At 41.3% G+C, this 576,716-nt stretch overlaps 1 protein-coding gene across 2 annotated transcripts; it reads right to left on the bottom strand.

Annotated features, from left to right (window-relative positions):
• Nucleotides 1-325,692: 325,692 nt before the first annotated feature.
• LOC124556720 (protein Aster-B-like) lies at nucleotides 325,693-562,513 on the bottom strand. 2 transcript variants are annotated; one of them, XM_047130710.1, is made up of 17 exons: nucleotides 562,168-562,513; nucleotides 561,834-561,887; nucleotides 546,137-546,274; nucleotides 545,552-545,690; nucleotides 484,394-484,610; nucleotides 450,864-450,967; nucleotides 448,595-448,771; nucleotides 447,880-448,035; nucleotides 408,529-408,754; nucleotides 406,375-406,416; nucleotides 375,577-375,726; nucleotides 375,368-375,489; nucleotides 362,735-362,927; nucleotides 338,097-338,285; nucleotides 331,781-331,958; nucleotides 326,455-326,575; nucleotides 325,693-326,368 (listed from the first exon to the last, which is right to left on the bottom strand). In XM_047130710.1, exons 1-17 carry the CDS (start codon nucleotides 562,206-562,208, stop codon nucleotides 326,177-326,179), a joined length of 2,439 nt encoding a protein of 812 aa, XP_046986666.1. In that variant the 5' UTR covers nucleotides 562,209-562,513; the 3' UTR covers nucleotides 325,693-326,176. The 2 variants fall into 2 exon arrangements, with proteins under 2 accessions (XP_046986666.1, XP_046986667.1); XM_047130711.1 differs by lacking the exon at nucleotides 406,375-406,416.
• Between the last annotated feature and the right edge of the window lie 14,203 nt (nucleotides 562,514-576,716).

Here is a 576,716-nt window from a genome sequence, read left to right as displayed (position 1 = left end):
TTCACGGTGTTCTTATTTCAATTTCCAGGAGTGTATTTTAGACGAACAAGTTGCACTTGAGGCAGCCGTCCTTTTATCTCCTATTGTTTGGTTGACTAGGTGCAGGCACTAGGAGCGTCGCCTTCAGGCGGTGGACAAGTGGTTGATGGCAGAGTGCTGGCAGCGGCCTTAGAGGGTAGTAGCGGGGGTATGAGACGCTCGGCTGAGCATCGTAGATGGGGGGAGGGGGAGGCGTGTGGGGAAGTGAGAAGGCCTTGGTTTTCAGCAGTTTGTGATTGTACATCGAAAAGAGCTCACGTTCAACTATCGCCCCCTCTGCATTCTGGAGTGTTTTAGGATGATGATTTTCCCAGAGTACATGTGCTGCATTAAGGCCCGTTCATTACGAGTGTTGGTTTTTTCACGACAATTTCGAAGAGTAATTAGAACTGTGACGAATTTTTTTCCATCAATTGTGGTAGCGTGTATTGGCTTCAATTACCTAGGCTGCAGGATAGTTTTTGAGCGGGCATCTGTAGCGAACTCTGATGTCAAACAGCGATACATACTGTACGCTTACAGGTAATACACCTTTTTAAACTCCTCTCTGTCCAACACCAGCATCTCGTCAGCTATATTTCCCACCAAAAAGAATAAAGATAGTACCTTACGCCCCTGCCTTTGTACCGCCAGCTTGTAGGTGTAGGGTAAAGTTTGAGTGTGTGTGTTGCTAGTTTAGAGTGGTATTGCGAAATTTTTTTGCAGCAGGATAACACCAGTTGTATGGTATCGTCAGTTTGTAAGCTGTATTGCGCTTTTATCCCATCCTTGTGAAGCGCTATCCATATAGTTGTGTAATTAGGTCCAATCTTTGTGATTAATTACGTAATTAGGATCGATATTTGCGTCTGTTTCCCGACCAGAATAAACAAAGTACACTAACCTAACCTTCCTCTCCTGCATCTGGTCAGTTTCCATGTGTTGGGGGGGAGCACTTGGGCTTTTTATCCAGCAGAATCACGGTTCGAGTCCCAGAAAGGGCACAGCCATCTTTAATTGCCCATCAATTCCAAGCGCCTCTGGTGGTTTAATTGTGGTAGGGGGTTACACTTGGGCTTTCCGCCCAGGAGGACCAGTGTTCGAGTTCCGGAAAGGGCACTGCCGATTTTAATTTACCGTCAATTCCCGGGTGAGGCGTGAGGTGGGATGTCAGCACAGCCCTAGGACAAATAAATTCCCGCCAAAATCCGGAATTCCCGCCAAAATGCGGAATTCCCGCCAATAGGGTAGGGTGGGAGAGTGGAGGAAGGGTATGAGGGGGCTGGGGCACAAGTGCAGGTTGAGAAAAACACGTGACGTCTTCTGGGGGGCGAGGTGGGCGTGGTTGGGGACGGGGGTGAATCATAAAACTTAAGTCTTTGAAAGTGAAATAATACGTAAATGAGAAGAAAATCTTGCAAATAAAACGACGAGGTACAGCATAAAAACTTCATAGAGGAGTATGACTGGGGAGAAAGTTCTCGAAAACGAAATGGAAAGGCTTCATACCGTTGCAAGATATAGTTATTCTTGGTAAGATAGGCAGGAGGGAGTGGTCCAGTTAATCTGGTAGTAGCATGTGGTGAATGTTTTTCTGACATTGAAGCCTCTGTAATTGTTCCTGGACTGCCTGGTGCTTTTGGTATTTGTATTCAGCAGTGCTTGCAATGTCGTATACAGAAACGTTATTGCTCAACGTGTTAGAGTTACAGAAAGATTATCTGCGAAATCACTCTCACATCGAACAGTTTCTCGTAAAAATTATAGCATTTGCGGACGTTCATATTTAGTTCATGGGGATGGATGTGTTTTTGAGTGAGCAGGAAAAATACAGAACATAACTTAACCCTCTTGGAATTTTTTCATATCGTTCGTGACAATTGTAAAATAAATAAGCTGCATGCGTACCGAATAAATCATCAGAGGTGCGTATGGATCGAGTGTCCTCTACCGGTAGAAATTCACAAGGGAAGGTACCGACATGTTGAAACCTGCCCTGGATTTATTTTTATACACGAAGAATACATGGAAATAAACACAGCGTCAAAATTATAGCTGCTAAGACGTACTACAAGCAGTTTTTTTAGTGTTGAAAATAGCGAAATTCGTAGTAGTAACAGACAGTACATACGCGACGTGACGGGCATATACCCTTGATTGATGGCACATCGATAAACAGATAACACGGCACAACGCGATCGGAATTTGTAAAGCGAATTTCAGTTTCCGTTGATAGTTTCTCTCACACTATTGTTCACAAGTTACTATTCGCTCGAATTAGCAACTGATTTAATATCCATAATAACTAGCAGTGGTTGCTAATAGCATGTGTATTTGTGGAGTTTTTAGAGTTTTACTGGAATCCAGTCAATTTTTTCAACCTTGCAAAGATGAAATATGAGGAACGTGGTGTGCAATCGAAAACACCTACTTCTCCTGAACATCTACATATGTGTTATTTAATAGTTAATTTCTTGGACATTCATTTGAATGATGTCGACATTTCGTTGGAAATTGTGGGAATATCATTATTAGAAGAAACGGGAAATAACTTGGACGATTCCGTGAATTGTAGTTTGAACGATGATTTTTGTCCTAATTGAAGTCCAGGACAGAAACTGACTACCTTCGAAGCCCTAAGAAAACATGTGCAGTAATAGATTTCTGTGACAAAGAAAAGGGTACAAAATTTTTGGGTAAACGAAAGGGAAACAAATCATTTAATCGTATGCAATGTGCAGAGGCAGTTTCCTGTAAACTGAACATCAGTTGTATAAATGGAAGAAGATTTACACGAAGTACGCAATATGCACCAAAATGAAACTCGCAAAAGTGTGAAAGAAGAACAGTTCGAAAGATTTAGAACTGCTCGCGAGGGTCAGCCCACGCTTACCGAGGAGATATAAGAGACTGGGCGCACTGAATTACAAGTGAGGTGAGCATTACTGATTTCCAGACTTCTTCGATCTGCTTAAATAGATACAGGAAAGAATGCGAGAAGGAATTCGCAGAAGTACGAAGTTAAACTCCAGTGAACGTGCAGAGGAGATGTCATTAATAGGTAATGCTATAGAGAAATTCGAAGCTGACGTGAAACCAAAGCGTCTTGTTTTCCCTGAAAACGCTGTGTAGAAAGCCAATCAGTCAGGTTTAGTGGAAGAACTGCGTGCTAACTTTACCATTTCGAGCGAAAAAACGACGAGTCATATGTTCGGTCAATGAATGCTGTGACACATTCACGTATAACAATACCAGTGGAAAGTATCTGTGGGTTACTATTTCCGCTGCTTTATAGCTGTCTTCAGGAATTAGGACATTATTTTTTTTAAAAAAAACGACTGTTTGCTTGCAAAAATCTTGTAATCTATGAAGCAAAATCTGGAAAAATGTGAGAGAATAATTTTCAGTGTTACAACCCAAATGCCATTTTACCATTTTCAGAAAATAACTCATTGCTTTTATTGGACTCTTGGGCTGGACATAAAGACACCTCTGTCGATAGGAGGACGACAAAAAGACTGTTAATATAATCCGGATTCCCTGGAAGCAATATTGTGATTCAATCTCTCAACAAAGAGAAATTTCAACAGTGTAATGGATTTTTCAGTAAATTGTCGGACAATATATTTTCCGACAGCTCTTTGCTATTTTATGTTTGTCACTGGAACAGTATTGGTAAACTTCAGTCATTTCTGCATTGTCAGTTTGCATTACGATATTTTACAAATTTGATGATATATGCCTGGTACGCAGTACAATATGCAGAACAACGGCCGCAACTACACTCCTGGAAATGGAAAAAAGAACACATTGACACCGGTGTGTCAGACCCACCATACTTGCTCTGGACACTGCGAGAGGGCTGTACAAGCAATGATCACACGCACGGCACAGCGGACACACCAGGAACCGCGGTGTTGGCCGTCGAATGGCGCTAGCTGCGCAGCATTTGTGCACCGCCGCCGTCAGTGTCAGCCAGTTTGCCGTGGCATACGGAGCTCCATCGCAGTCTTTAACACTGGTAGCAAGCCGCGACAGCGTGGACGTGAACCGTATGTGCAGTTGACGGACTTTGAGCGAGGGCGTATAGTGGGCATGCGGAAGGCCGGGTGGACGTACCGCCGAATTGCTCAACACGTGGGGCGTGAGGTCTCCGCAGTACATCGATGTTGTCGCCAGTGGCCGGCGGAAGGTGCACGTGCCCGTCGACCTGGGACCGGACCGCAGCGACGCACGGATGCACGCCAAGACCGTAGGATCCTAGCAGTGCCGTAGGGGACCGCACCGCCACTTCCCAGCAAATTAGGGACACTGTTACTCCTGGGGTATCGGCGAGGACCATTTGCAACCGTCTCCATGAAGCTGGGCTACGGTCCCGCACACCGTTAGGCCGTCTTCCGCTCACGCCCCAACATCGTGCAGCCCGCCTCCAGTGGTGTCGCGACAGGCGTGAATGGAGGGACGAATGGAGACGTGTCGTCTTCAGCCATGAGAGTCGCTTCTGCCTTGGTGCCAATGATGGTCGTATGCGTGTTTGGCGCCGTGCAGGTGAGCGCCACAATCAGGACTGCATACGACCGAGGCACACAGGGCCAACACCCGGCATCATGGTGTGGGGAGCGATCTCCTACACTGGCCGTACACCACTGGTGATCGTCGAGGGGACACTGAATAGTGCACGGTACATCCAAACCGTCATCGAACCCATCGTTCTACCATTCCTACACCGGCAAGGGAACTTGCTGTTCCAACAGGAGAATGCACGTCCGCATGTATCCCGTGCCACCCAACGTGCTCTAGAAGGTGTAAGTCAACTACCCTGGCCAGCAAGATCTCCGGATCTGTCCCCCATTGAGCATGTTTGGGACTGGATGAAGCGTCGTCTCACGCGGTCTGCACGTCCAGCACGAACGCTGGTCCAACTGAGGCGCCAGGTGGAAATGGCATGGCAAGCCGTTCCACAGGACTACATCCAGCATCTCTACGATCGTCTCCATGGGAGAATAGCAGCCTGGATTGCTGCGAAAGGTGGATATACACTGTACTAGTGCCGACATTGTGCATGCTCTGTTGCCTGTGTCTATGTGCCTGTGGTTCTGTCAGTGTGATCATGTGATGTATCTGACCCCACGAATGTGTCAATAAAGTTTCCCCTTCCTGGGACAATGAATTCACGGTGTTCTTATTTCAATTTCCATGAGTTTATTTCTTACTCCATTCCAGTTCTGCCTAAATAAAAATAGCAATTACTGTGCAGTGCCTGAAGGCATAAATTTTTCTTTTATCAGATGTGCCTGGTGTAAGACAAATGTTTGTTTTTACTCATCCAATACACACTTCGCATTTTTGTGAAGACTACCTGGAATAAACAAGGAACTGTTTCATTGTTAGTAAAATATACATTATTCAAACATTATCGTGAGAACTTTCCTACAGGAATTGTTATAAAGTACTTCATATCAAAAAAAATAAAGTCCCGACTGATGGAAGTCGTCTGTAATGTAACGATTTTCTTTCCTCCGATAATCCTTGTGTAACAAATACATCTGCAACAGTTTAGCTGTCGATACGAACTGCGGGTTATTCAAAAAATTAATTTGAGAAGTGTTCGGAATGATTTAAGTGCTTAAAATTAGCCTGTGTGCACTTTGGATTTCGCGCTACGCTTCTCTACGTTCTCATGTCACGACTGCCTCTGCTTATTCGCCGGTCGCGCGCCAGCCAGGAAAATGTAAACGACAATGAGTTTTTAACAACGTGGGAATGTCGGATGAGGATAATTTCCATCTCAATGCATTTATTAATAAACTTTCGTTACTGGGCACCAAAAAGTCCTTCTCAGCTACACCAACACCCACTGCTCAGCAATAACGCTGCCGTGTAGTGTTCCGTGTCATCATATGGCTTAATAGGCCCTAATTTTCGTGAGGAAGAGAATGGCCTTGCGACTACACTCACATCGGATCGGAACGTCAGCATATTCGAAACCTTTGTTTCGGAAAAATTACAGTCATTTCTACATATTATTGACTACGATTGTTTTCACCAAGACTCGTCAACGTCACACACAGCAAGAATATTGTTCTCCAGTTGTTTGGCAACCGTATATTTCGGGAAACTGTGTAATTCCATGGCCTACCAGATCCACTCATCTGTCAGCATGCGATTTCTTTTTGTGAGGTCACCTTAAAAACAAAGTGTATCGTAGTCGACGTGATACAGTAAAAGGATGGAGAGCTAAGATCCGAGGAGCAACTGCCGAAATTCCTGTTGAAAACCACGCACACTTTATCTGTGGGATTGCAGGAAAGTAAATGCAAAATTGGAGTCGTCTACAAATAAATTTTCTTTATGTATTTTTAAAATGTATGTTTCGTACTCGTAAATGAAATAAATAAATTTGTTTAAAAAATTTAATAACAGTATTTAATTTTTTTCTGTTTTTTGTTTCTCCGAATCACTTTGTAGTCTATGGAAACCTAAAACGGAACGTGGGTTCCTGTTTAAATCAGCCGCAGAACAAGTTGGAGCAGTGGTTAGCACACTGGACTCGCATTCGGGAGGACGACGGTTCACACCGGCGCCCGACCATCCAGATTTAGGTTTCCCGTGATTTCCATAAATCACATCAGGCAAATGCCGCGATGGTTCCTTTGAAAAGGCACGGCCGATTTCCTTCCCCGTCCTTGACACAATCCGAGCTTGTGCTCCGTCTCTAATGATCTCGATGTCGACGGGACGTTAAACCCAATCTTCTTTCCTTCCGTCCTTTTACATCAGCCAACATCTTTTACATGTTGTAGGAGTTTGTAAGCTGGACATAGAAACACACTCTAGAGTCGATACAACTACGGCAGACTGAAAACTTCGAAGGTAGCTGAGGGCATGGCGGATTTATATGCTAGAAGGAAGGAGAGGGGGATTAGGTTTTAAGGCCTGACGACGACGAGAACATTAAAGGCGAAGCATAAGCGCGGATTTTGGAAGAAAATCTGCTGTTATCGTTTTCAGACTTCAACTATCGCAGCACTTGCCAATTTAGAAAAACGAAGGAAAACATTCAACTGTGTGGTCGGGCAGGGATTTAACCCCGGTTCTGCCGATGGCGAGCCCAGACCAATCACAGCGTCATCTCTGTATCTATCTCTACATCCATACTCCTAACTGTATTATGGTTTGTGGTTAAGGGTACTTTTGATACCACTATATTTTGTCCGCTTTCCTGTTTCATCTACATCTGCAACTACATGGATACTCTGCAAATCACATTTAAGTGCCTGGCAGAGGGTTCATCGAACCACCTTCACAATTCTCTGTTGTTCCAATCTCGTATAGCGCGCGGAAAGAACGAACACCTATATCTTTCCGTACGAACTCTGATTTCCCTCATTTTATCATGGTGATCGTTTCTCCCTATGTACGTCGGCGTCAACAAAATATTTTTGCATTCGGCGGAGAAAGTTGGTGACTGGAATTTCGTGAGAAGATTCCGCTCCAAGGAAAAACGCCTTTGTTTTAATGATGTCCACCCCAAATCCTGTATCATTTCAGTGACACTCTCTCCTCCATTTCGCGATAATACAAAACGTGCTGCCCTTCTTTCAACTTTTGCGATGTACTCCGTCAATCTTATCTGGTAAGGACCCCACACCGCGCAGTAGTATTCTAAAAGAGGACGGACAAGCGTAGTGTAGGCAGTCTCCTTAGTAGATCTGTTACATTTTCTAAGTGTCCTACCAATCAAACCCAGTCTTTATTTAGCCTTCCCCCACAACATTTTCTATGCGTTCCTTCCAGTTTAAGTTGTTCGTGATTTTAATCCCAAGGAATTTAGTTGAATTTACGGCCTTTCGATTTGACTGATTTATCGTGTAACCGACGTTTAAAGGGTTCCTTTTAGCACTTATGTGGATGACCTCACACTTTCCTTTATTTAGGGTCAATTGCCAATTTTCGCACCATACATATATCTTTTCTAAATCGTTTTGCAATTTGTTTTGATCTTCTGATGACTTTACTAGTCGATAAACGACAGCGTCATCTGCAAACAACCTAAGACGCTGCTCAGATTGTCTCCCAAATCGTTTATATAGATAAGGAACAGGAAAGGGCCTATAATACTACCTTGGGGAACGCCAGAAATCACTTCTGTTTTACTCGATGACTTTCCGTCAGTTACTACAAACTCTGACCTCCCTGACAGGAAATCACGAATCCAGTCACATAACTGAGACGATATTCCTTAAGCACGCTATTTCACTGCAAGCTGCTTGTCTGGTACACTGTCAAAAGCTTTCCGGAAATCCAGAAATATGGAATCAATCTGAAATCCCTTGTCAGTAGTACTCAACACTTCATGCGAGTAAAAAGCTAGTTGTGTTTCACAATAACGTTGTTTTCTAAATCCATGTTGACTGCTTGTCAATATGCCGTTTTCTTCGAGGTAATTCATAATGTTCGAACACAATATATGCTCCAAAATCATGCTGCATATCGATGTTAATGACATGGGCCTGCAATTTAGTGGATTACTTCTACTACCTTTCATGAATATTAGTGTGACCTGTGCAACTTTCCAATCTCTGGATACGGATCTTTCGTCGAGCAAACAGTTGTATATGACTGTTAAGTATGGAGCTATTGCATCACCATACTCTGAAAGGAACCTAAATGGTATACAGTCTGAATCGGAAGACTTGCTTTTATTAAGTGATTTATGTTGCTTCACTACTCCGAGGATATCTACTTCTACGTCACTTATGTTGGCAGCTGTTCTTGTTTCGAATTCTGGAATATATACTTCGTCTTCTTTGGTGAAGGCATTTCGGAAGGCTGTGTTTAGTACCTCTGCTTTGGCAGCACTGTCTACAATAGTATCTCCATTGCTGTCGCGCAGAGAAGTCATTGACTGTGTCTTGCCGCTAGCATGCTTCACATACGATCAGAATCTCTTTGGATTTTCTGCCAGGTTTCGAGACAAAGTTTCGTTCTGAAAACTATTATAAGCATCTCGCATTGAAGTCCGCGCTAAATTTCGAGCTTGTGTAAAAGATCGCCAGTCTTGGAGATTTTGCATCTGTTTAAATTTGGCGTGTTTGTTTCGTTGATTATGCAACAGTGTTCTGACCCTTTTGGTGTACCAAGGGGGATCAGCTCCGTCGTTTGTTAATTTATTTGGTATAAATCTCTCAATTGCTGCCGATACTATTTCTTTTAATTCAACTCACATCTGGTCTACACTTGTATTGTTAATTTTGAAGGAGTGGAGATTGTCTCTCAGGAAGGCGTCAAGTGAATTTTTTTCTGCTTTTTTGAATAGGTATATTTTCCGTTTATTTTTGGAGGATTTGGGGGTTACAATATTCAGTCTCGCTACGACAACCTTGTGTTCACTAATCCTTGTATCCGTTTTGATGCTCGTTATTACCTAAGGATTATTTTTTGCTAAGAGGTCAAATGTGTTTTCACAACCGTGTATTATTCGCGTGGGCTCATGAACTAATTACTCGAAATAATTTTCAGAGAATGCGCTTAGTACAATTTCGGATGATGTTTTATGCGTACCTCCGGAATTAAACATGTATTTTCGCCAACATATCGAGGGTAAATTAAAGTCACCACCAACTATAATCGTATGGGTCGGGTACGTGTTTGAAATCAAACTCAAGTTTTCTTTGAACCTTTCAGCAATTGTATCATACGAATTGGGAGGTCGGTAAAAGGATCCAATGACCTCTTCCCATGCACGAACGGTGCCTGGGAAGGATATTTGTCGGTAAAGCTCCGTATGACATTCTAATTTTTCTGATTTGCTCGTCGCAATCATTTCGCTAGACGTATGTGGGAGGAAGTAATAAGTTACCTGAATCCTTTTGCTCTCCGAAATTTCAACAATAAACCTCTCCTCTCTTGTATTGTCCGCCACTGGAGTTTGTTGAGCATCTGCGTGACACACTAGCGCCGAAATAACGACCCCGTGACAAAACGCGCCGCTCCGCAGAGGGGCCGATGACCTCGCTGTTTGGTCCCCTCTCCCAAATCAACCAACCAGTCTTCAGTGGATCTTATCTCTCTCTCTCTTTCTCTCTCTCTCCTATTAATCCAGCTTGGTAAAGGCCGCATACTGATGAACAATGTTCAATAAACGACTGAAAGAGTGTTTTGTAAGCCATTCCTTTCGTGGATGAATTACTTTCTTTTCTAAGATCCCAGCTATTAATCTCAGTCAGGCATCTACTTTTCCAGGGTGGCACCTCAACCTAGAAAGCGGGATATATCATATAATTGTAAAACTCCGGGAAAACTTATAGGAAAATCAGGGATTTTTCGCATATTTCTGGAATTTTAGTTCGTAACCTTAAAAACCGCATGTTTTTGTAATGTCATGCAAATCTCATGTAAAAGATGCTAACAAATTTGAACTGCGCTACTGGTAGCGAGTGGTGAAAACAAGAGTTTTGCCGAGTGGCAGACGAAAATATTGTGGAAGTGTGAGCCTTGCAGCCAAGGGATGTCATGTGAAGCGAGATGTTTGTCCGGCAGCGCGACTGGCATCTGTTAGTTTTTTGAACCAGGTGACGTCACAAGATGCGCAACAATGTGACTATGTTTTTGCATGCTGTGGCAGCCTTTTGGCTATACACCAGTAAAGTCATATGGTGATATGTACTGCTGCGAGTTTGTTGGATGGTAACTCACTCCAATGCTCTGAAGACGGCTGTTTATAGCTCAAACTGCTATGTTCCTATCCTTCCTTAAACAAATCTGCGATTGCTGTGCACAGCGGTTAATTGTGGAACCAAAGGTGATTAACAGTTTTTGATGGTCACATCAGTTAATTTAATCTTATTTCAGGGTTCGATTTAAAATGTGTACGTTTCATATCTGGAATATTTCTTTTCTGATATGTTGTGCTTTATCTGGTGTATTGTAATTCACCTTGCCATTTGGTGGCTCATTGAAATGTCAGTCTGCCCGAATATGTTGGATATTTTCAGTTGTGCATTAACATTTGAAAACAGCAATTTTTTCCTCAAAAAGCAATAAAAATACTGAATATCTGAAGCATCCTCAACATAGTTTCCACTACTAAAAAGTCTATTCGGAAAAATATAATAAAACTCTGGAAAAGTCCTGGAAAAATCAGGAAATGTAATCAGCCAGTGGTGTCCACACTGTTTTCCTTCTATTTGTTTTATGCGGTCATTCCACTTCAGGGCGCTCCGGGTGGTTTCTTGTAAGTATTTCACGGCAGTTACCGCTTCGGAAATTTGGAAATTTGTAGTAAGGACTATGGGACCAAACTGCTGAGGTCATCGGTCCCTAGGCTTACGCGCTACTTAATCTAACTTAAACTAACGACAACACACACACACACACACACCCCTCCGACTGGGGGAGCCGCGCGAACTGTGACGAGACGCCCAGACCGCACGGCTACCCCGTGCGGCTGTTACCGCTTCGAGTGATTTGTCGCAATTAATGTAATCGAACAACAGTGGATCTCTTCACCTGTTTATGCGCTGTACGCTACATTTATTTACGTTCAGAGGCCATTGCCAGGCCCACACCAATCGATCCTATGCAGATATTTCTGCATTTCGCTGCAAAATGGTTCAAATGGCTCTGAGCACTATGGGACTTAACTGCTGAGGTCATCAGTCCCCTAGAACTTAGAACTACTTAAACCTAACTAACCTAAGGACATCACACACATCCATGCCCGAGGCAGGATTCGAACCTGCGACCGTAGCGGTCGTCCGGTTCCAGACTCTAGCGCCTAGAACCGCTCGGCCACTCCGGCCGGCCATTTCACTGCGTTCGTTTGGCTACAATACGACCAGTTATTACTGTGTGAGTAAACTCCCGATGATATTGCTCCTACGGTAGGAATTTAAGCTGAGCGTGATCGTGTGTAATGGAAGGGAATCATACTAAGTTTCGTTACCTAAAAGATTATGTTTTGACAAGCAGCAGTAGTTAAGTTGAGGTATACTGAACCTGTGTTATTCAACTTTTAAAGTGAAACTGCAGATGTGTAAATCAAAAGGTCGCCAGCCCAATTAGGAAAAATGATTCCATCAAAACGTAGTGTTAATCAAGATATCTAACTGCTATCTATGACTTGTCTATAAACTGGAATCAGTTTTAAAATTGGATACAAAGTAATGGCACGCTCTAGCAAGTATTTGTAATGTAACTATTCATGAATAACACATATAAAAGCTTAAAATGTCTTGGCAACAGACTATCTGTCACTAAAGTACATTGTCTGTTGCAAAGCAAGAAAGATAAAATTCATTACACAGTGCTACTTAATAAGGGAGGAGTACAGCTAAACTGGACAAGGCATGGCTTTAATACTTTGCTATAGAAAGACAGTAATATACAAATGATTATCAAACTGCTTTGCTAATTGATGTTATTACTATACTTTTCAGATGGAACATACAAGCATTTGCATTATGCAGAACACAAGTGAAACATGGGGGTCCTGTATTTGTTAGCGTCTTGTTAAATTGTAGTCAGCTGTGATTATAAGAGCACAAATGGATTTGAATGACCCCTACTCTTCATTAATACTTTCACTGGAAGAATTATTGAACTACTGGCTCAAGCTAAAGTAGGGCCCAGAAACTGTACTGTCAGCTAACTAAGTTTAGTACTGCTATTTCGAAACAGACACAATAAAGATACATACATAAATGGAGACACAAGGATAAAAGCACTGTTACAAACCCGTAAAATGAAGAATAACTGATTAGGCCCTTTAATTGTAATAGTCAGCAAATACTTCTTATAACGACAAACATATTATGTTACTTTAATAGTGAGCTAAGTTTCTGATAAGAATGAAAATTAAATAACGTAATTAGGCCTTTTCCTTCACTAGATCTTTTGGAACACTTTAACTATTCTCCTTGAGCGATCACATAGAGCATTTTATATGAAAGATTATCTGAACACTTGAGAGAATTAGAGTTCCACTTTTGCAACAGCAGTGATTCTGTTGTTCATTAATAATCGGACACTCGCATTTATTTTAGCTCTAGCAATAGAAACCTGTTCAGGTGAATGACCCGGGAATAAATCAGTGATCTTAGCATACGTTTTAAACTGAATTACGTATTCAAAAAACTGGTTCAAATGGCTCTGAGCACTTGGGACTTAACTTCTGAGGTCATTAGTCCCCTAGGATGAGACAATTCTACTGTGACCCTCTGGAAAACAAACGTAGTACAATACATAATGAGCTGACTTTAGAATTCTGAGATTCTGTTGTCAATTTTCCTTGATCGTGTTCTGTCCGTAGTTGATACCCGGTGACACAGAACACTACAGACATTTATTAAATGCATTAGACACAAATATATTTATTTATCTATGTACAAAGACAAGCACGAGGAGATACCCAAAAAAACCGGAATAGCGTTGCCTTGGGCGGAGTTTGTGTAATTCGCGTTTCTACCACTAGGCACGTATAGCGCAACTCATTGCCAGTTCAGTGCCGCCTGCGTTGTCAACCTGGCTTGTGGTGTTCAGCTGCAGCGATTGTTTTTTCTAACGCTGTTTTGTTCTTGTTTCGGTTTTTATGACCGCAAGTTTAAGTAAACAACGTGCAACTGTGAAATTCGGTTTTTAACTCGGCAAAAATGCTGCTGAAACTTTTTAATGTTGAAAACACCTTACCAAGATGACGCTTTGAGAAATACTCAAGTGTACGACTGGTCTGATCGATTTAAAAATTGCAACATGTCGACTGATGACAAACCTCGTTCTGGACGTCCATCAACTGCCTGAATCGACGAAGATGTTGAAAAAATTGTTTCCCCAGATCAGATCATAAATCAAATCTTTTGTTTGGAAGTTGTAAGGAGACTGCACAGCAGCGTTCGTCAAAAAGACCCGATTTGTGGCAGACAGGAGATTGGTTTTTCCACAATGACAACGTACCTGCACACACAGTCTTCTGTGTTGGACAGTTTTTGGCTAAGAATAGCACAGTACCACCGCCCCACGCACGGGACTCGCCTGATCTGGCTCTATGCGACTTTTTCTTCTTTCCACGCATGAAAAGGAGCAGGTAAGGACACCTATTTGACAACTTTGAAGAAGTCAAGGAAAAAAACCAGGGAGGAGCTGTCAGCCATTTCTAAAGATGACTACAAAAAATAATTAGAACAGTTGAAGCACCGGTGGGACAAATGTATTAGTTGTAATGGAGAGTATTTTGAAGGAGATAAGGTTGTTTTGTAAACAGTTTGAAAATATATGGCTTTTAAAAAATAATTCCGGCTTATTTTGGCACCCCGTCTTACGTTATATATAACCTAGGTTTCTCGGTTGTCTGTTCCACACTGATTCTCAATACTCTTAATCAATGAACTGTCTGTACAGTAATGTTGCTCACTTGCTGTCAGTTTCATCACTGAATTGCTAGTACGCAGTTGTCTCAATGCAAGTCTTCCGAGAACTGGCGGGAGCTCGTAGAAGATGCGCGTACCGACACAATTCGAAGGAGTGAGGAGAAGCGCAGACGGCGTCCTCTGGTGGCGGCCGTAGCGCCACAGATACCAAGTAGGACTTTTGATACTTTTAAAAATATCGGGGTTTCGATATATCGATATTTAAAAATTATCCCTTTCGTCCCTCGCTATATCGAAAAAATTATCGATGTACCCACGAAAAAAATATCGACGTACCGGCCTATAAAAATATCGGCTGCACATTGTAAATATACTGCCGGTTTTAGTGGTGTCATCCAGTGACTCCTGTGGGCTGAGGATGACACGGCGGCCGGCCGGAACCGTAGGGCCTACGTTGCCTGTTCGAACGGAGTTTAGATTTCATTCTGTACATCAACCAGCCAGCAGCCTGGTTATCCCGCTTAGATCGAGAACTGAAAGAAAACGATGTATGTTCAAATGGTTCTGAGCACTATGGGACTCAACATCTTAGGTCATAAGTCCCCTAGAACTTACAACTACTTAAACCTAACTAACCTAAGGACATCACACACACCCATGCCCGAGGCAGGATTCGAACCTGCGACCGTAGCAGTCCCGCGGTTCCGGACCGCAGCGCCAGAACCGCTAGACCACTGCGGCCGGCGATGTATGTTCACGCTAGGCGATAACCGCTTTGCTCGGAATAGTAACTGCATGGAAGTGGCACAATAAAGGTGTCCAATGGGTCCGTCGTTCTGTTTCGTCACATATCGGATTTGGTCGGAACAATTCATGTCGACTTTCATGTTTTTTTTTTTTTTTTTTTTTTTTTTCATTTCTGCAAACGCTAGCGACGTAGCAGTTGTAGTGTCAAAATTGCGTGGTGAAAATAAACGCCTCAGTTTCTGTTAGTAACATCGAGTGCCGATTACGTCAGCATTCCCTCTCACACGTCTCCGCCCACAGCAAAAACCAATCTTGTCATTTAGATGTTTGTTCACGATTTTCAGCAACTGTTGTTGAAGAATGCCGATGCGAAGAAATAGCACACTATTGCTTTTCAACGCAATTGGCGTGCTATTTCTTCCATTTAAAATATTATTCCATTGGAAGCGCCACCGCCCCCCCCCCCCCCCCCCCTACACACACTTCCCAGTGCAATCGGACTTCTTCTTTGTGCCACCTGTACTTGCTTCACACAGTCAAAGAGACAGACTGGAGGTGAGGAAAGCTCAAACATTAGAAAGACTCCTACACACATTGAAAGTAAAATTATATTCTACTACAATTAAAAATTTTTTTTTCATATATTTATATAATACAAAGTAAAAATATATGATCTCGATACTGCCATTTCGATATAGATGTATCGGGAGAAGTATTAACCTGCCAGGGTAGCCGAGTGCGCTAACGTGCTGCTCCCTGGACTCAGGTAGGCGCGCCGGCCCCGGATCGAATCCGCCCGGCGGACTAACAACGAGGGCCGGTGTGCCGGCCAGCCTGGATGTTGTTTTTAGGCGGTTTTCCACATCCCGCTAGGTGAATACCGGGCTGGTCCCCACGTTCCACCTCAGTTACACGCGTCGCAGACATTTGAAACACGTCCGCACTATTTCACGATTCCCACTAGATGCAGACAGTTGGGCACACTGATTCCGTCCTGAGGGGCGTATGGGGTGGCGGCAGGAAGGGCATCCGGCCATCCCTAACACTAACACTGCAAAATCCGTCGTAACCACGCCGACCCTGCGTTCGCTGCGGGACTATGGCGTAAGCGAAAGAACCAAAGAAAGAAAGAAAGTTTTCGGGAGAAGTATTAGCGCTGACATATATCAACATCTTTAGGGAAAATATGGATATATCGATATTTCTTCAATCAGCCCTAATAGGAAGACCACGAGTCCTAGAGGGAACGACGTTCGCGGAGCCGCTCTGGCCGCCTGTTTGAACGAGTCTTCTTCCGCGGAGGTGGCGAGCGACTCACGGCGCGCTGTGTTCAGTCGACAGAGACACTATTGATACCGCAGATCGTATAAGAGCGTACTAGAAAGAATTCATTGAGACAATGAGCGGCCACAGTGAGGAGCAGTAAGGGCGACTGTCCGTTTGTTGAAACAGTGTCACTGTCCCGAAGATATAATGAGCATTCTGAATTCAGATATGATGGGATAAAGAAACGAATAGCTTGCAGGACGCTACAGACTAATTTCATCTAAGAAAGCTAAAAGCATTGTACAGCATAACTCTGTACTGTGCCCGATCAAAATTATCCGGATACCTGTTAGAGGACTTTAATACGGGGCGTGTTCACCCATCATCTTTATGGCGGCTCGAACTCTGCCAGGGATACTTTCAATAAGGTTTCTGGAGGAATGGCAGCCCATTCCTTCTCAATAGCAGTAACCACAGAAGGTGGTGATGTCGGGCACTGGGGTCTACAGTGAAGTCGACGTTCTAACTCATCTTCCGTTTCAGGAATGTTATTGTGCACAAGCAATTGCCTTCAGATGCTCCTTTATGACAGGGTGCATTATCACACGAATCCAAACAATCATCGTCTGCTAACTGTTCCTCCACTGTACACTGCACACAATGCTGTATAATGTGTTCATGTCGTAGCCACGGAAAACACCCGCATATCGTAACACCACGCCCTCCATTCTTCACTACACTAGATGTTAGGTAAGGTTCTCCAGGCATTCGACAAACCCAATCCCTTCCATCGGATTACCGGAGGTTCTAGCACGATTCGCCACCCCAAAGCACTCGTTTCGAGTCAACCACTGTCCGGCGGTGTCGCTCTTTACACCACCTCGAGCGTCGCGGGGCACCGACTACAGAAATGAGGAGCTTCTCGACCGCCGCACCCCACGCTCTTCAACAGCTGGACTGCTGGTAGCACTTGGGATTCCTTCCGCTGATTTTTTACACGCAGCCTCCGCAATGCTCGACGGTCGCTGTACATCAGTACACGGTGTCTGCGTAGTCTCGGTTTAGCTGTGTTTGTTCCTCCACGTTTCCACTTTCACAGCTAAATCACCCACTGTCGAAGTGGGCACGTTTAGAAGGATTGATATGTCCTCGGTGGATCTGTCACTCAGGTGACATCCATGACTAGTCCACGTTCGAAGTGACTGAGCTCTCGTGACCAACCCATTGTGCTGCTACTGCTTCTGGCAGTACTCCGCGCCTGCTTTTATACTGGCGGAGCCGCGTCTCGTGCAGGCACTGGTCAACTCCGCATTAGATACGGCTATCTGGATACTTTTGATCGCATTCTGTGCACTTAACACCAACCGTACAGACTAAATGAAGTTCTATTGCAAAGCGTATTACAAATTTGGAAATATTACATTTTCGCAACGAAAGAAATGGCTTCTGAAGCGCCCTGTATCTTATATTCAGAAGTGTTTTACAAGTAGCAGATGGAAATGTAAATGTACACTACTTGCCATTAAAACTGCTATATCACGAAGATGACTTGCTACAGATGCGAAATTTAACCGACAGGAAGAAGATGCTGTGATATGCAAATGATTAGCTTTTCAGAGCATTCACACAATGTTGGCGCCGGTGGCGACACCTACAACGTGCTGACATGAGGAAAGTTTCCAACCGATTTCTCATACACAAACAGCAGTTGACCGGCGTTGCCTGGTAAAACGTTGTTGTGATGCCTCGTGTAAGGAGGAGAAATGCGTATCATCACGTTTCCGACTTTGATAAAGGTCGGATTGTAGCCTATCGCGATTGCGGTTTATCGTATCGCGACACTGCTGCTCGCGTTGATCGAGATCCAATGACTGTTAGCAGAATATGGAATCGGTGGATTCAGGAGGGCAATGCGGAACGCCGTGCTGGATCCCAACGGCCTCGTATCACTAGCAGTCGAGATGACAGGCATCTTATCCACATGGCTGGAACGGATCGTGCAGCCACGTCTCGATCCCTGAGTCAGCAGATGGGGACGTTTGCAAGACAACAACCATCTGCACGAACAGTTCGACGACGTTTGCAGCAGCATGAACTATCAGCTCGGAGACCATGGCTGCGGTTACCCTTGACGCTGCATCACAGACAGGAGCGCCTGCGATGGTGTACTCAACGACCAACCTGGGTGCACGAATGGCAAAACGTCATTTTTTCGGATGAATCCGGGCTCTGTTTACAGCATCATGATGGTCGCATCCGTGCCGGCCGCGGTGGTCTAGCGGTTCTAGGCGCGCAGTCCGGAACCGCGCGACTGCTACGGTCGCAGGTTCGAATCCTGCCTCGGGCATGGATGTGTGTGATGTCATTAGGTTAGTTAGGTTTAAGTAGTTCTAAGTTCTAGGGGACTGATGACCACAGATGTTAAGTCCCATAGTGCTCAGAGCCATTTGAACCATTTGGTCGCATCCGTGTTTGGCGACATCGCGGTGAACACATATTGGAAGGGTGTATTCGTCATCGCCATACTGGCGTATCACCCGGCGGGATGGTGCCATTGGTTACACGTCTCGGTCACCTCTTGTTCACAGTGACGGCACTTTGAACAGTGGACGTTACATTTCAGATGTGTTACGACCCGTGGCTCTACCCTTCAATCGATCCCTGCGAAATCCAACATTTCAGCAGGATAATGCACGACCGCATGTTGAAGGTTCTGTGCGGGCCTTTCTGGATACAGAAAATGTTCGACTGCTGCCCTGGTCAGCATATACTCCAGATCTCTCACCAATTGAAAACGTCTGGTCAGTAGTGGCCAAGCAAGTGGCTCGTCACAATACGCCAGTCACTACTCTTGATGAACTGTGGTATCGTGTTGAAGCTACATGGGCAGCTGTACCTGTACACGCCATCCCAGCTCTGTTTGACTCAATGCCCAGGCGTATCAAGGCCGTTATTACGGCCAGAGGTGGTTGTTCTGGGTACTCAGGATCTATGCACCCAAATTGCGTGAAAATGTAACCACGTGTCAGTTCTAGTATAACATATTTGTTCAATGAATGCCCTTTTATCATCTGCATTTCTCCTTGGTGTAGCAATTTTAATGGCCAGTAGTGTATTTTTACGAAGATTGGGTGAAAAAATCTACGTTGTAATTGAGATAGCGTCGATTAGATATAACTTTCGTTTTATGCAATAACCTATACTCAGTGTGAACTTGATCTGCGGAATGGCTCTGTTTTTGCGGAATTTTTGAAGTAGCCGTGTTGTATGTGTTTCATTCTACGGAATAAATTGGAATACCGTGTCGTCATAAAATTCTTTGTACTTGGCGGTTTAGTGCCGATGGAACTTCGACAAAAATTGCTGAAGTTTGTAAGAGGTTGCTCCGAGGTTAAGAAATGGACAGCAGAATTCAAACATAGCGCGACCACTCTCGAAGGTGATCCTCGCGAAGGACATCACAAACCTGATTCCAAACCGAAAGTGTTCACAATATGGGTGTACGAAATAGCTTACCCACACAGAAATATCGGAAGAATAAGTACAGTACATTTTACGCTAACAATTATCTATGAGAAATCAGAATGCGAGATGAGTGCTGAATTTGTCGATTGCCGATGCAGAGCATAAGCGAAAATTAATTTTTCAGAAGCAGCTATGGTGTCTGCAAAAAATCCACCTCATTTTGGGTGCCATTGCGCCGTTACGGATGACACGTGGGCCACTAAACGATGTAGCAGATGAGCGGCCGGAAACCGTCGCACTGTTACAAAAGAGACGAAATGGATTTCATCTACCGAAAGTTTATGCTACTGTTTTCTGGGATGCAAAAGGGGGACTCCCTATTCATTACCTTTTAAAAGGTAATATAATAACGAACAACTACTACGGTCATTTTTCTGGACCCACTGGAGAACAATGTTATGTAAGAAGAGGATTTGACTATGCAAGAAAAAGGATACTCTTTTATCAGGTCGAGGCACCTACTTACAAAACTAAAGCTGTGACGGGCAAAGTGAGAAATTTAAAGTACTAACTGTTGCAACATCCAAATTCTCCCAGATATTTGGCTCCTTCTGATTCCCATCTATTCAGACTGCTAAAGAAATTCGTGGCTGTGGAATGCTTTTTGTATATTGCAGCATCAAACTCCAGGGATGGAAGCTGCCCACTTGAAAAAAACACTGACCATTACTTATTGTACTAAAGCAAAACTACTTCCAAAATACGGGACATTTCTGCATAAAAACGAAGACCTTCACCGTCCGGCTCAAAATTTTCACCTTACCGGCATATTTGAAGAGAGAGAAATAATACTTTTCGAGAAGCCAGGTACCCATTTTGTCTGAGGAAACTAGAAACATTGTACAGACAACTATGCACACCTACACAAAAAATACATTCGGAGAAAGGGAGTCTGTAGTGCGCGTTCTACGAGCAGTGAAGTAACCATTTTCCCCGGGAGCGGAATAGCTTCTGATGCCCACTGTTGTACACACTGGTGTGCAAAGCTTAAGGAAGAAGTAACTTCCACATGTTGTGTCACATACAAATAAGATAGCTCGCTGAAACTTGGACCAGCATAGAAAGAACTGCTACGGTATAGTACAGAAGGTAACTGAACTACGCAATGACACGAACAGAAATGACACTTTTATTCGAAGACAATAATTACTCTGAAGACACCGCAATTCATGATGGTGACCTGGACATTAAAAAAAAAGCAGGACATGGCTGTTAATGGATGTACTGATGTACTTGCTCTGCAGCGAGTTCTCATGCTGGCCACAATGTTGGTAAGGAATTCTTGTGGTAGAACTTTCCATCGCTCCCGCAGCGTGGTTGAAAACTTCTGGATGATCGTCACTGCATGTGGACATGCTGCAATACGTATCCCACACGCACCGTGCGGGATTTATGTTGGGGAAACGGCAGGCCAGTCCATTCGCAGAATATCAAGTCATTAAGAAATGGTTCAAATGGCTCTGAGCACTATGGGACTTAACTTCTGTGGTCATCAGTCCCCTAGAACTTAGAACTACTTAAACCTAACTAACCTAAGGACATCACGCACATCCATGCCCGAGGCAGGATTCGAACCTGCGACCGTAGCAGTCGCGCAGTTCCGGACTGAGCGCCTAGAACCGCTCGGCCACCGCGGCCGGCAATATCAAGTCATTCCAAGAGCTCTTCCTCCAGCGCTGTTCCTGTTGTAGCGGATTGTCATTCATAAAAACTAAGTCAGAGCCGAATGCACCCCTGAAAAGAAGCACATAAGGAAGGAGTACAGTGTCACAATAAAGTTGACCGGTCGGTATATCGTGTTCAAAGGTGTGGAGTTCAGTACGCCCACGGAACATTATACCTTCTCGTACCATAACACCTGAATCACCAAAACGTCATTTTAGATAATGCTGGTCGTACCCTCATATGGCGAGAGATCGGAACACGAATGCACCCAGGAACATTGTTGAACATGACCGTCTACAAAGTCTATAAAATTTAGAAAAATATAAATCATTAGAACATCGACCACAGACGTCAATATCCAAGCAATCGAGGAACCCTTTATCAACAATCGCAGCGTGACCATGTGGGCATTACTCGGAAGATACGCATCTCAATAATCAGTACTCATTCCATCGTCCGCAATCGTCTACAGTATCGGAGATGGTGCATGCGCTGGGTTTCGCGATCACTCTCACCTGTACAGACAGGAGCAAAGTCTACTTCTAGATCTGCAGCGATACTCCGCGAGCTATCATGCGTGGCGGAGGGTACCCTGTGCCACTGCTCATTTCCTTTCCTTTTAAACTCGCAAATAGAGCGAGGGAAAAACGACTGACAATGTGCCTCTGTACGAGCCCTAATTTTTCGTATCTTATCTTCAGGGTCCTTATGCGCAATGTATGTTTGCGGCAGTACAATCGTTCGGGAGTCAGCTTCAAATGCCCGTTCTCTAAATTTTCTCAATAGCGTTTCGCGAAAAAAACGTCGTCCTCCCTCCAGGGATTCCTATTTGAGTTCCCGAAGCACCTCTGTAACACTTACGCGCTGTTCGAACCTACTGGTAACAAATCTAGCAGACCGCCTGTGAATTGCTTCGATGTCTTCCTTTAATCCGACTTGGTAAGGATCGCAAACACTCGAGCAGTACTCAAGAATGGGCTGCACCGGCGTCCTATATGCGGTCTCTTTTACCGGTGAACCACTCGTTCCTAAAATTCGCTCAATAAATCGAAATCGACGCCTTCCCTACCACAGTTCTCACATGCTCGTTCCACCTCATATCACCCAGATATTTAAACGACTTGACTGTCTCAAGCAGGATACTAGCAGTATTGTATCCGAACATCACAGGCTTGATCTTCCTACTCATACTCATTAACTTACATTTTTCCACATTTAGGGCTAGCTGCCATTCAGCACACCAACTGGAAATTTTACCTAAGTCGTCTTGTATCATCCTACAGTAACTCAATTTCGACACCTTACCGTACACCATGGCATCATCAGCCAACAACCGTACATTGCTGCCCACCCTGACCGCCAAACCATTTATATATACAGAGAACAGCAGCGGTCCTGTCACACTTCCCTGGTGCACACCTGACGATACCCTCGGCTTTGATAAACGCTCGCCGTCGAGGTCAACATACTGGGTTCTATTATAAAATAGCTCAAATGGCTCTGAGCACTATGGGACTTAACTTCTGAGGTCATCAGTCGCCTAGAACTTAGAACTACTTAAACCTAACTAACCTAAGGACATCACACACATCCATGCCCGAGGCAGGATTCGAACCTGCGACCGTAGCGGTCGCTCGGCTCCAGACTGTAGCGCCTAGAACCGCAAGGCCACTCCGGCCGGCGTTATATTATATAAAAAGTCTTCGAGCCACTCAGATATCTGTGAACTTATTACATATGCTCGTACCTTCGTTAACAGCCTGCAATGGGGCATTGTGTCAAATGCAGTCAGAAAATCTAGAAATATGGAATCTGCCTGTTGCCCTTCATCCATAGTTCGCAGTCTATCGTGTGAGAAAAGCGCAAGCTGAGTTTCGTACGAGCGATGCTTTCTAGAACCATGCTGATTCGAGGACATAAGCTTTTCAGTCTCAAGGAAGTGTTCGAAATGAGAATATCTTCAAGGATTCTGCATCAAACAGAATTTAGGGATATCGGTCTGTAATATTGCGGGTCCGCTCTTTTACCCTTCTTATATGCTGGAGTCACCTCTCGAGCGTTACTCCGTGGAAGGCAATGATTTCCTAAGCCGCATCATTACAGGCTGTGAGACATGGGTCCACATTTCACACCTGCAACTAAGGGCGAGCGTCTATGGGTTAGAGACACCGCCCTCTGGCCCTGGGGAAGGAATGCAAAGCTGCGCCAATGACGGACAAGGCTACGGGTGTGGAAAACTGAGCAAAGGCAATGTTCTACTGCACGACACTGCAACAGTCCATACGGCGCACACAATTTTTGCTTCAACATTTTGGATGGTAGACTTGGACATATCTGTCAGTCTGGCACCTCCTTTTGCTACTGTTTGTTTTATGTGGTTGTTCCGCCGGCCGGGGTGACCGAGCGTTTCTAGGCGCTACAGTCTGGAACCGCGCGACCGCTACGGTCGCAGGTTCGATTCCTGCCTCGGGTATGGATTTGTGTGATGTCCTTAGGTTAGTTAGGTTTAAGTAGTTCTAAGTTCTAGGGGACTGACGACCTCAGAAGTTAAGTCCCATAGTGCTCAGAGCCATTTGAACCTTTTTTTTTTGTGGTTGTTCCACTTAAGGTAGCTCTGGATAGTTACTCCGATCTCGCACGGTGAGATTCCCATTTTTTCGTCAAGCTGGAAAAACGTCTGGAGGGCAAGGGATTTGCGACCGATGAGGACGTTCACACAGTGGCCCCATGACCGAGGAGCGGGTTTCTAACATCGAGGAATTCGACGATTTGTAGAATGTTCCGCCTGTTGTTCATAGAGACTTGGTGACTACGGTGAAAAATAGGGTCACGTATCTGTGTCACTTTGAACTGTAGTGCGAATTTCAATAAAAGTTGCGTGTTCTGCTATAATAATGTGCAATTCACTTTTTGAAGTCCCATGATAACGGTCCGAAAGCTATTCAGGAGATCTGCAAAAGATCTGAAGGAAGAATGGGTACTAATTGGGCCTCAATACATCATAAAACTGGTTGGTAACATGTAGACCTAAGAGCGTTTGAAAGCGGTTATGAAGCACAAGGGATTTCCACAAAATATTAACCCCCAATACTGTTCCAGCCTTTGAGAAAAATTATATCACCGAATATTAAAGAGGCTGTCAAACTATGATATATTAAATAAAAAACTGTCTCACTGTGTTACGTCAGAAAGTATATGCCACAGTTTACGGTTACAAGGAGAACTCTCTACTTTTATTGAAATTTCATTTGTTATTAAATCTATATATGAAATTAATACTCGTACGACTAATACTGTGAAGTGGCCACATATTAGCGAAAGCCACTGTAAATTAATTTTTACATTTTCATTTGTGATCTGGAAAACAATATTTTATGCCGGTGAAAAATAATTAGGACATTAAAACGAATCTGCTCGATGCGACAGCAGGCATCTTCTACCAGTTATAGTCTGCCCGTTCTTGGTGGCAAGCCGTGGTCTACCCAGGGGATTAATATTTTGCCAGCACCGAGAAGCAGTGTGGCGCATTTCTCAGCACGCCAGCGGCAGCAATCTAATAACGTGCGCTGTCACCGGCTCGGCGGTATTCGAGCTGCCTTCGGACCTCGGCGCAAATCAATCGCCCACTGCTGAATTGGAAAATTCGACATTTATCGCAGCGCGCTAGTGAACCGTGCCTCTGCGAAATATGAAGGCCCGTGCGAGAGCACATCGGTTTAGCTGCGAAGTAAAGGGCAAGAGTTAATCATTACCGCGTATCCCTTCAGTGGCAAACTGCTCAACAAGATGTTTTGCACCACCCGTATGACTTGCACGGTCTGTGTTGTTCTTATCCGGTACCGCGCTCTCCATGCCCTTGTGAGCACAGGAAATCGCTACAAACAGCCACCTCTGTAATGGAAGTAAAACTGCTTTCTCAGTGCAGAACACGTTGCGTCATAAATCGTGAACGAAACAAGGCGGCGTGTGTACTCTGTTCTTTCGGTCGTGATGTAGCAGTCTGTCAGGATTCTGACTACTAGAAGCCAGTAACCATTATCGTGGATCGTGTTGGAGAGCCTCTACACAATTTCGACAGCATCTAGTGTTTACCATTTGAAGAAAAGTAGCTGAATAGCTGCCACACGAACCTTCTCTAAGTGTGCAACTATAACGCCGAAGTCGATTTACTATGATGAGGGACAGGTCGAAATGGGACCTCCCTCCAAACACGACAGTTTGCCAATCGGTGTACTAGATATGGCGTTCACTTGCCCATTTGCTGTCTGAGGAGTTTGCCATTTCTAAATAGTGGAAGCAGACGTGATAGCATGCGTACCACAATTCAGCTAACAGCAGGTACCTTCTAACAGTCGGCGCAATCGAGATGACGCGCGGGATTAGCCGAGTGGTTAGGGGCTCTGCAGTCATGGACTGTGCAGCTGGTCCCGGCGGAGGTTCGAGTCCTCGCTCGGGCATGTGTGTGTTTGTCCTTACAATAATTTAGGTAAAGTAGTGTGTAAGCTTAGGGACTGATGACCTTAGCAGTTAAGTCCCATAAGATTTCACACACATTTGAACATTTGAATTTGAGTCGAGTGAAACTCGTTGTACTGCCCCGGAGAGGAAACAACACTGTGGAAGAATCTGGAGGTTTTGTCAAGACTGCGAAGACAAACTGCTGGTCATCCCGTGCTGTGGTGTCAGTTTGTGGTCTGCTTCCCACTCTTCTGCCCACTCACCCCACACACGTGCCTGTGTTGTAGCTTCATGTCCTGTACAAGAGGTAATCATATACACTGAAACGCCAAAGAAAGTGGTATAGGGATGCCTACTCAAATACAGCGATATGTAAACAGGCAGAATACGGCTCTGAGGTCGGCAAAGCCTATATGAAACAATTATCTGGCGCAGTTGTTAGATCGGTTACTGCGGCTACAATGGCAGGTTATCAAGATTTAAGTGAGTTTGAATGTGGTGTTATAGTGGGCGCACGAACGATAGGAACAGCATCTCCGAGGTAGCGATGGAGTGGGGAATTTCCCGTACAACCATTTCACAAATGTACACAATATCAGGAATCCGGTAAAACATCAAATCTCCGACATCGCTGCGGCCGGAGAAAGATCCTGCAAGAACGGGACTAACGACGACTGAAGAGAGTCGTTTTACGTGACAGAAGTGCAGCCCTTCCCCAAATTGCTGTATATTTCAATGCTGGGCCACCAACAAGTGTCAGCGTGCAAACCATTCAACGAAACATCATCGATATGGGCTTTCGGAGCCGAAGGCCCACTCGTGTACGCTTGATGACTGCACGACGCTAAGCTTTACGAATCGCCTGGACCCGTCATCATCGACATTGGACTGTTGATGACTGAAAACATATTGCCTGATCCGACGGGTCTCACTTCAAATTGTATCGACCGGATGGACGTACGTGTACGAGTATGGAGACAACCTCATGAATCCATGGGCCCTGCATGCCAGTAGGGGACTGTTCAAGTTGGTGGAGGCTCTGTAATGTTTTGGGGCTGTGCAGTTGGAGTGATATGGGATCCCTGATAGGTCTAGATACGACTCTGACGTAAGCATCCTGTCTGATCATCTGCATCCATTCATGTCCATTGTGCATTGCGACGGACTTGTGCAATTCTAGCAGGACAATGCGACGTCCCACACGTCCAGAACTGCTACAGAGTGGGTCCAGGAACACGGTTCTGAGTTTCAACACTTCTGCTGGCCACCAAACCCCCCAGACATGAACATTATTGAGCATATCTGGGATGTGGTGCAAAGTGCTGTTCAGAAGAGATCGCCTCCCCCTCGCACTCTTACGGATTTATGAACAGCCCTGCAGGATTCGTGATGTCAGTTCCCTCCAGCACTACTTCAGACATTAGTCGAGTCCATGCCACGTCGTATTGCGGCACACCTGCGTGCTCGCTGGGGCCCTACACGATATTCGGCAGGTGCGCCAGTTTCTTTGGCTCTTCGGTGTAGTTTTAACTATCACCTCGAAAAAATAAAGTCACATAATTATTTATTTATTTATTTTTTTGTCGCAGCTATATAGCTGCTTTTCTAGTACAAACTGAAATCTCCACGCCACAGTTTTGCAGGTACAGAATCCAAAACAAAACTGTGGAGCCCATTGATGAAGTGTAGTATCGTGCGGTGTTTCATTTTCTGCATACGAAGTAAGGCTCTTGATAAAATATCGATGCGTTGATATTTTTCCATGAAATGTTGATATATGTTGCCGACACAAAATATCGATATATCTATATCAAAATAATAATATGAATAGCGATATTTTTATTTTATATTATTTTTTTCGCAATTTTCTGTAAATATTTGAAGTTGTTCTTTTGAAATTGTTTTAGAACATAATTTTCCTGTTACTGTGTGAAGGAGTCTTACTATTTTTAAGCTTTCATCACGTCCAATCTTTCACTTCGGCTGTGTGAAGCAAGTATATTTGGCACAAGAGAAGAGGAAGTCAGATTGCACTTGGGGGTGACGGTTGACAATTTTTATCGCCACTAGTCTGCTATTTCTCCACATCGGCATTCTTCAAAAACAGTTGCTGAAAATGATGAACAAAAATGACCACATTCCAAAAGCCACAGTTGTCTTCTTAGTGTGCCACTTAATTGTCCACGTTTCACTTCCGTATAAGGCAACATAACAAATAAATACTTTTTAAAACTCGTCTTAACCTCTAAATTTTTATCAGATGTTGTCATAAGGTCACCAGATAAAAAATTAGTCACCTCCTTAAATCAGCACACTAACAGATTTGTGTTGAACTGGTACTTCGCGGCCACGGGTCCCTCACCGCTGACCTAAGTCATGCCAGTGAATTGCTGTGTGTACAGGGTGTTCGGAAATTCCCGTTACGGACTGCTAGGAGTTGTAGAGGGGTGTGAGTAGATAATGTTTTCAACTGGGATCCATGTGCGGAAACGTGCCGTGTCCGTGCTACATCCATTTGAAAACATGTTGGTAACGTGACCACTTTTACAAGTAACTGATTAGGCGTGACTCAGTACAGCACTCGTTTTACAATTCCACTTATTAATAGCCAAAGAAATTGTTCGTGTACTCGACGACGGGTTCTCTTTTACGTGATGCAGTACGGCCTCTTCTAAATCGGGCGTACGGAGTCTCCTCGGAGCATCACGGTCACGCCTACTGACGGTGAAGATACCCTGCTCTAAGTTGCTGCGTTATTGTGTCTAAACGGAAATGCGATGTAGACGGACGTTGAGGAGAACGATCTCGATAAAGGCGACGAGCCGCTCTTCCATTACCGTGAGCTTTGCCATTCTGCACGATCATGTCGGTGTATTCTGCAAACGTGTACTCAGCCGTGTTGCTATAACACAGACACGTGATTGAGGCTCGAAACAGTTCAGAGAGGTAAGATAGAGGTCAGATGACTTTAGCCTATCCTACACAACGACCCCCCACCACGACTACCCTGTTGCATACCTACGTAGCAAACATGTTTTCTAACGGCTGTAGAACGGAAGCGGCACTTTTTAGGACATGGGTTCCCATCCAGAATATTATCTATTCACTCTCTTCTTCAAATCCTAGAAGTTTGTTACGGGACTTTCCGAAAATCCTGTACACGTACCAGCACTGCATCACCGCAGGTAGATGCGTCGACGTAGAAATGTGACAGAATAGTAAAAAAGAGGACACACAGAATGAAGCAGGCCAACTTGGTCTATCGACGCGGATTGTGCAACGTTTCTACAAGGAATGGTGTACCATTCGCAGCCGCGTAACTCGGAGTCGTAAAAAGGATCGTAACCGACAGGGACCAGGACCAGCGTCACCGCTTATCAATGACACTGGGTATCAAATCCATGAGGAATTGCTGCTGTCAGTGAATACAGGTACACCACAACCAGTTTCCAACCGCTCAGTTCGAAGAGAACTGCATGCAATGGACATTTGAGGTCAAATACATAGCATAGAGCCATGTTTCACAGCTTTACCTCTTCAGTGGGTCAAACATCACAGAAACCGGACGGTAGGTTACTGGAGGCGTATTGCACAATCCGAAGAGTCGCAATTTTGCCTTTATTCAAATGATGCAGGACGTCGAGTGTACCGCACTGCGTGGATGGTTTAAGGTACACTCCAGCACCATACCGCACCTCTGCTAACTTGCATAATGATCGGACAGGAATCAACATTCCCACAATTTGATAGGTCTTCGGGTTATAATGGTCGAGGAGTGGGCCCGGCGTGCGCTACCGGGGCGGTTAGGTATGCCAGCCCCAGATCGCAGGCCAGCGTGGATGCCGTTTTTAGGGCGCTTCCCTCTTACCACTAGATGAACACCGCGCTGTTTCCCATATTCAGTCTCAGATACACTTTCTCACACATGCACACACAGTTTATTCTATACACAGACAGACTGGATGCACTGCTTGTGTCCTGGGAAGTGGAGAGGGGTCTGTGACCTCAGCTGTTTGGGCTCCTTAAATATTTTATCCTGGCAGTGCCTAAGTTTTGACCGGTGTACTTCTTTCTTTTCTCAGAAAAACACTTTTGTCAGTCTTTAGTTTATATTCTTTTCAATTTTGCCGTTATCAGTTACTTTGATCCCCTATTAATAAAAATCGCCTACTATTCCTGGTGTCTCGTTCCCTAATCCAGTTCCCTCAGGATAATCACATTTCATTACATTACCCTTACTTTTAAATTATTGGTATTCATTTGATAACCTACACTGTCGGAAAAAATTACACCACCTTCGTGGGCGGTGTTCAGTGCCTTTACTTGACAGTAAAGTTGTCAAATTTATAGAAAACGAAAATTTCAACAAAAATTACTCAACAACAACATCTACACTTAAGAAGAAATATGCATAAACAAAAACAAATCAATCTGCGCTGCAAAAACGATACGCAGAAATGTTTAACTGTTACACCGTCAACGGTTAGATATGGAAATAAGTACTCGACACACTGTTCAAAACCAATCTGATATATAACGTAAAAATGGTATATACCAATAGCGCTGTATAACTGCAGATAGCTTGAAAACGGCAATGTACCCGAAATAAGCTTTTCGCCTAACTGTACAGCCCTCGAATAAAGCTTCAAAAATCAGCAGCTGAAACTAAGTGAAATTAAGCCTTTAATTAGTTTTATCATTTACACACCGACCTAGAGAATTTTCCCGACAGAGACAACTCAACCTATTCATTTATTACCCACAACATACAAGCACAACGCAATCTGACTGCTATAAGTGACAACATGACTTCAAATAATTAACACAAAAGAATATCACTGAATTGCAAGAAATCCTAACAATAATTAAAATCTAAAAAATATAAAATTAAAGAAATATGACACTACCTCCAACTCTGTTAATTGCCTAAACTCATTTCAATCACGAATCCCATTTTTTATGTATAAGACACTTACCTCACAGAAAAGCTTCATAACACGAACTATAGCTGTTACAGCAAGCAGCAACTACAGCCAGCTAAATAAAAAGACTCTAAATACTATAGACTCTAACTACTAGGAGGCATATGGTTAGCAAAAGAAAGATTTTGTTGAAGAGCAAACAATGTATTTAGAAAATTTTACCTTGATGATGTGACAACCAGTTCCAAAAATTATATGATTGTCAATAATCCACTGGCCAAATACTATCAACAACATCCATTATCCTACATTTCCTTTCGTCTCACTTTACAATGCATACTCTTCCAACACAGAGTCTCCACTAAGGAAAACATGTCCATACACTTCTCTGTCCACTCGCTAACTGCTAGTCTGTCCAACCACAGAATCTCTTGCCTAGGGCACAGAGACCTGTCAGTGATATTAACACAGTCTGTAGCGCTGTCAACATACAAATAGGCTACTTACATAGCCCCCCTGCTCCTCTCAAAAAAATTTACAAAGTGTTTTGGGCAGTGGCCAAGACTAAGATGTTACAATTTTTTATGTTAACAGTATTATATAGATCAGATGCACACGAAGGTCAAGTAATATGCTGTTGGCCAATAAAGTAAAAATTCTCCTCACAGTCCCTAAAGACAGTCCTAATAATTCATCAGAACAGAAGTCTGCACAAGTTTTATGCACAAAGACTGAGCAGCATATGAAAATGCACAAGTAAGTAGTGGACAACCATGCAGTCTCGAAGGAGTAGTGCAGTCCTCCCCACGGAAACACAGTGCTGACTCTTCCCACAGAAGTATCAGTCGAAGTCTTGAAGAATATTGGTAGAATTGGTGGGTCACCACAGAGCAGACCCACTACAGTCTTAGTAGAGATTATGATAGTGGTGGGCCACCAAAGGTGGTCACCCACTGTAGTCCTTGTACAGATGACCAGCAGCCATCCGCTGCGACTGTGCAGGTGCACAGTCACAATTAAAACATCTTGAGAATAATATAGCAAGTCCATGAGTTACTACAGTGTAATTAGTATTGATGCATTTTACAAGTCCCTAAACCATCACTTGTGCACCTACTTTTTTTTTTTTTTTTTTTTTTGCAATATTCTTACAACCAGTGAAACGTCCCCTTTTGAAAAATTATACATGACTGTGCTTAAACTGACACACAATATTTTTTAGCGCAACGCAATCTGACTTTCAATAATCCCTACAAAAGAGTGGCCCTTACTAACATTAACCTATACCTTTCACAAATCACTTACCTCACAAAAATCTTCGTTACTCGAACTACTGCAATACAGCGAGCGCTACTACTGCCAGCTAAATAAAAGATTCAAACTGCTGAAGGCACTAACTACTGACTGGCATAGTTAGCAAATGAAAGATTTTAATAGAGAACAAACAATGTATTTACCTTAATAGTGTTGAAAAATCATAATATACATAGCAGTTCATGACATCCAGTCTTACAAATTTCAAAACTCAGCCATTTCTCTCCCCACATCCACCACTGCTGGCGGCTCACCTCCAACTGCGCAACGCTACGCGCTGTTCACATCCAGCTGCCCAACACTACAATGGCAGACAACAATGCAAACTAGCCACAGACTGCACACAGCACAGCCAGTGATTTTCATACAGAGCGCTACATGGCGTTACCAATATAAAAACCTAAACAGCCTACTTACATAGCCCCCATGCTCCCCACAAAAAATTTTACAAATTGTTTTGGGCACTGGCCAATAGGGGACGTTTCACCAGCAATGCTGTTAACCAGTCCCTTGCTGAATTATCAACACATGTGCAAGCACTAACACAGTCATATTATCTCTGAGATTTGATACATACAGTATGACCAACAGACAAATGTTTGCAGTAAAAAGAATCCCTACTAACTTGAAAAACTGGTGTCTACACATTTACAGTTTTACAGCATAAGAATACAATTACATATGTAAAGAAAATATCATTATAGTAAATAACATGATAATACATTTGTAGTAATACAGGCTTTACAAAGAGGATATAAACAAGCATATATATATATATATGTGTATTACAGGAATTATGACATAAGTAAATAAATGAAAAATGAGAATATCAGTAGAAGCATAACATAATAAATGCCTGAACATCTTCCTAAAGAAAAAAAATTATGCAATGGGTTTGAGAATAAAAGTATTCCTCATCATAGTGAATGCAGCCTAGTATTAGAAGGGAAAAAATTCTACCAAATTTATCTTATCATGTTAACACAAAGAGATTGATAGAACCCAGAAACACAAGGGTGCACGTAAACATAGCGTAATAACACAAAAGTAAAGGACACGATCTGTTTGCAAGTGTAAATGTGTCAAAGTATAAGTGTAAGTGTAACATTTGATACTGAAGTACTTGTGGTGCGCATTTTATATCTCTGTTTCATTTTTCTCGTTTCAAGAATAACTTTCATACACATATCTTCTCTACTTTCAACCAAAACTACTTCATTTCCAACCAAAATTTCTTTTAATTCTCGTAGACCTGTCTTACTTCAACATTTGTTTCCACAAAAAATATCCTATCTAAGCATGCTATCTGTATTTATACTTTCAACCATATTTTTCTTACCTCATCATTTGTTTCCAAGAAGGTCCTACCTAAACCTGTTGTCACTATACCCTATTTATATCTCTTCATTTCCTCTTTCATAATAATTGTTCCTCATTATATAATAATATTTGGCCAGACCTTTTCCTTATAGCTTCTCAGTGCATTTCTTCCCAACTCATCACAACTCATTCTCTTATATAGCATACCCTCTCTTAAGCTAACTTAAATCCACTGAGCTCAGATTCATAAACTAGAGAACGAACAGCACAAGAAATTTACGCAAACAACAACGACAAAAATGCAAAGTGGCAAAGCAAACACCATCATATCTAAATTAGAAAATCAAATGCAACATTACAATTAATATAAGGCAATATGCAGCAAACAAGAAAAATAAATCAGTGGTAAAACTGGCACACAAAATTAAATTCAGTAGGACATTGCCTGACAAATAGCAGCAGCAAATGCAAAAACTTATACCTTAACATGCCAAAGTGCAAGCAGGAAATGTAATACAGTAAAGACAGCAATGCAGATAAGGGAAATGTATGTGTAAGCTTACAATAAATCGCATGTGTGCATATGTGATCATCAAAACTATGCAAAGCAAGAGCACAAGGAACAAGATCTATACGATCTCCCAAGTTAAATGCAGTGATTCGATGTCACATCTTAACACTAAAGTGGTGCACCACAACTTATTCTACCAAAAAAATTACCAAGTCCTTGAAAAGAAAATTATACATGCAGTTCTTGTTACTAGTCCCTTCTCCCTCATATTGTTCTTTCCTTTCCAAGTGCTCTTTTTTTAAGAATATGAATCATGACATTATTATTTAATGGATCTGTTTACAGAAAGTGTTCACATAACATACGTATTGATCTTTTTTTTTTATAAAACGGATAATGCAGCGAAGCTAGAAACCAGATATCAAATAAAATAAGGAAATATGTATAAAGCAAAAATATAAAAACATCATTACATAGCCATGTGGCGTTTTATAAGTCAGTAGAAATTCTCTCAATTCTCATAGAGAGACATTTGTCATAATCAGGTGTGTAAACGTAAGAATATTTCCCATCAATTCATAAGCATTTCAGTAATTAGCGCAAAGATCAAACTCCAAAGTGTAATCATATGTTTAGAAGTAATCGTGTATGTCGTGTTTGTGGTGAGTTCTGCAAAGAAATGTCAATGGCGAGGTCAACAGCCTCTCTTTTCTGCAGCTATACGAGCACTTGGGGAAGGGCGGCGAGCTTCGAAGCGGCTACGACAAGAGGCTGCGTCAACAGTTTCAGCTACAGTGACAGTTTCATACAAATAAAAAATTTCACTGGTTGAAAAATTACAGGAGAAGTGTATAGAAACGAAATCTCATCAATAACAGTGTCCAAAAATTTCCGTCAGCATTCTAGTACTCACATTCACATATATACTCACTTTTCATATTGATCGTAACCAGATCTCGACGTCATAACACACATCGTCGTCGTAATAATATCATGATAACACATCAATGAAATCTCAAAATCGTCTTAGCTTCCTTCAATAATCTCAAAACCTGTAAAAAAAAAAAAATCCTCTCTGCTCGTTTCAACAGTGTCATCTACCTCAAACGAGCTTCAAAAATCATCATCACGTACAATATACATCACTCAAATCTCTTGCAGTATCACAATGGTTCCGAAAATATATTTGAACAGTTCACAAAATGCAGACAAAGTACAATTTCATAAATGCGAAGTAATCCAACTGTGTAATTACCTAGATATGTGTTAGAGACATAGTAAAAATGTTCATTTCTCTCTGTTAAATGACCAGATAGATGTGTAATTCTGTGTTAGAGAAATATGGTGCCCATGTATAAAACTGTATAAGCAAATACTATACTATCTAGGGTTCCTTGCGCTTGCCACACACATGGTACGCAAAGTAGGCGTACCACCATGAGAGATGATGTAATTATATCTCAAATCTTATAGATTAAAAGTGCAGAATGAAATGTATCACTGAAAACCTTCTCTGTATCATTGTAGTTCAAAAATATTTCTAATAATGATTAAAGTACAAAAAGTAATCGCTCAAATGCGTGTCATGTAGCACTGAACTGTACTTCTTGCTGTAAGAAAACTTCTGTCATTGCTTAACGGTAAAAAAAGCGCCAAGTTTCGTAGTTATCGTCGTTCATAAGCAAAGTTCTCCAAAAATCAATGTACTTACTTTGTCATATACAAAAGTAAAGTGCTATGCGTATAAATGTCGTAGTTATTACGTTCATTGCCATGATCTTGAAAGTACTGTACTGTAACGCATTGTTGCGTTACGAAAATAACTGTCTCACTGTACCCGGGCCACAAAAGTCATTACCAAAACGTGTTTTGCTTTCCAGAAGAATGTAGAAAAACTGTGCACACATAAAACAGATACAGCGTAAAAGCAATGATGAAAATTGTGTCACTCATAAGTAGCGTCGTAATATAATCGTGTATCTGCCAAACAAACCAAATGTTGTGTCATCTGTGAGCTCTCAGAAAGTACTTTAATTAAAGTTGTCTTTTCAAGTAAACCAAAATGTTGCCGGAAACCTCATTAGCAGTATATGTTCCAAGAATGTGACCATTATAGTCGTGACATAATCGTGCAACTGACAAGCGAAAATGTACATACAATAAGACTGTGTCGTCTGTTCCCTATAAAAGTATACTCTTAAAATTACTGTGTTAATATGTTCCATAGGTTCTTGATTGGATAGTTGACTTCAAAACATTGCTGCGTGCTAACGGTTTCTAAATATGACAACACGTAATAGTAGCTTGAAGAGAAAAAATTTTATAGCAAAGACTAAATCAGAAAGTAAAGTATTTCTCAATAAACGGTTTTACATGAGAAATGTGGTGTAATCCTTTACTTTTCTTAGTACGCAGAGTTTTAACTTCAACGCAATTATCATGCGGTACACGTCGGATCCCGTAAGGTCCATTGTAAATCAGAAAGAATTATTGACTCAAATGTTTCTTCTTATGTGACAATGAGAACTTTCTGACCAATGTGTAGTTTTCTCCTTTTGTCTGCAGCAGAATTTATATTTCTAATAGCCAAATCAGTTATGTCTTTATGTTGAAATTTACGTGTACTCAGAAAAGGTGCAAGCTCTCTGATTCTGTTCGATGGTTCCTCATTCTACAGTACAAGAATAGGTAGTAAAGCAGTGGGGTCACGAGGCATTTCATTCAGTATATTTTGAAGTAAGTGTAAGTATCTGTCTCAATACTGGTGCTTCCTGTGACAAAGTCTGCAAAGCTTATTAATTTCTTTCATAATGCGTTCAGACGGGTTACAATATAGAGAGTACCATGAAATAAAAGCAGGTTTGATTTTACGTTTCCGAAGCATGCGTGACCAAATAGCAGATCTGACTTGTGGTCTGGTATCTGAAATGACCTTGTCAACATGTCCAATTTCACGTCAGAAATTTTTAACAAAGGCGTTGGATACACAACGTCCAGTGGCTTTGCGCAACGGTGTGAAAGAAATAGATTTTGAAGTAAGTTTAACAGGGACGAGAACATACGAAAATCCATTCAATCTTTTAACAAGTGGTCCCAGCAGATCAACAGCAGTTAATTCTTTTAATCAAGTAGGAATAATAGGAAACAATGGAGCACGATGTGAGATGGTAGACGGTTTAGCTTTTTAACAAAGTTCGCAAATAGACAGTACTCTCCTAGTTCTCTTTTCCATGATGTTGAAATAACATGTCATCCGAAGAATATGATAACATTTTCGGGGACCAAAATGTGCGTAGCTGAAATGAATGTACCCGAGGAGCTTATTAACAAAATCGTCAGGACTACAAAGTACCCATAGCTTGTCATCAACAGTGCAACGTTCGAAGAGTATTTTATTTCTAACCAGATAATAATGACGAATCTGCGTGTGTGTCTTTTCATGCCCTTTACTTTTAATATATTTCCAAATCGGATCCTTGTCTTCCTCATGAGCAATGTCCGTTAAAGATGCAGTGACTAAGTTTTCAAAAGCTACGTTTTGCATGTAAAGAATACTGAAATATTTCTCAAGGTTAGCTTCTGTGTTGCTTTTCTCAAGGCGCGTGAACGTGCGTCCGCAACAATGTTTTCTGTGCCAGGTATGTAGACTATTGTGAAGAGAAATTCTTGCAGAAATAATGCCCAACGTTTCAACCTGTCATGATTTAATTTTGAAGACATAAGAAATTGCAATGCTCGATGATTACTATAAACTTTTACAAGTTTGCCAGAAAGAAAGAAACGAAATTTGTCAAATGCTCAAACGATAGCTAAAGCTTCCAATTCAGTGTCGGAATAATTTTTCTCAGATTATGTTAGCACGTGGCTGCAAAAGCGATGGTATTCTGAACAGTAATGTCATTTTCTATAGCTTTCTGAAATAAATGGACACCAAGACAAGAGTCCGTGCTAAGACAGAAATCCTGTGACAGACCTGGGTGAGCTAAGATTGGCGCGTTAAGTAGGGCTTCTTTCAGAGAATCAAATTCCAGCTGTGCCTGTCCGTCCCAGCTCCAAATAGTGCTTTTTGCCAGTGAAAGAACAAAGTTTTGGAGTTACTAGAATTTGCAATTTCAGGAAATGACGGTAGAAATTCACGAGACCGAGAAAACTGCGAACTTGTCTTTTTGTGGAAGGAACAGGAATAGCTCTGATTGCTTTCAACTTTTCAGGATCCTGCTGAATGCCTCCATAAGAAATAATGTGACCCAAAAACTTCACCTTTGTCCTACCGAATTCAGATTTTTCCAAGTTAACTGTAATTCCATATTCAGCAAAAATACGTATAAACCTGTTGAGGATACGATTATGTTGCTCCCAAGAGGCTTCTGCTATTAAAATATCGTCCACATACGAGGTGATGTGTCGTTTTAAAAACTCAGGTAATATGGAATCTAGCCCACGAATGAATGCTACCGAAGAAATGTTCAAACCAAAAGGAAGTTTCCGAAATTGATAACAAACGCCGAAACAAAGAAAAGCATTATATTTTCTACTTTCTGAATGAAATTCAATTTCATAAAAGCTAGATCTGAGATCAATAGAAGACAACTCTTCTACGCCCTTGAAATTTTGAAGAAGTTCTACCTACGTTTGCGGCCTGTCTGTTTCAGGAATGATTATGGTATTTATTTGTCTGGAATCTAAGACAAACCAGATCGATCCGTTTTTCTTCTCAACAACATGTAACCGCTGGTTCAATAATGCCCTCATCAAACATAGATTGTACACTACTGGCCATTAAAATTGCTACACCACGAAGATGACGTGCTACAGACGCAAAATCTAACCGACAGGAACATGATGCTGTGATATGCAAATGATTAGCTTTTCAGAGCATTCACACAATGTTGGCGCCGGTGGCGACACCTACAACGTGCTGACATGAGGAAAGTTTCCAACCGATTTCTCATACACAAACAGCAGTTGGCTGGCGTTGCCTGGTGAAACGTTGTTGTGATGCCTCGTGTAAGGAGGAGAAATGCGTACCATCACGTTTCCGACTTTGATAAAGGTCGGATTGTAGCCTATCGCGATTGCGGTTTATCGTATCGCGACATTGCTGCTCGCGTTGGTCGAGATCCAATGACTGTTAGCAGAATATGGAATCGGTGGGTTCAGGAGGGTAATACGGAACGCCGTACTGGATCCCAACGGCCTCGTATCACTAGCAGTCGAGATGACAGCCATCTTATCCGCATGGCTGTAACGGATCGTGCAGCCACGTCTCGATCCCTGAGTCAACAGATGGGGACGTTTGCAAGACAACAACCATCTGCACGAACAGTTCGACGACGTTTGCAGCAGCATGGACTATCAGCTCGGAGACCATGGCTGCGGTTACCCTTGACGCTGCATCACAGACAGGAGTGCCTGCGATGGTGTACTCAACGACGAACCTGGGTGCTCGAATGGCAAAACGTCATTTTTTCGGATGAATCCAGGTTCTGTTTACAGCATCATTAAGGTCACATCCGTGTTAGGCGACATCGCGGTGAACGCACATTGGAAACGTGTATTCGCCATCGCCATACTGGCGTATCACCCAGCGGGATGGTACGGGGTGCCATTAGTTACACGTCTCGGTCACCTCTTGTTCTCACTGACGGCACTTCGATCAGTGGACGTTACATTTCAGATGTGTTACGACCCGTGGCTCTACCCTTCATTCGATCCCTGCGAAACCTACATTTCAGAATGATAATGCACGACCACATGTTGCAGGTCCTGTACAGGCCTTTCTGGATACAGAAAATGTTCGACTGCTGCCCTGGCCAGCATATTCTCCAGATCTCTCACCAATTGAATACATCTGGTCAATGGTGGCCGAGCAACTGGCTCGTCACAATACGCCAGTCACTACTCTTGATGAACTGAGGTATCGTGTTGAAGCTGTATGGGCAGCTGTACCTGTACACGCTATCCAAGCTCTGTTTGACTCAGTGCCCAGGCGTATCAAGGCCGTTATTAAGGCCAGAGGTGGTTGTTCTGGGTACTGATTTCTCAGGATCTAGGCACCCAGTTGCGTGAAAATGTAATCACATGTCAGTTGTAGTATAATATATTTGTCCAATGAATACCCTTTTATTATCTGCAATTCTTTTTGGTGTAGCAATTGTAATGGCCAGTAGTGTATTTCAGTTCTAAAACGGTCCCTGTAATATGCCGGAATTACGTATGCACTGACGCAAAATTTTGTATGCTCACGAACACGAAATTTGTACTGAAATCCTTTAATTGTTCCTGTTTCGTGAGTAAAAACTGTGGAATATGATTGTAAGATGTCAAAAAAGTCCTACCTATCAGTTTCATTACAGTTCTCAATTGCTTTAATTTTTTTCTGATTTAAAACGTTAGTATCTAAAACGTCATCAGTATCATTCCTGTCAGTACTTGCAGAGTGATCATTAGTGTCGAATTCTGTCGAAAATTCCAAACTGTGATCTGACAAAAGGTAAAGCCGATTGATTTCCTCGTCGTAGTTTGGAAGCTAATCTTCAAATTTCAAACCTATTGACTTACGTTCTTTCTCTAAACATATTTCAGCGTCGTGAAAGTTTATAATTGCTTTATACTCATTCAAAAAATCTACACCTACTATAATCTCAGTTGACAATAATCGAACAATAAGAAAATTCATAACAAATCAGTGGCTTCGACAAAAGAATTCTAAGTTAGTTTGTTGGCGTACATCTACGTTTTTTCCAAAAATTGCGCCCTGTAATTTAATCTTCCATAAAGGAAGAGTGGGGCAGTCGTTTGATTTGTTGCATTTACTGAAAGCTATTTCACTAATTACCGAAGAAGGACTGCCGAAGTCAAATTTTAAGTCATCTGTTGTAATGTGAATTACAGGATATGCAATATTGTTCTGTTTCGTGTGGAAATGAGCGTTTGGCGTCATTGCTCGGGAGGCCCCTTATGGGGCAGGTCCGGCCGCCTTGGTGCAGGTCTTATTACATTCGACGTCACATTGGGTGACCTGCTTGCCGGATGGGGATGAAATCATGATGAAAACGACGCAACACCCAGTCCCTGAGCGGAGAAAATCCCCGACCCAGCCGGGAATCGAACCTGCGCCCGTAGGACGGCAATCCGACACGCTGACCACCCAGCTATCTGTTTCATGTCATGTTCCTGCAGTAATATGCCCCTAGTATCTTCCATTTTCACATAACTGATAGTCGTGGCAGCTATGTCGTCAGCTTCATAAGTACGTTTTGTGGCTGCCTGCGGTGCAAGCCATTATTTATAATCTCTTTGTTGTCGCGCGCCGTTACCTGGATTTGGAGGTCTAATGTCTACAATTTCAACTTGTCGAGAGGGCCCAGGCCTGTTTGAATCACCCCAGTTCTGATTTAATTCAGATCTGTTGTCATTACTATAACGTCTGTCGTTTGGTCGGTAATTTCTGTAATTTCTTTCTTGTCATTAAGTGGTGGAGGATTTCTCCCGGAACAGTAATTACGAGATGGACTGTTGCGTCTGAAGTCATTTTGTCTCCCTTGATAATAATTATTCAGGTTCCCATTTTGTCTATTTCTACGGTTGTCTCTGTCACAGTCACTACCACAGAAATATGATCTTTCTCTGTAATTATTGTTTTTCTGCCAATGGTTGTCATACGGGTGGTGTCTGTTTTGGTCACGATTTGCGTTATAACAGTAGACTTGTTGTGTACGGTTATTGTTTCTGTCGTAACGAAATTGTGATGGATGTGACCAGTAATTGTTGTTTCCCTGTTTTCGCATCATGCGATTGTCCGTATCTATTTCCAGTTCTTGAAAAAGTCCCTGAAAAGCTTCGATATCATCTTTACAACGTCCAGCCAAAATAATATGTTGTAAGTGTTCAGGAAATTTTATTAAGCAAATGCTAATAAGTTCTGAGGGGCTGTACGGGTTTGACAAATACTGATTCCTGTGTAACATATCTTCAAAATATTTTACAGGGCTGGAAAATTCAGACAGTTCGAAATTCTTCATCACTATAATACTGTGTTTCACTCGATCTTGTTTAGCCTGAGACCAATATGCAGAAAGGGAGGCGTGATAAAAATCTCCTTCGCTGTGACAGTCGCGAATAAGCTATCGCATTCTTTACAGCTGGCTCATTTTCTAAATAGTCACACAATTTCTTATCTATGCTCTAATCTACATCTACATCTACATCTATACTCCGCGAGCCACCTTACGGTGTGTGGCGGAGGGTACTTATTGTACCACTATCTGATCCCCCCTTCCCTGTTCCATTCACGAATTGTGCGTGGGAAGAACGACTGCTTGTAAGTCTCCGTATTTGCTCTAATTTCTCGGATCTTTTCGTTGTGATCATTACGCGAGATATATGTGGGCGGTAGTAATATGTTGCCCATCTCTTCCCGGAATGTGCTCTCTCGTAATTTCGATAATAAACCTCTCCGTATTGCGTAACGCCTTTCTTGAAGTGTCCGCCACTGGAGCTTGTTCAGCATCTCCGTAACGCTCTCGCGCTGACTAAATGTCCCCATGACGAATCGCGCTGCTTTTCGCTGGATCATGTCTATCTCTTCTATTAATCCAACCTGGTAAGTGTCCCATACTGATGAGCAATACTCAAGAATCGGACGAACAAGCGTTTTGTAAGCTACTTCTTTCGTCGATGAGTCACATTTTCTTAGAATTCTTCCTATGAATCTCAACCTGGCGCCTGCTTTTCCCACTATTTGTTTTATGTGATCATTCCACTTCAGATCGCTCCGGATAGTAACTCCTAAGTATTTTACGGTCGTTACCGCTTCCAATGATTTACCACCTATGGCATAATCGTACTGGAATGGATTTCTGCCCCTATGTATGCGCATTATATTACATTTATCTACGTTTAGGGAAAGCTGCCAGCTGTCGCACCATGCATTAATCCTCTGCAGGTCCTCCTGGAGTACGTACGAGTCTTCTGATGTTGCTACTTTCTTGTAGACAACCGTGTCATCTGCAAATAGCCTCACGGAGCTACCGATGTTGTCAACTAAGTCATTTATGTATATTGTAAACAATAAAGGTCCTATCACGCTTCCCTGCGGTACTCCCGAAATTACCTCTACATCTGCAGATTTTGAACCGTTAAGAATGACATGTTGTGTTCTTTCTTCTAGGAAATCCTGAATCCAATCACAAACCTGGTCCGATATTCCGTAAGCTCGTATTTTTTTCACTAAACGTAAGTGCGGAACCGTATCAAATGCCTTCCTGAAGTCCAGGAATACGGCATCAATCTGCTCGCCAGTGTCTACGGCACTGTGAATTTCTTGGGCAAATAGGGCGAGCTGAGTTTCACATGATCTCTGTTTGCGGAATCCATGTTGGTTATGATGAAGGAGATTTGTATTATCTAAGAACGTCATAATACGAGAACACAAAACATGTTCCATTATTCTACAACAGATTGACGTAAGCGAAATAGGCCTATAATTATTCGCATCTGATTTATGACCCTTCTTGAAAATGGGAACGACCTGCGCTTTCTTCCAGTCGCTAGGTACTTTACGTTCTTCCAGCGATCTACGATAAATTGCTGATAGAAAGGGGGCAAGTTCTTTAGCATAATCACTGTAGAATCTTAAGGGTATCTCGTCTGGTACGGATGCTTTTCCGCTACTAAGTGATAGCAGTTGTTTTTCAATTCCGATATCGTTTATTTCAATATTTTCCATTTTGGCGTCCGTGCGACGGCTGAAGTCAGGGACCGTGTTAGGATTTTCCGCAGTGAAACAGTTTCGGAACACTGAATTCAGTATTTCTGCCTTTCTTCGGTCGTCCTCTGTTTCGGTGCCATCGTGGTCAACGAGTGACTGAATAGGGGATTTAGATCCGCTTACCGATTTTACATATGACCAAAACTTTTTAGGGTTCTTGTTTAGATTGTTTGCCAATGTTTTATGTTCGAATTCGTTGAATGCTTCTCTCATTGCTCTCTTTACGCTCTTTTTCGCTTCGTTCAGCTTTTCCTTATCAGCTATGATTCGACTACTCTTAAACCTATGATGAAGCTTTCTTTGTTTCCGTAGTACCTTTCGTACATGATTGTTATACCACGGTGGATCTTTCCCCTCGCTTTGGACCTTAGTCGGTACGAACTTATCTAAGGCGTACTGGACGATGTTTCTGAATTTTTTCCATTTTTGTTCCACATCCTCTTCCTCAGAAATGAACGTTTGATGGTGGTCACTCAGATATTCTGCGATTTGTGCCCTATCACTCTTGTTAAGCAAATATATTTTCCTTCCTTTCTTGGCATTTCTTATTACACTTGTAGTCATTGATGCAACCACTGACTTATGATCACTGGTACCCTCTTCTACATTCACGGAGTCGAAAAGTTCCGGTCTATTTGTTGCTATGAGGTCTAAAACGTTAGCTTCACGAGTTGGTTCTCTAACTATCTGCTCGAAGTAATTCTCGGACAAGGCAGTCAGGATAATGTCACAAGAGTCTCTGTCCCTGGCTCCAGTTCTGATTGTGTGACTATCCCATTCTATACCTGGTAGATTGAAGTCTCCCCCTATTACAATAGTATGATCACGAAACGTCTTCACGACGTTCTGCAGGTTCTCTCTGAGGAGGAAAAAAATGAGAAAATTGATGTAGCCAAGCTTGTGAATGTATATCATTACTAGAATTCTCGAATGTTTTAAATTTACGCGTTGTGATGAAGAGCTTATAGTCGAAGTTCCAAAAATTATATGATTGTCAATAATTCTACTGGCCAAATACTACCACCAACAACATCCATCATCGTACATTTCCTTGCATCTCACTTTATAATACATGTTCTACCAACACAGAGTCTCCACTAAAAATATCATGCCCATACACTTCCCTGTCCACTCGCTAACCGCTAGTTCGTCAAACCACAGAATCTCTTGCCGAGGGCGCAGAGCGCTGTCAGCGATACTAACACAGTCTATAGCGCTTCCACCATACAAACAGGCTACTTACACAGCGCTCTGGTGTAATGTTGCCAACGGTCTCGCCGCAGTGCTAACAACGGTTTCCGTTAGGTCACCGAAGTTAAGCACTGTCGGGCTGGGCTAGCACATGGATGCCGAGAGCTGTTGGGTGGTTGATTTGGGGGAGGGGACCAAACAGCGCGGTTATCGGTCCCATCGGATTAGGGAAGGATGGGGAAGGAAGTCGGCAGTGGCCTTTCAAAGGAACCATCCCGGCATTTGCCTGAAGCGTTTTAGGGAAATCACGGAAAACCTAAATCAGGATGGCCGGACGAGGGAATGAACGTCGTCCTCCCGAAAGAGAGTCCAGGAGCGCTGTTAGCAAACGGGGTGCACTCAGCCCTTGTGAGGCAAACTGAGGAGTTACTCGATTGAGAAGTAGCGGCTCTGATCTCGAAAACTCACATACGGCTCCGAGAGCAATGTGCTGACCACATGCCCCTACGTATCCACATCCAGTGACGCCTTTGGGCTGAGGATGACACGGCGCCTGGTCGGTACCGTTGGGCTTTTGTCTGTTTGGGCAGAGTTTTTTCTCATATAATAGACATAAAACACCTCTATGGTCGTTCGCATGCGAGAATACACACCTCTGTTGCCGCCATTGGGAGGAGGGAGGCGTTCATTGTGTATTGATCCGAGTGATCGAGCACACTCTACTCTGACACCTGTGTTTCATTTTGTCTCAGTTTTCTATCATATACTAGTAGAACAATGAACGAACTACCATCTCACTTGTCAATAAAATGACCTTGTCCTCGAAGGTGTTGCAATTTTTTCCGGCAGTGTATTTTCAAGGCAGTAACCATTACGTTCAACTCCTCTCCCACGTTCTATGCCGCCTCTACTAGAATTACAATGTCATCGGCAAACACTGACATTCTTTATTTCTTCTCCTTGGTCTGTAATCCCTTTCGCAAACACCTCCTTGGTTTCCTGCTCTGTTTTCTTTATGTACAAACTGAAAAACATGGGGGACGGATTTCAGCTCAGGCACACTCCCTTCTCTATTACTACGTCCCTACTATGTCCTTCAACTCGTGTAACTGCACTCTGGTTTCTGCGCAAGTTACAGACCCCACTACGTGAAATGAACCCATAAGTATTGTTTTAGGTGCGGTCACATAATACGGGTGTGTACCACCTACCGCCGGCCGGAGTGGCCGTGTGGTTCTAGGCGCTTCAGTTTGGAACCGCGTGACCGCTACGGTCGCAGGTTCGAATCCTGCCTCGGGCATGGATGTGTGTGATGTCCTTATGTTAGTTAGGTTTAAGTAGTTCTACGTTCTAGGGGACTGATGACCTCAGATGTTAAGTCCCATAGTGCTCAGAGCCATTGGAACCAACTACCTCTGTTAAGATTAGTCTTTCTGTTTATTTGTAAAGCGAGAGTAGCGTTGCCTAGTTGGGTGAGAGAACATGAGGAACTATTCAGGTGCTTTTCCTAAATACACTGGCGAAAAAAAATCGCAACACCAAAAAATAATTAATGTAGATTAATGAAATTTCTGAAGTACGTTTGCCTAGGTAACATATTTGAGTGATTAATATTGCAAGATCACAGATTAATGCAAGCGCGAGATAAGCCATTGCAAATGTAAAATGCTGTTACATTCAAAAATGTGTGTGAAGTCTTATGGGACTTAACTGCTAAGGTCATCAGTCCCTAAGCTTACACACTACTTAACCTAAAGTATCCTAAGGACAAACACACACCCACGCCCGAGGGAGGACTCGAACCTCCGCCGGGACCAGCCGCACAGTCCAGGATTGCAGCGCCTTAGACCGCTCAGCTAACCCCGCGCGGCTGCTGGTACATTAATAACCGGTGTAACCGCCAGAATGTTGAATGCAACTGCACTCTGGTTTCTGCGCAAGTACATGCACTGTGATGTACAGGTGCCGGATGTCAGTTTGTGGGACGGAGTTCCATGCCTGTTACACTTGGTCGGTCACAGGGGCGGTTAATGCTGTTTGTGAATGACACTCGAGTTATCGTCCGATGACGTCCTATGAGACAGACGTGGTGATCCAGCAGGCCAGGGCAACATGTCAACACATAGTAGAGCATGTTGGATTACAAATGCGGTATGTGGACGAGCGTTATCCTTTTGGAAAACACCCACTGGAATGCTGTTCATGAATGGCAGCACGACAGGTCGAATCACGAGATTGACCTACAGATTTGCAGTCAGCTTGCGTGAGATAACCATGAGAGTGTTCCTGCTGCCATACGAAATCGCACCCCAAACCGTAACTCTAGGTGGAGTCCAGTGTGTCTTGCACGCTAACAGATTGGTTCCAGGCCCCCTAAGGTATCCTTCTAACTAATACACGGCCGTCACTGGCACAGTGGCAGAACCAGCATTCCATTTCGGAAATCGTTAGGGAATTCAGTATTACGAGATCCACATTGTCAACAGTGTGCCGAAAACACCAAATTTCAGGCATTGCCTCTCACCACGGACGACGCAGTGTTTGACGGCCTTCACTTAACGACCGAGAACAGCGGCATTTGCGTAGAGTTGGCAGTGCGAACAGGCAAGCAGCACTGCGTGAAATAACCGCAGAAGTCAATGTAGACGTACGACGAATGTATCCGTTAGGGCAGAGCTATGAAATATGGCGTTTGTGGGCTGTGGTAACAGAAGACCGACGCGAGTGCCTTTGCTAAAAGAACGGCATTGCCTCTAGCGCTTCTCCTGGGCTTGTGGCCCTATCGACTGGACCCTAGACGATTTTAAAATGGTGGCCTGATCAGATAAGTCCCGATTTCAGTTGATAAGAGCTGATGGTAGGCCAAGTTGTCAACACAGCACTGTGCAAGCTGGTGGTGGCTCCATAATGGTGGAGGCTGTGTTTACATGGAATGGACTGGGTCCTCTGGTCCAACTGAACGAACTGAGACCATTTGCAGCCATTCGTGGGCTTCATGTTTCTAAACAACAATGGAATTTTTATGGATGACAATGCACAATGTCAGCGGGCCGCAGTTATTCGCGACTGGTTTGAAGAGCATTCTTGACAGTTCGAGCGAATGATTTGGCCACCCATATCGCACGACGGGAATCCGAACGAACATTTATTTGACATAACCGAGAAGTAAGTTCCTTTACTGGCAACACTTTCGCAATTACGGACGGCTATAGAGGCAGCATGGCCCAGTATTTCTGCAGTGGGCATCCAGCGACTTGTCGAGACCGTGCCACGTGGAGTTGCTGTACTACATCGGGCAAAAGGAGGTCCGATACGATATTTGGAGGTATGCCAGGACTTTTGTCACCTCAGTGTACGGCGATGTAGTCACCGTCGCTACTGGAACAGCTGACCATAGCGGGTTTTTGCCGATCTTCCACTGCATTCAGTGGACCGATACTCGAAGAGCATATCGACCAGCCCTTCCTAAGTCCCCTGTCCGTATTGATTGTATCACTGCTAACATACAACTAACACTGAGTCAAAAACAAACCAGAGACAAACCCGAGCAGTACTGAAGGCAAACTTGAGGGAACAGTAAACTGGACGTTGCAAGTATCAGGAGTAGATGCGGATCCATGGTTCGGTTATGGTTGGGAGTGAGGGTAGTTCACAGTTTCTTATTGTCGTCGTCGCCCATAATTTGTTAACATAAGTACACTGTATGTTGCTTTAGCATAACATCCAAGAAATGACAAAATTATTCCACCTGGTGTGAAAGACGTATGAGACCGGTGAAATACTCTCACATTATGTAATTGAAGGTGAAGGGGGAGAAAGGAAAGGAAAGGAATGGGAAGGAACTAATATCAGCTGCGTCGGGACTCTGTGACGAATCAGCGACGACGAGTAAAAATGTGTGTCAGACAGAGACTCGGACCCGGGATCGCCTGCTTACTAGGCAGTTGGCTGAACGACTGCGCCATGCAGATACAGTGTTTAGCAGAAATTCGAAGAAAATATCGCTCCCTGGTCGACTCACATTCTCAGCTACAGCCATTTGTCCACAGTCCCTGTCCATGTCCTTCACGCTCGCTAATTTAAGATTCCCGCTGGAGGTCGAACGAAATGCGCATCCGCGCATCCGAAAGAATAGACACCACACATTCATATGAAATACTCTCACACTTCAAGAAGAATGTAATAGTTCCATTTATAAAGAAAACAGGTACTCACAAATGTGAATATTACCAAACTATTAGTTTAGTAAGTCATGGTTGCAACATACTGACACGAATTATTTGCAGAAGAATGGAAAAAACTGGTAGAAGCCGACCTCGGGGGATATCAGCTTGGATTCCGAAGAAATTCAGGAATACGCAGACAATGCTGATCTATGATGTTATGTCCGCACTATAACACAACAAATATTCCATGATAACCAAATTTATTTGACCTTCTGTCACTCAAAACAAAACTTAAGTTCGACTACACAACACTTCGCTGGCTGTAGCGCCAAGGAGAAATCAGAGTCACTGGTAGAGACGACAAGTCCAAACCACTGCCAACCAGTCGATGCCGACGCGTCGCAAGTTTCCAGCCAGGGAGGCCACAGTACGGTTCGGTCGTCGTGAATCCAGCAGCCGGGTAGTAACACAGTCATCGGCGAAGATTGAACTGGTTAAACGGGCTCAGGGAGCTCGCTTAAATCCGCAGGTCCGGCCAATCAGAGTGTTGGTAGATGGCGCCCTTATACGGTTGCTCACTCTGGTGGCAAGGGGAGCGCCGCCAGGGAAATCCATATCGATAGTGGTGTGTACACTGCCGCTAACCCCGCGACGACGTGTTCACTTGCGCCAGTTGTTGACATCGTGTGCGGCGCCAGCGGTACTCACTGTGTGCCGCGCGTGTTGTAGCACGCCGCGCCGAGTTGACGGCTGCTGTGCGGCGGCCGATACGACATACGACTTATCCTAGAAGACAGCTTAAGGATAGGCAAAACGTACATTTATAACAGTTGTAGACTTAGAGAAATGTGTCTTCGAAATTTCGAAGGTAGCAGTGAGCGAAAAGTTGTCTACGAGGGGCATTCAAGAAATAATGCAACGTATTGTTTTCTCTGCCAATTTCGGTTAAAAAAATTCTGAATTTGTTGTAGGACATCGTGGAATATTCCCGCTTCAGCCCTTGTAGTTTCATGAAGTTCCAATAGTTGGCAGCACTATACGTAGCCTTCAAAATGGCGTCTGTAACGCAGGCGCCTTCCGAGCAGAGAGCTGTAATTGAGTTTCTTTGGGCGGAAAACCAGAGCATCGCAGATAGTCATAGGATCTTACAGGATGTCTACGGAGTTCTGGCAGTGGACAAAAGCACGGTGAGTCGTTGGGCGAGGCGTGTATCATCACCGCACCAAGGTCGCGCAAACCTGTCCGATCTCCCGCGTGCCGGCCAGCCACACACAGCTGCGACTCCTGAGTTGTTGGAACGCGCGGACACTCTCATTCGAGGTGATCGAAGGATCACACTCAAACACCTCGCTGTGCAACTGGACGTCTTTGTTCGTACCGTTGACACATTAGTCCAGCAGTTGGGGTATTCATAGGTGTGTGCCCGCAGGGTTCCTCGCCAGCTAGCAGAATACCCTAAAGAGAACGAAGGGCCATCTCTGCGGAATTACTTGCAACTAAGAGAGTGGGATATAATATGGCGTATTAGACTTCTGACAACAAAACTACCTACTTTCCGAAAAAAGTCTTGCATTACTTACTGAATGTACCTCGTCCAATTTGTACAGACAACTGAGCACAGTTATAAGATTCGAGGGGCACGAAAAAAGGAAACTGGTTGAGAGCGAGTTAGGTTTGTAGCCTACCCCCGATGTTATTCAATCAGTACTCTGAGCATGCAATAAAGGAAACAACAGAAAGATTTGGAGAAAGTATTAAACATCAGGAAGAAAAAATAAATACATTGAACATTGTATTTCTATCAGAGACAGCAAAGGGTTTGAAACAGCAGCTGAACGGAACTGATAATTCTTTTTTGAGGGGTCGGGAGGTAGGGTAGGGACGGGAGCGGCTTTCGGGATGTGCCATGCAGCCATCTCAACAGTGGAATGTCAGTTATGACGATAGGTGAGGACAATACAACACCCAGTCCCGGAGCAGAGAAAAGCTCCGATCCAGCCGAGAAACGAACCCGGGCCCTTCAATTGGCAGTCCGTAGGTCGCCAGATGTTCATAGTATGAAAATCGGTGCTATATGGTATCTACAACAGCACACTTAACACAGTTGACCGTGTCACTAACCCCAGTGCGATGCAAATGGCGATTAGTGGGGATCAATTTATTTACGATTATATACGAAGAAGAGGCCATTGTCATGGAATGCACGGGTAGACTAACATCGTCCCACACAGAGGACCCGCGGTGACAATACTTCTATTGGGATTGGGACGGACCACCTCATCCCAGCGGGCGAGCAAACGCCGTGTCGTAGGTACCGGCCGCTGCAGTACGTCAGCACACAAAAAGCTTACGGCAATGTAAAATTCTCCAGCGTGCCGCAGTTTAAAATTTAGAAGATCAACATCAACAGGCGCACAAACGTGAACAGCTGAGCCGTGAAAATATCTTACTCCCGAGTAACAATCAGAACCATGCGCCGAAGGTACAAAGGAGAAGGTTTGGTCTTGTCAGAGAGGCTGAGACCTCCATGTGATACATGGTTTGGACGTGATCGCATAGCGCAACCTAAATACGAGACGTTCCCGCAAACTTCTGCAACCATTTTGCCATCATCCCAAGGAGCAGAAACAACTGGGGAATGTAAAACGGCTTACACAACACATAAGTATCGAAAAATACAAACGCTTTGGAGGACTGTTGGCATCGTTCGTGTTACGATAGGGCCCCCTAGATTCTGTCAGTTACAGTTTTCCATGTAAGTGTCGCCATTTTAAGAGGGCAACGATGGGCAATGTCCCCGAATGACGTATGCCGGTCTACAGTAATAGCCCACGGAACATCACCATCACCGAAGCCCCAAAGTGTAAGAATTTTACTTTTGCTCTCATTCACCCGTGCACCAGAGACTCGACAATTATCATCGCCTTAAGCAAGGAAAACTCCTCACTACGGTGGAGGAGAACCACCACATCGTCGGCATATGCCGTAACCGTGAGGGCCCTGCCAGGAAGGGTCATTCCACGTAATTGAAGTGAGAGATGGCGAAGCAATGCTTCCAGAGAGAGAACAAATAACGATAACGATATTGGGCTGTCCTGTGGTACACTCCGACTAATCGCAATAGGCGGCGTCAGCTGACCATTAACAGGTCTCTTCTCCGCGACATTCTGAAACCCGTGGGAAATAACTGCAAGAGCCTCAAGGGTAAAACCAAGTATCTCCAACACACTGGGCAAATAACTGCGAGAAACACGGTCAAATGCCTCTTTAAAATCCAGAAAAGCAAGGACACAGTAAACAGAAATGACTACAGAAACTGAAATCATATACCGGTATTCCGCTATTGGAGTTAAAATCGATGTTCTCCAATCACGTTCGACAACAAAGAAGATAACCTGCTATTGATTGCCCTCGCAACAGTTTTGTAATCAGAATTAAGCAAAGTGAGAGGACGAAAAGAATCCACGTGACATGGCAAGAGTGTATCGGTATAAACAGTATAGCTGTCCCCTGCATAACCTCGTTTAACGTAAACGTCGCACTCGAGAGGGGCCAAAAGCGGATATGGAACTCTTTAGGGAGACCATCCGAACCAGGTGATTTACGGCAGGCAGAAGCAGCAAAAAGAGCAGACACCTTAGCTGCCTGAAAGGCGACCAGAAATTCAACGTTCTGAGCGGGCGTGAACCTCTCACGAACATCACAGGGAAGGGGTCTCACATTGTCATCCAGCGTATATAGTTCCGCGTAATCTGGCAACTGTATCACCCTGCGCAGTCAGTTGGCGACCTTCAGCACCTGTGAGAGACGTAATGAAGAAGCGTTGACGTAGCGACTGATGGCGAAGCAGGAGATACGAGGATGTCAGGCCCCTTCAACAAGCGACCGAGCTTTACATTGATCTGCAAACCCTCCATCTGATGCAGCCTGAGCTGCTGCAGCTTTGCTTTAATACGTCGGACGTCTTGTAAACGTAAAGGGGCGTCACCCGCTCGTTCATACGGTTGCCGCAGACGAATGTAATCAAATTCGTAAGTTTTCTTAAAGTCCCTCGCTCGAGCTGCACAGTATGAAATTAAGGACTGACGGAGCTTCTGTTTTGCTACATCTGTCCACAGAGAAGTGGGGGCAGCGCTCCCACACGACGCCAATCACATCGTCCAGGGCGTTATCCGCGAGGTGGGAGACAAAACAGCATCCACTGAGTCCGAAATAGTTTCGCAGGTTGCCGTCCGAGATTTAGACTGGCTACCACAGCACAGTGGTCGGAAAAGGAAACGGGGATAACGTCAACGGCAAGAATTCTATCACATAACCAGTCAGGTAAATAAAAACAGTCGAAACGACTACAAGAAGTGGCGGTAAAAAGCATATGCAATATTTCTGGTCGCACACGGCACGAAAACGCATCGAATGAACCAGTTCACTTAAATAACAACAAAAATTATACTGTGGCACTGATCGCTAGGACGCCAAACACAATTAAAAGCGCCAACTAACATGAGACATGGAGTCTTGCGCGCAAAATAGACAACTTCGTCTTTGCAAAACAGAAAACGCGCCATTGTACGATCCGAACCAGGCGGTCCATACAGAATGAATATTAATAAAACCGACAAACTGCAGAGACAGATTCCTGAATGGAAATGGAGGCAAAAAGGTCCTACGAACGTGTGTCTACATCTACATCCACGTCTACATCCATACTCCACAAGCCACCTGACGGTTTGTGGCGGAGGGTACCTTGAGTACCTCTATCGGTTCTCCCTTCTATTCCAGTCTCGCATTGTTCGTGGAAAGAAGGATTGTCGGTATGCCTCTGTGTGGGCTCTAATCTCTCTGATTTTATCCTCATGGTCTCTTCGCGAGATATACGTAGGAGGAAGCAATATACTGCTTACCTCCTCAGTGAAGGTATGTTCTCGAAATTTCAACAAAAGCCCATACCGAGCTACTGAGCGTCTCTCCTGTAGAGTCTTCCACTGGAGTTTATCCATCATCTCCGTAACGCTTTCGCGATTACTAAATGATCCTGTAAGGAAGCGCGCTGCTCTCCGTTGGATCTTCTCTATCTCTGCTATCAACCCTATCTGGTACGGATCCCACACTGTTGAGCAGTATTCAAGCAGTGGGCGAACAAGCGTACTGTAACCTACTTCCGTTGTTTTCGGATTGCATTTCCTTAGGATTCTTCCAGTGAATCTCAGTCTGGCATCTGCTTTACCGACGATCAACTTTATATGATCATTCCATTTTAAATCATCGTTGCCACTTTAGATGATGCTGACGAATGATAATGACTGTCCACGTGCCATGTGTTCCTTTTGTGTTACAAGCTGTGTAATTGACACAGCGCACTGTAGCTAGCAGAATGGTCCGGTATTCGTGTCGGGAACATGTCGGGATGGTGTTTGTGTACGGCCGAGCGTCGAGAGGCAGTACGCCTACACCAAAACAAGTACCTTCACAGATACGGTCCACATCACACAACAATTTCAATCCCTTTTTGGGTCACGGGTGCTTTCAGAGGGACGAACGTGCAGAGAGGCGGCGGTCTGCGCGTACACTAGATTTTGAGAACGGGGTTCTACAGGATATTGCCACGAACCCTAGTACAAGCTCCAGGCAAGTGGCCCACCGACATGGTGTAAAGCCAAAGCACGATTATGTGCATCCTGCATGACAACCGCTACTATCCCTATCAACTACAATCTCAAGGCGATCACTTTGAACATATGTTATGACGTGCATGCGATGCAGTTCTGTATTGTGTTCCAGGACGATCTGTTGTCGTTGCACGCAACCCGTCCATTTCCGGACACATGTTCGTAGGACCCTTTTCCGTCCATTTCTGGTCAGAAATTCGTCCCTACGGTTTGTCGGTTTTGTTCATGTTCACCCTGTATTAAACAACCAATGTGAGGTCAAAAAGAGGACGCCATGTCCCCCTACCAGAATCAAGTATGTCAATATTCGCAATGGGAATACCCCCACAAAAGAAAACGGCGGTACACGTAGCATATTCAGTGGCCACTTAAAAAACAGTCTGAGATCCAGGTAGAGCAAAACTGGTGAACCAAACTTCTTGTAAGAGCACAATATCAGCACAGAAATTTAGAGATTCGTAGTAAGTTCCTATGGGACCAAACTGCTGAGATCATCGGTCCCTAGGCTTGGCTTACACACTACTTAATCTAACTTAAACTAACTTACGCTAGGGACAACACACACCCATGCCCGAGGGAGGACTCGAACCTCAGACGGGGGCAGCTGCGCGAACCGTGGCAGGACGCCCCTGACCGCGCGGCTACGCCTCGCGACATCAGCACAGAAATCATAAATAAACTGACGTAGATCTGTATCAATTCTATTGACATTTAGGGTAAGAAAGGTGTAAGCTTGGGCCACCAATCAGAATAAGCGACAGGTAAAAACGACAACAAAGAAGCACCGCTTATTCCACCGCTCGACCATTATAATCCGTCACCGCATCCATCGACGAATCTGAAGGAGGGGGTCTAGTGGCACGTCCCGCAGAACCTTGATGCTACTGTTTTTGCCTTGCAACAGCAACGATACGGCTGGACTCGTTGTTCACGCCGGCTGTGTGGCAAGTTATCCTCCGCCGCCGGCGAGGTAGGAGGATCGTTCACCACATTCGGGTCAATCATTGCCTGGCCTGAATCGGAAGCTGTCTGCACAGGAGGAACCCTCAGCGAAAGCGACCGACTCACGTCAGCAAGACAATCATACGGCAGATCGTACGTCACGGGAGACAAATCGTGTGAAACTACCACCGAATCTTGCTTCAGAGGAAAGACCAGCGGAAATCGAAGGAGCACCAGAAGCCTCCATCTCAACTTCTGGCTCATTACTCGAGACTCTACCCCTCCATACAGAGGATTAGCGGAAGTTCGACGTGCAAGAGGGGGGGGGGGGGAGGGGGGCAGGAGAACGGGAACAACACCAGCAGTATCCCCGTCCTGTGCATGGCGCCTCTTATTTTGGATGACTTGAGCATCTGTCCGAGGGGCATTAATATCAGAACCCGTCATCGGTCGTAACAGCGAAAAATCACGCTCAACGAATTTCAGATCCGTTCGAAGGGCGTTATTACCGGAAGATTGCCCAGGCCCTGATTCAGTTCCTTTGGAGACGAGGTCCGCTACCGTAATTATGCCGCTATTAGTCAGAAGATCGCAAAACAAAAACCCTTAGCGGACAATTGGTGCGACGATGACCACTCTCGTTAATAAGAAAGCACGCCTCCCACCTGGTCATTGTACGTAACGTGTATAGGCTTACCACATACTTGTGGCCAAGCGGTTCTAGGCGCTACAGTCTGGAAATGCGCGACCGCTACGGTCACAAGTTCGAATCATGCCTCGGGCATGGATGTGTGTGATATCCTTAGGTTAGTTAGGTTTAAGTAGTTCTAAGTTCTGGGGGACTGATGTCCTCAGAAGTTAAGTCCCATAGTCCTCAGAGCCATTTGAATTTGGACTTGTAAATGAGACGGAATATTCCGTTCCACCTGCATATCTGCAGAATGAATCCCGCTGTAACATTAAAGCCTGTGCTGACTGGACCATCGTTCAAATTGAATGTTTTTTGACATCACCATTATTAAGCAAAACGTCTTTAAGGTAAATATTATCTACCTCGGGAGGCATGCTCAACACACAGACATTCGTGTATTCAACGTCAGCCCTCGCAAGGAGGACTGCACTAACTGAGTCATCTCTGACAGAAAAGAGCCTGACCACCATGTTTAAGCAATAATTTTTCAACTTGTAAGGGATTCACAAATTTAACGGAGAAAACATAGAGTATGGTGTCAAATACGCTGTGTGAACCTGATCCGAAATCAAACCGAAAGTACATACCAACCAATCGTGGATTTCTAGAGAAATGGGCTGCGCATGAGGGATCTACTTATGAAAAGAAAATCTCACTATACCTTTACTTGGAACAGACCTGGGTGCCATAGGAATGAAAGAAGCGGACAGCACCACTGCCAAGAGCACATTTAAACGAACACAAAGACGAATTAGACGGAAGGTATACAGTCATAAAGCACGAAACGTCACGTGAATATCAAACGCCCAACGCTTGTAGCGCTGTGACTGAGCGGAAGTCAACAACGTCATGCCCTCACGGCGTCGCAAGCGGAACTCAGCCACCGAGCCACACTAAAGGAGAAGAATATATATAGTTCACAAAAAGGCTAAAGAACTGAATAACTTCCATTATAGTATACTTTTATTTATTTATTGTGGCAATTAGCCTGGTTTTCCGAAACCACTAGATGACAAATATTACTTGTGATGGCAAATAAATAAAATCTCAAGTCATTAGTTTGTTTCCGATTAAGTAAGATTTACAAAATAATCGTTTTTAGACTCAAAAAGTTTTCCAGCTACTTATTTATTCTACATGTAAGACTGCGACAAAATTTTATACGATGCCAGATTTGGTGAACAGGATACGTGTTCCACAAGTCATACTTCAAAATCCTCAGTTTCCCCGTTGCCGGAGCATCTACCTTAACTGGGGCAATGTTCTCAAAAAATATGATTTTCTGTTTCTTTTACACTCCAAGGTTCTTTTCATACAATTTTCGACAAGAAGAATTGGATAGTGTTGACTAGTTACATTTTTTCCCTTTTCAGTGTAATCAATAGGAGAAATTGCTTTTCGATCCTAGAAACCTTGCCAACTTTCGCAACAATGCAGAGAAATTGAAAATGTCTTTGCTTTTCGAAAACATTAAACAACTAGTGCACTCATCTACACTGAAGAGCCAAAGAAACTGGTACACCTGTCTAATATCGTGGAGGAGCCCCGCAAACACGCAGAAGTACTGCAACACGACGTGGCATGGACTCGACTAATGTCTGAAGTGGTACTGGAGGGAACTGACACCATGAATCCAGCAGGGCTGTCCACAAATCCGTAAGAGTACCAGGGGAGGAGATCTCTTCTGAACAGATCGTTGCAAGGCACCCCAAATATGTTCAATGATGTTCATGTCTGGGGAGTTTTGTGGCCAGCTGAAGCGTTTAAACTCAGAAGAGTGCTCCTGGAGCCACTGTGTAGCAATTCTGGGCGTGTGGGGTGTCCTGTTGGAACTGCCCAAGTCCATCGGAATGGACAATGAACATGAATGGATGCAGGTGATTAGATATGCTGCTTGCATAAGTGTCACCTGTCACAGTCGTATCTAGAAGTACCAGGGGTCCCGTATCACTCCAGCTGCACACGCCCCACACAATTACAGAGCATCCACCAGCTTGAACAATCCCCTGCTGACATGCAGGGTCCATGGATTCACGAGGTTGTCTTCATACCCGTACACGTCCATCTGCTCAATACAATTTGAAACGAGACTCATCCGACCATGCTACATGTTTCCAGTCATCGACAGTGCAATGTCGGTGTTGATGATCCCAGGCGAGGCGTAAAGCTTTGTGTCATGCGGTCATCAAGGGTACACGAGTGGGCCTTCAGCTCCGAAAGCCCATATCGATGATGTTTCGTTGAATGGTTTGCATGCTGTTGTGTACATAGTTCTGTGTAGTCAGCGTGTACACAACTTTCCCAATAGAGCACGCCCCGCTAAGCACAACAGCGCAGGCGCAGCGCTCGTCCGTCTCCACACTACAAGATGGCGCTGTCTTAGAGACGGACCAAATTCTGCTTCCGCCGATCTGCGTATTAATATGTAACGCAGCCAATGAGATTGCTGCTAAAGTAGAACCTTTTCTCCTCGCGGATCACACTCGCGCAGTGATACCTGACCGCTTGAGGTATTATAACGAGTGTACAGACCTCCGATTAGTCAGTCTGCATTAGTCTGCATTTGTCTGTAGTCAAGTTTCAGTCTGCGCCTAATAAGATTTTCATATTCCTGTACACAGGCATGAGATATGTGAGAATAAGATTAACGTACCAAGACCAAGAAACTTCAGATTGTCAATTGTAAACAGCATCCAGAATCAAGTTACGTATATCTATGTTTTTTATTATTTTAATAAATGTGTGTGAAAATTAATCAAGTTCTGTTTAAAGTGGGTCACCGTCAATCTGCTACTCTAAGCGTGCAATTGGCATTTCTATCGTCTCACGTAACGGCAGGAGATAAACATGCCACGATAAGACCACGAGACATATTGCTGACACTCGCCTACTTCGTTAGAGCGACAAGTCAAATAATCTGATGATGGGTGTACCGAAGGTCTTACAGTACGCACACCACACATGCTGACGCTTGTTTATGGCCCAACATTGAAATCTGCAGCAATTTGTGGAAGGGTTGCACTTCTGTCACGTTGAACGATTCTCTTCAGTCGTCGTTGATCCCGTTCTTGCAGGATCTTTTTCCAGCTGCACTGATGTCGGAGATTTGATGTTTTACCGGATTAGTGATATTCACTGTACACTCGTGAAATGTGTTGAGTCCTCTTCTTGTACAGGGTGCGTAAGGGATGCTACGTTCTCAGAATGCTATACAACAGTTCAAGCAAATAACGTTAGTAGTTTTATTTCAATAAAGCAGATTTACAATGGATATGGACCACTAATAACTGTTCTCACAGCACTCTCTGCTAGGCCGTGCTAATACTCCACTAACGTCTGCCGAGGCTGGCAGGAGCGGCGCTTATATTCACTTCGACTGGATGCCACTCCTATCGTGATGACGTCCTGGTCAGCGCTCTATTGGCTGACGTCGTGTCAGTGACTTCTCTGATCTTGCGTTCTTCCTCTTCGTTCCGGCGCTTGTGGTTACGCCGAAACATTCCTCCTCCCCAAAGCGACGGACCGTCGTCGTGTAGCGAGTGCGACCACGGCGGGGGACGCAGGAGTGTGGACACAACGTCGGGCCGGAAGCTGTGGCTGTAGGGGACGTCAAGCTTCCTTCCGCACGCCGCCATCCGGCCAGCACTCTGGCGGAAATGTCCCAGAGAAAACGACCAGAGTGGTACACGTCCACTTCCTGCTGCCATGAACCAGATGAAGAAGGTGTGGGCGGATCCAGCTCCATCGGTAGGACGAGAGGAGGCGGAGGAGGCGAAGGTTCCTTCTCCGTGGGGTCATCCCCCGTTGTCATGATGACGCCATCTGGCGGCTGTTGTGGCTGCGCTGTCCTCTGGACCGGCAAATCTGGAGGAAGAGAGAGTGAAAGATCGTCGTGTACATGACAGAGGCGAAGTTGATTTTGATGACGGAGCTACAAGCCATCTGTACCTGAAAGAAGATACACGCAAGCGCCAAGTCGACGGACGATCTCGCCTCGTGACCACCGGTTTCTGTCGCTAAAACCTGTAAAAGACAATATCATGCGGCGCGAAGCGATACTTGCGGCCGTCCGTCGGCGCCTGATGCTGAGGAGGGTGGAGCAGGTGGAGCAGTGTCTGATGGCGGCGGCCGTGAAGCAGTCCATCTCGTGAGTGCGAACGATATGAGGCTAGGAACAGTTGCAATGCCTGATCGCTGGTGTGTGCAGAGCGAGGTTTGGCCATCTGATGCTTGAATGTTCTGACAAAACGTTCCGCTTCACCGTTTGACTGTGGATGGAATGGTGCTCTGTATGCCATTCCGTTCACAGTATGTTTCAAATTCATTTGACGTGAGCTGAGGGCCGTTGTCTGACACTATTACTTCAGGTAAACCTTTTAGGCAAAAAATCGATGACAAACCCTGGATTGTGCTTCGTGACGTTTTCGAGTTCATCGGCACAGCAAAAGGAAACTTGCTATATGAGTCACCACAATCAACCAACGGGTGTTCCAAAAAAGTCCTGCAAAGTCTATGTGCACACGTTGCCATGGCGATTGCGACTTAGGCCAAGCAGAGAATTTTTGTGGCGGAGTGGACTGATTTTCCGCACATGCATGACACTGTGACGTCATCTGTTCTATTTCGGCGTACATACCCTGCCAAGTACAGTGTCAATGCGCTAACTGTTTCGTACGAACTATCCACCAGTGTCCTTGGTGAAGTAACGGCAAGATTTCTCTTTGAAAAATTTTAGGGATAAATCACACATGACTGTCCACTACCATTTTGAACAAGAATCGCACCTTTCTGTTCAGCGAGACTATGCCGACGGGCAAAGTATCGGCGCAGTACAGAGTGTTTTATGTTATGCAAAGAACGAGGCCAAGGTGTGCGAATGTATGTTAACAAAATGTTCAAATCTGAACCAGATTCCGTGGCCTGTGCAATTTTCTTATAGTTCTGCGGAAAAAGACTCATGCAATTCAGAATCATGTGCATCGATATGACAACAAAATGCAGCAGAAGCGTCAAAGCCAGTATCAAAGCCAATCGGAAGACACGAAAGTGCGACCGTATTACCATGTTGAGCTGACGGATGATGCCCAATCTCGTATTGGTATTGAGACAACAACAACCCATCGTTGCAATTTTTGGGCCGTTCGTACAGGAACCGGTTTCGTCGGGTGAAACAAGGACTGCATTGGCTTGTGATCCGTTACTAAGTAGAATTTTCTGCCATACAAATAGTCATGGGTTTTGGTGATACCAGACACAGCAGCCAAAGCCTCTCTCTCAATTTGTGAATATTTACACCGAGCTTTGGACAATACTTATAATGCGAAAGCAATAGGTCTGTCTTTATCACCAATTCTGTGCGAAAACACTGCACCGATTCCGTAAGAGGAAGCGTCAACTTGCAATGCAAGTGGCTTGTCAGGATGAAAGTGACCTAACCATCGATCACTGAGCAATGCATCTTTAAGTTTTTGAGAAGTTACTTGCCACTCATTTGTCCAAACAAAGGGGACATTCTTGAGACGCAAGCGATGCAATGGAGCCGCGATTTGCGCAGCATTCGGTATGAACCGAATATAATAGTTCATTTTCCCTAAAACTTACTGCAGTTCTGTGATACTGCGAGGAACTGGTTTATGGCTCACAAATGCGACTGCAGAGGATGTACACCTTGGCAGTTTATGATATGACCCTGATACCGCAACTCTGGTTTAAGAAAATCACACTTGTCCAGTCATGCATCAGACAAAAAACGAAACAGAGCACGTAAATTTGTAATATGTTCGTCAGGTGTACTACCTGCTACGACAATATCGTCAAAATAATTTGAACAGTTTGGCGTTTGTGCATTCAGCTGTTCAAAATACCGTTGAAAAATGGCGGGTGCGGAAGGACTGCCAAAAGGCAAACGCAAATATTTAAGCAAGCCCAAATGATTATTTACTACACACACTTTATGAGATGCTTCATCGAGCGGTATTTGAAGATATGCGTCGCGCAAATCAGTTTTCGAAAAATAGTGTCCAGCGCCTAATTCGTCCATGAGATGCTCTGGGCGTGGCAATGCATAAGTATCAGTTACAGTTTGTGGGTTGACTATAGACTTAAAGTCAACACAGAGGCAAATGCGACCTGAAGGCTTGGGGAGCAAAACTAGTAGACTTGCTCACTGACTAGCTGACATGGTCGCAATAGCTCCGCTATCTTGCAGTTCTTTAAGTTCAGCAGCGACCTTGTCCCGTAATGCGATGGGAACGGTTCTGGCCCGACAAAACTTTACCTAAGCATTGTCATTCAGAGTAATATGTGCAACACGATTGTTAGCTTTGCCTAAACACTCAGAAAAGAGTTCTGCGAATTCCTTTAGCAAGCTGCTATATTGGCATTGACACTAACGACACATTGTCCTGAATGTTAAAGCTGAAACAATCAAAATAATCAAGACCAAATATGTTCTCACACTCGCATCATTGTAGCACTGTAAAAGTCATTGCTCGCGTATGCTAGCAATATAAGGCAGGCAAAGTACATGTTCCGAGAACAGGAATGTCTTGTCCGTTATAATCCGTCAGTTGCGTGCTAGTTTCAGACAGGCGTGGGGAGCCTAACAGTTCATATGTGTGCCGATTTAGCAACTTGACAAAGACACCCACATCCAACTGAAATTTCACACGTTTCCCACGCTTAACGTGTACGAGTCCGGGGACCTGCCGAGAGGGGAAGAAGGTGGTGGGAGAGGGAGAGGGGAGAGCAGAGATGCCAATGGGAGGGGAGATGGGGGGAGGAATGTAGGTGTGGGGGTAGGGGAAGCCCGAGGGAGGAGGGGGAGAAAGGGAGGAAGGAAGGAAGGGAGAGAGAAGGGAGAAATGGTGCCCTGAGGAAAAAACACAGGAAGTGGAAGGGGAGGATCAAAGTTGATAGGAGGGGTAGATGGAGGGGAGGAGGGCATCATCAGGGAGGGGGACCTGGCGGAGGCCACCTTGGGAGAGGGTAAGGAATGTGGAGAGATGGAGAGCAGGTGGGACGTGGAAATACAGACGCGGCAGCGGGCGGAAGCGGGAGAGGATGGGAGAGACAAGCGGGTGAGGAGGATCGAGTTTACGGGAGGTGTAGAGGATCCGTATCTGTTCGAGGAAGAGGAGGAGGTGGGGGAATGGAATAAGGTCGTAGTTATTTCAATTCCCCATCGGGGCGGGCTGGCAGCAGCATATGCGCTGCTCTTCAGCCAAAAGACATAAAACAAACAATAGAAGACATTTAAAAATAACAAAGGAGAAAACATGGTTAACATAGATACAGAAAAGGGGGAACATCATTGAAGACAATAGACTGTAAAATGGAGATAAAATCCGTAAAAAAGTAGCACACACAAAGAAAACCACACACTGGGACAATTAAAAGAACACAAGGCGCAATATGACCAGAGCATAAAAGTATCGATGGATGGCGTAGCACATAACAAACACTGACAGTAAACTAAGTATACGGCCAGCACACAATTAAAATCACACCTCTCAGCACACAGGAGAAACAGCACTAAACACAGCACTGATGTGGCACACTGTCGATGATCAAAACGGAGAATCTTCCAGGTGCAAGGAGATGGAGGAGAGGGGAAGAAGGGAGGGAGGGGAAGAGAGGAGGAGATGGGTGGGGTGGCGCGAGAGAGGGCCAGGTAGAGAGGGATGTGGGAGGGAAAGAGGCAAGAATGGGGCAGGGGCTCATTGGGGGGGGGAGGTGGGGAGAGGAGGAAAATCCACTCTAGGGAGAAGGAGGGGAGAGGAGAAAAGGGGGCCCTGGGGAGGGGGGGAACAAGGTCAGGTTATAGTTGGAAGCAAGGCTATATGTCATGGTGAAGTTCATCATCTGGGAGGGGGAGGTGCTGGAAATTGCCCTGATGAAGGAGATGGAGGGTGTGGAGGTGGAGAGAGGGAGGGATACAGCAATAGAGGCGCAGCAATGGGCGGGGGATGGAGAGGAAGGAGGAAACCAATGCATGGGGGGGGGATCAAGTCTGCGGACAATGTAAAGGATGCGGAGATGTTGGAGGAACAGGAGGAGGTGGGGGAAGGGGATGAGTTCATACAGAAGCCGTGTGGGGGAAGGAAGGCGGATATGGAAGGCAAGGTGGAGCGCATGGCGTTCAAGGATTTGGAGGGCCTTGTAAAAGCGGGTGAGCACATTGGTGAAAGAGCGGCGCTTATATTCACTTCGACTAGACGCCGCTCCTATCGTGGTGACGTCCTGATCGGCGCACTGTTGGCTGACGTCATGCCACCGCCTTCTCTGGTCTTGCGTTCTTCCTCTTCGTTCCAGCACTTGTGGTTACACCAGAACAAAATGGCCGTACGAGAAAATCTGCACTTCATTGCTACCTCAGAGATGCAATGTCCCATCGCTCGTGCGCTGACTATAACACCACGTTCAAACTCACTTAAATCTTGATAACCTGTCATTGTAGCAGCAGTAACCGATCTAATAACTGTGCCAGACTCTTGTCGTCTTATATAGGTGTTGCCGTATTCTGCCTATTTACATATCTCTGTATTTGAATACGCATGCCTATACCAGTTTCCTTGTCGCTTCAGTGTATAACCAAGTTGTAATATAGTTAATTTTTCGTGTAAAGTGGTTCTTCTGAAATTTATACGGTGTAATTTATTCCATACACGATTAACCGCCATAAGCAGAGTAACATATTGTGAACATTCTAAATTTTTTTATCTCGGGTTACAATTTTGCGATATCCTCGAATCATCAAGAGAAGTACGGTCGAGACTGAATTCAAATTCCTGTTTGTTAACTTTTGAAAATAAGGAACCAGACTGATTATAAACCTTCACCAATGCTGGCTATGAAATGTCCGAAATAAACATGCGCAATAAAACTATTTCAAAAAGCCTTGAGACTAATCTATTCCAAGATTAATTTAACACTTGACTACTATTGTACAATATTTACCAACTTGAGAAAACATATTTTCTTTAATATCAACGTCATCTCTATATTAGGAGAGAAATTCTCTCGTTTAACTCGTAGGCTACATTACGTGATGCAGCGTAGTTCGTATACACTCATATGTGTGTGCAATTGGGCATATGAAGATAAATCAGACTGGAGTTTCTCCCTGACTTTCTAAGAGCATAAATTGTTACATCACTGTTGACTGGAAAAAATGTGTTCAACGTTTATCTCATTGAATGTTGAAGCTAGAACTTTTATCTGTGTTGCCAAACGAAATGTGTTCTTATGAATAGGACTTCTGCAAAAGCAAAGAGTGCTTTCACTCGTTTCGTTTTTCAGACATGTTCCAGCACTTACGTATTAGCTCCGTGTCTTTCATTTCATTATTATATGTCTTAATTGATTTTCATTTACGTTTTAAATTTGCAGGGTGGCAGTATTTGATAGACTCGTTGGTTTGAGAGCAAGTAATGTATGTTTTGCCAGATACCTTTTGTAAATGTAATTTCTTTTTTATGCATTTATCCATTTAATGTTTGGTGTGGCACCGTTGGCGTACAATAAGAAATGAACGTGGAAACGTCAGACAACACACTGAGAGCAAACAATCTGCTGCTGCTTTAGTATCCGACAGTGATTCGTATTCCCCGCCCAGCCCGAATATTGATGTGGAAGACAGGTCAGAGGTACTCGGTCTTCATACTTCGCACGGTCGTATAATGAGGGGTGGAAGCGCCACAGACTTACGCTGTGCATTGCATTGAAGCCGGCGACACCATGTTAGTAGCCCCTAAACATTAGCATACTACTGTTTACAATTGCTTCTTGTTCTTAATTTCTGTCGTAACCACGCAACAGTTGTTTTAAATAGCAAATATTACAGTGCTTTCGTGAATAACACAGCGCCAGGAAAGCATTTTCAGCCGTCCTTCTGCTCTTAAAGGTATATTTGATCCAGTAATACGACACATTTGGCGTCGTTGGTGTAACTCTCTTTTTGTTAAACGTTTCGAATAACCAGGCACGAAGTATTTGATGTGAAATAGCTGATTTCGTAATCCAGCATTTTCCTTAAAAAAAAACCGACGAAACTGAGGTTCCATCGGTGTCCTCTTTCCAAAAATACTGAGAACATGTTTTGCTATGTCTGGACGGATTGCAGTATTTCTTTCTCACAGCATTCAACCAGAGCGCTCTTCAAGTTGTACTGATAAGAAATCTAAAGTTAAATTATAGAAATAAAACCACTACAGTAAAATTAACCAGCGCAACTAAAATTCATGTATATAAAAGAAAGTATCGCTTGAACGAGTCCACTGATAAATGAAATGTGAGCCCTGCACACTTTAGACTATAATCATAACGACCAGTACACCTGTAAATGATGCAAGTTGGTGTTTTTTTGTCAAAACAACGACCAGAAGCTAATGTTTGGCCGTACTAACATGATGGACGTCGGCGTCAAGTTTGTGACGTCATGACAACTCCCGTTGTTATACCTCCGCGATACTTTGGCCGTAGCTTGCTCCCGCGTAAGCGCAGACGTCACGTGGGCCCGTCCACTTACGCAAGAGCATCGGAGCTTGCCGGTCGCTATCGCTAGTTCTTTCAAGCCTTTGAAGCACACCATCTATTAGTACAGTGGCATTGCCTCAATTACATTTTGATTTGTATTGCTCCCTGGACTGTTTGTGTAGGCTTACAAGGACTTCTCTACGCTCTGGACTTTGTTTTCGGCTAGCCGCTCACTTCGTGAACTCCGCCTTCATTGACCTCAGGGACCGCATATTTGTTCCACGAGTCTCTGCGCTGCCGCTTAGTGCAAGTGATCGTAAACTGTGTTCTACCTACGCAGAGTAGGATAGAAAAGCTGCATCTGCTCTATTGTTGTGACTTAATCAGTCAACAGCAACAATACCGCAAGTAAAGACTGTGTCTACCTTTCGTTACAAGACCTCATAAGCGAAGACTGTGTGACGTCGTATTCCATTATTAACTGCCTAATCAGAAAGATTTACTTTTTTTCTACTGTTTATTGGTTCTTTGCTTGCAGAGTGTGGGTATGTGGTCAAAGTGTAATTGTGTAATGTAGGTGAGTGTGATGAGTGCATTTAGAACATAGTGTCACGTACGTGCAGTTGTGTCGACTACATTTCAAAAGTATAGGCAGTGGGTGACAACTACACTCTGGAGATGATAAGAATTTTACGCTAACCACCTCTCCTCCGCTGGCGCCCAAAGGCTTGTGAGAAATTTCTTGCGTCATCAGGATGCGAACCAGTATAAAAGTGGGAGAACATATTTCTCAGTGATTCAGATCGCGAAACATTGGCCAGTATTGCCACATACCACCTTAGAATATAACGTGGCCCAAGAAATGTTAGAGCACAAACAACCTTTTTCTCCATTCGCATATCGAACGCAGACAGCATAAGCTGAGCATACGCTACTTGTTACGATCTATAAACACATCGTCGTGACCATTTCACATTCATGGAACACAAGTAGTGCTGAAGTCAGGCTGCTTATCTCGCGCTGACTTCTCAAAATACTAATTTTGTGGCAGTACTATTGTAGCACTTATCATAATGTGGGCCTACCCATGTGCTGACAATTTTGTTTCGATTAGGCAACAGAAGTTTCGCTGAGAGGCCGTTATACACCTCTCATACAGTCCCGATCTCTCCCCACGCAATTTCCATACTTTTGGAGCCCTTAAGAAACACACTCGTGACCATTGATTTGCATCGGAAGAAGAGGTGCATTCCTGGGTACAATTATGGTTCGATAAGCAGCCGCAGCCATTTTTCCATGAAGGCACTGACCGTCTTGTCTCACAGTGAGATAAATAGGTTAGCTGTTATGGAGTAAACAGTTTGCTTACTTTTTACCAATCCGTCTCGGTTTTATTTGAGTATCCGTCATAAATTCTTTTAAGATTTTTGTACCAAATGATTTCAGAAGCTCCGCGACAATTGCGTCTTCACCAGATGCTTTGCCGTTTTCTAACGTTCTCATTTGTCTAGCAGTTTCCTCTTCATTTCGCACTAGTGAATGTGGATTGGTTTTTGTGAGAATTTCTGGTGGAAATATCTCTGTTATCTGTTGACTCAGAACAGTTTAGAAGTTGTACATCTTCGTGTTCTCTTGGCGCAATGACTGCCCCATTAAATTTCGGGCGTGCAGAATAAGAAGTGGAATTTATGCGGCTGCAAGTCCGAAATTTAATGGAGCAATTTGTAAGGTTTTCTTAATATTTACAGAGTTCTCGCAGTTTTCATGGTTGTTAAGTGCCAGTTGTCCATTTCCCTTCTTTAAGCAGAGATTTTACGGCTGGTAGCCATTTGGCTTCGTTTTAAAAGTTTTATAATAAATAAATGAAAAAGCGGTAAAATGTTTTGTGAAATAATTTGTCTAAAAGTAGGAAATGAAATAGATCACAGAAACATTGGACGCATCTTTGAATGATGCTCGAAGTCATGTACAGCAAAGGTCAAGAACGCAAGCGATCTAACATTATAGCCCATTTTAAGTGAGGAAAGTTGTAGCCTCAGGAGTGCGTGTGTTTATGTTCTCTCTTACCAATACCTTCCAGATACTGATCCTAGACTCTGGAATAATTCTTTAAAATTGATCCTAAGTGTAAAATCGAAACTTCAGTTTCATAACTAAGTAGTGATAGCTGTTTGTGAGACACTGCAATCCCCGTGTATACATCTGCTTGAGATATGTGCATGTCCAGCTAGGAACAATGCACACTGTACCACTCTGTCATCAACGGTAAACACACGTGCCGCCCAGAGGTGTCTCGCATATGGGAGCAGCGTGAGCATGCCTTGGAGCTCTGTCACATCGATATAACACTGACTGTATACTCGAAAATAGAAGAAACTTTCACCTGCAGTGAAGTGAGAGCAATGGGTCACACTGGCTCGTGTCTGGCGGTGGTCACGGCTGTGTCGGCACGCATGCCCCTGGAGTGTCTGTTCTCCTGTCCGGTTGCGTCAGCAACAGTGCCTAGGTGAACATATATTTTGAGAGGAATTTCTCAGGTACCAAGTATGAAAGTTCTGTCACTGCCTCATGCTTGAGGGCACGCGTGCATGGTTTGACAGCTGATGCCCGCATCTCTTTGTGGGGCTGCAGGTAGACTTCTGTGCGGTCTCTGGACAGGGACTGGCGGGCGGTGCTTGTGCATGTTGATTGCGTGTGTTGCTTTATTTCGCAAGTAGGTCTTTAGGCTGTGCTATGCGTTATTTGGACAGTTTATGAGTTGATTTCGTGTCTGCACATCTGTGTATTGCATTATTTAGGAGGAGATTGCATGTCTGTACTGAAATTATTTCGATAATTTAGGAGTTTTTTGCGTGTCTGCAGAGCGTTATTTAGGAGTAATTTACAGGTCTGTGGGCTGTGTGGCGTGAGCCCAAACATGTCAGAGAGTGTGTTTAGTATCAGTGTGATATATACTTCATCCTTAAATAAATTGTTCCAAAATAAATAAAGTTCACTCCTTTCTTACTCTCTCCAGCAGCCCAGCGCAGTCTGAGTCATTTTCGCGCCATTTTCCCCCTCCAGACCACCATCTTGGATTACGTCACAGGAGGGATGACAGCACCCTCTGGTGGTGGTACTGTGTACTTGGTTAGTTGGACGCTAGATGTCATGGTGGAGACACTGCCTGCAAAATAAAGCCTGATGTGCAGCACAGGCAGATTCGTCTTCCCACCTTTTTCCCCCACCCCAGACCGCCATCTTGGGTTACGTCCTGGAATGAATGAGAGCAGCCTCTGGTGGCAGTACTGTGTACTATGTTAGTTGGACTCAGGATCCCATGGCAACCACACTTTTTCCTACCATTTCCCCCAACCATCTTCGATTATGTCGCGTAGTAGACGACAGCACCCTCTGGTGGCAGTTATGTGCACTAGGTCCCGACCTCATGGTAAACACACTGTTTCCTACCAAAATCCGCCATCTTGGATAACAGTACTTGTGTCATCAGCTGATGTCATGGCCGCCATCTTGGATTATGTCAAAGAACAGATGACAGCGCCCTCTGGTGGTGGTACTGTGTACTAGGTCAGTTGGGCTCCGGGCCTTGTGGTGAACACACTGGATGGCTGTAGTGCCTCATATTATTTAAATAAAGACTGGTGTACGATTTCAACAGTTGACGATTAGCAAGCTTGTTTGCAGAGTCTTTTGGTGGTTTGCAGGTCTGTAGGCTGTGTGGCATGACGCCAAGCATGTCAGAGTGTGTGTTTTGTAAAAGTGTAAAAATATACTATCTCTCGAAATCCGTCCCTAAATAAATTGTTCCAAAATAAATAACATACACTCCTTTCTCTCACCAGCAGCCCAGCGCAGGGTGGGCCCTTTTCCCACCAATCCCTAGGAAGAGGTGGCAGTCGGGTGGCAAAGGCCATTTTCTTAGGTTAGTAGAAATAGCCCAATTGACCTTTCTTTACCACCAAAATTCAAGCTTGGCGCCAGTTCCTAGGATGAGGTGGTGGTCGGATGACTTAGGTTAGTGGAGGTAGCCCAGTGACCTATCTTCCCACGATTTTCTTAGGTTTTTAGACATAACTACGGTGTGATGCATTATCCTGTTGGAATTTGAACTTCTGGTCATTTTTCTGGTAGACAGGAGGGGAGGAGGGTTAGGTTAGTGGAGGTTTCCTAATTGACCTATCTTCCTGCCAAAATCAGCCATCTTGTATGACGTCACAGCCACCATCTATGGATGACTTCATGCACTTTTGTCAAGTCTACACGCCACCATCTTGGGTGACGTCATCGCCACCATCTTGGATACATCTGGCAACAGTGCAAAGTGTGCCAGAATCACCCTTGCCCCAATACTGAGGTGTTCTGCCCCCTACGATTCTTTCTCATGTGCATGATGTTGCGCGGGTAGTAATGAATATGAATGTCACAGCAAGTAAAGGTGGAAGTACAGGTGTAAGAGAACAACAACTGTGTTACAAACAAGCTTTTGGCCAATAGCAAGTCAAAAGATCTTGCTTTTGGTTGGTTTCTGGTCTGCGTATAAAAGTCATACTCCTTTAGAGAAAACTATCCCTCCTAAAAAGTGTGTGGCGTTGCAGTTTATACCTCCTGAAACGACTGGACAAGTTCTGCCTCTGGATGTTTGTTTTTCCTTGCCTGCAAAACATATTATCGCACTAACTGCAGCTACGCCAAAAAGGATAACCAGTTTTGCGATAAGCTCAACCTCCACAATAGACTGTTTTGCATTCGGTTGCATGCCATATGATTCTATATGCATTCTTAGAGAGTGGATACATAGCTGTACTTCCTGTATGGTTTGTAACTCCTAAGGAGTTCGCCTTCGATCTTGACGGTGCGAACCTTTGTGATCACTGTGACGCTCCATTTTTCATTCGATGTCTATGGTGCTAGTTAATGGTTTATTTTGAACGTTTCTTGAATGTCGACAATGCCCGTTTTGTGAAGTGTAATACAAACATCCCATCGAAGTTTGATCTCTGCACCTCCCAGACACTCATTTCCTGTCGCCCTCCTGATGCACATGGTGACTCATCAGCAGCTAATATTTTTCCTGTTGTGGTTGTTAACACAAAGCATTCAAATGAGCCTTACTAAAGATTAAGCATGCGACCTCGCATTCAATGGGTTGCTTGTAAACTAACAAGCATGGGTTAGGTAGTTTACAGTGGCGTTATAGGAACCATTCCAACATTTGCCTCAAGTAACTCAGGAAAACCACAATGGCCTTATTGGGATTGTATATCCATATTGCCGAATAAAAGGCCAGTCTGCCAACGGCAGTGATGCTTAGTTTCTTTCAGCCCAAGTATACAATACTTTTTTGCTTATACATTCTTGTAAAGAAGTTATTTCAAAGTGCGTAAAACTAGTGCTTCAGCTAACACAGTACCACGACGATGACGTTTGGTTTGCAATTTGTGTGCCTTAACTTGCCTGAAAATGTCAGTGAGCATCTCCTCACAGTGAGTAATAGCCTGAGCTCAGAAAGAAGATACGTTTTAGTATTACCAATTGCAGAGCTCTGGTGTAATGTTTCCCAGAAATCTTATTGTTTACTTGAGTTACATGTTTTACTAAAGCCCTATTCAGTGTCATGTCAGTAATCCCTCACTCTACAGAATGTACTGATTAACGGATTTTTTAAACTACCTTTTTAGAGAGGTTAATTTTGGTAGCCTCTTTGATCTCTCTGATTGCATGGAGTCTGCTATTTTCCATGATGCCCTTCCTGTCGCCATGTGTCCCAACATAAGAAAGGGGATTCACGTGTGCCAGCTTTCGGTGAATTGTATAAACTTTATTGTGTATGTATTCCATATTTCAGTTGATTGTGTGTTGTATCTCCTGGGGTAGAGACTGAGGATTGGCTCAGCATTTGCCTAAGCAAGCATGGGAAACCACCTAAAATCCACACTCGTGCTGGCTGCTGTACCAGAACAACACGTGGATGTGATTCGGGTTTGCCTCCCCTGCTGCCGTGCAAGCTAGCACGCTGCACGAGCAGGTCTCCTTAGGCGCTTCATTGTACAATTTTAATACCTGGCAGAAAATAGTTTTACTTTTTTGTTTATTCTTCCTTGGGAAATGTAAATCTGTATCTTATCTCACAGTCATGGAGAAATCTGGTAACATTGTATTCTTCAGGATTGTTAATGATTCAAGTCTTCATCGGGCCATCCAAATTTAGGTTTTATTTCTGTGAGTTCCCTAAATTACTTAGGGTAAATACATCTAAGTTTACATGACTACTCAGCGATTCACAGTTAAGTGCCTGGCAGAGGGTTCATCGAACCACTTTCGCAGTATTTCTGTACCGTTCTAGTCATTAATAGCGCGCGGGAAAAACGAACACTTAAATCTTATCGAGCGAGCTCTGATTTCTCTAAACTTATTACAATGATCATTTCTCCCTATGTAGATGGGCGTTTTCAAAATATTTCCGCATTCGGGGGAGAACATTTGAGACTCCCGGTTTCAATTATATTGGTTTACTCGGACCGTTAAAATCGCTTACAAAGACCAGTTTCTGAAATAAGCGATTTTCACTTTTTTTATTCCTATTATTTCCTCTCTCAGATACATAGATTCAATATACTCAATTAAATAGGCAGATTAAAGAAAATTTAGTCCGTCCACCGTCTGCTGCTTTTGTCGAAGAGTGATAAATGATTGAATACGACAAAAAATCAGCAGTATTCTCCAATTGATTCTAATTTTTGAAACTCTGCTCAAAAATTGTGTTCTCATCGGGGATCATACCACTATCTGGGCATTACGAATAGTCAGTGGCCGGCCGCAGTGGCCGTGCGGTTTAAAGGCGCTGCAGTCTGGAACCGCAAGACCGCTACGGTCGCAGGTTCGAATCCTGCCTCGGGCATGGATGTTTGTGATGTCCTTAGGTTAGTTAGGTTTAACTAGTTCTAAGTTCTAAGGGGACTAATGACCTCAGCAGTTGAGTCCCATGGTGCTCAGAGCCAATAGTCAGTGGTAATGGGTGAAAATAGACTGAAACTCTGTTTTTCGTCTTAATTTGTCCATTGTCGAGGGTTACAAGCAGATGAAGACGTATTTCATAGGCAGCAGATCAGCTGTTTTCTATTTTTATTGTATACTATGAATGAATTACTAACAAGTTTGTAATGTATTACAGTTACCATAATTTCCTTCCTCTTTTATTATTTCACAGAAGTAATAGACAAATCTTTAACCTTTTAAAGCAAATGCAGCATTGTACTCCATCGCATGTCACTTTGTAAAAATATTTCGAGGCTAGAGTTGGTGCCATTCTCCGGTGATGATAGGGAGAAACTACCGTATAGATCAGGTTGGGGCAAGTCTTGCACAGTGCACGTACACGTGTACCTTAATCCTATAACGCCCAACACCATTCCCGATATTCCCAAAAATTTTTATTTCACCAAAACCTCATATTATTGCTCATTTTCACTATTTCATGTGTCACATTCTTTTGACATTTTCCACCCCAAAATTTTAATGTGACGTATTTGTCACACTGGGCAATAGACAGCATTAAATATCGGATGGCTGGACATGTTGTTAAGATTATAATTCGATTTAATTTATAAGCTCTAGTTCTGGAGTCTCCTTTATTCTCATTTTTATGGAATACTTTGTTTGGAAGAATGAAAATGTTAATAGCAGGTTAGTTTTTAAACCATTTATTTATAACTATTACATATAGCATGAAGTAAATGACTGATTATTATTATACAACAGTAAATCATCATATATATCTCACTTCTGCACAGAATGGTTGTTATATGCTATAAAACAGCAGCTGATTCACTTAAGAGTACATTATGCAAAACTGTTGATTCCTTTTCACAGTAAAACACAAAGAAGCAACAGAAATTATTAGCCAACTCAGTTTGTCAGTTCTTATGTGTGAAATCTTCTGAAACAATTTCTATGTTTATTTAAGCACGAAAATACTTCACATTTTTCACGCGACGCATATGATACCATCTTGATACATTTACTGCATCGTCCTCTTGTTTCCTCCCATATAGGCCAATTATCATACTTGTCCTTTTGGCAGTCTACAGCTGGCAGAACTCTTGTCGCAGCACTCTTCTTCTTTTTTGACATGTCATCTTTACTTGGGCATCTTCGGTTTGATTTGTCTTTCCTGCCAATACTGGTCCACCCGCAATTTCTGCTTGGAACTTGCGCAATGGAATGTGTCATTCTTCAAGAAACTTGCAGTCCTTATGGTATTTTAGCTTACTGTTGACTACCGCAACTGTAATTGTATGTAAGAAGATGTATAGATACCACCCCCTTGATTTTATGTGGTATTTGTATAGTCATCATAGTTTGTCCATCAGATCAATGCCACCCGTACAGGTGTTGTAAGCTCTGATAACATCCAGTCTTGGGACTTGCACTTATTCTCGTTGTGATCTATCCCACCTGTTTTCCTTATCCTGGGGGTCAACACCAACGAAAGATGACAGCAGAGTAACAAGTTTGTTGCCATACCATCTCACTACAATGAATCACCCTGTGTGCTTTACTAGCCTTGCTATTGCTCCTCGTCATTCAGCCTTCATGTTTTGTTCTTTTGGGAAGTCACAATCTTTCAGGCTGTTTACTCTTACTTCTCCAATGGAATACATACCTCTATTCAACAGGTACAGAACAAGTATGTTCCTCATAAAAAAGTTGTCGGCATGTAGCTTGAAATTGTGGTTTTCTAGCAACGTGTCTGTTAATTTTACGGCAGCTTCATATGCGAGCCCTTTCCCTGCTTTTCTCTTCCTTTTTACATTTTTCCTGATAAATGTCAGTCATATAAGTAGTCATAAGACCTTGCCCTATCCCACATTTTGAATCCTCGCCTTATAGGTTATAGACTGGCTATAACTTCGCACCTTACAAACACTCGTCCACATACTTTGCCGTGATCTACAACCACATTAGGTATTATTTGATAGGTAGTACATCGTATATATGAATATTTAAAGGAGACTGACATTGTCACATACGCCTTGTAAATAATTGTTAACGCTTATTGCATGAAAGGTGACGGAGTGTCTTTATTATCATGCTAGGAGAGGTTGGAACGACAGTGGAAATGAAAACGTCGTAGCACCTAAGTGCTGGAGCACAATAGAGTCGCGACCGGCCAGTTTTGAAGCCGAACCGGAAGGATTATACTTCGGAAACGCTGAAAATCTTGGACGCAGGTGAGAGGAACGAAGAAGGGGCACCTCGGAAACCACGCAGGCTGGGTATTTCCAAGGATTTTTACTCAGAAGCGTACCATTGTCCGAGTATAGGTTTTTCCTCGCAAACTTTCCGCGCTGGACGACAAAAGACTAAAATATGGTTGGTCGGCGTGCGGAAGAATCTGTAGAGAGGGACAATATTCCGTGGTTTCGGGACTATAATTCGTTTTTGGAATTAGATTATACTTCGGAAACGCTCAAAATCTTGGACGTAGGTGAGAGGAACGAAGAAGCGGCACTTCGGAAACCACGCAGGCTTGGTTATTCCCAAGGATTTTTACTCAGAAGCGTACCATTTTACGAGTATAGGTCTTCCCTCGCAAACATTCCGCTCTGGACGACAAAAGACTAAAATATGGTTGGTCAGCGTTCGGAAGAATCTGTAGAGAGGGACAATATTCCGTGGTTTCGGGAATATGATTCGTTTTTAGAATTACGATGGTGGGGAGCCGAGCCTTGCTGGGAGGCCGGCGGTGGAGAGAAGAAGGTCTTCCGTTGTGAGCGCCCGTGTGTAACGGTCGCTCGATATCAGCTTTTCTTGGTACAGACGGACTTGCTGTCTTTGCTCTCAGGAGAGTTTATAGTTAGGCACTGTACTGTTGCAAACCTATACGATTCTGGACTTCACCTCTCGGCTGGAAGTCGGCGTTGTGTACGCAGTGTTCAGTAATTGATAGCACTTCCTCTGCCTATACTTATGTTTAGACGTTATCTGAACGCCGTCCTTGTGGCTGGGAGTTCGCGTTTCTCGTCTGTAGAACACAGAGAGGAGAAGACAGTATTAGAGTATATTAGTCAGAGGACCGCCTTCTGGCGTCCTAGTGTTTGTAAGAGTTTTATTTTGTGGCTGGAGTTCTTCCATCGACGCAGACGTGTACGAGAACCAGCACGTCGACGCACCAGACGGAGTACATACGGTGATATTGCAAATTGCTTCGGCTTATTAGGGCTATAAAAGCTAAACAGCTGTGATCACGTTAGTTTATTTCCACTGAGGTTTTACACCGCCGTAGATCATCTTTGAAAGTAGTGTCTTCTAGTGTTTGGTACGTAGATGATGTCAGTCATGTCGCGTTATTGATTTTAGACCGCGCAGTCATAATAAGGGGCAGAGTTGGGAAATTGATCGGTAATTTTTCGTAGGAGTTAGGAAACGTAAACTTTGTAATATAAAGGTTTTTTCTAATCTACAATAAATATATAAGCAGAAACAACGTTTATCATTTAGTAGAATTAGTTGCCTTCATCATTCATTTATGTTTAGATGGAAATTTATAGAACTAAGAGAGCCTAAGATTTGCTTCAGGGGGTAGTCAGACAGGGCCAAATCTTCATTTTTAGCGTTTATTAATTTCCGTTGCGTTGCCCACATTCATTTTACACCCGCCTGGAGTAGCATCTTGGAAGGTTTGTTTTTGCATAAATTGTTTCATGGTGCTTCTGGCTTTCAAAGTTCATCGAAACTGTGGTGTTCTTCTGAAACTTATTTCAAACAATTTTTTTCTGAATTGATTCAGCCATGGTCGAATTTTCCAGAGCTTATCATTAGTTTTAGTTTCATAAGTTGCTAATAAATTGTTTTCGAAGTGGAGAACACTCGACGGTTTTTCAAATCCATTTCGTACAGTATCGTTACAAATCAATGGGTGGACCATGTGGGTCTCCCAGTAGCAGCGAATGTTACGCATTTGAGCAAGTCCCATTCTCAGGTACATGTCTAACATTTGTTTGAGTTTCGACATGTTTGTGTTCACTGTTGCTCCGGTCTTTATTTCATTGTTCTATCAAGTTGTGGTTCAAAAGGCTCTAAGCACTATGAGACTTAACATCTGAGGTCATCAGTCCCCTAGACTTAGAACTACTTAAACCTAATTAACCTAAGGACATCACACACATCCATGCCCGAGGCAGGATTCAAACCTGCGACCGTAGCGGTCGGGCGGTTCCAGACTGAAGCGCCTAGAGCCGCTCGGTCACAGCGGCCAGCCCACAGTAGTCTATCAAACTTTTCGACAACATTGTCGTCCCCCTGTATGGACTCATCATCTTCTTCAGCTAAACAACCTTCAGCATCATTTTCAGCAAAAAAGGAATATTAGGGGATACTTGTTCGGCCGGCCGGAGTGGCCGCGCGGTTCTAGGCGCTACAGTGTATTAGTCAGAGGTCTGCCTTCTGCCGTCCTAGTGTTTGAAAGAGTTTTATTTTGTGGCTGGAGTTCTTCCATCGACGCAGACGTGTACGAGAATTTTACATGAAAAATAGTGAGTTTTTAAGTTTTTTAAGCATTTTGGAGTCATATGATCAACATTAGAAGCCCGAAAACTGGACTCTCGATAACTCGACACTCTGGGAATCTCGAGAAGCCTGACATATTTTTTGGCTTTGAAAAAAGAAACAAAACATAAACACGCACGGTATTTTCTTAAAAAGCTGATTTAATTTACAGTAATGATCATGCTTATAGACTATTACAGAGCAGTGAATATATAACTCTGAAAAGACTGAAATTATATTTTTAAAAAATACTAAACTATCATTAAAACAGTAAAACATAAAATATTGGTGTCGCACAGTAATAGCACTTTGATTAATAAGTGAAATAGCTAATTTTGCATGGCAATAAAGACGTAAAAAGAAATAAGTCTTGAATTGTAACATTGAGTCAAGGTAGCCCGCAAATTTGTAACCTGCCTCTGCTTTGTCTTCGGTAGGAAATGTTTCAAAAAACTCTAGAAGTTCTTCAAAGTTTTTCAATATTCTCAAGATACTAGAAGCTAGCATAGTCCATCGAGTCGGGCAAAGGGGACGCAGACCAGCTTGGTCGTTGGTGCTCTCACAGCTTATTCTTCTGAAAAGTCCCATCATTTTGTTGGATTCCGTTACAGTGTTTATTGAGTCCTTGGCTAAAGCCATAATATCCCTCATAGACGTAAGATGGCGGAGACTGTCTACAACTGCCAAGTCTAAACTGTGAGCAGTGCAGTGCACATAACGTGCTTTTGGTTGTATATCCAAAACTAACTTTTTTAGTCCTTTGATCTTACCTCTCATATTCGAGGCACCATCGCAGCAGTGTCTTTTTAAGTTATCCATTGACAAAAGGAGACGAGCAAAAACGTCTTTTAAAATACTAAATAGAGTTTGTGATTCAGTGTCGGGGGTCTCGTATAAGCCAATAAAGTCTTCATTGATGATTAAGGAATCATCGACAGTACGAATGCAAAATGACACTTGTTCGTGAATCGAAGAATCACTTGTTTTGTCAACCATAATAGAAAAATGTTCTTGACTTTCTCAGTACAGACTTTCCTAGTAGATCAATGATCTCGTTTTGAATATCGTGGGACGTCCACTTATACCCCAAACTCCCTAACCAATCTTTAAACTCAGGTATGTCATTCTTTCGGAGTTCCAACAACTGAAAAAAATTTGAGTTTATATCTTCGTGCCCTCTAATTGATAGTCCTTGTCGGCATAGAAACTGTACGGTAGTAAAAATTGTCTCAAGAGCTAAACGGCCTTTCTTCAATCATTATCTGACTGTTCATTCAATTGGGAGGTCACACTTTGGTTAGTGATGGAGTTTAGTTTCAGAACACCTTCTTTATGCGCAAACGTATTTTCACGAAGACTGAGTTTTCCAAAGCCTTTTTCCAGTTAGAAAAGCCTACGGAAGTAAATGCATCTTTTTTTTTAAGAAAATTGTAATAGATTTTTAGCATCTGTCTCTTTGCAGGTTTTGCAAAAAACTTTTTCGGTAGATGCTTCATATTCTAGCCATGTATATTTGATCAACTAAGACTTCTGAAATGATCTTCCCTTACCGGATTGTCCATGTTTCGGCTGTGATACCTTCTCGCCTGAAGACGACGAAGCAATTGACGACAATAATTATTGGAGGTTGACTTGCAGTATCATCAGCTTCCAATCGCGCCTTTTTGGTAACAAATTTATCCATTGCAAACTTAATTCACAATACACTAAGAGACTAAAGTAAACGAATAAAATATAACATAGTCCACTAGACACTAAAGTCGGAACACTAGACACCTCTGCCGGCCGGAGTGGCCGAGCGGTTCTAGGCGCTACTGTGTGGAACCGTGCGACCGCTACGGTCGCAGGTTCGAATCCTGCTTCGGGCATGGGTGTGTGTGATGTCCTTAGGTTAGTTAGGTTTAAGTAGTTCTAGGTTCTAGGGGACTGATGACCTCAGAAGTTACGTCCCGTAGTGCTCGGAGCCATTTTTTGAACTAAACACCTCTGCAGCATGCACTGAACGAAACTATCCACACTGAATGAATGCGAGAGCAGGGTGGGCTTTATATAGCCGCGGCCTCAGGCTGGCGCCTGTGCTGTTACCTGGCTGTTCACAGCAGCGCTCAGATGAAACTACCTTGGTGTGCGCTTTGTCCGCAGCACTGATTCATACGAACGCCATCAGAGATTGCTAGGGCGGCATTAAGGGGAGCCGGAGGTGCCTATGCTGCCCATGTTAAATTCACTAAGTTTGAGGAACATTTATGAATAAACTACCAAACAGAAAAATTTGATTTTTTTTTACATATAGAGTGGTTTAGTATTGCAGTTATGACAGAAGGATTTTGGAGTATCTTTTCTAGTTTCCTTCCAATTACTTTTTTTATTAATGACCCAAATTTTTTACAAATAATTGCTTTATAATTAAATTGAAATGAAACTACTGAACATATTGCCAAATGGCTGTGTTACAATGTAAGTTTGACCACTAGGAGTGCTGTATAAAAATTTCATCTCTCTAGCTTGAGTGGATTTTGAGAAAATGTTCCTTATATTCGAAAAATTCTAATTTACGGGAAATGGCTATCAAAGTTTCTCAATACACTCCTGCACTATAGGATGGATTATCAGGGTCTTCTTCTTCATCCTCCAAAAGCTTCCTCTTCTCTCTTCTTTTCTGGCCTGTTGTTCCATCATAGTTCATATGCCTTTCTCTTCTTTCTGCTCCTCTTATCCTTTCTCTGTCAATATTTCTTAGTGCTCGTACAGGGTTTACCCCAGCTGTAAATCCTAATGCCTTCAGAACTTCACACTTCACACTGTTCCCTTGGTTGTAGGTTGTTATTGCATCATAAATGCCAAAGTGCAGTGTTTTTATGCTTACAAACACCCTTTTAGGAATCACTTTCCAAATCAAATTGTTTACACTCTCATTAGGATTCTGCGTCTTTCCGTGTAGACATTTGTGTAACAATTCTGGCTGTGCTAAGTCATGAAAAATTGGTTTTATTGCATTTATCACAGCTGCTGGCAAACCATGTTTGTTATCATAGTCCTTTTTTGCATTATATTTGCACCAGGAATCTTTTGGGCACAGGCTGTGTTGAGAGTATTCATTGGAAGAGGCAGTATGAAGGAACAATGCCCACACTGCTTTTCGCTTGTCACTAACATTACTATTATTTTGCCTTATAGCATACCCATAGTATCTCTGTAGACGTTCAATCACCTCATCAGTAAGCCTGCCTCTCCCTCCTATTGTCTTTCCATCACTGAGCTTACTTGAACCCAAAGTTTGTTTGAGCCTTCGAAGCCGTGCACCCATACGCTTTTGCACATGCCCAATGCATTCCAACTTTTCAACTACAAATTCATTTCCATATGGTTTCAGTTCCTCTATAGTCTTGAAACCTTTGGAGTCACCATCCCCAAGATAGTATTTGCTAGAAGATGTCACAGGGCTATGGCCGGCCATGTGTTGCTTAGCAGAAGAACGCACTGTTTCAGTAATAGTAGTATCGCAACTTGGTATTAGTGTTAATTTTCTTTTCCCTACGTTCTTCCTCTTCTTATGTACACGGTTACTAAAACGTGGCATCGTAACCAGAACAACGCTTTACACAAGAAGTATAATACTACTAACAACAGGCGCAACACTGAACTAATTCGAAACGGTAAACAGCAGAGAGACGATGTTCCGCGCTCATTTGTCACAGAAAACAATGTAGCCAACCCTTGCACACTCGCTGTATGCGTAACATAAGGTGCTGTATGCGTAACAGGCCGAGAAAGTCCCAAGCAGTTCGCCAGGAAGTCACGAGAGGGTGTTATATGCATTCAGCGGCCGCCTATTTCCTCTGCAGGCGTGGGGGAAAATGGTAATAACTTCACTTCTAGGGCGAGTAGAACAATAATTCAAAGTTTACATTAAAGAGGTATGTTCCAATTAATTTTCGGTAGGAAAAAAAATCGTAATTTTTTGGATTTGACCACCTCCGGCTCCCCTTAACAGATGTGTCACGACAGGCATTAAGCAGAAGGGAAGCAAATTGTAGTCTCTGCAGCAATTCAAATCCGGTGTGACGCAGGGCACTAGATGGCTGTGCAACGACACACTGCAACAGGAGCAATGTTGTCTCAGCAATGCTGTACAATGGCATGTGTTAGTTGCTCGTTTCTGCCGGCATTCTTATTAAAATATCACTAATCTTTTTTCCCATTCTCTATAATAGCACACTATTTCAATGCAAAATTTACGAATAATAATTACTCCTTTTTTTAAAAAATGTTTATTTAAAGACGAATAATTGTAGCACTGCTGCTATGGCTAACGCGTATTTCGGTATTTCTCTAGGTTATTAGCAAAAAACAAAAAGCATCTGTTATAACCGAGACTAATGAAATACCGAAAAATATCGGTATCGGTTCAAATCGAAATTTTTCTATTCTATTTAGTACTCATGTGGATGACTTCCACTTTCCATTATGGGCAATTGTCACTTTTCGTCCCGTACATCTTGTCTAAATCATTTTGCAATTGGTTTTGATTTTGTGATGACTTTGCTAGATGATGAATGACAGCATCATCTGCAAACAATGTAAGATGGCTCCTCAGAGTGTCTAGAAGTAGTTTAGCCTATATAGACTAGGAGCAGCAGAGGCCTTGCAACACTTACATTGGGAACCTCAGGTATCACTTCTGTTTTACTCGATGACTTTTCATCAATTACTATGAACTGTGATCTTTCCAAGAGAAAATCACGAAGTCGCACTACAGAGACGATACTTCAACTTGATTATAAGCCTCTGGGAGGAACGGTATCAAAAGCTTTCGGAAATCTAGAAATATGAAATCAGTTTGAGATTCTCTGTCGATAGCACTCATTACTTCGTGAGAATGAAGAGCTAGTTGTGTATCACAAGAAAGATGTTTTCTGAATCCGTACTGACTGTGTGTCAATAGATCATTTTCCTCGTGGTGATTCATAATGTTAAAAAAACAGTCTATGTTCCAAAGTCCTACTGCAAATCGACGTGAATGAAATGGGTCTATAGTTCATCGAATTATTCCAACTTCCTTTCTTGAGCATTGCTGTGACCTGTGCAAGGGCGACCATATGATGGTTTGTTGGGAAGGGCCTATACCTGGGGGTATTGAGTATTTTTAAAAATTTAGAAGACGAATGCCGACTTGTAGCCATTAAAAAATGTCCTATTTCTGGCCCTGTTAAAACCTACGTAATAATGATTTCCAACCACTTTCCAGAAAAAAAACACATGTCTACGTTATATTTTTTCCTTTCCCTGAGAGCAAAGAGAAGGGGTGACCTCACGGCCTCCCATTGCCTCCGGATATGGGCGCCCTTGGACCTGTACAACTTCCCAGTCTTTAGGTACGGATCTATCGTCTTCAGCACGGTAGCTCAGCGTGTTCGGTCAGAGAGCTGGTTGGCCTCTGTAGTAAAAAAAACTGATTGGAAAGATCAACAAACGAACTTGAACGGATGTTATACGACTTCCACAACGACCAAACACAAAAAAAGTGGCTAGTGTTGCTGCCTTTGCATCACGGGTCCCGGGTTCGATTCCCGTCAGGGTTGGGGATTTTTCTCTACCTGGGGACTGGATGTTTGTGTTGTCCTCATCATTTCATTATCTTCATCATCATTCGTGACAGTGGCTAGATTGGACTGTGTACAAATTGAACTGCGTAAAAATTGGGGTTTTGTACGGGCGCTGATGACCGCTCGAGCCCCACAAACCAAACATCATCATCAACGTGCTTGAGCTGTCAGGTTCCGTCATGTTTTCAAAAATTTTTGGCTAACATGGACGGAGTGGTCTTTTGTACAGCGAAGGATAAGTAGAAATATTAGAATGAAGCTGTTTACACCTCGTTTAACTCAAGAGAAATAGCGATTGTGCTGACTAAATCATAAATTGTAACACCTGTTTTCCAGTCGCCATATTTAACTGGGCTAGCAAATCTGTTTCAGGCCGTAACATGTAAACGCGACAAAACGGTTTCCGAAATCCGTTTTTGTCTTCCGTAAGATGTGTCGCATGTAAACGTTGTGATAGCAGAATACGTTTAAGTCGTTTTACTATACCGAGGATATCTATGTCTAAGTTACTCATGTTGGCAACAGTTCTTAATTCGAATTCTGGGATATTTATTTCATCGTCTCTGACAAAGTAATTTTGGAACGCTTTAGTGGCCCTGTCCTCGGTAACATCACCGTTGCTATCATGGAGTGAAAGTATTGGCTTAAGGATGACACATTTCAACTCAGCACCCAAATGCTCAACCGCCTTAAGCCTGGTTGACTTACATTTGGTTTTTCACATCAGGCTTGACCAACAATGCTTTGTACATCGCATTAGAGTGTCAGCTGATATGAAATAAAATTTTCTCATGTAGATTATAACTTTTCCATGAATCTGAAGAGGTTATATCATCTTAGCTATATACATGTGTCTGTACTATTTTAACATAACTATTTCTAGCCAGTGGTGATTTGAGAAAGTCTTCTCTGTGTCTGGAGTATTTACTTGACAAAGTTCCAACATGACACAGTATAGTTACATTACTTTCTCTAGGCTGTACTTAGCAATCTTTACTGTCTCTTAATTATTTCTAGCATTTAATTTACAACTTGTACTAGAAAAATCATAAAAATCACAGTGATGTCCCAGATTTTGAAATAAATATCATTTTTCTATAGAGATAGTGATTGACTTTTTAACTATACACTTAATACATTCTTTGACACAATTGCAGAAAATGTTTTATGTCATTAACCAATATTGGCCACCATTGGCAGTCCTCAGAATGATTGAAACCAACAACAGATAGTCGCTAAGTAATGCCTGAGAGCGACATATCCACTGACCACCACTGTTTTGATGATACCCAATCGTGACCAATGCTGGTTAATGACATTAAACATTTTCTTTGAGTTTATCAAAAAAACGTTAAGTTTACAGTGTCTCAGTTGTGAGCTGTGGGCTTTCTAAAAAAAACTTGCAATTTTGTTTTAATTTATTTATTTATTTAATCTGATCTGATTAGAGCCATCAGGCTCTCTCTTACACTGGATCGCTCTAGGTAACAAACAGGGTAAAAAATTGCAAGTTTTGCGACCGTACTACATAACCAAATACTACGAAAATCTGTATTTCCAATATTTATCACATCTTCTATCAGATGATGTAAGCAAAATAAAATAGGTTGTATCATTCATTTTATTTTTAGTGTTTGCTCAGCATTCTGGTGAGCTGTGTACAGGTAACTGCTTGTGCACATAGTGGCATAGAAGAAGATTCAGTGACCTGTTCCTCATGAAGCAGTTTCCCAGTCTTAAGACCAATACAGACACACATTGCATTGGATTTGAAATATGCTAACAATCTTTGTATCATAAAAATGCTTCTAGCATACAGTTCAAATATTATTTATTTACATTTTCAAGCAACTAGACAACAATTGGCCTTTATTGCCCACAGTAAACAAGAACATGGCTGCATGGTGATAAAATTGTAGGGATGGTGGAGTCTTACAAGTTTTCAAAAGAATTGATAATTATTTTACACACACCTCAAGCACAGTACAGCTGATTAATATGGCTGCACTAATTTTAAATGTGATTAATTCATTGGTTACAGAAAAATCAAGATGATGATTTTTGTGTTTTCTCACTTACTAGAGTTCCAAATTGCCAGTAGTACAACTATTTTCCATACAATTCACATTGTGTTAATAATCAACTAGTTTTTGCTCTGTTTCATGTACACAGTTCACATGCAGTTATCTTATGACTGTGTTGGGGTGGACATTAAGAGTGTAATTTTTTCTGGGGACAAAATATGTAATAACACTGACTTATTTATTTAGTCTATGGTGGAGTACATGGTATTGTTATACATTATGTTACTGGTATAAGACAATAGCACTAATGAAAAACAGATTAAACAAAGAGTTAAAATACAACTATAATGCTAATTAATTACAATATTTTGATATTTCATCAAAAGAGTTGATGTTCTGCATCAAACCAATCTTTGGGCTGAAGGCCACAACCACAACAATGTAAGAAGTAGAAAGCACTCAAGTTCTTCAGTTGTGTACTGTGAATTTTGCAGAATTAAAACAGAATTATTAACAAACAACAATTCTTGCTATTGACTTCAGTGAAAATTATGTGAAGGAGATACACAGAACAGTAACTTTTTATCTTATAATGTGATTTGTTTGTATTTATTGTCATTCAGTTCTTACTAGAATTTTTAAAAATGCCTTACATTGCATATCCAGTTAAAACAATTTTCCCAACAACTTCACTGACAAGGATGGTATATACTGTTTCAGGAAAACAGATAACCCGTCAGTGCAGTGAGGACAGCTGGCAAGAATGTCACAATCTGAATGGAGTCCATTACTGCTACTGTCAGGACTCACTGTGTAATGGCAACCTCGAGGAAACATATGCTGAGCTGGGATCCCTCACGGATGATGATGACTATGCTTCAATTATTGAAGGCAGTGGTGGTGGTGGTGGTGGTGGTGGTGGAAACATAGAATACGCTTATACCCCTGTGGAGACAACTGAAAGCAAAGAGCAGTCACTTGCTTGTGCTATTATCCCATCATTTTGGTTCTGTTTTTTCTTAAATTTGGCAGCAGCCATTTTCCGTTAAGTATTTATCCAACTCTCTTGTCTATCATTATTAACCCTCACAAACCACAGTCCCACTATTTCAACAATGTTGCAGCATATTCCATATGCCAATTATAGACATGTTATATGTAATATAACCCTGTAGAGTCACACCTTACAGCAACCCAGTAGGAACCCCAATAAATGTAGTCAGTGAAATGCTGACAATTGAAAAACCAGAATCATCTTATTTACTAGTTTAAAACCGCTATAAATGAATTCTCAAGAAATATTAAATGTTGTGTGAAAATGTTTGCCCATAAACAAAATATAAACATACATCCCTTATCAACATAGAACATGAATGGCTTCTGCATTATTTTTTGTTCCACTAATTATGTCCCCACATGTCTGACAAGACTTTGTCTTTTTTTTCTGAATTGCAGCCATAGCTCTCATTATTTGCACAACATCACAATGCTGTCATTTTCCAGGCATTTGCCTCTTATAGGTATATAATAAAGTCAGTTAAAATTCACTCATCATTGATGTCTACTGGCCCCTCTGATGAAAGTTCTTGGTCAATTGAAGAATAGTAAAATATGTCTATGATAGCAAATTATCAAGACCAAATATGATGTATATGACCTTTCAAAGCCCCTGTAAACAAATTTCATGCTGTACAAAACAAAGTTATATACAGAAAATTTATTAAGTAATGCATACATTAAATATATAAATGTCACTGTTATTGGTGTGGCTATCATATCTCACAGGATAGGCCACCTGTTACCAAAGAATGTAGAGGTAAATTTTAGTGTGAACATGTGTCTGTGATATTTATTTTTAACTTTTTATCACTGTCTGCTAATAACAAATACTAATGTTCTAGATTATATGATTTATCCACCAGGGATCTCATTTAATTTTCATGCAATAAATTCTATAAGCAAAAGACATTTATTTCTAATGCAATTACTAATCTATGTTACTGTGATCCCAGTACGAAAATTTCATACAAAAATGAACTTGCCTCAAATTTACATGGTGAACTGGAGAACTATTGTCACTATTGTCGGTAACTTCTAGAGAACAAAGAAAACTACAAAAAGCCCCATTATTGACTGATAAAAATGGCCCATGACATCTAAAATATATTTTTGTCTAGCTTTGTCTGAGGGCTACTTATATTAAAATTACAATGAAATAATACTAATATATTTTCATGGTTAAATGGTCCCTTTGTACGTTTTTTGATCTGTATGATTGGAGATCTATGCCTTTGCAATAGTAAAGTAAGCAGCAACATTCTGAAGGCCATATTGCATGAGCCTGATCTCATAAATTATGTGCCTTCATTCACTACCATTCCATCATTTGTGTGGACAGAAACATGCTCAGTTATAATAATATGACTCTCATATTAGCATTTCAGATACAAAGAACAGATGCTCAATTTCTTTAGATAGTTGTAAAATCTCGTCCAGTTCATAGTCATCAATATACCTGTATATTTCTCCAAACATACTCCATGTATAACAACTATAGCAACACACTGTAGTGCTCTGAAAATGTCTGTCTCTCAGATATTGTCTTCATTACATCAAAACTTGGCTATAGTTGTTGTGCTAAGACTTGTTTTCTACTTCAGAGAAATTGTACTATTTATGTTTCAGCATAACGTTTCATTGTGAAATAAAATTTCTATGCTGTTGTTAAGAACTACAAAATGTTGACATAGTTTGGTAACCTAGATCATTCTTGGATACGAGTCATGTGTCTATATAAAATTCGCATATCTGATCAGAACAGATGGCCCTTTACAAATATTGTGCTCTGTCTACAAGAAATTTTTTTCCAACAAGAAGCTCAAGCAGTAACTAGCTAGAATTCTTCCAATGTCTTTTTAGTTCTTGAAATGAAAGGTTGCTCCAGTTGGCAATTATACTCTTGTAAAGCTGTTGCTCTGAGCAGGAAAAAAGTAGACTACCCTCTCATTACCTTAATTTCTTTCTGTCAAATCTATAGCTTCAGCCTATTCTTTTTGTCATCATTCCATGAAATTTAAGTTCAGTTCAATGCATCATATTCTTCAATTTCATTGCTATTCTTCCTCCACTCCCCTATGTTCCCTGGTGGTACCTGTCAATCACATACTTACCTCACCTGTATATCCTGGAAGTTGTAACTTGTCATCACATAACAACTTATAGTTTGCATCAAATGAAATTCTTTATTTTTAAATGTTAAACTGTAGCCTGTTATGTACCCAGTGTTAGTAATCTTCCATCAAAAGCATAAGAGAGATTGTATTGTCACTTTATAGCTGTTATTCAAGACACAAAAAAATTAGACATTAGTTACCAGTGGACATGGATTTATATCAGTGGGGCAAATTGAAAATTTGTGCCAGGCTGAGATTTGAATCTGGGTCTCCTGTTTACTTGGCAAATGTGCTGACCACTATGCATCCGGACACACTGGTCACCACAATCGAGTGGACTACCCTAGCTAACCTCCCATCAGATCCAAAAGTCTCAACTTATACCACGCACCAATGATGTAGTGCCCCTGCTCACTAGCCTCATTACTCTTGGCATCTTACCAGTTCCCGTAAGAGCTCAAGCTTAGTGCGCATCTGCACTGAATGGATCATTGCTGTCATCACCATAATTGTATGTGACACCAGATGTTCAGGGTGAGCACAAAGTCTTGTGCTGATTATAAACATTTATAACAGAATAACCGTTTGACATAATAAATTACATTTGATGCCATTACATAGCTTAGAGTTACTAGTTCTTTTAAGGCCACATATGTTAGTGAACCTCAACATGTGCTCCCTTGGTAGCTCGGAGAATGTCGAGGCGGTATCCAAGTTCCTGTCAGGTATTTTGTAACATGTGTTCTGTCACAGTACCCACAGCTGCTTGTATCCTAGCCTTCAGTTCGTCAACATCAGCAGCTGGTGTGATGAAGACTCTGTCCTCGGTATAGCCCCACAAAAAAAAGCCAAGGGTCGTAATGTCTGGAGAGCAAGGTGGCCAGGGTGTTGGACCATTCCTTCCAATCCACCGTTCCGGACATTACTCCCCTCTCCAGACATTACACCCCTTTACTTTTTTTTTCTGGGGCTATTCCAAGGACAGAGTCTTCATCACACCAGTAGCTGATGTTGACGAACTGAAGGCTAGGATACAACCTGCTGTGGGTACTGTGACAGAACACACGTTACAAAACACCTAGCAGGAACTGGAATACCGCCTTGACATTCTCTGAGCTACCAAGGGAGCATATGTTGAGGTTTACTAACGTAAGTGGTCTTAAAAAAAAACTAGTAACACTAACCTATGTAATGGCATCAAATGTAAATTATTATGTAAAACAGTTTTTCTGTAATAAATTGTTATAATCACGGCAAAACTTTGTGCTCACCATGTATAGTTACCCTGATGGCTGCCAATGATCCTTTCAGTGCAGATGCCCACCAAGCTTGAACTCTTATAGGAATTGGCAACATCCCATGAGTAATGAGGCTAATGAGCAGGGCCATTACATCAGTAGTGTGTGGTATATGTTGAGAAATTGGGTCTGATGGGAGATGAGCTAGGGTAGTCCGTGTGGTTGTGGTGATAACTGTGTATGGATGGCGTAGTGCTCAGCAGGAGACCTGGTTTGCATCCCAGTCTGGCACAAGTTTTCAACTTGCCCCATTGACATAAATCAATTCCCTAATGTCTTTAATTCCTTTGTGTCTTGATTCATATTGACTGCAGGATCAAAATGATGTCTGTTCTTTTCAAAATGATGTCTGTTCTTTCAGACATGTCCAAAAGAACAGACACCATATATATTATAGCTATTATGTGATTAAATACTAAAACATTTGCTCAAGTCACTATATATTAGTTTTTCAATGTGTTAAATTTACTGATGAATTCCCCTACCAGATTTATTAAAATTAAATCTGTCACTGTGATTAATTTTCATTTAGGGTTTTGTATACAAAACTGTCTCATAAGAAATGCTCCATCAGTTAACTAACATAATTTTACATGTTGTTTTGTCTTAACTGCACTGAAAATACAAGCAGTTAACTAATGTAAATTATGTACCATCATCATACCATGAATTTAATCTTAGAATCCAGCATAACAATTTGACAGTTGATTCAGCAGTATTCAGTAACACCTTAACATTTGCATAAAAAGTAAAAGTATTCAAAGTGAAAGAAAGAAGAAGATAAGCCCAGCAGTTTTCTACAGAAAATTACTTGATGAAATATGCACATAGGTATATTGGCATTGTTGGGGTGCTTCAAAAATGAATGTGTAGATTTTATTAACACTTACAACATTTTGGGAGAGCTTTGTGTGACCCAGTACTGTAGATGCTGATCTCCAGTTGTAATGCAAAAACTACATTGCACTGGTATGTTACTAAAATAAAAATGAACTAATATTTTAATACGCTTTTCAAGGAGCCCAATTAAAACTATTTGCACATATGGGACCTAAGATTTGGAGTGAACAAACCCCCATCTCTCTGAATTAAGCTATCTTTGTCAATATTTAAATATTAATTGGTCACCAGGAATTTTCAAAAAATTAGAAAAGTCAGTTGATGCAGAAGATGAATACATTTTTCCGAGCTCCTACAGTATTTACTTTTAAATCTATCAGACACCTGACGATCAGCACTGTGATAATCCACCCCTAACAGACATGAATGAAATAATTAGAAAAAGAGAGAGAATACACTACTGCTGGTTACTTCCTCTTCTTTTTTCTTTTCAAATCCATGATATATGAAATTACTGTCATTCACTGATGTCTCAAAAGAAGCATAAAATTTGTGTGGAAAAGAACAAAATCATAACTCCTTGTTATCTGCCTAGGGAATTAAGTTTCATGTTTTTAAGTACAAACTGTTAAGTATACTTTATTGTTATTGTTATTTTATGGTTACTATTATTACTGTCATCATCATAATCATCATCATCATTATCATCACCGCCGCCACCACCACCACCACCACCACCACCACTACCACCACCAATACAATCATCACCTTTACAAATGGAGATTTTGTTATTGCATCAGTCATGCCACAATGGTGTTGAATGTTTAATACAATTTGTGTGAAAATTCACAAAACCCTAGAGTAAATGGAATTTAGGATTCGGAGCCTTTGGTTTGATGTTCTTGATCTGTAATATGAAAAATACATCACCCTGAATAAGTTTTGATTTATCATACAAATATCTGCAATCCGAATACTACTGTCGCATGTCCTTGGGTTATATTTGTATTTTGACTGCTGTGTTCAGAATGTTTGTTTTATGTAAGTATACCATCAGATTTAAATTGAATACCACAACAATAGTGAAACTGAATGTCTAAATGTATACTTCAACTATGTACCAAAATAAATAAAGGAAATTCATAAGTGTATGATAAATAAAGACTACACCATATGTCTTAGTAAATGAATTCCGTATTACATTTCCAGACTTACAATAGGTAATCACTCATGTCCTGGCATGATGTTACAGGCTCAAACTGAGTTAGTACTAATATGGGTTAAATTAAAGGAGATTAGTAATAAACACAAAAGATTGAGAGTGAAGAATGATCAGTACTCAGTTAACAAGTAGACTCTTAACCTCTGATGGCAACATCTTCAGACTTGACAATACTGTTGTAACTTCTCCGTGTAGTAATTCTTCTTCTGCAACCAAATATAAAGACGCTGATGAGTGCAGTTTTCAGCTACTTTTGGTTGTTATAGTTAAACTTAAAAGTTTTCTTCTGAAACATTTTGCCAACGTATTCATTTGTGTTTATGTGACATTAAAAAAGAAGAATAAGCAGATATAAAATCCAGAGAGTAACACTCTTATTAGTGTCACTAGCATTGTTTTTGAAGAAGTGGCATTTACTGTCTATTGAATTACTATTTTAATAGTTTTATGGTGTACATGGAGGTGAAGACAAAAGTGATTCAAGCAGTTTTGGCACTTGAAAACCAATTTTGTGCAAACCAGAACAAAAGTACGATGTATGTAAACAAATGAAAAACATTTTGTCTTCTTCAAAAGGTAGTGTTATCAGAACTACATTTAATGCAGAAACATAATAGTGATAACAAGAGCTTCAAAATTCAACAAGATAACAGCTGCAATCAAGACGAATGCTAATGAATAATAAAACATTTAACACCCAAATAAAAAACCAAATGTAATATTTTCATACACGATTAATTGTTCATCACTATAGTCTCTGACAAATTTATCCATTCCAGGTGAAAAATTTATATACTGCACCTCAGTCAAGGGAGAATTTCAGAACTTGCATATAAAATGTGTCTTCTTGAAGAAAGAATCCCAGCATGTATCAGAAGGGAAATTGCAAAAAATTTATATCAAATAATCAGATGGGAATTTAATGTATTGATTGGCAAGTAGCCAATGGCAGCCACAGGAGATGGCTTTGCTGTGCACCAGCAGTCAATGTGTTAAAACCCACAACATCTTAACATAAACCCAGTATCTCATATCTTGCCCTAATTCTTAAAATGGCTTCATGTCTTCTTGCAGGATTAATTGGTGAAATGTTAATAATTATGTGCATATCATTTGAAAAGTAGTATGACATATTGTTAAGTACTGTCAGCTACATGTGGAAAGTAGTAAAATCTACAGAAAAATATTGGGACATGCCACAGATACAGTCAGGAATAAAATTGATGAAATGTCTTCCTACATTATTTCCTGTTTCACACTACAAATCTCTGCAATAACATTAATTCCCCTTTGTAGACACTTAACAGGACTTATTTTATTATATCATTCCCTACTTTAATAAGAAATTTCAGTTGTATGAAGCAACTTGTACTGTAACTACCTTCAGCAATTTCTATGTCGCTCGATGTATTTATTTACATTAATTGTCAAGTGCTTCCATTTAACATAGCGCTATGGTGGAATATTCTACATTTTTCTTTTACTTGCAGCCAAGCTGCAGGCAATGTGTCGAATGTCTAACAGTATTGTGGGGGAGACTATGTGAGTGACAACACAGGACACTGTTGCAATGGATAACTGTAGAAGTGAAAGGATGTGAATGGGTTACACATAGCTTACTTCTCTCCCTTCACCACCAAAAATCTGATAATGCCAGTCTCATCCACCTTCAGGGATTGAACCAGCTACTTTCTGGTTTGGAGTCACACTGTTAAATGCTTTTTAATCTTGACTACAGAGGTGACTATATTTATCCTAAAGATTTCATGTAACTAGTGTATGTAGTACTTCCAATCACATTACTACAATCAATGTGCTTAAACTTCATAGAATGTGTTCTATGAAGTTCTGATATTCAAGCTAAATAAAAGTAATAATTACTACTTTCTTGCAAATGAATGGGTAGCAGTCACCGGTTCTCCCATTAGATGAAGTAGCAGTTTATCCATATAGCACACATTTTTTTAAAAAAAGAAACTGCAAATACAGTGTATTAATATTCAAACCTTTCAAGAACACATTAATTGTAATTTCACTTCATTAAACCATGTTTTACATACACCAAATTAGCACAATAGTTTATTAATATGGTCTGTTCCACTCTGGTGTGCTATAAATTATAGAAACTTCCCTCACAATACTTCTGACAGAAACTGATTGCTTTACGTTGTTAATAAAGCTCACCTAAAAATCTTTTGTTCATATAATTTCACAGCAAATAATGTAGGCCACTAATCAAAAAGTCAGACAACCAGAATACTTCCAAAGTCCGACAGCTACTTGTTTGAATTAAGGTTTGTGATAATCTAGCTCACACAGTCAGGTTCTTGTGATACACCGTGTGCTTGTCTACTACATTTCAACTTGTATCAATAACTTTTTGTGCATACTTAACTGTTCACTCCATTCAGGTACACCATTGTACCATGAAATGTTGTAGTTTTAGTTCTAGAGTATCGGCAACTAAATAGCATGTACAGTATATCAGGCTTTCTCAACTGGTGTCTTGTGAAGTTTCGATTGTGACCTTACCTTACCAGAGAAAGTTCGTTCTATCTAACAAATATTAAATTTGTAAGTTCATAATAAAACACATTTGACTTTTTAACTTGAGCTACAGTCAGTATAAAGACAGTCTGTAGAAGTAGGCACTTGCAGTGGTAAGCAACTGTCAGATTTGCTTGCCAGTAATTCAGGTAATAGTACAAACCTGGAACAATGGTCACTCTACTCTCCCCACATTGTGGAAACCAGACTAAGAATGCTGATGACTTCATCAGGTTCAGTACAGAGACAGCCTAAGTAGGTAAAGATTAAGAAAATTATTTTAAAGTTTGCGACGGAGAGATATGTTGTTTGTAAAAGTTGAACAAATAAAATTTTTGGGCTTGGGTCAGTAATGCTCCAGCTACAAGTAATTGTCATTCTTTTCAAAATTAATGAGTACTCAGCCTACATCACGAATACAGTGCTACATGTTTACAATACAAGTACATTATGACTATTTACAATTATTTTCCACACATAGGATTCAAAATCTAATTGCTTGCATTTTCCTACCAGTTGTTTATGCTATGGTAATTCATTTCTTTTATGTAAATATTTTTGGATTAAACAAGATCACTCCACAGAAAGCAATTCTGATAGGAAAAGTGAACTAGAAGTGTTGTTAACAACTTATAACTTAGCACTTAAAGGATTACTCCAAAAGCTAGCAAGATTTCTTTCCTTTTTTGTACGGTTATCGACAACTTGATGCTTCTGCTTTTTGATGTGTGGTCTCCTTTAATCCAAAAGTATTTATATTCTACCAGAACTTTCCTACAATATTTACCTCTTTTATATTTGTTTCTGTAAGTTTTTTCCTCTTCCCTTCCCATTTTACACTCATCATTAATAACCTTCATCAGATTTGGCACTGGACTAAAACAACTCTTCTCATGAAGTTTTTCCATCTGGTAGTGGGAATAAAGAGGTGTAATACTAATATAACCTGACTGAGATTCTATGTGTATGAAAGGATCAAAAAAATCATAAAAACTAAACTAAAATTCTTCTTCACAGCTAAAAGTTTCTTGAAAATTGAAATATTCTTGGAGGAAAAAATCATTCATGAAAATCTAGAAACTGAGTAGTTCCTTGAACAGAGTGTGCTGATGAGTCCTGATTATGGTGCAAACAGTTCCTTCTTAAGGAATTTCTGGAATGGTTTCTCTCATTTCTGGCCAATATTATCTTGCATTAGCCATTGTAGTTTAAACAGATTAGGTTAGTGTTGTTTAACGTCCCGTCGACAACGAGGTCATTAGAGACGGAGCGTGAGCTCGGGTTAGGGAAGGATGGGGAAGGAAGTCGGCCGTGCCCTTTGAAAAGAACCATCCCGGCATTTGCCTGAAACGATTTAGGGAAATCACGGAAAACCTAAATCAGGATGGCTGGAGACAGGATTGAACCGTTGTCCTCCCGAATGCGAGTCCAGTGTGCTAACCACTGCGCCACCTCGCTCGGTGTAGTTTAAACAGATAATAAAGGTGCTATAACCCTGTGTGCAACACCTGGATATGAGCTGCAGCACCACCAGTGCACTACACTTCACATAGTCCGACGATGGCAGCTGTGTGGGCCAGCCGTCAGAAGTCACATGCAGTGGGTCATAAGATTAGTGGGGATGGCACAACACACACTGCAGCACCTACCACCTATACAAAGACAGTGCAGGTGGTACTCCCTCAAATGGCTCTGAGCACTATGGGACTAAACTGCTGAGGTCATTAGTCCCCTAGAACTTAGAACTAGTTAAACCTAACTAACCTAAGGACATCACAAACATCCATGCCCGAGGCAGGATTCGAACCTGCGACCGTAGCGGTCTTGCGGTTCCAGACTGCAGCGCCTTTAACCGCATTAGACAACCGTATTAGACGTCTGACAACAAAACTACATGCTTTCAGAAAAAAGTCTTGCATTACTTACCGAATGTACCTCGTAAAATTTGTACAGACAACTGAGCACAGTTACAAGAGTCGAGGGGCACGAAAAAAGGAAACTGGTTGAGAGCGAGTTAGGTTTGTAGCCTACCCCCGATGTTATTCAATCAGTACTCTGAGCATGCAATAAAGGAAACAACAGAAAGATTTGGAGAAAGTATTAAACTTCATGAAGAAAAAATAAATACATTGAACATTGTATTTCTGTCAGAGACAGCAAAGGGTTTGAAACAGCAGATGAACGGAACTGATAATTCTTTTTTGAGGGGTCGGGAGGTAGGGTAGGGAGGGGAGCGGCTTTCGGGATGTGCCATGCAGCCATCTCAACAGTGGAATGTCAGTTATGACGATAGGTGAGGACAATACAACACCCAGTCCCGGAGCAGAGAAAAGCTCCGATCCAGCCGAGAAACGAACCCGGGCCCTTCAGTTGGCAGTCCGGAGCTCGCCAGATGTTCACAGTATGAAAATTGGTGCTATATGGTATCTACAACACCACACTTAACACAGTTGACCGTGTCACTAACCCCAGTGCGATGCAAATGGCGATTAGTGGGGATCAATTTATTTACGATTATATACGAAGAAGAGGCCATTGTCATGGAATGCACGGGTAGACTAACATCGTCCCACACAGAGGACCCGTGGTGACAATACTTCTATTGGGATTGGGACGGAGCACCTCATCCCAGCGAGCGAGCAAACGCCGTGTCGTAGGTACCGGCCGCTGCAGTACGTCAGCACACAAAAAGCTTACGGCAATGTAAAATTCTCTAGCGTGCCGCAGTTTAAAATTTAGAAGATCAACATCAACAGGCGCACAAACGTGAACAGCTGAGCCGTGAAAATATCTTACTCCCGAGTAACAATCAGAACCATGCGCCGAAGGTATAAAGGAGAAGGTTGGGTCTTGATGTCAGAGAGGCTGAGACCTCCATGCGATACATGGTTTGGACGTGATCGCATAGCGCAAAGTAAATACGAGACATTCCCGCAAACTTCTGCAACCTTTTTGCCATCATCCCAAAGAGCGGAAACAACTGGGGAATGTAAAACGGATTACACAACACGTAAGTATCGAAAAATACAAACGCTTTGGAGAACTGTTGGCATCGTAATTGAAGTGAGACATGGCGAAGCAATGCTTCCAGAGAGAGAACAAATAACGATAACGATATTGGGCTGTCCTGTGGTACACTCCGACTAATCGCAATAGGCGGCGTCAGCTGACCATTAACAGGTCTCTTCGCCGCGACATTCTGAAACCCGTGGGAAATAACTGCATAAGCCTCAAGGGTAAAACCAAGTATCTCCAACACACTGGGCAAATAACTGCGAGAAACATGGTCAAATGCCTCTTTAAAATCCAGAAAAGCAAGGACACAGGAAACAGAAATGACTACAGAAACTGAAATCATATACCGGTATTCCGCTATTGGAGTTAAAATCGATGTTCTCCAATCACGTTCGACAACAAAGAAGATAACCTGCTATTGATTGCCCTCACAACAGTTTTGTAATCAGAATTAAGCAAAGTGAGAGGACGAAAAGAATCCACGTGACATGGCAAGAGTGTATCGGTATAAACAGTATAGCTGTCCCCTGCATAACCTCGTTTAACGTAAACGTCGCACTCGAGAGGGGCCAAAAGCGGATATGGAACTCTTTAGGGAGACCATCCGGACCAGGTGATTTACGGCAGGCAGAAGCAGCAAAAAGAGCAGACACCTTAGCTGCCTGAAAGGCGACCAGAAATTCAACGTTCTGAGCGGGCGTGAACCTCTCACGAACATCACAGGGAAGGGGTCTCACATTGTCATCCAGCGTATATAGTTCCGCGTAATCTGGCAACTGTATCACCCTGCGCAGTCAGTTGGCGACCTTCAGCACCTGTGAGAGACGTAATGAAGAAGCGTTGACGTAGCGACTGATGCCGAAGCAGGAGATACGAGGATGTCAGGCCCCTTCAACAAGCGACCGAGCTTTACATTGATCTGCAAACCCTCCATCTGATGCAGCCTGAGCTGCTGCAGCTTTGCTTTAATACGTCGGACGTCTTGTAAACGTAAAGGGGCGTCACCCGCTCGTTCATACGGTTGCCGCAGACGAATGTAATCAAATTCGTAAGTTTTCTTTAAGTCCCTCGCTCGAGCTGCACAGTATGAAATTAAGGACTGACGGAGCTTCTGTTTTGCTACATCTGTCCACAGAGAAGCGGGGGCAGCGCTCCCACACGACGCCAATCACATCGTCCAGGGCGTTATTCGCAAGGTGGGAGACAAAACAGCTTCCACTGAGTCCAAAATAGTTTCGCAGGTTGCCGTCCGAGATTTAGACTGGCTACCACAGCACAGTGGTCGGAAAAGGAAACGGCAATAACGTCAACGGCAAGAATTCTATCACATAACCAGTCAGGTAAATAAAAACAGTTGAAACGACTACAAGAAGTGGCGGTAAAAAGCATATGCAATATTTCTGGTCGCACACGGCACGAAAACGCATCGAATGAACCAGTTCACTTAAATAACAACAAAAATTATACTGTGGCACTGATCGCTAGGACGCCAAACACAATTAAAAGCGCCAACTAACATGAGACATGGAGTCTTGCGCGCAAAATAGACAACTTCGTCTTTGCAAAACAGAAAACGCGCCATTGTACGATCCGAACCAGGCGGTCCATACAGAATGAATATTAATAAAACCGACAAACTGCAGAGACAGATTCCTGAATGGAAATGGAGGCAAAAAGGTCCTACGAACGTGTGTCTACATCTACATCCACGTCTACATCCATACTCCACAAGCCACCTGACGGTTTGTGGCGGAGGGTACCTTGAGTACCTCTATCGGTTCTCCCTTCTATTCCAGTCTCGCATTGTTCGTGGAAAGAAGGATTGTCGGTATGCCTCTGTTTGGGCTCTAATCTATCTGATTTTATCCTCATGGTCTCTTTGCGAGATATACGTAGGAGGGAGCAATATACTGCTTACCTCCTCAGTGAAGGTATGTTCTCGAAATTTCAACAAAAGCCCATACCGAGCTACTGAGCGTCTCTCCTGTAGAGTCTTCCACTGGAGTTTATCCATCATCTCCGTAACGCTTTCGCGATTACTAAATGATCCTGTAAGGAAGCGCGCTGCTCTCCGTTGGATCTTCTCTATCTCTGCTATCAACCCTATCTGGTACGGATCCCACACTGTTGAGCAGTATTCAAGCAGTGGGCGAACAAGCGTACTTTAACCTACTTCCGTTGTTTTCGGATTGCATTTCCTTAGGATTCTTCCAGTGAATCTCAGTCTGGCATCTGCTTTACCGACGATCAACTTTATATGATCATTCCATTTTAAATCATCGTTGCCACTTTAGATGATGCTGACGAATGATAATGACCGTCCACGTGCCATGTGTTCCTTTTGTGTTACAATTTGTGTAATTGACACAGCGCACTGTAGCTAGCAGAATGGTCCGGTATTCGCGTCGGGAACATGCCGAGATGGTGTTTCTGTACGGCCGAGCGTCGAGAGGCAGTACGCCTAAAAAAACTAGTACCTTCACAGATACGGTCCACATCACACAACAATTTCAATCCCTTTTTGGGTCACGGGTGCTTTCAGAGGGAAGAACGTGCAGAGAGGCGGCGGTCTGCGCGTACACTAGATTTTGAGAACGGGGTTCTACAGGATATTGACACGAACCCTAGTACAAGCTCCAGTCAAGTGGCCCACCGACATGGTGTAAAGCCAAAGCACGATTATGTGCATCCTGCATGACAACCGCTACTATCCCTATCAACTACAATCTCAAGCAGATCACTTTGAACATATGTTATGACGTGCATGCGATGCAGTTCTGTATTGTGTTCCAGGACGATCTGTTGTCGTTGCACGCAACCCGTCCATTTCCGGACACATGTTCGTAGGACCCTTTTCCGTCCATTTCTGGTCAGAAATTCGTCCCTACGGTTTGTCGGTTTTATTCATGTTCACCCTGTATTAAACAACCAATGTGAGGTGAAAAAGAGGACGCCATGTCCCCCTACCAGAATCAAGTATGTCAATATTCGCAATGGGAATACCCCCACAAAAGAAAAGGGCGGTACACGTAGCATATTCAGGGGCCACTGTAAAAAACAGTCTGAGATCCAGGTAGAGCAAAACTGGTGAACCAAACTTCTTGTAAGAGCACAATATCAGCACAGAAATTTAGAAATTCGTAGTAAGTTCCTATGGGACCAAACTGCTGAGATCATCGGTCCCTAGGCTTGGCTTACACACTACTTAATCTAACTTAAACTAACTTACGCTAGGGACAACACACACCCATGCCCGAGGGAGGACTCGAACCTCCGACGGGGGCAGCCGCGCGAACCGTGGCAGGACGCCCAAGACCGCGCGGCTACGCCTCGCGACATCAGCACAGAAATCATAAATAAACTGACGTAGATCTGAATCAATTCTATTGACATTTAGGGTAAGAAAGGTTAAAGGTTGGGCCACCAATCAGAATAAGCGACAGGTAAAAACGACAACAAAGAAGCACCGCTTATTCCACCGCTCGACCATTATAATCCGTCACCGCATCCATCGACGAATCTGAGGGAGGGGGTCTAGTGGCACGTCCCGCAGAACCTTGATGCTACTGTTTTTGCCTTGCAACAGCAACGATACGGCTGGACTCGTTGTTCACGCCGGCTGTGTGGCAAGTTATCCTCCGCCGCCGGCGAGGTAGGAGGATCGTTCACCACATTCGGGTCAATCATTGCCTGGCCTGAATCGGAAGCTGTCTGCACAGGAGGAACCCTCAGCGAAAGCGACCGACTCACGTCAGCAAGACAATCATACGGCAGATCGTACGTCACGGGAGACAAATCGTGTGAAACTACCACCGAATCTTGCTTCAGAGGAAAGACCAGCGGAAATCGAAGGAGCACCAGAAGCCTCCATCTCAACTTCTGGCTCATTACTCGAGACTCTACCCCTCCATACAGAGGATTAGCGGAAGTTCGACGTGCAAGAGGGGGGGAGGGGGGCAGGAGAACGGGAACAACACCAGCAGTATCCCCATCCTGTGCATGGCGCCTCTTATTTTGGATGACTTGAGCATCTGTCCGAGGGGCATTAATATCAGAACCCGTCATCGGTCGTAACAGCGAAAAATCACGCTCAACGAATTTCAGATCCGTTCGAAGGGCGTTATTACCGGAAGATTGCCCAGGCCCTGATTCAGTTCCTTTGGAGACGAGGTCCGCTACCGTAATTATGCCGCTATTAGTGAGAAGATCGCAAAACAAAAACCCTTCGCGGACAATTGGTACGACGATGACCACTCTCGTTAATAAGAAAGCACGCCTCCCACCTGGTCATTGTACGTAACGTGTATAGGGTTACCACATACTTGTGGCCAAGCGGTTCTAGGCGCTACAGTCCGGAACAACGCGACCGCTACGGTCACAAGTTCGAATCCTGCCTCGGGCATGGATGTGTGTGATATCCTTAGGTTAGTTAGGTTTAAGTAGTTCTAAGTTCTGGGGGACTGATGACCTCAGAAGTTAAGTCCCATAGTCCTCAGAGCCATTTGAATTTGAACTTGTAAATGAGACGGAATATTCCGTTCCACCTGCATTTCTGCAGAATGAATCCCGCTGTAACATTGAAGCCTGTGCTGACTGGACCATCGTTCAAATTGAATATTTTTTGACCTCACCATTATTAAGCAAAACGTCTTTAAGGTAAATATTATCTACCTCGGAGGCATGCTGAACACACAGACATTCGTGTATTCAACGTCAGCCCTCGCAAGGAGGACTGCACTAACTGAGTCATCTCTGACAGAAAAGAGCCTGACCACCATGTTTAAGCAATAATTTTTCAACTTGTAAGGGATTCACAAATTTAACGGAGAAAACATAGAGTATGGTGTCAAATACGCTGTGTGAACCTGATCCGAAATCAAACCGAAAGTACATACCAACCAATCGTGGATTTCTAGAGAAATGGGATGCTCATGAGGGATCTACTTGTTGTTGTTGTGGTCTTCAGTCCTGAGACTGGTTTGATGCAGCTCTCCATGCTACTCTATCCTGTGCAAGCTTTTTCATCTCCCAGTACCTACTGCAACCTACATCCTTCTGAATCTGCTTAGTGTATTCATCTCTTGGTCTCCCCCTACGATTTTTACCCTCCACGCTGCCCTCCAATACTAAATTGGTGATCCCTTGATGCCTCAGAACATGTCCTACCAACCGATCCCTTCTTCTGGTCAAGTTGTGCCACAAACTTCTCTTCTCCCCAATCCTATTCAACACTTCCTCATTAGTTATGTGATCTACCCATCTAATCTTCAGCATTCTTCTGTAGCACCACATTTCGAAAGCTTCTATTCTCTTCTTGTCCAAACTATTTATCGTCCATGTTTCACTTCCATACATGGCTACACTCCATACGAATACTTTCAGAAATGACTTCCTGACACTTAAATCAATACTGGATGTTAACAAATTTCTCTTCTTCAGAAACGCTTTCCTTGCCATTGCCAGCCTACATTTTATATCCTCTCTACTTCGACCATCATCAGTTATTTTGCTCCCCAAATAGCAAAACTCCTTTACTACTTTAAGTGCCTCATTTCCTAATCTAATTCCCTCAGCATCACCCGACTTAATTAGACTACATTCCATTATCCTTGTTTTGCTTTTGCTGATGTTCATCTTATATCCTCCTTTCAAGACACTGTCCATTCCATTCATCTGCTCTTCCAAGTCCTTTGCTGTCTCTGACGGAATTACAATGTCATCGGCAAACCTCAAAGTTTTTATTTCTTCTCCATGAATTTTAATACCTACTCCAAATTTTTCTTTTGTTTCCTTTACTGCTGGCTCAATATACAGATTGAACAACATCGGGGAGAGGCTACAACCCTGTCTTACTCCCTTCCCAACCACTGCTTCCCTTTCATGTCCCTCGACTCTTATAACTGCCATCTGGTTTCTGTACAAATTGTAAATAGCCTTTCGCTCCCTGTATTTTACCCCTGCCACCTTTAGAATTTGAAAGAGAGTATTCCAGTCAACATTGTCAAAAGCTTTCTCTAAGTCTACAAATGCTAGAAACGTAGGTTTGCCTTTCCTTAATCTTTTTTCTAAGATAAGTCGTAAGGTCAGTATTGCCTCACGTGTTCCAGTGTTTCTACGGAATCCAAACTGATCTTCCCCGAGGTTGGCTTCTACTAGTTTTTCCATTCGTCTGTAAAGAATTCGTGTTAGTATTTTGCAGCTGTGACTTATTAAGCTGATAGTTCGGTAATTTTCACATCTGTCAACACCTGCTTTCTTTGGGATTGGAATTATTATATTCTTCTTGAAGTCTGAGGGTATTTCGCCTGTTTCATACATCTTGCTCACCAGATGGTAGAGTTTTGTCAGGACTGGCTCTCCCACGGCTGTCAGTAGTTCCAATGGAATATTGTCTACTCCGGGGGCCTTGTTTCGACTCAGGTCTTTCAGTGCTCTGTCAAACTCTTCACGCAGTATCGTATCTCCCATTTCTTCTTCATCTACATCCTCTTCCATTTCCATAATATTGTCCTCAAGTACATCGCCCTTGTATAGACCCTCTATATACTCCTTCCACCTTTCTGCTTTCCCTTCTTTGCTTAGAACTGGGTTTCCATCTGAGCTCTTGATAGTCATACAAGTCGTTCTCTTATCTCCAAAGGTCTCTTTAATTTTCCTGTAGGCGGTAATGCAGGAGTAGGTTTAATAATGCATAGTGAACGCATTATCTCACTAGGGGATCTACTTATGAAAAGAAAATCTCACTATACCTTTACTTGGAACAGACCTGGGTGCCATAGGAATGAAAGAAGCGGACAGCACCACTGCCAAGAGCACATTTAAACGAACACAAAGACGAATTAGACGGAAGGTATACAGTCATAAAGCACGAAACGTCACGTGAATATCAAACGCCCAACGCTTGTAGCGCTGTGACTGAGCGGAAGTCAACAACGTCATGCCCTCACGGCGTCGCAAGCGGAACTCAGCCACCGAGCCACACTAAAGGAGAAGAATATATATAGTTCACAAAAAGGCTAAAGAACTGAATAACTTCCATTATAGTATACTTTTATTTATTTATTGTAGCAATTAGCATGGTTTTCCGAAACCACTAGATGACAAATATTACTTATGATGGAAAACAAATAAAATCTCAAGTCATTAGTTTGTTTCCGATTAAGTAAGGTTTACAAAATAATCGTTTTTAGACTCAAAAAGTTTTCCAGCTACTTATTTATTTTACACGTAAGACTGCGACAAAAATTTATACGATGCCAGATTTGGTGAACAGGATACGTGTTCCACAAGTCATACTTCAAAATCCTCAGTTTCCCCGTTGCCGGAGCATCTACCTTAACTGGGGCAATGTTCTCAAAAAATATGATTTTCTGTTTCTTTTACACTCCAAGGTTCTTTTCATACAATTTTCGACAAGAAGAATTGGATAGTGTTGACTAGTTACATTTTTTTCCTTTTCAGTGTAATCAATAGGAGAAATTGCTTTTCGATCAAAGAAACCTTGCCAACTTTCGCAACAATGCAGAGAAATTGAAAATGTCTTTGCTTTTCGAAAACATTAAACAACTAGTGCACTCATCTACACTGAAGAGCCAAAGAAACTGGTACACCTGTCTAATATCGTGGAGGAGCCCCGCAAACACGCAGAAGTACTGCAACAGGACGTGGCATGGACTCGACTAATGTCTGAAGTGGTACTGGAGGGAACTGACACCATGAATCCAGCAGGGCTGTCCACAAATCCGTAAGAGTACCAGGGGAGGAGATCTCTTCTGAACAGCTCGTTGCAAGGCACCCCAAATATGTTCAATGATGTTCATGTCTGGGGAGTTTTGTGGCCAGCTGAAACGTTTAAACTTAGAAGAGTGTTCCTGGAGCCACTGTGTAGCAATTCTGGGCGTGTGGGGTGTCCTGTTGGAACTGCCCAAGTCCATCGGAATGCACAATGAACATGAATGGATGCAGGTGATTAGACAGGCTGCTTGCATAAGTGTCACCTGTCACAGTCGTATCTAGAAGTACCAGGGGTCCCGTATCACTCCAGCTGCACACGCCCCACACAATTACAGAGCATCCACCAGCTTGAACAATCCCCTGCTGACATGCAGGGTCCATGGATTCACGAGGTTGTCTCCATACCCGTACACGTCCATCTGCTCAATACAATTTGAAACGAGACTCATCCGACCATGCTACATGTTTCCAGTCATCGACAGTGCAATGTCGGTGTTGATGATCCCAGGCGAGGCGTAAAGCTTTGTGTCATGCGGTCATCAAGGGTACACGAGTGGGTCTTCAGCTCCGAAAGCCCATATCGATGATGTTTCGTTGAATGGTTTGCATGCTGTTGTGTACATAGTTCCGTGTAGTCAGCGTGTACACAACTTTCCCAATAGAGCACGCCCCGCTAAGCACAACAGCGCAGGCGCAGCGCTCGTCCGTCTCCACACTACAAGATGGCGCTCTCTTAGAGACGGACCAAATTCTGCTTCCGCCGATCTGCGTATTAATATGTAACGCAGCCAATGAGATTGCTGCTAAAGTAGAACCTTTTCTCCTCGCGGATCACACTCGCGCAGTGATACCTGACCGCTCGAGGTATTATAACGAGTGTACAGACCTCCGATTAGTCAGTCTGCATTAGTCTGCATTTGTCTGTAGTCAAGTTTCAGTCTGCGCCTAGTAAGATTATCATATTCCTGTACATAGGCATGAAGAAAAAGGGAACTTCAGATTGTCAATTGTAAACAGCATCCAGAATCAACTCACGTATATCTATGCTTTTTATTATTTTAATAAATGTGTGTGAAAATTAATCAAGTTCTGTTTAAAGTGGGTCACCGTCAATCTGCTACTCTAAGCGTGCAAGTGGCATTTCTATCGTCTCACCTAACGGCAGGAGATAAACACGCCACGATAAGACCACGAGACATATTGCTGACACTCGCCTACTTCGTTAGAGCGACAAGTCAAATAATCTGATGATGGGTGTACCGAAGGTCTTACAGTACGCACACCACACATGCTGACGCTTGTTTATGGCCCAACATTGAAATCTGCAGCAATTTGTGGAAGGGTTGCACTTCTGTCACGTTGAACGATTCTCTTCAGTCGTCGTTGATCCCGTTCTTGCAGGATCTTTTTCCAGCTGCACTGATGTCGGAGATTTGATGTTTTACCGGATTAGTGATATTCACTGTACACTCGTGAAATGTGTTGAGTCCTCTTCTTGTACAGGGTGCGTAAGGGATGCTACGTTCTCAGAATGCTATACAACAGTTCAAGCAAATAACGTTAGTAGTTTTATTTCAATAAAGCAGATTTACAATGGATATGGACCACTAATAACTGTTCTCACAGCACTCTCTGCTAGGCCGTGCTAATACTCCACTAACGTCTGCCGAGGCTGGCAGGAGCGGCGCTTATATTCACTTCGACTGGATGCCACTCCTATCGTGATGACGTCCTGGTCAGCGCTCTATTGGCTGACGTCGTGTCAGTGACTTCTCTGATCTTGCGTTCTTCCTCTTCGTTCCGGCGCTTGTGGTTACGCCGAAACATTCCTCCTCCCCAAAGCGACGGACCGTCGTCGTGTAGCGAGTGCGACCACGGCGGGGGACGCAGGAGTGTGGACACAACGTCGGGCCGGAAGCTGTGGCTGTAGGGGACGTCAAGATTCCTTCCGCACGCCGCCATCCGGCCAGCACTCTGGCGGAAATGTCCCAGAGAAAACGACCAGAGTGGTACACGTCCACTTCCTGCTGCCATGAACCAGATGAAGAAGGTGTGGGCGGATCCAGCTCCATCGGTAGGACGAGAGGAGGCGGAGGAGGCGAAGGTTCCTTCTCCGTGGGGTCATCCCCCGTTGTCATGATGACGCCATCTGGCGGCTGTTGTGGCTGCGCTGTCCTCTGGACCGGCAAATCTGGAGGAAGAGAGAGTGAAAGATCGTCGTGTACATGACAGAGGCGAAGTTGATTTTGATGACGGAGCTACAAGCCATCTGTACCTGAAAGAAGATACACGCAAGCGCCAAGTCGACGGACGATCTCGCCTCGTGACCACCGGTTTCTGTCGCTAAAACCTGTAAAAGACAATATCATGCGGCGCGAAGCGATACTTGCGGCCGTCCGTCGGCGCCTGATGCTGAGGAGGGTGGAGCAGGTGGAGCAGTGTCTGATGGCGGCGGCCGTGAAGCAGTCCATCTCGTGAGTGCGAACGATATGAGGCTAGGAACAGTTGCAATGCTTGATCGCTGGTGTGTGCAGAGCGAGGTTTGGCCATCTGATGCTTGAATGTTCTGACAAAACGTTCCGCTTCACCGTTTGACTGTGGATGGAATGGTGCTCTGTATGCCATTCCGTTCACAGTATGTTTCAAATTCATTTGACGTGAGCTGAGGGCCGTTGTCTGACACTATTACTTCAGGTAAACCTTTTAGGCAAAAAATCGATGACAAACCCTGGATTGTGCTTCGTGACGTTTTCGAGTTCATCGGCACAGCAAAAGGAAACTTGCTATATGAGTCACCACAATCAATCAACGAGTGTTCCAAAAAAGTCCTGCAAAGTCTATGTGCACACGTTGCCATGGCGATTGCGACTTAGGCCAAGCAGAGAATTTTTGTGGCGGAGTGGACTGATTTTCCGCACATGCATGACACTGTGACGTCATCTGTTCTATTTCGGCGTACATACCCTGCCAAGTACAGTGTCAATGCGCTAACTGTTTCGTACGAACTATCCACCAGTGTCCTTGGTGAAGTAACGGCAAGATTTCTCTTTGAAAAATTTTAGGGATAAATCACACATGACTGTCCACTACCATTTTGAACAAGAATCGCACCTTTCTGTTCAGCGAGACTATGCCGACGGGCAAAGTATCGGCGCAGTACAGAGTGTTTTATGTTATGCAAAGAACGAGGCCAAGGTGTGCGAATGTATGTTAACAAAATGTTCAAATCTGAACCAGATTCCGTGGCCTGTGCAATTTTCTTATAGTTCTGCGGAAAAAGACTCATGCAATTCAGAATCATGTGCATCGATATGACAACAAAATGCAGCAGAAGCGTCAAAGCCAGTATCAAAGCCAATCGGAAGACACGAAAGTGCGACCGTATTACCATGTTGAGCTGACGGATGATGCCCAATCTCGTATTGGTATTGAGACAACAACAACCCATCGTTGCAATTTTTGGGCCGTTCGTACAGGAACCGGTTTCGTCGGGTGAAACAAGGACTGCATTGGCTTGTGATCCGTTACTAAGTAGAATTTTCTGCCATACAAATAGTGATGGGTTTTGGTGATACCAGACACAGCAGCCAAAGCCTCTCTCTCAATTTGTGAATATTTACACCGAGCTTTGGACAATACTTATAATGCGAAAGCAATAGGTCTGTCTTTATCACCAATTCTGTGCGAAAACACTGCACCGATTCCGTAAGAGGAAGCGTCAACTTGCAATGCAAGTGGCTTGTCAGGATGAAAGTGACCTAACCATCGATCACTGAGCAATGCATCTTTAAGTTTTTGAGAAGTTACTTGCCACTCATTTGTCCAAACAAAGGGGACATTCTTGAGACGCAAGCGATGCAATGGAGCCGCGATTTGCGCAGCATTCGGTATGAACCGAATATAATAGTTCATTTTCCCTAAAACTTACTGCAGTTCTGTGATACTGCGAGGAACTGGTTTATGGCTCACAAATGCGACTGCAGAGGATGTACACCTTGGCAGTTTATGATATGACCCTGATACCGCAACTCTGGTTTAAGAAAATCACACTTGTCCAGTCATGCATCAGACAAAAAACGAAACAGAGCACGTAAATTTGTAATATGTTCGTCAGGTGTACTACCTGCTACGACAATATCGTCAAAATAATTTGAACAGTTTGGCGTTTGTGCATTCAGCTGTTCAAAATACCGTTGAAAAATGGCGGGTGCGGAAGGACTGCCAAAAGGCAAACGCAAATATTTAAGCAAGCCCAAATGATTATTTACTACACACACTTTATGAGATGCTTCATCGAGCGGTATTTGAAGATATGCGTCGCGCAAATCAGTTTTCGAAAAATAGTGTCCAGCGCCTAATTCGTCCATGAGATGCTCTGGGCGTGGCAATGCATAAGTATCAGTTACAGTTTGTGGGTTGACTACAGACTTAAAGTCAACACAGAGGCAAATGCGACCTGAAGGCTTGGGGAGCAAAACTAGTAGACTTGCTCACTGACTAGCTGACATGGTCGCAATAGCTCCGCTATCTTGCAGTTCTTTAAGTTCAGCAGCGACCTTGTCCCGTAATGCGATGGGAACGGTTCTGGCCCGACAAAACTTTACCTAAGCATTGTCATTCAGAGTAATATGTGCAACAAGATTGTTAGCTTTGCCTAAACACTCAGAAAAGAGTTCTGCGAATTCCTTTAGCAAGCTGCTATATTGGCATTGACACTAACGACACATTGTCCTGAATGTTAAAGCTGAAACAATCAAAATAATCAAGACCAAATATGTTCTCACACTCGCATCATTGTAGCACTGTAAAAGTCATTGCTCGCGTATGCTAGCAATATAAGGCAGGCAAAGTACATGTTCCGAGAACAGGAATGTCTTGTCCGTTATAATCCGTCAGTTGCATGCTAGTTTTAGACAGGCGTGGGGAGCCTAACAGTTCATATGTGTGCCGATTTAGCAACTTGACAAAAACACCCACATCCAACTGAAATTTCACACGTTTCCCACGCTTAACGTGTACGAGTCCGGGGACCTGCCGAGAGGGGAAGAAGGTGGTGGGAGAGGGAGAGGGGAGAGCAGAGATGCCAATGGGAGGGGAGATGGGGGGAGGAATGTAGGTGTGGGGGTAGGGGAAGCCCGAGGGAGGAGGGGGAGAAAGGGAGGAAGGAAGGAAGGGAGAGAGAAGGGAGAAATGGTGCCCTGAGGAAAAAACACAGGAAGTGGAAGGGGAGGATCAAAGTTGATAGGAGGGGTAGATGGAGAGGAGGAGGGCATCATCAGGGAGGGGGACCTGGCGGACGCCACCTTGGGAGAGGGTAAGGAATGTGGAGAGATGGAGAGCAGGTGGGACGTGGAAATACAGACGCGGCAGCGGGCGGAAGCGGGAGAGGATGGGAGAGACAAGCGGGTGAGGAGGATCGAGTTTACGGGAGGTGTAGAGGATCCGTATCTGTTCGAGGAAGAGGAGGAGGTGGGGGAATGGAATAAGGTCGTAGTTATTTCAATTCCCCATCGGGGCGGGCTGGCAGCAGCATATGCGCTGCTCTTCAGCCAAAAGACATAAAACAAACAATAGAAGACATTTAAAAATAACAAAGGAGAAAACATGGTTAACATAGATACAGAAAAGGGGGAACATCATTGAAGACAATAGACTGTAAAATGGAGATAAAATCCGTAAAAAAGTAGCACACACAAAGAAAACCACACACTGGGACAATTAAAAGAACACAAGGCGCAATATGACCAGAGCATAAAAGTATCGATGGATGGCGTAGCAAATAACAAACACTGACAGTAAACTAAGTATACGGCCAGCACACAATTAAAATCACACCTCTCAGTACACAGGAGAAACAGCACTAAACACAGCACTGATGTGGCACACTGTCGATGATCAAAACGGAGAATCTTCCAGGTGCAAGGAGATGGAGGAGAGGGGAAGAAGGGAGGGAGGGGAAGAGAGGAGGAGATGGGTGGGGTGGCGCGAGAGAGGGCCAGGTAGGGAGGGATGTGGGAGGGAAAGAGGCAAGAATGGGGCAGGGGCTCATTGGGGGGGGGGGGTGGGGAGAGGAGGAAAATCCACTCTAGGGAGAAGGAGGGGAGAGGAGAAAAGGGGGCCCTGGGGAGGGGGGGAACAAGGTCAGGTTATAGTTGGAAGCAAGGCTATATGTCATGGTGAAGTTCATCATCTGGGAGGGGGAGGTGCTGGAAATTGCCCTGATGAAGGAGATGGAGGGTGTGGAGGTGGAGAGAGGGAGGGATACAGCAATAGAGGCGCAGCAATGGGCGGGGGATGGAGAGGAAGGAGGAAACCAATGCATGGGGGGGGATCAAGTCTGCGGACAATGTAAAGGATGCGGAGATGTTGGAGGAACAGGAGGAGGTGGGGGAAGGGGATGAGTTCATACAGAAGCCGTGCGGGGGAAGGAAGGCGGATATGGAAGGCAAGGTGGAGCGCATGGCGTTCAAGGATTTGGAGGGCCTTGTAAAAGCGGGTGAGCACACTGATGAAAGAGCGGCGCTTATATTCACTTCGACTAGATGCCGCTCCTATCGTGGTGACGTCCTGATCGGCGCACTGTTGGCTGACGTCGTGCCACCGCCTTCTCTGGTCTTGCGTTCTTCCTCTTCGTTCCAGCACTTGTGGTTACGCCAGAACAAAATGGCCGTACGAGAAAATCTGCACTTCATTGCTACCTCAGAGATGCAATGTCCCATCGCTCGTGCGCTGACTATAACACCACGTTCAAACTCACTTAAATCTTGATAACCTGTCATTGTAGCAGCAGTAACCGATCTAATAACTGTGCCAGACTCTTGTCGTCTTATATAGGTGTTGCCGTATTCTGCCTATTTACATATCTCTGTATTTGAATACGCATGCCTATACCAGTTTCCTTGTCGCTTCAGTGTATAACCAAGTTGTAATATAGTTAATTTTTCGTGTAAAGTGGTTCTTCTAGAATTTATACGGTGTAATTTATTCCATACACGATTAATCGCCATAAGCAGAGCATCATATTGTGAACGTTCTAGATATTTGCATCTCGGGTTACAATTTTGCGATATCCTCGAATCATCAAGAGAAGTACGGTCGAGACTGAATTCAAATTCCTGTTTGTTAACTTTTGAAAATAAGGAACCAGACTCATTATAAACCTTCACCAATGCTGGCTACGAAATGTCCGAAATAAACATGCGCAATAAAACTATTTCAAAAAGCCTTGAGACTAATCTATTCCAAGATTAATTTAACACTTGACTACTATTGTACAATATTTACCAACTTGAGAAAACATATTTTCTTTAATATCAACGTCATCTCTATATTAGGAGAGAAATTCTCTCGTTTAACTCGTAGGCTACATTACGTGATGCAGCGTAGTTCGTATACACTCATATGTGTGTGCAATTGGGCATATGAAGATAAATCAGACTGGAGTTTCTCCCTGACTTTCTAAGAGCATAAATTGTTACATCACTGTTGACTGGAAAAAATGTGTTCAACGTTTATCTCATTGAATGTTGAAGCTAGAACTTTTATCTGTGTTGCCAAACGAAATGTGTTCTTATGAATAGGACTTCTGCAAAAGCAAAGAGTGCTTTCACTCGTTTCGTTTTTCAGACATGTTCCAGCACTTACGTATTAGCTCCGTGTCTTTCATTTCATTATTATATATCTTAACTGATTTTCATTTACGTTTTAAATTTGCAGGGTGGCAGTATTTGATAGACTCGTTGGTTTGAGAGCAAGTAATGTATGTTTTGCCAGATACCTTTTGTAAATGTAATTTCTTTTTTATGCATTTATCCATTTAATGTTTGGTGTGGCACCGTTGGCGTACAATAAGAAATGAACGTGGAAACGTCAGACAACACACTGAGAGCAAACAATCTGCTGCTGCTTTAGTATCCGACAGTGATTCGTATTCCCCGCCCAGCCCGAATATTGATGTGGAAGACAGGTCAGAGGTACTCGGTCTTCATACTTCGCACGGTCGTATAATGAGGGGTGGAAGCGCCACAGACTTACGCTGTGCATTGCATTGAAGCCGGCGACACCATGTTAGTAGCCCCTAAACATTAGCATACTACTGTTTACAATTGCTTCTTGTTCTTAATTTCTGTCGTAACCACGCAACAGTTGTTTTAAATAGCAAATATTACAGTGCTTTCGTGAATAACACAGCGCCAGGAAAGCATTTTCAGCCGTCCTTCTGCTCTTAAAGGCATATTTGATCCAGTAATACGACACATCTGGCGTCGTTGGTGTAACTCTCTTTTTGTTAAACGTTTCGAATAACCAGGCGCGAAGTATTTGATGTGAAATAGCTGATTTCGTAATCCAGCATTTGCCTTAAAAAAAAAACCGACGAAACTGAGGTTCCATCGGTGTCCTGTTTCCATAAATACTGAGAACATGTTTTGCTATGTCTGGACGGATTGCAGTATTTCCTTCTCACAGCATTCAACCAGAGCGCTCTTCAAGTTGTACTGATAAGAAATCTAAAGTTAAATTATAGAAATAAAACCACTACAGTAAAATTAACCAGCGCAACTAAAATTCATGTATATAAAAGAAAGTATCGCTTGAACGAGTCCACTGATAAATGAAATGTGAGCCCTGCACACTTTAGACTATAATCATAACGACCAGTACACCTGTAAATGATGCAAGTTGGTGTTTTTTTTTGTCAAAACAACGACCAGAAGCTAATGTTTGGCCGTACTAACATGATGGACGTCGGCGTCAAGTTTGTGACGTCATGACAACTCCCGTTGTTATACCTCCGCGATACTTTGGCCGTAGCTTGCTCCCGCGTAAGCGCAGACGTCACGTGGGCCCGTCCACTTACGCAAGAGCATCGGAGCTTGCCGGTCGCTATCGCTAGTTCTTTCAAGCCTTTGAAGCACACCATCTATTAGTACAGTGGCATTGCCTCAATTACATTTTGATTTGTATTGCTCCCTGGACTGTTTGTGTAGGCTTACGAGGACTTCTCTACGCTCTGGACTTTGTTTTCGGCTAGCCGCTCACTTCGTGAACTCCGCCTTCATTGACCTCAGGGGCCGCATATTTGTTCCACGAGTCTCTGCGCTGCCGCTTAGTGCAAGTGATCGTAAACTGTGTTCTACCTACGCAGAGTAGGATAGAAAAGCTGCATCTGCTCTATTGTTGTGACTTAATCAGTCAACAGCAACAATACCGCAAGTAAAGACTGTGTCTACCTTTCGTTACATGACCTCATGAGCGAAGACTGTGTGACGTCGTATTCCATTATTAACTGCCTAATCAGAAAGATTTACTTTTTTTCTACTGTTTATTGGTTCTTTGCTTGCAGAGTGTGGGTATGTGGTCAAAGTGTAATTGTGTAATGTAGGTGAGTGTGATGAGTGCATTTAGAACATAGTGTCACGTACGTGCAGTTGTGTCGACTACATTTCAAAAGTATAGGCAGTGGGTGACAACTACACTCTGGAGATAATACGAATTTTACGCTAACCACCTCTCCTCTGCTGGCGCCCAAAGGCTTGTGAGAAATTTCTTGCGTCATCAGGATGCGAACCAGTATAAAAGTGGGAGAACATATTTCTCAGTGATTCAGATCGCGAAACATTGGCCAGTATTGCCACATACCACCTTAGAATATAACGTGGCCTAAGAAATGTTAGAGCACAATCGGATCAAACAACCTTTTCTTCCATTCGCAGACAGCATAAGCTGAGCATACGCTACTTGTTACGATCTATAAACACATCGTCGTGACCATTTCACATTCATGGAACACAAGTAGTGCTGAAGTCAGGCTGCTTATCTCGCGCTGACTTCTCAAAATACTAATTTTGTGGCAGTACTATTGTAGCACTTATCATAATGTGGGCCTACCCATGTGCTGACAATTTTGTTTCGATTAGGCAACAGAAGTTTCGCTGAGAGGCCGTTATACACCTCTCATACAGTCCCGATCTCTCCCCACGCAATTTCCATACTTTTGGAGCCCTTAAGAAACACACTCGTGACCATTGATTTGCATCGGAAGAAGAGGTGCATTCCTGGGTACAATTATGGTTCGACAAGCAGCCGCAGCCATTTTTCCATGAATGCACTGACCGTCTTGTCTCACAGTGAGATAAATAGGTTAGCTGTTACGGAGTAAACAGTTTACTTACTTTTTACTAATCCGTCTCGGTTTTGTTTGAGTATCCATTATAATTTGTTTTAAGATTTTTGTACCAAATGATTTCAGAAGCACCGCGACAATTGCGTCGTCACCAGATGCTTTGCCGTTTTCTAACGTTCTCATTTGTCTAGCAGTTTCCTCTTCATTTCGCACTAGTGAATGTGGATTGATTTTTGTGATAATTTCTGGTGGAAATATCTCTGTTATCTGTTGACTCAGAACAGTTTAGAAGTTGTACATCTTCGTGTTCTCTTGGCGCAATGACTGCCCCATTAAATTTCGGGCGTGCAGAATAAGAAGTGGAATTTATGCGGCTGCAAGTCCGAAATTTAATGGAGCAATTTGTAAGGTTTTCTTAATATTTACAGAGTTCTCGCAGTTTTCATGGTTGTTAAGTGCCAGTTGTCCATTTCCCTTCTTTAAGCAGAGATTTTACGGCTGGTAGCCATTTGGCTTCGTTTTAAAAGTTTTATAATAAATAAATGAAAAAGCGGTAAAATGTTTTGTGAAATAATTTGTCTAAAAGTAGGAAATGAAATAGATCACAGAAACATTGGACGCATCTTTGAATGATGCTCGAAGTCATGTACAGCAAAGGTCAAGAACGCAAGCGATCTAACATTATAGCCCATTTTAAGTGAGGAAAGTTGTAGCCTCAGGAGTGCGTGTGTTTATGTTCTCTCTTACCAATACCTTCCAGATACTGATCCTAGACTCTGGAATAATTCTTTAAAATTGATCCTAAGTGTAAAATCGAAACTTCAGTTTCATAACTAAGTAGTGATAGCTGTTTGTGAGACACTGCAATCCCCGTGTATACATCTGCTTGAGATATGTGCATGTCCAGCTAGGAACAATGCACACTGTACCACTCTGTCATCAACGGTAAACACACGTGCCGCCCAGAGGTGTCTCGCATATGGGAGCAGCGTGAGCATGCCTTGGAGCTCTGTCACATCGATATAACACTGACTGTATACTCGAAAATAGAAGAAACTTTCACCTGCAGTGAAGTGAGAGCAATGGGTCACACTGGCTCGTGTCTGGCGGTGGTCACGGCTGTGTCGGCACGCATGCCCCTGGAGTGTCTGTTCTCCTGTCCGGTTGCGTCAGCAACAGTGCCTAGGTGAACATATATTTTGAGAGGAATTTCTCAGGTACCAAGTATGAAAGTTCTGTCACTGCCTCATGCTTGAGGGCACGCGTGCATGGTTTGACAGCTGATGCCCGCATCTCTTTGTGGGGCTGCAGGTAGACTTCTGTGCGGTCTCTGGACAGGGACTGGCGGGCGGTGCTTGTGCATGTTGATTGCGTGTGTTGCTTTATTTCGCAAGTAGGTCTTTAGGCTGTGCTATGCGTTATTTGGACAGTTTATGAGTTGATTTCGTGTCTGCACATCTGTGTATTGCATTATTTAGGAGGAGATTGCATGTCTGTACTGAAATTATTTCGATAATTTAGGAGTTTTTTGCGTGTCTGCAGAGCGTTATTTAGGAGTAATTTACAGGTCTGTGGGCTGTGTGGCGTGAGCCCAAACATGTCAGAGAGTGTGTTTTGTATCAGTGTGATATATACTTCATCCTTAAATAAATTGTTCCAAAATAAATAAAGTTCACTCCTTTCTTACTCTCTCCAGCAGCCCAGCGCAGTCTGAGTCATTTTCGCGCCATTTTCCCCCTCCAGACCACCATCTTGGATTACGTCACAGGAGGGATGACAGCACCCTCTGGTGGTGGTACTGTGTACTTGGTTAGTTGGACGCTAGATGTCATGGTGGAGACACTGCCTGCAAAATAAAGCCTGATGTGCAGCACAGGCAGATTCGTTTTCCCCCACCCCAGACCGCCATCTTGGGTTACGTCCTGGAATGGATGAGAGCAGCCTCTGGTGGTAGTACTGTGTACTATGTTAGTTGGACTCAGGATCCCATGGCAACCACACTTTTTCCTACCATTTCCCCCAACCATCTTCGATTATGTCACGGAGTAGACGACAGCACCCTCTGGTGGCAGTTATGTGCACTAGGTCCCGACCTCATGGTAAACACACTGTTTCCTACCAAAATCCGCCATCTTGGATAACAGTACTTGTGTCATCAGCTGATGTCATGGCCGCCATCTTGGATTATGTCAAAGAACAGATGACAGCGCCCTCTGGTGGTGGTACTGTGTACTAGGTCAGTTGGGCTCCGGGCCTTGTGGTGAACACACTGGATGGCTGTAGTGCCTCATATTATTTAAATAAAGACTGGTGTACGATTTCAACAGTTGACGATTAGCAAGCGTGTTTGCAGAGTCTTTTGGTGGTTTGCAGGTCTGTAGGCTGTGTGGCATGACGCCAAGCATGTCATAGTGTGTGTTTTGTAATAGTGTAAAAATATACTATCTCTCGAAATCCGTCCCTAAATAAATTGTTCCAAAATAAATAACATACACTCCTTTCTCTCACCAGCAGCCCAGCGCAGGCTGGGCCCTTTTCCCACCAATCCCTAGGAAGAGGTGGCAGTCGGGTGGCAAAGGCCATTTTCTTAGGTTAGTAGAAATAGCCCAATTGACCTTTCTTTACCACCAAAATTCAAGCTTGGCGCCAGTTCCTAGGATGAGGTGGTGGTCGGATGACTTAGGTTAGTGGAGGTAGCCCAGTGACCTATCTTCCCACGATTTTCTTAGGTTTTTAGAGATAACTACGGTGTGATGCATTATCCTGTTGGAATTTGAACTTCTGGTCATTTTTCTGGGAGACAGGCGGGGAGGAGGGTTAGGTTAGTGGAGGTTTCCTAATTGACCTATCTTCCTGCCAAAATCAGCCATCTTGTATGACGTCACAGCCACTATCTATGGATGACTTCATGCACTTTTGTCAAGTCTACACGCCACCATCTTGGGTTACGTCATCGCCACCATCTTGGATACATCTGGCAACAGTGCAAAGTGTGCCAGAATCACCCTTGCCCCAATACTGAGGTGTTCTGCCCCCTACGATTCTTTCTCATGTGCATGATGTTGCGCGGGTAGTAATGAATATGAATGTCACAGCAAGTAAAGGTGGAAGTACAGGCGTAAGTGAACAACAACTGTGTTACAAACAAGCTTTTGGCCAATAGCAAGTCAAAAGATCTTGCTTTTGGTTGGTTCCTGGTCTGCGTATAAAAGTCATACTCCTTTAGAGAAAACTATCCCTCCTAAAAAGTGTGTGGCGTTGCAGTTTATACCTCCTGAAACGACTGGACAAGTTCTGCCTCTGGATGTTTGTTTTTCCTTGCCTGCAAAACATATTATCGCACTAACTGCAGCTACGCCAAAAAGGATAACCAGTTTTGCGATAAGCTCAACCTCCACAATAGACTGTTTTGCATTCGGTTGCATGCCATATGATTCTATATGCATTCTTAGAGAGTGGATACATAGCTGTACTTCCTGTATGGTTTGTAACTCCTAAGGAGTTCGCCTTCGATCTTGACGGTGCGAACCTTTGTGATCACTGTGATGCTCCATTTTTCATTCGATGTCTATGGTGCTAGTTAATGGTTTATTTTGAACGTTTCTTGAATGTCGACAATGCCCGTTTTGTGAAGTGTAATACAAACATCCCATCGAAGTTTGATCTCTGCACCTCCCAGACACTCATTTCCTGTCGCCCTCCTGATGCACATGGTGACTCATCAGCAGCTAATATTTTTCCTGTTGTGGTTGTTAACACAAAGCATTCAAATGAGCCTTACTAAAGATTAAGCATGCGACCTCGCATTCAATGGGTTGCTTGTAAACTAACAAGCATGGGTTAGGTAGTTTACAGTGGCGTTATAGGAACCATTCCAACATTTGCCTCAAGTAACTCAGGAAAACCACAATGGCCTTATTGGGATTGTATATCCATATTGCCGAATAAAAGGCCAGTCTGCCAACGGCAGTGATGCTTAGTTTCTTTCAGCCCAAGTATACAATACTTTTTTGCTTATACATTCTTGTAAAGAAGTTATTTCAAAGTGCGTAAAACTAGTGCTTCAGCTAACACAGTACCACGACGATGACGTTTGGTTTGCAATTTGTGTGCCTTAACTTGCCTGAAAATGTCAGTGAGCATCTCCTCACAGTGAGTAATAGCCTGAGCTCAGAAAGAAGATACGTTTTAGTATTACCAATTGCAGAGCTCTGGTGTAATGTTTCCCAGAAATCTTATTGTTTACTTGAGTTACATGTTTTACTAAAGCCCTATTCAGTGTCATGTCAGTAATCCCTCACTCTACAGAATGTACTGATTAACGGATTTTTTAAACTACCTTTTTAGAGAGGTTAATTTTGGTAGCCTCTTTGATCTCTCTGATTGCATGGAGTCTGCTATTTTCCATGATGCCCTTCCTGTCGCCATGTGTCCCAACATAAGAAAGGGGATTCACGTGTGCCAGCTTTCGGTGAATTGTATAAACTTTATTGTGTATGTATTCCATATTTCAGTTGATTGTGTGTTGTATCTCCTGGGGTAGAGACTGAGGATTGGCTCAGCATTTGCCTAAGCAAGCATGGGAAACCACCTAAAATCCACACTCGTGCTGGCTGCTGTACCAGAACAACACGTGGATGTGATTCGGGTTTGCCTCCCCTGCTGCCGTGCAAGCTAGCACGCTGCATGAGCAGGTCTCCTTAGGCACTTCATTGTACAATTTTAATACCTGGCAGAAAATAGTTTTACTTTTTTGTTTATTCTTCCTTGGGAAATGTAAATCTGTATCTTATCTCACAGTCATGGAGAAATCTGGTAACATTGTATTCTTCAGGATTGTTAATGATTCAAGTCTTCATCGGGCCATCCAAATTTAGGTTTTATTTCTGTGAGTTCCCTAAATTACTTAGGGTAAATACATCTAAGTTTACATGACTACTCAGCGATTCACAGTTAAGTGCCTGGCAGAGGGTTCATCGAACCACTTTCGCAGTATTTCTGTACCGTTCTAGTCATTAATAGCGCGCGGGAAAAACGAACACTTAAATCTTATCGAGCGAGCTCTGATTTCTCTAAACTTATTACAATGATCATTTCTCCCTATGTAGATGGGCGTTTTCAAAATATTTCCGCATTCGGGGGAGAACATTTGAGACTCCCGGTTTCAATTATATTGGTTTACTCGGACCGTTAAAATCGCTTACAAAGACCAGTTTCTGAAATAAGCGATTTTCACTTTTTTTATTCCTATTATTTCCTCTCTCAGATACATAGATTCAATATACTCAATTAAATAGGCAGCTTAAAGAAAATTTAGTCCGTCCACCGTCTGCTGCTTTTGTCGAAGAGTGATAAGTGATTGAATACGACAAAAAATCAGCAGTATTCTCCAATTGATTCTAATTTTTGAAACTCTGCTCAAAAATTGTGTTCTCATCGGGGATCATACCACTATCTGGGCATTACGAATAGTCAGTGGCCGGCCGAAGTGGCCGTACGGTTTAAAGGCGCTGCAGTCTGGAACCGCAAGACCGCTACGGTCGCAGGTTCGAATCCTGCCTCGGGCATGGATGTTTGTGATGTCTTAGGTTAGTTAGGTTTAACTAGTTCTAAGTTCTAAGGGGACTAATGACCTCAGCAGTTGAGTCCCATGGTGCTCAGAGCCAATAGTCAGTGGTAATGGGTGAAAATAGACTGAAACTCTGTTTTTCGTCTTAATTTGTCCATTGTCGAGGGTTACAAGCAGATGAAGACGTATTTCATAGGCAGCAGATCAGCTGTTTTCTATTTTTATTGTATACTATGAATGAATTACTAACAAGTTTGTAATGTATTACAGTTACCATAATTTCCTTCCTCTTTTATCATTTCACAGAAGTAATAGACAAATCTTTAACCTTTTAAAGCAAATGCAGCATTGTACTCCATCGCACGTCACTTTGTAAAAATATTTCGAGGCTAGAGTTGGTGCCATTCTCCGGTGATGATAGGGAGAAACTACCGTATAGATCAGGTTGGGGCAAGTCTTGCACAGTGCACGTACACGTGTACCTTAATCCTATAACGCCCAACACCATTCCCGATATTCCCAAAAATTTTTATTTCACCAAAACCTCATATTATTGCTCATTTTCACTATTTCATGTGTCACATTCTTTTGGCATTTTCCACCCCAAAATTTTAATGTGACATATTTGTCACACTGGGCAATAGACAGCATTAAATATCGGATGGCTGGACATGTTGTTAAGATTATAATTCGATTTAATTTATAAGCTCTAGTTCTGGAGTCTCCTTTATTCTCATTTTTATGGAATACTTTGTTTGGAAGAATGAAAATGTTAATAGCAGGTTAGTTTTTAAACCATTTATTTATAACTATTACATATAGCATGAAGTAAATGACTGATTATTATTATACAACAGTAAATCATCATATATATCTCACTTCTGCACAGAATGGTTGTTATATGCTATAAAACAGCAGCTGATTCACTTAAGAGTACATTATGCAAAACTGTTGATTCCTTTTCACAGTAAAACACAAAGAAGCAACAGAAATTATTAGCCAACTCAGTTTGTCAGTTCTTATGTGTGAAATCTTCTGAAACAATTTCTATGTTTATTTAAGCACGAAAATACTTCACATTTTTCACGCGACGCATATGATACCATCTTGATACATTTACTGCATCGTCCTCTTGTTTCCTCCCATATAGGCCAATTATCATACTTGTCCTTTTGGCAGTCTACAACTGGCAGAACTCTTGTCGCAGCACTCTTCTTCTTTTTTGACATGTCATCTTTACTTGGGCATCTTCGGTTTGATTTGTCTTTCCCTGCCAATACTGGTCCACCCGCAATTTCTGCTTGGAACTTGCGCAATGGAATGTGTCATTCTTCAAGAAACTTGCAGTCCTTATGGTATTTTAGCTTACTGTTGACTACCGCAACTGTAATTGTATGTAAGAAGATGTATAGATACCACCCCCTTGATTTTATGTGGTATTTGTATAGTCATCATAGTTTGTCCATCAGATCAATGCCACCCGTACAGGTGTTGTAAGCTCTGATAACATCCAGTCTTGGGACTTGCACATATTCTCGTTGTGATCTATCCCACCTGTTTTCCTTATCCTGGGGGTCAACACCAACGAAAGATGACAGCAGAGTAACAAGTTTGTTGCCATACCATCTCACTACAATGAATCACCCTGTGTGCTTTACTAGCCTTGCTATTGCTCCTCGTCATTCAGCCTTCATGTTTTGTTCTTTTGGGAAGTCACAATCTTTCAGGCTGTTTACTCTTACTTCTCCAATGGAATACATACCTCTATTCAACAGGTACAGAACAAGTATGTTCCTCATAAAAAAGTTGTCGGCATGTAGCTTGAAATTGTGGTTTTCTAGCAACGTGTCTGTTAATTTTACGGCAGCTTCATATGCGAGCCCTTTCCCTGCTTTTCTCTTCCTTTTTACATTTTTCCTGATAAATGTCAGTCATATAAGTAGTCATAAGACCTTGCCCTATCCCACATTTTGAATCCTCGCCTTATAGGTTATAGACTGGCTATAACTTCGCACCTTACAAACACTCGTCCACATACTTTGCCGTGATCTACAACCACATTAGGTATTATTTGATAGGTAGTACATCGTATATATGAATATTTAAAGGAGACTGACATTGTCACATTCGCCTTGTAAATAACTGTTAACGCTTATTGCGTGAAAGGTGACGGAGTGTCTTTATTATCATGCTAGGAGAGGTTGGAACGACAGTGGAAATGAAAACGTCGTAGCACCTAAGTGCTGGAGCACAATAGAGTCGCGACCGGCCAGTTTTGAAGCCGAACCGGAAGGATTATACTTCGGAAACGCTGAAAATCTTGGACGCAGGTGAGAGGAACGAAGAAGGGGCACCTCGGAAACCACGCAGGCTGGGTATTTCCAAGGATTTTTACTCAGAAGCGTACCATTGTACGAGTATAGGTTTTTCCTCGCAAACTTTCCGCGCTGGACGACAAAAGACTAAAATATGGTTGGTCGGCGTGCGGAAGAATCTGTAGAGAGGGACAATATTCCGTGGTTTCGGGACTATAATTCGTTTTTGGAATTAGATTATACTTCGGAAACGCTCAAAATCTTGGACGTAGGTGAGAGGAACGAAGAAGCGGCACTTCGGAAACCACGCAGGCTTGGTTATTCCCAAGGATTTTTACTCAGAAGCGTACCACTTTACGAGTATAGGTCTTCCCTCGCAAACATTCCGCTCTGGACGACAAAAGACTGAAATATGGTTGGTCAGCGTTCGGAAGAATCTGTAGAGAGGGACAATATTCCGTGGTTTCGGTAATATGATTCGTTTTTGGAATTACGATGGTGGGGAGCCGAGCCTTGCTGGGAGGCCGGCGGTGGAGAGAAGAAGGTCTTCCGTTGTGAGCGCCCGTGTGTAACGGTCGCTCGATATCAGCTTTTCTTGGTACAGACGGACTTGCTGTCTTTGCTCTCAGGAGAGTTTATAGTTAGGCACTGTACTGTTGCAAACCTATACGATTCTGGACTTCACCTCTCGGCTGGAAGTCGGCGTTGTGTACGCAGTGTTCAGTAATTGATAGCACTTCCTCTGCCTATACTTACGTTTAGACGTTATATGAACGCCGTCCTTGTGGCTGGGAGTTCGCGTTTCTCGTCTGTAGAACACAGAGAGGAGAAGACAGTATTAGAGTATATTAGTCAGAGGACCGCCTTCTGGCGTCCTAGTGTTTGTAAGAGTTTTATTTTGTGGCTGGAGTTCTTCCATCGACGCAGACGTGTACGAGAACCAGCACGTCGACGCACCAGACGGAGTACATACGGTGATATTGCAAATTGCTTCGGCTTATTAGGGCTATAAAAGCTAAACAGCTGTGATCACGTTAGTTTATTTCCACTGAGGTTTTACACCGCCGTAGATCATCTTTGAAAGTAGTGTCTTCTAGTGTTTGGTACGTAGATGATGTCAGTCATGTCGCGTTATTGATTTTAGACCGCGCAGTCATAATAAGGGGCAGAGTTGGGAAATTGATCGGTAATTTTTCGTAGGAGTTAGGAAACGTAAACTTTGTAATATAAAGGTTTTTTCTAATCTACAATAAATATATAAGCAGAAACAACGTTTATCATTTAGTAGAATTAGTTGCCTTCATCATTCATTTATGTTTAGATGGAAATTTATAGAACTAAGAGAGCCTAAGATTTGCTTCAGGGGGTAGTCAGACAGGGCCAAATCTTCATTTTTAGCGTTTATTAATTTCCGTTGCGTTGCCCACATACATTTTACACCCGCCTGGAGTAGCATCTTGGAAGGTTTGTTTTTGCATAAATTGTTTCATGGTGCTTCTGGCTTTCAAAGTTCATCGAAACTGTGGTGTTCTTCTGAAACTTATTTCAAACAATTTTTTTCTGAATTGATTCAGCCATGGTCGAATTTTCCAGAGCTTATCATTAGTTTTAGTTTCATAAGTTGCTAATAAATTGTTTTCGAAGTGGAGAACACTCGACGGTTTTTCAAATCCATTTCGTACAGTATCGTTACAAATCAATGGGTGGACCATGTGGGTCTCCCAGTAGCAGCGAATGTTACGCATTTGAGCAAGTCCCATTCTCAGGTACATGTCTAACATTTGTTTGAGTTTCGACATGTTTGTGTTCACTGTTGCTCCGGTCTTTATTTCATTGTTCTATCAAGTTGTGGTTCAAAAGGCTCTAAGCACTATGAGACTTAACATCTGAGGTCATCAGTCCCGTAGACTTAGAACTACTTAAACCTAATTAACCTAAGGACATCACACACATCCATGCCCGAGGCAGGATTCAAACCTGCGACCGTAGCGGTCGGGCGGTTCCAGACTGAAGCGCCTAGAGCCGCTCGGTCACAGTGGCCAGCCCACAGTAGTCTATCAAACTTTTCGACAACATTGTCGTCCCCCTGTATGGACTCATCATCTTCTTCAGCTAAACAACCTTCAGCATCATTTTCAGCAAAAAAGGAATATTAGGGGATACTTGTTCGGCCGGCCGGAGTGGCCGCGCGGTTCTAGGCGCTACAGTGTATTAGTCAGAGGTCTGCCTTCTGCCGTCCTAGTGTTTGAAAGAGTTTTATTTTGTGGCTGGAGTTCTTCCATCGACGCAGACGTGTACGAGAATTTTACATGAAAAATAGTGAGTTTTTAAGTTTTTTAAGCATTTTGGAGTCATATGATCAACATTAGAAGCCCGAAAACTGGACTCTCGATAACTCGACACTCTGGGAATCTCGAGAAGCCTGACATATTTTTTGGCTTTGAAAAAAGAAACAAAACATAAACACGCACGGTATTTTCTTAAAAAGCTGATTTAATTTACAGTAATGATCATGCTTATAGACTATTACAGAGCAGTGAATATATAACTCTGAAAAGACTGAAATTATATTTTTAAAAAATACTAAACTATCATTAAAACAGTAAAACATAAAATATTGGTGTCGCACAGTAATAGCACTTTGATTAATAAGTGAAATAGCTAATTTTGCATGGCAATAAAGACGTAAAAAGAAATAAGTCTTGAATTGTAACATTGAGTCAAGGTAGCCCGCAAATTTGTAACCTGCCTCTGCTTTGTCTTCGGTAGGAAATGTTTCAAAAAACTCTAGAAGTTCTTCAAAGTTTTTCAATATTCTCAAGATACTAGAAGCTAGCATAGTCCATCGAGTCGGGCAAAGGGGACGCAGACCAGCTTGGTCGTTGGTGCTCTCACAGCTTATTCTTCTGAAAAGTCCCATTTTGTTGGATTCCGTTACAGTGTTTATTGAGTCCTTGGCTAAAGCCATAATATCCCTCATAGACGTAAGATGGCGGAGACTGTCTACAACTGCCAAGTCTAAACTGTGAGCAGTGCAGTGCACATAACGTGCTTTTGGTTGTATATCCAAAACTAACTTTTTTAGTCCTTTGATCTTACCTCTCATATTCGAGGCACCATCGCAGCAGTGTCTTTTTAAGTTATCCATTGACAAAAGGAGACGAGCAAAAACGTCTTTTAAAATACTAAATAGAGTTTGTGATTCAGTGTCGGGGGTCTCGTATAAGCCAATAAAGTCTTCATTGATGATTAAGGAATCATCGACAGTACGAATGCAAAATGACACTTGTTCGTGAATCGAAGAATCACTTGTTTTGTCAACCATAATAGAAAAATGTTCTTGACTTTCTCAGTACAGACTTTCCTAGTAGATCAATGATCTCGTTTTGAATATCGTGGGACGTCCACTTATACCCCAAACTCCCTAACCAATCTTTAAACTCAGGTATGTCATTCTTTCGGAGTTCCAACAACTGAAAAAAATTTGAGTTTATATCTTCGTGCCCTCTAATTGATAGTCCTTGTCGGCATAGAAACTGTACGGTAGTAAAAATTGTCTCAAGAGCTAAACGGCCTTTCTTCAATCATTATCTGACTGTTCATTCAATTGGGAGGTCACACTTTGGTTAGTGATGGAGTTTAGTTTCAGAACACCTTCTTTATGCGCAAACGTATTTTCACGAAGACTGAGTTTTCCAAAGCCTTTTTCCAGTTAGAAAAGCCTACGGAAGTAAATGCATCTTTTTTTTTAAGAAAATTGTAATAGATTTTTAGCATCTGTCTCTTTGCAGGTTTTGCATAAAACTTTTTCGGTAGATGCTTCATATTCTAGCCATGTATATTTGATCAACTAAGACTTCTGAAATGATCTTCCCTTACCGGATTGTCCATGTTTCGGCTGTGATACCTTCTCGCCTGAAGACGACGAAGCAATTGACGACAATAATTATTGGAGGTTGACTTGCAGTATCATCAGCTTCCAATCGCGCCTTTTTGGTAACAAATTTATCCATTGCAAACTTAATTCACAATACACTAAGAGACTAAAGTAAACGAATAAAATATAACATAGTCCACTAGACACTAAAGTCGGAACACTAGACACCTCTGCCGGCCGGAGTGGCCGAGCGGTTCTAGGCGCTACAGTCTGGAACCGTGCGACCGCTACGGTCGCAGGTTCGAATCCTGCTTCGGGCATGGGTGTGTGTGATGTCCTTAGGTTAGTTAGGTTTAAGTAGTTCTAGGTTCTAGGGGACTGATGACCTCAGAAGTTACGTCCCGTAGTGCTCGGAGCCATTTTTTGAACTAAACACCTCTGCAGCATGCACTGAACGAAACTATCCACACTGAATGAATGCGAGAGCAGGGTGGGCTTTATATAGCCGCGGCCTCAGGCTGGCGCCTGTGCTGTTACCTGGCTGTTCACAGCAGCGCTCAGATGAAACTACCTTGGTGTGCGCTTTGTCCGCAGCACTGATTCATACGAACGCCATCAGAGATTGCTAGGGCGGCATTAAGGGGAGCCGGAGGTGCCTATGCTGCCCATGTTAAATTCACTAAGTTTGAGGAACATTTATGAATAAACTACCAAACAGAAAAATTTGATTTTTTTTTACATATAGAGTGGTTTAGTATTGCAGTTATGACAGAAGGATTTTGGAGTATCTTTTCTAGTTTCCTTCCAATTACTTTTTTTATTAATGACCCAAATTTTTTACAAATAATTGCTTTATAATGAAACTGAAATGAAACTACTGAACATATTGCCAAATGGCTGTGTTACAATGTAAGTTTGACCACTAGGAGTGCTGTATAAAAATTTCATCTCTCTAGCTTGAGTGGATTTTGAGAAAATGTTCCTTATATTCGAAAAATTCTAATTTACGGGAAATGGCTATCAAAAATTCTCAATACACTCCTGCACTATAGGATGGATTATCAGGGTCTTCTTCTTCATCCTCCAAAAGCTTCCTCTTCTCTCTTCTTTTCTGGCCTGTTGTTCCATCATAGTTCATATGCCTTTCTCTTCTTTCTGCTCCTCTTATCCTTTCTCTGTCAATATTTCTTAGTGCTCGTACAGGGTTTACCCCAGCTGTAAATCCTAATGCCTTCAGAACTTCACACTTCACGCTGTTCCCTTGGTTGTAGGTTGCTATTGCATCATAAATGCCAAAGTGCAGTGTTTTTATGCTTACAAACACCCTTTTAGGAATCACTTTCCAAATCAAATTGTTTACACTCTCATTAGGATTCTGCGTCTTTCCGTGTAGACATTTGTGTAACAATTCTGGCTGTGCTAAGTCATGAAAAATTGGTTTTATTGCATTTATCACAGCTGCTGGCAAACCATGTTTGTTATCATAGTCCTTTTTTGCATTATATTTGCACCAGGAATCTTTTGGGCACAGGCTGTGTTGAGAGTATTCATTGGAAGAGGCAGTATGAAGGAACAATGCCCACACTGCTTTTCGCTTGTCACTAACATTACTATTATTTTGCCTTATAGCATACCCATAGTATCTCTGTAGACGTTCAATCACCTCATCAGTAAGCCTGCCTCTCCCTCCTATTGTCTTTCCATCACTGAGCTTACTTGAACCCAAAGTTTGTTTGAGCCTTCGAAGCCGTGCACCCATACGCTTTTGCACATGCCCAATGCATTCCAACTTTTCAACTACAAATTCATTTCCATATGGTTTCAGTTCCTCTATAGTCTTGAAACCTTTGGAGTCACCATCCCCAAGATAGTATTTGCTAGAAGATGTCACAGGGCTATGGCCGGCCATGTGTTGCTTAGCAGAAGAACGCACTGTTTCAGTAATAGTAGTATCGCAACTTGGTATTAGTGTTAATTTTCTTTTCCCTACGTTCTTCCTCTTCTTATGTACACGGTTACTAAAACGTGGCATCGTAACCAGAACAACGCTTTACACAAGAAGTATAATACTACTAACAACAGGCGCAACACTGAACTAATTCGAAACGGTAAACAGCAGAGAGACGATGTTCCGCGCTCATTTGTCACAGAAAACAATGTAGCCAACCCTTGCACACTCGCTGTATGCGTAACATAAGGTGCTGTATGCGTAACAGGCCGAGAAAGTCCCAAGCAGTTCGCCAGGAAGTCACGAGAGGGTGTTATATGCATTCAGCAGCCGCCTATTTCCTCTGCAGGCGTGGGGGAAAATGGTAATAACTTCACTTCTAGGGCGAGTAGAACAATAATTCAAAGTTTACATTAAAGAGGTATGTTCCAATTAATTTTCGGTAGGAAAAAAAATCGTAATTTTTTGGATTTGACCACCTCCGGCTCCCCTTAACAGATGTGTCACGACAGGCATTAAGCAGAAGGGAAGCAAATTGTAGTCTCTGCAGCAATTCAAATCCGGTGTGACGCAGGGCACTAGATGGCTGTGCAACGACACACTGCAACAGGAGCAATGTTGTCTCAGCAATGCTGTACAATGGCATGTGTTAGTTGCTCGTTTCTGCCGGCATTCTTATTAAAATATCACTAATCTTTTTTCCCATTCTCTATAATAGCACACTATTTCAATGCAAAATTTACGAATAATAATTACTCCTTTTTTAAAAAAATGTTTATTTAAAGACGAATAATTGTAGCACTGCTGCTATGGCTAACGCGTATTTCGGTATTTCTCTAGGTTATTAGCAAAAAACAAAAAGCATCTGTTATAACCGAGACTAATGAAATACCGAAAAATATCGGTATCGGTTCAAATCGAAATTTTTCTATTCTATTTAGTACTCATGTGGATGACTTCCACTTTCCATTATGGGCAATTGTCACTTTTCGTCCCGTACATCTTGTCTAAATCATTTTGCAATTGGTTTTGATTTTGTGATGACTTTGCTAGATGATGAATGACAGCATCATCTGCAAACAATGTAAGATGGCTCCTCAGAGTGTCTAGAAGTAGTTTAGCCTATATAGACTAGGAGCAGCAGAGGCCTTGCAACACTTACATTGGGAACCTCAGGTATCACTTCTGTTTTACTCGATGACTTTTCATCAATTACTATGAACTGTGATCTTTCCAAGAGAAAATCACGAAGTCGCACTACAGAGACGATACTTCAACTTGATTATAAGCCTCTGGGAGGAACGGTATCAAAAGCTTTCGGAAATCTAGAAATATGAAATCAGTTTGAGATTCTGTGTCGATAGCACTCATTACTTCGTGAGAATGAAGAGCTAGTTGTGTATCACAAGAAAGATGTTTTCTGAATCCGTACTGACTGTGTGTCAATAGATCATTTTCCTCGTGGTGATTCATAATGTTAAAAAAACAGTCTATGTTCCAAAGTCCTACTGCAAATCGACGTGAATGAAATGGGTCTATAGTTCATCGAATTATTCCAACTTCCTTTCTTGAGCATTGCTGTGACCTGTGCAAGGGCGACCATATGATGGTTTGTTGGGAAGGGCCTATACCTGGGGGTATTGAGTATTTTTAAAAATTTAGAAGACGAATGCCGACTTGTAGCCATTAAAAAATGTCCTATTTCTGGCCCTGTTAAAACCTACGTAATAATGATTTCCAACCACTTTCCAGAAAAAAAACACATGTCTACGTTATATTTTTTCCTTTCCCTGAGAGCAAAGAGAAGGGGTGACCTCACGGCCTCCCATTGCCTCCGGATATGGGCGCCCTTGGACCTGTACAACTTCCCAGTCTTTAGGTACGGATCTATCGTCTTCAGCACGGTAGCTCAGCGTGTTCGGTCAGAGAGCTGGTTGGCCTCTGTAGTAAAAAAAACTGATTGGAAAGATCAACAAACGAACTTGAACGGATGTTATGCGACTTCCACAACGACCAAACACAAAAAAAGTGGCTAGTGTTGCTGCCTTTGCATCACGGGTCCCGGGTTCGATTCCCGTCAGGGTTGGGGATTTTTCTCTACCTGGGGACTGGATGTTTGTGTTGTCCTCATCATTTCATTATCTTCATCATCATTCGTGACAGTGGCTAGATTGGACTGTGTACAAATTGAACTGCGTAAAAATTGGGGTTTTGTACGGGCGCTGATGACCGCTCGAGCCCCACAAACCAAACATCATCATCAACGTGCTTGAGCTGTCAGGTTCCGTCATGTTTTTAAAAATTTTTGGCTAACATGGACGGAGTGGTCTTTTGTACAGCGAAGGATAAGTAGAAATATTAGAATGAAGCTGTTTACACCTCGTTTAACTCAAGAGAAATAGCGATTGTGCTGACTAAATCATAAATTGTAACACCTGTTTTCCAGTCGCCATATTTAACTGGGCTAGCAAATCTGTTTCAGGCCTTAACATGTAAACGCGACAAAACGGTTTCCGAAATCCGTTTTTGTCTTCCGGAAGATGTGTCGCATGTAAGCGTTGTGATAGCAGAATATGTTTAAGTCGTTTTACTATACCGAGGATATCTATGTCTAAGTTACTCATGTTGGCAACAGTTCTTAATTCGAATTCTGGGATATTTATTTCATCGTCTCTGACAAAGTAATTTTGGAACGCTTTAGTGGCCCTGTCCTCGGTAACATCACCGTTGCTATCATGGAGTGAAAGTATTGGCTTAAGGATGACACATTTCAACTCAGCACCCAAATGCTCAACCGCCTTAAGCCTGGTTGACTTACATTTGGTTTTTCACATCAGGCTTGACCAACAATGCTTTGTACATCGCATTAGAGTGTCAGCTGATATGAAATAAAATTTTCTCATGTAGATTATAACTTTTCCATGAATCTGAAGAGATTATATCATCTTAGCTATATACATGTGTCTGTACTATTTTAACATAACTATTTCTAGCCAGTGGTGATTTGAGAAAGTCTTCTCTGTGTCTGGAGTATTTACTTGACAAAGTTCCAACATGACACAGTATAGTTACATTACTTTCTCTAGGCTGTACTTAGCAATCTTTACTGTCTCTTAATTATTTCTAGCATTTAATTTACAACTTGTACTAGAAAAATCATAAAAATCACAGTGATGTCCCAGATTTTGAAATAAATATCATTTTTCTATAGAGATAGTGATTGACTTTTTAACTATACACTTAATACATTCTTTGACACAATTGCAGAAAATGTTTTATGTCATTAACCAATATTGGCCACCATTGGCAGTCCTCAGAATGATTGAAACCAACAACAGATAGTCGCTAAGTAATGCCTGAGAGCGACATATCCACTGACCACCACTGTTTTGATGATACCCAATCGTGACCAATGCTGGTTAATGACATTAAACATTTTCTTTGAGTTTATCAAAAAAACGTTAAGTTTACAGTGTCTCAGTTGTGAGCTGTGGGCTTTCTAAAAAAAACTTGCAATTTTGTTTTAATTTATTTATTTATTTAATCTGATCTGATTAGAGCCATCAGGCTCTCTCTTACACTGGATCGCTCTAGGTAACAAACAGGGTAAAAAATTGCAAGTTTTGCGACCGTACTACATAACCAAATACTACGAAAATCTGTATTTCCAATATTTATCACATCTTCTATCAGATGATGTAAGCAAAATAAAATAGGTTGTATCATTCATTTTATTTTTAGTGTTTGCTCAGCATTCTGGTGAGCTGTGTACAGGTAACTGCTTGTGCACATAGTGGCATAGAAGAAGATTCAGTGACCTGTTCCTCATGAAGCAGTTTCCCAGTCTTAAGACCAATACAGACACACATTGCATTGGATTTGAAATATGCTAACAATCTTTGTATCATAAAAATGCTTCTAGCATACAGTTCAAATATTATTTATTTACATTTTCAAGCAACTAGACAGCAATTGGCCTTTATTGCCCACAGTAAACAAGAACATGGCTGCATGGTGATAAAATTGTAGGGATGGCGGAGTCTTACAAGTTTTCAAAAGAATTGATAATTATTTTACACACACCTCAAGCACAGTACAGCTGATTAATATGGCTGCACTAATTTTAAATGTGATTAATTCATTGGTTACAGAAAAATCAAGATGATGATTTTTGTGTTTTCTCACTTACTAGAGTTCCAAATTGCCAGTGGTACAACTATTTTCCATACAATTCACATTGTGTTAATAATCAACTAGTTTTTGCTCTGTTTCATGTACACAGTTCACATGCAGTTATCTTATGACTGTGTTGGGGGTGGACATTTAGGAGTGTAATTTTTTCTGGGGACAAAATATGTAATAACACTGACTTATTTATTTAGTCTATGGTGGAGTACATGGTATTGTTATACATTATGTTACTGGTTAAGACAATAGCACTAATGAATAACAGATTAAACAAAGAGTTAAAATACAACTATAATGCTAATTAATTACAATATTTTGATATTTCATCAAAAGAGTTGATGTTCTGCATCAAACCAATCTTTGGGCTGAAGGCCACAACCACAACAATGTAAGAAGTAGAAAGCACTCAAGTTCTTCAGTTGTGTACTGTGAATTTTGCAGAATTAAAACAGAATTATTAACAAACAACAATTCTTGCTATTGACTTCAGTGAAAATTATGTGAAGCAGATACACAGAACAGTAACTTTTTATCTTATAATGTGATTTGTTTGTATTTATTGTCATTCAGTTCTTACTAGAATTTTTAAAAATGCCTTACATTGCATATCCAGTTAAAACAATTTTCCCAACAACTTCACTGACAAGGATGGTATATACTGTTTCAGGAAAACAGATAACCCGTCAGTGCAGTGAGGACAGCTGGCAAGAATGTCACAATCTGAATGGAGTCCATTACTGCTACTGTCAGGACTCACTGTGTAATGGCAACCTCGAGGAAACATACGCTGAGCTGGGATCCCTCACGGATGATGATGACTATGCTTCAATTATTGAAGGCAGTGGTGGTGGTGGTGGTGGTGGTGGAAACATAGAATACACTTATACCCCTGTGGAGACAACTGAAAGCAAAGAGCAGTCACTTGCTTGTGCTATTATCCCATCATTTTGGTTCTGTTTTTTCTTAAATTTGGCAGCAGCCATTTTCCGTTAAGTATTTATCCAACTCTCTTCTCTATCATCATTAACCCTCACAAACCACAGTCCCACTATTTCAACAATGTTGCAGCATATTCCATATGCCAATTATAGACATGTTATATGTAATATAACCCTGTAGAGTCACACCTTACAGCAACCCAGTAGGAACCCCAATAAATGTAGTCAGTGAAATGCTGACAATTGAAAAACCAGAATCATCTTATTTACTAGTTTAAAACCGCTATAAATGAATTCTCAAGAAATATTAAATGTTGTGTGAAAATGTTTGCCCATAAACAAAATATAAACATACATCCCTTATCAACATAGAACATGAATGGCTTCTGCATTATTTTTTGTTCCACTAATTATGTCCCCACATGTCTGACAAGACTTTGTCTTTTTTTTCTGAATTGCAGCCATAGCTCTCATTATTTGCACAACATCACAATGCTGTCATTTTCCAGGCATTTGCCTCTTATAGGTATATAATAAAGTCAGTTAAAATTCACTCATCATTGATGTCTACTGGCCCCTCTGATGAAAGTTCTTGGTCAATTGAAGAATAGTAAAATATGTCTATGATAGCAAATTATCAAGACCAAATATGATGTATATGACCTTTCAAAGCCCCTGTAAACAAATTTCATGCTGTACAAAACAAAGTTATATACAGAAAATTTATTAAGTAATGCATACATTAAATATATAAATGTCACTGTTATTGGTGTGGCTATCATATCTCACAGGATAGGCCACCTGTTACCAAAGAATGTAGAGGTAAATTTTAGTGTGAACATGTGTCTGTGATATTTATTTTTAACTTTTTATCACTGTCTGCTAATAACAAATACTAATGTTCTAGATTATATGATTTATCCACCAGGGATCTCATTTAATTTTCATACCTGTATATTTCTCCAAACATACTCCATGTATAACAACTATAGCAACACACTGTAGTGCTCTGAAAATGTCTGTCTCTCAGATATTGTCTTCATTACATCAAAACTTGGCTATAGTTGTTGTGCTAAGACTTGTTTTCTACTTCAGAGAAATTGTACTATTTATGTTTCAGCATAACGTTTCATTGTGAAATAAAATTTCTATGCTGTTGTTAAGAACTACAAAATGTTGACATAGTTTGGTAACCTAGATCATTCTTGGATACGAGTCATGTGTCTATATAAAATTGGCATATCTGATCAGAACAGATGGCCCTTTACAAATATTGTGCTCTGTCTACAAGAAATTTTTTTCCAACAAGAAGCTCAAGCAGTAACTAGCTAGAATTCTTCCAATGTCTTTTTAGTTCTTGAAATGAAAGGTTGCTCCAGTTGGCAATTATACTCTTGTAAAGCTGTTGCTCTGAGCAGGAAAAAAGTAGACTACCCTCTCATTACCTTAATTTCTTTCTGTCAAATCTATAGCTTCAGCCTATTCTTTTTGTCATCATTCCATGAAATTTAAGTTCAGTTCAATGCATCATATTCTTCAATTTCATTGCTATTCTTCCTCCACTCCCCTATGTTCCCTGGTGGTACCTGTCAATCACATACTTACCTCACCTGTATATCCTGGAAGTTGTAACTTGTCATCACATAACAACTTATAGTTTGCATCAAATGAAATTCTTCATTTATAAATGTTAAACTGTAGCCTGTTATGTACCCAGTGTTAGTAATCTTCCATCAAAAGCATAAGAGAGATTGTATTGTCACTTTATAGCTGTTATTCAAGACACAAAAAAATTAGACATTAGTTACCAGTGGACATGGATTTATATCAGTGGGGCAAATTGAAAATTTGTGCCAGGCTGAGATTTGAATCTGGGTCTCCTGTTTACTTGGCAAATGTGCTGACCACTATGCATCCGGACACACTGGTCACCACAATCGAGTGGACTACCCTAGCTAACCTCCCATCAGATCCAAAAGTCTCAACTTATACCACACACCAATGATGTAGTGCCCCTGCTCACTAGCCTCATTACTCTTGGCATCTTACCAGTTCCCGTAAGAGCTCGAGCTTAGTGCGCATCTGCACTGAATGGATCATTGCTGTCATCACCATAATTGTATGTGACACCAGATGTTCAGGGTGAGCACAAAGTCTTGTGCTGATTATAAACATTTATAACAGAATAACCGTTTGACATAATAAATTACATTTGATGCCATTACATAGCTTAGAGTTACTAGTTCTTTTAAGGCCACATATGTTAGTGAACCTCAACATGTGCTCCCTTGGTAGCTCGGAGAATGTCGAGGCGGTATCCAAGTTCCTGTCAGGTATTTTGTAACATGTGTTCTGTCACAGTACCCACAGCTGCTTGTATCCTAGCCTTCAGTTCGTCAACATCAGCAGCTGGTGTGATGAAGACTCTGTCCTCGGTATAGCCCCACAAAAAAAAGCCAAGGGTCGTAATGTCTGGAGAGCAAGGTGGCCAGGGTGTTGGACCATTCCTTCCAATCCACCGTTCCGGACATTACTCCCCTCTCCAGACATTACACCCCTTTACTTTTTTTTCTGGGGCTATTCCAAGGACAGAGTCTTCATCACACCAGTAGCTGATGTTGACGAACTGAAGGCTAGGATACAACCTGCTGTGGGTACTGTGACAGAACACACGTTACAAAACACCTAGCAGGAACTGGAATACCGCCTTGACATTCTCTGAGCTACCAAGGGAGCATATGTTGAGGTTTACTAACGTAAGTGGTCCTAAAAAAAAACTAGTAACACTAACCTATGTAATGGCATCAAATGTAAATTATTATGTAAAACAGTTTTTCTGTAATAAATTGTTATAATCACGGCAAAACTTTGTGCTCACCATGTATAGTTACCCTGATGGCTGCCAATGATCCTTTCAGTGCAGATGCCCACCAAGCTTGAACTCTTATAGGAATTGGCAACATCCCATGAGTAATGAGGCTAATGAGCAGGGCCATTACATCAGTAGTGTGTGGTATATGTTGAGAAATTGGGTCTGATGGGAGATGAGCTAGGGTAGTCCGTGTGGTTGTGGTGATAACTGTGTATGGATGGCGTAGTGCTCAGCAGGAGACCTGGTTTGCATCCCAGTCTGGCACAAGTTTTCAACTTGCCCCATTGACATAAATCAATTCCCTAATGTCTTTAATTCCTTTGTGTCTTGATTCATATTGACTGCAGGATCAAAATGATGTCTGTTCTTTTCAAAATGATGTCTGTTCTTTCAGACATGTCCAAAAGAACAGACACCATATATATTATAGCTATTATGTGATTAAATACTAAAACATTTGCTCAAGTCACTATATATTAGTTCTTCAATGTGTTAAATTTACTGATGAATTCCCCTACCAGATTTATTAAAATTAAATCTGTCACTGTGATTAATTTTCATTTAGGGTTTTGTATACAAAACTGTCTCATAAGAAATGCTCCATCAGTTAACTAACATAATTTTACATGTTGTTTTGTCTTAACTGCACTGAAAATACAAGCAGTTAACTAATGTAAATTATGTACCATCATCATACCATGAATTTAATCTTAGAATCCAGCATAACAATTTGACAGTTGATTCAGCAGTATTCAGTAACACCTTAACATTTGCATAAAAAGTAAAAGTATTCAAAGTGAAAGAAAGAAGAAGATAAGCCCAGCAGTTTTCTACAGAAAATTACTTGATGAAATATGCACATAGGTATATTGGCATTGTTGGGGTGCTTCAAAAATGAATGTGTAGATTCTATTAACACTTACAACATTTTGGGAGAGCTTTGTGTACCCAGTACTGTAGATGCTGATCTCCAGTTGTAATGCAAAAACTACATTGCACTGGTATGTTACTAAAATAAAAATGAACTAATATTTTAATACGCTTTTCAAGGAGCCCAATTAAAACTATTTGCACATATGGGACCTAAGATTTGGAGTGAACAAACCCCCATCTCTCTGAATTAAGCTATCTTTGTCAATATTTAAATATTAATTGGTCACCAGGAATTTTCAAAAAATTAGAAAAGTCAGTTGATGCAGAAGATGAATACATTTTTCCGAGCTCCTACAGTATTTACTTTTAAATCTATCAGACACCTGACGATCAGCACTGTGATAATCCACCCCTAACAGACATGAATGAAATAATTAGAAAAAGAGAGAGAATACACTACTGCTGGTTACTTCCTCTTCTTTTTTCTTTTCAAATCCATGATATATGAAATTACTGTCATTCACTGATGTCTCAAAAGAAGCATAAAATTTGTGTGGAAAAGAACAAAATCATAACTCCTTGTTATCTGCCTAGGGAATTAAGTTTCATGTTTTTAAGTACAAACTGTTAAGTATACTTTATTGTTATTGTAATTTTATGGTTACTATTATTACTGTCATCATCATAATCATCATCATTATTATCATCACCGCCGCCACCACCACCACCACCACCACCACCACTACCACCACCAATACAATCATCACCTTTACAAATGGAGATTTTGTTATTGCATCAGTCATGCCACAATGGTGTTGAATGTTTAATACAATTTGTGTGAAAATTCACAAAACCCTAGAGTAAATGGAATTTAGGATTCAGAGCCTTTGGTTTGATGTTCTTGATCTGTAATATGAAAAATACATCACCCTGAATAAGTTTTGATTTATCATACAAATATCTGCAATCCGAATACTACTGTCGCATGTCCTTGGGTTATATTTGTATTTTGACTGCTGTGTTCAGAATGTTTGTTTTATGTAAGTATACCATCAGATTTAAATTGAATACCACATCAATAGTGAAACTGAATGTCTAAATGTATACTTCAACTATGTACCAAAATAAATAAAGGAAATTCATAAGTGTATGATAAATAAAGACTACACCATATGTCTTAGTAAATGAATTCCGTATTACATTTCCAGACTTACAATAGGTAATCACTCATGTCCTGGCATGATGTTACAGGCTCAAACTGAGTTAGTACTAATATGGGTTAAATTAAAGGAGATTAGTAATAAACACAAAAGATTGAGAGTGAAGAATGATCAGTACTCAGTTAACAAGTAGACTCTTAACCTCTGATGGCAACATCTTCAGACTTGACAATACTGTTGTAACTTCTCCGTGTAGTAATTCTTCTTCTGCAACCAAATATAAAGACGCTGATGAGTGCAGTTTTCAGCTACTTTTGGTTGTTATAGTTAAACTTAAAAGTTTTCTTCTGAAACATTTTGCCAACGTATTCATTTGTGTTTATGTGACATTAAAAAAGAAGAATAAGCAGATATAAAATCCAGAGAGTAACACTCTTATTAGTGTCACTAGCATTGTTTTTGAAGAAGTGGCATTTACTGTCTATTGAATTACTATTTTAATAGTTTTATGGTGTACATGGAGGTGAAGACAAAAGTGATTCAAGCAGTTTTGGCACTTGAAAACCAATTTTGTGCAAACCAGAACAAAAGTACGATGTATGTAAACAAATGAAAAACATTTTGTTTTCTTCAAAAGGTAGTGTTATCAGAACTACATTTAATGCAGAAACATAATAGTGATAACAAGAGCTTCAAAATTCAACAAGATAACAGCTGCAATCAAGACGAATGCTAATGAATAATAAAACATTTAACACCCAAATAAAAAACCAAATGTAATATTTTCATACACGATTAATTGTTCATCACTATAGTCTCTGACAAATTTATCCATTCCAGGTGAAAAATTTATATACTGCACCTCAGTCAAGGGAGAATTTCAGAACTTGCATATAAAATGTGTCTTCTTGAAGAAAGAATCCCAGCATGTATCAGAAGGGAAATTGCAAAAAATTTATATCAAATAATCAGATGGGAATTTAATGTATTGACTGGCAAGTAGCCAATGGCAGCCACAGGAGATGGCTTTGCTGTGCACCAGCAGTCAATGTGTTAAAACCCACAACATCTTAACATAAACCCAGTATCTCATATCTTGCCCTAATTCTTAAAATGGCTTCATGTCTTCTTGCAGGATTAATTGGTGAAATGTTAATAATTATGTGCATAACATTTGAAAAGTAGTATGATATATTGTTAAGTACTGTCAGCTACATGTGGAAAGTAGTAAAATCTACAGAAAAATATTGGGACATGCCACAGATACAGTCAGGAATAAAATTGATGAAATGTCTTCCTACATTATTTCCTGTTTCACACTACAAATCTCTGCAATAACATTAATTCCCCTTTGTAGACACTTAACAGGACTTATTTTATTATATCATTCCCTACTTTAATAAGAAATTTCAGTTGTATGAAGCAACTTGTACTGTAATTACCTTCAGCAATTTCTATGTCGCTCGATGTATTTATTTACATTAATTGTCAAGTGCTTCCATGTAACATAGCGCTATGGTGGAATATTCTACATTTTTCTTTTACTTGCAGCCAAGCTGCAGGCAATGTGTCGAATGTCTAACAGTATTGTGGGGGAGACTATGTGAGTGACAACACAGGACACTGTTGCAATGGATAACTGTAGAAGTGAAAGGATGTGAATGGGTTACACATAGCTTACTTCTCTCCCTTCACCACCAAAAATCTGATAATGCCAGTCTCATCCACCTTCAGGGATTGAACCAGCTACTTTCTGGTTTGGAGTCACACTGTTAAATGTTTTTTAATCTTGACTACAGAGGTGACTATATTTATCCTAAAGATTTCATGTAACTAGTGTATGTAGTACTTCCAATCACATTACTACAATCAATGTGCTTAAACTTCATAGAATGTGTTCTATGAAGTTCTGATATTCAAGCTAAATAAAAGTAATAACTACTACTTTCTTGCAAATGAATGGGTAGCAGTCACCGGTTCTCCCATTAGATGAAGTAGCAGTTTATCCATATAGCACACATTTTTTTAAAAAAAGAAACTGCAAATACGGTGTATTAATATTCAAACCTTTCAAGAACACATTAATTGTAATTTCACTTCATTAAACCATGTTTTACATACACCAAATTAGCACAATAGTTTATTAATATGGTCTGTTCCACTCTGGTGTGCTATAAATTATAGAAACTTCCCTCACAATACTTCTGACAGAAACTGATTGCTTTACGTTGTTAATAAAGCTCACCTAAAAATCTTTTGTTCATATAATTTCACAGCAAATAATGTAGGCCACTAATCAAAAAGTCAGACAACCAGAATACTTCCAAAGTCCGACAGCTACTTGTTTGAATTAAGGTTTGTGATAATCTAGCTCACACAGTCAGGTTCTTGTGATACACCGTGTGCTTGTCTACTACATTTCAACTTGTATCAATAACTTTTTGTGCATACTTAACTGTTCACTCCATTCAGGTACACCATTGTACCATGAAATGTTGTAGTTTTAGTTCTAGAGTATCGGCAACTAAATAGCATGTACAGTATATCAGGCTTTCTCAACTGGTGTCTTGTGAAGTTTCGATTGTGACCTTACCTTACCAGAGAAAGTTCGTTCTATCTAACAAATATTAAATTTGTAAGTTCATAATAAAACACATTTGACTTTTTAACTTGAGCTACAGTCAGTATAAAGACAGTCTGTAGAAGTAGGCACTTGCAGTGGTAAGCAACTGTCAGATTTGCTTGCCAGTAATTCAGGTAATAGTACAAACCTGGAACAATGGTCACTCTACTCTCCCCACATTGTGGAAACCAGACTAAGAATGCTGATGACTTCATCAGGTTCAGTACAGAGACAGCCTAAGTAGGTAAAGATTAAGAAAATTATTTTAAAGTTTGCGACGGAGAGATATGTTGTTTGTAAAAGTTGAACAAATAAAATTTTTGGGCTTGGGTCAGTAATGCTCCAGCTACAAGTAATTGTCATTCTCTTCAAAATTAATGAGTACTCAGCCTACATCACGAATACAGTGCTACATGTTTACAATACAAGTACATTATGACTATTTACAATTATTTTCCACACATAGGATTCAAAATCTAATTGCTTGCATTTTCCTACCAGTTGTTTATGCTATGGTAATTCATTTCTTTTATGTAAATATTTTTGGATTAAACAAGATCACTCCACAGAAAGCAATTCTGATAGGAAAAGTGAACTAGAAGTGTTGTTAACAACTTATAACTTAGCACTTAAAGGATTACTCCAAAAGCTAGCAAGATTTCTTTCCTTTTTTGTACGGTTATCGACAACTTGATGCTTCTGCTTTTTGATGTGTGGTCTCCTTTAATCCAAAAGTATTTATATTCTACCAGAACTTTCCTACAATATTTACCTCTTTTATATTTGTTTCTGTAAGTTTTTTCCTCTTCCCTTCCCATTTTACACTCATCATTAATAACCTTCATCAGATTTGGCACTGGACTAAAACAACTCTTCTCATGAAGTTTTTCCATCTGGTAGTGGGAATAAAGAGGTGTAATACTAATATAACCTGACTGAGATTCTATGTGTATGAAAGGATCAAAAAAATCATAAAAACTAAACTAAAATTCTTCTTCACAGCTAAAAATTTCTTGAAAATTGAAATATTCTTGGAGGAAAAATCATTCATGAAAATCTAGAAACTGAGTAGTTCCTTGAACAGAGTGTGCTGATGAGTCCTGATTATGGTGCAAACAGTTCCTTCTTAAGGAATTTCTGGAATGGTTTCTCTCATTTCTGGCCAATATTATCTTGCATTAGCCATTGTAGTTTAAACAGATTAGGTTAGTGTTGTTTAACGTCCCGTCGACAACGAGGTCATTAGAGACGGAGCGTGAGCTCAGGTTAGGGAAGGATGGGGAAGGAAGTCGGCCGTGCCCTTTGAAAAGAACCATCCCGGCATTTGCCTGAAACGATTTAGGGAAATCACGGAAAACCTAAATCAGGATGGCTGGAGACAGGATTGAACCGTTGTCCTCCCGAATGCGAGTCCAGTGTGCTAACCACTGCGCCACCTCGCTCGGTGTAGTTTAAACAGATAATAAAGGTGCTATAACCCTGTGTGCAACACCTGGATATGAGCTGCAGCACCACCAGTGCACTACACTTCACATAGTCCGACGATGGCAGCTGTGTGGGCCAGCCGTCAGAAGTCACATGCAGTGGGTCATAAGATTAGTGGGGATGGCACAACACACACTGCAGCACCTACCACCTATACAAAGACAGTGCAGGTGGTACTCCCTCAAATGGCTCTGAGCACTATGGGACTAAACTGCTGAGGTCATTAGTCCCCTAGAACTTAGAACTAGTTAAACCTAACTAACCTAAGGACATCACAAACATCCATGCCCGAGGCAGGATTCGAACCTGCGACCGTAGCGGTCTTGCGGTTCCAGACTGCAGCGCCTTTAACCGCATTAGACAACCGTATTAGACGTCTGACAACAAAACTACATGCTTTCAGAAAAAAGTCTTGCATTACTTACCGAATGTACCTCGTAAAATTTGTAGAGACAACTGAGCACAGTTACAAGAGTCGAGGGGCACGAAAAAAGGAAACTGGTTGAGAGCGAGTTAGGTTTGTAGCCTACCCCCGATGTTATTCAATCAGTACTCTGAGCATGCAATAAAGGAAACAACAGAAAGATTTGGAGAAAGTATTAAACTTCATGAAGAAAAAATAAATACATTGAACATTGTATTTCTGTCAGAGACAGCAAAGGGTTTGAAACAGCAGATGAACGGAACTGATAATTCTTTTTTGAGGGGTCGGGAGGTAGGGTAGGGAGGGGAGCGACTTTCGGGATGTGCCATGCAGCCATCTCAACAGTGGAATGTCAGTTATGACGATAGGTGAGGACAATACAACACCCAGTCCCGGAGCAGAGAAAAGCTCCGATCCAGCCGAGAAACGAACCCGGGCCCTTCAGTTGGCAGTCCGGAGGTCGCCAGATGTTCACAGTATGAAAATCGGTGCTATATGGTATCTACAACACCACACTTAACACAGTTGACCGTGTCACTAACCCCAGTGCGATGCAAATGGCGATTAGTGGGGATCAATTTATTTACGATTATATACGAAGAAGAGGCCATTGTCATGGAATGCACGGGTAGACTAACATCGTCCCACACAGAGGACCCGTGGTGACAATACTTCTATTGGGATTGGGACGGAGCACCTCATCCCAGCGAGCGAGCAAACGCCGTGTCGTAGGTACCGGCCGCTGCAGTACGTCAGCACACAAAAAGCTTACGGCAATGTAAAATTCTCTAGCGTGCCGCAGTTTAAAATTTAGAAGATCAACATCAACAGGCGCACAAACGTGAACAGCTGAGCCGTGAAAATATCTTACTCCCGAGTAACAATCAGAACCATGCGCCGAAGGTATAAAGGAGAAGGTAGGGTCTTGATGTCAGAGAGGCTGAGACCTCCATGCGATACATGGTTTGGACGTGATCGCATAGCGCAAAGTAAATACGAGACATTCCCGCAAACTTCTGCAACCTTTTTGCCATCATCCCAAAGAGCGGAAACAACTGGGGAATGTAAAACGGATTACACAACACGTAAGTATCGAAAAATACAAACGCTTCGGAGAACTGTTGGCATCGTAATTGAAGTGAGACATGGCGAAGCAATGCTTCCAGAGAGAGAACAAATAACGATAACGATATTGGGCTGTCCTGTGGTACACTCCGACTAATCGCAATAGGCGGCGTCAGCTGACCATTAACAGGTCTCTTCGCCGCGACATTCTGAAACCCGTGGGAAATAACTGCATAAGCCTCAAGGGTAAAACCAAGTATCTCCAACACACTGGGCAAATAACTGCGAGAAACATGGTCAAATGCCTCTTTAAAATCCAGAAAAGCAAGGACACAGGAAACAGAAATGACTACAGAAACTGAAATCATATACCGGTATTCCGCTATTGGAGTTAAAATCGATGTTCTCCAATCACGTTCGACAACAAAGAAGATAACCTGCTATTGATTGCCCTCGCAACAGTTTTGTAATCAGAATTAAGCAAAGTGAGAGGACGAAAAGAATCCACGTGACATGGCAAGAGTGTATCGGTATAAACAGTATAGCTGTCCCCTGCATAACCTCGTTTAACGTAAACGTCGCACTCGAGAGGGGCCAAAAGCGGATATGGAACTGTTTAGGGAGACCATCCGGACCAGGTGATTTACGGCAGGCAGAAGCAGCAAAAAGAGCAGACACCTTAGCTGCCTGAAAGGCGACCACAAATTCAACGTTCTGAGCGGGCGTGAACCTCTCACGAACATCACAGGGAAGGGGTCTCACATTGTCATCCAGCGTATATAGTTCCGCGTAATCTGGCAACTGTATCACCCTGCGCAGTCAGTTGGCGACCTTCAGCACCTGTGAGAGACGTAATGAAGAAGCGTTGACGTAGCGACTGATGGCGAAGCAGGAGATACGAGGATGTCAGGCCCCTTCAACAAGCGACCGAGCTTTACATTGATCTGCAAACCCTCCATCTGATGCAGCCTGAGCTGCTGCAGCTTTGCTTTAATACGTCGGACGTCTTGTAAACGTAAAGGGGCGTCACCCGCTCGTTCATACGGTTGCCGCAGACGAATGTAATCAAATTCGTAAGTTTTCTTTAAGTCCCTCGCTCGAGCTGCACAGTATGAAATTAAGGACTGACGGAGCTTCTGTTTTGCTACATCTGTCCACAGAGAAGCGGGGGCAGCGCTCCCACACGACGCCAATCACATCGTCCAGGGCGTTATTCGCAAGGTGGGAGACAAAACAGCATCCACTGAGTCCAAAATAGTTTCGCAGGTTGCCGTCCGAGATTTAGACTGGCTACCACAGCACAGTGGTCGGAAAAGGAAACGGCAATAACGTCAACGGCAAGAATTCTATCACATAACCAGTCAGGTAAATAAAAACAGTTGAAACGACTACAAGAAGTGGCGGTAAAAAGCATATGCAATATTTCTGGTCGCACACGGCACGAAAACGCATCGAATGAACCAGTTCACTTAAATAACAACAAAAATTATACTGTGGCACTGATCGCTAGGACGCCAAACACAATTAAAAGCGCCAACTAACATGAGACATGGAGTCTTGCGCGCAAAATAGACAACTTCGTCTTTGCAAAACAGAAAACGCGCCATTGTACGATCCGAACCAGACGGTCCATACAGAATGAATATTAATAAAACCGACAAACTGCAGAGACAGATTCCTGAATGGAAATGGAGGCAAAAAGGTCCTACGAACGTGTGTCTACATCTACATCCACGTCTACATCCATACTCCACAAGCCACCTGACGGTTTGTGGCGGAGGGTACCTTGAGTACCTCTATCGGTTCTCCCTTCTATTCCAGTCTCGCATTGTTCGTGGAAAGAAGGATTGTCGGTATGCCTCTGTGTGGGCTCTAATCTCTCTGATTTTATCCTCATGGTCTCTTCGCGAGATATACGTAGGAGGGAGCAATATACTGCTTACCTCCTCAGTGAAGGTATGTTCTCGAAATTTCAACAAAAGCCCATACCGAGCTACTGAGCGTCTCTCCTGTAGAGTCTTCCACTGGAGTTTATCCATCATCTCCGTAACGCTTTCGCGATTACTAAATGATCCTGTAAGGAAGCGCGCTGCTCTCCGTTGGATCTTCTCTATCTCTGCTATCAACCCTATCTGGTACGGATCCCACACTGTTGAGCAGTATTCAAGCAGTGGGCGAACAAGCGTACTGTAACCTACTTCCGTTGTTTTCGGATTGCATTTCCTTAGGATTCTTCCAGTGAATCTCACTCTGGCATCTGCTTTACCGACGATCAACTTTATATGATCATTCCATTTTAAATCATCGTTGCCACTTTAGATGATGCTGACGAATGATAATGACCGTCCACGTGCCATGTGTTCCTTTTGTGTTACAATTTGTGTAATTGACACAGCGCACTGTAGCTAGCAGAATGGTCCGGTATTCGTGTCGGGAACATGCCGAGATGGTGTTTCTGTACGGCCGAGCGTCGAGAGGCAGTACGCCTAAAAAAACGAGTACCTTCACAGATACGGTCCACATCACACAACAATTTCAATCCCTTTTTGGGTCACGGGTGCTTTCAGAGGGAAGAACGTGCAGAGAGGCGGCGGTCTGCGCGTACACTAGATTTTGAGAACGGGGTTCTACAGGATATTGACACGAACCCTAGTACAAGCTCCAGTCAAGTGGCCCACCGACATGGTGTAAAGCCAAAGCACGATTATGTGCATCCTGCATGACAACCGCTACTATCCCTATCAACTACAATCTCAAGGAGATCACTTTGAACATATGTTATGACGTGCATGCGATGCAGTTCTGTATTGTGTTCCAGGACGATCTGTTGTCGTTGCACGCAACCCGTCCATTTCCGGACACATGTTCGTAGGACCCTTTTCCGTCCATTTCTGGTCAGAAATTCGTCCCTACGGTTTGTCGGTTTTGTTCATGTTCACCCTGTATTAAACAACCAATGTGAGGTCAAAAAGACGACGCCATGTTCCCCTACCAGAATCAAGTATGTCAATATTCGCAATGGGAATACCCCCACAAAAGAAAACGGCGGTACACGTAGCATATTCAGTGGCCACTTTAAAAAACAGTCTGAGATCCAGGTAGAGCAAAACTGGTGAACCAAACTTCTTGTAAGAGCACAATATCAGCACAGAAATTTAGAAATTCGTAGTAAGTTCCTATGGGACCAAACTGCTGAGATCATCGGTCCCTAGGCTTGGCTTACACACTACTTAATCTAACTTAAACTAACTTACGCTAGGGACAACACACACCCATGCCCGAGGGAGGACTCGAACCTCCGACGGGGGCAGCCGCGCGAACCGTGGCAGGACGCCCCCGACCACGCGGCTACGCCTCGCGACATCAGCACAGAAATCATAAATAAACTGACGTAGATCTGAATCAATTCTATTGACATTTAGGGTAAGAAAGGTTAAAGGTTGGGCCACCAATCAGAATAAGCGACAGGTAAAAACGACAACAAAGAAGCACCGCTTATTCCACCGCTCGACCATTATAATCCGTCACCGCATCCATCGACGAATCTGAGGGAGGGGGTCTAGTGGCACGTCCCGCAGAACCTTGATGCTACTGTTTTTGCCTTGCAACAGCAACGATACGGCTGGACTCGTTGTTCACGCCGGCTGTGTGGCAAGTTATCCTCCGCCGCCGGCGAGGTAGGAGGATCGTTCACCACATTCGGGTCAATCATTGTCTGGCCTGAATCGGAAGCTGTCTGCACAGGAGGAACCCTCAGCGAAAGCGACCGACTCACGTCAGCAAGACAATCATACGGCAGATCGTACGTCACGGGAGACAAATCGTGTGAAACTACCACCGAATCTTGCTTCAGAGGAAAGACCAGCGGAAATCGAAGGAGCACCAGAAGCCTCCATCTCAACTTCTGGCTCATTACTCGAGACTCTACCCCTCCATACAGAGGATTAGCGGAAGTTCGACGTGCAAGAGGGGGGGAGGGGGGCAGGAGAACGGGAACAACACCAGCAGTATCCCCATCCTGTGCATGGCGCCTCTTATTTTGGATGACTTGAGCATCTGTCCGAGGGGCATTAATATCAGAACCCGTCATCGGTCGTAACAGCGAAAAATCACGCTCAACGAATTTCAGATCCGTTCGAAGGGCGTTATTACCGGAAGATTGCCCAGGCCCTGATTCAGTTCCTTTGGAGACGAGGTCCGCTACCGTAATTATGCCGCTATTAGTGAGAAGATCGCAAAACAAAAACCCTTCGCGGACAATTGGTACGACGATGACCACTCTCGTTAATAAGAAAGCACGCCTCCCACCTGGTCATTGTACGTAACGTGTATAGGGTTACCACATACTTGTGGCCAAGCGGTTCTAGGCGCTACAGTCTGGAACAACGCGACCGCTACGGTCACAAGTTCGAATCCTGCCTCGGGCATGGATGTGTGTGATATCCTTAGGTTAGTTAGGTTTAAGTAGTTCTAAGTTCTGGGGGACTGATGACCTCAGAAGTTAAGTCCCATAGTCCTCAGAGCCATTTGAATTTGAACTTGTAAATGAGACGGAATATTCCGTTCCACCTGCATTTCTGCAGAATGAATCCCGCTGTAACATTGAAGCCTGTGCTGATTGGACCATCGTTCAAATTGAATATTTTTTGACCTCACCATTATTAAGCAAAACGTCTTTAAGGTAAATATTATCTACCTCGGGAGGCATGCTGAACACACAGACATTCGTGTATTCAACGTCAGCCCTCGCAAGGAGGACTGCACTAACTGAGTCATCTCTGACAGAAAAGAGCCTGACCACCATGTTTAAGCAATAATTTTTCAACTTGTAAGGGATTCACAAATTTAACGGAGAAAACATAGAGTATGGTGTCAAATACGCTGTGTGAACCTGATCCGAAATCAAACCGAAAGTACATACCAACCAATCGTGGATTTCTAGAGAAATGGGATGCGCATGAGGGATCTACTTATGAAAAGAAAATCTCACTATACCTTTACTTGGAACAGACCTGGGTGCCATAGGAATGAAAGAAGCGGACAGCACCACTGCCAAGAGCACATTTAAACGAACACAAAGACGAATTAGACGGAAGGTATACAGTCATAAAGCACGAAACGTCACGTGAATATCAAACGCCCAACGCTTGTAGCGCTGTGACTGAGCGGAAGTCAACAACGTCATGCCCTCACGGCGTCGCAAGCGGAACTCAGCCACCGAGCCACACTAAAGGAGAAGAATACATATAGTTCACAAAAAGGCTAAAGAACTGAATAACTTCCATTATAGTATACTTTTATTTATTTATTGTGGCAATTAGCATGGTTTTCCGAAACCACTAGATGACAAATATTACTTGTGATGGCAAATAAATAAAATCTCAAGTCATTAGTTTGTTTCCGATTAAGTAAGATTTACAAAATAATCGTTTTTAGACTCAAAAAGTTTTCCAGCTACTTATTTATTATAAGCGTAAGACTGCGACAAAAATTTATACGATGCCAGATTTGGTGAACAGGATACGTGTTCCACAAGTCATACTTCAAAATCCTCAGTTTCCCCGTTGCCGGAGCATCTACCTTAACTGGGGCAATGTTCTCAAAAAATATGATTTTCTGTTTCTTTTACACTCCAAGGTTCTTTTCATACAATTTTCGACAAGAAGAATTGGATAGTGTTGACTAGTTACATTTTTTCCCTTTTCACTGTAATCAATAGGAGAAATTGCTTTTCGATCCTAGAAACCTTGCCAACTTTCGCAACAATGCAGAGAAATTGAAAATGTCTTTGCTTTTCGAAAACATTAAACAACTAGTGCACTCATCTACACTGAAGAGCCAAAGAAACTGGTACACCTGTCTAATATCGTGGAGGAGCCCCGCAAACACGCAGAAGTACTGCAACACGACGTGGCATGGACTCGACTAATGTCTGAAGTGGTACTGGAGGGAACTGACACCATGAATCCAGCAGGGCTGTCCTCAAATCCGTAAGAGTACCAGGGGAGGAGATCTCTTCTGAACAGATCGTTGCAAGGCATCCCAAATATGTTCAATGATGTTCATGTCTGGGGAGTTTTGTGGCCAGCTGAAGCGTTTAAACTCAGAAGAGTGCTCCTGGAGTCACTGTGTAGCAATTCTGGGCGTGTGGGGTGTCCTGTTGGAACTGCCCAAGTCCATCGGAATGCACAATGAACATGAATGGATGCAGGTGATTAGACAGGCTGCTTGCATAAGTGTCACCTGTCACAGTCGTATCTAGAAGTACCAGGGGTCCCGTATCACTCCAGCTGCACACGCCCCACACAATTACAGAGCATCCACCAGCTTGAACAATCCTCTGCTGACATGCAGGGTCCATGGATTCACGAGGTTGTCTCCATACCCGTACACGTCCATCTGCTCAATACAATTTGAAACGAGACTCATCCGACCATGCTACATGTTTCCAGTCATCGACAGTGCAATGTCGGTGTTGATGATCCCAGGCGAGGCGTAAAGCTTTGTGTCATGCGGTCATCAAGGGTACACGAGTGGGCCTTCAGCTCCGAAAGCCCATATCGATGATGTTTCGTTGAATGGTTTGCATGCTGTTGTGTACATAGTTCCGTGTAGTCAGCGTGTACACAACTTTCCCAATAGAGCACGCCCCGCTAAGCACAACAGCGCAGGCGCAGCGCTCGTCCGTCTCCACACTACAAGATGGCGCTGTCTTAGAGACGGACCAAATGCTGCTTCCGCCGATCTGCGTATTAATATGTAACGCAGCCAATGAGATTGCTGCTAAAGTAGAACCTTTTCTCCTCGCGGATCACACTCGCGCAGTGATACCTGACCGCTCGAGGTATTATAACGAGTGTACAGACCTCCGATTAGTCAGTCTGCTTTAGTCTGCATTTGTCTGTAGTCAAGTTTCAGTCTGCGCCTAATAAGATTATCATATTCCTGTACATAGGCATGAAGAAAAATCTATAGACACTTTGTCAAGTATCAGAGATATGTGAGAATAAGATTAATGTACCAAGACCAAGGGAACTTCAGATTGTCAATTGTAAACAGCATCCAGAATCAAGTTACGTATATCTATGCTTTTTATTATTTTAATAAATGTGTGCGAAAATTAATCAAGTTCTGTTTAAAGTGGGTCACCGTCAATCTGCTACTCTAAGCGTGCAAGTGGCATTTCTATCGTCTCACCTAACGGCAGGAGATAAACACGCCACGATAAGACCACGAGACATATTGCTGACACTCGCCTACTTCGTTAGAGCGACAAGTCAAATAATCTGATGATGGGTGTACCGAAGGTCTTACAGTACGCACACCACATATGCTGACGCTTGTTTATGGCCCAACATTGAAATCTGCAGCAATTTGTGGAAGGGTTGCACTTCTGTCACGTTGAACGATTCTCTTCAGTCGTCGTTGATCCCGTTCTTGCAGGATCTTTTTCCAGCTGCACTGATGTCGGAGATTTGATGTTTTACCGGATTAGTGATATTCACGGTACACTCGTGAAATGTGTTGAGTCCTCTTCTTGTACAGGGTGCGTAAGGGATGCTACGTTCTCAGAATGCTATACAACAGTTCAAGCAAATAACGTTAGTAGTTTTATTTCAATAAAGCAGATTGACAATAGATATGGACCACTAATAACTGTTCTCACAGCACTCTCTGCTAGGCCGTGCTAATACTCCACTAACGTCTGCCGAGGCTGGCAGGAGCGGCGCTTATATTCACTTCGACTGGATGCCACTCCTATCGTGATGACGTCCTGGTCAGCGCTCTATTGGCTGACGTCGTGTCAGTGACTTCTCTGATCTTGCGTTCTTCCTCTTCGTTCCGGCGCTTGTGGTTACGCCGAAACATTCCTCCTCCCCAAAGCGACGGACCGTCGTCGTGTAGCGAGTGCGACCACGGCGGGGGACGCAGGAGTGTGGACACAACGTCGGGCCGGAAGCTGTGGCTGTAGGGGACGTCAAGATTCCTTCCGCACGCCGCCATCCGGCCAGCACTCTGGCGGAAATGTCCCAGAGAAAACGACCAGAGTGGTACACGTCCACATCCTGCTGCCATGAACCAGATGAAGAAGGTGTGGGCGTATCCAGCTCCATCGGTAGGACGAGAGGAGGCGGAGGAGGCGAAGGTTCCTTCTCCGTGGGTCATCCCGCGTTGTCATGATGACACCATCTGGCGGCTGTTGTGGCTGCGCTGTCCTCTGGACCGGCAAATCTGGAGGAAGAGAGAGTGAAAGATCGTCGTGTACATGACAGAGGCGAAGTTGATTTTGATGACGGAGCTACAAGCCATCTGTACCTGAAAGAAGATACACGCAAGCGCCAAGTCGACGGACGATCTCGCCTAGTGGCCACCGGTTTCTGTCGCTAAAACCTGTAAAAGACAATATCATGCGGCGCGAAGCGATACTTGCGGCCGTCCGTCGGCGCCTGATGCTGAGGAGGGTGGAGCAGGTGGAGCAGTGTCTGATGGCGGCGGCCGTGAAGCAGTCCATCTCGTGAGTGCGAACGATATGAGGCTAGGAACAGTTGCAATGCTTGATCGCTGGTGTGTGCAGAGCGAGGTTTGGCCATCTGATGCTTGAATGTTCTGACAAAACGTTCCGCGTCACCGTTTGACTGTGGATGGAATGGTGCTCTGTATGCCATTGCGTTCACAGTATGTTTCAAATTCATTTGACGTGAGCTGAGGGCCGTTGTCTGACACTATTACTTCAGGTAAACCTTTTAGGCAAAAAATCGATGACAAACCCTGGATTGTGCTTCGTGACGTTTTCGAGTTCATCGGCACAGCAAAAGGAAACTTGCTATATGAGTCACCACAATCAATCAACGAGTGTTCCAAAAAAGTCCTGCAAAGTCTATGTGCACACGTTGCCATGGCGATTGCGACTTAGGCCAAGCAGAGAATTTTTGTGGTGGAGTGGACTGATTTTCCGCACATGCATGACACTGTGACGTCATCTGTTCTATTTCGGCGTACATACCCTGCCAAGTACAGTGTCAATGCGCTGACTGTTTCGTACGAACTATCCCCCAGTGTCCTTGGTGAAGTAACGGCAAGATTACTCTTTGAAAAATTTTAGGGATAAATCACACATGACTGTCCACTACCATTTTGAACAAGAATCGCACCTTTCTGTTCAGCGAGGCTATGCCGACGGGCAAAGTATCGGCGCAGTACAGAGTGTTTTATGTTATGCAAAGAACGAGGCCAAGGTGTGCGAATGTATGTTAACAAAATGTTCAAATCTGAACCAGATTCCGTGGCCTGTGCAATTCAGAGTGTTTTATGTTATGCAAAGAACGAGGCCAAGGTGTGCGAATGTATGTTAACAAAATGTTCAAATCTGAACCAGATTCCGTGGCCTGTGCAATTTTCTTATAGTTCTGCGGAAAAAGACTGATGCAATTCAGAATCCTGTGCATCGATATGACAAATGCAGCAGAAGCGTCAAAGCCAGTATCAAAGCCAATCGGAAGACACGAAAGTGCGACCGCATTACCATGTTGAGCTGACGGATGATGCCCAATCTCGTATTGGTATTGAGACAACAACAACCCATCGTTGCAATATTTGGGCCGTTCGTACAGGAACCGGTTTCGTCGGGTGAAACAAGGACTGCATTGGCTTGTGATCCGTTACTAAGTAGAATTTTCTGCCATACAAATAGTGATGGGATTTGGTGACACCAGACACAGCAGCCAAAGCCTCTCTCTCAATTTGTGAATATTTACACCGAGCTTTGGACAATACTTATAATGCGAAAGCAATAGGTCTGTCTTTATCACCAATTCTGTGCGAAAACACTGCACCGATTCCGTAAGAGGAAGCGTCAACTTGCAATGCAAGTGGCTTGTCAGGATGAAAGTGACCTAACCATCGATCACTGAGCAATGCATCTTTAAGTTTTTGAGAAGTTACTTGCCACTCATTTGTCCAAACAAAGGGGACGTTCTTGAGACGCAAGCGATGCAATGGAGCCGCGATTTGCGTAGCATTCGGTATGAACCGAATATAATAGTTCATTTTCCCTAAAACTTACTGCAGTTCTGTGATACTGCGAGGAACTGGTTTATGGCTCACAAATGCGACTGCAGAGGATGTACACCTATGCAGTTTATGATACGATCCAGATACCGCAACTCTGGTTTAAGAAAATCACACTTGTCCAATCATGCATCAGACAAAAAACGAAACAGAGCACGTAAATTTGTAATATGTTCGTCAGGTGTACGACCTGCTACGACAATATCGTCCAAATAATTTGAACAGTTTGGCGTTTGTGCATTCAGCTGTTCAAAATACCGTTGAAAAATGGCGGGTGCGGAAGGACTGCCAAAAGGCAAACGCAAATATTTAAGCAAGCCCAAATGATTATTTACTACACACACTTTATGAGATGCTTCATCGAGCGGTATTTGAAGATATGCGTCGCGCAAATCAGTTTTCGAAAAATAGTGTCCAGCGCCTAATTCGTCCATGAGATGCTCTGGGCGTGGCAATGCATAAGTATCAGTTACAGTTTGTGGGTTGACTATAGGCTTAAAGTCAACACAGAGGCAAATGCGACCTGAAGGCTTGGGGAGCAAAACTAGTAGACTTGCTCACTGACTAGCTGACATGGTCGCAATAGCTCCGCTATCTTGCAGTTCTTTAAGTTCAGCAGCGACCTTGTCCTGTAATGCGATGGGAACGGTTCTGGCCCGACAAAACTTTACCTAAGCATTGTCATTCAGAGTAATATGTGCAACAAGATTGTTAGCTTTGCCTAAACACTCAGAAAAGAGTTCTGCGAATTCCTTTAGCAAACTGCTACACTATCTGTGGCGTTGACACTAACGACACATTGTCCTGAATGTTAAAGCTGAAACAATCAAAATAATCAAGGCCAAATATGTTCTCACACTCGCATCATTGTAGCACTGTAAAAGTCATTGCTCGCGTATGCGAGCAATATAAGGCAGGCAAAGTACATGTTCCGAGAACAGGAATGTCTTGTCCATTATAAACTGTCAGTTGCGTGCTAGTTTTAGACAGGCGTGGGGAGCCTAACAGTTCATATGTGTGCCGATTTAGCAACTTGACAAAGACACCCACATCCAACTGAAATTTCACACGTTTCCCACGCTTAACGTGTACGAGACCGGGGACCTGCCGAGAGGGGAACAAGGTGGTGGGAGAGGGAGAGGGGAGAGCAGAGATGCCAATGGGAGGGGAGATGGGGGGAGGAATTAAGGTGTGGGGGTAGGGGATGCTCGAGGGAGGAGGGGGAGGAAGGGAGGAAGGAAGGAAGGGAGAGAGAGGGGAGAAAGGGTGCCCTGAGGAAAAAACACAGGAAGTGGGAGGGGAGGATCAAAGTTGATAGGAGGGGTAGATGGAGGGGAGGAGGGCATCATCAGGGAGGGGGACCTGGCGGACGCCACCTTGGGAGAGGGTAAGGAATGTGGAGAGATGGAGAGCAGGTGGGACGTGGAAATACAGACGCGGCAGCGGGCGGAAGCGGCAGAGGATGGGAGAGACAAGCGGGATAGGAGGATCGAGTTTACGGGAGGTGTAGAGGATCCGTATCTGTTCGAGGAAAAGGAGGAGGTGGGGGAATGGAATAAGGTCGTAGTTATTTCAATTCCCCTCCGGGGCGGGCTGGCAGCAGCATGCGGGTGAGGAGGATCGAGTTTACGGGAGGTGTAGAGGATCCGTATCTGTTCGAGGAAAAGGAGGAGGTGGGGGAATGGAATAAGGTCGTAGTTATTTCAATTCCCCATCGGGGCGGGCTGGCAGCAGCATATGCGCTGCTCTTCAGCAAAAAGACATAAAACAAACAATAGAAGACATTTAAAAATAACAAAGGAGATAACATGGTTAACATAGATACAGAAAAGGGGGAACATCATTAAAGACAATAGACTGTAAAATGGAGATAAAATCCATAAAAAAGTAGCACACACAAAGAAAACCACACACTGGGACAATTAAAAGAACACAAGGCGCAATATGACCGGAGCATAAAAGTATCGATGGATGGCGTAGCATATAACAAACACTGACAGTAACACTAAGTATACGGCCAGCACACAATTAAAATCACACCTCTCAGCACACAGGAGAAACAGCACTAAACACAACACTGATGTGGCACACTGGCGATGATCAAAACGGAGAATCTGCCAGGTGCAAGGAGATGGAGGAGATGGGAAGAAGGGAGGGAGGGGAAGAGAGGAGGAGATGGGTGGGAGGGAAAGACGCAAGGATGGGGGCAGGGGCTCTTTGGGGGGGGGGGGGAGAGGAGGAAAATCCACTCTAGGGAGAAGGAGGGGAGAGGAGAAAAGGGGGCCCTGGGGAGGGGGGGAACAAGGTCAGGTTATAGTTGGAAGGAATGCTATATATCATGGTGAAGTTCATCATCCGGGAGGGGGAGGTGCTGGAAATTGCCCTGATGAAGGAGATGGAGGGTGTGGAGGTGGAGAGAGGGAGGGATACAGCAATAGAGGCGCAGCAATGGGCGGGGTATGGAGAGGAAGGAGGAAACCAGGGCATGGGGGGGATCAAGTCTGCGGACAATGTAAAGGATGCGGAGATGTTGGAGGAACAGGAGGAGGTGGAGGAAGGGGATGAGTTCATACAGAAGCCGTGCGGGGGAAGGAAGGCGGATATGGAAGGCAAGGTGGAGCGCATGGCGTTCAAGGATTTGGAGGGCCTTGTAAAAGCGGGTGAGCACATTGGTGAAAGAGCGGCGCTTATATTCACTTCGACTAGACGCCGCTCCTATCGTGGTGACGTCCTGATCGGCGCACTGTTGGCTGACGTCGTGCCACCGCCTTCTCTGGTCTTGCGTTCTTCCTCTTTGTTCCAGCACTTGTGGTTACGCCAGAACAAAATGGCCGTACGAGAAAATCTGCACTTCATTGCTACCTCAGAGATGCAATGTCCCATCGCTCGTGCGCTAACTGTAACACCACGTTCAAACTCACTTAAATCTTTATAACCTGTCATTGTAGCAGCAGTAACCGATCTAATAACTGTGCCAGACACTTGTCGTCTTATATAGGTGTTGCCGTATTCTGCCTATTTACATATCTCTGTATTTGAATACGCATGCCTATACCAGTTTCCTTGTCGCTTCAGTGTATAACCAAGTTGTAATATAGTTAATTTTTCGTGTAAAGTGGTTCTTCTGAAATTTATACGGTGTAATTTATTCCATACACGATTAATCGCCATAAGCAGAGTAACATATTGTGAACATTCTAAATTTTTTTATCTCGGGTTACAATTTTGCGATATCCTCGAATCATCAAGAGAAGTACGGTCGAGACTGAATTCAAATTCCTGTTTGTTAACTTTTGAAAATAAGGAACCAGACTCATTATAAACCTTCACCAATGCTGGCTATGAAATGTCCGAAATAAACATGCGCAATAAAACTATTTCAAAAAGCCTTGAGACTAATCTATTCCAAGATTAATTTAACACTTGACTACTATTGTACAATATTTACCAACATGAGAAAACATATTTTCTTTAATATCAACGTCATCTCTATATTAGGAGAGAAATTCTCTCGTTTAACTCGTAGGCTACATTACGTGATGCAGCGTAGTTCGTATACACTCATATGTGTGTGCAATTGGGCATATGAAGATAAATCAGACTGGAGTTTCTCCCTGACTTTCTAAGAGCATAAATTGTTACATCACTGTTGACTGGAAAAAATGTGTTCAACGTTTATCTCATTGAATGTTGAAGCTAGAACTTTTATCTGTGTTGCCAAACGAAATGTGTTCTTATGAATAGGACTTCTGCAAAAGCAAAGAGTGCTTTCACTCGTTTCGTTTTTCAGACATGTTCCAGCACTTACGTATTAGCTCCGTGTCTTTCATTTCATTATTATATGTCTTAATTGATTTTCATTTACGTTTTAAATTTGCAGGGTGGCAGTATTTGATAGACTCGTTGGTTTGAGAGCAAGTAATGTATGTTTTGCCAGATACCTTTTGTAAATGTAATTTCTTTTTTATGCATTTATCCATTTAATGTTTGGTGTGGCACCGTTGGCGTACAATAAGAAATGAACGTGGAAACGTCAGACAACACACTGAGAGCAAACAATCTGCTGCTGCTTTAGTATCCGACAGTGATTCGTATTCCCCGCCCAGCCCGAATATTGATGTGGAAGACAGGTCAGAGGTACTCGGTCTTCATACTTCGCACGGTCGTATAATGAGGGGTGGAAGCGCCACAGACTTACGCTGTGCATTGCATTGAAGCCGGCGACACCATGTTAGTAGCCCCTAAACATTAGCATACTACTGTTTACAATTGCTTCTTGTTCTTAATTTCTGTCGTAACCACGCAACAGTTGTTTTAAATAGCAAATATTACAGTGCTTTCGTGAATAACACAGCGCCAGGAAAGCATTTTCAGCCGTCCTTCTGCTCTTAAAGGTATATTTGATCCAGTAATACGACACATTTGGCGTCGTTGGTGTAACTCTCTTTTTGTTAAACGTTTCGAATAACCAGGCACGAAGTATTTGATGTGAAATAGCTGATTTCGTAATCCAGCATTTGCCTTAAAAAAAAAACCGACGAAACTGAGGTTCCATCGGTGTCCTGTTTCCAAAAATACTGAGAACATGTTTTGCTATGTCTGGACGGATTGCAGTATTTCCTTCTCACAGCATTCAACCAGAGCGCTCTTCAAGTTGTACTGATAAGAAATCTAAAGTTAAATTATAGAAATAAAAAAAACTACAGTAAAATTAACCAGCGCAACTAAAATTCATGTATATAAAAGAAAGTATCGCTTGAACGAGTCCACTGATAAATGAAATGTGAGCCCTGCACACTTTAGACTATAATCATAACGACCAGTACACCTGTAAATGATGCAAGTTGGTGTTTTTTTTTGTCAAAACAACGACCAGAAGCTAATGTTTGGCCGTACTAACATGATGGACGTCGGCGTCAAGTTTGTGACGTCATGACAACTCCCGTTGTTATACCTCCGCGATACTTTGGCCGTAGCTTGCTCCCGCGTAAGCGCAGACGTCACGTGGGCCCGTCCACTTACGCAAGAGCATCGGAGCTTGCCGGTCGCTATCGCTAGTTCTTTCAAGCCTTTGAAGCACACCATCTATTAGTACAGTGGCATTGCCTCAATTACATTTTGATTTGTATTGCTCCCTGGACTGTTTGTGTAGGCTTACGAGGACTTCTCTACGCTCTGGACTTTGTTTTCGGCTAGCCGCTCACTTCGTGAACTCCGCCTTCATTGACCTCAGGGACCGCATATTTGTTCCACGAGTCTCTGCGCTGCCGCTTAGTGCAAGTGATCGTAAACTGTGTTCTACCTACGCAGAGTAGGATAGAAAAGCTGCATCTGCTCTATTGTTGTGACTTAATCAGTCAACAGCAACAATACCGCAAGTAAAGACTGTGTCTACCTTTCGTTACATGACCTCATGAGCGAAGACTGTGTGACGTCGTATTCCATTATTAACTGCCTAATCAGAAAGATTTACTTTTTTTCTACTGTTTATTGGTTCTTTGCTTGCAGAGTGTGGGTATGTGGTCAAAGTGTAATTGTGTAATGTAGGTGAGTGTGATGAGTGCATTTAGAACATAGTGTCACGTACGTGCAGTTGTGTCGACTACATTTCAAAAGTATAGGCAGTGGGTGACAACTACACTCTGGAGATAATACGAATTTTACGCTAACCACCTCTCCTCTGCTGGCGCCCAAAGGCTTGTGAGAAATTTCTTGCGTCATCAGGATGCGAACCAGTATAAAAGTGGGAGAACATATTTCTCAGTGATTCAGATCGCGAAACATTGGCCAGTATTGCCACATACCACCTTAGAATATAACGTGGCCTAAGAAATGTTTTAGCACAATCGGATCAAACAACCTTTTCTTCCATTCGCAGACAGCATAAGCTGAGCATACGCTACTTGTTACGATCTATAAACACATCGTCGTGACCATTTCACATTCATGGAACACAAGTAGTGCTGAAGTCAGGCTGCTTATCTCGCGCTGACTTCTCAAAATACTAATTTTGTGGCAGTACTATTGTAGCACTTATCATAATGTGGGCCTACCCATGTGCTGACAATTTTGTTTCGATTAGGCAACAGAAGTTTCGCTGAGAGGCCGTTATACACCTCTCATACAGTCCCGATCTCTCCCCACGCAATTTCCATACTTTTGGAGCCCTTAAGAAACACACTCGTGACCATTGATTTGCATCGGAAGAAGAGGTGCATTCCTGGGTACAATTATGGTTCGATAAGCAGCCGCAGCCATTTTTCCATGAAGGCACTGACCGTCTTGTCTCACAGTGAGATAAATAGGTTAGCTGTTATGGAGTAAACAGTTTGCTTACTTTTTACCAATCCGTCTCGGTTTTATTTGAGTATCCGTCATAAATTCTTTTAAGATTTTTGTACCAAATGATTTCAGAAGCTCCGCGACAATTGCGTCTTCACCAGATGCTTTGCCGTTTTCTAAAGTTCTCATTTGTCTAGCAGTTTCCTCTTCATTTCGCACTAGTGAATGTGGAATGGTTTTTGTGAGAATTTCTGGTGGAAATATCTCTGGTATCTGTTGACTAAGAGCAGTTTAGAAGTTGTACATCTTCGTGTTCTCTTGGCGCAATGACTGCCTCATTAAATTTCGGGCGTGCAGAATAAGAAGTGGAATTTATGCGGCTGCAAGTCCGAAATTTAATGGAGCAATTTGTAAGGTTTTCTTAATATTTGCAGAGTTCTCGCAGTTTTCATGGTTGTTAAGTGCCAGTTGTCCATTTCCCGTCTTTAAGGAGAGATTTTACGGCTGGTAGCCATTTGGCTTCGTTTTAAAAGTTTTATAATAAATAAATGAAAAAGCGGTAAAATGTTTTGTGAAATAATTTGTCTAAAAGTAGGAAATGAAATAGATCGCAGAAACATTGGACGCATCTTTGAATGATGCTCGAAGTCATGTACAGCAAAGGTCAAGAACGCAAGCGATCTAACATTATAGCCCATTTTAAGTGAGGAAAGTTGTAGCCTCAGGAGTGCGTGTGTTTATGTTCTCTCTTACCAATACCTTCCAGATACTGATCCTAGACTCTGGAATAATTCTTTAAAATTGATCCTAAGTGTAAAATCGAAACTTCAGTTTCATAACTAAGTAGTGATAGCTGTTTGTGCGACACTGCAATCCCCGTGTGTACATCTGCTTGAGATATGTGCATGTCCAGCTAGGAACAATGCACACTGTACCACTCTGTCATCAACGGTAAACACACGTGCCGCCCAGAGGTGTCTCGCATATGGGAGCAGCGTGAGCATGCCTTGGAGCTCTGTCACATCGATATAACACTGACTGTATACTCGAAAATAGAAGAAACTTTCACCTGCAGTGAAGTGAGAGCAATGGGTCACACTGGCTCGTGTCTGGCGGTGGTCACGGCTGTGTCGGCACGCATGCCCCTGGAGTGTCTGTTCTCCTGTCCGGTTGCGTCAGCAACAGTGCCTAGGTGAACATATATTTTGAGAGGAATTTCTCAGGTACCACGTATGAAAGTTCTGTCACTGCCTCATGCTTGAGGGCACGCATGCATGGTTTGACAGCTGATGCCCGCATCTCTTTGTGGGGCTGCAGGTAGACTTCTGTGCGGTCTCTGGACAGGGACTGGCGGGCGGTGCTTGTGCATGTTGATTGCGAGTGTTGCTTTATTTCGCAAGTAGGTCTTTAGGCTGTGCTATGCGTTATTTGGACAGTTTATGAGTTGATTTCGTGTCTGCACATCTGTGTATTGCATTATTTAGGAGGAGATTGCATGTCTGTACTGAAATTATTTCGATAATTTAGGAGTTTTTTGCGTGTCTGCAGAGCATTATTTAGGAGTAATTTACAGGTCTGTGGGCTGTGTGGCGTGAGACCAAACATGTCAGAGAGTGTGTTTTGTATCAGTGTGATATATACTTCATCCTTAAATAAATTGTTCCAAAATAAATAAAGTTCACTCCTTTCTTACTCTCTCCAGCAGCCCAGCGCAGTCCGAGTCATTTTCGCGCCATTTTCCCCCTCCAGACCACCATCTTGGATTACGTCACAGGAGGGATGACAGCACCCTCTGGTGGTGGTACTGTGTACTTGGTTAGTTGGACGCTAGATGTCATGGTGGAGACACTGCCTGCAAAATAAAGCCTGATGTGCAGCACAGGCAGATTCGTTTTCCCACCTTTTTCCCCCACCCTAGACCGCCATCTTGGGTTACGTCCTGGAATGGATGAGAGCAGCCTCTGGTGGCAGTACTGTGTACTATGTTAGTTGGACTCAGGATCCCATGGCAACCACACTTTTTCCTACCATTTCCCCCAACCATCTTCGATTATGTCACGGAGTAGACGACAGCACCCTCTGGTGGCAGTTATGTGTACTAGGTCCCGACCTCGTGGTAAACACACTGTTTCCTACCAAAATCCGCCATCTTGGATAACAGTACTTGTGTCATCAGCTGATGTCATGGCCGCCATCTTGGATTATGTCAAAGAACAGATGACAGTGCCCTCTGGTGGTGGTACTGTGTACTAGGTCAGTTGGGCTCCGGGCCTTGTGGCGAGCACACTGGATGGCTGTAGTGCCTCAAATTATTTAAATAAAGACTGGTGTACGATTTCAACAGTTGACGATTAGCAAGCGTGTTTGCAGAGTCTTTTGGTGGTTTGCAGGTCTGTAGGCTGTGTGGCATGACGCCAAGCATGTCAGAGTGTGTGTTTTGTAAAAGTGTAAAAATATACTATCTCTCGAAATCCGTCCCTAAATAAATTGTTCCAAAATAAATAACATACACTCCTTTCTCTCACCAGCAGCCCAGCGCAGGCTGGGCCCTTTTCCCACCAATCCCTAGGAAGAGGTGGCAGTCGGGTGGCAAAGGCCATTTTCTTAGGTTAGTAGAAATAGCCCAATTGACCTTTCTTTACCACCAAAATTCAAGCTTGGCGCCAGTTCCTAGGATGAGGTGGTGGTCGGATGACTTAGGTTAGTGGAGGTAGCCCAGTGACCTATCTTCCCACGATTTTCTTAGGTTTGTAGAGATAACTACGGTGTGATGCATTATCCTGTTGGAATTTGAACTTCTGGTCATTTTTCTGGGAGACAGGAGGGGAGGAGGGTTAGGTTAGTGGAGGTTTCCTAATTGACCTATCTTCCTGCCAAAATCAGCCATCTTGTATGACGTCACAGCCACCATCTATGGATGACTTCATGCACTTTTGTCAAGTCTACACGCTACCATCTTGGGTTACGTCATCGCCACCATCTTGGATACATCTGGCAACAGTGCAAAGTGTGCCAGAATCACCCTTGCCCCAATACTGAGGTGTTCTGCCCCCTACGATTCTTTCTCATGTGCATGATGTTGCGCGGGTAGTAATGAATATGAATGTCACAGCAAGTAAAGGTGGGAGTACAGGCGTAAGAGAACAACAACTGTGTTACGAACAAGCTTTTGGCCAATAGCAAGTCAAAAGAACTTGCTTTTGGTTGGTTCCTGGTCTGCGTAAAAAAGTCATACTCCTTTAGATAAAACTATCCCTGCTAAAAAGTGTGTGGCGATGCAGTTCATACCTCCTGAAACGACTGGACAAGTTCTGCCTCTGGATGTTTGTTTTTCCTTGCCTGCAAAACATATTATCGCACTAACTGCAGCTACGCCAAAAAGGATAACCAGTTTTGCGATAAGCTCAACCTCCACAATAGACTGTTTTGCATTCGGTTGCATGCCATATGATTCTATATGCATTCTTAGAGAGTGGATACATAGCTGTACTTCCTGTATGGTTTGTAACTCCTAAGGAGTTCGCCTTCGATCTTGACGGTGCGAACCTTTGTGATCACTGTGACGCTCCATTTTTCATTCGATGTCTATGGTGCTAGTTAATGGTTTATTTTGAACGTTTCTTGAATGTCGACAATGCCCGTTTTGTGAAGTGTAATACAAAAATCCCATCGAAGTTTGATCTCTGCACCTCCCAGACACTCATTTCCTGTCGCCCTCCTGATGCACATGGTGACTCATCAGCAGCTAATATTTTTCCTGTTGTGGTTGTTAACACAAAGCATTCAAATGAGCCTTACTAAAGATTAAGCATGCGACCTCGCATTCAATGGGTTGCTTGTAAACTAACAAGCATGGGTTAGGTAGTTTACAGTGGCGTTATAGGAACCATTCCAACATTTGCCTCAAGTAACTCAGGAAAACCACAATGGCCTTATTGGGATTGTATATCCATATTGCCGAATAAAAGGCCAGTCTGCCAACGGCAGTGATGCTTAGTTTCTTTCAGCCCAAGTATACAATACTTTTTTGCTTATACATTCTTGTAAAGAAGTTATTTCAAAGTGCGTAAAACTAGTGCTTCAGCTAACACAGTACCACGACGATGACGTTTGGTTTGCAATTTGTGTGCCTTAACTTGCCTGAAAATGTCAGTGAGCATCTCCTCACAGTGAGTAATAGCCTGAGCTCAGAAAGAAGATACGTTTTAGTATTACCAATTGCAGAGCTCTGGTGTAATGTTTCCCAGAAATCTTATTGTTTACTTGACTTACATGTTTTACTAAAGCCCTATTCAGTGTTATGTCAGTAATTCTTCACTCTACAGAATGTACTGATTAACGGATTTTTTAAACTACCTTTTTAGAGAAGTTAATTTTGGTGGCCTCTTTGATCTCTCTGATTGCATGGAGTCTGCTATTTTCCATGATGCCATTCCTGTCGCCATGTGTCGCAACATAAGAAAGGGGATTCACGTGTGCCAGCTTTCGGTGAATTGTATAAACTTTATTGTGTATGTATTCCATATTTCAGTTGATTGTGTGTTGTATCTCCTGGGGTAGAGATTGAGGATTGGCTCAGCATTTGCCTAAGCAAGCATGGGAAACCACCTAAAATCCACACTCGTGCTGGCTGCTGTACCAGAACAACACGTGGATGTGATTTGGGTTTGCCTCCCCTGCTGCCGTGCAAGCTAGCACGCTGCACGAGCGGATCTCCTTGGGCACTTCATTGTACAATTTTAATACGTGGCAGAAAATAGTTTTATTTTTTTGTTTGTTCTTCCTTGGGAAATGTAAATCTGTATCTTATCTCACAGTCATGGATAAATCTGGTAACATTGTATTCTTCAGGATTGTTAATGATTCAAGTCTTCATCGGGCCATCCAAATTTAGGTTTTATTTCTGTGAGTTCCCTAAATTACTTAGGGTAAATACATCTAAGTTTACATGACTACTCAGCGATTCACAGTTAAGTGCCTGGCAGAGGGTTCATCGAACCACTTTCGCAGTATTTCTGTACCGTTCTAGTCATTAATAGCGCGCGGGAAAAACGAACACTTAAATCTTATCGAGCGAGCTCTGATTTCTCTAAACTTATTACAATGATCATTTCTCCCTATGTAGATGGGCGTTTTCAAAATATTTCCGCATTCGGGGGAGAACATTTGAGATTGAAATTTCGTGAGAAGTTCTGGCCGTAAAAAAAAAAACCTTTGTTTTAGTGATTGCCACTCAATTCTCACAAGGGATGGCGATTATTCATGAAACTCCCGGTTTCAATTATATTGGTTTACTCGGACCGCTAAAATCGCTTACAAAGACCAGTTTCTGAAATAAGCGATTTTCACTTTTTTTATTCCTATTATTTCCTCTCTCAGATACATAGATTCAAAATACTCAATTGAATAGGCAGATAAAAGAAAATTTAGTCCGTCCACCGTCTGCTGCTTTTGTCGAAGAGTGATAAGTGATTGAATACGACAAAAAATCGGCAGTATTCTCCAATTGATTCTAATTTTTGAAACTCTGCTCAAAAATTGTGTTCTCATCGGGGATCATACCACTATCTGGCCATTACGAATAGTCAGTGGCCGGCCGAAGTGGCCGTGCGGTTTAAAGGCGCTGCAGTCTGGAACCGCAAGACCGCTACGGTCGCAGGTTCGAATCCTGCCTCGGGCTTGGATGTTTGTGATGTCCTTAGGTTAGTTGGGTTTAACTAGTTCTAAGTTCTAAGGGGACTAATGACCCCAGCAGTTGAGTCCCATGGTGCTCAGAGCCAATAGTCAGTGGTAATGGGTGAAAATAGACTGAAGAACTCTGTTTTTCGTCTTAATTTGTCCATTGTCGAGGGTTACAAGCAGATGAAGACGTATTACATAGGCAGCAGATCAGCTGTTTTCTATTTTTATTGTATACTATGAATGAATTACTAACAAGTTTTTAATTTATTACAGTTACCATAATTTCCTTCCTCTTTTATTATTTCACAGAAGTGATAGACAAATCTTTAACCTTTTAAAGCAAATGCAGCATTGTACTCCATCGCACGTCACTTTGTAAAAATATTTCGAGGCTAGAGTTGGTGCCATTCTCCGGTGATGACAGGGAGAAACTACCGTATAGATCAGGTTGGGGCAAGTCTTGCACAGTGCACGTACACGTGTACCTTAATCCTATAACGCCCAACACCATTCCCGATAGTACCAAAAAATTTTATTTCACCAAAACCTCATATTATTGCTCATTTTCACTAATTCATGTGTCACATTCTTTTGACATTTTCCACCCCAAAATTTTAATGTGACATATTTGTCACACTGGGCAATAGACAGCATTAAATATCGGATGGCAGGACATGTTGTTAAGATTATAATTCGATTTAATTTATAAGCTCTAGTTCTGGAGTCTCCTTCACTCTCATTTTTATGGAATACTTTGTTTTGAAGAATGAAAATGTTAATAGCAGGTTAGTTTTTAAAGCATTTATTTATAATTATTACATATAGCATGAAGTAAATGACTGATTATTATTATACAACAGTAAATCATCATATATATCTCACTTCTGCACAGAATGGTTGTTATATGCTATAAAACAGCAGCTGATTCACTTAAGAGTACATTATGCAAAACTGTTGATTCCTTTTCACAGTAAAACACAAAGAAGCAACAGAAATTATTAGCCAACTCAGTTTGTCAGTTCTTATGTGTGAAATCTTCTGAAACAATTTCTATGTTTATTTAAGCACGAAAATACTTCACATTTTTCACGCGACGCATATGATACCATCTTGATACATTTACTGCATCGTCCTCTTGTTTCCTCCCATATAGGCCAATTATCATACTTGTCCTTTTGGCAGTCTACAACTGGCAGAACTCTTGTCGCAGCACTCTTCTTCTTTTTTGACATGTCATCTATACTTGGGCATCTTCGGTTTGATTTGCCTTTCCCTGCCAATACTGGTCCACCCGCAATTTCTGCTTGGAACTTGCGCAATGGAATGTGTCATTCTTCAAGAAACTTGCAGTCCTTTTGGTATTTGAGCTTACTGTTGACTACCGCAACTGTAATTGTATGTAAGAAGATGTATAGATACCACCCCCTTGATTTTATGTGGTATTTGTATAGTCATCGTAGTTTGTCCATCAGATCAATGCCACCCGTACAGGTGTTGTAAGCTCTGATAACATCCAGTCTTGGGACTTGCACATATTCTCGTTGTGATCTATCCCACCTGTTTTCCTTATCCTGGGGGTCAACACCAACGAAAGATGACAGCAGAGTAACAAGTTTGTTGCCATACCATCTCACTACAATGAATCACCCTGTGTGCTTTACTAGCCTTGCTATTGCTCCTCGTCCTTCAGCCTTCATGTCTTGTTCTTTTGGGAAGTCACAATCTTTCAGGCTGTTTACTCTTACTTCTCCAATGGAATACATACCTCTATTCAACAGGTACAGAACAAGTATGTTCCTTATAAAAAAGTTGTGGGCATGTAGCTTGAAATTGTGGTTTTCTAGCAACGTGTCTGTTAATTTTACGGCAGCTTCATATGCGAGCCCTTTCCCTGCTTTTCTCTTCCTTTTTACATTTTTCCTGATAAATGTCAGTCATATAAGTAGTCATAAGACCTTGCCCTATCCCACATTTTGAATCCTCGCCTTATAGGTTATAGAGTGGCTATAATTTCGCACCTTACAAACACTCGTCCACATACTTTGCCGCGATCTACAACCACATTAGGTATTATTTGATAGGTAGTACATCGTATATATGAATATTTAAAGGAGACTGACATTGTCACATACGCCTTGTAAATAATTGTTAACGCTTATTGCATGAAAGGTGACGGAGTGTCTTTATTATCATGCTAGTAGAGGTTGGAACGACAGTGGAAATGAAACGGCAAACGGAACTAAAGCAAGCCCTGGGTGGAAGGCCCACAGGTGTGTTGGTCCTGCTTAAACACAGGAAATAGCAAGACGGACGTCGTAGCACCTAAGTGCTGGAGCACAATAGAGTCGCGACTGGTCAGTTTTGAAGCCGAACCGGAAGGATTATACTTCGGAAACGCTGAAAATCTTGGACGCAGGTGAGAGGAACGAAGAAGCGGCACCTCGGAAACCACGCAGGCTGGGTATTTCCAAGGATTTTTACTCAGAAGCGTACCATTGTACGAGTATAGGTTTTTCCTCGCAAACTTTCCGCGCTGGACGACAAAAGACTAAAATATGGTTGGTCAGCGCTCGGAAGAATCTGTAGAGAGGGACAATATTCCGTGGTTTCGGGACTATAATTCGTTTTTGGAATTAGATTATACTTCGGAAACGCTCAAAATCTTGGACGTAGGTGAGAGGAACGAAGAAGCGGCACTTCGGAAACCACGCAGGCTTGGTTATTCCCAAGGATTTTTACTCAGAAGCGTACCATTTTACGAGTATAGGTCTTCCCTCGCAAACATTCCGCTCTGGACGACAAAAGACTAAAATATGGTTGGTCAGCGTTCGGAAGAATCTGTAGAGAGGGACAATATTCCGTGGTTTCGGTAATATGATTCGTTTTTGGAATTACGATGGTGGGGAGCCGAGCCTTGCTGGGAGGCCGGCGGTGGAGAGAAGATGGTCTTCCGTTGTGAGCGCCCGTGTGTAACGGTCGCTCGATATCAGCTTTTCTTGGTACAGACGGACTTGCTGTCTTTGCTCTCAGGAGAGTTTATAGTTAGGCACTGTACTGTTGCAAACCTATACGATTCTGGACTTCACCTCTCGGCTGGAAGTCGGCGTTGTGTACGCAGTGTTCAGTAATTGATAGCACTTCCTCTGCCTATACTTACGTTTAGACGTTATCTGAACGCCGTCCTTGTGGTTGGGAGTTCGCGTTTCTCGTCTGTAGAACACAGAGAGGAGAAGACAGTATTAGAGTATATTAGTCAGAGGACCGCCTTCTGGCGTCCTAGTGTTTGTAAGAGTTTTATTTTGTGGCTGGAGTTCTTCCATCGACGCAGACGTGTACGAGAACCAGCACGTCGACGCACCAGACGGAGTACATACGGTGATATTGCAAATTGCTTCGGCTTATTAGGGCTATAAAAGCTAAACAGCTGTGATCACGTTAGTTTATTTCCACTGAGGTTTCACACCGCCGTAGATCATCTTTGAAAGTAGTGTCTTCTAGTGTTTGGTACGTAGATGATGTCAGTCATGTCGCGTTATTGATTTTAGACCGCGCAGTCATAATAAGGGGCAGAGTTGGGCAATTGATCGGTAATTTTTCGTAGGAGTTAGGAAACGTAAACTTTGTAATATAAAGGTTTTTTCTAATCTACAATAAATATATAAGCAGAAACAACGTTTATCATTTAGTAGAATTAGTTGCCTTCATCATTCATTTATGTTTAGATGGAAATTTATAGAACTAAGAGAGCCTAAGATTTGCTTCAGGGGGTAGTCAGACAGGGCCAAATCTTCATTTTTAGCGTTTATTAATTTCCGTTGCGTTGCCCACATTCATTTTACACCCGCCTGGAGTAGCATCTTGGAAGGTTTGTTTTTGCATAAATTGTTTCATGGTGCTTCTGGCTTTCAAAGTTCATCGAAACTGTGGTGTTCTTCTGAAACTTATTTCAAATAATTTTTTTCTGAATTGATTCAGCCATGGTCGAATTTTCCAGAGCTTATCATTAGTTTTAGTTTCATAAGTTGCTAATAAATTGTTTTCGAAGTGGAGAACACTCGACGGTTTTTCAAATCCATTTCGTACAGTATCGTTACAAATCAATGGGTGGACCATGTGGGTCTCCCAGTAGCAGCGAATGTTACGCATTTGGGCAAGTCCCATTCTCAGGTACATGTCTAACATTTGTTTGAGTTTCGACATGTTTGTGTTCACTGTTGCTCCGGTCTTTATTTCATTGTTCTGTCAAGTTGTGGTTCAAAAGGCTCTAAGCACTATGGGACTTAACATCTGAGGTCATCAGTCCCCTAGACTTAGAACTACTTAAACCTAATTAACCTAAGGACATCACACACATCCATGCCCGAGGCAGGATTCAAACCTGCGACCATAGCGGTCGGGCGGTTCCAGACTGAAGCGCCTAGAGCCGCTCGGTCACAATGGCCAGCCCACAGTAGTCTATCAAACTTTTCGACATGTTTCGGCTGTGATACCTTCTCGCCTGAAGACGACGAAGCAATTGACGACAATAATTATTGGAGGTTGACTTGCAGTATCATCAGCTTCCAATCGCGCCTTTTTGGTAACAAATTTATCCATTGCAAACTTAATTCACAATACACTAAGAGACTAAAGTAAACGAATAAAATATAACATAGTCCACTAGACACTAAAGTCGGAACACTAGACACCTCTGCCGGCCGGAGTGGCCGAGCCTTTCTAGGCGCTACAGTCTGGAACCGTGCGACCGCTACGGTCGCAGGTTCGAATCCTGCTTCGGGCATGGGTGTGTGTGATGTCCTTAGGTTAGTTAGGTTTAAGTAGTTCTAGGTTCTAGGGGACTGATGACCTCAGAAGTTACGTCCCGTAGTGCTCGGAGCCATTTTTTGAACTAAACACCTCTGCAGCATGCACTGAACGAAACTATCTACACTGAATGAATGCGAGAGCAGGGTGGGTTTTATATAGCCGCGGCCTCAGGCTGGCGCCTGTGCTGTTACCTGGCTGTTCACAGCAGCGCTCAGATGAAACTACCTTGGTGCGCTTTGTCCGCAGCACTGATTCATATGAACGCCATCAGAGATTGCTAGGGCGGCATTAAGGGGAGCCGGAGGTGCCTATGCTGCCCATGTTAAATTCACTAAGTTTGAGGAACATTTATGAATAAACTACCAAACAGAAAAATTTGAATTTTTTTTTACGTATAGAGTGGTTTAGTATTGCAGTTATGACAGAAGGATTTTGGAGTATCTTTTCTAGTTTCCTTCCAATTATTTTTTTTATTAATGACCCAAATTTTTTACAAATAATTGCTTTATAATGAAACTGAAATGAAACTACTGAACATATTGCCAAATGGCTGTGTTACAATGTAAGTTTGACCACTAGGAGTGCTGTATAAAAATTTCATCTCTCTAGCTTGAGTGGATTTTGAGAAAATGTTCCTTATATTCGAAAAATTCTAATTTACGGGAAATGGCTATCAAAGTTTCTCAATACACTCCTGCACTATAGGATGGATTATCAGGATCTTCTTCTTCATCCTCCAATAGCTTCCGCTTCTCTCTTCTTTTCTGGCCTGTTGTTCCGTCATACTTCATATGCCTTTCTCTTCTTTCTGCTCCTCTTATCCTTTCTCTGTCAATATTTCTTAGTGCTCGTACAGTGTTTACCCCAGCTGTAAATCCTAATACCTTCAGAACTTCACACTTCACACTGTTCCCTTGGTTGTAGGTTGCTATTGCATCATAAATGCCAAAGTGCAGTGTTTTTATGCTTACAAACACCCTTTTAGGAATCACTTTCCAAATCAAATTGTTTACACTCTCATTAGGATTTTGCGTCTTTCCGTGTAGACATTTGTGTAACAATTCTGGCTATGCTAAGTCATGAAAAATTGGTTTTATTGCATTTATCACAGCTGGAGGCAGTATGAAGGAACAATGCCCACACTGCTTTTCGCTTGTCACTAACATTACTATTATTTTGCCTTATAGCATACCCATAGTATCTCTGTAGACGTTCAATCACCTCATCAGTAAGCCTGCCTCTCCCTCCTATTGTCTTTCCATCACTGAGCTTACTTGAACCCAAAGTTTGTTTGAGCCTTCGAAGCCGTGCACCCATACGCTTTTGCACATGCCCAATGCATTCCAACTTTTCAACTACAAATTCATTTCCATATGGTTTCAGTTCCTCTATAGTCTTGAAACCTTTGGAGTCACCATCCCCAAGATAGTATTTGCTAGAAGATGTCACAGGGCTATGGCCGGCCATGTGTTGCTTAGCAGAAGAACGCACTGTTTCAGTAATTGTAGTATCGCAACTTAGTATTAGTGTTAATTTTCTTTTCCCTACGTTCTTCCTCTTCTTATATACACGGTTCCTAAAACGTGGCATCGTAACCAGAACAACGCTTTACACAAGAAGTATAATACTACCAACAACAGGCGCAACACTGAACTAATTCGAAACGGTAAACAGCAGAGAGACGATGTTCCGCGCTCATTTGTCACAGAAAACAATGTAGCCAACCCTTGCACACTCGCTGTATGCGTAACATAAGGTGCTGTATGCGTAACAGGCCGAGAAAATCCCAAGCAGTTCGCCAGGAAGTCACGAGAGGGTGTTATATGCATTCAGCGGCCGCCCATTTTCTCTGCAGGCGTGGGGGAAAATGGTAATAACTTCACTTCTAGGGCGAGTAGAACAATAATTCAAAGTTTACAATAAAGAGGTATGTTCCAATTAATTTTCGGTAGCAAAAAAAATCGTAATTTTTTGGATTTGACCACCTCCGGCTCCCCTTAACAGATTTGTCACGATAGGCATTAAGCAGAAGGGAAGCAAATTGTAGTCTCTGCAGCAATTCAAATCCGGTGTGACGCAGGGCACTAGATGGCTGTGTAACAACACACTGCAACAGGAGCAATGTGGTCTCAGCAATGCTGTACAATGGCATGTGTTAGTTGCTCGTTTCTGCCGGCATTGTTATTAAAATATCACTAATCTTTTTTCCCATTCTCTATAATAACACACTATTTCAATGCAAAATTTACGAATAATAATTACTCCTTTTTTTAAAAAATGTTTATTTAAAGACGAATAATTGTAGCACTGCTGCTATGGCTAACGGATATTTCGGTATTTCTCTAGGTTATTAGCAAAAAACAAAAAGCATCTGTTATAACTGAGACTAGTGAAATACCGAAAAATATCGGTATCGGTTCAAATCGAAATTTTTCTATTCTATTTAGTACTCATGTGGATGACTTCCACTTTCCATTATGGGCAATTGTCACTTTTCGTCCCGTACATCTTGTCTAAATCATTTTGCAATTGGTTTTGATTTTGTGATGACTTTGCTAGATGATGAATGACAGCATCATCTGCAAACAATGTAAGATGGCTCCTCAGAGTGTCTAGAAGTAGTTTAGCCTATATAGACTAGGAGCAGCAGAGGCCTTGCAACACTTACATTGGGAACCTCAGGTATCACTTCTGTTTTACTCGATGACTTTTCATCAATTACTATGAACTGTGATCCTTCCAAGAGAAAATCACGAAGTCGCACTACTGAGACGATACTTCAACTTGATTATAAGCCTCTGGGAGGAACGGTATCAAAAGCTTTCGGAAATCTAGAAATATGAAATCAGTTTGAGATTCTCTGTCGATAGCACTCATTACCTCGTGAGAATGAAGAGCTAGTTGTGTATCACAAGAAAGATGTTTTCTGAATCCGTACTGACTGTGTGTCAATAGATCATTTTCCTCGTGGTGATTCATAATGTTAAAATAACATTCTATGTTCCAAAATCCTACTGCAAATCGACGTGAATGAAATGGGTCTATAGTTCATCGAATTATTCCAACTTCCTTTCTTGAGTATTGCTGTGACCTGTGCAAGGGCGACCATATGATGGTTTGTTGGGAAGGGCCTATACCTGGGGTTATTGAGTATTTTTAAAAATTTAGAAGACGAATGCTGACTTGTAGCCATTAAAAAATGTCCTATTTCTGGCCCTGGTAAAACCTACGTAATAATGATTTCCAACCACTTTCCAGAAAAAAAACACATGTCTACGTTATATTTTTTCCTTTCCCTGAGAGCAAAGAGAAGGGGTGACCTCACGGCCTCCCATTGCCTCCGGATATGGGCGCCCTTGGACTTGTACAACTTCCCAGTCTTTAGGTACGGATCTTTCGTCTTCAGCACGGTAGCTCAGCGTGTTCGGTCAGAGAGCTGGTTGGCCTCTGTAGTAAAAAAAACTGATTGGAAAGATCAACAAACGAACTTGAACGGATGTTATGTGACTTCCACAACGACCAAACACAAAAAAAGTGGCTAGTGTTGCTGCCTTTGCATCACGGGTCCCGGGTTCGATTCCCGTCAGGGTTGGGGACTTTTCTCTACCTGGGAACTGGATGTTTGTGTTGTCCTCATCATTTCATTATCTTCATCATCATTCGTGACAGTGGCGAGATTGGACTGTGTACAAATTGAACTGCGTAAAAATTGGGGTTTTGTACGGGCGCTGATGACCGCTCGAGCCCCACAAACCAAACATCATCATCAACGTGCTTGAGCTGTCAGGTTTCGTCATGTTTTTAAAAAGTTTTGGCTAACATGGACGGAGTGGTCTTTTGTACAGCGAAGGATAAGTAGAAATATTAGAATGAAGCTGTTTACACCTCGTTTAACTCAAGAGAAATAGCGATTGTGCTGACTAAATCATAAATTGTAACACCTGTTTTCCAGTCGCCATATTTAACTGGGCTAGCAAATCTGCTTCAGGCCGTAACATGTAAACGCGACAAAACGGTTTCCGAAATCCGTTTTTGTCTTCCGGAAGATGTGTCGCATGTAAACGTTGTGATAGCAGAATACGTTTAAGTCGTTTTACTATACCGAGGATATCTATGTCTAAGTTGCTCATGTTGGCAACAGTTCTTAATTCGAATTCTGGGATATTTATTTCATCGTCTCTGACAAAGTAATTTTGGAACGCTTTAGTGGCCCTGTCCTCGGTAACATCACCGTTGCTATCACGGAGTGAAGGTATTGGCTTATGGATGACATTTTTCAACTCAGCACCCAAATGCTCAACCGCCTTAAGCCTGGTTCACTTACATTTGGTTTCTCACATCAGGCTTGACCAACAATGCTTTGTAAATCGCATTAGAGTGTCAGCTGATATGAAATAAAATTTTCTCATGTATATTATAACTTTTCCATGAATCTGAAGAGATTATATCATCTTAGCTATATACATGTGTCTGTACTATTTTAACATAACTATTTCTAGCCAGTGGTGATTTGAGAAAGTCTTCTCTGTGTCTGGAGTATTTACTTGACAAAGTTCCAACATGACACAGTATAGTTACATTACTTTCTCTAGGCTGTACTTAGCAATCTTTACTGTCTCTTAACTATTTCTAGCATTTAATTTACAACTTGTACTAGAAAAATCATAAAAATCACAGTGATGTCCCAGATTTTGAAATAAATATCATTTTTCTATAGAGATAGTGATTGACTTTTTAACTATACACTTAATACATTCTTTGACACAATTGCAGAAAATGTTTTATGTCATTAACCAATATTGGCCACCATTGGCAGTCCTCAGAATGATTGAAACCAACAACAGATAGTCGCTAAGTAATGCCTGAGAGTGACATATCCACTGACCACCACTGTTTTGGTGATACCCAATCGTGACCAATGCTGGTTAATGACATTAAACATTTTCTTTGAGTTTATCAAAAAAACGTTAAGTTGACAGTGTCTCAGTTGTGAGCTGTGGGCTTTCTAAAAAAAACTTGCAATTTTGTTTTAATTTATTTATTTATTGATTCTGATCTGATTAGAGCCATCAGGCTCTCTCTTACACTGGATCGCTCTAGGTAACAAACAGGGTAAAAAATTGCAAGTTTTGTGACCGTACTACATAACCAAATACTAAGAAAATCTGTATTTCCAATATTTATCACATCTTCTATCAGATGATGTAAGCAAAATAAAATAGGTTGTATCATTCATTTTATTTTTAGTGTTTGCTCAGCATTCTGGTGAGCTGTGTACAGGTAACTGCTTGTGCACATAGTGGCATAGAAGAAGATTCAGTGACCTGTTCCTCATGAAGCAGTTTCCCAGTCTTAAGACCAATACAGACACACATTGCATTGGATATGAAATATGCTAACAATCTTTGTATCATAAAAATGCTTCTAGCATACAGTTCAAATATTCTTTATTTACATTTTCAAGCAACTAGACAACAATTGGCCTTTATTGCCCACAGTAAACAAGAACATGGCTGCATGGTGTTAAAATTGTAGGGATGGCAGAGTCTTACAAGTTTTCAAAAGAATTGATAATTATTTTACACACACCTCAAGCACAGTACAGCTGATTAATATGGCTGCACTAATTTTAAATGTGATTAATTCATTGGTTACAGAAAAATCAAGATGATGATTTTTGTGTTGTCTCACTTACTAGAGTTCCAAATTGCCAGTAGTACAACTATTTTCCATACAATTCACATTGTGTTAATAATCAACTAGTTTTTGCTCTGTTTCATGTACACAGTTCACATGCAGTTATCTTATGACTCTGTTGGGGGTGGACATTTAGGAGTGTAATTTTTTCTGGGGACAAAATATGTAATAACACTGACTTATTTATTTAGTCTATGGTGGAGTACATGGTATTGTTATACATTATGTTACTGGTATAAGACAATAACACTAATGAAAAACAGATTAAACAAAGAGTTAAAATACAACTATATTGCTAATTAATTACAATATTTTGATATTAAATCAAAAGAGTTGATGTTCTGCATCAAACCAATCTTTGGGCTGAAGGCCACAACCACAACAATGTAAGAAGTAGAAAGCACTCAAGTTCTTCAGTTGTGTACTGTGAATTTTGCAGAATTAAAACAGAATTATTAACAAACAACAATTCTTGCTATTGACTTCAGTGAAAATTATGTGAAGCAGATACACAGAACAGTAACTTTTTATCTTATAATGTGATTTGTTTGTATTTATTGTCATTCAGTTCTTACTAGAATTTTTAAAAATGCCTTACATTGCATATCCAGTTAAAACAATTTTCCCAACAACTTCACTGACAAGGATGGTATATACTGTTTCAGGAAAACAGATAACCCGTCAGTGCAGTGAGGACAGCTGGCAAGAATGTCACAATCTGAATGGAGTCCATTACTGCTACTGTCAGGACTCACTGTGTAATGGCAACCTCGAGGAAACATACGCTGAGCTGGGATCCCTCACGGATGATGATGACTATGCTTCAATTATTGAAGGCAGTGGTGGTGGTGGTGGTGGTGGTGGAAACATAGAATACACTTATACCCCTGTGGAGACAACTGAAAGCAAAGAGCAGTCACTTGCTTGTGCTATTATCCCATCATTTTGGTTCTGTTTTTTCTTAAATTTGGCAGCAGCCATTTTCCGTTAAGTATTTATCCAACTCTCTTCTCTATCATTATTAACCCTCACAAACCACAGTCCCACTATTTCAACAATGTTGCAGCATATTCCATATGCCAATTATAGACATGTTATATGTAATATAACCCTGTAGAGTCACACCTTACAGCAACCCAGTAGGAACCCCAATAAATGTAGTCAGTGAAATGCTGACAATTGAAAAACCAGAATCATCTTATTTACTAGTTTAAAACCGCTATAAATGAATTCTCAAGAAATATTAAATGTTGTGTGAAAATGTTTGCCCATAAACAAAATATAAACATACATCCCTTATCAACATAGAACATGAATGGCTTCTGCATTATTTTTTGTTCCACTAATTATGTCCCCACATGTCTGACAAGACTTTGTCTTTTTTTTCTGAATTGCAGCCATAGCTCTCATTATTTGCACAACATTACAATGCTGTCATTTTCCAGGCATTTGCCTCTTATAGGTATATAATAAAGTCAGTTAAAATTCACTCATCATTGATGTCTACTGGCCCCTCTGATGAAAGTTCTTGGTCAATTGAAGAATAGTAAAATATGTCTATGATAGCAAATTATCAAGACCAAATATGATGTATATGACCTTTCAAAGCCCCTGTAAACAAATTTCATGCTGTACAAAACAAAGTTATATACAGAAAATTTATTAAGTAATGCATACATTAAATATATAAATGTCACTGTTATTGGTGTGGCTATCATATCTCACAGGATAGGCCACCTGTTACCAAAGAATGTAGAGGTAAATTTTAGTGTGAACATGTGTCTGTGATATTTATTTTTAACTTTTTATCACTGTCTGCTAATAACAAATACTAATGTTCTAGATTATATGATTTATCCACCAGGGATCTCATTTAATTTTCATGCAATAAATTCTATAAGCAAAAGTCATTTATTTCTAATGCAATTACTAATCTATCTTACTGTGATCCCAGTACGAAAATTTCATACAAAAATGAACTTGCCTCAAATTTACATGGTGAACTGGAGAACTATTGTCACTATTGTTGGTAACTTCTAGAGAACAAAGAAAACTACAAAAAGCCCCATTATTGACTGATAAAAATGGCCCATGACATCTAAAATATATTTTTGTCTAGCTTTGTCTGAGGGCTACTTATATTAAAATTACAATGAAATAATGCTAATATATTTTCATGGTTAAATGGTCCCTTTGTACGTTTTTTGATCTGTATGATGCTCAATTTCTTTAGATAGTTGTAAAATTTCGTCCAGTTCATAGTCATCAATATACCTGTATATTTCTCCAAACATACTCCATGTATAACAACTATAGCAACACACTGTAGTGCTCTGAAAATGTCTGTCTCTCAGATATTGTCTTCATTACATCAAAACTTGGCTATAGTTGTTGTACTAAGACTTCTTTTCTACTTCAGAGAAATTGTACTATTTATGTTTCAGCATAACATTTCATTGTGAAATAAAATTTCTATGCCGTTGTTAAGAACTACAAAATGTTGACGTAGTTTGGTAACCTAGATCATTCTTGGATACGAGTCATGTGTCTATATAAAATTGGCATATCTGATCAGAACAGATGGCCCTTTACAAATATTGTGCTCTGTCTACAAGAAATTTTTTTCCAACAAGAAGCTCAAGCAGTAACTAGCTAGAATTCTTCCAATGTCTTTTTAGTTCTTGAAATGAAAGGTTGCTCCAGTTGGCAATTATACTCTTGTAAAGCTGTTGCTCTGAGCAGGAAAAAAGTATACTACCCTCTCATTACCTTAATTTCTTTCTGTCAAATCTATAGCTTCAGCCTATTCTTTTTGTCATCATTCCATGAAATTTAAGTTCAGTTCAATGCATCATATTCTTCAATTTCATTGCTATTCTTCCACCATTCCCCTATGTTCCCTGGTGGTACCTGTCAATCACATACTTACCTCACCTGTATATCCTGGAAGTTGTAACTTGTCATCACATAACAACTTATAGTTTGCATCAAATGAAATTCTTCATTTTTAAATGTTAAACTGTAGCCTGTTATGTACCCAGTGTTAGTAATCTTCCATCAAAAGCATAAGAGAGATTGTATTGTCACTTTATAGCTGTTATTCAAGACACAAAAAAATTAGACATTAGTTACCAGTGGACATGGATTTATATCAGTGGGGCAAACTGAAAATTTGTGCCAGGCTGAGATTTGAATCTGGGTCTCCTGTTTACTTGGCAAATGTGCTGACCACTATGCATCCGGACACACTGGTCACCACAATCGAGTGGACTACCCTAGCTAACCTCCCATCAGATCCAAAAGTCTCAACTTATACCACGCACCAATGATGTAGTGCCCCTGCTCACTAGCCTCATTACTCTTGGCATCTTACCAGTTCCCGTAAGAGCTCGAGCTTGCTGCGCATCTGCACTGAAGGGATCATTGCTGTCATCACCATAATTGTATGTGACACCAGATGTTCAGGGTGAGCACAAAGTCTTGCGCTGATTATAAACATTTATAACAGAATAACCGTTTGACATAATAAATTACATTTGATGCCATTACATAGCTTAGAGTTACTAGTTCTTTTAAGGCCACATATGTTAGTGAACCTCATCATGTGCTCCCTTGGTAGCTCGGAGAATGTCGAGGCGGTATCCAAGTTCCTGTCAGGTATTTTGTAACATGTGTTCTGTCACAGTACCCACAGCTGCTTGTATCCTAGCCTTCAGTTCGTCAACATCAGCAGCTAGTGTGATGAAGACTCTGTCCTCGGTATAGCCCCACAAAAAAAGCCAAGGGTCGTAATGTCTGGAGAGCAAGGTGGCCAGGGTGTTGGACCATTCCTTCCAATCCACCGTTCCGGACATTACTCCCCTCTCCAGACATTACACCCCTTTACTTTTTTTTCTGGGGCTATTCCAAGGACAGAGTCTTCATCACACCAGTAGCTGATGTTGACGAACTGAAGGCTAGGATACAACCTGCTGTGGGTACTGTGACAGAACACACGTTACAAAACACCTAGCAGGAACTGGAATACCACCTTGACATTCTCTGAGCTACCAAGGGAGCATATTTTGAGGTTTACTAACGTAAGTGGTCTTAAAAAAAAACTAGTAACACTAACCTATGTAATGGCATCAAATGTATATTATTATGTAAAACAGTTTTTCTGTAATAAATTGTTATAATCACGGCAAAACTTTGTGCTCACCATGTATAGTTACCCTGATGGCTGCCAATGATCCTTTCAGTGCAGATGCCCACCAAGCTTGAACTCTTACAGGAATTGGCAACATCCCATGAGTAATGAGGCTAATGAGCAGGGCCATTACATCAGTAGTGTGCGGTATATGTTGAGAAATTGGGTCTGATGGGAGATGAGCTAGGGTAGTCCGTGTGGTTGTGGTGATAACTGTGTATGGATGGCGTAGTGCTCAGCAGGAGACCTGGTTTGCATCCCAGTCTGGCACAAGTTTTCAACTTGCCCCATTGACATAAATCAATTCCCTAATGTCTTTAATTCCTTTGTGTCTTGATTCATATTGACTGCAGGATCAAAATGATGTCTGTTCTTTTCAAAATGATGTCTGTTCTTTCAGACATGTCCAAAAGAACAGACACCATATATATTATAGCTATTATGTGATTAAATACTAAAACATTTGCTCAAGTCACTATATATTAGTTTTTCAATGTGTTAAATTTACTGATGAATTCCCCTACCAGATTTATTAAAATTAAATCTGTCACTGTGATTAATTTTCATTTAGGGTTTTGTATACAAAACTGTCTCATAAGAAATGCTCCATCAGTTAACTAACATAATTTTACATGTTGTTTCGTCTTAACTGCACTGAAAATACAAGCAGTTAACTAATGTAAATTATGTACCATCATCATACCATGAATTTAATCTTAGAATCCAGCATAACAATTTGACAGTTGATTCAGCAGTATTCAGTAACACCTTAACATTTGCATAAAAAGTAAAAGTATTCAAAGTGAAAGAAAGAAGAAGATAAGCCCAGCAGTTTTCTACAGAAAAATTACTTGATGAAATATGCACATAGGTATATTGGCATTGTTGGGGTGCTTCAAAAATGAATGTGTAGATTCTATTAACACTTACAACATTTTGGGAGAGCTTTGTGTACCCAGTACTGTAGATGCTGATCTCCAGTTGTAATGCAAAAACTGGTATGTTACTAAAATAAAAATGAACTAATATTTTAATACGCTTTTCAAGGAGCCCAATTAAAACTATTTGCACGTATGGGACCTAAGATTTGGAGTGAACAAACCCCCATCTCTCTGAATTAAGCTATCTTTGTCAATATTTAAATATTAATTGGTCACCAGGAATTTTCAAAAAATTAGAAAAGTCAGTTGATGCAGAAGATGAATACATTTTTCCGAGCTCCTACAGTATTTACTTTTAAATCTATCAGACACCTGACGATCAGCACTGTGATAATCCACCCCTAACAGACATGAATGAAATAATTAGAAAAAGAGAGAGAATACACTACTGCTGGTTACTTCCTCTTCTTTTTTCTTTTCAAATCCATGATATGTGAAATTACTGTCATTCACTGATGTCTCAAAAGAAGCATAAAATTTGTGTGGAAAGGAACAAAATCATAACTCCTTGTTATCTGCCTAGGGAATTAAGTTTCGTGTTTTTAAGTACAAACTGTTAAGTATACTTTATTGTTATTGTAATTTTATGGTTACTATTATTACTGTCATCATCATAATCATCATCATCATTATCATCACCGCCGCCACCACCATCACCACCACCACCACCACTACCACCACCAATACAATCATCACCTTTACAAATGGAGATTTTGTTATTGCATCAGTCATGCCACAATGGTGTTGAATGTTTAATACAATTTGTGTGAAAATTCACAAAACCCTAGAGTAAATGGAATTTAGGATTCAGAGCCTTTGGTTTGATGTTCTTGATCTGTAATATGAAAAATACATCACCCTGAATAAGTTTTGATTTATCATACAAATATCTGCAATCCGAATACTACTGTCGCATGTCCTTGGGTTATATTTGTATTTTGACTGCTGTGTTCAGAATGTTTGTTTTATGTAAGTATACAATCAGATTTAAATTGAACACCACAACAATAGTGAAACTGAATGTCTAAATGTATACTTCAACTATGTACCAAAATAAATAAAGGAAATTCATAAGTGTATGATAAATAAAGACTACACCATATGTCTTAGTAAATGAATTCCGTATTACATTTCCAGACTTACAATAGGTAATCACTCATGTCCTGGCATGATGTTACAGGCTCAAACTGAGTTAGTACTAATATGGGTTAAATTAAAGGAGATTAGTAATAAACACAAAAGATTGAGAGTGAAGAATGATCAGTACTCAGTTAACAAGTAGACTCTTAACCTCTGATGGCAACATCTTCAGACTTGACAATACTGTTGTAACTTCTCCGTGTAGTAATTCTTCTTCTGCAACCAAATATAAAGACGCTGATGAGTGCAGTTTTCAGCTACTTTTGGTTGTTATAGTTAAACTTAAAAGTTTTCTTCTGAAACATTTTGCCAACGTATTCATTTGTGTTTATGTGACATTAAAAAAGAAGAATAAGCAGATATAAAATCCAGAGAGTAACACTCTTATTAGTGTCACTAGCATTGTTTTTGAAGAAGTGGCATTTACTGTCTATTGAATTACTATTTTAATAATTTTATGGTGTACATGGAGGTGAAGACAAAAGTGATTCAAGCAGTTTTGGCACTTGAAAACCAATTTTGTGCAAACCAGAACAAAAGTACGATGTATGTAAACAAATGAAAAACATTTTGTCTTCTTCAAAAGGTAGTGTTATCAGAACTACATTTAATGCAGAAACATAATAGTGATAACAAGAGCTTCAAAATTCAACAAGATAACAGCTGCAATCAAGACGAATGCTAATGAATAATAAAACATTTAACACCCAAATAAAAAACCAAATGTAATATTTTCATACACGATTAATTGTTCATCACTATAGTCTCTGACAAATTTATCCATTCCAGGTGAAAAATTTATATACTGCACCTCAGTCAAGGGAGAATTTCAGAACTTGCATATAAAATGTGTCTTCTTGAAGAAAGAATCCCAGCATGTATCAGAAGGGAAATTGCAAAAAATTTATATCAAATAATCAGATGGGAATTTAATGTATTGACTGGCAAGTAGCCAATGGCAGCCACAGGAGATGGCTTTGCTGTGCACCAGCAGTCAATGTGTTAACACCCACAACATCTTAACATAAACCCAGTATCTCATATCTTGCCCTAATTCTTAAAATGGCTTCATGTCTTCTTGCAGGATTAATTGGTGAAATGTTCATAATTATGTGCATATCATTTGAAAAGTAGTACGATATATTGTTAAGTACTGTCAGCTACATGTGGAAAGTAGTAAAATCTACAGAAAAATATTGGGACATGCCACAGATACAGTCAGGAATAAAATAGATGAAATGTCTTCCTACATTATTTCCTGTTTCACACTACAAATCTCTGCAATAACATTAATTCCCCTTTGTAGACACTTAACAGGACTTATTTTATTATATCATTCCCTACTTTAATAAGAAATTTCAGTTGTATGAAGCAACTTGTACTGTAATTACCTTTGGCAATTTCTATGCCCCTCGATGTATTTATTTACATTAATTGTCAAATGCTTCCATGTAACATAGCGCTGTGGTGGAATATTCTACATTTTTCTTTTACTTGCAGCCAAGCTGCAGACAATGTGTCGAATGTCAAATAGTATTGTGGGGGAGACTATGTGAGTGACAACACAGGACACTGTTGCAATGGATAACTGTAGAAGTGAAAGGATGTGAATGGGTTACACATAGCTTACTTCTCTCCCTTCACCACCAAAAATCTGATAATGCCAGTCTCATCCACCTTCAGGGATTGAACCAGCTACTTTCTGGTTTGGAGTCACACTGTTAAATGTTTTTTAATCTTGACTACAGAGGTGACTATATTTATCCTAAAGATTTCATGTAACTAGTGTATGTAGGACTTCCAATCACATTACTACAATCAATGTGCTTAAACTTCATAGAATGTGTTCTATGAAGTTCTGATATTCAAGCTAAATAAAAGTAATAACTACTACTTTCTTGCAAATGAATGGGTAGCAGTCACCGGTTCTCCCATTAGATGAAGTAGCAGTTTATCCATATAGCATACATTTTTTTTAAAAAAAAACTGCAAATACAGTGTATGAATATTCAAACCTTTCAAGAACACATTAATTGTAATTTCACTTCATTAAACCATGTTTTACATACACCAAATTAGCACAATGGTTTATTAATATGGTCTGTTCCACTCTGGTGTGCTATAAATTATAGAAACTTCCCTCACAATACTTCTGACAGAAACTGTTTGCTTTACGTTGTTAATAAAGCTCACCTAAAAATCTTTTGTTCATATAATTTCACAGCAAATAATGTAGGCCACTAATCAAAAAGTCAGACAACCAGAATACTTCCAAAGTCCGACAGCTACTTGTTTGAATTAAGGTTTGTGATAATCTAGCTCACACAGTCAGGTTCTTGTGATACACCGTGTGCTTGTCTACTACATTTCAACTTGTATCAATAACTTTTTGTGCATACTTAACTGTTCACTCCATTCAGGTACACCATTGTACCATGAAATGTTGTAGTTTTAGTTCTAGAGTATCGGCAACTAAATAGCATGTACAGTATATCAGGCTTTCTCAACTGGTGTCTTGTGAAGTTTCGATTGTGACCTTACCTTACCAGAGAAAGTTCGTTCTATCTAACAAATATTAAATTTGTAAGTTCATAATAAAACACATTTGACTTTTTAACTTGAGCTACAGTCAGTATAAAGACAGTCTGTAGAAGTAGGCACTTGCAGTGGGAAGCAACTGTCAGATTTGCTTGCCAGTAATTCAGGTAATAGTACAAACCTGGAACAATGGTCACTCTACTCTTCCCACATTGTGGAAACCAGACTAAGAAAGCTGATGACTTCATCAGGTTCAGTACAGAGACAGCCTAAGTAGGTAAAGATTAAGAAAATTATTTTAAAGTTTACGACAGAGAGATATGTTGTTTGTAAAAGTTGAACAAATAAAATTTTTGGGCTTGGGTCAGTAATGCTCCAGCTACAAGTAATTGTCATTCTCTTCAAAATTAATGAGTACTCAGCCTACATCATGATTACAGTGCTACATGTTTACAATACAAGTACATTATGACTATTTACAATTATTTTCCACACATAGGATTCAAAATCTAATTGCTTGCATTTTCCTACCAGTTGTTTATGCTATGGTAATTCATTTCTTTTATGTAAATATTTTTGGATTAAACAAGATCACTCCGCAGAAAGCAATTCTGATAGGAAAAGTGAACTAGAAGTGTTGTTAACAACTTATAACTTAGCACTTAAAGGATTACTCCAAAAGCTAGCAAGATTTCTTTCCTTTTTTGTACGGTTATCGACAACTTGATGCTTCTGCTTTTTGATGTGTGGTCTCCTTTAATCCAAAAGTATTTATATTCTACCAGAACTTTCCTACAATATTTACCTCTTTTATATTTGTTTCTGTAAGTTTTTTCCTCTTCCCTTCCCATTTTACACTCATCATTAATAACCTTCATCAGATTTGGCACTGGACTAAAACAACTCTTCTCATGAAGTTTTTCCATCTGGTAGTGTGAATAAAGAGGTTTAATACTAATATAACCTGACTGAGATTCTATGTGTATGAAAGGATCAAAAAAATCATAAAAACTAAACTAAAATTCTTCTTCACAGCTAAAAGTTTCTTGAAAATTGAAATATTCTTGGAGGAAAAAATCATTCATGAAAATCTAGAAACTGAGTAGTTCCTTGAACAGAGTGTGCTGATGAGTCCTGATTATGGTGCAAACAGTTCCTTCTTAAGGAATTTCTGGAATGGTTTCTCTCATTTCTGACCAATATTATCTTGCATTAGCCATTGTAGTTTAAACAGATTAGGTTAGTGTTGTTTAACGTCCCGTCGACAACGAGGTCATTAGAGACGGAGCGTGAGCTCGGGTTAGGGAAGGATGGGGAAGGAAGTCGGCCGTGCCCTTTGAAAAGAACCATCCCGGCATTTGCCTGAAACGATTTAGGGAAATCACGGAAAACCTAAATCAGCATGGCTGGAGACAGGATTGTAACGTTGTCCTCCCGAATGCGAGTCCAGTGTGCTAACCACTGCGCCACCTCGCTCGGTGTAGTTTAAACAGATAATAAAGGTGCTATAACCCTGTGTGCAACACCTGGATATGAGCTGCAGCACTACCGGTGCACTACACTTCAAATAGTCCAACGATGGCAGCTGTGTGGGCCAGCCGTCAGAAGTCACATGCAGTGGGTCATAAGATTAGTGGGGATGGCACAACACACACTGCAGCACTACACTTCAAATAGTCCGACGATGGCAGCTGTGTGGGCCAGCCGTCAGAAGACACATGCAGTGGGTCATAAGATTAGTGGGGATGGCACAACACACACTACCACCTATACAAAGACAGTGCAGGTGGTACTCCCTCAAATGGCTCTGAGCACTATGGGACTCAACTGCTGAGGTCATTAGTCCCCTAGAACTTAGAACTAGTTAAACCTAACTAACCTAAGGACATCACAAACATCCATGCCCAAGGCAGGATTCGAACCTGCGACCGTAGCGGTCATGCGGTTCCAGACTGCAGCGCCTTTAACCGCATTAGACAACCGTATTAGACGTCTGACAACAAAACTACATGCTTTCAGAAAAAAGTCTTGCATTACTTACCGAATGTACCTCGTACAATTTGTACAGACAACTGAGCACAGTTATAAGAGTCGAGGGGCACGAAAAAAGGAAACTGGTTGAGAGCGAGTTTGGTTTGTAGCCTACCCCCGATGTTATTCAATCAGTACTCTGAGCATGCAATAAAGGAAACAACAGAAAGATTTGGAGAAAGTATTAAACTTCATGAAGAAAAAATAAAAACATTGAACATTGTATTTCTGTCAGAGACAGCAAAGGGCTTGAAACAGCAAATGAACGGAACTGATAATTCTTTTCTGAGGGGTCGGGAGGTAGGGTAGGGAGGGGAGCGGCTTTCGGGATGTGCCATGCAGCCATCTCAACAGTGGAATGTCAGTTATGGCGATAGGTGAGGACAATACAACACCCAGTCCCGGAGCAGAGAAAAGCTCCGATCCAGCCGAGAAACGAACCCGGGCCCTTCAGTTGGCAGTCCGGAGGTCGCCAGATGTTCACAGTATGAAAATCGGCGCTATATGGTATCTACAACAGCACACTTAACACAGTTGACCGTGTCACTAACCCCAGTGCGATGCAAATGGCGATTAGTGGGGATCAATTTATTTACGATTATATACGAAGAAGAGGCCATTGTCATGGAATGCACGGGTAGACTAACATCGTCCCACACAGAGGACCCGCGGTGACAATACTTCTATTGGGATTGGGATGGAGCACCTCATCCCAGCGGGCGAGCAAACGCCGTGTCGTAGGTACCGGCCGCTGCAGTACGTCAGCACACAAAAAGCTTACGGCAATGTAAAATTCTCTAGCGTGCCGCAGTTTAAAATTTAGAAGATCAACATCAACAGGCGCACTATCGTGAACAGCTGAGCCGTGAAAATATCTTACTCCCGAGTAACAATCAGAACCATGCGCCGAAGGTATAAAGGAGAAGGTTTGGTCTTGACGTCAGAGAGGCTGAGACCTCCATGTGATACATGGTTTGGACGTGATCGCATAGCGCAAAGTAAATACGAGACGTTCCCGCAAACTTCTGCAACCTTTTTGCCATCATCCCAAAGAGCGGAAACAACTGGGGAATGTAAAACGGCTTACACAACACATAAGTATCGAAAAATACAAACGCTTTGGAGAACTGTTGGCATCGTAATTGAAGTGAGAGATGGCAAAGCAATGCTTCCAGAGAGAGAACAAATAACGATAACGATATTGGGCTGTCCTGTCGTACACTCCGACTAATCGCAATAGGCGGCGTCAGCTGACCATTAACAGGTCTGAAACAAGTGGGAAATAACTGCATAAGCCTCAAGGGTAAAACCAAGTATCTCCAACACACTGGGCAAATAACTGCGAGAAACACGGTCAAATGCCTCTTTAAAATCCAGAAAAGCAAGGACACAGGAAACAGAAATGACTACAGAAACTGAAATCATATACCGGTATTCCGCTATTGGAGTTAAAATCGATGTTCTCCAATCACGTTCTACAACAAAGAAGATAACCTGCTATTGATTGCCCTCGCAACAGTTTTGTAATCAGAATTAAGCAAAGTGAGAGGACGAAAAGAATCCACGTGACATGGCAAGAGTGTATCGGTATAAACAGTATTGCTGTCCCCTGCATAACCTCGTTTAACGTAAACGTCGCACTCGAGAGGGGCCAAAAGCGGATATGGAACTCTTTAGGGAGACCATCCGGACCAGGTGATTTACGGCAGGCAGAAGCAGCAAAAAGAGCAGACACCTTAGCTGCCTGAAAGGCGACCAGAAATTCAACGTTCTGAGCAGGCGTGAACCTCTCACGAACATCACAGGGAAGGGGTCTCACATTGTCATCCAGCGTATATAGTTCCGCGTAATCTGGCAACTGTATCACCCTGCGCAGTCAGTTGGCGACCTTCAGCACCTGTGAGAGACGTAATGAAGAAGCGTTGACGTAGCGACTGATGGCGAAGCAGGAGATACGAGGATGTCAGGCCCCTTCAACAAGCGACCGAGCTTTACATTGATCTGCAAACCCTCCATCTGATGCAGCCTGAGCTGCTGCAGCTTTGCTTTAATACGTCGGACGTCTTGTAAACGTAAAGGGGCGTCACCCGCTCGTTCATACGGTTGCCGCAGACGAATGTAATCAAATTCGTAAGTTTTCTTAAAGTCCCTCGCTCGAGCTGCACAGTATGAAATTAAGGACTGACGGAGCTTCTGTTTTGCTACATCTGTCCACAGAGAAGCGGGGGCAGCGCTCTCACACGACGCCAATCACATCGTCCAGGGCGTTATCCGCGAGGTGGGAGACAAAACAGCATCCACTGAGTCCAAAATAGTTTCGCAGGTTGCCGTCCGAGATTTAGACTGGCTACCACAGCACAGTGGTCGGAAAAGGAAACGGCGATAACGTCAACGGCAAGAATTCTATCACATAACCAGTCAGGTAAATAAAAACAGTCGAAACGACTACAAGAAGTGGCGGTAAAAAGCATATGCAATATTTCTGGTCGCACACGGCACGAAAATGCATCGAATGAACCAGTTCGCTTAAATAACAACAAAAATTATACTGTGGCACTGATCGCTAGGACGCCAAACACAATTAAAAGCGCCAACTAACATGAGACATGGAGTCTTGCGCGCAAAATAGACAACTTCGTCTTTGCAAAACAGAAAACGCGCCATTGTACGATCCGAACCAGGCGGTCCATACAGAATGAATATTAATAAAACCGACAAACTGCAGAGACAGATTCCTGAATGGAAATGGAGGCAAAAAGGTCCTACGAACGTGTGTCTACATCTACATCCACGTCTACATCCATACTCCACAAGCCACCTGACGGTTTGTGGCGGAGGGTACCTTGAGTACCTCTATCGGTTCTCCCTTCTATTCCAGTCTCGCATTGTTCGTGGAAAGAAGGATTGTCGGTATGCCTCTGTGTGGGCTCTAATCTCTCTGATTTTATCCTCATGGTCTCTTCGCGAGATATACGTAGGAGGGAGCAATATACTGCTTACCTCCTCAGTGAAGGTATGTTCTCGAAATTTCAACAAAAGCCCATACCGAGCTACTGAGCGTCTCTCCTGTAGAGTCTTCCACTGGAGTTTATCCATCATCTCCGTAACGCTTTCGCGATTACTAAATGATCCTGTAAGGAAGCGCGCTGCTCTCCGTTGGATCTTCTCTATCTCTGCTATCAACCCTATCTGGTACGGATCCCACACTGTTGAGCAGTATTCAAGCAGTGGGCGAACAAGCGTACTGTAACCTACTTCCGTTGTTTTCGGATTGCATTTCCTTAGGATTCTTCCAGTGAATCTCAGTCTGGCATCTGCTTTACCGACGATCAACTTTATATGATCATTCCATTTTAAATCATCGTTGCCACTTTAGATGATGCTGACGAATGATAATGACCGTCCACGTGCCATGTGTTCCTTTTGTGTTACAATTTGTGTAATTGACACAGCGCACTGTAGCTAGCAGAATGGTCCGGTATTCGTGTTGGGAACATGCCGAGATGGTGTTTCTGTACGGCCGAGCGTCGAGAGGCAGTACGCCTAAAAAAACGAGTACCTTCACAGATACGGTCCACATCACACAACAATTTCAATCCCTTTTTGGGTCACGGGTGCTTTCAGAGGGACGAACGTGCAGAGAGGCGGCGGTCTGCGCGTACACTGGATTTTGAGAACGGGGTTCTACAGGATATTGACACGAAACCTAGTACAAGCTCCAGGCAAGTGGCCCACCGACATGGTGTAAAGCCAAAGCACGATTATGTGCATCCTGCATGACAACCGCTACTATCCCTATCAACTACAATCTCAAGGAGATCACTTTGAACATATGTTATGACGTGCATGCGATGCAGTTCTGTATTGTGTTCCAGGACGATCTGTTGTCGTTGCACGCAACCCGTCCATTTCCGGACACATGTTCGTAGGACCCTTTTCCGTCCATTTCTGGTCAGAAATTCGTCCCTACGGTTTGTCGGTTTTGTTCATGTTCACCCTGTATTAAACAACCAATGTGAGGTCAAAAAGAGGACGCCATGTCCCCCTACCAGAATCAAGTATGTCAATATTCGCAATGGGAATACCCCCACCAAAGAAAAGGGCTGTACACGAAGCATATTCAGGGGCCACTGTAAAAAACAGTCTGAGATCCAGGTAGAGCAAAACTGGTGAACCAAACTTCTTGTAAGAGCACAATATCAGCACAGAAATTTAGAAATTCGTAGTAAGTTCCTATAGGACCAAAATGCTGAGATCATCGGTCCCTAGGCTTGGCTTACACACTACTTAATCTAACTTACATTAACTTACGCTAGGGACAACACACACCCATGCCCGAGGGAGGACTCGAACCTCCGACGGGGGCAGCCGCGCGAACCGTGGCAGGACGCCCCTGACCGCGCGGCTACGCCTCGCGACATCAGCACAGAAATCATAAATAAACTGACGTAGATCTGAATCAATTCTATTGACATTTAGGGTAAGAAAGGTGTAAGCTTGGGCCACCAATCAGAATAAGCGACAGGTAAAAACGACAACAAAGAAGCACCGGTTATTCCACCGCTCGACCATTATAATCCGTCATCGCATCCATCGACGAATCTGAGGGAGGGGGTCTAGTGGCACGTCCCGCAGAACCTTGATGCTACTGTTTTTGCCTTGCAACAGCAACGATACGGCTGGACTCGTTGTTCACGCCGGCTGTGTGGCAAGTTATCCTCCGCCGCCGGCGAGGTAGGAGGATCGTTCACCACATTCGGGTCAATCATTGCCCGGCCTGAATCGGAAGCTGTCTGCACAGGAGGAACCCTCAGCGAAAGCGACCGACTCACGTCAGCAAGACAATCATACGGCAGATCGTACGTCACGGGAGACAAATCGTGTGAAACTACCACCGAATCTTGCTTCAGAGGAAGGACCAGCGGAAATCGAAGGAGGACCAGAAGCCTCCATCTCAACTTCTGGCTCATTACTCGAGACTCTACCCCTCCATACAGAGGATTAGCGGAAGTTCGACGTGCAAGAGGGGGGGAGGGGGGCAGGAGAACGGGAACAACACCAGCAGTATCCCCATCCTGTGCATGGCGCCTCTTATTTTGGATGACTTGAGCATCTGTCCGAGGGGCATTAATATCAGAACCCGCCATCGGTCGTAACAGCGAAAATTTCAGATCCGTTCGAAGGGCGTTATTACCGGAAGATTGCCCAGACCCTGATTCAGTTCCTTTGGAGACGAGGTCCGCTACCGTAATTATGCCGCTATTAGTGAGAAGATCGCAAAACAAAAACCCTTCGCGGACAATTGGTACGACGATGACCACTCTCGTTAATAAGAAAGCACGCCTCCCACCTGGTCATTGTACGTAACGTGTATAGGCTAACCACATACTTGTGGCCAAGCGGTTCTAGGCGCTACAGTCTGGAACAGCGCGACCGCTACGGTCACAAGTTCGAATCCTGCCTCGGGCATGGATGTGTGTGATATCCTTAGGTTAGTTAGGTTTAAGTAGTTCTAAGTTCTGGGGGACTGATGACCTCAGAAGTTAAGTCCCATAGTCCTCAGAGCCATTTGAATTTGAACTTGTAACTGAGACGGAATATTCCGTTCCACCTGCATTTCTGCAGAATGAATCCCGCTGTAACATTAAAGCCTGTGCTGACTGGACCATCGTTCAAATTGAATGTTTTTTGACCTCACCACTATTAAGCAAAACGTATTTAAGGTAAATATTATCTACCTCGGGAGGCATGCTCAATACACAGACATTCGTGTATTCAACGTCAGCCCTCGCAAGGAGGACTGCACTAACTGAGTCATCTCTGACAGAAAAGAGTCTGACCACCATGTTTAAGCTATAATTTTTCAACTTGTAAGGGATTCACAAATTTAACGGAGAAAACATAGAGTATGGTGTCAAATACGCTGTGTGAACCTGATCCGAAATCAAACCGAAAGTACATACCAACCAATCGTGGATTTCTAGAGAAATGGGCTGCGCATGAGGGATCTACTTATGAAAAGAAAATCTCACTATACCTTTACTTGGAACAGACCTGGGTGCCATAGGAATGAAAGAAGCGGACAGCACCACTGCCAAGAGCACATTTAAACGAACACAAAGACGAATTAGACGGAAGGTATACAGTCATAAAGCACGAAACGTCACGTGAATATCAAACGCCCAACGCTTGTAGCGCTGTGACTGAGCGGAAGTCAACAACGTCATGCCCTCACGGCGTCGCAAGCGGAACTCAGCCACCGAGCCACACTAAAGGAGAAGAATATATATAGTTCACAAAAAGGCTAAAGAACTGAATAACTTCCATTATAGTATACTTTTATTTATTTATTGTGGCAATTAGCATGGTTTTCCGAAACCACTAGATGACAAATATTACTTGTGATGGCAAATAAATAAAATCTCAAGTCATTAGTTTGTTTCCGATTAAGTAAGATTTACAAAATAATCGTTTTTAGACTCAAAAAGTTTTCCAGCTACTTATTTATTTTACACGTAAGACTGCGACAAAAATTTATACGATGCCAGATTTGGTGAACAGGATACGTGTTCCACAAGTCATACTTCAAAATCCTCAGTTTCCCCGTTGCCGGAGCATCTACCTTAACTGGGGCAATGTTCTCAAAAAATATGATTTTCTGTTTCTTTTACACTCCAAGGTTCTTTTCATACAATTTTCGACAAGAAGAATTGGATAGTGTTGACTAGTTATATTTTTTTCCTTTTCAGTGTAATCAATAGGAGAAATTGCTTTTTGATCCTAGAAACCTTGCCAACTTTCGCAACAATGCAGAGAAATTGAAAATGTCTTTGCTTTTCGAAAACATTAAACAACTAGTGCACTCATCTACACTGAAGAGCCAAAGAAACTGGTACACCTGTCTAATATCGTGGAGGAGCGCCGCAAACACGCAGAAGTACTGCAACACGACGTGGCATGGACTCGACTAATGTCTGAAGTGGTACTGGAGGGAACTGACACCATCAATCCAGCAGGGCTGTCCACAAATCCGTAAGAGTACCAGGGGAGGAGATCTCTTCTGAACAGATCGTTGCAAGGCATCCCAAATATGTTCAATGATGTTCATGTCTGGGGAGTTTTGTGGCCAGCTGAAGCGTTTAAACTCAGAAGAGTGCTCCTGGAGCCACTGTGTAGCAATTCTGGGCGTGTGGGGTGTCCTGTTGGAACTGCCCAAGTCCATCGGAATGGACAATGAACATGAATGGATGCAGGTGATTAGACAGGCTGCTTGCATAAGTGTCACCTGTCACAGTCGTATCTAGAAGTACCAGGGGTCCCGTATCACTCCAGCTGCACACGCCCCACACAATTACAGAGCATCCACCAGCTTGAACAATCCCCTGCTGACATGCAGGGTCCATGGATTCACGAGGTTGTCTCCATACCCGTACACGTCCATCTGCTCAATACAATTTGAAACGCGACTCATCCGACCACGCTACATGTTTCCAGTCATCGACAGTGCAATGTCGGTGTTGATGATCCCAGGCGAGGCGTAAAGCTTTGTGTCATGCGGTCATCAAGGGTACACGAGTGGGCCTTCAGCTCCGAAAGCCCATATCGATGATGTTTCGTTGAATGGTTTGCATGCTGTTGTGTACATAGTTCCGTGTAGTCAGCGTGTACACAACTTTCCCAATAGAGCACGCCCCGCTAAGCACAACAGCGCAGGCGCAGCGCTCGTCCGTCTCCACACTACAAGATGGCGCTGTCTTAGAGACGGACCAAATGCTGCTTCCGCCGATCTGCGTATTAATATGTAACGCAGCCAATGAGATTGCTGCTAAAGTAGAACCTTTTCTCCTCGCGGATCACACTCGCGCAGTGATACCTGACCGCTCGAGGTATTATAACGAGTGTACAGACCTCCGATTAGTCAGTCTGCTTTAGTCTGCATTTGTCTGTAGTCAAGTTTCAGTCTGCGCCTAATAAGATTATCATATTCCTGTACATAGGCATGAAGAAAAATCTATAGACACTTTGTCAAGTATCAGAGATATGTGAGAATAAGATTAACGTACCAAGACCAAGGGAACTTCAGATTGTCAATTGTAAACAGCATCCAGAATCAAGTTACGTATATCTATGCTTTTTATTATTTTAATAAATGTGTGTGAAAATTAATCAAGTTCTGTTTAAAGTGGGTCACCGTCAATCTGCTACTCTAAGCGTGCAAGTGGCATTTCTATCGTCTCACCTAACGGCAGGAGATAAGCACGCCACGATAAGACCACGAGACATATTGCTGACACTCGCCTACTTCGTTAGAGCGACAAGTCAAATAATCTGATGATGGGTGTACCGAAGGTCTTACAGTACGCACACCACACATGCTGACGCTTGTTTATGGCCCAACATTGAAATCTGCAGCAATTTGTGGAAGGGCGAAGGTTCCTTCACCGCGGGTCATTCCGCGTTGTCATGATGACACCATCTGGCGGCTGTTGTGGCTGCGCTGTCCTCTGGACCGGCAAATCTGGAGGAAGAGAGAGTGAAAGATCGTCGTGTACATGACAGAGGCGAAGTTGATTTTGATGACGGAGCTACAAGCCATCTGTACCTGAAAGAAGATACACGCAAGCGCCAAGTCGACGGAGATCTCGCCTCGTGGCCACCGGTTTCTGTCTCTAAAACCTGTAAAAGACAATATCATGCGGCGCGAAGCGATACTTGCGGCCGTCCGTCGGCGCCTGATGCTGAGGAGGGTGGAGCAGGTGGAGCAGTGTCTGATGGCGGCGGCCGTGAAGCAGTCCATCTCGTGAGTGCGAACGATATGAGGCTAGGAACAGTTGCAATGCTTGATCGCTGGTGTGTGCAGAGCGAGGTTTGGCCACCTGATGCTTGAATGTTCTGACAAAACGTTCCGCTTCACCGTTTGACTGTGGATGGAATGGTGCTCTGTATGCCATTGCGTTCACAGTATGTTTCAAATTCATTTGACGTGAGCTGAGGGCCGTTGTCTGACACTATTACTTCAGGTAAACCTTTTAGGCAAAAAATCGATGACAAACCCTGGATTGTGCTTCGTGACGTTTTCGAGTTCATCGGCACAGCAAAAGGAAACTTGCTATATGAGTCACCACAATCAATCAACGAGTGTTCCAAAAAAGTCCTGCAAAGTCTATGTGCACACGTTGCCATGGCGATTGCGACTTAGGCCAAGCAGAGAATTTTTGTGGTGGAGTGGACTGATTTTCCGCACATGCATGACACTGTGACGTCATCTGTTCTATTTCGGCGTACATACCCTGCCAAGTACAGTGTCAATGCGCTGACTGTTCCGTACGAACTATCCCCCAGTGTCCTTGGTGAAGTAACGGCAAGATTACTCTTTGAAAAATTTTAGGGATAAATCACACATGACTGTCCACTACCATTTTGAACAAGAATCGCACCTTTCTGTTCAGCGAGGCTATGCCGACGGGCAAAGTATCGGCGCAGTACAGAGTGTTTTATGTTATGCAGAGAACGAGGCCAAGGTGTGCGAATGTATGTTAACAAAATGTTCAAATCTGAACCAGATTCCGTGGCCTGTGCAATTTTCTTATAGTTCTGCGGAAAAAGACTGATGCAATTCAGAATCATGTGCATCGATATGACAACAAAATGCAGCAGAAGCGTCAAAGCCAGTATCAAAGCCAATCGGAAGACACGAAAGTGCGACCGCATTACCATGTTGAGCTGACGGATGATGCCCAATCTCGTATTGGTATTGAGACAACAACAACCCATCGTTGCAATTTTTGGGCCGTTCGTACAGGAACCGGTTTCGTCGGATGAAACAAGGACTGCATTGGCTTGTGATCCGTTACTAAGTAGAATTTTCTGCCATACAAATAGTGATGGGTTTTGGTGACACCAGACACAGCAGCCAAAGCCTCTCTCTCAATTTGTGAATATTTACACCGAGCTTTGGACAATACTTTTAATGCAAAAGCAATAGTTCTGTCTTTATCACCAATTCTGTGCGAAAACACTGCACCGATTCCGTAAGAGGAAGCGTCAACTTGCAAAGCAAGTGGCTTGTCAGGATGAAAGTGACCTAACCATCGATCACTGAGCAACGCATCTTTAAGTTTTTGAAAAGTTACTTGCCACTCATTTGTCCAAACAAAGGGGACATTCTTGAGACGCAAGCGATGCAATGGAGCCGCGATTTGCGCAGCATTCGGTATGAACCGAATATAATAGTTCATTTTCCCTAAAACTTACTGCAGTTCTGTGATACTGCGAGGAACTGGTTTATGGCTCACAAATGCGACTGCAGAGGATGTACACCTTGGCAGTTAATGATATGACCCAGATCCCGCAACTCTGGTTTAAGAAAATCACACTTGTCCAGTCATGCATCAGACAAAAAACGAAACAGAGCACGTAAATTTGTAATATGTTCGTCAGGTGTACGACCTGCTACGACAATATCGTCCAAATAATTTGAACAGTTTGGCGTTTGTGCATTCAGCTGTTCAAAATACCGTTGAAAAATGGCGGGTGCGGAAGGACTGCCAAAAGGCAAACGCAAATATTTAAGCAAGCCCAAATGATTATTTACTACACACACTTTATGAGATGCTTCATCGAGCGGTATTTGAAGATATGCGTCGCGCAAATCAGTTTTCGAAAAATAGTGTCCAGCGCCTAATTCGTCCATGAGATGCTCTGGGCGTGGCAATGCATAAGTATCAGTTACAGTTTGTGGGTTGACTATAGACTTAAAGTCAACACAGAGGCAAATGCGACCTGAAGGCTTGGGGAGCAAAACTAGTAGACTTGCTCACTGACTAGCTGACATGGTCGCAATAGCTCCGCTATCTTGCAGTTCTTTAAGTTCAGCAGCGACCTTGTCCTGTAATGCGATGGGAACGGTTCTGGCCCGACAAAACTTTACCTAAGCATTGTCATTCAGAGTAATATGTGCAACAAGATTGTTAGCTTTGCCTAAACACTCAGAAAAGAGTTCTGCGAATTCCTTTAGCAAGCTGCTACATTGGCATTGACACTAACGACACATTGTCCTGAATGTTAAAGCTGAAACAATCAAAAGAATCAAGACCAAATATGTTCTCACACTCGCATCATTGTAGCACTGTAAAAGTCATTGCTCGCGTATGCTAGCAATATAAGGCAGGCAAAGTACATGTTCTGAGAACAGGAATGTCTTGTCCGTTATAATCCCTCAGTTGCGTGCTAGTTTTAGACAGGCGTGGGGAGCCTAACAGTTCATATGTGTGCCAATTTAGCAACTTGACAAAGACACCCACATCCAACTGAAATTTCACACGTTTCCCACGCTTAACGTGTACGAGTCCTTGGACCTGCTGAGAGGGGAAGAAGGTGGTGGGAGAGGGAGAGGGGAGAGCAGAGATGCCAATGGGAGGGGAGATGGGGGGAGGAATGTAGGTGTGGGTGTAGGGGAAGCCCGAGGGAGGAGGGGGAGGAAGGGAGGAAGGAAGGAAGGGAGAGAGAAGGGTGAAAGGGTGCCCTGAGGAAAAAACACAGGAAGTGGGAGGGGAGGATCAAAATTGATAGGAGGGGTAGATGGAGGGGAGGAGGGCATCATCAGGGAGGGGGACCTGGCGGAGGCCACCTTGGGAGAGGGTAAGGAATGTGGAGGGATGGAGAGCAGGTGGGACGTGGAAATACAGACGCGGCAGCGGGCGGAAGCGGGAGAGGATGGGAGAGACAAGCAGGTGAGGAGGATCGAGTTTACGGGAGGTGTAGAGGATCTGTATCTGTTCAAGGAAAAGGAGGAGGTGGGGGAATGGAATAAGGTCGTAGTTATTTCAATTCCCCATCGGGGCGGGCTGGCAGCAGCATATGCGCTGCTCTTCAGCCAAAAGACATAAAAAAAAACAACAGAAGACATTTAAAAATAACAAAGGAGAAAACATGGTTAACATAGATACAGAAAAGGGGGAACATCATTGAAGACAATAGACTGTAAAATGGAGATAAAATCCGTAAAAAAGTAGCACACACAAAGAAAACCACACACTGGGACAATTAAAAGAACACAAGGCGCAATATGACCGGAGCATAAAAGTATCGATGGATGGCGTAGCACATAACAAACACTGACAGTAACACTAAGTATACGGCCAGCACGCAATTAAAATCACACCTCTCAGCACACAGCAGAAACAGCACTAAACACGGCACTGATGTGGCACACTGTCGATGATTAAAACGGAGAATCTGCCAGGTGCAAGGAGATGGAGGAGAGAGGAAGAAGGGAAGGAGGGGAAGAGAGGAGGAGATGGGTGGGGTGGCGCCAGAGAGGGCCAGGTAGGGAGGGATGTGGGAGGGGAAGAGGCATGAATGGGGCAGGGGCTCTTTCGGGGGGGGGGAGAGGAGGAAAATCCACTCTAGGGAGAAGGAGGGGAGAGGAGAAAAGGGGGCCCTGGGGAGGGGGGGAACAAGGTCATGTTATAGTTGGAAGCAAGGCTATATGTCATGGCGAAGTTCATCATCTGGGAGGGGGAGGTGCTGGAAATTGCCCTGATGAAGGAGATGGAGGGTGTGGAGGTGGAGAGAGGGAGGGATACAGCAATAGAGGCGGAGCAATGGGCGGGGGATGGAGAGGAAGGAGGAAACCAATGCATGGGGGGGGATCAAGTCTGCGGACAATGTAAAGGATGCGGAGATGTTGGAGGAACAGGAGGAGGTGGGGGAAGGGGATGAGTTCATACAGAAGCCGTGTGGGGGAAGGAAGGTGGATATGGAAGGCAAGGTGGAGCGCATGGCGTTCAAGGATTTGGAGGGCCTTGTAAAAGCGGGTGAGCACATTGATGAAAGAGCGGCGCTTATATTCCCTTCGACTAGACGCCGCTCCTATCGTGGTGACGTCCTGATCGGCGCACTGTTGGCTGACGTCGTGCCACCGCCTTCTCTGGTCTTGCGTTCTTCCTCTTTGTTCCAGCACTTGTGGTTACGCCAGAACAAAATGGCCGTACGAGAAAATCTGCACTTCATTGCTACCTCAGAGATGCAATGTCCCATCGCTCGTGCGCTAACTGTAACACCACGTTCAAACTCACTTAAATCTTGATAACCTGTCATTGTAGCAGCAGTAACCGATCTAATAACTGTGCCAGACTCTTGTCGTCTTATATAGGTGTTGCCATATTCTGCCTATTTACATATCTCTGTATTTGAATACGCATGCCTATACCAGTTTCCTTGTCGCTTCAGTGTATAACCAAGTTGTAATATAGTTAATTTTTCGTGTAAAGTGGTTCTTCTAAAATTTATACGGTGTAATTTATTCCATACACGATTAATCGCCATAAGCAGAGTATCATATTGTGAACGTTCTAGATATTTGCATCTCGGGTTACAATTTTGCGATATCCTCGAATCATCAAGAGAAGTACGGTCGAGACTGAATTCAAATTCCTGTTTGTTAACTTTTGAAAATAAGGAACCAGACTCATTATAAACCTTCACCAATGCTGGCTATGAAATGTCCGAAATAAACATGCGCAATAAAACTATTTCAAAAAGCCTTGAGACTAATCTATTCCAAGATTAATTTAAGACTAGACTACTATTGTACAATATTTACCAACATGAGAAAACATATTTTCTTTAATATCGACGTCATCTCTACATTAGGAGAGAAATTCTCTCGTTTAACTCTTAGGCTACATTACGTGATGCAGCGTAGTTCGTATACACTCATGTGTGTGTGCAATTGGGCATATGAAGATAAATCAGACTGGAGTTTCTCCCTGACTTTCTATGAGCATAAATTGTTACATCACTGTTGACTGGAAAAAATGTGTTCAACGTTTATCTCATTGAATGTTGAAGCTAGAATTTTTATCTGTGTTGCCAAACGAAATGTGTTCTTATGAATAGGACTTCTCCAAAAGCAAAGAGTGCTTTCACTCGTTTCGTTTTTCAGACATGTTCCAGCACTTACGTATTAGCTCCGTGTCTTTCATTTCATTATTATATATCTTAATTGATTTTCATTTACGTTTTAAATTTGCAGGGTGGCAGTATTTGATAGACTCGTTGGTTTGAGAGCAAGTAATGTATGTTTAGCCAGATACCTTTTGTAAATGTAATTTCTTTTTTATGCATTTATCCATTTAATGTTTGGTGTGGCACCGTTGGCGTACAATAAGAAATGAACGTGGAACGTCAGACAACACACTGAGAGCAAACAATCTGCTGCTGCTTTAGTATCCGACAGTGATTCGTATTCCCCGCCCAGCCCGAATATTGATGTGGAAGACAGGTCAGAGGTACTCGGTCTTCATACTTCGCACGGTCGTATAATGAGGGGTGGAAGCGCTACAGACTTACGCTGTGCATTGCATTGAAGCCGGCGACACCATGTTAGTAGCCCCTAAACATTAGCATACTACTGTTTACAATTGCTTCTTGTTCTTAATTTCTGTCGTAACCACGCAACAGTTGTTTTAAATAGCAAATATTACAGTGCTTTCGTGAATAACACAGCGCCAGGAAAGCATTTTCAGCCGTCCTTCTGCTCTTAAAGGCATATTTGATCCAGTAATACGACACATTTGGCGTCGTTGGTGTAACTCTCTTTTTGTTAAACGTTTCGAATAACCAGGCGCGAAGTATTTGATGTGAAATAGCTGATTTCGTAATCCAGCATTTTCCTTAAAGAAAAAACGACGAAACTGAGGTTCCATCGGTGTCCTCTTTCCAAAAATACTGAGAACATGTTTTGCTAGGTCTGGACGGATTGCAGTATTTCCTTCTCACAGCATTCAACCAGAGCGCTCTTCAAGTTGTACTGATAGGAAATCTAAAGTTAAATTATAGAAATAAAACCACTACAGTAAAATTAACCAGCGCAACTAAAATTCATGTATATAAAAGAAAGTATCGCTTGAACGAGTCCACTGATAAATGAAATGTGAGCCCTGCACACTTTAGACTATAATCATAACGACCAGTACACCTGTAAATGATGCAAGTTGGTGTTTTTTTTTGTCAAAACAACGACCAGAAGCTAATGTTTGGCCGTACTAACATGATGGACGTCGGCGTCAAGTTTGTGACGTCATGACAACTCCCGTTGTTATACCTCCGCGATACTTTGGCCGTAGCTTGCTCCCGCGTAAGCGCAGACGTCACGTGGGCCCGTCCACTTACGCAAGAGCATCGGAGCTTGCCGGTCGCTATCGCTAGTTCTTTCAAGCCTTTGAAGCACACCATCTATTAGTACAGTGGCATTGCCTCAATTACATTTTGATTTGTATTGCTCCCTGGACTGTTTGTGTAGGCTTACGAGGACTTCTCTACGCTCTGGACTTTGTTTTCGGCTAGCCGCTCACTTCGTGAACTCCGCCTTCATTGACCTCAGGGACCGCATATTTGTTCCACGAGTCTCTGCGCTGCCGCTTAGTGCAAGTGATCGTAAACTGTGTTCTACCTACGCAGAGTAGGACAGAAAAGCTCCATCTGCTCTATTGTTCTGACTTAATCAGTCAACAGCAACAATACCGCAAGTAAAGACTGTGTCTACCTTTCGTTACAAGACCTCATGAGCGAAGACTGTGTGACGTCGTATTCCATTATTAACTGCCTAATCAGAGAGATTTACTTTTTTTCTACTGTTTATTGGTTCTTTGCTTGCAGAGTGTGGGTATGTGGTCAAAGTGTAATTGTGTAATGTAGGTGAGTGTGATGAGTGCATTTAGAACATAGTGTCACGTACGTGCAGTTGTGTCGACTACATTTCAAAAGTATAGGCAGTGGGTGACAACTACACTCTGGAGATAATACGAATTTTACGCTAACCACCTCTCCTCTGCTGGCGCCCAAAGGCTTGTGAGAAATTTCTTGCGTCATCAGGATGCGAACCAGTATAAAAGTGGGAGAACATATTTCTCAGTGATTCAGATCGCGAAACATTGGCCAGTATTGCCACATACCACCTCAGAATATAACGTGGCCCAAGAAATGTTAGAGCACAAACAACCTTTTCCTCCATTCGCATATCGAACGCAGACAGCATAAGCTGAGCATACGCTACTTGTTACGATCTATAAACACATCGTCGTGACCATTTCACATTCATGGAACACAAGTAGTGCTGAAGCCAGGCTGCTTATCCCGCGCTGACTTCTCAAAATACTAATTTTGTGGCAGTACTATTGTAGCACTTATCATAATGTGGGCCTACCCATGTGCTGACAATTTTGTTTCGATTAGGCAACAGAAGTTTCGCTGAGAGGCCGTTATACACCTCTCATACAGTCCCGATCTCTCCCCACGCAATTTCCATACTTTTGGAGCCCTTAAGAAACACACTCGTGACCATTGATTTGCATCGGAAGAAGAGGTGCATTCCTGGGTACAATTATGGTTCGATAAGCAGCCGCAGCCATTTTTCCATGAAGGCACTAACCGTCTTGTCTCACAGTGAGATAAATAGGTTAGCTGTTATGGAGTAAACAATTTACTTACTTTTTACCAATCCGTCTCGGTTTTATTTGAGTATCCGTCATAAATTCTTTTAAGATTTTTGTACCAAATGATTTCAGAAGCTCCGCGACAATTGCGTCTTCACCAGATGCTTTGCCGTTTTCTAAAGTTCTCATTTGTCTAGCAGTTTCCTCTTCATTTCGCACTAGTGAATGTGGAATGGTTTTTGTGAGAATTTCTGGTGGAAATATCTCTGGTATCTGTTGACTAAGAGCAGTTTAGAAGTTGTACATCTTCGTGTTCTCTTGGCGCAATGACTGCCCCATTAAATTTCGGGCGTGCAGAATAAGAAGTGGAATTTATGCGGCTGCAAGTCCGAAATTTAATGGAGCAATTTGTAAGGTTTTCTTAATATTTACACAGTTCTCGCAGTTTTCATGGTTGTTAAGTGCCAGTTGTCCATTTCCCTTCTTTAAGCAGAGATTTTACGGCTGGTAGCCATTTGGCTTCGTTTTAAAAGTTTTATAATAAATAAATGAAAAAGCGGTAAAATGTTTTGTGAAATAATGTGTCTAAAAGTAGGAAATGAAATAGATCACAGAAACATTGGACGCATCTTTGAATGATGCTCGAAGTCGTGTACAGCAAAGGTCAAGAACGCAAGCGATCTAACATTATAGCCCATTTTAAGTGAGGAAAGTTGTAACCTCAGGAGTGCGTGTGTTTATGTTCTCTCTTACCAATACCTCCCAGATACTGATCCTAGACTCTGGGATAATTCTTTAAAATTGATCCTAAGTGTAAAATCGAAACTTCAGTTTCATAACTAAGTAGTGATAGCTGTTTGTGCGACACTGCAATCCCCGTGTGTACATCTGCTTGAGATATGTGCATGTCCAGCTAGGAACAATGCACACTGTACCACTCTGTCATCAACGGTAAACACACGTGCCGCCCAGAGGTGTCTCGCATATGGGAGCAGCGTGAGCATGCCTTGGAGCTCTGTCACATCGATATAACACTGACTGTATACTCGAAAATAGACGAAACTTTCACCTGCAGTGAAGTGAGAGCAATGGGTCACACTGGCTCGTGTCTGGCGGTGGTCACGGCTGTCTCGGCACACATGCCCCTGGAGTGTCTGTTCTCCTGTCCGGTTGCGTCAGCAACAGTGCCTAGGTGAACATATATTTTGAGAGGAATTTCTCAGGTACCAAGTATGAAAGTTCTGTCACTGCCTCATGCTTGAGGGCACGCATGCATGGTTTGACAGCTGATGCCCGCATCACTTTGTGGGGCTGCAGGTAGACTTCTGTGCGGTCTCTGGACAGGGACTGGCGGGCGGTGCTTGTGCATGTTGATTGCGTGTGTTGCTTTATTTCGCAAGTAGGTCTTTAAGCTGTGCTATGCGTTATTTGGACAGTTTATGAGTAGATTTCTTGTCTGCACATCTGTGTATTGCATTATTTAGGAGGAGATTGCATGTCTGTACTGAAATTATTTCGATAATTTAGGAGTTTTTTGCGTGTCTGCAGAGCGTTATTTAGGAGTAATTTACAGGTCTGTGGGCTGTGTGGCGTGAGCACAAACATGTCAGAGAGTGTGTTTTGTATCAGTGTGATATATACTTCATCCTTAAATAAATTGTTCCAAAATAAATAAAGTTCACTCCTTTCTTACTCTCTCCAGCAGCCCAGCGCAGTCTGAGTCATTTTCGCGCCATTTTCCCCCTCCAGACCACCATCTTGGATTACGTCACAGGAGGGATGACAGCACCCTCTGGTGGTGGTACTGTGTACTTGGTTAGTTGGACGCTAGATGTCATGGTGGAGACACTGCCTGGAAAATAAAGCCTGATGTGCAGCACAGGCAGATTCGTTTTCCCCCACCCCAGACCGCCATCTTGGGTTACGTCCTGGAATGGATGAGAGCAGCCTCTGGTGGCAGTACTGTGTACTATGTTAGTTGGACTCAGGATCCCATGGCAACCACACTTTTTCCTACCATTTCCCCCAACCATCTTCGATTATGTCACGGAATAGACGACAGCACCCTCTGGTGGCAGTTATGTGTACTAGGTCCCGACCTCGTGGTAAACACACTGTTTCCTACCAAAATCCGCCATCTTAGATAACAGTACTTGTGTCATCAGCTGATGTCATGGCCGCCATCTTGGATTATGTCAAAGAACTGATGACAGCGCCCTCTGGTGGTGGTACTGTGTACTAGGTCAGTTGGGCTCCGGGCCTTGTGGCGAACACACTGGATGGCTGTAGTGCCTCAAATTATTTAAATAAAGACTGGTGTACGATTTCAACAGTTGACGATTAGCAAGCGTGTTTGCAGAGTCATTTGGTGGTTTGCAGGTCTGTAGGCTGTGTGGCATGACGCCAAGCATGTCAGAGTGTGTGTTTTGTAAAAGTGTAAAAATATACTATCTCTCGAAATCCGTCCCTAAATAAATTGTTCCAAAATAAATAACATATACTCCTTTCTCTCACCAGCAGCCCAGCGCAGGCTGGGCCCTTTTCCCACCAATCCCTAGGAAGAGGTGGCAGTCGGGTGGCAAAGGCCATTTTCTTAGGTTAGTAGAAATAGCGCAATTGACCTTTCTTTACCACCAAAATTCAAGCTTGGCGCCAGTTCCTAGGATGAGGTGGTGGTCGGATGACTTAGGTTAGTGGAGGTAGCCCAGTGACCTATCTTCCCACGATTTTCTTAGGTTAGTAGAGATAACTACGGTGTGATGCATTATCCTGTTGGAATTTGAACTTCTGGTCATATTTCTGGGAGACAGGAGGGGAGGAGGGTTAGGTTAGTGGAGGTTTCCTAATTGACCTATCTTCCTGCCAAAATCAGCCATCTTGTATGACGTCACAGCCACTATCTATGGATGACTTCATGCACTTTTGTCAAGTCTACACGCCACCATCTTGGGTTACGTCATCGCCACCATCTTGGATACATCTGGCAACAGTGCAAAGTGTGCCAGAATCACCCTTGCCCCAATACTGAGGTGTTCTGCCCCCTACGATTCTTTCTCATGTGCATGATGTTGCGCGGGTAGTAATGAATATGAATGTCACAGCAAGTAAAGGTGGGAGTACAGGCGTAAGAGAACAACAACTGTGTTACAAACAAGCTTTTGGCCAATAGCAAGTCAAAAGAACTTGCTTTTGGTTGGTTCCTGGTCTGCGTATAAAAGTCATACTCCTTTAGAGAAAACTATCCTTCCTAAAAAGTGTGTGGCGTTGCAGTTCATACCTCCTGAAACGACTGGACAAGTCTGCCTCTGGATGTTTGTTTTTCCTTGCCTGCAAAACATATTATCGCACTAACTGCAGCTACGCCAAAAAGGATAACCAGTTTTGCGATAAGCTCAACCTCCACAATAGACTGTTTTGCATTCGGTTGCATGCCATATGATTCTATATGCATTCTTAGAGAGTGGATACATAGCTGTACTTCCTGTATGGTTTGTAACTCCTAAGGAGTTCGCCTTCGATCTTGACGGTGCGAACCTTTGTGATCACTGTGACGCTCCATTTTTCATTCGATGTCTATGGTGCTAGTTAATGGTTTATTTTGAACGTTTCTTGAATGTCGACAATGCCCGTTTTGTGAAGTGTAATACAAACATCCCATCGAAGTTTGATCTCTGCACCTCCCAGACACTCATTTTCTGTCGCCCTCCTGATGCACATGGTGACTCATCAGCAGCTAATATTTTTCCTGTTGTGGTTGTTAACACAAAGCATTCAAATGAGCCTTACTAAAGATTAAGCATGCGACCTCGCATTCAATGGGTTGCGTGTAAACTAACAACCATGGGTTAGGTAGTTTACAGTGGCGTTATAGGAACCATTCCAACATTTGCCTCAAGTAACTCAGGAAAACCACGATGGCCTTATTGGGATTATTTGTCCATATTGCCGAATAAAAGGCCAGTCTGCCAACGGCAGTGACGCTTAGTTTCTTTCAGCCCAAGTATACAATACTTTTTTGCTTACACATTCTTGTAAAGAAGTTATTTCAAAGTGCGTAAAACTAGTGCTTCAGCTAACACAGTACCACGACGATGACGTTTGGTTTGCAGTTTGTGTGCCTTAACTTGCCTGAAAATGTCAGTGAGCATCTCCTCACAGTGAGTAATAGCCTGAGTTCAGAAAGAAGATACGTTTTAGTATTACCAATTGCAGAGCTCTGGTGTAATGTTTCCCAGAAATCTTATTTTTTACTTGAGTTACATGTTTTACTAAAGCCCTATTCAGTGTTATGTCAGTAATCCTTCACTCTACAGAATGTACTGATTAACGGATTTTTTAAATTACCTTTTTAGAGAAGTTAATTTTGGTAGCCTCTTTGATCTCTCTGATTGCATGGAGTCTGCTATTTTCCATGATGCCCTTCCTGTCGCCATGTGTCACAACATAAGAAAGGGGATTCACGTGTGCCAGCTTTCGGTGAATTGTATAAACTTTATTGTGTATGTATTCCATATTTCAGTTGATTGTGTGTTGTATCTCCTGGGGTAGAGATTGAGGATTGGCTCAGCATTTGCCTAAGCAAGCATGGGAAACCACCTAAAATCCACACTCGTGCTGGCTGCTGTACCAGAACAACACGCGGATGTGATTCGGGTTTGCCTCCCCTGCTGCCGTGCAAGCTAGCACGCTGCATGAGCGGGTCTCCTTAGGCACTTCATTGTACAATTTTAATACCTGGCAGAAAATAGTTTTACTATTTTGTTTATTCTTCCTTGGGGAATGTAAATCTGTATCTTATCTCACAGTCATGGATAAATCTGGTAACATTGTATTCTTCAGGATTGTTAATGATTCAAGTCTTCATCGGGCCATCCAAATTTAGGTTTTAGTTCTGTGAGTTCCCTAAATTACTTAGGGTAAATACGTCTAAGTTTACATGACTACTCAGCGATTCACAGTTAAGTGCCTGGCAGAGGGTTCATCGAACCACTTTCGCAGTATTTCTGTACCGTTCTAGTCATTAATAGCGCGCGGGAAAAACGAACACTTAAATCTTATCGAGCGAGCTCTGATTTCTCTAAACTTATTACAATGATCATTTCTCCCTATGTAGATGGGCGTTTTCAAAATATTTCCGCATTCGGCGGAGAACATTTGAGATTGAAATTTCGTGAGAAGTTCTGGCCGTAAAGAAAAACCCCTTTGTTTTAGTGATTGCCACTCAATTCTCACAAGGGATGGCGATTATTCATGAAACTCCCGGTTTCAATTATATTGGTTTACTCGGACCGTTAAAATCGCTTACAAAGACCAGTTTCTGAAATAAGCGATTTTCACCTTTTTTATTCCTATTATTTCCTCTCTCAGATACATAGATTCAAAATACTCAATTAAATAGGCAGATAAAAGAAAATTTAGTCTGTCCACCGTCTGCTGCTTTTGTCGAAGAGTGATAAGTGATTGAATACGACAAAAAATCAGCAGTATTCTCCAATTGATTCTAATTTTTGAAACTCTGCTCAAAAATTGTGTTCTCATCGGGGATCATACCACTATCTGGCCATTACGAATAGTCAGTGGCCGGCCGAAGTGGCCGTGTGGTTAAAGGCGCTGCAGTCTGGAACCGCAAGACCGCTACGATCGCAGGTTCGAATCCTGCCACGGGCATGGATGTTTGTGATGTCCTTAGGTTAGTTAGGTTTAACTAGTTCTAAGTTCTAAGGGGACTAATGACCTCAGCAGTTGAGTCCCATGGTGCTCAGAGCCAATAGTCAGTGGTAATGGGTGAAAATAGACTGAAGAACTCTGTTTTTCGTCTTAATTTGTCCATTGTCGAGGGTTACAAGCAGATGAAGACGTATTACATAGGCAGCAGATCAGCTGTTTTCTATTTTTATTGTATACTATGAATGAATAAATAACAAGTTTTTCATTTATTACAGTTACCATAATTTCCTTCCTCTTTTATTATTTCACAGAAGTAGTAGACAAATCTTTAACCTTTTAAAGCAAATGCAGCATTGTACTCCATCGCACGTCACTTTGTAAAAATATTTCGAGGCTAGAGTTGGTGCCATTCTCCGGTGATGATAGGGAGAAAGTACCGTATAGATCAGGTTGGGGCAAGTCTTGCACAGTGCACGTACACGTGTACCTTAATCCTATAACGCCCAACACCATTCCCGATAGTCCCAAAAATTTTTATTTCACCAAAACCTCATATTATTGCTCATTTTCACTATTTCATGTGTCACATTCTTTTGACATTTTCCACCCCAAAATTTTAATGTGACATATTTGTCACACTGGGCAATAGACAGCATTAAATATCGGATGGCAGGACATGTTGTTAAGATTATAATTAGATTTAATTTATAAGCTCTAGTTCTGGAGTCTCCTTTATTCTCATTTTTATGGAATACTTTGTTTTGAAGAATGAAAATGTTAATAGCAGGTTAGTTTTTAAAGCATTTATTTATAATTATTACATATAGCATGAAGTAAATGACTGATTATTATTATACAACAGTAAATCATCATATATATCTCACTTCTGCACAGAATGGTTGTTATATGCTATAAAACAGCAGCTGATTCACTTAAGAGTACATTATGCAAAACTGTTAATTCCTTTTCACAGTAAAACACAAAGAAGCAACAGAAATTATTAGCCAACTCAGTTTGTCAGTTCTTATGTGTGAAATAGAAATGTTGGAACACGTGAGGCAATACTGACCTTACGACTTATCTTAGAAGAAAGATTAAGGAAAGGCAAACCTACGTTTCTAGCATTTGTAGACTTAGAGAAAGCTTTTGACAATGTTGACTGGAATACTCTCTTTCAAATTCTAAAGGTGGCAGGGGTAAAATACAGGGAGCGAAAGGCTATTTACAATTTGTACAGAAACCAGATGGCAGTTATAAGAGTCGAGGGACATGAAAGGGAAGCAGTGGTTGGGAAGGGAGTAAGACAGGGTTGTAGCCTCTCCCCGATGTTGTTCAATCTGTATATTGAGCAAGCAGTAAAGGAAACAAAAGAGAAATTCGGAGTAGGTATTAAAATTCATGGAGAAGAAATAAAAACTTTGAGGTTCGCCGATGACATTGTAATTCTGTCAGAGACAGCAAAGGACTTGGAAGAGCAGTTGAATGGAATGGACAGTGTCTTGAAAGGAGGATATAAGATGAACATCAACAAAAGCAAAACAAGGGTAATGGAATGTAGTCTAATTAAGTCGGGTGATGCTGAGGGAATTAGATTAGGAAATGAGGCACTTAAAGTAGTAAAGGAGTTTTGCTATTTGGGGAGCAAAATAACTGATGATGGTCGAAGTAGAGAAGATATAAAATGTAGGCTGGCAATGGCAAGGAAAGCGTTTCTGAAGAAGAGAAATTTGTTAACATCAAGTATAGATTTAAGTGTCAGGAAGTCATTTCTGAAAGTATTCGTATGGAGTGTAGCCATGTATGGAAGTGAAACATGGACGATAAATAGTTTGGACAAGAAGAGAATAGAAGCTTTCGAAATGTGGTGCTACAGAAGAATGCTGAAGATTAGATGGGTAGATCACATAACTAATGAGGAAGTATTGAATAGGATTGGGGAGAAGAGAAGTTTGTGGCACAACTTGACCAGAAGAAGGGATCGGTTGGTAGGACATGTTCTGAGGCATCAGGGGATCACCAATTTAGTATTGGAGGGCAGCGTGGAGGGTAAAAATCGTAGAGGGAGACCAAGAGATGAATACACTAAGCAGATTCAGAAGGATGTAGGTTGCAGTAGGTACTGGGAGATGAAAAAGCTTGCACAGGATAGAGTAGCATGGAGAGCTGCATCAAACCAGTCTCAGGACTGAAGACCACAACAACAACAATGTGTGAAATCTTCTGAAACAATTTCTATGTTTATTTAAGCACGAAAATACTTCACATTTTTCACGCGACGCATATGATACCATCTTGATACATTTACTGCTTCGTCCTCTTGTTTCCTCCCATATAGGCCAATTATCATACTTGTCCTTTTGGCAGTCTACAACTGGCAGAACTCTTGTCGCAGCACTCTTCTTCTTTTTTGACATGTCATCTTTACTTGGGCATCTTCGGTTTGATTTGTCTTTCCCTGCCAATACTGGTCCACCCGCAATTTCTGCTTGGAACTCGCGCAATGGAATGTGTCATTCTTCAAGAAACTTGCAGTCCTTATGGTATTTGAGCTTACTGTTGACTACCGCAACTGTAATTGTATGTAAGAAGATGTATAGATACCACCTCCTTGATTTTATGTGGTATTTGTATAGTCATCATAGTTTGTCCATCAGATCAATGCCACCCGTACAGGTGTTGTAAGCTCTGATAACATCCAGTCTTGGGACTTGCACATATTCTCGTTGTGATCTATCCCACCTGTTTTCCTTATCCTGGGGGTCAACACCAACGAAAGATGACAGCAGAGTAACAAGTTTGTTGCCATACCATCTCACTACAATGAATCACCCTGTGAGCTTTACTAGCCTTGCTATTGCTCCTCGTCCTTCAGCCTTCATGTCTTGTTCTTTTGGGAAGTCACAATCTTTCAGGCTGTTTACTCTTACTTCTCCAATGGAATAGATACCTCTATTCAACAGGTACAGAACAAGTAATGTTCCTTATAAAAAAGTTGTCGGCATGTAGCTTGAAATTGTGGTTTTCTAGCAACGTGTCTGTTAATTTTACGGCAGCTTCATATGCGAGCCCTTTCCCTGCTTTTCTCTTCCTTTTTACATTTTTCCTGATAAATGTCAGTCATATAAGTAGTCATAAAACCTTGCCCTATCCCACATTTTGAATCCTCGCCTTATAGGTTATAGAGTGGCTATAACTTCGCACCTTACAAACACTCGTCCACATACTTTGCCGTGATCTACAACCACATTAGGTATTATTTGATAGGTAGTACATCGTATATATGAATATTTAAAGGAGACTGACATTGTCACATACGCCTTGTAAATAATTGTTAACGCTTATTGCATGAAAGGTGACGGAGTGTCTTTATTATCATGCTAGTAGAGGTTGGAACGACAGTGGAAATGAAACGGCAAACGGAACTCAAGCAAGGCCTGGGTGGAAGGCCCACAGGTGTGTTGGTCCTGCTTAAACACAGGAAATAGCAAGACGGACGTCGTGGCACCTAAGTGCTGGAGCACAATAGAGTCGCGACCGGCCAGTTTTGAAGCCGAACCGGAAGGATTATACTTCGGAAACGCTGAAAATCTTGGACGTAGGTGAGAGGAACGAAGAAGCGGCACCTCGGAAACCACGCAGGCTGGGTTATTCCCAAGGATTTTTACTCAGAAGCGTACCATTTTACGAGAATAGGTCTTCCCTCGCGAACATTCCGCTCTGGACGACAAAAGACTAAAATATGGTTGGTCAGCGTTCGGAAGAATCTGTAGAGAGGGACAATATTCCGTGGTTTCTGTAATATGATTCGTTTTTGGAATTACGATGGTGGGGAGCCGAGCCTTGCTGGGAGGCCGGCGGTGGAGAGAAGATGGTCTTCCGTTGTGAGCGCCCGTGTGTAACGGTCGCTCGATATCAGCTTTTCTTGGTACAGACGGACTTGCTGTCTTTGCTCTCAGGAGAGTTTATAGTTAGGCACTGTACTGTTGCAAACCTATACGATTCTGGACTTCACCTCTCGGTTGAAAGTCGGCGTTGTGTACGCAGCGTTCAGTAATTGATAGCACTTCCTCTGCCTATACTTACGTTTAGACGTTATCTGAACGCCGTCCTTGTGGCTGGGAGTTCGCGTTTCTCGTCTGTAGAACACAGAGAGGAGAAGACAGTATTAGAGTATATTAGTCAGAGGACCGCCTTCTGGCGTCCTAGTGTTTGTAAGAGTTTTATTTTGTGGCTGGAGTTCTTCCATCGACGCAGACGTGTACGAGAACCAGCACGTCGACGCACCAGACGGAGTACATACGGTGATATTGCAAATTGCTTCGGCTTGTTAGGGCTATAAAAGCTAAACAGCTGTGATCACGTTAGTTTATTTCCACTGAGGTTTTACACCGCCGTAGATCATCTTTGAAAGTAGTGTCTTCTAGTGTTTGGTACGTAGATGATGTCAGTCATGTCGCGTTATTGATTTTAGACCGCGCAGTCATAATAAGGGGCAGAGTTGGGAAATTGATCGGTAATTTTTCGTAGGAGTTAGGAAACGTAAACTTTGTAATATAAAGGTTTTTTCTAATCTACAATAAATATATAAGCAGAAACAACGTTTATCATTTAGTAGAATTAGTTGCCTTCATCATTCATTTATGTTTAGATGGAAATTTATAGAACTAAGAGAGCGTAAGATTTGCTTCAGGGGGTAGTCAGACAGGGCCAAATCTTCATTTTTAGCGTTTATTAATTTCCGTTGCGTTGCCCACATTCATTTTACACCCGCCTGGAGTAGCATCTTGGAAGGTTTGTTTTTGCATAAATTGTTTCATGGTGCTTCTGGCTTTCAAAGTTCATCGAAACTGTGGTGTTCTTCTGAAACTTATTTCAAACAATTTTTTTCTGAATTGATTCAGCCATGGTCGAATTTTCCAGAGCTTATCATTAGTTTTAGTTTCATAAGTTGCTAATAAATTGTTTTCGAAGTGGAGAACACTCGACGGTTTTTCAAATCCATTTCGTACAGTATCGTTACAAATCAATGGGTGGACCATGTGGGTCTCCCAGTAGCAGCGAATGTTACGCATTTGAGCAAGTCCCATTCTCAGGTACATGTCTAACATTTGTTTGAGTTTCGACATGTTTGTGTTCACTGTTGCTCCGGTCTTTATTTCATTGTTCTATCAAGTTGTGGTTCAAAAGGCTCTAAGCACTATGAGACTTAACATCTGAGGTCATCAGTCCCCTAGACTTAGAACTACTTAAACCTAATTAACCTAAGGACATCACACACATCCATGCCCGAGGCAGGATTCAAACCTGCGACCGTAGCGGTCGGGCGGTTCCAGACTGAAGCGCCTAGAGCCGCTCGGTCACAGCGGCCAGCCCACAGTAGTCTATCAAACTTTTCGACAACATTGTCGTCCCCCTGTATGGACTCATCATCTTCTTCAGCTAAACAACCTTCATCATCATTTTCAGCAAAAAAGGAATATTAGGGGATACTTGTTCGGCCGGCCGGAGTGGCCGCGCGGTTCTAGGCGCTACAGTGTATTAGTCAGAGGTCTGCCTTCTGCCGTCCTAGTGTTTGAAAGAGTTTTATTTTGTGGCTGGAGTTCTTCCATCGACGCAGACGTGTACGAGAATTTTACATGAAAAATAGTGAGTTTTTAAGTTTTTTAAGCATTTTGGAGTCATATGATCAACATTAGAAGCCCGAAAACTGGACTCTCGATAACTCGACACTCTGGGAATCTCGAGAAGCCTGACATATTTTTTGGCTTTGAAAAAAGAAACAAAACATAAACACGCACGGTATTTTCTTAAAAAGCTGATTTAATTTACAGTAATGATCATGCTTATAGACTATTACAGAGCAGTGAATATATAACTCTGAAAAGACTGAAATTATATTTTTAAAAAATACTAAACTATCATTAAAACAGTAAAACATAAAATATTGGTGTCGCACAGTAATAGCACTTTGATTAATAAGTGAAATAGCTAATTTTGCATGGCAATAAAGACGTAAAAAGAAATAAGTCTTGAATTGCAACATTGAGTCAAGGTAGCCCGCAAATTTGTAACCTGCCTCTGCTTTGTCTTCGGTAGGAAATGTTTCAAAAAACTCTAGAAGTTCTTCAAAGTTTTTCAATATTCTCAAGATACTAGAAGCTAGCATAGTCCATCGAGTCGGGCAAAGGGGACGCAGACCAGCTTGGTCGTTGGTGCTCTCACAGCTTATTCTTCTGAAAAGTCCCATCATTTTGTTGGATTCCGTTACAGTGTTTATTGAGTCCTTGGCTAAAGCCATAATATCCCTCATAGACGTAAGATGGCGGAGACTGTCTACAACTGCCAAGTCTAAACTGTGAGCAGTGCAGTGCACATAACGTGCTTTTGGTTGTATATCCAAAACTAACTTTTTTAGTCCTTTGATCTTACCTCTCATATTCGAGGCACCATCGCAGCAGTGTCTTTTTAAGTTATCCATTGACAAAAGGAGACGAGCAAAAACGTCTTTTAAAATACTAAATAGAGTTTGTGATTCAGTGTCGGGGGTCTCGTATAAGCCAATAAAGTCTTCATTGATGATTAAGGAATCATCGACAGTACGAATGCAAAATGACACTTGTTCGTGAATCGAAGAATCACTTGTTTTGTCAACCATAATAGAAAAATGTTCTTGACTTTCTCAGTACAGACTTTCCTTGTAGATCAATGATCTCGTTTTGAATATCGTGGGACGTCCACTTATACCCCAAACTCCCTAACCAATCTTTAAACTCAGGTATGTCATTCTTTCGGAGTTCCAACAACTGAAAAAAATTTGAGTTTATATCTTCGTGCCCTCTAATTGATAGTCCTTGTCGGCATAGAAACTGTACGGTAGTAAAAATTGTCTCAAGAGCTAAACGGCCTTTCTTCAATCATTATCTGACTGTTCATTCAATTGGGAGGTCACACTTTGGTTAGTGATAGAGTTTAGTTTCAGAACACCTTCTTTATGCGCAAACGTATTTTCACGAAGACTGAGTTTTCCAAAGCCTTTTTCCAGTTAGAAAAGCCTACGGAAGTAAATGCATCTTTTTTTTTAAGAAAATTGTAATAGATTTTTAGCATCTGTCTCTTTGCAGGTTTTGCAAAAAACTTTTTCGGTAGATGCTTCATATTCTAGCCATGTATATTTGATCAACTAAGACTTCTGAAATGATCTTCCCTTACCGGATTGTCCATGTTTCGGCTGTGATACCTTCTCGCCTGAAGACGACGAAGCAATTGACGACAATAATTATTGGAGGTTGACTTGCAGTATCATCAGCTTCCAATCGCGCCTTTTTGGTAACAAATTTATCCATTGCAAACTTAATTCACAATACACTAAGAGACTAAAGTAAACGAATAAAATATAACATAGTCCACTAGACACTAAAGTCGGAACACTAGACACCTCTGCCGGCCGGAGTGGCCGAGCGGTTCTAGGCGCTACAGTCTGGAACCGTGCGACCGCTACGGTCGCAGGTTCGAATCCTGCTTCGGGCATGGGTGTGTGTGATGTCCTTAGGTTAGTTAGGTTTAAGTAGTTCTAGGTTCTAGGGGACTGATGACCTCAGAAGTTACGTCCCGTAGTGCTCGGAGCCATTTTTTGAACTAAACACCTCTGCAGCATGCACTGAACGAAACTATCCACACTGAATGAATGCGAGAGCAGGGTGGGCTTTATATAGCCGCGGCCTCAGGCTGGCGCCTGTGCTGTTACCTGGCTGTTCACAGCAGCGCTCAGATGAAACTACCTTGGTGTGCGCTTTGTCCGCAGCACTGATTCATACGAACGCCATCAGAGATTGCTAGGGCGGCATTAAGGGGAGCCGGAGGTGCCTATGCTGCCCATGTTAAATTCACTAAGTTTGAGGAACATTTATGAATAAACTACCAAACAGAAAAATTTGATTTTTTTTTACATATAGAGTGGTTTAGTATTGCAGTTATGACAGAAGGATTTTGGAGTATCTTTTCTAGTTTCCTTCCAATTACTTTTTTTATTAATGACCCAAATTTTTTACAAATAATTGCTTTATAATTAAACTGAAATGAAACTACTGAACATATTGCCAAATGGCTGTGTTACAATGTAAGTTTGACCACTAGGAGTGCTGTATAAAAATTTCATCTCTCTAGCTTGAGTGGATTTTGAGAAAATGTTCCTTATATTCGAAAAATTCTAATTTACGGGAAATGGCTATCAAAGTTTCTCAATACACTCCTGCACTATAGGATGGATTATCAGGGTCTTCTTCTTCATCCTCCAAAAGCTTCCTCTTCTCTCTTCTTTTCTGGCCTGTTGTTCCATCATAGTTCATATGCCTTTCTCTTCTTTCTGCTCCTCTTATCCTTTCTCTGTCAATATTTCTTAGTGCTCGTACAGGGTTTACCCCAGCTGTAAATCCTAATGCCTTCAGAACTTCACACTTCACACTGTTCCCTTGGTTGTAGGTTGCTATTGCATCATAAATGCCAAAGTGCAGTGTTTTTATGCTTACAAACACCCTTTTAGGAATCACTTTCCAAATCAAATTGTTTACACTCTCATTAGGATTCTGCGTCTTTCCGTGTAGACATTTGTGTAACAATTCTGGCTGTGCTAAGTCATGAAAAATTGGTTTTATTGCATTTATCACAGCTGGTGGCAAACCATGTTTGTTATCATAGTCCTTTTTTGCATTATATTTGCACCAGGAATCTTTTGGGCACAGGCTGTGTTGAGAGTATTCATTGGAAGAGGCAGTATGAAGGAACAATGCCCACACTGCTTTTCGCTTGTCACTAACATTACTATTATTTTGCCTTATAGCATACCCATAGTATCTCTGTAGACGTTCAATCACCTCATCAGTAAGCCTGCCTCTCCCTCCTATTGTCTTTCCATCACTGATCTTACTTGAACCCAAAGTTTGTTTGAGCCTTCGAAGCCGTGCACCCATACGCTTTTGCACATGCCCAATGCATTCCAACTTTTCAACTACAAATTCATTTCCATATGGTTTCAGTTCCTCTATAGTCTTGAAACCTTTGGAGTCACCATCCCCAAGATAGTATTTGCTAGAAGATGTCACAGGTCTATGGCCGGCCATGTGTTGCTTAGCAGAAGAACGCACTGTTTCAGTAATAGTAGTATCGCAACTTGGTATTAGTGTTAATTTTCTTTTCCCTACGTTCTTCCTCTTCTTATATACACGGTTACTAAAACGTGGCATCGTAACCAGAACAACGCTTTACACAAGAAGTATAATACTACTAACAACAGGCGCAACACTGAACTAATTCGAAACGGTAAACAGCAGAGAGACGATGTTCCGCGCTCATTTGTCACAGAAAACAATGTAGCCAACCCTTGCACACTCGCTGTATGCGTAACATAAGGTGCTGTATGCGTAACAGGCCGAGAAAATCCCAAGCAGTTCGCCAGGAAGTCACGAGAGGGTGTTATATGCATTCAGCGGCCGCCTATTTCCTCTGCAGGCGTGGGGGAAAATGGTAATAACTTCACTTCTAGGGCGAGTAGAACAATAATTCAAAGTTTACATTAAAGAGGTATGTTCCAATTAATTTTCGGTAGGAAAAAAAATCGTAATTTTTTGGATTTGACCACCTCCGGCTCCCCTTAACAGATGTGTCACGACAGGCATTAAGCAGAAGGGAAGCAAATTGTAGTCTCTGCAGCAATTCAAATCCGGTGTGACGCAGGGCACTAGATGGCTGTGCAACGACACACTGCAACAGGAGCAATGTTGTCTCAGCAATGCTGTACAATGGCATGTGTTAGTTGCTCGTTTCTGCCGGCATTGTTATTAAAATATCACTAATCTTTTTTCCCATTCTCTATAATAACACACTATTTCAATGCAAAATTTACGAATAATAATTACTCCTTTTTTAAAAAAATGTTTATTTAAAGACGAATAATTGTAGCACTGCTGCTATGGCTAACGCGTATTTCGGTATTTCTCTAGGTTATTAGCAAAAAACAAAAAGCATCTGTTATAACCGAGACTAATGAAATACCGAAAAATATCGGTATCGGTTCAAATCGAAATTTTTCTATTCTATTTAGTACTCATGTGGATGACTTCCACTTTCCATTATGGGCAATTGTCACTTTTCGTCCCGTACATCTTGTCTAAATCATTTTGCAATTGGTTTTGATTTTGTGATGACTTTGCTAGATGATGAATGACAGCATCATCTGCAAACAATGTAAGATGGCTCCTCAGAGTGTCTAGAAGTAGTTTAGCCTATATAGACTAGGAGCAGCAGAGGCCTTGCAACACTTACATTGGGAACCTCAGGTATCACTTCTGTTTTACTCGATGACTTTTCATCAATTACTATGAACTGTGATCTTTCCAAGAGAAAATCACGAAGTCGCACTACAGAGACGATACTTCAACTTGATTATAAGCCTCTGGGAGGAACGGTATCAAAAGCTTTCGGAAATCTAGAAATATGAAATCAGTTTGAGATTCTCTGTCGATAGCACTCATTACTTCGTGAGAATGAAGAGCTAGTTGTGTATCACAAGAAAGATGTTTTCTGAATCCGTACTGACTGTGTGTCAATAGATCATTTTCCTCGTGGTGATTCATAATGTTAAAAAAACAGTCTATGTTCCAAAGTCCTACTGCAAATCGACGTGAATGAAATGGGTCTATAGTTCATCGAATTATTCCAACTTCCTTTCTTGAACATTGCTGTGACCTGTGCAAGGGCGACCATATGATGGTTTGTTGGGAAGGGCCTATACCTGGGGGTATTGAGTATTTTTAAAAATTTAGAAGACGAATGCCGACTTGTAGCCATTAAAAAATGTCCTATTTCTGGCCCTGTTAAAACCTACGTAATAATGATTTCCAACCACTTTCCAGAAAAAAAACACATGTCTACGTTATATTTTTTCCTTTCCCTGAGAGCAAAGAGAAGGGGTGACCTCACAGCCTCCCATTGCCTCCGGATATGGGCGCCCTTGGACCTGTACAACTTCCCAGTCTTTAGGTACGGATCTATCGTCTTCAGCACGGTAGCTCAGCGTGTTCGGTCAGAGAGCTGGTTGGCCTCTGTAGTAAAAAAAACTGATTGGAAAGATCAACAAACGAACTTGAACGGATGTTATGCGACTTCCACAACGACCAAACACAAAAAAAGTGGCTAGTGTTGCTGCCTTTGCATCACGGGTCCCGGGTTCGATTCCCGTCAGGGTTGGGGATTTTTCTCTACCTGGGGACTGGATGTTTGTGTTGTCCTCATCATTTCATTATCTTCATCATCATTCGTGACAGTGGCTAGATTGGACTGTGTACAAATTGAACTGCGTAAAAATTGGGGTTTTGTACGGGCGCTGATGACCGCTCGAGCCCCACAAACCAAACATCATCATCAACGTGCTTGAGCTGTCAGGTTCCGTCATGTTTTCAAAAATTTTTGGCTAACATGGACGGAGTGGTCTTTAGTACAGCGAAGGATAAGTAGAAATATTAGAATGAAGCTGTTTACACCTCGTTTAACTCAAGAGAAATAGCGATTGTGCTGACTAAATCATAAATTGTAACACCTGTTTTCCAGTCGCCATATTTAACTGGGCTAGCAAATCTGTTTCAGGCCTTAACATGTAAACGCGACAAAACGGTTTCCGAAATCCGTTTTTGTCTTCCGGAAGATGTGTCGCATGTAAACGTTGTGATAGCAGAATACGTTTAAGTCGTTTTACTATACCGAGGATATCTATGTCTAAGTTACTCATGTTGGCAACAGTTCTTAATTCGAATTCTGGGATATTTATTTCATCGTCTCTGACAAAGTAATTTTGGAACGCTTTAGTGGCCCTGTCCTCGGTAACATCACCGTTGCTATCATGGAGTGAAAGTATTGGCTTAAGGATGACACATTTCAACTCAGCACCCAAATGCTCAACCGCCTTAAGCCTGGTTGACTTACATTTGGTTTTTCACATCAGGCTTGACCAACAATGCTTTGTAAATCGCATTAGAGTGTCAGCTGATATGAAATAAAATTTTCTCATGTAGATTATAACTTTTCCATGAATCTGAAGAGGTTATATCATCTTAGCTATATACATGTGTCTGTACTATTTTAACATAACTATTTCTAGCCAGTGGTGATTTGAGAAAGTCTTCTCTGTGTCTGGAGTATTTACTTGACAAAGTTCCAACATGACACAGTATAGTTACATTACTTTCTCTAGGCTGTACTTAGCAATCTTTACTGTCTCTTAATTATTTCTAGCATTTAATTTACAACTTGTACTAGAAAAATCATAAAAATCACAGTGATGTCCCAGATTTTGAAATAAATATCATTTTTCTATAGAGATAGTGATTGACTTTTTAACTATACACTTAATACATTCTTTGACACAATTGCAGAAAATGTTTTATGTCATTAACCAATATTGGCCACCATTGGCAGTCCTCAGAATGATTGAAACCAACAACAGATAGTCGCTAAGTAATGCCTGAGAGCGACATATCCACTGACCACCACTGTTTTGATGATACCCAATCGTGACCAATGCTGGTTAATGACATTAAACATTTTCTTTGAGTTTATCAAAAAAACGTTAAGTTTACAGTGTCTCAGTTGTGAGCTGTGGGCTTTCTAAAAAAAACTTGCAATTTTGTTTTAATTTATTTATTTATTTAATCTGATCTGATTAGAGCCATCAGGCTCTCTCTTACACTGGATCGCTCTAGGTAACAAACAGGGTAAAAAATTGCAAGTTTTGCGACCGTACTACATAACCACCACATTTCGAAAGCTTCTATTCTCTTCTTGTCCAAACTATTTATCGTCCATGTTTCACTTCCATACATGGCTACACTCCATATGAACACTTTCAGAAATGACTTCCTGACACTTAAATCAATACTGGATGTTAACAAATTTCTCTTCTTCAGAAACGCTTTCCTTGCCATTGCCAGCCTACATTTTATGTCCTCTCTACTTCGACCATCATCAGTTATTTTGCTCCCCAAATAGCAAAACTCCTTTACTACTTTAAGTGCCTCATTTCCTAATCTAATTCCCTCAGCATCACACGACTTAATTAGACTACATTCCATTATCCTTGTTTTGCTTTTGTTGATGTTCATCTTATATCCTCCTTTCAAGACACTGTCCATTCCATTCAACTGCTCTTCCAAGTCCTTTGCTGTCTCTGACAGAATTACAATGTCATCGGCGAACCTCAAAGTTTTTACTTCTTCTCCATGAATTTTAATACCTACTCCGAAATTTTCTTTTGTTTCCTTTACTGCTTGCTCAATATACAGATTGAACAACATCGGGGAGAGGCTACAACCCTGTCTTACTCCCTTCCCAACCACTGCTTCCCTTTCATGTCCCTCGACTCTTATAACTGCCATCTGGTTTCTGTACAAATTGTAAATAGCCGTTTGCTCCCTGTATTTTACCCCTGCCACCTTTAGAATTTGAAAGAGAGTATTCCAGTCAACATTGTCAAAAGCTTTCTCTAAGTCTACAAATGCTAGAAACGTAGGTTTGCCTTTCCTTAATCTTTCTTCTAAGATAAGTCGTAAGGTCAGTATTGCCTCACGTGTTCCAGTGTTTCTACGGAATCCAAACTGATCTTCCCCGAGGTTGGCTTCTACTAGTTTTTCCATTCGTCTGTAAAGAATTCGTGTTAGTATTTTGCAGCTGTGACTTATTAAACTGATAGTTCGGTAATTTTCACATCTGTCAACACCTGCTTTCTTTGGGATTGGAATTATTATATTCTTCTTGAAGTCTGAGGGTATTTCGCCTGTTTCATACATCTTGCTCACCAGATGGTAGAGTTTTGTCAGGACTGGCTCTCCCACGGCCGTCAGTAGTTCCAATGGAATATTGTCTACTCCGGGGGCCTTGTTTCGACTCAGGTCTTTCAGTGCTCTGTCAAACTCTGGTGCTACAGAAGAATGCTGAAGATTAGATGGGTCGATCACATAACTAATGAGGAAGTATTGAATAGGATTGGGGAGAAGAGAAGTTTGTGGCACAACTTGACCAGAAGAAGGGATCGGTTGGTAGGACATGTTCTGAGGCATCAAGGGATCACCAATTTAGTATTGGAGGGCAGCGTGGAGGGTAAAAATCGTAGAGGGAGACCAAGAGATGAATACACTAAGCAGATTCAGAAGGATGTAGGTTGCAGTAGGTACTGGGAGATGAAAAAGCTTGCACAGGATAGAGTAGCATGGAGAGCTGCATCAAACCAGTCTCAGGACTGAAGACCACAACAACAACAACAACAACTACATAACCAAATACTACGAAAATCTGTATTTCCAATATTTATCACATCTTCTATCAGATGATGTAAGCAAAATAAAATAGGTTGTATCATTCATTTTATTTTTAGTGTTTGCTCAGCATTCTGGTGAGCTGTGTACAGGTAACTGCTTGTGCACATAGTGGCATAGAAGAAGATTCAGTGACCTGTTCTTCATGAAGCAGTTTCCCAGTCTTAAGACCAATACAGACACACATTGCATTGGATTTTAAATATGCTAACAATCTTTGTATCATAAAAATGCTTCTAGCATACAGTTCAAATATTCTTTATTTACATTTTCAAGCAACTAGACAACAATTGGCCTTTATTGCCCACAGTAAACAAGAACATGGCTGCATGGTGATAAAATTGTAGGGATGGCGGAGTCTTACAAGTTTTCAAAAGAATTGATAATTATTTTACACACACCTCAAGCACAGTACAGCTGATTAATATGGCTGCACTAATTTTAAATGTGATTAATTCATTGGTTACAGAAAAATCAAGATGATGATTTTTGTGTTGTCTCACTTACTAGAGTTCCAAATTGCCAGTAGTACAACTATTTTCCATACAATTCACATTGTGTTAATAATCAACTAGTTTTTGCTCTGTTTCATGTACACAGTTCATATGCAGTTATCTTATGACTGTGTTGGGGGTGGACATTTAGGAGTGTAATTTTTTCTGGGGACAAAATATGTAATAACACTGACTTATTTATTTAGTCTATGGTGGAGTACATGGTATTGTTATACATTATGTTACTGGTATAAGACAATAGCACTAATGAAAAACAGATTAAACAAAGAGTTAAAATACAACTATAATGCTAATTAATTACAATATTTTGATATTTCATCAAAAGAGTTGATGTTCTGCATCAAACCAATCTTTGGGCTGAAGGCCACAACCACAACAATGTAAGAAGTAGAAAGCACTCAAGTTCTTCAGTTGTGTACTGTGAATTTTGCAGAATTAAAACAGAATTATTAACAAACAACAATTCTTGCTATTGACTTCAGTGAAAATTATGTGAAGCAGATACACAGAACAGTAACTTTTTATCTTATAATGTGATTTGTTTGTATTTATTGTCATTCAGTTCTTACTAGAATTTTTAAAAATGCCTTACATTGCATATCCAGTTAAAACAATTTTCCCAACAACTTCACTGACAAGGATGGTATATACTGTTTCAGGAAAACAGATAACCCGTCAGTGCAGTGAGGACAGCTGGCAAGAATGTCACAATCTGAATGGAGTCCATTACTGCTACTGTCAGGACTCACTGTGTAATGGCAACCTCGAGGAAACATATGCTGAGCTGGGATCCCTCACGGATGATGATGACTATGCTTCAATTATTGAAGGCAGTGGTGGTGGTGGTGGTGGTGGTGGAAACATAGAATACGCTTATACCCCTGTGGAGACAACTGAAAGCAAAGAGCAGTCACTTGCTTGTGCTATTATCCCATCATTTTGGTTCTGTTTTTTCTTAAATTTGGCAGCAGCCATTTTCCGTTAAGTATTTATCCAACTCTCTTGTCTATCATTATTAACCCTCACAAACCACAGTCCCACTATTTCAACAATGTTGCAGCATATTCCATATGCCAATTATAGACATGTTATATGTAATATAACCCTGTAGAGTCACACCTTACAGCAACCCAGTAGGAACCCCAATAAATGTAGTCAGTGAAATGCTGACAATTGAAAAACCAGAATCATCTTATTTACTAGTTTAAAACCGCTATAAATGAATTCTCAAGAAATATTAAATGTTGTGTGAAAATGTTTGCCCATAAACAAAATATAAACATACATCCCTTATCAACATAGAACATGAATGGCTTCTGCATTATTTTTTGTCCCACTAATTATGTCCCCACATGTCTGACAATATTTTGTCTTTTTTTTCTGAATTGGAGCCATAGCTCTCATTATTTGCACAACATCACAATGCTGTCATTTTCCAGGCATTTGCCTCTTATAGGTATATAATAAAGTCAGTTAAAATTCACTCATCATTGATGTCTACTGGCCCCTCTGATGAAAGTTCTTGGTCAATTGAAGAATAGTAAAATATGTCTATGATAGCAAATTATCAAGACCAAATATGATGTATATGACCTTTCAAAGCCCCTGTAAACAAATTTCATGCTGTACAAAACAAAGTTATATACAGAAAATTTATTAAGTAATGCATACATTAAATATATAAATGTCACTGTTATTGGTGTGGCTATCATATCTCACAGGATAGGCCACCTGTTACCAAAGAATGTAGAGGTAAATTTTAGTGTGAACATGTGTCTGTGATATTTATTTTTAACTTTTTATCACTGTCTGCTAATAACAAATACTAATGTTCTAGATTATATGATTTATCCACCAGGGATCTCATTTAATTTTCATGCAATAAATTCTATAAGCAAAAGACATTTATTTCTAATGCAATTACTAATCTATGTTACTGTGATCCCAGTACGAAAATTTCATACAAAAATGAACTTGCCTCAAATTTACATGGTGAACTGGAGAACTATTGTCACTATTGTCGGTAACTTCTAGAGAACAAAGAAAACTACAAAAAGCCCCATTATTGACTGATAAAAATGGCCCATGACATCTAAAATATATTTTTGTCTAGCTTTGTCTGAGGGCTACTTATATTAAAATTACAATGAAATAATACTAATATATTTTCATGGTTAAATGGTCCCTTTGTACGTTTTTTGATCTGTATGATTGGAGATCTATGCCTTTGCAATAGTAAAGTAAGCAGCAACATTCTGAAGGCCATATTGCATGAGCCTGATCTCATAAATTATGTGCCTTCATTCACTACCATTCCATCATTTGTGTGGACAGAAACATGCTCAGTTATAATAATATGACTCTCATATTAGCATTTCAGATACAAAGAACAGATGCTCAATTTCTTTAGATAGTTGTAAAATCTCGTCCAGTTCATAGTCATCAATATACCTGTATATTTCTCCAAACATACTCCATGTATAACAACTATAGCAACACACTGTAGTGCTCTGAAAATGTCTGTCTCTCAGATATTGTCTTCATTACATCAAAACTTGGCTATAGTTGTTGTGCTAAGACTTGTTTTCTACTTCAGAGAAATTGTACTATTTATGTTTCAGCATAACGTTTCATTGTGAAATAAAATTTCTATGCTGTTGTTAAGAACTACAAAATGTTGACATAGTTTGGTAACCTAGATCATTCTTGGATACGAGTCATGTGTCTATATAAAATTGGCATATCTGATCAGAACAGATGGCCTTTTACAAATATTGTGCTCTGTCTACAATAAATTTTTTTCCAACAAGAAGCTCAAGCAGTAACTAGCTAGAATTCTTCCAATGTCTTTTTAGTTCTTGAAATGAAAGGTTGCTCCAGTTGGCAATTATACTCTTGTAAAGCTGTTGCTCTGAGCAGGAAAAAAGTAGACTACCCTCTCATTACCTTAATTTCTTTCTGTCAAATCTATAGCTTCAGCCTATTCTTTTTGTCATCATTCCATGAAATTTAAGTTCAGTTCAATGCATCATATTCTTCAATTTCATTGCTATTCTTCCTCCATTCCCCTATGTTCCCTGGTGGTACCTGTCAATCACATACTTACCTCACCTGTATATCCTGGAAGTTGTAACTTGTCATCACATAACAACTTATAGTTTGCATCAAATGAAATTCTTCATTTTTAAATGTTAAACTGTAGCCTGTTATGTACCCAGTGTTAGTAATCTTCCATCAAAAGCATAAGAGAGATTGTATTGTCACTTTATAGCTGTTATTCAAGACACAAAAAAATTAGACATTAGTTACCAGTGGACATGGATTTATATCAGTGGGGCAAATTGAAAATTTGTGCCAGGCTGAGATTTGAATCTGGGTCTCCTGTTTACTTGGCAAATGTGCTGACCACTATGCATCCGGACACACTGGTCACCACAATCGAGTGGACTACCCTAGCTAACCTCCCATCAGATCCAAAAGTCTCAACTTATACCACGCACCAATGATGTAGTGCCCCTGCTCACTAGCCTCATTACTCTTGGCATCTTACCAGTTCCCGTAAGAGCTCGAGCTTAGTGCGCATCTGCACTGAATGGATCATTGCTGTCATCACCATAATTGTATGTGACACCAGATGTTCAGGGTGAGCACAAAGTCTTGTGCTGATTATAAACATTTATAACAGAATAACCGTTTGACATAATAAATTACATTTGATGCCATTACATAGCTTAGAGTTACTAGTTCTTTTAAGGCCACATATGTTAGTGAACCTCAACATGTGCTCCCTTGGTAGCTCGGAGAATGTCGAGGCGGTATCCAAGTTCCTGTCAGGTATTTTGTAACATGTGTTCTGTCACAGTACCCACAGCTGCTTGTATCCTAGCCTTCAGTTCGTCAACATCAGCAGCTGGTGTGATGAAGACTCTGTCCTCGGTATAGCCCCACAAAAAAAAGCCAAGGGTCGTAATGTCTGGAGAGCAAGGTGGCCAGGGTGTTGGACCATTCCTTCCAATCCACCGTTCCGGACATTACTCCCCTCTCCAGACGTTACACCCCTTTACTTTTTTTTTCTGGGGCTATTCCAAGGACAGAGTCTTTATCACACCAGTAGCTGATGTTGACGAACTGAAGGCTAGGATACAACCTGCTGTGGGTACTGTGACAGAACACACGTTACAAAACACCTAGCAGGAACTGGAATACCGCCTTGACATTCTCTGAGCTACCAAGGGAGCATATGTTGAGGTTTACTAACGTAAGTGGTCTTAAAAAAAAAACTAGTAACACTAACCTATGTAATGGCATCAAATGTAAATTATTATGTAAAACAGTTTTTCTGTAATAAATTGTTATAATCACGGCAAAACTTTGTGCTCACCATGTATAGTTACCCTGATGGCTGCCAATGATCCTTTCAGTGCAGATGCCCACCAAGCTTGAACTCTTATAGGAATTGGCAACATCCCATGAGTAATGAGGCTAATGAGCAGGGCCATTACATCAGTAGTGTGTGGTATATGTTGAGAAATTGGGTCTGATGGGAGATGAGCTAGGGTAGTCCGTGTGGTTGTGGTGATAACTGTGTATGGATGGCGTAGTGCTCAGCAGGAGACCTGGTTTGCATCCCAGTCTGGCACAAGTTTTCAACTTGCCCCATTGACATAAATCAATTCCCTAATGTCTTTAATTCCTTTGTGTCTTGATTCATATTGACTGCAGGATCAAAATGATGTCTGTTCTTTTCAAAATGATGTCTGTTCTTTCAGACATGTCCAAAAGAACAGACATCATATATATTATAGCTATTATGTGATTAAATACTAAAACATTTGCTCAAGTCACTATATATTAGTTTTTCAATGTGTTAAATTTACTGATGAATTCCCCTACCAGATTTATTAAAATTAAATCTGTCACTGTGATTAATTTTCATTTAGGGTTTTGTATACAAAACTGTCTCATAAGAAATGCTCCATCAGTTAACTAACATAATTTTACATGTTGTTTTGTCTTAACTGCACTGAAAATACAAGCAGTTAACTAATGTAAATTATGTACCATCATCATACCATGAATTTAATCTTAGAATCCAGCATAACAATTTGACAGTTGATTCAGCAGTATTCAGTAACACCTTAACATTTGCATAAAAAGTAAAAGTATTCAAAGTGAAAGAAAGAAGAAGATAAGCCCAGCAGTTTTCTACAGAAAATTACTTGATGAAATATGCACATAGGTATATTGGCATTGTTGGGGTGCTTCAAAAATGAATGTGTAGATTCTATTAACACTTACAACATTTTGGGAGAGCTTTGTGTACCCAGTACTGTAGATGCTGATCTCCAGTTGTAATGCAAAAACTACATTGCACTGGTATGTTACTAAAATAAAAATGAACTAATATTTTAATACGCTTTTCAAGGAGCCCAATTAAAACTATTTGCACGTATGGGACCTAAGATTTGGAGTGAACAAACCCCCATCTCTCTGAATTAAGCTATCTTTGTCAATATTTAAATATTAATTGGTCGCCAGGAATTTTCAAAAAATTAGAAAAGTCAGTTGATGCAGAAGATGAATACATTTTTCCGAGCTCCTACAGTATTTACTTTTAAATCTATCAGACACCTGACGATCAGCACTGTGATAATCCACCCCTAACAGACATGAATGAAATAATTAGAAAAAGAGAGAGAATACACTACTGCTGGTTACTTCCTCTTCTTTTTTCTTTTCAAATCCATGATATATGAAATTACTGTCATTCACTGATGTCTCAAAAGAAGCATAAAATTTGTGTGGAAAAGAACAAAATCATAACTCCTTGTTATCTGCCTAGGGAATTAAGTTTCATGTTTTTAAGTACAAACTGTTAAGTATACTTTATTGTTATTGTAATTTTATGGTTACTATTATTACTGTCATCATCATAATCATCTTCATCATTATCATCACCGCCGCCACCACCACCACCACCACCACCACCACTACCACCACCAATACAATCATCACCTTTACAAATGGAGATTTTGTTATTGCATCAGTCATGCCACAATGGTGTTGAATGTTTAATACAATTTGTGTGAAAATTCACAAAACCCTAGAGTAAATGGAATTTAGGATTCAGAGCCTTTGGTTTGATGTTCTTGATCTGTAATATGAAAAATACATCACCCTGAATAAGTTTTGATTTATCATACAAATATCTGCAATCGAATACTACTGTCGCATGTCCTTGGGTTATATTTGTATTTTGACTGCTGTGTTCAGAATGTTTGTTTTATGTAAGTATACCATCAGATTTAAATTGAATACCACAACAATAGTGAAACTGAATGTCTAAATGTATACTTCAACTATGTACCAAAATAAATAAAGGAAATTCATAAGTGTATGATAAATAAAGACTACACCATATGTCTTAGTAAATGAATTCCGTATTACATTTCCAGACTTACAATAGGTAATCACTCATGTCCTGGCATGATGTTACAGGCTCAAACTGAGTTAGTACTAATATGGGTTAAATTAAAGGAGATTAGTAATAAACACAAAAGATTGAGAGTGAAGAATGATCAGTACTCAGTTAACAAGTAGACTCTTAACCTCTGATGGCAACATCTTCAGACTTGACAATACTGTTGTAACTTCTCCGTGTAGTAATTCTTCTTCTGCAACCAAATATAAAGACGCTGATGAGTGCAGTTTTCAGCTACTTTTGGTTGTTATAGTTAAACTTAAAAGTTTTCTTCTGAAACATTTTGCCAACGTATTCATTTGTGTTTATGTGACATTAAAAAAGAAGAATAAGCAGATATGAAATCCAGAGAGTAACACTCTTATTAGTGTCACTAGCATTGTTTTTGAAGAAGTGGCATTTACTGTCTATTGAATTACTATTTTAATAGTTTTATGGTGTACATGGAGGTGAAGACAAAAGTGATTCAAGCAGTTTTGGCACTTGAAAACCAATTTTGTGCAAACCAGAACAAAAGTACGATGTATGTAAACAAATGAAAAACATTTTGTCTTCTTCAAAAGGTAGTGTTATCAGAACTACATTTAATGCAGAAACATAATAGTGATAACAAGAGCTTCAAAATTCAACAAGATAACAGCTGCAATCAAGACGAATGCTAATGAATAATAAAACATTTAACACCCAAATAAAAAACCAAATGTAATATTTTCATACACGATTAATTGTTCATCACTATAGTCTCTGACAAATTTATCCATTCCAGGTGAAAAATTTGTATACTGCACCTCAGTCAAGGGAGAATTTCAGAACTTGCATATAAAATGTGTCTTCTTGAAGAAAGAATCCCAGCATGTATCAGAAGGGAAATTGCAAAAAATTTATATCAAATAATCAGATGGGAATTTAATGTATTGACTGGCAAGTAGCCAATGGCAGCCACAGGAGATGGCTTTGCTGTGCACCAGCAGTCAATGTGTTAAAACCCACAACATCTTAACATAAACCCAGTATCTCATATCTTGCCCTAATTCTTAAAATGGCTTCATGTCTTCTTGCAGGATTAATTGGTGATATGTTAATAATTATGTGCATATCATTTGAAAAGTAGTATGATATATTGTTAAGTACTGTCAGCTACATGTGGAAAGTAGTAAAATCTACAGAAAAATATTGGGACATGCCACAGATACAGTCAGGAATAAAATTGATGAAATGTCTTCCTACATTATTTCCTGTTTCACACTACAAATCTCTGCAATAACATTAATTCCCCTTTGTAGATACTTAACAGGACTTATTTTATTATATCATTCCCTACTTTAATAAGAAATTTCAGTTGTATGAAGCAACTTGTACTGTAATTACCTTCAGCAATTTCTATGTCGCTCGATGTATTTATTTACATTAATTGTCAAGTGCTTCCATGTAACATAGCGCTATGGTGGAATATTCTACATTTTTCTTTTACTTGCAGCCAAGCTGCAGGCAATGTGTCGAATGTCTAACAGTATTGTGGGGGAGACTATGTGAGTGACAACACAGGACACTGTTGCAATGGATAACTGTAGAAGTGAAAGGATGTGAATGGGTTACACATAGCTTACTTCTCTCCCTTCACCACCAAAAATCTGATAATGCCAGTCTCATCCACCTTCAGGGATTGAACCAGCTACTTTCTGGTTTGGAGTCACACTGTTAAATGCTTTTTAATCTTGACTACAGAGGTGACTATATTTATCCTAAAGATTTCATGTAACTAGTGTATGTAGTACTTCCAATCACATTACTACAATCAATGTGCTTAAACTTCATAGAATGTGTTCTATGAAGTTCTGATATTCAAGCTAAATAAAAGTAATAACTACTACTTTCTTGCAAATGAATGGGTAGCAGTCACCGGTTCTCCCATTAGATGAAGTAGCAGTTTATCCATATAGCACACATTTTTTTAAAAAAAGAAACTGCAAATACAGTGTATTAATATTCAAACCTTTCAAGAACACATTAATTGTAATTTCACTTCATTAAACCATGTTTTACATACACCAAATTAGCACAATAGTTTATTAATATGGTCTGTTCCACTCTGGTGTGCTATAAATTATAGAAACTTCCCTCACAATACTTCTGACAGAAACTGATTGCTTTACGTTGTTAATAAAGCTCACCTAAAAATCTTTTGTTCATATAATTTCACAGCAAATAATGTAGGCCACTAATCAAAAAGTCAGACAACCAGAATACTTCCAAAGTCCGACAGCTACTTGTTTGAATTAAGGTTTGTGATAATCTAGCTCACACAGTCAGGTTCTTGTGATACACCGTGTGCTTGTCTACTACATTTCAACTTGTATCAATAACTTTTTGTGCATACTTAACTGTTCACTCCATTCAGGTACACCATTGTACCATGAAATGTTGTAGTTTTAGTTCTAGAGTATCGGCAACTAAATAGCATGTACAGTATATCAGGCTTTCTCAACTGGTGTCTTGTGAAGTTTCGATTGTGACCTTACCTTACCAGAGAAAGTTCGTTCTATCTAACAAATATTAAATTTGTAAGTTCATAATAAAACACATTTGACTTTTTAACTTGAGCTACAGTCAGTATAAAGACAGTCTGTAGAAGTAGGCACTTGCAGTGGTAAGCAACTGTCAGATTTGCTTGCCAGTAATTCAGGTAATAGTACAAACCTGGAACAATGGTCACTCTACTCTCCCCACATTGTGGAAACCAGACTAAGAATGCTGATGACTTCATCAGGTTCAGTACAGAGACAGCCTAAGTAGGTAAAGATTAAGAAAATTATTTTAAAGTTTGCGACGGAGAGATATGTTGTTTGTAAAAGTTGAACAAATAAAATTTTTGGGCTTGGGTCAGTAATGCTCCAGCTACAAGTAATTGTCATTCTTTTCAAAATTAATGAGTACTCAGCCTACATCACGAATACAGTGCTACATGTTTACAATACAAGTACATTATGACTATTTACAATTATTTTCCACACATAGGATTCAAAATCTAATTGCTTGCATTTTCCTACCAGTTGTTTATGCTATGGTAATTCATTTCTTTTATGTAAATATTTTTGGATTAAACAAGATCACTCCACAGAAAGCAATTCTGATAGGAAAAGTGAACTAGAAGTGTTGTTAACAACTTATAACTTAGCACTTAAAGGATTACTCCAAAAGCTAGCAAGATTTCTTTCCTTTTTTGTACGGTTATCGACAACTTGATGCTTCTGCTTTTTGATGTGTGGTCTCCTTTAATCCAAAAGTATTTATATTCTACCAGAACTTTCCTACAATATTTACCTCTTTTATATTTGTTTCTGTAAGTTTTTTCCTCTTCCCTTCCCATTTTACACTCATCATTAATAACCTTCATCAGATTTGGCACTGGACTAAAACAACTCTTCTCATGAAGTTTTTCCATCTGGTAGTGGGAATAAAGAGGTGTAATACTAATATAACCTGACTGAGATTCTATGTGTATGAAAGGATCAAAAAAATCATAAAAACTAAACTAAAATTCTTCTTCACAGCTAAAAGTTTCTTGAAAATTGAAATATTCTTGGAGGAAAAAATCATTCATGAAAATCTAGAAACTGAGTAGTTCCTTGAACAGAGTGTGCTGATGAGTCCTGATTATGGTGCAAACAGTTCCTTCTTAAGGAATTTCTGGAATGGTTTCTCTCATTTCTGGCCAATATTATCTTGCATTAGCCATTGTAGTTTAAACAGATTAGGTTAGTGTTGTTTAACGTCCCGTCGACAACGAGGTCATTAGAGACGGAGCGTGAGCTCGGGTTAGGGAAGGATGGGGAAGGAAGTCGGCCGTGCCCTTTGAAAAGAACCATCCCGGCATTTGCCTGAAACGATTTAGGGAAATCACGGAAAACCTAAATCAGGATGGCTGGAGACAGGATTGAACCGTTGTCCTCCCGAATGCGAGTCCAGTGTGCTAACCACTGCGCCACCTCGCTCGGTGTAGTTTAAACAGATAATAAAGGTGCTATAACCCTGTGTGCAACACCTGGATATGAGCTGCAGCACCACCAGTGCACTACACTTCACATAGTCCGACGATGGCAGCTGTGTGGGCCAGCCGTCAGAAGTCACATGCAGTGGGTCATAAGATTAGTGGGGATGGCACAACACACACTGCAGCACCTACCACCTATACAAAGACAGTGCAGGTGGTACTCCCTCAAATGGCTCTGAGCACTATGGGACTAAACTGCTGAGGTCATTAGTCCCCTAGAACTTAGAACTAGTTAAACCTAACTAACCTAAGGACATCACAAACATCCATGCCCGAGGCAGGATTCGAACCTGCGACCGTAGCGGTCTTGCGGTTCCAGACTGCAGCGCCTCTAACCGCATTAGACAACCGTATTAGACGTCTGACAACAAAACTACATGCTTTCAGAAAAAAGTCTTGCATTACTTACCGAATGTACCTCGTAAAATTTGTACAGACAACTGAGCACAGTTACAAGAGTCGAGGGGCACGAAAAAAGGAAACTGGTTGAGAGCGAGTTAGGTTTGTAGCCTACCCCCGATGTTATTCAATCAGTACTCTGAGCATGCAATAAAGGAAACAACAGAAAGATTTGGAGAAAGTATTAAACTTCATGAAGAAAAAATAAATACATTGAACATTGTATTTCTGTCAGAGACAGCAAAGGGTTTGAAACAGCAGATGAACGGAACTGATAATTCTTTTTTGAGGGGTCGGGAGGTTGGGTAGGGACGGGAGCGGCTTTCGGGATGTGCCATGCAGCCATCTCAACAGTGGAATGTCAGTTATGACGATAGGTGAGGACAATACAACACCCAGTCCCGGAGCAGAGAAAAGCTCCGATCCAGCCGAGAAACGAACCCGGGCCCTTCTGTTGGCAGTCCGGAGGTCGCCAGATGTTCACAGTATGAAAATCGGTGCTATATGGTATCTACAACAGCACACTTAACACAGTTGACCGTGTCACTAACCCCAGTGCGATGCAAATGGCGATTAGTGGGGATCAATTTATTTACGATTATATACGAAGAAGAGGCCATTGTCATGGAATGCACGGGTAGACTAACATCGTCCCACACAGAGGACCCGTGGTGACAATACTTCTATTGGGATTGGGACGGAGCACCTCATCCCAGCGAGCGAGCAAACGCCGTGTCGTAGGTACCGGCCGCTGCAGTACGTCAGCACACAAAAAGCTTACGGCAATGTAAAATTCTCTAGCGTGCCGCAGTTTAAAATTTAGAAGATCAACATCAACAGGCGCACAAACGTGAACAGCTGAGCCGTGAAAATATCTTACTCCCGAGTAACAATCAGAACCATGAGCCGAAGGTATAAAGGAGAAGGTTGGTTCTTGATGTCAGAGAGGCTGAGACCTCCATGCGATACATGGTTTGGACGTGATCGCATAGCGCAAAGTAAATACGAGACATTCCCGCAAACTTCTGCAACCTTTTTGCCATCATCCCAAAGAGCGGAAACAACTGGGGAATGTAAAACGGATTACACAACACGTAAGTATCGAAAAATACAAACGCTTTGGAGAACTGTTGGCATCGTAATTGAAGTGAGACATGGCGAAGCAATGCTTCCAGAGAGAGAACAAATAACGATAACGATATTGGGCTGTCCTGTGGTACACTCCGACTAATCGCAATAGGCGGCGTCAGCTGACCATTAACAGGTCTCTTCGCCGCGACATTCCGAAACCCGTGGGAAATAACTGCATAAGCCTCAAGGGTAAAACCAAGTATCTCCAACACACTGGGCAAATAACTGCGAGAAACATGGTCAAATGCCTCTTTAAAATCCAGAAAAGCAAGGACACAGGAAACAGTAATGACTACAGAAACTGAAATCATATACCGGTATTCCGCTATTGGAGTTAAAATCGATGTTCTCCAATCACGTTCGACAACAAAGAAGATAACCTGCTATTGATTGCCCTCGCAACAGTTTTGTAATCAGAATTAAGCAAAGTGAGAGGACGAAAAGAATCCACGTGACATGGCAAGAGTGTATCGGTATAAACAGTATAGCTGTCCCCTGCATAACCTCGTTTAACGTAAACGTCGCACTCGAGAGGGGCCAAAAGCGGATATGGAACTCTTTAGGGAGACCATCCGGACCAGGTGATTTACGGCAGGCAGAAGCAGCAAAAAGAGCAGACACCTTAGCTGCCTGAAAGGCGACCAGAAATTCAACGTTCTGAGCGGGCGTGAACCTCTCACGAACATCACAGGGAAGGGGTCTCACATTGTCATCCAGCGTATATAGTTCCGCGTAATCTGGCAACTGTATCACCCTGCGCAGTCAGTTGGCGACCTTCAGCACCTGTGAGAGACGTAATGAAGAAGCGTTGACGTAGCGACTGATGGCGAAGCAGGAGATACGAGGATGTCAGGCCCCTTCAACAAGCGACCGAGCTTTACATTGATCTGCAAACCCTCCATCTGATGCAGCCTGAGCTGCTGCAGCTTTGCTTTAATACGTCGGACGTCTTGTAAACGTAAAGGGGCGTCACCCGCTCGTTCATACGGTTGCCGCAGACGAATGTAATCAAATTCGTAAGTTTTCTTTAAGTCCCTCGCTCGAGCTGCACAGTATGAAATTAAGGACTGACGGAGCTTCTGTTTTGCTACATCTGTCCACAGAGAAGCGGGGGCAGCGCTCCCACACGACGCCAATCACATCGTCCAGGGCGTTATTCGCAAGGTGGGAGACAAAACAGCATCCACTGAGTCCAAAATAGTTTCGCAGGTTGCCGTCCGAGATTTAGACTGGCTACCACAGCACAGTGGTCGGAAAAGGAAACGGCAATAACGTCAACGGCAAGAATTCTATCACATAACCAGTCAGGTAAATAAAAACAGTTGAAACGACTACAAGAAGTGGCGGTAAAAAGCATATGCAATATTTCTGGTCGCACACGGCACGAAAACGCATCGAATGAACCAGTTCACTTAAATAACAACAAAAATTATACTGTGGCACTGATCGCTAGGACGCCAAACACAATTAAAAGCGCCAACTAACATGAGACATGGAGTCTTGCGCGCAAAATAGACAACTTCGTCTTTGCAAAACAGAAAACGCGCCATTGTACGATCCGAACCAGACGGTCCATACAGAATGAATATTAATAAAACCGACAAACTGCAGAGACAGATTCCTGAATGGAAATGGAGGCAAAAAGGTCCTACGAACGTGTGTCTACATCTACATCCACGTCTACATCCATACTCCACAAGCCACCTGACGGTTTGTGGCGGAGGGTACCTTGAGTACCTCTATCGGTTCTCCCTTCTATTCCAGTCTCGCATTGTTCGTGGAAAGAAGGATTGTCGGTATGCCTCTGTGTGGGCTCTAATCTATCTGATTTTATCCTCATGGTCTCTTCGCGAGATATACGTAGGAGGGAGCAATACACTGCTTACCTCCTCAGTGAAGGTATGTTCTCGAAATTTCAACAAAAGCCCATACCGAGCTACTGAGCGTCTCTCCTGTAGAGTCTTCCACTGGAGTTTATCCATCATCTCCGTAACGCTTTCGCGATTACTAAATGATCCTGTAAGGAAGCGCGCTGCTCTCCGTTGGATCTTCTCTATCTCTGCTATCAACCCTATCTGGTACGGATCCCACACTGTTGAGCAGTATTCAAGCAGTGGGCGAACAAGCGTACTGTAACCTACTTCCGTTGTTTTCGGATTGCATTTCCTTAGGATTCTTCCAGTGAATCTCAGTCTGGCATCCGCTTTACCGACGATCAACTTTATATGATCATTCCATTTTAAATCATCGTTGCCACTTTAGATGATGCTGACGAATGATAATGACCGTCCACGTGCCATGTGTTCCTTTTGTGTTACAATTTGTGTAATTGACACAGCGCACTGTAGCTAGCAGAATGGTCCGGTATTCGTGTCGGGAACATGCCGAGATGGTGTTTCTGTACGGCCGAGCGTCGAGAGGCAGTACGCCTAAAAAAACGAGTACCTTCACAGATACGGTCCACATCACACAACAATTTCAATCCCTTTTTGGGTCACGGGTGCTTTCAGAGGGAAGAACGTGCAGAGAGGCGGCGGTCTGCGCGTACACTAGATTTTGAGAACGGGTTTCTACAGGATATTGACACGAACCCTAGTACAAGCTCCAGTCAAGTGGCCCACCGACATGGTGTAAAGCCAAAGCACGATTATGTGCATCCTGCATGACAACCGCTACTATCCCTATCAACTACAATCTCAAGGAGGTCACTTTGAACATATGTTATGACGTGCATGCGATGCAGTTCTGTATTGTGTTCCAGGACGATCTGTTGTCGTTGCACGCAACCCGTCCATTTCCGGACACATGTTCGTAGGACCCTTTTCCGTCCATTTCTGGTCAGAAATTCGTCCCTACGGTTTGTCGGTTTTGTTCATGTTCACCCTGTATTAAACAACCAATGTGAGGTCAAAAAGAGGACGCCATGTCCCCCTACCAGAATCAAGTATGTCAATATTCGCAATGGGAATACCCCCACAAAAGAAAAGGGCGGTACACGTAGCATATTCAGGGGCCACTGTAAAAAACAGTCTGAGATCCAGGTAGAGCAAAACTGGTGAACCAAACTTCTTGTAAGAGCACAATATCAGCACAGAAATTTAGAAATTCGTAGTAAGTTCCTATGGGACCAAACTGCTGAGATCATCGGTCCCTAGGCTTGGCTTACACACTACTTAATCTAACTTAAACTAACTTACGCTAGGGACAACACACACCCATGCCCGAGGGAGGACTCGAACCTCCGACGGGGGCAGCCGCGCGAACCGTGGCAGGACGCCCCTGACCGCGCGGCTACTCCTCGCGACATCAGCACAGAAATCATAAATAAACTGACGTAGATCTGAATCAATTCTATTGACATTTAGGGTAAGAAAGGTTAAAGGTTGGGCCACCAATCAGAATAAGCGACAGGTAAAAACGACAACAAAGAAGCACCGCTTATTCCACCGCTCGACCATTATAATCCGTCACCGCATCCATCGACGAATCTGAGGGAGGGGGTCTAGTGGCACGTCCCGCAGAACCTTGATGCTACTGTTTTTGCCTTGCAACAGCAACGATACGGCTGGACTCGTTGTTCACGCCGGCTGTGTGGCAAGTTATCCTCCGCCGCCGGCGAGGTAGGAGGATCGTTCACCACATTCGGGTCAATCATTGCCTGGCCTGAATCGGAAGCTGTCTGCACAGGAGGAACCCTCAGCGAAAGCGACCGACTCACGTCAGCAAGACAATCATACGGCAGATCGTACGTCACGGGAGACAAATCGTGTGAAACTACCACCGAATCTTGCTTCAGAGGAAAGACCAGCGGAAATCGAAGGAGCACCAGAAGCCTCCATCTCAACTTCTGGCTCATTACTCGAGACTCTACCCCTCCATACAGAGGATTAGCGGAAGTTCGACGTGCAAGAGGGGAGGAGGGGGCCAGGAGAACGGGAACAACACCAGCAGTATCCCCATCCTGTGCATGGCGCCTCTTATTTTGGATGACTTGAGCATCTGTCCGAGGGGCATTAATATCAGAACCCGTCATCGGTCGTAACAGCGAAAAATCACGCTCAACGAATTTCAGATCCGTTCGAAGGGCGTTATTACCGGAAGATTGCCCAGGCCCTGATTCAGTTCCTTTGGAGACGAGGTCCGCTGCCGTAATTATGCCGCTATTAGTCAGAAGATCGCAAAACAAAAACCCTTAGCGGACAATTGGTCTGACGATGACCACTCTCGTTAATAAGAAAGCACGCCTCCCACCTGGTCATTGTACGTAACGTGTATAGGCTTACCACATACTTGTGGCCAAGCGGTTCTAGGCGCTACAGTCTGGAAATGCGCGACCGCTACGGTCACAAGTTCGAATCATGCCTCGGGCATGGATGTGTGTGATATCCTTAGGTTAGTTAGGTTTAAGTAGTTCTAAGTTCTGGGGGACTGATGACCTCAGAAGTTAAGTCCCATAGTCCTCAGAGCCATTTGAATTTGAACTTGTAAATGAGACGGAATATTCCGTTCCACCTGCATTTCTGCAGAATGAATCCCGCTGTAACATTGAAGCCTGTGCTGACTGGACCATCGTTCAAATTGAATGTTTTTTGACCTCACCATTATTAAGCAAAACGTCTTTAAGGTAAATATTATCTACCTCGGGAGGCATGCTGAACACACAGACATTCGTGTATTCAACTTCAGCCCTCGCAAGGAGGACTGCACTAACTGAGTCATCTCTGACAGAAAAGAGCCTGACCACCATGTTTAAGCAATAATTTTTCAACTTGTAAGGGATTCACAAATTTAACGGAGAAAACATAGAGTATGGTGTCAAATACGCTGTGTGAACCTGATCCGAAATCAAACCGAAAGTACATACCAACCAATCGTGGATTTCTAGAGAAATGGGATGCGCATGAGGGATCTACTTATGAAAAGAAAATCTCACTATACCTTTACTTGGAACAGACCTGGGTGCCATAGGAATGAAAGAAGCGGACAGCACCACTGCCAAGAGCACATTTAAACGAACACAAAGACGAATTAGACGGAAGGTATACAGTCATAAAGCACGAAACGTCACGTGAATATCAAACGCCCAACGCTTGTAGCGCTGTGACTGAGCGGAAGTCAACAACGTCATGCCCTCACGGCGTCGCAAGCGGAACTCAGCCACCGAGCCACACTAAAGGAGAAGAATATATATAGTTCACAAAAAGGCTAAAGAACTGAATAACTTCCATTATAGTATACTTTTATTTATTTATTGTGGCAATTAGCATGGTTTTCCGAAACCACTAGATGACAAATATTACTTGTGATGGCAAATAAATAAAATCTCAAGTCATTAGTTTGTTTCCGATTAAGTAAGATTTACAAAATAATCGTTTTTAGACTCAAAAAGTTTTCCAGCTACTTATTTATTCTACACGTAAGACTGCGACAAAAATTTATACGATGCCAGATTTGGTGAACAGGATACGTGTTCCACAAGTCATACTTCAAAATCCTCAGTTTCCCCGTTGCCGGAGCATCTACCTTAACTGGGGCAATATTCTCAAAAAATATGATTTTTCTGTTTCTTTTACACTCCAAGGTTCTTTTCATACAATTTTCGACAAGAAGAATTGGATAGTGTTGACTAGTTACATTTTTTCCCTTTTCACTGTAATCAATAGGAGAAATTGCTTTTCGATCCTAGAAACCTTGCCAACTTTCGCAACAATGCAGAGAAATTGAAAATGTCTTTGCTTTTCGAAAACATTAAACAACTAGTGCACTCATCTACACTGAAGAGCCAAAGAAACTGGTACACCTGTCTAATATCGTGGAGGAGCCCCGCAAACACGCAGAAGTACTGCAACACGACGTGGCATGGACTCGACTAATGTCTGAAGTGGTACTGGAGGGAACTGACACCATGAATCCAGCAGGGCTGTCCACAAATCCGTAAGAGTACCAGGGGAGGAGATCTCTTCTGAACAGATCGTTGCAAGGCATCCCAAATATGTTCAATGATGTTCATGTCTGGGGAGTTTTGTGGCCAGCTGAAGCGTTTAAACTCAGAAGAGTGCTCCTGGAGTCACTGTGTAGCAATTCTGGGCGTGTGGGGTGTCCTGTTGGAACTGCCCAAGTCCATCGGAATGCACAATGAACATGAATGGATGCAGGTGATTAGACAGGCTGCTTGCATAAGTGTCACCTGTCACAGTCGTATCTAGAAGTACCAGGGGTCCCGTATCACTCCAGCTGCACACGCCCCACACAATTACAGAGCATCCACCAGCTTGAACAATCCTCTGCTGACATGCAGGGTCCATGGATTCACGAGGTTGTCTCCATACCCGTACACGTCCATCTGCTCAATACAATTTGAAACGAGACTCATCCGACCACGCTACATGTTTCCAGTCATCGACAGTGCAATGTCGGTGTTGATGATCCCAGGCGAGGCGTAAAGCTTTGTGTCATGCGGTCATCAAGGGTACACGAGTGGGCCTTCAGCTCCGAAAGCCCATATCGATGATGTTTCGTTGAATGGTTTGCATGCTGTTGTGTACATAGTTCCGTGTAGTCAGCGTGTACACAACTTTCCCAATAGAGCACGCCCCGCTAAGCACAACAGCGCAGGCGCAGCGCTCGTCCGTCTCCACACTACAAGATGGCGCTGTCTTAGAGACGGACCAAATGCTGCTTCCGCCGATCTGCGTATTAATATGTAACGCAGCCAATGAGATTGCTGCTAAAGTAGAACCTTTTCTCCTCGCGGATCACACTCGCGCAGTGATACCTGACCGCTCGAGGTATTATAACGAGTGTACAGACCTCCGATTAGTCAGTCTGCTTTAGTCTGCATTTGTCTGTAGTCAAGTTTCAGTCTGCGCCTAATAAGATTATCATATTCCTGTACATAGGCATGAAGAAAAATCTATAGACACTTTGTCAAGTATCAGAGATATGTGAGAATAAGATTAACGTACCAAGACCAAGGGAACTTCAGATTGTCAATTGTAAACAGCATCCAGAATCAAGTTACGTATATCTATGCTTTTTATTATTTTAATAAATGTGTGCGAAAATTAATCAAGTTCTGTTTAAAGTGGGTCACCGTCAATCTGCTACTCTAAGCGTGCAAGTGGCATTTCTATCGTCTCACCTAACGGCAGGAGATAAACACGCCACGATAAGACCACGAGACATATTGCTGACACTCGCCTACTTCGTTAGAGCGACAAGTCAAATAATCTGATGATGGGTGTACCGAAGGTCTTACAGTACGCACACCACATATGCTGACGCTTTTTTATGGCCCAACATTGAAATCTGCAGCAATTTGTGGAAGGGTTGCACTTCTGTCACGTTGAACGATTCTCTTCAGTCGTCGTTGATCCCGTTCTTGCAGGATCTTTTTCCAGCTGCACTGATGTCGGAGATTTGATGTTTTACCGGATTAGTGATATTCACGGTACACTCGTGAAATGTGTTGAGTCCTCTTCTTGTACAGGGTGCGTAAGGGATGCTACGTTCTCAGAATGCTATACAACAGTTCAAGCAAATAACGTTAGTAGTTTTATTTCAATAAAGCAGATTGACAATAGATATGGACCACTAATAACTGTTCTCACAGCACTCTCTGCTAGGCCGTGCTAATACTCCACTAACGTCTGCCGAGGCTGGCAGGAGCGGCGCTTATATTCACTTCGACTGGATGCCACTCCTATCGTGATGACGTCCTGGTCAGCGCTCTATTGGCTGACGTCGTGTCAGTGACTTCTCTGATCTTGCGTTCTTCCTCTTCGTTCCGGCGCTTGTGGTTACGCCGAAACATTCCTCCTCCCCAAAGCGACGGACCGTCGTCGTGTAGCGAGTGCGACCACGGCGGGGGACGCAGGAGTGTGGACACAACGTCGGGCCGGAAGCTGTGGCTGTAGGGGACGTCAAGATTCCTTCCGCACGCCGCCATCCGGCCAGCACTCTGGCGGAAATGTCCCAGAGAAAACGACCAGAGTGGTACACGTCCACATCCTGCTGCCATGAACCAGATGAAGAAGGTGTGGGCGTATCCAGCTCCATCGGTAGGACGAGAGGAGGCGGAGGAGGCGAAGGTTCCTTCTCCGTGGGTCATCCCGCGTTGTCATGATGACACCATCTGGCGGCTGTTGTGGCTGCGCTGTCCTCTGGACCGGCAAATCTGGAGGAAGAGAGAGTGAAAGATCGTCGTGTACATGACAGAGGCGAAGTTGATTTTGATGACGGAGCTACAAGCCATCTGTACCTGAAAGAAGATACACGCAAGCGCCAAGTCGACGGACGATCTCGCCTAGTGGCCACCGGTTTCTGTCGCTAAAACCTGTAAAAGACAATATCATGCGGCGCGAAGCGATACTTGCGGCCGTCCGTCGGCGCCTGATGCTGAGGAGGGTGGAGCAGGTGGAGCAGTGTCTGATGGCGGCGGCCGTGAAGCAGTCCATCTCGTGAGTGCGAACGATATGAGGCTAGGAACAGTTGCAATGCTTGATCGCTGGTGTGTGCAGAGCGAGGTTTGGCCATCTGATGCTTGAATGTTCTGACAAAACGTTCCGCGTCACCGTTTGACTGTGGATGGAATGGTGCTCTGTATGCCATTGCGTTCACAGTATGTTTCAAATTCATTTGACGTGAGCTGAGGGCCGTTGTCTGACACTATTACTTCAGGTAAACCTTTTAGGCAAAAAATCGATGACAAACCCTGGATTGTGCTTCGTGACGTTTTCGAGTTCATCGGCACAGCAAAAGGAAACTTGCTATATGAGTCACCACAATCAATCAACGAGTGTTCCAAAAAAGTCCTGCAAAGTCTATGTGCACACGTTGCCATGGCGATTGCGACTTAGGCCAAGCAGAGAATTTTTGTGGTGGAGTGGACTGATTTTCCGCACATGCATGACACTGTGACGTCATCTGTTCTATTTCGGCGTACATACCCTGCCAAGTACAGTGTCAATGCGCTGACTGTTCCGTACGAACTATCCCCCAGTGTCCTTGGTGAAGTAACGGCAAGATTACTCTTTGAAAAATTTTAGGGATAAATCACACATGACTGTCCACTACCATTTTGAACAAGAATCGCACCTTTCTGTTCAGCGAGGCTATGCCGACGGGCAAAGTATCGGCGCAGTACAGAGTGTTTTATGTTATGCAAAGAACGAGGCCAAGGTGTGCGAATGTATGTTAACAAAATGTTCAAATCTGAACCAGATTCCGTGGCCTGTGCAATTCAGAGTGTTTTATGTTATGCAAAGAACGAGGCCAAGGTGTGCGAATGTATGTTAACAAAATGTTCAAATCTGAACCAGATTCCGTGGCCTGTGCAATTTTCTTATAGTTCTGCGGAAAAAGACTGATGCAATTCAGAATCCTGTGCATCGATATGACAACAAAATGCAGCAGAAGCGTCAAAGCCAGTATCAAAGCCAATCGGAAGACACGAAAGTGCGACCGCCTTACCATGTTGAGCTGACGGATGATGCCCAATCTCGTATTGGTATTGAGACAACAACAACCCATCGTTGCAATATTTGGGCCGTTCGTACAGGAACCGGTTTCGTCGGGTGAAACAAGGACTGCATTGGCTTGTGATCCGTTACTAAGTAGAATTTTCTGCCATACAAATAGTGATGGGATTTGGTGACACCAGACACAGCAGCCAAAGCCTCTCTCTCAATTTGTGAATATTTACACCGAGCTTTGGACAATACTTATAATGCGAAAGCAATAGGTCTGTCTTTATCACCAATTCTGTGCGAAAACACTGCACCGATTCCGTAAGAGGAAGCGTCAACTTGCAATGCAAGTGGCTTGTCAGGATGAAAGTGACCTAACCATCGATCACTGAGCAATGCATCTTTAAGTTTTTGAGAAGTTACTTGCCACTCATTTGTCCAAACAAAGGGGACGTTCTTGAGACGCAAGCGATGCAATGGAGCCGCGATTTGCGCAGCATTCGGTATGAACCGAATATAATAGTTCAATTTCCCTAAAACTGACTGCAGTTCTGTGATACTGCGAGGAACTGGTTTATGGCTCACAAATGCGACTGCAGAGGATGTACACCTTGGCAGTTTATGATACGATCCAGATACCGCAACTCTGGTTTAAGAAAATCACACTTGTCCAATCATGCATCAGACAAAAAACGAAACAGAGCACGTAAATTTGTAATATGTTCGTCAGGTGTACGACCTGCTACGACAATATCGTCCAAATAATTTGAACAGTTTGGCGTTTGTGCATTCAGCTGTTCAAAATACCGTTGAAAAATGGCGGGTGCGGAAGGACTGCCAAAAGGCAAACGCAAATATTTAAGCAAGCCCAAATGATTATTTACTACACACACTTTATGAGATGCTTCATCGAGCGGTATTTGAAGATATGCGTCGCGCAAATCAGTTTTCGAAAAATAGTGTCCAGCGCCTAATTCGTCCATGAGATGCTCTGGGCGTGGCAATGCATAAGTATCAGTTACAGTTTGTGGGTTGACTATAGGCTTAAAGTCAACACAGAGGCAAATGCGACCTGAAGGCTTGGGGAGCAAAACTAGTAGACTTGCTCACTGACTAGCTGACATGGTCGCAATAGCTCCGCTACCTTGCAGTTCTTTAAGTTCAGCAGCGACCTTGTCCTGTAATGCGATGGGAACGGTTCTGGCCCGACAAAACTTCACCTAAGCATTGTCATTCAGAGTAATATGTGCAACAAGATTGTTAGCTTTGCCTAAACACTCAGAAAAGAGTTCTGCGAATTCCTTTAGCAAGCTGCTACACTATCTGTGGCGTTGACACTAACGACACATTGTCCTGAATGTTAAAGCTGAAACAATCAAAATAATCAAGACCAAATATGTTCTCACACTCGCATCATTGTAGCACTGTAAAAGTCATTGCTCGCGTATGCGAGCAATATAAGGCAGGCAAAGTACATGTTCCGAGAACAGGAATGTCTTGTCCGTTATAAACCGTCAGTTGCGTGCTAGTTTTAGACAGGCGTGGGGAGCCTAACAGTTCATATGTGTGCCGATTTAGCAACTTGACAAAGACACCCACATCCAACTGAAATTTCACACGTTTCCCACGCTTAACGTGTACGAGACCGGGGACCTGCCGAGAGGGGAACAAGGTGGTGGGAGAGGGAGAGGGGAGAGCAGAGATGCCAATGGGAGGGGAGATGGGGGGAGGAATTGAGGTGTGGGGGTAGGGGATGCTCGAGGGAGGAGGGGGAGGAAGGGAGGAAGGAAGGAAGGGAGAGAGAAGGGAGAAAGGGTGCCCTGAGGAAAAAACACAGGAAGTGGGAGGGGAGGATCAAAGTTCATAGGAGGGGTAGATGGAGGGGAGGAGGGCATCATCAGGGAGGGGGACCTGGCGGACACCACCTTGGGAGAGGGTAAGGAATGTGGAGAGATGGAGAGCAGGTGGGACGTGGAAATACAGACACGGCAGCGGGCGGAAGCGGGAGAGGATGGGAGAGACAAGCGGGATAGGAGGATCGAGTTTACGGGAGGTGTAGAGGATCCGTATCTGTTCGAGGAAAAGGAGGAGGTGGGGGAATGGAATAAGGTCGTAGTTATTTCAATTCCCCTCCGGGGCGGGCTGGCAGCAGCATGTGGGTGAGGAGGATCGAGTTTACGGGAGGTGTAGAGGATCCGTATCTGTTCGAGGAAAAGGAGGAGGTGGGGGAATGGAATAAGGTCGTAGTTATTTCAATTCCCCATCGGGGCGGGCTGGCAGCAGCATATGCGCTGCTCTTCAGCAAAAAGACATAAAACAAACAATAGAAGACATTTAAAAATAACAAAGGAGAAAACATGGTTAACATAGATACAGAAAAGGGGGAACATCATTGAAGACAATAGACTGTAAAATGGAGATAAAATCCGTAAAAAAGTAGCACACACAAAGAAAACCACACACTGGGACAATTAAAAGAACACAAGGCGCAATATGACCGGAGCATAAAAGTATCGATGGATGGCGTAGCATATAACAAACACTGACAGTAACACTAAGTATACGGCCAGCACACAATTAAAATCACACCTCTCAGCACACAGGAGAAACAGCACTAAACACAACACTGATGTGGCACACTGGCGATGATCAAAACGGAGAATCTGCCAGGTGCAAGGAGATGGAGGAGATGGGAAGAAGGGAGGGAGGGGAAGAGAGGAGGAGATGGGTGGGAGGGAAAGAGGCAAGGATGGGGGCAGGGGCTCTTTGGGGGGGGGGGGGGGGAGAGGAGGAAAATCCACTCTAGGGAGAAGGAGGGGAGAGGAGAAAATGGGGCCCTGGGGAGGGGGGGAACAAGGTCAGGTTATAGTTGGAAGGAATGCTATATATCATGGTGAAGTTCATCATCCGGGAGGGGAGGTGCTGGAAATTGCCCTGATGAAGGAGATGGAGGGTGTGGAGGTGGAGAGAGGGAGGGATACAGCAATAGAGGCGCAGCAATGGGCGGGGTATGGAGAGGAAGGAGGAAACCAGGGCATGGGGGGGGATCAAGTCTGCGGACAATGTAAAGGATGCGGAGATGTTGGAGGAACAGGAGGAGGTGGAGGAAGGGGATGAGTTCATACAGAAGCCGTGTGGGGGAAGGAAGGCGGATATGGAAGGCAAGGTGGAGCGCATGGCGTTCAAGGATTTGGAGGGCCTTGTAAAAGCGGGTGAGCACATTGGTGAAAGAGCGGCGCTTATATTCACTTCGACTAGATGCCGCTCCTATCGTGGTGACGTCCTGATCGGCGCACTGTTGGCTGACGTCGTGCCACCGCCTTCTCTGGTCTTGCGTTCTTCCTCTTTGTTCCAGCACTTGTGGTTACGCCAGAACAAAATGGCCGTACGAGAAAATCTGCACTTCATTGCTACCTCAGAGATGCAATGTCCCATCGCTCGTGCGCTGACTGTAACACCACGTTCAAACTCACTTAAATCTTGATAACCTGTCATTGTAGCAGCAGTAACCGATCTAATAACTGTGCCAGACACTTGTCGTCTTATATAGGTGTTGCCGTATTCTGCCTATTTACATATCTCTGTATTTGAATACGCATGCCTATACCAGTTTCCTTGTCGCTTCAGTGTATAACCAAGTTGTAATATAGTTAATTTTTCGTGTAAAGTGGTTCTTCTGAAATTTATACGGTGTAATTTATTCCATACACGATTAATCGCCATAAGCAGAGTAACATATTGTGAACATTCTAAATTTTTTTATCTCGGGTTACAATTTTGCGATATCCTCGAATCATCAAGAGAAGTACGGTCGAGACTGAATTCAAATTCCTGTTTGTTAACTTTTGAAAATAAGGAACCAGACTCATTATAAACCTTCACCAATGCTGGCTATGAAATGTCCGAAATAAACATGCGCAATAAAACTATTTCAAAAAGCCTTGAGACTAATCTATTCCAAGATTAATTTAACACTTGACTACTATTGTACAATATTTACCAACATGAGAAAACATATTTTCTTTAATATCAACGTCATCTCTATATTAGGAGAGAAATTCTCTCGTTTAACTCGTAGGCTACATTACGTGATGCAGCGTAGTTCGTATACACTCATATGTGTGTGCAATTGGGCATATGAAGATAAATCAGACTGGAGTTTCTCCCTGACTTTCTAAGAGCATAAATTGTTACATCACTGTTGACTGGAAAAAATGTGTTCAACGTTTATCTCATTGAATGTTGAAGCTAGAACTTTTATCTGTGTTGCCAAACGAAATGTGTTCTTATGAATAGGACTTCTGCAAAAGCAAAGAGTGCTTTCACTCGTTTCGTTTTTCAGACATGTTCCAGCACTTACGTATTAGCTCCGTGTCTTTCATTTCATTATTATATGTCTTAATTGATTTTCATTTACGTTTTAAATTTGCAGGGTGGCAGTATTTGATAGACTCGTTGGTTTGAGAGCAAGTAATGTATGTTTTGCCAGATACCTTTTGTAAATGTAATTTCTTTTTTATGCATTTATCCATTTAATGTTTGGTGTGGCACCGTTGGCGTACAATAAGAAATGAACGTGGAAACGTCAGACAACACACTGAGAGCAAACAATCTGCTGCTGCTTTAGTATCCGACAGTGATTCGTATTCCCCGCCCAGCCCGAATATTGATGTGGAAGACAGGTCAGAGGTACTCGGTCTTCATACTTCGCACGGTCGTATAATGAGGGGTGGAAGCGCTATAGACTTACGCTGTGCATTGCATTGAAGCTGGCGACACCATGTTAGTAGCCCCTAAACATTAGCATACTACTGTTTACAATTGCTTCTTGTTCTTAATTTCTGTCGTAACCACGCAACAGTTGTTTTAAATAGCAAATATTACAGTGCTTTCGTGAATAACACAGCGCCAGGAAAGCATTTTCAGCCGTCCTTCTGCTCTTAAAGGTATATTTGATCCAGTAATACGACACATTTGGCGTCGTTGGTGTAACTCTCTTTTTGTTAAACGTTTCGAATAACCAGGCACGAAGTATTTGATGTGAAATAGCTGATTTCGTAATCCAGCATTTTCCTTAAAAAAAACCGACGAAACTGAGGTTCCATCGGTGTCCTCTTTCCAAAAATACTGAGAACATGTTTTGCTAGGTCTGGACGGATTGCAGTATTTCCTTCTCACAGCATTCAACCAGAGCGCTCTTCAAGTTGTACTGATAAGAAATCTAAAGTTAAATTATGGAAATAAAACCACTACAGTAAAATTAACCAGCGCAACTAAAATTCATGTATATAAAAGAAAGTATCGCTTGAACGAGTCCACTGATAAATGAAATGTGAGCCCTGCACACTTTAGACTATAATCATAACGACCAGTACACCTGTAAATGATGCAAGTTGGTGTTTTTTTGTCAAAACAACGACCAGAAGCTAATGTTTGGCCGTACTAGCATGATGGACGTCGGCGTCAAGTTTGTGACGTCATGACAACTCCCGTTGTTATACCTCCACGATACTTTGGCCGTAGCTTGCTCCCGCGTAAGCGCAGACGTCACGTGGGCCCGTCCACTTACGCAAGAGCATCGGAGCTTGCCGGTCGCTATCGCTAGTTCTTTCAAGCCTTTGAAGCACACCATCTATTAGTACAGTGGCATTGCCTCAATTACATTTTGATTTGTATTGCTCCCTGGACTGTTTGTGTAGGCTTACAAGGACTTCTCTATGCTCTGGACTTTGTTTTCGGCTAGCCGCTCACTTCGTCAACTCCGCCTTCATTGACCTCAGGGACCGCATATTTGTTCCACGAGTCTCTGCGCTGCCGCTTAGTGCAAGTGATCGTAAACTGTGTTCTACCTACACAGAGTAGGATAGAAAAGCTGCATCTGCTCTATTGTTGTGACTTAATCAGTCAACAGCAACAACACCGCAAGTAAAGACTGTGTCTACCTTTCGTTACATGACCTCATGAGCGAAGACTGTGTGACGTCGTTTCCATTATTAACTGCCTAATCAGAAAGATTTACTTTTTTTCTACTGTTTATTGGTTCTTTGCTTGCAGAGTGTGGGTATGTGGTCAAAGTGTAATTGTGTAATGTTGGTGAGTGTGATGAGTGCATTTAGAACATAGTGTCACGTACGTGCAGTTGTGTCGACTACATTTCAAAAGTATAGGCAGTGGGTGACAACTACACTCTGGAGATAATACGAATTTTACGCTAACCACCTCTCCTCTGCTGGCGCCCAAAGGCTTGTGAGAAATTTCTTGCGTCATCAGGATGCGAACCAGTATAAAAGTGGGAGAACATATTTCTCAGTGATTCAGATCGCGAAACATTGGCCAGTATTGCCACATACCACCTTAGAATATAACGTGGCCTAAGAAATGTTAGAGCACAATCGGATCAAACAACCTTTTCTTCCATTCGCATATCGAACGCAGACAGCATAAGCTGAGCATACGCTACTTGTTACGATCTATAAACACATCGTCGTGACCATTTCACATTCATGGAACACAAGTAGTGCTGAAGCCAGGCTGCTTATCCCGCGCTGACTTCTCAAAATACTAATTTTGTGGCAGTACTATTGTAGCACTTATCATAATGTGGGCCTACCCATGTGCTGACAATTTTGTTTCGATTAGGCAACAGAAGTTTCGCTGAGAGGCCGTTATACACCTCTCATACAGTCCCGATCTCTCCCCACGCAATTTCCATACTTTTGGAGCCCTTAAGAAACACACTCGTGACCATTGATTTGCATCGGAAGAAGAGGTGCATTCCTGGGTACAATTATGGTTCGATAAGCAGCCGCAGCCATTTTTCCATGAAGGCACTGACCGTCTTGTCTCACAGTGAGATAAATAGGTTAGCTGTTACGGAGTAAACAGTTTACTTACTTTTTACCAATCCGTCTCGGTTTTATTTGAGTATCCGTCATAAATTCTTTTAAGATTTTTGTACCAAATGATTTCAGAAGCTCCGCGACAATTGCGTCTTCACCAGATGCTTTGCCGTTTTCTAAAGTTCTCATTTGTCTAGCAGTTTCCTCTTCATTTCGCACTAGTGAATGTGGAATGGTTTTTGTGAGAATTTCTGGTGGAAATATCTCTGGTATCTGTTGACTAAGAGCAGTTTAGAAGTTGTACATCTTCGTGTTCTCTTGGCGCAATGACTGCCTCATTAAATTTCGGGCGTGCAGAATAAGAAGTGGAATTTATGCGGCTGCAAGTCCGAAATTTAATGGAGCAATTTGTAAGGTTTTCTTAATATTTGCAGAGTTCTCGCAGTTTTCATGGTTGTTAAGTGCCAGTTGTCCATTTCCCGTCTTTAAGCAGAGATTTTACGGCTGGTAGCCATTTGGCTTCGTTTTAAAAGTTTTATAATAAATAAATGAAAAAGCGGTAAAATGTTTTGTGAAATAATTTGTCTAAAAGTAGGAAATGAAATAGATCGCAGAAACATTGGACGCATCTTTGAATGATGCTCGAAGTCATGTACAGCAAAGGTCAAGAACGCAAGCGATCTAACATTATAGCCCATTTTAAGTGAGGAAAGTTGTAGCCTCAGGAGTGCGTGTGTTTATGTTCTCTCTTACCAATACCTTCCAGATACTGATCCTAGACTCTGGAATAATTCTTTAAAATTGTTCCTAACTGTAAAATCGAAACTTCAGTTTCATAACTAAGTAGTGATAGCTGTTTGTGCGACACTGCAATCCCCGTGTGTACATCTGCTTGAGATATGTGCATGTCCAGCTAGGAACAATGCACACTGTACCACTCTGTCATCAACGGTAAACACACGTGCCGCCCAGAGGTGTCTCGCATATGGGAGCAGCGTGGGCATGCCTTGGAGCTCTGTCACATCGATATAACACTGACTGTATACTCGAAAATAGAAGAAACTTTCACCTGCAGTGAAGTGAGAGCAATGGGTCACACTGGCTCGTGTCTGGCGGTGGTCACGGCTGTGTCGGCACGCATGCCCCTGGAGTGTCTGTTCTCCTGTCCGGTTGCGTCAGCAACAGTGCCTAGGTGAACACGTATTTTGAGAGGAATTTCTCAGGTACCAAGTATGAAAGTTCTGTCACTGCCTCATGCTTGAGGGCACGCGTGCATGGTTTGACAGCTGATGCCCGCATCACTTTGTGGGGCTGCAGGTAGACTTCTGTGCGGTCTCTGGACAGGGACTGGCGGGCGGTGCTTGTGCATGTTGATTGCGTGTGTTGCTTTATTCTGCAAGTAGGTCTTTAGGCTGTGCTATGCGTTATTTGGACAGTTTATGAGTTGATTTCATGTCTGCACATCTGTGTATTACATTATTTAGGAGGAGATTCCATGTCTGTACTGAAATTATTTCGATAATTTAGGAGTTTTCTGCGTGTCTGCAGAGCGTTATTTAGGAGTAATTTACAGGTCTGTGGGCTGTGTGGCGTGAGCCCAAACGTGTCAGAGAGTGTGTTTTGTATCAGTGTGATATATACTTCATCCTTAAATAAATTGTTCCAAAATAAATAAAGTTCACTCCTTTCTTACTCTCTCCAGCAGCCCAGCGCAGTCTGAGTCATTTTCGCGCCATTTTCCCCCTCCAGACCACCATCTTGGATTACGTCACAGGAGGGATGACAGCACCCTCTGGTGGTGGTACTGTGTACTTGGTCAGTTGGACGCTAGATGTCATGGTGGAGACACTGCCTGCAAAATAAAGCCTGATGTGCAGCACAGGCAGATTCGTTTTCCCACCTTTTTCCCCCACCCTAGACCGCCATCTTGGGTTACGTCCTGGAATGGATGAGAGCAGCCTCTGGTGGCAGTACTGTGTACTATGTTAGTTGGACTCAGGATCCCATGGCAACCACACTTTCTCCTACCATTTCCCCCAACCATCTTCGATTATGTCACGGAGTAGACGACAGCACCCTCTGGTGGCAGTTATGTGTACTAGGTCCAGACCTCGTGGTAAACACACTGTTTCCTACCAAAATCCGCCATCTTGGATAACAGTACTTGTGTCATCAGCTGATGTCATGGCCGCCATCTTGGATTATGTCAAAGAACAGATGACAGCACCCTCTGGTGGTGGTGCTGTGTACTAGGTCAGTTGGGCTCCGGGCCTTGTGGCGAACACACTGGATGGCTGTAGTGCCTCAAATTATTTAAATAAAGACTGCTGTACGACTTCAACAGTTGACGATTAGCAAGCGTGTATGCAGAGTCTTTTGGTGATTTGCAGGTCTGTAGGCTGTGTGGCATGACGCCAAGCATGTCAGAGTGTGTGTTTTGTAAAAGTGTAAAAATATACTATCTCTCGAAATCCGTCCCTAAATAAATTGTTCCAAAATAAATAACATACACTCCTTTCTCTCACCAGCAGCCCAGCGCAGGCTGGGCCCTTTTCCCACCAATCCCTAGGAAGAGGTGGCAGTCGGGTGGCAAAGGCCATTTTCTTAGGTTAGTAGAAATAGCCCAATTGACCTTTCTTTACCACCAAAATTCAAGCTTGGCGCCAGTTCCTAGGATGAGGTGGTGGTCGGATGACTTAGGTTAGTGGAGGTAGCCCAGTGACCTATCTTCCCACGATTTTCTTAGGTTTGTAGAGATAACTACGGTGTGATGCATTATCCTGTTGGAATTTGAACTTCTGGTCATTTTTCTGGGAGACAGAAGGGGAGGAGGGTTAGGTTAGTGGAGGTTGCCCAATTGACCTATCTTCCTGCCAAAATCAGCCATCTTGTATGACGTCACAGCCACCATCTTGGATGACTTCATGCACTTTTGTCAAGTCTACACGCCACCATCTTGGGTGACGTCATCGCCACCATCTTGGATACATCTGGCAACAGTGCAAAGTGTGCCAGAAAAACCCTCGCCCCAATACTGAGGTGTTCTGGCCCCTACGATTCTTTCTCATGTGCATGATGTTGCGCGGGTAGTAATGAATATTAATGTCACAGCAAGTAAAGGTGGGAGTACAGGCGTAAGAGAACAACAACTGTGTTACAAACAAGCTTTTGGCCAATAGCAAGTCAAAAGAACTTGCTTTTGGTTGTTTCCGGGTCTGCGTATAAAAGTTATACTCCTTTAGAGAAAACTATCCCTCCTAAAAAGTGTGTGGCGTTGCAGTTCATACATCCTGAAACGACTGGAAAAGTTCTGCCTCTGGATGTTTGTTTTTCCTTGTCTGCAAAACATATTATCGCACTAACTGCAGCTACGCCAAAAAGGATAACCAGTTTTTCGATAAGCTCAACCTCCACAATAGACTGTTTTGCATTCGGTTGCATGCCATATGATTCTATATGCATTCTTAGAGAGTGGATACATAGCTGTACTTCTTGTATGGTTTGTAACTCCTAAGGAGTTCGCCTTCGATCTTGACGGTGCGAACCTTTGTGATCACTGTGACGCTCCATTTTTCATTCGATGTCTGTCGCCCTCCTGATGCACATGGTGACTCATCAGCAGTTAATATTTTTCCTGTTGTGGTTGTTAACACAAAGCATTCAAATGAGCCTTACTAAAGATTAAGCATGCGACCTCGCATTCAATGGGTTGCTTGTAAACTAACAAGCATGGGTTAGCTAGTTTACAGTGGCGTTATAGGAACCATTCCAACATTTGCCTCAAGTAACTCAGGAAAACCACGATGGCCTTATTGGGATTGTATGTCCATATTGCCGAATAAAAGGCCAGTCTGCCAACGGCAGTGACGCTTAGTTTCTTTCAGCCCAAGTATACAATACTTTTTCGCTTATACGTTCTTGTAAAGAAGTTATTTCAAAGTGCGTAAAACTAGTGCTTCAGCTAACACAGTACCACGACGATGACGTTTGGTTTGCAATTTGTGTGCCTTAACTTGCCTGAAAATGTCAGTGAGCATCTCCTCACAGTGAGTAATAACCTGAGCTCAGAAAGAAGATATGTTTTAGTATTACCAATTGCAGAGCTCTGGTGTAATGTTTCCCAGAAATCTTATTGTTTACTTGAGTTACATGTTTTACTAAAGCCCTATTCATTGTTATGCCAGTAATCCTTCACTCTACAGAATGTACTGATTAACGGATTTTTTAAACTACCTTTTTAGAGAAGTTAATTTTGGTAGCCTCTTTGATCTCTCTGATTGCATGGGGTCTGCTATTTTCCATGATGCCCTTCCTGTCGCCATGTGTCGCAACATAAGAAAGGGGATTCACGTGTGCCAGCTTTCGGTGAATTGTATAAACTTTATGGTGTATGTATTCCATATTTCAGTTGATTGTGTGTTGTATCTACTGGGGTAGAGATTGAGGATTGGCTCAGCATTTGCCTAAGCAAGCATGGGAAACCACCTAAAATCCACACTCGTGCTGGCTGCTGTACCAGAACAACACGTGGATGTGATTCGGGTTTGCCTCCCCTGCTGCCGTGCAAGCTAGCACGCTGCATGAGCGGGTCTCCTTAGGCACTTCATTGTACAATTTTAATACCTGGCAGAAAATAGTTTTACTATTTTGTTTATTTTTCCTTGGGAAATGTAAATCTGTATCTTATCTCACAGTCATGGATAAATCTGGTAACATTGTATTCTTCAGGATTGTTAATGATTCAAGTCTTCATCGGGCCATCCAAATTTAGCTTTTATTTCTGTGAGTTCCCTAACTTACTTAGGGTAAATACATCTAAGTTTACATGACTACTCAGCGATTCACAGTTAAGTGCCTGGCAGAGGGTTCATCGAACCACTTTCGCAGTATTTCTGTACCGTTCTAGTCATTAATAGCGCGCGGGAAAAACGAACACTTAAATCTTATCGAGCGAGCTCTGATTTCTCTAAACCTATTACAATGATCATTTCTCCCTATGTAGATGGGCGTTTTCAAAATATTTCCGCATTCGGCGGAGAACATTTGAGATTGAAATTTCGTGAGAAGTTCTGGCTGTAAAGAAAAACCCGTTTGTTTTAGTGATTGCCACTCAGTTCTCACAAGGGATGGCGATTATTCATGAAACTCCCGGTTTCAATTATAGTGGTTTACTCGGACTGTTAAAATCGCTTACAAAGACCAGTTTCTGAAATAAGCGATTTTCACTTTTTTTATTCCTATTATTTCCTCTCTCAGATACATAGATTCAAAATACTCAATTACGAGGGCAGTTCAATAAGTAATGCAACACATTTTTTTTCTCGGCCAATTTTGGTTGAAAAGACCGGAAATTTCTTGTGGAATATTTTCAAACATTCCCGCTTCGTCTCGTATAGTTTCATTGACTTCCGACAGGTGGCAGCGCTGTACGGAGCTGTTAAAATGGCGTCTGTAACGGATGTGCGTTGCAAACAACGGGCAGTGATCGAGTTTCTTTTGGCGGAAAACCAGGGCATCTCAGATATTCATAGGCTCTTGCAGAATGTCTACGGTGATCTGGCAGTGGACAAAAGTACGGTGAGTCGTTGGGCAAAGCGTGTGTCATCATCGCCACAAGGTCAAGCAAGACTGTCTGATCTCCCGCGTGCGGGCCGGCCGTGCACAGCTGTGACTCCTGCAATGGCGGAGCGTGCAAACACACTCATTTGAGATGATCGACGGACCACCATCAAACAACTCAGTGCTCAACTTGACATCTCTGTTGGTAGTGCTGTCACAATTGTTCACCAGTTGGGATATTCAAAGGTTTGTTCCCGCTGGGTCCCTCGTTGTCTAACCGAACACCATAAAGAGCAAAGGAGAACCATCTGTGCGGAACTGCTTGCTCGTCATGTGGCTGAGGGTGACAATTTCTTGTCAATGATTGTTACAGGCGATGAAACATGGGTTCATCACTTCGAACCTGAAACAAAACGGCAATCAATGGAGTGGCGCCACACCCACTCCCCTACCAAGAAAAAGTTTAAAGTTTATATTGGTTTACTCGGACTGTTAAAATCGCTTACGAAGACCAGTTTCTGAAATAAGCGATTTTCACTTTTTTTATTCCTATTATTTCCTCTCTCAGATACATAGATTCAAAATACTCAATTAAGTAGGCAGATAAAAGAAAATTTAGTCCATCCACCGTCTGCTGCTTTTGTCGAAGAGTGATAAGTGATTGAATACGACAAAAAATCAGCAGTATTCTCCAATTGATTCTAATTTTTGAAACTCTGCTCAAAAATTGTGTTCTCATCGGGGATCATACCACTATCTGGGCATTACGAATAGTCAGTGGCCGGCCGAAGTGGCCGTGCGGTTAAAGGCGCTGCAGTCTGGAACCGCAAGACCGCTACGGTCGCAGGTTCGAATCCTGCCTCGGGCATGGATGTTTGTGATGTCCTTACGTTAGTTGGGTTTAACTAGTTTTAAGTTCTAAGGGGACTAATGACCTCAGCAGTTGAGTCCCATGGTGCTCAGAGCCAATAGTCAGTGGTAATGGGTGAAAATAGACTGAAGAACTCTGTTTTTCGTCTTAATTTGTCCATTGTCGAGGGTTACAAGCAGATGAAGACGTATTACATAGGCAGCAGATCAGCTGTTTTCTATTTTTATTGTATACTATGAATGAATTACTAACAAGTTTTTAATTTATTACAGTTACCATAATTTCCTTCCTCTTCTATTATTTCACAGAAGTGATAGACAAATCTTTAACCTTTTAAAGCAAACGCAGCATTGTACTCCATCGCACGTCACTTTGTAAAAATATTTCGAGGCTAGAGTTGGTGCCATTCTCCGGTGATGATAGGGAGAAACTACCGTATAGATCAGGTTGGGGCAAGTCTTGCACAGTGCACGTACACGTGTACCTTAATCCTATAACGCCCAACACCATTCCCGATAGTCCCAAAAATTTTTATTTCACCAAAACCTCATATTATTGCTCATTTTCACTATTTCATGTGTCACATTCTTTTGACATTTTCCACCCCAAAATTTTAATGTGACATATTTGTCACACTGGGCAATAGACAGCATTAAATATCGGATGGCAGGACATGTTGTTAAGATTATAATTCGATTTAATTTATAAGCTCTAGTTCTGGAGTCTCCTTTATTCTCATTTTTATGGAATACTTTGTTTTGAAGAATGAAAATGTTAATAGCAGGTTAGTTTTTAAAGCATTTATTTATAATTATTACATATAGCATGAAGTAAATGACTGATTATTATTATACAACAGTAAACTTGCAGTCCTTATGGTATTTGAGCTTACTGTTGACTACCGCAACTGTAATTGTATGTAAGAAGATGTATAGATACCACCTCCTTGATTTTATGTGGTATTTGTATAGTCATCATAGTTTGTCCATCAGATCAATGCCACCCGTACAGGTGTTGTAAGCTCTGATAACATCCAGTCTTGGGACTTGCACATATTCTCGTTGTGATCTATCCCACCTGTTTTCCTTATCCTGGGGGTCAACACCAACGAAAGATGACAGCAGAGTAACAAGTTTGTTGCCATACCATCTCACTACAATGAATCACCCTGTGAGCTTTACTAGCCTTGCTATTGCTCCTCGTCCTTCAGCCTTCATGTCTTGTTCTTTTGGGAAGTCACAATCTTTCAGGCTGTTTACTCTTACTTCCCCAATGGAATACATACCTCTATTCAACAGGTACAGAACAAGTATGTTCCTCATAAAAAAGTTGTGGACATGTAGCTTGAAATTGTGGTTTTCTAGCAACGTGTCTGTTAATTTTACGGCAGCTTCATATGCGAGCCCTTTCCCTGCTTTTCTCTTCCTTTTTACATTTTTCCTGATAAATGTCAGTCATATAAGTAGTCATAAGACCTTGCCCTATCCCACATTTTGAATCCTCGCCGTATAGGTTATAAGGTGGCTATAATTTCGCACCTTACAAACACTCATGCACATACTTTGCCGTGATCTACAACCACATTAGGTATTATTTGATAGGTAGTACATCGTATATATGAATATTTAAAGGAGACTGACATTGTCACATTCGCCTTGTAAATAACTGTTAACGCTTATTGCATGAAAGGTGACGGAGTGTCTTTATTATCATGCTAGGAGAGGTTGGAACGACAGTGGAAATGAAAACGTCGTAGCACCTAAGTGCTGGAGCACAATAGAGTCGCGACCGGCCAGTTTTGAAGCCGAACCGGAAGGATTATACTTCGGAAACGCTGAAAATCTTGGACGCAGGTGAGAGGAACGAAGAAGGGGCACCTCGGAAACCTCGCAGGCTGGGTTATTCCCAAGGATTTTTACTCGGAAGCGTACCATTTTACGAGTGTAGGTCTTCCCTCGCAAACTTTCCGCTCTGGACGACAAAAGACTAAAATATGGTTGGTCAGCGTTCGGAAGAATCTGTAGAGAGGGACAATATTCCGTGGTTTCGGGAATATGATTCGTTTTTGGAATTACAATGGTGGGGAGCCGAGCCTTGCTGGGAGGCCGGCGCTGGAGAGAAGAAGGTCTTCCGTTGTGAGCGCCCGTGTGTAACGGTCGCTCGATATCAGCTTTTCTTGGTACAGACGGACTTGCTGTCTTTGCTCTCAGGAGAAATGGCTCTGAGCACTATGGGACTCAACATCTTAGGTCATAAGTCCCCTAGAACTTAGAACTACTTAAACCTAACCAACCTAAGGACATCACACACATACATGCCCGAGGCAGGATTCGAACCTGCGACCGTAGCAGTCCCGCGGTTCCGGACTTCAGCGCCAGAACCGCTAGACCACCGCGGCCGGCGCTCTCAGGAGAGTTTATAGTTAGGCACTGTACTGTTGCAAACCTATACGATTCTGGACTTCACCTCTCGGTTGAAAGTCGGCGTTGTGTACGCAGTGTTCAGTAATTGATAGCACTTCCTCTGCCTATACTGAGGTTCAGACGTATCTGAATGCCGTTGGGAGTTCGCGTTTCTCGTCTGTAGAACACAGAGAGGAGAAGACAGTATTAGAGTATATTAGTCAGAGGACCGCCTTCTGGCGTCCTAGTGTTTGTAAGAGTTTTATTTTGTGGCTGGAGTTCTTCCATCCACGCAGACATGCACGAGAACCAGCACGTCGACGCACCAGACGGAGTACATACGGTGATATTGCAAATTGCTTCGGCTTATTAAGGCTATAAAAGCTAAACAGCTGTGATCACGTTAGTTTATTTCCACTGAGGTTTCACACCGCCGTAGATCATCTTTGAAAGTAGTGTCTTCTAGTGTTTGGTACGTAGATGATGTCAGTCATGTCGCGTTATTGATTTTAGACTGCGCAGTCATAATAAGGGGCAGAGTTGGACAATTGATCGGTAATTTTACGTACGAGTTGGGAAACGTAAACTCTGTAATATAAAGGTTTTTTTCTAATCTACAATAAATATATAAGCAGGAACAACGTTTATCATTTAGTAGAATTAGTTGCCTTCATCATTCATTTATGTTTAGATGGAAATTTATAGAATTAAGAGAGCCTAAGATTTGCTTCAGGGGGTAGTCAGACAGGGCCAAATCTTCATTTTTAGCGTTTATTAATTTCCGTTGCGTTGCGCACTTTCATTTTACACCCGCCTGGAGTAGCATCTTGGAAGGTTTGTTTTTGCATAAATTGTTTCATGGTGCTTCTGGCTTTCAAAGTTCATCGGAACTGTGGTGTTCTTCTGAAACTTATTTCAAACAATTTTTTTCTGAATTGATTCAGCCATGGTCGAATTTTCCAGAGCTTATCATTAGTTTTAGTTTCATAAGTTGCTAATAAATTGTTTTAGAAGTGGAGAACACTCGGCGGTTTTTCAAATCCATTTCGTACAGTATCGTTACAAATCAATGGGTGGATCATGTGGGTCTCCCAGTAGCAGCGAATGTTACGCATTTGTGCAAGTCCCATTCTCAGGTACATGTCTAACATTTGTTTGAGTTTCGACATGTTTGTGTTCACTGTTGCTCCGGTCTTTATTTCATTGTTCTATCAAGTTGTGGTTCAAAAGGCTCTAAGCACTATGGGACTTAACATCTGAGGTCATCAGTCCCCTAGACTTAGAACTACTTAAACCTAATTAACCTAAGGACATCACACACATCCATGCCCGAGGCAGGATTCAAACCTGCGACCGTAGCGGTCGGGCGGTTCCAGACTGAAGCGCCTAGAACCGCTCGGTCACAGCGGCCTGCCCACAGTAGTCTATCAAACTTTTCGACAACATTGTCGTCCCCCTGTATGGACTCTTCATCTTCTTCAGCTAAACAACCTTCAGCATCATTTTCAGCAAAAAAGGAATATTAGGGGATACTTGTTCGGCCGGCCGGAGTGGCCGCGCGGTTCTAGGCGCTACAGTGTATTAGTCAGAGGTCTGCCTTCTGCCGTCCTAGTGTTTGAAAGAGTTTTATTTTGTGGCTGGAGTTCTTCCATCGACGCAGACGTGTACGAGAATTTTACATGAAAAATAGTGAGTTTTTAAGTTTTTCAAGCATTTTGGAGTCATATGATCAACATTAGAAGCCCGAAAACTGGACTCTCGATAACTCGACACTCTGGGAATCTCGAGAAGCCTGACATATTTTTTGGCTTTGAAAAAAGAAACAAAACATAAACACGCACGGTATTTTCTTAAAAAGCTGATTTAATTTACAGTAATGATCATGCTTATAGACTATTACAGAGCAGTGAATATATAACTCTGAAAAGACTGAAATTATATTTTTAAAAAATACTAAACTATCATTAAAACAGTAAAACATAAAATATTGGTGTCGCACAGTAATAGCACTTTGATTAATAAGTGAAATAGCTAATTTTGCATGGCAATAAAGACGTAAAAAGAAATAAGTCTTGAATTGTAACATTGAGTCAAGCTAGCCCGCAAATTTGTAACCTGCCTCTGCTTTGTCTTCGGTAGGAAATGTTTCAAAAAACTCTAGAAGATCTTCAAAGTTTTTCAATATTCTCAAGATACTAGAAGCTAGCATAGTCCATCGAGTCAGGCAAAGGGGACGCAGACCAGCTTGGTCGTTGGTGCTCTCACAGCTTATGCTTCTGAAAAGTCCCTTCATTTTGTTGGATTCCGTTACAGTGTTTATTGAGTCCTTGGCTAAAGCCATAATATCCCTCATAGACGTAGGATGGCGGAGACTGTCTACAACTGCCAAGTCTAAACTGTGAGCAGTGCAGTGCACATAACGTGCTTTTGGTTGTATATCCAAAACTAACTTTTTTAGTCCTTTGATCTTACCTCTCATATTCGAGGCACCATCGCAGCAGTGTCTTTTTAAGTTATCCATTGACAAAAGGAGACGAGCAAAAACGTCTTTTAAAATACTAAATAGAGTTTGTGATTCAGTGTCGGGGGTCTCGTATAAGCCAATAAGGTCTTCATTGATGATTAAGGAATCATCGACAGTACGAATGCAAAATGACACTTGTTCGTGAATCGAAGAATCACTTGTTTTGTCAACCATAATAGAAAAATGTTCTTGACTTTCTCAGTACAGACTTTCCTAGTAGATCAATGATCTCGTTTTGAATATCGTGGGACGTCCACTTATACCCCAAACTCCCTAACCAATCTTTAAACTCAGGTATGTCATTCTTTCGGAGTTCCAACAACTGAAAAAAATTTGAGTTTATATCTTCGTGCCCTCTAATTGATAGTCCTTGTCAGCATAGAAACTGCGCGGTAGTAAAAATTGTCTCAAGAGCTAAACGGCCTTTCTTCAATCATTATCTGACTGTTCATTCAATTGGGAGGTCACACTTTGGTTAGTGATAGAGTTTAGTTTCAGAACACCTTCTTTATGCGTAAACGTATTTTCACGAAGACTGAATTTTTCCAAAGCCTTTTTCCAGTTAGAAAAGCCTACGGAAGTAAATGCATCTTTCTTTTTTTAAGAAAATTGTAATAGATTTTTAGCATCTGTCTCTTTGCAGGTTTTGCAAAAAACTTTTTCGGTAGATGCTTCATATTCTAGCCATGTATATTTGATCAACTAAGACTTCTGAAATGATCTTCCCTTACCGGATTGTCCATGTTTCGGCTGTGATACCTTCTCGCCTGAAGACGACGAAGCAATTGACGACAATAATTATTGGAGATTGACTTGCAGTATCATCAGCTTCCAATCGCGCCTTTTTGGTAACAAATTTATCCATTGCAAACTTAATTCACAATACACTAAGAGACTAAAGTAAACGAATAAAATATAACATAGTCCACTAAACACTAAAGTCGGAACACTAGACACCTCTGCCGGCCGGGGTGGCCGAGCGGTTCTAGGCGCTACTGTGTGGAACCGTGCGACCGCTACGGTCGCAGGTTCGAATCCTGCTTCGGGCATGGGTGTGTGTGATGTCCTTAGGTTAGTTAGGTTTAACTAGTTCTAAGTTCTAGGGGACTGATGACCTCAGAAGTTACGTCCCGTAGTGCTCGGAGCCATTTTTCGAACTAAACACCTCTGCAGCATGCACTGAACTAAACTATCCACACTGAATGAATGCGAGATCAGGGTGGGCTTTATATAGCCGCGGCCTCAGGCTGGCGCCTGTGCTGTTACCTGGCTGTTCACAGCAGCGCTCAGATGAAACTACCTTGGTGCGCTTTGTCCGCAGCACTGATTCATATGAACGCCATCAGAGATTGCTAGGGCGGCATTAAGGGGAGCCGGAGGTGCCTATGCTGCCCATGTTAAATGCACTAAGTTTGAGGAACATTTATGAATAAACTACCAAACAGAAAAATTTGAATTTTTTTTTACGTATAGAGTGGTTTAGTATTGCAGTTATGACAGAAGGAGTTTGGAGTATCTTTTCTAGTTTCCTTACAATTATTTTTTTTATTAATGACCTAAATTTTTTACAAATAATTGCTTTATAATTAAACTGAAATGAAACTACTGAACATATTGCCAAATGGCTGTGTTACAATGTAAGTTTGACCACTAGGAGTGCTGTATAAAAATTTCATCTCTCTAGCTTGAGTGGATTTTGAGAAAATGTTCCTTATATTCGAAAAATTCTAATTTACGGGAAATGGCTATCAAAGTTTCTCAATACACTCCTGCACTATAGGATGGATTATCAGGGTCTTCTTCTTCATCCTCCAAAAGCTTCCTCTTCTGTCTTCTTTTCTGGCCTGTTGTTCCATCATACTTCATATGCCTTTCTCTTCTTTCTGCTCCTCTTATCCTTTCTCTGTCAATATTTCTTAGTGCTCGTACAGTGTTTACCCCAGCTGTAAATCCTAATGCCTTCAGAACTTCACACTTCACACCTCACACTGCTCCCTTGGTTGTAGGTTGCTATTGCATCATAAATGACAAAGTGCAGTGTTTTTATGCTTACAAACACCCTTTTAGGAATCACTTTCCAAATCAAATTGTTTACACTCTCATTAGGATTCTGTGTCTTTCCATGTAGACATTTGTGTAACAAGTCTGGCTGTGCTAAGTCTTGAAAAATTGGTTTTATTGCATTTATCACAGCTGCTGGCAAACCATGTTTGTTATCATAGACCTTTTTTGCATTATATTTGCACCAGGAATCTTTTGGGCACAGGCTGTGTTGAGAGTGTTCTTTGGAAGAGGCAGTATGAAGGAACAATGCCCACACTGCTTTTCGCATGTCACTAACATTACTATTATTTTGTCTTATAGCATACCCATAGTATCTCTGTAGACGTTCAATCACCTCATCAGTAAGCCTGCCTCTCCCTCCTATTGTCTTTCCATCACTGAGCTTACTTGAACCCAAAGTTTGTTTGAGCCTTCGAAGCCGTGCACCCATACGCTTTTGCACATGCCCAATGCATTCCAACTTTTCAACTACAAATTCATTTCCATATGGTTTCAGTTCCTCTATAGTCTTGAAACCTTTGGAGTCACCATCCCCAAGATAGTATTTGCTAGAAGATGTCACAGGGCTATGGCCGGCCATGTGTTGCTTAGCAGAAGAACGCACTGTTTCAGTAATTGTAGTATCGCAACTTGGTATTAGTGTTAATTTTCTTTTCCCTACGTTCTTCCTCTTCTTATATACACGGTTACTAAAACGTGGCATCGTAACCAGAACAACGCTTTACACAAGAAGTATAATACTACCAACAACAGGCGCAACACTGAACTAATTCGAAACGGTAAACAGCAGAGAGACGATGTTCCGCGCTCATTTGTCACAGAAAACAATGTAGCCAACCCTTGCACACTCGCTGTATGCGTAACATAAGGTGCTGTATGCGTAACAGGCCGAGAAAATCCCAAGCAGTTCGCCAGGAAGTCACGAGAGGGTGTTATATGCATTCAGCGGCCGCCCATTTCCTCTGCAGGTGTGGGGGAAAATGGTAATAACTTCACTTCTAGGGCGAGTAGAACAATAATTCAAAATTTACATTAAAGAGGAATGTTCCAAATAATTTTCGGTAGCAAAAGAAAAATCGTAATTTTTCGGATTTGACCACCTCCGGCTCCCCTTAACAGATGTGTCACGACAGGCATTAAGCAGAAGGGAAGCAAATTGTAGTCTCTGCAGCAATTCAAATCCGGTGTGACGCAGGGCACTAGATGGCTGTGCAACGACACACTGCAACAGGAGCAATGTTGTCTCAGCAATGCTGTACAATGGCATGTGTTAGTTGCTCGTTTCTGCCGGCATTGTTATTAAAATATCACTAATCTTTTTTCCCATTCTCTATAATAACACACTATTTCAATGCAAAATTTACGAATAATAATTACTCCTTTTTTAAAAAAATGTTTACTTAAAGACGAATAATTGTAGCACTGCTGCTATGGCTAACGGATATTTCTGTATTTCTCTAGGTTATTAGCAAAAAACAAAAAGCATCTGTTATAACCGAGACTAATGAAATACCGAAAAATATCGGTATCGGTTCAAATCGAAATTTTTCTATTCTATTTAGTACTCATGTGGATGACTTCCACTTTCCATTATGGGCAATTGTCACTTTTCGTCCCGTACATCTTGTCTAAATCATTTTGCAATTGGTTTTGATTTTGTGATGACTTTGCTAGATGATGAATGACAGCATCATCTGCAAACAATGTAAGATGGCTCCTCAGAGTGTCTAGAAGTAGTTTAGCCTATATAGACTAGGAGCAGCAGAGCCCTTGCAACACTTACATTGGGAACCTCAGGTATCACTTCTGTTTTACTCGATGACTTTTCATCAATTACTACGAACTGTGATCCTTCCAAGAGGAAATCACGAGGTCGCACTACTGAGACGATACTTCAACTTGATTATAAGCCTCTGGGAGGAACAGTATCAAAAGCTTTTGGAAATCTAGAAATATGAAATCAGTTTGAGATTCTCTGTCGATAGCACTCATTACTTCGCGAGAATGAAGAGCTAGTTGTGTTTCACAAGAAAGATGTTTTCTGAATCCGTACTGACTGTATGTCAATAGATCATTTTCCTCGTGGTGATTCATAATGTTAAAAAAACAGTCTTATGTTCCAAAATCCTACTGCAAATCGACGTGAATGAAATGGGTCTATAGTTCATCGAATTATTCCAACTTCCTTTCTTGTTATTGCTGTGACCTGTGCAAGGGCGACCATATGATGGTTTGCTGGGAAGGGTCTAGACCTGGGGGTATTGAGTATTTTTAAAAATTTAGAAGACGAATGCCGACTTGTAGCCATTAAAAAATGTCCTATTTCTGGCCCTGTTAAAACTTACGTAATAATGATTTTCCAACCACTTTCCAGAAAAAAAACACATGTCTACGTTATATTTTTTCCTTTCCCTGAGAGCAAAGAGAAGGGGTGACCTCACGGCCTCCAATTGCCTGCAGATATGGGCGCCCTTGGACCTGTACAACTTCCCAGTCTTTAGGTACGGATCTTTCGTCTTCGGCACGGTAGCTCAGCGTGTTCGGTCAGAGAGCTGGTTGGCCTCTGTAGTAAAAAAAACTGATTGGAAAGATCAACAAACGAACTTGAACGGATGTTATGTGACTTCCACAACGACCAAACACAAAAAAAGGGGCTAGCGTTGCTGCCTTTGCATCACGGGTCCCGGGTTCGATTCCCGTCAGGGTTGGGGATTTTTCTCTACCTGGGGACTGGATGTTTGTGTTGTCCTCATCATTTCATTATCTTCAACATCATTCGTGACAGTGGCTAGATTGGACTGTGTACAAATTGAACTGCGTAAAAATTGGGGTTTTGTACGGTCGCTGATGACCGCTCGAGCCCCACAAACCAAACATCATCATCAACGTGCTTGAGCTGTCAGGTTTCGTCATGCTTTTAAAAATTTTTGGCTAACATGGACGGAGTGGTCTTTTCCACAGCGAAGGATAAGTAGAAATATTAGAATGAAGCTGTTTACACCTCGTTTAAATCAAGAGAAATAGCGATTGTGCTGAATAATCATAAAATGTAACACCTGTTTTCCAGTCGCCATATTTAACTGGGCTAGCAAATCCGCTTCAGGCCATTACATGTAAACGCGACAAAACGGTTTCCGAAATCCGTTTTTGTCTTCCAGAAGATGTGTCGCACGTAAACGTTGTGATAGCAGAATACGTTTAAGTCGTTTTGTTATACCGAGGATATTTATGTCTAAGTTACTCATGTTGGCATCAGTTCTTAATTCGAATTCTGGGATATTTACACTCCTGGAAATTGAAATAAGAACACCGTGAATTCATTGTCCCAGGAAGGGGAAACTTTATTGACACATTCCTGGGGTCAGATACATCACATGATCACACTGACAGAACCACAGGCACATAGACACAGGCAACAGAGCATGCACAATGTCGGCACTAGTACAGTGTGTATCCACATTTCGCAGCAATGCAGGCTGCTATTCTCCCATGGAGACGATCGTAGAGATGCTGGATGTAGTCCTGTGGAACGGCTTGCCATGCCATTTCCACCTGGCGCCTCAGTTGGACCAGCGTTCGTGCTGGACGGGCAGACCGCGTGAGACGACGCTTCATCCAGTCCCAAACATGCTCAATGGGGGACAGATCCGGAGATCTTGCTGGCCAGGGTAGTTGACTTACACCTTCTAGAGCACGTTGGGTGGCACGGGATACATGCGAACGTGCATTGTCCTGTTGGAACAGCAAGTTCCCTTGCCGGTCTAGGAATGGTAGAACGATGGGTTCGATGACGGTTTGGATGTACCGTGCACTATTCAGTGTCCCCTTGACGATCACCAGTGGTGTACGGCCAGTGTAGGAGATCGCTCCCCACACCATGATGCCGGGTGTTGGCCCTGTGTGCTTCGGTCGTATGCAGTCCTGATTGTGGCGCTCACCTGCACGGCGCCAAACACGCATACGACCATCATTGGCACCAAGGCAGAAGCGACTCTCATCGCTGAAGACGACACGTCTCCATTCGTCCCTCCATTCACGCCTGTCGCGACACCACTGGAGGCGGGCTGCACGATGTTGGGGCGTGAGCGGAAGACGGCCTAACGGTGTGCGGGACCGTAGCCCAGCTTCATGGAGACGGTTGCGAATGGTCCTCGCCAATACCCCAGGAGCAACAGTGTCCCTAATTTGCTGGGAAGTGGCGGTGCGGTCCCCTACGGCACTGCGTAGGATCCTATGGTCTTGGCGTGCATCCGTGCATCGCTGCGGTCCGGTCCCAGGTCGACGGGCATGTGCACCTTCCGCCGACCACTGGCGACAACATCGATGTACTGTGGAGACCTCACACCCCACGTGTTGAGCAATTCGGCGGTACGTCCACCCGGCCTCCCGCATGCCCACTATACGCCCTCGCTCAAAGTCCGTCAACTGCACATACGGTTCACGTCCATGCTGTCGCGGCATGCTACCAGTGTTAAAGACTGCGATGGAGCTCCGTATGCCATGGCAAACTGGCTGACACTGACGGCGGCGGTGCACAAATGCTGCGCAGCTAGCGCCATTCGACGGCCAACACCGCGGTTCCTGGTGTGTCCGCTGTGCCGTGCGTGTGATCATTGCTTGTACAGCCCTCTCGCAGTGTCCGGAGCAAGTATGGTGGGTCTGACACACCGGTGTCAATGTGTTCTTTTTTCCATTTCCAGGAGTGTATTTCATCGTCTCTGACAAAGTAATTTTGGAAAACTATATTTAGTAATTCCGCTTTAGTGGCCCTGTCCTCGGTAACATCACCGTTGCTATCACGGAGTGAAGGTATTGGCTTAAGGATGACCCATTTCAACTCAGCACCCAAATGCTCAACCACCTTAAGCCTGGTTGACTTACATCTGGTTTTTCACATCAGGCTTGACCAACAATGCTTTGTAAATCGCATTAGAGTGTCAGCTGATACGAAATAAAATTTTCTCATGTAGATTATAACTTTTCCATGAATCTGAAGAGATTATATCATCTTAGCTATATACATGTGTCTGTACTATTTTAACATAACTGTTTCTAGCCAGAGGTGATGTGGGAAAGTCTTCTCTGTGTCTGGAGTATTTACTCGACAAAGTTCCAACATGACACAGTATAGTTACATTACTTTCTCTAGGCTGTACTTAGCAATCTTAACTGTCTCTTAATTATTTCTAGCATTTAATTTACAACTTGTACTAGAAAAATCATAAAAATCACAGTGATGTCCCAGATTTTGAAATAAATAACATTTTTCTATAGAGATAGTGATTGACTTTTTAACTATACACTTAATACATTCTTTGACACAATTGCAGAAAATGTTTTATGTCATTAAGCAATATTGGCCACCATTGGCAGTCCTCAGAATGATTGAAACCAACAACAGATAGTCGCTAAGTAATGCCTGAGAGCGACATATCCACTGACCACCACTGTTTAGATGATACCCAATCGTGACCAATGCTGGTTAATGACATTAAACATTTTCTTTGAGTTTATCAAAAAAACGTTAAGTTTACAGTGTCTCAGTTGTGAGCTGTGGGCTCTCTAAAAAAACTTGCAATTTTGTTTCAATTTATTTATTTATTTAACCTGATCTGATTAGAGCCATCAGGCTCTCTCTTACACTGGATTGCTCTAGGTAACAAACAGGGTAAAAAATTGCAAGTTTTGACCATACTACATAACCAAATACTACGAAAATCTGTATTTCCAATATTTATCACATCTTCTATCAGATGATGTAAGCAAAATAAAATAGGTTGTATCATTCATTTTATTTTTAGTGTTTGCTCAGCATTCTGGTGAGCTGTGTACAGGTAACTGCTTGTGCACATAGTGGCATAGAAGAAGATTCAGTGACCTGTTCCTCATGAAGCAGTTTCCCAGTCTTAAGACCAATACAGACACACATTGCATTGGATTTTAAATATGCTAACAATCTTTGTATCATAAAAATGCTTCTAGCATACAGTTCAAATATTCTTTATTTACATTTTCAAGCAACTAGACAACAATTGGCCTTTATTGCCCACAGTAAACAAGAACATGGCTGCATGGTGATAAAATTGTAGGGATGGCAGAGTCTTACAAGTTTTCAAAAGAATTGATAATTATTTTACACACACCTCAAGCACAGTACAGCTGATTAATATGGCTGCACTAATTTTAAATGTGATTAATTCATTGTTTACAGAAAAATCAAGATGATGATTTTTGTGTTTTCTCACTTACTAGAGTTCCAAATTGCCAGTGGTACAACTATTTTCCATACAATTCACATTGTGTTAATAATCAACTAGTTTTTGCTCTGTTTCATGTACACAGTTCACATGCAGTTATCTTATGACTCTATCAGTAACCTCTTCCGGGCTAAGTTGCCGTGGTCGATCTGTAGAACTTCTTCTCCCTGACGTTTCGTTCTCAACTGCGGAGAACATCTTCCGAGGTGAGTCGACGACTGGCTGCTAGGAGCTGGGGCCGCCGCTTATATAGAGATCATAGGGGGCGCCACCACACGTCACATGGCGTCGATGTGCAGCTATCTCTGGCTATCGTCTGTTCTCTGGATTGCAGGCAATCGATTGTCACGTGATTGATGCAACGTCGACCGCCATATCTTATCCAATTTTAATCCTTCTTCTTTACGATTAAAATTGTATTGATGTTTGTGGATTTCAATTGCCTCTCTATACATACGTGTATAATAGTGCGACGTCCTCGCTAGCACGCTTGTTTCACCAAATTTTATGTCGTGATCTCCATCCTTAAAAACATGTTCCGCTACTGCCGATTTGTCGATATGTCCCAAGCGACAGTACACATACCGATCGCTACCTCCATAAGAACTCAAACCACCACCCTAGGCAAAAGAGGGGGGTCATAAAAACACTAGTGGATAGGGCCAATAATATTTGTGAACCAGGCTACTTACAAGAAGAACTAAATCATTTACGAATGGCCTTTGCGAAAAATGGTTATACAAAAAATGAGATTAATCGAGCACTTCACCCAAATAGAAAAATGCCTAAAAATGGGAGACAGCAACAACCATCAGCTGGAAAAGTATTTCTTCCGTTCATCCACAATATCACGGATCGCATTGGAAAAGTACTAGCCAAGTTTCAGGTAGAGACCATTTTTAGGCCTACTAAGAAAATTAGTGAATGCCTAAGATCAACAAAAGATGCTCGTCACCCCCTAGCCACCCCAGGGGTATATAAAATTCCGTGTAGTTGCGGCAGGGTTTACATAGGAACTACCAAAAGAAGCATCAATACACGGTTGACGGAGCACAAAAGAAACTGTCGCTTGGGACATATCGACAAATCGGCAGTAGCGGAACATGTTTTTAAGGATGGAGATCACGACATAAAATTTGGTGAAACAAGCGTGCTAGCGAGGACGTCGCACTATTATACACGTATGTATAGAGAGACAATTGAAATCCACAAACATCAATACAATTTTAATCGTAAAGAAGAAGGATTAAAATTGGATAAGATATGGCGGTCGACGTTGCATCAATCACGTGACAATCGATTGCCTGCAATCCAGAGAACAGACGATAGCCAGAGATAGCTGCACATCGACGCCATGTGACGTGTGGTGGCGCCCCCTATGATCTCTATATAAGCGGCGGCCCCAGCTCCTAGCAGCCAGTCGTCGACTCACCTCGGAAGATGTTCTCCGCAGTTGAGAACGAAACGTCAGGGAGAAGAAGTTCTACAGATCGACCACGGCAACTTAGCCCGGAAGAGTTTACTGATAAAGACGCCGGCCGTGAAAGCCTACATGGAATGAATCTTATGACTCTGTTGGGGGTGGACATTTAGGAGTGTAATTTTTTCTGGGGACAAAATATGTAATAACACTGACTTATTTATTTAGTCTATGGTGGAGTACATGGTATTGTTATACATTATGTTACTGGTATAAAACAATAACACTAATGAAAAACAGATTAAACAAAGAGTTAAAATACAACTATAATGCTAATTAATTACAATATTTTGATATTTCATCAAAAGAGTTGATGTTCTGCATCAAACCAATCTTTGGGCTGAAGGCCACAACCACAACAATGTAAGAAGTAGAAAGCACCCAAGTTCTTCAGTTGTGTACTGTGAATTTTGCAGGATTAAAACAGAATTATTAACAAACAACAATTCTTGCTATTGACTTCAGTGAAAATTATGTGAAGCAGATACACAGAACAGTAACTTTTTATCTTATAATGTGATTTGTTTGTATTTATTGTCATTCAGTTCTTACTAGAATTTTTAAAAATGCCTTACATTGCATATCCGGTTAAAACAATTTTCCCAACAACTTCACTGACAAGGATGGTATATACTGTTTCAGGAAAACAGATAACCCGTCAGTGCAGTGAGGACAGCTGGCAAGAATGTCACAATTTGAATGGAGTCCATTACTGCTACTGTCAGGACTCACTGTGTAATGGCAACCTCGAGGAAACATATGCTGAGCTGGGATCCCTCACGGATGATGATGACTATGCTTCAATTATTGAAGGCAGTGGTGGTGTTGGTGGTGGTGGTGGAAACATAGAATCCACTTATACCCCTGTGGAGACAACTGAAAGCAAAGAGCAGTCACTTGCTTGTGCTATTATCCCATCATTTTGGTTCTGTTTTCTCTTAAATTTGGCAGCAGCCATTTTCCGTTAAGTATTTATCCAACTCTCTTCTCTATCATTATTAACCCTCACAAACCACAGTCCCACTATTTCAACAATGTTGCAGCATATTCCATACGCCAATTATAGACATGTTATATGTAATATAACCCTGTGGAGTCACACCTTACAGCAAGCCAGTAGGAACCCCAATAAATGTAGTCAGTGAAATGGTGACAATTGAAAAACCAGAATCATCTTATTTAGTAGTTTAAAACCGCTATAAATGAATTCTCAAGAAATATTAAATGTTGTGTGAAAAAGTTTGCCCATAAACAAAATATAAACATACATCCCTTATCAACATAGAACATGAATGGCTCCTGCATTATTTTTTGTCCCACTAATTATGTCCCCACATGTCTGACAATATTTTGTCTTTTTTTTCTGAATTGCAGCCATAGCTCTCATTATTTGCACAACATTACAATGCTGTCATTTTCCAGGCATTTGCCTCTTATAGATATACAATAAAGTCAGTTAAAATTCACTCATCATTGATGTCTACTGGCCCCTCTGATGAAAGTTCTTGGTCAATTGAAGAATAGTAAAATACGTCTATGATAGCAAATTATCAAGTCCAAATATGATGTATATGACCTTTCAAAGTCCCTGTAAACAAATTTCATGCTGTACAAAACAAAGTTGTATACAAAAAATTTATTAAGTAATGCATACATTAAATATATAAATGTCACTGTTATTGGTGTGGCTATCATATCTCACAGGATAGGCCACCTGTTACCAAAGAATGTAGAGGTAAATTTTAGTGTGAACATGTGTCTGTGATATTTATTTTTAACTTTTTATCACTGTCTGCTAATAACAAATACTAATGTTCTAGATTATATGATTTATCCACCAGGGATCTCATTTAATTTTCATGCAATAAATTCTATAAGCAAAAGACATTTATTTCTAATGCAATTACTAATCTATCTTTCTGTGATCCCAGTACGAAAATTTCATACAAAAATGAACTTGCCTCAAATTTACATGGTGAACTGGAGAACTATTGTCACTATTGTTGGTAACTTCTAGAGAACAAAGAAAACTACAAAAAGCCCCATTATTGACTGATAAAAATGGCCCATGACATCTAAAATATATTTTTGTCTAGCTTTGTCTGAGGGCTACTTATATTAAAATTACAATGAAATAATGCTAATATATTTTCATGGTTAAATGGTCCCTTTGTACGTTTTTTGATCTGTATGATTGGAGATCTATGCCTTTGCAATAGTAAAGTAAGCAGCAACATTCTGAAGGCCATATTGCATGAGCCTGATCTCATAAATTATGTGCCTTCATTCACTACCATTCCATCATTTGTATGGACAGAAACATGCTCAGTTATAATAATATGACTCTCACATTAGCATTTCAGATACAAAGAACAGATGCTCAATTTCTTTAGATAGTTGTAAAATTTCGTCCAGTTCATAGTCATCAATATACCTGTATATTTCTCCAAACATACTCCATGTATAACAACTATAGCAACACACTGTAGTGCTCTGAAAATGTCTGTCTCTCAGATATTGTCTTCATTACATCAAAACTTGGCTATAGTTATTGTACTAAGACTTCTTTTCTACTTCAGAGAAATTGTACTATTTATGTTTCAGCATAACATTTCATCGTGAAATAAAATTTCTATGCTGTTGTTAAGAACTACAAAATGTTGACATAGTTTGGTAACCTAGATCATTCTTGGATACGAGTCATGTGTCTATATAAAATTGGCATATCTGATCAGAACAGATGGCCCTTTACAAATATTGTGCTCTGTCTACAAGAAATTTTTTTCCAACAAGAAGCTCAAGCAGTAACTAGCTAGAATTCTTCCAATGTCTTTTTAGTTCTTGAAATGAAAGGTTGCTCCAGTTGGCAATTATACTCTTGTAAAGCTGTTGCTCTGAGCAGGAAAAAAGTATACCACCCTCTCATTACCTTAATTTCTTTCTGTCAAATCTATAGCTTCAGCCTATTCTTTTTGTCATCATTCCATGAAATTTAAGTTCAGTTCAATGCATCATATTCTTCAATTTCATTGCTGTTCTTCCTCCATTCCCCTATGTTCCCTGGTGGTACCTGTCAATCACATACTTACCTCACCTATATATCCTGGAAGTTGTAACTTGTCATCACATAACAACTTATAGTTTGCATCAAATGAAATTCTTCATTTTTAAATGTTAAACTGTAGCCTGTTATGTACCCAGTGATAGTAATCTTCCATCAAAAACATAAGAGAGATTGTATTGTCACTTTATAGCTGTTATTCAAGACACAAAAAAATTAGACATTAGTTACCAGTGGACATGGATTTATATCAGTGGGGCAAATTGAAAATTTGTGCCAGGCTGAGATTTGAATCTGGGTCTCCTGTTTACTCAGCAAATGTGCTGACCACTATGCATCCGGACACACTGGTCACCACGATCGAGTGGACTACCCTAGCTAACCTCCCATCAGATACAAATTCTCAACTTATACCACGCACCAATGATGTAGTGCCCCTGCTCACTAGCCTCATTACTCTTGGCATCTTACCAGTTCCCGTAAGAATTCGAGCTTGGTGCGCATCTGCACTGAAGGGATCATTGCTGTCATCACCATAATTGTATGTGACACCAGATGTTCAGGGTGAGCACAAAGTCTTGCGCTGATTATAAACATTTATAACAGAATAACCGTTTGACATAATAAATTACATTTGATGCCATTACATAGCTTAGTGTTACTAGTTTTTTTAAGGCCACTTATGTTAGTGAACCTCAACATGTGCTCCCTTGGTAGCTCGGAGAATGTCGAGGCGGTATCCCAGTTCCTGTCAGGTATTTTGTAACATGTGTTCTGTCACAGTACCCACAGCTGCTTGTATCCTAGCCTTCAGTTCGTCAACATCAGCAGCTGGTGTGATGAAGACTCTGTCCTGGGTATAGCCCCACAAAAAAAAGCCAAGGGTCGTAATGTCTGGAGAGCAAGGTGGCCAGGGTGTTGGACCATTCCTTCCAATCCACCGTTCCGGACATTACTCCCCTCTCCAGACATTACACCCCTTTACTTTTTTTTTTCTGGGGCTATACCAATGACAGAGTCTTCATCACACCAGTTGCTGACGTTGACGAACTGAAGGCTAGGATACAACCTGCTGTGGGTACTGTGACAGAACACACGTTACAAAACACCTAGTGGGAACTGGAATACCGGCTTGACATTCTCTGAGCTACCAAGGGAGCATATGTTGAGGTTTATTAACGTAAGTGGTCTTAAAAAAAAACTAGTAACACTAACCTATGTAATGGCATCAAATGTAAATTATTATGTAAAACAGTTTTTCTGTAATAAATTGTTATAATCACGGCAAAACTTTGTGCTCACCATGTATAGTTACCATGTTGGCTGCCAATGACCCCAACAGTGCAGATGCCTACCAAGCTTGAACTCTTACAGGAACTGGCAACATCCCATGAGTAATGAGGCTAATGAGCAGGGCCATTACATCAGTAGTGTGTGGTATATGTTGAGAAATTGGGTCTGATGGGAGATGAGCTAGGGTAGTCCGTGTGGTTGTGGTGATAACTGTGTATGGATGGTGTAGTGCTCAGCAGGAGACCTGGTTTTTCATCCCAGTCTGGCACAAGTTTTCAACTTGCCCCATTGACATAAATCAATTCCCTAATGTCTTTAATTCCTTTGTGTCTTGATTCATATTGACTGCAGGATCAAAATGATGTCTGTTCTTTTCAAAATGATGTCTGTTCTTTCAGACATGTCCAAAAGAACAGACACCATATATATTATAGCTATTATGTGATTAAATACTAAAGCATTTGCTCAAGTCACTATATATTAGTTTTTCAATGTGTTAAATTTACTGATGAATTCCCCTAACAGATTTATTAAAATTAAATCTGTCAATGTGATTAATTTTCATTTAGGGTTTTGTATACAAAACTGTCTCATAAGAAATGCTCCATCAGTTAACTAACATAATTTTACATGTTGTTTTGTCTTAACTGCACTGAAAATACAAGCAGTTAACTAATGTAAATTATGTACCATCATCATACCATGAATTTAATCTTAGAATCCAGCATAACAATTTGACAGTTGATTCAGCAGTATTCAGTAACACCTTAACATTTGCATAAAGAGTAAAAGTATTCAAAGTGAAAGAAAGAAGAAGATAAGCCCAGTAGTTTTCTACAGAAGAATTACTTGATGAAATATGCACATAGGTATATTGGCATTGTTGGGGTGCTTCAAAAATGAATGTGTAGATTCTATTAACACTTACAACATTTTGGGAGAGCTCTGTGTACCCACTACTGTAGATGCTGATCTCCAGTTGTAATGCAAAAACTACATTGCACTGGTATGTTACTAAAATAAAAATGAACTAATATTTTAATACGCTTTTTAAGGAGCCCAATTAAAACTATTTGCATGAATGGGACCTAAGATTTGGAGTGAACAAACCCCCATCTCTCTGAATTAAGCTATCTTTGTCAATATTTAAATATTAATTGGTCACCAGGAATTTTCAAAAAATTAGAAAAGTCAGTTTTTTCCATCATTTTTAACTGTAGAACATGTCATTAAAATATAAGTGTTATGACTATATTTCAAATATTGATGCAGAAGATGAATACATTTGTCCAATCTCCTACAGTATTTACTTTTAAATCTATCAGACACCTGACGATCAGCACTGTGATAATCCACCCCTAACAGACATGAATGAAATAATTAGAAAAAGAGAGAGAATACACTACTGCTGGTTACTTCCTCTTCTTTTTTCTTTTCAAATCCATGATATATGAAATTACTGTCATTTACTGATGTCTCAAAAGAAGTATAAAATTTGTGTGGAAAAGAACAAAATCATAACTCCTTGTTATCTGCCTAGGGAATTAAGTTTCATGTTTTTAAGTACAAACTGTTAAGTGTACTTTATTGTTATTGTAATTTTATGGTTACTATTATTACTGTCATCATCATAATCATCATCATCATTATCATCACCACCACCGCCACCACCACCACCCCCCACCACCACCACCACCACCACCACCACCACCACCACCACTACCACCACCAATACAATCATCACCTTTACAAATGGAGATTTTGATATTGCATCAGTCATGCCACAATGGTGTTGAATGTATAATACAATTTGTGTGAAAGTTCACAAAACCCTAGAGTAAATGGAATTTAGGATTCAGAGCCTTTGGTTTGATGTTCTTGATCTGTAATATGAAAAACACATCATCCTGAATAAGTTTTGATTTATCATACAAATATCTGCAATCCGAATACTACTGTCGCATGTCCTTGGGTTATATTTGTATTTTGACTGCTGTGTTCAGAATGTTTGTTTTATGTTAGTATACCATCAGATTTAAATTGAATACCACAACAATAATGAAACTGAATGTCTAAATGTATACTTCAACTATGTACCAAAATCAATAAAGGAAATTCATAAGTGTATGATAAATAAAGACTACACCATAAGTCTTAGTAAATGAATTCCGTATTACATTTCCAGACTTACAGTAGGTAATCACTCATGTCCTGGCATGATGTTACAGGCTCAAACTGAGTTAGTACTAATATGGGTTAAATTAAAGGAGATTAGTAATAAACACAAAAGATTCAGAGTGAAGAATGATCAGTACTCAGTTAACAAGTAGACTCTTAACCTCTGATGGCAACATCTTCAGACTTGACAATACTGTTGTGGCTTCTCCGTGTAGTAATTCTTCTTCTGCAACCAAATATAAAGACGCTGATGAGTGCAGTTTTCAGCTACTTTTGGTTGTTATAGTTAAACTTAAAAGTTCTCTTCTGAAATATTTTGCCAACGTATTCTTTTGTGTTTATGTGACATTAAAAAAGAAGAATAAGCAGATATAAAATCCAGAGAGTAACACTCTTATTAGTGTCACTAGCATCAGCTAGTGGTTTTATTGTCATCTCAGCAGTGATCACTTCCGTTGAAGGAATGCTTCATAGATTTGGAGCCACCTACCAAAATATTTCCGTAACATGGAGAACAGACTAAGTGGACTATTTATGAGAAATATTTCAATGATTTTGCAGTTTAAACTTAAATGGATACAAGGCAAGTAGCGATCATAAAACAATCAACTTGTTGTCATCCATTGATGTTGAACATTTAAGAATTCTCAGACAAACAAATGAACTGGAAACTATAGTGCATGTACTGTAACAAGCAAAACAGAGGAAAAAAATTTAAACTGAAACAAGTTACTAAATAATTAGGTTCTCCTTTTGGTGCAATTAATAATATAAGTATTGTTTTTGAAGTAGTGGCATTTACTGTCTATTGAATTACTATTTTAATAGTTTTATGGTGTACATGGAGGTGAAGACAAAAGTGATTCAAGCAGTTTTGGTACTTGAAAACCAATTTTGTGCAAACCAGAACAAAAGTACGATGTATGTAAACAAAAGAAAAACATTTTGTCTTTTCAAAAGGTAGTGTTATCAGAACTACGTTTAATGCAGAAACATAATAGTGATAACAAGAGCTTCAAAATTCAACAAGATAACAGCTGCAATCGAGATGAATGCTAATGAATAATAAAACATTTAACACCCAAATAAAAAACCAAATGTAATATTTTCATACACGAATAATTGTTCATCACTATAGTCTCTGACAAATTTATCCATTGCAGGTGAAAAATTTATATACTGCACCTCAGTCAAGGGAGAATTTCAGAACTTGCATATAACATGTGTCTTTTTGAAGAAATAATCCCAGCATGTATCAGAAGGGAAATTGCAAAAAATTTATATCAAATAATCAGATGGGAATTTAATGTATTGACTGGCAAGTAGCCAATGGCAGCCACAGGAGATGGCTTTGCTGTGCACCAGCAGTCAATGTGTTAAAACCCACATCATCTTAACATAAACCCAGTATCTCATATCTTGCCCTAATTCTTAAAATGGCTTCATGTCTTCTTGCAGGATTAATTGGTGAAATGTTCATAATTATGTGCATATCATTTGAAAAGTAGTATGATATATTGTTAAGTACTGTCAGCTACATGTGGAAAGTAGTAAAATCTACAGAAAAATATTGGGACATGCCACAGATACAGTCAGGAATAAAATTGATGAAATGTCTGCCTACATTATTTCCTGTTTCACACTACAAATCTCTGCCATAACATTAATTCCCCTTTGTAGACACTTAACAGGACTTATTTTATTACATAATTCCCTACTTTAATAAGAAATTTCAGTTGTATGAAGCAACTTGTACTGTAATTACCTTTGGCAATTTCTATGCCCCTCGATGTATTTATTTACATTAATTGTCAAGTGCTTCCATGTAACATAGCGCTATGGTGGAATATTCTACATTTTTCTTTTACTTGCAGCCAAGCTGCAGGCAATGTGTCAAATGTCTAACAGTATTGTGGGGGAGACTATGTGAGTGACAACACAGGACACTGTTGCAATGGATAACTGTAGAAGTGAAAGGATGTGAATGGGTTACACATAGCTTACTTCTCTCCCTTCACCACCAAAAATCTGGTGATGCCAGTCTCATCCACCTTCAGGGATTGAACCAGCTACTTTCTGGTTTGGAGTCACACTGTTAAATGTTTTTTAATCTTGACCACAGAGGTGACTATATTTATCCTAAAGATTTCATGTAACTAGTGTATGTAGGACTTCCAATCACATTACTACCATCAATGTGCTTAAACTTCATAGAATGTGTTCTATGAAGTTCTGATATTCAAGCTAAGTAAAAGTAATAACTACTACTTTCTTGCAAATGAATGGGTAGCAGTCACAGGTTCTCCCATTAGATGAAGTAGCAGTTTATCCATATAGCACACATTTTTTTAAAAAAGAAAATGCAAATACAGTGTATGAATATTCAAACCTTTCAAGAACACATTAATTGTAATTTCACTTCATTAAACCATGTTTTACATACACCAAATTAGCACAATAGTTTATTAATATGGTCTGTTCCACTCTGGTGTGCTATAAATTATAGAAACTTCCCTCACAATACTTCTGACAGAAACTGTTTGCTTTACGTTGTTAATAAAGCTCATCTAAAAATCTTTTGTTCATATAATTTAGCAGCAAATAACATAGGCCACTAATCAAAAAGTCAGACAACCAGAATACTTCCAAAGTCTGACAGCTACTTGTTTGAATTAAGGTTTGTGATAATCTAGCTCACACAGTCAGGTTCTTGTGATATACCGTATGCTTGTCTACTACATTTCAACTTGTATCAATAACTTTTTGTGCATACTTAACTGTTCACTCCATTCAGGTACACCATTGTACCATGAAATGTTGTAGTTTTAGTTCTAGAGTATCGGCAACTAAATAGCATGTACAGTATATCAGGCTTTCTCAACTGGTGTCTTGTGAAGTTTCGATTGTGACCTTACCTTACCAGAGAAAGTTCGTTCTATCTAACAAATATTAAATTTGTAAGTTCATAATAAAACACATTTGACTTTTTAACTTGAGCTACACTCGGTATAAAGACAGTCTGTAGAAGTAGGCACTGTGGTAAGCAACTGTCAGTTTTGCTTGCCAGTAATTCAGGTAATAGTAAAAACCTGGAACAATGGTCACTCTACTCTTCCCACATTGTGGAAACCAGACTAAGAATGCTGATGACTTCATCAGGTTCAGTACAGAGACAGCCTAAGTAGGTAAAGATTAAGAAAATTATTTTAAAGTTTACGACGGAGAGATATGTTGTTTGTAAAAGTTGAACAAATAAAATTTTTGGGCTTGGGTCAGTAATGCTCCAGCTACAAGTAATTGTCATTCTCTTCAAAATTAATGAGTACTCAGCCTACATCATGAATACAGTGCTACATGTTTACAATACAAGTACATTATGACTATTTACAATTATTTTCCACACATAAGATTCAAAATCTAATTGCTTGCATTTTCCTACCAGTTGTTTATGCTATGGTAATTCATTTCTTTTATTTAAATATTTTTGGATTAAAGAAGACCACTCCACAGAAAGCAATTCTGATAGGAAAAGTGAACTAGAAGTGTTGTTAACAACTTATAACTTAGCACAAGAAAGGATTACTCCAAAAGCTAGCAAGTTTTCTTTCCTTTTTTGTACGGTTATCGACAACTTGATGCTTCTGTTTTTTGATGTGTGGTCTCCTTTAATCCAAAAGTATTTATATTCTACCAGGACTTTCCTACAATATTTACCTCTTTTATATTTGTTTCTGTAAGTTTTTTCCTCTTCCCTTCCCATTTTACACTCATCATTAATCACCTTCATCAGATTTGGCACTGGACTAAAACAATAAATAGAGGTGTAATACTAGTATAACCTGACTGAGATTCTATGTGTATGAAAGGATCAAAAAAATCATAAAAACTAAACTAAAATTCTTCTTCACAGCTAAAAATTTCTTGAAAATTGAAATATTCTTGGAGGAAAAATCATTCATGAAAATCTAGAAACTGAGTAGTTCCTTGAACAGAGTGTGCTGATGAGTCCTGATTATGGTGCAAACAGTTCCTTCTTAAGGAATTTCTGGAATGGTTTCTCTCATTTCTGGCCAATATTATCTTGCATTAGCCATTGTAGTTTAAACAGATAATAAAGGTGCTATAACCCTGTGTGCAACACCTGGATATGAGCTGCAGTACCACCAGTGCACTACACTTCAAATAGTCCGACGATGGCAGCTGTGTGGACCAGCCGTCAGAAGTCACATGCAGTGGGTCATAAGATTAGTGGGGATGGCACAATACACACTGTAGCACCTACCAGAGCACTCCTTTATACAAAGACAGTGCAGGTGGTACTCCCTCTCAGACTGTGTTATGCTACTTATTTTACTGTTTCTACGTTTATTGTTTACTTGAGTGTGAATCAATAAACTTTTTTTCATAGTGGCCACACTATTGATTGTGTCAACAATTACGATGCAATTGGTGATGAGTGTGGTGTTCACTTCCGTGTGCTCAGTCTGTTTGATCATTCTGACTATTCTCATGTCCATGGAGGTGGTATTCACATCTCTCCTTGAGCAGCAGCAGGCTATCAGTATTGCTATCATAAATTTGTCGGCCATGTTGACTGTGCAAGCTTGTCTGCATCAATATGCCCATGACCTATTCCCCCTTATGATGATGTGGCTGAGGACTGGGAGGTTTACAAGGAGCTGCTTTAGCAACATATCCTTGCTCTTGGTGCCACTGATACAAGTATGTGTAAGGCTTTGTTCTTTTTTGGATTTCCCCTTGGATTTACTGTTGTGCCAATTAGCCCCACTCCAGGAATCAACATCACTTTCATTCTGTGTAATGTGTAAATTGTTGTCCAAGTATCACTAAGTGCACACATGTCATTGCAGTGAGTGTTAAGTTCTATCGTTGTCAGAAACAGCCTCACTAGGCCTCCCGGGCTCAAGCGGCCAAACTTCACAGCCTCAGTCACAAGTTTCAGTCTGTTACCAATGCTCGTCATGATTCCTATGCTGATTCTATTGTCCATGATGCTATCATTCGGTTGGTTCCTGACAAGCAGGTGCATCAACACGTACTACAGTGTAAGAATCCATCTTTGACTGAAGTGTTAAATGTTGCTTACTCTTTCAAGGTATATCTTGCTGCTAGTGATCGTATTGAGGCTTGATGTGACATCACTGCAGTGGCTTCTGTTCCTGATCAGCAGGCACCTGTTACCCTCAGTGGGAGGAAGATGTAGCAGCCATACAAATTCGACCTCCATGCCGTACTGGACACCAAAGAGCCAAACAACAACAACAACAACAACAACAACAACTACAGCAGTGGCAGTGCACCCATCTTGCCAATATTGTTTCATGAAACGTGACAGGGCCACATGCCCTAAGCACTGGGTGACTTGTAACAACTATAGAAAAAAAGCACATACAGTGTATGTGTTTCATTTCTAGCCTTCTCCTGCAGATATGGACATGGATGTTAATTGTGTGTCTCCAGTGCTTATTAATAACAACAAATTGTTTATTGAAGTGTGGAAGTGTGAGTGATGGACAAATTCCGCCGGGTCCAGCTGTGAAATTGCTGAAATCACGAACTTATGTGGACTTGGGATCTCAAGTGTTTTCTCCAGTAACTAGATGTTCAGTGAGTTACAACAGGCAGCATGTTTCAGTTCTGTGGCAATTTATGGCTCCCATTGTGTTTAAGTCTGTGGTTTGTTCCCTGACTTTTCTGGTAGTAGATGATGCTGATGACAACAATTTCTTTGGTCTGGATGCTTCCAGTGCTTTTAGTTTTCCCACTGTGGATGCAGTGCACTTCGTTTCCGATTAGGTCCCTTACCAGCAGTTAGATTCTCTGTGTTCTGAGTTCTTGCTTCTCTCTCTCTCTCTCTCTCTCTCTCTCTCTTTCTCTCTCTCTCCCTCTCTCTTCCCTGGATGGGTTAAGTTGTGCCACAGCATTTATGGCCCACATTACCCTGAAACCTTTGGCCCAGCCAAGCTTTATCTGTGCATGTCCTATTCCAGTGGCCGTGCATGATCAGGTGAAATCGGAATTGGACAGGCTGACATCACTGAGGGTCATCAGCACTTTGAGGTTTGTGCATGTGAACTTCAGCTAGATAATGTTGTGTTGATATTAGCAACAGTGTACAGGTCTCCACTAGGAGATTGGGAGCTATTCATAAAAAAGTTTGACTCCCTATTATGCTGTCTGTCAGACAAAAAGAAGTTATTAATCTGTGGTGGTTTCAGTGTTAACTTTCTAAGCAATTGTGGTAGGAAAAGTGAACTAGAAGTGTTGTTAACAACATATAACTTAGAATCAGTGATCAATTTCCCTACAAGTATAGCTCAGGACAGTAGTACTCTAATAGATAATGTATTTGTACAGCAAGAGGATGTAGAACAAACACATGCTTTCCCTGTGATAAATGGATTATCTGAACATGATGCACAACTGATTAAGTTACAAAATCTAATAGGGTGTACACTTCAGAAACCATTAAGTAAAAGTGTGAGGGTGCTCAACCCGGTATCTATAGATCACTTCAGAGAAAGTTTAGGAAATGTAAACTGGGAAGATATATATAATGAGCCAAATGCTAATGATAAATGCAGCATATTTCTTGATACATTTATATCCCTTTTTGAACATTGTTTTCCAAAGAAAATTACTAAATGTAACACCACAAACTTTTGAAAGAAACCTTGGATTACTACAGGTATTAAAGTGTCTTCAGAAAGAAAAAGAAAACTGTATGAGATGGCAAGAACTAGTAAACATCCAGTAGTAGATTTACACTATAAAAATTATTGTAACATACTGAGAAAAGTTGTAAGGAAATCAAGAAATATGTATGTTAGAGAAGAAATTAACAACTTCAGCAATAAAATCAAATCAATGTGGAATGTTGTTAGAAGAGAGACAGGAAAAGTAACCACTGGGGTAGGTAGTATTACTGTTACAGAGAATGAGACCATCTTAACCAACAGTACACAGATAGCCAATGTATTTAACAATCACTTCTTAAGTGTAGGAGAAAAAATTGGTGAGAATAGTTCAAAAGAAAAAGCCAGGCAGTACATGGAAGAGTCAGTTTTGAAAAATTTTAGTCATATTAAGTTTCATCTAACAACCTCTTGTGAAATAAGGAAAACTATTAAATCTTTTAAAAATAAATGTCCTGTTGGAGTAGATGACATCTCTAACAAGTTCTTAAAACAATGTGGAGCAATTACAGCTGACGTTTTGAATCACATATGTAATGCATCACTGACTCAAGGTATTTTTCCAGACAGGTTAAAATATGCCATTGTCAGGCCTCTCTACAAAAAGGGGGAATCCACAGATGTCAATAATTACCAGCCAGTATCCTTGCTTACAGCATTTTCAAAAATATTTGAGAAAGTGATGTACTTAAGAGTGGTTAGCCATCTCACCAGTAATGGAATACTTAGTAAATCACAATTTGGATTTCAGAAATGCTGTTCCACTGAGACAGCAATATACAATTTCACTGTCAGCATAATAGAGTCTTTAAATAGTAAAATGTCACCAGTAGGAATATTCTGTGACTTATCCAAAGCATTTGATTGTGTGAGCCACGACATTATGTTAGAGAAATTACAATTCTATGGTATAAATGGAACAGCATATGAGTGGTTTAAGTCATATCTACAGAACAGGAAGCAAAACGTCTCTTTATATGCTTCAAGTGATTCAAAGGAGTTTGCCACTTCATCTAACTGGGGTGAAATTACATTAGGTGTTCCACAAGGTTCGATCATGGGTCCCCTCCTGTTCTTGATATATGTGAATGACCTCCCTTCTTATGTGAAACAAGATGCTGAACTGGCACTGTTTGCTGATGATACAAGCATAATTATTAATCCAGTAAAAGAAAGTCTGATAGAAAATGATATAAATAAGGTCTTTGGAAAAGTCATTAATTGGTTTTCTGCAAATGGGCTTGTTCTGAACTTTGAAAAAACACAGTACATCCTATTTTCTGCTGCAAAAAGTATAATTCCTTCAATAAACATAACACATCAAAAGAAGTCAGTAGCCAGGGAAGAGCATACTAAGTTTTTGGGTGTACATATAGATGAGAATCTTAATTGGAAAATTCATATTTTGGATCTCCTAAAGCGACTTGGTTCAGCAACTTTTGCAATCAGAATAATTGCCAATTTTGAGGATGTAAAAATTATTAAGCTAACATACTTTGCATATTTCCACTCTCTGATGTCATACAGAATAATATTCTGGGGCAACTCAACACTTAGGCAAAAGGTATTCACTGCTCAAAAGAAAGTCGTTAGAATAATGTGTGGGGTTCATAGTCGCACACCTTGTTGGCATCTGTTTAAAAGGTTAGGAATTCTTACAACTGCTTCACAGTACATTTACTCAGTAATGAAATTTTTCTCAACAACATGGACAAGTTTAAAATCAACAGTGACATGCATGATTACAATACCAGAAAAAAGAAAGACCTACACTATTCTTTACTTAACCTATCTTCGGCACAGGAAGGGGTAAAATATGCTGCTATAAAATTTTTTGATAAATTACCAGATGAAATAAAATGTCTAACAGACAGCAGTAATAGTTTCAAAAACAAATTGAAATCATACCTCCTTGACAACTCCTTCTATACCATAGGTGAATTCTTGAATATGAGTAAATAAATCTGCAGATATAATATATGCATTTTGATCATTTAAGGGAATGGGATGGATAATATAACATGAAAAACTTTTTTCCTGTGTGCATTTCTTGACATATGACACATTCCACATCATAACAGTTTTTCCATGCTATTGATCAATGGAACACATAACTAACTAACTAACACACTGTCTATTACATCAAGTGAGTGGTCTACCTCCTCATGATTGCTAAAAAACTGAATGGTCGGCTTCACCTCTGCGGTGGCTTTAAAGTTTCCATTAATGCTCAATCCACATCCCGTTCAGTGTGGCTATCATCCCAGTTATTTTCTAACATTTTTTGGAACAAATGACAGTGTCCATTCCAGGGTACATTAACTATCTCAATGACATCTTCATAAATGGTGCATCCATGGAACAGCATTTATGCAACTTATGCTCCTTGTTCACAGACCTACATACTGCAGGGTTGAAGTGCAACTTAGCTGGATCACCCATTTTCCACCTACCAATTGTGTATTTGGGCTTTCAGGTTTATTGGGATGGTCACAGCTCTGCCTCGCCCTTACAGTGTCAAAGAACTCCAAGGACTTCTAAGGAAAATTGCCCTCTATGACAAAGTCATTCTAGGTACAGCTGTGTTGGCCCATTCTCTCCATGAAATGCTCCCCAAGGACATGCATTTTCACTCTTTAGAAATCTAAATTGCATTATGTTCCATGTGTGGCTGTCTTTCATTCTGGCCACAACCTAGAGTTTGCTACAGCCATCTCTCAGTATGGCCTCAGGGCTGATCTAGCACATCGTTATGAAGATGGTTTTGAATGTTTGATAGCTTATGCATAAAAAATGATCAACTCCACTCAGCAGTGCTACTCCTAAGTTGAAAATGAAGCACTTGCTCAATACGTTTCATGTGTTCTTATATGGGTCTAAGTCCCACCTCATCATGAACCACAAGCCCTTTGTTTCATTGTTTAATCCTTCTGCCTCATTGTTCATCAAAGCAGTACATTGACTCCAGCATTGGGCCTTGTTTCTGTCTCACTACAATGATGAAACACATTTTTGGCCTACCGCACAGCGTCCCAATGCCAATTCACTGTTCTGGCTCCCAATGGTGCTGGATCCTACTTGTGATCAGGATGAGCTCCTTTGTTTACACTTAGACACTGATGCGCAATATACAGTGGAAGGGTTTTCTATAACAGGCTCTGGGATGACAGGTGCCATTGTTGTCAGTCTGGCCTGTCAACATGTGTTTTGGCCTGGCATCGATGGTGACATGGTGTATCTTGTTATGACCTGCTCTCACTGTGCTATGCAACAGGTGGTGCTGAGGATGACACTATCTCCATGGTCTGCACCACAGCATCCATGGGAATGTGTCCATGTTGATTTCATGGGACCATCTCTGAATTCTTACTAATTATTGGTTGTTGTTGCTTTCTCTAAATTTCCATAGACTACCTGTTGTACTTCCACATCAGTCACGGCTACATTTCAGGCCCTCTCAAAAATTTTTTCTATTGAAGGATTGCCTAATATGCTTGTGCCAGATAATGATCCACAGTTTATGTCTCAGACCTTCCACGGTCTCTGTACCTGTCAAGGCATTCACCACAATGGCTCCTCCTTTCCATCCCGACTCTAACAACAAAGCAGAATGGCTCATCCACACATTGAACGTTCAAATGAAGAAGTACGTCACGGACTCTTCCACAGATGATGCCTCGACACACTTCTTGAGTTCCTACAGATTTATGCCAGTGGAATCATCCTCTATATAAAGAGAGTGCAACCAGTGCTCCCTCTCAGACAGTGTTCTACTGCTTATTGTACTGTTTCTATTTTTGTCACTAACTTGAATGTGGATCAATAAACTTTTGTCCTTAATGGCAGCACTGTTGGTTGTATCTCGCATTATGACAAAAGCAATTCCCCCAATGTGTGGATTCTTCATGCACCTTTGTATTATTACACAATAAAAATGTTCAAATGTGTGTGAATTCATAAGGGACTAAACTGCTGAGGTCATCGGTCCCTGTTACACAGCAGAATACTAATTAAGTGAGGAATAAAATTTTGTTGAAATCAAATGGGATGACACTAAGTGGAGCACACCCATCAAGTTTTCAGTGATGGCATAACCAAAGACACACTCGGAAGAGACAAAGTACAAACAAGCAAGGAGCTCATTGCCTCTGAGAGTGTGTCAGGAACACCTGACTCAGCAACTTGACAACAGTGCACAGTAGACACAGCATGTAAATGGGGCTGTGTGTCGTAACTACACCTGTTGCATTTTCTAAGTATTCTGCCAGTAAATCTAAGTCTTTGGTTTGCTTTCCTAGCAACATTATTTATGTGATCATTAAAATTTAAATTATTCATAATTGTAATCCATAAGCATTCAGTTGAATTTCCAGCCTTTGGATTTGTGTGATTTATTACATAACTGAGATTAGAGGATTCCTTTTAGTACTCATGTGGATGGCTTTTCAATTTTAATAATGAGTCAATTGCCACTTTTCACATCATACAGATATCTTGTCTAAATCATTTTGTATTGATTTTGATCATCTAATGACTTTACAGGATGGTAAAAATCAGCATCATTTGCAAAGAATCTCAGAGGGCTACTTAGATTGTCTCTTAAATTGTGTATGTAGATTAGGAACAGCAGAGGGCCTGTAACACTTAGTTGGGGAATGCCAGACATCACTTTAGCTTTTTCAGTCAATTACTATGAACTGTGACCTTTCTGATGGAAAATCATGAATCCAGTCACACAACTGAGATGATACTACCCAAGCATGTGAGGGGTTGTGGGGCTGGTGTCAAAAGCCTTCTGGAAATCTAAAAATATGGAATTAATTTGACATCTAATGTTAATAGCACTCATTACTTTATGAGAATAAAGAGCTAGTTGTGTTTCAGGAAAACAGTTTTTTCTGATTCCATGTAGGCTATTTGTCAATAAATTATTTTCTTGAGATAATTCATAATGTTTGAATATTGTACGTGTTCCAAAATCCTACTGCAAATCAACATTAGTGATACAGGTCTGTAATTCATCAAATTATTTCTATTTCCTTTCCTCAGTATTGGTGTGATTTGAGCAACTTTCTAGTCTTTCAGTACGGAATGTTCGATGAGTAAGCATATCTATACTATATCAAAATACTCTGAAAGGTTCTGGACTGGTATACCATCTGTACTGGAGGCCTTTCCTTTATTAAGTGATTTAAGCTGATTCTCTACACTGAGAATACCTGCTTCTAAGATACTCATGTTGACACTTGTTCTTGATTCAAACTCTGGAATAGTTACCATGTCTTCTTCAGTGAAGTTATTTCAGAAAACAGTGTTTAGTAACTGTGTTTTGGTGGCATTTTCATCAGTATCATCATCATTGTTATTCCACAATGAAGGGATCATCATCATTGTTATTGCACAATGAAGGTGGAGGAGGAGATTAGTGTTTAACGTTCCGTCGACAACGAGATCATTAGAGATGGAGTGCAAGCTCGAGTGAGGGAAGGATGGGGAAGGAAATTGGCCGTGCCCTTTCAAAGGAAACATCCTGGCATTTGCCTGAAGCGATTTAGGGAAATCACGGAAAACCTAAATCAGGATGGCCAGAGAGGGGATTGAACCGTCGTCCTCCTGAATGCGAGTCCAGTGTGCTAACCACTGCGCCACCTCGCTCAGTGCACAATGAAGGTATTGATTGTGTCTTACCATTGGTGTACTGTACATACTACCATAATGTCTCTGGGTTTTCTTTCAGATTTCGAGACAGAGTTTCGTTGTTGAAACTATTAAAAGCTTCTGATATTTCTTTGAATTTAAACTGCATCTTATCTACACTGACATAGTCAGATTGGATGGGGGGAAGAGTTAGGAAGATGTCAAGTGAATTTTTATCTACTTTTTTCTTTTTTTTTTTTTTTTAATAGATGTATTTTGTGTTTATTTATGGTGTGTTTGGATGTTACAGTATTCGTTCTCACTACAACAATAATCCCTGTATTAATCACGATTTGCTCAGTATTGTACTTTGCTAAGAGATCAAGTAAGTTTTCACAACCATTTACAATTTGAGTGGGCTCCTGAACTAACTGTTCACAACAATTTTCTGAGAAAACATTTAGTACCATTTTGGACAACATTTTATGCCTACCAAAATATAATTGTATGAATGGGGTACTTATTTGAAATGAGATTTTATTTATTTATTTATTTATTTCTTGTTCTGTAGATCCAGTTAGTGAGTCAATCACAAGGATATGGAATGTGTCAAATTGTACAGGTTTCAATTTAAACTTACAATAAATACAAGGGCATTTCAATGGCAAATTGTACAGAGTTTAAGTAAGACATACTATAAATACAGTAACAGATACAATGTCAGCTAGATAACATAACTACCATTTGACAGAAAAAGGAGTTTCAAATAAAGGTTAAAGATAAGAGCACAAAGTTAAATCAGATATTAGGCCTACAAGAGTAAATACATGTACAGCCAATCTGTTGTTACAAAAAGTGTGCTAATGCCCAAATGCACAATAAAATCAATTGAACTACTTCTAGACGTAATACGTTTAGTGATGGTATACATTTTCTTTCAGGTATTCATCCACAGTATAATAAGATTTCTCTGTCAGGTAATCTTTGAGAACTTGTTTAAATTTTGGCAGTTCTGTATGAACACATTTGATATGTAGTGGTAGAGCATTGAACAGCTTAATGCTGGAGTAGTAAACTCCTTTTTGTACCAGAGTGAGACGTTTCATTTCTAAATGTAGATTGTTTTTGTTTCTGGTGTTATAACCATGGAATTTACTGTTGTCTTGGTAGATGGAATAATTTTTGCACACAAAGGTGAGCAAGGAAAAAATATACTGTGAGGCAGTTGTTAGGATACCTATCTTCCGAAACAAGTGCCTGCAAGAGTGTCTTTGATGGACCCCACACATTATTCTGATTGCTTTTTTTTGGATGGTGAAAACTTTTTTTGCAAGTGGTTGGTTCCCCCAGAATGTGATAGCACATGACATCAATGAGTGGAAGTAGCCAAAGTAGGCAACCTTAATAGTGCCAACTTCAGCCACTGAAGAAATTACCCGTAATGCAAATGTTGCTGAGCTAAGTTTTTTACATAGATGAAGAATGTGAACTGACCAATTACATTTACTGTCTATGTAAGCACCCAGGAATTTTGTGTCTTCAACTTTCTGTATTGGTTGATCTCTACATTTTATGTTAATTTCATCGGGATTACTTTGTGATGTATGGAACCTCATATAATGAGTTTTATCTGCATTGAGCGAGAGACCATTTGAGGAGAACCAATTTAAGATGTCATTAAAAACAGTATTTGTAGTTTTTTCAAGATCATGATCAATCAAATCGTCAATTAGAATTGTGGTATCATCGGCAAACAGGGTAAATTTGCTGTTTGTCTCAGAACAGAGAGGAAGATCATTAATAAAGATGAGGAAAAGCAGTGGGCCCAAAACGGAGCCTTGAGGCACACCACACGTTATCGTGCCCCACTCAGACGAGGCAGGTTCTCCAGAAGAGCCATTTAGCATTACAGTCTGCTTCCGATCCTGTAGATATGATTGCAGCCACAAGCCAACAGTACCACCTAAACCATAGTATTCTGCCTTTTTCCAAAGAATTTGGTGGTTTACACAGTCGAAGGCTTTCGTAAGATCACAAAAAATACCCACTGGAGACATTTTTTTGTTAATGGCTTCCAAAACTTGGTTGCTGAAAGAGAATATTGCCTGTTCAGTACAAAGACCGGCACGAAAACCAAACTGATTTTTGCTTAAGATACTGTGTAAGTTGAGATGGTCTACAATCCTCCTGTGCATGAGTTTTTCTAGAATTTTCGAGAAGGTAGTTAATAGGGATATTGGGCGATAGTTTGTAACAATGCTTTTATCCCCTTTTTTAAAGAGAGGAATCACTACAGCCAACTTAAGTCTGTCAGGGACAATCCCATCTTGTAGGGATGCATTGTATATGTTGCATAAGACGGGACTAACAAATTTATAACAGTGTTTCAGTATTTTACTAGAAATATTGTCCACTCCAGCAGAATTTTAATTTTTTAAAGATCTAATTACTCTTATGACTTCGCTTACAGTAACTGGAGGTAAGGGTATCTGTGGGATTCTGTTACTAATAGCTTTCTGTAGGAGGGACAATGATTCTTCCATAGAACCATTACAGCCTGTCTTCTCTGCTGCTCTCAAAAAGTGGTTATTAAATATTTCTGCAACCAACTCAGGTTTCTTTATGATACTGTCCCCTGTATTAATCTCTACCTGAGACATGTTCCCTGTTGTCCTGCCAGTTTCCCTCTTTATTACATTCCATATAGTTTTAATTTTATTTTCTGAGCTTTCAATTTCTGATGTTATGCACATACTTTTAGATTTATTTATAACCTTCTTGAGAATGCTACAGTAAAGTTTGTAGTGTTGTCGTTTCTTTGGATCATTACAAGTCCTGAGAGAACTGTATAACATCCTCTTTGTTCTACAAGATGTTATTATCCCTGTAGTGATCCAAGACTTCTTGGCATTGCCTATATGACTATTTCTAACTACTTTTTTTGGGAAAGATGGACTCAAATACAGCCATGAATTCATTTAAAAATGAATTGTACTTTTTGTTTACATCTGTTTCCCTATAAACTCGGCTCCAGTCTATCTCTTTTAGGCTATCATTGAATTTTTTAAGGCCCTGTTCATTTATTATCCTAAAAGATTTCCAAGAATGCTTGGAACTGTTGCACACACTGATGTAATTGAGCCTAAGTAATTGACCACCATGATCAGAAAGGCCAAGGATTGGATGTACAGTGATCTCATTGCATTTAGACTTATCTATAAATATATTATCTATCAGACTTTTACTGTTAACAGTAATCCTAGTTGGGAAATCTACTATTGCCATCAGATTATAAGACCCCATTAAATGTACTAAATCAGCTTTACTATTGCTCTCATTTAGGAAATCAACATTAAAGTCACCAGTAATTATCAAGTTCTTGGACTTTGAGTACAGTATGGATAATAAAGAATCTAAGTGCTTAAGAACTACATTCAAATTACCTGAGGGAGATCTATACAGTGCTAACACTACAGCCGTGAAGTCATTTACAGTAATCTCAACACCACATACTTCAATTTGTTGCTCTATACAATGGCTCTTTAAATCTAATGCACTGTAAGATATGTTGTTTTTTACATAAATTACCACTCCACCTTTTTCCATTATGGTTCTAGAGTAATGTGCTGCCTGACAGTAACCACTTAGCTGTAACCTTTCAATATCTTTCACATGATGTTCACTAAAACGTAATACATCAGCATCTTTTATTCCTTGTGGTTCCTCTAACAGAACAGTAATGTCATTTACTTTATTACCAAGTCCTCCCACATTTTGGTGAAAAATCGTCATTTCTTTGGAATTAGAGACAGATCTAAACTTTTGTCTAAAAAATTATCGGTAGCTACAGACACAGTACGTTCATTACTAACAATTTCCTGAAACATTTGAGTTTGAAACCGAGTCTGACTTGATGGTTGGAGCCATTCGTTTCTTTGAACTGTTCAGCAACTCTATCATCTGAGACTGGGGGTCGGTTATTAATTACTTCTGATGATGCAAGAATGCCTTTCAGGCTGCAAACTTTGCATAAGTGAATAAAGCTCTGAAACTAAACATCAGGCCAGCCAGGAACTCTGACAGACTCAGAAAACTAGAGTACATTTGATCACCAACAGAAATCCAGCTATACTAGTTGCAGGACCACCCAGTGAATTCAGCGAAGTGTTGCCAGCCACCGCCATCTCGGAATCTACTGCTATGAATCTGCAGGCTATCTGGCTGAGTAGGGAACTACAATTCTGCAAGCTGCATTCCTGCCGGTCACACGAGTGATTACCCAAAGATGAGAGCTGAGCCTATCTTCCATGAATGAAGAACTGGTCTGCCCATCTGCAAGCTGTTCATCTTGGGAGCAGGGCACCTGTGCCACCACTCCTGGGCAGTACAAGTAAGTACTGCCTTACTGGCTGTATGCTTGGACTGCCTCTCAGGCTGTCCTCTGCAGAGCAGTCGGGTCTTCTGCCTACACACCATGTCGACAACCGACAACAGGAACGTGCAGATTTCCTCGAGCAAGCCTAAGCACAGCTATACTCAATGAGAGTGCTGAGGCTATGACAGATGTCAACAGCCTTGCCAGGCTGCAGAAGCACCGACCTAAGACTGGGTCAGGGGCTGCACCGGCAGCTTCCTTGCCGAGCACCAATGCGCTGCCCTGCATTCCCATGCAATGTGGGCGCAGTATGGATGCCACTAGGCTGTGCTGTGAAGAAGACAGAATTATTGTAAAACCCTCAGAAATAAATTATTGTTAACTGAATGATGTCTTATTAGTGCCTTACCACACCAGTATATCACACCTTTGCACCTCCGCTCAACTATCCTACATCCACATAGGGTGCCATATCTGGTGGGCTCCAACAAATTTTGGGTCTGAAATGCTAACATCAGCTGTCGCCACCATCGAGGAGCCACACCTGCACATCAGCGGCCATTGACATCCGTCATTATGCAGTGCTATCAATAACAAATTTTTGTTGGCCTGTTTTATTTTATTTTGGAGCTATGTTGAGTCAGAAGGATGCACTTGAAAGTGACATTGTTTAGACCACAAGAACCTGCAGACCTATCAAAGTTTTGGATAACTGTAGGTTAGAGTACTTATCGCCAACTAGGTGCTAGTATTGTAATTTATTGGGTCATGAATTAATGTGCACTACTGCAGTGCTAGTAACATGTGAAACTTGTAAAAGGCTTGGCCATGAAGTACCATCAGTGCAGTGAGCACTGCTGGGCCATGACATATAGGACAGTCTAATGTAGTTGTTTCTGGTTATTGATATTGTGTCGGTGTACTGGGTTTCCACTTTTTCTGTAGTATAACCAAAAATGGCAGTTACACGATGACCAGAAACACGTGCAGCCACTTTAAGTGAGGGTACTGAAGTTTTGAAAGTTCAGGTAGCCAGATTACTCCAGGATAAAGCACAATTAAGCCAGGTTAGTGAATGGGTGAAGAGGGAACTAGAAGTGTTATGTGTTGCAACTGGTCTGAAGCAATCCCATGGATGGGATATAATGATCTTAGTGAACACACCTGTCCCAGCCATCGATCCTGCAGCAGCTAGTCTTATTACACCTTTTTCTGGGAAAAAACCCAATGATGTATCAGCCTTTCTGGATGCTGTGAGGGAAGCATCTCGGTTAGGGAATTGGTGTGATGCAACATGTCTTTCTATGGATAAGTTATGGTTAATGGGTGACACTAAAATGCATGTCACATGCCATGAAAGACTGAGTAAAATACAGACATTTGACCAGCTGGCTAAAGGACTCACCCAGTGCTATCATAAGCAAACTAGCGCCATGGAAAAAATCATGTGATTAATGCAGAGGCACAATGAGTCAGTAGAGGCATTCTCTGGTAGAATTTGTAATGTCAACTTGCAGACTTACAAAATGATACACAGTGCAGAGACAGATAGAATCCTCTTGTGGGAAGCAGTGAATGGCACCTTGGATGTATTCATAAGGGGTATTTCAGCGGATAGGTCATGACAATTTAGGATGGATCCTAGTGATATGTCCTCAGCTATCAGGATTTCCATGGAGCTGGATAAGATAGATATTGCAACTCAGAAACAGAGTGACCATCACGTCTTCTCCTCTGGCATCAAATGTGGATGAGGAGACCACACGATGATGCAATGTCACCTGCCACAGTGCTCTGAATGTAGTGAGATAGGGGTTAAAGTGTACGACAGCAAAAGTGAAAAGCAGGATAAGTACAATAAAAAGAAGCATTAGTTAAATGGTGTCTCGACCATTGAAGGTAGTTTCTAGTAAAACAATATGATGCAAAGACGTGTGCAGAGACAGATTGTTGCTTGGTTGGTGCAGGAAAATAAGGAACTTATGTTTTTGGTAGAAACAGCTCACATGTGTCAGTAATTGGTCTGGACCCCTTTGGTAGGCAGAGATTTTAGTCTCCATGTGAAGTGGGTAACAATGAGGTGGAATTATTGGGGCAATACTGCTCACTTTTAGCATTGGGGCTGAAAGGCTTAAGGAGCATATTGAGGTGTTGCCACAAGAGGTACTCTGCAATTCTCAGACTTGATTTTCTTGATAAACACCGCATTATAATTTATTTTTTGTGGTGTACAATTGAACTCGGTGGAACTTTGTTTCTGCTAGGGGACAGAGCTGCTAGTGAAACAATGTCGCAAAATGCACCTGTCACGAAGGTGTTACCAACTAAACTGTGTTCACATTCGCTTAAAGGTAATTTGCAAGATAACATACCAGCAGGTAAAGGGAAATTGATCTGGGTTAATGTAGATATGGTCTTACCAAGGGAATTGTTGGGCATGTAGAACTATCAACCTGCAATGAAGAGTTAGGTAAGTACCACTGAATGATGCTCAGGAGCTTAGTATGCATACAGATATAAATGGAGAAGTTATGGTTCCCATTAATTTGGGCAATTTTAGTATGGATGAGGTTAGTTTGCCAAAGGTTCTAATGGTTACCAGTCTGAGTGTCTTGGAGTAAGATGATATTGATAGGTCAGGTGATGACCGTTGCCACAAGCATGTTGTTAGTCATTCTGCACTACATAATAAAGTTAAACACTTCCAAGGAAAAGATAAGCAACATCTCTATGTATATGAAGCCGTACAGTGTCCCAAAACATTTACAAATGCTGATGGAGGAATTAATTGACCAGCAGTAGGCTGATGGAATCATTGAGCATAATGATAGACCCTGGGGTGCAAACATTGTCATCGTATCCAAAAAGTCATCAGATGGTACCAAGAAATAAAGATCCTATTGTGAGTATCGCTACCTAAAAGTAAGGACCGACACTGATACATATCCCATGTCGAACGTAACGGAAACACTCAACAATCTGTGTCAATGTAAATATTTCTTGACCATGGATTTGAAGAGTGGTTACTGCCAGTTTGAAGTAGTTCCAGAAGACTGGCCAAAGACAGCTTTTACAACACCATGGGAACATTACCAATAACAAAGGATGTTATTTGGCTTAAAAAGGCAACATTTCAGAGACTCTTGGATGGAGTGTTTCAGGGATTCAAACCCAAAAGATATACGGTTTATCTTGATGACATAATGGTATTTTCAAAAGATATGGAAGAACCCATGAAATGACTAGTAGTAGTTTTTAAAGGACTACAGGCAGCAGACTTAATACACAGTGCTGATAAGTTCCATTTCACTAAAACAGAAGTAAACTATCTAGGACGTGTAATTAGGAGTAAAAACTGATCCATGGCTGTTGTCAGCAGTTCGTGATTTTGTGCCGTTGCAGACTACAGAGCGGGTACAGTCATTCTTAGGCCTCTGTAATTATAGTAGGAAGTTTCTGAGGGATGATGGACAAATTGGCAAGCCCCTGAATCGTCTATTAGGAAGAGAAGTGAAATTTGAATGGTCAGTAGAATGTCAAGCCACATTCAAGAAATTAAAACATGCTTTGGTATCGAGTCCTGTGTTGGTATTTTTTTTATTTATTTATTTATTTATTTATTGTTCCGTGGGACCACATTTAGGAGAAGTCTCCATGGTCATGGAACGAGTCAATACATGAAATTATAACACGATTGTAGAAACAGATAAAATGAAACAAGTCGTTAGTTTAAATAAAGAAAATCAAGAATGTAACACTGGAATTTGCTTAATTTTTTATCTCTTCCAGGAGCTCCTCGACAGAATAGAAGGAGTGAGCCATGAGGAAACTCTTCAGTTTAGACTTAAAAGTGTTTGGGCTACTGCTAAGATTTTTGAGTTCTTGTGGTAGCTTATTGAAAATGGATGCAGCAGAATACTGCACTCCTTTCTGCACAAGAGTCAAGGAAGTGCATTCCACATGCAGATTTGATTTCTGCCTAGTATTAACTGAGTGAAAGCTGCTAACTCTTGGGAATAAGCTAATATTGCTAACAACAAACGACATTAAAGAAAATACATACTGTGAGGGCAATGTCAAAATTCCCAGACTATTGAATAGGGGTCGACAAGAGGTTTTCGAACTTACACCATACATAGCTCGAACAGCCCGTTTTTGAGCCAAAAATACCCTTTTTGAATCAGAAGAATTACCCCAAAAAATAATACCATATGACATAAGCGTATGAAAATATGCGAAGTATACTACTTTTCGTGTTGAAATGTCACTTATTTCAGATACTGTTCTAATGGTAAATAAAGCGGCATTTAGTTTCTGAACAAGATCCTGAACATGGGCTTTCCACAACAGCTTACTATCTATCCGTACGCCTAGGAACTTGAACTGTTCCGTCTCGCTTATAACATGCCCATTCTGTCTGATTAAAATGTCAGTTCTTGTTGAATTGTGGGTTAGAAACTGTAAAAACTGAGTCTTACTGTGATTTAGCATCAAATTATTTTCCACAAGCCACGAACTTACTTCATGAACTACATTATTTGATAATGTTTCAATATTACACACAAGATCCTTCACTACCAAGGTGGTGTCATCAGCAAACAGAAATATTTTTGAATCACCTGTAATACTAGAAGGCATATCATTTACATAAATAAGGAACAGCAGTGGCCCCAGCACCGACCCTTGGGGAACGCCCCATTTAACAGTGCCCCATTGGGACTGAACATCATTACCACTCTCAATATTGCAGAGGATTACCTTCTGCTTTCTGTTCTTAAAGTAGGAGGCGAACCAATTGTAAGCTACTCCCCTTACTCCATAATGTTCCAACTTCTGCAGTAATATTTTGTGGTCAACACAGTCAAAAGCCTTCGTTAAATCAAAGAAAACACCTAACGTTCTCAACCTTTTATTTAATCCGTCCAAAACCTCACAGAGAAAAGAGAATATAGCATTTTCAGTTGTTAAGCCATTTCTAAAACCAAACTGTACATCTGACAGCAAATTATGTGAATTTAAATGCTGCAGTAACCTTGTATATACAAGCCTCTCGATAACTTTAGCAAACACCGATGGCATAGAAATAGGTCTATAATTGTCAACATTATCCCTGTCTCCCTTTTTATAAAGTGGCTTCACTACCGAGTACTTTAATCGGTCAGGAAACCGACCACTGCTAAAGGAAAAGTTACAGATATGGCTAAGTACTGAGCTAATATACGTGGAACAATACTTCAGTATTCTGCTAGATACCCCGTCATATCCATGAGAGTTCTTGGTCTTTAGTGATTTAATTATTAACTCAATCTCCCTCTTGTCAGTATCATGGAGGAGCATTTCAGGTAACAGTCTCGGAACACTTTTTTCTAAGAGCGCTATATGATTCCCTGTTGGGACTAGGTTTCTATTTAGTTCACCTGCTATATTCAGAAAGTGATTATTAAATACTGTACATATATGCGACTTATCAGCAACACGGACATCCCCACTACGCACTGATTCTATATCCTCGACCTGTCTCTGCAGACCAGCCACTTCCTTTACGACTGACCATATGGTTTTAATTTTATCCTGAGACTTAGCTATTCTATCTGCATACCACATACTTTTTGCCTTCCTAATAACTTTTTTAAGCACCTTACAATACTGTTTGTAATGGGCTGCTGCATTTAGATTTTGACTGTTTCTAACGTTTTGATATAATTGCCACTTTGTTCTACAAGATATTCTTATCCCTTTAGTCAGCCACCCAGGCTGCCTGTTTGTGCTAGTACCCTGTTTTAAACGTTCTAACGGAAAGCAACTTTCAAAGAGCACGAGAAAAGTCTTGAGGAAAGCATTATATTTATCGTCTACTGTATCAGCACTATAAACATCTTGCCAATCTTGTTCCTTGATAAGGTTTACAAAAGTCTGTACAGCAACTGGATCAGCTTTCCTAAAAAGTTGGTAACTATATTTAACAAAGCAAGAGTTCATCCTACTGTGTGATGTGAGTAATATGGCATTTGGTTATATTTTTAGCCAAACTGTGACTAATAGAGCATGTCCAATGGCTCATGCATTGAGGCACTTGAACAAGGCAGAACGCAACTATTCTGCGACAGAAAAAGAAATGTTATGCACTAATGCAGACATACTAAGCAGGAAAATTGAAGCTTTGCAGGCACTAGGCAAAAGCTGTCAGAGTTGCAAAAGGTACATGTGGCTGACATAGACTGTTGGGCTTTTAGTTCATAGCCAGTTTTTTATACACGTCAGCTTGCGGTGCAGACGTATGAAGTGTGGACAATGTGTGGTGGTTCCCGGATCCTTCAGAAATGAAGTATCGTAACAGGCTCATGACCACCAGGTGGTGGCTCATAGGGGGATGTAGAATGACAGATAGACATGTAGCCAAAAAGCTTTGGCGGAGGACCAGAAGGCAATATGTTGAACAATATATGAAAGACTGTGTGCCATTTGCACAAAGAGTAGATCTTAGTCAGCAGTGTATGCCATTGCAAAGGTTGCCAGAAACAACAAAATACTTTGAAATGCTCGGTTTGGATATTCTTGGACCATTAAATAGGACTTCAGATGGAAATAAGTATATTCTGACAATAATGGACCACTTTTCCCAATTCGTAGCAATGATTGTGATTCTGGACCAGTGAGTGAGCCCATTCACAAACATGATGGTTAATAACTGGATACTAACATTTGACGTCTCTGATACTTTAATTACAGGCCAGGGTACAAATTTTATGCCAGACTTCTTGAAGTGGTTGTGTCACCTGCTTTGTATCTGAAAACTTTGACTAGTCCTTTCCAACCACAAGCAAATGGATGTACCAAGAGCGTCCATTGCACAATTTTGAAAATATTGAGTCATCATGTAAATAGGCAGTATGATAACTGGCACCTGTACCTTGAATACATCGTCTCAGTGTATAATTCTAAAGTACAAATGGGCACATGTCCTTCACCATACAAGGCTGTATACAGTAGAGGGATGTCATCTCCTTTCAAGATTGTGAAACCTAAATTAGGTGCTAATTAGGATTCAGTGAAAAAGTTCACAAAATGGTTAAGAGAAGGTTGGCAGAAGGTCAAACAAGGGCACTCAAACATCAGGAACAGATGGGGCAATGTACAGGAAAATTGCCACAAAAAAATGGCTCTGAGCACTATGGGACTTAACATCTGAGGTCATCAGTCCCCTAGAACTTAGAACTACTTAAACCTAACTAACCTAAGGACATCACACACATCCATGCCCGAGGCAGGATTCGAACCTGGGACCGTGGCGGTCACGCGGTTCCAGACTGTAGAGCCTAGAACCGCATGGCCCCTCTGGCCAGCAAAATTGCCACAATATCAAATGGTACAGTGGGTTTTAGTAACAGACCCTTATACATTAAAAGCGTGAACAAAAAAGTTTTTAACTAAGCATGGGAACCATATCAAGAGAGAGAAATTACATCACCAGTAAATGTGAAGATGCAGTTTCCTGACGACATCATCAGTTACAGTTACAGTGAACATGGGACCATTGGAATTCGACCTTTGATCACTGAAAACGTGTTGGCTCTTTCGGTATATCACATTCTTGCTACACTAGGTCAATGGTCGTCTCCACAAACACCATCATTGAGGTGAATGACAGGTCAAAATGTGCACTGTGCTATGGATGCAGGCTGGTGGGAGCAGGATTGTGTTAAGGGAGATATTCTCCTGCACTTGCATAGGACCTGTGGTAGTAATTAAAAACACACTGACAGCTGCAAACCATCTGCATTCCTTCATGCTTGATGTCTTCCCTAATGGCAGTGTCATCTTTCAGCAGTATCCATGTCTCAGAGCCCAAACCATGTTACAGCGGTTTGAGGAGCATTATAGTGAACTCATGTTGATGTCTAAGCAAGCAGATTCGTCTGAGGTAAATCCCATGGAACCCATCTGAATCACTGTTGGGCACCATCAACGCATACGCAAATCAGCGGCCCATTATTTATGTGAATTACATTACCTGTGCGTAGACATACAATTCCACAAACCTACCAACAAACTGTCCAATTCTTGATATGCAGAATCAGTGGTGAATTTCGTTCAAAAGATGGACAGACAAGCTATTAAGCAGGTGGTCATAATGTTTTGGCTCATCAGTGTATGTCTGGAGTAATACCTTTTTGAGGGTACAGAAACTTACACTAGGCTATTCAAGTAATCTACAAAATGCACTATCTGCATGGTGAAAAATTATAATGGACTTTCCACAAGGGTTGAAATATGATCCCATCATCACTGTTTATCATTTTATTTGAACCTGGTAGCAAAATTAATTCTTTTTGTACATGATGCAATTATTGCTGTCAAGCTGACTACAGGAATCAAATGAGAAAATGCCAAATTATGTTTTATGAAACTTGTTGACCAGTTTTGCACAAACCAGTTAGCCTCAATCTTCAGAAATAATCAGATCATCCAGTTTTGTGCTGCCAACAATACCTCACTTACTAAGTAGTGTTAACAATAATTAAGGCAGAAAATTCTAAGTTCTTGGGTGTGCACAACGCTGAAAATAAAGTGGAAAGTCATACTGTAAATCTGCACAAACATGTGGGCTGAATTGCTTTTGATATAAGATAAATTGCCAACTTTAAGGAAACAAAAATAAGAAAGTTAACATATTTTGTGTATTTGCATTCAGCAATTGTTTTACGGCACAATAACTTGGGGTAACTTCTAAACAAAAAGTTTGCAGCACACAGTAGAATTACATGTGGGGTCTGTACATTTTGTAAGCATCTAATTATCCAGAGGGAACTATACAGTACAATCACACAGCACATCTGTTGACATCTGTAGTCAACAATTCATTTGAGTTTGACAGATATTCACAACTATAGTGAAATTTTTGTCATAAAATTCTCTGACTATCTACCCATAGTAAAAAAAGTTTAAGAGATGTCAGAAGCTATTTTAAGCACAAACTGGAGTTGTTTCTCTTTAGCTCCTCTACTATATATCATTTCTTTAATAATAAAAAAAATTAAATTGCAACAAACATGAAAATAACTCACAACTGGCCATATATTATTTAAAAGTTTGTGAGGTTTTTCCAGATTAACATGTTTAACAAAGTAATGTTTATAATACAATCTATTGGCCACAAAACTAGCAATGAAAATCTATGGAGTGCCTTTCATGAGACAATGAAAAATGTTGCAATAATGATTGTACTAAATAAATTATCCCCGATGTAGCTATGCCACAGCGAGCTTAAACAAAATAAAATTACATTAGATTTGGATGAAATCATATGAATCATGGGCTTCACATACTTGTCTCCACTGCACACTCACTTTTAACTGGAACTGACCCGCAGCCAGAACCAAGGGTGCTAAGGAAACTCATGAAAAGTTCACTTTGCAGACTGTACTCTGATAGCCCTTGGAAAAGCACACACAGCCAGATACAAGACAATTGAAATTCATTCCAACACTGCTTTCCTCTACTGTATTAAGTAGCCTGTTCAAGAAGTGGTAGTTTTGGTCTTCAGTCCAAAGACTGGTTTGATACAGCTCTCCATGCTACTCTATCCTGGGAAAGCCTCTTCCTCTCTGAATAACTACTGCAAACTACATCCTTCTGAATCTGCTTACTGCATTCATCTCTTGGTCTCCCGCTACAATTTTTATCCCCCTCCCCTCCACGCAAGCTTCCTTCTGGTACTAAATTGGCGATCCCTTGGTGTCTTAGAATGTGTCCTACCCCTCCTTCTAGTCAGGTTGTGCCACAAATTTTTGTGTGATCTACCCAGCTAATCTTCACCAGTCCTTTGCAGCACCACATTCCAAAAGCTTCTATTCTCGTCTTGTCTAAACTGTTTATTGTCAGTGTTTCACTTCCATACATGGCTACACTCCAGACAAATACTTTCTGAAAATACTTCCCAACACTTAAGCCTATACTCAATATTAACAAATTTCTCCTCTTTAGAAATGCTTTTCTTGCCGTTTCCAGCCTACATTTTATATCCTCTTTACTTCAATCATCATTAGTTATTTTGCTGCCCAAGTAGCAAAACACATCTACTACTTTAAGTGTCTCTTTTCATAACTTAATTCCCCCAGCATCATTATTTTGTTTTTGTTGATTTTTATCTTATATCCTCCTTCCAAGACACTGTCCATTCCATTCAACTGCTCTTCCAAGTCATTTACTGTCTCTGACAGAATTAAAATCTCATTGGCAAACCTCAAAGTTTTTGTTTCTTCTCCCTGGACTTTAATTCCTAATCCAAATTCTTATTTTGTTTCCTTTATTGCTTGCACAATATAGAGATTGAATAACATCGGGGATAGGCTACAACCCTGTCTCACTCAAGTTCTCAACCACTGCTTCATGAAGTTTCGATATGTGACAGCACTATACATAGTATTCAAAATGGTGTCCATAACAGCGGGGCATTCCAAACAGAGAGCTATCATTTAATTTCTTTCGGTGGAAAACCAGAGCATCACAGATATTCATAGGCATTTTCAGAATGTCTGTGGAGACCTGGCATTGAACAAAAGCACAGAGAGTGGTGGGCGTGGCATGTCAGCATCACAATAAGATCATGCAAACCTGTCCGATCTCTCATGCGTTGGCCGGCTGCACACAGCTGCGACTCCTGTAATGTTGGAACGTGCAAATACTGTCATTCAAGTTGATCGACATATCACAATCAAACACCTCTGTTGGTAGTGCTGACACAATTGTCCATCAGTCGGGGTACTCAAACGAGTGTGCCCACTAGGTTTCTTGCCGCTTAACAGAAGACCATAACGAACAATGAAGGGCCATTTGTGCATAATTGCTTGCACGTTACAAGGCTGATCGTGACAACCTCCTGTAAAACTTCACCAAAGGTGAAGGTGCATCACTTCATACTGAAAATGAACAGCAATCCATGGAGTGGTACCACACCACCTCTCCTCCACAGAAAGAGTTCAAGGACGCATCATCAGCTGGTAAAGTCATGGCGACAATATTCTAGAACTCTGAAGGGATTATTCTGTTTGATGTTCTCCCTCACAGTGTAACATTCAATTCTGAAGTGTACTGTGCTAACCTCAGGAAACTGAAGAAAATGACTTCAGCTTGTATGTTACCACAAAAATGAAAACGAACTTCCCCTTCTCCGTGACAACAAAAGGCCTCATGCAAGTCTGCACGCCCAAAAGGAGCTCACAAAACTTCATTGGATTGTTCCTCCTCATCCGACCTACAGCCTGGATCTCGCACCTTCCGACTTCCATCTACTTGGCCCAATGAAGAATAAACTCTGTGGGTAGCAGTACATGGATGATGTGGAAGTTATTGATGCAGCAAGACATTGGTTCTGATGTTGACCAGTAGGGTGGTACCATGTGGGCCACCTTCCTGAAAGGTGGTGTAAGGCCATTGCACTGAACAGAGATTATGTTGAAAAGGGCTGGGTTGTTTTGGGGAAGGAGACCAGACAGTGAGGTCATCGGTCTCATCAGATTAGGGAAGGACGGGGAAGGAAGTCGGCCATGCCCTTTGAAAGGAACCGTCCCGGCATTTGCCTGGAGCGATTTAGGGAAATCACGGAAATCCTAAATCAGGATGGCCGGACGCGGGATTGAACTGTCGTCCCCCCGAATGCGAGTCCAGTGTCTAACCACTGCGCTACCTCGCTCGGTATGTTGAAAAGTAGGGTTTTGTAGCCAAAGTGTGTGGTATACTGGAATCCTGAATAAAACCACCCCACTTTAAAAAAAGCATTTTGCATTACTTATTGAACACCCTTTGCAAAAATACAATGAATAAATAGATGCCATTTTTAAGAAACTTTCCAAAACACAAACTAAATGCGTCATGGGTATATTATTTTATTAATTTAAGAAATGGCTTGGCTGCGAGGAAAGGAGAGAAACTTTATTAAGAGTAATATTTAAGACAATGCACTAGTCGTCAAGTCAGATGGACATCAGATAGTGGGCCAGCACTCCATATGAAGTCAGACTTGTTGACAAACCTGTTGGTGCTGTAATGGCTAGGTAAGGGCAACACCTTCAGGCACCAAGGGGACTAACTGATGCTGGCATACAGTCAGAATGTTAGGGAACTTTCTAGAAGACACTTTAGGAAGACACTTAGGTCACCTAAAATATCTCTCTGAGCCAAACTCGTACAAAAACCAGTATATAAACAGGCAGGGCAGCGAGTACCGGAGAGCAGCTAAGAGAAGAACAACAGCCAAGTCCTCGGGAGCACTCACTACACAGTGACACTATGATGCTAATGCAGAGTATAAACTACAAGAAGTCTGTACACATTTGAGAGAGGACAGCTGAGTTCCCTTTTCATACCCAGCATCAGTTATCATCACGAGTTTTCTGTGTGTTAGTAAAGAACCTGCTCTGTAGAGTTTGACTCTAGTAGTAGCAATCAATAATAGCTTATACTTTCTATGTGTCAGAATATAAAGGGGAACAAGCACTCCCACAGTTGTTTCCTATTGTGAATGATTGTTTATAGACACAAGTAGTAGTCAATTTTTCTGTGTGTCAGAATATAGAGAGGTACAACCACTGTTGTCTCTGATAGCAAAAGGTAGAACTCAGGTATTGTGAGTTGTTGGAATAGACTAATATACAGGGTGTTACAAAAAGGTACGGCCAAACTTTCAGGAAACATTCCTCACACACAAATAAAGAAAAGATGTTATGTGGACATGTGTCCGGAAACGCTTAATTTCCATGTTAGAGCTCATTTTAGTTTCGTCAGTATGTACTGTACTTCCTCGATTCACCGGCATGATTTCATACGGGACACTCTACCTGTGCTGCTAGAACATGTGCCTTTACAAGTACGACACAACATGTGGTTCATGCATGATGGGAGCTCCTGCACATTTCAGTCAAAGTGTACGTACGCTTCTCAACAACAGATTCGGTGACTGATGGATTGGTAGAGGCCGACTAATTCCATGGCCTCCACGCTCTCCTGACCTCAACCCTCTTGACTTTCATTTACGGGGGCATTTGAAAGCTCTTGTCTATGCAACCCCGGTACCAAATGTAGAGACTCTTCGTGCTTGTATTGTGGATGTCTGTGATACAATACGCCGTTCTCCAGGGCTGCATCAGCGCATCAGGGATTCCATGCGACGGAGGGTGGATGCATGTATCCTCACTAACGGAGGACATTTTGAACATTTCCTGTAACAAAGTGTTTGAAGTCACGCTGGTACGTTCTGTTGCTGTGTGTTTCCATTTCATGATTAATGTGATTTGAAGAGAAGTAATAAAATGAGCTCCAACATGGAAAGTAAGCATTTCCGGACACATGTCCACATAACATATTTTCTTTCTTTGTGTGCGAGGAATATTTCCTGAAAGTTTGGCTGTACCTTTTGGTAACACCCTGTATAGAATGGCAAGGTGTACTTACTGATTTCCAAAGATATAAAGGCACTGGATGACCCGTCTGAATCAGGTTGAACTATTGGGAAATAAATTGTTCCTTAAATTGAATCCTTAAGCATTTCCTCCCTCATTCATTTCCTATGAAGCCAACAACTTCTCATCTCCATTCCAAAATCACCTATGCTAAGCACTCTAGGAGACTTTCTATCTCTCACTCCACTAAAGACTCATTAATAGGCCTTAGCCCACATTGTCGTCAATGCCATGATTGTGGCACACAGGTGAGACCTTCATCCATATCTGGTTGATAGGTGCTTTACTGGGACATGATGAATCACATTCTAAATATACACCGAAGCACCATAGAAACTGGCATAGGCATGCATATTCAAATACAGAGATGGCAGAACACAACACTGCAGTTGGAAACACCTATATAAGACAACAAGTGTCTGGTGTAGTTGTCAGATCGGTTACTGCTGCTACAATGACAGGTTATCAAGATTTAAATGAGTCTGAATATGGTGTTATAGTCAGTGCAGGAGTGATGGGACACAGCATCTCTGAGGTAGCGATGAAGTGGGGATTTTCCTGTACGACCATTTCACGAGTGTAGCGTGGATATCAGGAGTCTGGTAAAACATCAAATCTCGGACATTGCTGCGGCCAGAAAAAGATCCTGTGAGAACAGGACGAACGAAGACTGAAGAGAATTGGTCAGTGTGACAGAAGTACAACCCTTCCAAAAATTGCTCCAGATTTCAGTGTTGGGCCATCAAGTGTCAACATGCAAGCCATTCAACGAAACAGCATCGATATGGGCTTTCAGAGCCAAAGGTCTACTCGTGTACCCTTGATGACTGCTGCATGACACAAAGCTTTATGCCTCACCTGGGCCCGTCAACAACGACATTGGATGTTCAATGACTGGAAACATGTTGCCTCATCGGAAGAGTCTCATTCAACTTGTGGACGGATGTGTACGAGTATGGAAACACCTCTTGAATCCATCAACTCTGCATGTCAGCAGGGGACTGTTACAGCTGGTGGAGGCTCTGCAATGGTGTGGGGCATGTGCAGTTGGAATGATATGGGACCCCTGATATGTTGAGATACAACTCTGACATGTGACATGTACTTATGCATCCTGTCTGATCACCTGCGTCTATTCACATTCATTGTACTTTCCGACGGACTGGGGCAATTCCAGCAGGACAATGTGACACCCCTCACATCGAGAATTGCTACAGATTGGCTCCAGGAACAGTCTTCTGACACGAACATTACTGAGTATCTGGAATGCCTTGCAACATGCTGTTCAGAAGAGATCTCCCCCCCCCCCCCCCCCCCCCCCCCCCGCCACCATACTCTTACGGATTTATGGACAGTCCTGCAGGATTCATGGTGTCAATTCCTTCCAGCAGTACTTCAGACATTAGTCGAGTCCATGTCACGTCACGTTGTGGCACTTCTGTGTGCACGCAGGGGCCTGCACAATATTAAGCAGGTGCACCAGTTTCTTTGGCTCTCCAGTGTAACATTGTTGTCATATTCATATTTTCTTAGTTCATTTTAAGCTTTTTGGTAAAAATATCAGACACATGGTATCATTTCTCAGTGCAGTACAATGTATTAGCTACAGTGCAGAAACACCTTGTTGATTATAGTTCTTTTAACATGTGAAACCTAAGAACTTGTCTAAATGTATCTTATGGCACACCCAATTCACAGTTGTGAATAACATCAAATACATAGAAGATTCATTAAATGCGAGGTCCGCCTCAAAATAAAGTACTAAATGATGTTAAAAATTTACTATATTAGTTTTCACTTTATGTCCCCTCGCATATACTCACAGCACCGATCGTAATTAATAACATTGTCACTTATCCTGGAAGACTTAAGTCAGAACTTACTGAATCAACTCTTGTTTATTAATTTGATTTTAGCAATGCTGTGCCATGTAAGCTATGCTTCCACAGACAATTCAGGAAAAAGTACATAATGATCTAAAGCAAAATGATTTATTTTTTGTATGATGAAATCGCCTAAAAATGGAAAGACAGAAAGTCTCTGGCGAGACACATGAAAACAGAACATATAGCTAGGAACTAAAATAATTATATTTGTGAATCATTCAAGAATATAATTTCATTAATAAAGTAAATATTGAAATAATAGCAATGAAAGTTCTAATTTTTAAAGACCTGATCATGTTTCTCTCCATGATGATGATGTTTTTTTTATCACAATGACACTGAAAATTATGATGTTCAATCAAGATGAAAACTTGCAGAATTCTTCTGGTCTTTAAAGACAGCATCTCAATGTTTCAGATGAATCTTCAATATGAGAATACAGTTCTCCTTATACAGTAATACATGCAGAATTTGTTGATGTTTATGACATTCCTTAGATCGGATGGGCAGCTTCAATTCCATATCACATCGTTTTCCAAAGACAGATATTATATTGTGGTTATATAACAAACTACAAGATAACTTAATTAGTCCAGAATAAAACCACATTTAGAATATGGAGGAGAATGTTCAGCTGGTGGTTTTCTTTTATGCATATGATAGTCTGAAGGCAAAAAAATACAAAAATTTGAAGCTTTCATAAATGGTAAATAAAAGATTTGATATTCACTCTTCTTTCTCATCTTTTTATCTTTTATTATTTTCAACAATTTTATCTATAATTATACAGGCACTTTATACTACACAAGAACATTTCATCTGCTCTATATTCCCAATATTTTCAAAATTCATAAATTACTGGTTTTATACATTTGGTAACAAACTAGTGTCCAAGTTACTCAGGTTTAAGTTTTGCATGTAACACAATGTATACAAACAAATAGAATCTCTTCAAAAGTTACCTTTCAAAAATTCAGACACATTTGTCACCCAAACTACAACAAGAAATATATGACTGTGCTTCTCTTACTCTACAGCCCTTCACATTTTCCCATGAGAAAATTCAATTATCCTGCAAGAATTCCAAATTGTACTATACGGAAGTCACATTCACAAGAAAAATTGGAAACAATTCCGGAAAACTTAACTGTTCAGTCAAAGCACAAGACCAACCAAAAACTTAGTATTTGCAATATAAATTTCTACTACTTTTATTTACCGAACATTATTCACATATTACAATCATGTACTAAACCTACAGAAAAATACTGCACATAGCTTCTGAAACTAATGTACTGACAGATAACACTGGCATGAAGGTACAAAAAGTAAATGTATGGTCTGTTTTCCAGCCTTTTAAAAAATGGATATGTATTAAATTACACCACACAAAAAGACATATTGCACCTTTCATCATTAACAGTAGAACCTAAAATGTAATGAAGGAACCATTAGATTTGTGGAAAAGCTCCGACTGTTATACTAAAGACCACTAAAAATGGCCACCATGTATGTTTCAACTTTCTCAGTTCTGATGTACGGTTTTAAGTAGTTCCCTTTCAGGTTATGTTTGTATCTGCGAGACATTCTTCCACACAAGGTACTAATCAATAGACAATTAATAATTGATAAATGCATGTACTATTAGGCAATATCTGCATCCACAGTACCTTTCACAGCACACAGCTGCTTTTATTGATGCATCACGTAATTTTTACTCAAAATATGTTTTACGATGAATGGGGATAGCAAGTTCACCCTTTAAATAGGACAGTTTCAATCTGATTACTGTTTGAGGCATTAGCGAAGTTGTCCTGGACAGTGTACACATTCTGTCACAGACGGTGAAATTCTTACCACCGTGAATAGTATGTGACAGCATAGTATCAAACATTTACTTTTAATAATTAATATGAATATTAATTAATGTGACATTAATTAGAAAGCTGTTATATTAAAGTATTGATGAATGTAAACTATCTGCACAGTGAAGACCCAAATTATCTATTAAACGAAGTCAATAAGGTTCCAAAGAGGAATGAGAACATGCGGCTCTAGGGTGACTAATTCTTTAGTAGAATTAACAGTTTGACAAAATGTAAACTGAAATAAGTATTACACCAAAACACTCTGCATTAGAAACCGGCAAATTTCTGATTGCCTAGATCATTTCGCAGTCTGGATAATATAACAGTATAGATGAGATATGGTAGACTTCTCTGTGAGCTCCTATTCTGGCACACAAGAAGCAGCGGTTGGTGAAAGGTTTCTTTTATTTTTAAGAAATAGTTTGGTAACCCGCAGAAATGCAAAGAAGTTACTACATGGATACCAAACACTGGATGGGGATTTACTCCAGACAGACATCTGTTATCTCCAGTGATTGTCTGCACCATATAAACTTCTGCAGACATGAACATCTATTTGGTTGGGGGTGAGAGTTCCAGCAGACAGCTGGAAATTAGAATGCGAGATACATCAGCACTAAATTCTCAACAGTGCATGTTATAACCAACTTCCTATACAAAAGGACTAATCACCATCATGCACCTCATCTATTTTTCTTTCTGAGAGCAGTACAGTGTCAACTTTAGGAAATTGTGTAGTAATAACTGTAACTGGGATATCCTTCAAGAAGAATGTGTACGTCAGGCTAGATGGCTGTCATTAAATGGCAACAATTCAAAACAAAAGGAAGAAAAGTATGTAGATCTAGCTGAATTCCAAATATTTGCCTTTCTCACTGCAGAGAAGAAACAGATCCAGAAAATACAATGTTCTTACTTTTATTTCCTTTCGAGTAGAGATAATGAATTTTTAATTCTTAAACACATATTTACTATCCACCACAGCTTAAAGAAAAACTTGGTGAGGAAACTCAATGGAATATCAGGTAAAAAAATACAATACATGGAAGAAAAGTATCTCTGAAGAACTTCAAATGCATGACAATACACAACAATAATAGAGTTTATTAAATGTTCTGAAGGTGTCACATGCAGGAAAACATCACAAAAATGATCGTGTTACTATAAGCAAAAACTGATGTGAAACTTCCTGGAAAGAGAGAGAGAGAGAGAGAGAGAGAGAGAGAGAGAGAGAGAGAGAGAGAGAGAGAGAGAGAGAGATATACCGGTCAACCGAAATGTCTGTTGACAAGATGTTGCCTGTGAAGAGCAAGGAACTAGATTCAAGCTCTGGTATAGTACACAGTTTACATCTATCAGGAAGATTTATAACAATGCATAACACTTATAAATAGTGAATTATTCATTCTAAAAATTGATATAATCTGAAAGACAAATTTGTCTGTTTACAGAAGTGAACTTTCTGAAAAACATCACTGGCAACAGCCTGGGTAATAAATTATATCCCAGCCTTACCCACTAGAAAACTAGTGTTTCAGGTGCTCCTCAAAATGATAGGAAATGGAGGGTGAGAAAGGGGAAGATCATGCATATAGATTTCACATGATGAATCATATTCTTAAAAACATGTAATGACCAACAAAAGAATAATTAATGGCTGATAAAAAAACGTATTGTGTTTTTTTATACATAGCATCATCAATTTCAAACAAAAATGTTTACTCTGTACTAGCTACTTATGCCTTTCAGTTTCTTACAACATATTTGATATACAGTAGAAGAAGCAATTCATCATACTGAATGTAAAAGAACATATAATTCTGTACCTAATGAAATAACGTGTAGATGAAAATCTGGCTGCAACAAAAGATGGAATTACTATAGAAGACAAAGAAAGGCAAAGGCACAAAGGTTTTATAATAAGGTAAGAAAAATACCAGGCTGGGAGACACATTTACATGAAAAACACCAAAATTTTATCCTTCTGATGCAGAAGAAGTGGTTTATACATATGTAATCCACAGACACAAACAAGTTGAAACAAGAAAGGGAAGTCAAGGAACAATAGAGAAAAATAAATTGGGGAAAAAAAAGGAATGAACACATCAAACCAATAGAAGATTAGGAGTGACAAAGCAACAGAAAGCAGCTCAAATAGGAGTGGCATGAGGGGAGGGGAGGGGAGGGGAGGGGAGGGGAGGGGGGAGGGGGTCACTCTGGTCTAAGAATTATCAGACTGCCTATGAGAGTCAGAGAATAAACATGCATAGGTGTTGGCCTAGCTGTCACTTCTAAGAAAAACTGTTCTTTATATGTAAATCAAAGAAATAATGCCACATATTAGGAATTCAAACTAGCTGTTGGTTTCACATCTCAGGATGTAATATCTTCTATCTTTATATTTCAAGGGAGGTACTGACATCAGCTTCAATTGGACACTGAAATAATTCAGTGGTGAAAGTTGAAAATTTGTGCCAAACTGGGACTCGAACCTGGATTTCCTGCTTCTTGCATGGGGTCACCTTAACCACTTCAGCTATCCAAGCACAGTTCGCGGCCCAAATTCTTAACTTATCATACACTACTCAGTAGCAACTCTGTCTGTTTACCTCATGTTCTTGCAGTGTTTCCTGTATTCCCGCAAGAGCTTCGGACCCTATTGTCGATTCACACTGAGAATGTCTAGTACTCAGGCTTACAGACATACTATATGTGTGAAGTGCCTGTTCTGTAGGACAAATCCGTAAGCTTGACTGCTATGATATAGTGTGCAAAATAGTGTCCAAACTTATTGCAGGAACAAGGGAAACACTGTGAGCAAATCATGTAAATGGACATGGATGCTAAATAGTAGCGTCCACCATGTTGAGAATTTGGGCCAGCAGTGAAGCATGATAGAATAGCCAAACTGGTTACGGCTACCGCTCACGTAAAGTGGAAAATTCGAGTCTGAGTCCCGGTCCGGCACAAATTTTCAACTTTCACCACTGAATTATTTTAATGCCCAATTGTGGTTGATGTTGGTACCTCCCTTGAAATATCAATATTTACAGCCGCCATATCAAAAATTGTGGCGTCTGTTCTGTAGGAACAGGCACCAGACATATAAAGTCTTCTATGTTTGCAGTGTGTCAACTGAATAGGACAGAATTATTTATTCCACTAACAGAATCTTTCTTATGAATAATCATTCCTAATTCCAATGCTGCAGATACAAACTTATGCCAAGACATAAAAAATATGGACTAGCAGCTTAAATTCTACTAATACATTTTACTGATGTCCTCTTCATTGCCATTTCATTCTACCAAGTGCTCTTTTCTACACTTCTCTCCATTTTTTGTCTTGTTTCTGATGTCTACTTTTCATTCCCACATTTTTTATGAATCACTTTGCTTTTAGTTACAGTTCACCAATCTGAGGAACTTTTATCCATTTTTTTTGGGTCATTACTGCCAAAAACTTTTGTCATGTGCATTTATCCCTTAACTTCTTGTTATTCATATCTAGTATTCCTTTTATTTTCCTGTGCAGCTCTTGTTGGCAGAAACAACCATAATCTCTTACCCATAATACTGTTCAAGATTTTGTTTTTGGCTGATATTCATAAATTTTGACTAGAAATTATGTCTTATAACCAATCATCAGGTAACACCATATTATGTTTTACTATACATAGCATCATCAATTTCAAATAAAAATGTTTACTCTATACTAGATACTTATTTCACTCAGCAGTTTTACATAAACAGTACATTACACAGAGTTACTGTATCACATGATTAATAGTGTCTCATTTTCATGGTAAGCAAGAACTTTCATACATATGCTTTAGTAACAATGGTAGTAAACACAGTGAAAGAAACCTTGTTACACATGCAATTTATCTTCTCAAGTAAAATATCTACAATTTCTAAAACATTACACATTTTTATCTAAACTTCTCATCAGGTATCAGACTATTTCACAAAATGAAGGAAACAAACTTTAGTTGAGTGAAAGAGAAGAAGACTACAAAAATTCACAAATTATTATATCAACAAATTTTAAGAAAATGGTCAAAAAAATTTTTCAGTGTACGATTCTAACAGACTTTGAGGTCTATCTCTCTAATGAAATTGTATATATACTTTAAAATGTGTCTTTCAATAACAAATAGCACTGAGATTTTTTTTAGCATCAAACGTTTCTTACTGCAGCAAGAATCTGGACATTCAATTGTTTTTTCTGCACTGTTATTACATTCCACAGGAAAAAGTTTGGATCTTAGGTAATGAACATGATACCATTTAATCACATTCACTATATCTCTTATCCTCTCTGTTTGGCTTAACCAGGGTTTAAATCTGGCCGAAAGTAAAGCCGTACAGTGAGAAAAGTAAGATAAGGTCATCAGTCCTACCCACTGACCACAAACCTTGCCATGAAGCATTGAATAAGGCATTCTTTTAACTGTGTGGTGCACATGTCCACTGTAGTGGACAGCTGTTAGTGGTCACTTCTTTGGTGTTTTCAATCAGCCCTGAGACTGCAAATGCATGCAGGGCACAGAACCAGTAGGGAGTGTAAACTGGAGTTGACCACAAGAAATTTGCAGGTCCAGGACTGATTTAAAGTGCCAAAGAAATGACATTAACAGCTATCCACTGCAGTGGACATGTGCACAACATGGTTAAGCATGTCATGCTAAGTTTTTCCATAGTATTTGTGTGGGATGAAAACCCTGTAAAAAAAATGACCTGTCCAGTAGAGGTTGGATGCAGGGTTGACAGCCCACTCTGTAAAAAACACCTGTTACAAACCTTCAACAAAAAAAGCTGGATGGATAAAAGATAGTTAACATGGCATGGAAAAAGCTACAAAGGATAGGCAACCAATGGAGACAAGAAATGTAAGAAAAGAAAGAAAAACAATATAAAGCATATTTCAAATTTATTCACCAGTACTTGGAATGTGAGATCACTATACTGCCTCTGAAAATGATGCTAGACCAAATAATGAACCTGAAGCAGAGTACCAGAGCATTACAAGAAGTAAGATGAACCAGGAGTGGAATCCTAGAAAAGAAAGAAGCAAACATATTTTATAGCTGTAGCAAAAGGAAACATGAGTTCGGGACAGGATTTGTGGTGCATCATCAACTAAAGCATTTAGTAATTGGATTCAACTCCGTAAACCCAAGACTATCAACACTTAGGATAGACAGGAAATTCTACAATTACTCCACAATTAACGCCCACACACCAATTGAAGAATCAGAGAATGAGGAGGACGAAGCTTTCAATGAAGCTCTGGAAAGAGCATATGATGAATGCCCAGGGCACAATATAAAAATACCAGCCGGAGACCTAAATGCCCAGGTAAAATGTCATGTGACTAGGGCCTCCCATCGGGTAGACCATTCGCCGGGTGCAAGTCTTTCGATTTGATGCCACTTTGGCGATTTGCACGTCGATGGGGATGAATGATGATGATTAGGACAACGCAACACCCAGTCCCTGAGTGGAGAAAATCTTCAATCCAGCCGGGAATCGAACCCGGGCCCTAAGGATTGACATTCTGCAAAGCTGACCACTCAGCTACTGGGGGCAGACAATGCCCAGGTGGGAAGAGAACACATCTAGACATCAATAATTGGCATCTATAGTAAACATGCTGTAAGTAATGACAATGGGACAAGGTTAATACCATTTGCAACATCTACAAACATGGTGGTAGGCTCGACATTGTTCCTACACAAGGAAATACATCTTACTGCATATAAGAGTTTAAGAGTTCCAAATAGGACAAGAATATCCAACATAGTGAAACAAACCTGACCCAAGACATAGATATATGATATCACAGCTTTAGACTCAGAGGAAGCAAGGGAACAATACCAGGAGAGAATAATTCAGGCCCTTGGAAAGGCTGGAGAATGTAACAAGATTGAAGATCAGTGAGAAAAGATAAAAAAAAAGACAGTGCATACAACAGCAAGTGAGATACGAACTGTGTATGGCAAACAAGAACCTCGTGGTTCAATAATGAATGTGAAAAGTAACAAATGAAAAAAATGAAGCATACAGAAATACATTACAACCACATTATACCAGGTGGATAATAGAAGAACGTAAAGAAAAACTGAGAGTTGAAAAATGGACCCATCGAAGGAAAACGAAGGAGTGGTTGAAGGCAAGTATTGAAGAAATGGAGCTTCTGAAAAGTGCAAACAAGACAAGAAGATTTTATAGGGAGGTGAATAAGGCACGGAAACCTTTCAAGGACATAAAAAGTTTAATAAAAGATGAGAATGGCAAAATTTTAAGTGAAGAGAAGGAGATATGTAAGAGGTGGCATTTCTACTTTGATAAGCTCCTTAATGTGAGACCAGTTGTACTAAGGAACCCAACAGAAATACAGGAGGAAGAGAACTCACATAACAGTGTGGATCCACCTAACTAAGAAGAGGCGAGAACTGCAATGAGGAAATTAAAGAACATCAAGGCGACAGGAACAGGCAGCAATCCAGCAGATACTAAGGAGAATCATTGGTCCAATTTGCAAAAGGGAAAGATGAAGGAGGGCATACAACCTTGAGTTGTATACCATCTACAAATACCAGCCTGTTAGAAGAATTGTGAAGTCATCTAGGCTGAATTGGGCTGGACACGTGGCACAGGTGAATGACACGGAAATACCAAAACATATATTACAAGAAAAGCCAGGTGGACAGATAAAAAAACATGGTCGACCAAAAAACTGATGGGAGGATGGTGTCATAAAAGACTTTTGGAAGATGGGCTACAGGAACTGGAAAATGGGATATATGGAAGGAGATAGTTGAAGAGGCTACGACTCCTCATGAGTTGTAGAGCCACAGAAGAATAAGGGTGACTGGAAACAGTGAAGAAATGACATTAACAGCTATCCACTCCAGTGGATACGTGCACCACATGGTTAAGCATGTTACGCAAAGTTTTTTTTTTTTCCTTATTATTTGTGTGCTAGCTTGGATGTGAGAAAAGGAGAGGGTTGGGGGGAAAGCAGCAGACAGCTACAGGGTAACTACTGACTAGAGAAGCATGTGATTCTGTGTGTTTGTAAATATCACAGCTGAAGCTCATGGAAATCACCAACTCCGTGACTAGATGAAGTATGGAATGGACACAAATAATAAGTAATTTCAAGGCTATGCACACAAAATCATCACTACTCGTGGTAATACACACACTTCACATTTATTAATGTCCTACTGCATTCTCCTCATATGCATGAGGCAAAATATGGAGTAGCTCTTTAATGAAGGTCACTTATATTCTCCCTAACTCCAGTAAAACTTACTATAATAATTCTGACTGTCCTGATGCACATTTAATTATTAACAGTACATTGCTATGTGATTTTGTATGAAATGTTGCTGGACATGCACATATTTTTAACTGCCAAAGAGCAAACAATTTGTACACAATTTCATCAATGACTGGATTACATATTACAGTAACTTTTTCCTAGCATTTGCCTAAAGAAAGCTACACTTGAAAATGTACACAACACATGGCATTTTGCATTACTGGGGAATTCTGGTTGACTGAAAACTATTTATTACAACAAAATATGTTCTTACACAGGCAGAATAATTATCTTTATCTGTGGACACAACAATTTCCACTACATCAGCCTGGATATGCAGCTGATTTCATACAATAACTTACTGAACAGAAAAACTATCAGAAATCAGAGTAGCTGCTTTGAAAATACTAAAGTCTGTTTAGAGATGATACAATCTTCTAATTTATGCAAATCAAAGTATTTCTGCTTGTTCATAAGAGGAACTGGCCAACAGCAAAAACCTTAAAACATGTTGCTGTCTAAAGTATTATTATACGCAAGTAAATAGTGAAGAGACAGAATACAAGTCTTCATTCAATATCAGTGTCATTTCACATCCTTAACAGGAGAAGGGATGGAAAGCTAAAACAGCAAAAGACTGTTGCCAAAACGTATGAACGACACAATAGAACTGTATGGTTTTTGTAATGTGTTTTCATGAGTCATTCACCTGACTACCATCATAATAGCATGCTAGAAACTACACAATACAGAAGGGGACTTCCTGATCAATGCAACCAACAAAATATACATCGAAACTGCAACAGCCTTGGAATTGATTTTAGTAGATTCAAATCCTAACAATGAACAATGACCAAGTTAAATTTCAATGACAGGCTCACACAAATCTGGTGCAAAAAACAACACAGTACACAGTCATTCTAAGACTTAAATAAATGCCTTGTACAATTTTTTCTATGAAACATGTTACTTCATTACAAAACACTAATTACTCTTAATAGCAAGTGTTAAGCTATCTTCCTACATGCAGCACTGTGGAAATCAATGACTGCACCATGCATTCCAGAAAGTGGTGGATATACAACACTAAATCAATTTTTGTGACTGCTTATCCTGCTCATGATGGAGGAACACACTTATGGTTGGAAACTTAACCAAGAGCTGAACTTTGAATTTAATGTTGTGTTCTATGCCCTTACAACCACTGATCTAACACCTTCAATGTGGTTTGGTAATGATATTTAACCCTCTTCCCCCCTCCTAAAAAAAGTATTCATTGTGAAGACACCATTGAATAAAAGAAGACTGAGATGAGTGTAACAAACTTACTCCAACAGCCACAGCAGTAGCTAGAAAGGGTAGATGGAATAGCTGTGGTAGCCACCTCTACAACTGCTATTAATATTTTCTAGCAATATTTTGAAAGTGTTGGAGGGATGAAAGTGTGCATTTGCAAATAAATAATTATAATCTTTCTGCTAATATGAAATGAAATTACACAACAAACTTATATTACATGAGACAATAGATCTGATAGTTATGAATAACCCTTAGTGACCCTTTTCTCTGTATGTGAAGTAAAATATGAACTTTATGTCACTGACTAGTTTCTGTTTCAAATTTTAGACATGGCAGATTCAGATCTTAGCTGAGAGTAAATTAATTATTTCACAATAAGTATTAAAGTTATCAGTAAAATAATTCATGTGTAAGAATTCTATATTATACATTATTCAACGTCAAAATAATGATTACAGTAACGAAAGGGGCAGCCAGTACAATGGAACTACTTGTGAGAGTGACAGTATTGGTAACAGTAAATTTTATAATTATGATGGTAGTGGCAGCAGCAGTGGTAGCAGCAGTAAAAAATCAGTAACAACAACAACAACAACAACAACAACAACAGCCCATCATAACTACCAGCATCAGTACCAGGACCACTACCATGAAAAAAACAGTCAACAGCATCTACTGCTCTGCTCAGAGTTAACAATTGCAATCTGCCACAAAAGTCTGTAACAATGACAGATAGAAAAGCACAATAAAAATGTATGAATTTTGCAGTGTTTCATTACTTCATTAAATCAGTGACCCACATCTTTACAATGCAAATTAATTTGTGCAACACCGGACTGATATATCACAAATAACTGGCATTCATTATTTAAATATTCAACAAATTTATTCAACATATGACTTAATAAAATAAACTAAGTGCTAAGATAACCACAATAATAAATACAAACACTACTTATGACTGTCCTTGTACACTATTAGACAATGATACTGATGTGGCATACTGAACTTTGACATCTATTCTAGTTCGACATAAATAAAGTATTTCCACTAGTTTAACGCCAGGTATAAAATTCACACCTATACACTGTTTTAACCTCAATATATATAAGATCAACTTGTGTGCGTATGCACCCACCCACCCACCCACCCACGCACGCACGCACACCTCTTTCTCTCTCTCTCTCTAACACCCCCCCCCCCCCCCCAAAAAAAAAACAACACACTCCTCCTCTCTTCAATACTGTAAGTTATAACTGCAGTAAACTGTTTTGCACTGCCACAATATAATAACAAATTATTCTATTAAAAATATCAAAACTGCTATTTTAGTTGTCCATTATCAATGACAACTAGTATTTAACTATCACAGGTAAAAAACAAGAAAATTTTTCATACTCATAACATTCAAAAGTGGCAACTTGAGTCTAACAGCTGAAAGTCACTTTTTTGCACCACATGTACACTAGAAAAATTTTCTTCAGGATATTTCTGCACAATCTCTCATGTAGGGTAAGAGTGATAAAATACTACTGCAGTCCCACACTTCCTACAGTTTTACAAATCCATATAAAACAAGGCATACTGCTCAAACTGAGCAGGTGCACTTTGGGAACACATACAGAACACACACACTTATGTTTACAGCCTCTGGCCAACCCATACATTAAAAGGATAGCACTTTACAGTTTTACAGAAACTGCATACAATGTGTGTTACAACTCTTGATTTTCTCCAGCATTTCGCGGTACAATGTTTACTGTTTGTTGTGGATATTTCACGGTCTGTTCAACATTTTTGTTGCTTGTAGTTTCCTCTTCTGCAACAGATTCCTTCAGTATAGATAATACTTTCTTGCTGACTAATGGATTAATACTGACTTGCAGCTCACTCAATGATTCTTCACTCTGTATGTACAAAAATTAAAAAACAAAATAGTTTAAGACAACACACATACAATAAAATTTTTTAGTTTAGGAAATCTAAAGAATACCTGACGTAGTAACTGCACAGCAGCTTGCAGAACTTTCTGCCATTTTTGCATTTCAACGTTATGAAGAATCTCCTGTTGCTGTAGTAACCTCAACCACTCTTCATGAGATTTTGGTGGGTTTCTGCAATTGTGTGGAAAAGATAAAGTAGAATGAAATGTCTAACAATTGTAGTCAAATTTATTACCTAAGAATAGCTCACACAAAAACAACCAACCACAGTTGTGATGCCTACAAAGGGTTTGTGCAGATAAAAATGATTCTTGAATGAAGTACTGTTAATTGAATTATTTACAAGTATTTGATAGAATGCATGCACATCTAAAAATGAAACACTAACTACAGGCTATTCTGTAATACTTCACTGCCTGAGAAGCTGAAAGCTGTTTAGTAACACACTAATCTATCAGAGAATATCCAGAAGTCTAACTCATAAAATTAAAACATAAAAGGCCAGGAAAGAAACTGTGAAGTCCACTTCTGTTATAGAACTGTTCTAGAATATGATCTGTATGTCAACAGCGTCTTTACAACAAGCACATGCAACATAATAATGGAAATTCTGGATACAAGGTACATAATTCAAAAGTAGGTCACCACTCACACTTGCAATGATGTACTGAATGGTCAACAAGCACATAAAAAGGATTAACTGCTGTTACACTGCATTCATATCAGCCCCCTTCATCAAGTAGACAAAGTTAATTTGTAAAGACACACATGCACTTCTAATACAACAGCACAAATTGTGCAAATGGAACCCATAGGCAACCAAGAGTGGGAAGAGGGGCAGTGCAGAGAGAAGAGACATCAGTTGTTTGTATAGAAGGGGAGAGAGAAGGAAGGCAGTAAGGAAGCAAGCAAGATTAAGTTTAACTTCTCATTGATGATAAGATTTTTTTATTTACTTTTTTATTTATTTATTTATTTATTGTTCCGTGGGACCAAATTAAGGAGAAGTCTCCATGGTCATGCAACGAGTCAATACATGAAATTATAACACGATATTAGAAACAGATAAAATGAAATATAAAAAAACATATTCAGGTGACAAGTCGAAAGTTTAAATAAAAAAAAAAAAAAATCAACAATGTAACACTCGAATTTGCTTAATTTATTAGCACTTCCAGGAGCTCCTCGACAGAATAGAAGGAGTGAGCCATGAGGAAACTCTTCAGTTTAGACTTAAAAGAGTTTGGGCTACTGCTAAGATTTTTGAGTTCTTGTGGTAGCTTATTGAAAATGGATGCAGCAGAATACTGCACTCCTTTCTGCACAAGAGTCAAGGAAGTGCAATCCACATGCAGATTGGATTTCTGCCTAGTATTAACTGAGTGAAAGCTGCTAACTCTTGGGAATAGGCTAATATTGCTAACAACAAACAACATTAAAGAAAATATATACTGTGAGGGCAATGTCAGAATTCCCAGACTATTGAATAGGGGTCGACAAGAGGTTCTCGAACTTACACCACATATAGCTCGAACAGCCTGTTTTTGAGCCAAAAATACCCTTTTTGAATCAGAAGAATTACCCCATAAAATAATCCCATACGACGTAAGCGTATGAAAATATGCGAAGTAGACTACTTTCCGTGTTGAAGTGTCACTTATGTCAGATACTGTTCTAATGGTAAATAAAGCAGCATTTAGTTTCTGAACAAGATCCTGAACATGGGCTTTCCACAACAGCTTACTATCTATCCGAACGCCTAGGAACCTGAACTGTTCCGTCTCGCTAATAATATGCCCATTCTGTCTGATCAAAATATCGGTTCTTGTTGAATTGTGAGTTAGAAGCTGTAAAAACTGAGTCTTACTGTGATTTAGCATCAAATTATTTTCCACAAGCCACGAACTTATTTCATGAACTACATTATTTGATACTGTTTCAATATTGCACACAAGATCCTTCACTACCAAGCTGGTGTCATCAGCAAACAGAAATATTTTTAAATCACCTGTAATACTAGAAGGTATATCATATTTATATAAATAAGAAACAGCAGTGGCCCCAGCACCGACCCTTGGGGAACACCCCACTTAACAGTGCCCCACTGGGACTGAACATCACTACCACTCTCAATATTGCGGAGAATTACCTTCTGCTTTCTGTTCTTCAAGTAAGAGGCGAACCAATTGTAAACTACTCCCCTTACTCCATAATGGTCCAACTTCTGCAGTAATATTTTGAGGTCAACACAGTCAAAAGCCTTCGTTAAATCAAAGAAAACATCTAGCGTTCGCAACCTTTTATTTAATCTGTCCAAAACCTCACAGAGAAAAGAGAATATAGCATTTTCAGTTGTTAAACCATTTATAAAACCAAACTGAACATTTGACAGCAAATTATGTGAATTTAACTGCTCCAGTAACCTTGTATATACAACCTTCTTGATAACTTTAGCAAACACTGATGGCATAGAAATAGGTCTAAAATTGTCAAAATTATCAGTGTCTCCCTTTTTATAAAGTGGCTTCACTACCGAGTACTTTAATCGGTCAGGAAACCGACCACTCCTAAAGGAAAAGTTACAGATATGGCTAAGTACTGGGCTAACATGCATAGAACAATACTTCAGTATTCTGCTAGATACCCCGTCATATCCATGAGAGTTCTTGGTCTTTAGTGATTTAATTATTAACTCAATCTCCATCTTGTCAGTAACATGGAGGAGCATTTCAGGTAACAGTCTCGGAACACTTTTTTCTAGGAGCACTATATGATTCCCTGTTGGGACTAGGTTTCTATTTAGTTCACCTGCTATATTCAGAAAGTGATTATTAAATACTGTACATATATGTGACTTATCAGTAACATGGACATTCCCACTACGCACTGATTCTATATCCTCGACCTGTCTCTGCAGACCAGCCACTTCCTTTACCACTGACCACATGGTTTTAATTTTATCCTGAGACTTAGCTATTCTATCTGCATACCACACACTTTTTGCCTTCCTAATAACATTGTTAAGCACCTTACAATACTGTTTGTAATGGGCTGCTGCATTTAGATTTTGACTGTTTCTAACATTTTGATATAATTGCCACTTTGTACTACAAGATATTCTTATCCCTCTAGTCAGCCACCCAGGCTGCCTGTTTGTGCTAGTGCCCTGTTTTGAATGTTCTAACGGAAAGGAACTTTCAAAGAGCACGAGAAAAGTCTTGAGAAAAGCATTATATTTATCATCTACTGTATCAGCGCTATAAACATCTTGCCACTCTTGTTCCTTGATAAGGTTTACAAAGGTCTCTACAGCAACTGGATTAGCTTTCCTAAACAGCTGATGACTATATTTAACACGTGTTGCAGCACAAAAATCTTTTAGAGTTAAAATTTGTGCATCGTGATCTGAAAGGCCATTCACCATTTTGCTAACAGAATGCCCTTCTAGTAATGAGGAATGAACAAAAATGTTGTCTATGGTTGTTCTACTGTTCCCTTGCACTCTCGTTGGAAAGAATACGGTTTGCATTAGATTATATGAATTAAGGAGGTCTACCAGTATCCTCTTCCTTGCACAATCACTTATACAATTAATATCGAAGTCACCACATATAACTAACTTTTTGTATTTCCTATAAAGTGAACCAAGAACCTCCTCTAGCTTTAGCAAAAATGTTGTGAAATCGGAGTCTGGGGATCTATAAATAACAACAGTTAGAAGTTTAGCTCCATTAAATTTAACCACACCTGCACAACATTCAAACACCTTTTCAGTGCAGTACTTTGAAACATCAATGGACTCAAATGGGATGCCATTTTTCACATACATGGCTACTCCCCTACACCGCAAAGAGCTCCTCGAAAAGCTGCCAGCCAACCTGTATCCTGGTAAAGGAAGCCTCTGAATTATCTCCTTATTTAAGAAGTGTACAGATAAACCAATAATTTCAGAGTCAACATCTATAAGCAGTTCACTAACTTTATCTTTAATACCTTGTATATTTTGATGAAATATACGAATTCCCTCATTACTTGGATACCTAAGCTTTGTCAAAAGTGATTCCTTTGTTAGAGAGACTTCCCTTAAGCAGGAATACCTATCAGCTGACTTCAATCTAAAAAAGGTGCAGCTCTAACACCCACTACAGCACGAATTTTCCCATGAGTGATCCCACCAACCCCACCTATGCTGTCACCCATAAGCTTTGCCAACCTCCCCTTCCCATACCTGTTGAGGTGCAGGCCATGTCTAGTGAAACCCGTCCTGCTGATAGACTCCACTGACACCACTGAAATGTGACCCATCATTAGAGATAGAACATAAGTTTGGATATGAGAAGGACAGTGAAAGAGCTGGGTCATGTCCTTTACAAAGGAACCATCTTAGCATTAATGTCAACTGATTTTCGGGAAAACCTCAATCTAGATTAACAGGAATTTGAGTTTTATTCTTCTCAAATTCAAGGGTAATGTGGGAGAGAGCAAGAAGGGCAAGGCAGAGAGGAATAAGATTTCAAAAGCAGCAACAATTCCAGACTTCACTTCAGGAGAAAATGTACTCAGCTTTTTTTCCAAGTTTTACCACTCCAGGAATGATATGGACTGATTAAGGTAAATGTGTGAAGCTTTATGCACTCATGCATGCATGTACCATCCCCCCCCCTCCACACACACACACAAAAGAGAGAGAGAGAGAGAGAGAGAGAGAGAGAGAGAGAGAGAGAGAGAGAGAGAGAGTGGTGTGTGTGTGTGTGCGTGTGTGTGTGTGTGTGTGTGTGTGTGTGTGTGTGTGTAGCCACTCAACTGTCTTTCTTGTTCTTCTCTGCAGACTTTAACCAGTATCTCTAATAGCAATTGGTAATGCTACAATGCTGTGGAACTCAATTTTTGTTTCTGGAAAAATTCATAAACACAAAAAAGTAGGATTATTTATAACTGGTGTGTTTCCTTAATGAATTATGATAAAAAAACAGGTGTCAGCACACACGGATTAAAATGAAAAATCACGTACACTGAAATGCATGCTATGCATAGAAATAGCAGATTACATTATTTGCTGACATGTCATGTGGACCATTGTGATTCAACACCGTATCTTAAAGGTGAGTGGTGGTCTGTCCTCTTTTAATATATATAGTACTACTCTTTGGCCCAGTCATTATGAGCTTGTGAGAATGTCTACATTCAACACATGAGCCGAAGTGAGAGGGACGTATCAAGACTTGCATTTACATAAGTAAGCCAACATAGCAGAATAATCCAAATTATTAGAGAGTGCTGCAGAATACGACAATGTTCATTTCTTTTTCCAAAGGGTTACTTATATTTAATATGAAATAACGAAGGAAGATACTAAATTTTGACAGAAAAGTTTACCTCATTACTTGCAGGTCCATTACAGAGAAAGGGTGATCTGTATGTTGTGTCCATTCCTCCAACATCCACAATTTGCAATACAAAAGCCCATTTAGGAACACAAGAACAGTAAGAACCACTACTAACGTCCAAGCCAAGAAGTCTGGGCCACTGCTTCGACCATCACTCAGATATGGCCCTGTAATCATAAATATGAATATAATGATCACTCCTGTGCTGTTTTCACCATAGAAAGAGCATTGCTCGAAAGGGAGAGGGGTAAGGGGTAGGGGTAGGGGTAGGGGTAGGGGTAGGGGTAGTGGTAGTGGTAGGGATAGGAATAGAGGGAGGGGGAGGGAGAGGAGAGAGGGAGAGGGGGGAGAGAGAGAGAGAGAGAGAGAGAGAGAGAGAGAGAGAGAGAGAGAGGGGGGGGGGGGGGAGGTGAATGGAAGAGGGGGAGGTGAATGGAAGAGGGGGAGGGGAATGGAAGAGGGGGAGGGGAATGGAAGAGGGGGAGGGGAATGGAAGGGGGGAGGGGAATGGAAGGGGGGAGGGGAGGCGGAGGGGGGAAGCGGATGGGGGGGAGACTGAGACGGACACGGAGGGGGGAGACGGGCACGGTGGGGGGAGACGGGCTCGGAGGGGGGAGACGGGCACGGAGGGGGGAGACGGAGATGGGCACGGAGGGGGGAGACGGATGGGGGAGACGGATGGGGGAGACGGAGACGGAGGGGGGAGACGGAGGGGGGCATACGTAGACGGAGGGGGGGATACGGAGACGGAGGAGGGAGGGGAGTGGGGGGGAGGGGAGTGGGGGGGGAGTGGAGTGGGGGGAGGGGAGTGGGGGGGGGAGGGGAGTGGGGGGGGAGGGGAGTAAGGGGAGGGGAGTGGGGGGGAGGGGAGTGGGGGGGAGGGAAGTGGGGGGGAGTGGGGGGAGGGGAGTGGGGGAGAGGGGAGTGGGGGGGATGGGAGTGGGAAGGGGGAGACGGAGGGGGGAGATGGAGACAGAGGAGGAGGGTGAGACGGAGGGGGAGGAGGAGGGTGAGACGGAGGGGGAGGAGGAGGGGAGTGGAGGGGGAGAGCGAGGGGGAGGGCGAGGCGGAGACGGAGGGGGCGAGGGGCAGGGCAAGACGGAGGGGGGGGAGGGGGAGGGCGGGACGGAGGGGGAAGGGGGAGGGCGGGACGGAGGGGGAAGGGGAAGGGGGAGGGCGGGACGGAGGGGGGGAGGGCGGGACGGAGGGGGGGCGGGCGGGACGGAGGGGGGGGGGCGGGCGGGACGGAGGGGGGGGCGGCGGGACGGAGGGGGGGCGGCGGGACGGAGGGGGGGGCGGCGGGACGGAGGGAGGTGGGCGGGCGGGACGGACGGGGGTGGGCGGGCGGGACGGAGGGCGGGACGGAGGGGGAGGGGGAGGGCGGGACGGAGGGGGAGGGGGAGGGCGGGACGGAGGGGGAGGGGGAGGGCGGGACGGAGGGGGAGGGGGAGGGCGGGACGGAGGGGGAGGGGGAGGGCGAGACGGAGGGGGAGGGGGAGGGCGAGACGGAGGGGGAGGGGGAGGGGGAGGGCGAGACGGAGGGGGAGGGGGAGGGCGAGATGGAGGGGGAGGGCGAGACGGAGGGGGAGGGGGAGGGCGAGATGGAGGGGGAGGGCGAGACGGAGGGGGAGGGCGAGACGGAGGGGGAGCGGGAGGGGGAGGGGGGAGGGCGAGACGGAGGGGGAGCGGGAGGGGGAGGGGGAGGGCGAGACGGAGGGGGAGGGGGAGGGCGAGCCGGTGGGGGAGGGGGAGGGCGAGCCGGTGGGGGAGGGGGAGGGCGAGACGGAGGGGGAGGGGGAGGGCGAGACGGAGGGGGAGGGCGAGCCGGTGGGGGAGGGGGAGGGCGAGACGGAGGGGGAGGGGGAGGGCGAGACGGAGGGGGAGGGGGTATGGCGAGACGGAGGGGGAGGGGGTATGGCGAGACGGAGGGGGAGGGGGAGGGCGAGACGGAGGGGGAGGGGGAGGGCGAGACGGAGGGGGAGGGGGAGGGCGAGACGGGGGGGGGGGGGAGGGGGAGGGCGAGACGGGGGGGAGGGGGAGGGCAAGACGGGGGGGAGGGGGAGGGCGAGACGGGAGGAGGGGGAGGGCAAGACGGGGGGGAGGGGGAGGGCGAGACGGAGGGGGAGGGCGAGACGGAGGGGGAGGGGGAGACGGAGGGGGAGGGGGAGAGGGAGGGCGAGACGGAGGGGAGGGGGAGGGGGAGGGCGAGACGGAGGGGAGGGGGAGGGGGAGGGGGAGGGCGAGACGGAGGGGAGGGGGAGGGCGAGACGGAGGGGAGGGGGAGGGCGAGACGGAGGGGAGGGGGAGGGCGAGACGGAGGGGAGGGGGAGGGCGAGACGGAGGGGAGGGGGAGGGGGAGGGCGAGACGGACGGGGAGGGGGAGGGCGAGACGGAGGGGGAGGGGGAGGGCGAGACGGAGGGGGAGGGGGAGGGCGAGACGGAGGGGGAGGGGGAGGGCGAGACGGAGGGGGAGGGGGAGGGCGAGACGGAGGGGGAGGGCGAGACGGAGGGGGAGGGGGAGGGCGAGACGGAGGGGGAGGGGGAGGGCGAGACGGAGGGGGAGGGCGAGACGGAGGGGGAGGGGGAGGGCGAGACGGAGGGGGAGGGGGAGGGCGAGACGGAGGGGGAGGGGGAGGGGGAGGGCGAGACGGAGGGGGAGGGGGAGGGGGAGGGCGAGACGGAGGGGGAGGGGGGAGGGCGAGACGGAGGGGGAGGGGGAGGGTGAGACGGAGGGGGAGGGGGGGGGGCGAGACGGAGGGGGAGGGGGAGGGCGAGAGGGAGGGGGAGGGCGAGGGGGAGAGGGAGGGGGAGGGCGAGGGGGATGGCGAGACGGAGGGGGAGGGGGAGGGCGAGGGGGAGGGCGAGACGGAGGGAGAGGGGGAGGGCGAGACGGAGGGAGAGGGGGAGGGCGAGACGGAGGGGGGGAGGCGGAGGGAGAGGGGGAGGCGGAGGGGGAGGGGGAGACGGAGGGGGAGGGGAAGACGGAGGGGGAGGGGGAGACGGAGGGGGGCGGAGGGGGAGGCGGAGGTGGAGGGGGAGGTGGAGACGGAGGGGGAGGGGGAGACGGAGGGGGAGACGGAGGGGGAGGAGGAGACGGAGGGGGAGAGGGAGACGGAGGGGGAGAGGGAGACGGAGGGGGAGAGGGAGACGGAGGGGGAGAGGGAGACGGAGGGGGAGAGGGAGACGGAGGGGGAGATGGAGAGGGAGACGGAGGGGGAGATGGAGAGGGAGACGGAGGGGGAGATGGAGACGGAGGGGGAGATGGAGGGGGAGACGGGGGGAGGGGGAGATGGGGGGAGGGGGATACAGAGGGGGGGTGATACAGAGGGGGAGGGGTGATAGAGGGGGAGGGGAGACAGAGGGGGAGGGGGAAGGGGGAGGGGAGTGAGAGTGGGGGAAAAGTGGGGGAGAGGGGAGGGAGAGGGCAAGGGAGGGAGAAGGAAAGGGGGAGGGAGAAGGAAAGGGGGAGGGAGAAGGAAAGGGGGAGGGAGAAGGAAAGGGGGAGGGAGAAGGAAAGGGGGAGGGAGAAGGAAAGGGGGAGGGAGAAGGAAAGGGGGAGGGAGAAGGAAAGGGGGAGGGAGAAGGAAAGGGGGAGGGAGAAGGAAAGGGGGAGGGAGAAGGAAAGGGGGAGGGAGAAGGAAAGGGGTTGTCGGGAAGGGGCAGGAGGAGGCAGAGTGTGAGGGGGGAGGCAGAGTGTGAGGGGGGAGGCAGAGTGTGATGGGTGAGGGAGAGGGTGAGGGGTGAGGGAGAGGGTGACGGGTGAGGGAGAGGGTGACGGGTGAGGGAGAGGGTGACGGGTGAGGGAGAGGGTGAGGGGGGTGGGGGGGGAGAGGGTGGGGGGAGAGGGTGGGGGGAGAGGGTGGGGGGAGAGGGTGGGGGGAGAGGGTGGGGGGAGAGGGTGGGGGGAGAGGGTGGGGGGGAGAGGGTGGGGGGAGAGGGTGGGCGGGAGAGGGTGGGGGGGAGAGGGTGGGGGGGAGAGGGTGGGGGGGAGAGGGTGGGGGGGAGAGGGTGGGGGGGAGAGGGTGGGGGGGAGAGGGTGGGGGGGAGAGGGTGGGGGGAGAGGGTGGGGGAGAGGGTGGGGGAGAGGGTGGGGGAGAGGGTGGGGGGGAGGGAGAGAGTGAGGTGGAGTGAGAGGGTGAGGGTGAGGGTGAGGGTGGGGGGGGAGGGTGGGTGAGGGGGAGGGGGTGTGAGGATGGGGAGGGTGAGGGTGTGGGGGAGGGGGAGGTGAGGATCAATAGTTCTCAAGTGAGTAGCCACAAATATTCTCATCAAACACACACAAAATTTCAGCAATAGAATGGGGTGGAAAAATAGAACATGTTAGTCTACTATGCAGATTCACCATTGATGTGTACCATGAAAAAATGATTAATCAATGATTAAAAGTGCATAGCACTCATAGTTTAAATTTAACCCTTTGTGGATGGCAATTGTACTGGTACAGCAGCGGCCATATTGTTGCACCAGCCTACGACTGGACAGGTACATTTTTGCTTTTCTGTCTTGTGTATTTGCCACAGCAGCTGACAGGCACATAGAATAAAATGATTATTTAGTAAGATGTCAGCCTTTAAACAAGCACACACACACACACACACACACACACACACACACACACAATTTTCTGTAACTGTGGCACAACAGGCCAGTGTCATTGTCTAACCAGAACAAAACGAGAAACAACAAATAATGGGAGAGAGAGAGAGATAGTAGAAAGACGCATGGGGCACACACATAGGGAAAACTGTTAAAGGGAACAGAGTGAGTGAATGCAGGACCAGGTTCATTCACTGCAATCAAATGAATTACACTGTAACCTTCTAAATATGTTAATAGTTATGCGAGGTCACACTGACAGACAGTAATTCCTTGTCAACTATAATCACATCAGTATAAGCATATCAAATTTATTGGTGGGATTAAATGGGGAACCGCTTAAAATGATAAACATTATCTAAGTTGAAAGATAACTTCTCATGTCAGTTCTTATGGAATGCTTGTATCTATATCTAAATCTACATTTGTATTATGCAAACCACTGTCAAGTGCATGGCCAAGGGTATTCCCCATTGTACCACTTATTACAGTATTATGTCTTCTTTCCTTTCCATCTGCACCTGGGTTGCAGGAAGAATGACTGCTGAAGGACCTCTGGAAGCACTGTAATTACCGTTGTCTAATTTTGTTTTTGTTGGTCCTAAGGGAGCAACTTGTGATTGTAGGACATTCCTAGACTGCTCACTTATTGCTGGTCCTTTTGTGGGACAATTAGTACCTATCTTCACACCTCTGCTAGCTCTGACCTCTCAGCATCTCCAAGCAAACTTTGCTGCCTTTATCTGTATATTTTTAATATCCCCCATTAGTTTTATTTGTCCCTCTCCTTAGCTAAGTGGTTAGCACAACTGACTGTCATGCAGGGGACCGGGGTTCGATTCCCAATATTGCCAGGGATTTCTCCTAGGGGGACTGGGTGTGGGCTGTACTCAGCCTCGTGAGACCAACCAAAGAGGTACTTGACCAATTAGTAGTAGTTCCAAGGTCAAGTAACCCAACAATGACTGGGAGAGTTACACGCTGACCACATGTCCCTCTATATTGCATCCGATGATGCCCTGGCAGAGGAAGACATAGCGGCAGATTGGGCTCAACTGGCCCATCTAGGGCCAGAACACACAACTTTACCTTCTTTACCTTAATTCTACTTGGTATGGGCCCTTAGCAATATTCTAGGATGGGTCGCATAAGTGTTTCGTACGTAATGTTGTTTGTCTGTCACCTATTGTATCTACAATAAAATGGAAAACAATTGAGCCTTGGTGAGCATTTCAATAAATATCCACTATAAATTGTTACACACAGGTACTTATATGAGTTGGCCGATTTCAATTATGACATATTGATATTAAAGTCGTCAATTGCACATTTCTGAACTTTTATGCAAGCTACCTATCTTTGCACGACTTTGGAATCCTATCAAGACTTAACTGAATATTTGCGCAGATCTTTTGTTTTCCGACAGCACATCATTACAGATACCTTTATCACGTGTGTAAAAACAGATGTTACAATGCTGTCTGCTAGGTCAGCAACGTACAACTGAACAGGAAGGGAAACAACACACTCCCCAGAGGCATGCCTGACATTAGTTCTACATTTCTTATTGAGTTACTGTACAAGTCTGATGGCACAAAATAAATATTTTGAAACATATATTGCAAAAGAAAAATGTCAATTACAGTTACTCAGTTTTCACTGGGTGCCAACAAAATTATAGGTGTTTAAATACAAGGGGGTATGTATACTTGTTAGTGGGTGTCCAAGTCGAGGTGTGGAATCTTCCAGAAGATTTGGACCAACTGTAGCACCCCGTCTGCGTCTTCTTGTTGTTTTCTTCTTCGAAATGTTGTCATGATCACATTCTACCTGAAGTGCCTTTGCTAGTGATCCATAGAAATCATCCAATCCAGCCCACGTATTCTTTTCAATAAAACCTTGAAATAAAAAGAAGTCTGGGTTGTTTTCAAACAAAAATCAACAAAGTTAAATAATGAAATATGAACAGCGGGTTAAAACAATTAAACAATAGTATATAAGTATATTAGTGCTGTTCCAGTTTATATCCCATAAATTTCATCTTTGCAGTTGTACTATTCACAACTAGTATGAAGTTACAATGTTATGAAAAGGATAATTGCTACTCACCATATAGTGTAGATGCTGAATTGCCGATAGGAGCAACAAAAAGGCTGTCAGAAAGTGAGCTTTTGGCCAACAAGGGCTTTGTTGAAAGTAGAGATCATACGCACAAGCACTCACGCAAATGCAACTCACACACACAAAACCACGGTCTCTGGCTGCTGAAGCCAGACAGTGAGCAGCAGTGCACGATGGGAGAGGTAACTGGGTGGTGGGGATAAGGCCGGTATTACACTATCAAATTTCTTTGTCAAAGATTTGATCAAAGATGTGATCAAATATTCCGTCAAATATATTTGACAAAGATCTTTGACATAGTGCTAGAAGGGGTATTGCACTGCCATCATATTTTTCGTCAAAGTTCAAGATGGCGGACAACAACAACTTGTTATTAACTACAGCAGATGCATGTACCACAATTGCACTGTGTGCACATGCAGAAGAGAAGGGGGGGGGGGGGGGGGGGGGGGGGGAGGGAAACATACCTGGGTGATGCCGTGGGTTTTACGACGACACGATAAAAGCATTCAACAAAACTTGTTATGTGAACTTATAGTGGAGGACGTTAAGTCGTATATCAATTACTTAGGAATGGATGAGCATACATTCCTGTATGTGCTCAGTGAAGTGTATCCTCATATCACAAAGCACAATATTCACTTAACAACTGCTACATTTGCAGAAGACAGGCTCACTGTAACAATCCGATTCCTTGCTATAGGAGAGGGTTAAGTTAGGTTAGCTCAGGTCAGGTCTCCAATCTTCGTAATCTATTTTTGTATTCAGCGTGCCTCACGTTGTAAAGCGCATCAGCTTCATACATCTCTATTAATTTTGTAGTTATCGGCACACACCAATTGTATTTACTGGCGATGTTTATAAAAACACTACAGACGACAGAATGCAGCGATGCAAGCGCTCCATGTGGTAACATGTCACATTGAGTGAACAGAAGACAAGCGACTTCTTTGATCAAATCTACGGTGAGGCCATAGATTTGATCAAATATTGGACGACATTTGACAAAGTTCCCTATTACACCATCAAATATCTTTGACAAAGAAATTTGATAGTGTAATACCGGCCTAAGGAAGGGCTGGGACAGGAAGGGGGAGGGATAGCTGCTTGCAGGAGCACAAAAAAGGGATGAGGTGGAGAGAGGGTAGTACAGCTAGGTACAGTTCGGAGGTTAGACTGAGAAGGCGGGGCTAGTGGAAAAGGAGAGAAGTAGAAAGACTGAGGGTGCTCTGGTGGAATAGAGGGCTACGTAGTGCTGGAATGGGAACAGGGAAGGCGCTAGATGGGTAAGGACAATAACTAAAGAAGGTTGAGGCCAGGAAGGTTACGAGAACATAGGATATATTGTAGGGAGGGTTCCCACTTGTGCAATTCAGGAATGCTGGTGTTTGGGAAGAATCCAGATGGCACAGGCTGTGGACCAGTCAGTGAAATGAAGAACGTAGTCTCGGGCAGCATGCTCAGCAACAAAGTGGTCCCGCTGTTTCTTGGCCACAGTTTGTTGGTGACCATCCATGCTTACGGCTGCTTTGATTCATTGATGACATCTTTGTGATCTGGACTGAGGAAGAGGACAACCTATCCACATTCCTCCAGAACATCAATACCTTCTCACCCAAGCACTTCATCTGGTCCTACTTAATTCAACTTCCTCGATGTTGATCTCCACCTCAAGGATGACTACATCAGTACCTCTGTCCATTTCATATCTACCAACCACTACCGAGACCTCCACTTCGACAGCTGCCATCCATTCCACACCAAGAAGTCCCTTCCATACAGCCTTGCCACACGTTGCATCTGTTATGACGAGTGGTCTCTCTCGAAATATACCAAGGGTCTCCCGCCGCCGTCATGAACTGTTGATTGGTTGGCTGGTTGGTTGGTTTAAAAGAGGGGGGAAGGGACCAAACTACAAGATCATCAGTCCCTTGTTTCGAAGAAAATAATGCCACAAGGGTGAGAATGAGACAATGAGACTTACACCAGAAAACAGAATGTAAGGAAACACCACAACAACGACTGAAGGGCAACAAACACTTAAATGGACAAAAGGGGACAAGAAAACCACAAAGACACAAGAAACAGGTAGAAGAGGTTAAAACAAGAAAGCAGGTTACCATGGCTGGCTGACCATGAGGATAAAAAGGAAAAGCAAGCCACTCTGCAACACATTAAAACCTCCACCCTGAAAGCACTACGGTGGAAGACACACTGGGACAAAGGACATGTGCTAAAACTTAGATCAAATGATAAGACTGATCCTCAAGAACAAAACGTAAAACTAAAGCTGCTGTGGTTATGCCATTCCATCTCCCAAATGCGCTAAACCTTGCAGTGTAATACTGAACGCAGGTCAGTTTCAGAGAAGCCGATCTCCATAAGCGGTTTCCGCATAGCCTGTTTGGCCACCTGTCAGCAAGTTCGTTGCCTGGGATTTCAACGTGACCTGAGGTCCAGATAAACACCACTGAACGACTGGACCATTCCAGGGCACAGATGGATTTCTGGATGATCGCTACCAAAGGATGACAAGGGTAGCACTGGTCAATAGCTTGTAGACTGCTTCAGGAGTCAGTACACAGGAGAAATGACTCTCCTGGGCACGAGCGGGTGTGCTCAAGAGCACAAGATATGGCCGCCAGCTCTGCACTGAAACTGAAAACACAGCAGCCATCTGGTAAGGAGTGCTGTTCTATATGTCCTCCATGGACATAGGCAAAGCCAACGTGACCATCAGCCATCGAATCCATCAGTGTAAACCACTTCATGGCCCCGGTACACATTGCGAATCGAGAGGAAGTGACAACGGAGAGTCGCAGGGTTAACTGAGCCCTTAGGGCCATGTGAAAGGTCCAGGCAAAGCCGTGGCCTAGGTGTACACCATGGAGGTGTTTGTGAATGAACCTCAAGTATATGTGGTAAAGCGAAGGATTCCCGTTCGGAGAGAAGGGATCACACACGAACTGCAATTGTAAGCCCTGACCTTGGCCGCCGATACGAGAGATGAGCCGCCGTGGGCGGAAAAAGAAGACGGTAATTCAGATGCGCAGGAGGAGAACTACAAACATATGCAGCGTAACTGGAGAGCAATTGCGCACGCCAAACCTGCACTGGAGGGACTCCGGCCTCCACCAGGACGCTGATCACCAGACTCGTCCTAAAAGCCCCTGTCGCTAGGCCATCACCACAGTGGTGCACTGTGTCGAGTAAACGCAACTCTGAGGGTGCTGCCGAACCATAAACCACACTCCCATAGTCAAGGCGGGATTGAACAAGGGCTCTGTAGAGCTGCAGCAGCATAGAGCGATCTGGACCCCAGTTGGTGTTGCTCAGGCAGCGGAGGGCACTGAGGTGCTGGCAGCACTTCCACTTAAGCTGACGAAGGTGAGGAAGCCAAGTCAATCAGACATCGAAAACAAATCCTAAGAGTCAATATGTCTCCACTACAGTGAGTGGATCATCATTAAGGTAAAGTTCTGGTTCTGGATGAACGGAACGACGCCGACGGAAGTGCATAACACACGACTTTGCAGCCAAAAACTGGAAACCATGGGCTACAGCCCATGACAGTGCCTTGTGGATGGCTCCTTGTAGGCACCGTCTGCATACAGAGAAGGCAAGACCGACAGCCCTACAGCTGCTGCTAGACTATTAATGGCCACTATAAATAGAGATACACTCAATACGGAGCTGTGCGGGACCTTATTTTCCTGGATATGGGGGGGAACTATGGGAGGCACCAACTTGGACACAGAAAGTACGAAGGGACAGGAAATTTTGGATAAAAATCAGGAGCGGGCTTCGGAGACCCCACTCATATAATGTGGCAAGGATATGATGTCGCCAGGTTGTGTCATACTCACAAAAGATGGCAACCAAGTGTTGGCATCTGGAAAAGGCTGTTCAGATGGCAGACTCGAGGGACACAAGATTATCAGTGGTAGAGCGACCCTGGCAGAAGCTGCCCTGACATGGAGCCAGTAGGTCACGTGACTCCAGGACCCAAACCAACCGCTGACACATCATATGTTCCAGCAGCTTACAAAGAACATTGGTGAGGCTGATGGGCCGACAGCTATCCACATCAAGCGGGTTTAAGCACCAGAATGGAGGTGCTCTCCCGTCATTGCGATGGAAAGACACCATCGCACCAGATCTGGTTGAAGATGATGAGGAGATGTTGCTTGTAGTCAGATGAGAGATGTTTAATCATCTGACCGTGGATCCAATCTTGCCCAGTAGCTGTGTCAGGGCAATGTGCAAGGGCACTGAGGAGCTCCCACTCTGTAAATGGGGCATTATAGGGTTCACTGTGGCATGTAGCGAACGAGAGGACATTCTTTTCCATCCGCGCCGTTTGAGGTTGCGAAAGGCTGGGGTGTAGTTCTCGGACACAGAGGCTCGAGCATAGTGCTCGGCAATCGCGTTTGTGTCTATGAGGTGCTCCAGGGAAGGATGCCATTTAAGCCACTGTAGAGCTCGCTGACACTCCTTAATTGCCTCAGAGACTTCCAAAGACCACCAAGGGACCGCCTTTCACCGGGGCACCCTAAAGGGTGAGGGATCGTGTTTTCTACCCCAGTAACGATTGTTGTAGTCGTCTGCTCAACCATCACATCGCTGTTACCATGTGGGGGAGAGTCAACGGTGACCACAGAGGTGAAAGTTTCCCAGTCTGCCTTGTTTAAAGCCCATCTGGACAGGTGTCCGTGGGCCTGATGCCGGGGCAGTGACAGGAAGATGGGGAAGTGGTCACTACCACACAGGTCATCATGTGCTCTCCAGTTGATAGATGGGAGAAGTCCTGGGCTCCAAATTGATAAATCAATGGCCGAGTAACTACCATGAGCCACACTGAAATGTGTGGCATCCCCAGTATTTAAGAGGCAGAGGTCAAACTGAGACAGTAAAGTTTCGACATCTCTGCCTCAGTCAGTAAGCACGGTGCCAACCCACAAGGGGTCATAGGTGTTAAAATCTCCCAAAAATAGGAACAGTTTAGGGAGTTGAGCAGTCAGTGCAGCTAATAAATTCAGGGGTACTGCACCATCTGGAGGAAGATATACATTGCAGACAGTTATTTCCTGCGTCATCCTTATTCTGACAGCCACAGCTTCAAGAAGGATTTGACGGGGCACAGTTTCACTACAGACTGAGTTTAGGACATAAATGCAGACTCCACCTGACACTCGAATATAGGTGTTACAGTTCCTGTAACATCCCTTATAGCCACAGAGGGCAGGGGTCCACACTCCCGGGAACCAGGTTTCCTGGAGGTTCAATGCAGAAAGCAGGTGTAAGTAAAGCTTAACAGTTGCCGTAGCTCAGCCAGGCAGTGGAAAAAACCGCTTGAATTCCACTGGAGAATGACATCATCGTGAGACTGGGAAGGCATGGAACATTCAATGACGCAGTTTACGCCTCAGGGTCACCTGCTGCCACCGACTTATTGCCTGAGCAGTCTATATCCATTGTGTCTGAGGATCTGGTGAGATCTAGGTCTTCAGTGGATGCCAGAACCTCCACCTTATGCCCAGATGCAGAGCTTGTAGGTAGCTGTGGTGTGGGTGCCACTGCAATTTACTTGGTCTTAGGGGTCTTCTTTTTGACTTTGCTCACTGCTCCTTGGGTTTCTCTGGCTGGGAGGACTTCACTGATTCAGTCTCTGGGACTGAAGATGATCGTGAAGCCCTAAGTCATGAACCATAATTACCATCTCAACTTAGTAAAAGAAACAGATCTCTAATGCCTTCTCTCCCCAGTCACCCACCACCTCTCAAAGTCCCACTGTCCTGCCACAAAGGAGCATTCCTCTCGTGACTCAGTACCACCCAGGCCTGGAGCAACTGAATCACGTTCTCCGCCTGGGTTTCGACTACCTCTTGTAATGCCCTGAAATGAGGAACGTCCTACCCACTATCCTTCCAACCCCACAGTTGTATTCTGCCACCAACCAAACCTACACAATATCCTTGACCAGCCCTACATAGCCCCTGTTCCCAACCACCTGCCTCATGGCTCATATCCCTGTGATAGACCTGGATGCAAGACCTGTCCAATACGTCCTCCCACCACCACCACCTACTTCAGTCTGGTCACAAGCATCACCTATCCCATCAAAGCCCTGTGAAACCAGTCATGTGATCTACAAGGTGAGCTGCTACCACTGTGCTGCATTCTATGTGGGCCTGACAACCAACAAGCTGTCTGTCCACATGAATGGCCACTGACAAACTGTGGCCTAGGAACAGCTGGGCCATCCCGTTGCTGAGAACTGCACCCAACATGACGTTCTTTATTTCAGTGACTATTTCACAGCCTGTACCATCTGGATCCTTCCCACCAAAACCAGCTTTTCTGAAATGTGCAGGTGGGACCTCTCCATGAAATATATCCTACATTCACATATTCCAGCACTACATAGCCCTCTATTCCACCAACACATCCTCAGTCGTTTTAATTCTCTCCTTTTCCACTAGCCCCCACCCCAATTGTCTAATCTCCCGACTGCACCTAGCTGCCTTACCCTCTCTCCACCTGTCCCTGTATGCTCCCGCAAGCAGCATTTTACCATCCCCAACCCCCTACCCTGCTATCCTTCCCCTCCTTGTCCCAGTGTTGCCCTTACCCCAACCACCTGGTTGCCTCTCTCATCATGCACTGCTGCTCACAGTCTGACTTCAGCAGCAAGAGACTGTGGTCATGTGTGTGTGTGTGTGTGTGTGTGTGTGTGTGTGTGTGTGTGTGTGTGTGTGTGTGTGTGTGTTTTCTATTTTTGATAAAGGCCTTGTTGGCCAAGATTTCACTTTCTGACAGCCTTTTTGTTGTGCTTATCTGCGACTCAGCATCTCTGCTATATGGTAAGTAGCAACCATCCTGGTGAACATCAACTATCCTAGTGAGTAGCAACTGTTCTTTTCATAAAATTGTTACATTCCATCCTGGATTTTCCATTGTTTAATGTAGGAAGTTAATCAGAAGGGAAATAGTGCACTCAAGTTTAAATTTGTTTACAGTAAACATGATAGAGTTGATCTCTATTTATTTGTTTACATTTCTAATTTTTGCACAAGGCTAAGTACTCGAGTACATAAGTGTTATACACAGAAAATTATACAAATCTGATTTTGCTTAAGTTTGTATAAGATTATTTAATGTTAGAAGTCTTGACCAGTCAGCTTAATTTGTTTAATCTGCAAGCATAAATACAACTGTAACAGGCCACTAATACATACAAACACGTACAGGGTGCCAAAATAAAACTAATCGACAAAATAAGACTGACACTAAACTCACCCTTGTTAATGGAAAAGAGACCTGCCAAATCAAGAAAGTGCTGGAGACCATGATATTGATGTAACAGTTGGACATTGTCACATATTTGTGCAAACGCATCCCTCACATGCCCTGTCCCTAGTACTTTACTGTGTGATTATGTCTGGGTGAGATGAGCAGTCATGTAAGTGACCACTTGAATGTTAACACAAAATGGTGCTCACAGTAAAAGACTGCACATTCACTGTCGAGCATTATGTAAAGCACAATTCACGGACAGTGTGTGTGGTTCCATTAGAGCTAGAGAGTAAGACTGGAAGTCGTTTGGCAAACTTCCAGCAAAGTCTGCAATGCAAAACATAGTGACAAAATAGCGCAAAACAGGGTATTTAGAGAATAAAAACTGTAACTATCCAAAGATAACCAAACATTGCCCGAGCGAAGGTCAGCCTGGAATAAAGTCTGATGAAATCTCAATGCCATTTATCTGCGCAAGTGACAATTAAGAGATTGTTGTGTCAAAACATCATCAGAAAGGAGTCGAATCTGTATCCTTACATATTTACTGTTGTGCGTGAGTTAAAGCATCCAGATGAAATTTCACGTGACGAGTTCTGCCAGAGGTTTCTGAGTGAAGTGGGATCAGGACTTTTGGAACCTCAGTTTTTTCATTTCTTCAATCGCGACCTAGTACGGCTATGTGAACTCACATAACATGCATCATTACCCATCAGAAACCCCTTATCCATACTTCGAAGAGCCCTTGAATATTCTGAAGATTTGGTGTGCAAATGCTTGATGTCTGCACTGTAACAGTTTTTTCACTACAATGTTAATGCTACTCAAAATGTCCAGAAACTTTTTAATGTGTACATGGGTCGAGTCACAGAAGATGAACAACTGTACGGATATTTTCAGCAAGACAGAGCAAAAGCACACACTACCATGACAACTTTGTCATGAGTGCATGTTTTTTCAGTGAGACGCTGCTACCTCCTGGTCACCTCTATCACCTGATTAGCCCCTTTGATTTTTAAATGTGGGGCAAATTGGAGAGTCAGATATATTCAGATAACACACACACACACACACACACACACACACACACACACACACACACACACACACTGAAAGAGCAATAATGGAACACTGAACACATTATTGCTGTTACACTCAGGCAGAGCTGCTATAAGTGTCTCACAGTTTAATAAATCTAGCAGAGTGCTTCATCAATGTCAATGGTGGACATTTCCAGCATCTTCTGTGTTGGTGTGCAGGTACTGTGAATTGGGGTTTCACTGGAGTGAATGTAGTGGGACAGAAGAAAGGACTTCTAGTGAGAACCTCACACAGAGATGTACGTTGTATGAAAATGACAGCAAGATTCCAGAAAAAGAGGTGAATATTTGTGCTCTTCAGGAAGACATTAAAGCTGCAACAATAGAATTAGGTAGTTGAGCTAAAGGAAAGAGCTAGACTGTGATCTGTAGAGGAGGAGCCTCACTCAGCTGTAGAAGAAAGTAGTGTACAGCATACCATTAAAAAGAAATCAAGAGATGGTTGGAAACAATATGGATTAAAAAAGGAAAGGTTTTACTACATCTTCAAGAATAACTATGATCAAGTACCACGTCATAAGTGTTGTAAAATTTAGAGCTAGCCTTTGTCAAGTACTAGCGGATATGGAGGCACTAACTAGGGATTTGAGTGAAGAGGACCAAATACTGATACCTAGGAGAGCGGGTACAAAGTAAATACACTTCGATTATCAACATTTTAAAAGTAAATTGTTAAAGTATTCGAAACAAAGTTCCTGAATTTACTGCCCTCTAGGGAAGTTGGCACACTCAACTTATTCTCTGAACAGAGAGCTGACTGAATCCTGAAGTAGAAAGCTCTGAAATATTTAGAGAGGCATGGAATGTATATCGAAATGACAGATTAGATGCTGAAAGAGGGGGGAAGTGTTCAATGTGGTTGGCAAAAATATTGTTTCTGTCAAGGTCACAATTGAGTCTGACTGTGAATTTATCACGAGGCTTGTAACAGGTCTAGGTGAACTACAGTTCATTTTCAGGCTTTGTAACGGCCACCTGATACCCCCTTGACACTTTTAAAGTCATTCGAAAAACGTCTATGTTCAATAGTGAGAAGATACCCAGATCATGCAATATTAGTTGGAGGCATGTTTTACCTACCAAGTATTGAGACATCTATGGATTCATTGCATGTGGTCCAGACAGTCTTGAGAGGTACTTTTGAACATGCTTTCTGGAAACTGCCCTGAACAACTGGTTAGAGATCCCACACAAAATGGAAATATTTTAGACATTGTAATTACAAACAGGCCTACTGGCAATTTCAGTACAGAAATGGGCATTAACAATCCTGATATCACAGTGACAATGGTTACTTAAAGTTAACAGACTCATCAAGAAAGCTGGGAGAGTATTTATGCTAGAATACGCAGATAAGCAGTTGTTAGTATCCCACTTACACAATGAATGGGCATCATTTAGTTTGAATATAACAGACAAAGCGGAATTATGGGCAAAGTTTAACCAAGTAAGCAGATTATGGATGGAAAAGACCATTTGTGGTTTCATAATCAAATCTGGAAAATGCTGAGGAAGCAGAGATTGTTGCACTCTCAGTTTAAAAAAGAATGTGCCAATGTTGACAGGTTGAAAGTTAGTACAAATTTGTGCATTCATAAGAAGATTAATGTACCATCATATCTTAGCAAAAGGTCTTGCTGATATCCTGAGAAAATTCTGGGGCTACATGAAATAGCTAAGCAGGTTGAATGTTTCCATCCAGTCACTCATTGGCCATTCTGGGGTGACAACAGAAGACAATAACAGGAAAGTTGAAATTTTAAATTCCGCCTTTAAGAATCATTCATGAGAGTACTCTACAGCATTTGGGGTCATCCAGACGTTACTCACAACCTGCCCTCACACCTCTACTTCTGCCAGTTCCTCATCCCCTGCCTTCCAAATTTCACAGAAGTTCTCCTGCAAAAGCTGTGGGAGTAGCACTCCTGGAAGAAAGGGTACTGTGAAGGCATGCCTCAGCCACAGCCTGGGGATGTTTCTGGAATGAATTTTTCACTCTGAAGGGGTATGATATTAAACTCCCTGGCAGATTACAACTGTGTGCTGGGCTGAGACTCGAACTCGAGACCTTTGCCTTCCATGGGCGAGTGCTCTACTGACTGAGTTACCCAACGACCCAGGACCTATCCTCACAGCTCTATTTCCACCAGTACCTCATCCCATCTCCTACCTTCCCAACTTCACAAAAGTTCTCCTGCAAAACCTGCAGCTTTAGCACTCCTAGAAGAAAGGATATTGCAGAGGCATGACTTAGCCACAGCCTGGAAGATGTTTCCGGAATTAAATTTTCACTCTGCAGCTGAGTATGTGCTGATATGAAACTTTCTGACACTTCCTGGCACACAGTTTTAATCTGACAGAAAGTTTCACATCAATGCACACTCCACTGTAAAGTGAAAAATTCATTCTGGAAATATCCCTAAGCTGTGGCCAAGGCATGTCTCTGCAATATCCTTTCTTTCAGGAGTGCTAGTCCTGCAAGTTTCACAGGAGAACTTCAGTGAAGTTTGGAAGGTGGGAGATGGGGTACTGGCAGAAGTAGAGCTTTGAGGGTACGCCATGAGTTGCCCTAGGGTAGCTCAGTCGGCAGAGCAGTCGCCCACGAAAGGCAAAGGTCTCTAGTTCAAGTCTCAGCCTGGCACACAGTTTCAATCTACCAGCAAGTGGAAAATTCACTCTGGAGTTGTATTGCTAATTGCATAAATCTATCTGATCTTACTTTTCTGATATGTATTTTAGGATGTTTGAAAATGGCTTCATGACTAACACTGTACAACAATGAGGACAAAAAAACCTGATTCCTCATGTAGTTTTAAAACCTGTAGTGCATACATCTAAATATCACTTCAATGAAAGGGCACATCTCCAGCCGAACCATTTAGTGACCATCTGTCAGCATGCAAACAATATGGCATACCGTTGTAGTGGTGCTACATTTGTTGCATACTATAGGCTCTTCATGATGCAGGAGGAAACTGTGGGTTAAATGGCATCTACATCTATACCTCACAAGCCTCCTCATGGTGTGTGGCGGAGGGTACTTTGTGTTGCAGTGTCACTTCCCCTTCCTCCTGTTCCAGTCGCCAGTGTTTTGGGGGAAGAATGATTGTTGGTAAGCCTCTGTGTGGGCTCAAATCTCTCTGATTTTATCTTCAAGGTCTTCTTCTGAGATACACATAGAAGGAAGCTATATACTTCTCTACTCTTCTAGGAATGTATGCTCTGAGAATTTGTCAGTAAAACACACCGTGATGTGGAATGCCTCTTTTGCAGCATCTAGCACACGAATTGGTTGAGCATCTCTGCGACACTTTCGTGCTTACAAAATGAACCTGTAATGAGAGGTGCTCATTGTCTTCAGCTCTTATGTATTTCCTATTTCAATCCTACTTAGAAAGCATCGCTCCTGCGAAACGCAACTCGCCCTTTTTTTACAATATCTTGCGAACCATGGATGAAGGGTATCAGACGGATGCCATATTCCTTGACTTCCGGAAAGCATTTGACTCAGTGCCCCACTGCAGACTACTAACTAAGGTACGAGCATATGGGATTGGTTCCCAAATATGTGAGTGGCTCGAAGACTTCTTAAGTAATAGAAGCCAGAACGTTGTCCTCGATGGTGAGTGTTCATCGGAGGTGAGGGTATCATCTGGAGTGCCCCAGGGAAGTGTGGTAGGTCCGCTGTTGTTTTCTATCTACATAAATGATCTTTTGGATAGGGTGGATAGCAATGTGCTGCTGTTTGCTGATGATGCTGTGGTGTACGGGAAGGTGTCGTCGTTGAGTGACTGTAGGAGGATACAAGATGACTTGCACAGGATTTGTGATTGGTGTAAAGAATGGCAGCTAACTCTAAATATAGATAAATGTAAATTAATGCAGATGAATAGGAAAAAGAATCATGTAATGTTTGAATACTCCATTAGTAGTATAGCACTTGACACAGTCACGTCGATTAAATATTTGGGCGTAACATTGCAGAGCGATATGAAGTGGGACAAGCAAGTAATGGCAGTTGTGGGGAAGGCGGATAGTCGTCTTCAGTTCATTGGTAGAATTTTGGGAAGATGTGGTTCATCTGTAAAGGAAACCGCTTATACAACACTAATACGACCTATTCTTGAATACTGCTTGAGCGTTTGGGATCCCTATCAGGTCAGATTGAGGGAGGACATAGAAGTTATTCAGAGGCAAGCTGTTAGATTTGTTACTGGTAGGTTTGATCATCATGCGAGTCTTACGGAAATGCTTCAGGAACTCGGGTGGGAGGCTCTAGAGGAAAGGAGGCATTCTTTTCGTGAATTGGTACTGAGGAAATTTAGAGAACCAGCATTTGAGGCTGACTGCACTACAATTTTACTGCCGCCAACTTATATTTTGTGGAAAGACCACAAAGAGAAGATAAGAGAGATTAGGGCTCGCACAGAGGCATATAGGCAGTCATTTTTCCCTCATTCTGTTTGGGAATGGGGAGAGAAGATATTAGTTGTGGTATGAGGTACCCTCCGTCACGCACCATATGGTGGATTGCGGAGTATGTATGTAGATGTAGATGTACTTGGTACATCTCCCGGACTGACGAGAAATATTCATTTATTGGTTGAACAAGTGTTTTGTAAGCTACCTCCTTTTTTGATGGACTAAATTTCCTGAAGATTCTTCTAATAAATCTCAGTCTGGCATCTTTCTTACTCACCTTAAATTTTATGTGGTTGTTCCACTTCAAACTGCTCTGCATGCATACTCCTAGATTTTTATGGAAGTAATTGCTTCCAGTGACTGTTCTGCAGTCGCATAGTCATACAACAACGGTTCATTCTGTCTATGTAAACACAATATGTTACATTTGTTTATGTTTAGGGTCAATTGCTACTCCCTGTTCCTAGCATCAGTCCTCTGTAAGTCTTCCTGCATTTCGCTACAATTTTCTAGGACTGCAACTTCTCTGGATAAAACTGCATCATCTGCAAAAAGCCTCATTGAGCTTCCAATATTATCTACTAGGTCGTTTATACATATTGTGAAAGTAATGGGTCTTATAACAGCCCCCTGGGGTACACCTGAAGTCACTTTTATGTCTACAGATTTCTCTCTGTTGAAAATGACATGCTGTGTTCTGTTCACTAGAATCTCCTGAACCCAGTCACATACAGCTGCTGATGTTCTGCAGACTTGTATCTTGTAAGCAGTAAGAAACCATATTAAATTCCTTCTGGAAGTCAATGAATACAGCATCTACCTGTACCCTTGCGTCTACTGCTTTCTGGGTCTTGTGGATGAACAGGATGTGTTGGGTTTCATACGATTGTTGTTTTTGAAACCCGTGTTGATTGCCACAGAGCAGGTTTTCGGTCTTCAGAAATGTTGTAATAGATGAGCATAAAACATGGTCCAAATTCTAAAACAGTCAGATGTCAAGAGACATAGACCTATAGTTCTGTGCATCTGTTTGACAATCCTTTTTCACAATAGGAATGACCTGAGCTTTTTCCAATGACCAGAAACGCTTCACTCCTCCAGAGACGTGTGGTACACTGCTGCTAGAGGAGGGGCAAGTTCTTTCGCAAACTCTATGCAGAATCAAACTGGTACCCTGTTAGGTCCAGTGGCCGTTCTTCTATTGAGTGGTTTCAGTTGCTTTTCTATCCCATGGTCACTTATTTCTGTATCTGTCACTTTGTCATTTGTACGATGATTTAAACGAGAATCTACAGTGTGATCTTCCGCTGCTAAATACGAGGGCTATCCACAAAGTACATTACGTTTTCATTTGTGTCCGTTAGGGGCGGGGCTAGCACGGCCATCTTGGCGTCATGGCATTCCGCCGCTCAGTCTGCATCCTGCCGTGCTAGTGAGAGGTTCGTGCTGTACTCCGTTGAGTAACTGCGACAGTTTGAAATGTCAGTGTTAATAGAAAATGCCGCCAAGTGTGAAGTGCGTGCTGTAATAAGGTTTCTGACTGCAAAAAACTGTACACCGATAGAAATCTATCGGCAGCTTTGTGAAGTGTATGGGGACAACATAATCACTGAAGGTGGAGTGCGTCAATGGGTCATAAAATTTAAAAATGGCCGAACTAACATTCATGACGAAGAGCGAAGTGGAAGACCCAGCATAGTGACTGCCGAACTTGTCGAAAAAGTCGATGCCGCGGTCCGTGAAAACCGTAATGTCACAGTAACGGAACTCTCTATGAGTTTTCCACAAATTCCATGAAGTTTGTTGCACGAAATCATTACGGAAAAGCTTGGTCACCACAAGTTTTGTGCAAGATGGATACCAAAAATCTTGACAGAGATTCACAAAAATTAGCGAATGGCTGCAGCGTTAACGTTTTTGGACGCTTACGAGAAAGATGGCGACTCATTACTCGATCGCATCATTACTGGTGACGAAACATGGGTTAAGCATGTGAACTGCGAGACAAAATTGCAGTCAATGCAGTGGGAGCACACAAATTCCCCCCAAAAACCCAAGAAATGCATGCAGGCAATGTCGGCAAAGAAGGTGATGGCAACTGTCTTTTGGGACAGAAAAGGTGTGATTTTTGTGGATTTCCTGGAAAGAGGCACTACAATAAACTCTCAAAGGTATTGCCAAACTCTGCACAACCTCAGAAGAGCAATACAAAACAAGCGCAGGGGAAAGTTGGGCTCAAAGATCTTGCTGATTCACGACAACACCCGGACCCACACGGCAAATGCCACTCGTGAAGTTCTCGAATCTTTTAGTGGGAGTTGTTTCCTCATCCGCCGTACAGTCCCGACCTGGTACCGAGCGACTTCAACTTATTCCCAACAATGAAGAAGTGGTTGACTATGCAGCGTTTTGATGACAACGCACAGCTTCAAGAAGAGGTAACCACGTGGTTGAAGGCGCAGGCGGCCAAATTTTACGACTAAGGAATTTCCAAGCTCGTCCATCGCTACGATAAGTGCCTTAATTTAAATGGCAACTATGTAGAAAAGTAGTATTTAAGTGTGGCTTTCATCTGTATATTTAAAAAAAAATTCCAATACTTTATTTATTTTTAATTCCAATATGTAATGTACTTTGTGGATAGCCCTCATAGTTTTGGATAAATAGGTCTAGTATTGTGACCTTTCCTAAGTCCTCCTTTGTTTCATTGCCATTATGGTCACAGAGTATCTTGACAGAAGGTTTTGATCTGTTTACTGATTTAACAGAAGAACAAAACTTCCTAGGATTTTCTGTCCCATCAACAGATAAAATTTTACTTTTAAATTCACTGAATATGTCATACATGGCTCTCCTTTTTCTAATTTTGGCTCATTTAGGTTTTGTTTGTCTGTGATTCTTTTGCTGCATTTAAATTTGCAGTGCAGATCTCTGCTTTTGTAGCAGTGCCATATACCAACTCAAGCTACAACTATCTGTTTTTCAGAGTGACTGAATGGGAGTACACCACAGCTGGCGGGAGAGGTTCAATTTAACCACTTCACCAGTAACACAATTGGCTGCAGGGGGGCTCTGCACGATGGCACTAAACATTCATCATAAGCCTGCTCAGCAGCTGCACTTGTGATCTCATTACTATGAATTTCAACATGCCCCAGTACCAACAGAATGATACTTCTACACCCTACTTCACTAGAGGAAATGGTGCCCTGTATACTCTGAATATGATTCTCTGCTAGATACTTTCTCTTTGTGCTCTGCAGAGTACCCTGTGTGCGGGAGCAGATACGGAAAGTTTTTGAATGCGCACATCTCATCTGCTTTAGAGCCTAGTGATGACTGTTCCATAATCTGTTTTACACATGACTTGTCTGATCTCCACACTTTTTCTCTGAGACACTTTAAGCAAGTGTGGTAGCCACGTGAGGGTGTGATCAAATATGACATCCATGAATCTGACTGGCTGAAACTGAGAATGTGCTATTACTATACAGTACTCATGTCCAAAAACTCTGACTGTGACACACACACACACACACACACACACACACACACACACACACATTTGTATTCATGCAAACTGAAAAATTTGGCATTTGTGCCCAACCCTCCCATCTCTGTTTCCTGTGGAGTCAACTCCAAAGGTGCTAGGTTGTCAAAGGTAGAATGGTACCTGCTAAACCCACACTTAGCAGCAATTTACCATCCACTCAGCGGCCTTTCCTGCAAAGTTTAACAGAGTAAGATTAAAGCAATTTCTTACGTAATTTCCCTGTGTTTAGGAGTGGTATCATGCTGACCTCCTTCCATGAAGCTGTGATATAGTCCCTGCAATGGTATGTGGTTGACAAGATCAAGGAAGACTTAATTTGATTCCTCACACAGCTGATACATCATGCTTTGCATAGTCACCTACAACCAGGAATGGCCAGGAGAGTTACCTGATGAGAACTATGGGACCCTTATTATCAAATGGCTCAAGAGGTAGGAAATATGTTACTCATATGGTGATTTTCATCTATATGACAACAGCTACTGGCTGATGGTGGTGCAGTATAGGTGAGATGTGATATGTGTTATTAATTAATAGTATCACACTTAGTCCACTGACCACTAAGGTCATCTTTCCTGTGGAGACTGTAGCTTTCTAGCACAATGGCACAGTAGTTTTCAAGTGTCTCTCCTCAAGACAGAGGCACAATGGTCTTTTTTGTGCACGAAGTTTTTGCTGCCCCATCTGAGTTCTGAAGCTATTCCATGTTCTGTTGAATTATCACAGCAATTGATATTTGAGGGTTTTCTTCTTTCACATCTTAAACGACAGGGTAAACAGTAGTCTCTGGATTTTGGTTCCTCTGTTGGGACACTGATGTCCACAACATTGCCTTCACTACTGGACAGTAATATTGCACAGCAATTCAATGGTTTTAATCTGATTTCCTTGTCATTAGTTCACTTTTGGTTGGACTTTTCTAATTTACTAGGAGGTGGTGGAGATTATACACACAAGAACACCTACTCTTTAGATTCTAATGGCTGAATGTTATTTGCAAGGATCCTTGGCCTCTCGGCACTTGGAGAGTTTGAGAGGAAGCAGCTGCAGGTACATGTGCTCACGTCCCAGTCAGATGTTTCGGTTTGTGTTGAGTCATTAGTTTTAACAACATATTTTTTTATGACATGTTGGAAAAGATGTGGAGAATGCTAGAGGCTGCATCACCTCAAAGACTTTTATATTATCATTACACAGGGATTCTCTTTGTTGCCTTCAGATCCTGACTTTTTCTCTCCTTGAACATGGCAATCCCTGTTCAATACGGAATAATCACATAAATGATTACATAATTTAGTGGAAACATACATTTTTAATTTTCTTCATGCACATTTGATCCCCATCTGCCACACACAGCTTCACTGCTACAACTAAGAGTCTTATATCCAAACTTCTAGCGATAAAACACGTCATAGGTTTTTGTACATAGCATCTAACTTTGTGGTGTGTTTACCTAGATGTAAATCCTCAGTTAATATATGAGAACCGAGCTGAAATAAATGCCACAATTGTTTTTAATTCTTTAGGGTCAAGTTCCATTATATTGTGGCCCCTTAACTGAAATTATGTGTTTCGGACATTTCAGTTACTATAAGGTAATATCTTCTCTTTTGGACCCTAACAGCTTCAGAGGTGGTGGTGGTTAGTGTTTAACGTCCCGTCGACAACGAGGTCATTAGAGACGGAGCGCAAGCTCGGGTTATGGAAGGATTGGGAAGGAAATCGGCCGTGCCCTTTCAGAGGAACCATCCCGGCATTTGCCTGAAGCGATTTAGGGAAATCACGGAAAACCTAAATCAGGATGGCCGGAGACGGGATTGAACCGTCGTCCTCCCGAATGCGAGTCCAGTGTGCTAACCACTGCGCCACCTCGCTCGGTCTAACAGCTTCAGACACTTGTAATGTAGCCATTTGACTTCTTCAAAGACTCAGCAATTGCTTTCAGATCTCTGTGAGGAAAGGAGAGAGATTATTTCAGAGGCTCCTTCCTCGGTTTGACAGCTATCAATGAATTCTGTCCAAGTCTCTGTATCACAAATCTAAAGATTTGTTTCCTCTGGTGCACTTCCCACTCAACTTCTCTTTGTTGGTTGAGTACTATGTCACTCCACTCTTTTCATCTAGGGTTTCATGACTTTGAGTGGCAAGAACTGTTCTCTTCCCAACTATGGAAATTAATGTCCCCTTAGAGAACTCTGCTTGCTAGTGTAAGCCTCAAACAGATGGGTTGTGGCACATGCCCCAGAAGTTTTCTACCTCAACAGCCATCTGCCCCATTGGTAACTAGCACATTTTAGGGTTTTTTTTATACAAGTTTTTATCATCCTCACCATCTGGTCAGTTAAGCCAAGATCTTGACACACTGACTCAAACTATGTTGCAATGTCATGCTCCTCAGTGGTTGCTGAAACATACTGAGAATTTCAGGTAACGACGGACTACACTTTGATTAAAATAACTTACAGCAAATACAGTAGTAGGAGCCAGGTGTCAGCCAACCACACCCCTTTTTTGAGCTCCACTAGCTCACTACTGTTGTTAGGTAGAAACGGAGAATTGCCAGGTGAGTGGGGGAGCACCAACCACGGAGCGATTTATGCTGATTGCATGAGTGCATGCATGTTTGTATTAGCTTGCAACACGACTCTCCAACACTGGTATCTGTCAATAACAATGTTATTTTATTCGAGCTGTAGTGCTGCTGGAAAGCTCCCAACACCAGCACCCTGGGATCATAGTGGATACCTCCTTAACACTCTAAAAGTTACGTAACTTCTTTGACATTTCTGTTGATGGACCTAAACAAGAGACCTCTCTATAACCTGTTGTCACTTTCAACTGATAGCATTATTTTAACAGGTTTCTCATCACATAGGAGGCATAGGGTCAACATGGAAAACCACATCTCTCCTAACAAGGGATCTGTCCAATCCGACATGTCAAAACCTGTCCTGAAATTTACAGAGAGAATACACCAAAAGAAACACAAAGTCAAAATTTTAGCTACCGAGGCATACTGCGAGTAGATATAAGGTTGAAATTTGCCAAATTCCTAGCTCATCAGGTGGCTGGAGAATTGTGCACCGCTGCCATACCTACAGCGTATAGCGCACGCACAACACGGTGGGCAGCACATTAGTAAACAGATAACATGGCAAACAGCAATCTTAATTTGTAAAGCAAATTTCAGCTTCCACTGATTGTTTCTTTGACATGACTGTTCACAGTTACTTTTCACTCAAATTTTCAACTAATTTAAGATCCATAAAGTTTAGCAGTAGCCTTTGTGGTATCACTAAGTGTTAACAATGGAGATAAAACTGAATTAATTTTCTTTGTTAGTTCTTGGCATACGATTAATAATAGCATCTGTCTTTGTGCAGATTCCAGAGTTTCACATTTGTGTGGAATCCAATTAATGTTTTCAGCTTTGCAAAGATAAAATATGAAGAACGTAGTATGCAATTGAAATCACATATTTCTCCTAAAGACCTACAAGTGTGTTATTTATTAGTTAATTTCTTGGACATTCATTTCAATGATGTAGATGTTTCATTAAAAGTTCTGAAAACATTTGATGAAATTGGAAATAACGATGACAATTCTGTGAATGGTGGTTTAAACAATTGTTGTGCTAATTAAAGTACAGAACAAAAACAGAGTACCTTCCAAGCCCAATGAAAACATGTACAGTAATAGCTTTCAGTGACAAAGAAAATGCTGTAAATTTTTTGGTTGAAGAATGAGGGGGGAAAACCCTTAAACTTAAGCAGTTGCAAAGCTGGTTTCATTTTATGAACTCTGAACATGAATTATGTAAATGGAAGAGTGATTTACATAAAGTATGAAATATGCACCAAAATGAAACTCATGAAGTGTGAAAGAAAAATTATTTGAAAGATTTAGAACTGCTCATGAGAATCAGTGCACTGTTACCGCAGGAGATCTATGAGACCGGTTGCTCTGAAATGCAAGTGAGATGAAAATTACTGATTTCCAGACTTCTCTGACCTGATTAAATAGATTCAGGAAATTATACCGGAAAGGAAGTTGCAAAATTACGAAGTTTACAAGAAGAAAATGTGTAAAGAAGATGTTATTAATAGGTAATACTACAGAGAAATTTGTAGCTCTTGTTATCACCTTAAAGCTGTGTATAAAGCCAGACAGTCAGGTTTCATGGATTAGTGTTCCTGCAACATATCTCTGCCTTCAGGAACATCGAGGAAAATTAGGAGAAAATTTAAAGTAAAATAAAATAAAATAATAAATACAACGAAAGTCTTGTAACTGACATAGCAAAATCTGGAAAAATAGGAAAGACTAATTCATTGCTTTTGTTGGACTCTTCACCTGGACATAATGACACCTCCATCTTTAGAAGGACAATAAAAAGACTGTTAGTATAATTCACTTCCACCGAGAATTAATACCGTGATTCAGACTCTAAACAAAAAATTTCAACAGTTTAAAGCATTTTTCAGATAATTGCTGGTCAACATAATTTCTGATAGCTCTTTGCCATTTCTGGTTTATCAGCAGAACAGTTTGTTAATCTGTCATTTCTGCAGTATCAGCTTGCATTACCACATTTTATGAATTTGAAGTGATTACTGTGAAGTACCTGAATGCATAAATTTTTCTTTTATCAGGTGTGCCTGGTGCAAGGAAAATGTTACTTTTCCTCATCCAATACACACAAACAAGGAACTGCTTCATTGTTACCACAATACACATTATTCAAAAATTATCATAAGAACTGTGCTACAGAAAATATTACAAAATTCAAGTCCCGACTGATGGGAGCCATCCGTAATGTAACATTATACACTGCCTCAATTTTCTTTCCTCTGTTAGTCACTTGTATAACAATTACATCTGCAACAGTCTAGCTGTTGCTATGAACTCCAAATTATTCAATAAATTAGTGATATGAGAAATTTCTGGTATGGTTTAAGTGCTTAAAATTCACTTTGTGGTATGCGGTGCTATTTCCTCTTGTCATGGCTATGTTGGCTTATTCGCCGATTCAAGCACTAAGCAGGAAGGGCTGTACAAACCGCTGTCATAAGCAGTTCTTCATGCAGAAAAGAATGAGTAACTTTCAACATTTTTAAAAAAATACTTGCCTTAGCAGTTAAAATTTTGACAGTGCATTTCCTTACATGTATTTTATCTGCAAGAAAAATTTCAGGGTAGGTTTAGACATGCTTCCTTGTGCACTGCTCCAAATTGTTTACATTCTCCACCTTACTCACTCCCACGAAGTTTTGGGACTGCAGCTGGATGACGCTGACAGCTTGCCCCAATATTTCAGCCACTCTCAAGTGAGTGTTTTAGACTGGAGATTGCTAGTGCATGTCATTAACTTTATATCAAAAACTGGTGCAGAGACAGCTGTGCACAGGCAGCTGCCACACAAGTGCCCTCTGTTAAGTTTAGCACCCTCTTTGTATATTGCTCCATCTATGGCATGAGACGTGGGACCCATTCATTTCTTCAGTGTCTTCATAAATAAAACATTTTATGCTTGATGACACATCTAGTGACAATTTTATTACTTTGATATCTGAATTAACTCTGTGAGCCTACAGCCTGACAGAGGACGTACATGTAGTATCACCTTCACGCATGAGCCTATGTGCCCTAAATGTACCAATATCCAAAGAGAATGCTAAGCTCAACGGTGGCACTCATGCAGCAGCTGTCTATGCTCTTGCATCTCCATGCCAATTTTTAGTGTAAAGTTAGTGATGTGCACTGCCTGAAGATGGCTCAATGGTTGTTGGCCGAAATATTGTGGCATGACATCGATGTCATCAAGCTGCAATTCTGAAACTTCAGAAAATACTCTTTATACTGGGAAAACTTCAAGACTCATGTGTCTTTCTCATTCAACACTATCAGTTCAAAGAATTCTGTGAACCATTATGCTCTCATTCTCACATTCCAATCCAGGCAATTACTATCCATTGTTCATCTGAAAACACAATAACTCATCTGTGAGTAGTTTACTATAGCCAGAATGTAGTAGATCACTTGTATTTTTCTAACTGACTATCTTAAGGTGATTCAATTATATTCCATGTGATACAATAAAAGCTAAAGTACAATAAAAAGTGTGCATGACTTAGGCTAAATTAACAAAAATGAAGTTATAACATGCAATGGCACAGAAAAAGAAATTAACTACCAAATTATCTTAATATTCCAACATGTTTCAGGCATATGTTTGAGATAGTATTGTTTCTTCTTCCAGTACTTCAGCTGACAACCATAAGCCAGCTTCAAAACGGATCACTAGTAGAATTTCAACCAAAAATGTGTGTTTACTCCCCAGTATTGTGTCAAATGGTTTAAATTCTGCCAGAAACTCACCTTGAGGATACCTATAAGGTTGTCACCCAAATTACCAGAAGAAGAATGAAAACTATCCTGGATGTACATCCAAAAGATGGAGGAATATTCTATCCACTCAGAAAATTTCAAGAAACAAATTATCTTAAGTCCACATAAAAGCAGCAAATTCATGTAAGAGCAAAGACAATACACATTTACATAAAAAATAATGGAATTTCTTTCACAGATCAAAGCAATTTAGAAGAAATGTAGATGAATACTGAACATGCTCATACAAGTGGGTACCCAAAAAAACCGGAACAACATTGCCAAGAGCGGAGCTTGTGTAGTACACATTTCTGCCGCTAGGCACGTGTAGCGCAACTCACTGCCAGTTCAGTGCTGCCCGTGTTGTCGACCTGATTTATTCTGTTCATCTGTAGTAATTTTTCCGCTAGCACTGTTTTGTTCTTGTTTCGTTTTTTATTATGGCAAGTTTAAGTGAACAATGTGCAGCTAAGAAATTTTGTTTTTTACTCAGTAAAAATGCTGCTGAAATTGTTTTAATGTTGAAAACAGCTTACCAATATGACACTATGGGAAAAACTCTAATGTACAAGTGGTTTGCTCAATTTAAAAAAATGGCAACATGTCAATTTATGACAAACTTCATTCTGAACATCCATAAACTGCCTGAATTGACAAAAATATTGAAAAAATTCGAGAGCCTGTGCTCACAGATCGTCAAAAGACAACTGATCAATTGTCAGAGATTAGTGGATTATGTACTTTGAATCAACAGACTGAAACTCATCCAGATTTTCAGTCACAGGTCATGGTGATGAGTCATGGTGCTATGGTTACGACCCAGAAACTGTCCAGCAAGTGGAAAATGTCATTGTCACCCGTCTAAAAAAATACCATCAAGTCAAATGAAATGTCAAAACAATGCCAATTTGCTTTTTTGATGGCAACACACAGTTCAGTCAGAGTTTTCTCCCCAGATCAGACAATCAATGAAACCTTTTATTTGAAAATTTTAAGAAGACTGCACAACAGTGCTTGTCGAAAAAGATTCAATTTGTGGCAGGCAGGAGACTGGGTCTTCCATCACAACAACACACCCATACACACAGCCATCTCTGTTAGATATATTGGTTAAAAATGACATGGTTCCACTGCCCCACACCTTCCTTGCCTGACCTGGCTCCATGTGACATTTTCTTATTTCCACGCATAAAAAAAGGTATGAAAGAACATTGATTTGACAACACTGAAGAAGTCACGAAAAAATCGATGGAGGAGCTCTCAGCCATTTCTAAAGATGACTACAAAAAGTTTTTGAACAGTGGAGGCACCAGTGGAGCAAACAAATTAGTTTTAATGGAGGGTATTTTGAGGGGGATAAGGTTGTTTTGTAAACAATTTGAAAATATATAGCTTTTAAAAAATAGTTCCAGTTCTTTTTGGGTAACTCCTCGTACAAAACCAGAAAATAAGTATGACAATATTTTACCTTTCACAAAGCCCCACACATTTCTCTTGTACTTCAACTGTGCAAACACGGTGAAACAGGATTCATTTTCACCAGTACGTGTTAAACAGTAGTGCATGTTGACACCGAAGGAATCTGCATAGGGTATCCCAGCATTTGAAGATTCAATGTCAATTGAATATAGTTCACCTGGCTTACTGCATTTCCTCATCATCTGAAATAAACAAAGTTCAAAATGATCCTACTTTCAACAATATGTATAGCACTGTCACAAATTTGCAAGCCAAATACTTTGTTAGAAAAATCAAAATACTCTCTATACTTGGTGACATACAAAATTTAAGCAATCTGGAGAAATAATGGGAGTGACTGACTGACTGACTGACTGAATGTCACAATGATAACAAAATCACTACAAAAATGTTTGTTAACTATGACTAAACACCAGGCAAGGAAGAGAGACACTTGTTTATCATGTGGATCCTTCCACAATCATACTGCAAACATCTTGAACCAGATGTGAGAGAGTTCCCATTTAAGTGGCAGCAGTGGTGCTCATGCACTTGCGTGCACACTTCTACATGCACATATAAGGGAACTTTGGAGGAAAAATTAAACACTCAGACTCTAAAAACATTAGGAAGATGCAGCACGTGAGCAAGGAGCCACACTCCTGGGATACAATGCGTAAGAATTTGTAATAAAAATACCCATTAAAAAACTGATCTCTCTCTCTCTCTCTCTCTCTCTCTCTATCTATCTATCTATCTCTCACTCACTTGCGCGCACACACACACACACACACACACACACACACACACACACACGAGAGCATGAATTTATTCAAGAAATATTATGAATGGATATTTCCCCATTGTATGAAGTGCCTTCCAAGAGCCGTGTGTGTGGTAGAAAGAGTATAAAACAATGTCTTCATTCTCTGAGCAATATAGGAAAAAAAATCTTTTATGAGGGAAGTGTTGCTGATATCTCATAGAAATTGCCTGCCACGAGTCACCACTGACATGGTTCACCTGACCACCTCTATTATTTGCGAGCACCTGGGCAAAGGCCTAATGCGGTATCATGTATCGATACCAGACTACGGTCATATCACAGTTGGCAATGGAATTGCAAATTTCTGTCCAACACTTATAGTGGCCGTGTGGGATCCAGTGGACCCAATGGAGCACACCTGCTGAAACACGCCTCCACAGGCTCTAGACTACGAGCGCCCTCTGCCACTGCAATATAGGATGGTTAGTGGCAGCCTCTCAATATACCTGCACTGGAAGCCACATCATGTAACGCTACACAGACACAGTACAGTTGCAGCTCCATCACCATAGTTCATGCTTAGTAAAGCGATGGTCTTTCTTGTTTACACTGATGAGGTAGACTCTGTTTCTTGGTGCATTATTTGTAACAAGTCTTCATTCACTTAAACTCTGGCAATAAGTACTACTGCCTACATGTGGCTGTCATCAAATTGCTTACTTCCTGTTCTGTCATCTTTTTGCCTGGTTTTTGCTGTTCTAGTTTATTCAGTGTTTGCCTTGCTTGTGCTCTTTATGTTCTAGGTTTCGCTGTTGCTGCTTTTGCACACCTCTTTTCTCTTTCTCTCTGTTATTTTTGCCTTTTGCTTTTTTATTTCTGCTTTGCACTTCATTACAGTGCAGATGACTTCACACAAGATGCTGGATCCGATGCATATGTGCCACCATTTCATGACTTTGACAAGACGAAGGAAGGCGTCCAGAATACCTTGCACAGTTCAAAATGCACATCGCAACACATCACATACAAGATACTGACAAATCATCTTATTTCTTGGCCATGGCAGTAGTGACTGTTTATTGTCTGTGTGCCAAATTGTTTCCCACATCCTGCCCTGAACTATTATCATACGAGGACTTACTGCAGGTGCTTACAAAGTATTATGAGGACATGGTATAAGTGGTCACTGCCCTTTACAAATTCCTTAGCTTATGTAAGTAACAAGGGGAAAGATACTGTCAGTGGGTGACCGAACTACATGGCCTTACTACGCAGTGTAGATTCAAATGTGACTGTGGCAACTATTTCAGTGATACAATGGTTTGTGATGCCATCACACATGACATAGCTGACTCTCAAATTCGGAAACAGACTGTTAGTTCAACAGTTTCTAGACTATCAGGATTTCTGTGAAAGTGCAGCAGACAGTTTGGCGTTAGCATCTATCTGTTTTGTAGATAGTTTTGACAAACAGGCCTCACCGCCAGGTCCGCAGCTCGTGGTCGGGCGGTAGCGTTCTCGCTTCCCGCGCCCGGGTTCGATTCCCAGCGGGGTCAGGGATTTTCTCTGCCTCGTGATGAGTGGGTGTTGTGTGCTGTCCTTAGGTTAGTGAGGTTTAAGTAGTTCTAAGTTCTAGGGGACTGATGACCATACATGTTAAGTCCCATAGTGCTCAGAGCCATTTGAACCTCACCGCCGGCTTGCAAGCAGTGGCCCAGCCGACCACAGCCATAGTGCTTACATCAACAGGTTTAGTGTCCGACACAAGGTGTGAAGTCGTGCCCTCACTGTAATACAACACATGCTCACCAATATTGCCCCTCATGTGCAATGACTTCTTTTTTTTTTTGCATAAGGCACCCCCTCTACTACTACTCCTTCGTTCAAATCTAATTCACAAACAGCGTGTAGTGGGTTTTCCAGGCCCCACAATGTGATTAATACAAAACAACAAAAGGCATTCAGGAAAGACTCCCAACTCATCTGCAGTGCTATGTGAAGACAACACACTTATTGTGCCTCTTACTATTGCTTGACACTCAGTCCATCTGCAACTTGACATTGGAGCTTCAGTGACTTTGCTGAACCATAGCACTGAAGAATTGCTTAGCAAACCTACATTGTGAACACTGTGCCATATGCTAATGGCATGCAACGGCTCAGACATTCCAAAATTTGATGAAGACAGTGACATTTACAGTGCTTTCCTCCTGAGACAGTGCTAATGTTTTTGGTCTACACTCTTTTGATTTGTTTGGGTTAAGCATTTAGGTCAATGTACTTTCTGTTTCTTCCTATGATCCTTGGGACAGTGTTGCTAAGTTATGTGTAGAATTTCAGGATCTGTTTTCTGGAGGTTTAGACAAAGCCAATAATTTTGTTTCCAATGTCACAATGAAGTACAATGCACAGCCATGTTCTGTTAGAACTCATCCTGTTGCTCATGCTTTTCAAGAACAGGTGGCTCAGGATTTTACTGCTTTGCAAGAAAGTGGGGTCGTCACACCCACTACTGTCAGCCAGTGGGCGTCCCTTCTTGTTGTTCTAAAGAAGACGTCTAGCAGACTCTGACTGTGTGCAAATTTTAAGAAAACTGTGAATCCTCGGTCAGTCATTGACAGTTATCCCTTGTCGCACCTGGAAGAACTGATGGATAAATTGGGTGCTGGTCGTTGCTTTTTCAAAACTGATTTGTGCGATGCTTACTTGCAAATCCCTTTGGATGAGCAGTTGCAACAGGTCTTTGTCATTAACACTCATCTGTGTCTCTTCAAATTTTTTGAGATTGATGTTTGGCAGGGTTACTGCACCAGTCATATTTCGGTGCTTTCTTGAGCAGCTGGCTGCTGAACTTCCTTTTTGATCAAATTATTTAGATAGTATTGTCGTTTCAGGTTGCATTCCTGAAGAATACATTAGCAATCTTCACACACTGTTTCAAGTGTTATCTGCAGCTGGCCTTAAATGTAACAGATGCAAATGTGTGTTTTCTCAGACCAAACTTGAGTACTTACAACGGGTCATTGATAGTCAAAGTGTTCACTCATTGCAATCACATTTGCTTCCTATATGAGACCTTCCACCCCCATGCAATGTGTGGGAATCACAATCTGTGTTAGGAAAGCTCACGTATTGCATTCAATTTATTCCAAACACTATTCAAACTGTGGTTCCCACTTGCATTGCTTGCACAGGAATAATGTTGTTTTTGTCAGGTCACAAGAGAGTCAGTCCAATTTCCAGAAGTTGAAAGACATTTTTCTTAGTGGTAGATGCCTTGTTCATTTTGATCCAGCTGAATTTGTGGTCTTGGCTGCGGATGCTTCCTCTTACAGCATCGGTGCAGTTTTGTCGCATAAATTCGGTTCCATTAACAGGCTGACTGTCTTTGCTTCAAATGTGTTGAACAAAACATTATTCGCTAATTGAAAAGGAGGCTCTCGCAATTGTCTATGGTGCCACTAAGTTTCACCAGTACCTTTTTAGCAGAAAATTTTACTGGGTGACTAACCATAAACCTCTAAAATCTTTGTTTAGTCCTTCTCAGTCAGTCCCAGCTCACACAACAAAGAAGCAGCAATGATGGGCTCTTCTCTTGTCCAGTTATCAATACAAGATCATGTATTGGCCCACTTCTAAGCATGCCAATGCAGATGTTCGTTCTTGTCTCCCATGTTCGCCCAGATTCTACATTGAACGAGTTATTTGCTTTTTGTTGCTGTAGTGATGCCCCCGTTTCAGCTCCTATCTCCCCCATTGCCACCTGCATGCAGCCCTCCAACCCCTCCCCCTCCCCCCAATTGTTGTTTGCTCATGTTTTGCATAGCTTTCTGCTTGATTGTTGGAAAATTCCCCATGCTACAGTAGTGGATCCTCATATGAACATTCTGTTGCATTACATCCGGACTGGTTGGCTGCATTCAGCCAGACAGATTCATGGATCTGAGGTTCGCTGATATTTTGCCCATCGGCATGCCCTTGCAATTCACCAATCTATCATTTTTCTTTGCCCAGTTTTTCAGCTGGTATTCACAGGGCAAGCTTAGTTGTATGGGGGGGGGGGGGGGGGAGCTCGGAACCAGCCCCCATTTCAGCTCCTATCTCCCCATTACCACCTGCATGCAGCCCTCCAACTCACCCCCCCCCCCCAATTGTTGTTTGCTCATCTTCACTGCACAGTGCTGCTGAGGAGGTTTGGGGGCAGGAGGAGGATGTGGTATCATTTATCGATACAACCCTACCAGAGCATCACAGTTGGCAATGATATTGTAAATTTCCATACAATGCCAACAGCAGACATGTGGGATCTGGTGGAACCAATGGAGCACACCCACTGAGCCACACCTCCAGCGACTATGAGTACCCTCTGCTACCACAACATAAGACAGCTGGTGGCGTGGCGACCTCTCAACCCACTTGCACTTAGAGCCACACTGCCATAAGACGGTATGCAGATGCCATCTAGTCATGGCTCCAACGCCATAGTTCATGCTTAGTACAGTGAGACTCTTCCTTGTTGACAATGATGAGCTGGTCTCCGTTTCTTGCTGCATTATTTGTATTGATTCTGTGTTCACTTGGAGAAATGCAAGTTAAGAAAATCTTCTGTTTATTGTGATATCTTGTTTGCTAATCATTTCCGCTCCTGTCCAGATTTCCTATGATGACAGTTGCCACACCACCCTCTCCTTACCATCGTGTATGAACTCGTACATAATGACCACTGTTTACAAAAGTACAAAGTTACACAAATTATCCTAGACAGACTAAAAAGAATAAATCAGTCAATTTCATTTATCATCCTATTTCCTGTCATTTCAGTTAATGTACAGGGTGTCCATAATTAAAGTTCCAGTTTCAAAATCCTGCAGAAAGAGATCCCCTGCTCAGAATGATGTCAAATTTTGTGTGTGTGTGTGTGTGTGTGTGTGTGTGTGTGTGTTCAGACGCAAGGTTATCAGCGACCTTACACCTTTTAAAAGAAACAAATGTGGATAAAATGGGTAAATTGTTGTCACAAGGTGAGAAGGAAACTCGCTCACTCCCACCTCACTCATGATATCGCTCACAATCACTATCTCATATGCTTGTCAAATTTGAACATATTATTTATTCAGGGTAAAGCATAATGGTACAAAATAAAATTCAAGGAAAATTTTACAGACCGATGCCGCTGTAAGCATCTTTACATAAATGAGGTCGGCTACAAATGACAGATGAACTGCAATACAATGTCTATGGTTTGAGTTGCACATTACACCATTTGTAATATTCAATGCACATGACTGCACAAGTTTGGCAGTCAACAGTTGTGGCACTGTTAGTTAGGTAAGCCCATTTACCACAGCAAGGTTCTACCACATTGAATGGGAAAAATCAGTTTTCAATTGTCCTAAGGTCGAAAACCATACAAAAAAATCAAAACAAGAAAAGCGAAACAATATCGGTTTCTAATTGTTGTAAGACTGATGCAAGACATGTTCAATATGCTGTCCACCATTTTCTGCCACATGGTGAAATCGAGTAACAGCAAGTCCCACAAGAGATCAGAGTGTCTTAGGAGTGACATTCAAAATGTGTTGCACAATGTGTGTCTTACATTAGCAGTTGGAGCAAAGAACACATAATCTTTCAGGCACATGCACAGCCAGAATTCACATGGATTAAGATCAGGTGCTCTGGACAGCCAGGCTGTAGAGAAATCACGATTGATAATACTAGCATTTCCAACATGCCTCTTTAGCAGCTGCTTCACTGGCTGTACAGTGTGCAGATACACACATCAAAACCTGTTCACAAAATTGGAATAGAGATCAACATAAACGTCATTTCCGCCCTTTTTATTGCTCATGAAAACCACACATTGCATGTTGTACCACCATACAGTGGGACCTTCAGAGCTGGTGGTCCAGATTGCTGCACACACCGGTACCTTTAGTACCCAATAGCACGTCCTCTTGCATTGATGCATGCCTGTATTCGTCATGGCGTACTATCTAAAACTTCACCAAGGCACTGTTGGCCCAGACTGTCGCACTCCTAAACGGCAATTCAGCGTAGGTCCCTCAGAGTGGTTGGTGGGTCACATCGTCCATAAACAGCCCTTTTCAATCTATCCCAGGCATGTTCGATAGGGTTCATGTCTGGAGAACATGCTGGCCACTCTAGTCGAGCAATGCCATTATCCTAAAGGAAGTCATTCACAAGATGTGCATGATGGGGGAGCGAGTCGTCATCCATGAAGACACAGGCTTCGCCAATATGCTGCTGATATGGTTTCACTATCGGCTGGAGAATGGCATTCATGTATCGTACAGCTGTTACAGCGCCTTCCATGACCACCAGCAGTACAAATCGGCCCCACAAAATACCACCCCAAAACAGCAGGGAACCTCCACGTTGCTGCACTCAATGGACAGTGTGTCTAAGGCTTTCAGTCTGACCAGGTTGCCACCAAACACACCTTTGATGATTGTCTGATTGATTGAAGGCATATGTGACACTCACTGGTGAAGAGAACGTGATGCCAATCCTGAGCAGTACATTCAGCATGTTGTTGGGCCCATCTGTACCGCATTGCACAGTGTCATGGTTGCAAAGATGGACCTCGCAATGGATGTCGGGAGTGAAGTTGCGCATCATGCAGCCTATTGCGCACAGTCTGAGTTGTACCACAACATGCTTCACAAAAAGCATTATTCAACATTGTGGTGTTGCTGTCAGGGTTCCTCTGAGCCTTAATCCGTAGGTAGCAGTCATCCACTGCTGTAGCAGCCATTGGGCAGCCTGAGCGAGGCAAGTCATCGACAGTTCCCGTCTCTCTGTATCTCCTCCATGTCCGAACCACAACACTTTGGCTCACTCCGAGATGCCTGGACACTTCCCTTGTTGAGAGCCCTTCCTGGCACAAACTAACAACGCGGACATGATCGAAACACGGTATTGACCGTCTAGACATGGTTGAACTACAGTCAAAATAAGCTGTGTACCTCATTCCTGGTGGAATGACTGAAACTGATCGGCTGTCGGACCCCGTCCGTCTAACAGGTGCTGCTCATGCATGGTTGTTTAAATCTTTGGCCAGGTTTAGTGACATCTCTAAACAGTCAAAGGGACCGTGTCATACAATATCCACAGTCAACATCTATCTTAGGAGTTCTGGGTACCTGGCTGAGGCAAAACGTTTTTTGATGTGTGTGTGGTGTCACCGCCAGACACCACACTTGCTAGGTGGTAGCCTTTAAATCGGCCGCGGTCCATTAGTATACGTCGGACCCGCGTGTCGCCACTGTCAGTGATAGCAGACCGAGCGCCACCACACGGCAGGTCTAGAGAGACGTACTGGCACTCGCCCCAGTTGTACAGCCGACTTCGCTAGCGAAGCTACACTGACCGATACGCTCTTATTTGCCGAGACGATAGTTAGCATAGCCTTCAGCTACATCATTTGCTACGACCTAGCAAGGCGCCATAATCCTTTGCTATATATATTGTGGTTATAACATGTACCGTCAAGAGAGATGTTCTACAATTGTGGATTAAAGTTAAGTATTACATCGTCTACGTACTTTATTTGCAATTCTCAAGATATTGTCCTGTTCCAGACCTCACGCCAGTCAGCGTGTAATTAAACGCGTGCATTTTGGCCTCCTGTAGAAACACAGTGTTGGCTCTTCTGCCAACACTACAGTGTGTATATGCCATTTTGCATAAAAATAATCCTACCCACACATCCATACTGTTGAAGGTTTGCAATGATGGTGGTGTGCAAAAGACTCTCATAGTATTTACCAGTGACTGTACAGGTAATACAGGTAACACTCATTCCCCTAAAAAATTACAACCCTATGATAAATGATGCCATCAACTTACACCACACTGTTACCTTCACAGAATGAAGTGGTACTTTCCTCGGAACTGTAAAACTTATCAGTCTTTTGAATGGTTATGGTTTTATACATGGGTGTAGAATTTCCCGGCACTTTAGAAAACGAAACTCAGGGAACCAAACACGTTTTGGGAAGATGTCTGACGTGCAGCAACTTTTACACTGCACATTTTCATATTACAAAAGTATAAATTCGAATTCTACCAAACACCGCATGTTACTTTCCGAAGCATTGAAATCGTGATTGCGATGCTCTTTTGTAAGCCAGTCATAGCTCATGTCACGTGATCTTGCCAGCCGATGACCGAGGATATTCAGAACATAGGACACGTGATGTAGTCGGCCAAAAGCAACATCACTGTTAGGTAATGCGAACACACTAATAGGGAAAGTTAATGGTTTAAATTAACATATGCAGTGTTGCTACAAGAAAAGAAAAGCTTTCACATATATTATTGCCCCTTTTTGTGCGTGATACACTTTAAGATACATCACACAAATGTGCCAGTAAAATGTTTAAGAACAGCATAAATGTTAGATCTCCTGGGCTCGAAATTATTCTAAATCATCGTACTCAAAGAGTTGATTTTTAAACGAAGAGTCAAAAGCTCTGGGATTTATGAAATCCATCGTACATCTCGCACATAGATCTTATTCCGTAAAAGGAAATATACTTTGAAAGTAACGCTTTTCAAACCACCATTCGCAATATTTTCCCACGACCTGTTAGAAATAGGTTCGTTTCAGCACTTGCCAGAGGCCGCCTGATAACAAGCGTCTTACGTAACGTCATAAAAGAAACTAGACAGAGGATACTCAAAGAGCACGGTTATTTCGTGAACCATACTAAAATGCATAATTAGGCTTAAAGTGCACATTCGTATGTCCAGATTCGGATGTAAATATTCTTGGAGTACCAGTACTGTATTATCTCATGTTTGGTTCTTTATTATGGCATAATGCCATACGTTCTAGAAGATGAAAACATGCACCTGAAATGCAGCGTAAAAAGTTGAAAATAGCCAACAGTGTGGAATTAAACACTCCGTTTCAAATAAATTGGCTGGTTTAGCGGAAAAGATTAATAAAAACCAAATTTCTTTAGCAAATCGACAAAAATAACTTCATTGTTCTGCAATACGATTAATGCTTGACTGTCAGAATGGGGAAATAAAATAAAATCTGAAACTAATAACATATTTTAGCCTTCCATAATTACGTAATTCACCTGATAGCTCCCGGTCACAGAAATCAGTTTTGTTTTCATTTGACGTAAAAGCAATAAACGAAACGGAAATAGCAAAATCACTAAACGTAAACACGGGTCACGTGAGACTACCCACTTCCCCATTACAACTTAAGATTGCTCTGTAGATCTGCACCGGATCTACAATATTTCTGAACCGGGGCAATACTAGATAGTGGCGCCCCCCTCCCTCGAGTGTTTGAGGTAGGACACCAAAAATTTTAAAAATCTACTTTTCAAAAAATGACCATTTTGCAGCGCACATCTTTCTGAAGAGTCTGATACATAAAATATATGTGTTTGAGGAAATGTAAGACATATTGTTTGGTCTTAAATGTGCCAAAGTGCAGTTCCACGCCTGTCCGCACAGCATTCTATTGCACGTCACTGTATTTTGTTCTGTGGAACTCAAACATGTAACATTTTGTAATGGGTGCCATCAAACTATATTCAGGACAGTGAAAATTAAAATTTCCTGTGGTGCCTCTCCTGCTCCCAATCAGCCGGTTTGACAACCTGTCCCTGTTTAAAAAAAACCTCACAATAAATACTGGATGGGATTATTTGTAACCGGGAGAACAGTAACTCTTCAGAAAATTTGCACTCTTTATTGGCTGTTAGCTAATAACTTTATGTTTTGCGTGACATAAAATTAAATATAGGATACATAAAACCCTTAAAGACAATAGACAAGCAAGACAGTACACATTTCTTCAGTCCTTAAGTCCTTGCATTGTTTTTCTCACCAACCTTAGTACAGATTTACATGGCATGTTTTCCATTTCGGTAAGAATCTATTAGCTCATCAAAGTTCGTCAAACGTTTTGCTTCATGAAAAAAATCAAATGTTGTCTAATACTGAAAATGCTGTTAATACAAATAGAATCCAAGACTGGTGTGCTTTCTTGATCTGATTACGTGTATTTTGTCACGAAATAAGCCTGCCTAATACTGCAGCAGTTGTAACACACACCGAATAAACGACACTGTTTTGGCACAAATGGTCATTTTTATAACACAACAATATAATCACGAAGTACCAATATTAAATGTCTATTAGGCCTACTACAAGCAAAAAGTTTCATGTTAAGAAATAGTTTCACATTTCATTCATACGCTCTAGCTTCTGAAGCATTAGTACGAAATTTTTATATAAATTTAGAGTAGTCATATTCTTCCATAATTTGTGTGATGTCCCCATTTCTTCTCCTTCCTCGTCCTAACAAACAATCTTGTCATCACCAATTCTGTAACTATTCTTGCCATGGTTAAAACTTATTCTCTGATTAACTTGACTAACCCTGCCACAATCACCGTTTTAGTTACGGTATCCCGCGTTTTTTCTCGAGTTAGGCGTTATTAGGTGTTCGTACAATGCGTTTTCCGCGCTGCTCCTACAACAAAACTTTAGCGGCTGCTACCCGGGGAGTGTACAATTGGCCCTCGCCCAGTGTAGCGTTCCAGCAAAAAAGCGGGAGAAGGTACTACTCATACGCGACTCAACTGCGCATGCGCAATAGCTCGGTCGCAACTGCTCAAATAAATCTACTGTAACCAGTTGTGACGTCACGCTCATCGGAGGCATTTGCTGTTATGAAGCATTGCATAGTCTTCCTAAAGCCGTTGACACGTTTTGCTGTTGGCAGACGCTTGTGTGAACACTGTGTTTTGTTGCTGTATATGGCGAATTTCCTTGGGATCTTAGTTTTCTTTTCTTTTTCTTCTCTCTCTTTCAAGTTTTATTGCTGCAGTATTATTCTGCATTAGCAAAATACAGTAATATCTTAGTTAGAGTATTGGTTCTTACCAGTCAATGTTACAAAAATTTAACTCAAAACTAAAACAATGAAAAATTCCTGGAATTCTAAAAAAATCCCGGGTTTTTCCCGGTTTTCTCCCAGATGAAAAAATTCCCGGGTTTTTCCCGGATCTCCCGGGTCGTAAACACCCTGACACTGTGTGCGCAGGCATATCCAACATTTGTCTATGCCACATGCAATGCATGTTTGCACACCTCTGCTTGACCCCTCCTGCAATGCTGTGGCCACATCTTTGACAGAAGTTGGATCAACTGCTTTCCTCCCTCTGTCACATTGTCCTTCAAATGAACCTGTCCTTTCTAATTTTGTAACCATTTTCTCCAGATCCTTAGCAGACATCACACCAATTACTTTTTCTCAGATTCTTGAGTGTCCAAAACTTTTGCATGGCTACTGGCGCACAGTCACCATTCTTGTAAAAGAGCTTCACCAGCAGCACTTGATCCTTCATGGAGACAGTCATGCTGGGCATCTCAGATACAACCTGAGGAACAGCCATGTACCACTTAATCTGCTGGTGTGCACAGTCTGACATTTACAGTGCCATTTATTGGTCAAAGGTTCATTAATCTTTTTTCCCCTCCATGACAATTCCCCAGGCACCAATAACATGCTGTTCAAATTTGTCATAATTCTGAGTAGTGGTTCTCTTTCTACAGTGTTTTGAAACTCGAACTTTAATTATGGACACCCTGTATATAAAATATTCACCCAATTTAAAAGTTTGTTTCAAGTCATGTAAGATAGTTACTGATATCTGTAACTTGAATATAGCAATTTTTCTCTGTTTTCCAATCAAATTTGTTATTAAAATTGCCTCAGTTGATAACAAACATTCAAATGCATTCAGGGATCACAGTGGTTCTAAGTTTGCCCTTCACTGACAGTATTTCCTAATTCTATGGATTAGGAAGTATTATTACCTGATTTTCAGTGACCTGAGAAGTTTTAGGACCCATTGACTGTGACAGAGACACAGTCATAGAAATTGTCCGGTGTTTCATTCCAGTTTCAGAATCAGCTTGCCAAGGGGCTAATACAATATCTGTAAAACAAATTAAGAATTTGCTGACTGAATAACAGTTCATTGTAATTCTTCATATCAATACATATCCACAAATCAATGTCACACCTGTGGTTTTCCGCTGAGTGTGGAAATCCAGAAGAAACTTCGAGCCAGTAAACAACAAAGTAAAGAGCTGATCAACATGGATAGGCAGAATTATCCTGACCAATCGGCGACCCTCATGAGGAGATGTGCAGACTGCAGCAGACTTTTTGTCTGAAACAAAAAGTAAATTTATAATACTCTTGTCATCATTTTTTATCTCACATAACAAGCATTTTGAATCTGAGATCATGAATTCTCAGTAGTGATGGCGATGTTTAAGTTCTTCAACAGGTTTTATACGTTACCAGCAGAGACCAAGAAATACCTACTTACAATTAACAGCTTAAGAGAAAAAGTGATGCAAACTGAGCATCAATTAACATACAGTGATCTTTTTATATTAATTTGAAATGCTGTTAAATGGAAGTTCTGTGTAGGCTTTACCGCTGCTGGTACAATCCAAGTTACGGCACTCAATACTGCGTTGACTTCCTAATGCTCAAGGGCAGTATAAAAGGTATTAAAAATCTCCTTTGGAAGGAATTTCCTGATTCATTTATGATAGTTAAGAAATGAGAGGTGGAAGTTCAGCATACCATACTTCTCTTTAAGATGATACATGTGATGGAAGCCCCAAAACTGTATGTACAGATGAAAACACTGGGAAAGTGAACAATAATATTTTGGCTAATCACTGATTAAAGGTGTGTGAAAGAAACAGTTGACACCACAGGTGCATCAGAGGAAAAAGTACAGTACAATGTGCATGAAGGAGTAACCGTGAGAAAGCTCTGTGCAAGACAGCAGCAATGTTTGCTGAATGCTGAGCAAGAGCAAATTCAATGTTACTATGCATGAGACGTAGGTCTGACACTTAAAGACAGAAGCAAAAGAACAATGAAAGAAGTGGCTGAAAGCCGAAAGCTGCACCAATTATGGCAAAGATGATTCATCTGACAGCAGTATTATGGTCAGTGTTTTCTGGGATTTGAAGGGAATTTTTGCTATTGATTGCAAAAAGAAAAATGTAACTGGCAAATAAAACACAGGTAAGAGGAAAAAGTCAGTTTTCTCATGTCAATTTACTTACCTACCAAGTTTAGTACCTCAGCATATTGATCTCGATAGCATGTGAGAGAAACCTTCTCTCAAACAGATGTAATACTCTGCCTGCCTGGAAACAGTACCTCAAACATGTGATGTGGCTGCGACAGTTATTCACAGTGCTCTATAAACCATGCAACTGCATGGCAATAAGGCAGTCTCTGCTAACCTATAAAGCTAATTATCACCTGCCATAAGATTAGCAGTATAACAATCCACTTCTTATCATGGAATTCTCTGGAATGCTTATTCGGACTCGCGCATTTGCAGCTCTCGGTGACATTTGCCATTCAACTTCACGAATCATATCACTCGCACCAAACTTGGCAATAAAGGATTTACTTGTACGCATAAAGAATCTCAATTGTTCACAGGTCTACAATAGATGGAACTTTGGAAACAGAAGATAACATTGCCTCACCAGCATCAAACGCAACAGAATCAACTGATTACATTACTGCAGCAGCAGTAGCAGCAGACTCCAGTGGCCATACTGTCCCAGTTGCCCTCACTTCCTAGTTTCAAGGCATCTGATGAGTTTGCGGAAAATTATCAGCAACTGTTTCTGCTACAATGCAAGGCAAGTTGTGTCCTAGATTCAATGTGTTACAGTGCTTTACTTCTTTCCTCCTTTACTAAGTTAAACAAACTACTGCAGAACTTAAAGCCCATAAGTAGAACTGAGTAGCTTTCCTGTACCTGTCATTTGCTGACTAAACCATCAACAGCCAGAAAACTTACATAGTATCTATAAGCAAAAAAGTTGATCAATGTAAAAAGAAGTCTAGTCAATTGTATATGGCCTGAGCTTACAAGGTTGACCTCATCTGTGCAATTTTGCACGTGAATTGTTTGATGGCTTACATACTACATCATTTACTATGGTTATGACTGACTGTTTAGCTCTCAGTCGGGAAGTTCGATGAAACACACTTTAGTCACACACTCCTTCTCTTGGAGAAGTACTTCACTTAATTACATCATTTGAAACTGCTTCTTCTGTATAGCAAGTTTATGAGAATGGTGTTATAGTAGCTACCCTATCCAATATAGTTGACACTGTGATCAACTGTTGACAGGTGAACAAAATACACCTTTCTTTTCTCAGTACCCACCATCACACAGTATTCTGGCAATGTGTGGTAGGTTTAGACACAGATTAGCTCCAAGTACTTCCTACACCTCGAAAAGGGCTCTGGCACGAGTGACAGCCCATCAAGGTTGCATTTATACCACAATGTTGTCAACATGCCCTAAGGCTTGTAATGTTGTAAGCTCCTGCAACACCAAGTTTTTCACTGCATATGGCACCTATGCACACTATCACATTGGTACCTGCACCTGACGGAAATCCAAGCTGATTACCATATTACTTGCCAAGGATCGGCAAGCACAGATTCACATAGCCACTGGTGCCACGGTGTCCCCGATAAATCTGTACGCGTACCACAAAAACAGCTCAATGCCACATCAGTGACCACACTAGGAAGTAGCAGCTTATGGTTGGTGTAAAACAGCACTACAGAGCCAACTCAGGATGCAATTATAAAGGATAGTCATAAAATTTTAATTACTGATGTGAGAAAATCGCGCTGTGACTGTGAAACTTGGTGATGTGTTATTTCTCCTTTACATGTGCACCCTTCACTCTGACATTTTTCTCAATCACAGATGATGTGGTGGAACCACTGGTTGTAGAAGTCTGGATTTTAGATGTTCATTAGATGTTCCATCTCAAAAATCACCTCATCACCATTCTGGAAATGCCTGCCACATGACATTTTCTTCATCTGAGGGCAGAGAAAGAAGTCACTGGGTGCCATGTCAGAAGAATACCAGGGGTGAAGGAAAGTTTGATAGTGGCATGTGTAACTGTGTCCAATGCAGCATGGGCTGTGGAGCAAAACCATCCCCTCAAACAGCTTCTCACTGGTCTTCACCTTGGCAGCCTCTCCGAACATTGTCAGGAGATTTTGGTAGCACTCTCTCATGATAGTTCAACCCTTACAAGCATAATCTATTAGCACCACACCACAGCAGATCCAAAAAACACCCACCGTCAACTCGCCCAATGGTGGTTAACTTCTTTGCCTTTCTCGGGATTTGTGAATCCCCAAGTTTCTGTAGCTCACTTTGTTCCTTAGTCTCGATGATACCACTATAGCCCATGGTGATTAGGCAGCTAAAGAAGTCACCTGGATCAGCCTCACACAGGTGCAACATTTCCGCTGATGCCTCAGTTCGGCAGGATTCTCGAACGAGTATGAACGGTCCTGGCAACCAGCGGGCAGCGACCTTCATCACATCGTGCTTTATGCAGAAAACTGATCCACAATTGTTGATGGTGTTGGGACAGCAACCCACCACAAATTTACTTTCAGTTCCTTTACACAACGGGTACAGTTTCCGGTTTCGAATCATTATGATTCATCTTCAGACGGTTTACGTGCTTTCCTTACAACATGTGGTGCGTTTTTTACAGAATAATTGCCCTAAAATATATAAATAATACATAATTATAAGCACACCATACAGATGGTTGCATTACAGATTTTTCATTGGATGTGACTTACGTGAAATGTCGGTTTGGAGTGTTTGCTTTAATAACATTCGTCCAACAGATGTGAATACATTCCCACTGCATTCTTATCGGCAATTAATCTGTAAAAAATGCACCACATGTTGTAAGGAAAGCATGTAAACCATCTGAAGATGAAGCACAATGATTTGAAACTGGTAATGGTACCCTTCGAATAAAGGAACTGAAAGTAAATTTGTGGCTGGTTGGTGTCCCCATCACCATCAACATTTGTCTTCAAATAACAGCCACGGTCTCCAGCTATGTCATCATATGACAAAATTGCATGATGCACAATTGATTTTCACTCATTCCACTGTTGCTGCCATTGTGAAATGCCATTCTTCGAGTACTGGGGCTTTCACACTCCTTTTGCAATTCCCAGGTCTCTTACACCGAGACTTGTCTCACCACAATGGAAGCATCACCACCACCTACCTACCACATCATATGACAGTGCAGAGTTGCTGTGCACCCATGCCAATTTGGCATAGACTGTTGCACTATCTTTCCATTTCAAATACAGAAAATGAATAAACACACAATACTCCACTTTATCAATGGGCTGTGTCATTTTATTTTGGCACTGCTAGTGGTGTGCTAAAGTACTGTGGCAAGGGGATTTCAATATGTATCAGGACTGCAGACACACACACACCTGCAAACAAACAAATAATTAATTATGTACCAATACTTTTGTGGTTATAATTAAAACTTTACGACTGTTAAGGTATCTGAAAATAGAATGTAACCTAATGTTTCTTGTTGTAAACTTGATAGCAGTAATTGACTTTTTGGATTAGATGCTTTCAGAGCATTTGTTTTTACAGTAGGTGATCAAATCATTCTATTTAAGACCAGAATAAGTTGTGTAAAGAGTATGATTAATTATTGAAACCATCACTTGGCTGTGCTGCAAATTTTTATGCACATGTATTGTTAAAACACTCTTCACTATGTCCCTTCTATTGAGCTCAGACATTTCTGTTCATTTTCCAAGATGCAATTTAAAGCAGAACTACACAGACCTCATAAATTAGCTGTCTTTACGCCAGTATCAGTAATATAGTGGCCAATGTGTATGGCTGTAGATAAAAAAACCATATGGTAGTATCTGAATCTATGGTAATTTTAAGATAATACTTAGCACACAATCTAAGACTCACCTGTATCGAATCCTGCACCTGAAGAATTACTAGCAAAACTGCCTGGCAGCTAGTAATTTTCTAAGATTGATCTCACAGTTGCATATTTACTGTTGCCATTAGATGAGCAGATGCAACAGATCCTGGTGTTCAATATGCCTTTTGGCATATACAGTTATAATTGCTTGCCTCTTGGAGTCACTAGTACGCCCACTATGTTCCAGTGTTACTTAGAACAGTTAATACAAGATAGTCCTAACTGTACAAATTAATTGGACAATGTCACTGTAATCTGGATTGCACAGGAGCCACATGTGCAAAGTCTTCAAATGCTGTTTACCCATTTAGAAGGAAACGGGTTGTGATGCCAGTGCAATAAGTGCAGTTTTGTCAAGTCAACCACTGAATACTTACAGGGTGACAATTATTGAACTATATGAAAAAAATGCAAATTAGTTACAAACTGCTGTGTGCACACACTTTATTCAACATGTAAACGTCACTTCAGATATTTGGATTTAGGTTATGACATATTTGATATGCCTGCCATCATTGGCGATGATGAGGCGGAGATGAACAGCAAAATTCGGCATGACCAACCTAAGTGTTGGAACATTGATGCTGTTGATGGCCTCCTGAATGGCTGTTTTCAGCTCAGCAATGGTTTTGGGGTTATTTCTGTACACCTTATCTGTAATATAGCCCCATTAAAAGGAGTCGCATGTTTTCAGATCCGCAGAATATGGTGGCGAATCGAGGACCATGCCAGTGGCCTCTGGGTACCCCAAGAGTCAGAATGTGGTACCCAAAGTGCTCCTCCTGGACATCAAACACTCTCCTGCTTCAGTGGGGTGGAGTTCCATCTTGCACGAACCACATCTTGTTGAAATCAGGGTCACTTTGGATAATGGGGATGAAATAATCATCCAAAACCTTCATGTACCATTCAGTAGTCACTGTGCCATCAAGGAATATCGCACGGATTATTCTATGACTGGAAATTGCACACTGCACAGTCAACCGTTGAGATTGAAGAGATTTCTCTATTGTGAAATGCAGATTCTCAGTCCCCCAAATGCGACGATTTTGCTTATTGATGAACCCATCCAAATGGAAGTGGGCTTCATAGCTAAACCAAACCATATTCACATCAAAGTCCTGTTCGTCAATTCTGTGGACAATATTGTTGGTGAAACACAACTGCTGTTTCGTGGCCCCCTGGGGCTTAATGGCTTATGGGTTTTAATTTTGTACGGAAAGAAATGTGGGTCTTCAACAACAATTTGTCGCAATGTCTCCCGCTTGATTTCCACCTGTTGTGCAGCTCATCTGATCGATTTCCTGGGGCTGGTTTGAAACATAAAATGTGTCTTCGTGATGTTTTCAGGCATTTCAAGCCATTTTGGATGACTGACATTTCCAACATTGTCATCATGAACACAACCCGTTCTCTCAAACTTGCAAATCAAATTCTTGATTGTTTGCACACTTGGACCAGTTGTCTTCAGCTTGAGCTTAGTTGCAAACTTCCTTTGAGCCGCAGTTGGGCAAATGGCCGACTACAACAAGGTGTGTGCACATGTGCATACTAATTCCCATTATGGCCCACAGCCAACTGTGCGCCCCAGCTTTTTGGCAGCGGTCAGGGAAGGATAGATGGTCTGCCATCAGATATAGCATCAGCCACAACATCACAAACAAACCATGCCCCTGCTCAAACTTCACAAGGACCTTTGCAGCCAAGTCCATAATTCCATTCCACTGGTACAAAACTGGGACCCACTATGATCCTGTCCACATGTATGTACCATCTGCACCAGTCCCTGGTAGTATGACAGGTACACCTTTGGCCCCCACCACAAGCTACAGGAACTTTCAAGGTTGTTTAGGCAGCTGTGGGTGTCCACAGAGGTCGAGCCTTTCCCAAATCCCAGGCATCTCCTGGCACCTGATATATACCACAGCAAAGCCTGCAGTTCGCTCCACTGTCAGCAAACTAGATAGAACCACCTGCACAGACACCACCTTAACACTCTACCAGGATGTAGAGGCGGGATTTCGTATCACACAATTTCAACCTCGAAAGTGGATCAGAGGAAAACTGCCATCAAATAGATGATGTCCTGTAAACAGCACCGCAAGCACGTCGTGCAATTAAGATAGTTACCTACAGTGCTCTATTAATCATGTGCCCACACATCAAGTCAGTTGCTGCTAACCTATAAAGCTGGCATCACTGCAGCTGAGCTGCTACAATCACGTTAACAGATTTTATTATTTTGGTATCAGAGCACAATATCAAAACAAAGTGGGGCTGCATCAAACACATTAACAGACTTTATTATTTTGGTATCAAAGCACAAATCACAGAGTTTCAGGGAGACCATAAGGGAACAATTGACAGAAATGGGGGAAAGAAATACAGTAGAAGAAGAATGGGGAGCTTTGAGGGATGACGTAGTGAAGGCAGCAGAGGATCAAGTAGGTAAAAAGACGAGGGCTAGAAGAAATCCTTGGGTAACAGAAGAAATATTGAATTTAATTGATGAAAGGAGAAAATATAAAAATGCAGTAAATGAAGCAGCAAAAAGGAATGCAAACGTCTCAAAAATGAGATCGACAGGAAGTGCAAAATGGCTAAGCAGGGATGGCTAGAAGACAAATGTAAGGATGTAGAGGCTTATCTCACTAGGGGTAAGATAGATACTGACTACAGGAAAATTAAAGAGACCTTTGGAGATAAGAGAACCACTTGTATGAACATCAAGAGCTCAGATGGAAACCCAGTTCTAAGCAAAGAAGGGAAAGCAGAAAGGTGGAAGGAGTATATAGAAGGTCTATACAAGGGCGATGTACTTGAGGACAATATTATGGAAATGGAAGAGGATGTAGATGAAGATGAAATGGGAGATACGATACTGCGTGAGGAGTTTGACAGAGCACTGAAAGACCTGAGTCGAAACAAGGCCCCAGGAGTAGACAACATTCCATTGGAACTACTGACGGCCTTGGGAGAGCCAGTCCTGACAAAAATCTACCATCTGGTGAGCAAGATGTATGAAATAGGCGAAATACCCTCAGACTTCAAGAAGAATATAATAATTCCAATCCCAAAGAAAGCAGTTGTTGACAGACGTGAAAATTACCGAACAATCAGTTTAATAAGCCACAGCTGCAAAATACTAACACGAATTCTTTACAGACGAATGGAAAAACTAGTAGAAGCCGACCTCAGGGAAGATCAGTTTGGATTCCGTAGAAATATTGGAACATGTAAGGCAATACTGACCTTACGACTTATCTTAGAAGAAAGATTAAGGAAAGGCAAACCTATGTTTCTAGCATTTGTAGACTTAGAGAAAGCTTTTGACAATGTTGACTGGAATACTCTCTTTCAAACTCTAAAGGTGGCAAGGGTAAATACAGGGAGCGAAAGGCTATTTATAATTTGTACAGAAACCAGACGGCAGTTATAAGAGTTAAGGGGCATGAAAGGGAAGCAGTGGTTGGGAAGGGAGTGAGACAGGTTTGTAGCCTATCCCCAATGTTATTCATCCTGTATATCGTGCAAGCAGTAAAGGAAACAAAAGAACAATTCGGAGTAGGAATTAAAATCCATGGAGAAGAAATAAAGCCGATGACATTGTAATTCTGTCAGAGATAGCGAAGGACTTGGAAGAGCAGTTGAATGGAATGGATAGCGTCTTGAAAGGAGGATATAAGATGAACATCAACAAAAGCAAACCAAGGATAATGGAATGCAGTCGAATTAAGTCGGGTGATGCTGAGGGAATTAGATTCGGAAATGAGGCACTTAAAGTAGTAAAGGAGTTTTGCTATTTGGGAAGCAAAATAACTGATGATGGTCGAAGTAGAGAGGATATAAAATGTAGACCGGCAATGGCAAGGAAAGCATTTCTGAAGAAGAGAAATTTGTTAACATCGAGTATAGATTTAAGTGTCAGGAAGTTATTTCTGAAAGTATTTGTATAGAGTGTGGCCTTGTATGGAAGTGAAACATGGACGATAAATAGTTCGGACAGGAAGAGAATAGAAGCTTTCGAAATGTGGTGCTACAGAAGGATGCTGAAGATTAGATGGGTAGATCACATAACTAATGAGGAGGTATTGAATAGGATTGGGGAGAAGAGAAGTTTGTGGCACAACTTGACCAGAAGAAGGGATCAGTTGGTAGGACATGTTCTGAGGCATCAAGGGATCACCAATTTAGTATTGGAGGGCAGCGTGGAGGGTAAAAATCGTAGAGGGAGACCAAGAGATGAATACACTAAGCAGATTCAGAAGGATGTAGGTTGCACTAGGTACTGGGAGATGATGAAGCTTGCACAGGATAGAGTAGCATGGAGATCTGCATCAAACCAGTCTCAGGACTGAAGACCACCACAACAACAACACAAAGCACAAATACTAAACCAAGTTGCTTGGCAATGGGAAAACAGAGATTAGAAGTTCTAATGGTTGGAACATACATACTATTCACCAGCTGGCCACTACCTATACCCACATCTACACAAATTAGTGTCTGGAAAATGTTTTGATTTAATGAAGATAGTAAGACAGCAGTAGAAAAGTATTTTGTAGACCTTCCACAAGTACATTTCATAGACTGAATCTACATCATGGAGAACTGTTAGACACAAGTTCATCAATCATAAAGGAAATAACATGAAAAATTAGTGCACTTTTAACTATATAACATAGTATTTCACTGCCAGGCTGAGGATATTTATAAACATGCAACTCTGACAAAGCCCCCATCAGGACAACTTACTGAAGGAGAGCCATTAAAATACAAATCAATTCAAAATTATACCCTGACTTTAAAAAAATCTTAATTTATCATGTATGACATCAGAATAAAACTGATATTTGTAGACAGAGAAATTGGCAATTTTCTTAGCACATTACAAATGTTTAATCTGTGCACCTTGTCACATTTTAATACATCAAGCTGCTGGTAAACTCTCTCAAAATCTCTTACAGCAAGTCCTAGCCAAACGATAAGAGTGTCAGGGCAGCAATCATAAAAACAAAGGTGTTTTTCATTGCCATGAGACCTTTCCACAAATTTTCAATCACCAACTTTCTCTTCCAAATACCAAACAATTTTGTCGAGTCCCACCTATAGAGGGAGGAATGACCATTGTAATAAAATAAGAGAAACCAGAGCATGCATGAAAATATTTGGATGTTCATTTTTCCCACGTGTTTCTCATGAGTGGAATGGTTGAGAAATAGTCTGGAAGTGTGTCTGAACCCTCTGCCAAACAGGTTGAGTGTGAATTGCAGATTAATTGTGTGGACACTGCTGAAGCTGTCATACATGATAAAAGCAGAATCAAGAAAACAATGAAAATATTAAATGCATTACCTTTTCACATGTGGTTACAAGGTTTGCTAACCCTTCAACTTGGTATTTTCTGTGCTGGTAGCAGTTTACATGATCAGTTGGTACAGGAATGCAGCTTTTTATTCAGATTGCTCTCATGCACGGACTGTGGCGAAATTTCCAGAAATTGTGAAGAACAGATCTCGACTGATTGATTTACGCAGAGAGACAAAATACAGTGGTCTTAGCAAACTGTTGCCAATACCAAAACTGAGTTTATCACGTGGTTTCTCTCCGTGTAATTTTTATAAAGGCAACCAATACCTTTAAAGAGTAGAAGGCCTTTGAATAGTTCTAGCTTGCAATTTTTCTGTTTTTGGATTTAGTCCAATATTCTCTGTGCTACGTCCTAATCCAGCTATGTATTTTTGTTCGTATCATTACCTTAATGATTACAACAGGTACTGGTCCAACAAATTGAGTTGCTTTACCTGCCATGGCCAGTCTATCAGATTGTTAACTGCCACTGGTTCCCGAGTAACCAGGGAACCACAACAAGTTTATCATGCTGCTCTCCCTCAGCCTTACAACAGCTTCATGGCATTCTGAAATGATCTCTGATCTCACTGCAAGGACTGACAAGAGGTTTCAGAGCTGCTCGCCTGTCTGAATGAATGTAGATGCCACAATCCTTATAGCACCTGCACAGATTCTCCTCTTCACATACTCTGATATCGGGTATTTCTGCCTGAAATGCCACAGCCAACTTCGCTAGAGGCATTGCCCTCTCTAATGTAGACTGTACTCAATACACCTCACCCCCCCTGCACCTTCTTCTGGTTCCCATGCATCAGTAAACCAGTCAAGTCTCCGAAATGGTATCAAAGTTCACTCTTCCACTGCTCCCTACTTCTAATTATTACCTTTGAAAATTTATTGCAGAAACCAGAAGTTGTACAGTCAGCCGGTATTTCCCCAATAATTCATGTATTTACCAAATTCACTATACTGGTGGAGGATTCTGGATTTCCTAATGGTTTTCAGTTATTTCAAGTTTTTTAAAACCAGTACGGCCCTGCCGCCGCCTCCACTATAACCAAAAGGCATAATGGGAACATGTCCAGCATGGTCTCCATCCCAGCCCATTATGGCTAAGCATGCCAAACTCTGCCCCTTGCCAAGCTCTTTGGCAGCCACCTTTGTTGCACTTTATTCCACCAAAGTGTAACCTCATAACTTATCATCGGTCTTATTACGGTGGTGTATATCTAGTACATGCTCCTGGGTATCAGACCACAATTTTTGCCACAGGACCTTCTAGTGCACATAAGAGCACCTTTTGTCTTGGAAAATACATTCTGTATGTGTGGGGTCCAAGATAGTTTTGCATCCAGGATTACCCCTAGATACTTCACTGTCCTCCACGGTAGAGTTTTCTCAAAAACTCGAGATTCCAGTATGTGTTCTTGATAAGCTTCCTCATGAACAGTGTGACAACAGTTTACTTGGGACTGACCCTTAGATCATGTGTCCTGCACCAGTTTTGCAAAATGTTCAATGTACATTGTGCCATTGCTCTAACTGTACTACAAAATTTGTCAAGTACTATTATGGCTAAACCATCTGTGTGTACTTGGCGAAAGTTAACTCTAGTATTTAACTTTTTGACAAGTTCTTTCACCACTAGGTTCCACAGGAGTAGTGACAAAACCCCTCCTTGCCAACACCCCTCCAGTACAATAGACCTTTATTACATTTAAAACATAAAGAACTTCTAATATGGTATACTTTCATGTAATCTTTGAAACAAATTCATACACTGCAATTACTTCTTGTTAGTTCCTAGCAGTCGCTATGAGACACAGCTTGAAATATAAACTGAAGAGCCACAGAAACTGGTACACCTGCCTAATATTGTGTAGGGCCCCCCCCCCCCCCCCCTCCAAGCACACGGAAGTACTGTAACACGATGTGGCATGGACTTGACTAATGTCTGAAGTAGTGCTGGGAGGAATTGACACCATGAATCCTGAAGCGCTGTCCATAAATCCGTAAGAGTAAGAGGGGGTGGAGACCTCTTCTGAACAGCACGTTGCAAGGCATCCCAGATATGCTCATGTTCATGTCTGGGACGTTTGGTGACCAGCAGAAGAGTTTATACTCACAAGAGTGTTCCTGGGTCCCCTCTGTAGCTATTCTGGACGTGTGGGGTATTGCATTGTCCTGCTGGAATTGCCCAAGGCCGTTGGAATGCACAATAGACATGAATGGATGCAGGTAATCAGACAGGGTGCTTACGTACGTGTCACCGGCCAAATTCATATCTAGACATATCAGGAGTCCCATATCGCTCCAACCGTGCACACTCCATAACATTACAGAGCCTTCACCAGCTTGAACAATCCCCTGCTGACATGCAGGTCCATGGATTCATGAGGTTATCTCCATACCCATACACATCAATCTGCTCAATACAATTTGAAACGAGACTCGTCCGACCAAACAACATGTTTCCAGTCATCAACAGTCCAATGTCAGTGTTGACGGACCCAGGCGAAGCATAAAGCTTTGTGTCGTGCAGTCATCAAGGATACACGTGTGGGCCTTCAGCTCCAAAACCTCATATCGATAATGTTTCACTGAACAGTTTGCAACCTGACACTTGCTGATGGCCCAGCACTGAAATTTGCAGCAATTTGCAGAAGGGTTGCACTTCTGTTACATTGAACGATTCTCTTCAGTCGTCGTTGATCCCGTTCTAGCAGGATCTTTTTCCGGCCGCAGTGATGTTGGAGATTTGATGTTTTATTGAAATCCTGATATTCACAGTATACTCGTGAAATGGTCGTACTGGAAAATCCCCACTTCATTGCTACCTCAAAGATGCTGTGTCCCATAGCTCATGCACTAACTATAACACCATGTTCAAACTCACTTAAATCTTGATAACCTGCCATTGTAGTAGCAGTAACTGCGCCAGACACTTGTTGCCTTATGTAGGCATTGTCGACCACAGTGCCGTATTCTGCCTGTTTACACAACTCTGTATTTGAATACGCATGCCTATACCAGTTTCTTTGGTGCTTCAGTGTATGTGTATGTATCTTCCTTCGCATTTTCAAGGGCTTGATAAACAATAAATGTCCTGTGCATTGAAATATTTAGTAGTCTTTTAAATATTCAAAATTTTCTTCAGGCAGCTATCAGCGTAAATAATATTCTTTGAAAAATGCATGATACAGAGCTGCATTGTATTCATTTATTATTACTACCAGTTTCAGGCATAAAACATCCAGTTACTCTGTTGCTATTGAATAGGCCTGAACTTAATATTTATGAATTTCCGCTTTGCTAGATATGCACAATTGTAATGAATATACCAGCAAATGTGTTTTCATGTCAAAATTTATGTGATATATGAGTAGTATTGCTCATTCTTTCGTACCAAGATGACGGTTTATGACAGAAAGTGGTAGTAATAATAAATGAATATAATACAGTTGTATGTTGTGCATTTTTCAAAACTTCTTAATATTTTCACATATTACTTTACACTTTTTTTTTTCTTTACAAGAGGACAGGTTATGCTTGCAGATTTCTTCTGACTAGCTAATATCCTGCCAGAGATATCAACACAGATATCACACAGCTATCAATGTTTAGCTGACCTTTGTCAACAGATGATAAGGCAATAGTTTTACCTGAGAGACTGCAATTAGTGGCTACGAAGTCAAGTGCAGACAGGAAGTGTCTGCGAGTACAAATTCAGGCTTTTAGCTTGAGGAATCAACATAATTGTGGTGTAAAACACTCAATAGTGACCTATTGGGTAGATGGAATAATACCTTCATATCCCACAATGCACCACGAATACTCCCACAAGAAACAGTCCGTAGAGTCATTTCAAGAGATCTGAGAGTGTCTACTTGTCAATGCAAAGTTAATAGCATACAGTTATTGTAAGAGTACACAAAGCATTACAGTTACTGCCTGACAGTAGAGGAGTACTTGGGAGAGAGGAACAAGATTGTTGTGAATTGTACATGTAAATATAGTGGCCCCTCACATTATACTGTAGGTGTGACTAATTTTCGTTATAAATTGGTCTGGGGATCAGAAGTTGTCATCATGAAGCAATATAACTGCAAAGTCTTTTGCAACAGTTTTGTCATATACAAGGTTCTTCACAATTTTTTTATTTAAAATTAGTATAAAAGTCCAAGGTTTTGACTATATCCTCCCACTGTCTCAGCCAGGAAAGCGACAGTGTGTCAAACAGCAATACAAATCCACACATATAAATAATGTATTAGTGGGTGTTCTCTGTGACCAGAGGTGACAATGGTACCAACAAAGATGTGTCATCTGCAGTTTCTTTTTTCCTCCTCATGATATAACATATGGTGCATACATATATGTAGTTTCTCTTTATGGACCTTCCGTGCATTATTAAGCTCGTAATTCTGATCTTTATGAAAACTGTTAACAGTCATTCTATCTTTTGCAGCCTCTCTCAATCCTTGTAAACTGAAGTGTGTCCAGAATACATTTACCGTATTTACTCGAATCTAAGCCGCACTCGAATCTAAGCCGCACCTGAAAAATGAGACTCGAAATCAAGGAAAAAATATTTTCCCGAATCTAAGCCGCACCTGAAATTTGAGACTCAAAATTCAAGGGGAGAGAAAAATTATAGGCCATCTCCAAATCGAAACAAAGTTGGTCCATTGTAATATGAGACACAATTTAGGTCGAATGAATGACGATACAGCTACAGTAGTTTGGTTCGAGTCGTAAGTTAGCAGTTAAGCTTTACCAGGTAGCCATTGCTATGCGTCAGTATTTATACGGGTATCCTTCCTTTTCCACGTGCTTCGTCTGGTTTGAATTGATAGCCTATTTTTCTTTGATCTGATACGCGCAGTTTTCTTTGTTAAAGGTGTTTACGTCACTCTAAGCTGAAAATGCGTTACTGTACTGTGTCATGCATTGTTTGTCACTTTCTGATAGTGCGTGTTTACGGCCTGTCGCCGCTCGTGGCATGGCTTGCTTTTGTGCGCGCTACCACCGCCCCCTTTTTTTTTTTTTTTTAAGAAAAAGAAGAATTGTCTCATTAGCGAAACAATGGCAAGAAACTGCTATTTGTTGTTACTTACACTGCTGCTTTCTTTGATAATGATCAACAAGAACCAAATAATAGACTGCGTATGATAGAAGATGTTCTGAACGAGAGTTTAGCGAAAATTTTTCTCCGTTTGAAAATCTTTGCAGGCGCCTCTTTAGTACATTACATTCTACACAGAAATTAGAGTCATCTTAGATTTAAAAATCTAGTCAATTGCCGTGCTTCATTTCTGACTGTATCACTATTAAGCATAAGAATAATACGAATATAAACATGCTGTTGTCTCACTCTAGTTTCGTAGTTTATTAGGCAGACCGGATTTAAATGAGATAGCAGCAAACATGAAACAATACATGGCAAAATGTTTATATGCGTATTATTCTTATGGTGATGAGAATACTGCATGTGATTCACAATTTATAAAAGTCCCTATTATAACTACCATCTCTTCTCACAAATAGGAAAAAATTCATAACGTAGAGTTGGCCATATTGACAAACATCCCAAACAGTCTTGCCAGTCGGATTTTCGTAGTACATTGGAAATAGCTCGTCTTCCACCTTTTTTTTTAAATTTATTTACTGACGCAGAGGTTTTGGCGCCAGTATTTATCTTTGTGTCTACAAAGCATGCCTGTGTAGCGCTACATATATTCGACGGCAGAAGTAAGTTGTGGCGGCACCCACCAACTTTGTTCAGAATTTCCGCTGGCTTTGCACTCGATTCTAAGCCGCAGGTGGTTTTTTGGATTACAAAAACCGGAAAAAAAGTGCGGCTTAGATTCGAGTAAATACGGTATATCTGAGCAACATCTTATGCCTACTGACACAGCTGCATGAAGCCACCACTGAGTTTTCTAGATTTATTTAATTTATATGGAGCCACTTGTAATATTGCTGCCCTTTAATTGCCTCACTTGTCATTTTCATTCTTGTACAGTAGGTGAACTGATGTGTGCTTAAACAATTTTTACAACGCGACACCATCAAAGTTAAATTTCTGATAAAGCACATTTACTGTCACAGAGTGCTAATGATGATCAGCATGCAGACAAGACATTCCATTTTTACAACAAAATGTGTCAGTGACACACAAAGATTTGAAGGAGTCTAACATAAATACACCTGTAGCTATTTGAATACAGGCAAATGACTTAGGGAACTTTACTCAATGCCTGCTGAATATGGACTTAATACATTTCACTGTATGCAACAGCGGCTTATTGCTGACTCCCAGGAACTTTTCTCAGCGATTACCCAACACCACCTGCACCGGTTAGCACATCCTGTACTCACTCGGACACCTCACTAGCAGGATGCAACACCACCTGGTTTCATCATCATCCGATTCAGCATCGCAGTGGAATGTTTACAGCGCCAGGCCACCATACTGCTGGGTCAGACTGCGGTAGCAACTACTGCCACCTTAACAACACTGCTTCTTTGGTGAGACTGACACTTCACCTTACCACACCGCAGAACACAGGTGCCACAGATATATGCAAGGCTGTGCCACCAGACAAGAACGCTCATCTACAGCTGTACTAGATTCATTGAAACAATATTGTGTTTACACGCACACCATCTGTCTTGTTGCAGCCTCCTTACTCCTCCTCCGGTCTCCCAAAGCCCTCACCAAACCATCAAACCCACAACATCCAGGTGGGAGAACTGAGCACCAGCCTGACCACTAGAACAATGGCTCCTCCATCCCTCCTCCCCATAGCAGTAATTGCACACCCGCCCACTACAATTAAAATAAAGAGCTATTACATATTCAGTAACAACATAAAAGACAGGAATGATAGGTAATACAAGTACACATATGGAAATGAATTTATTTTGTTTGATTATTCATTATATTTTCTTATAATGGGCTTGAAATGAGCTATTTTCTGGCCTGGATTTTTAAAATGCTCATTTTCCTCTGTGTTCCAGCAAAGCCCACCAATATTTTTTCTAGAAGCTCAAATGTTATAACTGAAATAATTCATTAACTAACATATTTTCATAGCAACACTTATTTTAGTTGTCAGCCAATTTCAGTCTTTTTTTTTTTATTTTATTTTCTGATGGCTTAATTTTCATTTACATTCTTATTTTTATTGTATGTCATTGTTTTTCAGTCTTATGCTGAAAATGAATATATCTCTATCAGTTACAGCAGACTGTCTCCTAGCCAGCCCAATGTGGTGGAAGGTCAAGCCAGATAGGCCAGAATTCTGTAAATTCTCTCTTCTGACACTAGCCATAGCATCCAATTTTATTGCAATTTCAGATTTCTTACATAATAACTGCTAGTTATAAGTGTTTGTTACATACATACTGCACTCTTCAAAAACCATTACAGGAAACATAAAATGATCTGCATCATAACGTATAAATGTACGATTACACACATGAAAAGCAGGGTCAAACAAAAACATGAATCTTACAAGTTTGAGGTTTTAAAAATAAGTCTTCAATAGATGGCTCCCTCCTTAGCCCTCTTCCATGTTGCACTATCCCTCCAATTACGCAAACAGACATTACCAGCTGGCATAGCTTCCTCCTGCTCACTAATGTACTGCAGTGCTGCCTCAATCATCTTGAACTGTTCTGAATGTGGGATGAGATTTCTCCTGCCATCTAGATTTGCCACCTACTCCTGTGTTACTTCCCCCCTCCCTCCCCCCCCCCCCCCCCCAGCCACACACACACACACACACACACACACACACACACACACACACACACACAACCTCTCCGTGTCACCATTTCCACAATATCATTGTCAGTTAGATCATCAATTTCGTCACTTGTCATTCATTCTGTGAAGTCACCTGCAGTGACATCCTCGCATCCCACCCCAGTACAGTTTTTGAGCAACAAAACAATATCATCATTCCCCACTTTGACCCCTGTTTCACATGTGGATTCAAAGTCAAAATGTCCACTTTATGATCTAACAGATTTTCCAAGAATTTTTAATGATACGTGCAGAATCTCTTCCCACACTTCGATCACACACCTAAAGACATCTAGGATCCTTTTCAGAATAGTTACAAGTCTTCTTTATTATGACTCACTAGTACCAATGAACTAAGGAGACAGCGGCGATACTACTAATTTAGCATTTCAAGGATGTCCTGGTCCACTGGGTAACAAAGAGCAGCCACATTTGGTGGTGAAAATAATGCTCCGATATCTCCATCCATGACGCCATCAGTGGCAGGGTGTGAGGACACATTATGAAGCAGCTGCAGAGCTTCCCTCGGTAAATTTTTGTCTTTCAAATATTTCTCTACAGCTCGCACAAATTTCTTTTGGAACCAGGTTTTAAAGACTTTTTAATTCAACCATGATTTCTTTTGATGAGTGTAATGTAGGGACTGTGATACCGGATTTCTCAGGTAGGGCTACGTTACTGCAAGCCAATATGGTAACTTGCTCCTTACTTTTCTTATATCCAGATACTGCAATTTTCTTTTTTGCAACAAGTATTTTTGTAAGGAGAATCTTGTAATTTAAACAACCCACATCACAATTCTACAACTGTTCACAAGAAATTCTCTCCTCTCCTTTGAAGACAGTCTTTAAACAATGGCCAAAGCCTCAGAGGATGAATCCTCTCCACTAATGGTAATCTGATGAATGCCAAATCTTTTCTTGCACTGATCTGGCCATCCACCACTGGCAGTAAATTCTGAATCTTCTCCTTCTATTTGTCACTGGTATTGCAATGTTTTTTTCTGCAATATCAGCCCAGTAATGGGCAAACTTTTCCCTCTTCAATGCTCATGCCACAAAAATAAAGCTTTCTCAACTTCTTTAATTTACCTTTCAACACTTTCTTCCTAATTTTTATTATATTTCCGATAGCTTTGGAAGCACATCGCTTTTCAGTTTTTGCTCGATTTTTCTTCCATTCATCAACAGTACTTTTTCCTATCCCTGCCTCCAAAGGAACAGTTTTGGCTGCTACCATAGAATCCAGTCACATTTCAGCAGGTAGTTTGTGATTACTGAACTGTCAGTTTAATAAGGCATGGCTACAAAATACTGACACAAATTCTTTACAGGCAAATGGAAAAACTGGTAGAAGCCGACCTTGGGGAAGATCAGTTTGGATTCCATAAAAATGTTGGAACAATTCCATAGAAATAATGGAACACGAGGCAATACTGACCCTATGACTTAAGGCTATTTATAATTTGTACAGAACCCATGAAAGGGAAGCAGTGATTAGGAAGGGAGTGAGACATGGTTGTAGCCTATCCCCAATGTTATTCAATCTATACTCTGAGCAAGCAGTAAGACAAACAAAAGAAAAATTTGGAATAGGAATTAAGATCCATGGAAAATAAATAAAAACTTTGAGGTTTGCCGATGACATTGTAATTCTGTGAGAGACAGAAAAGGACCTGGACGAGTAGTTGAATAGAATGGACAGTGTCTTGAAAGGAGGCTATAAGATGAACATCAACAAAAGGAAAATGAGGATAACGGAACGTAGTCTAATTAAATCAAGTGATGCTGAGGGAATCAGATTAGGAAATGAGACACTTAAAATAGTAGATGAGTTTTGGTGTTTGGGGAGCAAAATAACTGATGATGGTCAAAGTAGGGAGGATATAAAATGTAGACTGGCAATGCCGAGAAAAGTGTTTCTGAAGAAGAGAAATTTGTTAGCATCGAGTATAGATTTAAGTGTCAGGAAGTCTTTTCTAAAAGTATCTGTATGGAGTGTAGCCAGGTATGGATGTGAAATGTGGAAGATAAATAGTTTAGACAAGAAGAGACTACAAGCTTTCGAAATGCGGTGCTACAAAAGAATGTTGAAGATTAGATGGGTAGATCATGTAGCGAATGAGGAGGTACTGAATAGAATTGGGGGAGGAGAGGAATTTGCGAAAAAACTTGTGTAGAAGAATGGATTGGTTGGTAGGACATGTTCTGAGGCATCAAGGGATCACCAATTTAGTATTGGGAGGGCAGTGTGGAGGGTAGAAATCATAGTGTGAGACCAAGAGATGAATACACTAAGCAGATTCAGAAGGATGTAGGGTGCAGAAGTTACTTGGAAATGAAGAAGCTTGCACACGATAGAATAGCACGGAGAGCTGCATCACACCAGTCTCTGGACTGAAGACCGTAACAACAAAAACAGTTTTCAATTCACAGTCACTACAAGTTTTTATTTTTCCATTCATAGTTAATTTTGGTCTCTTTGATTAAAACACAAAGAACCACACAAAACAGCAGATTAACAACACACACACACTTTGGGTAACCCATACGCAACTGAGGAAACAAAAAACACAGGGCTGCCAATACAGCTGCTCTCTATGCATGTTCAATGTTGTTTGTGAGCACTGGTAGAGGGCTTCTATGTATTGTTTGTTGGAGAGTGGTTCCGGTAATTTATTCAGTATTAACAAAACAGTATGTACCTCATAACTGTGACTCCAGATGTGCTGGAAACACAAAAGACACACAAAACATTTTGAAATGCCACACAGCGTTGTAGCCAGCATTTGATTCCTTAAGCTTTGGAAAAATATAGCATGCACAATAAATTAATTCTCATTTTATCATGGAGAAGTATTATTATGACTTTAATAAGTAGGTCTGATAGTCATGAGCCAGACAGTTGAAAGTCTACTGTATATTATATTTATTGGCATCACATATATAACATATGGTGTCATTGCTAAAAAAAATCTTTTACTTAGAACCTTTCGAACATTACCAATTAAACGACAAATAACTCTGCATCCAAACAGCATTGAAAGTTATTCGAAAGAAAGCATTCTCATTACTTCAAATTTCTATTTGAGAGATGACAGCAGCACTAAGGTTCTGTTCACAGTGGCACCGACAATAGTCGGCAGAGGTCACCCAATAACATCGGCTAACAGTTTGGTCACAGTGCATCCGATCCCCTTCGCAAGTTTTTGGTGAGATCAAGGAAGTTGGATCAGGTTAGACTCTATTCTATGTATGAAGTACATTAGAATCTAACCTCCTAAGTCAGGATGGATACCATGATGTTTCAGTGCTTGGAGACAACTGCTGCACTGTGGTTTCTGCACTTAAAAAGATGCTGAATGCATTTGAATGAGCTATGCCTGTCTCAAAAAGAATGTTGTGATTACTGTACACTTTTTCCTAAGTTACTGGAATAACCAGACAAGCTTTACAAACATACTGAGATGAGGGGGAGGAAAAAAAGCAAGATTACAAACCCTGTTCTGCTGTATTTATTTGAAGTTGTGCACACACACATCAATTAACCTCCAATGACTGTCATCCAGCATACATGCGAAAGACAAGCATAAACTTTAGAACAATATATTTGGAACACCTGAAGCACTGGAAAGTGGAAACCCATACACCATATCTGCAAACCAATTCGCATAACAGAATCACCATCCCACTGGCATAAAAAATGACAGTAAGCAGTAATAATAATTAGTAGACAGTTGATACAAACCTACGACATCCCAAAAAAGATCTATTGCAGTAACTATAAGCGTAAGAAACACCGTTCTTGTCACTCATTGTCATCTGAAATCTGTACGTTTGGACGATGAGATCGGCTACATGGTGACCACACCTGTAGTGGTATACCGTTTTGAAAATATCAGCTGCTTCTGGCTGATGTTGGTCGTCAAGAGACTCCACTGATATCGGTGCCACTGCGACTGTAACCTGAGAGAAGATGTCCCATTTACCTTGACCACAAAGTCATTTTTTTCTTCAGAAGTACACTGAAAAATGAATCCAGAAAATGTTGTTCAGCTACCATATTGCAAAGGCAGACTGGTCTGTATCTGTAGCCGTAAAAGTTGCCAAGCTAGTCACTGTTTAATTTATCTCTGACTGAGGTACTTCATGTTTTTCAAAAGCTTGCAAGTTTCTTCATTAAAAATTCCTTCTTGCCAAAATAGTGACAGTCTTTGAACTGTTTCAACTCGGAATACAGGTAACAGCTTTATTCAACACACATTTAAAAACTTTAACACAGCAAATTGTTCCAAAAATTGTGCATTTTGGAGAGATCTTTAATTCCGTGCATCAATTACACTGCTAATTTTCGTAAGATTGTATATACGGAAACCACCAAATATGGCACTTCAGCTTCAAAATCAAGTAATTGACATGCAGTTACTTGACTTGCTTCTATCTACCACTCACAAGACAGAACGTGATGTCACATAATTGTGTATCTTGAGGGTGGACAGAGCCTGATCTGTAGTGTAGCCCGACTAAGCAAACATGAGTGGCCGTGTCTGGAAAACTCAAGTGCTGTGTCTGGTAGTTTTTGTATTTGTATTTGCACACTGTGAAAATATCCAGTTTAATTAACAAACTGAACTTACGATCTCTCCAAAGTGTGATGTTTTTCCTATGACTTGTTGTGCAAAAGGATCTGGAAAATTGACTTTGGCAGATAAAGCTCTAACAGGCTGTGCCACATGTATCCAGCAGTTTGTTAAAAAGGAAATGAATGGTTATTTTAAGACTATATGGGTAACCTCACACTTGAGAAATAAACTCAAGATCCAGTTTCAACAGTAAATAACTATCAATGGCCAATATCAGTAAACTTCTGCCTTCACATTTGTAAGACATTTTACTTAGGAATTGAGAAAATGCCAAATTTCGCAATATTTCACAAAAACTTCCTATTTCATATTAAGTTGGTAGAACCAAAACTTTCACACTATCTCTCATGTTATTGTTTATGAGATATCTTCCTTTCTAGTAATAGAATACGTTCTTGGATAAAGAAAAATTTGCGTTAGGAAACAGTAACACTAGACTTTTTGATAGTTTCCTGTCCTAAAATCTGAATATTTATGTAACAACAGTTTTGGGTAGTAATATTTCCTTAATTATAAAATTTAGAGAAAAGTACAAGACGTTCCTGATGTGCACTATGTGAGTCAAAGTATCCGGACACCACTAAAAAACATATGATTTTCATATTAGGTGCATTGTGCTGCCACCTACTGCCAGGTACTCCATATCAGTGACCTCAGTAGTCATTAGACATCGTGAGAGAGCAGAATGGGCGCTCCACAGAACTCATTGACTTTGAACGTGGTCACGTGATTGGGTGACACTTGGGTCATACGTCTGTATGCGAGATTTCCACACTCCTAAACATTCCTAGGTAAACCGTTTCCAATGTAATAGTGAAGCGGAAACATGAAGAGACACGTACAGCACAAAATCGTACAGGCGAACCTTGTCTGCTGGCTGACAGAGACCGCTGACAGTTGAAGAGGGTCGTAATGCGTAATAGGCAGACATCTATCCAGACCCTCACACAGGAATTCCAAATTGCATCAGGATCCACTGCAAGTACTATGTCAGGTCGGCGGGAGGTGAGGAAACTTGGCCGCTCATAAGATACACATCACGCTGTTAAATGCCAAACGATGCCTCGCTTGGTGTAAGGAGCGTAAACATTGGACAATTGAACTGTGGAAAACAGTTGTGTGGAGTGAAGAATCACGGTACACAAACTGGCGATCCGATGGCAGGGTGTGGGTATGGTGAATGCCCATGAAAGTCATCTGCCGATGAATATAGTGCCAACAGTAAAATTTGGATGCTGTGGTGTTATGGTGTGGTCACGTTCTTCATTGAGGGGTGGGGGTGGGGGGACGGGGGGGGGGGGGGGGGGGGGGGAGGGGGGCTGGCACCCCTTGTTGTTTTGTGTGGCACTAGCACATATCACAGCACAGGCCTACACTGATGTTTTAAGCAACTTCTTGCTTCCCACTGTTGAAGAGCAATTCGGGGATGGCGATTGCACCTTTCACCACACTTGAGCACCTGTTCATAATGCATGGCCTGTGGAGGAGTGGTTACACGACAATAACATCCCTGTAATGGACTAGCCTGCATAGAGTCCTGACCTGAATCCTGTATAACATCTTGGGGATGGTTTGGAACACCGACTACGTGCCAGGCCTCACCAACCGAAATCGATAGCTCTCCTCAGTGCAGCATTCTGTGAAGAATGGGCTGCCATTCCCTAAGAAACCTTCCAGCACCTAACTGAATGTATGTCTGCAAGAGTGGAAGCTGTCATCAAGGCTAAGGGTGGCCCAACACCATATTCAATTCCAGCATTACCGATGGAGGGCACCACAAACTTTAAGTCTTTTCAGCCAGGTGTCTGGATACTTTTGATCACATAGTGTAGTATAGAAACAGGCATTCAAAAGAGGTAGGTCACTCCAAAAACAAATCATTATTAGTGGAGTCAGATATTCCAGTGCGTTTGATTTTTGTGAGTCTTCAATTATGCATACATCCTTAAAGAAAATGTTTCTATACAAAATATTTCTACTGTTATCATCAGCCATATGTGAACTGTACTCTGAACAATAAGATTTAGGAAATTACAGGATGGTATGTATATCAAGCGTGTAAAATGAAAGAGACAAAGAAACTTTATTGTGGGACCTGCAGCATATATTATGTACAGTGGGACGTAACGCAAAGAATTGCAGGACAGTGTGCTGCTTGATATTTTATTTTAGTATATAAGCTTATTTTGGCTTTATTGCCTTCACCAGTAAAAGTCCTGACATTGTAGATTGACATATGTGAACTTTGAGTGAACCATTATTGCTGTCTGTAGTTGTTAGATGTCATTTTTTTAAGTTGTTAAATAACTTGCTGTTCTATATATATTATAATACTTTTTTCCCCCATCTGACAGTTGCAGAAATTCAATTTCAATGGCTAGTTGTTCTGAGTAAACAACTAGATTCAAACTTGAATTTCTACAACTGTCAGACAGTGGGGGCAAAAAACACGTGCAACAGCAAATTATGTAACAACTTTAAAATTTTGCTGACCAAACGAAACAACAGTCAAAGTTGCCATACGTCCATTTACGGGGTCAGGATACGTAATGATGAAGGCAATAAAGCCGAAATAAGCTTATATACTAAAATAAAATATCAAGCGACATACTGTCTTCCAGTTCTCTGCCATAAGAAAAGATACAGTAACACATATATCAAGTAACACATACATCGAGAGTGGTATCAGAGCGAGTGAAGTTATTTCACCTTGTTATATTTCACAGCACTGTGTCGAAATGCGTTGAAAAACAGTTTGAATTCAGTCCAAGCTAACTGCTGTCACATTCACACAAATTACCATAATATCTAAGACTGGGGCCACGACTGTCTTCCACTTAGTATTCTAGGATTTTTTAGTCACCTTCATCAGCCCCTGTTGCAATTATGACACCACATATCATTTCTGTACGACTACAACAATGGCTGCAAAAAACTGGTAAGTTCACAACCAGGAGTGCTTACTGTGGTGATAAGACAGACGCACACACCCCACACTCACCTTTTAAGATGTCATCTACATCACACAAAAGATAACCTGACAACAAATACTCAAAATATTGCCCGTGCCGTGGACTTGGGCAGAGCACACGGGTTGAAGCCCACTGATTCTGCTGCATGTGTGTAGTGTGAAGTGAAAGATTTAAAAGTGGTCTAATCTTCAAATTTACTTTACATCCAAATTATACATTTATGGACATGCAGTCCTTATCAAAACTCTATCTGCTAAGTCCCTTTACAACTTTCAGAAGCCTGTAATAGAAATTGTAAAATACACTGAATATAATTTGTCCTTTTTACTCACTGTTGCTCCACAGACTGGGAGAAACCGAAAATTCTGATTCTTTTGTGTTGATTGAGAACGTGTGCACCTGATTGAGCAAGTATGTGCCTATAGTTTACTGAGAGCACTAATTTCATGTCATATACTCTGTAGCCATATTGTCTGAACAAAGCAGTTGGACAGTTTCTTTTGCCGTCATGATCATCCTTGTTTGACATGCTTTTAGCTTTTTGTGTCAGAGTTCTGACATACAACGCTAAAAACTTATTAGACAATGACTCTCTAAGTGCTGAACTAAACTATCTAGTGTCTGTTCAGACAAAAGAACTACTGGGCACAGATCATTAGAACAGCACACTCTCAAATGCAAATTCACAGCACACTCTCAAATGCAACTTCACATCCAATTAATCGGAATAAAACAATTAGCATATGACATTAATAGTCTTAACTGGAATATCATTGAGAAAAATAGACTGACCATTAACGGCCAATGCATTAAAACTGGTTTTTCTGTCCAAAGAAATCGAAGAGATAATGTGTCCTGTGAAGGCAGTAATGGTCTCAAGCGAGAGTCATATGTACTTACAATACTCTGTGTGAATGTGACTGTACCGATGTGGGACTGAATATAAACTGTTTTCCAACACTTTATTGAACAACAGCAGCACATCTGGTACAGAAATCTATAAAAATCACCAGCGACTAAAGAAAGCTCTACATAAATATTGTCTGTTTGAACAGGCACAAATTCTAGCCCATACTTCAAATTATTGAGAGTTAATTATTATGAGGCCATGTAAGTCAGAAGTGGGTTACAAACTTTTCAGAGATACTGGCTACCAACCCATCAAAACACAGAAGTGTGCAATTTGTACAGAGACCACAGGGAAGAATGCATCACATTTTACATTGCAGATGACATATCATTGTTGGCACAGATGTAATATTTTTCATTTGCTTATAATATATTTTATCTGATTAAGTAGGCAGTCTCAGGTTTCTCTAATTACAGTGTAAATTACTTCCTGAGTAAGATACAATTTTACAAAAGTGTACTAGAATTTGTCCCAAGTATTATATTTGCAGACATAACTTTTTTAAATGCCCATTTATGATAACTGTAGAACTCAAATTATGTACTATGAATATGGACAGTTTTATATGTTAGTGCAAGTACTGGATAATCTGAACAGTACTTGAGAAACCTGACTACAAATTAACTACAGCCACTTATCGTCAATCACCAACTACAGGGAATCTAATATTATAAATAGTTCATCATCAGTTATCCTATCCCATGTATCAAATTTTCTGTCTGTGTACGAATGGACAGATAAGGACACTGAAGTGTAACGCACCGTACAGGGGGAGAGGGTTAGGAGTGAACAGCAACATTATTAGCACCCACACACAAGTTATGAATTATTAGTGCTGTAAAAATGCATTAAAATCAACAAAATATGTATTCAAAACATTAGTAGAAACCAAGTAAGCCCCTGCCCTCTCGCCAGTAAATAAAAAGCTTTCTGTGCACCATGTTCTAAATGGTGGAAACATACCACAAGCATTGTAAAATTGTGAGTACTGTCACCAGAGGCAAAATCCAGGGCTTATATGACAGTCTTCCACTCAGAAGTGATTCTGTGAATAGAGTAAGGTATGCCACAGCCATGCTGCTAGTTACACTGTCCTCTGACTGTTGCCTATCATTGCCACCCATTCGATGTGTACGCACAGAATAGGTCAGCATTCAAGTATTATGTAGGCTAGACGTAATGATATTTTTGTCACATCTGTAGCCAGATCATACAATCATCTACACAAAATTACCATACTGAATTAAGAAACTAGAAGACTCTTTTACTTCTGAGAAAGATTTTTGCACCCAAATATGTGCTTCAAAAACCGTCATCCCAGTGTTGCTGTTCTGGTAAGATTAGACGGTTGGCCAAAAGGCCACAAAGATGGGGTTCCCATTTTGAGTGATTTGGATGCACCCCATATTTACAACTAGGTGTCTGTTTTTAGCCTTCACATCGGAAAACATGAACACCATATTTCCAGTTCTATGCATTTTATCCAACATTTGAAGTCTCTGCGTTTCAGTCCCTCGAATTTGCTTGTGAGCTTTGATGTATGTCTCTCTTTTTACCTTGGCTTCTCTTCAAGGGCCCTTGCTGTTAATAAGGAAAAACTGGACACAGAAATGATGAAATTTGTCATCACATGCTGACATTGACTTACTTTTTATGCAATGACAATCATTTTGAACAAGCTAGTGGAGTGGTTCTGGGTAATCCTTTACCCACCATAGTTACCAATTTAGTTACGGAAGATTTTGAATACAAAAACTGAGTGTGGCAGTTTTTAAAATCTACCTGCTTTTAGAGATACATTGATGATACATTTACAGTGTGGTCACAGTCTGAACCATTTCCAGGATCATTCTAATTGCCTTCATAATGGAGTGTAAAAAGGGATGGAAAGCTTCTGTTTCTGGATGTACTGGTCTACAGAAGGAACAATGGGCCTCTGGGATACAGTGTTTATAAAATACCAATGCATATGGACTGGTATCTACATGCAATTAGTTGTGATCCACCATACCAATGCACAGGGCTCCTGCGAATGTCAACAAGGAAGGCTTATGTCATCTCAGACGCAGAAAGAATGACACAGCAGCTACAATACCTAAAGCTTGTGTTCAAGTAGAATGGTTACATGGACAAACACATCTGTCATGCCTTTGAGTTTCAACCTTCACTGGGGCCAGTAGAAGATGCAGGCATACTGGTTCCTTTATTGCCATATGAAGATCAGAGCGAACCTTGGCTCGGTAAATGCTGATCAAGGATTGAGTAAGTCTGATGTCTACAAGATCTCTTGCCATCATGGAAACACATACACTGACCTTACAATTTGCACCATTCACAATAGATGTGTAGAGCACCACTGTCACATGTTTACAAAAACCTGAGAAATGTGTGATGGTAGAGGACTGCCTAACCAAGGGACAAAGAATGATTACAATGAGACACATATAGATGCCCCTGCATCTTGCAATTGGGATCTGTGTTTTTAAAGGAATCGTCGAAATTAAATTGGAGGACAAAACTGCAAATAGCGACAAGGGCTACCCTTTAGGTAAAATGTGGAATCCTGTTTTAACTCACATTAAAAAACAATGGTCTTGGACTCAGCCTGCAGGATATATTGACAGAGGTGCTCAAAGGCCAGTCATCATTCCTGCTAGGTTTTATCATTGGGTGCAGTACTTCCACTTCCGTTAGGTGGCAGCAGTGACAATTTCTGGTGCACCCACTGTTCATTTTCTGCGGTGTATAAAAGGGCCACTGTTGATGGTATGAATTAATTTCATTGTGATTAGTAACTAGCATTCTCTCTTGAGTATGGTAGACATATGGACCACTGAAATTTTGTGTGTAAATGATTATATGTTCTGGCTGCAGAGTCAACAAAAATATCATTAGTTAATATGATGGGAAAATCTTATGTTGTCACTAACTTACGTACTTGGATTCTCATATATCTCTGTGACTAGCAGAATGAGATCCTCCCATGCCTTTGGAAACTAGGAAGGGTATCTTAGATGTCGGGTGGCTGGCTGGTTGGGGGAAAGGGACCAAACAGTGAAGTCATTTGTCCCAGTGGATTATGGAAGGATAGGGAAGGAAGTCGGCTGTGCCCTTTCAAAGGAACCATCCTGGCATTTGCCTGAAGCAATTCAGGGAAATCACGGAAAACCCAAATCAGGATGGCCAGATGCGGGTTTGAATCATCGTCCTCCCGAATGCAATTCCAGTGTGCTAACCACCGCGCCACATCACTCGGTCTTTGATGTTCTGAACAATGTTTTCGTTGGTGCAAAAGCCACTGCTTGGACTCCAGTGGTGTTCACAACCTCAAAAATTACAATGCTTACTTAAAATCACACAGATTTCAAGTTAACAAATGCAATTTTGAAAGCTCTATTTTTTGTGCACTAACATCTTCAAAAACAACATGGATCTAATAAAATAGAGTGGAGACATGCCCCAACTTTGTGTTAAATCTCTCTGTCCATCTGAAAATTTTAACTGAATCTGATGCTGCTTGGCTTGGAGCCCAAATGTCCATGCTGCTTATAGATGACTTGTGTAACTACTTTGTGCATGTATAAATGTAACCTCAGCTAGGACATTAACTTTCTTTCTTTCTTTCTCAAACACCCATTTGTCTGCTCAGTGTGCTGTTTATGTTAAGGTTTGTGTCCTCCTCATGTTTCAGATAGCACTGAAGTTACTCTCTGATGCAAGAGAGATTCCACTGCTGTGCCCACTGGTGAGCATTCCACTACATGCAAAGTTCACATTATCTCAAAGTCTGGGGTTAAATATTCACACTGTTATCGTACAGGCTCTTTTGAAGCCTACTGTGAATTCAGTACTAAACTAAACTTAAAGGTAACTGGAGAATGCTATAAAAGGGAAACATGCTATTTTCCTTAGTTATCATTTACATTCTGTTAATTTGAAAAAATATTTCACTTTTTCATGGAACTACATTAACTGTGTCACTAACAATGAATATCAAAGGATGGACAAAATTTCACAAAACTTGTTATGTTGTGAACAACACAGCAACTGCAACTTTTAGCCAGCTATCCATGTGGTAATGTAACATTGGCATTGATTGTAACAGTTACTATCACATGACATCCATTTACAACTATTAAAGACAGTAATATTAGTAGAGTTTATCACAAAATGAAATAGCTTCCACCACATGCAATTGTCCATTATTATTCCAACAGGTGTCACTCTACATAAAATTTAAAACTATGAATTTCTCCATGAACTTACACATTTGGAAGCTGACACCACATGTTGTCTTAGGTAACTTTCCTAAAAGGGCAAGCAAAGTGTATGAGCAACTCAGTGTGTCACAAGACCAAAGATTAAAGTCAGTCAGTCAGTCTCTCTCTCTCTCTCTCTCTCTCTCTCTCTCTCTCTCTCTCTCTCTCTCTCTCTCTCTCTCTAAATCACACACACACACACACACACACACACACACACACACACACACACACACACACACACACCAAATTAATTTTGAGGCTAATTAGATTTTTCATTGCAAGTAGCAACTATGATTACCATCATCGAAATATTACAGTGCATCAGAATGTAGTGAAATTGAGATATATATCTTAATCTCACATCAGAGGAGGAGAGGTCCCCCGTGGTTGGATCAGCTTTTTGAAACCACCTATTTGGTGGTGTAGGTTAGGATCCAAGGCATCACGCCCTAAAGTCATTCATCCTGGGCCACTGTTTATGTGAAATCAACAGAAAAAAGTTGGTAGCATACTAGACTGATATGCTAGGTGATGGATTTGAATCCTGTCTATTTTTTAGATTTTCATTTTTAAATTTTTATCAAAATGACTTCCATCATTATATCCATTCAGTTAATTGGTTCAAATGTACGTTTTTTTTGTATTTCTAAACCAATTTTGCTCTAATTTTGTCTTCCTCTCTTTTTTTTCATTTGGAATCTTTGTTAAACTATTCTTAATTATTTTTATTTATGAATTGTAAAATTTAAGTGTTTAAAAATACTGATTCAGCAGTTAAAGAACAAAAGGCAAAATAATTTAATAGTAATTATACTGATAGTGTATCAGTCACAAAAATTAATTTTTTGTTGAGAGACATACAGTTTTTGGATGTTAACCACCAAACAAACATTTGAAAGATGAAATGGTGTTGCACCATGGACAAAATATATATGCTATGTTTCTATAATTACATTGTTTCTTCATCAAATTTTAAGGGGAGTTCACGACATTACTGTCCTGAAATAAGATCTTTCCATTACCCAATTTCGATCCATATCAGGAATACCTCATTATGTTACCATATGCTGGTGCAAACATAATCCAATTTACAACTGAATGGATGTTGATTACATCTTCACATTCAGCAATTTTGCATTTACCTTGAAGTAATTCAGGTGCACTCTGAAGTATTTTTATCTTATATTTCACCTGATGATAAAGTTCTTCACATGGCTGACACAGGTGAGTACATTTTGCAGGAAACACATATTGTGCTGTCCAAAGAACCATTCCATGAATCAATAAGTAACAAAAAATCATTTTCTCTGATTTCCAGTTTCATTACAGATTGCAAATATTGTCTGTACAATTCTTTCCCTAATTTTCCTGACTTTGAGCAAATGCTTTATTATCATTGGTAATCTTAAAATTTTTATGGCCATAACAAGACACATTTAAGTTTTAACTGAAATAAGGGATTATTATAAAAAAAAAAAAATCAAGCAAAATGAGGAATAGTGCAATAACATGGATGAAAATATTAAATGATTAAAACAGAAGAAATTAACTCAAAGCTAATAAATAAATATAATTAAAACCAGATGGACAGAGATTCCAAATGAAAAAAGAATGATAGGAAGACAAAATGGTGCGGCAAAGCAAATAAAAATGTTAATACAGTGGACAAAATGGTGCGGGAAAGCACCAGGGGAGAAATGCATCTGAACCAATTAATTGAATAAAAATAGCAATGGAAGTCATTTTGACAAAAATTTAAAATAGAAATCTAAAAAGCATCCGACAGGATTCAAACTCATCACCTTCAGCATATCAGTTTTGTACACCAACCATCACACTATGCCATCACTTAAAATGAATGTATAATTTATAACACTCTAGACTGTTATGCCAAATTCTTTTCTATCAATTACTAATAAACAAGGGACCACCAGGGTTAATGGCTTCACAGTGATGCCTGCGACCTTACCCTTCACCACCATATAGGTGGTTTCAAAAAGTTGATCTTGCCACAGGGGACCCCTCCCTGTCAGTGACAAATTATATTAATGTAACATAATATAACAACAGATCTTCTAGAACATTGCATATGGAGAACATTAGGATATCTCCCTTCCTGCTTTCCTATGAGCTATATACTTTATAAGGATTACTGTACCTGCTGTCTTCTCCACATCAGACTCTGTAGTATCACTCATGTCTGTTGGTAAATCTGCAGATGCCAATGTGCTAGCCGATTTGTCTGGCATAATGCCATGCTGGCCAGGAGAACTTCCAGGTGTATTAATTTGATTCATTCGTGCTATTTCTGGGTCAATGTTTTCCTGCTGATCCTCTTCCATAAGAAGACTGTCAACTGGTTGCTCAATAACTCCGTAACATTCCTTGTGGAAGAAGAAGAGAATACAGTCAGCATATCTTCAAAGTAAATTTTCTATTACAAGTAACCATTACAACATAACGCATGAAACACGAAAAATATAGTTTCCTTTCGTACACACAAAACTCAATCTTTGTATTTTTAAATAAGATGTGTACACACTGTTATAAAATGGATAGAATAATTAGTCTGTTGCACAAATAACTGAAGTTTTTTAATACAATTAGAGGAAGTGCACAAAGGATATAACAATGGTTTTCATAACGAAGAATTATTAGCATCTCATCTTTCATGCAATGTTACTTTTTTTATTTATCACCTAGGGTGAAGAGTAAAAAAAAAAAAAAAAAGTGACATTTAGTCACAACACTTTATCTTCTCCTCCTACAAATTTTTATTTTATGGTTAGGGATCAGAAGTGCAACAGAAAAGTTAACAACCTCCAAACAATTTAGTTCAGCAAACAAGATCAACTCAAAGGAAAATTCATTCAGATAGTTGTGGATGCTGTTACTTTGCTTAATAACAATAAATTCATTGCATGAAATCTATATGAAAAAAAAAAAAGATTAAGAATGAGTATCCGCAACATTAAAATCTTAAAACTGTCTAATGACACATTAAGAACTGCATTTTTTGTGCCTTGGTTTCCTGCACTTATTGGATTTCTATCAAACTACAGATCTGCATGAGTTGCCTCTTTCACCACATGTGCTCCTCCTGCTCCTTTCTTCTTTAGCCCCACAACAAGGCTACTGTTAAAAAATATGTGATTTGATTTTCGTACTTAAGTCTGTATGAGTCATTACATGATCTGGTTTTATGCAGCAAACATGAGGTTTTTTTTTTTTAAATACAAGGGTTGTAACTTGTTACTGTCCTTCAAAGTAGTCAACAGCATTGTGTAGAACCTGTTGCCAGTGATGTGGAAGGCGTAGTATACCGTTAGCAGAGCCTGTTCCGCTGATGGTGCCAATGGAACGGTCTACAGCCAGTCAAATCTCTGGAACAGTTCTGAAGCGAATGCCACAAAGTGGTTCCTTCATCTTCAGAATCAAATCAAAGTCACAAGGACTTACGTCATATTACTGTTCGTGTTTGGAGCATCACCTGCGACCAGCTTTGCGAAAGAAGTGGCGACAATTTCTGCACAACCCACCCATCACTTTGCATGACAACGCATGGGCACATATAGCGCGAGCTGTGGCTGCTCTGTTCGATCGATGGGACTGGCGGTTGTGAATAAATAGTTGCCACTATTTAAGTTCCACCCTCGTAATAATAAAGATGAAAAGCAAGAATGTATTCTGCATAAGTTTAGCTCTTCTACATAAAATTTGGCTCTTATAACCAGTCAGTACATCATTTATAGAATGACTTTTGCATGTTAACGAAAGTTATTATTCTTTTGGCATAGCCTCTCTTTTGGGATATGATAATGCTTGGACTACCATAATAAAGGAGATGAAATACAAGAAGTAATTTTTAGGGCTAGAACTGTCTACCTACTACTGTTCACATACTTAACTGACACTGCAACTTAAGCCTGGAACATTAAACATTCCACAAGCATCTATCACATCAATAATATATCACATCAGAATCATTTTTAAGATACTTTATCAAAGCTATAACACACTGATCAAGATATTTGTGCTGACATTGTCATGTGGTTGTCCTGAACAGTTTCTCACAATATCACATTTACTGAGTAAAAGAACAAATTTGTCAGTGACAATTTCACAAATGGTTTTATGTGAATAATTTAGTTGATTTATTCAGTTTCACAATGGGAACACAAGACAAAGGATTCTGCAAGGATTTCATTTACCCTCAGTTAAATTTAATAAGAACTCCACATTTGTGGAAATGTAAAAAGTACACTATCGTTACGTAACCAAATAACATTCCATTGTACAAATTTCATATAGAATGTACACAGAATTTTTCAGTATTCTTACAAGGTTCACTTACAACTGCCACACTTATTGGTTCCTGTACCCACCACAATACAGAACAGAGGAACCGAACACACAGGAGACATCAGAAATGATGTGCAAGTCTCAGCAGCATGAATGAACACATCAGAAAATACAATGTAAAAACACTCCAGGTAATGAAATTTTTACACCCCTACTACACCAAAAACCATGTTAACCTCAGTAAATGATCAATGAACTTTGTAAGAAGTGCAACACCTGTGTTCCTATTTGATGAAGAACCAATGTGTCTGCCAAAACACTTAAAACAGTGCGAACAATCTAACATGTTGGCAGAATCAGAGCTCTTCCATATATTATGAGGATAAACCAATACATGATTTCCGTGCTGACTGAAAATTAAATTATGTATTTCTACTGTTGAAGCATGCCACAACAAAGTAATAAAGGGCACTTCACCTTCAAGAATTTTTTTGTAATAGATTTCAACACACACCACAAACAGCCACACGAGAAAGTTCACATATAATATTAATACGTAACATTTGCATTTATTTGCCCATCATTAAAGGAAGTTTCCGCATCAGTTGCAACCATATCATTTGCCAAGGCATGCAAATTATGTCTAATGTAAGTGCATGCAGGCAAGTGCTCACACTCGGACCACCACCACCAAAGGGTATCTATTTTGAGAGATGTGCTTAACTTGGTTTACATGAACAGTATCTTTTTAATTTTAGTTCCTCTTAGTTAAAAAAATGTATCTTGTCCTGAGGAATTTCATGTATTATTGAAGGATAGTAATTCTATGTACATCTTAACAGAGAAAATGAGACTCCCTGGTGTATTACTAGCTCCCAACAAAAGATTTAAATATCAGAAGTCAAGAAATGAAATAATTTTTGTGAAATGAATAACAAAGGCAGCACTGGAGGTAAGACAAACATCCACAAAAGGCGGATCGCCACTCGTAATCAAATGGTGTATAAAAATCAGTGTTATTATATGGACAAATGGCATGTCATACACTGAGTTGCCGTTAATTACAGATATGCTGCATCAACTGTAGATTTCAGTCTTTCTTGGTATTTGGTAAATGTAGTGAGAAGAAGGGTACCACACATCTTGAGAAATGACCAACATACCACACATGTACTTCTTTCCACGAACAGCTGCAGCGCTGGAGAATAGATGACACATTCCTTTAATCACATCTTGACAGTTGATGCATATCATTCGATCCAAAACTGAAACAACAGAATGCTGAATGGAATACTTCAACAAAATTTGTAGAATAAATGCCCATTGTACCTGCTGCACAAAAAAAAAAAAACTTTTCCTTCCAACTAGCGTCCATTTAGTTCATACACACTGAATCTTACTATAATAAGACGTGAGAAAGTTTCTTCATGACGACCATCCAATAACATCTAATGCAACAGGCAATCTATACGAAACAATGTTACACCTATCTTCAGCAATACCTGCATGATGAACATCTAACAGTTTCTAATGCAAAAGGCCAATCTATAGTAAACACTATTCCATCTCCCTTCAGCAATATGAAAAGAAATTCCTGTGTGATCATTTCAATTTCCTAGTTAGGAAATACTACACAGATATTTTAGCAGATACTACCTTCAAAACCAACACTCCCAATCACATGGTGCTGTATTTAAGTACTGGCTGAACTTGCAATAACAAATATACTGTGAGGACACTATAGATAAAAGCGCCTAAATATGTGTGAGGGTTAGTTTCATACAAGACTGGTAGTACCTTATTATGAAGGCCCCGCTGGCCTGAAGGAACCTGAAACTGCCAGTATAGAAAAAACAGGAAGAAAGATTAATGTCTATGGTCATTCCTTTCATAAGATACTGGGTTACTCTGTATAAGATTTATATAACTGACAAAATGGGCTGTTAAATATCAGGGTTACACACACTATTAAAACATGGAAGTCCATGTATTGTGGCAGATGACTGCACATGGATGTGAACTTTCAGATGTGGCAATCATGTCCAACAGGTAATATTTGCTTGTACTATAGACACTGCAGCAGCTGATAACAGTGGCTCTCATTCCTTCCCTGACAACTGAGAGTTTACACCTGTGATAAAGCACAGAACATAGTGTATTTGAAATTCACAATCCCCTTATGACTTTTGCCACCACAGCATAGAATTCGTTCCTTCTTGAACGCATTCCCAAGCAACTGAAATGAAGACATCTACCTAGTAACAAGCAGCACTCCTTTTCACACTAATAACATTGATAATTCATGGTAGTCTCAACAAAACACCAACTGCGTCATGGAACCAGCCTCAGCCATGCCCACTCAACTGTCGTCTACAGCTCATCATGATAAAGGGCCTCATTTATGCACATTTCACCCAACAGCACCCAAAATGCTCAATAAGAATGAAAGAACTAATACACATCTTTGAGAGTGGGCTGCGTAATGTGAGAATTGACTGTATGGCCACTGAGTTGTTGCAAGAGCATATCTCCTAAAAAATTTATAAACTGGATACTGGAATGATGAAAATGAAAATTTTTGCTGGACTGAGACTCGAATCCGGATATCCTGTTTACTGTGAGTGGTTGCCTTACCATTTGACACGACTCATGGCCAAACCCAAACTTTCGTATGTCATCAATTGTGCATCTACAACCTGTACTCTTACATCCATTATATATATTCCTATACAGGGGAGACATTTTACTTGAAAGTGCTTACCCGGTGTCAGCGGATAAATACGGTACTTCAGCACTTGTGTCGTTCTGAATTATGATGCAATGTTCCTCTGGACATGCATGTTTGTCTGAAGGAACCTTTCATTGTATTTCAGAACAACACAAGCACCGCAATTCGTATAAAAGAAGAACGGTCCAGATGGACCAGCTGGTAGTACTTTGTAATTGGTGCGGTGCAGATGGCCAGAGAAGGGAAATTTTTGGAGTAGGGATCACAGGATTATCCACACACGGCCAGATAAATGTAGAGTACAAGCATGAATAATAATGAATAGCGAAACTGCCAACAGAATAAAGGGTTATCTGCAGCAGACAGACAGAAAAATCATACTAAGACTCAAGAGATATGCAACAGACATTGTAGTCATACAAGTACACATCTAACCTGCATCTGAAGATGGAAATTTAATCATAATAAGACATCGGAATGCAGTCATTAGTGAAGGCAGGAAACAGAAAATAATGGAAGAGTTTGGTCTTGGTGAAATCGGAAGATAAAGGTTAACCTTTCATTGGGAACACCTCAGAGGTTCGAGCCTAAAAATATGTTTTGGTTGTTTCCACCCTATTATGTCCTGGTCCAATCTCAGTCACTATCTCATGGGTTTACAAAGAGCCCAACTAGAAAAAAACTGATAAAGCACATCACAGATGTGATACCTGCTTAAAGAAAGTCCCTCTAAGGAATCACCTTCAGAGGACGTCATGTTTCCAAGTAGAGAAGGAATTAGCACATTTCATCAAAATATAAGAGGTAGTAAACTGCTTATAGATGTTGACTCTGAAATTAATGATATATCAGAGCACCACAAACACTTTGACAATTCAGAGGCTTCATTTACCAGGATACAGGTTAGCTGGCTGTTTTTCAAGGAGTTCCTTGCAGGGTGGGGCAATGTCCATCTATGTAAAAAACAGTATTCCATTTCAGTCCATAGACGTATCACGGCATTGCACTGAACAGATGTCTGAATGTTGTGCAGGGGCAGTCGAATTAAATGGAACTAAACTTCTAATTTTTTATGTTTATAGGTCCCCTAGCTCCGACTTCAGAGCATTTCTGCTCAAGCTAGAGAGGGTTATTGATTCACTTTATAGGAATTACCAAAAATTAGTTATATGTGGTGACTTCAATTTTAATTTTGTATATGATTGTGCAAGAAAAAGGATGTTTGTAGATCTCCTAAATTCATATTATCTTATGCCTAAGCAAAGAACAAGAGTGGTAGGATGTTTATAGTGCCGATAACATAGATGACAAATATAATGCTTTCCTTAACACATTTGTCATGATCTTTGAGAGTTGCTTTCCATCAGAACGTTCTGAATGGGGTATTAACAGTAAAAATGATAATGATGACGATGATGATGATGATGATGATGATGATGATGATGATGATTGATTTGTGGGGCACTCAACTATGCAGTCATCAGTGCTCAGTCCAAACTTGCCACTTTAATGAATGATGATGAAATGATGAGGACAACACAAACACCCAGTCATCTCAAGGCAGGTGAAAATCCCTGACCCTGCCAGGAATTGAAACTGGGACCCCATGCTCGGGAAGCAAGAACATATTATCAGTAAAAGGCAGCCTGGGTGGCTGACCAGTGGGATAAGGACATCATGTAGAACAAAGTGGGAATTATATCAAAACATTTGAAGTAGTCACTATCAAGCTACAGTTGCCCATTACAAACAATACTGTAAGGTGCTTAAAATGTTATTAGGAAGGCAAAGAGTATGTGGTGCGCAAATAGAATAGCTAATTCACACGATAAAATTAAAACCACATGGTCAGTTGTGAAGGAAGTGTTTGGTCAGCAGCACAAGGTCGATGACGATATAAAGTCAGTTCACAGTAAAAATATTTCTGTTACTGATAAATCAGATATATGTACAGTATTCAACAACCATTTTCTGAGCATTGCTGGTGAATTAAATAAAAATTTAGTTTCTACAGGGAATCATATACTCCTATTGGCAAATGCCTTTCCGAGACTGATGTCTGAAGTGCTCCTCTGTGATACAGACAAGAGGGAGATTGAGTCAATTATTAAATCACTGAAGACTAAGGATTCTCATGGTTATGATGGAGTGCCTAGCAGTATATTAAAGTACTGTGCTGCACACGTTAGCCCTGTATTTAGCCATATTTGTAATTTTTCCTTTAGGAATGGTCAGTTTCCTGAGCGATTAAAGTACTGTAGTAAAGCCACTTTATAAAAAGGGAGAAAGGGATAATGTAGACAATTTTAGATCTATTTCTATGCCATCAGTGTTTGCTGAAGTTATTGAAAAGAATGTGTATGTAAGGATAGTTTATCATTTTATATCACATAATTTGCTATCAAATGTACAGTTTGGCTTTAGAAGTCGTTTAACAATTGAAAATGCTATGTTCTCTTTTCTCAGTGAGGTACTGGATGAGTTACACAATAGGTTTCGAATGCTACGCATATTTTTTGATTTAACTACGGTGTTTGATTGTGTTGATCACAAAATATTGCTCAAGTTGGACCATAATGGAATATGAGGAGTAGCTCACAACTGGTTCACCTCTTACTTTAACAACAGACAGCAAAAGGTCATCAATCACAGTGTTGAGAATAGCTGTGATGCGGGGTCTGAGTGGGGGTACAGTCAAATGGGGAGGAGGGGGGGGGGGGGCAGGGGGGTGCCCCAGGGTCAGTGTTGGGGCCACTCCTGTTCCTTATTTATATAAATGATATGCCCTCTAGTATTACGGTAACTCTAAAATATTTCTGTTTGCTGATGACACTAGCTTGGAAGTAAAGGATGTTCTGTGCAACACTGGCTCAGTTTCAAACAGTGCAGTTCATGACGTAAGTTCACAGCTTGTAGAAAATAAACTAATGCTAAATCACAGTAAGACTCAGCTTTTATAGTTTCTAACACGCAATTTAACAAAACCTAATGTTTTAATTTCACAGAATGGGCATATGATTAGTGAAACTGAACAGTTCAAATTTCTAGGTGTTCAGATAGATAGTAAGGTGTCGTCAAAAGCCCACATTCAGGATCTTGTTCAAAGACTTAATGCTGTCGTTTTTACTATTATAAACGGTATCTGACATGAGTGATCATTCGACATGAAAATCAGTCTACTTTGCTTATTTTCATTCACTTACGTCATATGATATTATATTTTGGGGTAACACTTTCCATTTTAAAAGGATATTTTTGGCTCAGAAACGGGCGGTTCGGGCAATAAGTGGTGTAAGTTCATGAACCTGTTGTCGACCCCTGTTCAACTAGCCTGGGCATTTTAACATTGACCTCTCAATATATATATATATATATATATATTCTCTACTGTAGTTTCTTGTTAACAATATCAGTTTATTCACAAGAATAAGCAGCTCTCACTCACTTAATACTAGGCAGAAATCAAATCTGTGTTTGGATCAGACTTCCTTAACTCTCATGCAGAAAGGTGTGCAGTACACTGCTGCATCCATTTTCAATAAGCTACCGCAAGAATTTAAAAATCTTAGCAGTAATCCACATGCTTTCAAATCGAAACTGAAGAGTTTCCACATGGGTCACTCCTCCTATTCTGTGAGGAGTTCCTTGAAAACTTAAGCTAATTCTTATGTCATATTGTTGACTGTGTTTACTTAAACTTATGGCTTGACTCCTCCTGGGTTTGTAACCATTTTATTTTTATCTGCTATTACTTTTATGTTGTAATTTCATGTACTGACACATTCCATGATCTTGGAGATTTGCTCCTCAATTCTGTCCTACGAAACTTGATGTGTAAATAAATAAATAAATAAATAAATAAATAAATAAATAAATGATACATGATTATGGCTGTGAGGAAAAGGAGCACAAAATGGAAGGTTAATAGAAGTCTGTGCGGCGCACTAGTCTGTCATCCCAAATAACCTTCTCAAGAACTCCTTGTGAAGGGAGAACACAAAGAATTAAAGAATATTTCAGGTTGAATATATTTTTGTAATACGAAGATTCAGGAATCGAGCCAGGGACTGAAAGAGTTACACAGGTAGGAACATTGATAGTGGTCATGGTTTAGTACTAATGAAATGCTAGCCAACATTGAATTGAAAGAGAAAACACCTGAAACATTAGAACTTACACTGACCAGCCACAGCATCATGACCACTTACTTTGATAGCTGGTATGGCCAACTTTGGCATCGAGAGCAGTGACAAAGCACCATGGCACGGAAGCAATGAGGCCTTGGTAGGACACTGGAAGGAGATGGCACCATATCTGCACATACAAGTCACATAATTCCCTTAAATTTTGGGAAAGGGGGTGATGAGCTCTGATGCTACATTCAATCACATCCCAGATGTGTTCGATTGGGTTCAGATCTGGTGAGTTGGAGGGCCGGCACATCAAGTGGAACTTGCAACTGTGTACCTCAAACCAGTCCATCACTCTCCTGGTCTTGTGACAGGGTGCACTACCTTGCTGAAAAATGCCACTGCTGTCAGTAAACATGATCATCATTGATGTGTGCACATCGACCTAGCAGTTATCAATCCTGTTTGGTGTACAGTTTGCCTATATAGTGCACACCTTAGCTGAGGCACAGCAAGAGAGAGAGAACACAGAGCCACTAGAAGGCGTGAGTCGCGCATGGACTGTGTTTGGAAGCATGCTGGGCGGCAGTATAAACGGGCAACTCATAGAACTGAGACTGTTGGTACTGACGGTGGTGATTCTGACATTCATTGGTTGACGGGACTCTGAGGGGACAGCCTTGTTTCTGTTCACGATGGCATTGGAACGATGGATAGTTTTTTTTTTTTTTTTTTTTTTTTTTTTTTTGGGTGAGCAAAATGTTAGCCCATGAACTGTGGTAACAACGTGATTTAATGTATTGCTGCCTCCTGTTGCCTCATTTGAAATTCTCGTCAGCTATTTCTATCTTGCTATGGGTATTGCCAACTGCCACTCCTGAATGATTTCCTTAGTAGTGAAATGCCCGTGTGTTTTGATGGTTTATCAAGTGTGGTTAAATTTTTTTTATTTTATTTACTGGATCAATTGGTTGCTTGAAGATTTCCAGGCCACATTTTAAATTGTCATTATTGTCTGGCCTGTATTCCTGAAGCAGGTATGAACATGTTTTTGAGGCTTGTTGAATTAACACTATCTGCTTCTGTGTTTTAGAAGCTTGTCTTGTTACTTTGTGTTCTCTCCCATGTGTACAACGACTTGCCGGAGGAGATGGGTCAGCTGGGCCTGCTGATTGTTGGAGAGTAAAAGGCCTCATACCAAGAGTGGCACTGCATGTGCAATGAAAGGAAAGCTGTGTAATCCTGCTCTAAGTATACGCCTCCAATTATAACCATTATCTCTTGATGCATTTGTAGTTGCATGAGTGGTGGCTTAATTTTAAAATCATGAGTTTGTTTAATGAGCCTGTGTTGGTCTATTGCAAAAGTTAATTTTAAAATCATTTACTTTTCAGCTTGAATTTGTTTTAGTGATTTCTATATTTATTTAGAGTAATGTTTTATGAGAAACTTTGTCTTAAAATTTTATGCTAGGTTTTTTTTCTTTTTTTCTTTAAACCAGTACAAAGGAATGAGACTTGCTCAGTAGCGTAAAGTTGCACTACAGTCATGAAGGGGTTACATGGTCTGCAACCAGTGTACAATACTCTTTGGCCATCACTGTGCCTTGCACAAGCTCCACTGGACTCATTGACGCCCACGTGAATGTTCCCTGGAGCACAACGGAGCATGTCTCTGTACTGTACTACATGTGTCAAGGAGTTGTCCCCTAGAAGATGACGGATTCACATCCTCCCATTGGCACAATAAAGAAGGTATCGGGATTCATCAGACCATGCCACTCTCTGCCACCAATGTACAGTGCTGATTGCCACGTGTCCATTTCAGTCATAGCTGTTGATGTCACGGTGTTAACATTGACACATGTATGGGTTGTTGGCTGCAGCGGTCCATTGTTAGGAGTGTTTGGTGCACTGCATGTTAAAACTCATTTGTACTCTGCCCAGCATTAAAGTTCAATGTTAGTTGTGCCATAGTTCATCGCCTGTCCTGCTTTACCAATCTGTCTACGATGTCAGGCATCCGCATCCGTAATGAGGCGTGGCTGCATGACCCCATGATGTCTGGATGTGGTTTTATCTTGGTTTCACCACATGTTGAAGACACTCATCACAGCACTCCTCGAACATCCTACAAGTCATGCAATTTGGGAAATGGACACGCTTAGCCTCTGGACCATCACAATCTGCCCTTGATCAAACTCAGATAGATTGCACACCTTCCCCATTCTACACACGGACAGCATGCTCACCAATACTAAAGTCACCGTGTGTCTGTGTCTGTGTCTGTGTGTGTGTGTGTGTGTGTGTGTGTGTGTGTGTGTGTGTGACTAGCAGTCATTCCCTGCCCGCCTGAATGGGTTTATATCAGTAGTAGGTCGGTGGTCATAACGTTTTGGCTGATCGGTGTACACAAACAAGGTACCAAATATTTGTCCTAGCCTTGGAAAACATACACCAAGGGAATTAAAATTTAAGAAGTTAATGGTGTGGAAAACTGATGGATTGCCTTTCTAAAAAAAAAAAAAAAAATGGATGGGGTGGGAGGAATAAGGCATAAAAGTTACAGCCATAGATAATAGACGAAATAACAGAATTAATAAACAAGTTATGAAAATGTAGAACTGTTGGGGAAAAAATCTAGATAAGAATGGATGGAGGAGAGATGTCACAGGGTACATAAAAAACTGAAACAATGTAAGCATATGCTGCACACACACTAGTAAACAATCATACAAGAGCACAATGAAATGTGAAAGTTATTTGGTTAATGGAAACAGAAAATAAGGCAAGATGATCAAAACAGTACTTGGAAAAGCTCTATTCTCGTCCAGAAGAAAATAGGATAATCAAAAATGAGGACAATGTGCAAAAGGATGATAAAGGACATTCAGTTCTTACTTCCGCATTTAAAAAAGCTTTGCATGAACTCTGGAGGAACCAATGTTCTAATACTGATGAAGCACCAGCAGAATACTTACAAGCATCATGCTGTACAACAAAGCAAGAACTATACAGGCTGGTTAGAAACTGCCTGAAAAACTTGTAAGAGTGTTGCAGGGTGGTTTGTGCTGGGAAATAATTGTTAAGAAAAAAATTTGATATTTGTGCCATTTCCGAGTTAGTAAGCATTGAAGTTCTCCAAGTAGGCTGTCGCACATGCAAATTTAAGTAACCTGGCAGATAGAATTGGTGTCAATTTTTTACCCTTAACAATTATTTCTCAGCACAACTTACACTCTGGCACTGTTACAAACTTTCCAGACTGTTTCTGACCACCCTGTAAAGCATTTGATGATATTTATGAAAAGGTTTAAGTGCCATTAGATATTGAAAATAATGTGATTAGTATGTTTCCACAGAATATAAGAGTGTATAGGTGTAAAAATTACTCCATTATCTGTCTAGTATTACATGTACTATAAATACTCACAAGAGCACTTTATCAAAGAATGGAAGGAAAACATGAAGTTCCAGGACTGCAGCTATGCCCACTACTTCTCCTCTTCTAATATTTCACCTGTAAATGAGCCATAGGACTCACCCCCATCCTCTGACCCACCTTATCCATAATGTGCACTACACACGTATGGTCACAACAGCAGCATCTAAAAAATGCCATTCGAGTGGCAGACATATGCCCTCCATACATGCCCTCTATAGTAGACATCAATGGTGAAAAACACTAGTCATAATCATTACACCATATTTATGTAGACAGCGTGTTGTTGACTGTGACAGGGGGCTACTGATAGTGCCACATTCTATTTTATGGAGCATAACGGACTACTATTAACTTCCAAGAGAGTACATGTTCAGTAATGGGATGGGATGGGTTACAGCAAGATTTGCTGGAATGCCTTTTCTACATTATGGGAAGACATTATTATCTTGTATTGCCAGGTGAGGGCCATTCTGACGTTCAGTATGCCACTGACATAGGACAAGAGAAATGGTAATGCCTGCACATTGCCAGTTTTCAAGTATGTCCGGTATTCATCTCGCAGTAATACTGCTGCCAGAGCGCATTTTAATTCACATATTATCACTGTGTCTAAAGTTGTTTTGTGTGTCTAAGGTACTTTAACTTAGTATCTGAATGTATATTCTATCAAGGTATCTGAATGTATATTCTATCATTACCATACAAACTGGATTTATTAAGATTCACTGCAAATGACTCAAGCTATTGGCTATCAGCATGAACAAATCCCTCCAACATATAATTTGCTTTATTATTCATTTCCAGACAATACAAAGGAAAACATTCACGCTTTTCCACATAATTCTGTTAGGAAAGAAAATGTAAGCAGTTACCTTTTATGATCAGAATTTTTCCTATAGCCACTTCTGGTGAGCCACTTAAGTGGGTTTCATTTTGCTTACTTTCATTCTGCGAAATCCCACGATGGTAATATTTAAGGGGAAAAAATCAAACATAGGATGGACAATGTTTTCATTAGAGATACACCACCAGCTCAGACTGGGAAAGCAAGGAGGATCTGCTGTGATCTTTCCAGACAAATCATCCTAGTTTTTGCTCCAAATTATGAGGGATATCACAGAATACCTCAACCTGAATGACCAGGTGGACATTAGCTGAAACAGGGTAAAGAATGAGAAGTATTGAAAGACCTACGTTGAAGCAAGGAACCTCGAGTAGACAACATTACCTCAGAAATATTGAGGTCCTTAGTAGAACCAATCAAGACAAAACACTTCCACCTAGTATTTGGAATATACAAGATACAAAAAATATCCTCAAAATTCAATCAGAATGTAATAATCTCAATTCCAAGAAAGCAAGTGCTGACAGCTGAGTGTGTTGCAAACCTTCATTTTAATGGGCCATGGTTGCAAGATACTACCACACATCATCTACAGAAGAGTAGAATGAGGGGTAGAGGAGCCAAGCTGGTGGAAGATCAGTTTGGGTTCCGAAAAAGTTAGGAACACAGGCAACACTGACCCCACGACTCATCTTTGGGGATAAATGGAAGACAGAGATACCCACATTTATAACATTTGTAGATTTGTGAAAAGCTTTTGACAATGTTGACTAGGATAGCCTCTTTTAAAACTTTGAAATTATCAAGGATACAATACTAAGAGCAGAAGGCACAGGCGTTACTGAACAGGGTAACATGAAATGTTGAGTAGAGAGTGCAACATGGTTGTAGTTAATCCTCAGTGTTACTCAATCTGAACACAAAGGAAGCAATGAAGGAAACCAAGGATGGCAAAGAACTTGGGAGATCATTTGAATACAATAGACAGTCTTTAAAGAGCTCTTAAGATTAATATTATGAAAGTCAAATAAATGTAACAATGTGTAGTCAAATTAAATCATGTGATGCTGAGGTAATTACATGAAGGAATGATAAGCTACAAGTAATACAGTGTTGCTACTTGGGCAGCAAAATAACTAATGATGGCAGAGGTAAAAGGGATATAAAATGTAGACCAGCTATAGTAGGAGAAACTTTTCCGAAAAAGATAATGTGAACATTGTATATAATTCCAAGTTTTGGGAAGTTGTTTCAGAAAGTATGTGTCTCAAGTGTAGCCTTATAGCAAAGTGAAATGTAGACAATAAAAAGTTCAGACAAGAAGACAACAGAACCTTTTGAAATGCATACTACAAAAGACAACCAAATGAAAGATTTAAATCAAACACTGGAAACTCCAGGCTGGAATACCAACAATGTAGGAAAAGGTAGCTTGCTGCTTACCATAAAGATGACATGTTAAGCTGCAGACAGGCACAGTTAAAAATTTATGTGTAAGTGTCTTTCACTTGTGCCTGTCAGCAACTCAACATGTCGTCTTTATGGTAAGTAGCAATCTATCTTGTCCCACGTTGTTAAATTAAAGAATAAATGAGTAGATCAGATAATACAGAAAAGTACAGAACTGAAAAGGGGAAGAAAGAAATTTAAGGCGCAATTTGACTAAAAGAAAGGACAAGTTGATATATTGCATCCAAAGGCGTCAAGGAATAGTTAATTTTGTAATGGAAGAAGGAAGTAAGATTTAGAGTTTAACATTTCATCGACAATGTGGTCATTAGATATGGAGCACAAGATTGGATTAGGGAAGGATGGGGAAAGAAATTGGCTATGCCCGTTCAAAGGGGGCCATCCTGCCATTTGCCTTAAGCAAAGCATGCAGCTTTTTGCGGATGATGCTGTAGTATACAGAGAAGTTGCAGCATTAGAAAATTGCAGCAAAATGCAGGAAGATCTGCAGCGGATAGGCACTTGGTGCAGGGAGTGGCAACTGACCCTTAATATAGACAAATGTAATGTATTGTGAATACATAGAAAGAAGGATCCTTTATTGTATGATTATATGATAGCAGAACAAACACTGGTAGCAGTTACTTCTATAAAATATCTGGGAGTATGCACACGGAACAATTTGAAGTGGAATGATCATATAAAATTAATTGTTGGTAAGGCAGGTGCCAGGTTGAGATTCATTGGGAGAGTCCTTAGAAAATGTAGTCCATCAACAAAGGAGGTGGCTTACAAAACACTCGTTCAACCTATACTTGAGTACTGCTCATCAGTGTGGGATCCGTACCAGGTCGGGTTGACAGAGGAGATAGAGAAGATCCAAAGAAGGGCAGCGTGTTTTGTCACAGGGTTATTTGGTAACCGTGATAGCGTTACGGAGATGTTTAGGAAACTCAAGTGGCAGACTCTGCAAGAGAGGCACTCTGCATCGCGGTGTAGCTTGCTGTCCAGGTTTCGAGAGGGCTCGTTTGTGGATGAGGTATTGAATATATTGCTTCCCCCTACTTATACCTCCCGAGGAGATCACGAATGTAAAATTAAAGAGATCTGAGCACGCACAGAGGCAGTTGTTCTTCCCGCAAACCATATGCGACTGTAACAGGAAAGGGAGGTAATGACAGTGCCACATAAAGTGCCCTCCGCCACACACCATTGGGTGGCTTGCGGAGTATAAATGTAGATGTAGATGTAGAATTTAAGGAAATCATGGAAAACCTTAATCTGGGTGGAGAGATGGGGATTTGAATCATCGTTCTCTCAAATGCAAGTCCAGTGTGTGTGAAGGGTGCAGGAGAACTAAAGTTTATCAGTAATAAGCACGTAAAACTGGATGTAGTGTGCAGAAGCTACGTAGAGATGAAGAGATTTGCATGTGATGGACTAGCATGGGGAGCTGCATCAACCCTGTCCTCACATTGAAGACTACGAAACCTTAACCAAAGGAAAATGTCCGTTTCTCATCGTCTGAATGTGTTCATAATAGAAACAACCTTTACTACATTTTTGCTGTTAACATCAGGGCCAATGATCGGCTGAAGTGTGGATCCACTGTCACAAATCTCCAAACAGTGTAAAGCTTTTCACGTTTCTTCTGCCACAATAATTGACAAATTGCTTCTGTTATGAAACTTCTCACAGTTACCTCTTTGACCAAAAGAACTAAGCCATGCAAATGACATTACAAAAGGATGGGGCACTGTACCATTATAAGAACATAAATAATCTCTTTACTTCTGCAGAAAAATTATATTTGTCATGAATGAAGAAAAGTTGATGCCAAAATTTTAAATGAAAGGTTAGCTACCCACTGATCCAACTCCATCAGTCTGGCAATAATTATGATTTTGTTAGCCTGTAGATGATGGTGATATGTTACTGTTACTGATGATGATGATGATGATGATGATGATGTAAATGCCTTTTCCAGCAGATCATGTCTTTAAAACCTTTAATAATTACTTAGCCAGTATGGAGGGGGGAGGGAGGAGACATAATATATCAACAGTTTATAGTGGTTTGTGAAATATTTTTTAACTGTGTGCATACAGCTGTAATTGTCATATACGTTAAACTCATTTATATTTATGACACAATTACGAGGGTCACTCCAAAAGAAATGCACACTATTTTTTTTAGAAATTCATCTTTTATTCTACATGTCTGAAAGTTTTACAGTGTGTAGACACAGCCTTTAGAAACAATATTTTCATTTCTCCACATAATTTCCATCCCTCTCAACTGCCTTATGCCATCTTGGAACCAGCACCTGTATACCTGCACGGTAAAATTCTGGACAAACCTGTTGAAGCCACTGTTTGGCAGTGTGCACAAGGGAGTCATCATCTTCAAACCTTGTTCCACAGAGAGAGTCTTTCAGTTTCCCAAAGAGACGATAGTCACATGGAGCCAGGTCAGGACTGTAAGGCAGGTGTTTCAGTGTTTTCCATCCGAGTTCTGTGATCGCTTCCATTGTTTTTTGAATGACATGTGGCCGTGCATTGTCGCGCAACAGCAAAACATCCTGCTTTTGCCGATGTGGTTGAACACGACTCAGTCGAGCTTGAAGTTTCTTCAGTGTCATTACGTATGCATCAGAATTTATGGCGGTTCCACTTGGCATGGTGTCCACAAGCAAGAGTCCTTCAGAATCGAAAAACACTGTAGCCATAACTTTTCCAGCAGAAGGTGTGGTTTTGAATTTTTTTTCCTTGGATGAATTTGCATGATGCCACTCCACTGATTGCCTTTTCGTCTCTGGTGAAAAATGATGGAGCCTTGTTTCATCACCTCTCACAACTCTTCCAAGAAATTCACCTCCACCATTCTCACACTGTTCCAAAAGTTCGCTGCATACCATTTTTCTTGTTTCTTTGTGAGCCACTGTCAACATCCTGGGAACCCACCTGGCACAAACCTTTTTTAACACCAACACTTTCAGTATTCTGGAAACACTTCCTTCCCCATCCCAAAGTCACATGACAATTTGTTCACTGCGATACGTCTGTCAGCAGTCACCAATCCGTTAACTCTCTGCACATTGTCTGGAGTGTGTGCAGTACGAGGCCTGCCGCTGCGAGGACAATCCTCAATATTGCCGTGCCCGCTTTCATCAGGTAAACTGCTTGCCCACCTACTAACTGTACTGTGATCGACAGCAGCATCTCCATACACCTTTTTCAATCTCTTGTGGATGTTTCCAACCGTCTTGTTTTCACAGCACAGGAATTCTATGCCAGCATGTTGCTTCTGACGAACGTCAAGTGTAGCTGCCATCTTTAAGACATGCTGTGATGGCCCCATTCACAGGAACAGGTTGAACTAAGTTTGAAAACAAGTGGGAAGGATGTATCTAAACACCGTAAAACTTTCACACATGCAGAATGAAAACTGTATTTTTACAAAAATAGTGTGTATTTCTTTTGGAGTGACCCTTGTACATTTACATAGTCACTACTTTCTGCTAATTATTAATTGGTGTAGGGGAATTGTTTGTAGTGTAATTTGTATTGTTTGTATTTGTGTTGTTTGTTTGTAGTGAAATTTGTATTGTTTAATCTGCTGTAATGTGGATGTTGTCGTAGATTAGTGAGCACGGGAGTAAAATGTCAGGATTGTGGATTGGTGTTTCACTGGGGAGATTGTAGTGGTGAAGCTGTTATAGTTCCAACTGAGGCTCGCCAATGGAGTTTTAGATTATGTAGCCATGACAAGAAAATCGTGGAACAGGGAAAAAAGATTTGTGCCCTTCAGGCTAAACCAGAAATAGTGTACTTTGAATTAGACAGGTTGAAGGAGGAAAGAGACTATGGGAGCTGGGAACAGGTAACAAGTCGCAGTCAGAAGGAGAAAACCTCAGAAATCACTTTTCAGATTCCAGTGAGCAATCAGTTTGATTTGTTACCTGAAGTAGAAGAGCCTCAAACAGTTTTTGAGCAAAGTAGCGTGCAGCAGACTCATAGGAACAATCGTAATGCTAGGTCAGGAGTAAAGTCAGGCAGAAAGAAAAGAGTCCTGCTGTTAGGTAGCAGTCACAGGAGAGGTGTAGGCCAGTTGCTACAGGATAGCTCTCTCTGAACACCATGTAACCACAGGGATGGAGAAGTTAAATTTAAGGGGTTACAGCTTAGCATCTTATTCATGTAGAGTCAACTTGGAAAAGGGAGGGGTTGCTACTTATATAAAAACTGGACGCAAAGTCAAAAATATTGAAACAAATAGTTTCTGTGTAGATCACATCCTTGAAGCATGTGCTTGTGAGTTGCTACTGCAATATATTTCTATAGTAATTGTAACAATCTACAGATCCCCTGAAGGTAACTTTCAGCTATTCATGAAAAATCTTAGGGCATTATTGAGCTACCTGTCAGACAAAAAGAAGCAGTTAGTGGTTTGTGGTGATTTTAATGTAGATTTCTTAAAAGACACAGATACGAAAAATGAGCTAGAATCTTTGTTTGGTTGTTTCAATCTAATATCTGTTGTAAATTTTCCAACTCATATGCAGCAGGATAGTAGGTCACTTGTCGATAACATTTTCATACACAGTGCTCAGGCAGAAACAATTAATATGTACCCAGTTATTAATCAGCTATCTGATCATGATGCACAGTTAAAGGAAATAACATATATAGCACCTTACAGGATTCAGGCAGGTTCATATAAGGCAGGGATTCTTATTAATGCGAACATGATACAGAGCTTTAAGTGCAGCCTAGAAGAGGTAGAATGGGATGAAGTATACACAGAAAAGGATGCTGATGCCAAATTCAATTTATTCCACCGTAAATTTGTCTCAATATTTGAGAGTTGCTTTCCTGAAACATTACTCAAAAAAGCCATTACAAAGTCAAGTAAGACATGGATTACTAAGGGAATTAAGATATCACGTAAGAGGAAGAGGGAAATATATGGACAGGCCAGAATAAGTCGGGATACAACGTTACTTGCTTACTACAAAAGATACTGTAATATTTTAAGGAAAGTCATTAAGAAGTCGAGAAGCTTATGTGTTCTAACAGAAATTAATAATGCGGATAATTAGATTAAAACTATACGGAATATTGTCAAACGGGAGATGGGGCAGCCTGACAGTGCACAGCATACCATAGCAATAAAGCTAAATGATGATGATGTGAATGATGATTCACAAGTTGCAAGTATTTTTAACAATCACTTTCTGAGTGTAGCAGCAAAAATAGAGTTAAAGGGTGCAATTGAAGAAGCAAAAAAATATGTTAAAATGTCATTCCCCAGGACATTAGGCCTTTAGAAATGGCACCAACATCCCCCACTGAAATTAAGGGAATAATAAATATACTGAAAACCAAGAGCTCATGTGGTGTTGATGGAGTCTCTAACAGAATTTTGAAGTGTTGTCCTAATTTAATAAGTGGAGTCCTTAGCGATATAAGTAATGCTTCGCTGGCACAGGGAATTTTTCCAGACAGATTGAAATACGTAATTATCAAACCTCTTCATAAGAAAGGGGACAAGAGTGACTTAAACAATTATAGACCAATCTCATTGCAGACTTCATTTTCTAAAATATTTGAAAAAGTTATGTATTCAAGAGTAGTCTCACATTTAAGTGCAAATAATTTACTCAGCATGTCACAGTTCAGATTCCGGAAGGGTTACTCAACTGAGAATGCTATCTACACATTTATTCATCAAATAGTACAAGCCCTAAATAACAAATTATCGCCAGTTGATATTTTCTGTGATCTCTCCAAGGCATTTTACTGTGTGGATCATGTCACACTCTTAGAAAAACTCAGGTTTTATGGAATTGAAGGCTATACACACAGCTGGTCTGAATCATACTTAATGAACAGAAAGCAAAAAGTTGTGCTGAATAGCACAAATAATGTTGGGAGGGTGGTAAATTCTAGTGAATGGGGAGTTATCACAAAGGGAGTCCCACAGGTTTCAATTTAGGTCCTCTGCTGTTCCTTATTCATGTGAATGACCTCCCACTTAATGTTCAGCAAGCGGAACTAGTACTTTTTGCAGATGACACGAGTGTTATAGCAAATCCCATTCCAGAAAAAGCACCTGAATATATTGTTAAGGATGTCTTTCAAAGAATTATTACATGGTTCTCAGAAAATGGACTCTCCCTTAATTTTGAAAAAACTCACTATATCCAGTTCTGTATGCCGAATAGAGTCATACTGACAATTTATGTAGCACATGAACAGGGCTCAGTTAACAGGGTAGATTTCTCCAAATGTTTGAGTGTTCACATTGATGACAACTTGAACTGGAAGAAGCATATTACTGAACTTCTCAAACAAATAAGATCAGCTTCTTTCGCTCTTCATATAATCGCTAGTCCTGGTAATAAACAGATCAGCCTCCTAATGTACTTTACATATTTCCACTCAATAATATCTTACGGAATAGTTTTCTGGGGTAACTCAACACTTAGACATACAGTATTGATTGCACAAAAGAGAGCAGTGAGAATAATTAGTGGTGTTCACCCAAGGACGTCATGTAGGCACCTTTTCAAGCAGTTAGGAATTTTAACTGCACCATCAGAGTACATATATTCGCTAATGAAATTCGTTACAAATAATCCATCTCAATTTGTGGAGAACAGTGATGTTCATATGTACAACACTAGAGGGAAAAATGACCTTTCCTATCTGTTACTGAAGCTGTCAGTTGCTCAAAAAGGAGTACATTATTCAGCAACAAAAATCTTTGATTATTTGCCCAACAACATAAAGTGTCTGGCAGGTATCAGGTCAAGTTTTAAATCTAGCTTAAAATCATTTCTTTTGGACAACTCCTCCTACTCCATGGACGAGTTCTTGTTTCAGAAATGGTTAAAAAAATAAATGTACCTCTAAATGTAGTTTCACACGTAGAACTAAAAACTTCAGTAATATTAAATATTAGCACTATTCATGTGTGTGTGTATATATATATATATATCTTGTAATCTGACTTGTTCCACATCATATCAATAAAATAATCAGGAAGATGATCTACAGAACATGACATAACTAAAACTAAACTAAAACTCACGTCATAACCACAATCAAGTCCAAATCCAAAAGCAGGTTCACAGATGAAGTACAAAACTTAGAACCGAAAGCAAATTTATTGCAAACACCAACGTACAGACAGAAGAGAACTGAGCTCCTAAACATAGTGAGCCGCTATTTATAAGAACAATGAATATTACAGAATATACAAACAACACAAATATAAGAAATTTTGAGAACCTTCCAGAAACAATAAATGATGGTGGTTGGATTTAAGACCTGCAGCACACCAGCCAGAAATATTAACCGCTACACCACATCGCATGCAGCCCAACTTGTGACATCGCTAACCTCTCCTGGAGAAACAGCGACCATCTGCTATGTAGTTCTTACTGGAATCAAGTACTGCACCCTGGATCTAGATCTTGTCAATGGTCTTCCATACGGCAGTGATGGCAGATCCTCACAATCTGGTAGTATTGTCATGTCCTCTTCACTATGATGAGCATTGAAGGTAGCCCCTCCTATCGACACTTTGTGATCATCCTGTAGGTTTTCAGTCTTCTTGACTGAGACGCCCCCACACTGACCTGCACCTACGGTCCGACCTGCACCTAAGATCTGTAGTGGGACTACATACAGAGGACACAGATGACATCTCTCCACTTTTGTCTTCTTGATGAAGGATCATACTCCTCAACTTCATACGTAACGTCCAACAAGCGAGAAAGGATACGATATGGCCCAAAGTATCACTTTAGCAACATTTCATATTGTCTCAAGTCCTGGACAGGCATAAAAATCCATACCAAGTTGCCCAAGTTGTAGCTCACAGGACAATGCTTGACATTATAGCACTCTCTGGCTTCCTCCTGGGTGTCCAGGGTCCGCATGCGAGCCAGCTGCCTTACTTTCCAGTCCTGGTGACAAGATGTTCCACGCAGTTACCAGTCATCCTGAGAATGGCATATTCATTGTTGTTTTGGCCTCACAACTGTGGAGCTTGAAGGAAGCCTGTAATGTCTTGCTTCGGTCTGTTACACGCGAATGTCAGAAGGGCAAATATCGTATCGCAGTCTCTCTGTTCAACGTACATCGAGAGCATATTTGCCAACAACTTACTAAAGTGTTCTGCAATGCCATTCGTCTGTGCATGGTAGGCAGTTCTCACCTTTTGGGAGATGTCAAAATGTGAAATTACTTCCGATACTAGTCTCCCTAACCAGAGAATATCACTCGGCATAGTCTACACTTCAAAATGATCTCTTCTATAAGGAACCTTGCAATTTGCAGACCCTTGGCAGTTGGCACAGCTGTGGTGACAATGTTGTGGGTGTGGTAGTCAGTGCAGATTATTATCCATCAGTTCTGATTTGGTGACTTTGACAATCTCTCCAAGATGTGGATTCCAATTCAGTGGAATGACACTGCTGTGGGTGGAATTTGTATCAGAAGCCCAGGAGATAACTGTGACACATGCTTCCATCACTGGCATATCTTGCAGGGTCTCACATAGTGCATAACAGATTGATAGAGACTTGGCCAATGATACAGGTGTTTGATTCTGTCTAGAGTCTTAATGAATCTCTGATAACCAGACATCGGAGCATCATGAAAAAACTTCAGGATAGCTGACCACAGATGAGCTGGGATGACAAGCAACCATTTCTGTCGCAATGGATCATAGTTCCTCTTATACAATGTTCCGTTTATTAATCTGAATCGTCCTACTATCAGTTCCTCCTCCTTCAAAGATTCGATGATTTTTAGCTGCTTCCCTCTGTTCAGCAGCAGTGTCATTTAATGCAGCAATGACAGATTTCATCCATACTGCTGTGTTCCCACGAAGGCTTCACTGAAAGGTATTCTTTATCAGTTCCAGAGTAACCAGCTCGGACTTGGAGGTTATTCTGGAAGCGTAAGCTATAACCTTTACAGTACTTTCCTGAATTTGTACTACAACTGCACCTATCTCACAGCTGTTGGAGCCAGTGTGAGATTCTGTCTTGGCATTCTTCTCATACAATGCTAGAATTGAAGATATTAGCATCTTCTTAAGGACAAGGAAAGATATTTCTTGCATTTTGTTTCAGGAAAATCTGGCATCTCCCTGCACTAGTTATTGCATGTCTTGGTACAAAAGTCTTTTATGAATTGCTGGAAGTATGAGAAAATTCCGAGAAAACTCCCTACATCACAAATTTGAAGAGGAGTTGGAAAGCAGTAACTGCTCATATTGTCTGGATTGGGATGGACTTCATCGCAGTTCACTAGGTGTCCCAAGTTTTCACTTCTTGAGAGCCAAAAGGCACTTATTAAAATTCAGGTGGGGGCCTGCAATTTTAACAAACTTCAACACAGTTGTCAGGTCACTTAGATGTTTTTCCAATGTCTCAGAAAAAACATCAGTGTCATCCAGATGGCAGCTGTCAAAGAAGATTGTTAATTGTCTGTTTACAGGTGGCTGGAGTATTACATAGGTGAAACCGCATTACTTACAACTTGTAGAAGCCATCAGGAGTTATAAAGACAGTCTTTTCTCAGTCAGCTTCATCAACCTCTATTTGCCAGAAGCATGCCTGCATATCAACAATTGAGAAATACTTTGATTCTTTCAAGGAATCTATGATATCACCACTGCAGGGCATCTTTCTTCATAACTGTTTAGTAGTTGGTAGTCAACACAGAAACATCATGAGATGTCCTCCTCCTTTACAAAGAACGCAAGTGAGTACCAAGGACTAAGGACTCCACCTCCAAAAATATGCACTGCTCAGCCAGCAACACCCTATATGAGATCTGGCTAACTGGTGGATGACTGCCAGTGTTGATACAGTGCTTCACCCTTGGCCACTTGGTCTGTTTTTTTCTCCACTACGGATTGAAAGCATCCAAAAATAGTCACAAAATGGTTAACAGTCGCCGACATTTTTCCTGCCAGACAAAGATCATATTTCCAGATCAATTGTAGCTTCCTTTCCAGTTCAATAGTAGCTTCCTCCACTGTGTTGTCTGCAGTGGTATCACAGCAAGATTCTTCATCGATGGGACTGAGCTGTCTATCACAGACTGGTTCGACTCTTCCTACACACATATCTATAGGGGTAAGTTGTGGCTGCCTGTGACAATTACAGATTCTCCTTGGCCACCTGTAATGTTTACGACTGTAGTTTGTATGTACATTTCTTTTGTGAGCCCGAGTATATTTTTCAATGGCAAACAACCAACCAAAGAAATGTTTGTTATCTGTGCTTGCCAGAATAGCTTTGTCAACTTGCAGGTCTGACATTCCCCAATCTAAGATCACTTGCGATGCCTGCAAGAAGTCCGATCTGAGAACAGCATTATGACTGACTTCTGCTAAAACAATAAATTCGAAGGGCTATGTCCTTTGTTTGATAGTTATTTTTGCAATGCATTTTCCTGTCTGCTGGTGTATTTCTCATTTGCAACCTTCAGCACAATTACTTGCAGATCATAGAATATAGTCTTCAAGCTAGGAGGATAAGAAGTAGCATTATATACAGGGTGGTCCATTGATAGTGACCGAGCCAAATATCTCAGGAAATAAGCATGAAACAAAAGACTACAAAGAACAAAACTTGTCTAGCTTGAAGGAGGAAAACAGATGGCGCTATGGTTGGTCCGCTAGATGGCGCTGCCATAGGTCAAACGGATATCAACTGCTTTTTTTTTTTTTTTTTAAATAGGAACCCGCAATTTTAATTACATATTTGTGTAGTACGTAAGGAAATATGAATGTTTCAGTTGGACCACCTTTTTCACCCTACGACTTGACGCATGGTGCAGGGAATGGCAATTGAATCTCAATGTAGACAAGTGTAATGTACTGCGAATACATAGGAAGAAAGATCCCTTATCATTTAGCTACAATATAGCAGGTCAGCAACTGGAAGCAGTTAATTCCATAAATTATCTGGGAGTAGACATTAGGAGTGATTTAAAATGGAATGATCATATAAAGTTGATCATTGGTAAAGCAGATGCCAGACTGAGATTCATTGGAAGAGTCCTAAGGAAATGCAATCCGAAAACAAAGGAAGTAGGTTACAATACACTTGTTCGCCCACTGCTTGAATATTGCTCACCAGTGTGGGATCCGCACCAGATAGGGTTTATAGAGGAGATAGAGAAGATCCAATGGAGAGCAGTGTGCTTTGTTACAGGCTCATTTGGTAATCGCGAAAGGGTTACGGAGATGATAGATAAACTCCAGTGGAAGACATTGCAGGAGAGACACTCAGTAGCTCGGTACGGGCTTTTGTTGAAGTTTCGAGAACATACCTTCACCGAGGAATCAAGCAGTATATTGCTCCCTCCTACATATATCTCGCGAAGAGACCATGAGGATAAAATCAGAGGGATTGGAGCCCACACAGAGGCATACCGACAATCTTTCTTTCCGTGAACAATACGAGACTGGAATAGAAGGGAGAACTGATAGAGGTACTCAAGGTACCCTCCGCCACACACCGCCAGGTGGCTTGCGGAGTATGGATGTAGATGTAGATGTAGATACCACGTACTTATACGTTTATTACAGCACCATCTATCACAGACAATGCCTTTAAGACAATGATATGCAAATTTTAACACTAAAAGGTTTTTGTACTCAAATAAATGTCACATTTAATCACAAACTACGTAGGAGAATTCATCCAACAGCAATAGAGAGTTTTTTAAACCTTGTCAAGAAACATGAGTTGCGAGATGTTTATAGTGCCGACAACAAAAATGATAAATATAATGTTGTTGTCTTCAGTCCAGAGACTGGTCTGATGCAGCTCTCCATGCTACTCTATCCTGTGCAAGCTGCTTCATCTCCCAGTACCTACGGCAACTTACATCCTTCTGAATCTGTTAAGTGTATTCATCTCTTGGTCTACCTCTACAATTTTTACCCTCCGCACTGCCCTCCAATACTAAATTGGCGATCCCTTGATGCCTCACAATATGTCCTACCAACAGATCCCTTCTTCTAGTCAAGTTGTGCCACAAATTTCTCTTCTCTCCAATTGTATTCAAGACCTCCTCATTAGTTATGTGATGTACCCATCTACTCTTCAGCATTCTTCTGTAGCACCACATTTCAAAAGCTTCTATTCTCTTCTTGTCCAAACTATTTGTCGTCCATGTTTCACTTCCATACATGGCTGCACTCCATACAAATACTTTCAGAAATGACTTCCTGACACTTAAATCTATACTCGATGTTAACAAATTTCTCTTCTTCAGAAACGATTTCCTTGCCATTGCCAGTCTACATTTTATATCCTCTCTACTTCGACCATCATCAGTTACTTTGCTCCCCACATAGCAAAACTCCTTTACTACTTTAAGTGTCTCATTTCCTAATCTAATTCCCTCAGCATCACCTGACTTAATTCGACTACATTCCATTATCCTCGTTTTGCTTTTGTTGATGTTCATCGTATATCCTCCTTTCAAGACACTATCCATTCCGTTCAACTGCTCTTCCAAGTCCTTTGCTATCTCTGACATAATTACAATGTCATCAGCGAACCTCAAAGTTTTAATTTCTTTTCCATGGATTTTAATTCCTACTCCGAATTGTTCTTTTGTTTCCTTTACTGCTTGCTCGATATACAGAATGAATAACATTGGGGATAGGCTACAAACCTGTCTCACTCCCTTCCCAATCACTGCTTCCCTTTCATGCCCCTCAACTCTTATAACTGCCATCTGGTTTCTGTACAAATTGTAAATAGCCTTTCGCTTCCTGTATTTTACCCCTGCCACCTTCAGAATTTGAAAGAGAGTATTCCAGTCAACATTGTCAAAAGCTTTCTCTAAGTCTACAAATGCTAGAAATGTAGGTTTGCTTTCCTTTACCTATTTTCTAAGATAAGTGGTAGGGTCAGAATTGCCTCAAGTGTTCCAACATTTCTACAGAATCCAAACTGATCTTACCCGAGGTCGACTTCTACCAGTTTTTCCATTTGGCTGTAAAAAATTCGTGTTAGTACTTTGCAGCCATGACTTATTAAACTGATAGTTCGGTAATTTTCACATCTGTCAACACCTGCTTTCTTTGGGATTGGAATTATTATATTCTTCTTGAAGTCTGAGGGCATTTCGCCTGTCTCATACATCTTGCTCACCAGATGGTAGAGTTTTGTCAGGGCTGGCTCTCCCAAGGCTATCAGTAGTTCTAATGGAATGCTGTCTACTCCCGGGGCCTTGGTTTGACTTAGGTCTTTCAGTGCTCTGTCAAACTCTTCACGCAGTATCATATCTCCCATTTCATCTTCATCTACATCCTCTTACATTTCCATAATACTGTCCTCAAGTACATCGCGCTTGTATAGACCCTCTATGTACTCTTTCCACCTTTCTGCTTTCCCTTCTTTGCTTAGAACTGGGTTTACATCTGAGCTCTTGATATTCACGCAAGTGGTTCTCTTTTCTCCAAAGGTCCCTCTAATTTTCCTGTAGGCAGTACCTATCTTACCCCTAGTGATACACACCTCTACATCCTTACATTTGTTGTCTAGCCATCCCTGCTTAGCCATTTTGCACTTCCTGTTGATCTCATTTTTGAGATGCTTGTATTCCTTTTTGCCTAGTTAATTTACTGCATTTTTGTATTTTCTCATTTCATCAATTAAATTCAGTATCTCTTCTGATACCTAGGGATTTCTATTAGCCCTCGTCTTTTTACCTACTTGATCCTCTGCTGCCCTCACTATTTCATCTCTCAAAGCTACCCATTCTTCCTCTACTGCATTTCTTTCCCCCATTCTTGTCAATCATTCCCTAATGTTCTCCCTGAAACTCTCTACAACCTCTGGTTCTGTCAGTTTATCCAGGTCCCATCTCCTTAAATTCCCACCTTTTTTGCAGTTTCTTTAGTTTTAATCTACAGTTCATAGCCAATAGATTGTGGTCAGAGTCCACATCCGCCCCTGGAAATGTCTTATAATTTAAAACCTGGTTCCTACATCTCTGTCTTACCATTATATAATCTACCTGAAATCTGTCAGTATCTCCAGGGTTCTTCCATGTATACAACCTTCTTTTATGATTCTTGAACCAAGTGTTAGCTATGTTAGCTTTCCATTACAACATTCTAAATGTGGTACTAGCAGTAATAGACAGCCAGGGTGGCTGAGTAGTGGGATAAGGATATCATGTAGAACGAAGCGGGAATTACATCAAAATGTTAGACGTAATCACAACCAAGCAATTACAAACAGTATTGTAAGGTGCTTAATATTTTCTTAGCATTGCTAGTGAATTAAATAAAAATTTAGTTTGCACAGGGAATCATGTAACTTTCTTGGCAAGTGACTTTCTGTGATACAGACAAGAGGGAGATTGAGTCAATAATTAAATCACTGAAGACTAAGGACTCTCAGGGTTATGATGGAGTGCCTAGCAGAATATTAAAGTACTGTGCTGCACATGTTAGCCCTGTATTTAGCCATATTTGTAATTTTTTCCCTTAGGAATGGTCAGTTTCCTAAGCGATTAGAGTACTCAGTAGTGAAGCCGCTTTATGAAAAGGGAGAAAGGGATAATGTAAACAATTTTAGACCTATTTCTATGCCATCAGTGTTTGCTTAAGTTATTGAAAATGATAATGGATCATTTTATATCACACGATTTGCACTCAAATGTACAGTTAGGCTTTAGAAGCCATTTAAAAACTGAAAATGCTACATTCTCTTCTCCCTGTGAGGTACTGGATGGGTTAAACAAAAGGTTTTGAATGCTAGACAAATTTTTTTATTTAACTAAGGTGTTTGATTTTGTTGATCACAAAATATTGCTATAGAAGTTGGGCCACTACGGAATACGGGGAGTAGCTCACAATTGGTTTACCTCTTACTTTAGCAACAGACAGCAAAAGGTCATTATTCACAATGTTGAGAATGGCTGTGATGTGGGGTCTAAGTGGGGTACAGTCAAGTGGTGAGTGCCCCAGGGATCAGTGTTGGGGTCACTCCTGTTCCTTATTTATATGAGGGCTATTCAGAAAGTAGGAAACGTTTCCGTCTGACGCCGCTAGGCTGTGCCGATTGTGTATATTTTGGTATGTGTGTGCTCAGCAGCTTAGTCGGCTTCCTACCATGACAGCGGGAATGTCTCTGCGCGTTTAGTTTTTTCGATATTCAAATTTGAAATGTGAGCTGCAATCGAAAATCCCGCCAGTTGTGAGGTGCAGTCTGTTATACAGTTTTTGTTGGCAAAAATCCTAAAAACTATTGAAGTTTCTTTGGAACTGTGCGAAGTGTACGGAAACAATGTAATGAGAGTGAATGTTCCATCCGGAAATGGTTCATTCGGCTTAAAAATGGTCGAACGAAAGTTCATGATGAAGATAAGAGTGGACGCCCGAGCATTGTGACTTGACGATCTTGTCGATAAAAGATTCGTGAAAACCGTCACTTCACAATAATGGAGGATTTGCTTTCTTTTCCACAAGTTTCACGGACTTTGTTGTTTGAAATTGTCACTCAAAAGCTAGGCTACTACAAATTTAGTGCACAATGGGTGCCCAAAATGCTTACAGAGCACCATAAAGAACAGTGAATGGTGGCAACGTTGACATTTCTGGAGGCCTACTACAAACATGGTGAGTCATTACTGGACTGAATCATAACTGGTGACTAGACTTGGGTGAAACACATCGATTGCGAGACAAAATTACAGTTCATGGAGTGGGGGCACACAAGGTCCCCCAAAAAACCAAGAAAATGTTTGCAAACTTTGTCAGCAACGAAGTTGATGGTGACAGTGTTCTGGGATAGGCAAGGTGTGCTTCTTATTGGATTTCCTCGAATGTGGAGCAACCATAAATTCTGCTCGGTACTGTCAAACTTTGCACAGCCTTAGAAGAGCAGTTCAAAACAAACGCCAAGGAAAACTGATACCCAAAATTTTGTTTTTGCACGACAATGCCCGACCTCACATGGCAAACCGCACTGAAGAACTACGTAATTAATTCAAATGGGAAATTTTTCTTCATCCGCTCTACAGCCCCGATCTTGCACCAAGCGACTTCCACTCGTTTCCCAAAATGAAGAACTGGCTTCCAACGCAGCACTTTGATGACGACGCGGAACTCCAGGAGGGCGTGACTCACTGGTTGAAGTCTCAGGTGGTAGAATTTTACGACGAAGGTATTTCAAATCTTATCCATCGCTATGATAAACGCCTCGAGGTGTTTGGTGACTGTGGAAAAGTGGTATGTCAGTCGCTCTATCAGATGTATATTATTAAAATACATTTCTTGTAGTTAGGTGTTTTTTGACATAACGTTCCCTACTTTCTGAATAGCCCTCGAATAAATGATATGCCCTCTAGTATTACGGATAACTCTAAAATATTTCTGTTTGCTGATGACGCTAGCTCGGTAGTAAAGGATGTTGGGGGCAACGTTGGCTCTGTTTCAAATAGTGCTGTTCATGACCTAAGTTCATGGCTTGTAGAAAATAAACTAATGCTAAATCATAGTAAGACTCAGTTTTTGCAGTTTCTAACACACAATTCAACAAAACCTGACATTTTAATTTCACAGAATGGGCATATGATTAGTGAAACTGGACAGTTCAAATTTCTAGGTGTTCAGATAGACAGTAAGGTGTCGTGGAAAGCCCACATTCAGGATCTTGCTCAAAGACTTAATGCTGCCGTTTTTATTATTCGAACAGTATCTCATGTGAGTGATTGTTCGACACAAAAATTAGTCTACTTTGCTTATCTTCATTTGCTTATATTGTATGGTATTATATTTTGGGATAACTCTTCCTATTGTAAAAGGATTTTTTGGCTCAGAAACGGGTAGTTCGGGCAATAAGTGGTGTACATTCACGAACCTCTTGTTGGCCCCTATTCACAAGTCTGGGTATTTTGACACTGGCCTCTCAATATATATATTCCTTATGGTCATTTCTTGTTAACAATATTAGCTTATTCCTAAGAATAAGCAGCCTTCACTCAGTTAATACTCAGCAGAAACCAAACCTGCATTTGGATTGGACTTCTTTAACTCTTGTGCAGGAAGGTGTGCAGTATACTGCTGCATCCATTTTCAATAATCTACCACAAGAATTCGAAAATCTTAGCAGTAATCCATGCACTTTCAAATCGAAACTGAAGAGTTTCCTCATGGGTCACTCCTATTCTCTCCATGAGTTTCTTGAAAAATTATGCTGATTCTTGTTGTACTGTTGATTGTGTTTACTTAAAATTATAGACTGACTTTTTTCAGGTTAATAAACATTTATTTTGATCTATTATTACTTTTATGTTGTAATTTCATGTACTTACATGTTCCATGACCTTGGAGATTTGCTCCTCAATTTGGTCCTACAGAACTTGACATGTAAATAAATAAATATCAGAATGGGTTGTTTGAGCCCCAGCTGGTGCTGCTGAGGCATTGAAGAGCATTGCGGTATGACCAGCATGTCCACTTTAGTTGACAAAGATGGAGGGAGCTGTCGAAGGAGGGTAAGAAGAAAGAAGAGCAGGAAGCATAGCAGGCCGGTCAGGGGGAAGATAAAGATAAGCTAAATGGATCCGAATGGCCACTACTTCCAGTGCAGTATGAAGAGGAACCCACGAACTGACTATGTCCGTGTGGGCCAATGTACAGACACCACTGGAGGCATGCAAAAGGTTGACCCAGTTCTGGCAGAAGGCTTGGAAACCAGGAAGAGTCGGGCATGTGTATCCATGAAATGAGATTCCTGCAATACAACACAAGCAACAGAATAGAGAGTAAGAAGACCCTAAAATTCCAGAAGGTGACAATACTAACCATTATGGTTCCATTGGAGGAGAGTAGTACAAGAGTCAGGATGGACGTCAAAACGGGCAGAATCAGTCATTGTGCTGAGTGAGTGTCCATAACCAGTAAGGATCGAGTGACATATATGAATGTAAGATCAGATCCTGATTAATGGAGGGGGGCGACACATCCTCGGATGTCGGCGGGTCCTTGTTGTTCTCTTTCAAGGGGGAGCTGAAGTGAGGTCGGCAAAAGAGCAAGTCACAGCAATACCAGGATCTAAAAGAGAATGAGCAGCCTTGAGGCCCACAGACTGTGGATCCTGCATATGATTCAATGTAACAGGGTTCTTGTCCTGGACATGCCAAAAAGGGGGTTCCGAAAGGGAGTAAAACATGGTGAGTGCCAGAGAAGATGGTTTCTTCTCCAGCCAAGGAGGAGGAACAGTTCCGTGAATGGAAACCGCCAGGGAGGATGAAGGGAAAGGGAGACAGGAAGGAAGTAAGAAAGAAAGAGGAGGGGGGAAGGGCATAACAGAAGCAAAGGTAGACTTTGAAGATACCAGGTGGAGATGGTCGAATTTCTGTCGGGCTTCAGAGTAGGGTAGATGGTTGAGAGTTTTGAATTCTTGAATCTTCCATCCCTTATTATAGATCAGTCAATCCAGAGAGTGAGGAGAATTTGGACTGGAACAGTATACGCACTTGGGCAGTGGGGTGCAAAGACTCCCCACATGGAGAGGGCGGCTGCAGTTGCTGCAAACAGGATATGCCTCACATCACAAAGACATGTGACCAAAACAGAGACATCAGAAACAAAACAAGACAGGTGGGAAATAGGACTCTGTATCACAACGGTAAACCATAACTTTGACTTTTTCCAGAAGGGTATGACCCTCAAAAGTCACAATGAAAGCACTGGTTTCAACACAAGTGGCATAAAACCTCTACAGAATTATATGATGAAAAGAATACCACACTGTTCCAGATTGAGTTCCTCATCAAACTGAAGGAGGTTGTCTCTGTGGAAAATAATGTTCTGGGTTATATTTCAATAGGGAACCAGATCGCATCTTACTGTGTCAACTTCACCAAATCTTCTGGGGGGGAAAAAAAAAGGAGCAGTTTGGTAGCACTGAAAGTCTCCCGTTCTGTCCTGCTGGAAGAAACCAAGTTACAGGGAAAGAGTATTCAACAAACCTGAACATAGCTAGAACTGGTTGACTCCCTGACATGTTCACACTTTGGCACTACCTAATTATGACTATTAGCTTAAGAGACAGCATGGACATAGTGGCATGTGCAAATGTGGAAGTGTTATTTTCATACAATCATGACTCAATAAGTAATAATCCGCAAAGTGTATTAGAAATTCCTCAATATTTTCAATAGTTCAATGGAGCTAGTGGTACACCCAGATCTAAAAATGTTCACAGTAACAACATTCTGGTCGCCTCTACATGTGCATTATTTTGCCACTGCAGTCAACATACAGGTAGGTTTCTTATAGTCTGTTTCTTATAGTAGTAGAATTTTTGATGTGGTATCAGCCTATCTATGAGGGTAAGTCAATTATTATCCACAATTTAGTTATATTTCAGTTTATTCTGGTAGGCATATCAGGGGCCGAAATTCATCAAAGACTTCCGGTACAGTACAGGAACAGAGTTTTGCCACAACAGAGTGTCTATGTATGGATTGAAAAATACCAAAATGGTTGCACGAGTGTTATGCACGATAAAGGAGTGGACGACCGTTTACCACCACAAATGAAGAAACCATTGTGCATTTACATGAAATGATTCTCTTAGACAGACAATTAACTACTGACGAAGTGGCACATCATCTGCAAATTAGTCACGGTTCTGCCTGCAAAATTATCCACAAGAGACTTGGGTTTCATAAAGTTTGTGCAAGATGGGTCCCAAAACAACTCACACAGTTGCATAAACAAATGCGCTTGGACATCTGCAAGAAACATTTGGATCACTATGGTAATGAAGGGGACAACTTCTTAGACAGGATCATTACTGGTGAGAAAACATGGATCCATCATTACGAACCGGAGAGTAAACGGCAGAGCATGGAATGGAAACATCCAAATTCGCCGTGCAAGAAAAAGTTCAAGACCCAACTGTCCACAGGAAAACTGATGCTTATGGTTTTTTTGGGACGCACAAGGTCCAGTACTGGAACATTATGGGAAAAGGGGGCAAAACAATAAACAGTGTACATTACAGTGAGATGCTTACTGCAGAAGCCTGCAAATCGAAGCAGACACTGAGGATTGCTGCCAAAAGGTGGTGTGCTGTTGCACGACAATGCCTGTCCACGTACTGCTGCCCACGCTGCTGAAACTCTCCAGAAACTCAAATTTGAAGTACCGGATCATCCTCCATATAGTCCCCATCTTGCCCCTTCTGACTATCACCTGTTTGGGCCACTCAAACAGGCATTAATGGGCCATCAATTTGCCTCAGACAAAGTAGTGAAAGAAGCGGTGCATTCCTGGCTCACAGCTCAACCGAGAACCTTCTTTTCTGAGGGCATCAGGATGCTTGTACAACAATGGACCAAGTGCATTGTAACGCAAGGAGACTATGTCGAAAAATGATGTTCGACAATGGGCCTGGCCCTCCTCCACTGGGGAGGGAGGGGAAGGTTGGGGAAGCAAAAGAAAGAGCAGAGAGAGAACCGTTCTTGTCTGAAGAGAGGGCCACAGAAGTTAGGCCAGAAGTATCGAGCATAGCACGCTTCATGCGCAGGGTGTCCGCCCTAGTACCACTCTCTCCAACCAGGGCCTCGGCCCTTGGGCGCCATCGAGCTCAAGGGCCACCTGGTACGGCAGTCACTGCCAGGAGATCCGATGCCCCAAAACGACTAGCAACCACTCTTAAGCATACACGAAATGGTGACAGCTCAGGTACATCTACATCTACATGGATACTCTGCAAATCACATTTAAGTGCCTGGCAGGGGGTTCATCAAACCACCTTCACAATTCTCTATTATTCCAATCTCATATAGTGTGCGGAAAGAACAAACACCTGTATCTTTCTGTACGAGTTCTGATTTCCCCTATTTTATCATGGTGATCATTTCTCTCTATGTAAGTCGATGTCAACAAAATATTTTCGCATTCGGAAGAGAAAGTTGGTGATTGGAATTTTGTGAGAAGATTCCGTCACAACAAAAAACGCTTTTTTAAAATGATATCCAGGCCAAATTCTTTATCATTTCAGTGACACTTTCTCCCATATTTCACAATGATATAAAACGTACTGCCCCTCTTTGAATTTTTTCGATGTGCTCTGTCAGTCCTATCTGGTAAGGATCCCACACCGCACAGATGCGTTCTAAAAGAGGACAGACAAGTATAGTGTAGACAGTTTCCTTAGTAGATGTGTTACATTTTCTAAGTGTCCTGCTAATAAAATGCAGTCTTTGGTTTGCCTTCCCCACAACATTTTTTGTGTGTTCATTCCAATTTAAGTTGTTCATAATTGTAACTCTTAGGTATTTAGTTGAATTTACAGCCTTTAGATTTGACTGATTTATCATGTAACTGAAATTTAATGAATTTCTTTTAGCACTTGTGTGGAAGGTACCACCAGTGTGATCCTTGTGTTGTTAGGGGGCTCAGTCACATGGGTACATAACAGCCCCACCACACGGATGATTGGCTGCTGGTGACCTAACGGGGTGGGGGAACCCACACCGGAGACGCTAGGGAGGGAATTCTTCCCAAGTGGTTCAAATTACAGAAACAGCACTTAGAAAGAGAGCCCAAGGGGAAACAGAAAAAACTGAGAAAAAGGGATAGTGGAAACAGGAGACCATAAAGGAACAACAGGACCAGGGAATAGTCAGATCATAATAAAAATAGAGAGAGAAAGAGATGTGGAGGAGACAGAACGTGGAGGAGCGAATGTAGGGAACAGAATGCAGCCCGGAGAGAAGACAGGCTACAATAGCTCAGGGCCTCTTGCGCACCACACAGTTACTCACAACAGAGTTGTGGGCCCCCTGTGGGGATCAGATCTATAGGGCAAGAGCTCAAGTGTCTCCCACTTGGGCTGGCATATTTACAGTAACTTCTGCGTTACAACATTTGCGATTGGGAGTGTGTGTTATCGTGAAGCAGCAGCACCCCTTGTTGCAGTTTTTCTGAACTAGCACCTTAATAGTATGCGTAATTTCTCCAGCATTGTACAGCAATGGGCCTCGTTAATAAAAAAATAGAGTGAGCATCACCTCTACAGGAAATGGCTAGAGCTTGGTGCACCATTCCCCAACAGTGGTTTTCGACAGACATGCAACCCTATGCATATCCTCCATCTCTAATTGGTGTTACCCCCGTGTTTGTCCTTCGGCAGCAAAGAAAAGAATAACGACATGTTGGTCCTGTTTTGATGCACTTGGGAACAACATGCCAGTGTAAACGTTTCACATTTACCGGAAGCACAACAGAAAGACAGAAATGCCACACTAACCCCTCGCCTACATGTTGATGCTCATATACCCACTTCGGGGTCATGCTATGTTGCACATACACTGCAGCAACGCATTCAGACAAACTTTTTGATCATCCCTTATGCTTTTTTCATTAAACTCTTTTCTGTTGCATTTCCTCAATGTGTTGACACCACCTGATGAATTTCTCCGTTATTGTGACATTCTTTACCAGAATAGCTTGATGCATGTCTTTTTGAGACTCCTTTCATCAAATGTGATATGCACAGCTGACTCATTCCTGTTTTAGATCTACAGATTTTCTGAATATATGGACCTTGGGAATGATGTACTGGTCATAATCCAGTTCCTGTAGATGTTGACAATGACTTTCATGTTGCCAATTGGAGCCACAGTGATGTCGATGTTTTGAAGTACCTGGCATCTCTGCCAAACAGTGTCACGTCATAACCATAGTCAAGTCCAAATTCGAAAGCAGGGTTGTCAGTGAAGTAAAACACACAGAACTGAGATCACAAACAGCACTGTACAGATAGAAGACAGCTGAACTTCCGGAAGGAGCATGCTGCTATTTATACAAATACTGAATATTTCAGAATATGCAAACATTGTGAGAACTTCCTATAAATGATAAATACTAAATAACAAATCATTTGTGTTGGTTGGGCTTGAACCGGCAACCCGCAGCACGCCAGCCAGCAATGCTAACGGCTACAGGACATTGTAAGCAGCAGTTCTTCTTCTTCATCATCATCATCATCATCATCATGTCACGCAGTACAGTGTGTCATGCTATTGACAATGTTGAATTGAAGACTGGGGATATTAAGGCTAAGAATAATGTTGAAGTGAAAGGTGTAGGCACCAATGCTGTGATTGATGGACCTTGTGTTTTTGTAGGATGTAAATTTAGTTTTTCTGCAAGTAACACTGGTTCTACTCTCCTGAGAAGCTATTTTAAATGCTTTTCTTTGAAGACTGGTCTACAGCACATAATCTCCTAACAGGGAACAGAACACTAGAGATGACATCAGTTTTATACCAAGGGATCTCTGCAATGACAAAAGAACAGAATGACAGCTCAACTGCAGAAAATGATCCAATAACACATTTATTCTTTTTAACAGATGGAGACCTCCAATTATTTTACCACAGGGGGAGCTGGCAATGATCCTATGCTGATTGTAGACATACCTATGTGTAGCCATGAAGGAAGAAGGGACACACAAGTTCTCTAGTATGAGCTCTAAGGTTCTCACTGTTGATATGTTCCTACAATAATAAGAGCACACTTTTTCTGTGGATATTTACTGCAATGTTTTGAACAAAGTTCTGCTACCCACTGAATGTAATTATACAGGACACGAAGTTTACTATTTAAACTGGATACAGATCAGTACACGAAATTTGAGGAGAGTTAAGTTCTGCCACAGTTAATTTATAGTTTTTATTTCAGTACTGTGAATGATACATATGATTAACTACTAATCTCCTTATTGTAGATGTTCGCCTATTTTTCAACAATAAATACTATACTGCACAAGATCCTCACTTATTATATTTTGTCAATATACTTCATAAAACTCACGATGAGGTTGGACTCTTGTTAAGTTATGGCTAACAGAAACTTTATCATTTGCCCACCTAATATTTGATGGGATTTCCTCACCTAGTACTCATTAAGTAGTGCTCATACATCAAGACAATTGCCTTATTTCCACCATTAACCTCTGAATTTGTACTAATATACTGTTTTGCTACACAGGAACAGCACTGACCCCCAACATTTTCCACTCTGTGCAGAAATGAAGGTTGTTTTGATATGAATGAGAAGACTATAAGGCATGTGCACATGAAAAGAAGGAAAATTTTTTACAACAGTTCATGTGTTTTAAGACAGTGCCCTAACAGGTATTAAAGATGGGAAAGCTAATGAAACACAATGACAGAGAGCGAGAGAGAGAGAGAGAGAGAGAGAGAGAGAGAGAGAGATTTCATTTTTTTCTGATTCTGTCATCACATTTCTACTAACGCCACTACTACAACAACGTCCAACACCATCACCACCATCATAAGCTCAGCTGCTAAAATTAGCTGCACATAACATCATAATACTATTGCCATTACCCAACCACCTCCATCAGCACCACTTCACTGCTGCAACTGTCAAAGCTTTTGATACACACTTGTTTACATTAGCTAACAAAATGATTGCTCATGGTACCTAGATTTCTCACTTATAGTTATAAGAAAAAAACAAATTTCTATTTTTATCATAACTACAATAACTTTTTGTGATACTTACTTCAGCAAATGAGTCAACTGAGAGTCTCACAGCAGCAGATGATTGCTTTTCCTCCTCTGACACAGGAGCTATATAATCTTCATCATCACTTGTCAGTCCTAGCTCATCACCATAGCAAGTATGCACCCACTGCCATATCTCTTGCATTGAGAGTTGCTGTACATAAATAAGTCAGTAATGTTTCATAATAAGAACTTTTGCACTAATGTGTTAATTGCTGAAACCAAAATTAAATACAACTGAATTCTTAACACATTTCTCCCCAGTGTTACATACATGCAACACTAAGTTTTCAGCAATTTATTTTTTTCATAAAATGTTGGAGTAATTGTGAAATATAATAAAACATAAACATAGAACTGCTGAATGCCTTTTACCACATGCTTGATGAGTTGTGTACGATAGAAGTTTGTTTTCACTGGATTTTGTGAAGTTAAGCTTAGTGCTGCGTGTACACTACACTGGGATGAAATGCGTTAATGCAAATAAGAATATCAATCAGCAACTCCTTAACAGATGTTGTATTTTCACACAGTCATTGTCTCACAATTTTTCAATGAAACAGTGATATGAAATATCTGTTACTATTCAGCGACAGAAAAACATGTATCACAACCACTGACTTGGCAACAGTACCCTGAATATATAAATGTCAAACTAATAAAATGTAAACATTAATAAAAATTTGTAAAAGATGTTTGTAATTTCAGCATACCTGATCTAACAGTGCATTTTGCCACACCCTAAAAAGCATAAGATATGTCTTGTCTCGTGCTCCAAATGAAGTTAGGAAATGTTTCTCTGTTTTTGTACAAACAAGTATTGCATTAGGGATAACCAAAGCAGTTTTTTCTTTGGTTATAGCTGTGATATCTTTCCATCTCAAGGACAGCTGTAACACAAATGGATTATCATAAATTAAATAAAGTATGAGCCTACATTGCTAATATTATTACAAAACTTGATAAAAATATTTTCTCATATGAAAAATTATTTTAAACAGCAACTGTAGTTACATTCATCAAATCTGTTGACATCAGAAAGGAAATCAGCTGCATATTTGAAAGAGGTGACTGTGGAGGTCATGCGAAAACTTTGCAATTTGTTTCAAAAACAGACTTCAAACACGTTTCTGGCCATGCACTACAATGAACAAAAAGACTGCAAACTACACACTGAATATAGATATTGCATACTTAGCTAATGATGGAAGTCAATACACAATGACAAAATCATGTTGACAATTACAGAATCCACTTTTGATTTTACATACAACTGTTCACACAACACTGTATAAAAACAAATTATAGTGTCACTCTTATGACTAAGAACAAAGGAGACAAAAGAGATCTGACTGTTATGTTACTGAGTAATGGCGTAAGTGTATGGTGGTGGGAGGTGGAATGCAGGTGGACTTCAGACAGGCAAAGTAAGAATATGTTAGCACTGTCTCTTGGAATCTGGCCAAAATGGAAAAGTTCAAATGAGAGAGGAACAAATCAATATGTTTAATATAATGGACAGAAGATATAATTGGGCTGCAGTGTACAAAACAGAAATGAAACATGGTCTATGAAGTACCTCATGCACATAGCAGAAATAGTTACAATACAAGAAATTGCAAACAGAAGAAAGCAAAATGTGGTGTTAAGTAGAGGGTATTAACTGTCACAAAAAAAGTTGGGAATAGAATTACAGTTAACAGGTAACTACTTTAGTGTTCAGTAACTACTTTTGGTGTTCAAGCAAAACCAGTTTCCTTTTTTGAAGAAAAAACTGCCATAAACATGGTATCTCAATTGCAGCTATTATTTCATTAGTTCATCAAGCAAATGTGTCAGTTTACAAAGGGGTGTTGGAAGAAAACTGCAGTAACACAGTTCATGAAAACATCAAGGTAATTTGTCTTACATGGTTCCACCTAATTTAAAGAAACCAGGAATCAATATAAACAACATAAGACCACCATAACTATTACTATAATGCTGCCTTGTCATGATCACTTAAGTTTATCTTCTCAAATAGTATTTTCTTAATTATCTACGTAAGAATACTTCTACAACAAATCTTATGGTCACAGCCTAAATGTAGTTTAAAAATACATTTACATTTTTCTTTTCTGTTGCCCTCTAACTTTTTATTGTTTCTTTCCATCATTTACTTCTTTCTTATTGAATTTCATCTCCCAAGCCACAGCTTTTTTTTATTGTCTTGTATCTCTTACAGCTGTGTAATATAATTTTAATTCTCATAATGGGATCATTATGTAGTGTAGTTTGTGTGTGTGTGTGTGTGTGTGTGTGTGTGTGTGTGTGTGTGTGTGTGTGTGTGTGTGCGGGGCAACGTTCCTCCAAAATAATTGCCAACAGAAAATATTAATTAACATTCCACAAAGACTATGTCAGATTTCATAATTTCATATCAGACTTTAAGTGGTGCAGTATCTTGTCAATGAGGAACATGTATACTGATCACTGTAATGTAAAAGGTTATTCACAGAAAATTCAATAACCGCCCACAATACATTATTGATGTCTTAGACAAGTGGTTTCTTCATTTAAGTAACTGATCCCCATGTGTCACTAATTAATATAAATTACATATATTCTATTCAGTATCCGTGCACATCATTTTCTCCATTTCTCTCTTTAATGCATTTCACCTACTGTAGCATTCCATATTATTTTTGACCAAGGAACACTGGAGAAGTAGAGAATATAAGTAAGTATATATCATGTTGAAAAAATATATAGATTTTCCTACCATTAATATCATCATGCTTACAGAACTGAGATTTCCTGTCATCTAAGTCTTGCAAACTTTGATATTCAAAAGACCCAAAAACTGATCTGATATAGCTGTTTCAAGAAGTAAGTGAAAAAGTATTATACTGCTGATTATATAAACATTACTGCATATTTACATCTACGCAAAAGCTTCTACTGTAAACACACAGTTCATTAAAGCACTTACTGCAAACATACCTGTGTTTCCCATCTGAAGATGTTTGCGTAAAAGCACAAGTAATTCGGAGAAACATATAACCTTCCATGGACAATTATATCCCTTTGCAAAGCACAGGAGTAATCTAAAAATTAAAAAAAGAAATAAATCAACAGCAGGTCATACTTTAAAAACTGTATAACTTGTAACAATGGCTTCATCTGTACTAATATTATAATAATAATAATAATTTAAGGTTTTCACACACTGAAACTACTTGTAAACTGATATCAGAAAACACACACACACACACACACACACACACACACACACACACACACACACACACACATGAGGTATATTGCATATTACTGTGACTCAGTGAGGCAGCGAATATCTGTGTGTATTCTCCTATCAATATCACATGATAAGGCATGGGAGATAAATATTATGTGATATGACAATCTCAAACATTCCATTCTCAAACATTTCATCTCACTGGCAGGAAAAAAAAAAATATTTACATATCTAGTGCGAACCAACCCATCTCTGAAATTATTTTACAAATGGAAAAGTTATCAAAATTAATGATCCAGTGATTCCAAAAACATTTTACAACTCTTCACTCACAAGCTGAACTCTTCTGCAGGCATACAGCACACACTTGTTCCCACTACTTTATACATTTGTTGCTCCAGTTCTCCTTCCACATAACAGAATATTAATAAAACATTCCCAATAGATTAGTAGCAACAAATTACAGATGCCCATCAAATTCTCAGGAGTGATCATCACAGCAAATCACACTGTATCTGAATATATCTCATGTGGGTCCCAGGACATGTACAATAGATGTTTCTGTTGCTGATTACTGCTACAATAGGCATTCGATTTAGGAACCCATCAGTGAAAAACCATTTTTGCCCCTCCCCACTCAGATACTATGCAATATGCACCTCAGAAGGTTATGAAAACAAATTTGACCAAGTTTCCGTTGATGTAACAAGAACACTTCATCTACCGATTCTACTGTGGAAAACTAATCATAAGATAATATCATTGCCCAATGTCTAAAATCCGTGTACTTTTACTTAAGTAATGAGCCTTAGTTTAACTAAAAGAGAAAACTGGGGTGATTAAAACTCTAAAAATAAACTGTAATTTGCACTGACACAGAGGACGATTTGAGTAGCCGAAATGAAAACAAAGCAGAGATGACTTTAATTAATTTTGATCCACATTTGATGTGAAATTAAAACTGAAATTTAATTCAGTCTTTTGTACTGTCAAACAATACTCACTACGACCTGAAAAGGGCAAAGATGAAAGTGACAGACATGGACATGGACTGTCCATAGCAATCAAATATCTTCCTCTGAGAAATGAGATAAATCACACATGTGACACTAATTTACAAAGTGAAGTATAATACAAAGAAATCAATAACACAAGCATCAGAAAGAAAATAGCATACTCCAATAACAAAGGAAGAAAGTAAAAAGCAAAAGAAAAAACAATGCATGTGGGCTGGGCATACTGAGAATGACAAAACTTTGGCTGAGAATCAAATTTAAACTACGTGGGTAACACGAATATAAATACAACAAGTGAATAGTGAGGCAAGTAATTGACTATAACGAAACTGAGTGACTAAGAACGCATTTTATAAAATTCTATTAAGTTTAAATGGTACTAGACACGATTGTAATTCTGTCAGAGACAGCAAAGGACTTGGAAGAGCAGTTGAACGGAATGGACAGTGTCTTGAAAGGAGGATATACGATGAACATCAACAAAAGCAAAACGAGGATAATGGAATGTAGTCGAATTAAGTCGGGTGATGCTGAGGGAATTAGATTAGGAAATGAGACACTTAAAGTAGTGAAGGAGTTTTGCTATGTGGGGAGCAAAGTAACTGATGATGGTCGAAGTAGAGAGAATATAAAATGTAGACTGGCAATGGCAAGAAAAGCATTTCTGAAGAAGAAAAATTTGTTAACATCGAGTATAGATTTAAATGTCAGGAAGTCGTTTCTGAAATTATTTGTATGGAGTGTAGCCATGTATGGAAGTGAAACGTGGACGATAAATAGTTTAGACAAGAAGAGAATAGAAGCTTTTGAAATGTGGTGCTACAGAAGAATGCTGAAGATTAGATGGGTACATCACATAACTAATGAGGAGGTATTGAATAGAATTGGGGAGAAGAGGAGCTTGTGGCACAACTTGACTAGAAGAAGGGATCGGTTGGTAGGACATGTTCTGAGACATCGAGGGATCACCAATTTAGTTTTGGAAGGCAGCGTAGAGGGAGACCGAGAAATGTATACACTAAGCAGATTCAGAAAACTTCTATGGTCATTAGCGCCCAGCCCGTGACATAGAAAACAGGAAAAAAACGAAATTTAAAATCAGCAGCAATGGGAACAAAGTCATAAAATTTGAGAAACTAAAGGCAGAAGGAATGCTTAAAAATCCACTATAGAAAGGGGGTGGTTGTCCCCCAAAAAAAAGCCTTCAAATGACTGACGTCATTTCACTGTCACTAATAAACTGTAGAACGCGGTCAGCTGAGCGCGTGTCATCTGCTAAAATCGACGATAGATCAGGCGATAGCTGTAGACAGGAGCGTAACGGATTAAAATAGGGGCATTCAATTAAAAGGTGTCTGACCGTCCACGGCTGAGAGCAGTGGGGACAGAATGGGGGAGGATCACCGCTTAAAAGATGTCGATGACTAAAAAGACAGTGCCCTATCCGGAGTCTAGCTAAAATTACCTCCTCCCGACGACGCGTTCGGGAGGAAGAGGTCCATGCGCAAGGAAGGGCTTTCACTTCCCGCAATTTATTATGGGGAAGTGTTGACCAACGCGCATGCCATAAATGAGCAACTTGGCGACATAAACCGCTCCGTAGATCGGTAAATGGAAGAGACTGAATAGCTGGCCGAGGAAGAGAGACTGCAGCCTTGGCCGCTATATCGGCCGCCTCATTTCCACAGATACCAGCGTGTCCCGGGAGCCAGAGGAACGCCACTGAGACGCCCGCCAGGTGGAGCAAGCGCAGACAGTCCTGAATCCGGTGGACCAGAGGGTGCACAGGGTAAAGAGCTTGGAGACTTAGGAGAGAGCTGAGAGAATCTGAGCAGATTACGTACTGTATCCGCTGATGGCGGCGGATGTAGTGGACAGCCTGGAGAATAGCGTAAAGCTCCGCAGTATAAACCGAACACTGGTCGGGAAGCCGAAAGTGATTTGGGGTGTCGCCAACAATATAGGCACTCCCTACACCTAACGATGTTTTCGAGCCATCGGTGTAAATAAATGTGGCTTCCGTCATTTGTGCACATAGAGCAGCAAATGCCCGACAGTAAACAAGTGTAGGGGTACCATCCTTGGGAAATTGACATAGGTCCCTGAGCAAGTCGATCCGGGGACGGAGCCAAGGCGGTGCTGTACCCCAAGTTGTCAAGAAGGTTTTAGGAAAGCGGAAGGAAAGAGAATGGAGCAGTTGACGGAAGCGGACTCCCGGGGGTAGTAGGGAGGAGGAGCGGCCTGCATACCCGACATCAAAGGAGGCGTCGAAAAAAAGGTCATGGGCTGGATTAGCAGGCATGGAAGACAGATGGCTAGCATAACGACTCAGAAGGACTGCCCGCCGATTGGATAGCGGAGGTTCAGCAGTCTCAGCATAAAGGCTTTCCACAGGGCTGGTGTAAAAAGCTCCAGACACTAAACGTAATCCACGGTGGTGGATAGAGTCGAGACGCCGAAGAATAGACGGCCGAGCAGAGGAGTAGACTATGCTTCCATAATCCAATTTCGAGCGCACTAAGGCGCGATAGAGGCGGAGAAGGACCACTCGGTCCGCTCCCCAAGAGGTGCCATTCAGGACACGGAGGGTGTTAAGGGAACGCAGACAACGAGCCGAAAGATAGGAAACGTGGGAGGACCAGCACAGTTTTCTGTCAAACATAAGACCCAAGAATTTAGCGACGTCGGAAAACGGAAGGTTGACAGGACCTAGATGTAAGGAGGGCGGAAGAAATTCCTTACGTCGCCAAAAATTAACACAAATGGTCTTACTGGGTGAGAAACGGAAGCCGGTTTCGATGCTCCACGAGTGGAGGCGATCGAGACATCCTTGAAGACGTCTTTCAAGAAGGCTGGTCCGTTGAGAGCTGTAGTAGATCGCAAAATCGTCCACAAAGAGGGAGCCCGAGACATCAGGAAGGAGACAATCCATAATTGGATTAATGGCGATGGCAAACAGTACAACACTCAGCACGGAGCCCTGGGGTACCCCGTTTTCTTGGGAGAAAGTACGGGAGAGAGTAGTGTTCACCCGCACCCTAAATGTGCGCTCTGCCATAAATTCGCAAAGAAAAAGGGTCAGCCGGCCTCGAAAGCCCCAAGAGAACAGTGTGCGGAGGATGCCTGTCCTCCAACAGGTATCGTATGCTCTCTCCAGATCAAAAAATATTGCTACCGTTTGGCGTTTCCGGAGGAAATTGTTCATGATATAAGTGGAGAGAGCAACAAGATGGTCAACGGCAGAACGATGTTGTCGGAATCCGCATTGGGCTGGTGTTAAAAGACTGCGGGATTCCAGCCACCAAGCTAAACGGTAATTCACCATACGCTCCAAAACCTTACAGACACTACTCGTGAGAGAAATTGGGCGATAGCTAGAGGGGAGATGTTTGTCCTTTCCAGGTTTCGGAACGGGGACGACAATAGCTTCCCGCCATCACCTGGGAAAGGTACTGTCGGTCCAAATTCAATTATAAAGGCGAAGGAGGTAACGCAGGCTATGGGTTGATAAATGCAGCAACATTTGGACATGGATACCATCCGGTCCTGGGGCGGAGGAGCGAGAAGAAGAGAGTGCATGTTGGAGTTCGCGCATGGAGAAAACAGTATTGTAGCTTTCGCGATTTTGAGAGGAGAAAGCAAGACGTCGCATTTCCGCTGCACGTTTCTTCGGGAGAAACGCTGGCGGGTAATTTGAAGAGCTCGAAATCTCAGCAAAGTGCTGACCCAATGAGTTAGAAATTGCGACGGGGTCCACTAAGGTATCATGCGCGACAGTGAGCCCAGAGACCGGGGAGAAACTAGGCGCGCCTGAGAACCGTCGAAGCCGACTCCAAACTTCCGAGGAGGGAGTGAAGGTGTTAAATGAGCTAATAAAGAATTGCCAGCTTGCCTTCTTGCTATCGCGGATGACGCGACGGCATCGTGCACGGAGCTGCTTATATCGGATACAGTTGGCCAAAGTTGGATGGTGACAGAAAATGCGAAGAGCACGTCGCCGCTCACGTATTGTGTCACGGCATGCCTCGTTCCACCAAGGAACTGGGGGGCGCCGGGGCAATTCGGAGGTGCGTGGTATTGAACGTTCCGCAGCTGTGAGAATAACGTCGGTAAAATGTGTGACCTCATCGTCGACGCTGGGAAAGCGACGGTCATCGAATGTCGCTAGAGACGAAAAAAGTGTCCAATCGGCTTGGGCAAACTTCCAGCGTCGCGAGTGCATATATGGCAGTTGAGGCTGCAGTCGAAGAACACATGGAAAGTGGTCACTCGAGTGTGTATCATCAAGGGCGAACCATTCGAAGCGCCGAGCTAGCGGAACAGTACCGACCGCAAGGTCCAAATGAGATAAATTTGCCGTGGAGGCAGACAAAAATGTGGGGACCCCAGTGTTGAGGCAGACTAGATCCGCTTGGTGGAAGACGTCTAGCAATAGTGAGCCACGTGGACAAGGATGTGGAGATCCCCAAAGCGGGTGGTGGGCATTGAAGTCCCCAACCAGCAAATAGGGGGGTGGAAGCTGATCAAGAAGATGAAGGAGATCAGCTCGTGCCAGTGGTGTAGACGATGGAATGTATACCGTACATAGAGAGAACGTGTATCCAGAAAGGGAAAGACGGACGGCGACAGCTTGGAAGGAACTGTTTAAGGGGATTGGGTGATAATGGAGAGTATCATGGAGCAGGATCATGAGTCCTCCATGGGCTGGAGTGCCTTCAACAGAGGGGAGGTCATATCGGACGGACTGAAAATGAGGGAGAACAAAGCGGTCATGGGGACGCAGCTTTGTTTCCTGAAGACAGAAGATGACCGGCGAGTAAGATCGTAAGAGGATCGATAATTCATCCCGATTGGCGCGAATGCCGCGGATATTCCAGTGGATAATGGACATAGGGTGAACAGAAAATGGGGAAACGTGACCAAGGGTGCTGTCAACTCAACGACTGCTCAGAGCTTGCGACCGACAGCATGGAATGGCATTCAGTCGAAGGCAGAAGATCCTGATCCATAGGTTGGTCAGGAGCAGCTCCTGCCACCAACGATCGGCCAGTTGACCGGCCACCAGCAGTGCGCCTCGGCGACACAGAAGATGGCCGAGGGCGATTTCCGCCTGGTGGTGCTGTAGTTGGGACACGGCTTGGCGGAGAAGGAGAGGAACTGTGTTTCTTCGTAGCCTTCTTGGAGGTATGATGTTTAGATGAAGGAGGAACCGATGGTTGTGAAGTTGCAGTACGTAAAAACTCTTCACGAGAATGCTCTTTTTTCGAAGACTTGGCGTCTGACTTTTGGGCTCGAGATTTAGCAGAACCCGACGAAGGGTGAGCCATAGAGTGGGCAGGCGAAAGTGGTGAGGTTGAACGGGCGATCTTTGCGCTGGCTGATCTGACGACCGTGGTACTAAATGTGAGGTCGCAAGTCTGCGTGGCCGCCTCCTTTGTTGGCCGAGGAGAAGCAAGGACAGTGCTGTATTTTCCTTTCTGAGGCACGGTGGGCTGTCGACTGGCGAGTAACTTTCGAGCAGCAAAGGTCGACACCTTTTCCTTCACTCTTATTTCCTGGATGAGCTTTTCATCCTTAAAAACGGGGCAATCTCGAGAGGAAGCAGCGTGGTCACCCACACAGTTGATGCAGTGAGGGGATGGAGGTGGACAAGCACCCTCATGGGCATCCTTGCCACACGTAACACATTTGGCCGGATTGGAACAGGACTGGCTGGTGTGATTGAACCGCTGACATCGATAGCAACGCGTAGGGTTTGGGACATAAGGGCGAACGGAAATTATCTCATAGCCTGCTTTGATTTTTGATGGGAGTTGAACTTTGTCAAATGTCAAGAAGACAGTGCGGGTTGGAATGATGTTCGAGTCAACCCTTTTCGTAACCCGATGAACAGCGGTGACGCCCTGGTCAGACAGGTAGTGCTGAATTTCTTCGTCAGACAATCCATCGAGGGAGCGTGTATAAACGACTCCACGCGAGGAATTTAAGGTACGGTGCGGTTCCACCCGGACAGGGAAGGTGTGGAGCAGAGAAGTACGCAGCAATTTTTGAGCCTGGAGGGCACTGTGTGTTTCTAACAACAGGGTACCATTCCGTAATCTGGAACAAGACTTTACAGGACCCGCAATTGCGTCGACACCTTTCTGAATAATGAAAGGGTTGACCGTGGAAAAGTCGTGACCTTCGTCAGACCGAGAAACAACAAGGAACTGTGGCAACGATGGAAGAACCGTCTGTGGCTGAGACTCAGTGAACTTACGTTTGTGAGCAGACATAGTGGAAGGTGAGGAAACCATTGCGGAAGAATCCCCCATGATTACCGGCGTCTCCGATGGCGCGCTCCTCCCTTGTGGGGGCCCTCACCGAGGGCACACCCGCCTTAGGTGATTGTTCACACCTCCCGACAAACGGACGGAGGGACCAATCCGCACTTTCGGAAGGTATCAGCTCGGGTAATCACCCCTCCCTGGGCCTGGCCGTTACCAGGGGGTACGTACGTGTCCTACCTGTCTACCCGGGGCGGGGAATTACGCGTTACCCCCGTCACCGGCTACGCAAGGAAGTGCGTGGGTCAGCCTTCAGACACGCACAGGGAGGAAGAAAGAGACAGGGAAAGGAAAGAAGAGAGGTCTCAAACGCCGCAGCGGAGAAAAGGGTAAAGAGAAGAGGGAAAGAGAAGAGGTAAGGAAAAGAGAAGGACGAAGAAAGATGAAGACAGACAAGCAAGGAAGGCGAAGAGTGCGGTACATTTACAAGCGTCCGTCTCCGGACGTAGGCACAAACCATACTCCCCAGAGGGGGAGAAGGGGAAGGAAAGAGCCAGAGGTGAGGGGGGGGGGGGGGGGGCGAAGACGGGGGATGGGGAAGGATACGGAAAGGGAAGGTATGCAGCCCGGAAAGGAAGGAGGGCCACATTAGGTACTGGGAGATGAAGAAGCTTGCACAGGATAGAGTAGCATGGAGAGCTGCATCAAACCAGTCTCAGGACTGAAGACCACAACAACAACAGACACGATAATGAGAATAAACATAGTCGCCAAGCTGTAAAATGGGTGGGGGAGGGAGCAGAAGGAGGAGGCACAATACAGAAATAAATGTTGAGGGAAAATAGTAATGGCAATTAGATGTTACTGAATGTAGGGTTACCTAGAAAGTGACAAAAATGTTAAACAACTGAAATTAAAAATGTTAAAAAAATCTCTTTAATATGTATGCTCTAAGCATTTAGTGCATATAAAACAAATAACTGTTTAGTCATCAAAAACCACAAAAATTTTAAAGCTTCAAACACACTTGTTTGTACATGATTAAGAGCAAGCCAAAGAACTGTGCTGTTCACCTTTTGTTACACCATGAGAGCCACAGCAGGAACAACAAGTATTACACATTGGTACACATCAGTGTCAAAGGAGAAAGGCACATATTATACAGCAAATGTCTGTGCTGGTTAACAGAATGCCACTAATCCATAATTATGTAAGCAGAAATGCCTGTCAGTTGGGTGACCACCAACTAATTTTATTTCATCCCATTTGTTCCAGTTCTGTCTTCCAGCAACATGATAGTTCTTCTCTAAGTAACAAGAAAACTTGCAACTAAATGGCACCATATACTAATTCTGGAAGTTTGTGGTTGTGTTGTTTACACTTAGAGCACTCAACAAAGAGGTTAAAAATGTCTCATACCAATAGTAAGTTGCAGTCAATATATAACATAATTCTATATGCGGAACTCTTCTCTCCTATTATTCGCTCACGCACCCCCACTGCCCAATAAAACAAAGAGTCAGGCTCTAAACTACTAAATAACATGCAACAGTAAAATGTGAGTAGTTAACACTGTTTCCCAGATAAAAGTGACTCACTGTTCACTGATACCAAGGACTGCAAATTACAAGCCACTCCGATAACAGTTGAAATCTCTTTTTCACCAATAACTTGGTGAACACCTACGACACCTTTCGAAATTTTAAACTCCCCACTCCATTCATCATTCAACAGGTGCCTAAAATATAGGGTATTTTGTGACTAAAGACATCTACGTCAATTAATATTGTTCTTTATTTATAAAGTGAGGAGTGACCCATCATTTTAGGGAAAATGATGGGTCACACAAGTAACGGGCAAGGCGAACACTAGATTGCAGTTTATTCATCCAGTCTTAGAGTATTGTTCGTCTGTATGGGACCCTTACCAGTTGGGTCTGATTTAAGAGATTGAGAATGTCCAAAGAAGAGAGGCAAGCTTCATGACTGATACATTTAGCCATCATTAGAGCGTTACAGATCTCATAGAAAGTTTGAAGTGGGACACACTTGCAGATAGACGACGTACTAAACGGAAGGGGGTGTTCACTAAATTCCGAAATCCGATCTTCACTGAGGATGTAGAGCATATATTATTACCACCAACTTTCAAATCGCGCATTGATCATCATTCAAAGATAAGGGAAATTAGAGCTTGTACTGAGGCGTTCAGACAGTCATTTTTCCCTCAAGCGATCTGCGATTGGGACAGAGGGGGGGAAATATGACTTTGGTGCAAATTGTGCCCTCCGCCACACACCGCTTGGTGGCTAGCAGAGTATATATGTAGATATACTAGTCATTTCCTTTCCTGTTCCACTCCCAAACAGAGTGAGGGAAAAACGATGGTCTACATGCCTCCGTATGAGTCTCAATTTCTCGTATCGTATTTTCATGGTGCTTATATGCGATGTATGTTGGCGGCAGTAGAATGCTGTGGCAGTCAGTTTCAAATGCCGGTTCTCTAAATTTTCTCAACAATGTTTCTTGAAAAGAACACAGCCTTCCCTGCACGGATTCTCATTTGAGTACCTGAAGCATCTCTGCAACACTTAAGTGTTTTTTGAACCTCCCAACAATAAATCTAGCAGCCCGCCTCTGAACTGCTTTGACGTCTTGCATCAATCCAACCTGGTAAGGATCCGTAACACTCAAGCAGTACTCAAGAATAGGTCGCACCAGTGTCCCACATGCAATCTCCTTTACAGGTGAATCATTCTTTCCTAAAATCCAGGCAATAAACCAAAGTCAACCATTCGCCTTCTCTACCGCGGTTCTTACATGCTCGTTCCACCTCATACCCCTTTGCAACGTTACACCCAGGTATTTAAAATGACTTTACTCCGTCACGCAGGACACTAGTAATACTACAGTGGAATCTCACTTTTATGTTCCTGGAATTAATGTTTTAACGCTGTTTATGACTTTTTTTATCACGTCCATCAAATTTCCTATGTTTGTAATGATAAATCACACCCGATTTTCTGACAACAAATTTATAAGTTTCCAGCGATTTAAACTTTATGAAAAACTGAGTGAAATTATGCTGGCATGTTGTTAGGTGTTAAGTAGTGTTTAAACATTGTGTTTTAAGTTTCTTGACACCTGGGAGCTCTACTCAGTGATTTTAAACCAGTAAACATCATGCTGTTTACATGGGGCTCCCATTACTGGATTTTGTAAACCGATTTCCCAAAAATGCTTCTGGGTGGTCATGTAAGCACTTCAAAATTAGTTCTGGAATTCAGCTTCTGACTGACAGTTTTCCAGTTCCCCAATTGATTTTCATTCCCGTGTAAATGCAACTGGTTTTTAAATTTGTATGGGCTGTCAGTTTCGTCTTGTTTTTAAAAATTGTAGGCTAATACGGACAGAGTGGCTTTTTGTATGGTGAAGGATAAGAAGAAATATAAGAATATTAGACTAAAGCTGTTTACACCTTGCCTAACTGAAGAGAAATAGTGATTGTGTTGACTAAATAATAAACTGTAACAGCTGTTTTCTACATGCCATATTTATCTGGGCAAGCAAATCCGCTTCAGACCTTAATGTATAAACACGACAGCAAAAAATGGTTTCTGAAATTCAGTTTTTGTCTTTCAGAAGGTGTGTGGCATGTAAACATAGTGCGTGTAAAGTTGGACCAATTCATGCCGTACCTCCTACCGCTGCCAAGCTCTACTTGGCACAGTGGCTGATGGGAGTAACTACGTTCACTCGAATAAAGATATCATGACCAATCACAACCATTTCCAAACTGTCTTTACCGTGCACTTGTATTTTCATGATTGTTGTGATCGTCGAGACACCTTTGTCGAACAACATTTAGCGTGTTTCGTCAGTTGGCCACTTGTAGTACTTGTTGTCACCTTCACTTACTCTGCACTGCTCAAATATTTTTGGTTTAAAGACAGTGCCAAATATGTATTATTTCATGCAAAACGTGTTTCGAGAATTTATTCTCGTTGTCAAGTCCACTATTTATGTATGTTTTTTATGTGATGTTACACAAACAAACAATGTTGTCATCTGTATGGTTTTCTACGTAACTGAGGAGGCACAATACCTGATAACCTCAAAAAGACCACTACAGCGCAAGAGATGCAGAACAACACATATGCAAACATGGTGCAAAAATACTTACGTAAATATTTTCACTTGACAATCAGAAAAAAATTCTTGAAATGTGTCATGCTAAGCATGAAAAAATACGTAATTGGTTCTGTGTTTCATTATCCAAACAATGAATGACAGCTGCAGGCTTTCCAAAAACATCAATTATGACATATGAAACTGAGTCAATCATTTCTGCTTCCCCGACAGTTACTGGTTTAAGTTGCATCAGCGGCGTTTATTAATTAATAATCCTTTATTAGATAATAAACAAGTCCCTGACCATTATTTTGATGTCTATTATGTAAATGTATCATACATAAAGTGCGAAAATGTAAGGAGATATCCTATATGTAACTTTTACAGCTTCAAACGTTATTTCCCACATTTTACATTTTCATGCATTTTACACCATTTTTTGAAGTCCTTTGAAAAATGTGAAAGCGGGGTTTCACTGCATATCTGAACATTAAAGGCTTCTTCTTCTCATCCACATTATTTTACATTTTTCCACATTTAGAGCTAGCTGCCATTCATCACACCAATTAGAAATTCTCTCTAAGTCATGTTGTATCTTCCTAGTCACTCAACTTCGACACCTTACCATACACCACAGCATCATCAGCAAACAACTGCAGATTGCTGCGCACTCTGTCCGCCACATCATTTATGTATATGGAGAATAATAGCGGCCCTATCACATTACCCTGGGGCACTCCTGACAATACCCTTGTTTCTCATGAATACTTGCCGTCGAGGACAAAATACTGGGTTCTCTTATTTAAGAAGTCTTTGAGCCACTACCATATCTGTGAACGTATTCCATATGCTCATAGCTTTGTTATGAGCCTGCAATGGTGCACTGTGTCAAATGCTTCCTGGAAATAGAGAAATAAGGAATCTTCCTGTTGCCCTTCATCCATAGTCCATAGTATGTGAGAAAAGGGCAAGCTGAGTTTCGCCAGAGTGATGATTGATAAAACCATGCTAATTTGTGGACATAAGCTTCTCAGTCTCAAGGATGTTTCATATATTTCAACTGTGAATATGATTGAAAATTCTGCAGCAAACCGAAGTTAGGGATATTGGTTTGTAATTTTACAGGTCGGTTCTTTCACCCTTCTTATATACTGGAGTCACCTGTGCTTTTTTTCAGTCACTCGGGACTTTGAGCTGGGCAAGAGATTCCTGATAAACGCTGGCTACATAAGGTCCAATGCCATAGAGTACTCTTTGTAAAACCAAATTGAGATTTCATTCGGACCTGGTGATTTATTTGCTTGCAATCTTTCAGGTGTTTCTTTATGCCAGGGAACTTATTACTATGTTGTCCACATGGGACTCTATCCGATGGTCAAATGATAGTATGTTTGCATGATTCTCCTGTGTGAATGATTTCTTGAACCCAAAATTTAAAACTTTGTCTTCCATTTCGCTATCTTCACCTGTCACACCAGACTGATCAACAGCACAGTGAATGGAAGCCTTAGACCTGCTAAAAGATTTTACATAAGACTCCTGATGTTTATGAAAAATGATTGTGACATTTAATGAAGGTTTTTTATTTGTAGTTAAGTTTTGGAAAGCATATTGTCGGAGAAATGGTTTATTATCGTGTGCAGGTAATGCAAGGTATATGGGTGCAGCATATCTGAAATACAGGATGGCACATTTAGCTCGTCTACATGCTGTGGGCGGATTGTTTTTAGATGTTGCAGTTTGGAGGTGTATTGTGATGATGGAAGAACAGTGCTCACAATGATGACAGTGATGTCATAGAAGAATAAAATAAGTTTTCAAACTGTCATTCTGTTTTACATTTTCAGTTGTTTTGCTTGTCAAAAAGTAATCTTTTTGTGGACAATATTTGTATCCAAATAGTTGTGATATAACTGTAATATACATATCTGAGAGAATTAATGTATACAGGAACTTAAATAGATGTGTGCTGAAAGAAGAAATATTGCTGGTCAATACATAAAATTGAGAAATATTCCAGCTTTCTTTCAGCCCCCAGCACTGAAGTCACTGCAAAGGAATAGTAGTACACTAGCATGAAAAGGTGCACACAGATATTTGGGTTTTACTAGCCGGTCCAGATAGCAGTAAATTTTATGGAATAGGTGACCACGGAGAATATATTACACGATGAGACAGAATAAATACAAAAATTTAACAAATTACATTCCAGAGGCTATTTCAGGAAAGTTACCCTCAAATTAAAACTGGAGACTTGTAAAGCAACATTCAGTGTCAGTATCAATGAACTTTTGCCTAAGTGGGCGTACTATATTATACAAAAAACTTGTTACTAACATCTCCCCTTTAATGACAGAAATTAGAAAACTCGAGCTTAATGCCTATGCCATCAAACAGATTCATTATCAAATAAATATATTAAAATCGGTGTACATACATGTTTAAGAAAGTGTCTACGTAAGAAAGTTCCAACAATCTGAACGTCTCTGTGCAATTAAGTGTCCTTTCTTTGACTCATTGTGTAAGCTGGTAATGCTCTGACTACATCGCCCCGTATTTCTATACATGCACTCTCTCTGGATTGTTTTTGTTTTGTGTTTATATCTGCTATTCAGTAGCACAAATGTGTGTGTATAAAGGCCTGCACAGCATACTTCTTGTTGGAACATCCAGTAAGTAACTTTGTTATCATTTATAATGGACAACTTCAGTGTCATATTATGACAAACGACAAACAACAATCAATTTGAAACAAAGAGAAACACAAGGCAAGTGACTGGCTGGATCCAGGAGATGAAACACACTTGCAAACCAATGTATTCACATGGAGAGAAAATAAACAGCGGCAGACACATATAATTGTTTCTATTTGTCTTTTGTATCATAATTAGTAGCAGTTTCCAAGTCACAGTCCAACATGAAAAAAATACGGAATTTTAAAGATGTCTCATCAACAAATAAAACACATTTTGCACCATTGGCTCCTCTTGTCGGAGCAGTAACCCATGCGTCAGGGGACTATGTTCTTTGCCACAGCATTTTCATAGGCATTCACACTGCCTTATTTACTGGAGAAAGCAGCAATACAAGTGGGTAGCTGTTACTTATTATTTGATACTCCAGCCACTCCCTCCCTATCAATGCACAGTTCTCCACCTAAAAGGTGAGATAACTGCACCTCACCACAACAGTAATGTGCATACCTCATTGTCTTCTGCCAATTCACTTCCCTGAATTCCAACATGCCCTGGTATCCATTAGAATATCACCTTATCTGCTAGGAGTTTTATGCAAAGTAAGGTGTCCTTGACTGCTTTCTCTGGTACACACAGCAGATGACTTTTAGTCTACTCAAGGAGTCAGAACAGATCAAGAATATCACAAATAAAGATATCTCACCCACACCAGTGCCCTCAAGAATACCTATAGCTCTGTATCATACACCGTGAATTCATTCAGTAGGCATCTCTTAAGGACACAATCAGAGCAAATAACAGAGCAGCCTACATTTCCCAACTGCTTCAACCAACAGTGTTGATCAGCATATATTTGCAATGACGACTACCGGTAACACAAAAATTAAAAAAAAAAAAAAAAAAAAAAAAATGGAAAATATAAACTGAAGTAAAAACTCCCTTGTATTCCATTAAATCTAAAATAATACTGGGTCTATATGGCAATCAGAATGGGTTTTCCCTCCAGCCCTGGGTATAGCTAGCGCAGGAAATGGTGGCCAATGCACACTGACCAGTTTTCATCCAAAGCGCTGGGCGAGTTTGTTCGGAAGGAGAGGCCAATAAATGTTTTCCGACTTTTGGCCAGTCAGGGACGACAGAATCGAGGCGTGCACCCTGCAATCTTTCTCCAATGAATTTACAGAGATTGTTCAGTAAAAAAAAAAAGTAGTTTTTGATTTGCTGATAGCTTTATATGTCAGGTTCATGATGGTGTGCCCATCATTTCGTTAATGGTCATAGTTATTGTGACAGTTATGGGAAAGTAAGACACTGCACGAAACTCGAAAAAGTGTACAATGAAAAATAGGGGTCGCTATGATTTTTCGTTTGGTGCATATTACATAATATGTTCTTGCGTATGAAATTTAGCTAACATATTGAATTTTTCTTTAGACTTGGGCAGAGGTATCTATCTGTAACCAATCTCAATAAAACTGATATGATGTAGCACAGTCATCTGCGATTGTGCCACACCAGTGATAAGCCAGAGTGAAATATCCACAACATTCCTCAAATTTTATAAACAGTTTCACATATCGAAATGAGATTTTGTCAGATGATAGCACAAAAAAAGAAGAGTATTTTACCATATCAGTATTATACAAAACTTCATTACCTATTGTGTTATTCCAATAACTACAGACTTTTTTGGTGAAAGAATGTTATTTTTAAAGGCCATCAATGGCTGGTGAAACAAGAAATGCTATGGATTCTGGAACAACATATGTGAAGACATTACAGGTTTTTTTGTATAGAGGATTTGTTTTTCATAAGCTACTAACTTTACTTTTCCTCAGTTCCTCGTTTAATAAACTTAATAAACCACTGTTTCAGAATTCTCTCGCAACTGTGTTTGCACAACATATTAGTGAGGTGAGACAGTATAAACTCCGCTGTGTTTTGGCAAAAGAAGCAAATTTTGACATGGCAACGAGAGAAATATGTAGGTTGTATTCAAAATTTGCCACTCATGGCACTTCTCTGAAAATAACAAATGATTAACAAGCTGTGTTTTCAGTGGATTTCTTTTTAGATACTTCAAAAGCAGATGTGACAGTAAATCTTTTTGAATGGTCACCATGCAAGTGGTGGAGGGCACCCACTTAATATTTCCAAAAAATGTGAGCATAGGCTTCAGTTTAGTACGCCACTTCCTCTCCAGCACCCGACATTTCCCCTACAGCGCTCTGAGCAACCCCCTGGCACTGCTGCTCTTCCCACACTTCACCAGCCAACTATGCATCTAGCAGCCACAGCATTTTGCACACACTATAACGATGGATTTTGGCCTTCAGTTTACAAGTCTCGCCATCTCCGCTCTATACAGCTACAGCAACCTACATCCATTTGATTTGAACCTGTTTACTGTATTTGAGCCTTTATCTTGTTCTGTAATTTTTACACTCTTACTTCCTTTTATTAGCAAGCTGACTATTCCTCAATATCTCAGGATGTGTCCCATCAACAGATCCCTTCTTTAAGTAAGTTGTGCCATAAATTTCTTTTCTCTCCAGTTCAGATCAGTAGCTCCTCATCAGTTATTTGATCAGACAATATAATCTTCAGCATTCTTCTGGAGCAACATACTTCAAATATCTCTATTCTCTTCTGGCATGAACAGTTTATAATCCATGTCCGACTTCAGTATAAGGCTAAAATCAGGACAAATAACTTGAAAGCAGACTCCTAACACTTCCATTTATATTCCATGTTAAAATATTTATCTTTCCCACAAACAGTTTTCTTGCTATTGCCAGTCTGCATTGTATACCCTCTCTACTTCTGACATCACCAGTTATTTCACTGCCCCAATAGCTAAATTCATCCACTACTTTTAGTATCTCATTTCCTAATCTAATTTCCTCAACGTTGCCCAATTTAATTTGATTACAATCAATGACCATAGTTTTAATTTTTTCACAGGTTATCTTATAGGCTATTTTCAAAACATTATCCATTCCATCCCAAATGATCCTCCAAGACCTTTGCCATCTCAGAGAATTACAATGTCATTGGCAAATCTCGAAAGGGTTAATTTTTTTCTCTTCGGACTTTAATTGCCTTTTCAGATTTCTCCCTGGCTTCCTTTACTGCTTGCTTAATGTACAGTATGATTAACACTGGGGATAGGCACAACACTGTCTCACTCCCTTTCTCAATTACTGTCCCCCTTTCATGTCATTTGACTCTTTCAACTGCAGTCTGGTTTCTGTAGTAGTTGTATGTAACATTTCACTCACTGTATTTTAACCCCATTACTGTCAAGCTTTCTTAAAATTTACAAATGCTATAAATGTAGGTCTGCCTTTCTTCAGCAATAATTTTTATAACTTTCTTTCAATCACTCCTCTTTCTAATATGTATTGCCAAATGGGGAAGTGAGCACTGAAGTGAAAATTTTGGCCACTTCTCATTGAGCAGTGTCTGCACGGGAGAGCTTAAAGAGAGATCTACAGCAAAGAATGCCTCCATGGCATTGTGAATGTATGTTATCTGCAGTGAGTTAGTAAGGAAAATTTTCATAGGAAGTATGATGCTATTAACAGATAGTGTCTGTTCATTGATGACAAATGCTGGAATTTGCACCCCAATGCCACTTCTGGACATCCACTGAGTGGTGCCAGGTGGTCTTTTCAGATGAATTAAGTTTTATGCTCCACGATTTTTTAAGAAGCATTAGAGGATCGGTACTGCTTTTTCTGTTCCCACGTTTCTCTGGAACTCAAACCAATCATCCCCAAGGTCAGCTTCTACCAAAATTTCAATTTTTGTAATAATCACCTTCTTCTTAAAGATATTTCACATCTTGTATATCTTGTGCACATGGTGGAATAGTTTTGTCATGGTATATTATCCCAAGGATCTCAATAATTCTGAGGGAATGTAGTCTACTCCAGGTGCCATGTTCCCTCTTGGGTCTTTCAGTGCTATGTCAAATTCTTCTCACAGTGTTGTATCCTCTACCTTATCTTCATCCATTTCCTCTTCCTCTTCCATAATACTGTCTTCAAGTTTCTCTTTCCTTTATGTAGCCCTTTTCCATGTTCCTTTGACCTTTCTGCCTTCCCTTCTTTGCTTCATACTTATTTCCCATCTGAGCTCACAATATTCGGGCTGGTGCTTCTTGTGGTCCTCCATGTTACCGTGTCAACCACACCAGCACATCACTGGTGAACATAACAAGAAACAAGGCACTGACTCATCTTGTTGCAATTCAACTTCCACACACCATGTGGCAACACCACTTCCACACACCACGAGGCAGCATGATAAAACAGTGACACTGCAGCACATTAAGGTTGGCATATGCAGCCAACGGACAGTGCCACTTCATGACTCAGACTACCAACTTATCTATTACAATCCCAGAGTAGAGGACTGTCTTCTTCATTCTGTTATGATTCACTCATGTGCTCACTGGACTCAACTCTTGGGATGCTTGTTACTTGGTTGGACTCAACCTAGTTATGTACAAGCACTCTGTATGGAACTTAAATTGATTTGATTATTTTAAATGTATTGTTTATGTGTTACCACACAAGTTGCGACAAACTGGTTTTGTTATTCATCTATGTTTTCTGACAAGGATGCAATGTCTAAAGGAGCATCCTTGGACGTCGTTCTTCAGAGTTTATTGTAGCAGCAACTGGAAAGCCAGAGGTGGTTGGAAATGCAGCAGCAGGAACACACAGTCATGTGAACAGTGTGTTGACAGGCCTGTTAATGGGATCTCAAAATTTGCTGGCGTACCCACCACCTTTTCCTACATACATTCCTGGGAACTGTATGAGAAATGCCTACGGCAACACTTTCCGGTCTTAAATGTAACAGAAGCCAACTCTCTTACAGCTCTATTTCTACCATGGATCTTTATCCAAATGTACCATTTGTTAGGGATGTTAGAACCCCCCTTCAGGATTCTGCATCTTAAGTCATTCGAGGAAATGTGTCATCTGCTGACTTCCTGTTCGCACAAGAATACCTATATGATTTCTGCCAGAGTTGAGTTTTATTAGTGTAGAAAGCAACCTCATCAAACTTATCTGACTTGAGCTGTGGAGCTGCAAAGTTTAAGCCAAAAGTGACATTTCGTTACTGCTCAATCTAAGGAATATAACATGGACACAACAGTTCGGGACACTATTACTCAGTTAGCCCTCAATAAAGGCATCTGCCAACGGGCACTGCAGTTTGAAGACCCTCCTTAGAAAAAGTACTTAAGAGGGCATAAGCATTTGAAGTTTCCCAGGCCGCAGGCCATCAGTTAGATTCCCAGGCTGACATGGCTGCTGTCAACTTAGATGACAGTAGACACACACATCCCAGCACCCCTTCAGAGGTGGAAGTCATGACAGTACAGCACAACAGCTGCTGTGCTCCATACAAACATGGCCAAAGCAAACAAACTTCTGCAGGCACCTGCCTTTTTGCCCAGCTTATTTTATTCAACACAACTGGTTAGCCTGCCCTCAGTGTCGGGCTTATTGCCTTCACTCTCAAAAGAAAGGACGTGTAGCTATGGTGTACAACTTCAGGTCAGCTCCAGCTGCGACATTGAACCCTCAGGCTGTGGACATTAACATTGTTAGGCACGTGTATGACAGTCTTGCAACTTTTTCTGACAAACTGCTCATCAATGTGTGTATCAACAGCACACATATTCAATTGTCGGCGTCAGTTCTGAGCTCTAACATTTACTTGCACCTCAGTTCCCCTCCACTGTCTTACTTCGTGCCGTCTATTAAGTTATGCTTCGTGATCAAGTAAAAGAAGAACTACATAGCTTACAGCAATAGGTGTCAGGGAACCCATCCCTTCGTGTATCAACTACCTCGACAAAATTGCCGACACTGGTGCCACCACTGAGGACCATCTCCACAACTTTTAGCGTCTCAAGTGCAATATGGCTAAATCATATTTCTTCCAACCATCTATTGAATACCTAGGGGCACATTATTTCCCATCAGAGGGTACAGCAGATCAATGGTCATATTGCAAGTAACGATGTGCTCCCTTGTCCTACTAATGTGAATGAGCTTCAGGCATTTTTAGGCGAAATTGTGTATTATCAGAAGTTCCTGCCACAGGCAAATACAGTATAACGTCCTCTCAATTGCTCAAGAAAGGCATATCATTAGTTTGGGTGCCTGCATGTGGACAAGTGTTCAGTAAATTGAAAGACGATCTGTGTTCTCACTCTATGCTTCTACATCTACATTAATACTCCGCAAGCCACCCAACGGTGTGTGGCGGAGGGCACTTTACGTGCCACTGTCATTACCTCCCTTTTCTGTTCCAGTCGCGTATGGTTCGCGGGAAGAACGACTGTCTGAAAGCCTCTGTGCGCGCTCGAATCTCTCTAATTTTACCTTCGTGATCTCCTCGGGAGGTATAAGTAGGGGGAAGCAATATATTCGATACCTCATCCACAAACGCACCCTCTCGAAACGTGGCAAGCAAGCTACACCGCGATGCAGAGCGCCTCTCTTGCAGAGTCTGCCACCTGAGTTTGCTAAACATCTCTGTAACGCTATCACGGTTACCAAATAACACTGTGATGAAACACGCTGCTCTTCTTTGGATCTTCTCTATCTCCTCCGTCAACCCGATCTGGTACGGATCCCACACTGACGAGCAATACTCAAGTATAGGTCGAAAAAGTGTTTTGTAAGCCACCTCCTTTGTTGATGGACTACATTTTCTAAGGACTCTCCCAATGAATCTCAACCTGGTACCCGCCTTACCAACAATTAATTTTATATGATCTTTCCACATCAAATCGTTCCCCACGCATACTCCCAGATATTTTACAGAAGTAACTGATACCAGTGTTTGTTCCGCTATCATATAATCATACAATAAAGGATCCTTCTTTCTATGTATTCGCAATACATTACATTTGTCTATGTTAAGGGTCAGTTGCCACTCCCTGCACCAACTGTCTATCCGCTGCAGATCTTCCTGCATTTCGCTACAATTTTCTAACGCTGCAACTTCTCTGTATACTACAGCATCATCCGCGAAAAGCCGCATGGAACTTCCGACACTATCTACTAGGTCATTTATATATATTGTGAAAAGCAATGGTCCCATAACACTCCCCTGTGGCACGCCAGAGGTTACTTTAATGTCTGTAGACGTCTCTCCATTGATAACAACATGCTGTGTTCTGTTTGCTAAAAACTCTTCAATCCAGTCACACAGCTGGTCTGATACTCCGTAGGCTCTTACTTTGTTTATCAGGTTACTCTGTTTATCAGGCGACAGTGCGGAACTGTATCGAACGCCTTCCGGAAGTCAAGGAAAATAGCATCTACCTGCGAGCCTGTATCTAATATTTTCTGGGTCTCATGAACAAATAAAGCGAGTTGGGTCTCACACAATCGCTGTTTCTGGAATCCATGTTGATTCCTACAGAGTAGATTCTGGGTTTCCAAAAATGACATGATACTCGAGAAAAAATAATGTTCTAAAATTCTACAACAGATCGACGTCAGAGATATAGGTCTATAGTTTCGCGCATCTGCTCGACGACCCTTCTTGAAGACTGGGACTACCTGTGCTCTTTTCCAATCATTTGGAACCTTCCGTTCCTCTAGAGACTTGCGGTACACGGCTGTTAGAAGGGGAGCAAGTTCTTTCGCGTACTCTGTGTAGAATCGAACTGGTATCCCGTCAGGTCCAGTGGACTTTCCTCTGTTGAGTGATTCCAGTTGCTTTTCTATACCTTGAACACTTATTTCGATGTCAGCCATTTTTTCATTTGTGCGAGGATTTAGAGAAGGAACTGCAGTGCGGTCTTCCTCTGTGAAACAGCTTTGGAAAAAGATGTGTAGTATTTCAGCTTTACGCATGTCATCCTCTGTTTCAATGCCATCATCATCCCGGAGTGTCTGGATATGCTGTTTCGAGCCACTTACTGATTTAACTTAAGACCAGAACTTCCTAGGATTTTCTGTCAAGTCGGTACATAGAATTTTACTTTCGAATTCACTGAACGCTTCACACATAGCCCTCCTCACGCTAACTTTGACATCGTTTAGCATCTGTTTGTCTCAGAGGTTTTGGCTGTGTTTAAACTTGGAGTGAAGCTCTCTTTGCTTTCGCAGTAGTTTCCTAACTTTGTTGTTGTACCACGGTGGGTTTTTCCCATCCCTCACAGTTTTACTCGGCACGTACCTGTCTAAAACGCATTTTACGATTGCCTTGAACTTTTTCCATAAACACTCAACATTGTCAGTGTCGGAACAGAAATTTTCATTTTGATCTGTTAGGTTTTCTGAAATCTGCCTTCTATTACTCTTGCTAAACAGATAAACCTTCCTCCCTTTTTTTATATTCCTATTAACTTCCATATTCAGGGATGCTGCAACGGCCTTATGATCACTGATTCCCTGTTCTGCACTTACAGAGTCAAAAAGTTCAGGTCTGTTTGTTATCAGTAGGTCCAAGATGTTATGTCCACAAGTCGGTTCTCTGTTTAATTGTTCAAGGTAATTTTCGGATAGTGCACTCGATACTCTGTCCCTACCACCCGTCCTAAACATCTGAGTGTCCCAGTCTATATCTGGTAAATTGAAATCTCCACCTAAGACTATAACATGCTGAGAAAATTTATGTGAAATGTATTCCAAATTTTCTCTCAGTTGTTCTGCCACTAATGCTGCTGAGTCGGGAGGTCGGTAAAAGGAGCCAATTATTAACCTAGCTCGGTTGTTGAGTGTAACCTCCACCCATAATAATTCACAGGAACTATCCACTTCTACTTCACTACAGGATAAACTATTACTAACAGCGACAAACACGCCACCATCGGTTGCATGCAATCTATCCTTTCTAAACACCGTCTGTGCCTTTGTAAAAATTTCGGCAGAATTTCTCTCTGGCTTCAGCCAGCTTTCTGTACCTATAACGATTTCAGCTTCTGTGCTTTTTATCAGCACTTGAAGTTCCAGTACTTTACCAATGCAGCTTCGACAGTTTACAATTACAATACCGATCGCTGCTTGGTCCCCGCATGTCCTGACTTTGCCCTGCACCCTTTGAGGCTGTTGCCCTTTCTGTACTTGCCTGAGGTCATCTTACCTAAAAAACCGCCCAGTCCATGCCACACAGCCCCTGCTACCCGTGTATGCTTGCCACATATCAGCCTGGTCGTCAGCTTGTTGCAGCTACGGATGACTAAGTATGTTGTGGGGGCCGTCCTGTCTCAATGACATACATATGATTTGGAACAGACCATTGCTTTTGCATCCAAGATACTTAATGCAGCACAGAATTACTCTCAAATACAGGAGGACCTCACTATTATTTATGCTATCAAGAAGTTTCACATGTTTTGATGTGGTGTCAAATTTCATCTAGTAATTATTCACAAATCATTAGTTACTCTCTTTTAGTCCTGTGGCACAACTGCCAGATAGACTTCAATGGTTGGCCCTGTTCCTCAGTTTGTATCACTACAGGATTCACTTCCATCCTACAGCTCAACATACTAATGCTGATACTCTCTCACACCTTCTGATGGGACCCATTCCCAGCTTTGATCAGGATGACGTACTTTGTTTCTAGCTCAAAGGGAAAGCTAGAAGGATATTGAATGGGTTCCCTACTGACCGATCCTGTCAGCAATTCTGATCCCATTTTTATAGTATATTCAGGGAGTTGGCCACAGTGGTCACATGCTGGAGCTTTGGGAGCCCTCCGCAATTGTTTTGTGTCACGCCTCAGGTGTCATTTTGTTGTCTACAGAATACACTGCACACACAACATGTGGTCTCCTGGTCTCTCTCCAGTGAGACATGCTTCATCTCCTACATCACCGGCCATTGGTGGGTGGGGGTTCGAGAACAACAATCAAAGATGCTGGTTTGCCAACATGTCCATTGGCCCAGGCTAGATGATGAGATTGAACATTTAACTGCTGCTTGCTCTGTGTGTGCAGGCCACCAGGCCACCCCACAGCAATGTTACTCTCTGCGGCCAAAAAGCTTCACAGCTGTGGAAATGTGTCCACTTACATTTTGCAGGCCCCTTTCTGGATGCTTATTGGTTGGTGGTCATAGGAGTCTACTCTGTTTCCATACATCGCAAACTGCTGCTGTACGATGGCAGAATTGATGGTGCACGCCCTCACCTGGATCTTCACCATTAAAAACCTCCCTCATACCCTGGTGACAGACAATGGCCCACACTTTGTCTCTCAGATTTTTCAAGATTTTAGTGCACAAAAGGGTACCCAGCATGTCATGGCAATTGGCAATCCTCCCCATTTATCTCCACAAATATCATGCATGTGTCAGTCTAGTTTTTTAGGTGTCTGTAATCTTTTAGCCTTCTTCACATACTGCATTTTTATATTTTTCCTTTGACCAATTAAATTCAGAAGATATTGTGGCTTATTTGGTCAAGAACAATTCATATGGGTTGTGATATATTCTCTAGCGATTGTCCCCTATTGCAAGTTTTGCCTAAACAACAACCTCCTTCATCAGTATGTAGCACGCCCTGAGATAAAAATGTGTGTGTGTGTGTGTGTGTGTGTGTGTGAGAGAGAGAGAGAGAGAGAGAGAGAGAGAGAGAGAGAGAGAGAGAGAGAGAGATGCAGATAGTTCTGTACCATTCTTGCTATCCAGTCAATTAAGCCATGGACCCTGTCCATTATGACACACACTATTCTATAGTCTCACCAGATAGTGATCACTGAAGCACATACAAAGCTCTTATGGTTACAGAGGACAGGTGCTGCTCACTAGCCTCCTGCTCAACCCTCAGGTCTGCCAAATCCTTACCTACTTAAAATTGGCCTAAATCTCTGATTTGTTCAGATCTGGCACATATTAGAAGGTACATGTGCTTTATTTAATACCATAGATTTTTCAAACATCAAAAATATTATTTCCTAAAACATGCAGACTGAAAGCAGAAAACAACAATGACCACACATATTTAAATCATCTACAAGCAGTACTCCATTCATCGTATGGACACAAACTATGTTAAATGACTTTGTACTATGCATATATTAGAAGGTCTGATTGGTGGTTAGTCTGACTATCTGTTCTTCCCGTCACCCATCCTCTCAATTAATACATGATGTTGAACCCCCACAGCAACATTAAGGAGTACCCAAGACTAGCACTTTGTGCCACATAGCACTCAACAGAATGATACTTGCACCCATGCAAGTTTCTGATGGACCATGTACACAATACGCTTAAGTGAATTAGGTACATTAAAACTAATGATAAAATTACACCCATCACCTCATCACTACAATTTCCTCATAATTCATATTTAACCTTTCAACAAGAACTATAACTAAAGAACAAAGATACAATAACTGAGCATCCACAGGAGTCTTCCATTCAAAGCCACAGGAGAATAAAACTAGGATGGTCAAATAGGGGATTTATGCCCACTTCTCTTGGCTGTGAGTCCAAGTGAGTGTCCCACAAGGAACTTCAAATGAATAATAGATATGGAAAGACTGTCTACTTGGATTTATATTTCTGTTGCAGTTATATTTAAAATATCTTGTACAGGCTACACTGCCAGGCTTTAAATCAATAGCTGCAACTGATGAGTCATCACTAATGTACTGAAAGAGAAGCAGGAAACACGTAAGTTCTCCGATGCATAAGAGGAAGTTTGAGGACCATCATCGCAAAAACTATATCATTAGGAGCTGTAGCAAAGACCGTTACAAGTAACACATGTGACTGATGTATTTTATTCTTTAGCTTCAGAGGTTGTGATAAACTGTCACTATTTCACACTCACCTGACTAAAATGGATGTACAGCATAAAGATAAGTAGTTATCACAAACTGCAACTTTTCTCAAGGCTATCTTATACCTCCAAATAGAACTGTAAACCTTCTAACAGTGGCAAATGACATCAGTAACATGTTGCCCATAAAACAAAGTCAATCATTAAGGATATTGAATATTCATGATAAATAAAAAACCCTATAACAGACCATAACTCAAATCTGGATTCCCTTCTTCTGTATGTAAAAGTATTTTCTATGCGAACCTATTAAATTACCATACAGAACAACTCAAATCACATCAGAATGACATTACTAGGAGACTGCTAATTATGGAAGGCACTGACTCGGGTTGGAGCTCTAGTCAGGTACAGAACAGCAAAACCTAGATTGAATGAAAAATTGTTCCTCTCCCCTCTTTCTGTTAGGTCCCATTGTTGTAATACATCCTATTGGACCTTATGTTGTTTCATACTACAGAAAATGAAAATGTAGCTCCCATATGAAGAAGTGGCAGGCATAAGATGTGCCACTGTGGAAGTAAAAAGTGCCTCCTTTATTAACTCTCATTAGTCGCAGAAGTCTGGAGCTCAAGCAGTGGCAACAGTAACTCAGACAAAATGCAAAATTTTTATCTAAGCTACATTTTTTGGGTGTTCTTCAGGTTTCCATTCAGTATTTCAATGGTGGATGGACACCTTCCATCTCTCACTGTTGGTAATCTTCAACGTAACAATTGTATTCACGACACAAGATGTGGTGTTCAGCAGTTCTGATATCATCTAGCTCTAATCATTGGGGAAGATTATGCCTCACTTCCTGAAAAGATGTGACTCCTCTGCAGCTGGTACAAATTCAAATTTCTGTAGTGCCATGTGTCTAACAATTACTGCTTACTAGGATCCCTTATTTTATACGGGAACAAGCTGCTTTTGAAGCTGACCAGAAGAGTATGGGGACGGATATCAATGATATAGTGGGTTTCAATCATAATACACTACATCTATTTGTTTACACAAACTTGATGTTTGAACAAAGCCAGCTGGCTCTATAGTGTCAATGTTGCCTTAATAAATAATAATTTTTATAACTTTCTTTCAAGTACTCCTCTTTCTATCAGATGTTGCCAAATGGCAAAGTGAGCACTGAACTGAAAAGTTTGGCCACTTCCCATTGAGCAGTATCTGGTCAGGAGAGCCTAAAGAGAGATCTACAGCAAAGAATGCCCCCATAACAGTGTGTATGTATGTGATCTGCTGTGTGTTATGAGGGAAAATTTCCACGGGCAGTACGATGATATCAACAGATAGTGTCTGTTCACTGATGGCGAAGGCTCGAATTTGCCCACTAGTGCCACTTCTGGACGTCCACTGAGTGGTGCCATGTGGCCTTTTCAGATGAATTACATTTTATGCTCCACTGGACAGATGGCCATTCGCGTGTATGGTGTGGAACATCTGAAAGCAAACAAAGAGGGAACTTTATGGTCTGGGGAATGTTTTTGTGGCATTTCTTGGGCGGCCTCATCATTCTGGATGGCACAACAGATCAACACAAGTTTGCATCTATCTTTGGGGACCCTGTCTACCCCTACATGCAATTTGTTTTTCCTCGGAATGATGGCATGTATCAGCAGGACAATGAAAAATGTCACACAGTTTGCATTGTATGTGTGTGGTTTGAAGAGCACCAGGATGAGTTTACCATACTCCCCTGGCCACAAAACTAATTGAAATCCAACAGAACACACGTGGGACCACCACGAGCAGGCTGTTCATGCCATCAATCCTCAACTGAGAAATGTAGTGCAGCTAGCCATGACACTGGGGTTGGCATGGCTCCACATCCCTGTTGGCACCTTCCAGAACCTAAATTACTAGCTTCCTGGATGTCTGTGCCACAAAAGGTGGTTATTTAGGCTTAGGGTGTTTATTTAGGTTTTTGACAGGTGGTCACATTAATATAGTGTAGAAATGCTTTCAGTAATTGCAGTTTGGTTCCCTAAACATGAGCATTATTTTTTCACTGGAACAACATACTGTCAGGTTTTCCACAGTTCATCTGAATGTCAATCTTTGACTTGCTATCAGCCTATCTTTAATTACAACAGGAAAATCCCCACTGCATTAAGAGTACACTGGCATCAAACTTAATATCGAAGATTGTATAACTGGTCCATCATTAATGTGGAGGATCATGCTGGAGACATGACATACCCAGACGTGAATTACATACCAATGTCACAATACATTCAGTTGGCATTATGAGACGGTTTTTCTCTTTTTAGGAGCTACTGTAAAGTCTTCATTTGAATACTGGTCTCTATCAGATGAACTGCTAACAGGGAGCACTACAGAGGGCATTAAAATCAACTTTCTGCTAAGTGGTGTCAACAATGAGAGGAACCACATGACAGATCAACTGCAGAAAATGCAAAGAAGAATATCTCTCTCTATCCAATCACAATAAATGGGGAAATTCAACTACATAAGGATGAAGGTAGAAATGTGTCACTACCTCATTCATGGATCCATTCCAGCACTGATATGAAGTGATTTAGGAAAACCCTAACAACCTCCATCATAATGTCATTTAGGGATTCCCAATTGGCACTTGGCAAACACAATAACTACCTAGTTCTCATCTTTTACTTATGACAGGTCATTTATTATGTGTCATCTAAATTACTCATGAGTACTTGTGGAGAAAGTGTTGCACAATAACGATCAGAGCGAGTATGAATATGTATGTGTGTGTGTGTGTGTGTGTGTGCGTGCATCAGTGTTGGCTATTGATATTGGCACACATTCTGATGACAGGAACTGAGTACAAACTCTGTTACACTTGTTGGACAAATAGTGGTGCCAAATAGCACTGATAGATTCGAACCATGTTTCTCTGGGACTGAGTACTTTAGTGCAACAACAACAACAACAACAACCTCCACTGGATAGGAACAACTTCTCTTTATTTAAAAAAAAAAAAAAAATTGCAGTGTGCCACCATTTTACTTATTACTGCCATAAAGTTCAAATGCTAGATTTCCAAGTTATCCTTGTTGAGTGGGCAGTAACATTACACATACACCAGAAATAATAAGGGTGTTATCTTTTTATGTATACAATTCCCACTAATTAAGCACATGTACAGTGAAGGGCAGCCTCATTTGACTGGAAAAGCCAGATAAATGGCTGAGACACAGGTATGCTCAAAGACTGGTTAAGTGTTCGTCCTCAGTATCTAACCAAATTATCTGTGAACTGCTCACCATAAGATAGAAGAATTTCTTGAGATCTTGACAGTAATGCTGGGCTCTCTACTTTCTGTAAGAAATTAAATTTCACTATGGCATCCAACAACTGGCACCAAAGCAAGCAGTTTTAATAACAGATAGCTGTGACCCAGCAGTCTCTAGGAGAGTACCTCAGGTTGATGAAACTTGGGTTTAGTCAATACTGTCAGAGCTTACACCATACCTAGAGAATTTCATTCTGGGAGATTCTCTCATCATTGCGAAATATCCACCTTGAAGGATTGAACTAGTCAATTAATATACTCACATGATCATAGCATTTAACTGTACACTAGAGAGCAACAATGGATCACCACACAACAGTAACAACAGCACCACAGAGTCACATGTTTAATTATTCATAGCAACCTGATGAACACCTATGTTCCTTTGTGTATATGCCACACATAAACTTAACTTTCAGTTGGAAACATTGTCAAAGATTAATGATCAAATCGCAGTACTTTCTAGCACGCACTGCTAGTCCACTCTATATAGTAACAGGCAGATTTAAGTCATTCTAGCTCTTACTGTGGCAGTTTTGATGTCACAATTGTCACATAGTTCTACAGTTCTTCCTGCAAATCTTAATTTTTATAACATTCTCAGGAATGTAGGTTTGGTAGTAAAATGTTCCACACTTAATATATTAGCAATCTGACTAAGCATTCCGGTGACAACCTGCACAAGACACTGTTCACACAATATGATTCAAAACTGTGGTGATGCGGTAGCATATGCATACTTCATACCTACCAAATTTTATTTGATCTGACTCATAATTGGCCTTAAGGATGGCAGATCTGGCTGCCAAATATCAATGATGGACATGTGACTACCTAGATGCATACCAAGGAGCTTTATAAACATTTGCCACACTACAATATGCTTAAGCTGCACCAACTTATTCAATGTTTGTAGATATGTATTATTGAGTATTGAATTTCCAGTTAACTTCGCCATTAATGCCACACATGAATTTTTCTGCTTATAGAATGGACACACACTCTTGATACACCTAATAAATTGGTAGTTCTTAATATAATTGCTCCAACTTATCACATTTCAAAATCTCCTCCTCTGGGAAGTCAAACATATCTTTCACTTTGTTTCACACATGTTCAGATAATGGTCCAGATGAATGTGCAATACACAGCCTTGCATACTACAGGCTAACTTCCTAAAAGAAGTAACAAATGAAAGTCACCACATACATATGACAAGCATCACAGCTCACAAAAAGACAGTGATGATAATTGTTTCCATTGTTTTGGTAGCTTTCAGCAGAAGCAGTACATCTGTTGGCAAATTATACAGCACATTTTGCTACATTATTCAACTGATAGACAAGTAACATATATTACAACAATTAAAACTATCCTACAAAGAATACAGAGAAAAATGTCATACATGAATCAGTCCAATGTGAAACAAATGACTCTCCTGTAGCAAGCTGGAGAAGTTAAGCCACAAAATTCATCATTAATGCATATAATTTTCATACTAATCAATATTTGTAAACATGACATATTTTCTCTTCATGCTGTGTGATTACGAGAGAGAGAGAGAGAGAGAGAGAGAGAGGGGGGGGGGGGGGGGGGGGGGGGGGGAGGCTATCGGCAGTTTTCAGGCAGAGGTTATCACATTAATATCAGTCTATTCCTAACAGTTACTGACATATATTTTTAGTACGATAAAATTTTGCAACAACAGGAAAGTGACACACAAAAGTAATATGGAGTGACTTCTTATTTAATGTTGTGGTGATCGTATTAGTAAAAACGTGATGCACGAGGAGATGGCATCTAACTTATAACATCTTTCAAAAATGCTGCAATTTCATCACTGCACTTCAGTGCTAACATCAAAGCACACTGGAGCAGTGATCATCCTGATAGTCCTATAGGTATATGCATGTACACTCCTGGAAATTGAAATAAGAACACCGTGAATTCATTGTCCCAGGAAGGGGAAGCTTTATTGACACATTCCTGGGGTCAGATACATCACATGATCACACTGACAGAACCACAGGCACATAGACACAGGCAACAGAGCATGCACAATGTCGGCACTAGTACACTGTATATCCACCTTTCGCAGCAATGCAGGCTGCTATTCTCCCATGGAGACGATCGTAGAGATGCTGGATGTAGTCCTGTGGAACTGCTTGCCATGCCATTTCCACCTGGCGCCTCAGTTGGACCAGCGTTCGTGCTGGACGTGCAGACCGTGTGAGACGACGCTTCATCCAGTCCCAAACATGCTCAATGGGGGACAGATCCGGAGATCTTGCTGACCAGGGTAGTTGACTTACACCTTCTAGAGCACGTTGGGTGGCACGGGATACATGCGGACGTGCATTGTCCTGTTGGAACAGCAAGTTCCCTTGCCGGTCTAGGAATGGTAGAACGATGGGTTCGATGACGGTTTGGATGCACCGTGCACTATTCAGTGTCCCCTCGACGATCACCAGTGGTGTACGGCCAGTGTAGGAGATCGCTCCCCACACCATGATGCCGGGTGTTGGCCCTGTGTGCCTCGGTCGTATGCAGTCCTGATTGTGGCGCTCACCTGCACGGCGCCAAACACGCATACGACCATCATTGGCACCAAGGCAGAAGCGACTCTCATCGCTGAAGACGACACGTCTCCATTCGTCCCTCCATTCACGCCTGTCGCGACACCACTGGAGGCGGGCTGCACGATGTTGGGGCGTGAGCGGAAGACGGCCTAACGGTGTGCGGGACCGTAGCCCAGCTTCATGGAGAAAGTTGCGAATGGTCCTCGCCGATACCCCAGGAGCAACAGTGTCCCTAATTTGCTGGGAAGTGGCGGTGCGGTCCCCTACGGCACTGCGTAGGATCCTACGGTCTTGGCGTGCATCCGTGCGTCTCTGCGGTCCAGTCCCAGGTCGACGGGCACGTGCACCTTCCGCCGACCACTGGCGACAACATCGATGTACGGTGGAGACCTCACGCCCCACGTGTTGAGCAATTCGGCGGTACGTCCACCCGGCCTCCCGCATGCCCACTATACGCCCTCGCTCAAAGTCCGTCAACTGCACATACGGTTCACGTCCACGCTGTCGCGGCATGCTACCAGTGTTAAAGACTGCGATGGAGCTCCGTATGCCACGGCAAACTGGCTGACACTGACGGCGGCGGTGCACAAATGCTGCGCAGTTAGCGCCATTCGACGGCCAACACCGCGGTTCCTGGTGTGTCCGCTGTGCCGTGCGTGTGATCGTTGCTTGTACAGCCCTCTCGCAGTGTCCGGAGCAAGTATGGTGGGTCCGACACACCGGTGTCAATGTGTTCTGTTTTCCATTTCCAGGAGTGTATTTTAGCAACATAAATCTGAACCTTTTGTTGATATTTGTTTCATGGGCCTTAGGCTATGGTCCAAAGCATATTTCTCTGCCTAACATTTCATCTTCCAATGTTGGAGATGATGCCAGAGACAATAACTTAGAAAGCAACTACAATCTCTAACAAGCTCAGCAAGCCAAACTGTTATATGTATATAGACAATGGTCAGTCCATGAAGCCATCAAACTGCTTCCTAAGATTACAGAGTTGCGTTGAAGTGTGTTCCAGGGCTTTTTTAGTACTAAGGCCCGTAGCTTGCCCAATTCAAGCATTCTTCTTTTCTCTTAAAGTTGTTCTTGTGTTTTAGAAATTCAATGGGCTCTCTGTACATCCCAGCTTAGTAAAGATTAGATCTTGATGAAGCCATAGTAACAGAGGAATGAATCTGGTGGTTCTCTCATCCCATAGCTGAGCTCATCTGAGATTGTATCTGTTTTCTGAGTTGTTAGCATCTTTGATGTCACCAGCATTGGAAGATAAAATGTTAGGCAGTGAAATATGCCTTGGATAATGGCCTTATACCCATAGAACAAATATCATGAACAACACAAATACTGGCCATGAAAGCCTGCCTTGTACAAATAAATCTGTACCTTATTCATCTACAACAATGGGAGGATCTGCATTAATAAAAATCTGAGAAGGTGGAAAGAACAGAAACAAGAGCAACACCACTGATGTATTAACTAACCAACTATAAGACGTTCCTCTTGAGGCACATCTTTGAAAAGTCGTTTAAAATCTTCACTGCGAGATTTGTACGTGGGGTAGAGCACATTGTACCAGGATGATTTTTTCTTTGACCTGTCAGACCCACGAGACTCTTTCCTCTCTTTGCTGCTGTCGTGACTAATGCTCCTGGTCAAATCTGCCACTTGACTTGAATCTGATGAACGGCTTATACTGTCCTGTTGAGATGAAATTACTATCAGTAAAATGGAATAGTAACTTGCAATAACAGAGAAATATGAGCACTAAATACATGTTTATACACATAAATGTTTCCATTTACAGATGATCTGTTATTTTCACAATTTGGTTTTGTCAACTATTACTGCAGATTACAATGACTTTCAGATGCTACAAGATGTTACGACTATTACTGACATTCTACCACCAAACTGTAAAGGTCTGAATCACAATCATCACAAACAACAGTTAAGCAGCTGTATGGACTGACTATTCCAAATGTTTATACCTAATTGTAATCCCAAAATTATACAATGACACTAATATACACCACTTAGAACTACATATACAATTTTAACAGTTCAGAATTAAAAGGAACTCATGGAGGATGATTAAGAACACATTTTGCATATATACATCTAGTGACTCTAGCAATATATGACATATGTGTACGAGAACATAGTAACAGCAGCTTCCCAGCCCCTCCCTTCAAATAGCCTATTCACACAAAAGGTTAAACATCTTGCAATTGTTGATGCTTTATCTAGGTGTAATGGCAAGCAATATACTAAACTACTTTTTTTTTTTTTTTTTAATTGTTCACCAACTTTCACTGTAATCAAAGGCAGAGAGCTAAGGTGAGTGTTGCCTTCTTATAAATAAATGGAACTGTGTCAATGCAAATTTGGTAAGCACTGTGGCACAAGCAAAGCAAGCTGATTCTCTTAAATGACACTATCTTCAGGAAAGTCAGTGTGACCATGTTGTTTTAGTGTCCAGAAATTGTTCCTACAGTCATGTTTATTTCCTGGACAGTACAGCTTCGTGTCTCATTTCCAGTCACCCACCCTCCTGCTGACATGACAGATCCACTCTATAACGTACTTCACTGTCTGGGCAATTGAAACAAGTTCAGAAATAGATATAGTGAATTCTTTAGGGTTATGATACCAGAGTTGTCCATAAAGTAAGGTCTCCAATGAGCACCCATCAGACAGAGTGAGCTAGCTTAAATCTGACAATAGTGCCGTGTTCCTTGCTTCCCATACCACTATTCTTGCCAGCCCCACCTCTCTGCAATGCTAATTCTTGGCGTAGCAGCCATTAACAATAGAAGGGAAAAATCAACACTCCCACCAAGTATGAATTGTGTTTTGTGATTAGATTTCGGTGGTTTAAGGGGTCAGCCCCTATTGAAATCCATCACCAGTTGACCAATGTGCAAGGAGAAAAGTGTATGGATATAAAAAATGTGCATAAGTGATGAAGGGAGTTTGCAGATGACTGTACAAATGTGTATGACGAGGCTGGCCATGGGCATCCATCAGTTTCAGGCGAGACAATGATGAAAGTCAAAGAAGTTTTGCTTGTGGATTGGCATGTGACTGTGCAAGAGATTATGAAACTGATAGGGGACATCTCTAAGACTACTATGGACAAGATTTTGATGCACATTTTGAAGTATCACAAGGTGTGTGCCAGGTGGGTACTACGGGTGTTCACCGATGAATACAAAAGAAACGCTTCCAAAGTGCTCACAAGTTTCTGTGCTGTTACCAGGAAGAGGGTGAGGAATTTCTGGATTCAATTTTAACAGGGGTGAGACTTGGGTCCACTACTTCACACCATGGACTAAAGAACAATGGCTTTGGTATTCTGGGATGGGAATGGAGTTCTGCTGTTCAACTGCCTGGAAAGAGATACAGCAATCAACACAGCAAAGCACTGTGAGACACTAACAAAGCTATGCTGGGCTGTACAGAAGAAAAGGATGGGTTGGCTGACAAAGAGAGTTCACTAGCACCATGACAATGCCCACTCTCATATCACCAAATTCAGGTGGAAAATCACTGACCATCCTCCAAACAGCCACGATTTGGCTTCCAGTGACTACTATCTGTTCCCCAATTTGAAACAATACTTGGGGGTAGTGAAATTCTCAAGCGATGATGAGCTGAAGGCAGCTGCCCATCCCTTCCTGCACAAGATGGCGGGAGAGTGGTAAGACATGGATATGAAAAAGCTTTAGGACCATCTCCAAAAACACATTGACTGTGATGGGGACTACATTGAAAAATAGCTAAAAGTCCAAGCTTTTGGAATCTGTAATTGGTTTTGCAATAAAATGTTTACTGGTTGAAAAGCATTGGAGACCTTAATTTACGGATAACCCTCAAAATTAAAGACAAGATTGATAAAATAGTAAAGTAGGCCTACGCAAGGATATCTTTGACTTACATCTCTGGCATACATTGGTTCAATAATGCAATGCTGTTCTCAAATTATTGTAAAATTTCATTTTGAATGTGGAAGTACAGGTAACTACAGTATGTATATCACCACCCTAAGAACAATTGGTGGAAGGTTATTGGTATGTTTCCCGGGCCTGCATGGAATGGGAGTGTGGGACTCATTTTACAAGCACCAATAAATAACTGTGTGCCTTCAGAGTGCAACAAGTGTAGGAAAATCAAGTTGGACTGTATTTAACACATCTATAATCTAACTACTGCCAAAAAAGCGTATTTCTGCAACACAATGGATATACCTCCTCTTCTATTCCTACTGTTCAGATATTTTATAACATTCAGTGCTTTTAGACACCCTATCTTGAGATATTTCAAAGTGATAATTAAGTTTGCCCTCTAGCAGTCATTTGAGAATGATATACAAGGTGGCCCAAAGGTCCGTTGCCATCTGAAAACACACTAATTCACGGAATAATGTAGGTAGTAAGGTAAAACTTGACACACGTGCCTGAAATGATATGGGGTTTTAATGAAACCAAAAATGAATGCATTCCACACACTACTGTTTGGAGAGCACTAAGGCATACCATCCAATGTTATCCATACAATATCCACCATCATCATGAACTGTTAGTCACTGATTTTGTGACATGGATAGCATTTGTAGTGTGCACATTTCAAAAAATGGTGGATGACGACTGGTTGTCTAAAGTGTTGTAGTCCTGAGAACTTCAGCCCTTGCGCTCAGTGTGTCAGCCGCGGAATACGCCGCTCCAGTATGGTCTGCATCAACACACGCGAGAAAAGTTGATGTCGCGGTGAATGAAATGGCACGGATTGTTACCGGATGCTTGAGGCCAACCCCAGTGCACAAGATGTACTTAATCATGGGGATCGCACCGCCCAACATACGACATGACATCGCTGCTGAAGTCGAAAAAACCAAGCAAGAAAAGGACATGCGCCATCCTTTATATGGACACCAGCCTGCTGACCGACAGCTTTGTTCGAGGAAGAGTTTCCTGTCATGTACCCGAGCCTTGGAAGTGTCGGCTGCAGAGAATCGTTTGGAAAGGTGGGAAATCGACCTGAGAAACCCCCATAAAAATGTAAAAGAAGAACTGGCGTCTGGTGGAGACCTACCATACACAGTCTGGAGAACCCTAAACCGTATGAGGGTAGAAGTGCCAAAGTGCAGGACAAACCTGCAGCAATGGGGTTTCCTAAAAGAGAATGAGAACACTCTCTGTCTGTGTGGCTCTGTCCAGGATCCTCAACACCTACTTATCGGTCCATATTTAGACCAGCCCTGCACAATGAATGACTTATGGGAGGCAAATGACATGGCCATATTGGCTGCTGATTTTTGGAAGTCTGAAGTCTAGTTCCAGACACAGAAAGTAAGTAAGACTGCAGAACTTGGGTTCTCGAAAATGCTAGAACTGTCATGAAAACCGTTGTATGATGAGGAAGTCATGGTGTGGTACGGATTTACCACATGAATTAAGTTTGGACTATTTTTCTTCAAGGAAATTCGGGATGCTGCTTTTCAAACTGCCTGCACGATGGGTGGGAGGTACATTGGTATGTTACAGAATCAAATCATCCCTAGACTGGCTGATACACTCCTGCTGGAAGGTACAAATTTTATGCAGGATGGTACTCCATCCCCATATTGCTACATGTGTGAAAGATCTCATGCACACATTGTTTGGTGATGATTGTGTGCTGAGCCACCACTTTCATCATGCTTAACCTCCCATTCTCCAGACCTCAATCCATGTGATTATCAGTTGAATGGCTACCTGGCGTCTCAAGTCTACAGTGAGTGTCTGACATCTTAGGGATGATACAAGACAACTTCTGACAGCAATTTCTCACCAAATCTACTGATATGTTGTACAGTACTGTTCACAACATTGTCTCTCAACTAGAGATATTGTTTAGAATGACCACCAACATGGTTGAGCATTTGTTATCAAGAAAATGCCTTTGCTAAAACTCAATTGTTATGCTAATTATTGCTTTTGTACCATATGGAGCGCCATCTGATGGTAATTTTGTGCACTTGTTTCTTTCAGTGAAACTCTATGTCATTTCAAGCACATGTGTCAGTTTTTACCTCTCTACCTAGATTATTTTGTGAAGCATTGAATTTACAAAAATAGGGATTTTAGGTCAGCCCTGTACAGTAACTCTTGTAGTAGCAAGTTAGAAACACTACAAGAATGACTAAAAACATAGAAAATCTATTTTCTCAGATGTGAAATTACAATCTTTTCCCACACCCACTACTCCAATCTTTCAATTGTCAAGTAACATCGTCAAGATGTGTATGAAATACTAATTACGTATAACTGAACAAGACACCATTTTCTTGTCTGTAAACATAGTTCTTCTCACCGTGTAATGTTTTCCATGTAAACTGGGGAGAAGATCATACTAACTGTTTTGATGATGTGGTTCCTCCAAATAACATAATAACCATTTGAATCTCAAATACAGAGCTTCAAAAGAATTTGCTTCCACAAAAATGAGTGTTCTATCTATTATATCTATGGTCATATAATCAAGAGTGGAAGATAACTCCTCAGCAGAATAAAGTTTGCACTTATAAAATACACACAAAGTGTTGGTTTGTCATGCACTGTAGGATTTTCTTAGACAACTGCTGAGGATTTTACTATTGCAACTACAGTTTTGTGTACAGTTATTGGCTGGTTTGAGGAGATTTTGCCCATCAGACCAGTATGTATCATGTGATGATATCCTTTTTACTATCTTTTGAGCAACCCAAAACAGAAGGTAAACGATTAGCAGTCCTTTTCTTACAGGAATGCAACATTCCACAACCAATCCTTTGGCAGTCTGTTTTTTTTACGATGTCTTAAGGACTTTGGTATTGCTACCTCAAAAGCATGCCAAATGATGATGGTGGTACAGTCCAGAATTGTCTCTCTGTTAAAATTTTTGGTGGTAAGCAACTGACATTGTTACCCTGATGAGGACCCATTCTTATGGCTCATTGTATGGATCCATCCTGTCAGAAACATGAATCTCAACTGGAAAGAGATACTGAAGTGCATGTTCTTCATAACTTTCATTATGCAATGGTTTGGAAGCTGTACATGAGACCAGTGACAGAGGACAACACTTTTGATGTACTGAAATGCATCCACAGAATTTATTCATATTCATGCAGTCATTAAATCATAAGTAAATGGAGATTATAATAATATGTGAATGTTGTACAAATGATGACATGAGGCAATGCAGCATCTGAACCTTTCATCAATGGGGATGTCCTTTCTGTGAAGAATGTAATTTAACAGTACAGGTCCATTATGAGACTTAAAATTAAAATCTTAGAGGTATAAATATGATTGCTTGCTCTGTACTTGTGCAGTCTTCTAGCTATTTATGGTCTTATATAGGGCAGCACCCATTTAATACAGATGTTTGGTTTGTTGGGCACTCAACTACGCAGGTATCAGTGCCCTTACAAATTCCCAATGTTTACTCAGTCCAATCTCACCACTTTCATGAATGATTATGAAATCATGAGGACAACACAGACATCCAGTTCCCGGGTGGAGAAAATCCCAGCCAGGAATTGAACCCGGGACGCCATGATGCAGAGGCAGCAACTCTAGCCACTAGACCAAGAGCTGTTGACATTCGATACGGAGTTTTCTTCATCCTCTCAATTAACATTTTGGTCTTTATGGGTAACCATGGATTTTGATCAAAGAGCTAGAGACACTGAATGGTTCTGTAGACTGAACTTTTTTAATTCTGAACACAGAACTCTCAATTAGAGATGAAAGATTCTTTGCATCTGAAGTTCTTGACCCTTTTTCTTTTCTCAGTTTCTACCTTTCTCATACGGAGCAGCTAGAGACATTTTAATTGAGTTTTTTTCTTTCTTATGTTTGGGGAACACGTTTGAGATTTTAGAGACACTTACTGTGTTGACATGGATGCAGCAAAACTTCATTGATTAGCACTACTACTGGTAAGCACTTGCAAATTTAACTACTAGTTAATCTGTTCATATTTGCAGATTTGTTTAATTTTTTTTTTTTTTTTTTTATCATTTTGCAAAATAGTATAGAATTATTTCCCTACTAGGCTTTCCACGAACAAGGGAACATGAGTCTTAAAACCTGCCTTATATATTTGAACTTGCTAATTTGCCTCAGCATACAGTAACCATTCCTTGAATTTAAATTCCTGGGCATTTCGCCCTCAATCAAAGCTGCAGATTTTCTGCTCATGCAGGATCAAAAAAGTTGGTCCTGAACTCAGGAAATGAGTGCTGGTAACAGAAGTAGGAATCATAGATTGCCATCATGGGCTGGGTCCTAGTGGAGCTGATTTGTCGTGTTCCTCTTGCCTGTTACAAAATGTCCAGTATATATCTGTATCAAATGGATGACTGTGAAAAATGCTTGCACATTGCAATGTTGCACTGTCATGGATGAAAGGAGAAAAGGGATGAACTCAGGTACCAAGGGGGCCTGTTACATAGCCTCATTCTAGAGATTCAGCATAGATATTTAGAATGTAATCCAGGAGGCTGACATAAACTCTGATAATCAGGAACTTTACACACTCATGTCTTCTCCCCTTGCCAGCCAGTTACTGTGTTAGCAATTTTGGCGGGTTCAAGCAGGATGATTGCCAGAAAAGTTCACACATATCTGGTATGTGCTGGTAATGCCAAACTCCTGACCAACCTGACAATTTCCCAGTGTGGTTGTTACATCTAAAATTCCATCAACATACATAATTCACAAGCCATTGTAAGGTACATGGCAGAGGGTACTATGTACCACTATTAGCTATTTCCTTTCCTGTTTCACTCAAATGGAGTGAGTGAAAAAATAACTATCTACATGGATCAATATGGCCATAATGTCTCTCATCTTGTCTTCATGGATTCTGTATTCAACGTACATTGGTGGCAGTACAATCATTCTGCAGTTAGCTGCAAATACTTATTCTCTAAATATTCTCAATAGTGTCTTGCAAAAAGTGGGTCATCTTCCCTCCAGGTATCACTATTTGAGTCCACGAAGCATCTCTGTATGTAGCAGCACGTCTCTGAATTGCTTCGATTTCTTCCTTTAATCCGAGCCGGCGGAGATCCCAAAAACTACACTAATACTCAAAAATGGATCACACAAGTGTTCTATACGCAGGCTCCTCAGTAGATGAGCTACATTTTCCTAACTCCTTTTGAATCCCTGCAGTCTACGATTTGCCTTTCCTACTACCATCCTTAGGTGCTCATTACATTTCATGTCACTCTGCAATGTTATGCTTAGATATTTAATCAATGTGACTTTTTCAAGCAGCACACCACTAATAATGTACTTGAACATTACAGGATTGTTTTCCTACTCATCTACATTAACCTACATTTTTCTACATTTAGACGAAGCTGCCATTCATCATACAAAATAGAAATTCTAAGTCATCCTGTATCCTTTCACAGTTACTCAATAACAATACTTTCCCAGATACTACAGCAACATCAGCAGCTGCAGATGGCTTCTCACTCTATCCATCAGATCATTTATGTATATAGAGAACAAGAGTTGTCCTATCACACTACCCTGGGGGATTCATGATACCCTTGTCTCTGATGAACACTCACTGACCAAAACGATTTATTGAGTTCTATTATACTGACATGCAAAACTAACAAAAGTAACTTTTGCATAACGTGTCACTACCAAGTAACATAGCTCGATGAAATTTGGAACAGACATAGTAACAACTGCTACAATGTAGTATAGAACATAACCCTAAGAAGTATGCAGTGTAATGAACAGAAATGACACTGAAGTCACTGAAACTGATGATGGTCCCTTGCATATTATTTTTTAAAAAAAGGACAGGAAATAGTTCTCAGTAGGGTGTGTGATCGTCACAGATGGAAATGCATGGTCTGTAGCATGTTCTCATTCTGCACCAAGGTTGGTAAAGAGTTCTTGTGGTAGCACACTCATTCTCAGTGGGATTTAAGTTGGAGGAGGGCAGGATTGGGGGGGGGGGGGGGGGGGCGGATGAGCAGGCCAGGCTATTAGCTGAATATCTTCTCATTCCAAGAGTTCTTGCACTTACACTTTTCAACACACACGGCCATCCACAAAAATGAAGTCAATACCGAAGGCCCCAAGGAAAAACACATAGTGAAGGGGTACACTGTTAGTGTAACATTGATCGGTGAGTGTACTGCATTCAAAGATTTGGAGATCAGTACATCCATGCAACATTATACCTCCCCACACCTTAACACCTAGACCAGCAAAACTATAATGTTTGACTATGTTCCTGGGTGCATTATGCATTCTCATATGGCAAGAGGCAGGAACATGCAACGCACCCAGGAACACCGTCAAACACAATAGTTTTGCTTGTCCATGTGTTAAGGTGCGTGGAGGTGTAATATTGTATGGGTGTCAATGTTATTGTGACACTGTAGTCCTTCCCCATGTGTGTTTTTTCACAGCTGCATTCGGCCTTGACTTTCTTTTTATGGATGACAATGTGTGGCCACATCGAACTGCACAGCTTGAGGAGCTCTTGGAACAAGAGGATACTCAACCAATGGACTGGCCTGCCCATTTCGCTGACTTAAATCCCATCAAGCACATGTGGAATGCCTTTGGGAGATGTATGGAAGTATGTCCATGTTCAACAATTAGCATTCATCAGTGTCAATCACGCAGGCGGATGAATGGAATGCCCTAACTCAAAAACTCTTTACCAACCTTGTAGCCAGAATGGGAGCACACTGCAGAGCATGGATTGCCGAATGTGATGATCACACATCCTATCAAGAATCATGTTCTGCCTTTAGTAATATCCACAGGACCATCACGTAATTATCACCTTTGAATGAAAGTGTTGTTTCTGTTTGTCTTATTGCGTATTTCATTCAGTTGCCTTCTGTATTATACTTCTCCCAATATGTACTCTGAAATGGAATACTGTATCTTCTCTCACTGTCCACATTTCCAAGGGACAATGTAAGAGCAGCCTTAAGTTTTGAAACATTTGGATACTTAAACTCTACGGATTATGAGACACTTTTTGAGATATGCTGAGTAATTGTCAATTCCTTTGTTATCTAAATATGGTTTTTTGACTGTAGAACTTTTCACTCATCTAATAAGCAGTCTTGACGGACACAGAACGACATCAATGTTTCAATCTTTAACATGTTACTGCAGCTTCTACTCTTTAATCTTTCTCTGGGGTCTAAAAACCTTAAAACATTTCAGTGGTGCACTTAATATGCCCACCTTTTCCATCACATTTGCAAGCTCTGATATAATGTTTTTGGGCATTCTTTAAAAACCACAACTTGTCACATTCTTTCACAGTTTACTCAACTCTCCAGTTGCTTGCCTGTTAACAACTAGTTGCTCCAGAAGAAGCAGATTATCCAATTTAAAGAGTTCACTATGAACAACTATAGAAATACTCTCAATTTTTCTCACTGCTGAAACCTTCAAAATGCCAGGGAAAAAGGTTTGAAATATGTTTTCTATTTCCATATGCAGCCTGTGAATCAATGGTGTTTGGCTCTGAAAGTTTTGTGTGAACTTACTGAATAGTTCTGCATGTGAAGTTATGAAATGAAGTTCTGCTTTAATTGAATGTTTTTTTAAGCATTCACAATGATATTGTATGATTTGGTATGAACAGTAGCAGAATGACTTTTTAGAGGTATATGCTTAAGAAAGTAAAAACTTTCTACAGCCAAGATCACACAAAAAGTTCTTTATTTACCAACAACCAATACAACCAATTTCGACAGACTTTGCTGTCATCTTCAGGTCTTCAAAACTTTTTGTTATAAAATGTGTTCATTTTGAGTTGCGCCTCATACCAAGGTTTCATTAGATAAAACGTGGCAAATTTATAACGGTTTGCCATATGAAATGTTCAAAATAAAAATTCACCTTGTGCATGTGGCTATGTCCACATGCGTAGCTCTCAACAGATGTTGCTACGTAATAAAATGCACATTATAACCCATCTGTTTACTTTAGCTTGACATGTTACGAAAGTAATATTGAATGCCATCCCATTGTTCCAAAATTCTGTTGGCTGAAGATCCTAAGGTAAGACATCTTGTGACTGTATGCCCAAAAGCTTGTGGTGTGAAATGTTAGACTTAATTCGTTCAAATTCTTCCCATTGAAATAACATGAAAAATTGACCAGAAATCTGGATTGTTCTTCACTTGAACACTCCAATGCCCGTATATAGGCATTAAGTGATTTATGAATGTTGCAAGTTCCATGCTTGTAAGTTGTCTGCCTTGTGTTTTCTGGACAGTAGTATCAAAAACCTGAACACTCCTTTATTGATATCAGATCTGTCTGATCCCAGCATCAGGCATTTATTTAGTGACAAGTTGGCTTCAATAAAGTGCTTCACATACATTCTGATGTAAAATTTCATCATCTACTATGCCGATAAAGAAAGTTCTTAGGTGGCACATTGTAATGCAACACTTACTATCTGACCAGTATGTACTAGTTGTTTTTAAGTCTTTTTTTTTTTAACTCTAACTTCTGTAGCTTCTGCAAAATTCAATGTGTAATGTGATGAACATGGTTCTTCTAACATGAGTTTCCAGAAATGTGGTTCCAGTCCATCAGTTAATAGGTATCTCATTTTCTTAGACAAAAGTGGAAAATGTTCAGGAACACTATCAGGGAACATCATTCGAAAAAGTTACAAATATCATTTGACAAATCCATAGAGTACTTGGAAACTGTCAATTTCATTGTCCAAATCAATTCAACGGTACTGTTAGCGCACATACCGAATTTTAAGGTCATGACTGATCTGAAAGTTCTAAATGTAACTGATATGGTCCACATTTAGTTCCAAGTGACACATGTTTTTCACCTGAAAACTTATAGTCTCAAAATTGCGCAGGAACATATTGCAAAATAGTCCACATTGACTAATTTTCCCCCGCACAGAGACTTTACTTTTCGAACTGTTTGTCTTTTGTAGACAGTGACTGTGAAATTTACTTTTTCCCCATCTCAAAAAGTCTATCTTCAAAATTGAACATAGTATCACGACAACTGTTTTGTTACTACTGCAAAATTATAATGTGGAACAGAAACAGAAGCAGCTGCAATAGAGGAATATTTGACACTAACAACAGCTGTGCAAAATATGAAAAAAACTCTCAAAATCAGAAACAAGCAATCTGTCTCGAATTTCAGAGGCCTCTCAGCTTAGATTTGATCTACTTTCATCATTGGATCATTTGAAAAAGTTAAATTAACATACATGAATACAGAAACTTGGAAACAAAAATGAATAAATTATTTTCTTCCTAAAAGTAGGAAAAAAGTTTACAATGTTAAAATAAACTAACTAAAGATGAGAAAGTTGACTGACTCATCACCCTGACATCAGAAACCATCTTGCTATGATGACATGATCACTAGTCCGTGCCTCTATACTGACACTGTCAATAAAGTCAGGTCTGTTTGTACCTACAAGGTATAAAATATTTCTACTTTGTGTGGGTTGACGAACTAGCTGCTCAATGTCCCAGTCTATACTTGGTACGTTAAAGTCACCTCCAACTGATAATGCACGATCAGGGTATTTCTGTGCTACTAAGCATAGACTTTCTTTGAATGATTCTGCACATGTTACAGCAGAATCAGGTGGCCAGTAAAAATATATGACAATTAACTTGAGTTCACACAGGCCGGTCGCTCATCTCCAAGACAACATAACAGTTATACTTGATTTAAACCTCAACAGAGACGATATTTCTGTCTTCTGCAATGGACACTACTTCTCCTATGGCAGTTAACATGTCTTTCCAATGTACATTCCATGCAATGGAAATATTACAGAGCTTTCGAACTTTCCTGGAGGGTAGTAAATTCATGAACACTGTTACGCATGCTTCGGCAACTTACGAGGGTTGTTTTTTAAGTAAGGGCCATTTGCGCGTATAGTCCCGTAGTTCGCATGGACGCCGCAACAAGCCACCGCGCCACTTGCCGGCATCCTTCCCGTTCACACTGATGCAAGTTGCAGCTCTGTAGCTGATGTGTACGCATCGCTGTGCTACTTTATAATGTTTACGATTATTGAATCGCCTGCAGCGTGTGAGATACGATCAGCGATACGTTTTTTGACCGCGAGAAGCCTATCAGCTGCAGAAATTCATCGTCAGTTAATAGAAGTTTATGGCTTGAATGCAATGAGTGAAGGTAAAGTGCGTCAATGGGTTAGAGAGTTTAAAAATGGCCGTCAAAACGTCCATGACGAAGAACGCTCAGGCCGGCTCTCTGTGATCACTGATGATTTGGTGGCTGCAGTCAAAACAAAGATTCGTGAGGACAGAGGATTCACAATTTCCACTCTTTCTTTTGAATTTCCACAAGTTTCAAGATCGGTTTTGTACAAAATTGTGTCTGAAAACCTAAACTTTAAGAAACTGTGTTATCGGTGGGTACCCAGACTCCTCACAGAGGACCACAAAGGGAAGAGATTTGCCACTTCATTGGACTTTTTGATTCGTTACGAGGAAGAAGGGCATGACATGTTGAGTCAAATTGTCACTGGAGATGAAACATGGGTATCCCATATCACCCCTGAAAGCAAGCGACAATCGATGGAATGGTGACACACAACCTCACCCGTCAAGGTCAAAGCCAAACAGACTGTCAAAGCGCAAGATTATGGCAACTGTGTTCTTGGACCGGTGCAGTGTTTTGCTAGTGGACTTTATGCCACGAGGAACGACAATCAACTCAGATGCCTACTGTGCAACTCTAAAGAAGCTCCGCAGAGCAACTCAAAACAAAAGGCGCGGCATGCTGACAAAAGGAGTTTTGCTCCTGCACGATAATGCTAGGCCTCACACCTCTCAAAAGACTCGGGATTTGATTGATTCTTTTGGCTGGGAAGTTTTGGACCATGCACCATACAGCCCCGACCTTGCTCCAAGCGATTTTCACCTTTTCCGGTACGTGAAACACCATCTTGGCGGGCAGCGCTTCAATGATGACGATGAAGTGAAAGCGGCCGTGAACTCTTGGCTGCTGGAGCAGGCGGTCGAATTCTTTGAAGAGGGAATTACAAACTTAGTTGTACGGTATGACAAGTGCTTAAATAAACAAGGCAACTATGTAGAAAAATAGGTAAAAGTGTGTAGAATCAGAAAATAAAAGTTTTTTTACAAAAGTATTTGTATCTTTTTTAAAAATAAAAACGGCCCTTACTTAAAAAACAACCCTCGTACTATTGTAATTTTGACAGCCAAAGTACGTTTTCTTTGTATGTGATCTTATTTCACTCTCTGCATATCAACTGTTGTGCATTCAGAGGACCTCAAACTATTGCCTAGCCTAACAAACTCCCACGCGCACTTCACAACTTTACATCCCAGACCTATCGAGGGTCACGGTAGCACAATCTATTTTTAGGCATTTGCAAAAATCAGTGAATTTCAGACATTTATCTCAAGACACTCAAATAATGTCAGTTTCTAATTTCAAGATGGAAGTCTTTCCTCATGAACTATTGAGTCTCTTCAAAACATTTGCACTTAAGAGTTACCTTCTTCCTACTCATTCTACAGCTCTCAGTTACTAAAAATTAGTTACATTTCAGGAGCTTAGTCATCAATATATGTAATACAAATAATTTCTGGTTTATGTCGGAAATTACCATTTTGCAACCAGGGTAGCAAGTTTTCCCTGGTGGAAATAACAAAGAATTACAGTATTTAAATAGTACAGTTCTTAATGTGAGTCACAAGATACTAATTTTACATTGAATCCCTTAAAAAGCAGACACAAACCAGACATTCAAATTGGTATTGCAGTCAAGTTTTGTAACATACGGAAACAATATCTCTTTCATTTCAGTACATTGGTGACTACTACATTACAACAACCTAACTATCTACACATTTTAGTTTCTACCTCAGTTTTCAGTTAAGTATCACGTTTTGCAGAAATGATGACACACACTTCCCGGATTTCACTTCCTGGCAATTTTTTCCCATTTCCAAAAGTAAAAAAAGAAAAACAGTACAATAATCTACACAGTAGATTGCAAAAGTGCAGAGTTTAACAGTTTAACAACTCATTTCAAATGTACAAGAATGCCACTAGTTTCCTTATTGTATTAAGCATTAGCACTTCATGTCATGATATGTAATAGCACTTCTTGACAATTGCTGTCTACTAACGAGATACCTACATCCCTTTGCTACACTGCAGTGACATACCTACATGAACTGCAAGTTGAAGCTTCAAATGAGACAGAATACCATCACCATTTTGAGTGTTATTAGAGTGGAAAACTGACTGAGCTCACAATTGATGAATGCTGCTATTATGAGAGAAGTAGCTGCGTGTATGTGTCCTGTAGGTTTTGGAACATGTGCATCATGCACAGAATGTAAATAAAATGAGAACTGAAACAACTGTCGAACACATGTGCTCACAATATTTAGCTAACAATAATTATATTTGACATGAAGGAACTGATAAAGAAACTGCAATATCGTAACTATATAGTATTTAGAGGATACTGTGATATCCAACTTAACCTGTTTCAGTGTATCAAATTCTCCACATTCACATCAATCTGACCATCTTTTTGTGATTTTACACAGTCAGCAAGAGTTCAGCCCATCTCCTCTCTCTAATTGGGTTTGCAGTTTCATTCTTTCATGAATGCCAAGGAGCAGTTCATAAACACGACAGCCAATGTGTCAGTTCTCCAGGACTTTTAATTGAACATTTATTGTGATTTGGCACTTAATGATCTGCCTAATCTTCTCAATGTTTCCTTCCTGCAGCCAGCAGTGTGATAGTATGTACCTGACAATTACATTGGCAAGATCATTCCCAGAATTGCTAAAAATGTTAATACTTGTGAGATCCCAAATGCTCCAGTTAATATGTGCAGCCTGCCTTATTGTATACATTTGAGGTGTGATTTTGCACACTCATAGGCCAAATGCTGAGACCATACACAAGCACCAAATACAACAACGGCAAAAACGTGGCACTATAAAGCAGCCCCTCTGCTGTCACAATAGTTTGTAAGTCACAGTTCTGACAAGCTAACAAATGCATGACTTTGCAAGACTTTCCCAGTAACTTTACTCAGGTGATCCCAAAATATTTTTTGTCTAAATACAAATTTAAATACCCAATGTCTACCAATGCAACTTTCTCCATATTTGATCGTAGGATTTCCTTATTACTGACAATCTACTTTCCAGCAGTACACTGAGACTCTCTCCCCCATAGAGTAAGACTAGCAAGAGTTGGTTGGTTAAATCCCATAGAGCCTTGTAAAGAGCCTTTGGTAGCAATTTTGACGGATTGTAATTAATACAGAAATGCCACCATGCAGTGAAAAAAATATGGCCAATTTTTCTATGGTACAGTGATAAAGGCTTCACTTGCATGAGTGACAACACCCTCGATGAGGTACTGGCAAATTAAGTGACCTGCATACCTTTGGGACCAGAGTTCCACAGCACGTACATGGAATGGTCTGTGGAGATGTGTTGCAAAGACTTTTCACAACCTGTAACTCCAATGAAGTACTTCTGAGTAGTGTCTTGAAATGTTTACAAATCAGGTGCTGCATACAGAAACACATTCCTTGTTGTCATGTGTTTGTATGCTGTGGGAAAATCTTGTCATATGGTCATTTTTAGATGTTCACAATGATCTTTTCATTTCTAAGTTAATTACAAGATAATAATATTGCCCTTTAGCCACTGTCAAGCAATGTACTAGACTGGTACAGTAGATTTTGGATCCCTCCGACACAACAGAACATGAATTCATGTAAACCTTAGTATCCTGTATGTCATGCTGTATGAAGACATCTGTCAATCATAAAGCAACATATTTAGATATTAATGAAGTTGAAACACATCAAAAGAAACTACAATTTTGTCTTACTGGTAACTGAATATCCAGGAGTTCCTTTTGGCCAGTTCTATTTTACTGTTCTGCATGATCCTAGGGAGTTCTATCCACTAAAGTAAAAAAAAAATATTCAAAAAATCATATGGCATTAATGGCCAGGAGACCACATCTGGAGTTGGTCAACCGCCTAGTACAAGTCATTTTATTTGACGCCACTTTGGTGACTTACACAACAATGATGATGAGAACAACACAACTCTCAGTCCCTGAGAGAATAAAATCTATGACCCAGCCAGGAATCAAACCCGGGTTCCCTGCATGGTAATCTGCTGTGCTGACCACACAACTATAGATGGACATCACCTACAATAACATGTATCTAAATAAATGGAACACAGTGGCCTAGAGTACAACATGTAATGTAAAATGACTCTTTACACACATCTGCTGAGGTCCCAACAGGCAACCTACTGTAAGAAACTGATATATCCTGTCGTAGTGTGCCAAATGTTATTTTGAACAACACAGTGTTTAAGTGAAAGGGGATGGAAGAGCGGCTGATATCAACTTGCCTTCCACCAATCTCAAGTAACTTAACCAAGTAGCAAAACGAGTGGTGGACAAGGGAGTAAAATACAAAAACAGCTTTATGCGGAACCTAATCCTTGGTATAAGTCTATATTATCAACAAAGACATCAAAGTCCACTTCCACATCTTTACTCAATTTTTACAACATGTTAATGTACCTTTAGACCCACAAAATTTTCATAAACACTAATTACAGAAACAATTATATGTCTTTATCAAGTACCAGTTAACCCAAAATTTTATTAATTCATAATCAGAGACTTTTAAATGGCTTTGATTGTTGGTCCTGATTCAGCACATGGAAAGGAAGAATACAAATCTTACAACAATTAACAATTAAATTACATAAAATTTGGTAACTATGCAAGGAGGACTGAAAAAATTTGAAATTACTACAAAAACAGCCATTTTTAAAATAACTACTGGCAAATACAATTACAATACTAACCAATGGACAAAAAAACTTGTACAGAACTCTATAGACTAGCACAAATTGTATAATGCACTCACGAGCCATAGGATGTTTAAAACAAGCACCCCATATCCTTACAGGAGATAGTATTGGCCAAACAGAGAGAAAAAAATGTCTATAAATTTACATCTGGAATCAATCACATTTTGCAGTATGGGACATTTTACTTGTGTTAGTAGTGTACACTGTCTTCTTGTTGAAGTTCACTACTCTTTTTTTTATCTGCTGTGCTTATATCTGTACTCACTCCACTGACAGCAGTACTGGCATCTGTCATAATAACAACAAGTGTGCACTGGGTAAGTCATTCCTTATGTACTGAGGTTGAGGATGAGCTGATTTCTGAACAAGGTTAGTTATTTCTTACAGTTCAAACAACAAACAATGAAATCAAGTCATATTATTGTCAGGAGATGGGAGATATGGTAAAGTTTAGCCAGAGCCTTTTATCAACAGACCCATTCCATGTGCACTGAATGTCATAAAGAAGACTACATTCCACACGAAAAATGTTTGCCTGATCAATACAGCAACTTTCAGAAACAGGATCATTCACAATGACTAGGATCACAACAGATCACATACAGCGAGAGTTACGACCAGAAGATGAACCGAAAACAAGTGAAGAACTACAATTGTTGAGACTTCTTGCATGGTCATTTCTATAGAGACAAGTAATTTATACATAACAAAATGTCTGCAAGTTCTTGGGAAACAAGAGCACCGTGTCAGATTAGAACTCTGCCAATAGGTTCGAAGACAGAGCACTGGAGATCCAGAGATCAAAGCCTACATTTTATTTATGAATCAGGCATGAGTCACAAAAGTGCAATAATAAATTACCAAATGTGGACAGATACAAATCCTCACTCAAGAGATTGTGGAAGCAAGGCGTCAGATTCATTATAGTGTTAATGTGTGGGCAAGGACTTGGCTGACACACTATTATTACGAAACACTTCATGCACCTACATCTACATCTACATCCATACTCTGCAAGCCACCTGACGATGTGTGGCGGAGGGTACTTTGAGTACCTCTATCAGTTCTCCCTTCTCTTCCAGTCTCGTATTGTTCGTGGAAAGAAGGATTGTCGGTATGCCTCTGTGTGGGCTCTAATCTCTCTGATTTTATCCTCATGGTCTCTTCGCGAGATAAACGTAGGAGGGAGCAATATACTGCTTGACTCCTCGGTGAAGGTATGTTCTCGAAACTTCAACAAAAGCCCGTACCCAGCTACTGAGCGTCTCTCCTGCAGAGTCTTCCACTGGCTTTTATCTATCATCTCCATAACGCTTTCGCGATTATTAAATGATCCTGTAACGAAGCGCACTGCTCTCCATTGTTGGATCTTCTCTATCTCTTCTATCAACCCTATCTGGTATGGATCCCATGCTGCTGAGCAGTATTCAAGCAGTAGGCGAACAAGTGTACAGTAACCTACTTCCTTTGTTTTCGGATTGCATTTCCTTAGGATTCTTCCAATGAATCTCAGTCTGGCATATGCTTTACCCACGATCAACTTTATATGATCTTTCCATTTTAAATCACTCCTAATGTGTACTCCCACATAATTTATGGAATTAACTGCTTCCAGTTGCTGACCTGCTATATTGTAGCTAAATGATAAGGGATCTTTCTTCCTATGTATTCGCAGCGCATTACACTTGTCTACATTGAGATTCAATTGCCATTCCCTGCACCATTTGTCAATTCGCTGTAGATCCTCCTGCATTTCAGTACAAATTTCCATTGTAAACAAGTGCCATTATCAAACATTTCTATGCAACAAATTACCAACATAATTGGAGAAAATTACCTTCACAGAAAGACAAGACGTTACACACAACACGCCATGATCCCGCACTCTACATCTCATACAACAGTACCTAAAATTAATAGTGGATGTACATTAAATGTATTTGCAATTGCGAATACAGACAACCATCAGCTGTATAATTGGATGACAATGATAATTTATGTCAGACCGGGACTCGAACCCGGTTGTCCCACTTACCATGAGCATTCACCTTACCATTAAGCTATCTGAGCACAACTCATAGCCAAACCCAAACTGCCATATGTCGTCACCCATGTGTCCACAACCTGCACTCATTACGTATATTCCCGTATAGGAGAGACATTTTATTGAAAGTCGCTTGCCAAGTGTCAATGGATAAATATGATATTACACTGCCTGTCTGCCTGTGCTCATGATAAGTGGGAAATCTGGGCTCAAGCCCCAGTCCAGCACAAATTTTCATTGTCGTCATTCTATTATACAGCTGATGGTTGTCCGTATTCGTAACTGTGAATACATTTAATGTACTTCATAATGGCTGTAGTCACTGCAGTGCCTGCATGCATGTCCACAGGAATCCTGCATCATAATTTGGAACAACACAGGCACTGCAATATCATATTAATACTGGATGTTTATAAATAAAGTGCAACTGTTCACGGAGGTCCAGTATGGGCTGTAATTATAGTACAGCAGTGAAACTTCGTAGATGCTAACGTGTTAATGAGGAATTCGTTTGCACTGGAAATTCTGGTCACCAGGTACGAATCTGGTGCTGTGAATGAAAGAAAGACGTATAAAAATGTTTCCATTATGTAATGGTTTAGGAATGTTGATTTTATTATTAACCATCTCGTATGAAAACAGTGGTCTCCACAAGTTGCACTCTTCCAAAGCGGGAATCACACACTTACAAGGAAGCCTCGATAACGTGCAGATGTCATGATATGTCTGACAGGCCCTCTGGGAGTATTGTCTTCAAAGAAGAATGGAATGATGACAAAGGTGCTTATGAATCCACAGCACACAGTAACATACGGTGAGTGCAACAGGTCTACATGCACAACATGTGGTTTAACAGTACCCCAAATTCGACAGTTCTTTGTATCCACTGAACCCCACAGTGTAATGCAACAGGGAATAACAACATTAATGTGGTAATAGTAAACTGCAGGAGCGTCTATAGAAAGGTCCCAGAACTACTCTCATTAATAAACGGTCACAATGCCCACATAGTACTAGGGACAGAAAGTTGTCTGAAACCAGATGCAAACAGTAATGAAATTCTAAACTCAGATTGGAATGTATACCGCAGAGACAGGCTGGACAGTGAAGGGGGAGGCGTGTTTATAGCGATAAAAAGGGCAATAGTCTCGAAGGAAATTGACAGAGATCCGAAATGTGAAATAATTTGGGTGAAGGTCACGGTTAAAGCAGCCTCAAACATGGTAATTGGATATCTCTATAGGACCCCTGGCTAGGCGGCTGTTGTGGCAGAGCACCTGAAGGAAAATTTGGAAAATATTTCGAGTCGATTTCCCCACCATGTTATAGTTCTGGGTGGAGATTTTAATTTGCCGGATATAGACTGGGAGACTCAAACGTTCATAACGGGTGGCAGGGACAAAGAATCCAGGGAAATTTTTTTAAGTGCATTATCTGAAAACTACCTTGAGCAGTTAAACAGAGAACCGACTCGTGGTGATAACATATTAGACCTTCTGTTGACAAACAGACCCGAACTATTTGAAACAGTTAACGCAGAACAGGGAATCAGCGATCATAAAGTGGTTACTGCATCGATGATTTCAGCCATAAATAGAAATATTAAAAAAGGTGGGAAGATTTTTCTGTTTAGCAAAAGTGACAAAAAGCAGATTTCATAGTACTTGACGGCTCAACACAAAAGTTTTGTCTCAAGTACAGATAGTGTTGAGGATCAGTGGACAATGTTCAAAACCATCGTACAATAAGCATTAGATGAGTATGTGCCAAGCAAGATCATAAGCGATGGAAAAGAGCCAGCGTGGTACAACAACTGAGTTAGAAAACTGCTGCGGAAGCAAAGGGAACTTCACAGCAAACATAAATATAGCCAAAGCCTTGCAGACAAACAAAAATTACGTGAAGCGAAATCTAGTGAGAGGAGGGCTATGCGAGAGGCGTTCAATGAATTCGAAGGTAAAGTTCTATGTACTGACTTGGCAGAAAATCCTAAGAAATTATGGTCTCATGTCAAAGCGGCAGGTGGATCAAAACAAAATGTCCAGACACTCTGTGACCAAAATGGTACTGAAACAGAGGTTGACAGACTAAAAGTCGAAATACTAAATGTCTTTTTCCAAAGCTGCTTTCACAGAGGAAGACTGCACTGTAGTTTCTTCTCTGGATTGTCGCACAGATGACAAAAGGTAGATATCGAAATAGATGACAGAGGGATAGAAGAGGAAAGGCTGCTGGACCTGATACGATACCAGTTCGATTTTACACAGAGTACGTGAAGGAACTTGCCCCCTTCTTGCAGCGATGTACCGTAGGTCTCTAGAAGAGCGCAGCATTCCAAAAGATTGGAAAAGGGCACAGGTCATCCCTGTTTTCAAGAAGGGACGTCAAACAGATGTGCAGAACTATAGACCTATATCTCTAACGTCGATCAGTTGTAGAATTTTGGAACACGTATTACGTTCGAGTATAATGACTTTTCTGGAGACTAGAAATCTACTCTGTACGAATCAGCATGGGTTTCAAAAAAGATGATCGTGTGAAACCCAGCTCGCGCTATTCGTCCACGAGACTCAGAGGGCCATAGACACGGGTTCCCAGGTAGATACCGTGTTTCTTGACTTCCGCAAGGCGTTCGATACAGTTCCCCACAGTTGTTTAATGAACGAAGTATGAGCATATGGACTATCAGACCACTTGTGTGATTGGATTGAAGAGTTCCTAGATAACAGAACGCAGCATGTCTTTCTAAATGGAGAGAAGTCTTCCGAAGTAAGAGTGATTTCATGTGTGCCACAGGGAGTGTCGTAGCACTGTTGCTATTCACAATATACATAAATGACCTTGTGGATAACATCGGAAGTTCACTGAAGCTTTTTGCGGATGATGCTGTGGTGTATCGAGAGGTTGTAACAATGGAAAATTGTACTGAAATGCAGGAGGATCTGCAGCAAATTGACACATGGTGCAGGGAATGGCAATTGAATCTCAATGTAGACAAGTGTAATGTGCTGCGAATACATATAAAGAAAGATCCCTTATCATTTAGCTACAATATAGCAGGTCAGCAACTGGGAGCAGTTAATTCCATTAATTATCTGGGAGTAGGCATTAGGAGTGATTTAAAATGGAATGATCATATAAAGTTGATCATTGGTAAAGCAGATGCCAGACAGATTCATTGGAAGAATCCTAAGAAAATACAATCCAAAAACAAAGGTAGTAGGTTATAGTACATTTGTTCACCCATTGCTTGAATATTGCTCACCAGTATGGGTTCCGTACCAGATAGGGTTGATAGAAGAGATAGAGAAGATCCAAAGGAGAGCAATGCGCTTCGTTACAGGATCATTTGGTAATCGCAAAAGCATTACGGAGATGATAGATAAACTCCAGTGGAATACTCTGCAGGAGAGACGCTCAGTAGCTCGGTACAGGCTTTTGTTGAAGTTTCGAGAACATACCTTCACCGAGGAGTCAAGCAGTATATTGCTCCCTCCTACGTATATCTCGTGAAGAGATCATGAGGATAAAATCAGAGAGATTAGAGCCCACACAGAGGCATACCAACAATCTTTCTTTCCACAAACAATATGAGACTGGAATAGAAAGGAGAACTGATAGAGGTACTCGAGGTACCCTCCGCCACACACAGTCAGGTGACTTGCGGAGTATGGATGTAGATGTAAAACATACCTCTCCATGCCAAGAAATACTGCCCAGCTACTTGTCGTAAACTTTGATCTGTGCTGGAAACTGAGGAGCAAATTCAGGACATTGCTGTACATCATGAAGTTTCAGCTGCTGCATCATCTGGATCTTGTACAGGTATCAGTATAATATAGACTGCAAAACTTTCCCTACTGTTGACGATGGGGTGGACAATTATTGTGACACTGCACCACTAGTACTACCTGGAATACATGCTGTATGGTCAGTTATAGCAACAGCAACTTCCACTGGGATAGGATGCCATACTCTTCCAGGTGCCACACCAAACAAAGCCGTGTTTTCAAATATCATCATCATCATCATCATCATCATCATCATCATCATCTGTAAACCGTTTCATGGCATCGGGCCTTGCCTCTGGTCTTCCAGTTGGTGAAACTCTCTCGATGCAGCACTGTAATTGCCGCTGTTCATGTAAAACAGTTTCAATTACAGTGCATGGTGTTTCTTCTTGATAACCATACTGTCAAACACACATTATGGAATGTCAAATGACGGCACAGTTGTCATACCACCACACAAACAGTGTACACTGCCAGATTTACATCTGATGGCCAAAACTGGAACTAACTTTTCCTAGAGGAAATCAGTTCTGCATTCATCCATTAACATACCTAACAAGTTTTACTGCCATACAATATTCCCTTAAGGGTGTGATTCTTTGAGATGCAGGTCTGATGGAGGAGTAAGAACAGGTCGTACTTCAGGGAACATCTGTAGTTGCAACTAGCAGTAGCTATTGTACAATAGAATGGCCCATATCTCGACCAGTGCTTTTAATTCGTTTAAAGAACTTTCTCCTCACTTTGATCACTATGATGATGTGTTGTTGTTGTAGTGGTCTTCAGTCCTGAGACTGGTTTGATGCAGCTCTCCATGCTACTCTATCCTGTGCAAGCTTCTTCATATCCCAGTACCTACTGCAACCTACATCCTTCTGAATCTGCTTAGTGTATTCATCTCTTGGTCTTCCTCTATGATTTTTACCCTCCACGCTGCCCTCCAATACTAAATTGGTGATCCCTTGATGCCTCAACACGTGTCTTACCAACCGATCCCTTCTTCTAGTCAAGTTGTGCCACAAACTTCTCTTCTCCCCAGTCCTATTCAATACTTCCTCATTAGTTATGTGATCAACCCACCTAATCTTCAGCATTTTTCTGTAGCACCACATCTCAAAAGCTTCTATTCTCTTCTTGCCCAAACTATTTGTCGTCCATGTTTCACTTCCATACATGGCTGCACTCCATACAAATACTTTCAGAAATGACTTCCTGACACTTAAATCTATACTCGATGTTAACAAATTTCTCTTCTTCAGAAACGCTTTCCTTGCCATTGCCAGTCTACATTTTATATCCTCTCTACTTCGACCATCATCAGTTACTTTGCTCCCCACATAGCAAAACTCCTTTACTACTTTAAGTGTCTCATTTCCTAATCTAATTCCCTCAGCATCACCTGACTTAATTTGACTACATTCCATTATCCTCGTCTTGCTTTTGTTTATGTTCACCTTATACCCTCCTTTCAAGACGCTATCCATTCCATTCAACTGCTCTTCCAAGTCCTTTGCTGTCTCTGACAGAATTACAATGTCATCGGCGAACCTCAAAGTTTTTATTTCTTCTCCACGGATTTTAATACCTACTCCGAATTTTTATTTTGTTTCCTTTACTGCTTGCTCGATATACAAAATGAATAACATTGGGGATAGGCTACAAACCTGTCTCACTCCCTTCCCAACCACTGCTTCCCTTTCATGCCCCTCAACTCTTATAACTGCCATCTGGTTTCTGTACAAATTGTAAATAGCCTTTCGCTCCCTGTATTTTACCCCTGCCACCTTCAGAATTTGAAAGAGAGTATTCCAGTCAACATTGTCAAAAGCTTTCTCTAAGTCTACAAATGCTAGAAACGTAGGTTTGCCTTTCCTTAATCCAGCTTCTAAGATAAGTCGTAGGGTCAGCATTGCCTCATGTGTTCCAACATTTCTACGGAATCCAAACTGATCTTCCCCGAGGTCGGCTTCTACTAGTTTTTCCATTCGTCTGTAAAGAATCCGCATTAGTATTTTGCAGCCGTGACTTATTAAACTGATAGTTCGGTAATTTTCACATTTGTCAGCACCTGCTTTCATTGGGATTGGAATAATTATATTCTTCTTGAAGTCTGAGGGTATTTCGCCTGTCTCATACATCTTGCTCACCAGATGGTAGAGTTTCGTCAGGACTGGCTCTCCCAAGGCTATCAGTAGTTTTAATGGAATGCTGTCTACTCCCGGGGCCTTGTTTCGACTTAGGTCTTTCAGTGCTCTGTCAAACTCTTCACGCAGTATCATATCTCCCATTTCATCTTCATCTACATCCTCTTCCATTTCCATAATATTGTCCTCAAGTACATCGCCCTTGTATAGATCCTCTATATACTCCTTCCACCTTTCTGATTTATCTTCTTTGCTTAGAACTGGGTTTCCATCTGAGCTTTTGATATTCATACAAGTGGTTCTCTTTTCTCCGAAGGTCTTTTTAATTTTCCTACATCCTTACATTTGTCCTCTAGCCATGCCTGCTTAGCCATTTTTTTTTTTTTTAATGATGGTGTCTCATTGTAAGAACTTAATTGCTCTATGTGCATCATGTGATATACCCGCTATATAATATGTTCAGAAAGTGTATTCTGTATTCTTACACATGATGATGTGTAAGAATACAGAATGCACTTTCTGAACATATTATATAGTGGGTATACCACATGATGCACATAGAGCAATTAAGTTCTTACAATGAGACACCATCATTAAAAAAATATGCATTCAGAGCACTGAAACGAAGTATTTCCTAATAATTAGATACTGTAAGTTTAAAACTTAAAAACCCTTCACTCATGGAAAAGAGTCACCAACATAATTCAAGACTTACAAAAAATATTTAAAAAACAATAAAAGTAAACAAACAATAGAACAAAAGATTTGTTGATATTTGTAAACAAAAAATGCATTACAAGAAAGGCCTGAAACAAGGCTGAGAAACTTGTGAACAGAATTACAGAAGTGTGTCACAAGCAAGTTTTTCAAATTAAGATTTAAAAATCTCTGATTTATCAGTCAAATTTTTCAGTTCCTCTGTCAGCCTAATGAAAATGAAACCTACAAAATACTGCACACGTATCTCTACAAAAGCTAAGCAAGTGTTATTCAAGGAAAAATTTATTTTCTGCACCTTTTTCACAAAGTCAAGGCTGAAGTCCTGTTTGGATGAGTCCATATTATTAACCATAATCCCAGAAGTGAGTACACGTACAGAATTCCCAGATGCCTGAACAATGGCCAGCACCAAGTTTGCAAACTGAAATAACATGTAGTTCTGACGTGTTGGCGAAGTTTCAGTTTTCAGTATCGATGACAGTGGATGTTATTCTGAAGATAGCAGCATTCAATTTCTGCACTATATCCGCAATGTGATTTTTATATACATTGAGGAAAGGGTGCAGAAACTTAATGCTGCTATCTTCAAAACAACACCCGCTGTCACAGGTTAACAGAAAAAAGTTAATTATGTATTTGTCAGGTAACAGTTTAATCCCATGGTATTTTTGGTACTGAATCCATATCTGACTTCAGGATTTTTTTCCTTTTTTTTTTTTTTGCCCTATCACCTAGAATTTTGTCACGATGTGACTTCCATATCAATGTATGTACTCAACTGTGGAGAGCATGGCAGAGGGAACTTAGCATTGTAGCACATTTTAGGGTTTTTCCCTCTTATAGTCACATACGAAGTGCGAGAAGAAGGATTGCTTAAACTCCTCTGTGCACTCTGTAGTTAGTCTACTTTTTTTCTTCACAGACCCTACATTAGCAATACATAGAGGGTTGAAGTACAGGTTTAGATTCCTCTCTTAGTATTACTACTTTAAACTTTGTAAATCTGCTGTTGGGAGACAGTTGGTGTCCATCTTCAAGCGTTCATAAGTTTGGTTTTTCAGCATCTGTGTGATGCTCTCCCATCAGTCAACTACTTGTGACCTTATGCACTGCTCTTCTTTGTATACACTCAATACCCTCTGTCTATTCTACGAGTATTTCGTACAGGTTCGGCATACTTGAGCAATACTCTAACATGGGATACACAAGTGTTTTGTCTGCATCTTCGCAATATCCTGCCAGTGAAACTAAGTTTACCACCTCCTATACCTACGACAGAACATACGAGATCATTCCACGTCATATCTATACAAAGTGTTACATCCATGTAGGTATGAGCTGACAGATTAGAATTGTGACTCACTGACATTGTAGACATAAGATACCACTCTACAGCATTTAGTGAAGAGCACAATTTTAATATTTCTGTACATTTAAACAAGTTGCCAATTTTGGACCACTTTGAAATATTATCAAGATCTGACTGGATATTTGTGCAGCTTCATCATATGCAAAAAGTTTGAGGCTACTACTGATATTGCCTGCCAGGTCATTAATACACAACACAAACAAGAAAGGCCCTAATTAGAGATGGACTGGTCATGAACGAAGGGGTCCAAAGGAACGGTCAATCAAGATGAATGGAATGACCAAGGAACTAATTCTAAGGAATGGTCTTTCATAGTTCACTTCGGTCGCAGCTTTCTACTTATAGGTCCCGGGAACGGGAAACTGTCAGTCTTGTTCTCACAGCAGCACGTCGTCCGGTCTCGTTCCAGGCTCGGTCCCGTTCCTGCCTCTGTCTTGATATCAGTCTCCCTCGGCCGGACACGTCGTGCTGCGCGTGGCCACTAGTCACATTTCGACTGCTAACTGCTCCTAGTTAGTTCAGTATAAAATTGTTGTTTGTTCCTTTTGCTGCTCACGCCCATTCTAGATCTGTTTCAAACCTTTTTTGAACTCAGGACTGCTGGTTCTTTTCATATTCTATTCAGCGTCCACAACCGGTAATTAGAACTTATTTTATAATTATGTAAATTACATAAAAATTATGTGGTATGTAATACAAACATCTTTTCAGGTAACGAAAGGGCATATCACCTTACTTCACTATTTCGATAAACAACAGAAGACATACTTAAAAAACCCAAGTTTTTTTGTTATTACACATGCAAAGGAAGTCAGCACGGCACACATGAGTGGCCATTTTCCGTCTTTTTTTGAGCCAAGGTAAAACAATATGTTCATTGTTATGGAAGGCAGACCTACTTACAACCGAACGAAGCACATGCTCCATAATTGACTGTCTGGTGTCACATTTTGTAAAGAAAATATGATAACTTCTACAATATTATTTCAGTGGTACAGGGTGGCGCACGAAAAATCAGCCCTGAGTACTAGACTGCTCATTGTCGCCCACCAATCATCGTCATCTATTGTTTCGAAGTTGTTATTTTCATTAGCTTATTTGTTATTTTTTTACTGCCTAATTATTACATGTTTTTCTATTCTCCTCATGGTGGTCAACAAATCGCGCATAATTGGCGAGCAGTCTGTACTCTGGCCGGTTTTTTGTGTGCCACCTTATATTACTCGAATTTCACTGCAATTAGCCACATAACGCTACAGTTTGCTAAACGAGAAGTTTTGCAGAATCATGAAAATTACTTCTACAAATGTATGAGAATTCTGTAATGAATAAAAATTCTTTACTCCAGGGGGGAGGCAAGTATCCCCTCTTGGCGCCTTCCATCTTCAGTCACCTATGCTACTAATTTTCAATTATTCATACAACCCATATATCATGCAAAAATGAATGGTGAATGAGTAAAAATGAATGGTTCCCAAAAAAGAGTGATCACCAGTGAACTAGTTCCGAAGAATGTACGAGTTTGCCCATCTCTAGTCCTAATACAGTTCCCTGCGGTTCGTGTGAATTCACTTCTAGGTCTGTCAACGAATCGACATTTGTGAAAATATAATTTGTCCTACCCATTAAGAAATCCTCAATTTTGTGTGAATTTCATTTTATACACCATACAATCATACGTTTGTTGTGAAACATTAGTGTCATACCAATCCAAGTGCTTTGCATAAGTTCAGAAGTACTGCATCCATCAGACTGTATTGATCCGTGGCTTTCAGGATATCATATGATAAAAATACATTCCAATATTCCACAACAGATGGATGTCAATGATAAGGGACAGTAGTATTGTGGATCACTTCCGCTACCCCATATTGTAAATGCATTTTACCTGTGTTTTGTTCCCACTATTGGGCACAGTTTTTTGATCAAGGTAACTATGGTAAATTATGGTTAAAATGGAAGCTAACTCAGTTGCAAACTCTGTTGAGAATGCGACAGCAATTCCATTAGGTTCTAGGTCCTAGAGCATCATTTAATTTTAGTAATTTCAGCTGTTTCCCAAATCCTCTGATAAATAACATCTATATCACTCCTCTTAACCCATTAGCGCCGTGCGTTGCCATATGGCAATGTCTGTAACACTTATTTAAAATTGTTGATTCCACGACATCAACAAAGCGAGAGTGTTGGCAGCACTGGATTCCGTTCCACAAGACTGTAAATATCACTACAATGCAACAGTTTTAACAATACATTTAAATTCTGTGGCATAAGCAGTGTTGGAAGTCATCGTTTGCTGAATGACGAAGAAAAATGGAGTATAAGTTCGAGTAAGTATGTTTTACACAGTAACTTATGATATATAATTTGGTTTTTTAGTATGGTTATGCTTTAAATACTCAAATATATATTCTTTGGAGGTTACTGCTTGCTGAGAAATAAATTACGTTCATTTAGGCTGTTTGAACGTCGGTGTTGCCATATGGCAACGCTAGGCGCTTGTACTCAGTAAAAGGACGAATTTTCTCTTTTTTGTTTTATAAGAGGTTTCTTGCTTGCTGAGGTGCTGGACATTCTTTATAATGACAATATTGAAGGTGATGTGTTTGTTGAGCCCCCAGATACGAACAGAGAATGATGGATTATTGTATGTGCGGTGGCTGGACAACTCAGTTGTCACAATGATCTCTTCCTCATGTGGTGCAAAAGAAGTTGGCCAAGTCAAGAGATTCTCGCAACTAAAAAAGCGAAATATAATGATTCCCAGACCAAAACTGGTAGCCAAATATAATACATATATGGGAGGTACTGATCAGATGGATCAGAATCTAGCATGCTATCGCATTGCAATAAAGTTGGATTTTGTATAATAAAGCAAGAAACCAAACTATTTGTTAGATTGATTTCAAGAGAAGTCGAAACAACTCTGTTGTGCAATTTATGCCTTTTACAGACATAAAAACGCAACTTTATAAAAAAAAAAAATCACGAAAAAATTAATTCTGGTGCTAATGGGTTGAAGTGGTGTGAGAATAAAACTGTTTCTATTACATAGAATTATGTGTCTGTTGGCTTATACTCCCTCTCTTCTCCTTGAAACATCTAATATAGTATTGCCTATAGTGAATTGCCTGTTTAGCTTACTTCACCTTCTTTTACCATCTTTCCATCACTTTGACGTCTTGATGGATATGCTCATCTTGTTCTCACTGATATCACCTACATTTTCAGGGAAAAATCAAGGTGACTGTTCAAACATTAATTTTGAGACTAATGAAATAGATTTACTGGTTGCTCTTTATTTTCGGATTTCAGGTCGTACAAATGCACGCTCTTTCTATTTCACTTCTGACAGATGACGAAATTTCTTCTAGATTTATTTTGAACTATCTTCATCTTTGGTCAAGACTTACAAAAACTGTTTCATTAGGCCCAACTTAATAGGCCGCATTGACTTTTTTTTAAACAAAGTGTTAATTATAAATAAATGGTGGGTTGTGCAGTTATTTTGTTAGAAAAATAAGATTCATTACATTAAAAACAACAAGAATAAATTACTTTAAACAAAAAAACTTTTTCCTTATTGGGTTATGTTGTTTGAGCACCCTGCGATACTATAATTTCGCTTTTACGAGCGCTCCCAACCAAGTCACAAGTCACCCCCTCTAAGTGGTTAGGGATGACAAGTGCTAGTACCGGACACTTTGGTGCAACTGAACTTTGTCCAGCCTGGAGATGACACATTTGGTCTTTCTGTAATCCATGTAAATGGTCTCTGACTGGAACCTACTAGGCTAGCTTAAGAGCTACTGACATTCCAATGAAGGCAGGTTATTTTCCAGTACCCATTGGAAACACTTCTGAAAGCCCTATCAGGAAGCGGTATTTTGCAGAGGAGTGCTAACAGCAGGAAGAAAAAATAGCCAATAAAAATGTCTGAATTCTGCTCCTGAGGCTGATTGGATGAAAGACATGAATGTAAAGGCAATTTCATGGAGTTGTGGGCTTATGTTATCAACTACCCTATTTGATAAATCATTTACATGTCATTTTCAATTACTCTTCTGCCATCTAAAATGTAAAAAATAAAAACAGACAAGCTGACTCGCAGAGCTGAATTTCTGCACCATTCTTCCAGAGATTTCCAGAGTTCTGGTTACTGTGGTCTCTCACTGCAGATTTTGACTTAACTTTGCATGTTTTTGTCAGTATTAACTTTACATTATTCTGCTCTTTGAAAGAAATGTCACATCATCATCACCCCACAGTTCAAGAGATCCTGAAGATACTAGAAATGACAGTGAGTGTGAATTCTAAGATGACGGTAGCAGTAATGAGTCTTCCATGGAATCTCTAAGTACTAGTCCTCATCCCTGTACATCAGCTGGTACAGCACATCAGTTGGATTCTTCTACAAGAGGTGCAGTTGGCAGATATTGAGGTTCTGAAGAATCACAAAATGGTAATGAAACACTTCAGAAAAAAGCACACCTTAATAACTTTTTGACTGGAAACAAACCAATATCCAGCAATTAAAGCAGATGTTCGATTAGTCAGTTTCAGGGCACAACCATCAACTGGTTAATGACTTAAGCATTTCATCATCTTCCATGGTTTTCCTGTCAGAAGATGTTTCATTTTATAGCGGATGAAACAAATCTATTTTATGCATACACCACAGCAAATAAATGGTTCAAATGGCTCTGAGCACTATGGGACTCAACTGCTGAGGTCATTAGTCCCCTAGAACTTAGAACTAGTTAAACCTAACTAACCTAAGGACATCACAAACATCCATGCCCGAGGCAGGATTCGAACCTGCGACCGTAGCGGTCTTGCGGTTCCAGACTGCAGCGCCTTTAACCGCACGGCCACTTCGGCCGGCACACCACCACCACAGCAAATACTCCAGAATCTGTGCATTCTCAACTCTCAAAGAGGAAAGACACTAAATTTGAGAAGCTTTATTGTTTTGTTGCTATTTGTCTTTTAACAGTTTAAGTTAAGAAGCTGAAAATAAGTGATTATGGGTCCAGAGATATACTTTCAAGCGCTACAGTTTTCTGTGAAATTATGTCTTTAGACCATTTTTACTTTTGAGAATGCGTGCCACTTTAGTGACAATTTGCGATTACTGGAGGTGAAAGTTTGTTAAAAAATTAGGAATATTTGTAATAAAGTTTCTACAATGCACCACACGACATTTAGTCCCAATCAGAACCTTTGCATTCACAAAAGTCTCATTATTGAAAGGCCAATAATCTTTTAAATAATTTATTTCATCCAAGTGAAGTAGATTCAGAATAAAGGTACAGAATTGGTGCTGTGTGATTGCCAGACTCAGTACATTTTGGCTGTCATTGTATATACAAGCACAACCACAGAAATTGGGTTCCACAATTTAGTGAGCCCAGCTCACACGTTTCTCTGGCTTCACAACCACAGAGACACTGCACATGGCAATGTTCATAAGAAGAGGCATAACATGCCAAAACTAGATAAGAAATTGAAATGAGGAGAAACTGAGTTCAAATCAACTGACAAGATGCTTCCTATCAAGTGGTGCGATGAAAGAGAGGTGTGGATGTTGACCACATATAACAAATACAAATGTCTATAAATGACATAAAATCATTGTTAAAGAGTCCACAATCACCATCACTAATCAATATAATTGTCCGTCTTGGCCACTATTTATATTTTTATTTATTTACAATACACCTTCATCCATTTCGGCCACAGCCATCACCAGAAACTTTCGGATAATCAAAACAAACAAGATGTAATATTTCTACAATAATTACAAAAATACACTATACAGAAATAAAATGAGGACGTGCCAAATTTAAAAAGTGCAATACACTGTATCTCGTAAGTTCACACGCACACTTGTGACCCGACTAGTGCTGTCCAGTGAGGCAGCCTGCCTTAAATAATAATCCACGGCCATTAGGTGGTGGCAAATGCAATAGGGCTTGTCAGTGTTAAATGCCAATTAACGTCTACAAATTAAGCATACAATCATTTCATAAAATTAATCAATAAAAGTAACTAACTGAAATTGTCATTTTAAAATTCAAAACAATTTCTACAAATTAAGCACACAGTCATTTCATGAAGAATTATTGGACTTGTCACATTAAAAATTCAAATTAACACCACACATTAAACACACACTCATATTATTAAAAGCAATCCATAAAAATTAAAACAGACAGCTGTACTGATAAAACATTTTAACATATGCCTGTAGCATTACACAAGGCTATGCGCCAAGTGCGGTAGGCTGGGCCGAGGAAGCTGCTTGCCTCTTGTCCAATGGGTGTGCCTTTGTCATGGGCCCCAGCAAAAGTGATAATGTTTTGCAGCATCACAGAACGCCACAAGTAAACATAACAGCCATGGGATGATGATGGTACCAAAGCCTAGCCTGCAGTTCTTTCTATTTTAATGCTTTGCTATGAATTTTAATAATAAAGTCATTATGTTTCATATTTTCAACTTACAACTATAAAAAGAGATTGTAATACAGCTTTACATACCTTACAGCAGGGGAAAAATACATTAAGCTCTGTCTTATATAATATTATAGCCATACGTTAAAATGTTTTATCAACACAATTGTCCATTTTAATTATTATAGATCACTTTTTATGTAATGACTGTGCACTTTAATATTGACATTACTTTGAATTTTTAATGTGACAAGCCCTATTCATTTTTTTATTAATTGCTTTTCATGACATGCTCGATATGAAGACATTATTGTGAATTTTAGTGTGGCAATTCCAAATTGTTACTTTTGTAGATGATTTTATGAAATGACTGTACTTTGTAGACATTTGGAATTTAACATTGTCAAATCCCATTACATTTAATACCACCTAAGAGCCAAAGATCGTTATTTAAGGGTGGCTGTCCCACTGAACAGCATTAGTCATGGTAAAAGTGTACGCATGAACTGACAAGATACAGTGTATCAAGTTTTTAAAATGTGGTTTCTACACAACGTATCACTGTAATTATTGTAGAAATATTATTTCTCATTTGTTTTGTTTATCTGACAGATTCTGATGATGAAATTGGCTGAAATGCGTTAAGGTGTATTAGAAAAAAAATGTGATCAGAACTGGCAATTATCCTGACTACACAAATGACAAACAGAAAAGACTGGGGAAAAAAAGAAAAAAGAGAAACCCCATGTATTGTAGATTAAAATTCCGAGTATGGGTACGGTTGACCACTGTGATATGCTACTGAGCCCAGTAAGATAAGTACAAAGACTGTGGATAGGTAAAAGAAATATTTTTTTAAGTTCTGAATTTTTGGATTTTATATGCTCATTACAGGGCCAAAAATGGCACTTGGAGAGTTTCACCTATCTCTGATTAGGGAAATTGAAGAAAAAAATGCAACAGAATGGAGAAAAGCTGACAGAGGAAGGTGCTCTGATGACTTGAGTCATCCATGATTCACGAGGAGACATTTTTCGGATGTTATTGTGGTAAGCATTCCAAGAAAAGGTCATTAATGCACAGATGCATGGTTTGCACAAAAGTGAAAGTGCCCAAGAAACCAGATACTAATTCTGAACTTGCAACATACCGTTACGTATTGTACGTACCCTGTCTCAAGATTTATCACACAAGGGAGCATTACAAATCTTCTGGCACTAAAACTGACAGTTGAAATTAATTGACATTTCTGAATAAATATTGGAAAAAAAAAAAAAAAATTAATTTCACCATCGCCAGTTCAAAGCCTTGATCACAACAGAGGATGGAAAACAGACATAATACACATGAAAAGTATTCAAACAGTTCCTGACTTCATCTGTTCAGATGTAGTAGTTTGCTGTCATACAGACTAACTTGGTGTTTCAGAAGCTACAACATCTATTCTGGACATAACGTAATTACATAGCATATATTCCACCAGTAAAAGAAGATTTATACTTCATCATCTACTTACGATAGGTCAAAATTATTGTCATGTAATACACAAAATTATGAGGACATGCTGAAACGAAATGCCTCTGAATTTTTTATTTTGCTATCAACATCAGTTGAGGCATGTGTTACATGTCACACATATAACTCCAACGACTTTCCCCGCTTTGCTCATGCCAGTTACGACCATCTGCCACTAGAGGGCTCTGAATTGTAGCATGTAGACTGATAATGTAGAATATAACTATGTCAGTGCAGGAGAACCAGCATGCTGGTATCTCTCAGAAAATTGAAAGCAAAAATTCAGAGAGTCCATACACACGTACAGCACCTTCTCCTTCAGCATGACAATGCCACACCACACACAAGCGCTGTGACATTTACAACAACCCACTGTCTTGGGTTCCTCCTTCATACAGTCCTGACTTGACCCCCTCCGATTTTTGTCTGTTTCCAGAACTTAAAGAACACCTTCAAGTATTTCACTTTGAAAGTTATGAAGCAGTGGAAGCAGAAATGAGGTTGTGGATCCATCAACAAAGTCAATCTACAGTGACGGTATCATTAAACTGATCTCTCATTGGGAGAAATGTGTTTGGCACCAGGATAAATATGTAGACATGAAGAATAAAGATGTAGAATGTTAATAAAATTTATTTTATTTAAAAAGCTTTACGAGTTTTCACATAAAAAATTTGGAGATATTACTTTTCAGCACATTGTTGTGACTCGCCGATCTTTAAAAGTGCCGCCGCGCAGTTACGCACGTCCTCTACATGCGGCGCTGTCTGCCAGCCATGCAGCAGCAGCGCCACCTAAGCGGCCAGCCAGCCAGCAGCCGCTAGACTCGGACTCAGTTATGATTTGACTGTTAAAGTGTACACACGTCTTACTCTGTTTACTTGATCTGTGACTTTCATGTATTGCATCTTCCTTGAAATATATTTGTTCAACTTGAAGTTATAACAATTGGCAACAAAGTGGTGATTTTTCTTTTCCATCGTTGACCCACATGTTTCCATGACTAGAGCAACTATTGCAAGGTCTCATAGAACAGCAAACGCTTCTCACAAATGCGATTCGTGATTTCGTCGCGGCATCAAATGCAGGGCGTCTCTCGTCGTTCTCTCTACCTCCTTTTCCTCCTTACGACTAGACGGCGGAAGACTGGTCTGATTACGAAAAACGTCTTCGACAGCACTTCTTGGCATTTCATGGCGCGGACGAACAAACATGTAAGTCTCTGTTCCTTTCATGGATTTCACCTCAAATGTATCGGTTGTTATCGCAATTGGCTCCTTTGAAAGATCCTGCGTCTTTGTCCTTTGCTGAAATGTGCTCACTTCTGTCCATCTATTTTCAAAAGCAAACGCATGTGGTAGCCTCTCGTGTTGCCTTTTACCGTTGTCAAAAACAACCGAATCAATCCTATTGCGCTTGGGCTACTGAACTTCACGGCCTCAGTAGAGAGTGTCAATTTGTTACTGAAGTTCACAAAGAATCCTATGCTGATTCCATGGTACGGGATGCTATTATCCGATCGGCACCCAACAAAGAAGTTAGGCAATGTGCCCTTCAGTCAGCAAATCCAACTCTAGATGAAGTCCTATCCATCGCTCAGTCTTTTGAAATTTCTCACGCCGCTGGAGTGCAAATAGAGGCATGGGGCGACGTCGGGGAAATACAACCTCTGTGTGATGTTGACGAAGCGTGTGGCGTGTCCCCGCCAGCCGACGTGGCTCCAGTACGCTCCCAAGCACAGCCTCGGCCTAACTGTAAACAAACATCTAAGAAACTGCAGCAAAACCCAGGGCAACTTCTTTCATGTCCGCGGTGTTTTACGAAACATTCACGAGAAGATTGTCCACAACGTTGGGCTGTGTGTCACAAATGCAAAAAAAAAGTCATGTGTCATTCATTTGCAAATCCGACCCCATACATGATGTTCATGAACATGACGCTGATTCTCATTCTGTGTTGTCTGTCAATTGTACTTCTTCCCTTTCAGGGAAGTTATTCCTCACTGTCCAAATCCTTGGTCAGGATGTTCGCATGCAGGTGGATACTGGTTCTGCTGCCAATATCATCAATTCTCAGACATATCTTCAGTTGGGTTCTCCAATCCTGTCACCTGTCACTAGGCAATTACGGACTTACAATAAACAGAAGATTTCTATCTTGGGACAATTTAATGCTGAGGTATCTTACAAATCCGTCGTTCGCACTGTTCCCATGTTTGTGGTTGACCATAGTAACACGGATAATCTTTTTGGTTTCGATGCCTTTCACGTTTTTTGGGTTCTCCATAGATGACTGTCAATATCGTCTCTGATGCTATTCCTTATGCCCAATTGAATTCCTTGTCGACGACATTTTCGTCCCTTTTTTCTCCTGGGTTCGGCCATGCAAACGATTTTGAGGATCATATCACGCTCAAACCCACTGCTCGGCCTAAGTTTTTTCAGGCTCAGCCCATTCCTGTGGCCCTTCCTGATCAGGTCAAACGGGAGCTGGATCGTCTCACTGCTTCAGGGGTCTTGCTTCCTGTCACTTCCAGTGAGTGGTCCCCTCCTGTCATTGTTGTGGCTAAGTCAAATGGTGATATTCGTCTCTGTGGCAATTTCAAAGCCACTGTAAATGCTCAATGCCTTATCAACACTTACCCTATGCCTCGACCTGAAGAATTGTTCACTAAACTTGCTGGAGGCCAGTATTTTTCTAAACTTGACCTGTCAGAAGCTTATCAACTTCCTCTCGACGCTGCTTCCCGGCAGTTTCTGGTCCTTAACACGCCTTTCGGCCTCTATCAATACCAACGATTGCCACTCAGGGTTGCCTGCGCCCCTGCTCTTTTCCAGCGATTCTTGGAACAATTATTGCTCACTCTCCCTGGGTGTATAAATTACCAGGACGACATTGTTGTCACTGGCTCCACCACTGACGAACATCTTCAAAATTTCCGCACACTATTTCATGTCTTACAGACTGCCGGTCTTAAGTGTAATCTTCAGAAATCAAAATTTTTTCAGGCATCTATCACGTACTTGGGGTTTCAACTCTCTCGGGATGGTATTCGTCCGCTTCAGCAAACTGTCGCTGTGATCGATGCCCTTCCCCACCCTACATCTGTTAAGGAACTGCAGGTCTTCTTGGGGAAAATAGCATACTATCACAAGTTTTTACCGTCTGCTGCTTCGGTGGCTCAGCCGTTGCGTCACCTGTTGCATAAAAATGTGCCTTTTCACTGGTCTGCATCATGCGATGCGGCTTTCCAGAAATTGAAGACTATGCTGAAACAGGCCCCGTGCCTGGCTACTTATCAACCTGGCCAACATCTTGTTCTTGCCATGGACGCCTCTCAATACGGGGTTGTGACGGTTCTGAACAACCCATTGCTTACCCCTCCAAAACGCTCACAGATGCCCAACAAAAGTGTTCTCAAACTGAAAAAGAAGCTTTGGCCATTATTTATGCTCTTCATAAGTTTGTTGTGTTTCTCTATGGATCCAAATTTCATCTTGTTACAGATCACAAACCACTTGTTTCCTTGTTTCATCCATCAACGTCACTTCCCAACAAGGCTGCACACCGCCTCCAGTGTTGGGCTCCTTACTTGTCTCGTTTCAATTATGAGATTCATTTCCGGCCGATGGCTCAACATGCGAACACTGATGCACTGTCTCGCCTTCCCATGGGTCCTGATCTGGCATTCGACAGGGACGAACTTTTGTGTTTCCACCTGGATGTTGCCGAGCAGCGGGTTGTGGACAGGTTCCCCATCACCAGGGACTTGCTGGCGGCTGCTTCGGGTTCTGACCCTACCCTCTCCCGGGTTTTATGCTGTATTCAGAAGGGTTGGCCAGATCGTCCATCTGCTAAGACTTCTGATCTGTTGCAGAACTACTACACTTCGCATTACCGCCTCACGGCTAGGGATGGTGTTATCCTCCTTTCCACCGAAAATGCTTCGCCGCGTGTAGTGGTACCCGCGTCTTTGCATGCTTCGATCTTGCGCCTCCTTCACCAAGGGCATGGGGGTGTCTCTCGCACAAAATCTCTAGTGCGCCATCATGTGTACTAGCCCGGCATCGACTCTGAAATTGCACACATGGTCGCTGCCAGCGACCCTTGTGCGTCACAGGCCACCGCCCCGAAGTCATCTTTGTCACTGTGGCCTTCGCCTGAGAAGCCCTGGGAGCGTATTCATGCTGACTTCGCGGCACCTTTTTTAGGTACTTATTGGCTTCTCGTTATTGACGCCTTCTCTAACTTTCCTTTCATTGTCCGTTGCACGTCGCCTACCACCGTGGCAACCACCAATGCTCTAGCTCACATTTTCTCTTTGGAAGGCCTTCCCTCTACTCTTGTTACTGATAATGGTCCGCAATTTTGCCTCTTCCGATTTTGCGGATTTTTGTGCCCATCATGGCGTCATGCATGTCAAGGCCCCTCCGTTCCATCCACAGTCAAATGGTGAGGCTGAACGACTGGTCCGCACATTTAAGGCTCAGATGAGGAAACTCCTGACTTCTTCTGCTGCTGATGATGCACTTCTCCAATTCCTGGCTCCTTACCGTTTCACCCCCATGGGCGACCACAGCCCAGCTGAGCTCTTACATGGCCAACAGCCCCGCACGCTACTTCATCTTCTGCGGCCTTCCACCTCTCGGCCATGGGTGTCTTCGCTTGGCCGGTTCACCGCTGACGACCTTGTATGGGTACGGGGATATGGCAGGCGGCCAAAATGGAGTCCTGGCCGCATCTTACGACACTGTGGCTAACGCCTGTATGAAATCCAGATGGACACCGGTGTTGCAGTGCATCATTCGGACCAGCTTCAGACTCGTGTGCTGGCAACGCCTGTTCCGGATGCCGCTACACCACCTTCGGCTCTACCTGACGCTCGGGATACTGGGATCTCTCATTACTCGCAACGCAGTCCTCTCACCATCATATCGGTGCCAGCACAAGAACTGACGCCACCAGGAGACGTGCCCATGCAGGAACCAGATGACCATCATCTGTCGGAGAAACTCTACTCGCCACCTTCTCCTACAGACGCGGACACATCGCCCATGTCTCCTGTTATAACAACCGGACTTGCCGCAACGGGCAGATTGGTGCACAGGGCTCCAGCAGATTCGGCCCCCACGTCTCCTGTCACCTCGACCTGTTATCATCAGGGACACTTCCGTCCGTACGGGAAGCCTCCTCCTCGAGACTTTATGGCCAGTCTAACAACACCTATGGACATTAGCAATCTACAGGCCACCTCCACCCAGACCTGTGCAAAAACTGTTGTGACTCGCTGATCTTTCAAAGTGCCGCCGCGCAGTTACGAGCGTGCTCTATATGCGGCGCTGTCTGTCAGCCATGTAGCAGCGGCACCACGTAAGCAGCCAGCCAGCCAGCGGCCGCTAGACTCGGGCTCAGTTATGATTTGACTGTTAAAGTGTACACATGTCTTACTGTGCGTACTTGATCTGTGACTTTCATGTATTGCGTCTTCCTTGAAATATATTTGCTCAACTTGAAGTTATAACACACACCCCTGTGTATTGAGATATCCTGATTTTGGATTTATCTAGTGGAGTAAAGCAGGATTGAAGATAAGTACTAGGCATTAAAACAAATATTCAAATGCTAAGTTTTTGAATCTGAAGTTCCTTTTGACACCGGCAACAAACAGACTTTCTGTCTTACAGTACCTATACTGTAAATACACAGGATTCATTTAGTCTGTTAACGCACTCTGTACCAGGACTGTTTTATAGCCCATCCATAGAAACCAGGCAATTTCACCAATATTTTAAAAAATCACTGCATCAAATCTGCTGAATGGATAGTGGCAAATTTAATATAACTTTAAAATTGCACTTTTCTGCTTTAATACTACATGAAAGAAACTTCATTGGAATGCATTGGCTTTGAATCACAGTTATAGAAATCACTAAGGTGTTTTTAAGAATTTAGAAAAATCACATGATGAAGAAAACTCAAACTCTGATTTATTTGTAACTATTTTTATGGCAGTACATTATATCTTACTGTCTGTCTACTGTCACTGCATACAAATTTCACACAGACTCGTTTCTTAGTGTGAAAAATTGTGAAATAAGGTTTCAGGCATAGTGAAACACCACACTGTTCAAACTGCTAGTTTGTGTCTTTGCGAGAAGCCTTCCAAGTCTCTTTCTAGCTGTTGGAACTGCACACGACTCATGAGCAGCATATTTGTTAGTCACTGAAGGTATGTGCTGGAAAAAATATGTTTGTTAGCTGTCCTACAATTCCTTCTGTTGTGTTGGCTGAAGAGCCAACACCGTGTTACTAGAGGAGGCCGAAATGCACGCTTTTTAGCTCACGCAGGCTGGCGTGAGGAGGGAAGAACTATACTGACGTGAGGTCTGGAACATGACAAGGAATTAGAATTCAGAAAGCGGACGTAATTAGTTTCATACTTAACTTTAATCCATTAATGACGAACGTCGCTCTTGACGGTACATGAGTCACAATTTTATCTGTTCAGAAGCCATAGTAACTGAATATGGTGCCTTGCTAGGTCGTAGCAAATGACGTAGCTGAAGGCTATGCTAAACTGTCGTCTTGGCAAATGAGAGTGTATGTAAGCAGTGAACCATTGCTAGCAAAGTTGGCTGTACAACTGGGGCGACTGCTAGGGAGTCTCTCTAGACTAGACCTGCCGTGTGGCGGCGCTCGGTCTGCAATCACTGATAGTGGCGACACACGGGTCCAACATATACTAACGGACCACGGCAGATTTAAAGGCTACTACTTAGTAAGTGTGGTGTCTGGCGGCGACACCACACCTTCAGTTCTTTGTACAACTTAAAGTGTGTTACCTGCAATAAGCTGAGCTGCAAGCTTTTTTTCCATTTTCGTTTATTCAACATGTCCCATTACAGTATTTGTAATACTAAATGTTTAGATACCATAACACAAAAAGTAAAAGTCTAATTATAATGAGTTACATCATCGTGGATGAAAAGTTCAAATGGTTCAAATGGCTCTGAGCACTATGGGACTCAACTGCTGTGGTCATAAGTCCCCTAGAACTTAGAACTACTTAAACCTAACTAACCTAAGGACATCACACACATCCATGCCCGAGGCAGGATTCGAACCTGCGACCGTAGCAGTCGCGCGGTGCCAGACTGTAGCGCCTTTAACCGCTCGGCCACTCCGGTCGGCTGGATGAAAAGTATTCACAATAGGAAATTTCTGTATGAGCAGTATAAAGTTTCCAGGTAGAACATAATTAACGGTATACTAATAATTACATTCACAACAGTAAACTTCTGTATGATTGATAACACAGTTTTCAAGTAGAACACCATTTTCTTTTCCTTTTTTTTAAAAAAAAAAAACTTTTAGTAAAATATATATTTATATGTTTGGAAATATTATTAAATTGCAAAATTTGTGAACTTAATTGCTTTGTAACTTTACTGAAACCGGTTTATCAACGGGCTAGCTGCCTCCTGTTTTTGTAATGTTCTTCTTTGAAGTATCTCTCCCTGTATTAAGTTCACGACACACCCATAACAGGTGATCTAATGTTTAATCATCATCATCATCATCATCATCATCATCATCATCTCCGCATGTACAAGCAGCACTTGGGGCTAGGCTGAACCGATGGTAGTAAGACATTAATCTTCTATGTCCTGTTGACATTGTCATAATGTTAGATGACTGCAGCAACTTTATCAGAAGACAATGTTGAACAGTTGGAAAAAAATCTTCTATGGTTGCCCCTTTTGCAGTTTCAGCCCATTCTCTTTCCCATTTTTCTTTCGAAGAGGATTGTAACTTTCTTCTGGTCACAGATGAAGGGATTCTGTTGTAGCTTTCTGTTGCGTTTTCGCGAGCTGCTTGTTTGGCAAGCTTGTCTGCCAGTTCTTCCCTGGGAGTTCCTACATGGGGTTTTGTCCATTCAAAGTTAGTACATCATTTCCTCCGATGCAATTCCTTAATTTTGTTTCTTATCTCTTTACGAATATTTATGATTCCTGGAATTTTTTAATGAATCCAGTGTAATTTGACTGCTTGTGTGTATTACTGTTGCCATTTTAACATAAATTTTGTGTAAGTTCTCTAGTTTCTCTAAGGCTCACACGATTGCTGCTTGGTTAATGGTCCATGTGCACTTTAACTGATAGGCAAGTGTGCCATTAATGGTTACTACCATTCATCAACCCATTCCATTCTCCGAATTTGTAATTTCCTTCTGAAGTTACTCTACTTGCTGGATGGGGCCACTGTTTGTAATCTAAAGCAGTGTCTATAGAATGGGCCAAGTGCTCAATTTTTGTAATTTTATATTCTTCCGCAATTGCCTGGAGTTTAATAATTATTGGTGTAAGGCATGTTAGAATACACACCATCGGACATCGTTCTGTAAGCCTTTGCAATGTTTATGTTGATCAAGTACTGGATTCGTCAAATCTTCACACAGTTATATTTTCTTCTTAGGGTGTGAATCCAAACAGGAGCTGCATATGCCGATATTAGTAGTGTAGGACCATTGTAAATTATTGTCACTGCTCCTGAACCAAGTCCATGGTTGAACCTTGCTGATTTATAAAAGGAAGGAATAAGCTCCGAGCATTTTTCAGTTATGTACTGTGTATGTTCATCAAACATAAATTTAGATTCAATAATTATACCCAAGTATTTTAATCATTCAACTTGTTGCAAAACATTATTGTTTAGAACGATACCAACTGTTGCCTTTTCTTTACACCTTCTCTTTGTTATTACCATTACTTTCGATTTTTCCTCATTACAAACAGATTTGGCCTTTTGGGCCCAAGCTATGATTCTTCTCATTAGTATATACTTTGGTCAATACAATTAAATCATCTGCAAATGCTACTGTTTTTGTGTTAGATCCAAATTCATCACAGAATTATACTGGATATTCCAAACACCTGGACCCCTGCAGGTACCCTTTTGTTACCTTCTTTTCCTGTTTGATGTTGTTAAATGCCAACACTGCTGTTCTATCAATGACATAAATTTTACCTAGGTTATGTAAGTTACTACAACATTCAAATTCTAGCAGCACTTTAAGGAATCTGGGCCACCAAGCTGCATCAAAATCTCCCTGAACATCAAGCCTGACCATTACCACACTGCCCTTGTAATACGCTTTCCTCTGCGAAGTTCTGAACAGCCAACAATGCATCGACTGTACCTTTCCAAGTAGTAAATCCATACTGATTGTTGCTTAAGAGATCCTTAGAGGAGACATGGTGCATAATTGTATAACTAATAGCCTTTCCAATTCTTTTCCCTCCATGTACAGAAGGCTGATGGGACGAAATGTGGACACTTTTGTGCTGTTTTCTTTACCAGGTTTGAGAATGAATACTATTTTACCTCTTTTCCACCATCTCAGAAAGCAACCTGTTCTTTGGACAAGTGTTATATAAAGCAGTAAGATAGCTGGGAAAAAACTATGCAACTGATGATTGATCTTACTAGTAGCACCATTTTCACCAAGAGTCTTGTTTGCAGGTACGTTCATTATTATTTCCTCTATTTCTGTCTGAGAAAAAGCTTCATCATCTACTGTTCTTTTGGGCCGTAGCATTTGAGATCTTATTAGTTTACGGTATTTCACATCTTGAGTTTGATCATCTTCAGACACAAAATATTCAAGCGTATAAGTGGCAATTTCGATTAAATCCATTGTTGTTGTTGTTGTTGTTGTTGTTGTATTGTCATTTTGCTTAGAGTTGTCATGGGATTATTACTTCTGATTTTCCTTGATGTGGTTTGACAGACTGTGTTCCAAGGGTTATTTGTTGGGATGAAGCTGCAGTATTGCTTCCAGGACTGCATTTTTGCTTTCTGTATAGCTGGGCTGTATTCCTTGTTCTCTTTACAATGCCGTTGCCTTTGTAGCTCCCTGTCTTAATATCCCCCCCCACACACACACACACACACACACACACACGCGCGCACACACACACTGTAGTCAACTCAGTTGTCCATCAGCGGACAGATTTTCACCCAGTACTATACCATAGCTGATTTTTATCTTGAATGCTTTATTGCATGAGGTATCTAGAACTAATACTAATTCCAGGATAGGAGTTTCAGTATTTGTTTCCGCTTGAACTTTTTCTGTCAAATTCCGGTCCATTTTTTAAGTTGTGCAAGTGTGTTTAGCAAATAATTGCATGTAAGTTCTTCCCATTAGTACCAGTCAAAGTCTCTCAGGCTTTCGTATCTAACAATAATTGTTTTTAGTTTGGATTATGCTTCCAGCATATACCATTGGGCACACTCATATGCTAAAGGTAATAATCGTGTGTTCGGAGAAACACTCTTCTTCACCATGCGTCCATTGGCTTATAATCGGCAGTAGATGATAGGTGGTCATAGCTAAATCAATATTGCTCTTTCCTTTACTATTTTCAAAGGCTGGTCCATGATTCCCCTTGCTTACTAAGTACAGATTACTGGAAGCCAGAAATTCTTTTAGCTTCTTTCCTCTGTAGGTTGTTACTGTATCATGCCACATGCTAAATCTCTAACTGCTGCCCAAAGCAATTACTAAACAAACTTCTTTACAGTATGCTATCATGTCGTCAATTTTTTCAGGTCATCTTTGATCGATTTTGCGATATCTACGTACACACTATATATTAAAAATCGCGAATTTTCTTCTACTGTTTCTACAAATACTGAATCTTCGTTGGACACGTGGCTGATCATTATGGAACCAATATCTTTGTTGGTTATCAGTACTGCTGACCTTTTCCTTGTGTCACATGGGCTCAATATCTTGTAGCCTCTAGTGATTCCACGTATGTTTTGTTGAAAATAATATGATTCTTGTATGAAAGCAATGTCAATCTGATATTCCACAATAAGCTGTATTAGGTTAGCTGTTGCAGCTCTGGATCACTGTAGATTTATTTGTATGCACTTAAATTTGTTTTTGAAGAGACTAGGTTGTTTGGCTTGTATCTAGTGATGCCATTAGTGATAATCTCTGTTCTGTTTCCGTTGCGAACTACACTACTGGCCATTAAAATTGCTACACCACGAAGATGACGTGCTACACACACGAAATTTAACCGACCGGAACAAGATGATGTGATATGCAAATGATTAGCTTTTCAGAGCATTCACACAAGGTTGGCGCCGGTGGCGACACCTACAACGCACTGACATGAGGAAAGTTTCCAACCGATTTCTCATAGACAAACAGCAGTTGACCAGAGTTGCCTGGTGAAATGATGATGTGATGCCTCGTGTAAGGAGAAGAAATGCGTATCATCACGTTTCCGACTTTGATAAAGGTTGGATTGTAGCCTATCGCGATTGTGGTTTATCGTATCGCGACATTGCTGCTAACGTTGATCGAAATCCAATGACTGTTAGCAGAATATGGAATTGGTGGATTCAGGAGGGTAATACAGAACGCCATGCTGGATCCCAATGGCCTCGTATCACTAACAGTCGAGATGACAGGCATCTTACCCGCATGGCTGTAACGGATCATGCAGCGGCGTCTAGATCCCCGACTCAACAGATGGGGACGGATGCAAGACAAAAACCATCTGCACAAACAGTTCGATGATGTTTGCAGCAGGATCGACTATCATCCATGTTTGGCGACATCGCAGTGAACGCACATTGGAAGTGTGTATTCGTCATCGCCATACTGGCGTATCAATTGGCGTGATGGTATGGGGTGACATTGGTTACATGTCTCTGTCACCTCTTGTTCACATTGACGGCACTTTGAACAGAGGACCTTACATTTCAGATGTGTTACAACCCATGGCTCTACCCTTCATTCGATCCCTGCGAAACCCTACATTTCAGCAGGATAATGCATGACCGCATGTTGCAGGTCCTGTACAGGCCTTTCTGGATACAGAAAATGTTCAACTGCTGCCCTGGCCAGCACATTCTCCAGATCTCTCACCAACTGAATGTTAACATCTAATATGAATGTACATGATATGAAGTCTTTTCCGATATTGATCTTGAGTATAGCTTTGTATGCAAGTGAAATGTGTACAGTTAACAGCACAGGCAAGAAACTAAAAGCTTTTGAAATGTGGTAGTACAGAACAATGCTGAAGATTAGATGGGTAAATCTAATAAACAATGAAAAGGTACTGAATCACAGTGGAGAGAAAAGCAATTTTTATGAATACTTTACTAAAATAAGGCATCAGTTCACGAGACACATCTTAAGACATCAGGGAATCATGAATCTGGTAATGAAGGGAAGTGTAGGGGGTAAAAACAGTAGCGGGAAACCAAGTAGGTTCAAGTGGATGTAGGCTGTGGTAGTTATGCAAAGATGAAGCAGTCTGCAGTGGATAACCTAGTGAGGAGAGCTGCACCAAACCAATCTTCATGCTAAAGACCACAACAATGTTATTATTTAGTATTAGCAAATGTATGGCTTTCAGAGAAGAACTTGAGCTTTAAGTTGAAAACATAGAAGCAGACCCAAAGAACTACAAAGAATTTATTGAACTTATAAAGAAAATGTCAAGGAGGTATATTCCTTCTGAATGTATGACCTGATTTATACCTGGCTTTGACTCAAGCTCACAAGAACTATTTATCATCTATCACAGCAAGTGTAACATAGATGCTTTCTCAGCAGATAAAATTGAAATTGGAGGTGCACTACTCTGAAACATAGCTAAACAAAGAAGGGAGAGAGGGGTTAAATTACTAACCAATCTGGAGATGAAATGGAACAGTCGAAGAGGCTGGAGGCTGATAAAAAATCTTAGAAATGATCTTACGAGCCTGCCATTTAGTACAAACATCACTCCAAACCAGACTGCTCACGAACTGCTACCGAATGGCAAGACAAGACAGAAGGCGTAAAATCTCAATCAAAACATAGGAGGTGACAGCAAATCTCTAGAAACTCCATTCCCAACTGAGGAATTGGGAAGAGCAATGCAAGAACTGAAAGAAAATAAGGCAGCAGACCCTGATGACATACGAACTGAACAAATAAAGCAGTTTGGTCCAAAAACTAATGAATGGCTAGTGAGGACGATGAACATATGTTTGGAAACATTTCAGATTCCCCAACTATGGAGGATAACATTACTAAAGCCCGGCAAAGAGTCTACTGAGCACAAAATTTCTGCCCTATTTCCTTAACCTGCCACCTATGTAAGTTATTTGAAAGAATTATTCTGTCAAGAATAGAAACCAGAATCGATACAAAACTTATCCCTGAACAAGTTGTATTCACGCCACGGAAAGCATGTTGTAGTCAAATACCAAATCTGACTCAAAACATATAACACTGTCTTGAAATGAAATTGATAATGGTTGTTGGTTTTCTTGATCTTTATGCAGCATATGATACAGTAAACCACCAACAACTTCTCACGGAAGGCTATGAAGTAACGAAGGACATTTGACTGACTTACACGTTAAGAGGAATGTTGCAGAATCAAAAGATTCTACACAATCTTCCAAGGGAAGAAAAGTAGACGGAGAAACCAAAAGAACGCACTACCACAAGAGAGCGTTCTTTCCCCTATCTTGTACAACATGTACACAAATGACCAGCCACACAGCCGGAAATAGAGAGATGCATACATGTAGACAATGCTGCCACTTTTGCTCAAGGAAGAATATTTGAAGAGGTTGAAAGAAAACAGACAGAGGCTTTGCATTCCTTGGGGAACTACTATGAAGAAAATCACCTGTCACCTAATGCAGAAAAAATGAAAATATGCACATTCCACCTATGTAATAGAGAAGCCTAAAAACAGTTGGAAACAGAATAGGGAGATGTTAGAGTACAACACTGCACCAAACCTAAATACTTGGAAATTACCATAGACCGTACACTGTCATTTAAAAAACACTGCACTGACCTAAAAGGAAAAATACGTGCAAGAAACAACATTACACTTAAATTGACTGGTTCAAAATAGAGAGCACAACCTGAAGTTCTTTGATCATCAACAATGGGACTATGTTTTGCAGCCAGAGAATATGCAGCACCAATAAGATCTAGCCACTCCAAACACACTGATGTCACTTTAAATGAGACTGTCCACAAAATTTACACACTTGCACTTGCAGCCATAGCACCACCTAATATCAAATGCAACAAATGCAAAGTATAAAGGGTGTTCGAAAGGAAACAAGCCGGAGACACAATTACAGAAACCAATAACTGTATGTAAGAAGTACTGACCCTGGCTGTTGAGACACTTGTCCCACTGTGAAACAAGGTGGTGAATGGCTGTCTCTCAAAATTCCCGAGGCTGCAATGTTAACCAGTTCGACACATACAGCTGGATGTTGTCATGCACATCAGTGCAGGAAAGGTTATGCTGACGTTCTTCTTCATTTCCTGCAGCACGGGACAACAGTGAATGCCCAATGTTACTCGAAAACCTTGACCACCCTTTGCCAAGCAATCTCAACCGTGCGGCTATTCCGCTCCACGACAATGCAAAGCCTCATACGGCCAACACAGTCGCGGCACTCCTGCAGAAATTCAAGTAGGAGGTTATTGGCCACCCTCCATACAGTCCGGACCTCTCCCCCTGTGATTACGCTATTTTTGGTCCCCTTGAAAAGGCTCTGAGGGGGCAAACGATTCACCTTGGACGACGACATCCAACTGTACACGCAGAACTGGTTAACATCGCAGCCCCGGGAGTTTTATGAGACAGTCATTCACCACCTTGTGTCATAGTGGGACAAGTGTGTCAACAGCCAGGGCGAATTCTTCTAACATACAGTTACTGGTTTCTGTAATTATGCCTCCAGTTCATTTCTTTCTGAACGTCCCTTACAGTAAGTGAAATAGAGAGGAAAACGCAGCAAATTGACCCACAGCACTTAATGTATAACCACCAAACAGTTCTAACTTGTCTCAAGTCAAGTAAGGGCTTTATCCAATGGATAGTACCAATAGAAGGCCAACCTGAGACTGGCCTCCTATCTTTATGGTTGGACACACTCTGCAAAATACAAACCTGCACCCCACAGACAAAATCACAGGGGCAGCAACTACAGCACAGCACACACAGCGCACTGAATAGATAACAAAAGTTACACAGTGCAAAGTAAACGTGGTCAAGTGGGGCTACTCTGAAGACGAACAGAGCGAATGTGGAGAAACCCAGACAATTGAACATTTGCTTATTTGCCCATGGGTGGAGTTTGTTTGCACAGCAGAAATCTATTTTTTGTGCAATGAAAAGGCCATTATAGCTGCAGAGTTTTGGAGGAAACGCGTTTAGATGCTCTCACCTGGACATGGGAAGTAAAGCAAGCAAGCAAATAGGGTAGTCACTTATATCGGATTACATAAAAGTACTGCACGGTTTACACAATCAAATGCTTTTCATAAATCAAGAGAAAACCCTTACTGTCCTTAGCATATCTCTTAGCCCTCCAAGTGTCTTATACACAAAAGAATACAGTACGTTTGTATGGTTGTGATCCCTTCCTGAATCTGAATTGCAAATGTGGCAAATTAAGTCTAGTGCCAGTAATTGTCTCCATTAACCTGTTTCCTTCTTTTTATAAAGTAATTTTACTAATGAGTACTGTAATATATCAGGAAACTGACCCCTCATGAAACACATACTGCAAAGGTTACAGATTACTACAACAGTTACTATGAAGCACCGATCTCCATAGCTCAGATTTTAGCACAGCCACGTGAGTCTACTCTTCAGCGACTCAATTTTAGTTTCCCTCTTTCTTTTTGCTATAGCTGCATACAACACAACTGTCTCAAAACACCAACTTTAAAAGTTCTGCGTATTTGCTTTTCCCAAAAAATTTGAATTTGACATGTCATACCTTGACAGGAAACCTGTCAACATTTAACCTCGGTTCTGTCATGCAGTCATTCTTAACATTTCTTAATCATTAATCATGCAACACATCATACAGGGTTATTCTAAATGAAGGACCTATTTTCAAAAATTCATATCTATTCAAGTACAAATCCAAAATGAACAAGCTTTGTACCAATGAAAAGAGGAAGTTTCAAAGTTTTTTTTTTTTTTCATAACGTTTGATATCAATTTAAAAAATTTTGTAATTAGAAATGTGATGAATGTTATAAATGTTCAATGTGGTGACTGCTGGATGCATGGCAAACATCAACATGGTAGCCAAACTCGTCCAACACACATGAAGGTATATCTGATGTTACTGAGCGTATGGCAACAGTGATTCAGTTCCACAGTTCATTCAGATTAATTACAAATATTTAAAATATTATTAAATTGATATCAAACATTATGAAAAAAACTTTGATACTTCCTCTTTTCATTGGTATAAAGCTTGTTCATTTTGGATTTGTACCTGAATAAATATGAAGTTTTGAAAATGGATCCATCATTTAGATTAACCCTGTATTTTTGCCTCTGAGATTGTGGTAGTTTCTGGTATCAGTATTGGATTCAGGTAACTGACCTATATAAAATGATGCAATATACAGTTTCCATACAAGTTACTTTTTTTGAAGACACAAAACAATTCACTTGCTGAAAGTTAATACAGTAGAGACAAAGGAATGACTGACAGAATACCAATTGGTTAACATCTGGAAAGTGTATAATTATTTGACTGCACACACCACACACTAAAATGAAACTGCTCCCTTCTGAAAGACAGAGGCAAAGTTGCAGTAGTTCTGAAGTTCTTCTGGTGGCTCATAAGACAACTGAGCATTCTGTGTGGGTATTTTTTACTATAATATAGCCAGTCATGGCAGGAGAAAATTCATTATCCCCCCCCACCCCCCCATACACACACACACACACACACACACACACACACACACACACACACACACACACACACACGACCCTTTTTAAAATATTACAGAACAATCTATAGTTTTCTTTCTTTATAGGATCACCAGATATCATTTGTGATACACATAATTTTTGTTGTTGTTCTACAGGGAAGTCTTATCCCTCTATCCAGGATTTCCATTTACTGACTTGAGAATTATTTCGTATGATTTTTTTTATTTTTGGAAATACAGCTTCAAACAATTACACAAACTTATTAGAGAACAGGCTAAACAACTTGTCATTAACATTCATTTCCATATGTACAGGGTTCCACTCAATCTGCTGGAAGAGAAAAAGAAAGAGAGAGAGAGAGAGAGAGAGAGAGAGAGTGAGTGTGTGTGTGTGCGTGCGCGCGCACGTGCTAATGAGTACGTGTCATAGAAACTGTATTTACAACCAAAAAACTGTAAGAAACAGTCCACAGGCCACTAAACAAAACCCTGGGTTACTAGAGCAATCAAAATTTCACGTAGAACAGAGAGAAAGTTACATGAATCAGTATGGATATCTTATTATCCCATAAAACAAGGAGAACTATTGATTATACTGTAATGTTTTAAAAGAGTGTCATTAAAAATCCAAAACTATGTACATCACATTTGAAACTAACAATACCTACAACAAAGTAAACAACATATGGCAAGTTATAAAAAGGGATAGTGAGGGAAGAAAGTAGAATGCATGTCTTATATATAAATACATTACAGGGAAATATACACTGATCAGGCAGAACATCATGACCACTGACCTACCATCAATATAAATCCATCCAGGTGGGAGCGGAGTCACCTGGTGAGGAATGACTGCTAGTCACACACATGCACGGTGCATGCAGTATCAGTGAGCATGCTGCCCGCGTGTAGAATGGGAAAGGTGCACAATTGTGATGGCCCAAAGGCTCGGCACATACATTTCAGAAACTGCACGATTTGTCGGGTGTTCGAGGAGTGCTGTGGTAAAAATCTTCAACACATGGTGAAACCACGTACAGGCATCGTGGAGTTTGGCGGCCACCCCTCATTACAGATGTCAGACTTAGGCAGAGCAGACTGGTAAAACAGGACGGGCAGTGAACTGTGATGGAATTAATGTCAGACTTTAATGCTGGGCAGAGTACAAGTGTGTCTGAACACTTAGTGCACCAAACATTCCTAACGATGGGCCTCCGCAGCCAGTGACCCATGCATGTGACAATGTTAACACCACGACATCAGCAACTACGACCGAAAAGGGCACGAGACCACTGGCACTGGCGCACTGGCAGTGTGTGGTGCGGCCTGATGAATCCTGATACCTTCTTCATCACACCGATTGGAGGGAGTGAATCTGTTGTCTTCTGGGGAACAGCTCGTTGACTCCTGTATTGCAGGACAGAGACAAGATGGCAGTGGCTCCATTATGCTCTGGGGAACATTCACATGGGCATCCATGGGTCCACTGGAATTTATGCAAGGCGCCATGATGGCCACGGAGTATCGTACATAGGTTGCAGACCACATATGTCCAATCACGAGGATCATGTTTCCTGACGGCTGTGGTGTTTTTCAGCAAGATAACATGCCATGTCAGTAGGACAGGAGTGTAATGAAACTATTGGAGAACTTAGTGGTGAATTCCCATTGATGTGCTGCCCCACTAACTTGTCAGATCGGAACCCTATCGAATGAATATGGGATGTGATTGAATGTTGCATCAAGACCTTATGGTTCCCCTCCTCGGAATTTACGGAAATTAGGTGTCCTGTGTGTGCAGATATGACACCAACTCCCTACAAACACTTACCAATACCTCATTGCTTCGATGCCATGATGCATCGCCATTGTTATGCGTGCCAGAGGTGGACATAGCAGTTATCAGGTAGGTGATCATAATGTTCTGGCTGATCAGTGTAGTAATAAACATTGAGGGAGTTGCTAATATATACAACTGACAATTAACAGCTGCAGAGGAAACTGGCTGTAAAGCCTCAGAGAGTGACTTCTTAAACCTACTGTATAAAGTTAGCAGCACCAAAGTCAGATGCATGTAATTCTCATCACACTTAGTGAAATCAAAAGCAAACTCAATGAGATGAAAAACTGATGTTATCCTGGGATTGATAATATTTCCACATGGGCACTTGGGCACCATCATTAATACACACATGCAGTCCTGGGTCACATATTTAATGAATCCCAGTGTCATGGTGTCGTATCACTGTGATTAAAATATACATGTATGAAACACTTTTCAAGAAGGACGAAAAAATTGAGACAACCATTGCCCAGCATCCCAGCTAATATATTTTCCCTTGGTCCTACAGTCTGGTGTTCAAAGGAACTGTTGATCACTTGAATGGTCACAAGATGCTCAGTCACTGTTAATTCAGTTTCCATCAAGTCCTATCAATAGATGATGCTATTTTCTCTCTCACTGATCAAATTCTGCAATCTCTTCACAGCGAATTGGTACCAATCAGAGTCCTATGTGACATTTCCAAGGCTTTTTAACTGCATCAACCATTAAATTATGATAATAAAACAGAATTATGGGTTAAGCAGAGTAGTGGGGAAATGGGTTAAGTCTTGGCTAACAGACAGGAAACAGAGGGTAACAATTACTGGCAGTAATGGAATTCTAGCTTCATCTAACTGGGGCACAGTCAACACTGGAGTGACACAAGGCTCTGTGCTGGGGTCCCTGCTGTTTTTTATCTCTATAAATGATCTCTAACTCTCTTCCACTACAGTGAGCAAGTTTGCCCTCTTTCCAGACAATAGAAAAACACTGATTCGTTCACTATCCAACCCCCCCCCCCCCCCCTCTCTCTCTCTCTCTCTCTCTCTCTCTCTCTCTCTCTCTCTCTCTCTCTCTCTCTAACATGTAATGTGGCGCAGCACTAAACAGCAACACAATCTACCCCACCATCGATAATCACTGCAGGAAGAAGAGATGGAAACGCCCATATGATACAAGTATATTCTTTACTGTAGAAATCAATGGAACTGCTGGCGTTTGAGACAAAATCTGATAACACGTTTCACACAGTCTGGTTCTAATGCATTTGGATTCTGGGTGCTCAACTTTAAAGTTATCAGTGCTTGTATAAAGAAATACTTTTCTTTCAATATGACAAAACAATGGAGACTGCCATGAGATAACAAACTTCTCAATTAAAATCCAATAACAAATGCAAAATGACTGTTTTTATAACTGCATCTGAGATAAATATTGCTTGATGACAACTACTATAAAAATGGGAAAGATCCTGTCACTCTGAAATATGATAAAAGCAAGCATGTGTACACGAGGGGAGTGGGGAGATCCGCGTGCACGCGCCCACACACACACACACACACACACACACACACACACACACACACACACAGACAGAGAGACCTCAAATTTTTCATACAACTACAAAGGTACAAAGAAATTAATTCTTAATCAAATGTGAACAGTAAAAAGAACTACTTTAAAAACAATGTTTGATATAAATAAGTGTCTGTCTGACTACTGATATAAAAATTCAAAACAGCCTGCCACTCTGATACACATTTAAATCTAGGCTTAACACCTTAGGGAGGAACTGTGACACTAAATAAATAAATTTTTAATACTTCAACTGAACTTGTCCAGTTGTTATTTAAAACAGAGATGAATGATTAATTTAGAGAATTCCCTCTTGTCAGCAAATAAAATACAAGGAACTGTAACGTGGCATACCAAAATTGGTACACAAGTACCACACACCTGTGCATCCTCTCATTAGGGGAATAATCCTGAGTCAATGGGGAGAGTCTTATACAAAGTCTTGTGAGAACTGCTGCCATCATCTCTCCTTGGTTGAAGAGAAAGACACTATGGTCATGTTGACTCGAGACTTAGCTACTGAGACTCCCACACATTCATTTCGTATCCCTCAACACCAACAACACAAATTTTATGAGGATCCACACTGTGTTAAGTGATTTATATCATATGCTTCCGTAGTTGTCGTATGTGCTACCTTTGCAATAGGTAGAGGATGTTCTAGCTACTTTGGAGCGACTCTTCTGGGTACATTTACTGAGTGGACAGCTGAGCGCACCTGGAATCTGAACGGATGACTTTTCACACTTGATGCTAGATCATCCATATGAGCACCCTGAGGACCATGGAAAGGGTTGACCAATTTGACAATGTGCTACATGTGACACCTGAATTTTGCAGCTACAAGTGACATACGGCATGAGTGTGAAAACAATACCTGAGCAGTCTGTTACAGAGAAGTGTGTAATGAACACAGCAGCATCTCAAGAGTCAATCAACTTTGAACACAGGATGATAATCAGCGCACGACAAATGGGTCATAGATTCTAAAAGAATTCAGGTTTCTGAGATCAACAGTATCTAAGATAGGGCTTCAATATCACAGAGACAATGTTTCCACACACATAAACCATAGAACAGGGCTACCATGAGTGTGTACCGAATGGACATCCTGTCACCTCACCACGGCCATACAAGACAATGGATAGTCTAACTGTGAGTCAGGTAGCTACCAATTTGAATGTGGAGTGTCAGGATCCTGTTCCTATGATGACTGCATAGAGCCAAATGCACCACATAGGCTTCAGCAGCAGCCATCCAACTCGTGTCCCACTGCAGACACCCCAACACAGCTTAAGAACTGGTATGGGACCACAAACATCATCAATGGACCATGAAACAGTGGCAACATGCAACACAGCCTGTTGACAAGCTTATTGGCAGGTGGCAGAATAGCATATGTCCCATGAAGCTATGGATCCTACGTGTCATCAAGGTTGTGTCAAGTCAAAACACAGTTCAGTTATGATCTGGACTGTGTTCACATGGTCACAGTTAGGCCCCATTGTCTATCTGCATGATCAATGAAAGATGCACGTTATACAGATATTCTTGTAGGCCATCTCCATCCCTTTCTAGTAACAGAGTACCCTGACAGAGATGCCATGTTTCAACAGTACAATTTGACATGTCACCTCTCTATGGTTGAAAGCAGGAGGATTGATGAACAGTCCAGTGGATCCTCAACTACAAGTTGCTACCCCCTCACCTCCCCAAATCACCCATCTTAACCCAATCAAGTATTTATGGGATGTTGCTGATACTCAAACCCAACAGTAGCTATACAATAACAATTGCCGATAGTGCTGTAGGGTCAGTATATCTGTAGAAAGATTCTAACGGTTCATAGAATTATTGCAGTTTTGACAGCTAGTAAATGAGTGAATCATTACTAGCAAACATCCAGTGGCTTTCCATGACTTTTGACAACTCTGTATTAAGTTTGGTATTGAACACAGTATATTATTCAGCATGTGTAACCTGAGTCCACAGATGGGGAAATTAATGGAGCAAGCAATAGTGCCCCTCTATTGTGCCTATCAGTATGAAAATCTTCAAATTACTGTACTAAAATCATCATTAAAAATTATTTCAAAAGGCATAGTATGGAGTACAGAACTTGCTGCACACTGTCAGTTTTAAACTCTAAGAGTCTCACAAGTAGCCAGCAAGGGAATCTGTACCAACCTTGTATCAAGACACTTGTATCTCATTAATGTTGCTTTACCTGAATACCAAGTGAATGTTTGGCTCATAGACAGTTCCAAGCAGTCACGGTTAACAGTAGGGAAAGAGGTGACTATAGATGTGCTGAGACCTTTTACGCATTCTGCATCATCTGTAGTTGCTGTGAAAATACAGGGCTATTACAAATGATTGAAGCGATTTCATAAATTCACTGTAGCTCCATTCATTGACATATGGTCACGACACACTACAGATACGTAGAAAAACTCATAAAGTTTTGTTCGGCTGAAGCCGCACTTCAGGTTTCTGCCGCCAGAGCGCTCGAGAGCACAGTGAGACAAAATGGCGACAGGAGCCGAGAAAGCGTATGTCGTGCTCGAAATGCACTCACATCAGTCAGTCATAGCAGTGCAACGACACTTCAGGAAGAAGTTCAACAAATATCCACCAACTGCTAACTCAATTCGGCGATGGTATGCGCAGTTTAAAGCTTCTGCATGCCTCTGTAAGGGGAAATCAACAGGTCGGCCTGCAGTAAGCGAAGAAACAGTTGAACGCGTGCGGGCAAGTTTCACGCGTAGCCCGCGGAAGTCGACGAATAAAGCAAGCAGGGAGCTAAACATACCACAGCCGACGGTTTGGAAAATCTTACGGAAAAAGCTAAAGCAGAAGCCTTACCATTTACAATTGCTACAAGCCCTGACACCCGATGACAAAGTCAAACGCTTTGAATTTTCGGCGCGGTTGCAACAGCTCATGGAAGAGGATGCGTTCAGTGCGAAACTTGTTTTCAGTGATGAAGCAACATTTTTTTCTTAATGGTGAACAGACACAATGTGCGAATCTGGGCGGTAGAGAATCCTCACGCATTCGTGCAGCAAATTTGCAATTCACCAAAAGTTAACGTGTTTTGTGCAATCTCACGGTTTAAAGTTTACGGCCCCTTTTTCTTCTGCGAAAAAAAACTTTACAGGACACGTGTATCTGGACATGCCGGAGAATTGGCTCATGCCACAACTGGAGACCGACAGCGCCGACTTCATCTTTCAACAGGATGGTGCTCCACCGCACTTCCATCATGATGTTCGGCATTTCTTAAACAGGAGATTGGAAAACCGATGGATTGGTCGTGGTGGAGATCATGATCAGCAATTCATGTCATAGCCTCCACGCTCTCCCGACTTAACCCTATGTGATTTCTTTCTGTGGGGTTATGTGAAAGATTCAGTGTTTAAACCTCCTCTACCAAGAAACATGCCAGAACTGCGAGCTCGCATCAACGATGCTTTCGAACTCATTGATGGGGACATGCTGCACCGAGTGTGGGAGGAGCTTGATTATCGGCTTGATGTCTGCCGAATCACTAAAGGGGTACATATCGAACATTTGTGAATGCCTAAAAAAACTTTTTGAGTTTTTGTATGTGTGTGCAAAGGATTGTGAAAATATCTCAAATAATAAAGTTATTGTAGAGCTGTGAAATCGCTTCAATCATTCGTAATAACCCTGTATTAGTGGTGACTATGCAGTATTTGCACATATGCTGGACATCGGGCCGACTGTATATGCTCCAACACCTCAAGCTGCAATGAGTGGAGAATCTTACAATATTAAAATTGCACAGACCTACATACAAGACTACCATACTCCAACTGAGGATGAACAAAACCGTAAAACAGTATGCAGCTAGAATTTTATGCCTGCCGGTTCTTCCTATCCAGAGGCTTTGGAATGTTCATGGCTTTGAATAGCTGATGCCAAACACAGCAAACAATTCAGCTCCAAGTGACCAGAATTCTGCATACAAATAAGGCTTACTCATGTATGGGAGGTTCTTGGGAAACCCTTACAAAACAAATGTCAATGAAAGAACAATGAAGAATATGACATTCATGTCACAATGCAGTTATTCCTCTTAACAATTTCAGTGCTCTGGGTTGTATCATACTTTTTGTGTTAAAAACATGTTGAAAATTAAAGAGCAGGCCAAGTATTTAGGTATGGAATTAGATCAACTGCATGCTTACAACCACATGGACAACATAACTATAAATATGTGGCATCTGCAAACAGGTCGCGCATATGTTCATAGGACTTTTTCTCTGTTGCCCACAAACAATAAAGCTATAAGACACTGTATCAATTACTCAAAATTAAATTTTATGTTATATTTAAAGGTTTAGAATAAGAGAAATTAGTTAGATTGCCATGTATTACACACACAAATACGTATCAGCACTACTGTCACACTATCTAGTATGATGACAGTAAATAATGTTTCCCCAGGAATCTATGCCAACACAACAATGAACAAAAAGAACAAGTAAATAACACAGAATAACTATCCACCACATAAACTACACAAAGCAGTAAGTTATGAGCAACAAACAGCTCACTTTTCAACTAAAACTGAACCTGAAACAATGGCTTTCAAGCAAGTGATGAGGTCTCTTTCTCTAAACAGCTGTTTTATACTGAAAACATTACTTACAGCCCTCCCCCCAACCACCACCTTGGTCTATTCCTTCCCTTCAACAGTGCATCTTTCCCCACTGTTTCCAGCATATTCCCACAGCATTTACCACAAATACTTCACTATTTAAAACGTGTCCCCATTGTCGAAACAAGCATTTAATTTTCTGTAACACTGCAAGTTGTCTGGAGCCTTACCAGGCAATTACAATCTCAAATCATTCAGTCATAATATCAAACTGTACCAGAACTTTCCAAAGGTTTTAAGGAGGAAGAACACATGTTCTAGTCCGTGTCATAAATCATATGGTTAGTATTTTTTTATAATTATCATATGAAAATGACAACAAAAATCTCAATATTCGAAGCAGAAAATAACTGTTTCCACTTTTTGAAAGTCCTTTGCATCTGCCTTATAATAAGCACAAGGCAAATTAACTTTGGACCTAAATCAATACAGATTTTGCATTGTGATAGCAAATGAATATCTAAGCATTAATAATGTAAATTTCCTAAAAGTTACAGTAGCATGAATGGATAAAAGTTGATAAGTAAGCTCAAAATCCTAACATGCAGCTGAAATGCATCTCATTTGGAAACTTGACTTGAGTACCACATATTCCTAGCAGCAAAGGGAAAGAAACAAATAAGTAAATACACAGTCTGTGAAACATTGTTCAATAACAAATGCCTGCATATATCATGTTTATTTCTTTTGGGTCCCTTGAATTATAAAATAAAAATACCACAGACAATTCTGATCTTACACTATACCCCACTAACCTCAAAAGTATCTGGTTTCTCCACAGTTGTGCTGCTGTTACCAGTCAGTATAATATCACCTTTGGAATGGTCCCGCTTGTGTTGTTGTCGGGGGGACGGGCGTGGACTTGACTGTGGACTCGTACTTGGGCTTGGAGACCTACATAGAACACACTCACACATGATATCTGAGGGCACCTTCACAAAAAAGCAGCAGGAGGACAGGTATGTGTTAATTACTGATCAACACAAAAGGCAAACAGCAAACAAAACCCACTAACACATTTAAAAAGCTTAACACTATGTTCTCAGGTAAGACAGTGGGTACAGGCAGCTCACTATATCAAATTAAGCTGTACTTCTAGTACATATTAAGGCAAATGTACCTGTCTGAAGAAATATGCCCAAATACAGGGCAAAAAGCATGAATGGATAATAATACAATGTCAGTACATGGGATGATTACATTATGCTCAACAATTACATTAAAAATGAAACTGTGGCCACTGTAGTTTTCTATGCAGTGCTCAATAAAAGTTTATATTAATGCCTAAATGATGAACAAATCACAGTTTCTTTAGCTAACGTCACACAAGCCATGTTTACCGTGGTTCCAGGGAGCCATTGGGATTAGCAACATGACAGGCAGAGGGTAAAGTCATTGTGTTGAACGTCAAGGATGAACTGATGCTACTCCCAATTACGTCGTGACTAGATATTAACAGGTTCTCCACAGACTTACGCCTGAAAATACAAAAGACTCGCTGTAATGCAAAGCTTTACTTCAATACTAGATAATGACATACAACATACCAATAAACACAAGGGAATTATTACACAAGAAAATATTAAGCTTGTGACTGCTCAGAACAGTTAAATTTATATGGCAAGGAATTCTACACATGCATTATGGGTGGAAACAAATCTAATCAGAGAGCAAGGCTAAAAACAAAGAATTTACTCCACAAATCTACTATGCAAACATGCAATGAATATACACTGCAGACAAGCACACTGACTTTTGTATAGTGAATGTTGACATAATAAACTTAGCAAACCACTTGGAATCATAGAGATGTGTGAGAATGTGTTAACAGCCATGCACCAAACCCTTGCACACCAGCAGTAGTGTGTTGATAGAAAGTTACACAAATAATGAACCCAATTTTCATTTTCCATATCACACATTTCAAGCACGCCACAGAAAAATCATAGATTTAGTAGTATAATGCCTTACTGTGCTGTAATTACAAATATTACCCATTGGCTACAATGACAACTACAGTTTATTTTTAAGCAAGTACCTTGGAAAACTGAGACAAGAAGAGCTAAGTACCCAAGAAACAGAACAGACTTCACAACAATGTGAATTACCTAAAATTTTCAATAGAATATTGTCAATACAGAACACAAATTTTTTTTTAAAAAAAAAAAGCACCTGGGAAATCTTTTTAACACAGCTGTATCAAATTATTCCCTCTCCTTTCAGAATGTAATAAATGCACATACAAAATTTTCAAGATTGCTTTATCAGAATCCATTTCTAGAGAAAATCCACTTTTGGGCCTCAATACATGGAATACAGAAAACAATGGTGGTGTGGAAGTACACCACAAATGTGTGCTCTAGGTGTTGAATTTCTGAAATGTCTTCTAATACCAATGTTTCTGACACCTGTCTCTTGTCTACAAAAATTAACTTTTTCTTATACCTTTCTCCCATTGCTAAATATCTCATCATCACAAATGCTTGTTGAGTTGACTTACTTTTTCTAAAGCTAAAATGATTTTTATTCACCAGATCTTCAGAGCTTTCAACATATTTACTGTCGCTGACTCTTTAAAGGTTAGACTGGTAGCCAGAACAGTGACACTGCCACGTCAAAGTATTTCATGTGCCACATGTTTCTAAATGAAACAATCACATATGATTTTGTCACGTGTAACTTATGGATCAAAGGCATTACTCTTCATTTCTGCTGTGGACAGCCATACTGTTGTGAAATCAGTTAAACAGTGCTGGTTCAAAATGAAAGGAAGAATGCTCGATCCAAAACCATTTCAATCTACGAAGAAAAGACAAGATGAATTGATTTATTCTCCCAGTGGATTAATTAAAATATTGTAGTCTCTACAAGCCCATCCCTATGGCCATATGAGTTAAAGTGCCGTTTACAGGATGGGTAGCTGTGCCAGCCCCGGATTGAATCTGTTCGGTGGATTAACAATGAGGGGCAGTATGCCAACCAACTTGGATGTAGTTTTTAAGTGGTTCCTACATCCCACTAGGTGAATATTGAGGTGGAACCTGTTTCCCACCTCAGTTACACTGTTTGCACACACTTGGAAAGCTTTTGGTATCTTTCACATGAATAACACCTCAACAGACAGATAGGGTAGATGTAGTCAACCCCGAGGGTAATAGGATGGCAAAGGGAGGGCACCCAGCCATCTCTTAAATTAGCCATGCCAAATTCATTAATAAACATGCCAATCCTGTGCTGATGTGGGACTAAAGCACAAGAAAAAGATGATCATCAGAATATGAACAACAAATCCAATGTACATTAAGACGAACTGCTGAATGTAGATGCTTGTGATCGAAAAGTGAAGAGAATATAAACTATCTGAATGAACCTGTAGGATTTGTTACTCTGCAGTTACTCAAAAATGAGCATTTAGAGTGGATCACTTTAATCTAAGGAACAGCAAAAACAAAGTGGTAGGGTCTATTAATTGTTGGCAGTTCATATGTATGGCAGTAATGATACCAATAAGGGAAAGGAAGCAAGGGATGGGTAGGAACACCAAGTGCACTCAATGTGTATGCCTGAAGCCATCATTCAGATTCCAGTAGTCATCGAGGGAACAGGGTGCGATCAACTACAGACTATGGCGCACTTTGGAACAAACATTATCCATCATCTGGGCTCCAAGGTCATACTTGGCCGATTCCTATGACTAGCAGTGTGTTGAGAATACTGGCCTTGCTCCCGGAATTTCAATGAAGCTCAAAATCGGCAGCATAGCCCCCAGAACACATGTCGTCCTGGTTCCGAGTCGAGTGGAAGGCTTTAACCAGAGACTTCAAAGGTTCTATGACAAGGTAGGCTGTGGCTGTCTAGACTTGCGCTATAATGTTGAGAGGAGAGGCCCACTAAATGGGTCAGGTGTGCACTACAGATCAGGGACAGCTATCAAAGTAATTGACTGTATGTGTGTGTGTGTGTGTGTGTGTGTGTGGGGGGGGGGGGGGGGGGGGGGGGGTTGCACACAAGAGTTTTTTTTTTAAGATTAGACAACTTTCCATGCACTCCAGATAACTATAGCTGTAAGAAACCCAGAAGCATTAGTGTAAGATACAAAGAAATGCACTCCCCATCCCCGGGGGAGAGCATCAAAATCCTTATGGTTAACTGCCCAAGCATTCACAAGAAAGTTCCAGAGTTTCAAGTGCTCCTAAAGCAGTACAGCTCATAATACTAGAAGCTGGTTAAAACCTGAAGTTAGCAGTAGAGAGATCTTTAGGGATAATTTATGCACATACCGAAAGGATGGGGAAATGGGCTGTGGAGACGGTGTATTTGTCACAGAAGACAAGAAATTCAAATGCACAAAGATAGAAACTGAAGCTGCATCTGAAACTATTTGGGAAAGACACAGTTTCAAGGGTGGACATAAAATCATAATGAGGTCCTTCTATTAATTACCAGTCCCATCTCCTGATGTAACTGAGAACCTTGGAGAAAATGTCAGTTTGCTTGTACATAAATTCCCTAATCATACTGTAACCACTGGAGGAAACTTTAATCATCTAACAATCAACTGGGATAACTAGAGCTTTGTTAGTTGTGGGTGTGACAAGCCACCCTATGAAACAGTACTAAATGCCTTCTTTGAAAACTACTAGAACATATTTCAGAACCCCACTCACTCATGATGGAAATACATTAGACATAATGGCAACAAACAGACCTGACCTCTTTGAGGAAGTCCACATTAAAATGGGTACTAGTGACCATGAGGCAGTTATAGCAACAATGAATACTGAAGCACAAAGAGCAACTAAAACAAGTGGAAAGATTTATATATTCAGCAAACTAGACAGAAAAAGTAGTAGGGTCATATTTCAATGAGGAACTTGAAACTTTTAGCTTCGCACAGGAGCATGTAGAAGAACTATAGTTCCAGTTTAAAAGAATAGTTGACCATGCACTGGAGAGATGCTTGGCCTGTGGAACATTCATGATGGAAGAGATCCTCCACAGTATATAGACACAGCAAAGAAACTTCTAAGCAAACAGGACTGCTGAACGATAGTTTAAAAACAAATCATATGGTTCTAGATACAGAGATGCTGAATGAAATGAAATGGCAGTCAAGAGAGCAATGTGTGAAGCTTTCAATGACTATTGTAGCAAAATATTGTCAAAAGGTCTTTCACAAAACCCAAAGACATTCTGGTCATACATAAAGGCTGTTAATGGCACTCATGATCAAAGCAGGAATTGAAATCAAGAATAGCAAAGCAAAGGTAGAAATGTTTAACTCTGTTTTCAAATGTTCGGAGTATTGCCCCAGTTCACTTCTTGTACCATTGAAAAGATGAGTGAAATAGATATTAGTGTCACTGGCATTGAGAAATAGCTGGAATCATTACTCTGAACAAAGCCCCAGGACTCTATGGAATCCCTTTCAGATTCCACATCCAATTTGCAGCTGAGTTAGTAGTAAACTAAAATCTATTATAGATGCCTCGAAATAAAGACCAAGGCCAGTAGCTGCAAGAAGGCACAAGTCACACTCCCTACAAGAACGGTAGCAGAAATGATCCTAAAAACTAGCGTCCAATATCCTTGACACCCATTTCCTGCAGAATCTTAGAACATATTCTGAGCTCAAACATAGTGAGGCGTCTCCCCTGTGCCATCCACCACAGATTTCAAAATCGTAGATCACGTGAAACCCAGTTCACGCTTTCCTCACGACACTCCACAAGTCGTGGACCAAGGTAGTCAGGTAGATGTAGTATATCTCAATTTCCGAAAAGCATTTGACTCAATACCACATCTATGCTTATTATCAAACGCGCAACTGTATGGGGTATCAGATGAAATTTGTCCCTCAACTGAGGATTTCTTGGTAGGGAGGCTACAGCACATTACCTTGGATGGAGAGTCATAGACAGATATAGAAATAACTTCGGGTGTACCCAGGGAAGCGTGTTTGTTATCTTGCTGTTCATGTTGCACACTAATGATATTGTGCACAATATTAATGGTAATCTGAGACTTCTCACAGATGATGCAGTTACCTACAACAAAGTACAGTCTGAACAAAGATGCACAAATATTCAGTCAGACCTTGATAAGATTTCCAAGTGGTGTAAGAATGGCAACATGCTTTAAATATTTGGAAATGTAAAATTGTGCACTATACAAAATGAAAAAAACATTGTATCCTATGAATATAATATCAGTGAGTCACAGCTGAAATCTGTAAACTCATACAAATACCTGTGTGTAACACTTACAAGGGAACCTCCCCATCGCACCCCCCTCAGATTTAGTTATAAGTTGGCACAGTGGATAGGCCTTGAACAACTGAACACAGATCAATCGAGATAACAGGAAGAACTTGTGTGGAACTATGAAAAAAATTAGTAAAATATACAAACTGAGTAGTCCATGCGCAAGATAGGCAACAACAAGGGGTATGCAAGCTCAGGAGCGCCGTGGTCCCGTGGTTAGCGTGAGTAGCTGCGGAACGAGAGGTCGTTGGTTCAAGTCTTCCCTCGACTGAAAATTTTACCTTATTTATTTTCGCAAAGTTATGATCTGTCCATTCGTTCATTGACGGCTCTGTTCACTGCAATAAGTTTAGTGTCTGTGTTTTGTGACCGCACCGCAAAACCGTGTGATTAGTAGACGAAAGGGCGTGCCTTTCCAATGGGAACCGAAAACATTTGATCACAAGGTCATAGGTCAACCGATTCCTCCACAGGAAAACACGTCCGATATATTCTATACGACACTGGCAACGGCATGTGCGTCACATGACAGGAATATGTTCTCGACCCACCTAACTTGTACACTTAGCGAATGGGTAAAAAGATTCTTCTACCTTGCCTGATTTAGGTTTTCTTGTGGATGTGATAATCACTCCCAAAAAAGTGATGAAAACATAAGAGTTTGTCACATAAACTGAAAATAAAAAATTCAACTTTTCACTCGAGGGATGACTTGAACCTAGGACCTCTCGTTCCGTAGCTGCTCTCGCTAACCACGGGACCACGGCGCTCCTTGACTCCCATTGTCCTTGATGTTACCTATCTTCACATGGACTACTCAGTTTGTATATTTTACTAATTTTTTTCATAGTTCCACACAACTTCTTCCTGTTTTCTCGATTGATCTGTGTTCAGTTTTTCAAGGCCTATCCACTGTGCCAACTTATAACTAAATCTGAGGGGTGTGCGATAGGGAGGTTCCCTTGTTAGTAGGGACATGAAATGGAACAGTCACATAGGTTCAGTCATGGGTAAAGCAGGTAGCAGACTTTGGTTTACTGGTAGAATACTTGGGAAATGCAAACAGTCTACAAAGGCAATTGCTTAAAAACAGCTCGTGTGACCCATCCTGGAATATTACTCAAGTGTGTGGGATCCATACCAAAAGAGGACTAGCAGGGAATATTAAACGTATGCAGAAAAGAGCAGCATGAAGGGTAACAGGTTTGTTTGACCCACAGGAGAGTGTCACAGCAATGACGAAAGAACTAAACTTGCAGACTCTTGAAGACAGACATGAACTATTCCTCAAAAGCCTACTAACAAAGTTTCAAGAAGGATTGAAACGATAAGATCAGATTAATTACAGCATACACAGAAGCATTTAAACAATCATCCTTCCCACACACCATAAGTGAATGGAATGGGAAAAAATCCTAATAATTGGTACAGTGGGACATAGGGACATTCTCTCTGGCATGCACCCCTACAGTAGCTCACAAGGTATAGATGTAGATGCATATCTTTTATTAGGAAATTATTCACTAAAAGTCATTTATTCACTAAAATGTGTTATGATTTACCCCCTTGAAGCACAACAATAACAGCACTTAAGACTGAATAAAAGTTGTGCCATATACTTTGATTAGTTGGTAATAAAATTCAAGTAGCTTCTGGGGACACACCTTCCCTACATAGTGATGATGAACAAGTTAGAAATGCCATCAAGATCATCCAACACAGTGCTATAAGTGATTATATATAAAACAAAGATGAGGTGACTTACCGAACAAAAGCGCTGGCAGGTCGATAGACACACAAACAAACACAAACATACACACAAAATTCAAGCTTTCGCAACAAACTGTTGCCTCATCAGGAATGTTTCCTTCCATTATAGTGCTATAAGTGAGATGGATAAGGAGAGCCACAAATTGACTACAGCTTCACTGAAATATTCACTCTTGTACTTAACTGAAGTTATTTACAGAATTCAAGGAAACCTTATCAGTACATTAAGATGTGGATTCCAATGACAAATATACATAACTGCTAGAAATGGCTTAAGTAAACCATCTGAGCCCAACAAATGACTAAGCCACCATCAGTGGTACACAGAAAGTGGCTAATAACCCAGATATGACTTTTTGCAGTGATAATATATTCATGACATGCATCAAAACAGTCTTTATTGTTATTCCTAATCCACACACACACAAAATGGATCAATCGTGTCAAATGGATGACACACTTTGTTCCATTCTGAAGAAATTTCAAATTCAAGGAAGTTGATAGGTACAAGTTTACAAGAAAGAATGACATTTCAGTCTATCTCAAGATGCACAGTGTTACATTTTTTTAAGAAAGTAATGTTTTACCCGGCACATTCATACTTTGCAGGAGAGCTTCTGTAAAGTTTGGAAGGTAGGAGACGAGGTACTGGCAAAAGTAAAGCTGTGAGGACGGGGCATGAGTCGTGCTTGGGTAGCTCAGATGGTAGAGCACTTGCCCACAAAAGGCAAAGGTCCTGAGTTCAAGTCTCGGTCCGACACACAGTTTCAATCTGCCATGAAGTTTCAAATCAGCACACACTTCGCTACAGAGTGAAAATCTCATTCTGGAAACATTCAAACTAATTTCAAATTATATGACAGTTTCAGCTGCCATAAGCTATTATCACATCACAAACACTTGTTATGGTTCAATTCCATCACTGTGGAAATCACATTGTAAATGAGTGACTATGTGTTTTCCAGAGTAGCTGGATTAAACCACGGCATATGTTTTATGATGTAAGGATGACTGATGACAGCAGAAACAGGACATTTCATTTTACATTAGGGTTATTTCACTGGACAATAATCTTTATCAAAAAGTTTACAGACTTGATGGAAGCTGTGGTTTCCATCCTCAGACCGATAGCCGAATCACACAGAGCATTCACTGAGGCTGTAAAGAAATTCTCCAGACTGTTGATGCCATGTAGTACTTGAAACTCACATTTTCTTTGTCTTACACCACTGCGCTTGCTGTTCAGTTTGCTACAGAGAGCTGGGTCTAAAAAAGATAGTTTTTGTGAGGCAACAGTAGAAGCTGGGACAAACTCACCGAGTTGCTGACAGCATCGGAAAGGAATAAAGGACTAAAAGCACAAAAGAACTAGATCTAATCAGGAGCAGCCAAAAAGCATGAAGATTACTGAGATGCCTCAATAGTAATACCACCAGGTGTAATAAACACTATGACATCACTGCAGACCAGATAGCGCATGACTGGCAAAGCCAAACACAAAGTAAAAGTACCTAAACCACACCACATGGGTCAGAAGGAAGTAGATGGTCTAGTTACCCTATTTCAAATGTCAGGATTCAACAAGCCTATCAAAAGCAGCATAGCCAGTGAAATGGCCAGCTTAAATGACATCCAAATGGAACAAATAAAGAACTATGGCCCATCCACAAGAGAATGGATTGTATAAGGTCTTCAACAGTTGCATGAACAGCCATCAAATACCAAAGATATGGCAAAAAAGCAGAGAGATAACCCTTCTTCAACCTAGAAAGGAAGCAAAGCACCCCAAAAATTTTAGGCTGGTTAGCCAGTTAATCCACTTGTACAAATTGCTAAAATCCACAATTCTAAACAGAAGTCCACCTATAAGCAACCCTCTACTTATACACGAGCAAGCAGGGATAAGCCCCAAGGGCAACTGTAAAGGGCAGCTCTTTGCTCTTACTCATTTCAAAGAGGCAGGTTAGAAAATAGTCAGGTTACTGGTGTCGCTTTCGTAGACTCGACAGCAATGTACAATGCTGTCAGTTACCAATAACTATATGTTCAATTACAGAATCTGCTCAACAACCTCGATCTTGCTGAAGTTATCAGCACTCTCTCGCACAATTTTAAGTTTTTTGTTGACTTCCAAGAACAGCAAAGTCTCTGAAGAGCACATTACGGAAGTGTTCTAACTTCTTTTCAACATATGCACCAACAACCAACTGCTGATTCCAAATATAAGAAGCTTCCTCTGTGCAGATGATTTAGCTCTTTCTGCACAGAGTAACAGCTTTGACACTGGGGAGAGAAAACTGGCAACTGCCCTCTAAAGTCTATCGGGATACCATACTGCTGATAGCAAACCCTATTAAGACAAGTCTGCATTCTATCTATGGAACAGAGAAGCTACATACAGTACAGTTAGGAGCATAGTTACAGCACTGTCACACCCCAAAATGGCTGCAAGTAGTACTTGAAAGAACACTTACATTCAAAAATTGTAGTCCATGCGAGGATAACAAAATGAAAATCTCCACACAAGACAATCTGATTTGAAAATTTACAGTGTGAAAATGGGATCACATTCTCCTCAAGCAGTGAACCAGCAATTGCACTCTCTCTCCCCCACCCACTGTAGAATATCTCTCCCCTGTCTGGTACAACTCATCACATTATATAAGGCAAATAGATACAATACTCAATGAAACATATACACTGATTTTAGGTTAATATGAGTGTACTCCAACAAATAAACTTTATCACGTGGCTGAAAATGTGCCACACACTAAATGCATAGAAGTGGCTGCTGATATGAAGGAGCTAAACTTTACAAAGGGCCATCCACACACTGCTCATGTTAATGATATAAAGCAGATGTTGGCAATGCATCTCCATGTCAAGTTAGAGGCAGCTGATGGGAGAACAGTATGTGATAGCCAAACAGCAGTTAACTGTATATGTCTATACCACTAGCATATAAATTAATCATATTTTGTGGATGGCCTTTCCTTCACATTCTGCTTTTGCCACCTATTTACATTCCTGTGCATGTATAATACACACACCTTGCACCTTTTATATTGAAATGCTGTTAATGAATTCATCTGAAATATGAATCTCAGTTGTGGTGACAAAATGATATGGATTACTTCCATTGTAGGGATAGCCCTTTCTTCTTCTGCCATTTGATTGATACATACAACATTTTTTCATTGTCTCTGCTGAAATATTAATGATTTCATCTCAAGGGTGGACTCTATGTTGTTGTGATAGACTGATATGTAGTGCAGCCAGAGGTCTGTGCAAGGCTGACATGTGGTCGAGAGTTTACAAAACCAACAAATGAATATTAAACCTATGCTGTGGTGATAGACTGATCTGTAGCACAACTGAAGATCTAGCTTAGGTTGGAAGTAACAGTTCAGTTGAGAATGTATGTGTACTGACAGACTGATCCAAAGCATAGCCAGAAGTCTTTGTTAACTTGGATGGCGATAATTTCATTTGCCATTATTTTCTGTTTACTTGCATCTGGGCCATGCAGCAAATCATACATCAATAGCTTAAATGCAAAGATGCAGCAGAAGCAGAAAATGAAAACTATATTAAATTATTACGTATTATGCGTGTATTTGTCCCAGCAAATGAAGTTTTTGGTTTGGCTACATTCTAGTGCCTAGAATATTAATGTTGTTCTGTAAAATACTTCTTCCACAGTCAAAATGAGAATATTATTACATCACTGATTATATAAATCAGCTGTTCCACCACCATTACTTCCCATGACTGCTCATGACAGTCATTGCCAACATGCACTTTGAGGGGGTCACCAGAAGGGTCCGATACCACCCATCGGATTTGACCCGTGACGTAAGTTGTTTGTTTGTTTGTTTGGGGAAGGAGACCAGACAGTGTGATCATTGGTCTCATCGGATTAGGGAAGGATGGGGAAGGAAGTCGGCCATGACGTAAGTCTGTTGTGGTGTGTGACGTCACGATTGCGCGAAGTTTAGTTTGCGAGTGTCGTGTGTTTGTCGATGTCTCGTTGTGTTGTCAGTGGTGCTCTCTGGTGGTGTGTCTGTAGGTTGCGGGTAAGGTTTTGTGGTTGGTTTAGTGTGTGCTTGTGATATGCTTGTAGGTGGCGTGTCATTGCGGTTCGGTGGTGCTCTCTGGTGGGGTTTGTGGGTTGTGTGGTGTGTGTCGTATTGGGTTCATTTGAGTTGTTGACGCTGTCAGCTGTTGTTGTGCTTGTAAGTGAAGATTGGTGGCATATTGAGCAGTGAGTTGATGGTTTAATCTTTTTTTTATGCTAATGTAGTGTTGTATGTGGTTTGTCGTGTTTGAATTTCTGAGATCACTTTTTTGTGTCGTCGTTAGGAATGGATATGACGCATAAATTGAACAGTCTTCGGCTGTGGGGAATGATGGGTGACACAGCTATGTATCTCATTAAGTTTTTGCAGCTCTTTGAACTGTTGGCTGTGCTAGTGAAGTGCTCTGTGTGCGGAGAGTATATGAAGTTGACGAAAGTTTCGGCGTCTCGGACCAGGGACGGCTATATGTGGAGGTGCCAGCATGACAAGATTTGGCGATCCATTCGCCGGTGTACCTGGTTCGAGAAGTCTAGGTTGGGTATGCGTGAAATTGTTTTGTTGAGTTATCATTTTTGTTATCAGTCCTCACACAGTTTTTGTGCACATGAGGTGGGTGTGAGTGAGCAAACGGCCTTGATTGGTATTCTTTTTGTCGGGAGGTCAGTTCAGAATATATTAAATACAGGGGTATGTTGGGTGGGCCTGGAGTAAAGGTTGAGACTGATGAGTCACAGTCTGGTAGGAGGAAGTATGGGAGGGGTAAGCCTGTGGTTGGTTTATGGGTGTGGGGGCTGTGGTATCGGGGTCTGGTTGTTCCGAGTGTGTGTTTAGGGTTGAGGAAGATCGTACGAAGGGGGAGTTAGTGGGATTGATTCAAGATTATGTAGAACAGGGTAGTACGGTAGTGTCTGATGGGTTTGCATCTTATAGTGGGTTGGGTCGAGAGGGTTACAATTATCTAGTTGTTAATCATAATGTAAAGTTCAAGAGTTATGATAGTGGGGCCTGTACAAGTACTATAGAGAGGTTTTGGGGGGCTGTTAAATCTGTAATAGGGAGGGGGAAGAGGAGCTCTTCCAAGCTTCAGGCTCATTTAGATGAGTACTGTTGGCGGAAGAGCGTCCCTGAGGGGTACTGTATTTTTAGGGTTTTCTTAAGGGCTGTTAGTAAGATGTACAGGCCCAGGGTTGTGGGTTAGTGAGCTTTTGGGGAGGGGGGGAGAGAGGGGGTTGGCTGTGGCTTGGTGGGGGGTTGGTGAGGTGTGGGGAGGAAGGTGGGTGGGGAATGGTTGTGGATTTTTGTTTTTGTTGTGGAGGATTCATTTTGGTGTAGTTTTTTTTAGTTGTAGGCTGTGAATGGTTTTTTGTTTTGGTTTGTGTGTGTGTGTGTGTGTGTGTGTGTGTGTGTGTGTGTGTGTGTGTGTGTGTTTTTTAGATGACTTGTGGATCATGCATCGGGGAGTTGTGTTGCTAGTATTAGTGAGCTGGTTTTGTGTGTTGTTGTTTGTTGTTGTTGACCCTGTGAGGTTAATGGAAGTGTTCGATTCCAGACTTGGTGTTTTCTTGTGGTTTTTGAGGTAGTGATGATTGTGGAAGGGGTTGTAGGTTTTGTGGTTTCTGAATTGGTATCAATACTTTCCGTTGACCTATATAGGTCAAGGGAAGTGTTCAATTCCATTGGATATTGTTTGTAGTTGATTTTGCGAATGTTATGGTCAGTTTATTTTACCGGTTTTGTCGTTTGGTTTAGTAGCGTGTGTTTATTATGAATTTGTCCCCACCCAAAAACCCCCAATATTCCCCACTTGTCCCATTAGATTGATTATAATATAGGAGGAATATGTGTTTGATGGTTTATCGATCTATTTTCGTGTTCGTTGTCATGTTTACGTAATGACATACTCGCGATATGGGTGTTGTTGTGAATGGTCGTTTCTGCCATATTGGTGGAATTGGAAGTTTCCGTTAACCCCTTTGAGGTTGGTATTTAGATGATGTCGCCCAAAGTTTTATCACTGAGCTTAAGTGAAGCAGAACAGCATCCACCCATTGCATAGTCATACTCCTTCTCTACAACTAAGATCTAGAGAGAATATTCAGCAGTCATCTAAGAATGTACTGTGCCTACCAAGACTGGAACAGTGGACAGAGAACACCTGAACTCCCCAGATGGATGACAGCCGCTAACCCTTGGGGGGCAGTGAAAGCTTGTTGGTATGGAGGTAACTATACAGATTACAATCCAGAGTGGGAAGATTCAAACACTAAATAAATTAATGGGGCTTTAATGTTGATGACACTTACGACAAATGCAAGAAAGATCAAATCATAATCCACATTCTTCAGTGCCTTCCATGTCCAAAATCCTACACAGAGAGTGGTATTCATAAAACCTGAGTTCATTGAAGATAGCATAATTTAGAACATGTTGGACAGGAAAATACAAGTTCATCATAAGTGCCATATATTCTAGCTCTAAGTTACCTTTCTCCTGATTTAGTTGCCAGTCTGTGTATTTGTATATTACTGCCCTGAAAATAGTTTAAGATATGCTAAACAAGTTCTTAGATTAGATAAATCAATTCAGTTTTCGTTCCATAGACCCAAAAGTGCGATGATTCTCACGGGTGCGGAACATGTCAGAAAGTATAACATAAAACATTTGAATATAATACTTACTACCCTGATCTTTGTCAGAAGATTATCAAAATAGGTGACTACATTACAGTAAACTGAAACTGCTAATATTAACAGAATTAATACACTGTCAGAATGAAAAATTGTTATGCACTTTTAATAAATTCATCACGCACAAAATACCTAATCTTGACTGTTGTGACCAAGTACTGTCAAAACTGAAATTTAACAGACATTTTTTCCTTAAGGTGCTCTGACAGTCCTTGTTAAGATATTCATCTATGGAGTAGAAGAAGTTGCCAATAAAAAAATCTTTCAAACTCTGTCTAAACCATGCTTTATCTGAAACCAAGTTATTAATGGTTGCTGGCAATTTATTGAAAATTGTGTTTTCCTGAATATTGTACCCCTTTTTAGACCAATGTTCTATGGTGGTGTCATGGAGAAAGAGGTCAACAGAATAAAAACAAAATGGTATATTGCCAAATCTAGATATTAGGATGAAAACTGAATATACTGTATAATAAATTGTCAACACATTGTGTAAACTGTATTGCAAGCTGCAAAATCACCATAAGTGTTAGATATGTTCTTGTTAAATTGTTCATGTCTAAAAATTCAGAAATGCCTATTTAAATATGTTGATTATTATAACCTTTTTTTAAAAAGTAATTTGACATGTCTCCAGTACAAAAAATCTTTGGTCTGTAATTGTATGTTATGAGATGAATAAACTACATCCTACACATGCTAGACTCTTGTCTATACTAACTTTCACTACTGACAAATTTTGGCACTGTTAGATTCTATACTATACTTTTCACTGGGCATGGCACACACCATCAGCATGTTTAAGGAGGACCACAGAAAATGTAGACAGAATGACATGTCTAAATAGCCAGTGACTCCCATTACCTCTTCACTCACAGTTTATATGAGTAATTCTCATGAGCACACAAATTCTATATTTTAACAACAGCATGTTTAATTCAAATTGAATGGCAGACTATTTAGTTATGGCAACTATCTGAAGTCTTCCAGGTTCGAATCCTGCCTCGGGCATGGGTGTGTGTGATGTCCTTAGGTTAGTTAGGTTTAAGTGGTTCTAAGTTCCAGGGGACTGATGACCTCAGCTGTTAAGTCCCATAGTACTCAGAGCCATTTGAACCATTTTTTTTAAGTCTTCCATCATTATGATATGGTACAATTACCAAAATGAATCTTTCAATCTGAAGCAGAGAGTACTCTGTTGTAAACAAGAAAGATACTGACGATTGACGGAATTAAGGTTGTGAATGCAGACTGTGGTAAGCTGTGCCTAGATAGCTCAGACTGTAACACTTCCCTCATGAGATAAGGTTCCAAATTACAGTCCCAGCCTGTTACACACATACAGTGTCAAGAAATTTCATACAAATACCACCTATATGAGAAGTACCAATTACACTAAGAAGTGGGGAAACGTTTCTAAATGTGTTCACTTGGGTCAGTGGAGGGAGGGAGGAGGAGGATTGGGGAAAGGAAAGACATACAAATTTGATATTTTGAAAAATAACTGGGCATTGCAAATATCTTCGTCCACTTTTCTGTCAATATTCTGTTTGTCAATATGAAAAGCATGCCTATTCCACAGTTTTTAACTACCTATCAACAGGCAAAATGTACAAAGGATAGACAAGATATCGTATATCTACAACGGGCAGTTGCACAAAAACACTTTCCTACTCGCTTTAATGTGAGAACTCTGACATTACTTTTAAATATAATTGTGAAATATAAAGGGTCAGATGCAGTGGTTATCACATTAGAAGGTTATCAGACGGAATCATAAATTCGTTTACTTGCACTTGTAGCAAACATCACACAGAGAAAGCTGAGTGAAGGCATGCCTGAATTACACTTGAAAAAAGGAAAAGAAAAATTACATAACAACACCACTATGGGATTATAAACATTTTACATCGGGATTTTTTTTATTAAAGAAGGCATGACAGTAGTCACAAAGGATAACAAAGGGCATATTGTCGTTAGTACTGCAGTTCTAATTACAACACCGTTAGGTACACAAAGTAGTTAGTTATGTCAAAACTGCTTCAAATACGAGCAGGCCAATACATGCATTTACGCAAGCCAACTGGCATTCACAACGGAATTTTTTTACATGCACCCAAATAAAATTATCACTTTCCAACAGAGATCTTCACAAGTTAATCTGTTGTTTTATAGTACACCATTCCAAATGTTAGGTGGCGAAGTGAAAAGTTATGTTCTTATTAAACAATAAAATACCTTCTTTCAGGCGGCTCGTGAGAGGTCTGCTCCTCATAATGCTGCTCCTCATTACTTTAGAAACAAAAAATTATTCTGGTTTTAATATACAGCACTCTATGCAGCAACGTAGATGATCTTTGTAAAGCCTACATAAAAACTGGCAAAAATCAAAAATTGCAAGTGAAATAACTTAGCTTCAAAAGTTCCTCTGTTGGTCCTTCTGAAACCTTGACTGACATAGAAATATACTTTCAATAAGCTAACTCAAAAACTATGATAGAAAATCTGAACAGCATGCTAGTGATTTATCTACAGTTGTCGAAATTCATCATACTCATCCTCGCAAACTTACATTATTGTAGCTGCAGAACAGCAGGTATCCGTGTCGTTCATAGCCACACAAATAATTTGTCACTTCATACCAATGTAAGAAGGGTGCTATTTCCAGGCGTACGTAGGAGAGAACTGTGTTTGTTTATGGAATTCAGGGATACATGAATGACAGGTGAAATCGAAATGATTGTGCTTCAAATGTCTTATTTTCTTCGTGGAATGAAGAAAAAACATCCATATATTCGCAAACGTTTTTTCTCAACACGATATCACGCACACTACAAGTGGTGCAACAATTCGTACGTACACAAACAAGTTAAGATTCACTAACACTATGACCATCCGTACAGCTAAAACAGCTCTCTGACAACGGGATTTTTCGGTCTATTATTCAAGTGTCTTATGAAAATAATCTTTGCTTATATTGCATCCTAAAGAATTTCACCGCTAGAGATATTCCATGTTGGCACAGGTTTTTCAAATCTTTCGACTCTAAGTCGCTTCACACTGGAAGTCAACGGAACGGAACGAAAGATACATCATCGCCACTCTTCAAGAAAGAATGTGATCTTAGATATAGAATTTACATCAGTTAAAAAAACAAAAACACAGAATTTGTAAAGGAGCCCTCACCGCTTCAACAATATTGCCCAACCGCCAATATACTGCCCGGCTGAGAGCGCATATTGACTTATCGTCCTAAATAGGAAAAATAGTATTGACGGCCTCAGAAATATTGTCAGTATTGTCAATACGTATTGAGCGTGTGAGATCGTGAATGATGGTTTGGCAATATTCTCAATTCAGCTGTTGACAGACCTTCATGAACCAGCCACACTGCCATGGAGGTATAAGGGACCTGCATACGCTCAATATTTATTGAGACTACTAGTTTCTCAAACCCTCAGTACATTGAAGAAACCCATACACAATATAATTGTGAATATTTTCATTTTACAAGGTTGAGGTGCTGAACACCCAAAAGAACAATCAATATAATTCTCAAAATTTTCACATAACAATGTTAAGGTGCCGAACACCCAAAAGAAAGCGTGAGACGCAGTTAGATTAGTTGTAACAACAGAAAACAACGAAAAATGGGAAGTTGGTCAGCAAATCACTGAAAAAGAAAGGCGTCTTGTAGCATGTTAACTTGCTGATTGAAATCAGAATCAGGTTCCTGAAATATTTCATAAACTGCTTTCGGATCAGTCCTGCATCGTACGACAAACAATCAATGACGATACATAAGGAAATAGAGAAGAAAGATTTATTTATTTATCCATCTTTAAGAATTGTGCATGTAATCGATGTCGTCAGCTTACACACTTTGTATAGTTACATAATAAGTCACACATTTTGAACATGTTTAAGGAATGTATATGGTTTATACCATTTATACAAGACATATGTAACACTCATTAAATATAAATGCATCGTGCAGAACGAAAAAAAGAAGGAAAGAAATTATGTTGCACAACATAAATGCTGAGAAAACATTTTAACAAACGTGAATGAGACATGCTTGATATGTGTTAAGCATTAAGTATAAATGCATTATGAAAAGAAAGCATAGTCTGACACAATAAATATTCTAAGAAAAGTTCATATAATATACTGTTCAGACTATACAGCAATTTTAGTACATGTCATTATAATTAAAGTTAAACTTTCAAACCGCTCTAGAAATAACACCACAGGTCAGAATGACATCAAATTGCCACAGAATATTGTCGGAGAAGGAGGAAAACGTATGGGAGAAGAAAAATAAATAGTCACAAAATCTAGCAATAGATGGCTCTGTAAGCATCATAATTTAATAGTGGTCGACTACAAATGACAAATGAATCATACAACAATGCCTAAGGTGTACGTTTGACATTAGACAAACTGTACTACTCAGTGTGGATGGATGCAGAGGTGTGATACTATTAGTTACATAAACCCATCCTGAGCCCAGAAACCACATAAAGCATCATTCACATAGGTTTTTAATTGTCATGAGGCCAAAACTGTATAAATACATCAATCACATCGAATTTTAACTGTTCTGAGGCCGAAAAACGCATAAAAAGCACCAATCACATCGGTTTTTACTTGTCCTGAGGCCAAAAATCGCATAAAAAGCATCAATCAAAATCAAATAAGATTATTAATTTCCGTGTGACTGGCATAAAACATGTTCAATACGCTGTCCACCGTTTTCTGAAACAAATTGAAATCCAGAAATAGCACGTTCCACAACTGCTCGCAGTGTTTCTGGGGTCATGTTCAGAATGCGTTGCGCAATGCGTGCCTTAAATGCAGCTAAGTTTACAGTCGGAACACTTAACACATTTTTCAGATAGCCCCAGAGCCAGAAGTCAAACGGATTAAGATCAGGTGATTGGGATGGTCACACTGTGGGGAAATGATGGCTGATGATTCTAGCATTTCCAAAATGGCGCTTCAACTCCTGCTTAACTGTATTTGCAATGTGTAGAGGTGCGCCATCTTGCATAAAAATGATTCTGTCACATATCCACGCTGTTGGAGAGCTGGGATGACGTGGTTGTACAAAACATACTCACAGCGCTTACCAGTGATGGTACAGGTAACAGGATTGGAAGCAACTGTCCCTTCGAAAAAATATGGCCCTATGATAAACGATGCCATAAATCCACACCACACAGTGACCTTTTCAGGTTGAAGTGGTACTGGTTGATTTGCATGTGGGCTTTCCATTGCCAATATTCGACAGTTCTGCCTATTGACATATCCTGTCAAATGGAAGTGGGCTTCATCTGTCCACAAAATCTTCCAGTGCCAGTCATTGTCCGCTGCCATGGGAGCAAGAAATTCTAAATCAAAGGTCAGTCTTCTTGCTGGCACGTCAACAGGAAGCAACTAGTGCACACGGGTAATTTTGAATGGATGGCAAAGAAGGATGTTTCATAGGATTTTACGCACTGTGCTCATGGGTATGTCCACTGTTTGGGCAATTCTCCATGCACTACACGTTTGCACACTACCACTCATCAGTGCTGTGGCTGCTGCTCCCACCGACATCAAATCAATTCGTTTCCTCCCTCTACCAAGTTGCATACCAAAAGAACCCGTCTTTTCGAATTTCCGAATCATTTGCTCCAGACCCACGGCAGTCATCGGACCAACGTCTTTTTTCAAACCGTTTAGCGTCCGGGAATTCTGCAGAGCGACGTAATACAGTTTTACAAGCACAGCGCGATCGTGCATTGAGACAGTCACAGCGAACGTCGCAGATGCGAAAGGAGCAAAAGCCGCATACCCGGTGTGTTTATACCAACTTCAATGGGTCGTGCACATGACAGGTGTTTCCATTTACGTATTCTGACACATAGAGCGCTGTCTATTGATCAATTTTCATAATTTTTTTTCTTACCATGCGTTTTCCCCCTTCTCCGATAATATTTCATAGTAATTTGAGGTCATTCTGACCAGTGGTGTTATTTCTATAGCGTTTTGAAACTTTAATTATAATCACCCAGTAGATCAAATCATTTATTAAATTCTACTTTCATAAAGAAGGCTTTTTGTTCAAGCCACCTTTCTGTAATATTTCTGGAGACTTTTAGCGATACAGCACATACTGTAGTTGGTGACATATTAAATAATTGTATCCCTATGTATGTGTAACTATTTTTTGTTTTTCTAAGCCTAGTAACTGTGACGTGATGGACGGTTCAACATGCAGCAGCCTTAAGAAGGAAGCAATGGATCACAGAAAATGGAGAGGCAAAGGAACTGCTAATATAACAGAAAACTGATAATGATGAACTGTGACGTCAGTCATCTGCCTTACATGTGTGTCATACTTATGTATAGTCTCGCAAAGTGCATGGCTGTCTTGGTTTTCCTTGAAACACCCCAAGCAGCTGAAAATAAAGATTGATGCAACTGTCAGCATTTTGAGCTCTTTAAAATATTCCCTACATGATATGTTGATATGTAGTTTTTTTTTACTCTAGTAATGCACCAGCTTTTTCCCACTAAATAAAATTTTTTTTTTTGCTCCAGAGGAATTGCCCATAACAGCACTGCATACATCACATGACTCTGAAAAAAGGCATAATAAGAGTTCAGCAGTAACTGTCAGTCATACAAATCCTAAGTTTACTCAGCAAATAAGTGACTCAGCCTAACTTCATGCATACATAGTTAGTGTGAGTTTTTAAAGCAAATTTTGGATCAGGATGAAGGCCAAGGTTCTTCACAGAGGCACTACAATTGTCATTATTACATGGGCTTAAACGTTTTAGAGTGGTTAATTTGTAATTCCTTTACTCTGAACTATACACTGGATGTTCTGAGTTGTTCCGTAGTTTTTTGCTTGAGTGTGTATGAGGCCCTATCAGATGTAACCAAGGTGGTGTCATCTGCATATAATATGGATTTACATATCATCATATTGGGCAAATCATTTACATAAATTATGAACAGTACAAGTCCAAGCACACCTCGTGTGAGATCCAAAGTGTCTGATTTGTTTTTGTTAAAGCATACAATTTGATTTATTTCACCCACATAAGAGGTAGTAAGAGATAGTACTTTGTCTTTAAAATTATAAAATTAATTTTTTTTTAGAATTCTGTTGCTGACAGAATCAAAAGCATGACTCTGTGCTAGAAGTGTGGCATTTACAGAAAGTTTGGATTTGAATGCAGACGAAGTGAAGGAAATGATATTTTCCACATCTTTCAGAGTTGATAAGCCAGGTATGAATCCATTCACTAAGAATGTTGTTAGGACGATGCAGAAGCATCTGAATACTTCCATGGTGTAGTGGTTATGGCACTAAACTGTTGACTGGAGGATCGTGAGTTCATCTGGACTGTACCATTTCAATTTCTATATTCGGTTCAAGTACATTCTAGAAGTATTCACAAATGTCACAAATCATTGTACTGGAATGTTCTGTAGCTGTATACACGATGGTTCATTGATCATGACCAGGCCAAATATCTCACGAAATAAGCATCAAACGAAAAAACTACAAAAAACGAAACTTGTCAAGCTTGAAGGGGGAAACCAGTTGTCACTATGGTTGGCCCGCTAGATGGCGCTGCCATAGGTCAAACGGATATCAACTGTGTTTTTTTTAAAATAGGAAACCCCATTTTTATTACATATTCGTGTAGTATGTAAAGAAATCTGGTTTCCCCCTTCAAGCTAGACGAGTTTCGCTCTTTGTAGTTTTTTCGTTTGATGCTTATTTCGTGAGATATTTGGCCCAGTCACTATCAATGGACCACTCTGTATATAATGTATGTGTTCTGGCCGGAGGCAGTTCGCTCCACACTCTTGTATGTGCAAGTGTTCAATAAACCTTCTTTAAGTGAAGTTAGTGTTCGTCATTCATCTAATTACACCTTCTTCTACCTGACATTATTCTGGTGGAGGCGCTGGGTGTTGGAAGCTGTGATGTGCACATTATCGACGATACAGTGGCTCCCATCAGGGCACGACAGAGCCGCCGTTTACGTGGCGAGAAACCCGAGTCCGATCCAAAATCAACAGATCGCGATCTACCGGAGACTTAAGAAGAAGAGGACGTTACGATGACAGCAACTGTGTGCCACCACATGAGACATCCGTCCGGGTTCTCTGGTGACGATGGCCAAGATCCAAACAAGTGGCTGAAGGTGTATGAGCGTATAGCCAAATTTAACAAATGGAATGACACCGTTTGTTTGGCTAACGTATTTTTGTACTTGGAGGGCACTGCCAAGCAATGGTATGTGAACAACGAGGAGAAGTTCACAAGCTGGGAAGTATTCCAGGTGGAACCGCGCAAGTATTTCGGCGACACACAACGACAGAAGTGCAAGGCTGAAGATAAATTAAAGTGCAGGACACAGCGTCCAGGAGAAACTATAGCATCCTACATTCAAGACGTCTTGGAGTTGTGTAAAATAGTAGATCCTAGAATGAAGGAGGAAGATAAGGTTGCACATCTCATGAAGGGTGTTGCTGAGGACATGTATCAAGCCCTACTCCTGACGGAGATTTCGACAGCAGACGACTTCATAAAATGATGCCAGTATATCGAGACAATGCATCAAAAAAGAATTACACGCAAGAAGTTTGAGCGGCTTCCAAACGTCGTATCGATGTCTGTGATGGAGGAAGCAACTGATTTCACAGGTGTTGTTCGTCAGATATTGAGAGAGGAAGTTCAGAAGGCACTTGGATTGCACGGCGCGCAAAAAACCGAGACGCTTCAAAAGGTCATAAGGGAGGAAGTGGAACACACGTTGAACCCAATCTCTTGTCCTTCATTTTCTTTTAAAACGGTGAAAAAGTCGAGACCCAGGTGGAGCTACGTTCCTACAATGCCACATGAGGAATCTGTTTGGGCACCAAGAAAGACTGACGTCTGGAGGACCCAGGATAACCGACAAGTATGTTTCCACTGCGGACGACCGGGACATGTTGTGCGCTATTGTCGAGAAAGGTGGCGTATATTTGATGACGCCCGCGCCAGAAGACTGCAGACTGATATTAGAGGTCGCCAACTCCGGGACGACGAAGATGAACAAGAATATGTGGGTGCGGGACTACGTTGGTCACCATCCCCACAAGCTAGCCGCTGGATAGGACGCCGCCCAACACGCCGATCAAGGTCTCCATCGCCGTTTAGAAACTGCAGCCGATCACCCAGCCAAAGCAACCTGGAAAACTAAAGGTTGCCACCTTCCTTGGAGGTGAGGCCGCCAAAGAAAAAATCCTCTGCCGTCGATCACTACAAAATAGATAGGAAACTACGTCGATATCCTCATGAATGGCCGACCAGCAAAAGCTCTTGTGGACTCTGGAGCATCATACTCAGTCATTTCGGAGAAGTACCGTCACCAGTTGCAGAAAGCGTATTCGTCAACAACAAAATATCTCTGCTGAAAGTAGCTAATGGGAAATATGTAAAACATACAGGAAGATGTACCATTCATGTGGGTATAAGTGGCCATACACAGCCCTTAGAATTCATCGTCTTACAAGAGTGTAGTCATGACGTCATTCTCAGACGGAACTTCTTGAAAGCTTATAGATTGTGGTTGCTCGAAGATTATGCTAGACGAGATGAGATATTGTGGACAGGAAGATGCGCATCTGAGTGTGTGGAGACTATGTGTGGTAGATAAAGTTAACATTCCTGCAGTCAGTGCTAGAAAGGTAACTGTCATGTGTCATGCCATGCCTCAGCCCATGGGTCTTGTAGTGGAATGTAAAAGAAGCATACCACTGAAGAATAACTTGGTGATCACAACCTCAGTCGTCTTCTTCAAGAACGGATTCGGTAAATTGTGGATAGTTAACTGTCGCCGAGAACCACAGATCCTTCCAAGACACATGTGCATGGCAAATGCTGGGCCGTCAATTGAAGAACAGCTGAGCGCATAGAAACCTCCCATGCCGAGTCTGTTGGCGAAATTAGCGCTACCACTACGAGGCAGGATCTTCTAGCTCGACTGTCACAGGATCTCACTAAGAAACAACAGAAGAAACTACTTGCCATTCTTCTCGAGTTCTCTGAATGCTTCAATCCACAGGTGAAGCGCCGGATTGGCACTGGAGACCATCAACCAATAAGCCAGAGAGCATACCGCGTGTCAGCAACGGGACGTCGAATAATTCGCGACGACGTAGAGAAAATGATGAAGAATGACATCGTTAAGCCTTCGCAGAGCCCATGGTCGTCACCAGTGGTCCTCGTCAGGAAGAAGGATGGCAGTTGGCACTTTTTTGTTGATTACAGGAAGCTTAATAAGATATCTAAAAAGGACGTTTACCCTCTTCCACGAATTGACGATACACTAGATTGTCTGAAAGGGGCTAAGTTTTTCTCAACCATGGACATGTACTTAGGATACTGGCAAATCGAAGTAGATGAGGCTGATAGTGAGAAAACTGCATTAATCACCTCTGAGGGCCTGTATGAGTATAAGGTAATGCCGTTCGGTTTGTGTAATGCACCAGCAACTTTTGAACGGATGATGGATGATCTTCTACCTCACTTGAAGTGGACAATGTGTCTTTGTTATTTAGATGACATTCTCAGAGACATTTGATGAACATATAAAAAAACTGAGGGCCGTTCTTAAGTGTCTCCAACAAGGCAAACTAAAAACTTAATACAAGAAAGTGTCTCTTTGGAGCAAAAGAAATCAAAATACCTGGACACCTTGTGTCAAACGAAGGTGTGCGGCCAGACCCAGAAAAGGTGAGGTCTATAACGAAATTTCCTATTCCTAAAAGTTTTAGAGATGTGATAAGCTTCCTAGGATTATGTTCTTATTACCGTCGTTTTATCAAAAACTATTGTATCAAAGCCAGGCCACTCCAAGAGTTGTAAAAAGCTGATGCTAAATTTATCTGGGGTGGTGCTCAACAAGATTCTTTCGATGTGCTGCGAAAAGCTCTGATGACTGACCCTGTACTTGGTCTGTATGATGAGAGAGCACCTACAACACTACACACAGATGCCAGGGGGTATGGGCTCAGTGCTGGTCTGGTGCAAATTCCGGATGGAAAAGAGAAGGTTATAGCCTATGTTTCTAGGACACTTACAAAAGCCTAGAGAAACTACTGAACTACAGAAAGAGAGTGTCTTGCTGTGCTCTGGGCCATGCGCAAATTTCGACAGTATCTCTATGGAAGGCCATTCACAGTTGTTACAGACCATCATTCGCTTTGTTGGTTGACAGGTCTTAAGGATCCAACAGGACGACTCGCCAGGTGGGCACTACGTCTTTAAGAGTATGACATTACCATAGTGTTCAAAAGTGGAAGAAAACACCGAGATGCCGACTGTCTCTCAAGAAACCCTGTGAAAGATAATCAAGACTTTGATGAAGATAGTGACTGTCTCGCTGCACTCCAGGATCTCTCTGCTGAGCAGAAGAAGGACGCCAAGATATCTCAAATTATGATTGCCTTAACTCTGTCAGAGGATGTGCAAGGACAATTTAAGGTACTTAATGGATTACTTTGCAAGAAAAACTTTGATCTGTTTGGAAAGAGGTGGCTACCAGTGATTCCAAAACACATGCGCGTAGACGTTCTACAGAAATTCCATGACACACCTGAGGTCGGACATTTAGGATTTATTAAGACCTACGACAGAATCCGCAAGAGATTTTTCTGGCCAGGTTTATTTAGGAGTGTCCGTCACTATGTGCCGTATTGTAGAGAGTGCCAGAGGAGAAAGTCAGTCCCTCAGAAACCACCTGGCCGACTCACACCATTTCCACCAGCCGAAACGCCTTTCCAGCGTATTGGGATTGACCTCCTCGGACGATATCCAATGTCTGCTAGTGGCAATAGATGGATTATTGTTTGCACTCATTATCTGACATGCTATGGCATTACAAAAAACATGAAAACAGCCGAAGCATCCGAGGTAGCCAAATTCATTGTATTGTATTAAAACATGGTGCCCCAAGGTCGTTAATTACGGATCGAGGGAAAGTTTTTCAATCGAATCTTGTGACAGAGATAAACCGTCGGTGCAACATTACTCATCACATGACGACTTCCTACCATCCGCAAACTAACGGGCTTACTGAACGCCTTAATAAGACCTTGGCCGACACGCTATCAATGTTCGTCAGTTTTGAGCAGAGCAACTAGGATGAGGTGCTACCTTTCGTGACGTTTGCCTACAACACCGCCAAACAAGACACCACAGGATTTACCCCATTTTTCTGGTGCGTGGGCGTGAGACGACTACGACGATGGTCACTGTATTTCCGTTACATCCTGATGACGTGGACGACGACTGCATCGACCAGGTGCTGACCAGAGCTGAGGAAGCTCGGCAGTTAGCTCCACTCCGCACGCTGCAGGCTCAAGAAAACGATCGCCGAAGGTGTGACGCGAGCCACTGCCCTGTTGTCTACCAGCCTGGTGACCTCGTCTGGATCTTCACTCCTGTTCAGAAGGCTGGTCTCTCTGAGAAGCTCCTCAGGCGCTACTTTGGACCTTATAAGGTTGTAAGACAGTTGTCTGATGTTACTTAGGAAACTGAAGATTTCGACCCTGATGCAAGACGACGAAAGATCAGAGATACGGTCCACGTCCTTCGAATGAAGCCCTACAGGGATCCTGCCACCCAGGGTAAATTCGAAGCTCCGGCGACTGGCAGCAAGCGGAATGGTGATGAAGAGCGTAGCGGCAAAAAAAGTTCTAAGAAGATCACCGCCAGGGCGAGCATCAGTCATCGGGAGTTGGAGTACGCACGAACGATGACTCGTTCCCGGACAAGGACGACGTAACACCGAGACGCTGTTGTCTTAAGGAGGGAGCAACGTCGCAGTAGAATCTGAGTACTTCCGTGGTGTAGTGGTTATGATACTAAACTGTTGAATGGAGTGTCGTGAATTCACCTGGACTGTATCATTTTAATTTCTATATTCGGTTCAAATACATTCTAGAAGTATCCACAAATGTCAAGAATCATTGTACTGGAATGTTCTGTAGCTGTATATATACTGTGTGTGTTCTGGCCAGAGGCAGTTCGATCCGCGCTCTTGTATGTGCAAGTGCTATATAAACCTTCGTTAAGTGAAGTTAGTGTTTGTCATTCATCTAATTACACCTTCTTCTACGTGACAAATGCTTGAAGTTTAGTTCTATAACATCATCAAACATGATGAGTAAAAATGTACAAAAACCTATGAAGCAATACATTTTTTTTTTTTTTTTTTTGAACTGACATGCATTTCGCAGACCTCTTAAAGCCAGTTTACACTGGCCATCATGTCAATTCATGTCAAGCCAATTCAAGTCATCTGAAGTCAACTCGTGTGGCTGTCCTCAACTGTTTTCAGTCTATGACAAACAACCTTGTTGATAATAAATAACAAAAAATAACGAAGAATAAATAACAAAGATGTAGAATGACAATTGTTATCAACCCCTTAAACAGTGACCCAACAAAAGTCCAATGAAGCAAAGTATGGAGGATGATAGCATGGTTGTGTACTGAGAGGAAATGAGCTTGGGGAGTCATGTGAGCCGCGCGGGATTAGCCAAGTGGTCTCAGGCGCTGCAGTCATGGACTGTGCGGCTGGTCCCGGCGGAGGTTCGAGTCCTCCCTCGGGCATGGGTGTGTGTGTTTGTCCTTAGGATAATTTAGATTAAGTAGTGTGTAAGCTTAGGGACTAATGACCTTAGCAGTTAAGTCCCATAAGATTTCACACACATTTGAACATTTTTTTGAGTCATGTGATAAATAATAGATGATGAAGCCAAGCATCAAAACTTTTGTGAAATGATGGCCAGTGTGAAGGCCGCCATTCTGAATGCATTGTGGAAGGTTTTGAAGTGCCATGTCATGACGTGACATGACGTGATGGCCAGTGTGAATGGGCATTAGCTAGTCATTGCTGATATATGAGGTATTTTTCAAAGTGGAAGCGTTTTTTCAAACTGCTATGTAATTCACCAAGCTATACCATATTTTCAAATTAATAAAGTAAGTAGTGTCATGGAAAATCCTCCACTGGCCATTCTAAAGTGTTGTAGACAATGAACACCCTCGGATAGCTCTATTAAAATTGTTTTCTGTATAAAGACTACAAGAAAAATTGAATCTGAGGTATGATATCTACATCTACATCTACATCTACATCTACATCTACATGGATACTCTGCAAATCACATTTAAGTGCCTGGCAGAGGGTTCATCGAACCACCTTCACAATTCTCTATTATTCCAATCTCGTATAGCGCGCGGGAAGAATGAACACCTCTATCTTTCCGTACAAGCTCTAATTTCCGTTATTTTATCTTGGTGATCGTTCCTCCCAATGTAAGCCGGTGTCAACAAAATATATTCACATTCGCAGGAGAAAGTTGGTGATTGGAATTTCGTGAGGAGATTCCGTCGCAAGAAAAAACGCCTTTCTTTTAATGATGTCCAGCCCAAATCCTGTATCATTTCTGTGACAATCTCTCCCATATCTTGCGCTAATACAAAATGGGATGCCTTTCTTTGAACTTTTCGATGTACTCAGGCAGTCCTATCTGGTAAGGATCCCACACCGCGCAACAGTAGTCTAAAAGAGGGCGGACAAGCATAGTGTAGGCAGTCTCCTTAGTAGGTCTGTTACATTTTCTAAGTGTCTGCCAATAAAACGCAGTCTAGACAACATTTTCTATGTGTTCCTTCCAATTTAAATTGTTCGTAATTTTAATACCTAGGTATTTAGATGAATTTACGGCTTTTAGATTAGACTGATTTATCGTGTAACCGAAGTTTAACGCGTTCCTTTTAGCACTCATGTGGATGATCTGAAACTTTTCGTTATTTAAGGCCAACTGCCACTTTTCGCACCATTCCGTTATTTCTTCTAAATCGTTTTGCAGTTTGTTTTCATCTTCTGATGATTTATTAGTCGATAAGCGACAGCGTCATCTGCAAACAACCGAAGACGGCTGCTCAGATTGCCTCCCAAATCGTTAATATACACTCCTGGAAATTGAAATAAGAACACCGTGAATTCATTGTCCCAGGAAGGGGAAACTTTATTGACACATTCCTGGGGTCAGATACATCACATGATCACACTGACAGAACCACAGGCACATAGACACAGGCAACAGAGCATGCACAATGTCGGCACTAGTACAGTGTATATCCACCATTCGCAGCAATGCAGGCTGCTATTCTCCCATGGAGACAATCGTAGAGATGCTGGATGTAGTCCTGTGGAACGGCTTGCCATGCCATTTCTACCTGGCGCCTCAGTTGGACCAGCGTTCGTGCTGGACTTGCAGACCGCGTGAGACGACGCTTCGTCCAGTCCCAAACATGCTCAATGGGGGACAGATCCGGAGATCTTGCTGGCCAGGGTAGTTGACTTACACCTTCTAGAGCACGTTGGGTGGCACGGGATACATGCGGATGTGCATTGTCCTGCTGGAACAGCAAGTTCCCTTGCCGGTCTAGGAATGGTATAACGATGGGTTCGATGACGGTTTGGATGTACCGTGCACTATTCAGTGTCCCCTCGACGATCACCAGTGGTGTACGGCCAGTGTAGGAGATCGCTCCCCACACCATGATGCCGGGTGTTGGCGCTGTGTGCCTCGGTCGTATGCAGTCCTGATTGTGGCGCTCACCTGCACGGCGCCAAACACGCATACGACCATCATTGGCACCAAGGCAGAAGTGACTCTCATCGCTGAAGACGACACGTCTCCATTCGTCCCTCCATTCACGCCTGTCGCGACACCACTGGAGGCGGGCTGCACGATGTTGGGGCGTGAGCGGAAGACGGCCTAACGGTGTGCGGGACCGTAGCCCAGCTTCATGGAGACGGTTGCGAATGGTCCTCGCCGATACCCCAGGAGCAACAGTGTCCCTAATTTGCTGGGAAGTGGCGGTGCGGTCCCCTACGGCACTGCGTAGGATCCTACGGTCTTGGCGTGCATCCGTGCGTCGCTGCGGTCCGGTCCCAGGTCGACGGGCACGTGCACCTTCCGCCGACCACTGGCGACAACATCGATGTACTGTGGAGACCTCACGCCCCACGTGTTGAGCAATTCGGCAGTACGTCCACCCGGCCTCCCGCATGCCCACTATACGCCCTCGCTCAAAGTCTGTCAACTGCACATACGATTCACGTCCACGCTGTCGCGGCATGCTACCAGTGTTAAAGACTGCGATGGAGCTCCGTATGCCACGGCAAACTGGCTGACACTGACGGCGGCGGTGCACAAATGCTGCGCAGCTAGCGCCATTCGACGGCCAACACCGCGGTTCCTGGTGTGTCTGCTGTGCCGTGCGTGTGATCATTGCTTGTACAGCCCTCTCGCAGTGTCCGGAGCAAGTATGGTGGGTCTGACACGCCGGTGTCAATGTGTTCTTTTTTCCATTTCCAGGAATGTAGATAAGGAACAGCAAAGGGCCTATAACACTACCTTGGGGAACGCCAGAAATTACTTCTGTTTACTCGATGACTTTCCGTCAATTACAACGAACTGTGACCTCTCTGACAGGAAATCACAGATCCAGTCATATAGCTGAGACGATATTCCATAAGCACGCAATTTCACTACGAGCTGCTTATGTGGCACAGTGTCAAAAGCCTTCCGGAAATCCAAAAATACGGAATCGATCTGAAATCCCTTGTCAATAGCACTCGGGGCTTCATGTGAATAAAGAGCTGGTTGTGTTCGACAAGAACGATGTTTTCTAAACTCATGTTGACTGTGTGTCAATAGACCGTTTTCTTCGAGGTAATTCATTATGTTCGAACACAATATATGTGGTGTCACCGCCAGACACCACACTTGCTAGGTGGTAGCCTTTAAATCGGCCGCGGTCCATTAGTATACGCCGGACCCGCGTGTCGCCACTGTCAGTGATTGCAGACCGAGCGCCGCCACACGGCAGGTCTAGAGAGACTTACTAGCACTCGCCCCAGTTGTACAGCCGACTTAGCCAGAGATGGATCACTGACAACTACGCTCTCATTTGCCGAGACGATAGTTAGCATAGCCTTCAGCTACGTCATTTGCTACGACCTAGCAAGGCGCCATAGCATT

The sequence above is a fragment of the Schistocerca americana genome, chromosome X (assembly GCF_021461395.2).
Source record: "Schistocerca americana isolate TAMUIC-IGC-003095 chromosome X, iqSchAmer2.1, whole genome shotgun sequence".
Taxonomy (NCBI): Eukaryota; Metazoa; Arthropoda; class Insecta; order Orthoptera; family Acrididae; genus Schistocerca; species Schistocerca americana.
The sequence above is the reverse complement of the archived record's forward strand: the minus strand, read 5'-3'. Positions and strand labels throughout refer to the sequence as shown.

Excerpts from the sequence above, each read along its gene's own strand:
- LOC124556720 (XM_047130710.1), bottom strand. The coding sequence starts at position 562,208 with ATGAACGACACGGATACCTGCTGTTCTGCAGCTACAATAAT. Across the intron at positions 484,611-545,551 it reads AGAAACCAGATACTTTTGAG|GACAGTATAAGCCGTTCATC; the intron begins GTTAGTGGGGTA and ends TCATCTCAACAG. Across the intron at positions 450,968-484,393 it reads AGAGGAACGTCTTATAGTTG|ATTACTCCTGTGCTTTGCAA; the intron begins GTTAGTTAATAC and ends TTTAATTTTTAG.